This window comes from Phalacrocorax aristotelis, chromosome 14 (genome assembly GCF_949628215.1).
Source record: "Phalacrocorax aristotelis chromosome 14, bGulAri2.1, whole genome shotgun sequence".
NCBI classification, from domain to species: Eukaryota; Metazoa; Chordata; class Aves; order Suliformes; family Phalacrocoracidae; genus Phalacrocorax; species Phalacrocorax aristotelis.
The window spans coordinates 11,577,602-12,154,317 of NC_134289.1; the positions used below are offsets into that span (position 1 = coordinate 11,577,602).

The 576,716-nt window shown below is 39.1% G+C and overlaps 1 protein-coding gene across 3 annotated transcripts; it reads right to left on the reverse strand.

Moving 5' to 3' along the window:
• Positions 1 to 23,520: 23,520 nt before the first annotated feature.
• On the reverse strand, positions 23,521 to 441,066 carry NRG3 (neuregulin 3). 3 transcript variants are annotated; one of them, XM_075109393.1, is made up of 9 exons: positions 439,359 to 441,066; positions 267,835 to 267,964; positions 137,862 to 137,935; positions 98,904 to 98,927; positions 55,157 to 55,259; positions 49,880 to 50,006; positions 40,859 to 40,986; positions 31,480 to 31,650; positions 23,521 to 25,916 (listed from the first exon to the last, which is right to left on the reverse strand). In XM_075109393.1, the coding sequence occupies exons 1-9, from the start codon at positions 440,041 to 440,043 to the stop codon at positions 25,409 to 25,411; spliced, it is 1,950 nt and encodes a 649-aa protein (XP_074965494.1). In that variant the 5' UTR covers positions 440,044 to 441,066; the 3' UTR covers positions 23,521 to 25,408. The 3 variants fall into 3 exon arrangements, with proteins under 3 accessions (XP_074965494.1, XP_074965492.1, XP_074965495.1); XM_075109391.1 differs by having other exon boundaries at positions 98,904 to 98,930; positions 439,359 to 441,065; XM_075109394.1 differs by lacking the exon at positions 98,904 to 98,927.
• Between the last annotated feature and the right edge of the window lie 135,650 nt (positions 441,067 to 576,716).

The following is a 576,716-nucleotide window of genomic DNA, read 5'->3' on the forward strand; positions in this document are numbered from 1 at the left end:
AGGATGTAGGCCCTCAGTTGCAGCCAGTGTTTCCTGAGAAAGCACAGAGGGGAAAACTCTAAAGAACAGAGATGTTATTAATTCTTAAAAATGACATTTCCCCTATAACTGTAACTTTCCATAGCGATTAGAAAGCAATAGAAAACTCTAACTCGAATAGGTCTGTCTCACTGCTTGAAATTTGCAGTTCTGTGGAATATACTGCTACATCCCTTTTTTGTTAAAATTACTGAAGACAGATGGAGGCACATTAAAGTCCGCAGTTCTGCATTAGATAGAAAAATCAAATCGAGCTAGCTTTGCCTAGGAGACCATCTGAGTACTGCTGCAATTCATCCTTTCCTTTACATGTTTGTTTTAGTCTTAGATACAGGGAATGGTTCAGGCTATGCTACTCTGATTGCAAGTAAGAGTTTAAGCAGTACGTTTCACATACTCTGACACATGTAACCTTTGGTTGTCTTGAGCAGCTTCTCTCAAAATATAGTTTTTAACTCTGCTTTATATCAAGAACTATGCAAACAGCTAAAGGGGGTACCTGCACCGCATGGTGGACTGGCTGGATTCAGGACTGTTCCTGTCATTTGCCTTGTTCTGATAACAGTGATTTTTCTTTCACTTGAAGTGATATGTGCTATTCTTTTTGAACCAGCAAACTCAAACTTATTTTTCACTTCTATAATGATTTATGCCAGTGCCCATTGCCCTTCAAGCTCTTAAAGCTTAAGTCTAAAGACTGGCTGGTCCAGCCAGTTCCCCACCCACAGCTAAAATAAGCCAGGGCAAATAGAGCAGAGCACAACTGTGCACCCTGGGATAGCTGTAGCTGTGTTAGGGTATGCTACATCAAATATATCCTTGTGTAGTGGATCGCAAACCGGGTAAGAATTGGTACAGGAATACACAGCCACAAAGTCAGCTAAACACGGGAAAGCTGAGATCAAGCACAACTTCCATCAGTGAGCTGGCAAGATGACCACGAGCCTCTTCACCACTGGAAAACGAACATCCCTTCAACCTCAAGTTTGCTGCTGTGTGGAAGCTTGCCAGTATTTAACACCGATCACCACTTTTTAACCTTCTACATTTAATTCTCCCCGTCAAAGAATACACAATTAATTTGTCCTTGTATTTCCAGAATAGAACAGCAAAGACTCACATTTAACAAGCTGATGCCCAACAGCCAAACAGCAGTGAAGAAATCTGTGCTTGAATTTAGTCTAGTTTTCTCACATTTCACTGATGACTGAAACCAATATGTACAAATACTTAGAGAGGACTTATCTTTTTTAAACAGATCAATTAATCTGTTCCTCATTCCTTTTGTTTTCTTCAGCTGACAGTCCAAAGGAAAAACACTGACCAAAACATGTATCATGACACTATTACAACCACAGCAGAAGAAAATTTATACTCCCAATTTTTCAGCTTGAATTCTGAATCCAACCAACAGTATGTGAGATTAAACACAAACTACTCACTTTTCCTGGACCTCTCTTAAAAGCAATGCTATCAAATCCAAGTTAAATTTTTGTTAGGAACCATAGAAAGTAGCTGCATAAATGGCAGCTTAAGCATGAAGAGTAAGTCTGAATTGCAAATCGTCCATAAGCACAGGAAAATTTGAAAGCAAAATAGAATACGGTAAGATTTAATTAAGAATAAATTAAAAACTTCACAACCACTCTTAATACCACTCTTTCCTACCACTTTCAGCAGGAAAAAAAGTAGTAACTGTCACCTGCCAAACTGCTGAAATAGCCTAACTACTGTAGAAAATATATTGAGGATTTTTTTATATATACAAAGTTTTCTGTGCATGTTCTTTACTTCCCCCCTCCCCATCCCTTTCCCCTGCCCCCACTACAGTTTTAGCTCCCTTGCTATCCGAGATCTCATGCAATATTCCCAGCAGGCACTAAGTGCAACCCTGTGGCTGGAGAGCTCCCCAAGAGGAGCGCTGGGGGCAGCAGGAGCTTCAGCTGTGGAAATTGAAGCTGTAGATCTCCAGCAGTTTCAGTACCTTCATCAGTCTTTCTCTGCAGACCTCCCCTGCAGTCTGAGGTGTAACTTGTACGCACACACCCGAGCTGCAGTATTTCACTGTGCGCTGTCTCCTCACAGTCTTATTGAAAGTCTGGTTTTTCTAGAAATCTAATGACAGTTAGTATTTCTTCTTGGGAAAAGTAACATTTTCATTGGGTTTTGGCTACTCCAAATGTTTAAAGGGAAAGAGTAGGGACATAAACAGCTCAAGTATGTCAAAATTGGATGCTAAAAGTACATCTGATGGAAAAAAACCTCCTTGGCACTAAAATATGCATACGCTTTGAAAAAGTCAGCTCCTCCGGGGCCATGCAGGGGCTCTATTCCCTGGGTAGTGACTAGCAGGTGATTTGTAAGAGTCTGATTAAACAGCTCATTAGCACCAGCTAAATTTCTATTAACTACTGAGGGATGAACTGGAAACTTTGATTACTGTTAGAATAAGTAACCCTAAGCTTGCCCTGGTTTTCAGAAGAATTATGTCAATTGGACACAACAGCTTTTTCTTTGTTGTTTAGATCATTAAATAGATGATCCTTCAGCAGCACTACTCAGCTATTTCCTACTGACTGCAAAGGAGACAGTCATATTCATATCCTTTCAAGCTATTATGATGTAAGCATTTGGTCCTTCTCAACTTCCAGTCTCCATAGGGAAGTATATGTAGTATACAGCATAATATTTCCAATATATAACATCACTGGTGAGCCATGAGAATGCTTAGAAAGCACACAGCTATGATTCTCTTCATTTTTGTTATCCCTAACATTCCCTAAAGCTGCTTTAGGGTAAAGAACCTTGATTTCACATTCAGTATGCCTGCTTTTAGTGAGTACTACACACCAGACACCCCGAGACACAAAAATTTATTTCTTGGAACTTCATTTTGTCATACTGTGATTGTGGAAAGTTTGTGGAAGATGCTGCTCAGGCTCACGGTTAGTCATTAATCATTAAATGGCTAATAAATTGATCAACCTTGAACTGGTTGAAAAGTAGTAACCATATTAAAAGGTAAAGTAGAACTACTTTATTTCTGAACTGGAACTCCCACAGGGGGCATGAAAAATACAAATTCCAAGTACATTAATATGGAATAACTTTTGTTTGGTATCCATAGAAATACGCTTCTAAAATACACATGTGTATATCACTACGATTTAGCTCATGTGTTCTCTAAAGTCTGCAAAACCCATACTTTAAATGATTCTCTTCAAAACCCCCAAGCCGTGTGTTGCCTATGACACGGCCCGGAGTTTGCGCATGGTTACGCCAGAGAGTACGTGAGCCTCGAAGGCTGGTGCAAGTCAGGCGGTAAAAGCGTCCGCCCTGGCAGGACGAGCTCCCCAAGGCACAGCCAGGCGGTGGGAAGCGCTCTCAGTGCTGACCTGTAATAAACCCCTCACGCCTGCCAGGACACTAGCTCTGATGTGCTGGCCAGAGAACTGTTTTATGTCCTTTCCTTTGAGAATAAAATGAAGGTAGATGGTTTATTAGCACATACAGGGGTGACCTTTCACAAGGCAAACAGCTTCCATTTTAGCCGCTGCATTGCCCTACTGGCTGCCATGGATTTCTGTTTGTGCCACCCCGTTTCATGACCCCTGATACTTGCCACTATTGGGCGCATTTGTTTCTGTATTCCTGCGTTTGCAAATACTTTCCTTGGGTTTTATGGACTTTGTCTTAGACACACAGCCAGTTCCTACTCTCCAAACTGTTATTTACCACCTTTAAGAGCTCACGCATGGTCTGAAAACAGTGAAAAAGATCAAGCACAGCACCCCTGAGAAAGAGGTGAGGATGGGAGGAAAAAGGAGGTCTAGGCTAACCAGAAAATCTAATTTCTTAAAGGATACCAGGATCCTTCTTAAAGGCTCCCAGACTAACTGTGGGAAGTTTTGCAAGGGTCTGCAGGTACTAACAACAAACATGGGTTTGTCAAATACAAACTGTACCAAACTAGTCCCCCATTGCCTTCCTGGACAGGAAAGCAGACCACATAGTTAAGCAAGCCCCAAAAGAGGTCATATCTTGGTTATAATAAAGCTTTTGGTACCCTTTCTGATAAAAGAAAAAATACATGGGCTAAATGAGAGCACTACAACATGGAGGCTGAATCAACGGCAACACACTCTGCACTCTGTAATTATCAATTTTTCACTGTCAAAACTGAGGGAGGCACTGGCTGAGGTCTTCCTTCATGGGGGAGAGGCAAGAGGCCAGACAGCTCCAGAACAACACCTCTGGGGAAACATGGGCACCCCAGGCTGGGAGGGATTTGTAACACAGCCTTCAAATACTCAGAGCTACAGACAAAGTGGGAAAGGGTAATCTACTCTGGATGTCAAAGACAAAGCCAAATTAAATAATTTGTCTTCACTTGCAGCAAAGGCAATACAGGATTCAAATTTTAAATGACTGGAAGAGGCTTCCCAGGGAAATTACACAAGTTTGAAGAAAGGTTAGACAAACATCCACCAAAACAGATGGAAGATTTGATGTTGCCTTGGCTTCTTGATGTCCCCCTCAGCCCCATCTTCTGAAATTTCTGGATAGAATTCCTGCCTTAACCTTAGAAAAAAAACACGACTTTTCAGCAGGTATTTACACACCTAAGACGGGAGCACTTAGTATGAACGTTGCCAGAAGTAACCAAAATCAGATCATTTTAATAGCAGTCCTTAATTAAACTCTAATGTAACATAATGCTGTTTATGTGTCTTTGGGACTCCTAATTCCCCCTCCCAAGAATTTATTTTGATTATAGTTAATAGTAGATTTGCTTTCAAAAGTTTCAGTAATTTTCACATCTACAGAAACACTCCTGTTAGAAATGCACCATCACTTTTCACAGCAATCTATAAAAGTAAATACTCTTATTCTTTAAGCATGTCAACACGACAGCATATGCATGAACCTTCTGAAATTCTGCCATGTTGGTGGGAGGTTGATATATGCCGGTGCCATTAACAGGCTGAGACGGATCATTTATGTTAGATACAGCAATTGTTTATGATTCTAGCTTCAGCTATTTGCGCCAATGCTTAAACGCACTGGGCTGATGTAGTTTAGAACATGCTAGGGAATAGGGCGTCCCTCTCCATCTGCTCATTTTGACCACAAAATTAGATCAACTAAAACAGATAGTAGTAATAAAGAAATCCAGAAAGTAGTATGTTGGAAAAACATGAACAAGGCAGAAGCATAAAAGTTAAAGCAGCATTTTTCATTACAGAAGCAACTGAATTCTTTCTTCAGGTACAGACACAACAGCATTACCGTGCTCTCCTTTTACCCAGAAAGCTGGGTCATGCTTGAGGAATCTGGCTGACCTGCCCTGTACTTGCCCTTCTCCTTGCCACCCATGACCACTAATTCGGTGAACACACTGCAACTATGTTAACAGAAAGAAAATTAAGAGCTGGGAACTCGGTTGCTCTATGGTAAACTCCCCCCTTGTCACCATTTTAGCAGAGGACACTGGTTCCCACCCACATGGTCCAGGACAACCCCCATGTCCAGTCTCTGGCCAAGCAGGGGTGGTGGCACGGCTCTGGCCATCAGAGCTGGGATCTGCTGTCAGCACACATGCAGGATTATTTACCACAGAACAAGCCACCAGGAGTCATCAGATGTGTTTCATTACTGCTTTTGGCACTCCCACAGTCTGCTGCCAGAGTTACTCGCTATGTTTAGAAGGTTTGATTGTCCTTCTGCATGGGAGGAGAAACCTGACTCCTCATTTTCAGATCCTGAAGCAGCCATGGCCTCAGCACAGCCAGCCACCAGCTTTTTGTCAAGCCTGGCTGCCACTGCCCAGCAGTGCCTGCAGCTTGTTTCCCCTCTCTCTGGAATGTCACAGGTGCTGGTGCTTGGCTTCAGCAGTTGCCAAGCACACACTTGTGTGATACTCCAAAACACTCTCTCAAAACAACAGTACTACCATAAAAAGCCTGTTAATCGTACCAAATGCTCCTCGTAGGCAACATGGAGAGCAACACCCCAGCAGAAAGGAGGAGGGGGTGTCTGTTAAAGCCCACCTGCAGAATAGGAAGCAGAGGTAAGCAAGAGAAAGACTGTCACTAATAAGGAGTAATAGAAATAAAATTTCAGTATGTGTTTTGAAAAAGCAGGCACAGCAGGAACACTCCTTTGATGCTAAAGATTACCAGCCCAGAAAATAAAATGAACATTTCATTCAAACTCTCCTACACATACAAGCAACAACAGACCTGATTCACACTAGCCCAACTCAAGCACAGCCCTGCTGCAGCAGCACCAGCTGCTGTCATGGCAGGGTCAGGCTAGGGCCAACCTACAGCACGCAGCCTCCGAAGGGTGCTGGCAGCATCGGCTCGCTCAGGAGGGCAGAAAGGTGGAGCGATGGCACAACCCTCAATGCCCAAAGAAGGATACCTGTGCCAGAGCAGGAAGCCTGATGAAATCTCCTCTGTCAGCTTCAGGCTCAAACATGCCTCTCCATATACCCTGCAATGGCAGGGAATACTGCTTTGATTTGGAGGAGCTCTACTCAGTCCCGTGAAATAATGAGGTAGCACCTGGGAAGCCACTTGTGTGGATCTGGAGAAAACAATACTGTAAGAAATACCCCACTAATAATGACAACAGATACTCAAGACCTCAGCAGCCAATACATACGGCACTCCAGCGTTTGCTGAACCAAGGAGCCAGAAACACCCTGGAAGAGTTGGTACTGGGAAGCCATTGCAACCGGGGAAAGGCCCACCATAAAAACCATGAGCAGTGTTAACTGGGGTATTCCTATCCCAAAATGGGAAGAGATTATGGCTGTTCAATCAGTACATGTCACTTGGTCTCAGGTGGTCTCCCCTGTATTTCGAGATGACATGAATATGGTTTTAAATACAGGAAGTAAGGGTGGGGAGTCATTTCTTCTTCTTCTGTCCAAGAGTCCTTCTAACTCCTTTATCCATGCTTTCCCCACATTCATTAAATTCCCCTTTCGATGTCACTCCTTACTCACGCCCACGTGTCATTAAACTCGGTGTTAAACCATAAAAATAAAGATTTTAATTAGCTTCAAACTCATGTTTTTCCATACATTCTGAAACCCAATGGAAATTCTGTGACCCTCTCTGCACTTTTCTGTGCATTGCTAGGGGCCCTCCTCATTACTTGTGTTTGCTGCTGCTGGGGATGATTGCCTTTCCCATGGCAGTTACTACAAAATGACAACATCCTTGGCTTCCTTTCCCCAGTCTCCATCTGAATACAGATGAGGTGTATCACTAGTTTCTGCCAGAAATCTCCACCCTTGGATTACAAATCTTCAAGTGCCTCCCACATTCCACTGAGAGCTGCTAGATTTTCCTCCGTGTGCTGGAAAATATTTCAGGAGAATTTTTGTTCAGGTGTTATAGACTCGTCAGACCAACTGCTAGTCCCTATCAAGAATCTGATTTAAAATCTGCATTATTTGACTAATTTGAAATAAATTCTTTCAGGAGTACCAATATGACTGCTAGTACCTGCGTCTTCAGTGAACTTCCCAATTCTTTGTTAGCACCATGAAGTTAAATAACCAAAATGAGACTCCCAAGTGTTTTTGCTTTTAGTTTAGAAAACGTGAAAACGAGAGCAAGAGGGCTGCTTTCCTAACCAGGCATAACTGTTAGCTTCAGTTCCAGAGAGACCCAGACCCTAAGGTCTCTGGCTAGATGGATTCATCACCTCTACACGTAACTTGCTATATAGTTTATGGTTATTCTAGTTGCTTCTCAAACTCATTTTTGTGCTCCCAAAACCTTCTTAAGGCTTTGCTGCTGTTTACGTCTTACATAGCCTATTCTAAATTACTTGACAGAAAAATTCTTATTTTTTCCTTCATCTGCCCTAAATACCCCAGGGGTCTGTTACACATGAATCACATTTCTAACCAATTTATCTTCTTATGCCAGTTGGGGAACCTCATACCTTGAATTCCAAACAGACTATCATTCACTGGTCTTGCCCAATATTGTTTTTCTGTCAGACCACAGATCAACCACCTGTCCACTCCAGAATACACTGCTTTGGGATTTTGCTTTGTTTAGATACATTTTTTGATAATTTTCCTCCCAAACCCCCAGTCTTTTCTTTTAAACTATGTTTAAATAGTTAATGATTTGTTTGGCCCTGGTTATAAAGCCTAAGAAGCAAACAGACTTCTACACTCTGCTTTTATCAACAAGCTGTATACATAAATACTTAGGTATTTGTAATACCAAATAGTAATTAATTTGAATTACACTGAAAGAAGTTTAATCTAAGGAAAAATCCACACACTCTCTAGCAAAATGCAACAACAGTACCAGGGCAGATTATGCAGAGATACTGTCAGAGGCCTCCGACACCTTTCTAATGAGCAGCTCCAGCATTGCCAGGAAGACCACATCCAGCTCTTGATAATCAGTTGCTAAAGTAATGATGGTTTCAATCATCCTGATGAAGTTGATGACAATGATTAAAACGGCTACTTAAGACATCTTCTTGATTAAAGTGATATTTAATCCATAAATCATGAAATTCATTCCTGTTCGGCTTCATGACATATTTTTCATGAAACTCAGGTGAGACATTTTCCTCTCGGGTGACAAACCTCTTTTCCATTCTTCCCATTTACCCTCTCATACACGGGATGAGATAGGCTTCGCCCACCTAAGAAACCAGGTATTAGTTACCAAGCACTTCTGTAGCTTCCATCCTCACTAACACCGCTTCCTGCGCACAAAAGCAGCCCAACATTTTACATTTCTAATAATACAAACAAGATAAATTCAGCCTTTGACATTGTGAATTTTGGCCTCTTGGCAATCTCACGGCCTTCAAACATGCCGTAAGTCATCATCTCATTTTTTCACCATCAACCAGCTAAAGTAAACAGCTTATGATTTCTATCATCTAAAAACAATATCTAACACATACTAATAGCAAACCCTTTCTTCTTCTCAAATAGGCATGTGATTATGTAGGGGAGAAAAGAATACTAGCACATTAGGGTATCTTCAGCTATTGCTCTGATAATGCTTATTGAAATTCCCTCTGTGCACTGTTATTCCTTCCCAGTATTGGTAAGATATTACTGGAAGCAGTAAATTTCAGCAGAAGACTGCTAAACAGAAGGGTTTCAAGTAATACTGGGGTTGTAATTACTTCAGGCTATTGTAGCCATATAAAAATAGTAACTTCTTGAGGAAAAATTAATAGCCCAGTACAGTAATATAATTAGCAATAGCTTTCTAAGAAAGATTAATCCATTTAATTCCTGGAAAGTAAAAGCTGTATGTTAGAGAACTTAATCTGTATTGGCTCAATTAACTAGATAGGAATCAAAGGTTCATTCGATTTGAAATCAAAAATTACATCTTTATATCTTGCTGGTCTACATTTACAGTAAAGGTTGTGACCAGTAAATCTATAAGCACTGCTCAACTCAAACTGAGAAAGCTCCCAGAGCAAGGCATACCCTGTGGCGGCTGAGCCAAGAAGCCGTTACACCCAACGGTGAAATACAGACATTAACAAAGAGCAGCGACCAAAAAGCACCTGATCTCTGCAGCACTCTGGAAAGCTCGCAGGCCAAGCACGGCTCAGAGGGAAAGGCAGGATCTCCCCTGCAGCCAACGCCCCTGCTAGCTGCAGGGCTCCTCAGGCACCTGCCTCCGCCTGTGCCCCCCACCTCAGCCACTGCGTGCACTACAGTGGCTTCACGTGTTCCTTACGCTGCTGGTTGTGAAGAGGACTAGTGAGGTCCATAAACTGTCTTTTACCCTAAACTCTTCCCTACCAAAACACAGCTACATCATCAACTCTTGGAACAGCATTGGCTCAGCAGTGATTTCACCGGCAATCTCAGCAGGTGAGTCCCCACACCCCAGCACCTCCCAGGAAGGCCCGCAGAAGTTTCTGACATCCCTGCACAGATACCTCCACCCAGTGCAGCTTTCTGCTATCAGGATCAACCTTCCACATTTCCTGGAGACTTTGGCAAAAATCAGAACCACTTTTTTTAAAAAAAAACCCTCAACATCCTGAATAACTGTCATGTCTGTTATCCCAGGTATAAATCACAGCCTAGAATAGCAGCACTATTTTTAGAAGAATAGCAGCAAACTATCAAGCATGACACAGAAAAAGAACTAGAGCATGATATACCATAGGAGAAACCCTGAGAAGGACAACTAGAGACTTTTATATAAAAGATACCAAAAAACAAAGGAGGAGGCATACTGCAGCTGTAGGAGAGAAGCCATATTCCCACCAGCCCAAGTCCACTTCATTAGAGGATCCTCTGAATGAAAAGAGAAATAGAAGGAAGAGACTGTTATAAATGAGAGATGCTGGAGTGGAGGAAGTCAGGCATACACAACGCTTGCAGTACTCAATCTGACTGTAGAATCTGTAGTCATCCACCACCCCAGGCTACAGGAAACAAGCTTTTTTAAAAAAAAGTTTTTTAAAAAACCTAAAAGGTTCTTTTCCCCCAAGTTAGCCCCTACAATTAAATCCCTGTGACTTTCTCTGGCCTGACTTCAGGAGAAAAAGAGTAGATAAACATCTCAAACTGGAAAACTTTTTTTTCTAGCAATAACCCTGCTTTTTTTCTCTAGCCACTTTGATTCCTTAAAAAGACATCAGCTCTGCTGGAAAACATCACCTTTATAACAGATTAGTCAATCTACTTCCTCCGCTACACCTGGCTCAAGCCATTTGTCAGACTGATGAGTTAGGAGGCACAGCTGTGGGTCAAAAACACCCAGGCACTAAACATCAGAGGCTTTACCTGCAAATCCCCCTCTGGTTTTGCTCACACATGATTGTGCCAAGCAATTTTTATTTCTAGCCACCTCTTTTTCTGGTAGATAAGTGCCAAGGAAAACAAGGAGTTCTATTTTCAGAATAGATTCCCCCACCTAGTTTTGCAAAGTAGTTTCCCTTTACTGACCTGGATCTGTCTGGCTGGCTTATATCCATCTGAATACAGAGGAGGTTCACAGAGTGTTATTCTCCAAATCCTTATTAATACTTGGCACACAGTGCTCCCAAAAAATCTGAGTTTACGTGACACTCACTCTTTCTCCAGGCCTTAGCTTACTCAATTCTTGTGCTGCAAACAGCCAGAGCCTCCCAGAACATCAGCCTTTTACTTGGGTCTTTGCATCTGGCTAAATCTTATTGTAATAATGTAATATAAATAATGTAATTAAAACAAAACAGCTACAAACTCACCAGAAAGAGTAAAATCAGAATTTTGAGTGGTTGCTCTTTTGCTGCCTGCCCACCTATAGTTTCATATCTCGCTGTTCTGAGGGAGAAAAAGAGAAACAAGCTCTTCTACTTAAAAAAAAAGTGAGAGAGAAAGCATCCAGAACCCATAGACGTAAATGCAGTATTTCAAGTAGTATTAAATTAGTCACAAACCCTTCATTGTATGGAGCAGCACTACTTCTGAAACAGAATAGCTTCACTATTATCTTTGCTTCTTCAGCTGTGCTAAAGTGGAGACATTCTGCAAGTAACTAAGCACTTCACTGTGATCTGCGTGTGCGTATGCTTGCTAAGTCCTGGCAAAAAAGGTGCTCACAATAAGACATATTCTTATTTTGCATAGTACCAGTGACACTCCTATAAGGATTTTGCTGGGAAGTAGCTACAGTGTTTGCCATTAGCAGTAGATATAACTTTAAATATAGCTTGAGAGGTACTTGCTATCATTTTTAACAGCTTGCTATGGATCTGTGAAGAGCGTGAATTAGAGTATTTAAGTGGTTTGAGGAAAGTTTCTTTTTTTTTTTCTGCAGACGACTGCCTAAGCAAAGTGGTTTGAATTATTGGGATACAGATTGGCACAGAAGTCTTCTGAAGCTGTGTAATAGATGCTATAGCTTTGCTTCAAAAAACAGTCATAATTAATGTGTCTTTAACATTGGCAAATGGCACATGAAATTTTAAACAAGTATCAGGCATGACCCTTAATGGGAATGTCATAAGCCACTCTCATTACGGTCTTATTTGTTACATTTTAAGTTGCACCAGTGAAAGTTAGCACAGCTCCTCAACACGCAGGCTGCTTTATTGGATGGTTGGACAGTATGTAGTGCTTATTGTGGCATAAACCATGCTCTAAATAAGCTCCAGGTTTTCCCATTCTGGAAAACAGCAGACAAGAAACTTGCAATTCACCCTTGGGTGAAGGGGAAACAAAGGAGGTGCTCTCTTACCAAGCAAATACATTTTCAAAACAATCAACCATAGCTGTGAAGAGAGTGAAAGCTTTACGATAAAGCTATATGACTATTGCACTCTAATACCTTAATGCCCGCTCAGTCTAATAAACCCATTTAGTACGCCACAGAACAAATAAAATAACCACTACAGAAAATTCAGCACAAACCAAAGGAGAAATCAGTAGAATGAAAAAACACACCCAACCAACAACAACAAAATATTTCCTAACACAAACATTTTCTCAGAAATGGCACGTTCAGAAAACCAACCTCCTGCTGCCAGAGCCGTACCCCAAGAGCTGCCTCCTCTCAGCAGGACAGGACCCTTCTGGGGAAGGCACACAACGAGGGGAGAGCTGAATATGCAGCCACTGGTGGGGAGATAAAGAGTGTCCTCAGTGATTTCAGCTGTGACTGCAAACCAGGTGAACAGCTTCATCTAATGCAGGCGTGTGGGTTGCCTGGGGGTGGGAGCCTTACCTGGGGCAGTGTTATACTCCCACTCACACATCTCCTCAGCCCTGGGCAAAAGGAAAAAAAAAATCCTTCCTATTAGACCAATGGGTTTCAGCATCAAACTCATCCAAGTGCCTGCGCCCAGGGGATGAGGTGCCTGGAAGAGCAGCTTTGAACGTAAAACATTTTTCTGCTATTTTGTAAAGTGGGTGCGTTCAAAAGCGCTTGGGCTGACACCGCTAAAGGCAGGCAGGTTTCAAGCAAAAAGCGTGCGTTCCCTTGCCTGGGAGCGGGCTGGGCCGTGGCTGAGATTTAGGGTGCTCGGCGCACCGTGAGCGGAGCCGGCGGCGGGAGGGAGCTGCGGCGACTCGAGGCTTCGCCTCGGGGCTGCCTGGCGTCAACAAGAGAGGTGTTTTTGGAGGCACTGGAGCAGAAAGCCTCTTTGGGGTTTGGATGAGGAGCAAGCTTGGCGTGGAGAGGTTCAGCACAAACTGCTGGGGATGAGTGTGCAAACACGACGCTGGGCCCGGGGGGAAGGGGAGGGACGTCCACGCATGGAGCGGGGGACTGTGAGGAGGGGTGGGCACCGCGCCCCCAGCGCCTGCCCCAGCTGGGGGACCCTGGGAGGTGCCACCACCCCAGCGCGGTGCCCTGGGCCAGGCGCACGTGAGTGACACAGATTTCACCCCATCCCCACAGCAGCTGCTGGGACACATAGATCTGTTTCGCTGTGTTCAGGTGGAAAGCCACTTTGCAAAGAACGTGTGCTTCTGTTTGCTGGCACTCCAGAGTTCACGATAGTGGCGCCTCTGCCTCTCTCCTCAGCTGATCCTCCCTGCAAATGCATTATTTTGGACATTTCAGCCTTTCTACCTGGTTCATTTAGCCAAAAAGTGAGAGGCTTGCAGGAGAGACTGGAAGGATTGACTTCAGCAGCAGAAGACATGGACTTCCCAGGCAGGTGCCGCTGCATGTGCTGCGATGCCAGAGACCCCTGAACCTTGTGGTCTCAAACTCCGGCTAATCCCAGCTGACCCTCCCGCCAGCGAGGCTGAATGAAGAAAGCTTTTGTCCTCAGGCGCGTTACTCTCGTCCCTCTTTGCAGCTCTGCTAACAAATCAAACCTCTGCTTTAAGAGAGAGATCACTGGCGTTAGCAGGAACACACCACTTCAGTATGGAAAAAGGACTGAATTCAATAACACACAATACAACTAATTTGTGACACTAAGTAGAGAAATGATACTGTTCAGCTTCGCTTACACATATGGAAGAGCAGTCCGGGTGTTGGGAGTATAAAAACGAGTCAAAATACAGATTGATTCTGAAATCAGTTCTTTTTTATCCTTTAAAACCATGGACAGGAATGTACAGCTCCACAAAAACGGAGGCCAAACATACCGAACCAAAACATTTTCTGGGACGCTGCATGACAGTTTTTCTAAGGTTATTTCCTTTCAACCACACTCAGTCTAAAAACAGCTTCCATTTGCAGTTAAAGTAATCGTGGTACTCATTGCACACTCCTTGAAGCACAATCTTTGTTATAGGCACTATGATTATTTTTCTTCTGTTTTTATTTCTGTTTTCACTGGTGAAAAAATAAACAACAGTTGAAAATAAACTACCTTTTCCCCCCTTCTTCAATGTGTTTAGGCTATGTGGTTAAGTGGATATGCTCTCCGTCTATTTAGATGAATAAACTTTAAGTTGAAGCATTCATTTCGGTGTTCTAAAAAAAGTTTGTGTATGTAGTGTTACACATATATATATATTACTCAGAAGCCCCAAATCCAACTCAAGTGTCTACCAGTGATTTTGTTGACAGCAGAATCAATTTTGTTGATATATTAGTTGTCTTATTTCAGTGAATGGTTCAAGACTTTCAGCTGCTAAAAAGGTTTCACAAGACTCGCCCTATGCATTGAGACCGCTCAGACTTCATGTCCACATTAGGTGGAGTTTCATGCATATCTACAGATCAGTTTTGGGGTAAACACAATTTTATGTGTTATGGAAAAGATCTAGTGATCAATAAGGGAAAGCACAAAATCAGGTATAGCTCTACAATAAAAGTTAATCTATTTAAATGAAGCCTGATTGACTCTACTCAATTAGTGCTCACCAAGAAGTCTGAAGTATTGGATTTGTGACCGTTAAGACTAGTCCTGGGCACCAGTCATTCAACTTTTACTTTTGGACATCTTGACACCCTTGTTGACTAAATAGCGAGGACTGAGAAACTAACCAATAGATCAGGCACATGATTTGCAAAGGCAATCCTTCCCTTGCAGTTATTCCAACTATCCCAGCTGGATATTCACAGTGAACAAGCCATGTTTCCATCACCTCCATTCCATCTCTAAGTGCTTTTAGTACAGGGATTTTTCTCCTGGTCGCACTGACAGCCAGAGAGGGAGGAGTGCAGGGCTCTGCCTGGTCTCGTCTCAGCTAACTAAGGAAGGCAGGCAAAGCGCTGCCACCCAGATCCTACCCACGAGGACGGAGAGCTGCCCGTGAGCAACTGGACCTTCATAGAGCACGGGCGTTTGCACAGTGCTGTGTTCTCATTCTCTGAAGCCACCTAGAAACAGCTTGAAATTAATGTAAATGCAAACCTACTCTGCTACTTATTGGAGAAACTGGAAAAAAAATCACAGCTTTGTTGCCCATCTACACAGGGTTACAGAGGAGCCTTATTTTAAAGGACTGTCGTTTGTAGTTCTTTTCCAAGTCACCCTTTTGTCTCAGTCCTGGGAGAGTTTTTAATTTCTAGCTTAGGAGGCTTCCCCTACTGTGAAACCTGGTGTCGATTCCTCACCTGACGAAGGGGCCGAGCCCGCAGGATGCTCCCGCACAGCCCAGAGCGCTGCCTGCAAGGCTGAAGGAGGGGCTGGTTTGCCCCGCTTGCCGGAGGGCGATGTGGGGCTCGGTGTGACACCCACACCTCCGGCAATGGGGTGTCACTGCCACCTATGTAATAGAAATGTCTATTAGTCGAATGAACTGAGATGGAAGGTAAGGACGGTGGGAAATGCTGTCCTGAGTGCTCTGAAAGTCCATCCTGAGAAACCACAAACAATGGACAATTTAAAACAGGCTACCAGTTTATCTATATCACAGCCTGCAAATGTATGTGACCAAACCCTACGGAGTCATTTTAACATTACCAGTCTGTGCAAATACTAGTGGAACTAGCTGGAAAGGATTTTGGCGATTAGCCCCTGCTTAGGCTCCTGTCCCCTCTGAAGAGACAGCGGAGCACATCTCTTGCCTTAACTTTACTTAAAGTTTTAAATGTTTTTAGGTACATTGGCTCTCGGAAGAAAAGAAGTTTCTTAGGAAGAAAGACAGACTAAAAAGCACACACATGGACAAAACCTGTTCAGAATAACCCTCCCCAGCCAGGGTATCAATTTTTCCTCCGAGGTCAGAATTTTAAAGACTTTGTCTCCTGAGCTTTGGAAAAAACCCTACCATCATTAGCCTAGATGAAAATGCAGACAGGCTGAATTCACCTTCGCTGCTTCTCTATACAACATACAAAGAAGTGGCATAGAAAATAATATTTCAAAGACAGTTTTGTTAAATAAAATGGATAATATGAAAGATCAGCCTGGGAGCTGATCCATGCTTAGCTCTGAATGCATACGATGGATGCAGAACAAGTATGGAGCGTATGCGTGTACATATGCGTGATTTTGAACTGCAAGACCCAGCTTTGAGCCGCAGAGTTGGGGGACCTCACGCCACCGTCAGAACTGGAGCCGAGGGATCAAAACCAGTTACTCTGGCAAAGACAAATCAGCAATGACAACTTTAAGTAGACTTTGGAAGCAGCTTCACCTCTGTGATAATCAAGGAGAATATGCAATGAAGTATAAAAAATGAGGTTAGTTGGAATCAAACTGCTTTAATGCTGTTCTGAAGTTACCCTGATGGGCAGAGAGATTTCTGCTCGGATTGCTCCAGCTCAGGTGGTGTGAACTAACGGGTCAGGACATGGAGCTGTTAGAGCAGGTCCAGAGGAGGCCACAAAAACGATCCGAGGGCCGGAGCACCTCTCCTACGAGGACAGACTGAGAGAGTTGGGGTTGTTCAGCCTGGAGAAGAGAAGGCTGCGGGGAGACCTTATTGCGGCCTTTCAGTACTTTAAGGGGGACTATAGGGAGGATGGGGGCAACCTCTTTAGCAAGGCTTGTTGTGACGGGACAAGGGGTGATGGTTTTAAACTAAAGGAGGGTAGATTTAGACTCGATATTAGGAAAAAACAATTATTATGAGGGTGGTGAAGCCCTGGCCCAGGTTGCCCAGGGAAGTGGGAGATGTCCCATCCCTAGAAACATTCAAGGTCAGGTTGGTCGGGGCTCTGAGCGACCCGATCTATTGAAGATGTCCCTGCTCACTGCAGGGGGTTGGACTAGATGGGCTCTGAAGGTCCCTTCCAACCTAAACCATTCTATGGGTCTATGATTCTATGAAACCACGAGCCACAGTCTCAGAAAGTGTGATAAGCACCAGTGCTGGAACTCCGTATAACCTGTCAGCAACTGAGAATCAGTCCTGCGAATTTTTAGTTCATATTATTTCATCTGGATTTAATGAGAGGAGCCTTCATGGAAGTCAGTGCCATCACCTGCCTTTTCGTACAGTCACTAGGGGAGGAGCTGCAGGGGCTCGGGGCAGGCCAGCTTTAGAAGGGAGTATAGCTTAGCACTGCAGAAACCTGGGGTGATTTCAGTCAGCTCAACAGCTGAGCCACCATAAATATCTTCCTCTGCAAGCCTCATTCCCTTCACACTAACTGCGCTTTCAGTGAAGCAGCTGCCGCTTGTCCAACACCAGAATTTGACCTGGAAGTTTTACATAGTCCATTTTTCCTTTGCAAATATATTAGTTTTGTTTACATTCCCACCTAAAACCCAAAGTAGCCATTGATGTGCACAGAAATCTCCAGCATTTCATGGACAATTTCATAAATAAAAGAAATAAAGCTAACTTGAACATGCTTCTCAAAGAATGGTTAGAATGGTTTGCGCTAGAAGGGACCTTTAAAGGCCATCTAGTCCAACCCCCCTGCAGTGAGCAGGGGCATCTCCAACTAGATCAGGAAGGAAACATGAAACACATGTTACCCATGCCCTATTATTGTGATGTAAATTTAAATATTTGTAATTTAGATTTGTAACATCTAATTTTTTCAAAAGTAATTAACATAATAAGAGCATTTCAAGTAAAGGTGATTTAAAAAAATCACAGAAGAAATTTTACTTTTTTTTTTTTTTTCTGAGAAGTTTCTGCTTCCAAAATTCAACACTTTAAAGGATCCCAGAATCTGGAAATCACTACCTTAAAAAACAAACTAGTGCTGATAACCACAGTTTCCCTGACACGAGAGAGGTCTGAGAACAAAATAAAAGTAAGGCAAGTTTCTCAGATGGCGTGACCGGCACAACTCGAAATCCATCCCTCTTCACCCATGGAAGAACCTGTGCCATAGCAAGGAGAAGCTCCCTACCCTCTGTGAGAACCAGGAGAAGCTCCCCACCCTCTTCTCCAGAAGAAGCTTGCAGTGTGCATCTTGCTGGGGTGGTGGGGGTGGCAATACTTCTGCTAGCTGCTGTTTCCCCCATCACGAACAGTCAAAATCTCAGCTATTTCTGGAACATGCAAGTTCAGCAGATGGCTCCAACCTTAGTATCAACTGGTAGATTTTGGGAAAAAAAAAGTGTCTTTGAGTAGTCATACCTCTTTTCCTTTTTTGGGACACTCATTCTTTCCTGGAAGAGATCAGAGATAATCTAAAGCAAACGAGTTTAACTTGAATCAGAAAGCCAAAGTGAAACCTACGCCATATTTCTGTCCTGCTTACGCTGAGGTATGCGACACTCGCCTTGGCTCTGTACAGGGGTAAGTTTTACATTATGAAAGAAACATCACCTTAATGTACTGTCAAGCAAGGGAAACTCTAAGCCTGAATTCCTGAAAAAAAGGTCTTAGACATATTGCTGGCATGACTTATAGAAAGGCTTCACTGAGCCTTCTTTCATTTCACTGATGCATCTCGATAACCTTCAGCTACTACCGTTTATTTCGGAGAAGGCAAGGAACTATCTTTTTGTTTTGGAATATTAGTTATTCTTTGTATTCTTTTCTATTCTTGCATTATTATTTGTATGTTCAGTTTCCAAATATTTGCAGAACTGGGAGATCTCGTTCCATATTCCTTAAAAGCAAGACATACACTGAAACAATAATATTTGCCATATAACTCTTATTTTTATGTACTTTGGCATTATTTATATTACATAATTTAATGCAATGCATGCTAGAGGTCTTAAGCTTTGGAGACAGTTTAGTATTAAGAAGCAGAAAGTCGCATCTGAAGCTATAGCTCAGGACACTTCAGATGCTTCTGGTCTTTGGTACTCTGAAAGAGGTCAGAGGCTTCTGCTCTGAAATCTCGCAGTACTTCCCAGGGCTGGGCAGAAGAACCCCAAGAGAGCGGCTGACTGGAAACGCTGATACCGGCAGATATGAAGGAACAGCAGGAAAATGCCTTGCAGCACAGGCTGCATAAATCCTTCTGCAAGGGAGAGATTTCCCGCTAGGTCTACGCAAAGCAGACAAATTTAAGTGTATAAAATTTTGAACGTTTTAGGCCTTAAATTTACTCAGCGGACATCCCCGGTGCCCCAAATGTTAGGCTGTAAATTATACTCTTGATTCTGAGGGTAAGGTAAAACTGCATATGAATAAAGATGCTGAACCATTGCAAATTCAGTGATTTCAGTAAAACCAGAGCTGGCATAAGACGGCACAGAAGTCGGCCTTGCAATGCGAGAGCAAGGAATAAGGACAAGAGCACATCAATGCCCGGTCACGGCAGCGATGTGGTACAGGCCCTAGTCACCATTAATGAAAAAATAAATATAAATTGCACGTAGGTCTCCTCCTGATGGTGTTAGAGAATATATTACTAGAAGCTACAGTACCAATACAGGATTTCCATGCCACTTACATACGTTATATCCTATACTTTATTTATATTATTCAGTCATCAATAAGTCCATCTCCGCTATAGCTATAAAATATTATAGCTCCTTACAGGAAAAAAATAAAAAAAATTATAGGTTGTCTTGCAGTATTTTTACTTTATTATTTATCTGGGAACTTTCACAAGCATTGCCACGTGGGGTACTAGGAAATCACTCCTTGTTTACAGAACTGTTAGCCAAAGAAGAGGCTGCTAAATCTCTTCAAGAAAGCAAGGGTCAGTGCAGGCTGCCGGTGTCGTGTGATCGCGCTGTCCCTACAGCAGACATTGAAAACTGTCCTCTAATAATAAAGAATCAAGACATAATGACCTTTGTTCCAAGGGACAGCACAAGCATTACGAATTTGGAAATTTCTGCCCCTTTTTCCTCTCTCAGATACTACCAACACAGTCATTGACAAATTCAGGTAGTTTAAGTTTTTGGCAGTTTCAACAGATAAATAGATTGGTTTTTCACTATTGAGCTGAAAGCACTTTTACCCTCCACAGTGCACGCTGTGGGTGACTGTGTCCTCCGCCACTGCGGATTTCCCCAGTTCTGGGCTACGGCGATGGCTTTCCACTGCCATTAATATATTCAGTGATTGTATTTCTTGCAAGAAACTACCAATTTCTATGGCCTAATCCATTACTTGCTAAGTAATAAAAATGAAACAACCCCCCCTCACACACACCTTATTAATAGGTTTACTGCTGTTGTAGCTATCTCTTTTATATCTATCAATGTTGCTATTTAAAATACAAAACTCCTATTTGAGATGGTGATTTGGAAGAACCAAGTCAAAACCTGGAAACTGGGTGTCGCAGTTGTTTTCATGTGAGCAGAGACCAAGACAAAGGGAGCATAATCTCACCATGAACTTAAAGTAATAATGTGGTACAAAAAGAATAAAGTTTGCATCACCTTATATTTTCAGCAAGCTAAGGAACTACATTATTCTATGAATCATTTTTAAAAATAATTTAGATAAAATCTTGTTTTCTTTGAGGAAATCTAACAGTCCAGCATCTGGGTCGCAAAAAGGGACAGGGATGGCCTTTAAGACTGTGTGTCAGACAATACAGATAATGGGAACATTGACCTGTCAGGCTACTAAAATAAAATTAAAAAAAAATAAATCACAAAAGCTGACAAATCTATACTAAATATTTGCTTTCTCTCAATCTGCTTGAGGATGAGCATTTTAAAATTAACGCCAAGATAATAAATCACTTCATATAAGCTAATTTTTTTCCCAAGTGAAAAACAGTTTATAGGGAAATTCCATTTTCTTGAAAACAATTGATATTTATGCCATTTTCAAAACCAGTTTTTATTCCAGGTCTGCTTCTTCAAGCTTTAGTTTTATTTACTGCAGCTAGGACTCTGAACGAGTTCTTCTTTGGTATTCATTTTCGTAATTCCTTTTAAGAGTAAGAAATGTTCAAGTAATGTCCAAAATTAGGCTAAAGGAAGCTGGGGTTGAATTGGGAAGGAGAATCCGAATTCTTTGCCTACTTACAGGAGAAGTGAACATTTGGATTGAGGAGGATGTCCAGCACGTGCCTGTCATAAGCACGTGCCATCGTCTCCTTGGATTTTTTTTTTTTTTTTCAAAATTTAAACCTAAAGGTTTAGGATTTTGATGAACAACACTGGAATTAGCCACATGGTGGCAAGTTCATTGCTGTCAGAGCCTGGTCAGTGATATTCAGCCCTTGTAAAAGATAGACCCGACAAACCAATCACTCAGCCAACGAACCTTGCGCTGTAGTGAGGGTGTTCACACACCGATATGATTTTTATAAGCAAAATAAAGGTAGCTCCATAAGTCCGTGTAGAAGTCCTTACGTCACGTGGTAGGCTACTAAGCTTTGTGACACTACATTGGACAGTGAGCAGAAAAGATTTGGGGCATGATCCTCTATTAATATAAACTGTCATTCCTGCATTGACTACATCAGTTGAGAGTGTGGCTAGATACCAGAAGCATTCTGAAGAGCTCTTTTTTGTGGATGTGTTTGTTGATCTAAACAAGATCCAGCAAGAATTAGAATATTTCAGCTTTGAGTCATGGGTGTACTGAAGAGTCTTTCAGTGGTTAATGCTAGGAAATGTGCCCATACTCACCTACATTTCCTATTTCAAACCTGGGATGAGTCTACTGACTGGGTTTTCTTAGGGTTATTTTGGATTCTTCTGAAGAAATTCTACACAGGGAAAAAAAAAAATCAGGATACACACCTCTCATAGTACTGCTCCACAGAATTATGCCGAAGAGACACAGGCTTTCTCTACTCAGTTCAGAGAAAGTTCAATTTATTTAATTAGCTCTTCCCCCAGTTTACTGGAGTGTAATGCTGTGCGTGCGAATTTTCACACCAGACTACACTTGAACTTCATAGGTCAGATATAATTTTTAATTACGCTACAGGTAAACGACTGAGTTCAGAGCCTCTTCTAGGGAGATTACAGTCTTTTTCTGAGGCTGGGAAGAGATGTAATTTTAGGAATGAACTGCATTTTGCACTGACTCGCATCCCTTCTGATCCACTGAGTTCAATGCATTAGGGTCAGAAGTAAAGCAAAATTTGGCCTACCATTTCGGCTGTTTCAGTACTACTTTCTTTTGTGTCCTCTACATAATTAATCGCCAGACCTCAGAGAAAATGTTGTCCCATTCACTGTAAGATAGGAGGGTCCACAGAGGAAAAAGTTGCATTAGAGAAACACACAAATGACATTAAGGCTACCTAGTTTGATGTTTTCAAACCTTTTTCTTTTCCTCTGCAAAGAAGTTTCAATAGGATCTGAAGCGATACTCTTTGCAAATAATACACTAGTCTGTCATAGGGTTAATATTAACATCTCTCTATTCAAACATGCTGAAAACTGAATAGAACAGTTAACATATAACAGTCACACATCCTTTGCTGAGTACAAGATCGCATCTCTAACATGAACTGAAGATATCCTCACCATTTCAGATCGTCATCTCTCATTCAGTCAAACATTTCATTCTCTTAAATACATTGCTCTTCCCCTCTTTCTGGGGCTTTCAGGGGTGCTGAGCGAACACATTCTCTCCATAAAGGCATTGTTATGATACGGTTCTTTCTTCAACAGGAATCTTGCCGTGTGTTTCCAATACGTTGCCAAAGGTGAATTTGCACAGTTTGGTAGGATTTGGGGGCAAGGCAGCCTTACATCTGGATTGAAAAGATTTAATTTTGAAACATTTATTTGGGCATGATTCTGCACTTTATTGCAGAGAGACCGCCTCTTGATGAAATCAATGTGAGCAATTAATTAATTGTGATCACACTTCAGAAATTATTGAATCAGAGCTTTATCTAGTAGCCATTCTTTTATATCACAGGTATGTTCACGAGGCTTAGGGGCAGAGGCAAGCTCACTTTGCTCATGTCCTGAGCTGGCGGGCTGTAAACAGCGTTGAGAGAAATGTCACACGACTGTAGGGATGCGAAGCTGAGCCCCACCTAATACACCTCTTCTTTCAGAGGGTTTATTTGGTGTGGGCTCGGGGCCGTACCCACCGCCGACAGCTCAGCTCACGCACGGTGAGACTGTGCCCAGCCACAACATACTGTAGGAATACGTCAGGGTGGGACCACTCACAGTGATCACGCCTTCCTGCCACAACAAAAGCTCTGTGTCTTTGAAGAAGGGAGTCCAAACGAAGCATGCTCCATCCTGGGGCATAAAGCATAGTTTGCCCTCAAATGTATATTTATTGAAAACACACAGCAAAGATTACAGCCATAGAAAGTTCTGTAAACAAGACAATTTCATCAACTTTATCTAAAAAAAAGCCATCCAAAAACAAAACCGCAAAAGAAACCCAAAATAAGACTTGCTGAATGAAGACTGTGAATAGTAAATTTTTTTTACTGCCTTAACAAAAAAAATGACATACACCTTCAGCATTTCTTTTCCAAATTTACTTGACAGAGGTTAAAATATTGCTTTATTCTGACTCAACATACAACAGCACTGCTTGATCGATTGTGCTATTTTGGGAAGTCTTGAGACTTGTGAACTGAAACTCTGGGGCACATTAATAAATTTAACAATTAATTTGCTGCAAAGGAATATTTTAATACATTCTGTATATATTGTAAATTTTTTAAATCAATCTTCTGACATTAACCAGGGAAGGCTATTTAGCGATCATTTATTATAGTTCATTTTCATTTTCCCCACGAATACGCAGATATTTTGACGCTAATAAAGACAGTAATGTGTGTGTCACTGAACCCAATTCATTGCATTATTGGCATATTGTGTTACAATTTATGGGGGGAAGAGGGACTCAAAAGAAAGCAAACGCAAAAAATGCTTATAATGTGACTGGGATACGGCACCCAGGAAATGACGTTTCTTCTCTAAGGCCTTGATCCCCTGCAGGGAGCAATTTGGTGGAAACCATCTGCTTTTATATAGCCCCATTAGAATCAGATCTGTGCATGCTTGTGGGTCTGCCCATACTCAACCATCTGCAGGGCTGACGCTTTAAAGTTCACAAGCCTAAGCCACGATTAATTAAAGTGACTGAAGAACTGAAAGCGGGAACAAATCAGGGCAGGGTGGACACTTATCAGCTAGATTTTTATCATATTGGATCTCCCTGACTCTTCTCTGAACAACCCATAATAAAAAATAAGTTAAAAAAAAAAATACACACACACTCAGAAGTCCTCCTTGAGAGCTTACAAATGCCTTCAAAGTATAGCAGTTTAGAAATGTTGAGGGGTTGGCAACGAACAATGGAGTTTATGTTCCCACTCAAAAAAAACCCAAACCAAAAACCAAAACCAAACCTGCCATAATACACGCTTTTGCACTTTCTCTTGTTCTTCCTCACTCTCTGCCAAGGCAGCTCTTACAGGCAAAGCTCAGAAGAAGGAGCAACCGCTGGCTCCTGACCACTGCATCTCTACAGACCCCAATCCCCCTCTACACTTGGCCAAACCCAAAGCTCCTAAATGTTTCCATTGACTTTCCTGGCCTGACTGATGCGTTAAAGTAAGGTCGAGAGTTAAGCATCTGGCTCAGTTTAGGGATTTATTGTCATTCCACAGTAGGTACGAGACCGCAGGAGCAGACGCCTGCGTGCCTGTTTCCACGGTATGAACCTGGAACCAAGAGGAGAGTGGGAGAGGGGCCCAGGTCTATGCTGGGGTGACAGGACTTGCTCCTCAGGGTCTGAATCCCTGGCCAGCAGCTCACTGCAGAGGTGCCCTGAAACCAGAAATGAATCTAAGAATGGTCTTGGCGTTTACTGAAAAAAAGATGCATAGCCTAAGCCTTCGGACAGCCGAACGGGACCATGGTACAATGCTCTGGAACTGAAACTGTATGAGTAATCCTGCCTAGAAAGCACCTGATGTACGATTCATCCCTCCTGGAACTTTTCCCTTAAAAAAATATTTTGTTAAAAAACACTATGATATGAGGGCGATTGACTATTTGGTTTCTTCTAAGTAGATGCTCTTAAATTAATGCATATAAATAATTTGTATTTAATCTCCTCCCTTCCTGTTTAGCAAAGCATTGAATGCACAGATCTCGTTTCCCCTCCCACAACCCCCACACAAAGTCACTTGGTTAATACCGAGTCTCTTTGCGTCTCGCTTTTTAAGACAAATTGTGCCTCTCGCTCTGACTTGGCCGTGGGGCTCATGGGCAGGAAGGCCGTGTTTTCGCTTGCGCTGCTCTCTGCTTCTCCGCTGGCCAGTTCATAGTCCTCCGACCTCCTCGCGTCCGTCAGAATCCGAATCTGCTCCTGCACAGTTTCTAGCAATATTTTGACTTCGTGTTGTTCTGCTATAAGACAATTACTGACTGGGGAACTCACATTGACAAGTTCGGCTGAATAGGAGTTTTTGCACCATTTGATGCCTGTTACTTCAGAAACATTTTGCATCTGCATGCAGGCTTCATCCAAGCCCACAGACGGGATGATGGGAACGGAGTTGGCCCTTGAAGATGAATAGCCGACCAAGTCCTTCTGATCCACATTATTAAAATAAGGGGTTGTCTCTCTTGAAGGCAGTTGCATATTTATTGAAGTATTCTGAGGAGTTTTTAAACCACTGGGTGAATACCTGGAAAGAGTAAAAAGAAGTTTTTGTTGTACATCAAGCGGGCAGATGCAACCGGCAGCGGGAACGCTGTACGAAATTCAGTGAACCGTGCTGAAAATATACATGTCATTTTTCTCTCATGCTAGGAGCACCTGGTAATAGTGTGGCCCTAGGGAAAACAACAGACTCTGGAGACCTGGTTTTGATTCTCAGATCTGCTGGTGGCAAACCACAGCTTTTCTCTCGGCCTCATTTAGCCCACCAGCGTATGAGAATAGCGACAATTCCTTTTAAAAAGCTTTCAGGAGTTATACTGTATTATAGTTAATTTTGTTTGAAATTAAATTTGAAATTCCATTCCTACGTTCCCAGCTGGGGAAATGGATTGATGCTTTCTTCAACGTCAGAACTCTCAATGTCAAATGGGTATTTTAGGAAAACACTTTAAAAAGGTTGGCCTGATTTGTTTTCTTAGAACTCATCTGGAAGTAGAGCTAGTGCAGTTGGCTCAAGTGTTTAAAAAAAAATAATCCTTTATCCTCCATTAATACTCATCATAGGATGATTTTATGTATTGTGAGGCAACTTTGGTGAATTTTTATTAATATTTTCATTTTGTTTCAAAGTCAAATTCATTATGCTGATCAGCAAGTGTTTTCGCTTACAGGAAATACTTATAAAACAGAAATGGAAAGTATATTGAATATAAAATAAAGGAAACAATGACCAAAAAAAAAAAGATGTTTCCCATCTGAGTAGTTTTACAAGAAGTCTGGTCCTCTAAGAGTTACAATATCTACTAGTCATGATTGCCAAGGACCACAGACATCACCTCGGTACCAGAACCCGTTTTAGTTTTAATCAGCTTTGTGGTCATATCGCTATTTAATAAGGCAAGCTAACGGTGAGGTCTAATGTGTTTTGTCCATGGACAAGGAAAGCAACCTTTAGATCTGGTGTGGAAGCTGGTGCTTTGAGCTCTGACTTGAATGGTATTTTTCTGAAAGCTCCATCCTCCTGGCGAGCTGTCAGACAGGCGAGAGAGGAGGAGATATCTGTAGGCTCGTTTCCAGCAGAGCGCTGCTGACTTGTAATTAACTTGTCTGTGGTGGCACGGTGCTCGTACAACTGCTTGACACATTAACCTGTACCCGAGCACGCATGCAGCTCTGCGCAGCCCCTGTACAAAAAGTCTCAAAGCATCCCCAAAAGACCACGAAAGGCAGCTGGGAGCTCTGCGATAAGGAGGAGGTGTTGTGATCTTTGCTGCTGTCTGATGGAAAGAGATACTGCTTTGGGAAGTGGGACCCAGGGGAATAATATAGCAAGCGGCTTTTCTGGATAGGTGATAGAACTTCTTGTACATGCTGTACAGCTGCCTTTATGTTTTATGTCTGAGCCAGCTGAGACTCAGCTTTTGGTTAATTACATTTGCACTATGCTTAGACACACTTGTAGCCACTTACGGAGGGCCTTTTTAGAACAGTTTTCAAGACTCAGTATGAATGAAATACTGATCAGTGATATTATTCCCGAGGGAGGACAATTAAAAAAAAATAAATGAAAACAAAACAGTGCAGACCTTTGGGTTGTGCCCATTCTTGTTTCCTTTGCTTATTATATAATTGTTCAAACGACTATAGCTGGAGAGATCGCATCAGTTGCATTATTCCCTTTTTTGGTAATTCAGGCCCTAAATATATTCTGGGCTGCACCCTGAAAACAAAGGGAGTGAATGTTTTTAATGAATTTCACATGCAATGGATGTATTATATGGATGATATATACGCAAAACCAAGAAAAGACTGAATTAAGATGGGTTTGGTGAGAAAACAGTAACATTTGCCAATTCCATAATAGAGATTCAATTATTCTTGGTATTTTGAAAACAAATTGGCAGCAACAATAACATGTAATGCAACGCCTGGCACATTTCCATAATATTTTTTGAAGTACAGATAGACACACCGCTTTTATGCCAGAATTACATGTTTCTGCCCTGACCTCACAGGGCTTTCAGAGGAGGACTGGGGAGGAATTAAAGCACATACACTGTGTGCAATAGGCAAAGTATTAAGCTAGTAGGGCTATTACATCTGAACCATGTGAGACCCAGCTTTTGGTTAATTACAAACTGATCCATGCGTCTACTTGTGGCACCAGGCTGCTGCTGTTTCCAATTGACTGAGACTTAGACCAATAACTGCAGAATCTTAATTACATTTTCCTATAATTAACTTTCCTAGAACCATAGTTCCTCCTACGAAAGATATCTGGTTTTTTTATCTGAAAAATTATTTCATTTGAATAAATTAAGTCATGTGTGCGTATTTCAAAGTGCAACCCTCTCTCCACCCTCTTCCTAAAACCAAGCAAAAAAAGAAACTCAAACACCTATAAATATGCAACAGTAATTTGATTATACAGTGCTTGAGAGTAAATTAAAGAATGAAACTGAAAGAAGCATAATAATTTTCTGCCCCCTTAGAACAGATATTAAAGAGAGACAAAAGGGATCGGAACTTAACGTACCAAATGGTTTTTACCTGGCACAGTAGCAATAGCTTGGCTATAAGCCCTGTCGCTATAGGTGCTCAGTAGCCTTCAGTCAGAGCCTGACATCAAGGTCCATTGAGATAAATGGGAGTCATTCAGTGGCATTGCCAGGCTCTGCCCTGTAAGCACATATACCTACACCTACACACCCTGTTTTCTACCTGTAGATATGAAACATTGGGTCATATCTAGATGCACATTTATATCCGCATATATACACATTCACAGGCTATAAGGCACTCCTAGCACTTCACACCGCGTCACGCGAACAGCTGTCGCGTGCGATCAAACTGCCGTCCGCTTAAACTGCACGTCGGCTCCTGACACCCTCTGGGACTCGAATCGGTCTCTGAGGTGTGACTGGCATGGTGGCGGTCTGTGTTCCTTCAGCCTCTCACTTCAATCAGGTTCTTCTACTCCTTCAAGTAGCAAAATCATTAAATAACTGATACTAGCTGGATTTGACTCGAACTCTGCGAACACTAGATCCTGTTGCAAATAATGAGACCTGGTGTTTCTCGAAGGCAGTTTCTTCTCAATGTGGGATGGGAAGAGGAGCACTTTTACAGGACTAGACAAAAGCTAATCAGGTAAATTAGCCTCTTTTCTATCAAATTTAAACATACAAAACCTGACTAAACTTCAGCCAGAGCTGCTGATGGATGAACTTCAGAAGACCCACAGAACTGGGGAGATAAACTACTTCTTTGATTTGTGCATCCCTGTGGGGAAAGATGGAGGTGAAACGGGAGAAGAAAGGAAGGAGCGTAACTTCTGCACGGAACAAGGGCTGGAAATCTAATGAGAATATCAACATTATGAAACTAGCAGATATTTAGATTGTAAAATGTCATCTGATTTTGGGGAAACCTCTTCCTAAGTTAGAAGAATTCCACATAAAGTTGAATTAGGGTTTTTTTTTGTTCAGAGATAAGATGCATACTTATATTTTGAAGAGATTACTTCATTGCTGCCATACAAAATAACCTGCAAAAAGTTTCGTTACACTCTTAAAAAACTTAACTTTCACAAAAACTATCATCATTAAAACGTTGTAATAAAACAAGATCAAAGAATTGCTTTTGTTTCCATGCTTAATATGGACATTTAAAAAATTCATTTCCATGGGTACCAGTTGAAGACTTTTGGTATCATATTTGTGATACACACAAACTGCCGTGACTCCCTGTCACAACACCACGTGCTGATGCACTCAGAGAGTCCTTCAGAGAACGGTCCCATCGTTAGAGTCGGTATTAGGAAGGTCTAATTCTACAGATAGCCCTAGCGCAGAAAATATGGATGAAGTGCTTTAGTGGGTTGAGGCCACAAGGCGTCACAGTCTGGTCCCAATGTCAGCCTTTTTCAGAAGTGCAAATTTATAATATAGGCCAGCACAAGGTGACGCTTGTAATATCACCCGCTGATTTCCTAGAAAAGAGTAAATACAACTACCCAACAAGACAGCTTTGCTGGTTTCAACCTCACTGCTCAATCTAGGAAGAGGATGCAGAGCTCTCCAGAGCCCACGTGGCAAGATACTGCCGCTGAAGAGGGATGGCTGTTAGGCTGCCCTTTTCAGGAAGGGTTGCATTCGCAGTCGCTTGTCCTTACAATTGGAAAATTGCCCTTACAATTTTCGCAAGAAGTCTTACACACGTTATCGTGCAAATGAACAAGCATATATTTACTCAAATGAACAATCATATATCTACTGCAAGAAGTAAAAAGTTTTTCCTTAGAAGCAGCAAACAGTAACAACGAAAGAAGCGTGCGACAAATTTCTACTTTTTAAAAGAAGCCACCAGACACCCAAACCTTTTGCCGCTTTGCTTTCTCCCTTTCTAGGTAAGTCCTCTTCTTGGTTTGCCTTTCCAAGTTACCGTGGCCAACTTTGTTAGGTAGATTCAGCTACAAAACATTCAGTGAGCCCTGTCCCCTCTCGCAGAGTACCCCAGACCGGGCAATCCTGCTGCAGGCTGGGAAGCGTGGCGAGGGAGGCACGGGGGGAACGTGAGCCTGCACGCGTGCCCACATGTCCAGCCACACACGCGTGTAGCAACCCTTACTCTCCGTCAGCGCTTGTGGCTGTCGTTTCCCTGGACAGAGGGTCAGAATGGATGGTGATAATAGCTCCTTTCTTCCCTGAGGAAAATTAAACACGTAGGTGGCCTCAGTTCTGAACCCCATAAAGCCAGTTCCGACACCAAAACGTACAGCTGCCTTCTCGCGCTGTAACTGTTCGCTTCGCTGCACTTAGCTGTGACTTACACGTGTCCAAATGAAACTGGTGTTGTTTTATTCTATTCCAGATATTGCTCCTAGTTTCAAACCTAATGTGCTCGTGGTGATTCTGGAGAGCCTTTGGAAATCTATAGGGATATGTAAATATTATGCAAAATATCTCAGCAATTGCAAAAGACTTCAAAGGCAGCTGTAGGTGCTCAGGAGCACTTCTGAAATTCAGACCTTATGTACAGCTGGAGCTCACATTCAATATTCTAATAAGCTGAATTAAAAAGGAAAAATATTGGATTCTCTGTGCTTTTTTAAAGACAAACCCATGTGAAGTGATCGGTCGTCAGTCTACAGCAAACATACTTCGCAATGTACATAGATTTGTTTAAAAATCATGAAAAGCTGAACTTCTGAATTATTTTATCTTAGTTGCCCAGTGCTGATGGAAGAAAAAAATTCTATGCAAAAATTACTGGAAGTGCACATCACGGCACCGCTAGAAAAAGCATCATTATGTTACCACATAAAGAGTAACGTTGACGATCACTTGCAGTCCGTTCTGACCACTCCTCCTACCGCCTTTGAAAGGCTTAAAAAGAGCAGCCAGCCAAACAAAAACTTATTTCCTTCAAAGAGCCAGTAGGCTGAAAACATTCTTTTGCTTTCAGGACTATAAATGCGGATCCACAGCACACTACACAAAGCTGGAAGGACTGTAATGGCAAAGCATATTAACCACGTAACAGCAGCCACTCACACGCCGGCTCGCTGCAGTTGTGTTTTTACTCACCCGTGACAAGGTATTGTGTCCTGGTCTGTGATCCTTGACTCTTCTAGCTGTTGGTATGCTGGTCCTGTAATTCCATTGAACCTACCCCGAGGTAAGGGAGGAGTCCTCCGAAAGGCATTTCTATGTAGCATCCCACTTTTTTGTCCGGGGCTGCAGCATGAAGAGAGACTTCTAGGAACAACACCAAAAGTACAGTAAATATTATCACAGCAAAAGCGTCAACTTCTGCAAAGTAAATATTCAGGATTAATAACGCATGAATTACTCTTTTTATAAACTTTGTGGTGGTGGTCTATGATGTCAGTAGACATTATGGAAATATAGTACTATAATCCACAGTTAGAGGCTGTTTACGCCGTATTTAATACACCACCTCTCTTCTAGGAATGAAAATAATTGTCTGGTATATTAAAAGCTTTCTTGTGCTTGATGAAGGGTGCTTCTTTTTTCCCATGCTGTGTACCATAACCCTGCGATACAGAGTCGACTCCTCAGACAGCATAAATAAACAGCACAGCTCCATCGCACCTACAGCTGAGCCCAAAATCAGATCTTAGATTTAGAGCCTATTGTATCATCTATCAGCCTACGGGGTCCTGCTTCCTGATACAACAACATTAAATTGGGAAAAAATATTAAGTGAAGAATATAAGCGAAGCTTATGACCTGCAGCTTGAAGAAATCATCTATGACACAAGTTTTTTCCACGTTGAACAAGATTTCTCTTCCATATTGCTTTACTCTTCTCTTATATACTTTGATTTTCTTCTTTATACATAGATAAATTGTGTGTTGTTTCTTTATGTGATATAATAGAAACTTGAATATGATAAAAACAAGTAATAGTTTTCTACTTATTTTAGAAAATTGCTTTTCTAAACAACATTTTTATACTGTTTCAGAAGAAGAACGGAGTTTTCCCATTTTGTGCAGAAATGAAGAGGTGTCTAGAATCTATAGTTCTGGTATATTAACCATAAATTCAGCTGTTGCTAATGAAGAAATAAGGGAACACAGAATTAAGGCAAGACACAACCTATTTCTACTGTTAACAGGTCACAGCACTGCATGGTGTGACTGGCTATTCATTTTCCAGCTACTCCTATTTCTCTTGGCATATCCTGGGTCTCAGAAATGCATATGTATTACCTAATATACTGTTACATCCCTAATGATGTTTTAATAAAAGTTTTGTAGATGCATTTTAAGAATCATTATTTATTGGTTAAATGCACAGTTTCAACTTCTGATACAATCCAGCTATGGAAAAGACTTTTCATAAGTTTGCTTCTCTTTTCCCATTATAATGTGACTTATAAGCATCCTGCATTTTATGGCTACTGGGAACTTTCTTTATTGTTAGGGCCACATCTACTCCCAAAGTAATCCATGCTTGGACCAAGTATGTTGGCGAGATTCTCTTGGAGCGGACGCTTCCATTAAAACCGACCTTTTCTCCCCAAAGTCAAAACATAAGAAATTCAACAGCCTCTGTCCTACTGCTCAGGCTAGCAGAGTTCCATCACGGTCTCCGCTCTGTTCTCTTCCACACTTTCACTTTCCTGGTGCTTTTTAATTGAAAAGATCAATAACTCATAGCAATAGCACTCCCTCAGGGATTTCTGAAGCGTCCTTAAATAGATCTTTTCCTTAGCTAATAGGGAGGCTGTGAAAAAACTTTTTTAAAAACCTGAAGTACTGGCCTTTCAATTCTGAAGGCTGAGTTCAAGTTGTGAGTTACGGTTCATATTCTGTAAAATAACACTACCAATCACAAAACAATTGACAATTTCTGCTCAGGAGAGCCTGAGATTATTACAGCAGGGGATCTTAAAAGATGCAGCTGAATGAATAATTTGTGATGGATAATGAATTTCAGGGTTTTTTACTGATTGCAGTATATTCATCAATGCACTAGAAAAGTCAACAAACTCATTACCTTAACAGACTTTAGACTGATTGCAAATATTTGAAACTAGACAGGCGTTGTTTAATTGTGGTTGGTTTGATGCCCTTGCCCACCTTCCTTGTTGGATGGGAGCACATGCTCTCCCATCTAATAACGTGCACATGCAAATTCTCAAAAGCCCTGCGTTTGTAATAGATGTAATTGCAACACGCAGCTGTACCTGCGGTGGCTGGTACAAACCGCAGCAAAGACGCGTGTGAGTGCCCTATCTGCGCTTCAGCTTGCCCTGAAACGCTCGGTGCTACATCTAGCGCTAGGCGCTGCGGGCTGCCGAAGGTGTGCGGGCTGGTTACACTGAAGGGATCCGGCACACGCCAACATCTTCTGGCGACCGCAGCAGCTCCAGCACGACGGAGCTTAAGCAACCGATTTGTTGCTAATGGGAGGTTCTTGTGCTTTCAACGTTTCTGACAGTAAAAATGGAGGGGAAAATGGACAAAAATAATTTGTGGGCATGGACAAGACAAATTCACTCAGAAGGACCAGGAAATATTTACAAACAGTGCAGCTGCAAGCTGCAGGGTAACACGCATTTCTTGAAGGACCAAAAATAAGATAATTTTTGTTAAAAGCGCTATGAAAAAGTAACTCCAGCATAATAAAGTTTTTCCTTTTTCACAAAACTGCTATGAACGTTAGTATACTTTTCCTCAAAAATGTTAATACAGTCCCTCTCAGGCTTCTGCTCTATTACTCACGTGCAGCGTTCCTTTCCCTGAGGCAAACAATGCCTTTCAGATTTCCTCAGGGAATTTATCCTCCTTTAGCCACCATTACGGTTTCCTCCTCCCTGTACTCCAGTCTAACTGGGTGAAAGAAACCAGCCCATGTAACTGAGCTGTTCAATACACAGACCAATGAGGAAAGCTGTAGCAGATATGTCTTTACCACCTATTAATGAGTTACTACAGAATAACAAAAATCAGAATATGCTTGAACCGGTTCACAGGTATTGCATAAACTAGGGAGAGATACAGACACTGATGAATTTATGGTTTGAAAGAAGTAGTCCAACCATCTCTAAAGTTAATTAAGAACTTGGGATTCATTGTAGCAAATTGTTTTGCGTGAAAATTTTCTTTAGGTTGAACAACCGAGTGAAAACAAAGTCTGTCTCGGGAGGGGCAGTAATTCTCTTCTCAAGGTGCACACACAACTCCCAGGTGCAGTTAACCACGCTCATGAAGAGGAGAAGACTTGCAGTGAACTTACAGTAACTCTGGGAATTCTCCTGTGCTACTTTTTAGTTAATTACTAAACAAAATTGATTATACATCACATTATGAACACATTCAGAAGTAACTTTGTCAACAGGAACATGCAAAAATATTAACAAGAGGATGACAATGAAAGCGTTAAAACTTTACATGGGACCCCAATCCTTCCCTTCTTGTTTAATAAGCACAATGGAGCTACAGAAATAGTGCTTATAACCATGGTTCTGTGTATACCTGTTTTACTTAATTCTTTTCCCTTTTTTACATAATTGTAATTCATGAAAAGAAAGATGCGAAGTTGAAAGTTGAGGGAGGAAGGAAAATCTAAAATCGATTGTAAATACTCTGGCTCCGTACCTGCAAAACCTATACAGAGAGGCATATCGTATTACATCCTGTATTACCTACTGACCACGAGATGCAGACATTAGTGTTGAAGGCATGGTTTTTGTCCTTGCAAGAAAGAAACAGTAAATACACACCTCGATGACAGAGCTAGCTGCCAGATAGACAGTGTCTTCTGATGTTCCCTAGGAGCCACATTCTTAGGCTAGGTTAGACAAGCTACTGGTAACCTTTGTACAGATCGACTACTCAGACTTTCAACCACTTTTTGGTTTTAATAAAAAGGACCTGTTATACCTGAGAACATAAGCATCTCAGTAAATACCATGCAACAATAATAACGTTGTACCACAAAGCCCTTTTGTCAGGCTGTTTACAAGGACAAGATGACACACAATGAGCGCGTCTCTGTTGGAGCCTGTGTTACAGATGGCTCCCCAAAGGGAGGAAGTTAACATAATGTTTGGGACTTCAACAAAGCTGTATGTGATTAAAATAATCCTAAAATTGTAAGGAGATTATTATGCCAAAAAGCCGTGGCATAAGAGAACTGAACATAAGTTTTACCCTTTTTTCTCTATAGCATCCTGTATCCCAAGCATTTAAGCATCGCTTTTCCTGTGTCTTTGCAAAGTAATCATGTACTGCCTCAGTACATGATCACTATTTAGGAAAACATCTCATCCACAATGGCACGATGACCTGTGTTTCCTAGCTCGTGTTTATGAACCATTACAGCTGGTCAGGTTCTCAGCCCAGGTGATGGAGCAGGACTGTGGCCTGATGTTTGCAAAACTCTCTTCCCCCTTTGCATAAGCAGGAGAAGCTTTCCGGCAGCCAGCCCATACCTACAAACCTGCTCTTGATTTCTGTAATGGGAGCATTTTTGCTTCCATTATGTATTCACGTATTCAGGAATAGCATGTGCCAGGGCTGATCGGATACTTTACAACTCTGCATAAATCCTTCAACACTACCTATACCATCTGGTCACCGTCCCGGTTCCACCAGACAGATACATACAATAGGGAAAGGGAACAGAGCATTCAAAGGTACCTCAGTGGCACTGAGTTTAATCATCTGTCATAACTTCACCATATACGCCCTGTAGTGCATGGACCAACCTCCATTCTAAAACTACCATGATAACCAGGCTACTACTGCAGATAATTGTTCTATATTGAAAACTTCGAGGCTTCTTTTCAGTTTAGAATTATTTTTGATGAGTATACATCTGTCATATGTGCCACCATACTTCATTTGAACTAGGTCTTTTACTTCTCGTTATGCTTTCTCTGATGTATTTATAGGCAGCAGTCATATACTCTTTTCAGTCTTCTGAATTGAAGGCTAGAATGAGACAGACTAACATTTCCTGTGGAACACAGATTATTCATTCCTCATGTTAGCTCACGAATGCAATTTGAGTTCGTAGTAATCGGGAGGCCATTTTAACCAGGTGAGATAACAGTGGTGTATTCTCCTTCTATATTCAAATGAAGTGACAACAGTGTCTCATGAAGCGGTTTTAATGTTTCTGACTTTCTGATGGAAATGCCTTGATTAATACTCCCTCTCGCCCCATTTATCTTTTGCACCACTTTGTGACTTGGCTATTCTTTGACCAAGTAGCATATACTGAACCTTTTCTCCCTCATTTGTTTCTTGAATTTCGTTATTAGTTCCCAAATGCCTGACCTTAGCACTTAGTACTGCTGAGCTTCAATCCAACTCTGTTATGCCACTCTTCAAAGTTATTCGATTAATATTTGATATTTAGATCTTTATCTGCACCGATCTTTTAACCATTTTTTTCAGTATATTCCAACTTTTTGCACCAAAGTCATGCACAAAGCATTAAACAAAATTTGTCCCCAGTGCTGGCTATTTCTTTGAGAGCCCCATTAGTGCTCCACTGGTGAATGTCTTCAGCCCAGCACTTACCTTCCCAACGTAAGTCCTTACTATGCCCCTTTTCACCAACTCTGTGTATCTGCATTTTAGTTTTTCTGCCTCTCTACTTTCTCCCATTAAAGGCATTAGACACATGTGACAACAAATCACAAACTGACTGAGGCTGTGCAAAGATCTAGCTCACCTACACCAAATACAGAGAAAGTCATCAGTGTAGTGTTGCAGGAACTGCTGCCGGTAAACCTCATGATAATTTTTAGCCTTTTTTATGTCTACCCAAAGAATCTGCTTCCCCACATTTGTCCTAAAGCCTTGATTAGTCTAATTCAATGTAATAGGTCTTCAGTTCCTTTGACAAATTTTTCCTCATCTTAAAGGTTTGACATTAGCCATTCCATCATCACATCGCACAGCTCCCATTTTGATAGATTTTGCTACCAGACTTGACAATTCATGAGCCAATTCTCCTTCCAGACTTCTTTGATCAAGATTAACCAGACCATCTTGACTTGAAGGCTTTGATTTCTGCATTTCACTTCCACTTTGACAGTAGTAATGTCTATTTTCATATATTTAATTCTATTTCCAATTCTACCTTTATCCTCAATCATCCTAACTGAAAAATGAAATATATTCATTCAGGATTGCCCTGCTTTACGTATTGTCTCTGTCCTACCATCAGCTTTGCTTCTTCCTCCGTAGTTCTCCTCTTTATACAGCAAGAACAATTGATTGGTTTCAGTATTACCAGTAATTCTTAACTCTCAGTGATTCCTGGAAATGTTCACTTCAAGCATGACTTCTTGCCCTCTGTAATACATTTCGTTTCTTCCCCTACACCCCGTTCTTTTTAGGCATTCTTTTTAGTAAATGTCTCCAGAAAACAATGTTCTTTCCTTGGGAAAATATTGGATTCCTTATACTTTCTCACTTTCAGGCTTCCTCTGCCCTTACATTCTTAGTTGCTTTGATTTATCAGTGCTTGTTCTTTGAAATTCAACAGCCTTATTTACAGAATAACTTTAATTTACTCTTTAATTTAAACTGAATCAATTATATTGGAACATAAAGAGCAAAATGCTTACTAAATAAAAAAAATTGTTTTTACTCTGGTTCTCATGGTGTTAAAAGTTAATTAAAATGCAAACACGAATTATTTTAAATTTCAGAGTAAGTTTATCCTATTTCGGCATTTTTGTATGACAATGCAACTGTTCTAGGCTGAAAGCCTCTGCATTTGGCTTTCGTCATGGTGTTCTCTCGAATGAATCCCTCTAAAATCAATGATGACTGAATCAATGAATGAAAGTCAGGATGACTAATTACCAAGAAAACTGCCATTGAAAGGGGTCACAACTCAACCCCCTAATTAATGAAATTCTAATTTGTTTCTATCTGTTAGAAATTCAGACAGTCAAGGTTTTCTTCTTACTAAAATCAACAGAGAATCCAAGATGAATTTTTGAGCGCATTGTATACTTTTTAAGAAGTTTACTGGTCAAACACATTAGTTACTTCCCAGTTCTGATGGCACCAAGTTGTTTTACATATGCAAGCAGATGATGTAAAGTTCTTCTACTGTAATAACAGCACCTAATAGAGGTGAAATATTTTAGGGGTAAGATTCAGTGGAGATTCAAATTTTCAAGCCAATCTCTGCAGTAATTCTTTGCATGCAGCTGAGGTTGGCATAGACAGAAAATCGCTATTACCTAGTAATCTGAGTGAAATAACTAGGTGACGTCTGTCAGTCAATTTTCAACAACCCCAAGTGATTCCCCAACTTGATAATCTTACTGCCAGGCCAAAATTGTATTGGTTTTAGGAACTGGAAACAGGCAGTTCCTGATTCGAAGAAATAACTACCCATTATTAGCGCCCTTGAAAACACCAGCAGAGAAAACAGGTCTGGATGTGGAAGAAAATACTTCCATAGTGAGGAGAAACAAAACAATAATATCATTTAACAGCAGCATAAAAATGAGAACCTGCAGAGCTGCTGTAATTTTTCCAGGCTCATGCCAGGTTTGGAACGGAATGAAGGGATGTTTAGGACAAAATGTATCCCAGGAAAAAAAGGTTTCCTCATTTGGCCACATTTGACCATTTGGCCACATTGAACATTATTTAGAAACTAAAGAAACCGAGTAAATTAGGAAGCTGTCACATGGTGCATAAATTAAGGACAGCCTTAGAAGTATTAAATATTCAAGTCTGTTGCATGTTTTATAAAGCAAAGGCCTTGTAAAATAAATCTTAAGTTGTAAAACTACAAAAAGAATTCCACATCTTAAAACTTAATTTTGAAGCAAAGACTCTTAAGACAGTCTGGTGCTTGGCATCTGCAAATAAGATGACTGTTGGGTTGTTTGGTTTTTTTGGTTTGTTGTTTGTTGTTTTTTTTTTTGGGGGGGGGGGGGGGAGTGGTGGGTGGTGGTTTGGTTTTTTGTTGTTGTTGGTTTTTCTTCTTTTTTCCTGGGAAAGAGATTTTGTGTGCAAAAGTGTTAAAATGAGCAATCTGGGATTCTGCGTTAGTTCACTGTAAATTCAGTGTGGCTTATTCTGCAATTTCCCTGTGGAAAACAGAGAGTCCAGAGAGCCATTCAGCTTTTCCTTTAAGTGACGTTCATGAACAGAAGAAATATTTTCATTCCTTAAATTTATTTCCACATTTTTAAGCTTAGGTAACGTCATGGCACAGCACCTAAACCATTTCAAACTTGGATATTGCAATCATATTATTAAAGGTAAGGGAATGCCACTGTGTTTTTTCTGAACTTCACCTTCTGACTAAATGGAGATAAAATTCCCCCCAGAACCTCAGTGGAAAGCATTCTAGGCAACAGTTCTGTAGTACACCTATGTTCAGTAAAATTCTTAAGCAGATTTTGAATATCTCTGTGTAATAAGGAAAAAGCCCTAATAAACGGACCTGACACGACAGTTGGCGTTATTTTTTCATGCCAAATTAAAGGCTGAGGTAAGGTAAAAGTAGTTGGGGCCCAAATATCCCTTCCTGGCTCATAGGTTGCACCTTTGTAGGTTAAGCAAATCATTCATTCGAAAGAGAAGGAACACGTAGCTGACTGGGGACTGCAATGAAAGGGCACCAAATGCTGCAGAAGCTAGGTCATAACCTCACGCAATCCCAGACTTCTTTTTTAGTAATTTTTAAAAATTATCCTTTTAATAAACAAGTCTTCCCCTCCAGATTGCCTAGCTAAAAAAAATCTGAACTCTTTTTTCTCAGCGTGCTCTGGACCAGACATTACCAGTGCCATTCTACCAACACTATTTGCTTACACCAGACACGAGTTTGGTTTCTACTCCCATAGTGAAGCATCTGCACTCTTTTTCATCCAGAAAGACTATAAGCAGAATTCTAATCCAAATGCCATCCAGCGATGGGTGACTTCCCTCTTTTTTTTCCTCTTGGAAACAACCATCCAAACTTTTTAAAGACGAGTTTTCAAAGGCCACCATGTGTTCATAAATAAGTTGTTATTCGTTTCAAGTATTATTTGTTTAAAGAAACAGTGAGAAAGGCTGGAAGTTTGCAACCATGTCTTTCTGCAGCAAATGAGTCATTAACTCCATGAACATCAATAAGGAAAGTCTTGTTTTGAATAGCTTCTCAGACTACAGGATTTTTTCATTCACTGGTCTGTGTCTACAGCTTGGATGGTGTCTTTAAGCGCTGCCTCTAGGACTTCTACAAAGCACAGATAAAGTCGGTGAGCATTGTTATTGCCTTTTATGTCTGCAGCTAAGATGCTTGGACATCTGCTCAATGAGTCGGCTGAGGCTCCGTTGGTAGCACATCATTCAGCATCTCCCCTGGGCACAGCGCACAGTAACCCTGCACACGTATCACTAGTTCAACGACGTCCCTTGGCAGCCCGCCGAGCCTCCCACCACACAGATGTTTGCTTACCTGTGTTGCTTGATGGGCTGGGTTCCTCTGTCAGGAGACAAGGCCTCTGGGAAAGACTGAGGGCCTGAAAAACTAGACTCCATAACTTTGTCCAGGATAGGCCGAGGATGCCTGTCTGTTTTTGAATACTGTGGCACAGAGAATAAAATGAATTAATACACAAAAGGCAAAGTACGCTGTTGAAGCTATTCAATCAGAATTCATATCGGAGTGGGGTAAGAAGTGCTCTGATGCTTTTTTAAATTGAAATTAGGCATCGCAAGTAATACATTCATTCACTAATGTTTACGCAGCGGAAAGCACCGGTACTCATGATCCCTGTTACCTTCCCCACATCAAAGTGCTGATGTCTGCATTAGGAGCAAAATTACTGACTGCTCTGCCCACAATGATCGGGAACAGCGATCCCTTTGAATAAAAGCCTGGTTTCACGGCTGTCATGCAGAGACTGAGATCATGAAACACATCTCAGAGGACAGTCAGCACCTTCTTGGGTCCTTTGGGGATTTTGGTCAAACGCTGCTTTTATCAGCATGTGTAACTACAAAAACGGAACTGAAACAGCATCTGTATCATCAGATAAGTACGGAAGATATTTGAATCGTATCTACAGAGCCAGATATCCCTTCTGAACAAGTCTGAAACTTTTGACCTGGGAGTATCTGTGCTAGTAAGAACAGTGTAAACATAATTCTTCTTGTGACTGTTGTAGGCGTAGGGCAGCCCCTGGGCGCACGGTGAGACACAAAGGTCTGTAAAGCAGGCACCGGACACGAACAAGAACAGATTTTCTTCTGGAAATTCAGCAAAAATTGTGTCTCTAATCCTGAACGGAGCCAGAAATTCAAAGTATAAAAAAAGGTGCATTTTGGCTTGGAAGAAGACTCAATGTTGTTAGTGGTTGCTGGGCGATATCTCCAAGTTATGAGAGGTTAACCCACACTTCCACTCAGGTATGAAAAATACGGCACTCTGCAGATTTTTACATTGCATTACAATGACCTGCACTAAAACTAATTGGTCTATTTTTCTTTAATCCATTTCTTCCTGTATTGAGTTTGTATTTTTAGTACTCGATACCTAGATATCCATGTTATCTTTACAATAAACTGGTATTGCAGGAACTGTTACATGATTAAATGTTTTAGAAGGAAAATATAAATTAAAATAATAACAATAACATAAAAAAAAATCACAGTGCCAAAAAAATGCCATACAATAGCATAAATATTCGTGGAGAAGATAGTAAGATTTCTTCTAAAGTACAGTTCCTTTCATAAGTATTTTGTTCTCTGAGGCCAAAAACTCCTTAAAAATACAGATTTTTTTTCCGATTCTCACTTATTCTTACCTACATTCCCCCAGACTTCAGCAAAATCAAAAGGGAACGTCATACAAGATTGAAGTCTCTTAAAAATGGGTTATATGCAATTTTAGTCCGTCTACTCAGGCTTCTTATGACTGATTTCTATAAATAAAATAACAGATCTTCAAATTCTTCTCCAATGCTTTTCTCCCTCTTTCTGTTGTGTGAAATACCCACACAAACAGGGCCAAAATCACTGCTTACGTGCTTCGGCAAAGCTACGAGAGTGACAATATGCAAATGTTGCTGCATACATGGAGTAAACACAACTGAAACAATAAGAAGAAACATATTCCACTTTTATTTCTTTCAGTCACCGTGATCTTAGTTGTCACTTGTAAATGTTGTAGATAAAATATTCAGACAGAAGTATGATTTTTAAGGTACTCATGCCTGTGAAGGTTTTAAACTTTAATAGTTACCCTGCCAGCTGCAGAAATGAAACTATCTTTGATTTCTGACCTGAATAAATCAATTTGAACTATGTAAAGTATGGGTTGTTAGTGCCAGGAAGTTATTTCTGTCCTTTTTTGTGCTTGTCATGATACTAAATTGAAGGCCTGAATGGCTTATAAGACCCTGAGCATGAAGCGAATCATGAAAGGTAATTAGAGATAATCATAGGATCATTAAATGTCCTTTGGCCACATCCATGGTTAAGGTGGACGTGGGCTGGAGCGATGGTATACAAAGCCTTTCCTCGCCACAGCTGAGGAAAACCAGAACCCCTAGAAGCTGCTCTGATGCTGACTAGCAAACTATACTGAAGGCTCAGCACTCAGCACCACCCAGGCACAGCTTGCAAAGGATATTTTTCCCCCAACTGAACATTTCTTTTATGCCATTTTCAGACACACCGCGTACCAATTAGCATAGCAGCCATAACATTAATTGCAATGAAAATGTGAATCACAATTTAAATTGAGGGTGTGAATATACAGAGAATTTGAACAATGTAATTGAACTTATTTGGATGTATCACATTATTCATACATTTCAATAGGTTCAAACGCAGTTGGGTTTATTCTCCTTTAGCTTAAGCATTAGTGCCACATCTCTTCTCTGAGATCATCTCTGGAGAAAAATATCTTCAGATTTCTGTGAGGAGTTTACAGCAGTATCAGTTGGTGCCCCAGAAGTACAGTGTAAGTTCAATCCTCATCTGTATCCCAGCAGAATCCATCCCGCTGCTTCCACAGCCCAATTCTCACCTGTGCTGAGCTCTGCAGAGCCCTTCTGACTTGTGAGCTGCTGAATACTCAGCCGTGATAGAGAATAAGCTGTGAAACGCTTTTGAAGGACTGTTGCAGAAGGTTGAAAGCATCACTGAAAGCTTAGCTGCATTATTTGGTTTTTTAAGGGTTTATTGTCTCCTTGCTTAATTATTTGTGCTTGTTTGAGCAATGACTGAGAAATGTTGATGCATATGGCTAAATAAATTAAAGAATAATGATAGCATATAAAAAGAAACCATTTTGCAAATCTTCAATTTTTCATGGTTTCATGGAGAAAATCATCTGTTATATACCATTACTCAACTCTTTGCCAATAAAATTCCACTCACCGCTAGTTCATGCTAAGTGAGTCTGCGATGGCAGCCTCAGCCAGGAGACAGGAAATCAGCCTCTGCCACTGACCTACTGTACAATCGTCAGCACGTAATTCCCCTGCTCCATGCCTTGTATTCTTTATTCTAAAATGCAGGATCCATGGATAACAAATGCCACTCAGGCGCCACAGACAGCTTGACACTGTTGCCCTAGTGTTACGCAAAACAAAACACAACACCCATCCCTCTCCCCACTTTTCTTAGCTCTTCCTCCTCTATGATTTTCCCAATATGGTAATAAAAAGGTCCAGAAACGCATGTGGCATTGGAAGAGAGGCAATGTGGGGATCCCATTTCAAAAAGTACTGAGAAGGCGGAGGGATCAGCTTTAAATTACATTCAGAGAGGGTGTCTCAAGGAGTTGAAGAGCCAGTGATGTTCCTGGATGGGCTGACCTTGCACAGAAGTCCGTCAGGCGGTGTATTTAACGTCCCTACAGCTGCTCCCATACGGTCTGTATGTTTTGTTGCCAACCCTTGCTCTAGACAGAGGCCAGTAAATTCAAGTTTGTCTATTCTGGCAGTTCTTCCTAAGCAGTCATGCGATATAGAAATGGGAAATTCGCTTTTAATCTTGGCTGATAAATCACATTGTAACTCAGGCAAAACTACACACTAATCTTTTAAAGGATTTAAGTGTATCTGTTGCTCATCATATATTAATTACATTTCTATCACAGGGTCTAAAAAGAATTTGTTTCCTACTACTATCAACCAAAGGCAACAAGACACAGAAAAAGCACTGTTCCCCCTCGTTATAAGAATATCAGAAACCTAGAGCAAGTGATTGCAAGCTATTAGAAACAAGTGTAGTGAGAAGTGAAACCACACACTACAGCATGAAAAGCATATTAACCACCTCATGGGGAAAGTGATGGGGAATTAATAGATCCACTTAGGACCATGGGAGAGGGTATTAAAATCCACAAGGGTGAAAAAGGCCGCTTTAAATAACCATGACAACGCTCAGAATCACTGAAGGAATGGCAAGGCTGCAGCTGCTTTTCTTTTCTTTTTTTGGTTTTTTTTTTTTTTTTTTTTGCATGACGTATTTGTCAAGTTATGAGAATGTAAAGAAACCCTATAGCCAAGGTGGAAAAAGGAGCTCGTAATCAGGAGCACGATTAAGACTCATGAAGATGGCTGAACTACAGAAAAACAGGAGGGCCACAGCGCGTCCTCCCGCCCTTGCACGGCGTATGAGGGGGCACAGAGCACCTGCCCTTCTAAGAGGGGCAGCTGAGAGTGGCAATTTACTTCCTTTTGCCCACGAGGACATCGGGCCGTTTGCTGCAGTCCTGTGGAACACAGTTGTTAAATATCTCTTGATGAAATAGGTATGAAATATCTCTACTGCAACCTCTTCGGGAAGGGGTAGGTAATACTAGGAAATCCTAAGATTCATGCATTAAGTGAAATAATTCTGATTCTCCTGTGTACCTCAAAGATCCTGCATTAAAACTGCCACATCCATCTCTTCCTGACTGAAGAATTGCAGCAAGGTTACCAGTGCATTAGTATCCAAATCCAAGACGCTAGAAAACCTCGCAAGAAATTAAGTGTGTTGCTGCCAGAGTATTTGGGAAAAGCCGTGGGCTTGAAGGAGATTCAGGAGAAATACTAGGAGCTGTGTTCAAACAGTTATTTATGAATCCTGCTTACAGTATACAGAATTTTTCATCTGATTTGTATCCCTAACAAAATAATGGAATCGATACTGAGAGAACTACACTCGGCACAGGTGAACACAATTACCAGCTCTGAGCAGCAGGAGTTCAGAGAGACTCCAGCTGTCCTGACAAAATCTAACTGGTTTGGGTTTTTTTTTTCCCACTTTACAGAATCACAAGGGAGCAGAGGAAGGAAGTGGGGGAGATGTAATGCATTTGAGTGTGGGAAAGAAAAGCATATGATACTTCAAAATATTGTCAATGCAAACAAAAAGCTTTATTCCCTGCAACGTAGCATCTGTGTTTTGACTTAGATGCCTAACTCTCCCTGTGTTCTTCCTCAACCTCGGGGCTCGCCAAGGGAGGAGCTGGGATGTAGCGGTTCCTCCTCGCTTGTGTGCACCCTGCTGATCAGAGAGGGCAAAGCCCCAAGTGGAGTTCTAAACAGCCTACATTTTTCAGTTTGTAACCACAGTGATGAAATTAGCCAACCAGGGATGTTGCTATATTATAGGAACATGGAGTGTACGAATCAGTGTATCTGTTGATCTGTATTTTAGTCCCTAGGTAATCATTTATGTGAGTAGAACAACAGACAGCGTGCTTCTGTCAGAAAAGGATGACAAAACGCGGTTTCGTGTAGCGGACTGAGAAAACTGGCCAAGACTGCCAAGATTAAGAGCTAAGAAGGTAAAAGGTAATTCTGGCAGGGGGAGATCGCGACCACCGACTCGCGGACCACCGACCCAGATAACACCACCTACTCAAAAGAGAACAACAGAAAAGGACAACTGAGTCTGCGCAGTGATTTACATATGAAGCGAGGAACTTTGTACCAATCACCAAAGAGAATAATATTGAATATGTATGGATAAAAATGAATATGTATATTTTTGATCTATAAATCCCATGAGAAGAGTGTGTAAGGTATGCACACTTGGAGGAGTGATCCCCCGTGCACCCAGCGCTGCAATAAAGGATGCCTGCTCTTTAATACTAAATTGGTGTTAAAGAGTTGTTTCTGATTTTACCGCGTTTTTTGGTAACAAGTTGGCCAGCTCCATTTTTTTCCTGAATAACCTGTTGGTTAACTTGAACGCCCACATCTGCAAGTGCGACCCTACCGTGTGGACGTTTTAGTGAACTTGGGTGAACATCCAACACTTCGAATCCATTTCTTAAAAACTGCCCTTTGAAATCAGCATTGCTGCAAGGTAACCCATAGTCTAGGATGCAGCAGGAGAACTCTGATACAAAAGGAGAATGTTTTAAAAGCAAACATTCAGAGCTTTTAACCTTGTATATGGTTCTCATAACCACACTATAAAGAAGCTTTAATAGGCATAGAGGTGGGATATCATGGGGACTGGGGTCTGAAGTCCTTTTCTTTTCCTTCTGCAGTAATGCAAAAATCTGCAACTATAATGAGTTAGGCTAGAAAAAAATGCAAAATTAATTTTAATATTTGTTTAAAAAATGAAATGTGTGGTTTTCCTGTTAACAGCAATTTTCATACGTGCCCATGGCTTCTTTCATTTATAAAAAGAGTCAAGACTGGCTTTGAAAATAAGTAACAAAAAAATATTTTTTTTCCTAAAGTCCAGTCAAAGGTAAAAAGGGGGAAAGGAATGATGAGGAGAAAAAGTACTTCACTGAGATTGGTCAAGCTCTTTATAGCCCCAAACCACTTGAAATGGTACCTGCTAAACCCCGGGTCTTGGGAAGTAAGTGAGACCTCTTTCTAGAGCAACACAGCATTTGGAAAGATCCATGCCTTCTTTCCTAAATGTACCAACCTCCGAGTCAAAATGTGACGGGCCTTTCAGAATAGAGAGTTTTGGAATAGTCATCAAGAATAAGGAACCTTATGCAACTCTTCTCAGGTCTACACTAATGTATTCTTCTCTATAGGAGAAGAAAAAGCAGGTCAAAAAACCTGAAACATCGATTCCATTCAAAATAGGCGGGAGAAAAATATGGGAGAATCTTTTAGGGAAAGAGAGAAAGGTGACATACAAGCAAACCAGCTTCCCCATGTAAGAGGAGCACTTGGAGTGGGAAAAGAAACAGCTTCCAGGATTACCTGAACCAAAATGCCGGGCTGAAGGACTGTCTCCAGAGAAGAACCACCTCATTTATTTAAGGTACTTTATTGGAAATGAAGAGAACTAGGATTTCTACCCAAACCCATGTGGTGGGAGCTGCAGATGGGAGGAGCAGAGAGGTCACATCGGGGCAGTGACTGGCATCAGCAGAGCCGCAGGAGCGAGCAGCGGGGGCTCTCCCTCCCCGCACCACTGCCCATCCCTCTCCCGCCCAGCAGATACGCCTGGGGCAGATACTCTGGTCTCTGTTGGGAGCCACTTGGCCATTCCTACAAAATACCACTTCCAAGCTCTTTTCTGCTGCCTCCCCGTACCCCTGCCCCTTCCTCCCCTCCCCCAAATCCAGCAAGTTTTGTAAACATTTCACGAACTGCCTACATGCATTCCTGCACTAAACTCTTGCTAACAACAGCAACCGTTGTTACCCTGCACTGTTACGCTACATCCTGCACAAGGTCATTCTGCTTTTCTTCCTTGGTATCTTTCCTCCCAAAGGGAAAATGCATTAATGGCAAGGAGAAAACAGCTGCCTGCAAGCAGGTACAAGAAAAAAGAAAATGGTGTGTTAATTACCAGCTCTGATAATGCCAGTCTGAACAGCATTAAGAGCTGAAAAGCATTAGGAGCTGAAAAGCAAATTTGGATTAAAATACTAAACAATAATAATGGTTTTCAATCTCTAATATCTGGAATCTACAAACTGCTACTTCAGCCATTACGGCTATTGTTATGGCAAAAGAAAAGACTTAAATAAAGCTTGGTGATGTGTTCCTCAGCTGCTCAGAAGACATTGAATAGTTCATTGTGATGATGGATTGACAAAATATTGCACTGGATTACAGTAAGAAAAGGCAAAGGACATATTCTTAGTGTTAACTAAGACCTACTTTACATGTTAGAAGAAAAGGATCACAAGCTCTTTATAACTTTACCTTTTGTTGCCATGATTACAACCCAACAACACTCCCAACAGCTTTTTTTTTTTTTTAGGGGCTAATGCAATATGTGACTGAATGAACGGAAAGTGAAACAAAGAACTGCACAAGGTTCCCTAAACTGTGATAATGCCAGTTTAGTGGAGCTGCCTTCCTCCTTGAAATAGCATATATTTCCTGAACCACAAAGCATACCGCCGTGGTGGTCCTATAAAACAAAACTTTCAGTGAACACAAGCAACGCTCTGACAACTCCTCAGCCATAGCACGGAGGCTCTGCTTCCTCTGGATCGGTTAAAAGGGCTTATACTTATTTCTGCATTAATGGGATGTAAAGCAGGAGTGGAGTCATCTGTGGCTAAGCAGGCTTGAGTGCTCACTTTTGCTAAACTCCCACTATTTTGATGGAATCTGGCAAATAAGATAGTCAGCCTTTAAGCAAAACTAAGGTACCTTTTCTTTAAAAAAAGAGTTAGGCATTTAGAAAGGCTTCAATATATCTTTTATGATTTCCTATTATATTGCTACCAGGATCCTTCTCAGATGTTTCAAAGACTTTGTTCAAAATAAGACAGCACTAAATGTGTATGACCAGGGGGAAGAAAATGACACGCACTGGAAAATACCTTCCAACCCCGCTAAATACATTGGTTGTCTTCAAGTTCCTGAATTCAAATATGCTTTATGTATTTCCTAATTGTGGGATTGCATTAACTTACATATAACTATATACAGAAAATGACTAAAGACATTTAAAATTTAGTTTGAACAAACTAATCTCTCTCTTTCTGGTACCAAAAACCCCTTCAACTCAAAGCCCAGGAAAATGAGACTATCCTCCCTTGGGCACCAGTTTATGTGTGTAAAGTTAGTCCTAGAATTTGAATTTACTCTGAATTAACTGTGGAAAATCTCTACATTTCTTTCATGCAGGTTCATTAACTACTGGAAGACTTGAAATCACTTAAGATCAAGGACCCCCATTTCACCTATAAACAATACATATCAGCTAAGGTATCGCTGGAAACTATAATAGCAAAAAGCAAAAAAGTAAAGAATAGTAAAAGAAACTCTAATTTCCACTGCTGGATGCAGAGCTGGGGGCTCAGCAAGGTCTATTACATGAACAAAATGTACCAGGATCCATTGAAATAACTTTAGCAAAAAATCCCTGCTTGGCGTTTTCCATTAACAGGCCTGATAGAAAACATTTTATGAAAGAGGTGCGAATCCTTGTTCCCGTTGCTCAGATGCTAACAGCAACGTGGCGATGTGCTGCCATCAGCAGCAGGATCTCAGCCAGGCTAATAAGTGTTGTAGCTGGCAGGATTACTTACGTTTTGCAGCTGGACTCGGCTTTGTGCCATACACTCTGACTTTGCCATCATGCTGGAAGCATTTAGGCTGTAGGTCTTCCTATTCTGTGTTTCTTTCAGCTGTTCATGAATTTGCTTTGTTTGTTTCCTGCAGAGAGAAATAAAATTCATCTAAGGAAGAGCTAGTTTGATCTTCTGCTATAGCCATGATATTTTTATAGCCACGGTTCCTTTTGTTCAAAACTTCACCATATTGGATTAACCAGCTGAGCTAATTCACTATCGTCTAATATTTCAATGCAGTGGTCATTTTCTGGTGAGGCTTAAGGAGGGGAAATAAAAGCTCTTCTGTTTAAATTATATTCTATTCTCAGATTACTATAATAGCACGCTAGTTGTTTTAGTGCATATTGTAAAATCATCTATTACATATTCAACAGTAGCTTGCAAGCAGGCCTGAATATTAAAAAAGCATTTTGCTCTGATGTGGAACAAAGATTTTGGCAAATACAGCAGGCATTAGCCCCTGTTGGCTATAAAAAGTGTTGAGGAATCAAAGATTTCTGCTAGTGGCTGATTAGACTTGACCTAAAACATGGTATCTTGCATAGACCAGCTTTTGCTTACATGCTTAAACCTAGAAAAAAACCTTTTAGTATGGTATCTGAGGCTGTGTTTTTGACATATTATACTATGATCCGCTATGCCAGAGCTAGGAATACCACTCGATGAATCACTTGCAATATTTGGGAGATAACTATGCTGTTAACAAAGGCTTTCTGTTTCTGCCGCGCTATACTGGCCGACTGAGTTTTAAAGTTCTGTACATCATTGAGGATATGAGGCAGCAAACTTTATTTTAAATATTTCTTTTATCTCCTGCAAACAGATGTCTCAGCTGGGCAAAAACTGTTAGCAAAATATATTTAAGGTCTTTTATCAGTCTCCATTCTTTTGATAAACTACATTGTCTGAGAATATCAGTTTTAAAAGATCATGAGAAATAACTCCCCAACGCTATTTTAATTCTGTCTTTCTTTCTTTCTTTCCCTTCTTCCTGTCTTTCCCTTCTTCCTTTTTCTCCCCAGAAGATGCATCTCCAGCAGTGAACCTACAAAGGCCCTGGCAACTGCTCAGCAAGGTCAAGGACTCATCCTTGTGTGCAGCAGCACTTTGTTATGCCACCAGCCGCTTTTGGCCAGCAATTGGAGTGGAGCCAAGTTTCAGAAGGAAGTGATTTCAGGGAAGTGTCGATAAGAAATAAAGGAAATATAGTCTTTCTATAGCGAAATTTGAAATTTTAGCAAAGAAGCTTCACGAACATTTTGAAAAATTTTCTGGTGATTTTGCTGCTGAAAGCCTTGTGACACCAAGTCTGACAGCATCTTACTTGACTCAGGCTGATGAATTTGACACCAAATGAAATATAAAAGTCATTTTACCGTCTTTCAAGTGCAGTCTATGTCTAGTGCAGGGAAGTGTAAGAAACCAGAGGAAAATTACTGACTGAAGTGATCATGGGGGGAAATTGTGAGAAAGGACAGGTTCCCTCAAAATGAAAGAAAGCAGGGAGAAGTGTCACAGTTCAGATATTCAATTTTAACAATATCATTTTTAATACATTAAAATGGGATTTCCTCTGCCTTTGAGTCTCTTAGTTCTGATTCAGCATTGCACAATTTAAGCATTTGCTTAAATTGAACAAGCTGTAAGCACCTGCTTAAAGTAGGTATTTGTTATAGCATGTTTCCTGAATACAGGTCATAAACTATAATAAATCTTGGACTCGCTAAGTATCTCTTACGCTTTCTATTTACATCCTATTTTGAAACAGCATGGCAAACGAAAGAGAGTGAATTTACATTGTAAGCGAGTTATGGATATTAGTGGCATGTTTTAAGTATAGCTAGGAGCTCATAATTAGTAAGGTGTATCAATATGGGAGGGTGAGGAAATAATTTCTCAAGCACAAAACCATCTTGAACTCTTAAAATTCTCCCTTAGCCAAAACAACTTGTAAAGTTAATATCAGAATAATCTGACTAGATATATATAATCTGAAGGATTATAGTGTCAAATTAAATTAGTTAGTTGATCCTGAAACATCTCTTCCAAAAACATTTTTTGATATCTCTACTCATTTTTGAAACCAATGACATTGAATAATTTAACTTGTAAAACATCAAAATTAACTCTTCAGCTTCTCATAAAATTCCAGGGGAAATTAATAAAAGCAACTCTAGAGTTTGCATGAATAATTATTTTATGACCAGCTAAATTACATAAACTGAGGAAATAAGCATACATAGCTGTGTGTCCTACTGGAAAGCCAGCCACGTGCGTGTTGGTCTCTCCATAAATGGTTATGGAACATCCAGTCTGTTTTGATGACTGTTTTTGAGTGGAGATCTCATACAAAGTCTACAACACGACAGCAAAACACCATCACAGCATCAGACTTTGGGAATCTCTCCTATGCATACAATGTTCTTAGAATTTATTCAGGAAAATAACAAAACAAATTAAAAATTTTTGGAACTCTAGTTTATTTAGAAAACCTGAGTTCAGAGTTGTTTCTACATCTATAAACACATGTAAGTAAACTGGAATATTCAGCTCCACTGCTGCAATCTTTAACATTACAACTGAGATTCCTGAAGGTAATTAACTGGGAGAGACAATCTAATAATTAATTTCCTTTTATGATCATGCAACCTACCATTAATATTAGGTTTATGCATATTCATTTTGCCAAACTATAGCTTGCATAATTATAGAACTAGAAATATTAATAATTCAAAGTTACTCACCAATTAATATATTTATTTTATAATTTTTGTTTTTAAATCAAATGGGCCTTACGTGTTCTACTTTAGAGATATTTGGCAATAAAGCATTGCTACCTCAGCAAGAAATAAAGTCACTAGCCATCTATAAAATCTAAGCCGTAAAGAGCAGCCCATTACTGTACTCTCCCTCTGTTGCTAACACTTACCGCACTTCCTTGATTACTGTAAGAGGAATAATTGGAAGGGCATAGAGTTTAATTGTAGTTCTAAACTTCCTTAGATTGAATTTACTTTAAAGAAGGACTTTTAATTTAACGGTGCATAGGGAAGTACATATTTCTAGCAGCAGGTATCATACCATTGTCCCACTAAGAAAGTCAGGGTCAGTGTCTTCATGGAAACTTTTTTCTTAAAGGGTGCACCATGCAGAGTTGCTGCAGCTGTTAGCAATATTTTGCATTTTTGATACATCAGATTAAGCCCAAGGATTATCTCCTGTGTAGGAGGAACGCTTTGATAACTCTTAAGCATGATCAAGATACACCTGCCTGATGAAGCTGCTCCTAAAAATCTGTTGACTAAAAGCTAACATATCATAAGGGTTGAGGCACTTTAAATCTGTTGGGTTTTACACCCTTAAGACACTGGCCAGTGTCACAGTTACAATACTGTTTTATGTGGCCTCTATGCAACCCAGTCTAGACACTCTTATTTACTTCTTGGACAGTTTTCCAGATGGAGCCACAGCCAGGGCGTTAGGGATTGATTAGTATCCTACCATTACTGTGTTTCATATATTTGACAAGACCTCTTGACTGAACTGGAGGTGCTCATTTTCTCATCAGTCTTCAAAATTCTGGCATAAGCACACTGCAACTCTTCCCAGTAACTCGTAACTATCGTATTTATAATGCGGATAAAAAACCAAACCCAACACCTCCACCTCCTGCAGAGACATGAAGCACTATTGCCTTGCGAAGCGTTATTTCTACTCATTATTTTTAGACATAGCGCTCTGCACCACCTCATCCAAGTCATAGTATTTGGAAGGCTGTTCCAACCCAGCTCCCCACCACTCCCTACAACAGTGCAAAACCAAGAGGGGCACAGCTAAACAAGAGGGATATTTTATTCACACTATGCTCAGTTGTTGAGCGCACGTTCTTCCAACTGACAGTCCCATTCTGCCTTTTCTGAATCTCTCTTCATCAGCAAAAACTCCAAGCCTTCCCAGGAAGAACAGGAACACCTTATTCTCTCTTTCTTTCTTCTGCAGATCTAAAATGCATGACATTTCTAATGCAGTGGCAAAATGGCTGTCTGTGCTCACAACTTATACTACAACACAGGACTCTGCAGAGAGGCACTCTCCTGCCGCAGCATCCTCCCAGCTCGCATCGCGGTCATACTCTAGGTCCAAAGAACAATTAAACAAAATCCCTCCACACATTAGAACAGGTAGGAGTGTTTAGCTGAAACATGAGTGAATTCAAATTGTCACTCAAATCACATTTGGGGGACGAAAAAGATAAAAAAAGATCTGGTGACTTTCCAACTTTTTTTTTTTTCCTGATAGAAATGTCAAAACATTTTATATCTTTTTAAATAAAGAGTAGTCCTTATCAGGTTTCCTAGCCAATTAAATAAATTCTAAAAAGGGGGGTTCAGATAAGCATCCAAACTTTTAAAAAGTGCAAACCTACACATTCTTGATAACCAGCCACCGTGACTAACCTCATGCAGGTACTATTTATATTGGTATGTGTTCTCTCAGTAGCTCCAGCTGGAACAGGAATGAGGGTTGACAACCATACAGAACATATTTATAGATATGGTGGCACTGACAAGCATGTCATGTAATTGCTGTGAGGTTTTTGCAAGTCAAATTACACACATAACAATAAATATTGTAAAATAATGTTTAGTTGGGAAGATAAAGAATAGAGTGGAAAGTATTTAACTTGAAAAGAAATTAGTACAGATACTTGCACCGTACCTGGACAGTTCAATGTGCTTATGCATCACAGGTACTCAGGTATGCAACTACATCAGCGGTTTACAACTATTAGCTACCCATTACGGATATCTGCAGAGAACTTGTCTCTCTATTTCTACCTTTACCTTTGTTCTCAGTGTACAGAAACAAAAGGGACACTCAGAGATATGAAATGAAATTCAAAAAGAAGATGGTATGTTTGACCTTTTATTTTCAAAAGAGGAAAGTGATTATTGCTTTGATAGTAAACAACACAAAATTATTATTGTCAAAAAAAAGAAGTCGAAAGGACACAATCTCTTCTCCCCTGATATCAGAAAATAGAAACAAGAACACATATTACTCCTGTTTACTTTTTCTTTCTTGTTTCACCTAGATAGTGTAGCCACGGGGAACTGTTCTAGCCTGTCCAGAGATAATGACAACTTCAAAAGGAAGGGAGAAATTGAAGAATTGTAAAGCCGTAAAAAGGACAGAAGCTAAATAACAAACACACTAGACGAAGGCTCTTACTTTGTTTTGAAGTAGAACGCTGCACAAAGCATGCCCACTACGACTATGCCAAAGACGATACAGGAAATAGACAGCACCTGGCGCTGGTACACTTCTTCACTCTCTGTGAACAGCAAAATTGAGAATTATGAAAGCATCAGAAAACAATACTTGCGAAAAGTGGGTTTCAGCACATCATGGTTTCACTAATGATGGACAGATACAAGAGATACAAGGTCTGGATTGGCTAATTCTTCAACAGGATGGATGCTTCTCTGAACCTCTCATCTAGATAAGGTTCATAGAGTCATGGCCCCTAGGAAAGCTCTAGAAAATGGTTCCAATACACACTGAGAGATACATAGTAATAAAAATCAGGATAGTTTTATATTTCCTCTGCCCAACATGCTATTTTTTTAGCTTTTTTAGAAAGCTTCTACTGTCAATAGGATAAAGAGTCCTACAATTGTGGAATTTTTCTGGCTTGAAGGAAGACCCATCAGAGCTCTCACAAGGTCTTCAAGATTCAGAGCTCTTTTTTAGCAACCCAAAAAATGTAAGGGTTTTTTTTTTTTTGATTGAATGGTGATTACAATGCCTTACTCCGATAGCATTCCCCGTACTTGAAGCTTATGCAAAAGGTACCACAGTAAAAAATTAATTCAACTTGGATGGAAACCAACAACTCCTATGCTACAATGCACCAGATATTGCTTTCATGGGAGTCTATTTTTTAAAAGAAACTTCCTTAATAAATCTTATAATCTTCTAATTAATTTTAAAACAGGAACAGAATGAAAGTTAAAGCGAAAGAAAATAAGCTAAGGGAAAACACTCGTTCGTGAGAGCAGGCAGAAGCTGATAGGCAACTGGGGTTTCACACACTGACTTCATCAACAGCTCCTTAAGTGCTGCATTTTATTTTTACTATTTCAACTACTTTTCTAGTCCAAAGTGCTAATTTGCTAAACAGATTGTTATTTTTTAAGATCAGTTTCTCTAAACATGCAACATACAAACCAGTATATTTATTCATATATTTTAGGTAGACAACCAACATGTAGGCTTATCAAAGCACAGTACAAGCTCTGCACACTGGTAAACCTACATTTCTTTTCTAGGTTGGAGATCTTCAATGCAGACCCACCCACCAATATGAATACCAGACACGTATGTCAAGTAGGTGACAGCAGCTCTAAGTTCCAGGTTCATAAGTCTCAGGTTCGTAAGAAGAAAATACTGTATGACATCATCAAGGTGAATCTAGGCAAATATTGAAAAAAATCTACACCTAACTGGAACTTGAGTCAGATACTATCTGGTGTTACAATTACTGAGGACTATGTGCAATATCTTAATCAGTATTAATTATTAATTTCTCAAGAATTAATATCACAGTGCTGTTACTGAACATTTGGAATCTTAAATACAGTTGTCTCTTGTAAAAGTCCCAGTCCCTTTTCATAAGCTATTTCAAATAACATTACAAGTACCAAATCTTTATTTCTTAATTACTTATTTTCTTGCTTGAAGAAATTCGCAGTGATTCAAAAGCCATTTCTGAAGTGCAAAATGTCCTCAGTTACTGTTGACTTTCTTCTCTCATTTAATTTTGAAATTCTAAAAGCTGTACTTTAAAAATTTTATCTTAAAATTAAAAGAAGCAAATATAGTAACTTACACTTTTTACATGTCTAAAATATATCTGGAAAGGTTGTAATTCAATAGGGAATCCTGGTAATGTAGCAGTAAAGGTTATTCCTGTAGAGCTTTAGGCCCGTTCCTCATCGGCACGTTTAAAATGTGGATCTAGACAGCAAATCCTCATTGGCAATGAACTAAAAGTGTGGGAGTTTAATGACTTTTTTTTTGTTTCATTTGTTTTCACTAGCCTTTATCCACCTTCCACTTCCACTGCTGCATAAAAAAGGACTAGTCCTACAAGTTTTGAATTCTTATGTTGAGGTGGATCACACTGCAAATAGTTCAACAACTGATCAGTTCAGGAATTCTTAATCTATTCCGCCTGAATACCAATTTCAACACCTACTGCCTAAGACTACAACTAAAACATACATCGGAACTGTAATGTCACTCAAACATTGCATGTAATTAAAAAAAATCTATTAAAAGAAATTGATTTAAGTAATGTGTGTAAACAGGCTTAATTTTGCTCTTCTTTCAACCTAAGTCCTCATTAAATGCTTCCTTTCTTTTTTTTTTTTCTTTTTTTTTTTTTGAGAAGCAGTATGTTTAATGCAGTTATGGTCTTCTGTCAGTCCTGAATAGCTATCACTGTCTTGTTAAAGATGCTTTAGAATACGTCTTACCAAGATAAAAGCACTTCAGAGACTGGACAATATTATCTTGCTCAAACAACTATGTGAAGATTTAAGTCTCTTGTGTAGTCAGATTAATCCCTGTCACTAGCTTTCAACACATGCTGATCAATGCTTTCCTTCCTTTTTGTTTATTTTGCACAATGCATATTTAAAGAACTACTTATTGATTAACTTTACTCCATTTCTTAGACACCTTTGTTCATTTTTTTTTATATCCTTTAAATCTGTATTCATGTATTGGACTCCACCATTTTTTGTCTCCAACATCTTAAAATGTAATCAGTTCAGTGTTCTTCCATTCTCTAATCTTCCACATTGGCATTTAAAAAAACCCAACTTCTTACTGATAGAAATGTAATCTGTCTCTCTGTGCAAACTTTGAAGGTCTCCTCATTGTTGCCTTGACTTAACCTCACGATTCCCCTAAACACATATGGCACAGCTGAGATCCCCTCTAGCCAAGGTGTACCCTACAGGACCTTTACATAAGGCGGAAGGCTACAGCTGAGTACTGCAAAGCACTTTTGCTCTCACAGAACAGAAAGCTACAGAAATTAAATGTGTAAAAAGGAAAAGAACTGAAAATTCCTTCTCCTTAGTTGAAGATGTGCATCAACCTTTGCCTACAAGTATTTACATCCTGAAACAAACTTCCGAAGGTTATGCAAAGTGCGACTGAAATTATGGTAAGTCTCTCTCTATTCACATAGATTCATATTCATATATTCCTTATGAAGTAGATCACCTTAATTACATTCTACTGAAATAAATACTTTAGGGAGAGGATCCCCCATCTAATGAGCAGCCAAGAAAATACTTCTGCTAAAACCCAAAATATAAACTGCCATGGATATTCCTGGATAATCCAGCTGAGGAGTTAAGACTACAGAACATGAATTCCACCCAGCATTCAAATTATACAAACTACATAACCTACACCAACAGAAATACAACCACAGAACTGGAAAATAACATAGTAAACTGTCTAGCTGCAGACTATTTTGTTTAACAAAAATTATGGAAAGAAAGACCTTCCCAGAACACAAAGACGAGACAAACTCACGTGGGACATAAAGCCTGCTGAAAGGCTGGGTTCCCACAGACAAGTCCCCGTTCACTGTGTGCGCTGTTACATGTGTCGCCCATTTTTATTTATGCTAGTGATTCTTTCTTATTCTCATTTCAACTACAAAATTGTCTTTCTCCCTTCCTTTCCGTCACATCACCCCACTGAATATCAGCATGTCGTGCCTTAAGTAAGTGCTCCTTTTTCTAAGGTTATCTCACACACTACCATTATGACACACAAAATGACTACTGGTGACCCACAGAAGCAAAGTTTCTTCCAGGACTCACATCACAGTCACGTTTCACCTGTCCGTTACTATAAAAAAAATGTATGTGCCATATTCCAGGTACTAGGGTCTTAGGTTTTTTAAATGTCTTGCTCTTTAAAATTTACTCTTAAAGGCTGTCATCTGTCTGCTTTATGCATGTGGAAAGACCCACTGAAGCACACGTATAAGTCTTTAGAGGATTAAAAAGTGTAGGGTAGACACATTTTTTTTTTCATGATTGTTACTTCTAAAGGATATGGTAAGTTTTGTTGTTTAAATAAGCTGAAACTTGCCTCTTTGTGACTTTGTCAGAAAAGGAAGAACACTAGTACAAGGTCCTTGTGAAACAACCACGTGTGTTTCTATTACTGAGAAAAAATTATTTAGTTAATTAAAACTGATTATGTTAGGCTTTGTTAGCACCTAAATCCACAATATAATTACCAGCCATAATCACTCGATCCTTTAGTTCTATTATGCGTTTTCTGAATTCATTGAAATATCTTTGAAAGGTATTTCAAATATGAAGAGGAGCATTGTGCATGTGGCCTAAGCAAAATGATAACAAAACCAAAAGAGGAGCTTTCCCCCTTGCGGTGCTTATTTCAATGGCTCTTGAATAAAATCTCAATATGGTCACAAGCATCACAGAGCATAATTACTGAATCTTCGAACAGAGCTAGCTGAGAAATTATGACATTTACCATACAAATGCATTACTTAAGCTTTGTTCTGTAAAGGAAAAAAAAAAAAATACATGTGCAGATTCATTTTTCTGCTGAAGTTTTTACTCCCAGCGCAAAAAGCACCACAAACCCTAACAGCATTTAGCATTCCCTTACCTTCCGCACTCCCCTCACCTAACGGACCTGCTCTGCATTGCTGCGTGTAACAGCATGCTATAGAACAAATACGGAAAGCCCAGTATCTTGTCATTGGTGTGTACGACAATTCCTTTCCACGTGCTTTCTCCCATTGATAAACATCAATGAAAACTTTATGAAAATAATTTTGTGACTTGTTTTTCACCTGATAATTTAGAGATTTTGTTCTTTACCCTTTTCTCAATCCCTGCCATGAAAGAGTCAGCAGAAGCAGCGTGGCCTAACGGAGACAACATAAAACCAGCTTTTCCTCAATAAATTACAAGACAGCATGAAAGCAGGCTTGCTTTTTGTCCCCGTGCAAAAACTCAGCCGTGCAGGTGTAGCGAAGTGGGCGCTGCCACCTCTGCTGTCACCTCATCGCCACACACATTTTTCATTTCTGTTCGTTCCCGGCCACGCGTTTCCTCCAGGCCTCTTTGCACACCACATTGCCCTGCAACGTCCTGCAGAACCAGAGCCTCGCTGCTGAGATGAACCTCAACAGTCTCATTTGCCACTCACACTCGTATGTGTGTCCTGCATCCTCAAAGCCCCATGCACAACAACAGAGGAGGACTACACGGAAACCCCCCCCACAACGTCAAAATTTCCAATAAAAGACGGATTCCTCTCAGTTAAAAGGCAAGAAAGTAGTTAAAGTGTATTTCTCAATATACTTAGATTGATGTGTGACAAGTGCTGAACTATATAAGGCATTCTAAATTTAATTCATGAAGAGAATAAAAAAAGCCTGCGTGTTCCACAAAATCTGTGATTGCCTCAGCATCAGACTTCCAACCCTCTCAAGAGTTTTCTCTGTTCTTTCACTTGCAAAAACCCACCGTACAGATTCACTGCCATATGCTGTGGCTTGTGCTAAGGCAGAACGATTTAACAGTTTTGAAATGCTACAAGCCACAGTTCACAAATTTCTTCTTTGACCTTGGGTAAGTCAAGATCCTTGTTCTTTCTGTAACCATGAGGATAATATTGCCTTTTCCACTTCAGTGAGTAACGTGATAAAATTTAATATAAACATATTAACCTCAAAAGGAATGAAGTCGATGCAAATACATGAAATAGATAAACCTGTCCCAGATATTTCTGTTCCAACATCTTTAAGAGCATATGCATTACTTCACATAAAATACCATGTTTTATTCTAATTCTCAGCTACCTTTATTAGACACGGAGTTTTCTTCTTTCAGCTTTTGCCTGACTGGGTAGAATTTCCCTTTTACAAGGGCTTCAGAACACTTGGGTTCACAAATTAGGAGGGGAAGTTTGTATCTGCTATCGCTTACAGGAAGGGCAGAGTCAAGGTTAATTGCACAGATTCACATTTCAAACTCGAATCAGAGCAAGCCGACTTCAGCTGGCAAAAGTTCATAAAGCATTTCATAGTTTCGACAGTGATTCTCTCTTGGGAAGAACTGTTCAATGATTCTGATTGTAACGAAGATTAACAAAATACATTTTCCTGTACTTGTGGAACATCCACAGCAGAAGGATCTTAATGAGAGCAAAGTGAAATAAATGTAGCCCATTAATATATTATAATTGCACAGTATTATGCATTGTTTGCCTATTGGTATTTAACACTAGTGAGATTATTTTCTGCGTACACAGAAGGCAGAAAAGGAAGGGATGAGTATTGAATCAGACTGACCTATTTTGAGTACTTGATTCTACAATATTAATGCTGCATTAGCACTGGTTTTGCATGGAATATTAAAAATGGAGCAATGAATTAAGTATAATGTTATAGACTCACCATGAAAAGGCACGCAAAGGTATGTGCTCTGAGCTTTCAACAAGCTATTTTAGGTTGGTAAGTGAAAGGTGAAATATCATTCAAAAATTAATGAACCAAGATCTCCTGAAAAGTTATTTCCAACAAACCCATCCTTAAAAAAACCCACAAAATAAAATAAGCCAAACAGTGGAGAGGTATCTGCAAAAAAAGAAGAACGAGAGGCTAACCTTACACAAGAATGTCTGGGGTTGTCTATGGTTACAATAATTGAAGTGTAATAATCTAAGTTAAGGTGCCAATATTCTTAATAAGTGCTAGTTGTTATGAAGTGAAAATTTGATAAGTACTTTTAAACATCAAGATCACAATTCTGAGGGTAAATTAATTTTAACTTTGGTTTCCTAAGAAACAATCATTTCCTTTTATCTGCAGGGAACTTGGGAACTTGTGTCAGCCACAACCAGAACTCAAAGCTAACAAACTTTCATAGCCTTAGCTAAGTACATTCAGAGCAACACATTTATTAAATCTTATGCCTGAAATCACTCCATAGGCAGCTAAGTGATGGGAGGTAGATTTTTCCTTTTCAGGAAAAACTCTGGTTAGGACTTCTTGTGTACTGATAATTTACAAGTAACACACAACCCAATTCTATTCCAATTCTATTACGAACTTTACCTACTTTCATTCTATTTCAAAGATGGATAAGGTCAATCTATCATGAAAATTCACGATGAGACATAAGTCTCATCAGCCTCTGTGCGCGCGCGCCAATTTCCTTTTTTGAAATATTCAGTTTTAATATATATTAGAGCAATTCTAAGTTTCTCTTAGACCTCCTATGATTGCAAACTCACCCAGTAAGCTAACTGTACTACATTCTTATTATATACTAATAAGAATTAAAATTGCATATAAAGCTTGTTTTTATCTTATTTATTTTTGATACAACCTGAATATAAATGTTTTAACTTCAGTTTGCTAAGTATAAGAGAAAAACAAATATGAAGGCCATTCTTCCTCCCTCCCCAACTTAACATCGAGTGTTACCTGATTAGTAGAGGTTGACAGCTAAAACTCTATGGCAATATTTTAGACAATGAGCACACTGAAAAAAAAACTTCTGATAAAAAGGGTAAAGCTGTCTAAAACTGTGATCCCCTGACAGCAACCTCCCTGCCTGATGGCTGCCTGCATTTCTGCTGACGCGTGAAAGGGATGAGCAGCTAAGGAGCTGCCTCCTAAGGAATAGCAGTCCCGAAGGAGAGAAACTTGATATCTGGTGGAAAGAAAAAGAGCCTACTAAAAGATCTGAAACATTTCATTTCTGTTTTATGTTAGACCACGGTTGAGGGCATTTCTTCTAAAAATGCATCAGGTTGCTGAAGGAACAGTACCGTGGTCATACGGTGTGAAATTCTGGGCAAACCAGCTACATCGAAATGAGATTAACTCTTGCCCTAATCTCACGTGAAAACTTGCAGCTTTGAGATACAAAGCTAAAGACTTACTGAAGTTTATCCTGGGCGGTAAGGATTGCACGTGGCCCCGTATGCTGCAACTATATTCCTATGCTCCTGCAACTGAGTTACAACTGAAAAAATAAATGAACAGGTCTCGGCAGAAAAGAGCCGGGAAGCAGCAGGCATTTTCAAAGAACTGTGCCCCTTTCCCCTGAAAAAGACTGTGTCATGTCTGAAATGGAGGGGGGTGGGACCCCACAGGGCACCTATTTTTTGTCATCTCCTACTGTTCGGTGCAGAAGGGCACTGACCAACAACAATACTCCAGTCACCAAGCCAAACTCATCCGATTTAGTTATAACTCAGTCAGCCATCGGCAATCAGTCCCATAAGCAGCACTCCAGTTACTGGTTTCTGGACACAGAACGCTCAGCCTTTATTACCACAAATAAAAATAAGAGATTTGAGGATAGCAAGACGAAGCAGACACTGGTGGATAGGAACAGCCAAATCTTAGCAGCACGATGAGGCAGAACAATTTGCCCCCTCAGTCTTTGATTGTGAAGAAAGTTTGGAGCCTGATACCCCCTCTTCGTACGCTTTTTCTTTGTATTCACACTGCACAAGAGAACCGCAGCAGCGATGCTGTGTGAGCGCTGTTCCTGGCACAACGGATGGCACGACAGGCAGCACCGACAAGCCGTCAGGGACGGGACAGCACTGCCAGCACAGCAGCGGCAGCTCACGCAGCCAGCAGAGAGTGAATAGCGATGGAGTGGTACCAAAGAAGCCGGCTACAAAAATACTCCGAAAGAAAATCTCAGAGGGACAGCTGGAGGTTTTTAAACCTTTGCAGTACTCTGCAGGTCTAGGCGGTGCAAAACTTCTTCACAGTACGGTTGTTATGCTTGCTAATACCTCGGTACCCAACTGATAGCTAAAACTAATAGCTACTGAACTCACAGCAAAACACACTTGTGTTTTAGTTACTAAAACCTCTCAGCTAATAGCTAAAACTTCATGATCTAACATCAAGCCTTACTCTCTATGCCACTTCTGCTTACTGAGAATCGTGGCTCCAGGCACTCCAGCTTCTACTGCAAGTCCAAGAGATGCAAATTCAACCCCTTAAACGAGGTCTTTCGCCACCAGACCGCTCTCGGCGGTGGGATCACACCAAGTCAGCAGGCAAGGAGGGCGTGCAAGTTGCCGATAATTGTTTCACAGCCAAAGCCCAACCAAGCAGATAGTCTGCACGGTTCCAGCTACCTTTGTGTTGACAGCACTGTTGACTTGTTCTCATAGGGTGCTTTTGAAACCGTTTGAAATTTAGGTCGGAAAATCCATATAATACCTTACAGAGCGTGAGTGTTACCTACCGGTCTGCCATTGAACAAAGAAATTTGCAACATTTTCTGCATTGTACAGAAAAGAGCTTCTAGTCTTTCACGGATATGCAAAAAGCTTCAAAGCATAAATCACAAAAGCTTAAAGATTGGAAAATATTGCAAATATACAGTGATTTTCTTTTTTTAACTCAATAACATTCTTTCCAGAAGGACTTAGTTTTGGGATTTTTTTTCAGTGATCACGTTTTCGTGTACATTCGTACAGGCTACGAATTATTTACTGGGTCCTAGAGACCTTTCACACCATAGATTTCTGCCAGAAAGTACTATGTCCTCACTTGCTCTGTGACAGAGTACATAAACTCCACAATTCTGTATGAGTCTTAAGTGGGGGGGGGAGGGGGAACAGCATACTATCCTGCTCCAGAACGACTACTCACCCCTTTTTCCTATCTTAATTTTTGGTTGCTTCTTGGTACATCGCTTCATCTTCCCTCTCTGATTTTGTTATCTTCCTTACGTTTTCTTATTTTTTTTAAAGGAAAATATTATAACCAAACATAGCTCTGCACTTTAAAAATCTCTTTGCTATCATCTTTTGTCCCCTACCATCAGCATGAAAAATCTTCCGAAGTGAAACTTCTGTTCAGCATTCATTCTTCTTGTAACATGACCTTCTATTTCTGCAAAATCCATGCTCAACTGAGCTTTCCAGCTCTCCTGAGGCCCTGGCTCAGCCATACTTTGTGCTGGTAAATGGAGGAAGAAGAGGGAAGGACATTTAGAGACAAGCTTCCTGCATGAGTTATTGTAGAGTGTATCTTGGTTTAAGATATATACATATATAGGAATGAATTCAAAGACTGCTAAGTGCAATACGCATCGGATCAGATACATAATCATCGCACTTCAAATTGTTTTATATGTAACTCCATAAAGACAGTTTCTGAGAGGTTTATTATATAAAAATATTATGGCTTATAAAGCAATAGCATTCTTTAATTCTGCCTTAGAAATTTCTTAGCTGATGAGGGTTATTATTCCTAAGATCCTAAGCATGGCTAACATCTAATACAATAATGTCTTAATTTCCCAGCTGATATTTTATTTGATCTCAGACTTGCATTGCTATTATCAACAAAGCCCTGTCACTGGAATTCCTCCCACAGGTGAGCCTTACATATTTTGTATTTTGCTCACTTGCCGGTATTGAGCATTCTACTCAAATCTCAGGCTAACATCAAAGATACCAAAGTATATTTGACAGTTATTGGTGATGGCTACATTGTCAGAAGCTCACAGTAAATCAAGCAATATTATAATTAAGCGCCATCTCTGTTTTGACCGCTGCTGTTTTAACCAGGGTGCTTTTTTAAAAAATATGGTTGGAGCAGTGACAGGAGAGCCATAGAAAATGACCGTTAAAGCCATAGAAAATGACTGTTAATAACATGAAATATTTTTTGCTTTTCTTCTCTATACACTGAAATAGCAATGTGGTGTCCTACCTGGGAAGGCTCTGGAGGGTGAGGGAACGGAGGACAAGGACAAGGGCGTAGTCAGCTGCAGAAAGATGTGCCAAGGGACCCTGTGTTGCTACCGAAGTATGACAGTTTCTGAACAAGACTCTGCAGGCACAGGACTATGTTTTTATGCTTTACCTTCTTTTTGTTCCAAGCTCCAACTCCTTGACCTGGCTTCTCACAAGGCAGCGACCCAGGTGAGTGTGATGACAAGGACAGAGATGGCCCGGAGCCAGAGAGGCGTCCTTCCTCACAGAGCGGTGTGTCAACCTGTGTTCCCTTTGCAGCCAGCCCCATGCAAAGCTCCCAGATACGTGGAGGATTAGGGGACTCTATACCTGCGCACCTATTAATTCTTCTGCTGATTTTCCCTACCTATTCCATGAGGCCGTGGAAACTGGAGAAAAATCTGGTTGGTGTGTGCTGTCCCTCAGCTCTAGAGGTGCACCAGCATCCCCTCACCTTGTCACAAAATATTCATAGAATCATAGAATCAAAAAGGTTGGAAAAGACCCTTAAGATCATCGAGTCCAACTGCTAACCTATCACTGCCAAGTCCACCACTGAACCACATCCTCAAGCACCACCAGTCAGGTCCCCATCGCAGCAAGTGCACGTTCGCTCACCATAATGACTACAACACTCAAGTCTAGGCTGGATAAATGGTCAGAGAGAAAACCAGACTATGCTGGCAGAGAGAGAAAAGCAAATATGGTGACTGCAAGACTGCAAGCAGCTATACTCTTCCTTTAACCCTCTAGAGGCTTTTTGCCAACATGACAGATAACGCACCCAGTTGCTCACACCGAGCGAAGGCAGATGCTTAGAGCCTACTAATGTGAGTAGCAGTGTTAAGACACGGTTAAGCCCTCAGCCCACAAAACGTCTAGCAGAGCACTCCCTGCGCTCGCCCACGTTGAGGGATCGCTTCGTGTATTTGGCAGTGGCCGCAGGTAGGCAGCAAGCTGCCAGAACCAAGTTGCTCAAGTGCCAGCTTGTACACGTATGTGACTGCTGGGACTGCCGCAGCGCAAGCCTTGTCACATTCCTCTGCTTCAGAAGGACTGAAGAAGGGGATTAAAATCTTTAGCAATCGACATATTGCATGGCATCAATATTACATCCTAACTGTGTTCCTAGTCAAAATAAGGTTCTTAAAGTAGTTGAGAATAGAGTTTTACTTATTCTTGGAACTCCTTTTCCTGGCCTCCTGACAGATATATACAAAAAGCAATATATAGTCCAATCTCTATATATGAATATATTTAGGTGGGTTTTAAACACGTGTCAATTGTATCTCAGATGGATGCAAACACACGCCTAAAGATAGGCGTGTACATAAACACAAATACATTTTTTACTAATAGATTTTTAAATTTCAAAATCCCTTACATATGCTGATTTTTATTTCAAGAGTGAAGCCCATGGAATGTCAGAAAAAAATCCATAACCTTGCCACTTCAAAAAGATGCAAGGCTATTCAAAACCATACAGAGCAATGTAACTTCTTACAATCTACGGAAGAATATGAAACTGAACTCAGCAATAGGAAAAGTATTTTCAGAATGACACACACAACAAGTTTAAAGTTAAAATTGACTTAAAAAAAATAAAACAAATATCAAATTATCTCTGATCCTGAGGAGGTTATTGGGAGGATGGAGCCAGTGGTGCCTGGCAGGAGGACAAGACGAGACAGACAGTATCTGAAACAAGAGCTTCTCACTGGATATGAGGAAAAACCACTTCCCGTGAGGACAGAGGGGTGGTGGACCAGGCTGCCCAGCGAGTCCGTGCAGTGTCCATCCGTGGAGGCTTGTGGCACCCAGGCGGTTGACTAGGGAGCTCCTGAGGTCCCTCCAAACCTGAACCATTTTATGACCGCAGTGTGCGGCAAGCTGAAGGACATTACACCAATGTAAAACGTTTTCAGGTGAAGCCTGACTTGGTGGTACCAGTAATAAACGTTTCTACACAGAGTGCCTGGATGGGTGTTACAAGCCAGGAGCTGTCACACACGATAGCGATGCTGGCAGCACAGGGCAGCTTTTGATGCGCTTTGTAACTTCTCTGGTCATGATTTTTATGTAAAAATTGCAAATGGAAACACTGTGCCAGAAGTAAGGACTACCTGTGGTTCATGACAACGTTTTAGCATAAAGCTTACTTTGCCGAGCAGTCGCGGCAAAGTGTTTTCTGACTCATGCTTCATACGGCAGCCCTTTCTGCACCCCTAAGCTTCACGTCTTTTAAAAATATTCACATTATTTTCTGTGTCAGTCACAATGAACAGCTTATGACTATAGGGTCAAATGGGTGCTGAGCCTTGAACATCGCTGAAACATCACAGCTCTGAGTAGGGCTTAATAAAAAGACTAAGCAGACGTGGAAAGGCTGATCAGAACAGCCCAAACAATGGCAGCTGAATAGCACGCAATAACTTGGCCTACTTGCCTGTGACCCACTTTTATCTTGTGCCTGGGCAAGACATATTTTGAAGAGCTCGGACAGTGCTGAGCGCCTGAGGGTGGGCTGATGGGGAGGCAGGGGGGTGACAGCTGCTGCATTCCCGTGGCAGGAAAGCGAAAGGTAAAAGAACACAAAAGACTAGACCACAGAAGACAGTGCCATTTATGATCCCGATGCCGTGCAAGGGGTGTCAGAGTTCATGGAGATGCCTTTATGATTGCAACTGAAATTCCACACAAAAAGGCTTCCTTGCTGGCTGACCTGCTGCCTGTGGCTCCAAGTCATTGTTCTCTCCCCTACATCTGAAGTTACTCATGTTTTAAAGTTATATGCCTTCATATCTCCTAGCAGCTTTAAATAGTTATGATTAATTCTCCTGTCATTAATTCAGGAAAAATCCAGACTGCAATATTATGTAGAAGGCAGCTAGGTAAAATCTCTGCACATCTTAACTGTCTCTGAATTTTTCCTTTGCTGTCAGGTGTTGCTAAAGCCAAGGAAAACGCATTGCCTTTCCACATTGCTCTTCATACATCCTCTTTGACAACTCCTATCTGTTTTGCTTCTCTGAGCAGGACTAGCGAGGAGATTCCTTCAGATGACCCTTCTTTACTCATCGTCTTAAAGGTATACATCTTATGCCTATTCTGAGGCACAATCAGAAAGCTTGCCAATTCATCAACTTGCCAACATATTGCCATCATCAATTTCAATTTTCAGAATATTGTCAGAGAATGCAGAGGTGGTATGCAAAAATGGTAGTTATGAACCAAGAGAAATGAATTAGATAAATTGTCATTAAAAAGGTAAAGGCTTACAGCTTCCTCAGTTGCTAAGAATAAAGGAGACCTCAAATCTCAGTTTAGATGTCTTTCCTTTAAAACAGCTTTGTTTATATGTTATATATATAACAGACATATGAATATATATGCTTCTACTATATTAATAGCTGGGAACTAGAATCAAGAACCTGTCAGACTAACATTCCTCAACACACAACTCTTCTCACTTGAAGCTTTTATGAAATCTTTCTGGGTGCTTCCCCTTGTTTAAACTAATTTTCCAAGTTGGAAACATTTAAGCAGTGTTTTGGATGGATTAATCTGGGAAATCCATCTACTGTGACTCTTGTGCAGAGGAGAGCAAGAATTGCTAGGAATAGTGGGACTGATTCTGGTCTACCATGAAACATGCAAGAAAATTTCACTGCAAGCGTAGAGTCATACTGGTGTAAACCCAGCCCGTGCATGACCTTCCATCACTATAAGTTGGCTGGAACGAGATCTGTCATTCAGATGTGAGCTTTCCTTATTTTGCCTCAAATGGTTCTTATTGAACAAAAAATCCATTTCCAGGTACTGTTAACTGGCACATGGAACATCAAATGTTCCAATAATGCAGAATCAGACCTTAGAAAATACAGGTAAGAGAATCAACTATCAGCTACGTGTCCCAATTAAGCAAATCCTTCACTGATCATGCCTCTATTAGGAAATGCCAGATTTCAGCTCATTAAGAATATTTTCACAGAAGTAATGGCAATATTTGAAGAAAGCAGATACTTTCTGAGGCAAAGGCTTGTGAATCTTCTGACAAGACGTTTTGAAAGGATTTAGAAGTCCTGCCCAGGATGGTCCCTGAATATATTGTGTGTTTATGCTGGCCTGCTTCTTGCTCCTTGTTTTACTGTTAACCATCTCATAATGAAATTACATACTGATTTATTTCTTCACTGAAAGCTTGTTTTGTTTTTTAACCTTTTGACAAAAACAGTACAATATCTTACGTGTTCTAAAATCAGGCTAAATTTCATAACTTTATGAGGCAAACTATGTCCTGCAGAGTAACCGTAACACTGCAATGATTTCTGATGTATGTTACTTGAACTTATAGAGAGAAACAAAGCTGACATCTCCATCAAATGTCGTGGATGCCTTCAAACTCATTGAGTCATTGAGGTCATTTATGAGATGCTGAACTTCAGTAAGTGACTGCGTCAAAGTGTCAAAGTGTATACTTTTGCTTCAGTGAATTCACGGGCATAAGCCAGTCAATAGGAAGCAGCTCACAGGTAAACTTCTGTATTTGCAGAACACTTGTAGCTTGCTATCAGGTTCATCAGGTTTTTTTTTTTTATAAAGACTAGTAACTGGTAGTGTATGAATACTATAGAAATAATCCAGTCTTAGAAGCTTAATGATTTTAATCATCATAGACAAAATTCAGCCTGTGCAATTATTCTCAGTTATATCCGGCTCAAGTACAAAATACTCGGGAAGCCAACTTTCCCTCCGGCAGGCCCCTAATTAAAACACATAAATACAAATCACCTCATACATTAGCCATGACTCTCCATGTAATTTTTTTTGGGGGGTGTGGGGGTGTGTGTTCAATAAATCAAGATCTACTAGAGAGTTTAATGAAAAAGTTGCTTTTCTGCAGAAATAATTTTGAAAGTGAACCCCTTTCAAACGCTGGAAAATGTAAAAAATGTACTTCAAATAATCAAAATATTCCATTTTTATAAATAAACCTATTGTGTAAAACCGTTTTTCATATTCTCTTACATTTTTTAAAAATAATTTAACATTTCTGTCAAGTACTCACTGCGAGTCCTGCTGAAACAGTACACTAAACCAGTAGGAAACTTCCCGCCTACTTGAAATAGATTTTTTAATTACTCATTGCATATCGCTAGTGACATCATTGCTTTACCTTGTTAAAACTACCTATGATAACCAAGACTTATTTATGGTAACCAAGGCCAAACCATTGGAAAAACAACAGCAATTATTTTTAGTAGTAGAATTATATGAAACTGCCCTCTTTCCCTCAACAAAGTCCGCAAACAGGATAGAGACAAGCTATTTGCTGATTCTTCTCACAGAAAAATCAGGGTTTTAAATGGTGGACAAAGACGTGGGGTTTGTTTTCAGAAGAGTCCTTAAGTTTTATTCAGATGAAAACTAAACAAACTGCAACGTCACCATTTCTCTATTAGTCAAAGACCCACAATCCAGAAAAGGAACATAGCAGATGCTTTTGAAAGAATTTATCTGCAAAATTAATCTCCAACACTTCATAACTAACATCCAATATCACAAAGATATGTGAAACGCTCTTCAGATGCAAGGTCAAAATCTACCCTGGATCAAAGCCCATCCTTCTACATTCTCTAGCTTAGCCTTGGCTTGTTATCAGGAAACTGTTCCAGAGTGCCTGGGAAAGGAAAGAGCACAGCGAAATCGCCCTCCCAAATCAGCTGAAAATCAGGATGTTTTGAAAATCTGTAAGTTCTGCTGAATCCTACTGGTACCTTCACTATCTTGTGTAAGTCCCTGTGGTCTATGCGTTGCAATTACATACACACGCTAGATTTTCCCCAAACCTTCCTCGACAGTTAAAAGAAAATACAAATTTTGCTAATTAATCTTTAATATGAAATGGATTAAAAGTGGAAGAACAGATTTGTGGCCGGCTAGATACAAGTGATATAAAGCCCTCTCCAATGAATAACGGAGCAGAAACATCTGAGATAACGAAAATAAGATGTCAAGGTTTAAATTCCTGTCTAGAGGCGTTTGGTTTTGCTTTTTATTTATTTTATTTTCCTTCTTTTTTTTTTTTTTTTAATTACACTTCTGGAGCCTAAGAACAAAAATTTCAAATAACCCATTAAGAGAAGCGTGCAAGCATTCCTCTAACTTAGGAACTTAGCTAGCATGGGGGTGAAATTATTACAGACAAGGACGAAGGGTTTGAAGAAAATGAGAAACCTTGATTTCCCTGAGCTTCTGCCACATTTACCGGTCACTTCTCACATTGCTGAAATGCAACGGACTTTACTCCTTGCGTGTTTGTAAATTCAGTAATCGTGTTGCTATCAATGAAGAGAGGCTGATAACATGCACATGACGTATATGATACGGACATACACTAGCTTGTCTTTAAGAAAGGTTGGAGCTACTGAATACTGAGCTAAACGCCAGGGTTTTTCCAGTTGGCATTACTAGGTTTTAATATATATATTTTTATATGTGTGTATATATACACACACACGCGGAGTCCTCTCTGTGTCTTTCTCAAGTGCTTTTGCTGCTCTGCACTAAATCTCCTCTGGCAGTATGGCTCCATGACTAATAATTTGACCAAGTTTAGGTCAGTAAAGCAAGCACCCGCAATGAAGGCTTGCCCTAGCGCAATCCAAACAAGTACTGCATTTCCTGACAAAAGTCAATAGTCCAAAAAGCCATTGATTTTTTTCCAGTGGAACAAAGTATTTCAGTCCAAGTCTTCCTTTGCGTGTTCTGTGAACTTGTCTCATAAAATATTTTCTTTTAGAGGTAATCTTTATTCTCTTAGTTGAGTGAAGAGAGGCTGAACTATCATAATTTAAAAATCATAATGTTAGTTGAAGTGTGGATTGTTTTTTTCTTTCCTGCTCTTCCTAACATGAAAATCATATACGTTTCTGTGAAAAAAAAAATTGCACATGTAAATCACATATGATTTTGTGCAACAAAGAAAATATATTTCCATGGCAAACAAAGGTCCCTAGCTATGGCTAGCACAGTGTTTCCTATACTTTTGGCACAGTACTATTGTTTGATACGTAGCTCTTAAACTCTGTGGAATATACGAATAGACTCTGTATTTAAGTGAAAACCTGCAGCACTGCCTTACCAGTTGTCATATGACAAACCAAAAAGAAGTAAGAGACATTTCTTGTAGCCTTATATTTAATATGCTATAATTACACAGTTATACAGCTTGTACTTACAGTAAGATGAACTCAAACAGCAATGAGATCAACAGTGAATTTATGTGACCTTTTTTTTTACAACAATATGTTGGAAGACAAATCTGCCTAAACAAAAATCCTTTAACGTCTTAGAGTTAAAGCAGACATTTCTAAGAAATAATAAAGGAAAAAAAAATTCTTTTACTGATTGTCTAAATTTTTGCTCCTTCCCATCTGCCGTGGTTCCTGCCGTTCCAGCACTACCTGTAAAGCCTCTTGGGTTCAGCAGAAAGAAAATAAAGGGTGATGCCAGAAATGGCCCTTCAGAAAAAACCCAACTCCTTCTTCTTCTAAATAAACACATGTACGTACGCATTTTAAAGGCATGCACTGATACAACATGGTACCCCAATGTATCTTACTCTATTTGGTTAACATTACACTTGCCTCTCTCCTAAATGACAAGCACCCTTGAAGGCAAAGCATCAATAAAGTCAAGTTTTGTATGTAGCCAGGAGGATATCACCTGGCTATTTAATGCCTTCTAAGTCCCCTTATACTAAAATGTCTTATCTACCCAGTTTACAAATCAAAAGACAACTTGCTTTAATACTGCCTACTGCTCTCCAAGGAGCAACGCAGCTCGCTCAGGAACAAGGCAACATTTTATATTGAAGTAGTTTACAAATTTATTTCAACCTCTCTGTACAAGATCTTCACCTGCTGTTAAAATCACCAAACATCTAACTGCACTTCTTACAATATTAGCTGCTTTTTATTTGTACAGAAAAATAGGATGCTAATATCTTATAACAGTTCAATTAATTATGAATTAATTATCAATTTTTTTTTTCTATTTTGGGCAGAACAACAAGACTTCTACCTATTAGACCACAAAGATGCTGCTCTTAAGAGAAACATTAAAAAAAAACTCATAGTTGAATCCCTGTATGTTTCCTTTTAATCCAAACCTGTTTTCTGTGTAAACATCTATTGCCTTTTATAAAAAAAATAAATAAACTGCAATAACTTCTAATATAAGAAGTCAATTCTGATGCGTCCAGCAATCATTATTATTTTAGTTTCCCATTTAAGAATTCAATTAGATATTTTTCCTTGGTTTGCAAGAAAGCTGGACCGTTTCAATATAAAAGAAGTGCCAGGACACAAGAACTTTGCAGGAGCTACAAATTCAACAAGCCCCAGAAACTTTTTTTGAGTTTAGGATTTGCTGCATTTCCTATCATCCATAATTTGTATTTAATATATATTTTAATTCAGTATCAAAATTTTGGCCCTAGAGCAACCAGTTTATATTATGATTCCAGTGAAAAACACTGGTGCCTGTAGAACTATGTAAGTTCATAAGATCCCTTTAAAGACAAGAAACAATATCGTGTGCTCCTCCCTAATAGGCACAAAGTACTCTTTTTTTACCATAAAACTAGAGATTATAGAGACATTCAGCAATGCAACCAAATGCAATTGATTTGTTTTTTTGCAAAACAGCATGAAATAGGCTTTTTACATACTCAAAAATATTCAGAGATAAAATGAGGCAAAAGCTTTTTTCTGTTAATCAAATAGCCTAATGTCAGCAATACCTCTGCTATCCAGCAGCTCAGGGAAGCTGCGACGAAGGAAGAGGAAAAATATGCCTGGATAAATCCAATCCTAATAAATTTTACCTCTTCAGCCAAATTGTACCCTGTTAAACTCCCTCTACTGAAACATTTCAAGTCTATGGGAAACTATAAATAGCACCATTAAATAATTTTTTTTTTATCTTTTATATATACACATATATAAAGTAATGCCTAAGCACTGCTCACGGGACCACTGAATACTATTATATGTTAAAAAAAAATTCCTCTCCAGAGAAAAACACAGCATCAAAAGAATTATTTCAGAAATTTATGGCCATGTGACATACGAGATGTTATGAAGAAAATTATTTTTTAGCTTAAATTGTAGCAAATCTTATCAGGTAACAAAACACAGAGCTATCTAAGTGAACTGCCAAGAGAGGAGAACTTTAGAAAAATGCTACAGTAGGGACGTTAGGTTTTGGTGCTATTTCTGTGACATTAACGCATCGATTACAACTTTTTTTACTAATGAGCAGCAATTATCACTAATGAGCAAGTGAAGCTATTTGGGAGATGCAGATAATCAATTTACTTGGTTTACCATGCAACTACTTGGATTGCATTGAATAGCTTTTCCTTCTGTTAATTGAAAAAAGAAAAAAGAGCCCCAACACCAACCTATATACTAACTGAAAAGAGAGTAAAAATTGAGTTAATGTATTTTGCTGAAAACTGTACTTCACATACATTTAGAGATACTTGTTATCTCATATCCTAATTATTTTTAACTTAACAGTTATTGCACTCCATTCTGGTAAGATGTGCATCTCCTTCCTGGTTTTGTTTTTTTTAATGCAAATGATCTTTCAAAATTGGGTATTAATTTGTATGACCTTTTCAATATTCCTTGAAGAGCAGGTTGATTAACTAAAATTGTCTCTAAATATTTGACTAAAGAAAGAAGTGAATTAGCTTCAGTCGTATTAATCCCGTTTTGTTTTCCCTGCGAGTACCTACTGCTTGCCTGCACAAACAATTTTCTAGAACTGCTAGTATTTGAAGCAAATTTTAATTTGTTTTCATTTAACTTCCTATGAGATGTACGTTTCATACGGTATGTGATGGAACATGGTAAACACATTTCCAAAAAGCAAAGCACAGAGATCCTGCAGGATCCCTTTGGGGAAGCTGAGAAGCAGCCAAGTGAACCACAGAAAACCCACTCTTTTAAGAAGAATCCGCCTTCCCAGCTTTAGGGTTTTGGGATACTGAAAAGGAAGCAGTGCCATTTAAATCCCTGCGGCTAACAAAGAAACAGGTTAGAATCCGTCCTGCTACATACCTGCTTCTCTCCCATCTTCTTTGGCACAGAAATAAAACTCTCAGTCTGGCTCGAGGTCTCCCCCCGTAACAGGTTTCTGTATCTGCCACGCGCAAGGTTCACTCCCCATGCGGGGGAATACTTTAATGGCACACGAGGAATTCCTCTGTACAGCATCCCAGGGATAAACGTCACTAGCTCCCTTTGGCCCCAGGGCACGTGTCCTACCAGAGGTTCCCACCATCTGCTGCTACTCCTTCTGAATCCAGTCAGGAGCTCCTCAGCTGGCCAGCAGAGAAAGTTCAGTTCATAACGCAGGGAGCGCTGCTTTATGCTGAGGATTTCAGTTAAGCAGTACTTAAGACACTATTCAGTTGAGTTCAGTTAAGACATCATTCTGGCAGCATGATCAGTGGCATCCAATCAACCCAGTTCAGATATTTTAAACAAAAATCACTGAATTTTTCCTAAGAGCTATTTGTAAGGGTAGCGATACAACAGGAGCAGCAAGGATTTGAGATTAAACATAGAAAACACACACAAAAGGTAATTCTGTTCTACTAAATGTTTGCTCAACTGCTGTTAATGTTAGGAGCAATTTGGACATAGTCAGCGGACACCAATCACTACCAGGGTTAACTCTTCAACTGAATGGCAGATTGTTAGTACCTTTGAGACAGGGAAATGACTCAAGCTAAATAATCAGTGAAAAACATGCTCTAATTTATGGTACTTTTCAGTACTCCTGGGCTAGCGGGATCGACATTAATTCTCACAGTAACGTGGTTGATAAAGATCACAACAACATTTGAAGCTCTGTAAAAGCAACAGTGAGTTAAAAAGTCAGAACTAATATTTTTCTAAGTTATTGTCCCAAGGTGGGACATGATATTTTCAGTACAAAACTGTAAAGCAAACAGCCGACCTTTCATCCCCAGAAAATTTAAGATCTCAAACTTCAGTCAAGGCTTCAGAATTAGTACTTTTAACTATTTAAAAAAAAAAAAAAAATGTTCATAGCGATTGTAGTGAGGTTATGAATGGCAAGATTCAAACCAAAGGTGCTTTATTCAGCAGCAGAAACTCCAAATTCCACCAATAGGCTTTTTTTAAAACTCCTTATCAACTTCATTTCAAATAATTAAATCCTCTCAGGTTCTATTGGGATTCGCTTCGTCCTTCACGAAGCAAACTATTCTCCTTACTGTTTGCAAGGCTAAATATAAGTAGCCTGACTGAGTACATGTGTCAAAGCCACCGAGTATTTTCACAGGCACGTTGCTCCCACCTATGGCTCAGACTCTTCCATGCTGAATAAAAAAAAAAAAACACAATAGGAAATAGAATATGAAAGTGAAGTGCAGGTACTGTGCTGGTTCCTGGTTGATCAGATTCCTATGTATAATAACAAACCTGAGAGGAAAATATTGCACCCCTGCTATTACTGGATCAGTCCTGATCTTTTATTTTAGTTTAAGGTGGAGAAAAATATACATCTGTGTGTTTGCAGTGTCAAAAACACATCATCTGAATAGCACCTAACGATTTGCACAATGAACTCTCTGGAGCATTGAACACAGTTGTGTTGTGCCTGATGTCCTGGACTCTCACTGTGGCTCCTACACATTACATAAAGCAAATAAACAGTTATAAGGACCTAAAACATTTGAGGAAAAGCGGCAATAAATTGGTCTCTCCACCTCAAGCTCAGTGGATATTTGTTGCAATGTACTTTGCATAGAGAGGGCTTCAAGTTCAGAGAAAGCTGACTAGAAGATAGAAGGTCCTGATAACCTTCAGAGCTCTGCTCTGTCACTGGAAAATGAAGGTTTCCCACGCAGGTCTCCAATGGATTAGCAGCTTCGTTGTGTGCAAGCCCTCCCCATGGCTTTTCATTATATTTCATAGTCACTTAAGCCTTTTCCTAATAAAAAGACAATGCCAAGGGTGAGATTATGAAATACTCTAAAGTTAAGTTGATAACACTTTAATTAAATGTTGCTCACTAACAACATTTCTGGCATGACTCAGACAATAAAAGGGAGAAATGAATCCTGTAATTGCTTCATTTGCTGTCTTTTCACAATCTTTTGAGACGCTCTTCCCATGACGTTGCCTTTCAGCGCATGCTGCAGAAGATCCGGTTAAATGTCACGGTTGTTCAATTCAGTTTTACGCTGAGCATGAAGGGTTCATTATGACCCCGGGTTTGGTCCGGACCAGGCTCTGCATGATCAGACTTCTGTCTGCTGCTTTTTAATTAAAGTAAGAGGGGCAGGTCCTCAAAGGGACCAAGCATGGCTCTACTGAAGCAAGCATTTACCAAGCCTTCTCCCAATATCAATAGCAAAAATCTTCCTGTTAAATTTAAGCTGTGCTTTCCACAGTGATGCACATCTCTGTACAGAGAAGGTTCACGGCACTTCTCATAACCAAGATCCATTCACTTAATAAAGACACTTAATAAATGCACACTTCTTTTGTGCTTTTGTTCCTTTAGATGTCACTTCATTCCTTCATGCTACAAGTACTGCAGAGTTTGTGCTCTATGCGCCACGTAGCATGCTTTCACCCTACAAGTCACCCATGATGGACAGGCAGATAAATGGTTTCCTTAGTATCTCCTCTATTATGAATTCTCCTACAGCGTTATGTTTCTTATATGCCATATTCTTTCCATATGTAAAACAACTCTGATTCAATGTCAGCTTGGAAATTTTACTTTGAAAAGTAGTTTGGGGTCAGTGCCTGATCATCTGTTGCTGTCGAGTCAGGCAAGTTAGCAATATGTTCCAAAATGTGCATAACTTAATCTATTTTCTGTGGGGATGAGTGATTAAGTTTACATTTTGCCTTAAAACTGGACTGCTCTTATGGCTTTGAATTATATAACACAACAATCTTGTACATTAAAAACCTATATAGGCTTCTAGTAGATGTTCAGCATAATTATCCATTAATAAAGCCCAACAAATAATGATGATGTACTTAGATTGTGTTAAAACTGCAGTTCAAGGAGGTATATAAGAGTTTTACCTGGGCAAACTGGAAATCTAATGAAAAATGCATAACATCAAGGAATTAAAAAAGGGAAAAATATGAGTAGGTTTTGAATAACAGAAATGCGTATAAAAACATGCACAAGTAAGAAATACTATCTCATGAAAAGCAAAATTAATTAAATCCCAATGTGAAACTTGGCAATGGTACATTTACCAGGTACTGTTCAAAGCCACGAACTGCTGGGAGTCAGACGCTCCTACGTCACCTACAGAACAGCCAGAAAAAGTGTCCCTGGTGTTCGCAAAAGCAGAAACTTGCAGAAGTAGCTCAGTGTGCGACAGGTCACCATCCACGCTAGAACAACCTTCATTTGGCTCCTGGTCATTCACATAAACGCATATTTTATTGATTTTTTCCCCCCAGATCAGCACTGATTTTCTGACTCAGAAGCAGACTGGCTGGAACACCTACTGAATTTTTTCCTCAGCAAAACGCCTGGCTTCACTTCTGCCACGAGAGCCTTTGTTCCCAGATTTTGCTTTTAGGGTAACAACAGAAAACAAACCGTTTTCCTCTACGACAACAGAACCACGTTTCTCAGGATCACTGCTGCTTTTCCCAGCAGAGCATGCTACCTCCTGACCAACGCTGAAGTGGTTTCTCCTTGTTTTCTTGAAGAGGCGCTGGACTTTCCCCTCTGTTTTTAACTTTACCTTTCCTGCCTACATCAGCTTCTGTCTTAATCGATCTGGCATACAAACACGGGTCAACAGGAGGGATTAAAGCATTTTACAGCCCTGATCCACGGTGCCCCACGCTGAGCAAACAACCCTGGGAAGTAATCCAGCAGACAAGGCTGTTGTTCAGACGCTACTTGTCTCCTCCGTAAAAAGCAGCAATTTAGCACTAGGTGCCGAAAGGCACAGCAGCAAAGAGAAGGGCAGCAGACATATCATCATCATCAAACTTTATTTCTTTGCTGTATTCATAACAAATGCATAACATTAACTGTGTAAACTGAATGGAATGTGCTTATTTTATAAAGGTACCCCTGTGGTTTTGGACACTGCTTCAGTTGATCCTTTATCCCTACCTAAGACAAACTAGGCAGATGCCGGGGGATATACAGTCATATAGGAGTGACTGGTGCATCTTCCCTATCAGGAGTTATGGAGATGTATTTTGCTGAGCCAAAAAGGATCTATCAGCAGTTTCACCAGAAGGCTGGCAACTCTTCCTGCGAGCGCTGAACCTACTACGACCATTGAAACCTACCCCCGAAGGTACACGTGAACATACCCTGGTACGTGTGGCAAGCGGGCGAGCGGCTCAGCCACCCAGCACAGCACTTGTGCCTCTTTAGGGAGGTGGAGGATTCCAAGCACAGCTGCCAAAGCGGTCCTTACACCACAAACTACATGCGGCAAGAGCTGTGTTTAGCGGGGGGAAGCCGGAGAGCTGCTGGGCATATGCACGCTTCGCCTCAGGGGAGGATGGGGGGCACAAAGAGGCACACCGAAAAGCAGGCGGGTACTGTTATGAAGTAACTGCAAAGCCCTCTAAAAATCAAATGGCATCCCTATATGAGTAGGTTGCTTTCACATCAGCCCCTCCATCCGCAGAGGAGGAAGTAAACTTTAAGTTATGCTTATCGCACCACGGCCAAACCTCACAGGCAGTGGAAGGATCAGACTTTCTCTAGTAATGGACTATGTACGACCGGTTCATCTCGGGAGCTGAGGTCTTCTAAATCAATACATTAAAATAATGAACTGCGTAACCTCTTGGTACCTGTGTGCTACTTTAGATCTTTAGAGTAATAACAAACTTATTAATCCAGAACGATTAAATTTAGAGTAAGAAACCATTTACTTTGTAATATTTCCTAGCCGTAGATGGCCTGAAATGGTTCCTTTCTGCTTTCTCTTCAGAGAACACAAACAAGAAGCAGCGCATCCGTAACACGATCATCCATATTAATAACATTCTTAAGGGAAGCAAAATGTACTTTCATAAATTGCTGTAATTGTGCCTGGACAAAACGGGGTGCATCATTAGATGACACACAATTACATCAGCAGGTTAGATTAGAATGACAGTATATAGGGATTTTTCTGTGAGTTTGTGTATAACACAAATGAAAAAAATATGATTTTAATTAAATGTGTGTGTAGGTATGTTAGCAAAAACAGAAATCAGAATAGGCAGATAGAAAACCAGAAGGGATTCCAGAAAATAGAAGAGGAATCTGTGCACTAGATAGCTGGTTTAGATATTTCCACAAAGAAACATTTATGAGTTCAGTAATTTTCTATTAACAACTATATTTCATTTTACTCGAGTCATATTTTAGTTCATGAAACTTTTCATTTTAGAACTGATTCCTCTGAGATTTTCTGTCAGGAATTAAGCTTTGTCTCATCTAACAGTCGTGTATTTATACATTTAGCCACTTAACAAATTTTCATAAGGTATAGGTGCCTTTGCAGGTTATATCTTTCAACCCCCACCAGTGTAAAAGGAAGCTCTCTTGACAGGTGCAATGATAAAAGACGTGAATGCCAGGTTACACAAACAAAGCACAATTATATTATTTCTTGGAAAATATTTGTATTACAAGTGTAAATTAGAGTCTATTGTGGTATCTGGGATATAAAATATGGTTTTGATTTTTTTTTTTTTTAATGATACATTCATTTCAGGGGCAATTCAGTCAGCTGGTGAACCAGAGCATGTTATCTGAGATCACTTTTGCTCACTAACTGTACAAACAGTCTCACACCAGGCTGCAAGCTTGCCACGTTACCGTACCGCACAACGAAACCTCGCGTTCACATCCAGGACCACGGCAGAACCAAATTCTGCAGAGATCGATCTCTTCCTGGTTGAGAAAGTAAAACTGCGGTCAAAATTCTTTATCTGTTTCTTGCCATCTCTCTTGCAACGAATTCGTACCCGCCTGCAGTTCTGTTTCTGTTCTTGTCTGTGCTACTGCACCAGCTCACCTTTTCATTAAACCCAGTGGAAACCCTGCCTGCTGGCCGGCAGCCCTCTGCCGTGCAGAGGATCGCTCTGGCTAGACCGCCCCGTGCTGTTCCCACCTAACGGGGCAGGCCAGATATCACAGAAGATAGCAGAGTTTTTTACCATCAAATATCTCTAACAAACTGCAGGATAGATTAAAAAAAAAAAAAAAGAAACCAAAAAACCACAAAAAAAAACAAACCCAGCTAAACCCAAAACCTAACATACGTTTACAGTCATTAAAAGAGCAAAAGGTTAAACCTTGGTTTCCAAAATGGAAAGAACTACTGTGATTAATTTTTTTGGGTGGCTGACTAAGACAGCTCTCACAGTTGCATTCAGACTAATTAGTGAATAAAAGATCTTAATGCGTGATCACTTGCTGAGGAAAATGAAAAATACTATTAATGAAAATGACTATATCCTTTTACATTCAAGTTAAATGACAGGAAAAAAGAATCAATATAATTCTGTCATAAAAGATCAGTATGATTCTATGATTCAACAGAATCATATTTTCTGCCTTTTCACTGCATATCATGATTATGAGGAAAACAAAGGGGTTTTTTTAAACTACCAAAATATTTAATAGCATTCTTTTAAATTTAAATTTCCAGTCTTCAAAACTGTTTCCCTTTAGGCAGCTGGAACAGATCTCACAAGTTTCTTATCTTCCATTTACAAAAAAGTATTCTTTTCTTCAGAGCGTACTTATTTCCATAACCTACTCTTACTAAAATAATCTCAAAATAATCATCAGTTTGATACCGGTTCAAACTGTAAGTGCTCAAGACTATCTAGGCCATGTAACCTATAATGAAATCCTCCCTATGCGTTTAGTTAAGAAAGATGCTCACCAACCTCAGCTGCACCAAGCAATAATCATACAGAAGCTACTTTGGAAGAGGCAGGCCATAGCAGTGTTTACAAAGTCTGTGGCAGACAAAAAAGAAATCAAAATGACCCCATGATGATTCAAAACAGTGTTTAACCTTGAAGACATGGAAATCGAACAATTCTAAAATGATTTGTAGAACTTCAGGAAAACAAACCAAAACAAATCACCAGCCCCGTGGCAGGGTTAACATGGGCTTATATTTGCATTGTCAGGTCAGCGAGAACAGCACAAATATCTCTGAATAAAACAAAAAGCTTTACAGAAAGGCACTATCCCTACAGAAGGAATTCAGTTGCCTTCTGGATGGACTTGCTATGTAATATATTTCTTGCAATCAAAAAAAGAAACAAGGAAAAAAAAGCTAAAATGACCAGCAAAAACAAGTCCCAAAAGATGCACAAAAGCCCTCACCTTATTCAGAGAATCTATTGGGGTGTAAATGACTTAAAACGTAAATGCCACGGTCTAAGGCAAGAACAGTACTGAGAAATTAATTATGGTAAAAGGAAATGTCTGATTATCCTCCTTCACATCTCAGCTCTAACACTGACAATCTAGATTAGTACCAGCAAACAAGTGCTTTAGAGTGATGCTACGTTGCAACCTGCGGCATCAGTGTAGTGTAAAATCTGGGAAATAAAATCATGGAAGGCAACATAATTCTGTTTGAAATGCTTGCAAATTTCGGTTTTGGGGTTTGTTTTGGTTTGGTTTTTGTTACTCATCTCAGTAAGAGTAAAATCCAATTTTAGGACATTTACATTTGCTCATGAATTGACTGGACACTTACACGCCGCATTGCAAAACTTTAGTATTTTTTATTTTAAAAATTTTATTTTAGTTTAATCTAATACTACTTCCACATTTACGTCTTTGAATAAATACACTATTAATGAAAAAACTAATTCAATCAGGTCAGTTTTTTGTACTATTGTACTTTTATCTGCATAAGTTATTACATTATTAATCGATACTAGAGCACATTATGAACTTGTGTTTGCAGTAGCTAAACCACAGCGCTAGGGTGCTGCAGGGTGTTAAAGAAATCAAACTATTGATCAGTTAGACTGCACAATGAGCTAAGAAAAGATTATCAATCACTTCTGCAAAACAGCATTCCTGATTTATATCCCACTTTTAAATTACTGTAGAAATGTGTCCCAAAGTATAAAGCTATCCTCCTGCTACAGTGTGGTTTTGGTAATGGATTGGAGCTGGTATTTCCGATGACTCCCTGACAGTCGCATTAGCCTTTCATTTCATCGGCGGAATGCCGAGTTGCCCACCTGCCCTGTTACAAAAGCCAGAGACGACAACACCACCCTGAACGCAGGCGACAGCAAGTGGTACGAATGGGGAAGCGCGATGGGACGGCATTACTGGGGTTGTTAAGCAGTATCTGTGCAGAATGGCACAGTGATCACTGATAAGGTGATCTCAGGGGGTTTCAGAGGTCAAGATTTGCATCTGCCATATTTCCGTATATTTTAGTTACTACCATTTGATCTCGCAACCTATTTCACTGTGCTAGTAATATCTCAAGCTTATAGCCAACACGCATTCTTATCTCAGGTTAAAACCATGGATGTTCACCTTCATGAGCGTCGGCATATTTTCATGAGCATTATCTGTGCAACATAACCCAGAATCTTGCAATGTTCTCATAGGGGGAGTCAGATCAGCAGCCCAAAGGAGCCAGGTTATATGCTGTCGTCTCACCCAGCTTGACACACTTGGTTACCTCTCGAGTCTACTTGTTTCTTAGGGTAATGCAGAGCACACATCCATGCCCCTTCTTTTGTTTGAGAAGTGACTAGCACTTTTGGGTGCTACCAGACATTCATAATGAAATAATAATCGTAATTAATAATCAAACTGCCTTTTTACATACTTTTTAAGCATCTACTTTATGAAAAAGTTCTAAAAAGAAGTTTGGCCAATATGTAAGATGATGTAGGGAAAGGAAAAGTTGTCCCTAAAGGGAGATCATTAGTCTTTTCTTCCTTTTGCTGATAGCGTCGTCATAGAAACACCAGAAAAGAAAGAATAATCTATTAACTTCACTTGGATTTATTGAGTTGCCTGCTCACTGCCACCATTCACCATAAAAATGGAAAAGATGCATCTCAGTCTAGAAGAATGGTGTTGCAACACGTCTCATACAAAGCATTTTCATACTACTACAGTCATACTTGCCATGTAAATATTCACTAAAACACAAAGATGAATAAGATATGAAAGTAGAAATACTATCTAAAGAGACATTTTAATTATTTTAAACGTTATTAAAATTCTCTTAAAGCTCATAGATTTGGAATATGCAATACAATGAAAGCAATTTAAATACAGACAATATTAGAAAGGAAACAGCATAACAGTAATCAAAAAAGAACATATCACAGATTTCCAACACTGAGGCATGAGCCAGTCCTGAATGGAAATCCACCTTTCACCATTATGCTCTTGATTCAGGCTGCTGCAGAAGTATACACCTATCAATAAAAGCCCTTATGGAACAGACCGTTTGCTTAAAGCTAGGCCTGTGCTTTAAATATCTTTTCAAGCTTATTTTGATGGCATTCGCTAAAGTTTCTAACTCTTTTGCTAAGGCTCTTTGAAGGTAAGACTGCCTTGTTGAAGCTGTTTCAAACAGTTTCTAATTCTGTCGTGCTAGACCCAAAAGATCTTTAAAGAATATGGATAAACTGGTGGTGAGTCCTACTATTCCTGGCACTGTTAAACGGTCTTATATCAGGAATCACAGCAGATTACACACCTTATTTCTGCAAACTGTCTGTCAATACTGGTAAACTGCTCTGCTCATCTTTGCGGCCATTAGAAATTTCAACATTTCCAGTTAATTCTTTATTTTGCCTAAATACAGAATTTAATGTGAAATCAGGTACTAGGTGAGAAATGCTCTACACCACAAACCTACGCTACATGGGCAAAGACATCTAAAATAGAGTAACTTCCTAGTTTTTCAGTTATGATGATCTAACCTAAAACAATGTCCTGCAGCTCATCAATTTTAGAACCTGCTTTTGCATAAAGCTGATAAAATATTATACAGTAGGTCTGGATAGTTACAAAGCCACAGAGGGAGCTCAACTTTAGAATTATATCACATACTTTTTCCAGGAGTAAAATGGCATAAATAAATAAGGACTAGTATAGTTTCGACAGGGCAAGAAAAGAAGGACTACCAAAACTAAGACTAAATACTGTCTCACCTACCAAAAGCACAACATTCTAAATAAGCAGAGAACTGAGTATGAAATATAAAGTATGAAGAGTAAAGAAGAGTAGAGAGTCTGAAATGTAAAGTGTCAAAATATGTAAGTCCAGAATATTTCTACACAAATAATAAATGAAAATGAGACATTTTAACTAGATATAAGGAAAATCTTTCTCCGCTAGGACAGTCAAGCATTGGATCAGATTGCCTAAAGAAGTTGTGCAGTCCCTGGTGGCACCTGAGCTGACCTTGCTTTGAGCATCGGGTTGGACTAGAGGTCTTCAGGATCAAACCTGAATTATTCACTGGTTGTGTGACTTCCATTCTACAAATACTCTCTTAAGTAAACAGGAAAACTCAGAGGCACACCAACTAACGCTCTGAAGGACAGAAGTTTCAGACAAGCAGGGAACAGAAACAAAAGAGTACACGAGGGAGAACAACAGGTGGCATAAAGGAAAAGAAAAAATTTTTAATTACCACCCCTTTAAAGCTAAAAAGGCAATACGCATCAAGTCATATTCTCAGATAAAAAGATTAATAATTAAATAAAAGAGATTTGTATGCTAGTAAATAATATGTAATAGCCAGTAAATAATATATTATAGATCAGGAACTACTTAAATATATTGCACAGAGAGGCTAGTGCATAAAGACAGAGATAGCAAAGAGGGAAGGGACACTAAATTATTTTAACAAGTATGTAGCTCCCTGCACTGCAGTGCTCCTCACGAATAACTAAAAGACGGCTGGGACCTTGGAGATACACATGAGGTTGGCAAAAAGAACTCTGAAAAAACTGAAGGCTAGCATTTATTATTGAATTGCAAAAGAGGTTTTAAGCTCTAGCATAAAAGAAATAAAATAAGTTCTGAATAATAGATTCAGGTGTTCATATATGGACTTATGAATAATGCAGAAAATTTGACATTACAGACTTCTGGTAAGTTAAAAAAAAAAAGAACATCAACAGCAGAAGTAATAGCAAAACCAAAATAATCGGGGAATAAGAGATGGCTGCAAACAGGAATGCCAAACAATGAAAAATAAAAGGAAAAAACACCTAAAGGAAGTAAACAGCTAAACAGCTGTTCTGTCCAGAACAACTTTGACAGCGACACGAGAGTAACAGCAGCGAGGGACGGACCCTTTGAACAGCAGAAGACCTCGCGAGCAGGTCTATCGGCACAGCTGTGCTATCAACCCAAGCGTCGATATTTTTTAGAACACCGAGAGCAAAAGAATGAAGGATAAGATGAAGGTATCAAAGAGACTGAGCAAGCAGTAAAGATGACAAAAGGATAAATTAAATGATTGATGGTACAAACCTTGATACCATAAAGAATAAAGAGTATAGAATGGGAGAAAAGAGTAATCTTACATCATGGGATGTATTTATGGGAAGATAATTCCAAGACAACTGAATCATAAACTGGTATTTTCATGAATTTTTATTAGCATACTTTATCGAAGGATGAAACTCTACAAATTTAAATTGAAACTTTAAATTTATAAAAGAATTGGGGAAACTGAGCATGTTTTGGGGGGCAGGGGTAAGGAATGGGTTTCTTAAAAACTGAACTGTTTCCCCCCCACATTCTTCACAGTACCAAAAAGGGGAACACACTATGTCCCTGTTTTTGCTGCATGGGTGAGATGGTAAACTAGCACCACCAGAACGCAGGAACACAGGCTAGACATGCAGCAACGTATCTGGAGCACATTTCAATCCTAAATTCACAAGGCAGTTTGTCACAATAAGAGTTACAGCTACAAACGTAAAGGTGATTCTGAATTTTCTTTGCGCAAGGACTGCTAGATCCTCACTGCACACGAATGAGCAGACTGAACGGGATGATTACTGAACTGATTCATGGCCTACAGATGCTAAATCCAATCCATAAAGGTATTGAGGCAATAAAATGATAAAAATAGCTGATACATGAATACTACCAAGTCATAAAAGATATAGAAAAAATTACAAATCACTTGAAAAAGCAAGCCAACGGCATTACATTACTCACCCCTTGAGCAGAACAACACCTGCTATAAAACCTGAATAAAGCAGCATCAATGACAAGACATGCATTTTAATTGTCTTTCAGCTGTCCTCCATCCACACCGATTGCATCGGAGTCAGTTAAGAAACTTTGACCCAATACTGAGGACTAAGATATTGCCCTTCCAGCATAGGTCTTGCAAATCACTAGTCGTATTCGGCAAACCGCTCATGAGTAACAGAATTTCCATATTTTCGTTGAGGTTTTCATGAGATAATCTAGTCTTACTTTAGCAAAATCTTGAGTAGCACATGTAGCTTAAAGCAGGTAATCTTGGGAAAAACACATGAATAGCTATTTAACTTCAAAGAAGCAGCATAACGAGACAAGTACATTCACCTTTTTTCTCCAGTTCACGCTTAAGTCACTTCTTGGAATAAATTAATTTGAAATGGCTTGATTTCTTTCCATAGTATTTTTATTATAGGATTCACTCACCTTTTCCCACTAATGTTTAGTCATCTTATTTCAAGACAAGATTCACTACTAATTGAAGGAACGAGACACACTGGTACCACCTTACCTTGAAAAGAGACTCTCCATCAGGCAAGAGAAATTTTAAAAGCACAGTAGAGAGATTTACAAGAAAAAAGAGAAATGACTGAAATAAAACCTTTACTTGTTTTGGTGATTTTTCTCTTCAGCATTCATTAAATGAGCAGTTAACTGAGGACATTTTCTTGTTTTTGTCTTAAGCGCATAACCCAAAGTACAAAAGCATAAAAAAACTTCAGGCAGCACAATTAGGAGGAGTCACAGTGCTATTCTCACTGAGGCAGGTTGTTAATTTGAATTTAATAAAGTCTTACATTTTTATGGTACACATTCTAGCAATGCACTACACGCAACTATTTATAGCTCAACAGTTTTAAAGGTCTACCCTGTAAGTCCACTGTAATACACAAAATTTCTGGCACGGCTGCCTTTATATTCAGTGCATAAACTCTACCTTACAGGCTCAAAGGAAAACGTAGCACAAACGGCATCTGAACTTTTCTCATCAGAAGCAAATTGTCCTTATCCTGAAAACAAATTTAAATTAGTTGAATGCGAGTAACGAGCACAGCGTAGAATAAATACAGAAAACAAAGTAGCTGGTATGTTTTCATTAATATCCCATGCAAGTGTATATTATAGTGATAAATACACATTTTTGTTTTTCTAAAGCTGATTAACTGTATTAACGGTGCTGTATTCATTTTCTGAGCATTCATATTTTATGAGCTGGGCAAGTTAGTGTATATTGCAACTCCCATTTTTCAAATGCTATATCACTTCTGGATCCAGGAGGGGACATTACAATTATATACGAGTAAAACTTCAGTGCGTGCATGTCATACTCTCCATTAAAGGTAAACAGAGCAGTTGTGATACTTAGAAATGATTCCTAGTTACTCCTGTGAACTGCAACACACACTTAGAGTGAGTTACATCGATCAGTACATTTAGGAAACTAATGGAAAAGGAAAGTCTGCAGGGGTCTAGAAAAAAGGATGAGATGGGTACAAAAGAGAAAAGGTAGGGAGAAGAAGAATGAAGGTTCAAGAGAGGAAAGGAAGGTACTCCTAGCTTTGCACAGTTACACAAAATTACTTGTACAGGCCAGGTTTTGTAACTACTGTTGAGGGATTTATCTCTTTTTCAGCCTCAGGTGATTTGGAGCCCATCAGGAAAAGGACAAGCTCACTTCACATGTGACTCAGTCACACACTCGATCTTGGTTTGAAGTTCTGTAGATTACATTAGAAATAAAGGAAATTACATTAAAATACCCATTGACTTCCACGTGTTTTAGTCAGAAATCACGAGCAAGACAAAAGTAACTCTAATGAAGTTAAACCATGCAATTCTCTAAATTTCCAGTCAGCTAAAACTCTGATAACACCCGAAGTCTTTGTAGGCATCCATTTTAAGCATTCTTGGTGTGCACACTGATACTGAAGCCTTTACCGCACTGAGGAACTTGGTTCTTATCCCATGCCAGAATGGACTGGCAAGAGAGCCGCAAGTACCAGTGGGCACCGCAAAGGATGGAAGTTGGGCTCAGGCAGGGCAGCGCCCAGCACTGCAGCGTGGAAGTTCTTCCGCCAATTTAACTCCATGCTCCTTTCATGACTTAAAAGCTTGTACTTTTGGAGACTAAGGTCATTATTTCAATGGGAGAAGGAAACAACTCACAGTCCTAGTCATTAACAGCAATGTGTGGGAAATTACTAGTGGAATCATTAATGCTCTTAATTGCAAATAAACTTTTATCTCAATTTTGTCCCCTCTATAAACTGTTTGCTCTAATTCCTTCTGTCTAGCTCTTCTCTATCTGTTAAGTTGAGCGGATTCTTTTTTTTTTTTTTGTATTTCACTGTCAAATAGTGAAGATCCTGAATTGTTTCAGTTAATTCTGCTGAGAACTTCAATACTGTCACATCTATGCTCCTCCGTTACCAGGTCATTATTTTGTATTTCCATTTTGATTTGCCTTTCTATTTGAATGTGAAATGCAAAATTACCAAAAGACCTGAAAGAATAACCATAGGGTAATCCTACATTATAACAGAGTTTACTCGCTAACGTAGGCATGGAGTGGTACATAATTAACTTACCAGAAAAACAGAAAAGGATCATATTGATTCATATGAGAATTCCTGGGTAACTGATACAATAAATATAACCTGTGATTAAACTACATGGACATGATCCAAATGGTGTTTTAAAATTCTGAATCCATACTAAATGAAAATACCTCATGGGAATTAATTTTACCATTACCATATTACCAACTACCAAGAGTCAGCACTAGTAAACAACAGAGCTCGTCTGTCATCTGCATGCAACAGTTTGCAATTCTGTGACTATTTAAGCTGTTGTTAAGAACTGAGCATACAAGAACAACACATGCACGTTAATACTTGGTTTTTCCCCCTCCTTTTCTGCTGCTCAGGCTTGTTTCCTGGATAACCGTTGGGGTGTCTAGTCAGAAGCAAAGACTGATAGACACCCCGGGTAACTGGACAAACAGCGATTTTCAGCACAGACAGGTTAGGTTTTCAATGGGGGTAAACTGACGCTGATAGGGACAGGACAATTCTCAATTATTATAAAAACAGCTTTATTCAAAGCAATCAGCCAGAGTAGGAATAATATCTCTGCACTCCTCCACGTGCCAATATCCTACAGCTCCTGCAAAAGAAAAGAAAAGGAAGTACATGAAAAAAATAATTCAGTGCTTTACATAGCGCACTGTCAATTTTTCCACACTGCTTACCCTTCTTCTCTGCTTCCAGCAATTACTGGCAGGACACTGTCTCTACTCATTCTAGGCACAGAGGACACAGAAAGATTTAGTTCACTGTCAGAAGCATCAATTTTTCTATACAACCGTAATATACATTACAAGTGCACCACTGTCATGGAACATTTATTGCGATACTTACCTTCTGCTTTCCGAATCCTTGCATCATTTACTGGATGAGACTTGACATCTACATAACATCTCCAAGTAGGAAAAGGGCAAAGTAACACTGATTAATCGTGGCTGCATAAACAGGGCACAGCTCTGGCGTTTGGAGCCTCTTCTCCTGTAGCAAGATAACTTCAGTACATGGTAAACAACCTTCTACTAACAAAAAACCCCCACCCTAGTAGCCTACCAATGGATTCCATGTCCTCATGGGCATATGCAGCGCGTACTTACTACTTTGAAGCCTCCTCCCAGGTCCTCTCACAACTGGAAGTACAAAGCCTCACGGTCGTCTTCTGGCAGCTGCCTCTGCCGTCACTTTTAACATGCAGATCTCACCTTTGTCCTGCCAGGACAGCTCCAGTCGCCTACAATGCGAGTCACCGTCTACATATTTTTGCACCTGGTTAAACTGCAACTGAGCCCAAACAAGGCCAAGACTAAAATCTCTACACTGCAAGTCATCTAATTGCATTAGCATACCCTTGTGGTGTCAGTTTTAACAACCCCTCAAGCTCAGCGAAGCATTTACCTAAATACCACATTCAGAGTGCAGGTTATGAGACTGACTGCGTATAAGGTCACATTTAAATACTCAGCTGTCTGTTCGGTGTTGGTGCCACCCAATTACCTGTATGTCATGATAAAAAGTGTTTATCGCTGAGATACACCAGCCATGCAGGAACCTAGGGCACACGCCTAATCCCAAACCAGGGCGTACACGTGATTTGTATGCATAGGGGCATAATACAGCAAAACCCCTCTGTATGCAGGTGAGATGCTGTCCTCACTTGAAATCCAGCCTCAGAGCACCGATCCTTTCTCCCAAGGTGACAGTCCAGCTCAACTGTTCTTGAAACCAGCACCATGCAGAAGAGGTTTGTACCTGGAACTAGGACTTACATGGAAACTCACCTGGAGGCTGGTACGCAATACCCATTTTTAAGGCTACACAAATTCTCTTTTCTAACCCACAGGTAACACTTTGACCTTACCAGTACCCCCCAGTCAGCACATGGTGATACACATTCACATCAGAAGTGACAGGCAAATGATTATACATAGCAGTACCGCTGACAAACACCCACTTTTACAGACTGACACCCTGCTTAATGAAACTAGCTTCTCCTCCCAACCCAGCCCCAGCAAAACAGAGAAACCTGGACCAATTCTGGCTGTCTAAACTTGTCAACGTCTGGTGTTATCAATTTCCTTTTTTAGTTTCCATAGTTTTCATCACAAGTGATTAGTCGCTTCAGTTAGAGAAAGCAGAAGAAACCAAACACAGAGGAAGGTCACCAAAGTTACATATATTAACATTATTTTATCCATTTTACCCACACAGTTTGCAGCATTACTATTTTGATAAAGCGTTACAGGCTATTAACAGCACACACAAGCTAACCACATGGCAAATCTTAGTCTTGCCTTTTGAACATCATGCAAGTTAATCCAACCCAGTTCGTTGCCAATACAGAAAACAGACATAAATCGGAAAAATGACATGCTGAGAAAAGTACAGATGGTAGCACCGAACCAAGATGGTAGCTAGGTCACAAAACATCTAAGGATAAAACTCCCCTTTCCATTAAACCAAAACCAAACCATATCCCCCAAACTGAGCAGAGATGTTGTAAGGCAGTCTGCAACATGTTCACCAGACGCACGTTGACTTTCATTTTAAGAGGCACGTTTTCCTAAAGAGGTACAACCACTGGCAGAGCTTCCTCCAGCCCCTGAGGAGCCTCTGCTTCATCCATTACTCTTACAGCATGCAGACGTCAGCTGTTTCTATAAACTCTCTTCTGGTGCTCATCTCTCTCTTCTCCAGAGGTGATAAATGACTCTTCTTCCCAGTTAAAAGAATCCCGTGGAAAGTGCTGAAGATCTAAAGCCGTTTCATGCCTCAGGGTACTATTGTTAATTTTGCAGCATACTTAAAAGGGACAGGCATTTCACAAAGCAAACAGAAAGACAAGGTCTCAAGAGCAAATCCTTTACTAAATTGATAAAAGTAAAATCGGCAGAAGGTAATGAAAATTTGGGGCAGGATGAACAAAGGGATTCAAGGAGCGATGACAACAACGGTTGTAACCATTGCAAGTATCTGTGTCTATCAGAATAGCCCCTCCTAGTTCTTCAGGAATTTACTGAAGGAGTACAGGTGAAATATTTTAAATGGTTATGATTAACAATATTACAATGATTAGGCAGATAATCGTCGATAGTACTGGGGGATGATTGCCATCAGAATCTCTAATAATAGATTTTGTGCCAACGGTCAGCGTGCCATATTACCAGAAAAGGATCTACCTGCTTTATACTTTAAAAAAAGCAATACAGGGAAAACTGAACTTTATTTTCTAAACATATGTCCTTTAGAACATGTACATTATTTGCTCATGTAATGGAACATTCATCCTCTCTTCCAGTGAGGACAGGAGCGTTACAGGGTTTTATAACAGATAAGAGCTGCTAAATGGTAACTAAGGCTAGGACCATCCACGCAAACACTGGTTATTTATTTTCATTGTCTGTTTGCTGCTACAAGACATTAGGTTTCAGAGGACAGCTCACCAGCTGCACATTTTGTGAGCTGTGCAGGAACTAATGAACTTTGCCTTTTTATTCCTCCGCAAACAGGAAAAATACTAAATTGTTGCAGCCTCGCTCATACAGCCCATCAGCAAAAACAGCTTCTGTGGTTCGGAAAAATCAAATCGCGTCTGTCTCAGTCCATGACACAAGGTCACAGAGTCAGTTTAGTTAACTGGATCATGTATTCCTGGAGTCTTCGGCATACAACCGCCTTCTCGCAATGAGGCGGCAGTGAGAGTCAGCACAGTGCAAATAAAGCATGCGCCATCTTCTCCAATATTGAAAACTGAATGCATTTCACATTGTAGTCAGTGCAAGAAGAGATATAAATTTTAATAGGATCCCATTCTTGAGTTACTTTATCGCTCTGCTCAATTAAATATTATTTAATGATTCACCACTTAAAGGGTATTATATATCATTCTTACTCCGTTGACTTCAGCAAAGCTTCTACTGATAACTAGTTCTAAGGAAAATATTTATTTCCTGCGTAAGGCCTAAGTATCAGCAAGTTAAAAGTAGTGACTAAATATAGCAACTGCTATATTATTTTGCAGTTCACGCATGGGGAGATTCAGGTTAGCACATCATAACTGTTTACACCATTGAAATTGGTTTAACTGCTAAGCAGCCTAAGGCTGAGAACTATTTCACGTAATGACTGCATTTCCATCAAAACTGTAGCGACCTGCCTATTGCGCTTTCTTGGGGCGCTTCATTTTCTACTGTATCCATCGTACATTACTGTTACAGAACAAAAGGTGAATATTCTGGATCACCAGGTTAGGTGGCGTGAGTGAATTGCTGAAGTAGTCATGTTTGTTCGTGTATTGTCGCAGCTTATTCCAATACTCACTCACCTTCACACTTCATCCCTTAACAGACCTTAACTCTACTCATTCTCAGTGTAAAAAATGAGTAAAACTGACGACTCCTTGTCTCGGGCACTGACTCTTTGCCCAGAACTCTTATTTCCAAAGATCACTCTCAGGCTTTTGCATGTCCTCGTATCTGGCAGTTAAAGCAACGACTTCGCTCTGCAGCTGGGACCCCATGCACAAGGTCAGTCTCCACAGCTTTCAGCCGTTACCTGTTGCACCAAAGTAACCTGATCAGCCATGCTGGCTGTCAGAGATATTTGGCTTCAGCATCAGATTTTCCATCAGACAAAAATAAACCGTTCAGGCCCAAGGTGCGGTTAACCACCTTGGTCAAGAAATGATAATAAGCCGTAGAAATTCATATCCCCATGCTATCTAATGCTAACAATACATCACCTAGTTTCCTCGTTGAATAAAAGCTGCTTCTTTCAATCACTCTTTTTTTACAAACTCGCTGCCTGACGTGAGCATGACCAACAGCCAGCCTGCTTTGAAGTGACATAAAACTGTTAATACGATGAGTAGATTTTCAGTTTGTAGGAACATTGTGGTAGCATTTACTTACCTTTGTGTTGGAAATTTAAATCAAATTGCATGCCTCATCGTTGGTGAGCCACTTTGGGAGCCATGCAGACATCTGCACCAAGCCAGCCCGTGTGCATTGCACTCCTCCGTGAACTGTGTGTTTTCTTCCCAAGCCCCGCGGTGCTCTCTTACGAGGAACCGGGGAGCACAGGCAAGGAGGCAGCAAAGTCTGCACCCTCTTGCAAGGAAGAAATAGTTTCTGTGTTACACACTATGAAAGAGATTCCCCAGAGAGCCGAGGAATCTAAATGCAGAAAGCCTGGCAAAAATTACTGTAACTGAGAATCTAAGGCACAGAGAGATTAAAATACATTGCCCAAAGCTTTTCCGGAAGATCGCATCAGAGATGGAAATTGAATCTAGCTCTCACAAGTGAGTATCAAACACAAGACTTATTTTTTTTCCCTTTGAGGTACTAGAATGTGTAAAGCATTTCCTTATCACCAGATATTTCATAAAGCTTGGACACTCTGATCACAATACTTAAATTCACATTCTTAAGGACATGTGTCCCTTGAACACATATTTGGCTTTCATGTAATTCAAGGGAAACTGCACGTGCCTACATCAGAACTGTACGTCATTACATTTGCAACGTTTTTAAGCAGATATGCCGCATTAACATGCCTGCATTTACCTCTGCTACCCATACGAAGAAACAGACTCTGCAAACCAAGGCCAGCAATAGTATTGAAGTATCAGGTATTCATGTTCGGGAATGCACAATATTGAATATTGTACCCTGACAAATTCCAAAAGGGGAAGGGGGCATGACAACATGAGAGAGGTTAACACAACCGTCAGTGTGGTGGCTAAACTGAACACATAACTCTCGTTCAATAAGTCCTGCAGGTGAGCACTAAGGACCTGGTAGGAAGCGGATTTCAACAGGTAATGGAAAAGCAATGTGCACAGCCTCCAACTACCGAGCTCTGGAAACGGCTACTACAGGAGCTTGTGGGGGAAGACGACAGCAGCTGGTTCACAGAAGAATATACAGATTCATGGACAAAAGATCCCTAATAGGACAGTGAAAGGACTGTTTTGTCTAGCAAAAAAAAAAAGATATGCTAATCTACTTTCCTTGGCAAATACACATGAATCTAGATGTGTAGTCAGTGTACATTTCATATGTTCCCTGGGGCACCTGTATAGACAGATGTTCCTGTCTACACAAGATTTTAGCTTTACCTACTGTGGAAGGGGTTCAACCTTCCCTGGGAATCCAGGCTTACATGGTTTTCAAGCAAAATTTCTGGAAGATGATGATGGAAATGGAATTCCTAAGGCAACTGAGCACACCCATGCAATGGAAACATTAGAAAGAGCGTGCCCTGGATCACATACAACCAAGACTAAGCTCTGCAGCATCTACACGTTGGTGTTTTTTATAACTGGAAAATATGCTTCCCACTAATTGCAATTCTTTTCCACAGTACAGATTATAGGAGAGGCTTTGCATGAGTGGCCCTAACTTGATGAGCGTATTGTCACTTGATCTCTCCATATACAGGGTGGGATTTGTACTTTGCTACATGTGCAGTAATGTTTCCATATGTGCTTATGTTTCAAGAAGACTGGAGGAGGCTTTAAGAAGCACAAACATTTCATTCTTGTGTACGATTCTGGAACTTGCTTTTTTTCTAGCCCACAGAAAACCACCTCAAGCCTCGTTTTAGACTTCTCTCATAATATTTTCGGGCTTGAGACACAAGATTTCATTAATTTCTACACTGTCAAGTCTGTTCTAATATTAATTAAGACAATCAGAAAGCTACTCATATGAGAAGACTATGAGCCAAGATGTCAGGGCTTGGCTTTATTTCAAGCCTTAAAGAGATGCCAAAAAAAAAAAAAAAAAAAAAAGGAAGCTAAAAATGCTCAAAATAAAGTTAAAATAATTCAGCTTTCCCTCCTGGGTAACACTTTCCTGCTTCCTGTAGAAAGACTCACTTTAAGAATCCTATATATATTCCTTATCCCGTTTCTTTTATGTGTATGCTTGTCCTTCAACTCGTATGTCTCAAGATTGCTGCTTAGAAGTTAAGTTAAACAGTAAAACTGGGATATATGCAGAGCCTTTAAAGTAACCATTTCCCAGTTGTGCTTGTCCACTAGGTCTGTGAAAACACTTGCATCAATTCCATTGGTACTTTTAAAGTTTCACATAAAGTGAAATGAAAGACACAACTTCTGGAGATCACAGGATCGTACTCTAGAGAGAACTCTTCTCTAGAGAGGAGGCAGTTCTCTAGGTATGCCAGATAAGTCCAAAAGCAGTAGGAAAAAGTCCCTCAACCCGCTGGCTATCCTCTTGCTAATGCAGCCTGCCATGCAGTTAATACTTATCACCATATTGATTTCATGACAACTTATACTCACCTTGTCAACAAAATCCCCATATCACCACTTACAATCACTAGGCTACCATATTTTTATTTTTAAAATCTAAAATAAATAAGTAAAAGTCAACCTAGGGAAAGGACACGTTAAAAGTAATTTTTTTATGATCTCCATATAAGTTTGCAAGCTTTTTATTACAGTGTTTTCAGTCATATTTAATGGTTTATGCAAGCTGGTTTTACACAAACGATGCACCAGTCAACTAACTTTGCTATGGACAAACCTCAGCTTCCTCGAGGAAATTACCTATGCTCTCTGCAGACCATTGGCTGAAAGGTAAGTGGTGACCTGTAAAGCCCATCAGTCCCTCAGGCTATGAATACATTACAGGGCAGCAACTGAGTCAACAGAACACCATCTTTTCCCTTCCAAAATTATAAGAAGCAATTATTCACTCCTGCTTTAGCTTTTTCCTAGCCTGAAGTTAACTTATTTGTCCCTTTTCTTAAAAATATTCTTCTGTCTTGTCTGTTAAAAGCTAATGAAATGGTTCTTATTGAACCTAGCTTGTAATCAACATCAAATTTTGAAAAAGAAAAATATTCTAATTTAAAATTTACTTTCCTTTACATGAAGATAGGCATTAACTCTTCCCTAAAATCTCATATAAAATTCTATTCCTCAAATGTCATGATAGGGCCACATAATCTTTATATCATTTTTCACTGAACACTGATAAAATACCAAAACAAGAGAAAAATGAAATCTCCCTATAATTTCAAATGTAATCAGTTAATATAATAGGTGCCCAATCCAAAATCCACCCATGGAGGTCATGGGAATCTTCCCATTAACTTCCATGTGCTTTGGGATAAGGCACCGAGATAAATATTAGCAAGTGAAAGGAAGAGAAATGAAAACTTACCCATGAATTCAATTCCTAAATGGTCTGCTATACCCCAGAAAGCATGTAAAAGAAAAGAGAAAAAAGAGAAGGAAATGTTAGAAATAGACGAAATGTAAATATCACCTTTATCATCACTGGTAGCATTCAATGTTTATATGGCAGAGCTGCAGGATGCAATGTGGGGTCGGGGGTCCACTGTGTGGGTACTGGTCGAAAGGTAGAGCCCTGCCCTTCCAAGGGCAATCCAAAGACGGGAACTGAGGGCACTGAGCTGTCACAGAAGGGAACTGTATTTGGGGAAGGACACGAACGACTTCACTCATTATATTTATATTCGACTGAAGTGCCTGAAGCCAGCTACCTTCAGGAATTTCATTTTCTCTTCCTCCTGAAACTCCTCTCTCAACATGCTAACTATTATTAGTTAGACGAGGTTCTTGCTTCCATTTTCTCTGACAGAGAGCAAAACCTAGTGATGAATGGAAGGCTTTTAATAGGAGTTACGTGTAAGTTTCTGTATGATTAAAGAATAACAAACTCTCCATCCTGCAGGGACAGGGCAACAGAAAAAATCATAACTGACTTTTCAGAACTGAGCATGTAACAAGTAGTAGCTTCAAGTCCAAAGTGAAACTGTGGAAGGCCAGACGTTCAGAAAGGCTGCAAAATGCAATTCTCTTCCACGCCAGGCTTGAAATATTTTGCTTTTCACTGGGAGGTAATAATTTGCATTATAAAGAACAAAGAAGGAAGGTTTTTTCTGAGGAAAATGCAATGTTTCCCTTTAAAATATAATAAAAGCAAAATATTTTAATTGCATTTGTTTTCCTTTCAATTTACAATCACATTTCCTTAATACAGAATAAACCAATAGATGATTTTGCCGCGGTTCCCAAGAGCAATGTGTGCGGAGAGGAGGGCAGTAGGGACAGAGCGGGAGGGCTACAGGAAAGGCAGAGCAGGGCTGATGCGTTGGCTCACGCTCGGAGCTGGGCGGTACCACTGCGAGCTGTGTGAAACACTCAGCCCCCTTCACTAACGTACTACAACTTTCAAAAGCCCACTTAAGAACTATACGGTGAAGGTAAAAGAAGATTTTCCAACATAAACCAGCAGTAATTTTAAACACTTTATCGTGTGGATTGTCAGCTCTGGTGAACGTGAAATATTTGGGTTTCTGTTGAAAATACTGAGGGTGAATCACCTTTTGCAACCTTTCAATCCTTCCAGGAGAAGGCATGAGGCATCAGCTTGCTCAGTTAACTTGGCATACAAATCTATTTAATAGTTGCTAAACTCTATATTTATCTTCATTCAGAAGAGACAATATGATTCTCAAAAGAAAAGAACATAAGGTAACGCTACGTGGTATAAATACCTCGTTGGCACGGCGTTAGGACAGGTGCAAGTCTGGTGACACCCGAACGAATCTTTCTTTTCAGTATAAAATACATAACTCAAAACCATACATATATGTATTCAACATTGCGATCTTCTAATCCATGTGCTTGCACTCGTGTACAGCCGTCACACACAAACGTCCCTGGTACATTTGACACAGGGATGTAGTTTTTGTAAGTGCATGAGATCAGAGATACCAGAAGCGCATTCAGCGTACTACCTGCGCAGAGGTTTGTAACTTGGGTTGTTTCCGCTGATTTTCTGTACCTGTGAAATCTGCAAATATTGTCTGTGTGCAATTCACACCTTGCATCCTTCTGTAAACTAAATCAAGATGCAGCCACGAACTGCTTGCTTTAAAAAATGATAATGGAGATCAAAGCACTGTAATCTGGCCTCCAAGGAGCTAAGGGTATTCGCACACGAAGCGAGATCATGTAACATCACCTTTTTAAGTCTATGTAGAACAGCTGATAAAACAATCCTCCTTTCCCAACTGGGCTATACACATTCTCTACACGTTTTCCATTTGCAGCCTGCAATCTCCTCACTGAGTTCACCAACATGGTTAAAAGCCACTTTCTCCAAAAGCGCATGCAAAATACACCTTTGCTTTAAAAAAAAAAAAAAGAAAAGAAGAAAAGGATTTTAGTTCATCTTTGAGTGGCTTATATGTAAGTGAGAGTCAAGGGTATCTGTAGCCTTCCTGGGAAATGCGCTCAGTTAGAGGGTGGAAACATGTCAGTTTGTTTATTTTTAATACCTCATGAGCCTGGAAAGCAACTTCAGCAATCAGCGTAATATATATCGCTGACAAAGCTGATTTACCCAGATTATGATGAAAGGATATCTAATGGGATAAACCCTTACAGTAAAATATCCAAGCTGCCAATTTATATCATTAAGCATAGTTCAACAAGCTCTGTGAGCAACTCTCTGGGAATAGAAAATAATAAAATCATAATACTTAAGGATTCACACGTGCTGGCACTGGTGCAGCCCTCGCTGCCGTGGCACGCACAATACCAACAGCACCCAAACCTGGGAGCTGGCCTCTGCCCTCACCCTCATGTGCGGGGAGCCAGAGCCGGCGGCGGCGGCCGGCAAAGGCAGCTCGCCTGGGAGCCAGGCTAAGCCCGCTGGCTGCACGCCGGGAGACGCCACAGGCGATAGCAGCGCTTCAGGGGCTGCAGACATTGCAACCAAGCCTTCTCTGCCACCAGGAATCACGCAAGCACTGCTCCAATGCAGTAAAGCATGGGTGGTGGTTTGGGTTTTTTTTCCCTTTTTTAACCCCTTTCTAAGTGTGAAAAGACAGTCTGTAACACAACCGTTCCCTCCTTCCTTCCCCTCATTCCCTGGTCTGAGTGTCAAGCCTCTGTGTCGAAAAAACCAAAAGGCATTCTGACCCCAGAAACAGCAGCACTACTTGAGCTGCCCTGAGACTTCAGAAGCAAAAAAGAAAAGCCAAACCAAAACCCTAAAGAGCCTAAACGTACTGACGTTCTTCCCTTCCTTCCCCACCTCGCTGCAGAAACCCAGCTGCACTCGCGAGTTATCAAAACCCGACATTTGAAACTTGTTTTATTTAATACAAATATGGTTCCTGCAGCAACGGCGTTTACCAAAACGTTCAGCATATTGAACAGGGGACACAAGGCAAGGTGCTAGGAGAAATGTCAGCAGTCATGCGTCATACCCGTTGTTTGGCTTTTAATGTTTTTACTATTCTAAGATGTTTACTCCACTATAGTTGCAGGAAAAAGCAAAACCAAACCAACAAAACACCACAAAAAAATAAACAAACCCAAACCCCGCATCTTTGCATTTGAAAAACAATCAGGAAAGGGGAGAAAATGACTGCTTCCAGGCCCAAGCCCAGGCCAACGGCTGCCTCCAAGGCGCACACGCACCCTGTCAGAAGGCAGGAGGCAAATGCCGGCTCTCTTGGAGAAAAGCTTTTATGCTGCAGCTTGCCTTTTCCAGCAGAGGAGTGACTGGGCTCTCGTACAGGTAAAAGGGGTGAGAAACCTCCCTTCTGGAAATGCCCCCCCCCCCCCGCTGCACCCCGCACACGCTGGCGGCAGGGAAAGGAGGGGTGGGCACGAGCGCGTGGCACAGGTTGCGGTCATCGTCAGGCTGCCCCTTGGTGACCGAGCACCAGTCCAGCCCCCACCCTCTCTCGCGCTGCTGCGGTGAAAGCTCCGGCTTTGGGGATGGGTTCCTCCCCCTCTTTAGCAACAGCAAGAAACTTTCCCAGCAGGTCCATGTGAGAGAGAGGCATGGTGCGAGGACTGGCACAGCGGGGGCAGCGGCGAGGGGGAAGCGAGCTGCCGTGGTGGGCCAAGGCCGAACCAAGCACAGCAACCTAAGGTGCCGCCCCGACACGCCACAGTGTAACGAAGGACCGTTATATTGCTGTACAGTCGTAATATATCAATGATAAATTGCCTGCAGAGCGCTTCTTGGACACAGCGAGTGCAATGCCAAGCAATCCACCATCAAGCAATGCAGTTTCTTTAAGGACTCAGTTCAACAAAAATGTATACGAGAGCTATTAACGGTGCTGAAGCGCGGGCGCTGCTCCACAAGATGGGGTCATTAACCAAATAATGTGACTGTATTTTATTTTTGTTGTTGTGATTTCTTCTTTCTTTTTGGTATTGTTATGTTCTTAGGAACTAATATATTACTCAGACAGGAAGATTATTCACTTTTGTATTTTATTTTATGAGTATTTCTGTATTTTGTTGTCGGAGTGGGAAAAATACTGTGCCTCATGGTCCTTGCACTACGTGAATTTGTTGCTAGTATTAAAGCTATTTTAATTTATACTTTATGAATACATACACACCTGGGAGTACTTGATAACAAGCACAAGAGAAGATAAATTTGCACTCACTAATGGATTAATTTATTAGTGGTTCACGCAGAACACGCAGCTTTGTGTCTGGACTGTGGTTTGCTGGGGATTTTTTTCTTAGTCATATTAAGATGGAGATTTTTCGCCAGTTAAAGACAGGTTGCATTATCCCAGCTACATTCTTAGCTACACTATGAATAGAAATACAAACTCGACATGTAAATCTCACTGATTAATAGAGAAAAAATCTTGAACATGAAAATATTCATTGTAGACCACTACATTTTAATCTGTTCTAAGCAGAGGTTGACTTTGGCATGAAGGAGACAGCTTTAGGAAATCGTGCAAAGTATTTTGCTGTGCAAATGAAATTTATCGGTTCCAATAAACTCAGAAGATTTGTTAAATTGTCCTTGGTAGATTATTGTCTTGAACAGAAAATGCAACACGATAATATGCTGCAAGCTACCTTGGGACAGCTCAAGTACTCTGAACAGATTATCTGGCTGGAAGGATCAGGACAAAGTTTAACTCTTAAGTATTAGACCGATTAAACTTGGTCTGAAATGAAGAAAAATCTTTCCATTCAAAAGGCAGCCAGATTAGGATACTACCTAAACGTACAAACTGCTACTCTCTTATCCATTGTGTTTTATGTTTGACAGCACACAGTTGTCAGCCTAATGAAGCTAAAACCATAACTGGTTACATATATATACATATGAAAGTATATTATTTTTTGAATCCTCAAGCTATCATTTTTTGGTGCCTCATTTTGCATGTGAGCACATCAAGTTATGGGGCAAGGGATTCCTCTATTCAGTAGGAAGGGTGCCTTGCTCCCTTTTTCTCCCTGACATCCACAGGAGGTTATCATCCTTAGCAAACTGGCCAAATGCTCTCAGAAGTTGGCTTGGGTTTTTCTTCCAGTATCAAAAAGAAAAATCACCAGCATGTATTAATGTATTTTACAAATCTCAGTTATTAGAAAACACAACATTTGATTTTGTTGTTTGCTTTAGAGAGAGTCTGGTAATTTGTTTCTGTAATTAATTTACACAAAAGTACTCTTCACAATATTTATTTGGGATGTGGAAGAAATGATTGGGGCAGTTCAGGGGAATCAGAGACATAAAATCAAGCTAGTTCAACTACTGGTTTTTCAGAGCATCTTCGCTGAAAGACATGATAGACATTTCCTTCTGTGGGACATTTAAAAATGGACCAAACTAAACCCGGAGAACGACTTTGACTAGACTAATACCTGGAGCTCCCTTTTACCCTCTCTGACAAAGCGGACCACTAAAAGTTTCCCAGATGTAAAATTTCCCTGGCAATAGGTAGGCTGTTCACTACCCGTTAGCTGGTGTAATAGTAAGTGTACAGAATATATCAGTAATTTTACCCATTATGTCAAGACAGAGTGATGAAAATCACACATACACAGATCCCTTACAAGATACTTGGTCAGTTTTCAATGAAATTATAAATCGCGGTTCCAGAAATGATAACTTAGGAAAAAAAAAAAGAAAAAAGGTCATAAATCTATAAAAAACTTCATAATCTTATATATTCTAAGTATAAACAATGAGAGATTTACATTCTCAATTTCTAAAGGTAGAGTTAATTTAATATTAAAGCAAATTAAAATCCTCAATCTGCAAAATTAAATATCAAAGACAACATCTAGAGGTTATTTGCTTATCCATTCCTTTTTAAAGGAAAAATAAAATAAACCTGGACTTGCTGTGAGTATTTGTAGGGCTCTGGAGAAGCTATTTTGTACAGCCTCAAGACAGAACCCCCCCACCCACTACCAATTCCATAACAATGGAACTCCTGAAAAACACCATGCAAAACCTGGTGTTATATAAATAATACACAGTGCTGAAAAATGGCATAAACTATTGATTTTCTTTCTCTCTGAATGACAAAAGCTCGTGGCTGTGGTTTGCACGACCAAAGGTGAAAGTTTGTTTCTAACTTCTAAAAATAAATAACAGGAATGCTCCCATCTTCACAGGCTCAAAACAAGTTGGAAATTTCAACTACTTACCTCATCTGCAGCTTGCAGGCTCAGGGGATTAAGCTTGTCTCCTTCCTATCATTTTAAGACCTTAAATTATCATCTCTACAGCTAACAGACTAAATTACTTCTCTTTGAGGACCTATGTTGGATTTTAATGAAAAAATTTAGTCTCATCGAACAATGTAAGCAATCCCTAATGATATCCACAATATTGTACATCAGTACAGATTTTAACCCTAGGTTAATTTTTGCTACTATACCTAGAAATTCAGGTATGAGCAAATGAGAAAATGAGCAAATAAACAGGCCTTTAATTTCAAATCTATGAATAGACTATTGAAATTACCCCACTAAACTTACTAAATGCCCAAAGAACGAGTTTAAGAATTTTACCAGATCCAGGACAGACTCTTTAGCGTTAGGTGTCAGCCAACTGCAGCAGTGCTTTATTTTTCTCTGAATGACCCATTGTTTTCATCAATGAGAGGAGAGAGCTGGTGAATGTTAGATGCTGCTGCATGTAGATATATTTTTGCTGATTTACTTAACATTCGTAAATTGACAGAACTGCTCAACACATACAAGGACTTCAATTCATCCCAGAATATCAGCGTGTAAACACAAGTTTACACAGAACGTTTTGTCTCCAGTCAGACTTGAAGATGCTTTCATATTTTATTTGCTAAAAATGTAACGCTGTTTCAATGGAATCAGTAACTATAGCAAATGAAAATGAAGCTGCCTGTATAAAGCCTCATAGCTCACGGTGACACAGTTATTTACAAAGTTTTCTCTAAATATATGCTGAAAATGATAAACAATGTGGCTGCTCTGGGATCAACTTCCTCCCCTACTGCAGTGAGACCGCAGTAAACATTGCACAAGATATCCTGGTTACGTGACTACTGACATTGGCATCGACTGTTGTAACCAATGATTTTGCTAGATATTCCTAGAAAAATCAACATTTTGCTGATATTCTACAGTTTTGGCAGATCGGTAAACCCTGTATTAGCATTGTAATTGCAAAACCTGTAAATTTTCTTTTTTGTTCTTCTTCATTACTGAAGCCTTTCATCTCCTGTAAAGTTCCTTTTTTTTTATCTTGGCACCATACATCACACTTCTTTCATATGGCCACCTAAAAGTCCAACCTCACAGACCAGGATCTCTGACTGTATTAAGGACTACACAGAGAGAAAACACTGACATAGCTGTTTGACCTACTTTTACAATTCTGAACAGTTTTGCTGGCTCCTGCCGCAACTATGACAATGACCACATGCAGCGGGTGATTATGGCACTGCCACAGCTGAGGAACCGTCAGGAGCAATATAATCCTCTATCCTTCTCTGTGCCATTAACGCAACGGTTCCTACAGAGCCGAAACTCACACTGTAGGACCGAAACTGGTCCTTTCCCAGCTACGCTGTGGCAAGGTCTCATATAGCTAAATAGGAGAGGGAAGGGGAGCCATATTTTTTGTCAAAAAACCCAGAAAAAAGTACAAACCATACCCCAAAAGCATGTCCAGGACTTTAAAAACATACGGTCTGGAAAGGTTTTGGAACCATGTATGAATTAGATTATTTATCTTGTCATAGGCATGAAAGGTTTCACTTGAGTGCAATGTTCTGTGGGAGAAAAAAATCCTCTTCTGGTTAAACAAATGACACGAAAGGTCTGTTATGGCAGAATAAGCCTATGAGTTTCTTAGAAATTACTGTGGGGATTTTTGCATTATTATTTCCAAATGGGTATTTGATAATATGGGTCTGTAAAATATAACCAGCCTCACAGAAACATTAAAGGAATTGCTAATAGCTCCCTCAACTTAAGAACACGTGACATTTAATAAACATTTCTTGTGCTAAATATTACTTTATTCCTTCCACAGATCATTAAGCTGTCCTTCACTTGCCTGCTACAGGAAAATGTTTCCGATGCAATCGTGTTTACTGCTCTCTAAAGGCACAGAAAATTTTCTAAGTTTTTGTCAATTTCTTAAAACCTAATTACTTTCTTCAACTTCAGGACAAGGAATGTACATCAATTTGTGAAAAAAATTGTAGCTTTATTCCCTAACGCACCAAGTAATTTAGTTTTAGTGCAGTCAAAAAAGCAAGCGCAGTCTGGCAGCAGCAGAGTACAAGTATTTACACCAAGATTTTTACAATATTGACTGGAAGTTTTAATGGCTGTGAATTATACATCTCTATTCTAATGACAAGAAAGATGCGATATTTAGTTATATCCATATTTAGATAACTGGCCTGAGTTTTGCACAAAAGGACTTGTGAGGCTCAAAGATGTGGGATTCTCAGACCTTTTTAGGAAGATGTTGGGTTTTTATCTACCTTGATTTGGGAAACTACATTTCTTTAAACATCCAATTTTGACAGTTGTAACCATATTTGCTATACTCAGAAGACACTTTCTCCTGTTGTTTCATTTTAAATAACACAGACTGTAGCCAGAGAATTACTTGAACTTGCTCTGACTACTCTGTGCACGAGCCTTGCGCTTCGTGTAAGCAGCTGCCGTACGCAGCAACATTACTGAGCCTCATTTCCAGCAGTCCTGTGTTTCAGGCTCAGATGATGATAAAAGGGCATAAGCTTTAATCAAAATTTTCCCTGTTTTTTTGGCATTTGCTGCCTTACAGGCTCCCTGGTCTCCTGTGCAATAGGTACTCCTGCGGGTCATACCCACCTTCCTGAACCATCAGAAGTGTATTAACCACCAAGATCTCCAACGTTCTTCCAAATCCTACTGAGAGTCCTTTCTCTAGGAATCCAGGCATGGAAGTCCCTTTACACCTCAGATCCAGCTGCAGGCGAGCAATCCACACATACATGGTGATCAGAAAGGTTTTATTTAAAAGAAATCGCGCTCACCTACAGATCTCTTCCCTATTCAGTGACGAAGAGGAGAAACATCCCTCCTGTTAGCTATTGCTTTCGATTTCACAGGGCTATATACTTGAAAGCTTTAAAGAACTTACTGCAGTGAACCTTTTCAGAAAACATAGCATTTGTCCAGCATCCCTTATGATCAATGGAGTTCACAAAAATACTCCCGTTTCTGTGCAGTTCTCCCATGTCTGCAAGAAGGTAACGTGTATAGCACAGGATCAACTCTGAATCTAGGCACACGTCTCCTTTTTTCCAATGCTAACTACTTCTCTATTAATTTTACAACCCAACTAATAGTTTTGGTTGCTTGTTTGTGTTTTTTTTAAGCTACTGCGCGTTTGTTGGCTGTCATGGCGTGCAAAGCACGCACACGTACAGCATTGCTTGTGTGGCCTTTATGCAGTGTGCGGTATTAAACATGAGAAGGACAAAACTTCAGGTAATGCTAGAGAAACTAATGACTTTATTTTTAGTTTCTTTTTGTTACCTGGGAAATGTCTATCAAAAAAATTTGTGACTCCACCAGAACATTTGAATAGCTACATTTTGTTTAAAGGTCGTGACTACACAGACTCTTAAGGTGATTATTTTACTCTATAGTGTTTTCAGGTTCAAGGAAAGGCCCCTTGAAGGACAGGAACACTTCAGTACTCTAATTGGAGGGCTCTCTCAAGTCACCTACCAGATGCCTTCCCCAAACCCTGTCCTGTGAGGTTGGCGCACTGTATGAACAGTCTTAATGGAAATATACTGGTAATTGTCAGCTTATTCATGGTATCGCACCACGCAGCAGATGGGAGCAGAAGAGCTCTGTTTTTCTCCAAGTTAAAATCCTTTCTTGACATCTGGGAATAATTTCTTCAAGCTAATCGATACCAAGCCAGGTATGCTGGAGAAGCGCACTGACTTGGACAACAGCTCTGCAGTGTGCAGAGCACTGTGTCTGAATCGCAGGATTTTTGAAGTGAAATAGTGAGATGAGTTATTCGGTGAGATGTGAAAACTAGGGAGTTGAGGTATATTATCAAGGCACCACGGAAATGTGTCTCTTACCCGGAGCTGTAACAGTTCAAATGGTGTTATTTCCATTTGATTGTGGGTGTTGGCACATGTGCCCCGACAACATCAGAACAACTTGAGTTTATGATCCCACAGATAGTATAATAAATAAATCCCCATATCACGCAGTCAGATACAGTACGTGCAAATGGAATCATGGCTTTTTTCCATGCCTAAGCTGCCTTGATCATGGTAAGGTTATGGAAATATATTCTGCTTAGAAGCCATTAGCTAATAATGTAAACAAACAAGTAGCAGCAAAAATGGACGGCAAAAAGATGACCATCTCATCTTCCTCACAGAGTCTGAGCGTCTTGTGTAATTTTGGATACGTGACATGACTTTATGACTGATATATAGGTAGCAGTCTGAAAAATTATTTATTTTTGTGTTTGAATACTGTAGGTGTTCAAATTCTTTACTACTATAAATACATTAAACCAACAGTAACTACTATAAACAGATATAACAAAGGTGGTCTAAAAATGTCAACGTTTGAGACGGATAATATGACTCATCCATGAGATTGGAAACAGACACAGAGGTATGATAAAAAAGAATTATTAGCTACTATCAAAAGCATTAAAAAATAGCATACTGGAACAAAAGCACATGGTGCGCACACGACCCAGAACCACCTACACCGAGAGCAGCAAAATTAAAGCTGCTGTTTGCCCCCATTTCTGTACGGCGATACACTGCAATTAATTGTTAGGAATAAAATGTGAGAATAGTGCCAAAGGGCCCTGTATATAGAAATATTGAACTCATTGAATGTAATGACCCTGGCAGAGGCATTCAAACAAATGAATCGCTGTGCACAGATGAGATGTAAACCAAAACAACCAGAATAGAACCCATACACTTATACCTGCAGCGCTGGTTTGCATCTGGCCCTCAAGCCAACTCACAAATTACTGCAGCACCCCACACTGAGCAGCATGTTTTTTTTTAAAAAAAAAAGTAAAAAGAAACAGAATTTGTTCTGTGACCTTCATAAACACGAACCGTTATTTAAAAGTGATGCAAAGAGGTTTGGATGAATGTGGAGCTCATTTGTTAAAAGACTTCACAAAAAAGGCAACAGATTCCTACTGGCGCTCTGTGGGTAAGGTCGGAAGAGCCACCATGGCCTGCCCTCTGTGAGACACCTCAGCGACACTTGTGCTTCGGTGACCAAAAGTGCACTTGTTTTCTTTCTTGTTGTTTCTTCTCCATAATACAAACATTCAGGGGCCTCAAAGAATTTAACAGTTCCCAACAAATCTGGGAGAATGTTCCCCCAGCAAAGGTATTTTGAATTACTCTTTCATTCCATGAAAGATACAACTCTATCCTACATTCAATTAGATGTTAACAATATTAAGGAATTAACAAAGTCCCTTATAACACATTATAACTCAAGAAGTCCCATTAATTCAAGAAGTCCCTTATAACACAGTCCCATTAATTCAAGAAGTCCGTCATAACACAAGTCCCACATTAATTCAAGTAGTCCCTTATAACACATTAAAGCATAAATTATTTTGACAAAAACAGGGCAAAAGGAAGGTCTGGATTCCTTTTCAATGCACACAAACCAGGTACGTTAGTGATTTGTGTAGAGTGGTCTAGAAAATGGAAAATAATGTTATCAACTGCTTACAGTTTGTTTTGTTTGTTTTAAGTCAATAGACCTTTACTCAGAGCAAAGCTGTGAGATGAAGCGAAAACTTTTTACTTCTCCGTGGGCTATTCAACTTTCATGAATTATCACCGCGGAAGGGGGGGGCGGGGGTTGCTTTTCCATGCTTTGCTCCCCCTCTGCACCTTGCTTCGGGACTTGAGCAACTCGCAAGCTCTGCAGAGCTGGTCAGCCACCGCGGCCGGTAACACACTGCTGGGCAGGCATGGCTCCGCAAGTGCTGACCCCGCGCAACTAGGCTCAAGGGGAGGGTAAACACGGTTATATACATGCTACAGAGGGTAGGTAAATACCTAGGTGGGATTAAAATGTATTAGTTTTTCCTATACTGTCCAAAGCATTTATATATTTCAAAAGTAAATGTAAAGCAAATATAGAAAACATCTGGGTTTTTTTTCCTCTCATCATTGATGAATTAGAGCCAGGAGTATGGAAATCATCCTTTCCATGAGACCTAAATTAATTTTGAACCAAGGTCCGTACATGGGGAATATGAGTGAACACTACTACAGCTTCGACTAATACAGTCTTCAGATAATCTCCTACTCAGATAAAATGGGTTTACCCCCTTGAACCGTACTAGTCTGAGAAATTAGATGTGTATATGGTCACCAAGTAAGAGCTACTGCATCTCACATGTAAATTCTAATAATATCTCTAGAAAACATTACAAGCAGTTCCAACCAGAAATACAGGACACCTTACTGAAAGGTCTTTGTTTTTCAGCAAGTCATAAACCCGAAGGTTTATATGACCCAACAAGAAGAAGATGCTTTCGAATTACAAGAGGAAGGTAAACAATCCTGCTACCTGTTCACATTGCATTTTATTTTTGCTAAATGAAACTGCATCATGAATTCATTCACTTACAAATACAGTTACACTGACCAGAGCAAGGCGGGAAAAGCTCTGGGTTATCAAACGGACTTGCACGTTATCTGCCAATGCAGCCTGCTAAAATGGAGGCACAAATTGGCAGGTGACCTCTCAACTGACAAGACCGTAGTTACTGGGCTGGGAGCCTATACGGACAATTCCTTTTTCGCAGTGGCAATATTACAGAGCAAATAGTTATAAAAGTGTCAGACACTGTAAAATGTTCACAAAGCTTAATACAGTGAAGGGAAAAAGAGACAAAGGCACTCTTCTGTTGTGATTTCCAATATATCTATATCTGAGGGTCGGACATTCAGGTATAGAATGAGATCAGGTAGGAAAACTAACCCGAAGGATGGCGAAAAGGTGCCAAAATTGAGTAGCACCATTTTCCAGTGCCTGCTCCGAACCCTGCTGAAGTAGAATTGCTGCTGACTTGAGATGAAAACTGTGGTTTCGCAGCAAACTTTGGGAAGCTGAATCTGTTAAGCTGAGTCTCATCAAAATTGGGTTTTGGGGGTTTTGGGGTTTTAAAATTTATTTTCTTTTAACTGAATACGGTCTCGAAACTGGGAAGTCCAGCTGTCACCTCTTTTTCCTCGAACTGCACATCTGTCTTACTGTCATGTCGGTGGCAGGATTAAGAAGGAGCTTTTAAAGGGGCTATAATCAGCGAGAAAGACAAGCCTCCTTACGATGGCATGAAGATGCCAGACAGCAGTGAAAACGACAGCCTAAGGTTTGTGTTCAGTGAGCGCATCCCACCCACATCGCTCTAACCCAAATTCATTAATCAGATTGTTAAACAAGGTACTTTTTCTTTGGAGCATGTATGTGTCAGCGAACAGCGGAAAGCAGAGGTCTAGAATATGCTTCTGACCCAAATCCACCCTTTTCCATAACATTTAAAGAAGGGAAAATATTTCTTTTCGGAGGAGCTGTAAGGCTCCAACAAAATATCAGTATTTTCTGGGACTCTGGCTGCAGATCTTCCATATATCACATTTTCCAGAGGCAGTCTTTCTCCCTAAAACACTGTACAGAATAACAATCTCATCCTGGTGTTTCCTCAGTTTACTGCATCAAATGTGGTCTGAAATCTGTGTTACAGAAGGGGCCGTACTGCTGCTTGAGCTGACAGCAGCATCAGAAACAGGTCCTTACATTTCAGAGTAGCTTTACAAAGGAGCAGTAAATATTCTGGAAATAAGCTGATATCAGTGAAATAGTACTTCCTACTATTGCTGTAACACCATTACCTCTATCAGGTATGCAGAGAAAAACAATGGTTTTTTTCAGACAGGTTTGTGAAGAATTCAGTATTTTGCCTAAATATGAGAGAACACTGTCAGCAGCAGCAATATGGTTTTCCTCAAAGGAAAGCTGCTGTCCACTGTGAACTGTAGTCCCCTCCTTCCTTCAGCAGCTGTGCACTACGTATAACAAACTTTCAAGAATATTTTAAGCTGAAAAAGCAGCTGTCTCTATTTTCCATTTGCCAAATGCACCTGCCATTGAGGATTAGTGATTCCCTTTCCTTAAATAAAACATTAGAGGCTAACACATGGTTAAAAACATATTTAGGCAGCGTTGTAAAATACAACGCCCCACCCTCCCCCACCTTTACCTTTGTAAAGCAAAGCTGAAGTCACTTTCAAAATGGAAACCAGTCATCTTAAGCTCTTCCGAACATTTTATTTCTTTGGGGTAACACCTACACTGTAAGAGAGGTGAGTGGCTCTTGCACCAAGCCTTACATGCGCACGACTCGGCAGCAGGAGGTATACCCGCATGTAGTTAGTGCAGCATGGAAGAACAGCCACGCATGAATTATCACGGTTTAGGAACACCTTGTGGTCTTGCAGCTGGTTCTTCCATGACTTTGCTATTTTTGCTTATGCTAAGTAGGTCGGGTTAGCTTGGAGACACCTAGGTTTGCTATGAGGTATCAATTTTGCTGAGACGACTACTCCTGCTTTTGCCGAACAGCTGCATTAGCAGAAAGCTAGCAGGGCAACCACGGCAGGAAAAAGGCAGGGAATCTGAGTCACTTGTACCATCACACTGTTACGTTGGCCAGCTGGGGTCTCAAGCGTCACTTAGGCTCCAAGGCACAGCACCTGATTTTTCTAACATGTAAGAATTTTCTTTTGATGTTCAGTCTAAATTCACACTGCACCAATTTAACCCCGTTCATTCTTGTGCCAAGATATCTCCCAGCTTCAATCATTCTTATCTTTCCTTTATATTTATCCACTTGACGTATTTATAGACCCAACGATATCTCTCTGACATATTTCCCAGGCCATCATTCTATACAGCTGTAATTTCCAGACAGACACCGTAACATCTATCAATTACTGTACTGCATCAGCAATCTATTCATTCAAACAATGGCATTCAAATACTTTGAAAAGACCCTAATCGCTGCCCCTACCACCACTTCCTACATTCCTACAAAATACAGCTCGTGAAAAGACCAAAAACCACACCGTGTACCTATTGGTGCTGCCAGAATCACTAGAAACAAAACAAAAACACCCCACTAAGCCAAAATAAAAGAGGTAGAAAGCTTTGACTAGTGCCTTTGAGTCAGACTCCTCAAGGGAAAGGGGAATACAAGATCTGCCACTGCAAGTGCAGCCATTTCATCCCAACAGGTATGTTAAGGACTGTGCTGGCTGGCTGCTCACCCCACTGCTGGTCCAGCTGCGAGAAAACTGTCATAATCGATCTGGAGATGTTCCTTAAATCCCTTTTGCCTAGGAAGGACATTTCTGTGCCACTAACTGGATTTTATCTGGAATTATCAAATGGAGAGAACATTTTTAATAGAAAAAATGCGTTCCCATCATAGTGGTATGACAACATCCAGATAAAATAAATCAGAACAGTTCAGGAAGATCTAGCTCTTTTACCATAACCAAGTTTTGCACCAAGGAAAATTTTTGAGAATAAAAATCTTTTGGTTTTAGAAGGGAATATAAAATTCAAGACAGAGGTCTTAAGACTGCATTTCTAAAAGCAACTTTTACAAAATGATGCTGTGATCGTTACGGGTTATGTCTATCTACAGTCATACAAGAAACGCAGTCATACGCTGTGCTTTCCTCCGTCTTTTGTGTAGGTGCTAAACACTGCTGCACAAGACTATCATAATATAAATACTTTTTTTCTTTATTTTTTTTATTTATTATTTTTGCTAATGCTGTTTAGATTGTTTGGACAACTTACAATAGTAATTTTGACATCTTGTTGACTTCTCTTCCCTGTTCAGCGGGCCTTTTAAGCAAGTTTAAATACGCGCAGAGTAATCACAAATGAGTTGTTAAATGCTCGCCTCGCAACTGCCACGGTACCTGGAGAAGAAATGCTTGTTGAAGAATTAATACAAGTTGAGGCCTGCAACATGAACCTTACTTCGGGAAGGTATTCTCAGTCAGTGGCAGAGCCATACATTAAGCACTGCTATAAGTGGCTGAAGACAGATATGCCAAATGCCATAAAAAGCCAGGCGCACAGCCCCAGCCTGCCTGGGCTGGAGTCAGCGTCACTGTGATGGAGCCTCACAAGCTGCTCTGTAATTGCATTTTCATTTTCTTACAGTCCATTAGGCCGACTTTAACAAAATTAAACACACTCCAGGGCAAAATAACCAAGTAACACAAAACAAAACAAAACACACTGATACTGTTTATAAACATTTTCTTAAAAACTTGCAGTTTTGAGGATAAAGGTTTCTCTCCTGAGCAAACCAGAGACCATTCCTCCCCTTTGGATGAACTGGGATGGAGGAGAGCGGGCGTCTTTTGTTTCTATGAAACACATTCACGAAAAATACATTGCATTTAACTGGATATTACTAAATAATATCTCCACCAAAATAAGGGAATCAGAACTATAATAATCATAAAAATGAAAATACAAATAAAACTTTACTGTGATGAATAAAATGAATTAGATTAATTAGCACACATCTGAGTTAAGTTAATGTCACAACTACGTATCCTATTCACCACCTTTCATCGGTTGTGCTAATTCCTGCTTTCTCTGCCCATGGCCATTAAATGCAAAGTATGTTAGGTCAAAGAATCAGCAGCAGTGAATGATAAGGAATGAACCACACCTTTTTAACATTATTGTCTTTTAAGCATTCAAGAGGATTACAGAGTAGGTCAGATATTGAATGACATAGATAAGGCTTCCTCATTTGCTCCACCTGCAGCAGACAGGCATAGCTTACATCTGGATTTGATCTTCCACATGTGTTACCAGTAAACGTATGTTTTGCCGAGTCACTGGTACCAATGACAGTTTTCTCTTTTTTTCAAAAACGGTGTTTATAAGCAAATTAATTGGTGTGCAGGATGCGCCCCCAGGTCAGGACATTTCATCCATTTTGATGGGTATTTCTAGGCTTTAAAGACACCAGAGCGTACCATCACAGCGGGATAGAGCACCAGCTGAAGGTGTTACCGAAGCAACTCTGAAAGACGGGGCTCCCCCAGTGCCACGGCACAGCCACCTTGCGGCACAGAGCCCGTCACGTGTGTGATAAACCAGTTTCAAAGAATTCAAACTCCAACTCATGTAGTTTTGTCCTCTTCGTAACAAATTTCTCTGACACAACTAATATACTTGACTTGAGGGCTTCGTCTATCGTGACCTAACCTGAGATGATGATGGCATTTTTCACAGGCCACTCAACATTTTGAAGTGCATGTGGTCTGGCCAGGATATTTATACTACTCAAAGTATAAATATCTACTACTAAATACTACTGCTACAGAATCAGAGTGATGAAAGTTAGAGGTGCCAGCATGGACTGTGCTTAAATCAGCTGGCAGCCAATGTCAAACTGATGTGAAAATCGACATGGAAATAATTTTAATTCTAAATTGTTCCACTGTTTTATAATGAATTCGTACAGGAAACCTGGGATCCAAGATCGGACTGATCAGGCTCTGTTCTCCCTCCTCTCCACCTTCTACTCTTTATTTGCATATAAAAACCCACTGGAGTGTGACTTCCCACTTTTTTACACGTGCTAGTGGGAGAAACGCGGCAGTGGTACTTTAAGTGTCTGCAAAAGTTTCGGCGTCAGGATGCTCTGCCACGAAACTGCTCCTCTGCACAACCAAAGCGGAACAGCAACTGTGCTAAGCATGAAAACGGACACCTCACCTTGTGCCGTCTCTTGTCGGACACTGTCCCACTCTCACTTTGAACGCTAGGAGGGAAAACCCCAGAAGGCACTCAGCAGCGAGCGCAGGCAGATTAAGTTCATCCCATTTGTACGTGCTGGCCCCTCACTTTCAGGTAGTGTTTAATGTAACTGAAAAAGATGCTTTTGTGATTGTGTCGGAAAGGTAAAAATCTTTGCAGTATTTTTGGATCACAGTTTACTGTTAAATTGTGTAGTTAAGTGCATTTTAATCTTAGGAAAGAGCCTGACTGCTTTTTCCCCGCCTCATGTAATACCATGAAGAAATATGATTTGCCTTTTAATAGAACTGTCAAGGACCCATTCTCTCCAGTTTACTATATAGATTTGTGTGCCCCATACAAAAATGTTATGAGTTTAATTGGAAGAGACAGCGTGACAGCATAATTTTATACAACTGTTTACAATTACTACAATGGCAGCTTCCACAGAGCTCTCGGTGATTTTTCAAGAGCATTTGCAAGAATAAAGTGTGTGTTAGAAAAAAAAAAAAATAGTAATTTGCTACAGCTGTGCAAAGTGGATTAAGACAATCTATCAGCAATGACACAGATATTTAGAAATGGAAGGTATTTTGCCCATCTGAGCACAACTGTAAGATTCAGTGGTGTTAATAGTTTTTTTTAATGGCTAGATTACATAAAGCATTCTGGTTTAGCCTCAGATATATGGTACGTAAGAAAAAGGCAGACTTACAGGTTAGGAAAGTATTCTGGTTAGTCTTCACTTAAGGAGAGAGAGAGATCGATTAGACAGAACCAAAGACCTCTGGGTCCTCCAAAGCAGAAGAAAGCACACAGTGCACGTGAAGTTTTGGCAAGTTATGCGAGAGAGCAGCAGTAAGACAATTATCAAAGGAGGAGTGTAAAAGGCAGAAAAACACCGAGGATGGGCCTAGGAAAAAGTGGTGGGAAAGGCACTTCTCTGGCAGCTTTAGTGCTGGAGCTGTGAACAAATCCCTTGTTTCACGTCCCCCCAAAAAAGATAATTTTCTCATTCTTTTGTAAGCATAGCTGCATCAAATATGTCTGTGTATTACCAGCTTGTCTTCCTAACTGCTAATTTCACAGAATCTTCAGTGCTGCCTAAGCCCTTGGGTCAAAACTAATGTTATTATTACGTGCAACAGACATGAAACCTCTATTTCATCAGATGATGCAGAATGGAGACTTACACGGAAGACTAGAAAAACAAGCAAATTTATTTTCTAAAGGGCATGTTGAACACGGGTACTAAAAGGAGCTTTGTGAGCATAAGGGCAATAAGAGAACAGAACACTTTGCTTAATTAGCCAATAATGAAAAAAGCTCATTAGGGAAGTCTAATGCACTAACAGAGAAGTTTATAGAAGACAGCAACCCAGCTCTTTTCCTGAAGTGATTTTATGGTGATAGAAGTTCTTCAGAATCATTATGCTACAGATTTATTCTCTATTTACTTTTGAATATATTCTCAAGACCAAAAAGATCCTTTTTGACCTTGAACTTTGTGCTTTTGCTGTTAGATTTGTCATCCACTCGAACCAGATTAGAATAATGCAGTAAGACAGGGAAGAAAACTGGGCTGTGATTAATACATGTAAATTATGTTGAAAAAGGGGCCCATGAGAGTTACTGGGTTGTAGATGGACAAAATTGCTTTTCTTCTTTAGGGAGAGGGGCAGGCAGAGCAGTATTTATGCAGGCAGGCAGATTAATTGGCTTTTGCTCAGCTCTGTGCTGCTGCAGCTAAACTGCTTCCACAACCTGACCTAATTAATTTAGAATTTGCTTGGGTATTTCCTCATTCAGCGACAAGACTAGCGTAGCATGCGGTGCACTGCAGAAATGATCGTGGAAAGTCACACAGCCCCATGCCAAATACATTTCTCGTGAGCAAATTAAATCTTCATAAAAACATTGTTGCAGCACAAAATTATCAGTCAAATCAGAAAAGGCTAGATTAAAACTCATATACTGTAGTCAGAAAACCGGCATAGTAATTTAAACGTACTGACAATGGCAATTAGCAAGAAGCTAATAAGCATCTAAGTTACAGGACACTCCATATCCAAGTGCTTCGCAGCATTAGTGACCATCACATTCATATACTAACAGGCCTCATTTCTCCACCGTACTCATCAGGCTGATTTCTCAGTCCTTGTACGAAGAAGCTAGAAAAGCCTGTGAGCTGCTTTGCCATTCACAAGATAATTTTTTTTACAGATTTCTTGCTCCCTGAAGATGGCCAAAAAGAAGCTGCTGCTATTCCCTTGTATCCTGACGGGTTTGATAGCAGAGAAGCCGCACAAAGACAGAATTTCTAGATAGGGGAAACACACTGATTCCATGCCCTTTGTGACACTTGAGTATAGGAAAGAGATGCTATGCGGTGGAAAAATTCAACTTTTTGTTTCTAGATCAAGCTCCTGCACCTGCGCAGGACATTAGTGAAGGCAGCAGAACACTGAATCAAGAGCTTATATATATGTGTGTGTGTATATATAAAAATAATCAAATAAATATAGATATTAAAAAATGTGGCCAGGTCTCATGGTTCTACTGAGCATCCTTCTGAAAATTTCAGCTCCAAGAGTCACTATCTCAGCTTTTTGTTTGTGTTTTGGGTTTGTTTTTTTTTTGTTAAATACAAACGGTAAACTTGTCTATCCTCTGTGAGAGCACAACTCCCAACAATCCAAGAAACGAGCAGAGAAATAAAAGAAAATTCAGATGTATTAGGTTTTCAAAGCGTACTTTAAAGCAGATGCTACGGTTTTTAGTTGGCTCATGTATTGCAAAGGTAAGTTACGAAAACTTTGTGAAAATAACTGGGTTGATCAACTAAAAGAGAGAAAAGGGCTTTTGCTTAGAGTAAGGGCATAAAGTAATGAACGTCTATGTACCATGCACAAAATTAAATTTATTTTTAAAACGGTAGGTTTAAAAACAGAAAAAGCCTACACTCAGTGTGCTTATCACTGAAACCAGACGGCTCAGAAGCGCCCGGTGCAGTACGAACACATCTCTAACATGTTGCCGCGCTGTCGAGTTTCAGCAGCACGGCGCGATGCCATCACGGACCGGCCTGACCTACGCTACCACTAAACCTTAGAACTCGCTGATCACATTTTATAACTGCAAAGAAGATAAGTTACGACCGTGCCAAGTGGTAGTCCTGCAACTGTCTGTTCATACTGCAGATCTCCTGGGGAAGAATTATAATCAGACAAGTCACATTACTTGACTTTGTACGACAAAACCCACCCAAACAAGCAAAAAGGTGCACATGGAGCCTTTTGTTTCCCAGCTGATGCTCCTCTCCCTCCCCCTCCTCCCTGTTCTGCACTGGTGGTCCTGTGGCTCTTCTCTTTAATGTGATGAGTCAGTGCTGAGTGTCTCTCTGGCTTTCATCCAGCTTCGATGTTGAGAAAGCTAGTAGCAACAGCTATTAATTAACATCACTGATAAGAATTTCCACATCTCCACGCAGAGAGGCTTGTACACCAAACACCTGGGTACCGATTTAGTATCTGTAACAACATCCCGTACGACTACTGAAAACTTGTCACTCCACATACCTAGTGGCACCCTTTCGAAAGGGTTGCTGAGCTCCAGGCTCCGTCACCTTTCTACGAGTTGCACTCAGGAACAGTCACAACTTGCACATGAAAGTTAAAGAATTTCCCTAGAATCTGTCCTTATAGATTTTGGGGTCAGCTGCTACTCCACAAGCCTGCATATGTCAGTAAGGCCTCCCAGTAACAGCCTCTCTCCTTGTGACAACCAGATGCTGCAAAAGGAATCACGTACAAAGAGTTGCCATCTCACCTACCAGATCCCCTCCTACCCATTAGCAGTTATCCAGCCCAACGTCTGCTCTCAAATAGCCTAACCGCTCTCAAGCTAACCAAACCGAGGCACGTAATACAAATACCATTTGGGCAACAAAAGAAAGAAAAAAACTCCCAAGCCCTAAAATCGCACACAAAAATTTTCATCAACCATTCATTTACTCCCATGTGTTTCAAAGGCATTAAGGAGCTAATTTTCACAGAGCCTAAGTATCATTTCAAAAACGGACAAGACATATAGGTGCCTAAATACTACTAAATGTCCACAGGTGCTGAAATTCCGCTAATAATTTTGCACTCTCTGCCTTTACTTTTTCCTTTCATGTAAGAGATTTTGCATTCTTACACAGCAGATGCATTGTTTTACATTCAAATAGCGGTGCAGCTGCTAGTACCTAAGGCTCGAGAGATTTATGGATAATAACGGGAGCGCACAATAAACGAACACATTTGGATGCATACCAAACAGAAGCTGCATCACTCAATCAAACTGCTGGACAACTGATCCAAGTTTACAGATAAATGTGAAACAAAACAAAATTGTCCAGTCAGCCCAGCTTCTTCTTCAGAAAAATACGTTATGCATTTCACGGTACTGACATGGGTCACGCAGTATTTTCCTCTTTAACCAAAGCCTAGTATAGAAATTTGTTTTCTAAGCCAATGAATGTGTTAAAGCAGAAAAGAATTGTCATTCTTCTGCGTTGCCATCTATAAAAAAAACAACACCCGTATCCATCAGTTTGTGTAACAAGATGAAAAATACATGGCGATGTCAGGATCTTGGCACATCCCACTTTGCGCATAAAACAACCACGCTTCACGTACACGGTAACTGCTGTACTGGGCACACACTGCTTCTGTCCTGGTCACTTCGCTTACCCTGTCACCTAATTTTTGCATTTTTTTCTGGTGTAAATACCACATTCTGTACAAAGGAAAACAGTAAAAACTTCTGTGTATGGTTTTTTCATGAACAAAAGAGACCAAAATAAAGAACCATAGCAGTCCCACTCCAAACTTGACAACTTTATGCAGTTCTTTTTCAGTCTTTATCAACCAAAACCACTGAAATAAAATAATGGTATAGAGAAAAGCTCTGAACTGAGTTCTTGATTGTAAACCTGTACCAAAAGTCAAATGTGTCTGAACACAGCTCTCATGGGGGAAAATGGCATTTTGAGTTGAATGTGCACCAGGGACGAGCAGGTATAAATCAGGGCACCGTATGGTCAAAACGTAGGGAGACTCATTCCTGCTGCGTTGATCAAAGCAGCTGTGTCTATTCTAGTTTTCCTTTCTCTTCTAGCTTTTTATGGCCAGAAATTCAAGACACCCAGAAATCTTTCAGAACATCTCAGTCAGCAATCTGCCTGACCCCGGAGCCAGACCCTGACCATTGGCCGAAGGCAGCGTTAGCAGGCAGGGCTCCGCGGACCTGAAGTCCAAGTTTGTTCATGCCCATCACCTTGAGAACGACTTCCCACCTGCTCCTCCTGGCCTACCCCCTACTGCTCTGTTGTCTTACACAATTAAACCCCACCAAAACTCATCTGAAAATGTCTTATTTTTCTTGTGTGCACCCCAATTTGGTTCTGTCTTTTCTGACCCAACCACCAACTACTTAAATATTTATCTGCTCCTACCACATATACTGCAATCTGCTGGTAAGGGAATTTGTGTACATGCATACAGAATAAAAAGGGACGTTCTTAGGCAGTAATCGTTAATTCCTTCTCTGATTTTGTATTTTGCCAAACTCCCTCCTCTTAAAGAACCTCTTAGTTAATGCCTAGCACACAGATACGTTTACTGCTTTTTAAACTTTACTATCACTCTTGGCAATATTATTTTCTTTGCTGCTGTTCTTTCTTCTGCTCAGACACGGACCATCTGCCATCCTGCTCACCAGTTGCAACTGCTTGCAGCTTGACAGCTGATGAAAGACAGCATTGTCAGAAGTAATGCACATTGTAAGGAGGAGCTGTAACTATTAAAATTTTTGTTTTACATCAGCACATACATATTAGATGTTAGGAGGAACATTTATATACGAAAGGTCAAGACGGGAAAAACTTTAGAGCTCAGTTGTTCTAAACCACTTGTCCCAGACTCGAAGGGAGGGAAGATCAACTGCCTTTTTACAGCTGTTGACCACTCTAAACTTGAGCAATTCTCAGTTTAGTAATTCTCATTCTCAGTTTAATCTTAGGTAATTCTTATTTTCAGGACAAACTCATCTGGGAAGTTAAAATATACAGCAGACTTTCCAGGTGTTATTTTGGGCAAGCGAAGACTCATTGGGAATTCATTTCAGCAAATCTCTCCACTTGTGCAAAAACTGATTCCACAGAACATTACACTAAAAACCCCAAAGAGAACAAACATTTAAAATACCATTCCTTGGATTTATGTTTTTTTTTATTATTAAATAAATCTCATCCACACTGCACCATCTTGCCAGCCCTGTGCAGGGTAGAATAGAAGGATCTGGATATTATAGGCAACACCAGAATGAGAGTGGTTAACTATTAACACCCTGCCAAGATTTAGAAAAAGCCTTTGATTTCACAAGTACTGAGCAGTGTCAACCCAAGAAGCAGGTTGCTGATGTTGCACTATTCCATTCACAGGCACGATATGCCTGAAGTATCCTAAATTAAAATCTAAGGAAAGTCTAGTTCAAGTTACTCCAAGACTACATATATGTTTGGTTTGGTCCCCGCCCTTCCCTTTTCTTTATTAGTCTCCTTTTGTGGTAACTTTTTAATAGGGAGGGGAAAAAAAATAGAAAGAAAAAAGAAAGATATTTTCAGTTTTGTATGTGCTGAATTCTGGCAGTCAGCTTTATGACGCTGCCAGCTCACTGAGTTCAGCTAAGCATCTCTGGATTTGAGATGTTTTGCTGACTCAGCAGGGTCAACATCTCTGCTCAGTGCAGATCTGCCCTGAATAATTTCCCTCTCTTAAGAAGCAGCCAGACATAGAGCAGCTACGACATCGAGACTTCCACAGATTGTTGTATTAAAGCTCCTTAAATAGTCAGACGAACTAGTATCCTCTGCATGTCACCTTGTAACATCCAAGTTCGGCTTTTGCCTGATCTGCCATATTCTAATTAGCCTCTGGTGGAGCAGGAGAGAACATCTCTTCCATTAAGTACACAGGGAACTTAAGGTTATCTTAATTCAGACATCTGCAGCGTGGTATAAAGAACCGTGTAGCGTCTATGCTGCTTTCACAAAATCTGCTGGCACGAGGCTCCTGACTGATGCAGGGTTGAGGAAAGGAGAACTCCTGGAGGGAGAAATGGGGACGTACCTTCAATGGCACTGAGAGCTCACAAAAGAAGCACCAACTGAAATAGGTCTCCCCAAGCAGATGCATCTCTATATTTAGCAACAAATATTGTAGTTGTTGACACCTTAAGAAAGTGTCCTTGTCACTACCCCAACCGGGCCCGACTTGTTATCTTTCTACTTACAGACCCGTGTAGCAGCATTGTCCCTTAGTCACAGAGGTGGCAGCTATACAGTGCTGTAAATATGCCATACTACTTTTCAAGTAAAGAGCAGGAAGAGAGTTTTCTACAAAACCAAACTGGAGAGCAAATATTGGCTTATACATAACTGAGTCCAAATTCTGAAAGTTCTCCTGCTTGCACGACCCACTGTGACAGACAGTTAGCTAATGGTTTTGCTTTTTTCCAGGTGGCATTTTCTTTTGTCTTTAAGGAATAACTTCTGAAAACAAATGTACAGGTTATAACTCTAGTACTCTATACAGCCCCGCTATGCTCAGCTCAACGTACATCCAAATTAGAATTACTCATCACTGCAAAGTCAACAGCTATATGAAAATAAAAACTTACGAGATTAATACTAGGTCTGATCCATCAAATTTCCCTTATTTCCCCTCAGTGAAAACATGTACCATGTCAAAAAATTGTGGTCTTCCAGAATACATCTGCCTTTGTCCATTTATCATCTTGCTGCCTCACACATTGTCCCTGTTATCTATTTAAAAAACAGTCATTTCATTGTTTAGTTTGGACAGAGAATCAACTGAGCAACCAGGATCTAACAGGACATCTCAGAAGAGCTGACATGGTTTGTAGCATGAAGTTTCAGAACACGTGCTTGGCCACATACAAAAGCGAGTTTTGCAGTACTGCATCCAGGCTGTAAAGTACTGGAGATGGGCAAGGATAGACTTTATTTTATAGTAGCCTAACCTTTTTTTTTTTGGTGGTTCTGACAACAGGAAACACTTTACATGTTTGACACGTATTAAGGAACAGGTTTTTATTTTCAAAAATAAGCCTCGGCCTCTCTTTGCGTGCAGGGATTTATGTTCTTCCTTTTACAGTAACTGCTACTCTCTTGGATGCTCCCACTTGATAAGCTTAAATCTAGCCTATGTCAGACAAACAAGATTGCACTAATCTGCCAAAACAGGCTGATTATGTACAGATTTTGACACACAGGAAGTAAAGCTTGGTCCAAAGACCTGCTGCTATCTTGTAAAAGAGCCCAGGGGCAGAGAGTCATCTCATGGAGCCCATTCAGCCAGCGGTCCTTGCTTCCACGTGGTACCTGACTCAGAGTAACTTCAGTTAATTCCTTCCATCACTAAGCTATAAGGACTCTTCCTAGAAAGAGCTCTTCCTAGAAAGGTTGGACTAGATGATCCCTGAGGTCCCTTCCAACCTGGGATTCTCTGATTCTGTGACTTTGTTATTTGCCAAACCAAACCAGTTACTGAGCGTAGCCATGTTATAAAGTTATAAAGACTTGCCCCGATGCAACTGCAGGGCCCTGGCCTGCCTTTAGCACACGAGCAGGCTAGTTGCCGCAGAACAGCTAATTCCACTGTAAATCTACACCTTAACTGCAGTAACTTGTTACATCGGCATAACCTAAACTCAAAACTAATTTACCTGTCATCTGCTTTTAAATGTTGCAGCAAAATTTATAACAACGTTACAGAACTGGACATGATCTTTCATCTGTGATAGGCAAAAATCTAGACTATTCTAACAGTCTGTTCTAGCTTCCAAAAGAAGTTATGAATTTCTATTGACTGGATTTGCCTTAAATACATAAGTAGCCAAATATTCCTATATTCCAGTACATTAAGACGTTCACTACTATCATACCAGATTGAATCAGTTTATCTGACTTTTTTAGTCACCGTGTTTCCAGAGCCTAGAAAATGAAGAATAATTTTCTGAGAACGAAGCACTGCATCAGTAAGTTGCTTTTTTTCCTTGCAGTTGTTCCGGCATCTATACATATGGCTTAACCAAGCTTCACAACTTTCTTCTGAATCAAGTCATCTTTTCTCTAAAAGTGTAAAGAGAGCATTTTAACACTTACAAAGCATTTAAAGCTTTGAATATTTACTGAACACTGAATAAAACCTAACCAAAAGGGTTACTTAAAACTTGGGGAAGGATAAAGACAGCAAATTAACTTTTGAAGACAACTAAACCAGACTGGAATACTTAAAGCCTTTACAGTAACAAAATTACTTTTTGTTTTTATATATTAAGAGATATATACATATTTATAATTACACCTGTTAATCTCCACAGATCAACAAGTTCCTTCAAAATGACACTCTCCCCCCGCTGTCGGCGTACTGAATTGTCCATCGGCTGCAGATGGAGCCGCTCTGGGGGAGCTCCTCCACCAGCGGGAGCCAGGCTCCTACCTCAGAGCTGCTCAGCTTCATAGAAAAACTCTTTCCAGAAGGACTCATTTAATCCAGACAATTAAGATATGGCAGACCATCTCACTATCAAGAAAAGTGCAAAGCTGTGAGGTAAACCACTGATTAATGCAAATAATTCACCTGGATGCTTCAAATGTGCTTGGTACGTTTATATGAGTAGTTTTCCTGAGAAACAATATGCATCAGTACAGTTTTTTTGCAGGATCAAGACTTAGGTCAATATCATATATTTTGTAAACTCCAGCACCTTCTATAATATAGATGAGCATTATGGCAAAATTTTGTTTTGTGCTCTCTCTAAGGTAGGGAAATACTGTAAAAATACAGGTTTTGCTATACCAGAAATGACCAGTCTACCAGTTCATCCATAGAGCTAGCTAGGAAACGGCAGAAAAAGCCTGGTCTTTCCCTTCCAGAAAAGAAACAAGACAAGACATTGACCCATTCTGTGGTGTGATCTAGGCATTTGTCTGGAAGAGAGGAAAATCAGGTCAAGCAGAACAAGGACTTGAACTTGTGCTTCACCTCTTATGGAGAAATAGTCTGTCCTCTGCTAATCTGGGGCCTCTTTTCCTGTATCAGATCAGAACTGTTTTCTTCTGACCCTGAAAAAGCTTTCCCAATAGAAGTTCTGTCAAGGCACATAAAAAGCTTCAGTGATGAAAATGCAACCTTTTTTTCAAGAAAAAGTCAGTTTTATTAAAAAAGCCCTCCAACAATCCAGGTTAAATTTAGACACTGCCTTTCACAAACAGCCTACACGGTGGCTATTTTCTCCTGATAAGCATCAGGTATTAACCTCTTTCCGTATCTTCAGAGATAATTGGAGCCAACTCCTTGGGAATCAAAACGGAATGCGAACATCTGTTCCCTGTAAACATTTTTTTTTAAATTTTGGACACTAAATTAAACTGCAAATTATATTTATTTTATTATGTGGCAAAAGTAAAAATGATACATAAGGAAGAAAGGAAAGCCTAAATAAGACAGACCATACAGCACGTGAATTGCAATTTGTGATGTAGGCATTCATCCGGAAGATGGGGAAACAGGTCAAGCAGAGCAAGGAGCCAGACCTTGGTTTCAGAGAGGGAGTGACGGCCACTGGCAGTGGCAACGTGGGCAGAAATCACAGCAAAGGCACGTGGCAAATATTGAGTGGTAGCAGCGATTAGCAGAGGGTGAAGAGGCACTAACAGAAACGTAAATCAGGTGCTGAAGGGGAAAAGCCCCTCAAATGAGGAAGGAAATGAAGTAGATATGTCAGAATAGAAGGTAGGAGAGAAAAAAAGAAAAAAAGAAGAAACTAGAGAGTGGGAAATCAAGGCAAGTGGGCCGAGAAAGAGAGAACTGGTATCTTAAGCAGCAGAATATGTAGTAGACACGAATCTTTTTCTTTTGATGATAACCCAGCTGAGATGCTAAAATGGTTGGGGAAAATGGAAACAAGACCAAAGAGCAGAACTACTTGCAAAAACCAAACGGGGAATGACTGGAGAGGTTGGCTATTATGTTCAGCCGTTCAGCGGTGCAGTTCAGTTTCTTCACACGACTGTTCAGAGATAGACTGTCAAACCTATTACTCAGGCTGTGCACAGAAGTAACAAGAGAAGCTTTCTGTTTCCCAGGCTCCTTCTTAACCTCCGACTGATGATGGCAGCAAACAATTGGACTTTTAGTCTACAGCAAGCTGGTTCTTGCAGCTAGAGCAAAGAGCCAGGAGCCCTGGGAGCAAGGTGCTCTCTGAAGAGGTTGGAAGTGAATCAAGTCCTCCAAGGATAAAACAACTCATCAAGAACTGCCCGTTACAATATGTTCTTTTTTTGCTCCTGGGACAACACTGATCTGGTTTCCCTTTTAAGAAACCATTTCCATGATCAAATTTATCACTGAAGAAAATGAATACATATCCTCACGGCCGGCAGTTTCAACCCCGCAGTGGTCAATACAAAAATCTCTAGCAAAATAGTAGTCATACGTAGAATAGATGTCACCATAGGACAATGTCACCTTGAAGGATTAATTAATAAAACATTTACTAGTTTCAGTGACACTAAGATTTTCCCATTGGATCTTTTTGATCCAGGGAATAAGTGTTTCATAAATTGCTGGGTTTGCATAGGAAAATTTTAGCCAGAAATGGATGTTCCCTGTTGCCAAATATAATTATTAAGGAAGGCCTGAGAAATGAGCTTGAAAATGCCTTCAGGAGTCTCAGTACTATCTTTCTCCTTAGAAGAAAATAATTACCTCATAAAACTCCTAGTAATGCTGACCTCTAATGTTTCCAGTAAGACTGCCATTATCCTAGGAAGATACATATATACACACATTACCCCCAAAGCATCTTGGCTTCACAACACCACAAAGCACTTAATACATTAATATTGAAAGATACGCTTATTCCACGTTTTCCTTAATCAGCAGAGATTATGAGCTGAATCAACACTGGCACAAAGCTCCATGGGAAGTGAAAAGTCTAACAACAAATAATTGCCTTAATAAGCATCCTTACAGTGGAGTATGGACTTAATGCAAGGAGTGAAGACTAGCGAAGGGCACAGAGGCTCTTACAAAGAATCAGTTTGGGGAAGATGATCAGGACACTCAGCAGAAATCCTTTCAGAGGAAACTTGAGCTCTCAAGTCTTTACTCTCAAGATAGCTAGTGTGTGTTGGACTGATCTTGAGCTTTGTGCCTGTAGGAATCAGTGCAGAATTTGTCTTCCTGCTCATTATTACTTACAGTCACATAACTGTACTGCGGGCAAGGCAGCTCAGAGTATTGGGCACCCCACAGCTTCGTGATTTATCTGCACACGCAGTGCTGCATTTTTTATTAGAATCATTTTAACACAGAACACTCACAGGAGAAGGCAAAACAGCCAGTTCAGACTTAGATTTAATACAGACATATACATTCAAAGGTATAAGACTAGTTGCAATAAGAGACATCCATCTCTTTTCTCCATATATTCTTACTGGCTCCTGCAACAGGTTATGACATCTTTACGAAACCTATACCATACCATCTCAACCAATCCCGAGGCATTTAGCATCAAAAGTGTGACTAAATCACTGAGATGAAGTGCAGTGGTACTGCTGAAGCGAAACTATTTGGACAACCAAGTACCTAAATTACAAAGACAGAACCCAAAGAAAGGAATGCTTTCCAGCTAAATCACTGCCATGTTTTGTGCAATTCTGCTACACGTCATCTCACGATGACCCATCTTTGCTTATACTTTTCTCCCTGAGCATGAAGAACTATGGTTGCTGCACTGCTGAGTTTTCCTCTCAGAAGGCCTGCAAGTGTGATCTGGCAAGTCAAATGACTGAGTGCACCTCGTCCATCTGAGCAAAGCCCTCCTGAATGACAGTGGCAGATTGACACCAGCAGTAACATATCGTCAGTATGAAGAGTATGCAAGACAGAAAAGTTACTCAGACCAACAGGCTAAATTAGACGCTTCCAGAGTGTCGCAGAACTTATACTGCAAGCTATATTTATACTTATGGTTCTCCAGACACGGGATGGCCAACAGCAGATTTAGGAAATCATAATGTGTTTGTAAGAGGAGCTGATAGGAGGAGTTGATGTTTCAGAGGCTCATCACTTCAGAAGGTGCTTGTTTAGCGAAAGTGCCGCACCGCCTCTCATTCAGGCACCGAGATGAACCCTGCGCTCGTGGCAGAGCAGGCTCGCCAACGGCAGAGCGCGATTCACAACTCCGTCCCTTATATAAGACTGTAACCTCTATTCACAGCCATCTGCTGTGGCTCTTGTGTAACAAGCCCTAGCTGAGTGTTTCTGCCATCATATGGTAAATTTCCTTAAAATACACGTGCAAAAGTTGCTACACAAAGACCTAGAAATTCTTTAACTAGATGCAAGTCCCAGATTTCACAGATGAATGGTAGTTTGGAACGGCAGCCTTCCAACTCCTCTGCATGGGGTGGCTGTAATTTCCTTCTTGTTTTCTAGCATCTATGGCTTACAGGAAGATACACCGATTAAAACTTTTGGCTGACTGGGATTTGCATGACTAGATACCTCAATTTTCTGTCTTCCTTGGGATTTAGACTGAGCTTAAATAAAAGGAATTTTCAATTTCATTATTATCCTTCCACACATAAGCAGTTTTTAAAGAAGGAGAAGGAAACAAATGGTTTTGAGGTTTGTTTGGTTTTTTTTTTTCCTGCTGTCAAAGATGTTGCATCTACCGGATTCCAGCTTCTTTCCAAGAATTTCTACAGACATGCGATCTTCACAAGCTGAATTACAGAAGAACACCTATGGCCTAAAAGTCATGGCAAAACCAGATATACTTCAAGACTTTAAATGAAAAGTTCTGAAAATAAAACAATGTTGAGTAGCCAGATGCTAATATATTCTTGTCTTCCAGGAGAAGAGATGAACAGAGAAGAATAAAGACATGATGTTTCTTCCTTTAAAACTAATAAAAGAATTTTGGTCAAATTCAGACTGATTTTTTCTACTTTTCCAAATGAACCTGTGTGACTTGTTAATTAATGTTACTTTAGCTAATGCTAAATATAGATAGACATGAATTTGGTAAGGGCCGACAATTCATCTAAAACTGAACTACGAAACTGAAATAAACTGTAAATCCCCTTCATTCTCTGCAGAAAAAAAGCCCTATGGGGGCGTGTATGTGGATGGAAACCTACGCAAACTCATTGCTGGTTATTGTTTTAAAGGATTTGGAAGTCAATGAAAATAGGGGAAAAACACTCTGTTATTGCACAGAAAAGTAATTAAAGCAAATTGATTTAATGCTGTTTGGAAACTGCTCTCACACTAGTGGGGTTTTGTTTTTTTTTTTACTCGAGAAGAGCGACACAAACTTAGAATCCTGGAAGTAATTTAAAATTAAATTTTTAAAATTAAATCACTGAATAGCATCTATACTGCACATTTGGTGATTTGGTGTAAGTCACTTTTCGCTTACCTACAGAAACAAATATTACTTCCAGTTTTTTCCTATGCATTTAAATTTTGTTTTTAAGATAGTAAGAAATTATATTATCAAAACTGATAGTGATTTTGAGTACAATTTTCTTTGCTCACTGCATTAGTAGCAAATTTGTGATTTCACTTAATCCCTCTTGGACTTGAACTTTTCAATATGTTGTGACAAAGAACACATTTGCGCTTCCATTTACCAACGATGAACTATTTTACTAACACTTTGTTCATGTTGCACTTCTGGTTTTAAGCATTTCATTCCAGTTCTGCAGAATAAAGCTTAAATTCCTATTTTAAAGCAAAGGGGAAAAAAAAATCCCCAAACAAGAAGATCCATACTATTCACACTAAGTAAAATTTTACACCATCAGCACAACTCATATTTGAAAACGCCTTTTACAGTTTGTATCCTGAGGTATCTACAAACGCTTGATCAAAGAAGAGGGAAAACACGTCCTTCATTCCCCCAAGGATAGCTTTTCTTTCTTATTTCACCTTGCTGAGGTTTCATATTCCCCAGCCTGTGTCTCATGTGATGCATCTTTTCTTGTCTATAGATAAATTCATTAAAACTTTTGAAGTGACTGTGTCGCTTTTCTCCTTTTTTTGCTATTTCTATTAAGGTAATTCCTTCTTTCCTTCCTTTCAATCTCTAATGCACCAACACTAATCTAGGTTGATTTGTGATGCAGTTGAATTGAATGAACTCTGTTTATATATCCTTATAAAGAAACTGTAGTTAACAGAAATGTTGCACCCACTTGATGGAACTAACAGATCTTATAATGACTTGTCATCGTCAGGGACTTCACTTGACCATTGTCACCACACAGGTCTTATGCTTTTCTTGAATACAAAACAGTCTTAAACAGATGACATAATTACTGCAGAAGGGCTTTAAAAACCTTTTCTTTCTGAGACAAAGTTAAGCCACAAAACTCAGATTTAGATCCAGAGTTCAAAAGGTCTGTCTGGGGTCAAACAAGCCCCATGTGAAATCTGTTTTAGAAGGACTTGCCCTCCCCAAAACTCAGCTAGCCACCTTGAGCTAGGCAGTCCTCCTATTTTCCCTAAGTACTCTTCCACTCATAACTGCCCCTACCTACATCCAACCTTCAAAGTATTTCTCATAGCAATATCTTATTTTCTCCTACGCCTTCTAGAAATCAAAAAAGGAGGAAAAAACAAATTCAGGGAGAATATTGACAAATTCAGAAAGGTCAAGTAAGGTTGACAATAAAATTATTCAGGTTCTAGAAAGATCAGTAATTCAGTAAGACTCAGAAGTTTTAGTTATTTTATGCATCCAAATTATTTGAAAAAATATTCTATAAACGTTTCACAACTGTGATGCATTTTCTTCTAATAACAGTCCCTTTACAGGCTACCTTTGTGGTGTCCAGTGCAGTTAGAAACTTCAAAGTTCACCTTAAAGTAGGAGGCTGAACCTCCAGAGCTCGCCAGACTTCTCTTTCAACCTAAATTACCCTATGGTCTTACAAATACAAAATGGGGGCAGGGGTGGGGTGGGGAGAACAGAAAAAGAGAAAGAAAAAAGGAAAAAAAAAAAGCCCAAGATTTTTGCTTGGCTGTTTTGAGGGTTCTTCTTTTGGAGGAGATGGGGGGGGGGGTGTTGGGGCTCTGAATACATTTCTGGAAAAACAGTTTTTTAATTTTTATACTATCTGGAGTTGTTTTACTTATTTACAGTCCCAGGCTTCAAGGAGAGGGGTTTTGACCCTTTGCTACATAAAAAGGTAATCTAAGAATGAATAACTGCAGGTTCCAGACATGACACTTGGAGGTTTCTCTTTGATGAGATTCAAAAAGAAACATGATGCGTGCTGTGCTGTCACAGGTTAAAGTATTATATGACCAGAGGCTATAGCTAATGCTACAGGAACAAGACTTCTGACATTTGAAAATGCCAGTCTAACAGACGCAAAGCGTAACATGGTGGAAACAGAAAAAATAATAACGTAGAAACAAGGTGCATGTTTTAACAAAGAACATAACTGACAAACCGGGGCTGTGCACAAATTTTAAGTGGAAGCTGAGAACTCTTGAAACCCTCAGAGCAGGGACGATAAAACCCGTTTCTAGTGTGCAGTTCACGCTAATTTTAAGTGGTTTACAAATGAAGTACGATCAGCTTATGGAAGGAATTACATGATGGGGTGGACTGCAACAGCAGGAGCATGGCTTAATGACCTCTAAGCTTTCCATCCTATTTTCCTCCTTTTTGAAAATAATGCATTTACTTTGAAACAGGATCAGATAACACTCCCGATATCTGACAGGGGAACCCTCTTTGCTTAAGCTTCTGAGGTCAAATGGGACAACTCGAATGTTAATATTTCAAATATAAAATTAATACTGCACATTATAAAACTGAAATACACTTTCTGAACAGGAAAGTAGTTTTTGATGCTAAGTTAAGAACAACATAGTTGAAGGTGGAGTTCAATATAATTTGATTAAAAAAGGGTAGTGTGACAAATCCATTCCCAATGCCTCATTCACCACCTTGGAATAGCTGCTCAGAACAGTCAAAGCTTTACAGGTTATACTTTGCCTCAGTATAAAAACTGACAAAAAAAAACACATCTGGAGCCTACATACAACTTACCTTTCAAGACTCGTTGGGCCAGGCAGGTCTACTCCAGAACACTATAAAGGATAGTACATGAGTGCATTTGTACAATTTATGTCGTATATACGTTCCCAATCCTATAGATACACACAGGACTACACATGCCTGAAAAATTACTTGAACGTAAAGTTATATTAAAGTTGGATTTATAATGTTGAAAATACTATTGCCATGAACTGTATTTATAGAGAAGTTAGCCCAGATGGAGAATGCTGAAGCAACGTTTCAAATATACTCCTATCCTGTCCTTTCAGCATGCCACTGCTATTTCTTTTCGTGCCATTAGTACTTCCTCCACGGCTGAAGGAGATAATGACTGAGAGAGAGAGTGCAGGGACTTGTCCTACCCAGAACTAGCAGAGCTGACATGTTCCCTCCTCTGGGCAGTGACCGTGAGCTCGGGTCGCACTGTCATGCAGCCTTTTCCCTTACTGGTGACATCATTAATTTTCTCAGGTTCCCTGTGGCTCCCATGATTTCACCCATACTCCAGGATTAACAAACAACAACTCCAACTACTTGAGTTTGGGTAGGGTTGGGATGGTTTGTTGTTGGGTGGGGTTTTTTCTTTCTTCTCTGTTTTTTTTTTCTTTTTTTTTAAACCATCTTTTACTTATAGGCAGAAAATCTGGTTAAGAGTGGAGACATTAAGGAAAACGGAAGCTTTTAACACCGGTGATGCTTGAAGGTCCAGTAAAGGCCTGTGTCTGGGGTGTTTTGACCTCTTTTTGTGTGTCTTACAACTGTTTTCTTAGGATTTTGATCCTAACTTTGACCTGAAGGAAGGTAGCGGCTGGCAGATCTGACTGCAAGAAGCCACAGATGCCAATTCAGGAACCCTGAAACACCATCAGGTAGTTTCAAGAGGTTTCCTGAAAACAGAATCTTAAATATGTTTAACAGTTTGGTTTAATCAAGCTAAATGGGCATTATTTAGCATGCATTAATCTACGTTAAGTACTACATAATTTGTATTCATATCTGTGATGTAAAGTCAAGACCTGCCTAATATACAGCTAAAATGAGGTAAGAAGCTGGGTTTGGTCTGGTATTATTAAAAATACTGCAGACCCATACCACGTTATTTGCTACTACGCAACCTCAGCTAGTAGTCATGCTGAACAAGCTTGGTTTGTTTTAAAGGGCTATTTTTTTAAAAAAGGCTCTTGCACGTGTAAATAACTGACAATTTTAAGGCAATATTGTCGCTATTTTCCGAGTGACTGTGGTCCAGGTTCACTTCCCATTTAATGACAAGTGACAGTTCCGAAAATGTAACCTGCGCTATATCACAGGCAAGGTAAGATTAAAAACATATTGCTTCAGTATTTCATGCTCTTACACTTCAAATGAGCATATTACTGTTATCAGATGAGTCATTAGCAGTTCTGAACACATTTACTGCCGAGAACCCTAAGCAATCCCACAAAACTCAAATGAGCTGGACTTGATAAAGCCTGACTGACACCAGTCACTGTTGGCTATGAGCAGCCCAGACAAAAGAGCACTCATCTCAGTGTTCAACTTTTAGAAATTAAGCCCTGCACTTCAAAAATTGCCTTTTTTTTTTTTTTTTTCATGAAGCCACATCCAAATTCGCCCTTTAGTGCCCTTCAGCGGTTCTCTTCCTTATCCAAACACACATTCAGCCACAAAACAAAGTTTTTGCAAAGCAACACCTTCGGAGATGATCACATTGCACTTCACTACTGAGTCAAGTACTTTTTACACTCCTCAGGTTTGCAAACAGCAAATATTTCTGGCACCGAGTGCTGTGGTATTAATTTCTTCCTCTCCAGAGGGAAGATAAATACATTACTGATTTAACTCCTGAGCAAAACGTTCACGTTATCACTGTCCAGCTGCAGCCGAAAGTTCCTAATATCTCCCTTTCAGGCTAGCCATGCTTAGAACAAGTGCATATGCGTGTTCATACACAGAGATATATTACATTATACCAACACACAGAAATGTACCTGAACAGAAGCTTCTCCTCTTTTGAATGCAAATGAGGATTAAATAGAAGTTAAATTTCAAAACTGACTGTGAAAGTACCTAACTCACATTAACCTTCTTTATTAAAACTGGAAGGGAGGCCCTTCTTGGGCTATAGGTACGTCCAGTGGATCTACATCAACATCAAGCCAAGGTCCCCTGCTCTTACACACCCTAAATAATGTAATTTTGAAAGCAAGCCTCAATAAAATGAAATAAAATTGCCTTTGTAGTCAGAAGGAGTGAAAAGCCCTTTCCAGCAGAACCTTATCTTACTGAGCAGGGTCAGGTGGCTGAACAATTCTATGGAAACAATGCAGTCAGAAACCAAGAGAAGCAAATAAGCGTCTCCCAAGTAAAGAGAAACAAGTCTGCGCAACCAACACAGTGCTGCAAAGAAACAACAATACCTTCTGCAGTATATAAATGCTGTAGGGCTTTTGGCCTTGTTAGATGCAGCTTAATCTGGGAGTCTTTTCTGGGCTTGGTATTGTATCTATATGATTTTCACCTCTACTCTTGAGAGATCAAAGCTACAGTTCCCTGTTAAAACCAAGTCAGCCAGGTACCACTCTGTCCCGTTGTTAACTGATATTTCTTTCCCCCACTTTCAGGATGCAAAGTACCTTTTTCCTTGACATATACCGAACTTCTATGTTTACACATGCACATACAACTTGGCAGAGGTAAAATCTGCCTATTCATTATAGGCTTTGCAATTTATCATTAAAGGTCAAGCAAAAGGAAAAGCTAAACCAAATACAAAGCAAACTATAATGGGAGCTATATGACACAGAGAACTATAAAACAACAGGTGTCTTTTGCAGCAGGCTTTCACACGGAAAAAGCACAAGAAAATAAACAGAAAGCACCAAAAAAGACTAGAAGAACAGGCATTATTCTTCAAGAAACACAAAACGACCCAAATCAAATTTTAAAGAGCACCCAAAAGCAGAAGACTTAATGCATTACAGTTTCCAAGTATAAGAACAAAAGCAAGAGATTGGATATGACCCTTTGTTCTTTGTCACTTCATTTAGAAATTTAAAGTGAACACCATTAATTAGTAAATGGATTCACTTCCGTGAAAATCATCCTGGCTAATATTTTAGACATAGTTTTGTTAGTAAACAGAATTTTAAAAGTGCAACAGTGGAGTAGGAGAACATCTACACAGATGGCATTCCAGCACAAACCGAGCCGTGTAATACATGGCTCCACATCACCACCTGAAAGCAAACCTTTACTCTGCAACTTTGGTTGGAAAAGTGGAAAAAAAAAAATGGTTTTGTGTAAACTGACATCACATATTTCCACGGAGATTATAATCGCTGCAGTTCCAGGCAATCTGAGATTAATTTTTTTTTTTGAAGGAACCATTTTGCAGCCTATACTTGTTTCCTTTTAGATTATGTAATTTTATCTGCTCTTGAGTCAAATGTAGAGAAAAGTGAATATTTTGGCTTTAAGCAGGGACAGTATTATTCCAAATCATAAGGAAACAAGTCCTTTGGTGGCCTACTGTGCTGCAGCAGAACATGTTTTATAAGAACAGAGACTGGAGAATGTGTTTTTATCCTACCAACAAAAGCACCACCGTTCTCCAGACACAACGGCAGCGGCCCATAATATGCTTTCTGACAATAGGCAAAGGGTCATCTCGCATGGCAGGAACAGCCTCCAGCATGGATTGAAAAGATAAGAAAAACATTTGACGTACTTGGATCTGACAAGATTGAGTCGGTTTTCGGCAAAAATTGGTCACAGCGGACTCCTTGGTAGCCCTCTTTGCACCTGAGAAAAAGGGGATAAATGACAAACATACGCATGCGATAGTAAAAGGTTAATTTCAAGGTAGCAAAATCAACTGAAATTCTCCCTGCCAACGCTGCGAGGGACTTGCATATTTACAGTTACTTTGACTACTATGGAAGCAGGGTTATTACTGAAACACAATGGAAGCATGTAAAATCATTTGTATTTCAAAAAACTCCCCTCAACCCATTTTGATTATTTCAGAAACTATGAAAAGAAACATTACTTAAGCACAACCTTTTTTTTTTTTTTAATATCAATTCAGTGAAACAATCCAAGAAAAATCCTCTATAAAATAGACATACCCGTAATGAAAAAAAAATCATTAGGTAACATAAAGCTTTATAAAGCTTCTGCACTGTACAAGGCATCAGATTAACAACTTGTTTATTTTGGCTGTCTGAATAAGTAGGGAACACTTGCCTAGCCATTAATTTTAGACCTAGTTTCTACCGTGCTTAAAAGATAACATGTTTAGGCATGATAGACAATGTCAGGCATTGTTTGTAAACTAACGGTCTTAGGTGTCTGTGGGATTAGATTTTAAAGCACAGAAACCAGAATACCCTCCTACCTTTAAAAAACATGAACTGGCTTTGAGAATCTAATGCTGTTATTTATCTTGAATCCTTACTTTGAAGAAATTCCATTTACTGCATTTGAACCATACTCAGAAGTCTCTCTCTCACATTTCAACTAAGTGTATCAGGATCAGGCCTTTAATTATTTATTTGCTAAGCAATTTTTCAGAGAAAAGTGATGGACACTTTAATTATAAATGATAGCAACAGGGACTCCGTATCTCCCAAAGCTCCTGCATATCCTACAAACAATATGCTCAAATCAGCATCACCACCTTCATTAGGATTGACAACTGCAGCTTGTATTATGTGATAATGCCAAGAAGAGAGGTTATCTGCTCCTTCACAATGTTTCTACTCAGGCTGCCTCTAAAAGTTGCCTTTTAAAATGCTTTTGGGTTAATAACTTAATGCCTCAGTGAGAAGTACATCTCACCAGCCTTGACTGAGGGATTAGAAAGCCCATTTGTGAGCAAATATGTAAATTACAAAATTTCCATCAGACCCAAAAAAGTAGTAAAAAACTACAGTAAGAAGAAGATAAAAAAAAGATACAAATAGGAAAAGAGATATTACTTTAAAACCTCCTTTTTGGCCTTTTTCCATGAAGTATACTGAGTGCTACTTTGGAGATCAGCTTCTTACCAGTACTCGTCTCTCTACAAAACGGCTGACTGGGAAAAACTGAATTCAGATCCTATGGTGGTAGTCAGAAGTTATCAGTCAAGGAAAAATGTTCTTCTCTTTTTTTAATGCAGAATGTTCAATTAAAATTGTCCACTAGTCAGAAAAACTGAAGAAGTCTCCATGTGCTCATGCATTTTTTGGCCTCTGATTATGAAATATCAGAAGTTGCCTCACATCAAACAGAAACTCTTCTTTGCAGTCTTGAGAAGAGTTGGTAGACCTCATTTCAAAGCTTAAGAGCAACCTACACGGGCTGGGGATATTCTCGTCTTAGCATTAGCATTTTCTATTAACTTTCTGACACACATTTGCACCTGCCTCGCTTACTATTACGCTATTACAGGCTTAAAACCCTCTGTGCTAAACTGTTGGGTCTGTGAGCCACAGAAGCGTTCATCCCACAGCCTAATTCCACAACTGAAAACTGGTGCTGCGTGTGACGATGAAGAGTCACAGAGCGATAACTCCTGTAAGAGCCGTGCCGAGCGCTCACGAGCACGCGCGAACACCCGCCAGCCAGAGGCGGGCAGAGCAACGCGACGAGGACCCTCACGCCAGCGGGAGCAGCCCCTTCCCTTCATCTGTGATGGCCACGGGGACACACCTGAGCCAGCAGCTCTTCTGCCTTCCTTTCCTTAGCACTCCATCCCTCACATAACGGAACAGAAACTTTAGACTATCTTCACTTCGCAGCTGAGAAACTGAGTCAGCACCATTCATCCCCTGTCAGATGGTTTAGGTAATGAACTGTCCCTGCCAGAATGGAAGGAGAGAAATTTTGCTGCTGTGAGCTGCTAGCGTAGATTTGGGGGGGGGGGGGTCTCTATTCCAATCCTTCCAACTGGGTCATGGTCCGAATCAAACATCAGAAGATAGGGTTTTTTTATATCTTGCAAAAATGGCAAAGGGTGCTGTGGATATTTTCACCTTGCATTTAACGTTGTTCACAAGGGTTGCATTTTATCGGTTGCAAATACAGCAGATGCCGATAAAGCAGGTGGCCTCAAAAACAACCTGATGAGAGACTCCTGTAACCAGTAAAGTATCACCCCAGTGCAAGACACTAAGTTAGATACGTTTCCCTGTCTTTCTTTTCCTGACTTTGTAAGAGCAATGGGTTGGAGCAGAATATATCACAGAGTCAGTTAGATTTACAGCTTGTCCCTTGTAAAACTCAGCATCCCCCGTACCTGACTGCATTCCACTTTGCCACAGCTATGCTGCACAGTCTGGAGATAATGATGGGGATGGATTTCTTCTCTTAAAAATGTATTGGCTATCATATCAAACTATTATTTTTACCCTGATCATATCATACATATACTGCTGCTCGTCTCCATCACTGCGAAGCTGGAGCATGCAGCCACCAGCTGGCTGACTGACCTGGATGAGTCTAAAGTAACATTTTCACTTACCTGTACACTTCGATGAACATGCCACAGGAGAAATTTATTTTTGTTACTTTCAAAATTTAGTACAGGGGTGGCTGATATATCAAAGAATAAATATAGTCTTTCAGTGTTATAACACAATCTTACACTAAGATAACGGCTACTATGGCCATACATAGTTTGTTTTTTAAATTATATTAACTTTTTCAACAAAGATAAAATGTAAGTCTCCCAGTTTCATCAGCAAATGATTTTTGAAATCCAGAAGACACCAAGTAATAGCAATAACTGCTCTGCTAATATCACACCTCAGTTTAAACTTTCGATATTGTCTTGTGAAATTGAAGTCTTGTAGAATATACATTTGGCAGCGATAACGTTACTGTGTGATAAAAGCTGACTACGTTGTGGCATCCTATAATTGTTGCTAAAGCATCTGCCATCCATTCTAAATGGGCAGATGCGATAATAGTGCCCACAATACCTGACATACTGTCCTGGTTTCAGCTGGGAAACACATGCTGCTAACTGGCATCACAACTCTAAGGTAAAAAAAATCATCACCCCCATGAAAAACCCTATTAAAACAGCACCATTGTGTCACGTACAGAAGTTCAGGGAAGTCCAGCTGAGGTCGTTCAGTATTGCCATATGCAGTGTGAATGATCACGTTCATATTTACGGATGTATTAAAAGAGCTGTGAGTAATCAGAGAAATCTTGAGAAATGCTTTGATGCAGCCGAATGTTTCAGAAATGATCACTTCATTATATGGCAAGCAAGTATTTATTACATATACTTTTAAGAAAAGAAAAAAAAAAAAAAACGAACTAGGATCAGGAATTGCTCGTAGTGAAGTGAAAGCTCTGGTGTGCGTGTGGCACCCCCGCAGCAAAGGACGGAAAGGGCAGCCGAGGCTCCATCCCAGCACCCGAGATCACTTCTGCGCTGCGCTGTATGAGCAGGCTCGGGCACGCGCTTAAGCACAGACCATGCTGAAGGGCTTTAATAAATAGTGTTAATTGCAGCCTCCTTGCAAAGTAAAGATGAAAATGGAATTAAGTATGTTGCATTCAGATTTTCACCAAAATAACTGGATCTGTCTAGGCTCTAGACCAAAAATAACAAAAACGTATGAATTGAATGTTTTAAATATTTCAGATTCAATGGTATAAAAAGAATCACAGGTAAAGCTAATCTGCAGCTGCTGAAGCGCTTGCAAACAGTACAACCCCAAATGGCACCTGCTAAATTTAACTAACGTTATTTTATCATGTGTTTTCACATATTTCATTGGTGATGCACTGTCTCTAGGTTATGTTTTGTAAGGTCACCAAAGAGCAGCTGCACTGTGCGCTGCACTTTACAGAGTCACCCACGATGTCCTTTCTGTGAAAACATACATGCACAAACACATTTCTCATTCTGGTGGGAAGCTTTTTCTTTCTACTCAAGCATATTTGCGCTTAAGTATTACAAAGTAAGCAGAGTATGAGCATTTATTCAACCCTTTTGTCTCCATTTTAATACTAAATAGTATTAATACATGTATACCCTAGCCCAAGAGATCACGGGCAATTTCTCAGAATTGTTTCTTGTGCATTCAAACCTTATGGAGCCAAGGGAGATTTCAGAGAGATGACTGCATCACACGTAGGAATAACACAGCACACAAAACCCCTAGATTTCAGATGGGACACACCCGTAAAAAAGTAAAGGGAATGGGGGGGTGGGGGTGGCTGTGGCAAACTGCACGTTAAGAAAAGCTGAAGAATAAAATGTATCTAAAGCCAGCAGGGGAAAGGGAATATATTACAAAGAACCTACTTAGAAGAGTTAGGGAAGGACATATAAAGCTTACTGTCAAGAAGCCATTACCATCGCAGTTTATATTTTCCCCAAATACTTCCATACAGAGCTCCACATCCCTGTTAAACAAGTATTTTAGCTCTCAAGGGACAGTAATGTACAGGAGGCAGGAGAGAGAGCGGCACCAGCAGACTCCAGAGGCTATGAAAGATGATAATGCCGTGAACCCCCATCTCTTTCCTCTTCCCCTATGATACTGCCTATCCGTTTGAAATGGCATAATTCTTTTTCTTCCTTAAGTGTGGTGACCACGTTGCCTTTGACCATGTGAGGAGGCACGCAGAAAATAGCCTGTCTGCACAAAGTCCAGAATTTCACAATCAGAACTTCCTCTGAAATGGAAATTTTAAAAATATGGCATTTGGAACCTCAGAGACAGACTTATGCCAGAAGACAAAGCTCTAATACTGTACGTCAGGAAAAAAAGCGTATCCTAGGCCAAAAGTGATTTGTGACATTTAACAGAAATGTCTTAATAGTGCAGTGCCCAAAAGATGAACTTACATAAACCTATAATCTCATTCTAGCCTCATAAACAAGAGTAATCCTATTTGAAAGATGGAATTAATAGTACCTATGAGAAATGAAAGTTAATTTTTGCGGTGTATCCAGACCAACGCGTGCTTCCTTCCACTTGTAAAAGCTACAAAACGACAATCTCAAACCCGCTGTTTATTAGAATGATCCACCTCATAATTTCACTGAATCAGTTACAAATTATTTTCTCACGACACCGTTAGAGCCGTCGTACTGACCATCAGATGCCAACAAGAGTACCCGCTGCATCTCTTATTTACTCTCCAAGGGAGGAATCAGAGATCATGACAAAGAAATATTCCAATGGTCTAAATGTTTTGATCAAATAGTTATTTTCACACAGAGAATGCAATACACTTTATCCTGGGTTAGAAAGCCAGTTACCCAGCAAACATACAGTAGCAAGCCATGACATTGTACAGGCCCTTGGGCTGTCCCACAGCCTAGCCTGAAATACGCTGTAAACCATGAAAAATAATTCCTCTGCGCTACAGGTAAGCTAAATACAGACTCCTCTGCTTGCAACTAGAATGACCTTAACTAGAATCAATGGAAATTTGTATTTATTATTGTGACTGTTATTAGGTGAAGATTTTACTCACAAGGGAAGAAAAAAGTAATCTTAACAGAGAGGGTCAGACAGGATGTCTTGTCATTTAACACGTGCAGCATGACACTACAAGCAGAAAACAGGCTCCCTAGATTCAACAGATTAGCCCGCTGAATCACTATTTAGAATTTTTCTCAGTGGATACCATGCTCAAAGCCAGACAGAAAATGAACCCTTCTTAAAAACCAATAGCTCGTTGGTCAGGCACTCACTGGAGAAGTAAGAGATTCACATTCAGTTTTTGGTGTGAAAAGGAAGAATGAGAGACTTGAACCCAGGTTTTCCATATCCACAGACATATCCTGATTATTTGATTATTACCTGTTTTAGGAAGGACTGTTCTTATATTGTTCTTGAGAAAAAAAAATCAGATTTAATCTCAAAATAAATTAAGGAAAAAATAAAAGCAATGGAAAAGTTTCCACCATGGCTCTAATCATGCGTGAGTGGAACAGCCACATGTCAAGCCAGAGTATTGGGCAGAGTATTACTGTTATCAGGTAATTGTTTACACCCAACAGAGTTTGTAGTGAAACACAAACCAGAAGTAATATATTTATGGCAAATCAGCTAGCGATTATTGGAGACTTTGCAAGAAGTTGCAGGGCTCAGGAGACAAGGTACGTATCGAGCACTACTGGCAGAGATGCCATTGTTCTCTTTGCAAATCTGATTCTGTAGTTTCACAACGGAAAGGTTTTTCCAAGTTGATGTGACTTTTCCAATATTGTTTCATAAAAGGACCATGCGACAACTTACGAGCAAACTGTTAAAGGAAAAGGCTTTCCTTAACCGTGAGAGTGACCGCGGGCGTTGGACCACAGGAGCTCCAACTGCACGCAGTCTGCTGGCAGTAAGCGCACGGTGCAGGGGGCACGGACGGGAAGAGGAGAATGAGGAAGAGTGACAGCCCCTAACACAAAACCGGTAACAACAGCCTACCACAGCAACAGGGGAAACTGCCCTTCATTAATTCCTCCCCTGATCTATTTAACACTCCAAGATATATAACTGCATGAGGCTCAATCTCTTCCTGAAATGAAACACTGGACTTTAAAGCTAGATGAAGAAAAAAGCAGCTTTTCCTCAACTGCTTCCAGGAGGGATGTAGCGCATCTACCTCATTGCACTCCAACCTATTAGAGGGGATCAGTTTTAAAAATATGCGTTGCACTGGCAGGGTCTATCTGTCGTCCTTGTTCGAAGATGACAAACTGTAGCTATTTTGTAATTGGACTTTGAAAGCGCACCGGTGTGATCTCCCATTATGGATTCACTATCTGACACAGCGTTCAGCTCTCGGTTGTGGTAATTTTATTAAAACCCATAATGCAATCGTCTAAGTCATATATGACCACAACAATCCAGTTGCCTCTCCTACTTCATATCAATATAGGAAAGCCATTTCACCAGGCAAACCATCTAGTTACCCAGTATTTACAGACACCGTCAATAAGCAAAGCAGAAAAAGCAACCATGGATTTTTGACCGCCCTGAATAACGTGAAATGCAACGAGCCAGAGGCTTTTAGCACCAGGAAGCAAAAATGATACCTTTTCTGCAAGAAAGTGTAAACAGAACCAGCCATACAAAGGTATGTTTAGACAGTTGGGTCTTTACTTTAAAACACTGTGGATTTATGACTGCAGCAATATGTGCAGCTCTAGGAGCAGCATACTCGCGGGCTCTCCTTGCGTAAAGCTCTAGACCCTACAGTCTATGTTACACACAAAATATAACCTAACTAAAATTAAACTAAAGGCAATATAAGCAGATAAAATCAACTAAATTAAAATGAATGCACGCCATTAGAAAGAACAAAACTGGGGACCCAATAAGGAGTTGGGTAAAGACACAGTATTTGTTGAAGACAAACATGAGTGCCTTCAGATGGGAAGGCCAGAACACTTACCCAGGATACTCACACCCGTTCTCTTTTTCTTTTAGATTATTTTAGAGAAAAAAAAAACCCAACCCACAAAACAGAAAACAAAAAAAAACCCACCAAGAAAAAACCAAACCCAAACCGGTCTCCACAACAGAGATGCAACTTAGCGTACAATAAAGATTTCATATCAGGGTTTGAACATACTTTATTTTTTAAAGACCTTGCAATCTATTATGTGATTGAATAAAGATATGTATCTGTATGAATGAAAGAAATGTATCATTTTCTTTTTCTTTTCTTAAAAAAATAAGGTTGACTATTGTGTAAAGAAATAGTACAATTCTTACAGAATAGACAGTATCAACTTTAAGAAAAAAAAAATCACTTTTCTGTCAGTTTTCTCATAAAATGTCACAGCTGTTGAAAATAAGTAGACCAAGCAACACAAAGGAAACTACATTGAAAAGGCAGCCAAAGAAGGGTAAGAAAGGGGTTTTTTCTATATCATTTGCCCTAGAAGCGGGCTAGCTGAAGCACTCTTAACATCGATAAAGAAATTGAATCAGACTCTTTAAAAATCATACTTATCATGGGTATAATTCACTATATTTTTTCAGGATGTAAATTGCAAGTGCACCTCTCTGAAACAGGGAAGTACTATTATGCTCCTGGTGCAAATGGCACAGAGATTAAAGGTCACAGCTACAAAAACCCGAGTCATTGCTCAGATTTAGATAATACAACTTTCAACTAATTTGTTGACGCCAGTGTTTCAAGTGCCTTTAGCCTTGGAGAAACTAAATGGGGATACTTTAGTAAAATCTGAATTCTGTAAATCCTCTGTAGGAACCATTGAACTAAATGAGGCTTTTAACATTTAAAAAGGAGTTATGTGGATTTGACTTAAATGCCTCATCCAAATTTATGCAGGAACTACTGAATTACCATTTCTCTCCTGATCTGGATGGTTTTCCTTCTTTGTCTGTCATAAAGGTAGGTCAGAAAAAGCAACAGAAATTAACAAGAGGTGTTAGCAAAGCCATTCAAGCGGCCCAGACATATGGCAGCACCTAACCTAACAATCATTCCCCTCCCCTCAACAGCAGACCAGGTTTTTTTTTATTTGAAGATGTTCCCTTTAAAAAAAAAAAAAGTTTTATATACTTAACCAATGCACACAGCCCATGCAGAATTGTTACAGAGTGGTTCTAGACCACAGTATTCACTTAAAACTCAGGTTGGGTTTTGTAGCCGAAGATACAAGTTGATAATTACTTGGTATCAAATCTAATTGCAGCATATCCACATGCAGGTCAACATTCCACACTAATACACAGGCTTTAGGCTTTTCATGGGATACGAGCTATATTCACTCACTGAGGATAACGAAATCCTTAAGAAATTATTTTTCCCTTTGTTTCCCTAATACATATATCTGGATACAAGTCTTACACGTAACAATTTGAAATGGGAACGTACCAACTGACTGTAATTTAGTTTCAACAATCAGAGTCAAGATCAAAAAAAGGCTTTGCATTTAATTTTTTATCATAGCGAGCATGTGAGAGTTTGAAAAGGGTACAGTCCCACGTCAGCAACAGGTAGCCAGAATACAGTCATGCTTCAAACCCTAGTTGAGTGGCGTATAATCACATACGTAGAAGGCACTGGGATCTAGACAGACCTACTTATGTTGCTTGTCCAATCAAAATCAATGTATTTATTTAAAGCCATATAAAACAGACAGATGCTTAGCTTCAGTGCTGAATGAAGCCTAACTGATGTGAACTTCCATTTCTGGGCTGTAATGTAGCTTCAGTGAAAAGAATAAAATACACTTGTGATTGAGCTGGGATGAATTCCATGATTTCAAGAGATGACTTCCTCTCCTGTCCTTTATACTTCATTTTCCATTATATATTTTAACAAAAAATTTCCAGTTTTGAAGTCCTTTGTTTTCCTTTCAGCTGAAGAACAGTCTTTAAGTAAGACTGTATTCAGGAACTATCAAACCCAAGCTCATTGGGGTGACTAAAGAACAGACATCACAACGATCTTCTGGCTTGATCAGTCATCAACAGAAATGAAATCTTTCTCTCTCCATTCTTAGCTCAGTAATATAAAGCAGTAGTCTATTGTGCTGGAGAAAAATTCAAAACCAATAGGCCTGCATTACTCTGCTGCAAAAACCATTGCTGGAAATTTGAACTCAGCACAGACAGAATTGGGCAGACGCAGTTATCAAAAACAGAGGGGCCAAGACTGGCAAGCATTTACATGCTGAAAATAATCCATTTGTAGAAGAAATCTAAGAATCCCTCTGAAGTATTGCCAAATGTTTAGCTCGCGACACATTCCCAGAGACAAGGAAGATGAAAGCAGCAAAGATGCGACACTTCCTTCTGAGATTGAGACTACTATTAAACAACACGATAAAAACCCAAAAACTTTACTAGAGCAGGGTATGGAGGAGCGCTTTAACTTCTAGTTTTCACAATAAAAGTGGATTTGGAACAAGACCGGAAAGAGTAATCAAAAACACGCAGTCAATGTTGACAAGCACAAGGTCACGCTCACCTTATGCTGCATCTTTTAAAATCATGGTCTCAGGAGACTTATCCTTGCTTATAGCAATTAGAAAATCATGCTTAGTATCAGCTCAATTTTTCACAGCTGTGCTTTAGTAAAATAAAATGTTACAAGGTTGACAAGTGCTAACTTTTACTCAAAAGTTCATATGGACTTCTAATTCCATCTGAACAGTGCCTACAGTACTTTTATGACTCTGTCTAGGTCAGACAGCCCTGGACAGGCAAAACAATTTTTTCATGATATAAGTCTTGATCATTAAAAAAAATACTACTCCAAATCAAATAAAATGTCAATACCTGGAAAAATCTTTTTGAAAAGACAGAAATGTGAATAGGTTTAATTAACAGTATTCTTTTGAAGAATTTAAATTTTTCCATGGTTAGCTTTTGTTACTCTATATTAGTGTTGAAATAAGGAAACTTACAGTCTGTGCTGCATAAATTGAGTCCTGAGTGCCAGTATTAACTCTAAGATCTGCAAATGCTAGATTAAATTCAGCAGAGGTGGGCAAATGTTTAACAGGACCTTTCAGAAGCAACCCTGGAAGTGACTGCACTTCAGAACTGCATTTTCTACATTCTCTTTTGCTTTTTGAAGGAAGTTTTAGTGCTGACCTGTACCAGGAGAAAGTTACCACAGCCTGTTCATGCTAGTAGTTCAACCCAAGTTCATCTCATGTATCCATACCGAGCCAACTTACCTATGGCAGCATTTTGTCAGGTCCCATTGCATGGCAAAATACAATGATACCGTCCCTGCCCCGCTGCTTTATTTTTCAAATTTAACTCAATAGGAAGATCAACGCAGACTTTCCTTGTTGTACCATTAAAAAAACAAACCAAAAAACCAAACCCTCCTCCTTAACAGCAAAATTCGATCTGTAAACCACAAAAGCATTAGAAACTGTCTTCAAATATCACCTGATAAACCAAATGTTTAACCAACTAACCGAGCAATCATTTCTCTGCTATTCTGGATTTAACCAACCAGAAAAACTGAAAAGCTTTGATTAGGCTTTCCCACAATATACCTCTGCTGTGTGATAAATGATTTACTATGGATGATAAATGAATATAGTCTTTCATTATGTATGGCATTCATCAGCTATGAGAAAGCTTTTGAATAAATGGAAAGTGATTTCATACCATATTCAAAGCCTCGTGAAGCTAAGGCAGAGATGAAAGCCACATTCAATACTTGAAAAAACAAATGCAAATACGACTTTTGCTTTACATTATGTCTGCCCAAGATTACCATCTTTATAAAAGCTCTTCAAAACTCTTCTTGAAAACACCTTTCAGGGACTGGACTTATGTAGGAAAAAAAGATGTCTGAAAATCAATAAAGAAAGTACTAAAACATGTAAGATTTATAGATGCTATCACAGTGTTTGGTAGGAAACTACCTTACCTTCAAGTGCCTGTTTGTTAAAGATGGCAATTATAACAATAACTGAGGCAATTCTAAAGCGAGGTGCAAAGTCACTAGTAAGTAGTGTGGTAGTCTGGATAGGTTTCTTTTCCCAGTCTCCTCCCCACACATATCACAAGCTCAACAGTAAAGTCTTTAATGGAAGCAACAGCCCTAGACTCTTTAAAAAAAAAAAAACAAAAAAAAACAAAAAACACCACACTTTAAAATGTTTTTTATTTTGTTTCACTGAGTATTTCCCTATTCAAAAATAGAGCCAAAAATACTCAGAGAAATTAAATTCTCTCTTTCAAGCCGAAGCTAGAAGTACAATAGATCCTTTGCTTATCAAGAAAAAGACATGTAAGATTTCCAGTCCGGCCCTGCAGATTCAAAAACATTTTTCAAGTTTCAGCAAAACTTTCTAATTGAAATGTTAAAATATGCATAGGAACTCAGATGTTTGTCTAGAAATAATATCTGTATGGAATAACGCTTTTCACAGACTCCTCTCCTAAACAGCTCAAGGCCCCATCAAGCTAACACTTATCCACAAAGACAGAGGGCTTCTGCCAGATACTCAAACCCCCTCAGCAATTCAGCGAGGTATTTGTTTTGTACCTGTTTTTATACCTGGTTTGGAAAGAATAATTGAAGGCACTCTGGTGGTACCAGTTAAAACATCCTTAACTACTAACAGATGGTCTACACAAATGACGCCCTCTCACTTTACAGCAGGAAATAAACATGCCTCTGCTACTGTATTTTATATGACCAGCATACTTCGCATTTTACAGATAAGAACAATTTGACATGCAATGTAATCGCCTAGCAAAGTTCAAATAGAGCAACATTTTCCAAACTAACTCTTCCTTAGCATATTAAGTATAATTTAGAACCCAGAAAATGAATGGTGTTAAAATTCAAGCAAGCCATTTTCTGGAGATATTTAAAGTTGCTAATTGAAAATCCCCAAACCTTTAAGGTTGCCCCATGCAGAAAGGGATAGTAACAAGTCTTGTGTAGAGTAATTTTTTTTTTTGAAGAGCCAACTATATGCATTGTAATGACACTATGGCATATGTATCACTATGTAGGTTTAGCATAAAACTAGGAGCTAAAGCTCTCCTGCTAATGGATCAGGAGCTTACCAGTCAACGAAAAGCGTTGGTGCCCGTTGACTGACCCTAGCAAGCTCAGCTCCTACAGAAGGCAGGAAGCTGCAGCCTCCATCACATTACAGCCCCTACTGCAGCTGGCGGCCCACTGGCTTAAAGCTTCAAAGCATGCCACGATGCTCCAGCCCGAAGCTGTTCTGAGTTTGCTCTCTCCTTAGGTAGCAAAAGAAAAAGTTTGTAGGAGCTAATGCTGGAGCAGCACAAACTTGCAAGAGGAGCAGCACCACCCAAAAGAAAAAAGCCCAGTTACATTATCATTCTTAATTAGTGTCTTGCTTGTGAGTTAAAAGAACCCACATCACTAAAAGGCACCAGTGATTCCAAGACTTTTGTCCACAAATCCACAGGTTATCAATGTAAGTTTATTAAGTTTTACCAGTCAACTTGTCTGTAATTTAGTAGGGTTTGGATGAGCATGTTTCAGGCTACAGGATGTGTATCAACTGCAAGAAATTCCCTCCGACTACTGACAGTGCCTGACCCACCAGTGACACCATTATTTGTGGAAAATGGAAACTTTTCCAGTGGAAAATAAGGAATGCCAATTAATAACTGTAAATAGTAACACAATTCTAGGTTATGAATTCAGCCAAAGTTCCATTTTTTGCAGATCTGTTCAAGAATCTTTTAAAATGATAATTATTTCATTCCTTCTTGTGAACATGTTTGGTACTTCACCACTGCCCATCAATTGCGGAGGGTTTGTTTACACGACACCAAGTCTTGTAACAATATACTTGAATGCAGTTACTTTCTACACAGGATAAAAATTCCAAGCTTTTTAAAACGTCTATTTTCTTCAGAGTGAAGAACTGAACCATGCCAAAGCCCAAGGCTGTTATGATGTTAATTAAAAACCAAAAAATATATCAGGATAATGTTGGTTTGCTCAGCTTGCATTTAAAAATAATAATTCAGTTACCTGGCAAGTCTTGATTAACACAAAAATCGCTGAAATATTTGGAGATATGCCAATGATCACAAGCTATGCATTATTTTGAAGAAACGTACAGCTTAGTTTAAGACTAAGAATGACCCAAAACATTAAATATTGTTAATAGAAAACATTTCTAACAGGGCTGGCCAGTGGATTTTAAAAAAAAAAAATTATAGTAGAGATGAAAGCACAGTATTTATTTCTGATTCTAATATTTTAAAAGCTATTTTTAATACGTTACCTCCAGGTAGGTTAGCTACCCAAAAAATGTGATACGCAGCAAGTGGGGCTGAATTGATGTTGTTCTATGTGCATATTAATACTTGCCCCACACGCGAAGCAGCACGCTGGCTGACACAGTTCTCACTACCGGCTATGCGCTAATGCACAGGAATCCAAAACACGCTATTTCATGGTTACTTGTGGGCAGAAAGTAGCATAACCAGGACATTTTAATTCTCTGGCTTTCCTGCAGCTTCTGTAAGAAGACAGCAGAAACGGAAACATTATTAGAGACAAGGGAACTCCCAAGAATTGTGTCAATATTTACACCTGGGTTAACACTACCGAGAGTATTAGGTCCTTCCTAGCAGTTCAGCTCTGCAAAATGCCAAACTCTCTTACATTGAGATATCTAAAGGGTTTAAATTTAAGTAAATAAGTAGAAGCTACATAAAAAATAATCACACTTTGAAGAGAACAGCATTCACGAAAAGACCGGCTACATTCGAGTTGACAATTTGCATCTCCTCCCAATACTTTTTTTAAAAAGTAGGCAGTTGCATGAAAAGTCACTCATGTTCTGCCATCTCCTACCAAACCCAACATAAAAGAAAACTGAGAGCTGGAATCTTACTAAATAACAGTAACGCCAACAGGTAGCACTGATCTGACGTGCCTGGTGCCAGAAAACAGTGGCCGTACGTACAAGACTCTCGCTTGATTCCATTTCAAAATAATGGCAGCTGAGGGCATTAATCGGGAAAGCCGTCATGTCCCACGTAAGACCATTTTGCAGATCAGGATTAGTCTCTGACAAGACATCCCTATGAAATCTGAGGAATACGTTTGTTGCTCTTGAATTCCTAATCATAAATCAGCTGAACTCAGCGACGTGTTTCTGATAACTCTCTTCCGAACCCAGGTGAGAGCAGCACAGCTCATACTGCCTCTAGAAGGCGCTACCAAATTTTTCTCGTCACATCCACACAAAAAGAGCAGAACAGGTCATTCTGATCTTATTCATTCTTATTTCAAAGGAAGTAAATACTGAAGACTAAAGCCTTTATGGGGAAGAAGGCCGAGGATGTCTGCTCCGCAGCGCTGCTCCCGGAGCCACGCTGCTTTACTCCTGCCTGACCTTCAGCCGCTCCCTTAGCAGCGTCACCACTCACGGCGCTTCTCTAATAGCAGCAGAGTAAGAGCAGCAGAGCCTTCCCCTCAGCTGGAACTTGGTGAGGAGAAATTATCAGAAAACACGCAGCAGTGGTGGTAATGTAGAGCATCAGAGCTATACGGGTAATAGAATAAATATAGCTCTGTCGTTTTCTGAAGAAAGCAGAAATCTCACGTTGTCAAGCTCACTCATTCAGTAAGCACGTTTTTCTTCAGAGAAAAAATATTTTTAAAGTTTTTTAAAAATGAAGCTACATTAATTAAACATGCATTAAACATTGGTTATCAGGAAAATTAGGATATTCTAATTTCCTTTTTAAAATTTTAATTCTAAAATATTAATACGCCAAGTAACAACAAAGCGAAGTCTGGCATTCCCATTCACTTTCATGCAGGATATGAGTTCCTTCCTAGAAACAGGATACTTTATATCCTGTCCTCATAATTTGGAGCACAGAACAGTAAGAAGGGAGGAAAGCCTTGCCTGAATGACCTCTGAAGGCTGGGTGATGAATGCAGACGTTGGGCATATCAGCTAAACCATACGCATGCCAAGGCCAGCACAGCTATGTTATCTTAGACGTGCATGCCTTTATATGATTCCAGCTTCAGGACTTGTACCATTTTTCCTCCTTTGTTAGGGTCTTCATGTTAGTAGGCCCAAGGAGATTCAGAGGCAAACCAGAGCAACTTTCAGGGGATGCCTGTTGAACAGAGCACCGCAGCAACGTAACCGCAAACAGCGCGGCCCGGGGCCCCTGCAGGCGCGACGGCCAGCTGTACACTCGGGGTGCCCAAAAGGCACCCTGAAACCAGGGCAGTCCTGCATCTGATCCGGTCTACAACACATCAAAGAGATGGGGCTAGTGCCTTTATAAGTTACAAATCAGTCAGATTTCACTGTCAGGATAACCACCGTGACAACCCACTTCATTCTCATCCTTCTACCTCTCTTGAGACTGTGTTCAATTCTATAAATGTCTCAGAAACTGATGAGTTTGTTGTCTGTGTAACATTATACTAATTTATTCAAACACTGTTTACATCATGACCCAGTAGCATAGAGCTCAATACAGATTACTACCCACGTATTTACTGAGCTTCTTGGTAGAGTTTGGCAGCCAGAGTTGTGTTCCACGATGCAGCAATTGTTTTATTAGGACTAACCGAGTTAGGTAACCTAAGGTTAGCTCGGACATTTCTTCACTCCCTCTGTTACAGACTATTCTAAATAATGTATTGCCATCCTTGATATTTTCATACCATTGTTATTTATTGGTCTTTCTCCCCTTATAACTGCACAACTAAATAACTGCACTTATATGTACATTGATTATTCAGAAGTCAGACAAGCCCTGCAGTGAAACATGTTTATGCCACTTTTGTGCATGGAATGTGTATCTTTTCATACACCAATTATGACATAAGTCATTACTCTGCAAGCTTATCATCATCATAAGTTTACCTATGCCTCTAACGAGGTGGATTTTTTCCCCCAGTGGTATGTATTTAGTAAGTTCCTTTAAACATCAGTACACAGATCAGAAAATAAAAAATGATCAGGCTTGCTTTTTCCAATAATACCACGTAGCCTTGTCCTTTTTAGTTGTCTTCACTGCCTTTCAAATTTATTAGAAATGAGATGCTCATTAATTTTATTTATCTTTACTAAGTGTGTTTCTAAACAGAAGAGAACCCCTCTAAAAAATATCCTCATCATGTTGTGCTTATTGCCCAAATATGTTGGCTTTTCCCGTTAGAAGTATCCACCCCTTTATGCCCCTCCACCACCACCATGTAAATGATATACATGGCAAATTTAATTTGGATTCTGTCCTGTTAAAGATTATTTATAATATATTTTGCATACAAAGTAATGCTTATGTTTTGAAATTTGGAAAAAGAATAAAACCGGCTTTAGAGCTATGCTACTGCCTTTCTACAGAGAAAAGACAAGATTCAGTAACATAATAATGCCTTCTTGTGTCCGCTTGAGGAGCTAAAAACCCCACAGTTCTCCAGCCACAGTATGTTCGTGCCAAGTGCTTAGCGGGGAAGAGAACTTCTCAAAATATTTGACTATGAATAATTTTTTAAAGAAACTGAAAAGACATCCAGCTTAAAGAAAGTGGGGGGATCCACATACTTGCAGTTTAAAAAACTCTTTTAATTTACCTAATAGGAGTTTGATTTCAAGATTTATAAGGCAAGAAACATCAGTTGTGCTTAAACCTGGTGCACCTTTCAATTTGTTTAGTGCTAAACAATCAGCAAGCGTTCACATGGGATTTATAGGGAAACGGTTTCATTTGATTTGATATAAAACTAAAAAAGGTACCCTGATGCAACAGAGAGCGATACAGCGGAGTTTCCAACTTAAAGCTTGCAAAAGGATTAATCATTTGAAATAACATTAAGGAAGATACATACTGCTGTCCTTTCCTTTTATACGCTTAATGAACTTCTGAAAGATGGAGCTATTGATTTAAATCCATGTTTTTTAAATCCGTGTTCTCATTAATTTCGTTTGTTTCTAGTGTTCCTCTGGAGTTAGAATAAAACAACATGAATGAAACCAGATATATTGGGGTCAAAAGACAAGTTAAACCAGAGCTAGAGACCAGCATTTTAAAGCCTCATGTTAACATAATCTAATGTGATGCACAAAATTAAGTACTTGGGTTTGTTCTTAGTCATTTTTGCCATGTCAACTCTGACTTCATAGTTTAACTTACACAGTCTAATTACAAGATAAATGCTAAAAAAAACAAACAAACAAAGAAACAAATGAAAAACAAGCCAATAAAAAAACCCAAACAACAAAAAACCCACACCCATCTTGGCTTCTAATACATAAGAAATTGGCATCATTCCCTTAATTTCAGAATACATTTCATGCATTCCAAAGCATATCAGTACTCCATTTCACAAAAATACTATTAATAAGCATATCTGCATTAATTTTAGACGTCAGACAGGTAAGGATATTTTTGTGTATTCCAAGTAATTCTTTTCAAGAGTCTTGTCTTTTGATGGTAATCATAAACACAAGAAAATTGTTCACCTATATCATCTACAAAAACATGTTCTTGGTTTCATAAAAAATGGTTTTCCCAGATATGAAATATAGAATTATGCCTTATTTAAACAAACTCAACCTGCAAAGATTTACAACTTAATATAAAGGCTTCTGTCTGTACAGCCATATCATGGAAAATTAAATCCATCAATCCTGAAAAATGTTTTTCTATTTCACTTTACTTCAAATTCCGCCAGAGTCAGGGAAAAAAGTTTCAGGTAATTAGCAGAGTTTTGCATATCTATCAGTGTTAATAACCTGAGCCCCAGAGTGCTATGGAAGGGAATCAATTAAATTAATAAACAATACAGGAGTCACAGGAAAGAACCGCTTCCTCCAGCATCTTCCAGGAGTTTGCTTTCGGATAACCAAGGCCTTTCTGTCTCCTCCTCTCCCTCCAGCTTTCTCTAGTCACCTTTCACCAGTCCTTACGCTTAGGAAGAGAGTATCCCTGGTAGCAGGTTTGGAACTCTTCCCCCCCTACCACTTTCTTTCTTGCAAACTGGATTCATTCTTATCCTCCTCTATTCTACAGGTTTAACAACCTGCCTCAAAAATAATATACCCTCTGAAGCGTCCGATCACCTACACAGCCTAGACTGATCCAGACTTTCAGCTCTCAGAGATGCTCTCTAGGAAGAATACTGCGTACGAAATTTCATTGACAATGTCAACACGGCACAGAAGCAGCTGTATGGTGACTAAAGGATTGACATGAGGGCATGGGGAGGCTGGGAGAGCTGGGATTGTTGAGCTTGACGGTGCCAGAGCAGGGGCACAGGCTGCCCAGGGAGGCTGTGGGGTCCCTTCCCTGGAGACATTCACCCCCCGCCTGGACGCGGCCCTGTGCCCCTGCTCTGGGGGTGCCTGCTCACGCAGGGGGTGGGACGGGGTGAGCTCCAGAGGGCCCTGCCAACCCCTAACATTCTGTGAGTCTATGAGCTTGAAGACAAAGCTCAAGGGGGTTGTTATCGATGTGCACAAATGCTGGGGGCAGGGAAGACAGAGTCAGACTCTTCTCAGTGATACTCAGTGAAAAGATGAGACAATGGGAACACATTAAAATATAGGAGACTCCACTTAAATATGAAAAACAGATCCTCTGTTTTACTGTGAGGGTGGCAAGACTCTGGAGCAGGTTGCCCAGAGCATTCAGCCTTTGAGGCATTCAAAACTCAAGTAGACAGTCATGAACAACCTGCTGTAGCTGACCCTGCCTGAGAAGGGGTTGGACTAGATGATCTGCAGGTGCCTTCCTACCTTAACGATTCTGTGATAACCAAAAAGATCAGTTCTCTGAGAATTACAAGAGTTCTCATAGTAAAAAAGGAACCAAAACCAAACCAACAAACCCAAACCCCCCAAAAAAGCCCCCAGCAAAATCTCCACAAATGCAATCTTTCCTAGTGAAGCAAAACTTACCTGAAGCCCAGCATATTTCCTAAAGCCCAGCAAAAATTTTAACAATTATTCAGCATCATGACAGACAGATGAGAGGAAAACAGATTTCCGTATCTGAAAACAACATTCCCTGCTTTCTAAATGAAGTGCTGATATGAGTCATGGAAATTAATCATACAGTCTTCTTTACTTACTAAAGAAAGGCCTAGGATCTATACATAGACATCGTTTTCTCCTCCCCGTGCCCCAAAGCTTGGGGTCTGGTTTCATCATCTTTATTTTAAAAGTAACTCACCTCACTTAGAGCCATAATACAAAGAATAAATGACATAAATGACATGCCATGTGTGAGCTGATTATATTATAGTTTCATTTTTTCCCTTTTTTATAAAAAAAAAAAAAGTGAAGACTTTTGACCTTTTTATCCTATTCTGATTGATACAGTAAATTGCACCCTAAGGAGATAAAAAAGAGGAAGCAAGATCAAAATCAGAGACAGAGGCAAAGCAAAAGACTACATACAGCTTGGAGAAAGCATTTTACAGCAAAGCAGTTGGCTGTAAAACACAAGACATTTTTTCTGAAGTCTAGCTGTCGCAGTCTGTACTAATTCACTATTGGAAAGCAACAGTATCAGTACAGTCCAAGTATCTGTAAAACATTGCACCTATTTTTCAATCCCCTCTGTCAGAGGCTTACTGATTTTTTTCCTCAAGAGGCTGATTTCAACAATCACCCGTAACTTCGTTCTGTATGTTCCCGCTATCTCAGTATATGAAGCTGCAGATTTCAGAAAAAGGAGAGCTTTTAATGATTCATAGAAGTAAAGCAGCACTAGTTAGATTAGAATGAGAGTAAAGCATAACCAGTTCCGAAGTTCACTGTGTAAAACTGAGCTCTTCCAAGCCTTACATCTTCCTTAGGAAGAAGGAACATGGACACAGGACAAAGATCTCTCAGAGGAAGTGGAAATTGAACTAAGAATTAGTCATGGGACTTCTATTCCAAAGTAGAGCCTCAATTTTTCCCACCACCACCGTAATGTCCAACCACTATCCAACATTATCTTAATCATACATGGAGAATCGAATTTACTGGATAGCCTTTCTACTGCTCCTGTATTCCCATTAGGAAAGGATACCTATGTACTCTCCGCTGCCCTTCTATTCACAGGTTTTCATATGGAGAGGATATGTGAATAGATGTGGATAGTATGTGACAATGTCCTATCTATGTGATAAAACCTATCTAATATCACACCACAGTGCTCACCTAGCTCCAGCTGGGCTAAAAGGAAACTGGAATAGTTACAGCTCTTGCCTACTAAATGGAAGCTTGCCTAGCAGTCAAATGGTACCATAACGCAAGTCTCCTCACGTTACCTGCAGTGCGTTAAGCACGGTGCCTACGTTTCAGCCACCGCAGCTGATGCTACTCGGCAGCTCGGCACAGCCATCAGAACTCTCTAAAGGCTTTCCACACTCTAATCCCCTTCTCAGTCTTGCACCTACTCCTCCCTTCCCAACCCACCAGGGATGGTTAAGTAACCCCCACATGGCCCAATATTTGCCTAATTCAAGTTTTAGAAGGACATGTGGTTCTACTTACTGATACAGCCACAAAAGCTGCCATCTGGTGGTGGAATTTCAGTCAATTAAATCAATGTTTCAAGATTTTTGGCCATCTGGTAAGACGATAAAGTTTCCTTGCTATGGCAGAGAGGAAATATACCCAGCTGAGCCCCACATACTTACCCGTACGATGCCTCTTGAGGGAAGCCAGTTCTTCACTCTCAGAGCTTTCTTTACAAGCAGCCCAGCACGACCCTCCCGAGAGGCGGGAGCTCAGGCTGCAGCCGCGCAGGCGGCTCCGAACCAGAATTCACGCTATGGCCGCCTTGACAACTGTATTTAACTTCGAAAGCCTGCAGCTCAAATGGGCAAGTATCTCTGGGTAGAATGAAGTCTAAAGATTAAAGCATAGTGTGGACCCACACCTCCCATGGGAACATCAAGTTTTTAGTACCCAACAAAAATGCACAGACTGTCACGGATTCAGCAGAGCTATCACCTGATTTTAATACCTCCTCCAGGCCTGTGCACCCTGGTAGGAGGCTAAGCACTTACACCACTCGGAACTCTCTTGTAGATGAGATTAGATTTCCTTACGTGCTGCAGGGTGGATCAGGCTCCTTTCCTCCTTGACGTGAGTCAGAGCCCTCTCCATAAGCCAAGTAACAAGATTAAGAAAATCAACAACTGGTGAGAGAACAAAAGGCTCCTGATTTTTTTTTTTCCCTTCTCTTTTCATGCTAGCACTATACTAGTTACTTTGTATTCTATCAGTTTTGCTTGTCCGCTTATGTGCCTACTTCAGCTCACAGTAAACACAAGTTTCACAACTATAAATAAAACATACATGAAATATGTTGCTCTCTACAGTTTCATCTCCCGCTGCGTTTCCCTAATCTTCTGTGTTTCACGCACCTACATTCTGTAAGCACAGATCCCATGGCACTTCAACAGACTTCTGGATGCTCTAGCAGAAGAGGAGCATTGTAATTTCTAACACTTTTAACACTCTGAACAGATGTTAGACTGCACAAGATAACAAATAACTTCAGACGAGTAAGATGAGATGATTTTTCCAAGATATTCATAAAATTCCACTATGTTTTTTTAAAACCCTATAACTGTTCCATGGCTGAAAACTAAATTTTACAATGATGTGGATATTCTATAGTCTATCTGAATTTTTTATGATCCTTTAAATACTCTTCCTTAGTGACAGAACCTGCAGAGATTACATAAATAACTTTTTCAATATGCAGTGTCACTGAAGGTCCCAAAATGATGGTTTCAAAACTGTTTATTTAAAACACCCCCCCACCCCCCCCTTTTAAGCATCTGAATGATTAGTCCTTATTTTCAGAGCTTAAATGTGTGAAGGTCTAACAGACAATGGAACTGGCACTTGGCCTTGGAGGCTGATCCCGTCAGCCTCTGAGCATACTTCCTTGCTCCAAAGAAGCACTTGACCACGTTTAATTTCCAGCGTGAAGTTTCAATAGAAGGACTCACACCCCCAGAGTTGAAGTGATTTTTCGAAAGGTTAGATGGGTAATTTCCCTTATATTACAAAAAATTTCCCAATTATAAACTCTCCCCCAACCCTCTCATGGACAAAAAAGGCTTCCCCAGGGGAAATAAAAACCAACAAATGAAAACCAAAATCTTGATCAAAGACCAAAGGAATCAACATTTCTGGAAAGGAAATTAAAGACTTTAAACACACATTTGGGGGGGGGGGATAATCACAAAATTCTTAATACTTGATGTAAAAGTGTCCATCATCCATCATTCTCGAGAACTGCATTGTACATATTTATACAGACAGGGAGGTTCCCACTACTTCAGAGAAGACTAATATTAATAATGAAGCCACAGTACAGTTCAAGTCATAAATCTAGGACTTTGACTTAATCTAGGATTTAAGCGGACTGTAATCTAAATCTTTAATGTAAGACTGAAGTGGATGGGAGTTCATATCTATTCCCTCACATATTTCTGAATTTTCTTTTAGAAGAATAACAAGAAATAACGTATGATTCTAATACTTGTTATGTGTTTGATTTTATATTCAATTTACCTTGCACAAGTAAAACAGCGAATCACTGTCTTTGTAGTCTAACTTCAGCCACTTTCGAGTGTTTAGTCAGTAATCTTTTTTTATATAAATAAAATATACTTTGTCTTTTGCTCCCTTTTTCCAAGACCCTGTTTTATTTTAAAATACTTTCTCAGAGAAAAACGTCTACAATAAATGTTTTTATATGCCTCACAGTTCTCTTAGAAAGTTTTTAAATCAGAAGCCTCAAACTCACAAGTTTCATCGTGGGGAACAACCTCCCCATATTTTCAACCTCTCAATTTTTTCACAGGCCAATTATGAATTTCACTACATTCCTGTCCTAAAAAAAAATAAATGTATCGAGTAATAAAATAAGATACCAGAACACAGGCTGATTTTATGGATTCTTGAAAGCTTGAAGTTATCAATCTGTATAGCAGAAGAGAAAGAAAAGGATTGACTCACTGGAGATGACAAGCAAATGCTGCCAGCAGCAAGGATTGATGTAGTCGTGAGAATCACAGAATGTTAGGGGTTGGCAGGGCCCTCCGGAGCTCACCCCGTCCCACCCCCTGCGTGAGCAGGCACCCCCAGAGCAGGGGCACAGGGCCGCGTCCAGGCGGGGGGTGAATGTCCCCAGGGAAGGGACCCCACAGCCTCTCTGGGCAGCCTGTGCCCCTGCTCTGGCACCCGCACAGGGAAGGGGTTTGTCCTCATGTTCAGGGGGAACTTCCCGTGTTCCAGCTTGTGCCCGTTGCCCCTTGGCCTGGCGTTGGGCACCGCTGAAGAGCCCAGTCCCATCGTTCTGACACCCACCCTTTAGATATTTATAGGTATCGATGAGATCCCCCCTCAGCCTTCCCTTCTCCAGGCTGAACAAGCCCAGGTGCCTCAGCCTTTCCTCACGAGGGAGATGCTCCAGGCCCCTGATCCCCTTGGCAGCTCTGCGCTGGGCTTGCTCCAGCAGTTCCCTGCCCTTCTTGGACTGGGGGTCCCAGACCTGGACGCAGCCCCCCAGATGTGGCCTCACTGGGACAGAGCAGAGGAGGAGGAGAACCTCCCTCGCCCTGCTGGCCACGCTCCTTTGAATGCACCCCAGGACACCGCTGGCCTCCTTGGCCCCACGGGCCCGGTGCTGGCTCATCATCATATCATCTCTCTCTCCCCCTTTGGGTTTTTTTTTTTTAATTATTTTTTTTTTTTATTAGTAGCCGTTTTCCTGCTTGAACAACAGTTTTACCTATTTTAGTGATTTCCTTCAGGTTTGGGTTTTTGATTTTGTTTTCTTTTAACTTGTGCGACAGCTAACAGCCCCAATAATTATCTTGTATGTATATAGCGATAGTCAGCGGGATAGCAAGCCAATTATTCAAATGACACAGGTATTTCTATGTAGAGGATAAGGCCATTATATCAATGTAATCTCCAGATGGATACACAGGCCTTGGAAAGAAATCATGTAACTAACTTCAGCTCCATTCACTTAAGAAAATACCTGGTAGATATGCCCTAAATTCCACCATTAATAAGAGACAGAAAATCAAATGTTGTATTCATACTTGTCTCTGGGCATTTTTAAATTATTATTTGCTTGCTATTTTCAAAGAAATACTTGTGCTGTATGAAAAGAAAGTAGAAGTAGGAAGCTTATTTGGGCAAAATTTGATTTCTCTGTATATCACTGCACCGTATTTTTTCTGACTAGAGGTAAATTCAAATGAAAACTGGATGCAAATCAAACTGGCAACAACGGAAGACTGAAAACCAGCAACTGGATGAGAGCTCCCGTTTTTCCAAGAGCTCCCTAGAATTTCACCACAGACCCAAGGCAGCTAAGGCTCCTGTGGAGTACGGCAGAGCTTTGCGTGCTTGAACATGATGAGAATTATCTGGCAATTATACCAAACACAGATGGGCTGAACCGTTAATATTAAATTGGCATTTTTCCTATGGCAAAAGCAGTACCTTTTTCACCAGCAGTTCTAAGTGAAATTTATAGCTACCTATCGTATATATTTATATATATTCACATATATATACACACACACCCCACATCCCCAAAATACATATTTTTAATATATATCACAAAGATTGGAGGAGGAAAAAAAATCCCTTATGTAAAGGGCTAAGATGTCTCTGGCTTGCAAGCTGTCAAAGTGGCTGTAAATCATATAAATACTTCTGCTATTTTACAGCAGTGGATAGGTTTACATATGCAACCACCAGGAAAAAAAAAAAAAAAACAAGAAGGAACTGAGAAATCTTACACTGTCATTTTCTTCAATAAAATGTAAAAATACTTCATCCTGTACTGTATTCTTGTACTTAAAGAAAATATTCATAGGGGATAAGTGCTCATAATTTACTCTGTAAAGCAAAAATGCCAACAACCTCCCCTCTCTAAATTTTATTACAAGAACTATAGGATCAAACAACAAAACACCTTGACAGAACTGTGCTTAATTGATTTGTCTAAGGCTGGTGGTAGACAGCTAATCACAGTTTACTTATAAGAAAATTCAATTATTACATTTGGTAGAACAAGCGTTCAATTGAACGCGCTCGTAGCCCTCAGACAGAGAGCAGAGGCTCAGACTTGCTGGCACGTAATGGGAGTTTTCTGTCAATCTTAGCCTACTCTGAGGATCGCCTCCTGGTCCCAGTTGCTTTATTATTTGTTTGATTTTCCAAAAGATTATTTTCCGTCAGCTCCCAGAAACATAAAAGAAACAAAAGATTCCATGATGTCAATCACTACACGTAGACTGATTTCATTTTGGCATCTTTGCGACGTGACGCTGATAAAAAGCAACAATGACTTTGGGATAACTATTTAATCCCAAAGAAATGCACGAATACTTCTTTCTTCCCTGAGACCACACAGACCCAACAAGTTTAGAATTTCCAAAACATTCTCATTTTAAATCCGAAATAAACAGGTGTTTGGCAACGATACATTCAATATAAATATTTGATGGTTTTCCCGTTGCTGCTTTTTCCAATATCTATTGATTATCACTTAAAAGTATCGATAAAATGCATTGTTGATTTTATGGCAGCTGTTAAACTTTTGTAGCTTTATCATGAAACACTAGCTAAAGCATCACTTCCATATCTGGTAAGTTCAGGGGTATAATTAACGCTAACTGAAAATACAACAAGTATTTCAGCAATGAGGTTTTTCTTAGTGCTCAGACTGAATGTTAGCCCCAGCTTCAGGAGCTGGAACTTTCCCTCATTCTGCACATTTTCATAGCTAATGCTGTAGATGTGAAATGGATCCATCTTCCTAACTGCAACAGCATTAGTAGCCAACAGCAATTTGGTGAATTTTGTTCCTCTAGAAAATCTCTCATCCAAGAGAGTGAAAACAAAAACCTGTGTATGGATACCAAAGCATATATATTTTATAAAGTATATACATTTTTTAACAAAACACCTGTTGCTTTCACACAGACTCATCCCTACCCTAGAAAAGTCGCCTTTTTATCAGTGTACAGCAATAAGAAATTAAAATCATGTGTTTGCCACTTTTAAGTCTTAGTTTAAGAGAGGCATAGTATGCACTGTCGCATCGCCACGCCCTCACAGTTTATCCATCGCCTGCCTAGGCACAGGCATTTCATACAACATAAAGGCATCGATGAGCATCAGAATGGGAAGGCCTAGAAAAATCTTATTTCTCTTCACTTCCAGTCACCATTCAGTGCACAAATGGTACTGACCATAAAGTTGCCAAGGCCTAGCAAGTCATCTACGTGGAATTAGTCAACGCCCTTTCTCCAGCTGGGAACCGGAGCCGTGTATTTTTCTGAACCTCCCACCAAAACCTGCATTAAGAGGGCAGCATGGGTGAACTGAAAGATATAAATCCCCATGGTCAGAAAGTGCTGTAATCACACATAGAATAGATCTGACAGTCAGAGCAACGATATCCCGAAGTGGGAATGAATACCCCATTTGGCTGTTCATGCACTTCATCGGAAAAATAAAAATATTCCCAGATGAAATGAGAATTCAAACTTCTTTGTATTTCAATGATATTAACATAGACTTGGAAGATACATTTCTTGACAGAGGATCCTGCAAGAAGATAATCCCTTTCAATATTACAGATCTATTTAATAAAGGTTATTGTACACCTGGATTTCTGCAAAGTATTTTATGTAATAGCACCTGACATACTGATTAAAACTTTCATTATGTGGAAGTAACTGCTCATATGTTAGATTAATTAAGAGCTGCCTCTCAGACCTTAGTACGTAAAATTACTCAGGTCTTCTGCCTTGATTGGCTGAGTGGCTCATATTCGTTGAGCTTGTTTGGCAAAAAAAAGGGGTTACTTTAAAAAAAAAAAAACCAAAACACAGCAAAACAATTACAAATAATACCCAAAACTTTAATGATGAAAGATGAGCGTGGCAGAATAAAGTAGGTGTCTCAGAAGGAAACTGGAGCTGGGCTAACATGAAATAATAAAATTAAAGTCTGACTGAATTTTTATTTTAATAAATTTCAATTTGGAATAAAATTACATTCCAATTAATACAGAATAAAAATATTTATAATAATAAAATATTTAGAATAATAACATTCCATTTTGATTAATAAATCCTTTATAGCTATGAAAGAGAAAAGAATAGTAAGAAAATGCCCTTCTCTGTACATTGAAACTGTTATACTGGAAAAAGAAATAAATCACTTGGATAAAATCATGTAGAAAATGGCAAAACTACAAAGGGAATCAGCCTCTTCTTTCCAGTAACTTCTTCTAAGTTCTCTATTGCACAAATGCTTCATAAAACTGGTACAAGGTTTACAAGACAGAATAATAATTTTACGTTAGAAATGTTGAAAATAATCTACTGCTATGTAAAATACAACAAATCTCACTGCAATTTAGCTACTATTGTTTACAGTTACACAAATATCTAAAAGACATGTACTTGATGCACCTTCCTCCAGTTCTGGATTGCTCTTCTTGCAGTTGGTTTCCATTCAGGAACCACTGCTGCCGGGAACTTCCAAATCATGCCAGCGAGGAAGTTTCAACTCTCCCTCATCTACCTCTCTCACAAAAAGGGAAATCACAATAAATACATTACATGACCTTATATCAAATGGGGGAGAATAAAAAAAAAGGTATTAATGATACTTTTCCCTAAACAGATGATTTAAAGAAGGATAAATGCTCAAGCACCACCAGTTTTCTTTTTTAATGCATGCAGCTGGTGGATTTACACTGTATTTCGGTCAAACGTTTGGTTGCAGTTGCAAGCAGATTTGAACTTATATATCAGTTCAGTGTCTAAGTCTGCTTAAAGTTTGTTTTGATCTTTTAATGAAAAGCCCTTTCTAATGTAGCTTTTTAACACACGCAGGATTTTTAAAACATAAAAGACATGGTTGAAGGATCTCCACAGATAGCCATCTAAAAAAATTAACATGTAATTAATTTGAAAACATTTAACTTTAATAGGCGTTGCTTCATCTTCTCCTGTAATAAAGGCTAAATTAATTCCACACACCAAAAGGCTTTATAAGTTAGACATATTTAATCTTGTTTAACTTCAAATACAGAACAGACTTACTAGCTGGGGGTTAGTATTGTAATAAAACCTAGCAGACATAAGATGCTACCTTAAAGCTGGTTTTCCCTAATTTAATCTCTAGGAAGAAATACTAACATTATTTATACAGTTTTCGAAATGACTCTTTGGGTGCCGGGACTGTATCACCAGTGATCTTGGGGAAGCCTCATGGCAGAGCGGTAGGATTGGTTGAAACTGGGAGAACAGAGCTTGCTTGGGTTCAGTATTTCCCTGATTCTCTCCACAGAACTTAACGGCTACACTCACTTTTCCTATTTGTTACTTATTTTCAAACACTACGTAAGAAAGAACTGCTTAGATGGATGTGTTTTTAAAATAAATAAATAAATAAAAATAAAATTAAAAAAATAGGGAAAAAATGGGTCTTAATCCAACAACATGCCTAAGATTAAGTTAAACTTTAAACAATTAAACAGTTACTTTGGGTAACACTAATCCAAATTTTTCGGCATACTAGATTTAACAGATCTGGGTCTCTATTAGAGACGCTCTTGGCACAGCACTGGACACGGTGGTGTGCAATCAGCAGTTACTGCAAATGAGAATTATTCCTTCATTCCGGGCTTACAGAAATTGTTGAAGAATAATCAGCTTTTTTAATTATCACACTTTGAGGACATGACAGAACACAAGCACAAAAGGGTTATAATTAAAGTTTTAGTTGTCAATGCCCTTAGACAAGTGTTTTACAGAGACAAAAGCTGTCACCAGCTACCTCTAGAGCAACTGATTCCAGAAGGAAGGAAATCTTACCCTGAAAGAAAGTGAACTATAATGTGGAGAAATTTCAAGAGCATGAGTCAAAGAACCAAAACCACCTAATTTGTTAATAAGAAAAGCCTCTGATCAGAGCCAATCACTACTGATCTGTCACGTCAGTGAAAGCTGAAAACATACTTCAGCAGTGTGAGATAGTCCCATATCCACAAAATAAATTATTTTCCTGGGTGCATATAATTTCAAAGAAAAGATTAATATAAGATGATTTACTTAAAGAACCTTATGCACATCAATATTTTCTGTATGTTTTTGGTAAATTCAGTTCCGTTAAAATACAGAAGGAAAAGGTTAACGTTCCCATGTCAGCTTTCTGACAGATTAAATCAGCTTTTGCCTCAAATGACAAAAAGAATGGTTCTGTGACATTTTACAGTCTGGGGAAGGAAAAGTTGAAATAATCAGCTTCAGTGAGAGTAGGAAAGTCAGAGAGAGGATAGGTTTTGAAGTATGTGCACGTGAGGAGGCACAAACCTTACCAGAGAATAGGGACTGGAAATAAGGGTCTTAATAAAAAGGAGGAAAATTGGTTTTGAATCTCTCTATCAGAGAAATAAAATGAGGTGGTGGAAAATACATACGAAGGAGAAATGAAAGTACAAGGAAATAAAATCTGAACTTCACAGAAAAAAAGAACAGAAAGGAATCTATTCCTTTTTTTCCTTTTATTCTCTTTTATTCTATTCTACACGCAGGCAGTAATCAATGAGAAGCCATTTTCCAATATTTGGAACTGCAGATCGACAGAATCCTTTGTTTTAGCTGAGAAGTATCGAGGACCACACTCATTAAAACCAAAAAGAATCATTAAGTTATCTACCTAAGTTCCACAACTGTGAACTCTGAACACTGAGGCAGTAAAACCTCAGCAAAACCAATCTTTCGTGGAATAGGTTATTCTGCGTTTGGAAATACCCATATCTAGAAATCAATAACAGCACAAGTTTTCTGAATGCAGATGGCTCCCACAGCCTACCTTCCTCCACAGGAACACATAAACCCCTTCCGTGCTCAGTGTTTCATCATCAAGTGACTCCACGGACTCATGGTTCTCATTCCCTTCACTGTTATCATGCAAACGAGTTAGGTTTCCAGAGGGTAGGAAATCAATTTTCAAAATACAGAGTTTAAGACCTCCTGTTGCAGGAAAGCTTTTTCCTTTCCACCCATTCCACACAACAGAGCTCCAGATTCTTCTACAAAAATAAGAATAGACTGGCTCCTACCGAGCCCTTGCTGCTGCTTGCCTAACTTTGCTGCAGAGGAATTTCTGAGCCTTTTAAATCCCAGCAGACACAAGAAGATGGACATGTAAGAGAATATGCTTCTGTCTAGGTTTAACTCCCTTCCTACTGACATTCAGAAAAACGAAAGTGACATATACTGGATTAAATATCGCCATTGCTGTTGCACGGCTACGACTATGTTGGATTAAACATGTGTTGTAAAGATGTAGCAAAACAAGTCCCATATAAATGGATCAATCTTAGATCTTATTTTTCTCACGAAGGTCAAGAAAGTAGTTACATAACGTTTAGAAAATACAATTGACAGTTCTCCAAATCTTTCTTATTTACAGTCTCATAACTTGAGTACGTAATACCTTACGGAGCAACACTGCCAATTCTGCTAGGCGCCTTTCTTATTTTTTAGCTCAAACTAATGGAGGCCTCAAAACTGTTGACTGTGCTGTACGACCATTTATAAGTATTTTAATTTTTTTTCAGCTGATACACAAAAGCACATTTTTCACGCGAGCGTTTGTTGTCCAAACACATCCGGTATCATCTTTTTACATTCTTTTTCATTATTTAGAATTTTTGAAGAAAAAAAAATCTATATTAGGTTTTTACAAAATAGCTCTTAAAACACTTCAGTATAATCCTTTGGGTTTTTTGAGTTACCTACGTGAAAATAATAAACAGATATTAAAAGTCTCTAAAAACTGTCATTAAAAGAACTATGAGATGTGTCTCTTAGCAACAATGCTCCAGGGTTCCAAAACTAAACTTACTCCTTTGGCGTGAAAACAAAACCCAGCAGAGGTCAAAATAAACCCGACTGTAAGTGAGAGTGAAAATGAGACACATGAATTCAGCCCAAACGCAGAGCGGTAGCACAGCTGTAAGTCAGGGCGAGCTCAGGAATCCCAAGGCAAATTTGCCGTCACGCTAATGCTTCTGACACCAAGATCCATTTTGTGTTCAACACTATTGACAGTATTCTCCACAACCTTTCTTTCCATTTCATATTCCTGAGAAAAGCTCTGGTGGCACGAGAAGCTCGCCCTTCCGCCTCCCGCCGGTGGCGCCGGGCTGACGGTCACGGTAACGCGTGGGGAACGGGCACACCACACCTGCCCGGCGTCAGCCTCAACCGGCTGCGTTAGCCAGCTCCACCTCGTCCACTTGCTAAAGAAACAAGCACAAAACAATCAGAGAAAGTATTTGGCCGAGCAGTTTTTCAGAGAATTTCAGACGGCGGCGGTGACTGCTGCGAGTACACCGCCTGGAATGCAGGGCGGGCACGCTCCCAGCAGCGCCGCAACGCCACGCTCTGCTCTGGGGGCCTGAAACGGCGGGGGAAGAGGCTGCTGAGGTGGCAGGATCCTCACGCATTGGAGCTCTGCTATGGCAAGTCTGCTCCTTGGGGGAGCTTCAGCAGAAAACCTACTCTAACAGCACGTTTACAGCAGCCCAGAAGCTCCTCTAAATCCTACTGATATTGCTGACAGGCCTGAGAAAAGGTACTGCGCTGTTTAAGCCAGGAATGTGATTTTTTTTTTAATAGGACATCATATAGGCAGTGTTAGAAATCAACCAATGTAAGAGACATTATGTGGCTACATGACACACAAAAAGTAAATACGCTTTGGTTTTCCAAATTACGATGTTCCTACCTTACTACATCTTTTTTCCACCTTGACTAAAAAAAATAATAAAAAAACGCCAGCGCTAACTTCTAATTTTGAGATTTCCATCAACTGCCATCATTACTGATTTTATTAACCTCTTACTACATTCTTGCTGACAAAAATCAAGGCTCACTGATAGCCATGCTGGTGAGTTGCTGGCTCAGTTCAGCCAGGTTATCTTATTTGGTTGATACAATGCGGCTTAATTTTCTAAAAGAGCAATCTTTTATCTTTTTCTTTTAGGAACATTCAATGCTGTTGATCCCATCAGGGCAAAAGAAGAAAAGGTTTTTAACTGAAGATGTGGCAACGGTGACTAGAATAAGGTCAAAATTTAATACAGATTCCATGGCTGTATCACTCCAAAAGGGAAAAGTGAGTTGAGTGAAAACCCATCAAATGCAACTGTACTTAGAGGAACATTTTGTGAATTACTCGTCACTTAAGCCCTACTTGTCCCTCAGAAAAGGAGTTACTCCGCAGAATAAGTCCACTGCTAACCTTATCCAAATGCAAATATAACCCAGAGGGAACAAGCTGTTAATTGAACAAAAAATGCATGTATCCGCGATATACGCGTCACATATAAACACCAGCATCACACACCTGACGCCACCCCCAGCCAACCAAACGAACACAAAATTGAAGCAACCATAGGACTGAAAAGCACGTTGTTTATTTGGCCAATTTGTGAATGAAATAATATAACATTGGCGTCTTTTACTGTTACCCTACATGACTAAGAACCTGAACTAGCAGCAATGCCAAACGAAACAGAAATTATTTGCTCTGTGAGGGATTTTGTAAAGATTTCAGCCTTGACCTCTCTGTTGTTGAATGAATAAAGGACGGGTCGTTTCAAAATGGAAAGACAAAGTGAATGAAGAAAAAACAAAGTAAATCTTTAATTAAATCAGTCCTCTTTTGTTGCCTGGGTCAGGCAAAAGCAATAGACCATATGTTTCAAGTGACTAAATCTGCCTTCAGGTTTCTGATGAATACGTCTCTGGGGGGCTGTTTCTGTCAACGACAACATTTTCTTTTTTACAGCTTAGAATTTGCTTACTGGCAGTGACCTGCTAATAACACCGCTATAAATTAGTAGGGTGCTCAGGAGTTTGGACACAGATGAGAAAGTATTTGAGAGGGTGGGCTAAAAAACATCTAGAGACCATAACACCCACTTTAACCCACTACTTTCTTGTTTTGGAAATCATTTCTCTTTAGGACATTCAATTCATCGAACAATGGCTGGAAATGTGAGTTATTTTCACTTCTGTAACGGAGTACTTAGCAAGCCCAATTTCCAATTCCCTTTCCATCACTGCCACACACCTTTTGTTTCAGGCATGCATAGATACTACACCAAATTTTGATCCAATAACTCAGTAGTGAGAATTACTATGAATAGTGGAGGTGCACTCCAACTAGGTCTGCCTCTCCTGATTGAAGTCTCTTTTCACTAGCTCCTGCCAGTTACTACACTTTCAAACCTGTTTTGATTAGTTCAACCTTGCACTTGGCCAGGGAGCAGCACTAACCAAAGGCACCATCACACCATTGTGATTTATTGCTCCTAGTACTCAGTCAGCCAGCACCCTCTCTCAAACCTCTCTCTGCCAGATGGACCTCACCCTGTGCATATGTTTGTGATTTAACTGACTTACCTTGAATCTAAGCATCATTTTTTCACAGAGCAGATATGTTGGTGACCACAAAAGAATGACGACAAAGAAATGGAAAGACCTGTGGACTATTGAAAGAACACTGGAAAGCCTTGGGTGTTTCGCTTTAACAGTATTCAAAGGAACATAATGACTGTCAGTAACGGGCAGCCTCCACACCATTTATCCCTCTTTCCATCACACACATTTCAAAATGTATTTTAAAGATTTAAGTGTCATAAAACTGCTCTTAAGTGACTTTAGTTTGAAAAACAAGTCGTGTGAGGTTCAGCAAGCACCCTTAGATCAATGCTACAGAGTTTCATGTGACAAGTTTTTTTCTGTTCTTTTTTCTTGTTATAATCCAAAAGTTTTCTCCTCTTGTATTACAGAAATAATGAAAAAAAAAAAACCCACCTCTTTAAAGTTCAGCAGGAAATGATCTGTTTTTACAGAGCAGATGAAGTATAGCTTGTGGGGTCCCTTCCCTGGAGACATTCACCCCCCGCCTGGACGCGGCCCTGTGCCCCTGCTCTGGGGGTGCCTGCTCACGCAGGGGGTGGGACGGGGTGAGCTCTGGAGGGCCCTGCCAACCCCTACTGTTCGGTGAGTCTCTGGTAGGGTTTTCAGAGCCACTGACCTCTGAGGGCAGAGGTAGCTATGTTTTAATCATTTTTGTAACACCTGCCCATAATAAGGAGAAATAAACACTGTTTCTGCAGTTTGTATTGTTTTAGTGATTGGGCACAATTTATTTGGGGGGAAGTCAGTGGTTACACCAGCTTATATCCGAGTAAGGCTTATTTCAGCAGGTCAATACTGATTTACGGTGCAGTAACCCTAAAGAGAACGCAGACCATGACTGTGTGTGAAACAGCCTTCATCCCTGTTCCAACACCCCTGCTAACAGTATCAGGAGCTCAGAAAAGCCCAGACAAGACTAGTTGCCTAAAACACAGCACCTCAATATTCTAGATGTTACACTTCTACGTACAGTTTATTTTACCTGCTTCTGCCATGAGAACTAATATCTATTTTGAGACCAGTAAACTGCAGCTTGCTGCAGCAAAAAAAAGCGATGTCTTCCACTACCACGTTAGCAAGGAAATGTAGTGCATGCTTCAGTTTGACCTGTTCTGCCTCCACTATAGTGCTGCTGCTGCAGACAGATGTCTTGGAGTGTTTGTTATTTCCAGAAGGGGTCCTAGAAGCAGCGTCAATTCAATGTGCTCTCACCACTGTGTAGACTAGACTTTCTCTATAATTTTTCTTTACCATTTACTTTGTTTCACTTTTGAAGACTTGACATACCCAAACACATCTGAAAAGAAAACCTCATTTCTCAGAAAACAAGATTTGGGCTACTTTATTTTTAATTCAGGAGAAAGAAATGCACCTTCAGTTACTTTGGCACAATCTTGTCAGAGAAAAGGTAATTTATGATTGACACACAAAGGAGATTGGAGTTAAATATAAGGATAAAAATGGGAATTCCAGCTTACGGAAACACAGATAAACATGTGGGTCAAATTTAATGACTTAACTAAGCTAGCTGTAAATGACCATTTAAGAGCAGTCTTTAAGAAACTGGGATATTTAATCTCAGGCCCTAAGGATTACAAGTACGGTCCAAAGCTCAGGACCCAGACTTGCTTCGATTGAAGCATATTCTACCTGGGAAGTTTCAGGAGGAGTCAGAAACATATCTTCATCTTAACACAACAGCATCTCTCAGAGTCAGAGAGGCAAAAAAAAAGACCTCAAATGCTGAAGTTAGTTTCTATTATAAATTCTTGCACATGAAGGTTTATTCTTTGCTAATTATTGCCTCAACTATGATGATGATGATGAAGAATTCATTAGTAGTAGTAAAAAATAATATTTCAGTAACACGATATTATTATGGTTCACTTTAACTCAACAGGTTAGTAAACAGTGAAAATTGGTGCTAGAGTGTAGGTGGGGTACTTAACTGAAAAGTAAATGAATACAGAAACTTTCTCACTGCAGGACAACACACAGTCTGCTGCATTTGGCTGATCATTATTCTGCAAAATCCCGACATTAACAGCCATGCAAGTGATACCTTAATTACTGTCTCTTTACTGCTTTTTTTCGTATATGATTTCCCTTAAATTGATAAACTGATAAACTGAAGTTACAAATTCTACAGCAACTTTCACCAAGGATGTCAGAGCACTTTACAAAGCGAATTAATCAATTAATCAGAGCACCACAGTGAGGTATTTTATGCAAGGATGTAGCAAAGTACAAATGCAAATCTGGAATATATATATAAAAGGAATAAATACAAATGTCATCATAACAGAATTGTACTTTGTAATTGGGGGTAACTGAGCCTGAAAATTGGTGAGTACATAAAAATAGAAGGGTTTGGGATGGGTTATTTTAAATTTTTTTTTAGAATTACTCCTTTTTTAGCAACAATACAAACAGAGAAAAATAAAGGAAAATGAAGCTCTGTGAAAAGTAAATTCCATTCTTTATAGAATCATAGAATCATTTAAGTTGGAAAAGACCTTTAAGATCATCAAGTCCAACAGTAAACCTAACACTGCCAAGTCTACCACTAAACCATGTCTCAAATACCCCCAGGAATGGTGACCCAACCACCTCCCTGGGCAGCCTGTGCCAGTGCCTGACAACCCTTTCGGTGAAGAAATAATTCTTAATATCCAACCTAAACTTCCCCTGGCACAACTTGAGGCCGGTTCCTCTCATCCTATCACTTTTTCCTTGGGAGAAGAGACCAACCCCCCCCCTCACTCCAGCCCCTCTCAGGCAGTTGCAGAGAGTGATAAGGTCTCCCCTCAGCCCCCTCTTCTCCAGGCTAAACCCCGTCTTTACCTCAGACCATATCATCCCATGTCTTAAAGTAATCAGCAAAATCTGTATCTTTAATAAAAAGACTCCTGGGTACTTTGAACTCTGTAGCTGACCATAGACTCTGCTTTACTGTTCACTTATTTGCCTTTTCTAGATCCTTGCAAGGACCAGCTACGCCTTCAGCTCCCTTATAGCAACCCAAACCAGGAAGCGCTCCTCCAAAGTCAGTAACATGATGCTTACCTTGGACAGCAGTGGCACTGCGAATCAGCCTTAGTATTTGTCACTCATACTATGATGAATAGCAATCATACAATTAATAAAGACATTACCTATCTCCAGAGGCTTCATGAAGGCTAGCCTTATATACCGATATTCATTTTGCTACATAAAAATTTGTCCAGAAAGATAAAGTGATTTGTCCAAAGTTGAAAAAACAGACCTACCCCCGCTGCAACTGCAGGATACAAGCAGGAACGTGAGAGACTTCATTGTACTTACAGCACTATAAAATGACAATCATTAATGAAGTTTCCAATTTTTCTTGAAAGTGTCGACATTTAATATGCAACCCTGCCACAAACACATTCTAGTTCAACAAATTCACAAAACAATAAGGCTTGCTAATTCTCAAGGTTAGCATAATAAATAAAAGAACAACTTCCATTTTTTCCAAGGGTTTTATTAAGAGACTTATGAAAAAGAGTAAATGTATAAGTTTACTATTTTCCAAAAAATTTTGTTCTTAACTAATGCTCTTTTATTAGAGAAGTCCATCATGAGAGAATAGTCCTTAGAACAAGTAGTAAAAAAAACCACCCCAAAATCAAAGCCAGGATATTACTGTAAGGAGACAGCAGAAGTCTTCCTTATCAGCAGAAATGAATCAAACTTGAAGGAAACCTATAGATTCTAATTAACTTTCTGTCTCCGCATGTCATTGTCCAGAAGGTTTACGCAGCCGCGCAGGTGACCAAGTAATGGGTTAAAATGTGTGTCACAAAGAAACTTCTACGTCAAATTATAAATCAAGACTTTTCTTTTGCTTCTAAGGTAGAGTCTATGGTAGCTCAAAAGCAGCTTGTTTTGCTTGGCAGATTTCCCATGAGAGCTATTAGCATAATATTTATCAAAAGTATTTCAATGTGTGAGGCCCCATTTCAACAAAACCCAGCAAAACAGGTTAACTTCAAGCCTGTGAATTCAAGAGAGATATTAATTTTATTTAAATGATTTACTTAGATTGGGACCTAAAATCCAAATCCCAGTCCCTAGCCTCAAAATGTACTCAAAATTCAACCAGACTTTCCTTTAACTCTATGCACCATGCATATCGCACACAGATGCCTTTCCAGCCTTTCTTTATTTTGGCTGGAAGCTAACGATCCAAAATATCCCATAAAAAGAGAACGCACAATATTGCTATTCTGGACAAGATCGGATGAAGTGCATATCTCAACACTGCTCTGCGCACCATTGTCCGTTTTAAAAAATGTGTTTAAGCTTCAGAAAGCTCTAATTACCTACTCCCCAAATCAAAACTATTTAGAACCACATTCATCATTCAAATAAGTTTGTCTGTCAGAAGACGATCACGCTGTGAGTCACCATGACTCTTTCTTCCTGTTTTTCTAAGCAAGACAAGCTATATCCAAAACATATTTATGCTCTGCTGACCAAAAAAAGCCAAATCGGCGATGGAAAGCCATACAAAAAGTGGCATCTCCTACACTCGGCACCACTCTAAACAAGTAAACATGTTATTTAGAAAGACTTGCAGGCTGACTAGATGTGCTTGCCAAAAAGCCTGCAATAAGAGATAAAATGCTTCATAACAGTAAAGTGAGTTTATAGTCTTCTCTCATTTAGCATCATTTCTGCTCTGCACTGCACGCCAAGGACACGGGGAAAGAGGCATGTTGGCCCTGTCATAGTGATCTACTGTCAGATACGATAATATCTGGTGAAACACCAAGAAGAAAATGTTGGTTGTGGTTCTATTTCACAAACCTTAAAACTGCAGAAATAATTTATTTCTGTTGCACAACTACTACCCACACGTTCCTTCCCGGCTACAAATTTTGGCTGCCACAGAAACCCTGTCTCACCCAGTGCTCTGAAACCCAACAGTGGCACCTAGTGGCTTTATCTTTATCACATCTAAGAACCTACAATATACTAAGGGAGTTTGTGGACCACTTAAAACTAGCCTTCATTTTTGCAACTGTCTAAAAAGATGTACAAAATTATTCTCATTAAAAAGGCTCTGCTGTCTCTGCATACCTAGCTGTATAAAGTTAATTTTCTCATTTCAATTTTCAGTCTTTCAGGTTCTATTCTGCCTTTTTTTTTTTTTTCTAGTACGACATCTCCTTTCTAATCAGCTGGGCATTATTCTAACAGCCCTTCTCTGCTCTGTACAATGACAACAGGAGCTGTTGATCAAGGCTTCCCCCCAGTTTAAGTGTATTTCAGATTGGTGTTTTGACTAGAGAAATTTAAACAGAGCGCTAAAAGCTTATTCTATTTTTTATACTAAATAACGTGCTGGATCTTTTCTAGAGCACAGAGTTGAACTCCTGAGCCAAGGAGTTCACAGTCAAGGTGGCAAAAGGGTGGATCCTAAAAAGGTATGACAAAAATATATAAACCTGCACAAAGCCAATGTATATGTCACCAGTTTGAGCGTATAAAATTGCATTTATATGTGCATTTGCTCTAGTGTCTAAAATCTTACCATCTTCTTTGAGATAGATCAAGCTTTAAGCTCAGAACCAAACATGCCAGGTGACAACTGTGCACATGTTTAACGTATGAAGGAAAACCTCTTCTGACAGTCTCAGCTCTATACTTACTGTACAAATTTGTATTTATTAGCTCCATATGGAGTTGCCAGGCATGTTTTTGCTTCTCTCCATTGCTAATTCCTTGTAATATCTTGTTATTGTTTTCACAAAACTTTCGCAATGAAGAGATGGTGTAGTAAAATACCTCCTCCTCATCATCATCTATATTGCAGCAGGACACTGGGGAAGGGCCGCGGAAGGCTGTTGACGAGCTAAGCTGGTGCGTGTAGGTGTGTGAGAGCGCGCCCTTTCTTCCCTAAATTTTCCAGAGCATGATTAGCTGCCCACGCTTCCAGCCGCATGTAGTAGTACAGTTCCCTGGGCAAAAGAAATGGGCTGCTTGCAAAATGTAGACAATTCACCTGGCTGTTCTTTGGGAGGTCGAGCGGCCAAAGCCTCTTCCCCCTGGAAGCTGTACTTCACCAGTCCCCACACGTGAGAACACAACATGACGAAGGTTTCCACGGACGTTGGCTAAAATTAAACAGTGTATTGGTGACACCAGCAGTTCTTCACTAGTGAAGATGGCAATTTTTACTGAGCTTTCTCCAACTCGCTCAACCTACTGGCTGAGGTAAGCCCCACACTATCTGGGCAAAGAATTAATAATCTACCATCCATATAAGTAAAAAAATTTTCTTTCCTCATTAAAGGTGCTTCTAAACATATACAAACAATAAGTAACTCAAAACAACATCAATCTGAGTGGTGTCTCATGCAAAGAGGTCTCTAGGCTCGCCGTATTACCACTTCATTACATAAAAGCTAGAGTGAATAGGCAAACCTCATGTCGTGCCTTAAGGCCACTAAAATATAGCATAACCGGAGGAAAGAATTCCAGAGCTGATGGCTCTCCATTGAGAAAATTCTGCTTTTAGTCCTTACACATTTTAATTTACAGGCTGCATTGGAAGCAACTCATTTACTTCCAATATGCCAAGCACTGCAATAGTAGGCTTTACAGGTAAAGCTCATCATCACCTTGAGTTGTACCCAGAAGCAATTAAAAGAGAGTGGCACAAGCTCTAATGAGCAGAGGGGAAGCGCGGGGTTTACCATTAGCACTGCCAGCACAGCACGCACATCCCCAGGTCACGGATCGTCACTGCACGCCAAGTCCCTTCCCTGCAACGCCGCATCCATTTGAGCATTCCCCACAAACATGACCAGTAAGCAAGGTGCGGCAGGTGAGAACATACCATTGTATTCAAAACGTATGTACGGATGCTATAACGACTTGTCATAATATTAAAAATACACATCCATATTTAGGACAGCAGTCTAAGGAAACCCAGAACAAGTGCGGCTTATATAAAAACTGCCAAATGCCTTAGACATATGGTAAAATATTACGCAAATACCTGTCTGTTTTAAAACTATTCTCCTGGAAGGAGTTGCCTCTAAATGCATTGTAACCCCTTCAAATGTATCCTACTCTTAATCAGAACCATTACGCTAGGTGGAACGCTCCTCACAGGAAAAAACAGCCAGAACCACCAAAACACCAGAAACAAGATATGACACAGAACCTGTGGGCTCAGCAGCTGTTTTCCAAATGCAGTTGTTTTGGAAAATGCTATGCATTTGGAGTAATTATTCCAAATATTCATAGCAGTTCTTTGCTATGGTTATAATGAAAACCTGTGTATCTTTTCTCTACTCCTAGATATTTTTCCTTGAACAAACTACACTACTATCACCTCTTCTAGCATGAAAACAACACTTTATAAACATGTCCCTAAAGTAATCTGAATAGACTCTTAATCCAAAGGAGCTTGACATGCAATTCCCATTGATAGTCAGTGGATTTTTTCTGAAAAGCCCTGTCCTAAACTAGCAGGAGCCCATAAATATAATTGCGTTTGTAAAGATGCACACACAACCAGGATTTTCTGAAATAATAAGTGTTGACATGACAATCTCATTCAAATTATTGAATTCATTTTAGCTCTTGCTTTGCACCAAAAGCATATATAAAGAAATTTTCCATCTGCTACTGCAGGAATGACTTCTCTCCCTAAAATACCTTACATGTCCATAGCAAACTAGGCATAAATAACGATTCATTGCTATACATTAAGTGCACAAAAGGCTGCTTTTGTATCTGCATGTGCTTATTTCAGAACAAGACACTGTGTAATTATTCAAAATACATTAAAAAATCCAGTGTGCATTGATAGGATTCCCAAAGGCATCCCATTGTAAGTGAAATACGCCTCTATTAAAGTACTCCCTTTTCCAATTAGGAATCAAATGCAAAATTCAGTAGGCTTCCAAAAAGTTACAGAGTACAAATACGAGAGCTGTTTTCTATTATGCCAATCAGTAGACGGGTATGGCTTAATCTGCTTGTTAGAAGAGAAATACCTTGCCAAAATTAACAGATCTAATACCTTAATCTGTTGTACCACACGCGTTAGCCTATTAGTGAGTAAATTATGGAGAAATGCAGACAGAGAACCACACACCATAATGTGCTTAGCAAAGACATGCAGTGCCTTCCAGTATCTGCAATTAACTGTGAATTACAGAGACCTCAAACACCAACAGCTTGCTCAGTTAAAACCTCATTTTGCTTCCATGCTGGTTTCATTGCATCTCAGAATGACTTGAGCTCTTGAGAATACAGTCCAGCCCAATCTTTCTTAGGCACAGTATGCTCTAGTACTTGCAACAGGTTCAATCCTACTGGATGAAAAGAACCAGATTAAAATCTCGCCAGTAGGGTGAGAAGAAAGTAACCCAAAACCCCTAAAAACTCACGATGCTCTCACCCAGCGCTCTGTATCCCCTGAGAAAGTTGCCTCCAAAACATAACAAAGAGTTTTTTGCATTATTATTAGAATTCTTATTACTGAAGGAAGCATGGAGAACTAGTACACAATGTTGTGACAATCGTATGGGTCTACTCTTCTGGATTCCTAGCTACTATTTCCTCCTGCACTGTGTCCATCACTGGATGGCTGAGGACAGTACCAGCGGCCTCAACAAGTTGCACAAAGCTCTGATCAGCTCCTCCAGTTCGTGTCCTGTTATCAAAACCGCTATGACAAGCAAGCTTCACACATAAGACCTCCATCTTCAGAAATGTCAGCGTGGCACTTTTGTAAGTACTAAAATTCACTTGCAAAAGTGAAAGTCAAAGGCTCCAGTGATATAACCTCATCTGTTGAAGCTGTTGATTCAATATGATGGAAATGTTTCATACATTTGTATTCATATCATATTCATAATGGTTCCAAAGGAGCTACTTAATGTCAATTAAATGCTATTATAGTGTCAAAGGGAGTTCATTTTCAATATATTTTAGTCTTCCTTAATACTTTGTTGCAGTACTTCTACACTTTTATTTCAATAACAGTACAGCAAAGTTAGCTGACTACAAATGAACTGAAATATGAACAATTTCCTTTTGTTCCTAAAGCAAATTATATTTGCACCCGCCTGTCTGCCTGTCCAGTCTAAGACATGGTCTCTTCTCTTTGTCCTCCAACACTGAACAGCCAAAAGGAGTAACTGCATAAAAAGTGTAATAACATATGAAATACTGTTTGAGTAGGTCCTCTTCCTCCTCGATATGTTTCTAATGATGTTTGTCTCTTCTCTGGCTTCTACACTTAACTACTGAGGATAAACTCATTCCTTTTTGTCCTTTTCTTTATCAATACTTCATTCTCCCACCCTGCAGCTGGTTTTAGGCTCTCCCTCACTGTAACCATTTTTCTGGTATCTTCCTAGCAGTTCCCTGCTTTAATGAACAAGTCACAACAGTTTTCCTCTTGGTTCCACACACACACACACCCCCACACACACCCCCCACCCCCCCCATTAATTGGCAGACCACAGTTCTGGCAGTCAAACTCTGGTTTTTGAGCTAATTATGATGTAATATCTCTTTTGCCCACCCCTCACAATTGACTCTCACACAGATCTGTGCCCTGTATAGATTTATTTAGTTATTATTATGTAACTAAACCTGTGTTTTTCATCAACTTTTTCTTACAGGCAGAACCCGCTGCTATAGACCAGTACTTGTTAACCAGTCCCAATGTGGTGGGAGTTCCTTTTATTATTTATTTATAAATGCTTTCAGATTTGTCTCACATCTGTTCCATATGAACTGGCACAGAAATGACTGACCCTGTGGTGCAACAAATCTGATGGAAAAGCATGAAGTTCTTTCTAGGGTACGTGTGGTCTGACTGATGAAGGTTAGATTGACGGGGGTGAGAGAGAACAAGACAGTGAATATTTTTCTCCTACAAGCCCTAGAAAAGACCGGTTAAGTGTGAATTTCACATTTTGCTGCCCACTGTCACTGTTACAAGCCATGTTTCAAATAGCGGGTTTTTTTGTCTCTAGTGACATCCTCCTTTCTAATTTTGTGTTTATATCCACCTGCTTCACACAGAAAAGCACTGGTTAGGAGGGTGATAGGGGATCAGTTACTGGCAAAGGGTAGAAAGGGTCAGTCTTGCAGTGGAGCACCTCACTCCTGTGGCACAAGACTGTCCGGCACCATCTTGTTTTTTCAGCAGAAATCACCCTCTTTGGCAGGAGAGGAAATTGAAAACTAGGTCCCATCCTGACATACCAGAATACATTTACATTTTAGGTCAATTAGCCCCACTGCTTGCAACTTCTTCTCTCTCCTGTGGCTGAGATACTGCTACTGTTAGCCCTTTTGCCTAAGTCACATATTTGAGACATCACCATGTGCTTGGTATAAGGAATTAATGAAGTTCATTCTTTTTAATTTACAAGCAATTATATGAAGTCCAAATTTGCAAGCCTAGCACTTAAGCAGGGCGATCACCCCGTTCACAGTTTCACATCTTTTTCCAGACAACATTTTGTCCAAAAGCGGCTCACATTTCCAAGAGCCTGTTCTCAGAAGAAAAATTTTCCATGGGAGTCAGTGAAGGCTCCGTTGTCTTTGGCCAGCTTTGCGATCCAGAGGTGCACATCCTCCTGGAGCCTCTAACTGCAGTTCCAAGACATTTCTTGTCTCTGCTCCTTACCAGCTTTTCTTTTAGTCTAGTACCTTGACTTCTACTTTTATACTAACTTCGTTAACAAAGGGTTTTAATGATGTTTTATGTTGACAAAAGTATAAATGGTTTGCTCAGTATCTTCAAGACGATCTGTGTTTGCCTGAAAACATTCCTACTTACAGCACCTTCAAACATAATAATGTATAATTTACCGAGATGACCCATTAAACTGTAGCATGGATACATTTATAAACATTAAGTCACAGTAAAACAAAGGCATATTCAATTGAGACAACAATTATACGAAATTGCAATGATAGGGTTGTGTAAAGGCAACCATGGAATTTAGTTCTGAATACAAAATTCTGATCAAAAGGAAGTAAATTGGGAGGTCTATCTTAAATATTCCTACAGGTAGAAATGCCAAAGTAACTTTGTACCTGGGGCTGCAAAGAGAAGGTGCCATTTTCCAGAAGTAATTATGGATGGATGGACACAGAAAGACCATTCATGGTAAAGGACGTAGCTAGGAAGTGTTCAAGATCTGGAATATACAGGATTAATACTGAATATTTCAACCAGAATTTCCCTAATTCAACGAATGCCAATATGCTTTACACTCTCTCCTGTTCTCAAGGAGGTAAGGATGTTCCAAGGTGATCTACAAGACCACTTGTCTTCGATCAATTATTCTAAGCATGATGCCGAGTCTCCCAAGCGCGTGCACACCGTAACTTAGGCTCTGTTTCTCAGAAGAGGCTTACTCCAACATTCACACCATGCAGACTTGAACAACTTGGTAAGGCCGGCTGCTTCTTTATCATAAGGCTTACAAAACTCATGGCAGGTATTTTAAATAACAGTAACTGTATTCTGCCATACGCCTTTCAGAGCCTTAGTGTAAGCTTTTCTAAAAACTGGAAAAAAGAGAGGTATTGGAAAAGTTAGTCAACCAAGACAAATATGTAATTTTGAGAACCTTCATAAATACTCTTTGAAAAGTGTTTATTTTATTAAGTTTTTGAATAGTTACTTTGAACGTTCCTTTCTAGTTTCACAATGGATTCCAGAAGCTCTCATTTCAGACACAAGCTATAGCATACCACAAAGGTACAGTAACCTTACCAAGAGACTTCTTTCCCAAGTGGAAAAAAACCAACCCCAAACTGGTTTCTGGAGTTAAAGAACCAGTTTTTCTCCTAACAAGTCAGATTTGTATCTCTATAAAGATGCAATGGACACAGTAAGGTTAAGCCACAGTAAAGAGGGATCTCTCATCATCTCCAGCTTTTAAAGTAGCATTTCCTGAGGGTTTTTCTAGCATGCTGTCAGCCATTAGACAACCAAGCTAATGCTCCCCTGTTCTTCCCATGCCAGTGGCAAAAATGTTCTATTAATATAAAAATGAAACCGGGCGGCAGGGTCTATTTGCTCAGCGCCGTCCAAGGAACAGAAGAGTAGAACGATCTCCCGTACAGTCAGAAACCAGAATAAATAACTAAGAAAAACCTCCCCGAAACAGCTCAAAGTGACTCGCTGAATAAAGACAGCAGTCGTGCTGCTTCCCTGGCATTCTATGAAAAGATGACCTCTCTGAAAATTTCACATCTTTCCTATGAACAAACACAATTGTTCCAAACAGAAAAAGCTCCAAAAATTATGATTGCAAAAAGGGATAAAGACAAAAGATTTTAACTAATCGAGCCTGTATTTAATGCCTTAAAATATTGATTTAGCAAAAATACCAGTATTGCTTTTTGAGTCTTCTCTAGGAAAAAAGCAGTGCATTTCACAGAAAAGCATGCATAGTCACAACACCAAGCTCACTGCAAATAAATCTTTCAGTGAACTCACTGTATGTGTTAAAGCCCGTTTCTTAAATGAATTGTGTTACCTTAAAACAGGAATTCTACAAAGTTTGCTTATCTCCCTTTATGCTGAAGGGCCCTTCAGACCACACTCTCACTTTTCCTGCTGCCAATCTTTTTGGAAACAGCAAAAATCATACAACTCTGCGTTTAAACATAAGCTTTTCAAGAGTCCCTTTAAGACCCTGCCTACATCGAAGCATATTAGCTAAGTCCTATCAAAGTGGATAAAACTGATGGGATTTGGTACTACAGAACACAGTACTACTATCAAGAAAGTTTATTCTTTTTATTTTTTGCTCCTTTCTCTGAACACATCCAGCACGTCACAGTAAAACACTACACAAGCATCTCCTCCATTCTGCCCTCTCTTTAGTTAAAACACCAACTCTTTGCATGGTTCTATGCATTTCTGTGATGTAAATACATTAGTTATATCTCTGCCCCACACCTGGGATAAGTAAATGGGTTTTTGTCTGGGTTTTTTTTTTTCCTGACATGTCTATCACTCTGTACCTTTCCTAAGCCTGATACAGGTAATGGAGATGGGTTTAACACTACAGTAATAAATGTCAAAGAAATTTGCTCTTTACAGAGATAAGCAACTCTCTTCAGAAACACTTTCCAGCTATCTGGAGAAACATATACTTCAAAATCTCAATTTATCATTGCCTATTAATTTCAAATGCAGAAAAAGCCTATGTATTAAACTCAGGTTTCTGGTATGTGGAATACACATTATTTTCTTTTTAAATTATTACTACTGAATATCTACTGCAATGTTAATATTTTATTGTGATACATGGAGATCTGCAAATCTCTCGTCAACATGACTGAGAAGGCTAGAAGGAAAGTGAAAAATAAATACCTCAAGACTCATAGCTAGGGTTTCAGCATCTGTTGATCCACTTGGTTTCCCACGGCAATCTTTCATTACATGACTGCAAATTACTCATGCATATTCTTTCTTCCTAATTATGGGCCCGAATTTTATGAAAGCCTCTAATTCATAACAGGTTACCCTTTTAGATTCAATGCATAACGAATCACCCTTGAAGAATGAATCTCCTGTAGCTCAAATTGGTTTTAGCCATATAATTTGACAGCAATATTAACTCAGGAATATTTCTGGTTTTATTCTTGTGAAAGGCAGTATCAAGGAAAAACCCAAAGAGGCTGACAAGCAGTACATATAATGCACAAGAAAATCTAACACCGAAGAAAACAACTCTGAAGTAGAGAAAGAACTACTGGACTAGACCTGATACATAAGAACATCTCAAAGCTCTTAAAAAAAAAAAAAATCTCACTTCCTATGATTTCCACATTGTATGTAGGAGAAAAGTAAAAACAATGGTATCTGCAGAATCTCTCTTCTACTTATTATCCAACGTGTATTGTTTTGCGTCATTTTAAAGGTTGAGACAGCTGGTCCAGCTCCTTTTGAAATACAAAGGAGAAGGTAGGGCTGTTTGTGCATGTGAAAATGAATCTATGAATAGGATTATTACAGTGTGTCTGGATGGTTGACTTCCCCCCCCGACTTTATACTGTGCCCATGAAAATAAGGCTTTGATACAAGAATTGACTCCCTAAGGCTATCAAGTGTTAAAAAAGAAATCTAGATTCACATCTGTACAATATATTATATATAACTGCATGACTGAAACTTACAGTAATTCTTCCCTGGAGTTTCTGTTTTAGTACTTTTCTACACTCTGGAGGACTAACAACTCTGAATCGGTTTACATTACGAGGCAGTAGATGAGTCAGGCACTTAAGAACGAACAAGAGCTCTAGTCCCAACCACGCAGCGAAGCCTGCAGAAATGAGAGAGAGCACGTCTCACCACCTGCATGAGGTTCTATCTGAAACCAGTTTGCAGGACTGAGCCCAGTGATCGAGTGTACCATTACAGAAGAGAGGCGATATGTATGGGTTCAAGATTTTATTCTTTAAAAAGTTACTGTCTGGTTGCCCGAACCACTTGAATTCTTTTGAAAACCCAAACAGGCATCTATCTGCAAAGACTCCAGGCTTCGCTAAGCCTGCAAGTCATTTCTTCATCTTCACTAGTAAGATTTGAGCAACTTGACTAGCTCAGCCACAGAGACGTTTCCTGAGTATAAACACAGTGACACCGATGAGTATAATGGTGAGACTACGGAGACTAGGTAACTACATTTTTGGTTTTCACATGGATGGATTCTGTCTTCAGGGTGCTGCCTAAATTCAGGGAAAACAAGGTTATTAGAAACGTGGAGCTTGCAGCTCTTCTGCACCTTTGCTTCCTGAGCTTCAAATGGTGTACTGGTTCCTCAGGCATTTTTGTTCTGAACCAGTGAGGAAGCATTTCCAGGGCACTGAAAACACACCAAAGTGCTGACATGAGCTGAGTGCTCCACACTGACATTTAGGGGATTGGAGAGCATCAGGCTAAAGCCCTTTTGTGTCTGGAGAGACTTAATTTCAGCCACGTGGTTGTATCATGTGTTCACCGCATTAGTCCTAGAGAGTTCTTCCAGATGCATTTCTAAAACTGCGAGTGCATTTAAGATAAAGGAAATTAGCTCTGCCAGCAAAAGTAATGAATAATATATTAATCAATTAGAACTTTTATGGGATAGGTAATTACCCAGACCTTTAAGAAGGTACTAGAATATCTAGTATCACCTTCAAATCATTGACATCTGGAGTCACAGATTTCCAAATCCTGACTGGCTACTACAGGTGTACCAAGTTTTAAAGTGCCCTTAATTATGAATCACAAATGGTCTAAAAACCACCCAAGTAGGAAGACTTTTTTTCTTTCATGGAATCACTACACTTTGCCTACAAAGATGATAAATTAATCTGATGAGAACAGAAATAGAATAGAATTTCAGGTGTTTTTTTCCAAATAATCTTCCTCCAGTAATCATCTGCTACAATTACGTATAGTTAGAATTATTAAATGCAAATGCGTAATGTCGATGTTTAATTTTGTCTGCTTCTTTTCTAAAACATGCAGAAAAATTAAAATTTTAGAGAACTCATACTAAAGGTACATACCAGAAACACTCTTAAACTGTCAGATTACCTCACAAGAAAATCTGACTCTCATATTCTGGCCTTTTTTCCTTTACACTCTTTTTATTTGGATTCAAGTAGCAGTATGATGCTTCTGTTCCACCTACCTGTCATCTTTGAAGCTGATTTTTAATCCGTTAACCTGATTAGTCAAAGTAAGCGGTAGCTGAATAGTAATTTAAACACAGTGTAATGTAATTTGGAGAATAGGGAATTTATTTTAAATGACAGTGCATAGAAGTGTCTATGTCTGCCATACATACTAAAACAGGCACGGCATTTTAAATTCTAAGGCTAGTTCTATATATTCATTTAGACCTAGTCAGAATTTATTAGGGAAGTTATATTTTCCAAAAATAGATTTTAAAAAGTAACACCAAAGATGTATTTATGGAATTTTAAAAAGTAACATCTCAAATGTATTACAAATTTAATGATGATTGTTGGCAGACTGTTCTGATTTGGGGGGGAATTTTGCCAGAGACAAAGCAAGTAATGCAAATGCGCAACACCTTCAAGACATCTTTCGCACGATCCTTGGGCAGACACACCATACGCAACCCTGAGGTCCCTGGGATCCTTCTCCAAACCTGAAGGCAAAGTCAGATGGTGACGCACAAGAGGTTGCCTCAATCCTTGAGGAAATGTTGGACTGCAGTGATTTTAAGTTTCCAGCCATAAGGAAGTCAGGATATAAACAAAACTTACGTTAATAGCAGTTTTAAGTGAAAAAGTTGCTTTCTTTACAAAATCTAGGCAATGTAAAAAACCTCTGGTTGTCAAGTGTTTTATTTCCAGCAACACTGCTCTCCGCGGGCCCCACTCCGCCTATTGTTTGAAATCTCTTCACCCACTGCATAAAGCCTGTGCTAGCATTCTTGACTAGTATGAGGGGTTTATTTTTAAAGCACTCCTACTAGCTGGGGACATTAGATGCATCAGAAATGAGATATTCGGAGCATTTGCAAAATCTGCTTTGGCAGCCTCATGAACTCTCGAAGCAGAACTAGAAGAACTCAGGACTTGGCTGGGTTCCTCAGCTAAGATTCAAGGGAAAAGGAGCGTTCGCTCAGGTGGACAAGCTCCTCTCCTGGATCCCAGTGCGTGGCCACCCCACCGCCACTTCAGTAAAGACTGAGCTGCAGCTTCCTTTTCACCCTGTGCTATCTGTTTAGACCATGGCCTCCTCTGCAGATTTATATATGGCATATAGAGAAGAATGGTGCAAAATAATGTTATTAACAAGTTCACTACTGCTGCAATAAAAAAAAAAAAAAAAAAAGATTTTAACAGTGTCATGCTTTTAGCTGGGACAGAGTTAATTTTCTTCCCTGCAGCTGGCACAGGGCTGTGCTTTGGACTTAGCATGAAAACAATGCTGCTGGTTTAGTTGTTGCTGGGCAGCGCTTGTACTAGGTCAAGGGCTTTTCCAGCTTCCCACGCTCTGCCAGGGGCACAAGAAGCCGGGAGGGGAGGGGGCACAGCCAAGAGAGCGGATCCAAACTGGCCAAAGGGATATTCCATATCACGTAACGTCATGCCCAGTGTGTTACCTGGGAGGGGCTGGCCGGGGGAGGGAGGCAGCAATCGCGGCTCGGGGACGGGCAGCGTCGGTCGGCGGGTGGTGAGCGGCTGTATCGTTTGTGCTTCTGGTTTTTTCCCTTTTCCTTTTTAATATATTATCATTATTGTTATTACTATAATAATAATAATTATCATCTTATTTTAATTATTAAACTATTCTTATCTCAACCCACAAGTTTTTTTCCCTTCTGCTCTTCCGATTCTCTCCCCCGTCCCACAAGGCTGGGGGGAGTGAGAGAGCAGCTGCGCCGTGTGTAGTTGCGACTGGGGCTGAACCACAACAAACAGATATAAGGCTACAGTCACAAAAAGTTTCCAGAATCATGATACCGGGATAGTCAGCGTATTCAGCAAAAATTATTTCATTTCTGCCAACTCATACAGTGATAGAATTGACTCTCTCTTACTTTAAAAATGGGATAGGCCTTTACCCTACAAACCTAATGGCACAGAAATATGACCACAGACTTGGAGTTCAGGACTTGAATTTGATAGTTGATGCCAAACCTCACCCCACTTCTTTGGCATTTCCGTCATAATACATGGCAATATTTTTCATTATTTAAACAAAGCTTTCCAAATGCAAAGAATGACACCTCTTCTCTTTGGAAAATGAATGAATGAACTGATATTCATAGTCCACAATGGTCAGCACTAGACATACTGGCTCTTGTGCTGCCTAAAGTCTAGATTTTCTGCTACTTTAAGTTCTTTTTAAGGCCTGTTTTCAGGCACAAAGAACAGGACCTTGCACTGCAAATTATCTCTCCTTGGATCAGGACATTGGCCTAAATACAAGAGGAATTTTCTTTTAAAATTAATTTGTTTTAAAGCTGAATTTACAGAACAAACTATGGTGCTAAAATAATCTATTGCTTGTTGCACACCAATTTACAGAGAAAGATTTCTTAGGCTGCATAACTGACATAAACCTTTCAAGTTACTCCACACATAGCAGACCCCATCCCATTCCAAAGAAAACAATGCCTAAATAATTTTCACTTCTGTAACAGCCAGTGACTTTTATTAGCAGCAGATTTATTTTAGTCTTCAGAAATTTGCACTGAGATCCTCCCAGCAGACCTGTACAGTGTTGTCTTCCAAAGAGAAATAAATGAATATCTGGTATATCTGATGTCTTGTACATTGTTACGAAACATCAGGTTTTTAAGAAAGATACTTAATTTTGTGTAAAAATTCAACAGTTTTAGCCCTTGGTCTCTGAGGCTTTCATGCAACTGGGATATACTTAACTACATTTCGTGCGACCATAAAAACTCAGAAGTCAGAAATGCTTAGCTAAGCATTTTGAGATTCTTATTTCGATCCTGCAAGAGCTCACAAATTATACCGTTTCATTCAAATATGTATGTTATGTCATGCAATGCAAGGTCACTGCGGTAAATTAAAGCAAAAACTCAAGCTTTTAATGGCCAAGGGAAGTAAGACAAAGAATTGCAAGGAATGGCAATTGAGCCAAGATGCAATAAACCAGGAGAATTCTGACAAAAACAGGGAAAAGGTTTTGTATAAAATCTTTCTCTAAGGGTCCTGCAGAGCTGCTCAGATTTTGTAGAAAGATCCTGTGTTAGAGGATTCCTAATCCTTACCATCATCTTTATTAAAAGAGGTAAGAATACTCATCAGGATTCTTCTGTCAAATGGATCTTCAAGTGGTCTGTTTCTTCCAAAGATACCAATTATAAAAACTGTGCGCTGTTTCCTTCCAGCGTAAGATTGCTGGAGTCTTCAATCTGGATACTTCAAGAGCTCTACTCAATAGATTTAGTTTTGAGTGGTAAGTGGATGAGAAAAGTCAAGTATGTCAGGCACAAGATATTTTAAAATCTTAAAAGAAGAAATAGCTCAGAAACAACAGAGGAATTAACTAAATTAATACAACTCTTACACCCTCAAAGTCCTTAGTAGGATGTTGGAGACAATGGCATTTATTCAATAACAGCCATTAACATATTCATATTCAATTAATTAAAAATATTTCCCATTAAAGTTTTCAAGGGCATTTCTGGAAGAATGCAAACCTGCAACCCTTAGACAATGCTCGTATGGGATCAAACAAAAAACCAAAAGCTTTATGCTACTTGTTACAGAGCTCAGAAGGTCACATCTGTGAGCCATCCCACACAGGCTTCCCTTTACTCATCGTGGAAAAGCACTCAGAATAAACAAGTCTCTACTGACAGGGATGCTACTGGAAAACACTCCGAAATCCATATGAAAATAAGGCCTACAGGAAACTTGTGCGGTTTCAGAAACTGTTCTCATTCCAGCAGGCTGTAACTGATACCTTTCACACCTAGCTGCAACAGAACAGGTAGGAGACTGGAGAGAGCTACCTCACCCTTGCAAAGACCAGAGCGCCGCGATCAGGAGTCCCACCTAGCACCTGCGAGGTGTACGCCACAGGCACTGCCCTGCTCTTCCAGCCTTTTGTGCTACTCAAGGGCTTGAGACTGCTCTTGAGCACACATTTTTGTAACTGAAACAGTTATGATGCCAAATGTGGCTCCAACAATAAGACTTTCACTTCCTGAACGTGAAGAGTTAATTCACATCTCCCCAAAGTACTTTTGAGGTGAATCAATCTCTCTCCCTGTTTTAACCTCATCTAGAACCTAAAGAAATTCCTGAAAGAAATATGCTCACAATAAATGCCTACTGCAAAAAAAAGTATACATATCTGCCAGATTCATTGAAACATTCCGGTCTAGCCTTTTACTTTCTGCATTCCCAATTCAATAAGTCAATTATAAAAGTCACCCAGACAATTTATACAATAGCTCTATGAATCACAGTATTATCGAAGTTAATTTAATTTTATTTATCTTCTCTGTGTTGAAGTCCACATCTCAGGTGCGGAGGACATCCCGCAGAGAGGAATACATCCAATCTGCCTCGCAAAGAAAGGTTTGGGTGTGGTGCATTTAAGAAGGTGGTACTTGTGTTTTCAGACCCCACTGAGCAATCCTTCCCATTTCCACGAATCCTTAACAACACTCACATAGCACAGCACTTTTTTGCTTGAGCCCTAACATTTCCTGCTTCGCTGCTCTTTTGCAATGATTACTGTTTATTAGATTTTGTAGGGTATATGTTCGTCTGTACTATTTGCGACCTGTAGCAGATGCACCTATGGTGTCCTGCAATATGTTAGCTGGCTGAAATGATACCGCTTCACTGAATATCACTAATTGATTATAAATGTGATGATCATGAGCTGTCAGACTCTTCCCTCTAGAGGTCTGCCTGATTTAACAACAGAATGATTAGACTCCAATATATTAAATTCTTTCATAAGCTGATTAAGAAATCCTATACTATACAGAAAATAGCATCTTCCACAGCAACAGTATGAAAAATGAGAAATATCACAATCTTTAATGATTTCATAAAGTAAGCACAATATCATTTAAGACATTGTTCTTTTCTAGTTATATGTTTCTGAAATGACAGATTATATGGTTGCACTATTTTTAATATAAATTATTTTTTTACCTATCCAAAAATATCACTGCATAAAATCTTAACAAAAAATGAACAACAAAAAACCAACCCTTAACCAAGCCCAAAATCATACACCACTGCTATTGCTTTTCAGGGAGCTTTGGACTAACGTTAATGTTAACACTAAATAACATTAGAATTACGTAATGCTGACAACCATATTTAATGAACATTTTGTCATTGAAAAAGAGAAAATAATATCATGAAAAAAACAAAAGGAAAAAAAGGAATCTGTGACTAATCACCAGAAATACACCCGTCTATACATTGTTTAGTACCGGAAAAGGATCACGAGCGATCAACCACCTCAATGCTCTGCCTGATATTTAACTAAAAATCTCAAACACGAGATAATTTTCTTATTTTTTTTAGATATTTGTTTTTTTGATGGTGAATCTTCTCCTAATATCCAAACATCTGAGCTAGTGCCAACAGACAATTTCTTCCCCTCCCACACACAGCCTCCTTGGAGAACAATCAATCACTTTACAAGATTATTCTGTATTTTTAAAGTTCTGCTAATATTCTATGGAGTCTTTTATATAAGACAAAACAAATGTAATCCATTAATGTCTCCTTATGTATTACTTTATTTAAGTTGCCAGTTGTTGCTCTTGCTCTTCAGTGGAATCTATTCAACTTAGCAGATTTTTCATTAAAAAAGCGGCTCAAAATCTGGACAAAGCCTTCTAGCTAAATGCAGCCTGGAGTGCTGTTAATATATCCTTGGATGGTAGCTACCTTATTTTCCAAATATCACATTATTAACTTATTTAGGAGAGCCAGACATAAAATATTCAGAACCATTTTACTACTCAGCACTACTTAGAGTTCACCTTCCCAGTTACAATATTTTGCATTTTCATGGACCGTCCTTTCAGTTTGTCAAAACCGTTATCCCTTAACCAAAACCGTTTACAACTCCTTCCACATTAGCATCATTCATAAATGCTAAGCTTCACGATTGCCACTGACAAATATAAATATAAAAATGAAACATTAGAACAAGATCAGAATACTGGTCTTGGTGTAAGAGAAAACTGCTGACGTTTACTCCTTGACATTCATTTTCCAACCAGACGCATCTTTGCTTTATTGTGGTTCATCTTGGCTTCTTAATTTGCTCAAGAAAAGCAGACAGATCCTTACTAAAAGTGAGGTACTGACACACAGGCTCTCCCAAGTTATTCTCTGGAGTACATACTCCAGTACAGAAAAAGAAGTCACCTACCTCCCCAGATATGTTTATTCTATTATCGGATATTTATATAGTAATATAACTTTTATTTAAAAAATATAAAATTAATGTAGATTTTACAGTATAATTGTACCAAAGCCCCTCCAAAAGAGTTGACAGCAATGGCCCTGACATCAGGACTATGCTCAAAGCACAACTTCTCCTCCCACTGGTAAAGAAGTGCTTACGAGCAAACCAGTTTTCAGCATTCATTACACGCGTATGAGCTAGTGCCATTTTTAACAGGGAAAGTAACTCTGTTAATGCTTAATATAAATGAGATAATACTTCTATTCACCCACCCAAATTCATATGACACAAATATTGGTCATTACCTATATTTTTCAGGAATGGATATTATCTCCAACTATAAACTGGGCAACCTTCATCATCAGCTGAAGGTTATACTTCATTTATTTTGGCTAAAGGTTACGTTTCTGTCAATCAAAGTACGGACAAAGGTGACCCACTGCTTTGGGTGCCAGGGAGGGATACAATGGAGTATCAAGGTATAAACGGAAATAAATGACATTTAGGATGCTTTATTATCCCGTTAAAATATACTTCCCACTTCACCAACAGGGACCCCCATTCAAATTAATTCTTTTAAAAGAATAATCCCCACATGCCTTTACATGCCAGGTTTGTTTTTTTTTTTACTTATCGCTTCTAGCAAAATCTACCAACTGTAATAAAAATGACTAATGTCCTTTTGCCTTGAATTAGTTCACATACCCCATGCGGACAATCAAATCCAGCTCTGGATGGCTGCATAGCTGTGATCATGTCACATAATATAAGAACAAACACGAAGATGAGCAAGGCGGGATAAAACCTCAGAAACCCTTTTTCGTGACTCCACAGTCCTTTCCTTAGATAACAAGAAAGTAAAAAGGATGATGTGCTGAGGTGCATTTTAAAATGTTACTGGAATATTTGGTAAGGCTATTATTCAGTTCAAGCTGCGATCAACAGGCTCTAGCTATCTTTTTTTCTACATTCTCCATGAGAACAGATTGGAACACAAACTGCTACAGTGACTTGAATTAAGTATAATTACAGGTTCTTCAGATCTATTTTCACACTTCACAGGATCAATATAAGTGATGGATAAAGCCCCAGCTAAGTTCTTACTCCCACTGCATCAGTTTAGGCACAGGACTTACCCGAGAACCAAAATATTAAATAAAGAACATAAACTCTACTGGACTTACAGTTTATCTGCACGGGAGGGCAAAAGGCTCACACTATTATACAGTTACCATCATTAGTTGCTCATCTTGCATTTTTCTGTGCCTCCTCAATGCGTTTCCTGCTTAAAGTGCAGAATCTAGTGGACAAGGTGTCACAAACTTTGTGCAGCTATTTAACAGACTGAGACAGCTTTATAGCGAAATAACAGGCTCTGAACACTCATGAAAAGAATAAAAATTTACATTCATTTTCATCTTCCCCTTATTCTTGATCGAAGTTGTACTTTCTAGACTAGTAATGGAATTGCTAATAGATCTAAATTCTTTGTGTCAATCTGTGGTTATCCAAAGATATGGCACCGACAACAGTCAGTGACAGAATGGCTGTGTGACGACCACCTACCTGACTTTCATTTACCCACGGGGGACAGGCAACAGCAAGTCTGCCGAGACTTGTACTACTGGTACCAAGCCTGCATTTTCTGCTTCCCACCCTCAAAACCAAATGTGAATTTGTGGGGTAGTGAGCCAGGTTCTGCCCTGCCTTAACTGGACCCTGTGCAAGAAGCTGTGAAGGAAGATACAAGGTATGGCACCTGGCATTTTCTCTCCCCCGGGAAATCCTGCTCAAGGGCACGATCTGCAGACCAGAGCCAGAACAACAGCCTCTGGCCAACCGCGGGACACAACACACCCATCCACAGGTCACCCCGACACATCGCAAACCACGTCGTGCAGTCGAGGGATTCTCATACCAAACAATCAAAAACCACCGCTCGCACTTATGCATATAGCCTAGCATTTAAAGATGAGTAAGAGTCGCATCGGTTCGCATTAGAAAAGAAAAAGGATCTTAAAGCACATCTTTTTTTGAACAGCTTTGCATAGTCTAGGACAAAATGAGCACCTGGCCCTTATGGCTGCAAAATCTGTATCCTCCTGCTGGACACAATCAATTCCAGCCTGAAAATACAGCAACTCGGTAGTGAACAGCCTGCAAAACATTGAAGTCCACCTATGGGTTAGGTCAAAGGAAGAAGAAATGTCTGAATTTAAAGTAAAAATTGTTCCCAACATGCCCAGACCCAGGTCTTTACAGGCTCAGTGATCCAGCTTCTTTTGGGGAAGAATTCCTCCACTTAACAGACCAACTCTATCCACTATCTTCCTGGGTAAGAAGAATTTATGGTTTGTCCTAAAAAAATAAAAGAATCCCAGTAGTTGGTAAATTATGCTGGAATATAGTTCTACAAAGTTTCATGAATCAAACAGATGCAACTCCTCTACTCAATTATCTCCATTAAGCTACATTTACTTTCACCAAGAGTATTTCTTCCAAAGCAAAACACTTGATATCCTGATCTCCTAAGCACATGCCAGGTGAATGAAAAGTACCGTGTGGCTTGAAAAAGCCTGCATACAACACTTCTTCCATATCAATGAGAGATGGGCAGCCTACCAAAACTTCTGAAAACCTCTCCACACGGAAGGACCATTTTTGTACAAAATTCTAAAGATAAAAATAGCAGATTTGGGGTACGTTTATACGACAAAACATACTACTTAACAAGGCCTGTGACTTTACAGAGAAGGTCCACACTACATCATGGGCTACGTGCAGTATAACTTGGTTCTCCTGTTAAGGTATCCGGTAGCATGAAAAGCAAATGCATTTCCACAACGGGTCTCACAGGCACTGTCATGATGCCTTGAATGTGTCTCTGTACTGTTATATGTAAAAAAAGTTGAGCAATGCCTCCCTGATTCCATGAAATCATTGCTCCAAATTCATGACCTCGACTTGCAGGTCCTAATAAGTATTTGAGAAAGGACGTGGCTGAGTCCGCCTCATACCCTGATACCCTGGGGTGTAATAGGGAAAGAGTGAGAGAGCACCATGCACAGAAAGCCGTCTCCTCTCGAGCTGCCCACAGCTTCAAGGGGTTTTTTTACATCAGCAACAATGACTGGATCTAGCCTCACGCTGCCTTAGGCAGAGAAAGGCGTCAGAGAAGAAAAGCAGGGACATAACCTTTTTTACTACGTTCTCTTACACATATAATATTGTAATTAAAAGAAACTCTTTGCTTTTCTTCTCCCCGAAGTTTAAAATTTCAAACAGTGATGCCAACCTAATCTTTGTGATACATTTAAAATAGGAATTCTTAATAAGACAAATACCTCAGAATATTTCAAATTTATGCTACAGGTTTATGAATAGAAAGAAAATGAATAGTTTCCTTGTCAGCAGCATGAACCATACTGGATGAAATCAGGATTAAGTCTGTCAAAACCTGCCAACAGCATATAGAAAGAACCATATTTTTCTGTGTATCATTGCAAATCCAGATAATATCCTCAATGACTGGAGACTAGATTGGGATTTGCATACGATGTCAAAAACTGTTTTGCGGCATGATCATAAGCAAAATAGCTTATAAAGACCTTGCACTTCCTACGTAAGAGCAAATCTCTGCACTGCTTTGTACTCACTAAATTCAGAAATTTATAAAAAATTGGATCGGCAATTAAAACAAAATCCCTTCTATTTCTTCTCTACTGTATGAATCAAAAGCCAATTGCATATAAGAGTACTCATAATTGTGTATAGGATAGAGCATATATCAGCAGCTAATGAACAACATGCCTTGCAATGACGACGAAGATGATACGTAATTGTCTGTCCGTTCTGTAGGACTCAAATCATTCTGATACACAAAAGCAGCTTTCGGAGCACGGCTCTTTGCACAGAATTTCTGTCTTCTCTCAGGAGAATGACACAAGCAGCTTTGAGATGAAATTTTGGGTTCAGATCAGATCATCCAACTTTTTCTGCCATTGCCTGCATTGCCTCGGAAGTCGGCTCTGAAACCCTCGGCGTTTATGAGCATTTCAGTAGCTCCAGAAGGACGAACAGCTCGTGTGACCAATGACTAACAATTTTAGCAGGAACGTGAGAGCTTAGCCAAAGAGGATTAACATTAATAGTGAAAACAATTATTTCTATTGTTTCTTTAACAAATAAGAATAAAGTCCTACACACGTTACATTGTAAATAGGTGGCAAGTATTTGTCATCCCTTGCCACGACCAGAGTCAGTAGCATCAAGAGACATTTAAAAAACTGCCTGAGCACCTCCCTCCTCAGCATATGCACTGTCTCTGTTCAGCTCTTTATCCCATCACTTTGTTATCCAAGAGCACGCAACGAAGTAAAGACTCCTCTTTGGACTTACGAGAGGTACTTCCCTACTCTGGAGTTCCAAGAGGTACTTCCATACTGAGAGGCACTTTTCAACTAAGGAGGGAAAAATTACTATTTTGATGGAGAACACCTCTCTCTCCTGAGGCCAAAGAAAATGCTTTCCTCTGCTGAACGAAAAAGCTGATCTAGGAATACTCAGGCCATTGTCAGTGAGTTAAAGAATCAGTTATTTTGACATAGTTCTATTAACTGAAAAAGCTCAGTTTGGCTCTAACCACGGGAAGGGACACAGAGCAGCACATTTATTGCAGTGCTTATCAGCTGCACGCTTAAGGAAGGATTAATGTTAACTGTGCGTGTTTGTACGTGATCGGGCAAGCGATTACACAGGAGTAATGTCTCAGGCAGAGCGGTATGACAGTTGCAAGCAGAATAAAACAGTCCATGATTTTCATTATTGTTATCGGTCTTGTGTGCTTAAAAGCAATCATGCTGCTGGACAGCAGTGATTATATACAAAGGATTTGTTATGCAAGTAAACTGAAGTTTCTGGAAAGTTTTATTTGGGGACAGTTGTTTTCGTGGTGGTTTTTGTTTGTTTGTTTTTAATATATATATATTTCTGCTTTCAACTTGATATAGGAAGACATAATAAGTTTGCCTCTTAACGGAGCATTAGTAGGTCTTCGATAATCCCGCATACCAGTGAACGAGTTATGAAGGTAAAATTCAGCTGCATTTCCACACCTGAACATCTTCTGAGAGCGCAAGCTGAATAAGCACGGCTAATAAGAGATATGAAAATAGAAGCTTTATGCACTGGCAGCTAACCAATAGGTCACTGCAGGTGAACCAGCAATATCTCAAATCAGAAAGCCTGAGATTTATGCCAATAAACAAGACTCTCTTGACTGACAGTTAGTTTCTTTCCCTAGCAAACCCCGAACCACCTGCACTTTAACATGTGTTTTAGGCAACTTTTTCGTGCATTTCCTTGATTCTGTTTGCAGGAATTAGGTCGCTTGGAAAGAACCAAATGATGATTTCATGTGTAAAAAGCTGTGGAAACCTCAAATTATCTATTTCAGAGACAGTATTTACATGTAAAAGGTGACATTTTCACAGAGAGCTGCTCATTTGATACATAGTAACGTCTTGTTACTTGAAAACAAAACCAAAGCCTCTTTCCGCTGCAGAGAGGGGAAAAAAAAACAAAACCCAAAACACTTTCCTTAAATAAAGTGCCCTCAATTTTCACCAAAATTCTGAACTGAAAAGAGATTGTGTTTTTCTATATAATAGATTATAACACATAATTCCAAATGATTTAGAAAGCTCCATGAACCTTTAAAATTTATAAATATATGACATACTTATTTCAAGAACTGTTATAACAAGTACTGTTAATTTCTCTATTTTGATTAACAACTGTGAGGAAGATTAAAAGGCTTGCTTTTTTTTCCAGGCACTTTATTCCCAGGCTCAATTCTACTTACTCAAGTAAGCTCTAGCACTTGAATGAAGTGGAGATTGATATTCCAGTTTTCACAAGTTCCAGACATTTTGCGAGAGGAAAAAGTGGAAACGTCTCTCTCACTGCACAGGTTTAGCAGGTTTCATTTCTCCTGGTGCATTCTAAACCATAGTTCTGTATGTGTATGAATACGTGTATATATATTTCTGAGGATGTATGTCTGTAGAGATACGCACATAAATGGGGGTATATATGTGTGTTTGTGTAAGTATGTGCGTATAAAGTATACACATATAAAAATACTTCAAAAAATATATAGAATGCACATCAAGCTTAATTTATACAGAGTAATAAACAATAATCTCGGTTGTAAATAGTACTAAAAGACAGACGCAGGATGCCTGCATAAAGAAATGCATGGAAAGAAGACAGTTAAAAGTAATCAGCAATTGTTTTCACCCACTGTTTCCGACGGAGAACATTCTCCATTAGAGGCACGCCTGTACACACCCACACCTCCACTTCCGCAGTGACAAGTGGCCCATTCCAATTCACTCTAATACGCGTCAAGCGGCTTCCAACAAGGAGGGCAGCATCCGCAGGGCAAGGGACATGCAGCGTCAGCATCAGACTTGTATGACAGATCGAGATTTTCATGCCAGTCTCACCACTCTGAACCTTTGGGGTTATTTAAATTACATTACTTCGTATTTATTTTGTATTAATTACCTGATAAACCTGATTTTGACTTTTTGACTGTTATTTCTATAAGAAGATAGTTGCTGTAGCAACACAGATTGCCACTGCTGTTTATTGTAATTTTACCACTTTATTCATCAGAAGTAAACAAAAATTATGCACATAAATCTGATCTAGCAACATTACTGTTGTTCATTCTATTGTATAACATTTTTGTATTGTAACTTACTGTAACATTTCTAGGCACTCCTTTTGCATAAAGGGAGTGAAGAGAGAACTCTGGGGCAGAACCTGTCAATTCAACAACTCAACAATATTAAAATTTACTAAGAACCCATTATTTCTGAAGAGATTGCCTGTTTCATCTATTTCACTTTCAACAAGGCCTTTGCTTTGAACCATTAAGAAATACATTTTAGTGTCTAAATTCTTCCACTGATCTTTCAGAAATTAATTCCTTTTCAAAATGAAGCAATTAAATTTGAGTTCCATTGTACTATGGTTCAGACTGGGGCACGACAAAGTGGCCTGAACATTCAGTTATGAAACCTCTCCAAATGAAACACACTAAAAACCAGAAAATAAAAACAAAAAAGTCGCACTAATCATTTTCAAATGCAAAGCCAAAATGAAAAATCAACATTCAGTACCTCACAGTGACTGGAAGCCTTATGTGAATAAAACTTCAGGGCATATTTAAAGGACTACTAGAATTAAATTCTTTTTTCTTTTTTTTTTTTTAAACAAATTAAATCTTTTACCTGCTAACATTTTCTCGGTATTTAAGAAGAGCCAGAGAGAACAGAGAAATTCTGCATGATGAATCCCTTTTGGTTTAAACTTTCATCATAAAGAGGGGTTGGTTTCTTTTAATACTTCAGAGTGCACGACACTGCTGCTTTGGTGAACCTGCCATGCGTTTGCTCAGCCTTTAATAAGGACAATTGGAAGAAACACTCGTTTTCTATGGCCTTATTGCCACCGTTACCCTATGACACTCCCTTCTCTTCTGTGACCAGAAGTGAATGTTATTTAGCCAGTAACAGAGTAGAACAACGTTGCAAATAAAATTATTTTAAGCTGCCAAGCTTGCACAGTCCCTTACTAGAGACAAGTAATATGGGTCATCTGCAAGTGACATGGGTCATCCTCTCAAGAGTGAAAATATGTCGCCTTCTTCCCTTACCAGCAATAATGCTATGGTCTCCTATTCTTCATTCCTTTCACACAAAGCAATTGCTTCACACTTTTTAATGCAGAAGATGACCTCTGATAATGGATGCGCCTCTGATAATTGTTTCCCCCTCCGTCAACAGCCAGACTGCAAAAGCTTACCCTCTACAAAGATTCAAATGCCAGTCAATTAAAAAAAAAAATAATCAGAAATTACTTGAGTGAAGCTAACAGTGCACCACAGTATCATATCTGTTGAATTATTCATCCTGAGATGGTCTTCCTTCACTTTTGTCCCCTCACATCTGTGATGTAAAAAACCAACCCCAATACTATCATTTGATTTCACTAACTTGATCGTGGATTTTTCTTAAAGAATGTTTTGAGTGTTCTTCTATATCTTTTGTGCATTCTCTATTCAGTTTCTCCATAATTTGATCAGTAATAAAATATATAAGATGGAGAAGGGAAAAACTTAGAAAACTAATATGAAACAACGAAGTACGTAACGAACAAGTAGGTGGTTTATTTTTCCCAGAGACTGATAGTCTACAATAAATACTTTCAGGTGGATCGTTAGTTTCAGTGATTTCTAAACCATTTCACTTGTAGTCTTAAAGAAAAAAAATTAAATCAAAATGCTTTCTTCAGTAACAAACATGACAGAAGATCCAGAATTCAGTAAGGAAACAGCAGAAAACTAGATTACAGACCATTCAGAAATTGTGTGTACAAGAAGGTATTACAATGAGAGACCGGGCATCAAACTCTCAGTACCTGAATCCATGTAATACAGAAGCATAAAATCTACAACCTATTGAAGTCCTATTGTACTGAAAAACTCCAGAAAACTTAACTCTCCAAGAGAATTGGGTTAAGATGCAAGTATTTCATTCAGAAGATGGAGTATTTCAGAAAACTATTCAGAAGTCAGGATTCAAAGGTAATTGTAGAGCAACACTCCCAAAGTTCTGGAAGCATTCATATCGAAAATGAGAGTAGGGTGACCGAAAATAATGTAAAATAATGGAAAAGGGAAAACATTTATGGGCAGCCATCTCACAGGATTCTTTTGAACTCATTTTGTAAAAAGCTAAACTTGTGGGCAGACATGCGCGTACGCTAAGAGATTATTGAAAAAGGTGCTTTGAATTTATAAAGCCCATTTTCTCAGAAGTCCTCATGTTGCTTCACAGCTGAAAACAGAAAACATCAAGAACTGCAGCAGAGTGGGTGGTAAAGCTGTTATCCCTTATCAGGTTGCAAAATGACGGAAAAAATATAACCCTAGTGAAGATTATGACCACAGTATATCTGTACATAAAAGCTTCATTATTCACTCAGCGATGGACTCAGAAAACATCCCACAAGACACACACTATTCTGGAGAATCACAAAATCCTGTAGGATTCAGGAAGCCTCTTTCTATTAATTTCTTTCTGCCTAACAATAAGAGCACACAGACTAGCTTTTATTAAGCAGAATGTTATAGTATTGCTTCCTTCATTTCAACATTGAGCTCTATAAAAAGCTATTCTGAAACCATATTAAATACAAGTTTATCTGCCTGCTTCATTTCTGTAGTGACATATGAAATAAAGCTTATTGTACCTTGGCTCCTCAACTATCCGTCCAAAAAACAAATATACTGCCCGGTACTACAATATTTATTATTCAATGTCTCATCTTTCCAAACTTAGTGATAGCTGTGCTGCAGCATTAACAAGCAACACACTTCCTAAGGCAATCTTAGGTAACATTCCATCGCATCACCAATGGGGGGCTCAGGCCCACACGGTGTAATGGAAGTACCTACGACAAGCACGCCTTTATTCACTTGCCTAAACTTTTCAAGTAGTTTTAAACAGATATCCTCTAAGAACCAATACTTTCAGAAAATTAGAAAAATAAGAATGCTTCTTCTTCCATTAGGACGTGGCTTTTGCTTCTAACATATATATATAGGTCAAACCAAAACACTGAAATATTATTCAGGATAAAACTTATTTTGAGCAGGTTATTTAAAGGTCTCAGAAATGTCCTATTTTCTTTCCCCTTCCCATCTCAGAAACCTATATAATTGATGCATGACACCAGAGTCCAATTTTTTACAACAGAAAAAGCATTAAAAAATAGCAAAAGTAAGACTAAGACTTTTTCAAAGTACTGGAATACTTACAGAAGTTGAGAAGAGTTTTAAACAAAATTGGTCTCAAAGGCAATAGACTGCTGATCAGGACGTAAGGCAAAACTGCCAGAAGCAAGACCTGTCATAAACTTTCTTTTCAATCTCCTTCTCTCTTACATGTCCCAACACTTAACCTTAATGTATTAAGCTGATGGCATACACCTATTTCTTTGGGGAAATGCAACGATGTATTTTCTAGATTTATCACAATAATAAAACAACCCCCGGCTAATTACAACCATAGAAAAGAGGGGATGAACTAGAAGAGGCACTGTATTACAATTAACTGTGATTTATGGTCATTTCTATAAAGTAAAGCAGATAAAGGATGAGCTGACAAAAAGTCATTTTTCAAACCGCTTTATTTTAATGGAAAAATAATGGAAAAGGTATAATGTAAAAATGATAGCGAATAAAATGTTTTGGTTTTACCAATTCTGCAGAGATAAGGAAGACTACTCCATTCATCTACAGCCTGTGCTACTCTAAATAAACCACAAAATTTAGCTCTTACTCCTTCTGAGATCATGAGCATAGAGTTTTGTTTGATATTGAAGTGATAAAAACAGAAAGCGTTCGGGAGATACTGGAAAACATTTCACACAATAGTGGCTCTAAGCATTTTGACAGTGTGCAAACACAGCCAAGTTAAGCTTCCCATAAGGGTTTCCATGTATGGAAAGCATTTTCTTGAAGACTAAAACACAGCACTGTATTTGCTGGAAAAGATCCGACAAGTATTCTAGGATTCAAAGAAAAGAAATGACAAGATTTTATTAAAAAAATGGAAGAAGTGGTATTCAAAACTCAGTATTCACAACACAGTCATCTATAACAACAGCTCAAGAATTCAAACTAGGAGTTCTTTGCATAAAGAGGAAAAATTATTCAGATAATTTAACTACAAATCTCTCTATGGATTTGCACTTCCCTCTATAGAAAAGATTTTATTCAAGCCAGGGAACTTTTCTGAACAGCTACTTATGGACTTAGCGAAAACTTGTCCTCTAAAGTCATTACGCAAGCAAATCCAACCACAACCCATCATAACAGGAGTGACATCTATTGTGCACTTCTTCCTGCAGATCCGTTTGAGAAAACTGTCTTTAAGGTGGTTTAGGACATGAAATCATTGATTAAGAACCAAAATAAAACCTGGAAGTACAGCCAGGCCTGGAAAGGAATTGTATTTTTCTAAGTTTGGATGACGCAAAATGACTAGGCGTATCACCTTTCTGTTCTTGAACGTATTTAAATAGACCTTTTAGGAATGTGTTAATATTTGATAAATGTGGCAGGGGGGTTTGTTTTGGTTTTCTTTTTAAACTTAAAATGGTGTTTTCTTTCCATTCAATTTCCACAAAGCTGCCTGCTGGAGTGCAGCAGTCAGCTACAAGAAGTATTTGGAGTAGTTCAATACTACTATTCCAGAAAACATTTCAGTCTCATTTATTAAACAAGCAAGCTGAGATGGTTTCCCAAGTTAATTGGTCTGACTAGTAACTGATTGGGTGTTTCATACTTCTGCTCGAGGTGAACATTCTTAATGTGAATCCCCCAATAAAAAACATGTAAATCCCCCAATAAATGTAATTTCCGTCAGTAAACGGAATTTCATTTATTCCAGCTACCAGTTCGGACCGAATGTAGTATTCACCCAAATTCTGCACAAGCTGTACAGCAGCTACGGACGCAAAGGCAGCAGGATTGTAATGCTTACTTATATTGCCCTTACTGAAGACTGTATGATACAGAGAGCGGGTCAGATCGCGACTTCTCTTGCTTGTGTACAAAACTGCTTGTGTCCTGACAATATCTAGTTCTTTGGTTTGCAGTCATCCTCTAAACATTAATTGAAATGCAAAAACTAATGTGAATGTTTCACGCTAATAACCTAAGTTACATGGATATTGTTAAATAACTATTCAGAATTAGAATATATCTTTGCAAACAGGAACTGTACATAACAAGATATCCTCACCACTATAACACCACCAGGTAAGGCTCTTTTCATGTTCAAAGACATCACTCTATCAACCTATGATAGCAAGAAAGTTTGAGTATTTCAATTTTTTTTATTGCCAGTGGTTTTCTTCTCTCCTGCCCTCCTCAAAACAATCTCTTCTTCTCTTGTTCTCTGCCCCATATGTTTACTTGACTACAAGAGACTGGATTATTGGAAAATTGACAAAATGAAAGCTCAAAGTAGAGCCAGGGCTGCTGTGTCACCTTGATCTAACAGAATTGAAGAGTAAAATTCATTTTGTACGTGCCATTCAGAGCTGGAACACGGACGGTACAATGCATATTACACCAAACCTGAGCGCAGTTGAGCTAGGCAGCAGCTGATGCTGCTTGCTCGCTGTTCATTCCAAGGAACAGAGAAGGCAGGCAGAGATCTGGCAGGAAGAGCCAGAGAGAAAGCTGACTTGATTCAAAAAGCCATTCAAATTGCTAGTACAAACGAACAGCAAATTAGTCCCAAAGCATGAGACAAGCAGGACAGCAATTACGCATCTTCCAGAAGTGACACGTCAGATGTTGCCTTGCACATGGTTCTTTATTCAGGCTTCTCATTAAAAAACATAATCTTTGGCTATCCCTATACCTTTCTTACATTTTTAATGCACTTTTTTTTAAACATAACCAACTTTCTTCTTTGGGCAAGCCATGTAATATCTCTTTACATCTTTAATTCACTTTTAAAAAATAGAGTCAGCTTGTTTTTTACTTTTCCCAGCAATCCACATAATATCGCCTTCACTTCTTCCCTGTCCCTTCTTTCCTACAACAAAAGTCAACATGATTTTATATTGAACAACCTTCCTTCTTTACTCTCTCCTCTTCAAAAAGTCCAGTGCTCCTGAGGGTTTCTCTGAATAAGTCATATGAATACCTCAGCCACCTCTGTGGTTTTATCACATAGCTTTAGCGAAAAGAAACTGATCATAAATTGTTACCTACAGTTTGCCACCAGAAATGATCCCTATAATTCAATGCATAAGAGACAAGCATCATTACCTCAGAGATTATTTAATTAATCCCTAAGTAGAGTTGGTGTTAAGACTCTCCTACTTCCAGTCAGAGGGATATTCTGCATAGATAGGTATCTAAGAGGGATATATTTTCAAAAAACCTTGTATTTCTTCAATTTCTGGTTTACTATCTTTTTTTGATTCTTTTACTTTCCTTCCAGAGCAAGCAACAACACAAATAATGTATATCTAATCTCACACTGAGCCAGTTACCCTGCTGAAAGGCTGTCTAGAAACATTCTCCTTACCCTTTTTACCTAACTCCACATATTCCCTTTGAAAAATTCTCCAGTGTTTTGACTTACTATATTGCATTAATACCAATTCATGTTTATATGAATATATCCAGAAAAAACTAATATACTACTAATGAATGTCTTTGATGTTCAGAAAAAAAATCATTTTCCAAAGGAAGAAAATAAGCAAGGGAGAAAAATAAGGAAAATATAAAATACCAAAATAACATAACTTTGGAAACTACTGCAATAACCATAAGTTCAGTCTTAAATATTGGCTAGTCTTCCGTGTGGGACTGAAGATTAATAGCCTGAATATTATCTTAGCAAGTCTCACATAAGCCCATCGACTTCACTGAAGTCATGTGCACCGGAGCAAAAAAGACGACAGTCAGTCTCATTACAAATACATACTGTAACATGCCCTGAAGTAAAAAGTTATGCTGTGGGAATGCATTAAAAAATAATATAAAACAAAAAAATCTCAAACATGTAAGAAATAAGCATTCAGTAGTCTGTCAGTCTGAACATTTCTTTTCAGTTCTTTTTAAACTACTTCTTTTTGAGTTTTCAGAAAGTCTGAGCAGAAAGCAATTAAAGGCATCCCAGGTGTACACTCTGTAACTGATAATAGAAATAATGATAACTGAAAATGCTGCAGTGAAGGCACCAAAGTCTTATCTTAATTGTTAACAACAGTAATTACAGCAAGCGTTAACAGTAGGTTAAGGATTTGATATTGATGAAGCAGCTACAAGTGAAAAGAATTTCTGACTTATGAAAGTTTACTTTTCCTAGAAGGAGAATCAGATTTAAAATACATATATGTTTCATCTCTGACTTGAGAAAGCCTCTGCACACAGATACCAACACAACCAGCCAAGCTGAATTCTACAAAGTCTTTGCAGGGCAAGGATTTTGTTATGGAAACAGATCTGAAATTAAGGAAATGCTTCTAATACAATAACACAGGACAGCAATGAAAGCTTTTTCTGTTTCGAGAGTAGCAGAAAAGATCAAAGCTTAATTCAATGTGGGTGCAGGTGGGAGGAAGAACCATGGAGAGTGGGAAGCACTAGTATGAATTTATAGGCAGCTGAAGCCTTCTGTAAGTCAGGTTTTTGTTTTTGTTCCCCCCCCCGGAACAATATCTATATTGCAGGCAGCATTTATCAAATGGACACTTTACAGATGAGTAAAATAACTGATTCAAAACAGCCTTTATATAATCTTACCAGAATAGTGCTGCTCTGACTCACCTGTCATAGTACAACTCAAGATGCTTTTCTGTCACCGGAACCCACCCCCTCACCTGCTTCTCCAGACTACCCATTGCCATTCAGCTTCACATCACACACTTAATAAAAATTACCTAACATTAAAATTATGAACTAATCCTGAGCTGAGTTGATCAAAGCTGAACACAGATTTCTTTCTCAGAACCTGTCTGTAGGCCTGTTTAATCATCTTTTGTCTAACAACAAATAATTTCAGTATCTATTTATAAGTTTTGCATGAAAAGTATGTACGGTTGGCACCTTAATTTTCTAGGTTGAAATTATATAGGGCAGACATGGTGGAACTTCCAACTTGCATCCCTGATTGCAGCATTCTGACAGTAATCACTGGGTTTTCACATGCAAATCAGGATGCCAATCTTACAAACCCGCTTTCCATAGGCATTAAGATCCACGTGGCTACGTTTGGGCACAGCTGTATGGGCCACATGCAAACGGCATGACTGGAACTGAGACACATTAAAAACAACATCACCCACAAGTTTTTAATCATATATGACCATACCCACACATTTCATATCTATCCTGTTTCCAACATCTTTGTTTCTGTTAACAAGGAGGAAAATAGCCAGAGCTAATGTTCACACATTGCAGTATTCTGAGGGGTTTATTTTGTCATTTCCCTCATCCTCTGTTCCAAAAAGATGTCATAGCACTGAACTATTTTAACAGGATGAGGAAAGTTTACTCTTCAGTTTAATAGAACAAGACATAAGGACAGCCCCAGACTGGATAGCAAGACGATCCTGATACACAATGGAAATAAAGCAGACATTTTAAACCAAGATAAAATGACTGGATTTTCCTTTCACTGAAAACTTTGAATTCAAAGTTGAACTCTTTCTGAAAGATGTGTTTTAGTCCATTTGCTTTGTTGGGGGAGACCTGCCCGTTTTCACACAAGGTACGCTTTGTTTATTCTGCAGGTGAAAATAGCTGAAGTGGTGCTTTAAATGGGCGGCCACGTGCCAAACCAACCACCTGCTCCAATTTCAGCCTCAGACCTGTCCACAGACTCTGTCACCATCTTTAGCTCAGTCCAAGAGTTTTCTTGTTCTCAGTAACTGATAAAGCAAGCTCGGATACACGCGATATTTACAAGAAGCTTACAGAGCACTGAGGCATTTGGGAACCAGAAGCAAACGACTTGACTTTATTCCAGTATCGTCTTTCTGTAATTTCCATTCCAAGTTCAACTGCACCACTTAAAGACTGTTCTTAAAGTCAGAATTTAAAATAGCACAATAAGATTAGACACTTTTGAAGTTAATAGCAAGTGCAAAAATTGCAAGGTAATCCAGTTATTATTTCACTTAGTTTTTGCTATATAGCAGAAGTCTACCATTTGTCCTTTATACTCTACCTGATGTTCAGTGTATGAGAAAAACAAATATGCAGCCATTATTTCTTACACACTAAGGGAGAAAATGAGAGTCTCATCCATTTCAGTAACATCTATTGGATTTCTTGATATGTGCTCTAACTAATTTTCTTTTAGACATATACTGACTGACCTGTGAATCCAAAGAGACACCAAGAAATGAAACTGAATGTAACAAGAATAAAGCCTTGGGTGTGTTAACAGATTACAAGGTTGTTCTGACCTTTAATAAAGTATTTCGGGGGGGGGAAAAAAAAGACAGTAATTTTGTTAGCCTTATTTGAGACTTTCAAGTAAGAGTGGGGGATCCCAAAGCACAAGCTAGGTTGCTGACAGGTCAAGAACGTTAACATGATTTCCTCCTCCTGGGCAAGCCAAAGGAGCTTTTGCAGCTCGAAGCTAACTCACTCGGGTGGTGCTTGTACCAGCTATGGAAAACCATGACTATGAGGGGGTTTCATCTGGGCATTTTTTGTAGCTACAGCTATGAACACATGGACAGATGTAGCAAGATAATTTGGGTATACTCACACCATCTGTAATTACAAGAACTGGAAAAAGTATCCGTCCTGGCAGAAACACCATATACTGACAAACTGGAAAGGCGGTGGGGTGAGCTTAAGGATAACTTCATAGTCACATAAATACCACCGAAAAGAAAATACACACCTCCTCACTTGATGAATATAATTCTAGGGTATCGCTTTCTAGCCTTAGATGGGTGCTATATAATATTATATCTGAATGAAACTAAGATCACAGAATCCCAGGATGGCAGGGGTTGGCAGGGCCCTCTGGAGCTCACCCCGTCCCACCCCCTGCGTGAGCAGGCACCCCCAGAGCAGGGGCACAGGGCCGCGTCCAGGCGGGGGGTGAATGGCTCCAGGGAAGGAGATCTTAAGTACTAGAAGTAGCTTCTGAATTCTATGTTCAGAGTTAAATTTAGCCACACTGTTTTATATATATATATAGAAATCTCTCAAAATATTTTGATATATGTATCAAAATTGAAACAATAAATAAAAGCATAACATTTTATTTCCATGCGCTTTCAAATACCTTATCAATGGCACTGGTTTTCATGCCTTTACCCGCTCACCACTTTCAGAGCACCAGTGAATATTTCAGTAGGTAAGATAGCTGACAGCCAGGTCACCGCTGGGCATTTTGACTGAAGTCAGAAGCGGTGATTATAGAGTTCAAAAAGATTTCTGTGCAGAAATCTGGGTCACCACATAGAAAAGATGATGAACCAAGCTTAAAGCGAGTGCAGCAGTGGACAGAGGAGATGCACACAATAAAGAAACCCCCAGTGTCTGAAGTCAATAGATACTGTAAAATTGCGGCCATACGAATCACACCAGAGCATTATCATAAAGAGGGTATTTCATTAAAAGTTCTGAATAGATTTATACTTTCTAAAAACATTCATTCATTTCCTTTCATGAAACTGTGAATTTCTATTTCCCTTTCAAAACTTTCACACAGAGTGATTTAAATCTTTATATGATGTTTTACGGTTAAATGAGTTCTTCAGAACTATCATGGCAAGTGCTTAGAAAAGCTTATATGAACAATGGCTACAATAGAGAGCCCTACCAGTACCTTTTACAAACACTCTTTACTTGGCCACATACAGTCCGGCTTTGCAACATAGCCTCTGAATAAATAATTTTAAAAATTAAATCCAATGCTTCTTTGAATTATTTGATCTTTAAAAGTCACCCAAAAATATATATATATATATGTAAAAAAAAAGGAAGTTCAGAATGCCAAGGAAGTTTGGCATATAAAAGTAGCAGACTGAAACCTGGAAGGCAGCAATTAACTAGGATTTCAAAAAGACTTTTCAGGAAATTCAGCGTCCAGGCATAAAAAAGGATTGTCTATCCTTGCTGAGATAATTATCAGTAAAAGACAGTAAACAACAAGTGGGAGTGAATGGTTGGTTGCCACAGCAGAAGGTCTCTAGGAATGGAACTGCACAAAGGTCTGTGCTGGTGCCAGCGATGTTCAGCCCTTTCCTACTGAAAACGAGCTGAATAGTGAGGTTCCAAGTTTGTCTAAGAAGTTATAAGGAAAAAAGATAAGACTCAATCACGAAGCTATGCAGGATGCCGAGTGGTCAATAAAACAACAGATAAACCAAAATTCACTGCAGGCAAACAGAAAGAGGTACAAATGGGGTGTGTGGGGTGTGTGTGTGTGTGTAATCTTAACATGTCGTAACGGTTGAGAAAAGTAAACAAGAAGTTAGGGACTTTCAGGAAAGGAACACGACACCGCAGCACTCCTTTTGCTATTGTAGAAACCCATGGTCTGCCTACATCAATGTTGCGTGTCACCTTGGTCCCCTGTCTCAAAAAAGGATACAGCAGAACTGAAAATGATTTGGAGAGGGGAAACTTAAGAGGGACAAAGGTAAAAGAATAACTTCTGTGCAAGAAATCACTATGTACAGCAAAGACACTTCAGTCTCTTTCCAGAAAGAGCTGAGGGGAGAAATAAGAAATGCCTATAAAAACATGGTCTTCAAGGTCAAGGTGATAAAAATTGATTCTTCGCTCTGTCTTCCAAAATAAGGAGCAGACAGCATCAGTTGAAACTAACAGGAAATTGCTTTGAAACTAGATGAGGTAACTCATCACCCGACAAATAGTTGAGCCGTGAAGTTCCTTGCTAACGGATGTTTAGAAAGGTAAAGGTTATAGTGAGATTTAAGGGAGACTGAACACTTCTGAGTAGAAGAAGGTTGTTAAAGATTAATACATAGAAACCACATCCAGCCCTGAAGCGCTTGATCCAAACAAGGGCTGGAAAGGTATTAAGTAACAGATACTTCAGCCATCTCCTTACAGCGTCACTGTAAGCAGAGTAAGGGATTAATCGGACCTCCAGACTGACCCACTACGGTCACCCTGATGCCACTCCGGATATAAAACTGTAGTTTCACAACAAAGGTACCACATCCTTTTGTATAATTAAAGGAAATGTAACAAACAAAAAAATGCTACATTTAATGTGGAACAGATTGGTAACTGCACGGCTTGATAAAACTCTGGCTGCAAAAGGATTTTGAAATGTTACATCTTTGCCATGTATTTAAGAATTTTATATTACCCTATTACAGGCACTCTAAATGTAGAATTTTAGGGTCATTTATTTTAGGAAATCGATTTTTTTTTTTTTTTTAAGAAGCACAAACAGAATGTTAAATCTAAAATTCACCTAAAATCATTTTGTCATAAAAGCTGAAGTATTTAGGAAAAGACTACAGATTTGCTTCTAATTTTCATAAGCAACATCTGGCCATCTCTCATCACACTTCTGTGTTCTGGGTTTGGTTTGGGTGGGTTTTTTTGGTGCTGTTTATTTCATTTCTCTGCACAGTAAGATAGAGCAGAATCTATCAGCTACTCTTAGATATTGTTGTTTTCTCTCTGATGAAACGTACAGTCTTCACCTAGATCTTACAGACTATCGAGAGGAAGCTACATACAGCTAGATGTTGGGGTGATGGGGCGGACAGGGGAGCTGCAACATTAATTAATGTTTTCAGCGAACTTTCCAAGACCACTCTGTCCCGGACAGATTTCTGCTCTCATTTTTATGGCAAAAATGGATGATCATTATGAAGTACTGACAAAGCCAACCGTTATTTTTCACAGAAACAAAGCAAAATAGATGGAGCATGTCAGAACAACTGGAGGGGTTTTTTTTATTATTATTTTTTCTTTTATGAGGTACAGAATAAGTTTTGGGCGGAGGAATGAAGGAACACTGAAAAATATCTCCCCCAAATTATGTCTTCTTGCAGAAGATACTAAGATGCAAACTATCATATCCCATCTACCTGTCCATGCCCCGAGCATTTCACATTTTAGTAACTACAAGACTGCATTCTGAAATATATTCTACAGAAAATGAAGCAACATTTTAATGGCTTTTTCTCATTTTTTGTTGCTATTTTCTTTACCTAACACTATCAAGCATATGACAGCTGGAAACATCACTTTTTAGCCAGGAACACACATCCTGAAAGCAGCTGGTAAACAAGCTGACTGCAGAATCATAAGAGACTGCTAGAAATAATCATGTCAGCAAAGCTACCTCAGAGCTAGACAAACACAAGAAATATTTTTATTGCAAAGCTCACAACAGAGAACATTTTCTCCACATTACACAGCAGGTCCTACAGCAGTGATAGAACTGAGCCACGTGCACCTACGGTTTTATTTTATTTTAAGCAGACTATGCCTTGGGCAGTCACATGCCTACGGAGCTGAGGAGGAGGGTAGTGTGCAGGATGATGACTGGATTCAGAGGCCACCTCAGGATCTGTGAAGAGCACAAACGGACATCTCTGGTTTGGAGAAGTCCTGCTCAGGAAAGGACAAGAACTGCTACTGCATGCGGTGCTAAAATGCACCCTGGTTATATGCCACGCCCTGCTCCATCCCCACCTTCATGTATGCATGCATCCTCCGTGTAGGAGCAACGGAGCTCTTAGTGCTGTTGTCTTCACAGCCTAAATGCCCCAGACCGCTACAACACATGTGAAGGAACGTTTGTGCAGACAGGTAGGCTGAGAAACTGAATGTGCTTCACATGCAAATTGTAACGCTCTCCCCTCAGCTGAGAAAAAAAAAGGAAGGACATAATGATGCTTTTAAGAAAGCAGCTGTACATTAAGGTTGAAGCACTCACTACCTATGCTTCTTGTGGCACTTACTGGAATTCTTGGGTACTGATCCTTCCTGTGGCAGAATTATTGATCTTTCTAACCTCAGATCATGTGACAATGGCCAGGATTCTTTCTTCTACAACTCCCCTTTCCTGGTTGGTTCATAATATTTTTTTAGTTTATTCTTTTTTTATAGAATACCACCAACTTCATTATCCAATTCTGGAAAAAAGTACAGTTAGAAATAGAGAATATAAAATATTTCACATGGCTTTCTATGTAGTCACATGTCACCTACCAAAAACTCTAAGCCACTGAGGAATATACAGCATGGCAGGCTGTCAGGTTACTCCCGTGTTAAAGTGGAACTAGCTCTCTACTAAAATACTCTCATAACCGCAGCTCACAGCAAATGGGAAAATCCAGACAATGCTTTTCACAGTCCCCCTCAAAGAGATTTGATCTGTGTAGCTCAGAGAAATTAATGACCTGGGTTTTGTAAGCTGGAAATTTTAAATTTGGTTAGTGCAACGTTTGCCTATGGATCATTTGTTACAATTATGCTACTTAAGAATGTATTCTAATAGGATTCATCTTCCTAAGGCATCTGAGTTCTTTATAAATAGCCTAGATGACAGGATGACAAATACTACTACATGTTTACGGAAGAAAAAAAATCATTACTTCAGCTCAAAATACCTTACTACAACCTTACTGCAAACTTTCTAAAAAGTCAAAGTGTAACATCACAAAAAATGTTTTATTTAACTTAACCTACATTGGAGGAAGTTTCTGGAGAGATGTTTTCCAATGCCAAAACTATAAACCACTAACTGGACAGGTAAGAGTGTTTTTATCCACCAGCGGCGATAAACCTCAGTTGACAAAACAGAAGAATCAAATCCCAGAAAACCCCTTTTCTCCAAAGATTCAGGGACTTCTCATAACTTGCAAACTGTAAACTAGATCGTAAATAAAGGACCTGCTTCTGAAACTACCTTAAACTTTACTCCCCTCCCCCCCCCTTTTTTTTTTAACATGATGGAAAACAATTTGGGTTTTGACCTACAATGATGACTGACTAACAAAACCACAGGAACCTTAATCTATGTGAGAAACACAGAATTTACTTGCAGGGTAAATAAATAAAGAAAGAGTAACAGATAGTAACAGAGACACCTGCAGTATGCTGAATGATTACAAAATATGTAGAAATGCATCAGGCCTGTAAAGCAGGGATGATGTGGATAGCACGGCAGACTGAGACATAAAATAACGTTGTCAGAATCAGTTAATGAAACCGGTGCAACCAAAAAGATGAAGAGCAAAACAAAACAAAACACCAAAAAAGAGGCAAGGGAAACCAATAAAATATTAGCTTACTTTCAAAAACCTAAACAAGCGAACTTTTTTTTTTCCCCCTCTCTTTTTAATTGCATACAGTCGTGGCTATTTTTGACCCAAGTAAAGACCCTGATATACTGAAATTAGTCCAGCTGAGGGCCGCCACATTGTCAGACTGCGACCGCACATCACCTATAAGGCTGGGGGAGCTTAAAAAGGTAAGTTTCAGGGAAAATCCCATTGCTGTCTTCCAACTATGTAGTGAGAGGGTTTAAGTCTGACTCTTCTCTGAGGTACAGACTGACAGGATGAGAGAGAAGGGACACAAGTTGGAATATGGGGGATTCCAGTCAGATGTATGGAAATTTTGTTCCCCTTGAGGCTGCTAACACACTGGCACGGGTTGCCCAGAGGGGCTGCGGAGCCTTCATCTCTGGAGATATTCAAGACCCTGCTGGAGACAGCCCTTGTAAGTCTTAAGCTTTAAATAACAAAAGAAAGGAAAACCAAAATACCGAGAAGACTGTGATATGTTCTCAAAGATTGAAGTGCTAGACCCCCAGCACCTTAGCTAGCGATCATTAGTTAACAACACAGCGTATTTGGTATTTAATTCCAGCGTATGGTCACACGCTGGAACACAGCGTAGATACAGCTTGCTAGAAAGTAGAGCCCTACTGTCAGTGATGAAAGAGGTGTGTTGATAACACAGTTTAGGTTACTAATTACACTAGACAAGCAGTGACCAAGTAACGCAACTAGTCAATAAATCAAAACAGCTCAAACACCTCTTTCTTACTACACTTTCCTAGGAAACTACTGCCAGCTCTCTCAAAGAGAAAGCTAAGAGACCAAAAGCTTCTTCCTGCTCTTCAGAAAACGAGACGTGATGAATGAATCAATTCCAAAGTCTCTGGAGCCATCTTATGAACTACGACAACGACACCGTTTATCCAAACTCAAGCTCCTGTTCCCACCTAGTCTGTTTTGTCTCAGCACTAGAATCATGCCAGTCGAATCTAGAAAGCCAACGAGCCACAGTATCACACCTGCCCTTTGCTCCACTACATTGGGCGTTGCGTGTATTGGAGTGAATGCTGCCTACTGGAATGAATAAGAATCCAACGCCAGAACTCCCTCTCTCACAGAAACCTCATACATATGGACCAGTGGTTTCTGAGTACATCACCAATTTCAACAGGATTTCTTAGAAAATAAGGCAAGGAAAAAAATAAAACTACAACTGGGAAGAAGAAATCCATGCAGACACTAATAAAACAGTAGAAAATGTAGTTACGCTGACTTGTGTTTAAGCAAGAATATTACAATGAACTTTCAGCACCAAATTCAATAAAATACAAGCTCAGATCTTCATTTTTATTAACTCGACTATACTTTTTTTCCTTAAAATATGGAAGACAAAGGGAAAACATACTTTTTTTTTAAAGCAAAGAAACAACTGCCATTTTCATAAGCACTCAAATTAACAAAAATATTTTGCCAACGAAAATCAAAATACTCATATGAATGAGTTGAATATTGATTCACATATTTTGATTGCCTTCAGAAAAAATTATGCCTACTTAGGATGGAAAAATAGATTAGCAGTTATTAGAACAAAATTCTCCCTCAGTACCACCACCACCGCCGCCAAACATTAGCACAAACCTCCTTTACTTTACAGAATTCTGTGTCTACATTAAAAGAAAAAGCGGAAAGAACATCAAAATGCTAATGTTAAACAGTGACCGCAGCACATCCAGGCTAGTAGGTACAGAAATCCTTTAAAGGCTATCTTTTCCTTCCCTTTTACTGTATACGTACAAAATTCAAAGGATGCTTTAGCTTTTATGAGGAATATAAACCAGCAGCTGCTAGTTCCGCATGCTTGTCTAAATGTAAATGTAATGGCATGAGACTATTACTGTTCTCATACATTCAAAGCCATTTGACAAACGGTCCCAACTGCCAAATCAATCATTGTATTATTAATGTCATGTGTGATGTCTTTGAAAAACTAAATGTACCAAAAAGTATAAATTACTCTGTTTTACTGTTCATAACTTTTATTATATGTAATAGGCTTCAAAGCTATTTCTATGTATGAAAGTAAAGCCATTTTGGGAAAACCAACAAAACAGAGAGTCTCTACATCTAAAGTTACTGGAGTTGATACAAACCATCCATTTTAATACCTATGATGAAAACTAGACACAGCAAAGCAGGTAGGTTAATTCACTGTTACTCAATCCTGCGGCCTCTCTCTGCTAATTCATCTTGAGTTCATTCAAGTACCCAAGACTAAGCAGATATTGAATAGTGTCCAAAGCTGAAAAACCCTTTCCCGTGTGACAACCCCATTCACTCCGTTAGTGTGAAAAAGGACTTTTCCAATGATTGGGTTAGCCACCCAAAACACAGATACAATTTCAGAAAGGAGAAATATAGTTACTAAACTACAAAGATTTTTTTGCTAGCTGAATGTCATGAAAGTAATGCATATAAATAAGAAACACAATTCATCAACAGTTTTTCTACCCAAAGCATGATCTGAATAGAATATTCAAAGCTAATTGTTATGCAAAGTCTTTGACAAATCTGCAAGCAGGAACAGCCAACAGAATATTTCATTTTATACACTTAAATCAACAGCGTGGCTTCCATTAAGCGTTTGTTACTTAAATGCTGGGCAAAAGAATCACATAAAACAACTGCACAAAGTTAAGATTTTACTGATGAAAGACATCAGACCTTCCCAGAATAAATGAAGTGAGAAAAATCAGAATACAATTATTCACAAATATTAAAAATATACAAAACCACTAAGTACCAAAACTTCTGAAATCTTGCAAGACTGAACACAACACGGAGATGTTCTGTGGCTTTCATGCTAAAGATCATCCTCTTCTAGCAGCCTGCAAAAGTCCCTTTATAGTGCATCGTCCCTGTGTTTTCCTAACTCCACGATTCCTTCTGGCACAAGTAGAAGAGATGGGAAAACCACCCCAGGAGCGATGGAAGAAGGCAGCTGACAAACTGCAGACCTGCTGCATCTTCCATCTCTTGGATGCTGACCACAGCTGATGACAGTCAGATGCTGCTACAACAGCAGATGTTCCTGCTCTATCTCCAATCTGGTCACATGTGCAAATATCTTCACCACAGACAAGAAAGTATATCATTTTTATTTAGATAATTATTTAAAAGTTACATTTTTTTTTAAATATGCTGGAGTGAAATTTGCCCTCCTTGGTTAAAAAAAATAATAGCTATCTCTACTTTTAGAAGCATTGAAAAAATTTACTGATTAAGTGCTATGTTCTAGTAGAGCATTAGGTACCTACATTATTTAGGAAACAACATTTTTGCTGAGAATAGGAAACTTGCTAAGAATCTGCTTACTGCCCAGTGTTCTTTCCCGTTAATAGCTGTTCATCTTGTCCTTATTTTTCCACACGTATTTGTGTGATTTGAATTCAGTGACCAACAGAGCTTTGCCTCGCTCTCATCTTGTGGTCAGTAATCATTACTGGAAGGTTGTTATTTCATAATGACTAGCTGTAATATTGTAATTCAATATACTTGAAATACTAATTTGCAGCATTCTGATCCTTACATCTTATTTCTTTTGACCCAAATATACACTTGAAGACTAGTATCAGATATGATAAGTGTATTTTTAAACAGCAGTTATCCATCTCTCATTGCCAAAACCAGGCACTAACTCTGTTAAGAAGATTCAACACATTAAGAGCAAAAATTGACACAAACTTATTCATAAAAAGAAAATAATTGTATGAAGACCTTGGAAAAGAAATGAACAAACTCATCCAATCTTCATACTAGATGAGTCTATCAAACAGAATACTCTGAAGGATTTAAGATAGGACTGACCAAACAGTGTGAGTCCACACTATTAAGCCTACAATTATTCCTAAAGGATTCTTTTCTGCTAAAGACAAAAAAAAAAAATATCTAAAGATTGGCAAAACTCTTCACAACACTCAGAAGGTTAAAAAATAAAGAACAAAGTCAGTCAGATTCTTCTTATACGTATTACTGACACCCCACCTCATGGCGTGTCAGATTATTCAGTTCTCAGTGCAGGAAGATTTACGTATAAATATGAATATATATAACAGGAGGAGGTTTTAGTGCAGAGGTGATAAAATCTTTTTCGGATAACCCTAAAGACTTTTAGTTGTTCTTCTTCAGATGTTAGAACTGTTCTTTCTTCCTCAATTCCCCCACGGCCCTGAAGAGGTGCGAAATAGGACCCCACAGCTGATGAACAAATTCGGTGCGCTCTGCACAATGAATTAAAACTGACTCACATGATCTTTCGGTCAGATGTATCTGAACACTTCACAGGTAATATTAAAAGGCAAATTATAACGTGAACTTCAAGGGCCTGCTGGGAAAATCTAAAGCTTACTAACATAATCTGTTGTTGCATTACAGTAACATTAAGAGAAACCTGAACGACCAATTACAGGGCAGACAGTAGAAATAAGAACAGGTTCTTAGAAATAACAACCTCGCCAGATTTTTTTCTCTTTTTTTTTTTTTTTTGAGATAATCTTGTTTTATTTCTTAAATACAATGATATTGTTTAAAATGAAGTTTGATTAGTAAACATTAGTAAACATAAACATTAGTAAAAAATGGTTAATTAATTATGCTTGGGTTTGTCAAATATTCTTCTTCTATTTACAGGTCAGAAAGTGACTCTTCAAGCATTTAAATTCTAGTTCTTATCCTAGAAGATGTAGGATCTTATTCCCAACCCACGCCAAGCAAACTTCTGCATGTAGTCTTGTACCGAAAGCTACTCAGCAAGGCTCAGTACATGACAAACAAAAAAACCCACCTTGCTTTTTGGTATCTTTGAATTTTATTAATGAGAATGGTTAATTCTTATTTTATTTACCATTTTATCATAGATTTCTGATCACTTTCGCAACAGAGTAAGCAGAGTAAAAAATGGAATGAATTCTTTAAGTTTATCTAAAAACGACGTTTTTATTTTCCATTTACCTCAGGGTAAACTTTCAGATGGCCTAAATTCTGGATACATGTCTCAGATATTTATTCTACGCTTCCTGAAGGGCTTCTGGATTTAACACTGCTGACACAAGCTCCTGTAAGAAGAAAACCTCAAATACTGACAAGCAAGTCAACAATTGTTTCTGTTTATCATCTCGAACACCCAACCCCTTTGAGACTTCCCTTGCACTAAGCAGTTCACTGCCCAGTATAAGGGCTCTGCTTTGTTTTGTTTTCAAGCCCTGCTAGATTATCCCATATGTACGCACACCAGTTTAATGAAAGCAACTTGCAAAGATGACACATGCAACAGACAAGCAGTATTTTAAGTTGTTTCCAACTGCAAAATTCAGAACACTTCCCTTACACTCAGGGACTTCAATTTCCAGTATGTGGGATACACATCTCCTTTTGGAAAGGCACAGCTGGGGAAAGAGGTATAAACTCTATTCTTTTAGACAAGTTACAGATAAATATAGCATACATGAAAACCAGATTACACGGGGAAAACCCGCTTAAGAGAATGTATGTTTACGCCTTTATTAAAAATTAGGAAGCGGCAAAATTGAAGTTGTCTTCAAATTTCAGGCTCCTAATACTGCTCTGGAACACCTTTTTTGTGCCGTTTCCCATAAGGAAAAAGAGAAAAATCCCAACTTTTACAGAGTGGCTTAGCACTGCAACAGGCCATTTAGATCATGTGGTGTTATCTCTGCCCCTCAAAGTCATCAAAGCTCAACTGGAAAAGGTCCTGGGAAACCTGATTTAAACTTTGTATCATCCCTGCTTTGAAGGGGAGGTTGAACAAGATGCCTCCGAATTCAGAATTCTAGGGTAGTTTTCCTAAGTAACCATTAACCACTAATTCCTGATACCCTAAGGACTAAGGCTGACTCACAAACTGCTGTATATCACCCCTCGTAGGGTCAGCATTTTAAGTCAGGCAATCAGGAAATGCATAACTAGGGATTAGAACAGAAAAGGCTGGTATAAGTGATTTTACTAGGACTCGTGGGCACAATGTCACAGAAGCGGTGGGGAGGAATTTCCAAGGTCAGCAATCCAGCATGTTCCCCAACTCATGTCTTTCTACCTTAACGCTCTGTACTCAACCCTTCTCCACCCCCGCCCCACCCCAGTTCAACACCTCTCATTCTCCCAGTCCTTCCTCAAGGAACAGGGAATCTTATTAAAAAAGTATTAGAACATAAATAAGCTGCACTACATATACATATATGTATGGATATGTAATGTGTATATACAATAATCCTGATGAACTAGTGTATCTAGTTAGTCTTTCTTTTGAAAAGAAAGAAATCTCCCCACCAAATGAATATTCCAAAAGTAGAAGAACTTACACTAAAAGGAGTCTCAGTGAAAAGACAATTACTCAAAGCATTTATGTCAAGCTCTACTTCAAGTACAAACAATACAAGATTTTGACTACAATTCCAGTAAATATCAGTACTTTCCTGTGCTTTGTTTTATACTACAAATTATATTCTAAACCACATTCTATTTGGAAGGAAGAGATGTGTCTAATACTCCCTAGAAACACTTTTCAGCCACAAATCTGCTAAATGCCAGCCCTGCCACTCTTACAGAGCTAGCTGTAATTAAATACACAGACAACTTAATAGCTGTACCTATTATACACCAAGCATCCAGTTGGAATTATACCAACAGAAAAAGCAGGACCATATTCTCAAAACTGACCAGAAAACAGAATGTTTTATATTCTGTAATCTCCCAAAGTAATCTATATGTTAACAAAAAAATAAAATAAATGAACTTCCCTCCCAAAATAACCTACGTGCTTAAAAACAAAAAGCCCGAACAAACAAAAACCACTAGTTCCTTCCAACCACTCGAGAAAGGAGACCAACCTCTGATTAAGTCTGCTCTAATTTTTCTCTTAACCTTACCTTCTGGGTAGACGCACACATACTTATACTATGAGAACTTGGAAGCAAGTAAGAAGTTGAGAAACATTAACAGTATGCTGGCAGCGAAAAAATGATAAAATAAAGTGGGGGTGGAGGGTGTTTTTTCAGATTAATCCAGCGAATGTTTGCCATTGCAGAACACATCCCTTTTACAAGGTATCACAGTTACTGTTGGACTTTCCTTGCTCTACTTGATAAAAAAAAAATATCCATATTCCTCTGCTTAATTGGCCTTAGGCGTAGGTTAATGGATCTAGAAGTTAGGAGATTTTGCTTAAGGTTTCAGTAAGACTCCCACCTCAACATTCTGTGCAAGTACCAAGAGATTCATTGGTACCAGTGCTGTGTGTGAGACAGTTCTGCTCCAGAAACGCAGCCCCAGATTACAACAAAACTGTTCTGGATCTAATAAAGCCTTACTGAGTAAGGCTGAGGATGTAGGTAAGGGTAAACACACAAATTTTTTGCCACTTTAAGCAAAAAGGAGCTTATTCACTCCTTGTTACCTGAGCATTAGCTACTCAGTGGGAAAGTACACCCAACTCTTCTGTTCATCGAGGACAGCAGACATGTTCCTTCGGTCTCCAATCCTGCCCTTTTAGTAGTACTTCAGGAAGTAACAGGTTCCATTAATTTTACTTTGGTACCTCTAAAACATAAACATACCTTTTTCACTAAATCTGTCTGCTGAAAGTGAACTAGTCTGTTGGCCTGTCAGTGACCTTCGGTAAAAAAAATTATAGTAATAGCTTATGTGTCTTTCAGAATCAGAGAATTTGTGTCTTTGGTATTTAATTTTCTTAACATACATTTTTATATAAATATTACATACCTAGATATTTCCTATTCAGGCAAAAAAAAACCCTATTACTTCTTTTTTTTTTAAAAAAAAAAAAAAAGAGGGCAAATGAAACTTGCCAAAAGCTGGTGAGCCAACAGACTCGGAGTGCTCTTTCTCCTCAGGTTGGTGCTGCAGGACATTAGCTCTGCTGGTCACTTTGTACCTGTATTTATATTCTCACGTCACAGAGAGGATTACCTGGCAGTGTCTTACCAAGCAAAACACACTATTACAAGCAATGCATTCCCCATCAGGAATTACAGCATCACTTATTTTTAAGTTCCTCTATCAGCAAAGCAGCATTGAATTTCTAATTAGAAGGCAACTATAAAGCAAAGTGATATTTTACTAAAAGGATCCAAAAAGGCCACCTCATGTCACTAGACGGTACAAAATTGAAGTGCTGCTTTGCCAACTAGCACATATAACTGCCAGGGTTTCAACTGGCTAGTGCCACTCAACCGGTAGCCACAGGCCCCCACTGGTTTTTGTTTTCTCAAAGACCACCTACTGCTCAAAATCAGACTACTTTACAAAGATTTTTTTTTTTTGTTCATTATCTTAAATTTATGATTAATATTTTACCCCCACCTGAGGAACTCCTACACAATTTATTCCCTTTCAGTGAAGCTGTATTTGGTCCTAGCCCTATGCCTATCGTGAATTCTATGAAACACAACCCAACTGGTACAAGTAAGCAGAGCTCTGCTGAGATTAACAAAAAAAAATCCTGATGGTGCTTACAACACATATTTTTAAATTATATGAAAATTGCTTGAAATGGCTGAATAATTGAAAAAACTAGTCTTTATAAAAATGAAAGAAAATTAAAAACACTGTAATTGGAAGGAAACAGAAGTAGCAGGCATCTAACTGAAATTTCTATTTTTATCTTCTAGCAAAGGAAGAGAGTTCCTGGTTATTTGCTTTGTTCAGTGCAGAGTTACACCAAGGTGTCGTTACAATGAACCTTAAGGGTAACTCAACTTTCTTTAAACACAAACCCAAGAACCCCCCCAAACAGTAATGTTACCCCTTCCACGAGGATAAATAAATGCATGGTACTCAAGTTCTCCTCAGTAAACACTGCTCAAGGGCATACTGCTGAACATATCCGCAATCCCACGTAAGGCAGACAGAGAAGGATAACAACGACCTGAATGAAATCAATTTCTCATGAAGGATCAAAGACAGCTTCATAACTGAAGCCTCAAGATTAAGCAACGTGAGCCACACTCAAGCTAGTCTTTTCAGGTTTTACGTTCCCTGTTCAGAGAAACCAGCGGAGCACAGCGTACTGACTCCCAGGCAAGCCGACAGCAAATAATTCCAGGTGTGGAAGGCCTGCATTAGCCAGCACCGCACTTCAGCTGATCAGACTTCAAAAGGTTGAATATCCGCTGAACCCGATTCTCTAGGACAATTCCCTTCTGTGCGTGGAATCTACACCTTCTTTCTTTAATTCCAGCTCAGATGTCTGGCACTTCCCAAACATGCTCAGAATCGCAATGACCTCCTCTTTCTTTCCCAAATCAAGACATCCGTGAAGTCCTCTGTATTGTCATCATCTCTGGTGCACTGTGCTGTAAACTCTCTCAAAAACTAAATGTAGTCCCAACAGCCCTGTAAAGAAAAATTACCCCCATATAGAGACATCATGTCCAATTGTGTACACTACAGCCCCAGAAGCATCCGCCAGAACACTACTGCCATATGTAGCATCAAAATATATACGCTATTAGCCAATTTTTCCAATTTAACTTCACCATCATCTTAATTTTAGATTTAATTTATACACTACCGAATAATTCAGCTGCAGCAAGCATTACACATTAAGTAACATGAAGTAACTCACAAATGTCTCCAGAGGTCAGATAACTGGAAAGAAGGCTCGGTATGATTTTATTTTTATGATACATGGAATATGATATGGACTATCTGCAGAGACCTGTACATCCAAAAAGTGTAAATGTTTTGCTAGAATGTGGATCAGAAAAAGGTTTGAAATAATAAAGGAAAGGACAACATTACTTGCAAGAGCAATTTATGAAGAAGGTATCTTTACAGCCCCCTGGTTAGAGGCTCTGATGGCCCTAGATAATCTTTAACTCTCAAAGCTATTCAAGAATAAAATTTCACTAAGCTTTCAACTGCAAATAGATACTATCTTTCTTTTTTCTCGTGTGGCTGTAGGATACCTTAGGCAGGTTAGAGTCTAAAATATTTTATGTTTGCAGTAGCAGATGGGCTCTGTCTCTTGGTGAGTTTGGATGAGAGAATGTGTAAACCTGGAACAGCGCACACTCATCTAAATGTAAAAATGCACAACGACCCTTTGTGTGTGTCATGTCTGCACAAAACACTGACAAAGCTGTTTATCAAAGATGATGCAGAGTAGAGGGACTAGATTAAAAAGTATAAGGAAACTGAAGACACTTTTTTTTCTTAATAGCTCATAGAAGACACGCACATTCATTTTGAGATTATGTATCCACAGCAAGAGCTAACCTGGGGCGTAAACCTTATGTGAAAATTCACTTAGTGATTCACTTAGAAAATTACTACAGTGATTTACATCAATTTAAAATGTGGCTAATAATGCATGAGGTTTGAAAACTCATGTACATTTTTTTTAAAAAAAGTCGAATTAATACTGCAAATGAATATGAATTGTATGAGTGAATACAACTCTTCTAGTATGCTAATAAAAATAATTTGAAACTCTGCTCAAGAAGCAAGAATAGCCAATAAAACTTATTACCAAACTGTATCACCTGCGAATAACTGATCTCTATACAAAGGACCATTGCCTCCATGCTCTTACTTTTCCTCATGTGGCATGAGGATAGCTTCCAGGCTGTAGAGGTGTCAAAAATTTCAGATCATATAGTTTTACCTGTGGCTGAAAAACTATGAATAAATTAATTCCTGAAGAGGCTGTGGAGAAGATGTACAGTCTGTAAATGAGAGTGGCAAAACAGTGGCTGTTAAACACGACAAAATTCCTGTTTTTAATGGAACTATCCTGCACACTGGAAAAGTTCAGGAGTGCTGCCTACCACGTCACGCTTCCCTGTCCTCTACTTCTTTCCTCCCTGTCACCTATAGTCAAATGGGGCTCTACCACAAATCAAACTGCTTGTTGTTCACAAGCTAAAATAAAATAAAATAAAAATCTCCACAATGACTGGCAACGCTAAAGCAACAAGAAACAAACGCCCCCCAGAGCAAGCAAGTCACAGCTGATTTATTTTTTACCAGCACAGAATAAGCTAATGGTGCCTAAAACTAAACCAAAGGTCCACCAGAACTGCTGGTTTCAGCAGATGGATGTGCTCACCTCCACGGCCTGGACAGCTACTTCCGAGACAGTGAATTTCAACCAACGTCAGCATGTAGGAGCCTGATTTTAATCCATTACAAAATGAAAGGCTGTAACATGACAGCGGCAGTATTCTTGCTGTGTGGTTCATCAGAGAAATATACCGATTCCATTTTGGGAAGAAAAGACCAAGTATATCACTAAATTGTAACTTTTACTTTCCATGTATTGTTTAACATGCCTTATTCTTGAGACAAAAGTGTTTTAGCTTTGAGGTAGTGGTGTGTTCAGTAAAATTTCAACAGGATACCTTTGACTCTGTAGGAATTTGAGTCAGGCATTCCTCACTCAACACTTTATTTAGATTTGAGTAAAAATGTGACCACATGGGCCACTGTCTCCTAGTAACACCCGACCACAGGGTGGACAGTGCTCCAGCTCACATTTCTAATGAAACTCCCCCACTCTCTTCATGCAGTTGTCTGATAAGTCATCTAACTTTGCTAAATTCACCCTCAGTAATCTCAAGCTAGCTCGGCTGATTTTGAACTGATCAGTGTTTTCACACAATCCTCCACAACATCTCAATAATCACAGCCTCCAAACAAGGAGGTCTTTCACTTCAGATGTGTTCAAAACATCTGTATGATCAAGACCTAGGTAACTGAGAAAGAATAAAAATCAAATTGCACACTCATTCTTCTCTTAAAGATAACGACACTTTCCTCCATTCCTCTCTCATTTTTCATTTTCACGTGCACCTTGCTTCTAAGTTTTAGGTACTACCAGCGGCACGGCTGTCAATAATACTCCCGGTTCTTCTGGAGGCTCTTATGGCTCAATTGCAAATACAAGAATGAGCTGATATCATTTGTTAGCTCCATTTTTTCAGGCTTAACTCTGCAGATTCAAAAGGTCGGGGAAAAAAGCAATAAAGTTGTAGTCCACCTAAGGACCCCAAAACAGACAGGGAGATGGAGTTAGATGTTCACTGAACTGTAATCTGGAGCAGTAACTGTAACTCAGCAGCTCAAACTCCACGCACTCATAACCCAAGGTGATGGTAAGTCCTCTGACAGTCACAGTTAAACACATAATACAGAAGGGAAGAAGATTTGCTCCCCGTGACTTGAACGAAATGCAGACACTGGAATAGAGTAGTTATTTGAAATATTTCAGCATAAGAAACATCACACAGTCAAATCAGAGTTAAAAATCTCAGAGAGAAGGCCATGCTGCTATGATGAAGCTCTGCAGTTTTGCTCTGCAAGGCAAGGAGAAGACGACAGTCCCAGTGTCACTGCTTGAATCCGTTTATGGGCTTTCAGTTGTATGACACCAGTAATTCAAACTGAAGGCAAGAAATGTCAGCTCGTAAAAGTCATACAGAACAGGCAAGTGCTGGCTCAGTGTTGCTAATGAAGCTGGGTGTTGATCCCTCCCTTAAGTATGCAGAAAAAATCAATATAACTGAATTCAGTAGCTGATTCGTGTGCTCTCAGCAATGAATCTGGTTGTGCTAGGGGCTTTCACACGGGGGATTACTAGAATTAGAACAGAAAGCTTTTATTCATGAGATAAGTGGATAAATGTTGAAATTATAACAGAATCCTTCAAGGTTGAGGCTTCCTAGTATGTCCAGAAGGAGCCCTTATCTTTTACAGTGGGAAGTCTAAATTAAAATGCGATTCTATAGTTTAGGCTGCTCAAATCTAGCACCAAAGAGAATTGATTCCTCCTACTTCTAGCAATAACTCAGATCAATGCCATGGGATAAAAGCCCAAACATCCCTTCTACAGATTAAGGCACTGTGTGCCAGGCTGATTGAAACGCATCATTGCTGACTTCAGGTCCACACCTCAGCCTCTGATAAAAGGGTAGATTCTTGCAGAGGATACTCTCTTGAACCTTGACACCGTTTGTGCATGGCTGAAAATACAAGGCATATAGCCTATTATTTCTTCTTCCTAATTGTATATGTGCACTGAAAGAGAGGCAGGCACCTACCCAGCAGCGGCAAATTATGAGGCACCAGTAGACAGAACACAGCCCAGAACCCTACAGAGAAAATAATGGATTTAGGTCTAAAAACCTCAGAAGACCACGCCAGGGTTTTGCACCAAAGAACGGCAGGAGGAAACTGAACTTCTGATTGCCAGAGGAAGCTGGCAGCTAGGTTACAAATTATACTTTTACAGCAATTTTTCAAAATTTGCTTATAAAATAATGGATGTAAATTCTTACGCCCTCCTGCTTTTCCATATACCAGATTGAGGCTCAGCCCTTGTAAACGATGCCATTTGATTCTCTTAGACAGTACGTATAACACAGGCTGGAAGACGGTGCAGAGGTATTACAGGGATTAAAGCAAGCCTCTGATCTTCAAACATAGCTCGTGCCCACCATGGGGGACAATTTGTTAGTTATGTTGATAAGGGAACACAGATGGGCGTTCTGATAAAACGTGGTGTGCATCGGTAAGCTGCCAATACAGAAACGAGTGCATCACACGCGTGCATAACACAAGAGTGAAGCCTTCCAACATGGAATTCTTCAAGTGTGTCACTGCTTGCAGCTTCAGAAGGGTTTGGAAATTATTATTTAATAGAAGAAACATAAACAAAACCCACACGTGCAATACACACCATTAAAATATATGACTGGTTTCTCATTTTTTTTATTGCGGGTGCATCTACTGCTGTCCTAACAGAAAAGTCACAGCCTGACCATCCAGGAACACGTGTTTGCCATTAATGAGGCTGAAAGGTTTCTTTCAGACAGTTAAGTATAAATATAAAGATAAAATACGCATCGGATCATACACACATTAGTTGCGTTGTATACAGGAATGCAAAAAATCAGAACTAGATTCAGAAGTAGATTAAGATGACAGACTTCAGCAAAGGAAATTATCCATGTTATTTTCTCATTACATTTTCACGTATTTGACTTCTTTCAATAGTTCACCCAATCAAGAACTCTTTGTGCAATAACAAGTGTGTTCAGAATTCAGGTACAGGTTCATAATTGACACCTGAGGTCCCTTTTCAATGTACATTTTACAGAAGTTAAAAGGAAAAAAGGTCAAAGAAATCCTTCCTGTGAAAATCCTCAGTACTATGTGCAATGGCAACACACTTGATATGTATGTTGTATGATCAACAAGGTTGGTTTTTTTAAAAAAAAAATACCAAAAACCCCCCACCAAACAACCAAAAAACACTCCACCACTGAACTAGAAAACAAAACGCAAGAGGAAAAAAGAATTTTAAGAAATACGTGGAGTATTTTCCATGCTAAAAGGCCTCACTCCTGGATTATGTCATACAGTGCGATGCCTAACTAAATTTACAAAAGTCAATTCTAGGGAGAAACAAAGAAAATATTTTGCTGTAAATAAAGCTCCTAACACACATTTTTTAAGGTTTTTGCTAAACTCACTCTAGAAGACAGACAGCGGTCAGATTAAGATCATTACAATTGCCAGAATGACATGGCAAAACAACGGCATGAAAACACTGAGCTCACACGCAGTGTACTCAACATGAACCGTTCTCTTAGATCTGATCTGCAGCAAAATGGAAGAGATGTGAAAATATCCAGCCCTGCTACACGCATGGGAAAAAGGCCACAATGAAATTGTGGAGCATTTGGGAATTGAGACTGTCACCTGTTGTCGCTGGAGTACATAAATACACTCACAAACACCAAGTTAAATCCTACAACTTATCTGAGACAACCTAGAAAAAGAACTGACTTCTTTAACACACTTAACTTCACAACTAAATGTTTTAAAATATACCATGTGGTAATGCCTCTGCCACAAATACAAAGATACTTCAGAAAAAAAAAACCAAAAACTCAAAATTACAAACAAATTGAAATCATAAATCCACTTTATGAAGCCTATGTGTTCTTCCCACAGTATATCTGATTAGATGTGTAACTGCAACTGCCATTGCCAGAGAGCATAATCCACCTTTTAAAAAAAATTATTTGCAATGTTTTTAAATCTACACCCTGTCTGATGAACAAATAAGTTACTTCTCTTTAATGAATGACACTGTTACTAACAGGAGAGAGGTGAGGTTTCCTTAACCAAACATAGGCCCTTCAAAGGTTGCTGCCCCAGCTCTTGCCGAACGCAGCTGTCCTTCCAATGCAAGCGCAAGACAGCGAGCGCCAGAACAGGCAGAGGTTCGTTTTTCCCAAGCAACTGTTGCTCCTTTATGAGTCCCCTCTGGGAGATTCACCTGATCAGAGACACCCAAATCATGTGCAATGGAACTGAGCAGCAAGGCAGACACTTTGTATTATTGCTCCCTTTGTTCTTTCTAAAAAGGCTGGGTAGGATGTGACAATCAGTATCTGTTAGATAGTGATTCTCTTCCTTTCATCTTTTCAGTGAATATTATAACTAACATTGACTTTTGTATAAATATGCAGCTGCTCTGGACGTTCTCTGCACCAGAGTGGCCATATATATTTGCCTCTGTCGACTCAGAGGAGATCTAACTTTCGCCAGATGTGATCAAAACACATTTATAATCCTATCTACTTCTTTCAAAAAAATAAAAAAAAAAGTAAAAAAAAAAGAAATATCCAACACCAAAAATAACAAAAGAGCTTTGGCAAAGTGGTGAGAGGTTATGGACCTGCACCCTTCTTTAACCCTTGACTCTTTCGCTTCTCCTGATACTTCTTCCATCATATAAGTAAAGGAAGTAATCAAACTTAATCCAATCAGGTAATAGAAGTGCTATGTTTTCTTAAAATACCTTACCCTGAAAGGATTTTATTGGACAAGGTGAGTAAACACCCTTTTTGGCAAAATAATGTATTTAGTATAAAACCAACACAAGTAGGCAACCATAGAGAGCTCTGAGAAATCCTCTTTTTCACGTGAATAGCATCAGGGGCTGGACGCTGCCTGCCTTAACAAACAACTCTCCAATACCCCAAAGGACTGTCACAACTCTGGGAAGGCTTTGGATTCAATTAAGTACCTAAGCGTACAACTCCCTTTAAACATACCAAGTATTTTCAGTGATGTGAGACAAGCCATGTCTAGGAATGTATATAAATAATCAAATTACTTGCAATTTCCATTTTCCTTGAATACTTACTGTGTAAATGTCAGATGCTCTTGCATACCATACTGACACATCTTAAGTAGGCTTAATAATTTCTGGATTATGGAATGGAAATTTTAAAAATTAATTCTAGACTATGAATAGTTTGAACACTTAAAGCAATGCTGTTTGTCCTTAAATTTACTAACATTTCATTCTGTTTCCTTTTTTGAAGCCCCAGTATTACTTTACAAAGAGAGTAATAGAAAGAGGTTAAATTAGCAATAAAGACTACATTTCTTCAGGAACTAGAGCGGGAAATAAAACCCAGGAGTCCTATGTGCTCATCACTAGTCAATGGGTCTGGCTGCTAGAAGAATAACAAGGGAAAAATAAAAGAAAATTAAATATAAATTACTGTGTCTCAAATTAGATACATACACTGCAATTTTTCCAAAAAAGGAAAGCGAAAAACTAGAGGTTTTTTTTCCCAAGAAACGAAACCTATTACCTCTGGATGAAATTATCCCACTTGTACTCTTTCTCTCCACAAATATTTTGCACAGAGATAGAACTGCATTATATGTCAGAAATAACAGCTGCATATACCACCAAACCTTTGAAGTCATAGTTTTCTCTCTTTTACTTCATACTGTACAATGATATGCCTAAGATACAGAAATATATGCTCAGAAAACTGTCTTATGTAAGTAGTTTTTAATCTTATATCAAACAATAACATAAAAATATCACATTAATGGAGGCTTTGTATTTCTTTAGGTTCAGAGAGGAATTTGTTCCATCTTAAAATGCTGCTCTATCACTAGCACAAGAGTCCTAGTTCTCATTCTTTCTCCTCACTTGCTGGTTTCCCTGAACAAAACTTATCATTATTAATTTGACCATGAGAACCTGAAGCTATTCTTAATATTTTATATGTCAAGCTCCTGAACAAGACTTTTTCCCCCACTTTTAAACCTTTAGAGTTAGAATTAGGCAAATTATAATTTATTAATACTAATTGTGTCCCTTTTTGTTGTTAACAATAGTTTATCATAACCAAGAAGCTTATCCAGGATTCTTTTGACCTGAAAACCACAGATTAAATAGCTCATAGCTGAAATCAGTTTAGAAGCTATGCATCTACCTTACTAACTGACAACGACCTGGATTAGAGATTGAAAATGCAGTGGTCAAATCCAATGTTATCCTCTCAGAGCATTTGGCTTTAAAGTCAGATTACCTGATGTGTATCTAAGGAAACAACACTGATACCAATCTGTCTATTTAAAATGTTTATTTATGTTTTCTGGTGAGAATCAGGTAGGGCTGTTCAGTAAACAGAGTTGGGAAGCATCAAAGCAGTATGAGTTTGGAACCATTGATTAAAAAAAGAAAAAAAAAAAAACAAACCACACCACCATAATTTACACAGAAGAGTGATTTAATTTTACAAACATAACCAGAGGTCAGTAGGAAAAGGACCATCTACCTCTTTAAATCTCCATCCTCCCAGACTCCCGAGTCTCCTTAGGCATAGGGAGAGCTTATTTGGCTGCAGAAGAAGGGGCAGAGCAGGCAGTACCAGTTGCCCAGGAATCACAGGCAGCCCAGAAAAACTGCTGCCACAGAAAAGCTGTAAACTGTTTTGGACACCTCATAACGTTTCCTTCGTACCTCTGCTTCTTCTTTCAACAACGGACATTTCCAATCTGTAGCCATAGACCACACTATAAAGACGGGGTCAGTCTCATTCTCATCGCAATTTTCCTGCCCCAGACTAGAAACCTGCTGCAGCTGCAGAGGGCAGTACCAGCTCTGCTGCGGCATTAGGGAAAACGCAGCCTTTTCTTTTACTGTTTTTAGGGGAATACCACAACATGCTCTTGCCCTGAGCGGCGCGAACTTTTTGCAAACACACAAGCACACAGAGACTAGTGGTTGGTTACGACCCAACACTTCAGGTTACTGTAACTTCACCTTCCTTATGAAGACAATAAATGCTTTTTGAAACTACCAGCTGACAGTGAAAGTGCCATTATTTCCATGTAGAAACAATGTTCTAATGGAAGTTAGAAAAATAGAGCAGAGAACGAGTTCATCCAATGTGGAACACACCCTACCTCTCCCGTTCTTCCACCGCCTATTTTTGTTAAGCTTTCCCTGCCTCAGTTAGGCTAGAATGCAGAACGAACTGATGCTGCATCTGAGGAGAGGTTTCACCAGTGTATTCTCACTAGTATTCACATTACGCATGAACACGCGCTAGCTGTGTCAATTGTTAAGATAAAGTCTGAGAGATATAAACAGAAAAGGATGTAAAATATCTGTCTATAAAACATATTCATGCCCAACCTCCCAATATCTTGACTAAATTGATATGCAATTTCCACCTCCATCTCTTTTCCCTTCTTAAAGACAAGCATGAAGTTCATCCTCTTCTAAAGTTCAGCATATCCATGAGTTCACAAAGGTAATTCCCAATGGACCTGAAATTTTATTAGCAGCTGTTTAAGTACTTACTCAACCAACTGAATATATTTAACTTACTGAAGTGTTCTCTAACCGGAGACTGAATTCTTGTCCCTCACTATTAATTGCAGCAGATTCACTGCAGTTGACCTTATTTATAAAGATTAATGAAAAAAGGGGTTTGGAAACTTGTTGGCATCATGCATACATGGTTGCACCCTGAGCCTTAGAAATCATCTGACGAGGTGGGATAATGAAAGGTGCCATACATGGGACACAAGAAGGCTGTTTGAGAAGGGTAGTAAAATCACGTAAGGTTTGCCAGTAGCATCTTCAACACTACAAATAAGTTTGCATAATTAGCGGCCTTTCCTAATTCTTTTTAGCCAACTACATTTTATAAGATTTTTCTGTAGCAGCTCTAAAGCAGAGTGCATCAACCGACGTGCAAAACCTGATGTGTTGTTGTGACAGAATGTACAATTTTTGTTAGAATAATACCACTTTTATACTCAATACTTTTTTTTTAAAAGTTTATATTTGGGTGGAGTTTTTTTGTCATAGAGAGTGGCTTTGGAAATAGGTCAAAGTAGCAAGCCTATTTCACACCCAACATACATCTTCCTTGCCTCTTTTGTACTAGGAATGGAAATTACCAAGGGGGTCTGCTCCTGCGGTACCCCCAGGTGCAGGCAGAGAGCAGGCTCCCTGCTCTGCCAGGCTCCGCGCTCATCTGCTGCCTTCCCGGTCTCCATTCCCTTCAGGCCGGGCTGCTCTCCTCAGCAGAGAGGTTCAAAGTCTCTTCCAAATTCTAGATCCTCCTCAGCAAAGAAGCAAATATAAAACAGGCTTTTCCATTCCCTACATCTGGAATGGCATCTCCTGGAATTTTCATTTTTATTTATTTATTGGGGGGGGGGCTGGGAGGGAAAATAATAAAAAAGAGTGGTCTGAACCTTCCACGATTGTTAATACCATTCAAAAAGAAAACTGGAATACTTTTCAATTGATTAAAAATGGGGGGGAAAAGCCACATCAGAAACCTGAAAGCTATTTCCATACATATAAACACAGCAGCTGAGGTGGACTCCTCACTTCCCCTTGTTTAATGAATAGAATGAATGAATTTGTATCTGTATTTCTCTCTCAGTCATAAGGCTCTGTTTTTCTCAAGTGCAGCAAGCTGAAGTCAAAACAAAAAAATCTTCAAACTTACACCTTGACCCTTTCTATATCGTGTAATGGAGGAAAAAGAAGATAGCTTTTCCAGCACAAGCAGTTTGGGTGTTGAACTGTAATCCACCTCCCTAATTATTCTCAACACTAAAAACAATTTTAAAAGATTAGACAGTTAGTTCCCCCTTTTTTTTCCTGCTTCTTTGTTTACACTTCTATGAAATATGAAAGACTATAACAAGGTATATACACAAGCTTTTAAATTAATTTTCTAAACACTTAGTATCTGGGATTGTCAGCCTGAGTTTTGGACATATTTTTTCAAGCGTCTGCGTACAACCAGCCGTGATGGGCCACGTACCATTTATGTCCCTATTACCCATTCTAATGACAGGTAATTACAGATTAGAATGACTGGTAAATACAGAATAAAATACCTTAAAACCCCTTATTAATTAAAAAGCATGTAAGAGCACAGAGTAACCCTTGTAATTTCTGCAGCGCTAAGTGGGGAAATTTAACAAAATAACTCCCATGATCTTAAGATTTTACCACAAAAATAGCCATAAATAGAGACATTATTTTAAAAATATATATATAAACCTATACAAAATGTACACATTAACGCAGTTATTTAATAATCCCACTTTATAACACGGCTACTACTCTAGATTTTCTTATGTCAAAAAAATCAAACTAACGTGTTACAAAGTGAGATTAGCACACGTGTACTGCTTAATAAGAATGTCATGCACTACACGGGAGAAATCTGACCTTTCCGAAGGGCAAATCAGGACTCAACCAAACCAATCTACATCATACGCTAGAATTTACATGAACAATCCTGAACTTGCTGTTGGAAATTAGAAGGAAATAGATAAATCTGTCTGTGTAGTATCTATTTTTATTAAGGTGTAATAACCTCTTTAGTCATACAAAGATTTAAGCAGTTTGCAAAATGTAGCTACAAACTTTACATGCTTTGTTGTTTGTAGTACATCACTGGTATTTTTCTAAGTCCAAATATTAAAATCTAAAACACTAAATAGCATTCCAAATACTAAAAGTTACAAAGAAACAAAACTAAACGGGCACCAAATAAAATAGGAAAGAAATTATTTTCATTATTTCAAATTCGGTTTCTAAAAGTCTCTTTCACTATAATTTAACATTCTATTCCTTTTAAAATATTCGATTCCTATCACAACAAAACCCAAGCTACCTGGTAAATGTACAAGACTACTTTTCCCGTGTCTTTTACCAATTTGCTATCAATATCCACATCAAATGTAAACACAAATTTAAAAATATATAAAATAAAATGCATTTCAGGGTTTTTAAACTCCTCCGTAAAATTTTAAATTTGTTTCACTAGCAATTACTTGGTCTTTATTTTCACAAATAACACACACAGGAAAGAATAATCTTGTTTTCTCCTAGCAAGGAAGGTGGGGAGAATTACCAAAATAAATTACATACTGGGATTATCGATTTGTGTTAACTGGGCAGAAAGCACCTCTTATGATAGAAAACCAAAAGATTTATTCTGCTATACAAAGATACCATTTTCAAATCGAGTACATGAAGTCCTCTCAAGGACTTTCTTCATGACGGAGGAAAGAAGTTACCTACCAGCGTATGATCCCATTATAGGTAGATATCTACCTTGTGAAACCTGATAATGAAGCTCCGTGCATCTTTGTCACTTGGCTTCAAGTTTTGTTACGAAGTCAGGAAGAGACATGCTGAACTGCTCAGTGAATTTATGACTGATTTGTTTTATTTGGACACATTTGTGTCTCAGAAAAGAAATTATGGTAACTCCTTAGTTGGACAGAATTGCTGCAAAAATCAGATGAATGGAAATAACTTGCATTTATTTTCATTCATATCTGAAATTCAACAAAAAATTCATACGGATGAGCTGCTCTATATAAATAACCACACAGTACAAAACCTAGCACCAGATTTCACAAAGCACTGTTTACCTAAACCATTTCACTAAGACACCCTAGTACTGCTAAACCACCCAGCCACCCCAGCCGCACCCTCCCGGGCACTGCTTGCGTTTGCCCTTCGGGGGTCCTGCACCCATACCACAAATGCTTCTCACCCGATCAACATGAGCAGAAAACTACTGATTACATCACTCCATTGAACTTTTGTCCCTTGACTGAATAACCTGGCAGGGCTTGATTCTGTGGAAAATATGGCAAACACCAAGTACCTATGATCACTGATGGTGACCCTGGGCTTACCCGTATCAGTTGTCCTTCCCCTGATTTTAGTTAGAAGCTGGATACGGTCCATGGGTCCTACTTAACCCCAAAGTGACAGCACCTGCGATTTGAAAAGTTTTGTCTTCTTTTCTTGGATTTTATGCCTCTATGAGTATTTTGAAAATGGAATTTATGAGGTGAGCAAATAATCTGAAACAGGGTTTTCATTTCTAACACACACAGACATCCTGCACAGCTTCAGGGCTCTGCAGTTGTGGTCTAGAAATTAAATTATTTCTAGTCAAAACCAAACACAAATGTACTGGGTGCTTAGAGAAGCCTTTCAATATAAGCCAAGTGATTAAAAGACTTCAAACTATGTGCTATCTGTAGGCACAGGCAAAAGCAATACAAACTTATTCAACGCCATCCTAAAAATGGGTTTCAAAGCTGATCAAAGGTATCAATGGATTAGATTTTCAAGCTCCCTTACTTTCCCGTTCAAACTGAAAAGCAATCATATTTTACTGTAACAGGGCTACCCTCTCAAAAGAAATAGTCTGCTTAACTTGTTCAAATGGACACGGAAGACCATCATAAAGGAATAGCTTCTGGCAACAATCAACCATGAATACTTTTAAAACTGTAACCTCCAGCAAAACTCTCTGAGCTCCTCAATTTCCCTCTTCAGTATCTTCTGGCCAGCATCAGTCCGACACCTGCTCCAGTTACACTGGACACGTTTTTCAAATGTTTACCAGAGCTGCAAACTTCAAACCAAAACAAGCGCATCCGACGCCATCCTGTATGCTTTAAAGCTGGCTGTCAAAAAGCTTTGTAAAACTGATAAATCTAAACTAAATAAATGAAGAAAGCTGCTTTATTTTGGGAGCAGATATTCCTGATCATGAACAGATAAGTACCAATTATACAGAACCAATGTACTCTGTATTGTTATTCTCGAAAACATCCATGCGAGATTTATGGATAGCTGTTGTATTCACTTTTGTCCTGCAATAAACATCTGTGTGCGGGTCATGTTTTACTGCTTCAGAGATATCTCTTTCTGTATTGATTGAAAATTAAAATGGCAATCTGTGTCCTGCGCTTCCATACTGGACCACTGCAATGTTTTATTTTATTGATTTCCTGGTGGTTCTTTGCATACACTTAACAGCTTACGTGAAGCCCTGACAGCAAGGTCATTTCAAACAAGCCTTTCCCAGCTCCCCTCCCTCCACCTCCCCACCACAGCAAATTGTTAGCTTCTAATTAAATCTTGCACATTTGGGGCTTTTTTTAATCTATAAAGGTTCTTAAATATTATGCCAAATTTCTCTTTGTCCTCTGGTGTGTGCCCCGTTTCCCTCATATACTCAAGCCCAGCAAAGCTTTTCTTTAAAGGGCTTTGCTATTGATTGAGTGGGGGTTTTTTTTACCCCTTCTAAGCTTTTAGCTGCTGTTAACCTTGTATGTCAGATCAACAATTTGTTACAATTAGGCTGACAAACTTTCAGCTTTTAACTCCAGTCTCAGAGCTCATTTACTTGATCTACTTACTGTAAGCTTAATTACCTGAGTTGCTAATTCTGTTTAAAAAAAAACAAACCTGAAATGTTGTACCTGGCATTAAAAATCTCCCAAAATTACACTTTGATAGCCTGATAATTGACAAGGCTTTGATTCTTCTGAGCATGTACTGACTCAAAGGACCAAGATTCAATGATGATCCTTTTGACAGCATAGTGGGTGCTTGCAGGGCCCACCCCTGGCAAACAGCTGGGACAAAAACACCTACTAAAGTAAGAGCAGAACCGTCTGCAGGGTGTTCGCCTAAAACTGACCATGTCCAAAGAGGCTACGTTGAGACCCTGTGTTTATAAAGCAACTGTTACACATAAACGCACACACAGACATTGCACTTCACAAGCAATCTTCCACATCTGATTTAGCCTCTTTCCTACCATTAAGAAACAAGTAAAAGATTAAGACATTCACCATATACAAGTGAGAAATTAAACAAGTGCAAAACCTAATCTGCTTTCCTCAAGTTCAGATATTCAGCAATTACTAAAACTAGGAGTATGTTGTCACTGGTCTATAGTGTTCATAGTCTGCAATTCAGGAATTAGTTTTCACACAAGGAACTCTCGCAGAAAAGGTGTGATAAAAAAAGAATAATTAGATCAATTTTGGATGGTAATGGGATTATGGAGTGAAATTTTCTCCCACATATTAGATATTGTTGCTGCTCCACACATGTACTTCACAAAAGCGAAATGTTTGGTAGGCAATATATGGGTATATCACTTTAATTTTATTTTACCATCTTATGCTCCACATTACCACCATCACTATGGCTGCCATGCTCAGCTAGAGTAAACTTGCAAAGTGACCGTTATAACCGAGCTCTGCTGACTTCCACCAGCTGCGGAACTGCCCAGTGAACACAGCGAAGGCGGCAATGGGTGCACTGAAAAACTCACAGCAACAGATTTCATGCATGTTCAGTATTTGTGATTATAATTTGTTTTAAAATTACCTATTGACAACACACAAGTCAAAGCACTGAAAATTTGTGTGAGAACAAGGCTACATTCAGCGTCCACCATGAGGACATAAAGATAAAAGAGATCCCCAAGCCCCCCTCCAGTAAAGGCTGAATTCCCACTGCTGATGGCTATCGGAACGTGACATGGAAAATTGTACACCAATTACATAAAGATCTAAATGTGACACATGCTCATGGAATACTTTTATGCAAGGAAGATGGTTTTCATTGGCTATTCCTTGTTTATCAGATTCATATCATAGTTAAAAATGAGATTGGTTTATTTAAAACGCACTTTAAACAATTAATATGTTTCATGTGTTTACACAATAGCATGTACAGAAAAAGAATATAGGAATATCTAGCCCATCAAGGAAAAATACCTCAGGCTACTGATGTTTATCACTGCATTTACTAAAAGAGTGATTAATCTTTAATTAACCAGATGCCTCAGGACATGCATGACTAATCCACAACTGTTCCACAAAAGAAAATGGAACATAAGACAAAGTTTTGTGGTCCTTTTAAGAAATTCTTAGGGCTTCTTAGAAATACAATTTCACAAGATGAAACAGGGGATCTTAATTTCCTTTTTTGACACCCTTTGGTCTGCACAGAGAATGACAGAACTATTCACGTTTGAAAGGAGCTCAGAAGGTCACCTAGTCCAACCTCTGCTCAGAACAGGATCACCGCTAAATTCAGACAATGTTGTCTTGAGCTCTCTCCAGTCAAGTTTTGAACACCTTCAAGAACAGAGATCACACATCCTCCCTAGATGGGTCTTTCAATTCTTAATTATCTTCAGAGTGATCTTTGGTTTAATTACAATGAAAAACGAAAAGCCCATCTTGAAAAGACTGCAAATAATGAGCAGTTTCAATGATAATTACTAAGTGTTGACAACTGTAGAAAACAAGTATTTCATAAATATTAGTTTATGCTGGTTTATGTGGTCGATCTTATAAAGACGCCAACATTCATAGTTACTGTTAGAACTATTCATGATAGCTAAGCAAAGCAATTAACCATGACTACAGAATTACACCTTAAATACCATACATAAGGTGAGACATGCCACACTGACTACTTGCAAACATGGGGCTTGAAACCCTACCCCACCATCCTGGTGCTTAAGCTGAAGCAAGTATTCATGCACTTGGTGTAGAAGAGCCGCGTGGGACTACATAGAATACAAGTCTGAGGATGTTCTCAGTATTACTGACCTGGGACCAGCCAGCACTGCTGTGCAAAACATTCACAGACCAACAAATGTATATGGCAGGGACTGCCCTCAATTAAAACAAACAAAAAAAAAACCCGACAGAAAACCCCACAAGCTCCTAAGAGGCTGTATAAAAACTGTTACTATGTTGATTAACCCGAACTTTTCAAGCTGAGAAAACAAGTAAGCCTGTTTTCATTTGTTTCTAAGACCAGATCCTGAAAGAGACAAGTCAAAAAGCAGAAAATTGATTTGGTGTTTGGTTTTGAACATCATCTATTTATGCATAAAGTATCCTCTCCCTGCCTGATTATATCTAAAACAACAAAATTTCAATCACAAAGGATTCAATTCCAGCAGGAGCTGAAAAAAAGATAATACCTACAGTAAACTATCTATAAAGTCTGAAGTCAAGAGACAATGCAGGCTTCAGTCATGAATATTTACATCTGACCTTGTTAGGTTCAATAGACTGGTTTATAATACAAGGAAAAGGAAAAGAGCAGATAAACGGGAACAGGCTAAAAGAACAAATCCCAAAATATTAGTGTCTGAGAAAAGAGAGCAGACAAAAGAATCCAGCGAGTGATACATAGGCATGTAGACTTTTCATTCCATTAAAAGCCACTTCTTGTTATTTATTTAGCTACTGCTGTGATTAAATAGTATTTAAGACACCAAACAGGCTCAGCTTAATTAATTTTAGTTTCAGAGGAAACTAAAATAATTGCAGCAATCCGCAGTGCAGCATGCGCCTTCCATGTCGAACCGTACGGCAGCAGAGACCAGACAGCTCCCCAATTAGAGTTGCGCGTGCATCAGTCCTTAGTAATCAGCAGCGAGCTAATTGCAAAACAAAGACCTGCCTGATAATGATTTATCAGGTTAAACTAGAGATCATCAGTCTGGCTTTCAAAAGTATATTAGGTAACTCCATCTAGTTTTGCCCATTAGACAGAAGTCTAACGCATAATCAATTTCAAATGCAATTAATAAGCCCACTTCCCGCAGCCACTGAAGTTGTGCATTTGAGAGTTAACAGTACAAAATACTCTATATTGAAAGGAAGGTGTTATAGCAAAAATGTATTTTAGGCACACAGAGAAACCAAGGATGGGTTGAGGGTACATGGAAGTCTCAGACTGTGGTGCTGTTGATCTACAAGTCCCATGAGATCAAGGCCTCCCTATTGCAAGTGCAAACTTCTAGAAAGGACTCAAAGTCCCAGATTTACTGCAGTCAAAATACCAGGACAGGCAAAAAGGCAAAGACAAAATGACTTTTCCGAATGAACTTTGACTGTCTATTCAAAAAACAGGACAGGCAAGCAAGTATAAGTGTTGCCTGGTCAATAAACATTAGAGGTTAAAAGCTGTAGCCCATTTTATGCCTGAAAAGTTCGACATTAAGTCACTCCTGAAAAGAAGGAACCAAAATAATGAGCTTTAATGCATAGCACAGATTCTTCCAACTGATACCCCAGGAACGTGCCTCTGGATCTAGACAGAAGAGCAAGAGTTCTCTACCAAAATGAAATGCAGCATAAATGTCAACTCCAACAAATGCCTTGTAAGATGATGGATATGCTTTAATTTTTATACTTGTACACCTTTGAAGGAAAAATAATAATCTAGTACTTAATTATTATAAAGGATAATACACAGCTCCTATTAGCTACACATAAACTGCCTAATCATTTTAGGAATCAAAATTGTAAATCTTTAATCTGTTTATTAGACCTCCCTGTTATTCCATCTGAGTATAAACTCAGAGGAGAACAGGGCTTGCATACCCAAACTTTAGAGATGATAAAGATATTTATTGCTACCGTTGTTTAACAAAAATATAATACAAACTAACAGCTATGCTGTAAGGATGAATCTAAAGAAAAATATATCAATCTCCTTATTCCCCTCAAAACACTAAGAAAGCATTAAGGTCACAAAGGCTGCAGTTACCAAATTTTCTCAGGGTGAAGAAACGCGGAAAAGCTTACAACTGTCAGTAATTAATATGAAAACAAAAATGGTAAAGAATAATGCAATCTTCTAAGTGACTGAGGACCCATTCAACTAAGTTTTTCAACAGTTAGCTTGTATGGTACTCAGTCTATAAATGCCATATTTTTTATTTTATATACAGAGGGGAACAAGATTACATTTCTTCTTCAAGCACTTCTTGCCTGTTTTCTGAGATGGCAACAGATTAAGTTAGTGAAAACAGCTGATGGGTACTACATTTTACTGTTTTTTCCTCTAGAAAAGATCAGAGTTTCAGTGCTGGTGTATTGGAAAAGCTTGTCTTCGATTTTGGCCGCTTACAGACATTAGGGGACTTCTCCTGGTTAGCCTGTAAACATTTTTCAAGCAGTAAAAGGCTGAGATTTTAGGTTTTATCTTCCACTACATAGTTGTATTACTCTGATCCTGTTGCGAACAATGATTCATTAAGCATGAATCCATGTTTTCTCCCAGATGATACAAGTTCATGCTGTCATGTAATGCTGTAGTTCTCTCTGTATCTGATCCACTATTAGCATGGTTACTTTTTTAAGGTTACACTGCTTAATCCCTAAGTAAAAATAAATTATAGCAGTACCAGGAGACAATTTAAGAGAAAAGCCCTTTACCATCCCACTTGATCACAGTCACTTTTTATCCATTCCTACTTTCCTCTGTAATTAATGCTTGTGAACTACTGGGTCCTTTCAGTAACTATCCACAGAACAACAAATTTGAAAATAATTTGGAATTACAAAGGCGGCAGACAGAATTTGCAGGGGAAAAAAAAAGAAAGGAGGCTTGGATGTCATGGTTTAACCCAGTGGGGTGGGGTGAGGGGCAGGAAAGGCCTTGGCTCTGTGCAAGCCCTGCTCAGCAGGAACGAAACACCCCTGGGCTTATCAACGCTGATTTCAGCCCAAATCCAAACCACAGCCCCGTACCAGCTACTGTGAAGAAAATTAACTCTACCCCAGCCAAAACCAGCACACCGGATAAATAAATAGTCCCTCAAAGTTTCCAAAAAGAAAATACAATGTTCTCTAGCTTTCCTTAACATCACCACTAAGAAATTTTCTATATAAGAAGAGCCTGACACTCGGAAGAGCCACAGGTACTTGTAAATCTGCCTGTGAGCGCTGTATTCTTGGGCGCAAGGCTTAGCATTAGAATCTTTTTAAAAATTTAGATCCTGTACATAATTTACTTCTCTGCTAACTAATAATGAGTTTTCCAATTTGTTGCCACTCGAAAAGTCTTGTATTTGTTACGGATCACTGAAACACTGGGACTGACCCTTCTGATAAATATGGATGTATACACGTATACATACATACACGTGCGTCTACATACATACAATTTTTATACATTAAAAATATAAAATATTTATTCCTTGACACTGTATTGTCTTGAGTTACTAAATTTTTTTCTCAGTTATTGGCTTTCTGATTATTTCTTCAGGGAACCTAAACATTTCAGAAAAAGATCAGCAGATCAGCAGAAAAAGATCAGCAGCTAACCTCCAGTGTAATTTCGTAATTATGGAGACCAGTAAATAATTAAGCAATATAACCCCTACCTAAGAATTTATGTCAGATTGCAATTATTATGCTTTTTAATGTTACCTTTCTCATGCTTGGACAGGCTGTTAGTCTGACAGGAAATTATCAGGATTTAGAAGTGAAGAACAGGAAAAGGGTGACAACATATTCCTGCATATTCCAGGTATTTTATTGGAAAATTCCAAGTCACTTCTCTAAACCTGTCTGGTTTTGAAATACTTTGACTGGCTTCACACTTTCACATTTCCATGAACAAAAAAGTTTGCCTTCACAAATCCTGATTCCGAAAATGTTTGTATAAGCAGGATTCTGCCATTCCTGGCAAACATGCTCGGGAGAACCCAGCTTTTCCGCCAGTAGAGCTTCGACCCTCACCCGGTGAAGACACAGCTGAGAATAAGACATCAAAACCTGCCCCTCCCAGCTCTTTACTCCAGGCTACCCCCCCCCAGGTTCTACTCCTAGGACAATTCATTTACACCTCTCAGGTGATTTAATGCAATTTTCTCAAAGATTTTTTCTTTTTTTTTTTTTTTTCTCTGTGGGACTAATGCTGATTAATCTTCTCTGTGGGAAAAAAAGGCTTTTGCCCGATGAGTACATTCACCAAGAGAGGAGCATAGCACACGTCTCCCGATGTGCAGCATAAACTCAATAAGTATGGGGGTGAAACTGTTATATCGGGGATACAGTGCCCAATTTCGCTTCAGACCCTGGGAACACTATGGCTCTAAGGATGCACTGCCAGGTTCTAGTTCGGAAAGGGATTTAACTGAACAAGTAATTAAAAGGTTAAGAGCAACTCGGTACTGTGGTGAGCCTGAGATTAATACTAGAAACCTATGAAAAAAAAAAAACCCACAAAACGAATAAGCCAAAATTAATATTTAAACAGGAGGAGAGCACTTCGGACTAGAGAGACTGTGATCTCTTTGGTTTCACCAAACATTCAGTGCAATTATCGATTATTGCTTGAAAATAACTGGAGGAGAGGGACCAAAACAGTTAAACTTATGCTTCAAAACTATGACAAAATTACCAAATGCAGCTGTAGACACAGCCGTGTTTTCCTTCTGTCAAACCCAACAAACGACAACATTTAGGATAATTCTGCAACAATATCCAAACAAATTCATTAATTCAATTTCTGTCAATATGCAACGTCTTGTTTTCTGATTTACATTTACAACATCAACAAATGAAACTACACAAGGGAAATAAGTGCAACGAAGTCCCTCTGGAGAAGAGCATGAGTACCTTGATGCCCAAAATTCAGCATATAATAAGGTTTACTGGGAACTTAATCTCTGCAAATATTATCGTTACCCATCACACATAATGAATTAACACTGCACTTCATTTAAAATTCAGGCAGCCTCTTTCTCACTAACACAGTGCATATTTCACCGCCACCTCATCTGTTTTCTTGTATTCGGGAACATTCTACTGTGCGCCCCTCATAACAAAGGGCTACAAATGAAAATCATTGTGCAGTGTACTAACCATTTCCACTGCTGTAAAAGTCCTTACCTCTCCAAGACAGAGTGCTCAGGTTTTTACAGGAGCAAGCATTTGAAAAAAACTGCTATGAGAACTTCATAGCTCTTTACAGAAGACAGTATCTTTGCTTCTTGCTTTGTGATGGTTTTTATTTTACCTGTGTACACAGAAAAACCACATCCCATTCTAGTTGTTGCCGCTGTTCCCTGAATGTTCTTTCATCCCATTTACTTAGCCCCACCTTGCAATCACAAACACTTGCCTTTCCTTAACCAGTTACTTCTCCTCAATTTAAGGAGACATCACCACAAAGGATCACTGAATATAATCAGTAAGCTTTTGTCCTTCATAAAGTTGCAAACTATTACAGCAGAAAGTACAGTCCTTGCATGGTGCCATCGTACTTTCTTCCTTCAAGAAAGTTACTTTTTACTCTTCTTTGTGTTGAACTTCTTACTCTTCCTAGCTTAACAAGTTTGTATATCTCATATTTTTAAAGTATGTTTTTCCTGTAAGTTTTGAATTAAGTCATCACCACAGCTCGCACTCACAAGCAGAATGCATCCTTTTGCACATTGGTGTGTTCTAGCAAGTGCTTGCACACTCCATAGCTATTCCTAGACGTTGAGTATCAAATGAGACCTTTGTTTTCAGTATTTTCCTCCCAATGGATTAATGATTAATCCCAGTAGAGATTTCATCAAAGGGCTAGCACCATATTTTTTTGGCTTTAAGGATAACAAAAGCAAAATTTAGATAAAGACGCACCCCCCTACATATTATGCCTTTTCATGGCATTGATTTTGTCCTGAGGGGAGGTGACATATGAATTTTCTTGTGGTTACCCCTAGCTCTAGCTTCTATCAAAATGACTATATAGACACCAGGCTGCATATAGCTTTAAGTTGGAGACAGACATAAATCAAAATATTTTCAACTTGACTGAGATGTTTTAGAAAGTTATAGATTAGAATAACTAATTATTATTGCCAAATTAGCATACTTCGTTTCTGACTTCTAAAGCATGAGGCAAAATGATTGTGCCTAAAAAAGCTAATCCACGAAAATCTACGAAAGTCAAAGAACTGAGTGCTAATTATAGGTTGATGTCAGATGCTGACCACATTGCTCATGCAGCAACAGCAGCCAGCCACCACCAGACTGCCTGCCTGCTGTCAGCTTTTGACATGAATTCAAGTTTTCAAGGAAGTTGAGCTTAAATTACTGTTAAAACTAAGTAACAGCATATCTGGTCATATCACCTGTAATATCACCCCCTCAAAATTATAAAAAATTAGAGGACAAAGGGGTTTGAAAAGAAGCATTCTTGACATGAAATTTTTAATCTGGGTTATCAATATGAAACATGTGAACTGAATAAGGAACTACTGCAAAGACCGTGAACGTGCTAAGATCTATTTATAAGGAATTCTTCTACTCAGAAATAGTTTATAAACTGCTGTAACAGCTTTCAAAATACATACAGCAAACTGATCTTTTAAATAAGGACTGTAATCACACTCTCGGACATAATGCAACAGGTATGGCACAGTCATTCCTATCAGACTAAGAACTCTCTTTTTAAACTTTCATCCCTACTGAATAAAAGAACAGAAAGAGAGCTGTGAACAAAGATGATCCTTCACAAGGAACACAACAGTTAGGTCAAAGAGAGCTCCTATAGTCAGGTGTTCTTGGTGGAGGAGGAGATGGGACGGAGTGGATAAGACACAGGATGAACGTACTTAAGCATAGCATCAGATCAGTTTACTTTTCACTTTTATTTCCAAATCTTTAATTGTAAACTAACTCTGTATAAGTTTGGGGTGCAAAGGATTTTGCAAAACTGAGTTAGCAGATGTAAGGCACAGATGCAAAAGACCTGAAAAAAAAAAAGATATGCAGGTACTGGATCTACTAGACATACGCCCAATTCAGTTTCACAGGTTATTATGTGACTATTCCAAGTAGGAAATAGCTCTTGCATTTACGAAAAGTGTTAGCTCCCTTACACTGATGCATTTCTCTAAAGTCAGGATTAAAATATGAGAAAGACGCACCCGCATGTAGCTACTTGGATATACAGCAGCTAGGGGAGAGGAGATATTTGCCTTCTTGCTCAATCACTGATAAACCAGAACATGCTGTTACAGTTACTCTAGAGGACTCCATATAATTCACAGGTTTCGTCTCAAAAAAAGGACTTAATTTAGTTTTTATTAAAAGTTTTAATTTGATATTTAACAGCATTTGGTTTGTAAATAATTTTTTTATGTATGCATTTAATGTTTACATCAAAGGGAAATGTTAAGAAATTGCTCATGCAAAATGTCTAAGAACCCACGTAGCTGTGTTTCCTTCTTGCTTTTGAAAAGCTCTCTTGACTTTTATTTAGGCGTCTTTTCCCTACAAGACAGCAGGGACAATTTCTCTCTCTCACACATCATGGTGGCTTTTTTTGAATTCTGACGTAAAAGCAAGAAAATCCCACAGCGCTCAATGTTAAAAAGATTAACATCATTACTTAGATTAAGTTTGGTCATCGCCTTAGGAGATGACTGACACCAGCATGACCCAAAGAAAAGGCTTGGCATATTTACCACTCGCAAATTTCTTCCCACCAGCAGCTGGGTACTGTCTTTTTTCCCCAAGTCCGGTATTACATCAGTCTGTAAAGGATTAATCACAAGCGTTCACTTGTCATGAATTTCCCAGAGAACTTCCATCACTGACTTCTACTTCAGAACCAGCAACAATAAAATATCAGTAATCAATAGCTCTACATTTACTCAGATTCATTTTTCTAGACTAGCTGACAACCTGTGTAAACTGAAACACTAACTATTCTTCACAAGTAATGCAGAGTGCCGAATAACTTAACTATCTTTGAAATGATGAAGAAAAATGAAGCTGCACTGGTCTGCAACGTAGAAACCAGTGAGTCCTACTGCAGATGCAGGACTCTCAAGGTTGCCCTCCTCTGTTAAATATAAAAGCACAGTCTCTAATGGCAGTTGTGGGTGGCTTTGCTTGGCCTTTTGATTCACCCCTATCGGATGGTGGCCGATGTTTGCCCTCTTCCCTCTGAAGCAAGATGGTCCTCGTTACCTGACGGGAAGGCAGTTAGTCAGGTAACGATTCATTAGTCACCTCAAGAATTCATTTCTTTGAAAAGAGCAGCAGATCTCAGAATAAAACAGTGATTTGTTCATAGTTATGAGAACATCCACTACAAGCTTACTCTTCTCAGAAACAACATACTAACTTTAAGGTATTTTAGAACAGATTTATGTTTTTGCCATTCTTGTGGGAGCTTCTTTTTTCATCATCACAAGTCACATATAAATCCTGTTTCTGTCCTTAAATAGGAAGCCACCAAGCTACTGCACAAAAAATAAATATTACAGTAATAACTTGTCTTCAGTTTTAAGTGCCTGCCTTTATCAAGCCACTCATTTATTTTATTTCCTTTTTTTTTTCTTGTTTCTTTTTTTATTTTACTTTTCAACAGGACAGATTAATATGCTAAAAGGAGCCATCTTCCTTAATTATTTGGCGGTCTTCTCCAGCAGGTTCCTCACTGTGTAAATTCAAGCTGGCAAAAACTACACAGTGCAGAACCTGGAAGAGCAGATGCTACAGTAGCTGGGCAAGGAAGCTAATGACAAACACAACCCAGAGGGCTGGTCAGCCTTAGCCAAAACGTGGGGGGTCCTGCCCTGTGGGATGTGCCAGTCAGAATCAACAGGTCAAGGATCCAGGAGCTTTTGTGAGGGAAGGAGGGAAAAGCAACCAGAAGACCTCCACGACTATTCAGAAAAGACTGTTTCTATAAGTTTAGCAGAATTTTTTAAGAACATGAGGTGTTTTAAATAAAACATTTGGGCTCAGGAAATCAATGTGTCAAGAGGATGGGCCGGACTCTTTTCAGTGGTGCCCAGCGCCAGGCCAAGGGGCCACGGGCACAAGCTGGAACACGGGAAGTTCCCCCTGAACATGAGGACAAACCCCTTCCCTGTGCGGGTGCCAGAGCAGGGGCACAGGCTGGCCAGGGAGGCTGTGGGGTCCCTTCCCTGGAGACATTCACCCCCCGCCTGGACGCGGTCCTGTGCCCCTGCTCTGGGTGTGCCTGCTCACGCAGGGGGTGGGACGGGGTGAGCTCCGGAGGGCCCTGCCAACCCCCACTGTTCTGCAGTCTGCGATTCTGTTTTCTGACAGCAGTTTGTTTTGCTAAGTTAGCAACCCCTGGTTCCAGAAGAGTGGGCAGTTCTCGGGCTTCACTATACAGATCTAAACTCTCAGCCCCACTCCAAATGCAGTAACAGCAAAATAATAAATTATAATAATAGAACCCCAAGTATTCAGCTACCGGCTCTACAGACACCCCCAATGAGTCACACACCTCTTTCCTGAATGGAATGATCAAAATGGTCAAAGTAATGCAGAAAAGGAAAACCCTCAAGCTTTCCCTTCCCCAGTACCACTACCCTTTTTTATAACATCTTGTATAATTTGAACCAATACTCCAATATGGCGATAACGCTCCTTCTCTGAGCCCATTTTAGTAAAGCTTTTCTCTATCCCACTAGATCAATATCTCATTGATACATACTCTGTCAGACCAGCTACAATGTCGTTCTTTCTGCTGCTCAGTAATATGAACTGATTTAGTGCATGTAGCTGAAAGCTTTTGCAACACGCTCAATGATTTATAAAACAAATGGACCACTGTTCTAATAAGACAAAAATTATGTAGACCCTGGACAATGCAGCAACATGAAGTTCCAATGATTTCTGCACTGTTTTTTGGTCAGCGAGCCGTGCTGACACAGAAGCAATTCAGCATTAAAGTAGCACCACAGATTTACTGACAACATTCCCTTATGTGTAATTTTCTTAGCAAATGAAAACTTCGATGGTGCTTGAATACAAAAAATTCTATATTTAGGCAGTTCAGCTTATTTAATTGTTGCTGGCTTATTAATTCACCACATTCTAATTTTTGTTTCCCACGTTGTCTGTATACTAACTCATCAAATTCTCATTCTCCATCTCTTCCTCTGGAGTCCTCAAAGATGATCAGCATATATTCACTCTGCTGCCCTAATCATGTCCTTCAGACAGCAACCGCAGTCTTTACTGGTAGCGTTGCTTACATTTTCTTATTATTTTGGCAAGACAAGGTTTGAAATGAACTTTTCCCATTGGAGAGGGTGGGGGAATGGAAATCTGTTTCAGGCTTTTGCTGGTATTTTCCTAACAAGATTACAGAAAACCTAATTTTTATGATTTGGACATCATTATGAGCTCTGTTGGGAGCCTCTGCCACAGTGAGAAGTCTAAGCACAAACTTGAAAATCCCCCCAGAAGGCAGTCCAGTAGCAATGCTCCAGCCAGGACAGTCATCGTATGTGCACTTCACACCGCTCTCCTCCAGACTTCTAAAACAGTAGTAGACCCAGAAAGCCAGAACCTCGCTACTGCCTGAATGGTACCAGAAGGGACTTAAAGATACAAGAAGAATGGGAAGAAAGGGACACAAAGAAGGGCAGAAGTAAAGGGTCAGCGTGACTCGAGTGCAGACCCTGCGCAAAGTTCCATTCTGCAGCATCAAAGAGTCTGCCAGAGTGAGCCCATCAACTCCAGCCCCCTAAGCTTCACTTTAATTATAGTATTTGTTACTCTAGCTTTTACTTTTCAATATCAAAATAACATAAGGAAAGGATGGAAGAAAAGGCCTCACATATTTTTGTACGAAATGAGGCCAAAGGAATGTGGCCTGTCTGCAGGGACCTTCCTGAGGCCAGTAAGATCAAACTGAGGCTTCACTCCATTTCTAAATTTCTCCCCTTGTCCTCAATAAACTTTTTAGAAAACCAACCAACACATATTATTTTCCCTTTTTTTTGTCAAGATGCATTTAAAAAATGAAATTGCCCCATGGAGTTGGGATGAAGCATCGTAGGATAGGAAAGGGGCAGACAAAATGCCTGTTGCAAAGACCTCATACATTCACTAAAAAGACCAAGTCCTACTGTTCTCGAAGAAATATGCAGTACCTGATGGAAAGCAGCTACCGTCTCTTCAGCTGTTCCAGTCAGCTAGTACTTTAGTTATAAGGCATTTATCTGCTCAAGTTTGAAAAGTGTATTTGGTTTCCATGATACTACTGAGATTTATTCAGTCACCAAAGTACGGAACTCCAAGCAAGATGCTTCCTGTGAAAGAACTAGCAAGCACATCATCTAAAAAAAGATACTGTACTGAGAATTCAGTTGCCTCATGAAGAGATAATGAGGCAAGCTTAGAGTTTAAACTCAAGAGTTAGAAAAAGGGGTTTCAGTGAGTTTTAAGCTTAAATCACAACGATGATAAATTCTGTCACATGCATATAAACTTAGCTTTCGTCAAAACACGAAGGCTTTTAAGACAGATCATGCTTCATTAAAAATAAAACACAATCCCACATGGCTTGGAGAACACATCCAGTACGTCTTATAATTTATCTTGCAGAATGTTCTTTTTCTTTGTTCCAACTATACATTACAGGCAGTCTTCTTTCTTGATATCGTTTCTTTAACAGCAATCTACTTCTTTCATATGACAGCTCAGACTTCAAATTGTTTGTATTCAAGCAAAGAACACAAACTACAGGCTTGACTAGAATATCCAATACAAAATGAAATTCAAAATTATTCCTTGAATACGCTGAGATGTTTAAATTATCGGCATTTCAGGACCTTTCTTTAAGGAAATTTTAATATTGTTTAACCTTCATTGTTTCACTGTATTTTGATCCAAGAGCAAAAAACTGTTCCCATGAAAACTAGATATTGTGATTGGAGATACTGAGTTTTCATGTACTGATTTTAATATTTTTAATATGTATTTTCTATCTTTTTACAAATATATTTATAAAAAGGCAAAAAAATATACAAAATTTATAAATTTCGTATTTCCTTGCAATTAATCACAGTGTTGTCATTTCCAGTCAAGGTGTAAAGGCTAATTAAAATCATGAAATTTAAGCTTGTAAAAAGAAATCCAGTGACTTATTGTGTACTCAAAGTTTATGATTTACTAGACATTTTTAATTTTTCTCCTATCACTGTATTATTGCTGTTCAGCACGGAGTCAGAAGGTCTTGATCAGGACTACTGAAATCAGCTGAATACTGCAGAAAAATGGCACAGCCCTCCTAAACCATGCAGGCTCTGCACTTTCAGGGAAGGAACTGCAGCATTTGCAGGTCCTTGCCCGGAGAATAAAGGATATCAAGAAATACAGACTCACAGGTATGCAGAAAGCAACATACATCAGCAAGTTGATGAGGTCAGGACAGATTTCCTTTCAGATCTAACAAGGGCAGATGACAATAATTAAAAATGCAATAATCTGTGCAGAGACGTTGAATTTTCTCTTTGCATTTATTTCAAAGCTAAAACAGCGTTAAGTACCGTAACTCAGAAAGTCCAAATTTTTGTTCGTCTTTGGTCATCTTTCTAGAAGAACATCGTGATTTAACAAACAATCTAGTTAATAACCAATGCTTCCTTTGCGCCTTCCAACAAGAGGAAAATAAATAAGCAAACATTAAGTGATATGTTTAAAGGCAGCACTTTAAAGCTAAATTTCATATTCAACAATCATTGCTGATAAAAGAGAAGGCATAATTTAAATTAATTTGATTGTGGTACCCTTCAGAGATTTAAAATATAGTTGTTAAATAAAATATTATGCTCTATTCAGAATTAAAGTTCTGCTTAAAGTCACCCAACCAAAGCTCTGCTGAGTGTTATGGTGCTTTTCAGCAGACATAGTCACGACCTTACACTGTAAGGATTTTCTGACAAGCCTTAAACATCCATAGTCTATACACTGACCTATTTGCAGGGCTTTTTGTTCTAACTTGCTCAGTTACAAGGTTTGGTACATGATCTAGCACATTCACAGATCACAAGCAGCATGCCAAGCTACGTGACAGAAAATAGGATGCTAGGATACACGGGGATCCTTGGGTTTGCTTCCAAGGGGAATTGATTCTGTGTTAATGGGGATTTAAAGTACAACAGGAGGCTACACCCCTACCCTAGGGATGATCACCTTGGAAAGCAAAAGATGAGCAACATATGTAGCACTAAGATCACAGCAGGTCATCTCTGGGGCTAATACAACTCGCTAACGGCATGCGCCTGCGGAAGAACTCAACTTGCCCAGCAGGCAAAAACCAGGTTTGAAAGTTTGATGTTTTAGAGCTCCTTCATAAAAATACAGTCACTGGTATTACAGTCACCACTGAGTTTTAAGTAACAGTCACAATGCTGTTGGTTCTCCTTCTACAAAAAAAAAAAAAAAAAAAAAAAATTGGTTAAAAAACCAAAACAAACAGCCTTGAGAAAAGGAGGCTCAGAGGGGATCTCATCACCATGTACCAGTACCCTTTTTACACGGAGTCCCATGGAGAGGACAAGGGGGGATGGACACAAGTTGCTTTTGGGGAGATTCCGATTGGACACCAGAGGGAAATATTTCACAGTGAGGACAGTCACCACTGGAATAATCTCCCCAGGAAAGGGGGTGTCTCGGCCATGTTGGACACCTTTAAGAGTCGTCTGGACAGGGTGCTGGGCCATCTTGTCTAGCCTGGGCTTTTCCTAGAAAGGTTGGACTAGATGGTCCCTGAGGTCCCTTCCAGCCTGGGATTCTGTGATTCTGTGAAACTGGCAGGCAAGAACCAAACAAAAAAGCCTGTTCAATATGCAGAAGTTGGAATTGATTAAATAAGCTCAAAATTGTCACTGAAGACAATTTCATTTGAGAAAATAAAACCGATTCCTCAAGAGTTTTTGAAGAAAATATTCTGAAGCTTTTTATTGCTTGCAGTCCTTCTTTACCCCATTCTTTATTATTTTTAACATTCCAATTTGAAATATTTTGGAGAATGCAAACATTTTTTTCCCCAATTAATAAACAATTTTATGCAGGCTAGCCATCTGAGTGACTCTGAAAGCATCGGCTGACCCTACACTGCACAGGCAGAGTTAGTTCAAAGTAAGCTTTGGGGTGTGGCTGCAAAGTTAGGGCACCTGAAATCGGAAAGCAACTGTAACAGCTGCGCGGCCAGTCCGCATGGATGCGGCCAACAGCTACTAAGATTGAATCAGTCTTCGTCTTCTGCCTCAAAAGCGATATAAACTCCTCTGTAAAACCATTCTCAGGAGTTAAGCCTGACCTTTGTAGACCAAATATTCAAGATCTGAAAAGCGTCACTTTTGAGGTAACACTGGAAAAATTAGCCTCCAGAAAGGCATTGAGCAAATGATAAATTTAAACAAGGTGTGAAAAGAAGTTACAAAGAAAGTGGTAGTGTTTCCATGGTGAACAGAACAATAGGCTGAACATCTAAAAAAGCATTAGACTGGACCTCAGAAAAATCCTTCCAATGGAAAGACAAAAGATGACCCAAATGTATTGCCTGGGAAGATTATAAAATCTCCAATCTGAGAGGTCTTTCAGAAGAGATCAAACAAACATCTGTCAGAAGTTCACTGCCTTCACATGACCACGAATGACACCCCCAGATCCTTTCTGAGCCCAGGTTTCTAAGAATCTATTAGACATCTACCAAAGATGACAGAACTCTAAAGAGAAGAAAATTCCCATTAATAGTGATGGCTAAAAATAAGACTTTAAAAAAACCCATAACAAATGTACACTGTAAAGACCATTTTTTGTCGGCTCTATTCCTTAGGTACATACTACTTGTATGGCTTTTTTACATCTGTCATCAATTAATTTTAAACACCAAAGTGATTCTAATAACATGACAATCCCCTCATTGAAACTGCAGATTCAGTATCAATCAGGTTACTGCAGACAAATGTCTATTGTAATGTCTACTGTCAAGACATGTTCTCATAGTGCTCATCTTCAAGATCCCTCCTCTGGTTCAAGGCACATGCACATTCATAATATATTGTAGCATGTAGCCATGATTTTCAATAAATGCATAATAAAAATAGGAATTCACATTTGGAGTCAAACAGCCTGCGACACTCACAAAGGGTCCCATCGTACCCAGAGAGGCCTTAAAGACACCAAAAATCTTGAGCGTTTCTGGCCATGTTTTCATTACTCAGTAATTTGTAGCTTTCTCAAAGTACTTACATAAAAGACCTACAAATCTTGACAAATCCGAAATTTATTTCATACCATAAATTAAGAGTTAGATCTGCTCTTGGTTATTTTCCTCTTTTTTCTCTATTCCTCTATGCAGAAATATGGTCCTCCATGGTTTACAGATTCAAAGAAACCAAAAGCCTTGGGGTTTGGGTTTTGGATTTGGTTTGTTCAGTTTTGTTTTTTTGGGTTTAGGGGTGGGTCTTTTGTGTGTGCGTGTGGTGGTGGGGTTTTTTTTTTTTGGTGTTGTTTTTGGTTTTTTTTAAGAGGATTCAATCCTGCAAATACAAGAACAAAAACCATATAGCATAATTAAGAACATAACATAATTAAGAACATAACATAATTAAGAACATAACATAATTAAGAACATAACATAATTAAGAACATAACATAATTAAGAACATATCAAACCTCTGTACCTTGCTTCTATTTTCTGCAATTCAAAGTAAAAATTTCTGAGATAAGTTCACTCCAAGTCCCCGCTTCCCTAAAATCACTAGTACTCTTTTCTTTGCCTTCATGTTGGACAACTTTAATATAAAATTTTTAACTTTCAGGGCATAAGGCAGCAAGAGATGCCAAGTGATCACTTCAAATCTAATTATTCTAGCTACTGTTTTTCAAGTTGCTCCTTTAAATGTGAAATGAAGAACACACAGAGAAGAAGGAAGAATGGGTGGCTACACATAACCAGACATGCAGAAGTCACTCGTAACTAAGATTGCCATGACTGAGGAGAACAGAGAAGTGCAGGGAAAGAAAAGTGTAGGCATTTGTAACATCTATCAGTTTGTTTAAACTACTTATCCAAAATATATTCTAACATAACATACAACGGAAATTTCAAGTTTCATTCAACTCTGGTATTACTGCTGAAATCAGTCTGGGGCATAATTAAGTACGTGTAAGACCAGTTATGAAAGTTTAACTTCTAGAAGTGACCAAAATCTTACTTTCAGATAACAACAAACCCTATTTAAAAGTTATTCTGATAATTACCACAGTGAGGTATAAACTATAAAATCATATACGCAGACATACCACGGCCTGAAATAAATCTTCCTTGTCCAACAGCCACGACATTACATTAAACAACACACATCAGAAGTTTGTTTTCTGCAATATTCTATGATTTATGATGTGTGTCTCTGTTTTCCCAATATGCAAAGTCCTTTAAATACTTAATTTCATACAGTGAGTGCCTGGCAAGGCATTAGAAATATATAAATTATATATTTATATTTTAAATATATTAAAATATATAAATTTATAACTATCCCCTTAACAACATTCTGCCCTAGACCATAGCAGACACTGTATCTGAAAGATAAGTAATTGAAAAGTCTCTGAACAAAGATAAATTTAATGCTTTTTTTGTCTCTAGATTGGCTACTATGGATTGAGCTTGCCTGAATAATATAAAGATTTAAGGAAAAAAAAGATTTAAGGAAACGTTTTATATAGCCTCAGTCATTTACAGCAGAGGCTTGCCCTTCAGAAGTAGTTCCAGAGGTCATCTCTGGTTTTTACATTCCTCTGTCATATATCCTTTATATCTGAACAATGCAATTAATGAGATATCATTGGCACATCATAACGATCTTAAGCAGCCTGGAGTTTGGCCTCAGATTTGTATGCTTATTCAAGTAGGAGTCAAGTTATTACTCTAGGCTTCTGACACTAGCCTTCTTCAACAGCATAATTCTTGTAAAAATTGCACTTTGCTATCTAACAAAGTGGCTGATAAGGCACAAATACAGTCCCAAAGATGTTTCTTTACAACCTTCTGGAGATCTCTCTGAATACACTTTATATAAATCTGCTCCTCATGAGATACTGTTGGCAGGTTGCTTGAAGAGTTCATTCCTGTCTGCACTGGAGTAACTTCAGGCACTTGTTTCAAATCCAAACCATCCATTCACTGCTAGACACTACAGTAATGGGTACAGGGTAAGAACCAGAATATTCCTCTCTCTAACGTAACTCAACTAAGACAGTTTACCTGACTGTCTAATCTTATGCTACCTCAGTTTTTGCAACAATACAGAATCCGCACATTTTCACCTCACTTCCCTTCTCCCTATCTGAGATAGTCGGAAGGGCTTCCTCTGCAGAGCGAGGGAGAGAGGAAACGGGTGGGTTGATTTGTTCTTCTCATTTAGATTAATTCACCAGAGTACTGGTGGGTTAAAGTTTTGGTAGTTAGCATTTTGATATAGTTGGCATTTGTTTCTATTTAAATGACTCAATTGTCCAGAGTTTATATCTTCTCCTAGCAAGACGTTTTCCAGCGGATCTTCTGGGAGAACGTCTGCAGACAGGATTAGATTGGAAACGCTATTGCTTTCACTGTACTTAAGACACTGGCAAGGATAAGAATTTAAATGAGAGATTTCAGATGTCTGCATTACGCACTTCACAAATTCCTTCTTGCCTAAGGGAGGTAAGAACAACAACAACAAAAACCCTAACTCATTTCCAAGTTAATTTAAAAGCAGAGGTTGATGGCACAATATTTGCATGCATTAGCTTCAAGACAGATGCAATATGCGCCATCAACAGTTGCACCCATACTTTTGAGGGTTTTTCTTTTCTACAAATATTTTGTGTCTACTATAAAAGCTATACAATCCTTTTTTCACTGGCAGGTTTTGGGGCAAAACCCCATTCTTAGAAACTGAAGAAATATTTTTTTGCAGGGGAAGGATTTTATCGTTTTGTATTTTTCCACTTTTCAGAATATATCTCTTCACCTTGTATTTAGTTTCAGACAGCGTGTACTGAGCAATAGTTTTCTGTAGGTCACATAACTTTATTTTCCTTTCAAACTGGGAAACAGGAGGCAATTTAGAGGCAGTTCCTTCCATTAACAGATGAACTTTCTTCATGGGAGTTTGTATTTTATATAGAATGGATTTGAGTCATGTCTACCAGAGGAGATGTGCTATACAATCAAGATGCCTTGGTAACCTATAATGACAAGATACAGCTTTAGAAAAATGTGTAGGCACAAAAAAAAGGTGGTGATCATTTAAAGGATCCACCAGCTTTAAGTGTTCTTCCTAGTGAGACGTGAAAATAAATGCTAGCGCAGCATTGCTTCCTAGTCTCCCACTGAGGTGCCAAATCAAGAAATCCAAGAATTATTAGCTTTTTCTTGAGGCTGCTATCGTGGCTGCTGCGCCGGCAACTACATTTCTCACCTCTCCCTACTGAAATTCCAGGTTCTAGCCCATCTCTTACTTCAGCCAACGGAAGCGACCTTGCCAAATGCAAGGGGAGCTGAACTGGGTCTCTTCCAGCCCTCCAGAATCAGAGGATAGCTTACTGGAAGCTTCCAGAAATAGTTTTGTTTCACTCACATTACTGGTTGTTCTAAGAAATGAGACTCCTCTTACCTTTGGGAAATAACTGTACATAAAGGAAAGAATTAACAGTGTTTGATTTGACAGCTGTTATCTGTGAATTACACACGTGTGGCTTAAAAAAAAAAGAAGGTAGGGGGGACTTGCTAAGCCTGTTACTATGTTTTCCCACACTTTATGTTAGCTGAAAATGGATTTTCATTAGTCTTTTAGTATTCTGGGAAAGAGAAACAAATTTCACAGTTTTTCAGCCCTCTATACTGACATAAGTTTGAAATATCTACATTCTCTTAAGCTTCAACATTAACTTTGGATGCATTGCTATGCAACTTCTCCTTTATTTCTTCTTCCTCAAAATCTTTCAAAAATATTAATTTGAATAAGCATTTCAAACAAGATGAAATGGACTATGATTTTTTATTTTTATGGATGTTTGCTTAAACCAAGTGAATCACAAGTGAATTAAGTTAAATTAGTGTGTAATTGAAATATCCAGGCATGCATTTTGTGTACTGTATTGTGGCTTTTACCTTATTGCTCTGACTGGAAAAGTGCATCTTTATCATAACCTGAAGCAGGAGTGTAAACTTCATGGCTTCAAAAGACAGAAATGGAACCAGGAAATTCTACTGTTTAGTAATGACAGTTTTTTAAAGACAAATAATTAGAAAATCTGGCCTGTTTAAGGTGCTCAGCAGAAGGCAAATAAAACCTGAAATACTATGAATACAGACCACAGCATCTCAACAGAATCTTAAAACTATCACTAAATATATAGCTTTATTTTATTCTGTATTCTTCTTACCATGAAATTAAGTTATCCTCCCCCAAATAAGACAACTAACACAAATTTGTTTTCAGAAAATGTTTAAGAGGGATAAATGGATAATAGATGTTTTGCCAGTGACTTCTCTGGTGCATAGAGCTCGCTTGAAGGAATGATACTATGCAAACGGCAACAACAGTAATAAACATGGATTTATTGCAATACTCAAAAACTTAAGCATGTGCTGAAGGGTGAGTTTTTGTAAACACATCAAGGGAAATGTCTGTCGTGATGCTTGAAATACGGACTGTTACACTGCTGCAGTAAAACACCCAGTTTTGTAGATATTGGAAAGTAACTGAACTTTGGAAGGCATTTCATTTGCATATTTTTTTTTTCAAGCTAAAAGTGTTTTCTGCTGCAAAAGTTAAAGATTGAAGAAGGTAAGTACCTGCTAAATGCAATAATCTAGGGGAAAACCTGTAAATAAAAAACACTGTGAAGTAGAGTGTTGAGATTGTGAAAATTAATAATTAAAGTACTTTGACATGAAGCTTTCTTGAGAGCCTCTATCTTCTGAATGCTGAATTATGAAAGCATGAATCAGGTGTTATTGAATACAGCCATGTTTAGTGTGCATATCACATAATATGTTCTTGCACTATTTCACCAGGGGAGGATGCTAAAAGGCTCAGTCTTCAAAACTGAAAACCATTTGTTATTTATTGAATGCTTCTACCATAACATCAGACTTGAAGGGTTTTAATTTTAGAGAACTATTACCAAGAGTATGGATAGCTGAGAAAGTACTGGTTTTATGCAGGTGAAGTTTAGTATTTAGAAAAAATAATTTAGTTTTGATTCTGATTAACTGATTCTAATTACATGAGCGTAAATCTCATGTGTTGATTACAGAAAATTTCAGACTAAATGGTAGAAATCATGTAAGTTTAGGTAATACTGAAAAAGTTACAATACCTAGGTAACGAGTCCTACAGACGCCTTGGGTTTTAGACCATTTCATTTTGAGGTTTAGAAACCATTTTTCTTCATGGTTCATATCTAAAAAGGTTTAAAAGGATAAAACAGGTATGTGACAGCAAAGCTATGCAACATCTTTCTGTAATTTCAAGGGGTGGGAGCTTGAAAGAGAATGCACGGAAGTAGTTTGGTTTTTGGGGTGGTTTTTAGTATGAAGGAAAAGTAACATCTAAAACTAGAGAAGAAAAACATGAGGTTTTCCAATTAAAAAGGGAAGAGCAGTCAAACTGAATATTTGTTATTAATATTAAAGAAATAAGGGCTTTTACTTATTTGTTGTTTTCTAGCATTGTCTTAAGCATATGAATGTAACCAAGATGATTCTACCCTTGGGATGCACAGTCCGTGTGAGACACCTCTTGGCCAGAATTTCTGCCCCCTGACTTCCTACAGGCCTGAGTTTTGAAGAGCATCACAACCACAATGCTTTAGGCACACGGGCTATTTCATTTGAGCCAACAGAAACATCCACATTGCTGAAGGCAACCGCAAGTTGTAAAAGCACCGCTGAATAAGCGGGTAATGTAATAAAAATGCAATGGGATACCTATATTAAAATATGGTTGCTCAACAACGGCTTCAAGCTACCTAATGTGGTATTTCAAGTTCACTCCAGCTTTTCTAAAGTAACCACGAAAGTAAAAATGGCGGCATTTCCAGCTAATGCTGTGGGCGACTGTGCAAATACAGTCTAGAAATGTGCCACAGCTATGCCCATAAGCCAAGAATTTTCACAACAGGAGGTCTGTTGATTGCCCTTGACATGGAAAGTATCCTAAATATTAAGCACAGCTTTCTTCCTCCTTTAGATCTTGTAGCTGTATGTTACCTTGTCAGCTTAATGCAATGGATTTTTTTTTTTTCTGATGAAACTAACCTTGTAATACTTACCATCGATGAAATGTTTTCGTTATTCAATAGTGAATAATTTCCTGGGTTTTGCTTCACTTACGTGTTAGAAGCATACTGGAAAAGTGTCACTAATACAAGATGGGGGAACACATGAAATGGAGTAGCTCATATTTTAAAACATCTAGGTAGAAGACTAGATAACAAGCCACGTATCTAAACCAGGGAAATTGTATTCTTACCTTTTTAGACCTTTTACCTTCTGGTATCATGTGCCATGCTCAGAGCTGTTCTGAAGTCCGACCTGTTCGATCCCTTTCTCCTGCTTTCACTGACAGCAAGGGCCATGCCTGGATTACCGTTACTACTACGCAAAAGGCTCAAAATAAAACCTGACAGTATATAAACATTTATCCAAATTAGACTTTCATTAAAAGGAAATTCAATCCTTCTGGCCTCATGACAGATTTTAAACAAAGCTGAGCAATGCTGGTATCATTTTTTATCAACTAAGTGTAAAAATAGAAATGTTTATGCATAAACATGAGGAGGATCATCAAGCTCAAATCCATCAGAACGAGATGAATGCATCAGAAGTAGATTGTCCTATGAAATCTGAAAACTCTGGGACAGTCACCACAGCAGTGCTCTTTGGATGCATGTGCACAACCTGCTGCAATTTGGTTAACTGGGAGTGATGTTTTGTTTACTGGGCATCTGTGAGTCTATTCCCCTGCTCTCTGTTGTTAGAAAACTTATTCAGGTTTTACGCTGCTTGCTTCGTGAAGGAAATATGAAGGACAGGTACAAAGGACAAAAGGAATATCTCACCCAACACACTCACACCTGTGAAGAGTACATTAGAGTTCACTGCAACTGCCAGGATTTCCAGTGTGCACACAATAGTCTTAATGGCTTCTTTCAGAGGAGAAATTTAACAGTGCAATCCTCTTCTCCCCTCAAAAGTTTTAGCCACTCATTCATCCAGTGTTTTCCAGTCCTCAATGGGTAATCAGAAGAAAATAAAGGGACTAAAAAGAAAAAAAAAAAAAGTAGGATTCATGCCAAAAAAACCCCAACCCCAAAAATCCAGAGCGACTTGAGATACAGACTTCAATATAAAATTGTAGAGAAAACCTACGACTTTTTTTTAAAGCCTACATTATGTAATACCCAGTTAAATGCCAATGTGTCAATGTTGACTATGTGCTTGATTTGTTTTGTGTAAATAACAAATAAAAGAACCCTCACCATTCAGCTTAAACTCTCAAGAAAGCCATAGGGGAAAAAAAATTCAGCATATGGAGAAGCTAAATATGAAGTTTCTCTACTGTTGACCTACCCTATTCTTAACACAAGCTCGTGTTAAACCATTCACGAAAATAAATACTAAAGTCACACCTTTAAAATAGCACAAAACATCCAGTATATCTGGTTTGTTACCTAACCACATGGGAGAACTCCACCAGTTTACATCCCCAGGCGAATTTTCACCAAGAGACAGTGAGTAAAATGTAGAAGTTCAAATAAAAATGGAATTATAGAATTTGAAACTATAACCATTCTTGTATTTTTAACTCCAGTTGTCAACTACGCCAAAAAAAACCCAAAAACCAAAACAAAACCCCCACGACTTCAGGACGCCTCCTGTGTAGGCGGATAAGAATGAATGAACGATGCATGAGCAGGGTTGCTTCAGACCTCCTCATTTACTGTATTCCCAGTAGTGTCCCGCAACACGGCCTCCCTCTTGCCCTTTGCCAAGGATGCACGGTAGCCCCACTCTCCACAATTACAGGTTCAAACCAGATGATGCCTGTATCTCCCAAAACAAAGCTATAGAGCCAGTGCTCTCCAACATCCAGCTGCCAATGACACTGCTGACCGCTGGAGTTCGGCACGTGCTCATTGCTTCCCGCTGTCCAACAAGGCACGATAAGTTTTGTCAACTCTGAAAGGTGCCTGAACTGCCGGTTGAGACTGTTTGCATTGACAGTACGGCTCATGAGGACAGAAGAGAGGTCCAGGATAGAACTCAAATATTTACTAATTGCTATCAAATATACATTTTTTTTTTTTGCTTTAACGGTCATTAGCATATTTGACTTGAATCATGTACACACAACATGCACAACTGCCTAAGCGTACCATCTACTAACACTCTTCAAACCTGACAAAGTGGGACGAAAAGTTTTTTTGCTACATCAAGGTCTTCTATCTGCAGCTGTTCCACATGGCAAATGCCCATTTCAGTAAATTGGTGCTCTGTTCCCAGAACAGATGCAAAATCAAACTCCCAATGAGAAAACACAATGCCGCTTGATTCTAGGAACAAAGTATAATTTCAGTCTCTAAGTCTTCGTAATTCTGTATTTAAACAATTCTTTTAATTGCAATGGGAATTCCATAACCCTTTCATTCTCCGGGAAAATGACTTTTTCCCCAGTTAGAGGACAAACACAGTATATCAATATTGTATTTTTCTATATGTGTACGTTCTAGCTGCTATTTCAGAGCACGGTTCAAGGCTACAGATGGAAAAACACTGCATCCCACTCACTACAGCACTGGCACTGTCAGAGAGACATATTCTGTTACCAAGGTAGAGATACAGAATTTGAAGGTCAAATTAAAAGGTTCCTCTTTGTTAATGACATATGTATCAGTACCATAAAAGTGATTCTGAACAAGCTGTTGCTTTCAGTGTTGAAGGTCCTTATACAATAAAACAAAGCATCGTAACTAGTTTAATCACCTTTTAAATATTAAAAGGTGTCTTCCTGCGCTATATGAATTTTTATTGCCTTCTACATGTCTTTTTGCATTGCACACTTCAAAGTACTCACTGAAATAAGAGGTTTAATTCCCAGAGAACGTGTCGGTGTCTCAAACGCGTACAAGCAATGCACACGGGAGCTAACAGACCCACAAATGACACCTGTATTTCCCTATGGAAGAATAACACATGAGAAGGTGATGAAAAAATTTCACGCTGCTGTAAAGAATGAAAACTCAACACTGGCTTGTTTAGTGAAGGGGAAAATCTTGGATGGAAAAGCTTCTAACCATTAGTCCAATGGAGGCATTAGAATCACAGCAAATAAACAAGAATTTGGCAAAGGCAGACAACAGGAAAGATCTTGAAAGTCAAACAAAAGAAGGAAAAATAAAAAGACAGCTCTAAGACATACTCCTGCAATGTTTAAAAGTTTAATCCATTCCATTTACTAAAACGGCCTTACCAGCCCAACTGAAAATTCTCATATATCCATTTCTCCCTGCTTTTAATTTGTATCAGTTTTACCCAGTTTGAATATTCTGACAATGAAAAATGCTGAAGCGTGAGTGATACAATTCCGTTGTTAACAGCTCCTGACACTTCCAAGAAAGACTGAAAATCACACACTTGCTTTGAGAAAAAAATACCTGTAAAGTTTTATGATGGAAGTTGAAGAGTCATCATTTTTTCATGATTAATGACTCATAATATTTTATTTAAGACGCATGCCATAAGAAAACATAAAATAAAAAGGGGAAATGAATGGTCACTGAAGCCTATAAAACTGAATGGGAAAAAATTACTAGCACAGTATTAAAAAAAAAATATCTTAGGAATACTCTTCTGATGATAAGTACACTTACTTACATCAATCTTTAAATCCATATTTTCCCACTTCGAGGCCAGGCACATATGATCCTGTGACTTCTTTCCTGTACTTTCAGTGGGATTTAAGCAGCTTAAGTCCCAAATCATTCAGGAAAGATTCTGAGTATCTTAGGTGCTTTTTATTATTTATATTAGAGATATCTACATGTTTAGATGTTTTGTTTAGAATTTGGGCAGGTATTGTCTTAGATATATCTTCCCTAGGCCATATACAATATCTTGATGTTTCAGATTTACTTTTTATTAGTTTTAGTATGTTTAAATTTAATTTGTTTACTTAGAGTAACTTAAAACATCACAAGTATAGGTTTTCATTTTGGACCTCTTCTATTTAAAAGATTGTTTCAGTAATTCAGGTTTTATTTTGCCCTTATCTTCAAGGAAGGCATTACAGTATTGCTTCTGCACATCACTCCCTTTTACTGGCCAATAAGTATAGAAAAATTATATTTGGTGACATGGTTTTCTCTTCTGATATTCTTTAAAATACATTCAAGATGGCCATAGACATTAACAGAAGTTCAGGACTCTAAAACCGTACAAGCGCTGTCTAGCAGGCTCAGGTGGCTATTACAGTCCATTTTATCTTTCAGCCATTAAACCTAAGAAACATTAAACCTTAAAACTACTAACTGAACTCTTCCTCTCTCTCAACGAACAGGGCATGCAGCTGGGGTCAAAGCTCTGCTTTGAGTACTCAAAGCAAAGGAACGCTTCAGGTATGTAGAGGAGCATAAGTTATTAATATGTAAACACCAAAACAAAACATTAATCCTTACTTGCTTATTTGATTAGAAAATAGAATATTGAATATTTTTCTTACCTATAAAAGTAATCAAAGTGTTGCTTTTTATATTTCCATTTTTGCATTTACAAATATTACAGACTAATAAAAACCAAACCAACCATCAACCGTGAGGGATGCAATCCAACTGGAGGCAAACTCCACTGCTTTATAACATTCTAAGTCTGATGTTTATTTTTTCCAAGGCTATCTCCCTTGGACAGAAGACTTTTTTTGCAACTTCTTTGCAAATGACTTACCGGCAGTGTTTATGTGATCCTGTTAAGGTTTCAATCACAAAGCATTCCCCTTCATTGAGACAATATGCAAGATCCTTGTCTTTGCATGGCTTAAAGTGCTCAGATCGCTCAGTGGAATACGTTGTAGTATCTATGGAGAAAGCAAAAAAAAAGGAAAGAAATGCTGTAAGGCTAAATATTGAAATTTCTTAAAGTATGTGTTAAATAAATTTGATCAAATTGGTCTCAGTAACAACAACTGATCAAGACATACTAATTAACCGAAACCAGAAGCACAGGGCAAGCGAATTTCAATGTGACTGCAACATATTTGCAATCAAGCTTCCTAAAAAGATTCATAAAAGGAATCTTATATTTGGAAATATTAGCAGAAAAACAAACTAGACTGCAGCAAAGTTGCGTATAATTTCAACCACTTCCCACTTCCCAAGTATCCCTCTGAAATGTAAAGACTATTTTGTATTCTTTAACCAGAACAATATTTTCATATTAATACACTGAAATATGGTTTTAAATAAGATACACAACTATTTCATGAAAAATGAGTAAAAGTAGTTAATATAGTAACAGCCTAAAAAAAATAAAAATAAAACCCACAAGATGAAAGAAAAAACAAAGCCAGAAACCTAAGGGCAATGCCAATTTGATTCACCAGTCACAAAAACCCGCCTAGAACTTCAACACAAGCAATGCACCATAGATTGTATCATTTCAGGTACGGCATCTGTAGGTTTCTATAGGTCCCATCTGAATATCCCTCAACACAGTTCAAAAAATTGATTAGGGCTTGGGCTGTTGGCTGTAACTTCGGTATATGTAGTTAGATAACGACATTTGGAATAGGCTGACAGTACGTCAGGGTGAGCTACCGTTCCTGCCTTCTAATAGGTCTCTAACTTTTCAAATCCAGTTAGATTAATCAACAATAAAGCGAAATTTTCAGCGGAAGACGTCTGACTGACAGATACTTTAATTTTCTTCACTAAGTTAAGGAATTTTCTAATGAAGTATGATTTTCAAAGTAGACAATGATTTCCATAAAGCCACGGCTCAGCCTTCATATACAGTCTTAATTCTCAGAGTTAACATTCCTACTGACTTTGCGGGGACAACGACCAGGATCTAACACACTAATATATATTACGTTATAAGAGAACATTTCATTATGTACCACAGGCTATCACACAATATGCTGCTGCCTGCTGTCAGAGAAATGAAGCTGTGCTCAGTGCACGTGGAACTTTGCAAACTCAAAATTATATAAACACATTAAGTGGCTTTTTGTTCATAACTCGAGACAAAGTAAGTATCTGTCAAGCTAATAGCAAAGTTGAAAACCAAAACACTGAAATATAAGACACATGTAAGCACAGCCTGCAAGAATTCAGATATTACAAAAAATCTTTTAAAGTAACTCTTTCATTCTTAGTGTATTCTAAATAAAACAGTGCTAACAAGTTTTCCTTGTCATCCAGACTAAGTGAAGGAAAATTAATACATTTGAAAACAATAAGAAAATCCACACCTTAATCTTTGTATACACACTTTCTCCCACCAGTGAGAAAATATTTGAGTTCAAAGTTTTCAGTGGAGAGAAAAAAATCCTGGGAATAAACTCCAACAGCCTCGCTTCAAATGGTTTTGTATATTCAGTATGAAAGGTCCTGCTGGTTTCCCCAATAGCAGCGCTTACTAAAAAGGTGCAGGCGATATAAAAACTACTGTGTCTATAATGACCACAAGCAACCCTGAAATGAAATGTATCAAATTCAATTTTGGAAACAATACAAGACGTCTGTAAACGCAAACAGACACTAGCACATCACTGTTGACATTTCAAGAATGATCAAGTTTTTGTGTAACAAAAATACCTTCAGGTAGGAAAAAAAAAGGTAGCCCAGTTATCCTTTAAGGTCAATTTTACACAGGAGCGCTTAAATAACAATTTAAAATTTGCTTAGGGTTAAAAAAATATAAACAAGAGTAATCAGATATGAGATTTCTATCCTTTTTAAATAAGGAAAACTGAAGATAATAGTATTTGAAAGCACTTGTGATAATTACAAAAGGTAACAAAAACTGTTGGATGAGCAGCAAGTCAACTCGATACGGCTTTGGAGAACAGAACACACCTCTTTGCCAGCCTGCTCTGAAGAAACAATCCATGCAATTACCTTTATGAAGGTAGTCGCATTACATAGACCAAAGGAACCTGAGATGTCCCTGAAGGACAAGAGGAAATCTGAGGAGACCAGCAGCATCGCAAAGCGTGTCTTTGCAGCAGGGACCCACCTAATTCTCAGAGCACAGCGTATGACGTGCAGGATACTCCTCTTCTACCATAATTAACTCAAAAATACCTTGCCAAGGTCAGCATTTTAAAGTTTTAGATTAAATATATGCATCAGAGGTTTTGTTCTGTTTTATTTTAATCATTTCTCTGTTCAATATTATTCAAGATTAAATGAAGTCCACAGCATAGCTTAATTTGAGTACTCATGGAAATTGCACAAGTAACTGGACGTCTCTGCCGGTATGAATGGTTAAACGCCAGCCAGCCGCTGCAGCAAGCCAGCCTTCCACAACTGGGGCTCCCGTCACTGCCAGAGGAGCGGCGTGGTGCTCTGCCCACGAGAGCGATGCGGGGCTGGAGTCAAAACGCTCCCCTCATCGCCCTGTTTTATTTATAAACAGGCATAAGCTGTGATACTTCACGTTCTGCACTTGGACATGATTTCAAGATTTACTCCCATTGTTTCCAACTCTGTCTCCCATCTTTCAAACTAACCACAAGAGTTGTAGGTAACGATGCTGACGGCTTCCTACCACCGCCCTGGAAAGCACTCCTTGTGTTGAAAAGTACACAGTAATTGGTAACTTTTTTTGTGTGTGTTTTAAACTAATACAGTCTCATTAAAAGTCAGTTTTAAGTTATAGCCTTTTCTGTCTTGGAAATAACTGTGCAAGTCTAACCAGTTGATGCACATGGAAACATCTGCCTATGTACAGCTGATCTCCAGTCTGCCAAGATCAGATGTCTCAGCTACAAAGTTCATTCACCAACACTCAAAAGCTCAAAAGCTGTGTTAATTGATATCCTACATATGCCTAGAGCTGCTTGGTATTTGCTGCTGGACATACTCACATAGAGAATATACAGTTTCCTGAAAGGTTACAATTCTGCTGTCACCTCATGTTGTGCTCACGACGAAACAAACTCTGTTACAGCTTCATTAAATATTAAAAAAAACAAAATCTAAGAACTTCCTGTGAACAGAACTACAGAAAGAACAAAACAACAGAAAACACTGTAGAGACTCCATAGCTTTCTTGATTCTTTTTCTAATAAATCCTACTGTTTTATTTGTGTCATGTTCCCCTCCCCCCATTTTTTCTCCAGACTCCTAACTAAATACTGAATTGACTTTTCCACAGAGGAATTGTCCTTCACAGCTTCAGAGGCCTGCTAAGGATATACCATTCTATTTTAAAGTTTGATTATTTTTAATAATTGATAAAACCCAGGCATTCACAGAATTACTGGTACAGCCCATTAATTTATTTCTAGCCTTTGAACATGGGTAACAGAGCCAAACATTTATAGGTAACAAAAGGGAACATCCATAAGCATTCAGACGTCCTTGAATTGAGTACCTAAATGGCAATAATCCATATTCCCTTAAGGTCGTCTGGTCGTCTTTTTCTCTTTTTTTTTTTTTTTTTAATTGCCAAGTGTCCAGATGTTTCATGCGAAAGCAGCAGGGGCTATTGATTTCTGCTGGAATCTTTCCAGAATAAAGAATTTTTAGGCACTTTTGCTCTATTTTTCTTGCCTCAATTTATCAGCAAACCCTTATGCATGATTCCCATACTCCAAAAATGGATATATCGTTGCCAAGTGTTGGAAATCACTGTTTAATCAAATGAACAAGGATTCAGTTCACATTTCAAAGACAGGCTTCAAAATCTATTATTTAGAACCATGGAGGTGGTCAAAAAAACACAGTCTTTTGGAACATTGGAAAAAAATCAGCAGGAAGTTTTCAAACGTTATTTTATTTTGCTAAGGTCTAAAGAGGTGTTAGTGACTTTGTATTCTTGTCTCGTTAATCTATTTCATCAAGTTTATACCAGGACAGGATGGCTCATTATAGCTAATTTATTGAATGATCTTCAAGGCATAATATGGATACTATAAATACTACCTCCTTCAAGGCTACCAGATTCATTGTTTCCAGTACTATGCTCTGATATTAACAGACCTGTAATTGCAAAGGACAAACACAGGAAAAGCTAGAATCCAAGATTTAAAATATCCTGAGAAAGTGGCGTTCGCAGCAGCTGTTTCCACGCAGACTGCAGCGGCCACTCCCACGCAGCCCCATCTGTCTGGCAGCACTCCCGCTTTCGAAACAGATTTTACTGGACACTTCTCAAATAAAAAAGTTTTCCGTGCCAGCTTTAAACGATACCCTGCTGCAAGCTCATTGTACTGCATTGCACCTCGTTGGTAACTGCCTTAGCTGCTAGAGAGAGAGTGAAAAGAATGATCTAAAAGATCCTGCTTAACTTGTCTGAAGTCACTAGTGGACGAGGACCCAAATTTTGTAGCTCCACAGTAACATTCACTTGTTAACCTCGGTATGCATTACCAGGGAGGAATATTTAAGACACCGTATCTGGGTTAATGCCAGAGCTCACACACCGAAAGAGTTTTTTAAAATACTGCACATTGTGACTACCATTGGGTATTACCAGCTTTACAGATTCAGTATCAACATGCCAATTAGCTCTTTCTTTATCTTGTTATCCATTTATAACTGATCATTTCTCTGAGAACCACTGACCTACTGAAGCACCAGAAAAATGAGATGCTTATTTTAAATCACTGCTCCCTTTTTTAAATGTGCTACAAAAAAGTAGAGCCAATTACAAACCGGACTTCCTCTGACAATGCAACTCCAGTTGCTAAATAACAACCTTCTCAAAAAAGCCTAACATTTTTTCAATATATTTTTATATCATTATTGCATTCTATAAAGAAGGTAACATTAAAGGTCATTTAATAGCACAGAGAGTAACATTTTAGGTTCAGTGAAATCAATGGCAAAATATTTACGATGACTCCATATAACCAGGGTTCCCTGTAGTTCTTATAGGATCATGTAGTGCTTCACTCCTGATATTTTAGAATTATGTAGTAGCTCTACTTGGAAGGGCCTTGTAAAAAATGAAAATTGCACACAGAATAGTTTATATATGACTTTGTTGACTCAGAACACCCTGAATCTTAAAAAAACCTATAACTCAAAATTTTTATTCCTGTGCTTTTAGAAGTAAACAAAGGGTGGGTAGGGGGAGAAGATACTGAGCCCTAATGAGATATTAATTAAGTGAGAAGGAGTAGAAAACTTAAATATTACTTGCAAGTGTTTCTTATGATCTACCCTTAGCTGGGGGTAACTCTTTCCTAAGTTGTCAATATTTGCAAAGTAAGCGTTCAAGACATACTAATTTTTAATGCAAAGCAGAGATCTTCCTTTATCAGTGGTAACTGAACTCTAGTTGGCGCTAGCCATGGGAGGCTGCTGGGATAGGTGAGTTTAAAAATTCTAGTAAAGAATTATGAGCAAAACCCTAAAGATATCTAGAAACTAAAACTCTATTTTTTAAAATAGTAACAAGTTTCTTGTTCTAAACTTACTTGAACTGTTTGCATACAGTTATCTATGATTTAAAAGCTTAATGAAAGTATGAAAATATTTGATTGCATTTACAGAGACAGTTTTGTTTTAACTAGCTATCAAGTTCTGAATGCTGATTATTCAAGAAGCTACCCCTTCACTGTTTCGTGCCAGACAAAACCTTATTTAATCCAGTAACACTTTAAAAGCTTTGATTGCATCGTGATATAAAGCAAAGCTGTGCTATAGATATGGGAGTACTTAGAGCTTTCCTATTATCCCTCAGATTCAAATGAACAAATTAGTATAATATAGCAACAAACTGATAAAGCAGCAGATGCATCAAAACATTCCCACTTACACTAGCTGGCTTCTGGCTTCCCAGCCAGGTTGTGGAGGTGGCTGAAACTGTTATCAGTGAGAGACAGTCTGAATGGTTTCCCTTTGTATTTAATTCCGAGGATCATGTAAGAAAGCTCAGGTGATATTAACTCAACAAGCACACTCCTGCAGACCATTTCACTGGGGGTACAATCAAGCACATCCTTGAACAGCCTGCTTTTCTCCCTGCCCCACCAGAACGCAGCATCACATCTACCACTGCATAGAAACAACAGCTCAAGCTCCAGAAACGTACAAGAAATCAAAGAGAGATGGTCACCTCTCCAAAAATCAGCACACGCTCCCCATCAGTGACACCAAAATTAATTCTTAAAGCATGACCTTGTTCCAGAAATAAATGTTGTTCACGTTTTCCAAATGCTTTATCAGTCTGAAATCACAATACACTGGTACTAATCCATATCTTGAAACATACACTGAAGGGTTTTCAAGCTACTAGTGCATTATTGGCAAAATATCATGTGCTATTAGAGAACTGCTTGCTTGCTGCAAAACACTCACATATTAATGTATGTCTTTGCTTTTATGACTTAAAAAAACCAAACTAAGCAATCGCTATTTCTAAAAACAATATACAAAAAAAATACCCACCTAATGATATCCTGCAGCTGAAACTCAAGAGCAGAAAAGCAATTCAAGCTAGCATCATTTCAGAACGCATTATCTGATCTTATCTGTCAGAACTTAAATACTGAACCCTGAATACCAATGAAATTCATCTGCGCGTGCAGAATTCCACATCAGAGGCTGCATCAGCTCAAACTGAAATCAGTGAAAGCTGAAAAAACGGGAGGTGACTCAGGAGAGAGCCCTGGGAGACACAAAAGGCCAGGATTTTTCAGAAGTTCAACACCTAGGAGCTAAAGGAACAGGAGCGACTAAAACTCTAAAAGGTTTTACCATTTAATGCGAAGAGTTATTTTGAAAATTGAGTCATGACAGAGGTGATGGGCACGCTAGGTGCAGAGTGCTTTTGCCAATCAGACAGGTATTCAGGTATCCTTTGGTAGAACTCATTAATTGATCAAAAAGAAATTCATAGAGGAATTCAGTGAAAAAGCAGCGTACTCAAGGTTATGCCAGAAGTGGATCCACACCCCCACCAGTGCTTCTCTCTCCTTTGGCCCCTAGCAGTGTCTCCCCTCTCAGTATACCGACGTCGCTGGGGCCACCAAAAGCCCTTGAGACTGGATGGCACCATTGCACCAAAAGGAAATACCCTGCTGGGGATGTGGAAATAGCTCTAGGAAATAGTCTCCAATAGACTGAGAAACTGAAATACAGTTAACTTATGTTACTACGCAGCACAAAAGCAAAATAGTAAATTAAAAAAAAAAAAAAGAAAAAAAAAGACAGCTTTCAGGGATACAATCAAAACTGGAAGAGGGGGGACGGACCCAGAACAGTACTCCATAGATTAGAAGATGCTAAAAGAAAGCAAGCATAACACGCTAGATCTGTGACACCTGCAACAACCAGCGCTCTGCAATGGGGGGGAAAAACCACAAACAAAAACAAAAAATCCCACAAAACCAAAACAACCAACTTCAAACAAAACCTATTGTATCAAATCTAGAGTAGAGTGCATCAGGAAATTTGTGATTAAACACTTTTGGCTCAGTTTAGCTACTATAAAAAAAAAATGTTAGTTTGGAGCAACAATTAATCATTATTTATCAAAACCAGTAATAAATATAAAGTTGCCTTAAACAAATCAAAACCATTTTCCTTTATTTTTCACGCACAGCTTCAAGTGATCTCAGGAGGATGCAAATCTCATTGCTTAGGGAAGACTGTTACTTTAACTGGATTTGGTTGGAGTTCCTTGTGAATAAGTTAAAGAGTTTCAGAACTTTGCACTTTCAAATCTGACATATTTGGAAATATAAAGAAGAGGAAATTTAAGAAAATACAAGAGAAATGCAATGACCTAAATAACTCAGTATTGCTACAGAAGAAATATAAAAGTGGTGTTACAATCATTATTACATGTAGTTAAAAAACCCCAATTAACAGTCCTCCAAATCTTTTTCTTCCTTAGATCACAGATGTGTTCTCTCTCCTCCTGCCTGTGAAGCACAGTGTGGGGGTGGGACTTTAGATGTAAGGACCAGGGGAGAGAAAGATGACGATAGAAACCTGGGATTCTGCAGGTAGTTCCTCCTGCACCCTCCTGTGCTCAGAGGTAACAGCACTGGAATGAGCTGTAGCCTAATTCCAGCAGACCCCACATGCAGCTCTGTCTGGTCCCGTGTTCCCTGATTCTCATCACAAGTCACATCAACAACCTAGTTTCTTTATCTTTTACACATATGGGTCATCATAACCCAGCAATAAACCTTCAGCTGTTCATTCTACAAACCCCAGTAACAAACCAGATGTATTGGGTTTGCATGGCAAGGGTTTGGCAGTGGGGGGGCTGCAGGGGTGGCTTCTGTGAGAAGCTGCTAGAAGCTGCCCCATGTCCAATACAGCCAGCGCCAGCCGGCTCCAAGATGACCTACCACTGGCCAAGGCCGAGCCCACCAGCGACGGTGGGAGCACCTCTGGGGTGACGTATTTTAAGAAGGGGGAAAAAACAAAAAGGTGCAACTGCAGCTGGAGAGAGGAGCGAGAATGTGTGAGAGGAACAGCCCTGCAGACACCCAGGTCAGTGAGGAAGGAGGGGAGGAGGCGCTCCAGGTGTCGGAGCAGAGATTCCCCTGCAGCCTGTGGGGAAGACCACGGTGAGGCAGGCTGTGCCCTGCAGCCCATGGAGGTTAGCTGTGGGGCAGAGATACACCTGCAGCCCGTGGAGGTTAATGGTGGGGCAGAGATACACCTGCATCTACAGCAGGTGGGTGCCCAAAGGAGGCTGTGACCCCAAGGGAAGCCTGCGCTGGAGCCAGCTCCTGGCAGGGCCTGTGGCCCCGTGGGGAGAGGAGCCCGTGCTGGAGCAGGTTTGCTGGCAGGACTTGTGACCCCGTGGGGGACCCACGCCGGAGCAGCCTGTCCTGAAGGATGCACCCTGTGGAAGGAACCCACGCTGGAGCAGCTCATGGAGGGCTGTCTCCAGTGGGAGGGACCCCATGCTGAAGCAGGGGAGGAGTGTGAGGAGTCCTCCCCCATGAGGAGGAAGGAGCGGCAGAGACAGTGTATGATGAACTGACCACAACCCCCATTCCCCCTCCCCCTGAGCAGTGGTGCAGGGGGATGAGGGAGAGAAAATCAGGAGTGAAGTTGAGCCAGGAAGAAGGGAGAGGTGGGGGAAGGTGTTTTAAGATTTGGTTTTTATTTCTTATTACCGTACTCTAATTTGATGGGTAATAAATTAAACTGATTTCCCCAAGTTGAGCCTGTTTTGCCCATTACAGTAACTGCTCAGTGATCTCTCCCCATCCTTATCTCGACTCGTGAGCCTTTCATTATATTATCTCTCCCCTGTTCAGCTGCAGAGGGGAGTGATGGAGCAGCTTTTGGTGCACATCTGGCATCCAGCCTGGGTCAGCCCACCACACCAGATTAGTTAGACTCCACAGACTCTTCACTTTTACGTGAAAAATCTGTAATAGTTAACTATGAAAAACATTTGTGCAATGGACAGATACTGGTAAACAAGAACAACTACCTTGTAGTTTAGATTTATTTCAACATCAATTACAGCATCCCAGCCTGGAAGGGACTTCAGGGAACATCTAGTCCAACCTTTCTAGGAAAAGCCCAGGCTAGACAAGATGGCCCAGCGCCCTGTCCAGCTGAGTCCTGAAAGTGTTCAACGTGGCCGAGTCAACCCCTTCCCTGGGGAGATTATTCCAGTGGTGACTGTCCTCACTGTGAAATATTTCCCTCTGGTGTCCAGTTGGAATCTCCCCAAGAGCAACTTGTGTCCTTCCCCCCTTGTCCTCTCCATGGGGCTCCATGTAAAAAGGGAGCCTCCATCTTCTTTGTAGCTGCCCCTTAAGTACTGGTACATGGTGATGAGATCCCCTCTGAGCCTCCTTTTCTCAAGGCTGAACAAACCCAGCTCTCCCAGCCTACCCTCGTATGGCAGCTTCCCAGTCCTCTGATCATCTTGGTGGCCCTTCTCTGGACCCCTTCCAGCCTGTCCACATCTCTCTTGTATGGTGGGGACCAGAACTGTGCACAGTGCTCCAGGTGTGGCCTGACAAGTGCTGAGTAGAGTGGGAGCAAGAGCTGAGGAGAGTGGGAAAGTGAAAGCTTAATAAATCACATTGTTTTCTTTTGGATGAAGATATTAAGATTTCCTCATTTATCAGCATATCAAATAACCCTTTTCCTCGGCACATGGTGAGGACAGAGGGGAGAATAAAAGTTTCTGTAGGTCTCAGGGAGTAGGTAGATGCCCTGTTCTGGTGCCCCTTTCCCAGCCTGCTTTACCCTTCCTTACCTCAGGAAAGTTGGGAAGCATGCATAAAAATCTGGGACAGCTCTCATTCCTAGTTGAAAGGTCCTGAACAGGGATTGTCTCAGCTCCTGGACCTTAACTGACCTGACCTTTGTCATCCCCTGTGTCCTGCCACCCAGCAGTCGCTCTGCTGCTGCTGTCACCAAGTCAAATTATGCTGCAACAGCTGAGAAACCTTCAACTCACTCTAAGGCACATAACTGCCACTTGAGAGTTTTACAGAAGAAAAAAAACAGTACAAAAAAGTAAAAATTAATTACTGCTGATATTTCTGCAGACCAAGCTGCTGCCCACCTGTTTTGTCCACAAAATGATAAATAATTTAAATTGGAAGGTATCTCATCAGACCTCCTGCTCAAAGTATGGTTAACTTTAAGATCAGGATGCTATAGGAAGTCCAGCTGATTTTTTAGAATCTCCAAGGACAGAGATTCTGTGACCCCTTATAGCCACCTGTTGCACTGCACAGTCACTCTCATTCACAGTTTTTTTTTGCCTCCTTATACCAGACTCTGAGACTAGATACGGCAATACTCTGGAGCTGATTGATGAAAACAAGCCAAGCGGAAAGCTACACAACTGAAATAGTTTTATTGATGTATGAAACAGTTCCTTAGAGGAGTTTTTTAGTAGAAATTAAAAGTTCAATATATGCCAAATAAAGGATAGGAACTGTTTTGTTTTATCATTTTATTTTTTCTGACTTTAATACCTTCAAAGAGCTTTCCAAAGTGATGAGAAAATGAACTATAACATGTAAGATTGAAGTTATGCCTAAACCACTTCCCAGAAGAGCAAAGGATTTTATTGCTTAGTATAAAAGGACTCTATGCTATTATCAGCAATGGGCATAGTGTGAATTCTGCTTTCAAAATCTGTCAAACTAATACTGATGAATGCTTGAGCAGCCATTTACTCATATTAATGACTCTTGACTGCTCGGGCCTCTCCAATACTTTGTGTCCTTACAGAGTAATCATAAAATAGTTGAAACTTCTTCATTTGGCTTCTTACTATCAGAAAATAGACAGCCTTGGTGTACTAAAATTTACATGTGCAAGTCTTGCTAACTGTGAACCAAGGAGCAAAGGGAAGAGATGACACGGAGTTTGCAACTATAAGGAAAGACGCTTTCGTAGAGACACAGCATAACGCATTCTGAAATCTGCCGTGGGACCATGCCCACTACGAACAACATTCAGTCAGGGCTCCTGTTTTTCACTTCAGTTCCCACAGGCCACAGCGCTCTGTAAAGCTGCATCTGGAACCATGCTCTCTACATCCACTGTGCTCTATCATTCTAATTTTATAAGCTGTCAGCTTACCCACCCAGAGCAAAGTCGCACAGTCCTCATTTCTTAACAACTCAGCGCTTGATTAGCAAGATTCATGAGATGTAATTATTAGGTAAAATCTGCACTTCCCGTTGCAGTGGGTTTAATTAATTAATTTTAAAGTTACATTAAAAGTTAATATATATTTTCTTCCTAAAATGCAGGTGGTTTACAGCACAGCTGACTGGCAGGCGAAAAAAATAGGCACACAGCCCTTTTATATAATGCTACTTAGAAGATTATAAAGTATCAGAAACTCAATTAATACAGAAGCTAGCTACCTAAAGGTAGTCTAACTCATTTGCCTACCACATTTAGTAATCTCTACGGCAGCTATATCATGCAACAATCATCAAGAGAGGAAATTTAATTCAATCTTTCGACAGTGACAACAAGCTAGTAAAGTAGTAAGTCATCATCATTATCACTCTTCCCTGCATCTTTCAAGTTCTGCTAGCTCCTTCTGAGACCTAAGCACCAGAAGCACACAAAGCACTCAAGCATTAGAGTCTAATTTTATTCAGTGGATTTAGAAAAAGCTAACGCACTATCATCTGCTCCTTTGTAGTAATTCCTTACTTATGTACATACACAGAGATTATAACATTGTATATGCACATATAGGCAAAAAAAAAAAAAAAAAAAAAAGGGCATCGGCTGCCACAGGGGTCTGATTACCATTAGCTACAGAACTTGTATTTCACTTCCAGGCACCCATGGTGTAAGAGCCTGGCACCCTGATTTGCTGGTAGCATCACCTCAAACCGTCAATTCCAGCTGCCAGAGCATTTTGAGGTTGCCGTTATTTCTGGGCAACGTATCTTTCATCCTTAATCAGTTTGGAGCAAAAGAATTATTATTGCAGGCAAGCATAGTGCTATGCAGTAAATCCAACTTTCTCTCGGCTTTTTACTGTGTAATGTGCTTCTTTTGGTATGAGTTATTATTTTCTGGTTTTAGACAACCTCGTCAGCCTTTACAGTGCACCCTTCAACAAAATAGTTGTGAAAGCTATGATTAAGAGCATTCCAGTAATTATTAAACTCCACTGAAGATCATGAAGAAAAAAATGCCCTTGAGAATTAATACCAACTAGAATTTTAAAATTCTTAAAAACATTCAGGTTAATTTTCTATTCATTAATGACTAAATAAGTTTTGTAGGTCTTATCCTGTCCCCTTCCCCCCCCCCGGCCTTTTTTTTTTTTAAAGGAAAAATATAATGTATTCTTTACAGCTTAAAAAACCAACAACTCTAATTTCATGTACCTCATAAGGCAACATCACTGAGGGAAAATAAATGAAATAGGCAGTTTTCCCCGCCAATGTTATACAAATTCAGAAAACGCAAGGTCAGCAGGGTAGGCTTCTAGCAGGTAAATGCCAATGCTACAGAAACCCCAAATCTTCGTTCACACTTAAGTTACAATGAAAACAGCACAACGGAACAAACCGACCACTACTTGCATGTCAAAAAGGGTAAAGTCGATGTCAAAATTGCATCAACAAATTTGCACTGTTGCGGTATTTTATGAAATTCACTATTTTCCCCTATTCCATATTAGGAAAGAAGAAGAATTAAAGATCTGTATCAGCTTCTCTTCTCGCTCCAAGCAGCATTAAGATGCAGCCCTTCAGTTCTCTCCACTCTGCAATTAATTGGTTTAGATAATACAGACTAAGCACAATTGTAGAAAGCATCTTCCAGTAAAAATGCCTTTGCAAGAAACTAGCATTGAAGTAGAAAACAAAAGTATTCCTTAGCCCTCCTGCGCTCCTGAATCAAATAGATGTTAACCTAGGCATCTACCAGTGTTAGCTAGCACAGAACATGACATTTCACATATTGAAGTTGCATCCTTGTTTTCTTACTCACACTAATTCAGAATATAATTGAAATTTAAATGATATCTCCTACCTTTACCCATGAGAAATTTGGGCACGATCTTAAGCACTTTGTGTCTCACTGTACCAGTTTGATGGTTGCAAAGCAGTCGGCTTTCCGCTGCTAAACAGAATAGCTCGAGGTTCAACAAATCAGCACTGTTGGCATCTGATACAGCTAAAGTAAGGGGGAGGAGAGGAGTTGAAGTTGTCAGTGCCATCTCGCATTTCCACTTCTGTGCAAATTAAATGTAGGCTGGGGCACAGAAATGGAACATAATTAGACATAAAAAGTAGGACTGCAGGCTCTGGTTGACTGAAGATATTAGTACAGTGAAGAAAAAGTCAATTAAACCAGGAGTTTAACTTACAAACTGCAGCATTAATAATGCTCATAGAACTACAAGACAATAGCAACAGAAGTCCAGTTGTGGAAATGCAACACCGAACACCACTAATGGTAGCCTAATTCCATTTTACAACCTCTCCATTTGAAAATGCATCTTATTCACTCCTCTTGTGCCACAACATCGGAGCAAAACATATACAGAAGTTAAAACAGCTGTGATCACTGAAATATAAGCGTACAATATGAGCAATTAACAGCTGAGTAATAAAAGATAACAGAAAAAGTGCATCATCTTCTTTTGATGGTTTCTAATTCTTCTTTAATGCTAATATATACAACACATGTAGCCACAACTGAATGACTGTTCCAACTTATATCACTTACACATCTTTCAACATGCTAACCAGAAAAATAAGCACAATATTTCACAATCATCTATTGTGTTAGGCTATTTTTAATGACATTTTATAACTAGTAAGAGATTTATTGTCTGCTCAGAAGGTGCCCAATAGGCAGCGAACATATCATTGCTGCAGCTGTCTCCGAATTTGTCATGTTACAAAGCTGACTCAGACAGCTATTTTGTGCCAGAAGATTTTTGGCGGCAGTAGCAAAAATCCTAGTAATATTCCCTCTGGAGAGCACAACTGCTACCCTTGGAATTGTGGAAAAGGCCAAGAAAAAAAAATCAGCTGACAGAACAAATAAGCTGGTTCCAAAATGCTTCAGTAATCATTGTCAGCAGCTCGCGGGAGATGAACCCTAACGCTAATCAATTCTGCTAACAGCATCCCATTTCAGGTTTGTGGAAAGAAGTCCAGACACAAATACTTGCTCATTGCAGTACTTCTGTCCCTCCTCTTCCAATGAATGATTAATTTTTGACTTTGTTTCCCCAGCCGTGTTGTTTTTTTAAATAATTCTCGTGTAAAGCTGCCGAGTCACACACAGAAACGCTTAAATAACAGGGAAAGGGGGATTCAAACAGTGGTTCTTTACAGCAATGTATCACCGAGCTCATACAGGTTCATGTTTAGTGCTCAACTGGGAGAGACAAGGAGACAAATGCCTGCCCTAACCAAGATGCATTTGCTTCTCAGCCATTCCCAAGGAAACATGAAGATCATTTTCTTCACAAACCATCTGCCCTACTGTTCTCCTATGGAAATCTTCCCAAGGCAAAGATTGTTTTATCTGTACGACTTCTGACCAAGGGTAACAGGAATAGGTGTGGAATAAGAGGGCCAGGGAGACACAAAAGGAAGAAGGAAAAAAAATTTTAAAAAATCAGATGCTAATGCATAATTTCTCCAAATCTATATGACATAGGGTAGCAGGTTTTAAAAGCAACGTAAAATAGGAGGAAGAAAGAAAGCAAGGAAAAAGCCTAACAAAAAATAGTGAAAATTCAGGGTCCCCAAAGAAAACCTGCTCACATGAACAGATAACAGGAAAGGAGCACTGAGAATTACAAAAAAAAACCCACGTAACATCTCTGTGTAAGCCTACAGTTTACATAACAGAGGTGCAACTTGGATTACCTCAAGACTGCAAAAGTCTAAATCCTTAAGTAGCAGACTACAATAAGTTTTTAAATAGCAGGTATATATTTAAGAACTGAATATGTATCAATATATATCTATACACAAATATAGTTTCATAAATCAGTTGAAGCTTCCACTTATACCCCAGTTTAAGGCAAGTTAAGCGTACCATGGCTTTCTCTCTGATTAGACTTGCCTATGAAACCAATTCATTATGAAACCAAGGTTACTAACATCACTTGTTAGAACGGACAGTCCATAGCCTAAGGTGAACCTAAAGTGGTTCATCTTGAACCTGGGATTTTATCGATATATATATATTTCTTTTAAAGGAGTTATTTTTGCATTGCCTGAGTGCCCAGTTTCTTTTTGCAACGATAAATTCAGACTGAATGCACTCAAAAGCAGCAGAGGACGTGTGACCGTTTGGACCTCATTAAAACCTGAGCGAAAGCTTGGAAAACTTGGGGGTGTGGGGAATCAAAGTACACCATCAGAAGTTCTCTGGCATATAGGCAAGTGAAAATCTTTGGCTTCAATAGTGCCTTGGATTGAATTAGCCATCTTTTGCGTAGGAAAAAGCTTTGTTAGTGCAAAAGTTGTTTAAACAGATCCCATGCCAGCCTCCTTGAACAGCCACTGGTATGTATGAGACACACATATCCACGTCTAGGAGAAGGATAGAGTCAGAATTTCTTTCTTCCAAGCTGGTCTCAGTTTAGGTGCAACAGCCTCTGCAGGGCACTGGAAGTTGGAGTAAGCTAGAACAATTTTCAGACTATCTAGGTTGCATGAGCAATGTGGCTGGCCTCTGGTGGCTCTGAGAAGAAATTTTTCTTTTTTTTTTTTTTTTTTAAGAAAAAAAAAAAGAAATCAATCCTGAGATGGTGGAATTAATGTTTCAATGTCCCTTTTGGCAGCTTGTATCTCTCTCCATTTGCCAGCTACTCTATTTTCTTTCTATTTTCTCCGGTGGAGTATGTTTCATGGTTCTTCAGTAGATTTATGTATTTTCTTATGCTATTGCCTTAGTACTGTCAAACATTCAAGATGATAGTTTCTGCTAGCTAATTCTCTTCCTACTAGATGACAAGGACTTCAAAGACAAAACGATCATCATGCCTTTTTATTATGCAACTTTCCCACTTGCGCATACACCGCATGTGGAGTTTGAGGTGGCAACTTGATAGCAAAGACGCAGAGCGCAGCAGTACCTGCAAATCCTGCCAATGCAGACGAGCTGTCGGAACCCAGCAGCAAACAAAAGGAGCGGTAGGCCCTGCCGTGCACTTAATCATAAGGCTAGTAGACTTATCTATGAGTACACATGAGATATAGATATTACTGATATACCACTAAAATGTGTAGAGATTTTCAAAGTTCAAATGAGAAGGCAGCGGCTTTTGAGTACCAAGATGTAAACAGCACCTGAACTGACTATTTAAAAATGAAAAAAATTACAGAATCACCAAAAGCCAGTATGGAAGAAAACTGGGATTTTCAGCCATCCTCCGTGGCTGGACAAAGTCTCAGCAAGGATCAGAAAAGCCCACAGATCTGTCTGTCCCTGTTGCACAGACCATGGCTACATAGTGAGATCAATATCTGAGCATTGGTAATATTTGCAGTGTTCCAAGAAACATTTTAAAAATCTTTGCATCCATAATTAGCTTAACATGGCCAGTTAGTGTTGCCAACGATTGTTTCAGAAAATAAAAAGAACACTGACGCTGCATTTTTCCACGCCAGCACAACTGCACGCGCATCATGGGAGCGTGGGTCTAAGAAATCTCACTTCATACAGCACTTCTCGGTTCAGAACCTGCAGCAACGCAATCTAACAACTTCTGGAGATTTTCCTAGGCTCACGCTTCACCACAGCATTATCAAGCAGATGCAAGATTTCTGAGGACAGCAAACAACCAGGCCAACAGCTGAAAGCTTATACGTTTATAAAATTTTGGCTGAACGTCAGCCTTCTAACAGCTGCAGCCACACTAATGACATTTTGAAAAAATCTGAACTTCAGTCCTACAAAGATTTGCTTTTGTGTGCAACTTTTTGCTGCCCTATTTTAGGACTCAGAAAGGACCCATCACTTCACAGCTCTCTCTCTCCCAGGGTGAAGCTTAATTTTTAATGAATTGTAATTAAGAACTGAAGCACCACCCTCTGTCCACCCCCGCATGGCTAACCACTCCAGCAACCATCTCTTCACTATTCCCCTTCCTCCCTCTTCAGCACTGGAGGCATAATGTACATAGTGTAGGACCCTCCCATCTCTTTATAGATTTAGACAGATGAATAAACTGGGGCCAAATCAGGAAGCAATTCAGATTATGGCATTATTTCATAAGCTGTGTACTTTGAACATTCCTTGAAATGCCAGCAGAAATCTGAAGATCAGTAATTTTACCAGTTTTCATATCTGGGACATATTTTACATAGCAAGAGCTTTCAAGGGTTGAGGGTTCAGCATTCTGAGCTATCCTAAAAACCAGAGTATAGCAAAATCCAGGAAAGAATGGATTCTAAAACCAAGAACCAATTAGAAGTCTCACATTGTAGATGTTAATGTTCTCCATATTGCTGTGAGCTATATTTGATATTATTTGTCTAGCGCCAGAGCTATGCAAAATTCTTCACAAAATACCGGAAATCAAGATTTACTCCTAGGAAATTTGACTCTCCAGTTTCAGGAAAAAAATGTAACAGGTGGCCTTTAATAACGGATTTATAATTGAATAAGTATATATGCAGTCATTTCAAACATCTAAGCTTTAAGTACCGTATTCATAATTGTGACATATCAATGAAAAAAACACATCCTCATTTTTTCCTGCAGCCTCACAGAAGTCCCATGGCTGAGGGGAACCTCATGAAATTCAACAAAAGCAAGTGCAAGTTCCTGTTCCTGGGGAGGAACAACCCCCCGCACCAGTACAGGTGGGGGCTGAACTACTGGAAACCGGCTCTGTTGAGAAGGCCCTGGGGGTGCTGGGGGGCAGCGAGGTGACCCTGAGCCAGCACCGGGCCCGTGGGGCCAAGGAGGCCAGCAGTGTCCTGGGGTGCATTCAAAGGAGCGTGGCCAGCAGGGCGAGGGAGGTTCTCCTCCCCCTCTGCTCTGTCCCAGTGAGGCCACATCTGGGGGGCTGCGTCCAGGTCTGGGACCCCCAGTCCAAGAAGGGCAGGGAACTGCTGGAGCAAGCCCAGCGCAGAGCTGCCAAGGGGATCAGGGGCCTGGAGCATCTCCCTCGTGAGGAAAGGCTGAGAGACCTGGGCTTGTTCAGCCTGGAGAAGGGAAGGCTGAGGGGGATCTCATCGATACTTACAAATATCTGAAGGGTGGGTGTCAAGAGGACAATGAGGCCGGACTCTTTTCAGCGGTGCCCAACGCCAGGCCAAGGGGCGACGGGCACAAGCTGGAACACGGGAAGTTCCCCCTGAACATGAGGACAAACCCCTTCCCTGTGCGGGTGCCAGGGCAGGGGCACAGGCTGGCCAGGGAGGCTGTGGGGTCCCTTCCCTGGAGACATTCACCCCCCGCCTGGACGCGGCCCTGTGCCCCTGCTCTGGGGGTGCCTGCTCACGCAGGGGGTGGGACGGGGTGAGCTCCAGAGGGCCCTGCCAACCCCTAACATTCTGTGATTCTGTGAAAAGAATGTATAATCTCCCCCATTTTAGGCTTTAATTTCGCTACTGCCACGCTCACTGACAGACACACCCACACTTCCCAATTCCATTCGAACTGGAGGTGTCTTATTTCACAAGTTATGCTTCATTGGTTTACATTTGTTATTGAGTCTCCTCCTCATAAAATTATGGTATACAGAAATCCATACATACAGAAACACTGTTGCACAGTAGTTTCACTAGAACAGATGCTAGAGCTGATACTATATATTGGTTGTTTGCCGCAGCGTGAAAATCCAGGCTGGTGGGTGCTCTTATCTGCTTATTGTTTATGGAGCCAGACAGATGCCATCAGTAATAAGTTTTGACAGTCATTTCCAAGATTTGTGCTTGATAAACTAAAGTTATAAATCTGATTATCTTATAATTCACTTGGTTTCTAATCAAATTTTAGTCACACACATGTATGCGTGCACACAGCTACGTATGCGCACTCTCGGCTCGCTTGCTTAGGAACACGTCAGTTGCTTGGGATAAGATTTATGGGGCGGATCGCTAACAACTTTGGCATCTCATTTCAGTTTTAGCTGGGGAGAGGCAGTAACATGAGAAAGACTAAAAAGAACTATTCTGTACTTCAGCTAGTATTTTAAAACTATAATATACACCACCTCCCCCACCCCAGAGCCTTAGATGCCTCTGGCAATGTTAGCATTTCAAGAACTACAAGTTCACTTAGATAGAGATACTCAAAAAAAACAGCAAAAAGCTACTTCATGGACTTTCAGTCCCAACAATAAACATGGTATGTAAAAGGCATCAGCACATCAAGTAATGACCTTAAACCTTTCCAATGACATGAAAGATTTTGAGATCCACTGTCCTAGATAGAATGTTCTGAGTTTATTTGCTATAATCTAAACTTTCATATTCAAGCAATGTTTGTAAAACAATGTTGACAAATTAAAACAAGCCTAGCATGTTAACTACAAACTAGAGAAGGCAAACCTCTGTATAGATAGCACTACAGAAAATGTTATTCCACTAGGCGCAAGTTTAGTTAGAGGTTCACTGGGGAAAAAACAGCTTGAGTAAATCTCCATACCATCAGAGCTCCTTGGCCTCATTGACTGATACACTACAGGACTATGAAGGGCGTGGAGAGAATACAAAAAGAAAAATCACCCTTTTCAGGCCATGTCTGTTTAGAAAGGTATGAATTTAAGTAGCATCATTTTCCTGCCTTCTCCATCTTTTTTTTTTTGCCCTTAGTTTTATGCCTTCAAAATGTTAAAGATAGATTTTGATCTTTGAACACATCTTTTACAGAGACTTCTAGCTCTACAAACTCAAAACTAAACTTCAGCCATCCCAGGCGCATGAAAAGGCAATGGAATCAAAGTGTCAATACCGTGCATGACACAAAGCAGCCCACAATTCGGGGACGGGGGGGTGGTGGGGGGGAAGGAAATGAAAGCTTAGCCTATTTTGGAAGAACAGCTTTCAAAAAGTGCCCTTTTCGCTCAAACAGGATCACTTTTGAATGGCATGTTGCAGTCAAACTCCTGCCTGGACTACTCCAAGCACAGCAGCGACAGCAGCTTCTGGCAACCCCCAGCACAATTAAGAGGGAATCACAATAAGTTATCCCCCCCGTCCCTCAAGAAAGTATGCAGAGACAGACCTTGTCCTGGAAAAAAAAGTAATCTAAATCAAAATAGAGAGGTAAAAAGTATCATTATTAACCTTCAACAGAGATATGAGTAAGTAAGGTGAGTAAGAGTCACAGAGAAACGCAAAAATTCACTGGACGTGGCACACTGTTCATAGCAGAGCTAGGAAATAAACCAAGAATATATAACCTATTCTAGATCTGCTGTCTCATAAACTTCTTATTCTTTTTCAACAAAGCTTTAGTAAACAAGAACATGCATCCCAAACACCAGACCTTCATAAAATTAATTGTAGTTACAAGCTCTTCAAAATGCAAAAGTTATCATCAAGAGATCTGTAAAAGGTACTGGGAATTAATCAGCTATTTCTCACCCTAAACCACAGAAAACAAAGTTATACAATCATCAAAGCTGGAAAGAACCTTGGGAGGTTAGCTTCCAGCATCCCACTCACGGCTGGGTCAAACACTGAATTTAGATGGGGATGCTCAAGGCTTTGTCCTGAATAGTCTTGAAAACCTCCGAAGAATTGTGTATTTAAAATGAAGATTAAATATATGAATATTTATATCTATATAAATATATCAAGGAGAAAGTATCCTGAAGAGGTATCCTATTAAGCATCTTTTGAAGGAAGCAGGCATGTTCATTCTCATCATAGATGATACTATTTCACATTGCCTCTTTAAAATAGTTGACCAGGCTTGGCTGGGCAGCAAATGAGGGCAACAGAGGCCAAAAAGGCAACACAGAACATCAAATTATAAACCCAACCTGCCTGCCTTGAGGTATCATTTTTCTTTTAATTTGAATTTAGCATAATGGCAAAAACCGTGTTTAAATTACAAACCCAACTCAGCCCCAAACCAAAAAGGCTTGTATAAGCTAGGTTTTTCAGCAGAATATGTGTGTGAATACACATATGTGCACCCCTAAACGTGGTTTCTCCCAAACATGGGACATCAGAGCCATACAACATAAGGTTTTCCAACCATTCAGTTTGGAAGCATCTGGAGAAGCAACAACTAGGGCACAGAGTACTATGAGGAAAAAACTATGAAATAGTAGTTGATTTAAGATAAGTGAGCACAGATAGCCTTAATATATTCAAGATCATGTATTTTGTAGTATTTTGGGTGGCAAAGTTTTTCTACTAGGAGAGCTGTATTGTTATTCTTTCTTCCCCTTCTATTAAAAAAAAAAAACAACCAAACAAACCAAAAAGGATTGTTTTAAAAAATAACATAAATCAATATTTTAAGAAAAGCTTCTTTCCCAGGAAGTACGTTCTTGAGATAACCCAATGTAATGGTGGTGAACTGTAAATCTTAAAACAAATTACACATTGACTTTGGAGAATACTCTCTAGCAGTCATTGTCATTTATGTTTTTTGAAGAGCACACGATGTTGCCCATGTAAACATGATTTTGTACCTCTGATTGGTTTCAATAAAGTAATTTTTCCCAGGCAGAACATCTAAATTACCACATATTGAAAAGCGTAACGTCTTACACCCATCTGGTTTGGATTTGTGAAGTGGATTGTTGTTCATACATTTTCACCTGCGTGGAATAGAACTATGTTGATGAAGCAGTAAATATTTATTAGACATAATGAAAGATGAATTGTAAGCACAGGCCACCGTTAATTACTACAGGTACTCTGCCAAATATTTACTTAAAAAAACAAACATCAAACCAACGAGACAAAACAGAACACACTTGCATAGTGACCCATGGGCTCAAGCACACAGCCTGGCATCTCACCGCACATCAGCTGCCTTTTCGGTTATCATCTGCAGCTGAAATACCCTCTTGGTTTTTGACCTCTCTTATGCTACCTTTCATGCACCTGAAATGAAATCTATTCCTCTCTTCCTTCTGATATGCTGGAGAGCTATGGACACATATTGGGGTCCCAGATTTACGGAGTTGCAAAATAGCTCTGCCAAATCCCCGGATAAGTGCTTTGTAATTCAGTTAAAAAAAAAAACCAAAACAAATAAAAAATAAACACAATCCACCCCAAAAATCCAGCCAGTAAAGCCCACTCACCCACAAAACCTACCCCCCAGCTCAAGAGAAATATAAGAAATTTAATGAGAAGATATGCAACAAGGTTACATGGTAATAAAAGAGTTGGGTGAAAAAAGTAGTAAGAAAACCTCCAACTCTCATATTCTTTTCATGAAACCGAAAAAGGAATATTCTCATTCTCCTCCTCTTAGCCAGCTGGCATGCAATCGTCTCCAAACAATGCAGAAGCCCTTGTTTCCCTTTTTGTACCTCTAGGTTATCTATCTTTACATTATGCGTATCACAGAGATCAGAATCTCCAACAGAGAATGCCCCCGCTGCTGAGCTTTCAAAGATTGCTGAACATCAGCCTAGTCTTGATTTAAGATGCTGATTAATGAGGATGTGCTTAATTCAAGGCATCTAGAAATGACAGTGAACTACAAAAAGCAATTAACTTTATGCATCTAGTCGGGAAATCTTACAGTCCAATCGTTAGTTAAGGATCATGCTAAGGATTAGGTTACCTGCATGAAGAATACTGTTGGTTTCACATACCTAAAGTTAGAACTACCTTTGCAACTCGGGGTTTAGGTGTCGTTTTTAGGACAGACTTTTACAATATACTAGACTGTGCAGTACGTACGGCACAGAGATGCCCAGCACTTCGGTAATAGCAGGCAAGTGTGTTACCATGTCCTCTGCTTTCCTGGACTTCAGAGGATGCAAGTCCCTTGGAAACCCACAGCAAGAGCACCCTGAGCGTCCGCTCAAGTTAAGGGAACAAATACTTTGAGAACTATCCACTGTCTGAAAAATGTTCGCACGGAAAGCTGATGCCTTGCACATCTGAAACAGAGGTTATTATTTAGTAACTTTGGTTTGCACATGTTCGTTTAAAGGCTCTTATTTTAAAAATAAAATCACATGACATTCTATTCCAGTGCATCTGTACAGTCAGTGACTCAGCTAATCAGTTTGCTCTTGTGCAGTCTGATTTACTAAGTAGCTGCAAGCATAAGTACCTCTTAAATTATTTTACTGAATTATTCCATGGCAGTTACATGAGGATGAGCTGCAATTTAGCCCTTGTCCGAAGGCAGAACTCCTGAAAGCATCACTTCTGTTGGGCCATGCCCTAACTTTCATTGCCGTACCATCAGCACAGGAACCTTAACCCTGAAAGGTCTCTGGATTTGGAGAACAGGACTGTCTTTTCAGTGTGTTAATACTGGTTCTGTGGATAAGGGGTGAAGAAAAAGCCACATCAGTGCTCCTAAAATTAGCTAGTCCTGATCTAGCATTCTGGCCTTCATGTGACCGATATTCAGAGAAGTTTTTTGAAGGACAAAACCAGTATAATTAAGTCATATTAGTATTCATATTCAGATTGCATTTACTGCTATTGTTGCTCCTTGATACTGGCACCTCTTCATCAGTTTGCTGCCTGCGGATCTCCGCATTGAAGGTAGGCTAACTCAGGGCTCTCTGCACCAGCCTCCACCACAGACCATTCACCGGTTTGAAGATCCACGGGAAGACCGTGGAATCGATTACTCTGCTACAGGGGCTGAGCCCAGCCTCCAGACGCCGCCTCTGGCTCTGCGCGCTTACGCCGCAGCCACTGCGAGGAGTTCTAAACCGATTAGTACATGTTCTGCCGGCAACGTACGCTCGCAGAAGCATAAAGCTCTGGACAACTGAGCATGAAAACGTTTACTCAGTTCTCGGGTTACTGCAGCATGTGATGAGCTGCTGTGGTTACGAGCAAACTCTATATGCGAACTCGCTGAATTCGTTGCTGCTCTCATCTGCTGTGAGAAGATAGCAAGACTGATTTCAATCAGCATTTTTTAGATGCAAATTGTTTACATTACATCCCTACCGTTTCTAATGACAATCAAGAAGCATTTTAGTGTACAACCTTCTTTCCCTCCTCCTCGAGAATTTTAATCTAGAAGAGATTAAAAAGAGCCGGCACTGTGCAAGGTTTGTGACTTGTTCAAAGCCGCGGAGCAAATCCGCGAGAACTGCAGTTATCTCGCATGACACCCAGCCCAGCACGCAACCAGCGTACACTGGTTTGAACGAGCGGAGGTAAGATCCCATGTTTCAGCACAGTATCTGCTCATTGATTACGTTCTTTACATTTGTTTGGAAACATTAAGGGAAAACCAAATCACCACTGTCCAAAAAAAAAAAAATAATTAAGTATCAGGACATGGAGTAGCATAAACATTTATGTCCATGCTAATGTCTCTCATTCATAGGGACTTGTTAGTGCAGTTGTTATATTGTACCAACACGGCTCTGAGTTGGAACTAGTCTGGAGTAAAGACAGAGTTAGTGTACATCTATACAACAGTATGGGTATCCTTCCCACTGTAATTAGGAGTCAGTTTGTGATACACAATATATTGTTCATCATTTTATGAGATTATCTAGTGAGCTTTAGAGGAATAATTGTATTCTGAGATAATAAGAAGTTTAATTGAAATACAGTGTTTTCTGCTCCTTAGTACTTAGCAGCCTGGCATACAGATCCTTTAAATATAGTTCTAACAGTTGTTGTCTTAAAGTGGTTGTGTTAGGAGTACACAGAGAAGTGTGGTATAAAACATACTGTGTTGCCTCTAGCCGTCAGTTAGAGCCAGCATGATTTTTGAGGGCCAAAGTCATCTGAATAAGCTTGACACTTAATACTTTTTAGTCTAGCTAGAGTTTGAATGGCAAGTAAATAGTAGGGCTTGCCCTTATTTTTATGAAACAATTATGTAATGGAGATCTTTCAACTTCACATTCTTCAACAAGAAAACAACCATGGATTTTTATATTCATAACCGAAGAAATTTTATGTATAATATTTAAGAACTCACTGTTCCAGAAATTAAATCACTCTTCATGAAATAAAAGCAATAAACTGGTATCACCCGACATTTAATGAGATGTGAGACAATTGCATCAGTCAGTAACAGAAGCGTGTGTCTGCAGGCAAGTGATACTGGGTTCATACTTGCTGGTTTAGCATAATATCCTAACAAAACGCTCTGCGTCAAGATCACCGATTTGGTGGTTTTGACATTGGTTTGTTTGGGTTTTTCACAGGTTCAGATTTTAGAACTATTTTTGTACTTTATTTTATATTTGAGTAATTGGGATAAACAATCACCCTCCCTATGAAAGCAACACTTAAAAATAGGATACAGAAACGACCTATTCCATGAACACTAGACACCAACCGAGATAACATTCTCTGAAATAAATAATGCCCGTTCACATAATGTTAACGTTTCCTTGCCAGTCAATATCCAAATGGTAGGTTTGGAAAAGCACTCAGTATGCCTAAAGTACATTTCCAATAGTCAAAAGAATTCCCCCCCGCCCCCCCGGAAGAAGCTAAAATGTTCTTTCTGAAACCCCTGGCCCAAGTCTCTGTTATTAGGCAGGTAAATTTAGAAGTTAATCCCTCTCACGACATGATTGAATTTTAAGTAGTTTTTTAGGATCAAAAACTTGGGCAAAAAAAGCACTCAGGTGTATATGCTTAATGGTTGAACAGGCACCTCATAATGATCGTCCCCGCCAGGGGCTGCACACATGGCTGAAAACAAAACAGAATCCTCTACTGTCTACTCAGAAACAGTAAAAGTCAGAGTAGCTCCTTCGTATTAGACACGTGATGAAGCAAGCCTCTCCCAGAAAGGTAGTGCATTGAGCTGAAAGTCTCCCAAGCTTTTCTTGAACTTATTTAGACTGCAACCCATTTTATAGGTAAGATTTAAGTTTCAGCCAGCCAAACCCGAACATCTGTATTTGTGATCCAGAAATTCGTTACGGGTGTTGTGGTTCAGCCCCAGTTGCAACTAAACACGGCGCAGCCGCTTGCTCACTGCCCCCAGCCTTGTGGGACGGGGGAGAGAATGGGACGAGCAAAAGCAAGAAAACTGGTGGGTTGAGATAAGAACAGTATAATAATTAAAATAAAATAATAATAATAATAAGATGATAATAATAACAATAATAATAAAAAGGAAAAGGGAAAAAGGAAAAAAAAAACAGGAACAAACGATACAGCCGCTCACCACCCGCCGACCGACGCTGCCCGTCCCCGAGCCGCGATTGCTGCCTCCCTCCCCCAGCCAGCCCCTCCCAGGTAACACACTGGGCATGACGTTACGTGATATGGAATATCCCTCTGGCCAGTTTGGATCCGCTCTCTTGGCTGTGCCCCCTCCCCTCCCGGCTTCTTGTGCCCCGGCAGAGCCTGGGAAGCTGGAAAAGCCCTTGACTAGTACAAGCACTGCCCAGCAACAACCAAAACATTGGTGTGTTATCAGCATTGTTTTCACGCTAAGTCCAAAGCACAGCCCTGTCCAAAGCACAGTACCAGCTGCAGGGAAGAAAATTAACTCTGTCCCAGCTAAAACCTTGACAAGGGAATTCCTAACAGAAGTCAGTAACTTCAACTGGCTAGCAGCATGACACAGCCCTAACTTCACCGCATCGTGACAGGAGGGTCACGAGCACTATTTTCCCGCCAGCCTGAGCATGCCTGGCTATCACAACAGTCCATCTTTACGCACACCTTTGGCCTCAGGCCATTACACGGCGCATCTGCGGCTCCTCACCATGCAAGATCAATCCTGTGCACATTCAGCAGCGCCTCTGAAGGTACACGGGTGTTTTGATCACGGAGCACCACAGTGCTCTTTGCTAAGCAAAGCATAACGGTGTGGATTAAATTAGGAATCTTGAAGTGAGAAGTTCCATGGAACTCCAGGCATTACCTGTAGCCTTAAATGCCCATTTAAGGGCATAGCATGGGTGTTGCTGTAATTCTATAACTCTTAAGAAAATACATATATATGCACAAGTACTCCCATTGACTTAATTCTGAACATTTATCTGAATGCTTCTTCGTATGAATAAGATCCGAATAAATATATAAGGCCATAAATAAATTCAGCATAAAATATAACTGAGATACACATTGCATTAGTCATATAGCTTCACTGGGGTTTAAGATTCACTGTTTGGATCTCTTGCTGTCAGACCTCTTGTAACTCAGTTAAAGTCGTGTATAAATCAGCTAGGAAAGTAGCTATGTCATTAAGGAAAAGCTAGTCTGATGTTGTCTTAAAAGAACCTTAAATCTTTATAAAAGCAAATTTGTGGGGGAAGAGTTATAGCTTCCTGGTGTGTATTATTACAACAAAAAAAAAAAAAGGCAAACAAAAAACCCAAACAAAGTCCAAACAGTCAAATCTAAACAAACCAAGAAATTGCTGAAAAGTTAGGCAAAAATATAGGCTATAATATTCACACGAAAAAAATTTTGGTGACCAGACATCTATTTGACATTACTTAACTGGTTGGGGTTAGGGAGAAAAGAAGGTTGAAGGCTGGTTAAAGAAATTCCAAGTCTATTTTAAAAGGAAAGATTAATTTCTTTCCCAGAGTTTTCCCACTTGTAAAATCAAAACGGTATACTTAGTAGTTTGAGGTCACTTTGTCCCAGATTCCGCTACTTCACTGTGCTATTCCAAATATATCAGATCACTGTAAAGATCTGTCTGTTTGCAAAACACTTGTCTAGATGTTTTACAGCCCCCTCTCCTCCTCAGGACCTGCGCCTCTTTACTCAACATCTCCTTTGATCAGAGGCATCCACTCGACAACTGCTTATCCGCCACGTAGCTCTGCGTCCTTTGCCTTCCCTCAACGCCTTCAAACGTTGAAGGAGATAAACTTGCAGACGACACCCTTTCCTGCTGAGGGCTGCTTAGTAGACCATTTCTTATCTTCTGTTACAAATGCCCGGCCTCAGTGATCCATGCACCCAGACACCGCTACTGAGCTCTGTTTATTTGGGAACTCAGCCAGGCAGCTGAAGAGGCAGAAGGAAAAAACTGCAACCATCAGCTGGCGCAAAACACAGCCGCTATTTGCTCAGCAACACAGGTTGTTCTAAAACCAGCGCAATTCTTCTGTTGCAAAGCAGGTCTTCACTCGAGCAGTGAATCAGAGCCTGCCTCTGACTTTTCCATACCCTGCAGAGACCTACCCAGAGGTAGCAGCACAATTGCCTCTCCAGCCACTGTGCTGATTTCCCAGCACTCCGCCAGAACAATGAACAAGTAACCCAACTGCAGGAGACTGAGGAGAAAGGTCACGTGAAAGTGTTCATTAGGTACAAACATAATGACATAATGACATAATGATGGTGGGTGGGGGAAACGATGGTTAAATTAATTCCTTGGACTTAGCTTCTCCACATCACCCACAGACAAGAAAAGAACCTGACACTTTAATTTATAAAAGCAGTCAGAGTATCATTGCACATATACTTAATTTGTGAAAAGAAATTGATAGCTTTGGAGGCAAAACAGAGCCGCAGCTAAGGGCGTAAGAAAGCGTGCACTTGTGTCTCTGGATTAGAGACTTTAATCATCAGGGTTGAGTGCTCTTGGGAGGTCCAACGTCCTGCTTAAACAGGGACTCCATCGAACTTAACCAGGTTGCTCAGGGCTTGTTCTGAGCGCATCTCAGAAACATCCAGCAAGAGAGAACCCACAACCTCCCTGACAACCTGTTCCAATGCTTCGTTACTTTCAAAGTAAGGATATTTTCCTTGTAGTCCGTCACAGCCCTCCTGTTAACATTTCTGACCCCTATACCTCGTTCTCCTGCTGTGCGCATCGACCAGGGGTTAGTCCACCCCAAACACAGGGCTTTGCATTCTTCCTCACTGAATTCCATCAGACTCCTGTTGGCCCACTCCTTCAGCCAGTCTAGGTCCCAGTCAAGGAACAGTGACAAAGGTAATTTCTGAGCATACAGACAGCAACATAAATAAGATCTAGAGAAGAATCTAGACAACTTCAGAATACAGTCTTTGAAGGGCCAACTTAATGGCTAAGTAGTATGACTTTTCATAAATATAAAAGATATTCAAGAATTAAGAAGCTTATATTACAGCTAGACATTAGGGGAAAAACTTTGTAATGACAAGGACAGCCTACTGGAACAAATTACTCAAGGAGGAGGCAATGACACTTTCATCAGCCTAGATGATCTCTTGATTGCTACATTATTCTATTATTTAAATAAGTGCATATAAAATAATCATAGGAATAGGAAAAATAGTGTATTTTGCTTTATAAAGCAATGGGAGTAATCAAAACCTCTAGAAATGCTTTCTAAATGAAATTGCTGGAGGTTTTTGTCAGTTTTAGTTTGGGTTTGGTTGGTTGGTTTGGTCCCCCCCCCAATGGTTTGCAATGAGTTTGTCGTCTTACCTCATCAGAGCGATAATCTCCGGGTAGAACATCTGAAATAAGCATGTATGTGACAGGGTTGCTTCACAGTACTACTGTTGCTAGTTTAACTGAATAATAATTGAAAAAAATTACTTTCAAAAATTTTGCCTATTCACTTTACATTCCAAACAAAGTACAATGAAGATCTAATAACACTTTTTAATATATGTATTTTGATAATTTGAATGGGATACTATTTATTTTCCAACCTATTCTCTTTAAATAAGGTCTTTATTGATTTTTTTAGCAATGAGAAAATCCATCAGCAAACTCCTTCAAACTCATAAGTGAACTAAATTCAAGTCTAAATGTGTTTTTAAATACTCCTCAAATTATTTTTTCCAGATGCTACAGACAGTATAAATACTTGCCTATATTTTTACTTCTATCCTATATAATGACATATATATATTATTTCTTTTGTACAATTTATGAAGCAAAAAAATAAATCTGCATGGAAGCTCAAAAAACATGCAGAGATAATCAGCGAGCTGTGTGTGACCAACGGTCAGCTTGTGGAAGCTGCAGTCTGACAGCATATATTTTAGCAGACCTGCAGGTATTTGAGCTATACTGTGTTTACCTAGAAAGAACCCATCCAAAACCAGGAAAATCTTAGCTTTTGAAATTGTACTGAGGCCAAAAAGTAGCCTTTCATTTGCCTTTCATCCAAGCTAACACTGGCATAAGAATTACAAGTAGGAGGAAAACCTTTCGTTCTCGCTTCCATAGGAAACTAACTAATGCTGCCCTCAGATGTACAGCAAATACGGCAAACTGCGCTGCTCTTTCTGAACTCATTTTTTAACAACACAGTGTGTGGCAGGATGAATCCACGTGTCCTTGAACACCAGCAAGCATCACATGTGGTTTGACAAGCAAGTTTGGCCAACGTGCCGTACAAGGCACAGTGACTTCAACAAACCTGACAAAATTGGCATGGCGTGATTTACCTGCTGGCCCTGTTCAGCTGCAATTAGGTCTTCTGGAGAGCACATCTCTGGAGACAGTGATTCGCAAATGTGTCTGTCTGGATAATGTCTAAAATTATTATTTCTCCATCATTTTGTTCTCTTGCCTCACCAGTCTATAGATGGGGATAATAAAAAATTTTAATCTTGCTTAATTTTCCTATTTAAATTTAACTTTGATTACACTGAAATTTTATACCTAAAATTTTGGGTTTACCTTTTTACCATTGCAAAATAAACAGACCAGATATAATTTCATTCTCAACTGCAACACCGTACTTGTTCTTTGTACATTCAGAAAATATTAAATATAGAGAAAAATTACAGGTTTAGAGTAGTTACTCCCTTATTTCTTCTAATGTAATCTCTGGATTTATTTCGGCCAGTTTCATAACTCATAAGCACATCGAACTTTTTAAAATAAGGTAAATTCACATGCACTAAGAAAGCCTATTTTATAAAAACTACATACAGTCTACCTAAACTAACAATAACGTATTAGTACTATAACTGGAGATATTTCAGGAAATATTTATTATCATGGATTTCCTACAAGTGCTCTTGTAGCTCTGCAACGGCAGGCAGCCTGTGTGATGCCAATGGCTTGCTGAGCCATGTTGGGAGCCTACAGGCAAATTGAGCTCCCTGAAATGGGTTTCCCTTTCTCCATTTACACATATTGAACCTTCCGTGAAAGATACCATATAATAAGGGCAAAGCATTCTGGAGAATATCAATGAACTATCTCCGAGACAGAGAGGGCAGATAGCCATCCTGTAACTGGAATAACTTAAAGGAAATATGAACAAAGTGAGTCTGTATTTAAAAAGAAAGTGATACTCGTATCTTTCAGTAGCTAATCTTTAGCTTTAAATATTAGACACGGATTTATTGCTGAATGAGAGTTTACAGGCTTGCTTTTGTTCTTATTTTTCTACTCCTCTCTACTACAACTGCAGTTACAGTACAGGAGTAATCTTCAGGACAGCAAAGCAAAAACTACAATTAAAAAAGTACTCCCTCTGTCCCCTACACACACATATGCACACTTAGAACTACTTTTTCCTCAGCAAGAAGTGGGGAGCTGACAGCTGCCCTCACCGTCAACCAAGAAAGCACGGTTACTGCTCTGAAATCCATGACAGCAGCTAAAATACCTGTTGCTGAGCCTTCTGAAATTATGCCACCTTCTTAAATAATCCCCCATCTTCCTCTTTCTTCCAGAAAATTCCCAACAATACAAGCTGAAGCAGCACGTAGGGCTCCAGTCATCAGTGAGCATCTAAGATTCTAGGAATGACCATAAGTACCCAACTTTCAAATACCAAATCACACAACAAAGAAATCAGAACTGCATATTCATACTCTTAAATTCTACAGATACCAGAACAACGCATTCTAGCCTCTCAGGTACTTGAGGGTCCCACCGCAGTAGTGCCATCGTTTTCATTTTATTTATTATTACAACACCTCTATGAATACAGTAAGTCCTTTCTTCCCCCACTCCTTCATTTAAAAAAAATGGAAGGGCAGCTTTGTGGCTTGCCCAAGGTCCTGAAGGCAGTTTCTGAAAAGGTCTGCTGCTCTGTCCAAATACCTTCTTTCCCTTTCATTTCTGTAGATTTCAGCCCCAAAATAAGGCAAACACCACATATATTAATTGTGGCTTGAAACAGGCTATGGGACAGGCACTAAAATTTATTCTGAAAAGAGGAAAGGAAAAATGTAATCATACAATTAAAGAACACGTCAAGCAGTACACTGATCTATTCATTTAACATCACCCAGAGAAATAAAACAATTTAACATAGCACTGAAACATCTGCTTAACAAAGTCACTGCCTCCTGTAAAGCCCATCTGGACCACTGTGGGGATGATTGTGTTTCAAGATGGTGGTCCCTATCGTTAAAGTAGCTATTAAGAAAAGTGTATTAGCCTTCCTGCTTTCATGATGAAGACCTCACTAAGTCTCCTGTGATATTCTTCTGGCTTCTTTCTAACCTTCACAAATGTAATCAGAGCTGCACCTGAATCTGCTGTGGGCTGCAGAATTGAGTACCATGTCTAGAAAAAACATGCGCTACCCACATCTCTCCTGCAGCTCATTATCTTGAGAAGGTAAAAATCTGACTTACACAATGAAATATAACCTTCATTTTTATGTGGCAGAAAGAAATATTAAATCTATCATTACTGTTACAATTAGAAAAAACCCTATGGTGATACACTACAAACAAAACTAGTCGTCTTTCAGAAAATGTTAGTGTGTTAAAAGGCAACACATCTAAAAAGACTGGAAAGTAAATTCCCTTATTCATCCGCAAAAAAAAAATCTACACCACAAGAACTGTAGCTGTCAGTCAAGATAGTACCTTTACTTAAAGAAGGCATTTATATGTATAAGCAATGAGGAGAACGTTATAAGCAACAGCGATATAGATTGCACACAGGTTACTGAACAAAGCTACGGTAATGAAGCATAGAGGCTGAACAGTTTGCCCTACACCTGGTGTGCCTGCCAATCTCTGCAAGTATCAGAGGTAACAGGGAAAATTTAAAATAGGTACATTTAATAGGTAAAATATTTGTCGTATCACTTCAGTGATTCTATTAACTCTTGCAACTTCTCAATGCTGGAGTTTTCAGAAAAAGGGAAAATAAGTACACATACTGAGTAGCAAGCAACTACTGAAAAGCCTCTTCATTTTCCATCCTAACATTTTCTCTCACATATATACACCATGCAGGGTGAGGTATGTATAATCCTGCACACTTTGAAGTGTTCTGGAAAGAATTAATGGCCATTACTAGAAGTATTTACTTGTGTTGAAGTACTTGTCTTCATTAGGAACATCAGCTGCTAAAATAAGAATTCACTAATTCTTTGCTTTATGCCAAATTCTCAGTTTTAACAACAAAGCTTCTCTGATGACCTGAAATGCTTCGGTGTTTGACTTAATTCATGATTATGAGTTTCGTACATAAACGGTTCAATGACTGATAACTCACGTGCAGAAAACACAATGCTAGTATGTTGGGTTGTCTGCAAGAATTGCACACAAAGATTTAACACTTCTTTTCTAAGGCTTCCAAGAGAAGGGACTCCCAAACACCCCATTGTTTGATGTGGATCCTGAAGGCACCAATTTTAATTTTGTTTCCTAAAATATCTAGAAAGGAATTGCATATTGATTCCCTCCTTTCCAGGGCAGAAGAGATCTGCCACAGGTAGGTGAAGATGCTTCCATGGAATTGTGATCAATATAAACCACCACATGACTAAGAACAGCTCTGGGACAGGCATCCTCATTTCAAGATGCTGGAGCTGTGTTATCAAAACATCTAAAAGCTCTCTGCAGTGCTCTGACTATTCTGACCTTGGCAAAGGAAGCAGTGGCAAGCATACATCCACCCCCACCCCCTTTGCAACTGCCCGTTCCACGTAATTGACTTTTACCACATACGTGATCAGAACACCACGTGTCAATCTTTCTACACATTTCATGTACATCTGATGCAAGAGGTTAATTAATGTTAATTATATGACATTGAACAACAGAATACACATCAGAAACCATATAATTACTTAATCTGAAGAAATACTGAGAAAGTACATTTCTGCAGTAGTAAATAATTAATCCTCTCTGATCATTACAGAAAATAAGAGCACTGAAACCATCAACATCCACTTTTTTAAAGTTGGCTTTTTTTTTTTTTGATGCAGTTATCTTCTTTGCTTACTGTAAACTTAATCCAACAGGTACAGAAAATCTCATGTTTTGGAATGTTAAAACAATCTAATGTTTGTTGTAACCGATGTTTCCAGAACTTCTGCGACTTGCCAAAATCTCCCAGTAAATTCTCCACTATTTATGCAGCCCCTTATGTCCTGGGGTAGTATTCTCCGTTCCTATAGATTCCCTAGGATTTACAAGGAACATCTTTGCATTTTTGGTAACATGCCACAAAGTGGGCATTTTTCTTTTTATTCCTGAATTGTGCAGAGCAGTCTCTTAGGGTGGCGCCTTACTGATGATAATTTCTCCTTGCAACAAATAAGATATACACAGCAAACTCCTTCAGCCCTAATGAAAACAAAACCAAGAAATCTCACCATTAAAACGGCATTTATCAGTAGTCAGACTCATATGTGAAACATTTAGTCCAGGAAACAAAGTTAGTATTTCAAAGACCAGTCTATGCAAATCGAGAATAGTTTTGGTCCCCTCACTCTGCTTTTTCTGTAAATATGAATTTAGCTGCTGGAACTATACAGCAACAAAACATGCAGTTCAACTACAGCTTTTCTCATAAAGTTTGCATAAACATACCAGTAAACTAAATATAAAAGGTAAGTCTATTATTACTTTTAGTCTTTAAAACAAAATAATTCCTTTAATTTTCCCTTGAACGTATTTGTGTATCTGAAGAATGGTTTCATCTTACTCCAGCTGAGTTTAAGAACTTTCAAACTGCGGTTGCTGCGGTGCACATATAGAAAGTGATCAATTCCGGCATATACAAAGGAGAGAGAACTTAAGATCTGAAGTTGAATAAGAGGAGTTAGCGTATAGGGAAAGCAAAGCAGTAGGATTTCATTTTAATAGTTAAACCATTTTTTTAAAAAATTCTGAAAATTCTTGGTCTGTTTGGAGATCTCACCCTCACGGTCTCATTGTGCGAGTTCCCATTCCTCCGTTACCAAATGAAGGGCTTATAATGCCACAAAAATTTAAACACGGGCTTAACATTAGTTTGGTGTACAAAGGAAACAAAAGGCAGTGCCACATGCCCATACTACGTACCCAAGGCACTTTGAGATCCGGTATTACATTTACATTTGAAGATTAGCAGCTAGTCCAGCAATACCCTGACACTTGAGGATACTGAGACAGTCAATAAGTAAACATATTTTTAGTGGAAAAAAAGCAAAAATCAAGCCTTATTCAAATCTTGAACATATTATAGAATACTTTTAGAGGGAAGAAACCAATAGGTATATAATATAGCTTTATTATACAAGGAAGTTTTAATTAATTGCTGTGTGTTACCAGAGGTCATACATGATCTTTATGGGATAGTCTTTGGACTTGCCCACATTGACAATCAGACCAAAAATTATTCCGAAGCAATCTAAAACAGGAATTTGAAGGGAACTACCATGTTATAGCTAGGTACTTTGATACAGTGACACAATCCACATACTTTTAAAAGTGGAAAATAAATCCAAGATGACAATCAACCACAAAAAAAAAAAACAGGTTACCAAGATAAAGGTCTGGAATGTGGCAAAAGTTCCCCAAAGTACAAGTGGGTATGAAAACAAAATGGGCAATGGACAGAAGCAGCTCCCAGTCAAAATTTGCCTTCACATGTTTACACTTACTTGCAAGTTCTCCTTATAAAACAACCACAAAAATCTCATAAATCACTACGTAGAGTTTCTCATACATAGAGTCCTTAATTCAGTTTAATTCACCAAACTAAATTACAGCCATTTTGATTCAAGTAAACTTTGAAATGGACTAGCTAAACTGCAGCAAAGCCTCGTTTAAAACTTGAAGAACCTGACTCCATATGCATTGCTGTGTACAAATTGCGCAAGTGTTGCACAGAGTTCATTTCTGTTTACGGTCATTGTGCAGAAGAACAATTCCAAAGTATATCGCACACATAAGTCAAAAGCACAGAAACAAGCATCCTTCACATTAATTATATGTGGCCATTGAAGAGTCACTTGGATTTTGGTAACATATCTGCTCTCATATTATTTTTCTGAAGATGTAAGCAACGTGATAAAAGTGAGTAATTAAAAAAGTCATTCAATATTGCGATGTCTTATAAATTTGCAACGTATTCTGACTGACCACTTACTGATTAGGAGAAAAATCTATCATCAATCTTGCTTGATAAGATCATAACTTTACTGGCTAAAGATCAAGATGAAGCAGTTAGATTCAGCTATGAGATTTACAAGCATTTAGGGTCAAATCTATGCACAGCCTGGTGGTCTACCAAAAAAAAAGTTGCAAAGAATCAAATGATACTCTGACAGGTTTAAGCACATCTTTGTAACAGCAGACTGTGTGTGAAACGGGAATCCCAGCAGTGTTCATATTCTTCACAGTGAGAATTAACATAGAAGTTTTAATAAAAGCTAACGCAATCATTTTTGAAAGTGAAGGAACATACTAAGCTAATAAAGTAGAAAAACTATGGATGATATTCAAATTACGGAGCAAGGGAAAATGAAATATTAATACAACCTTGCCTTAAATTGATATATTACTAAAGCAATAAAATCATTCCACCCCAGCAAAACTCTTTGTATCACGTATATGCTATTATGGTCCCAAGCGTTTATTTAAGTCTATCCTTCAGATCAGTTTCAACTCTGACTTCATGCACACACTTTCAGGATGGGCCTCCACTTCACAAAATTTCTGCTAGAGTTCAAAAAGCACACGATACCAAGGCACTATTAGCTTTTTCTTTAATGATGAGAACTTTTGAACATCAATAACTTTCATTATCTTTTTGTAAAAAAAAAAAAAAGCATTCTTAGCTCGTCTAATAATTATTCCAATTCTCTTCTGAACATACTGACATTTTGACTGGAGGAGAAAAAAAACCAACATCTGTTAAGGCAAAGGTTGCACTGCTCTGTGTGTGGAACATCATAGGAGGAGACCACTAAGCTACACAGCTGCATTTGCCATCACACACCCTTATGGAGATGTAATGTTAACACAGCGCAGAGAGCAATGACATATTTGCAAAGTAACCAACTCCAGGGATGTCAATGGTAAAGTACAGAATTTCAGCACAGACTCCTCTGCAAAACACAATTAAACAGACAAGTAGAAAAATTGGCTTTAAATAGTAATGGATTGAAAACAGGCAGGTTGGCATGTGTGTATCTGTGAATTGCAGCACACTGCAAGCGCAGCTTATTTTTGAACTGAAATTTAGGTGCTGTGTTACAATGGTGTGAGCAGAATAATAACATGAGATGCTGAAGATCACAGAGCTTTCTCTGAAGCAGGATGGTCATGAGTACGTGGGAGCTGATGGACTGACAAGCACCACCAGGTATTTTCATTCTTTTGTTACCAATACCAGCGCCAAAGGAGGGGGGGCTCGAGATTGGTAGGATTTGGATCCTCTTGTCAATCAAGGCTATGAAGTGCAGCTTTAACCTTCCTCCAGAGTGTCTTTTACTATGGTTTTTGATCAGCAAATCTACAAAAATAAGGTTTGGGATCCTATACTAGGTTCATTGGCACAGTGTGTGAAATACAGCTAATCCAGGCACACCTGAGATAAACACTGTGATGCTTCCTCCTCTAAAGGCTATAGCGCAAAAGAAAAAAAAACAAAATCCCCCACAAAAAAAAAAAAACACCCCCCCGAACAAAAAACCAAAACAAAACCCAAACATCTCAAATGAAAGTATTGTCTTCAGTTGAAGGGCAACAGATCATCCCCAGGGTTTCACAATGGAACACCCTCTTCCCTCGGAGAAAAAACCCAACCATTCCACTCTCCAGTACCTGCTTTCTTCCTGCGTATATCCCCCCTCCTCCGGCAGTACAAGGGACTCTACTTGTTTTTCACTGCTGCTGTTCATATAAACAAAGCAAAAAACAACAAACAAAAAAACCCCAACAAAAAAAACCAAAAAACACTGTCTAGCACTGTCAGTTATAGAGGTTACTAATTAATTAATACTATGTACATGCTATATACTTTGTTTCCAGTATTTTTGTGCAGCTCTGCTTATTTTTTGAACTCATTTATCTACAGTTACTGTTAATTTGAGGCAGGAAAAGGTTCAGCCTCCCTGCTCTGCAGTTTTTCCGATTTACTATTTTTGTGGTTGCTGCAGGGATTCAGAGCCGTCACCCTGTTGACTCTGAAGTTCTGAAATGGTGATGTTGAAGAAGCAGAAGAGGAGCACGTATGCAAAAGAGAGGCAGCAGGGCAGGGATTGAAACACAGTCACGTTTTGCCTTTAGTGATCTGGGAGAAAGCGCGGCATACCGCAGGTGATAAATGAGACGAGTCTAGTGCTGCCAGCGTAATCCAAGACACATCTGTTAAAAACACAAAATGCAGCAGGAGTGGTGTTGTCTGAGATACACGCCTCCTTCAGAAAAAGGTCAATACTGATGAGGACTGAGATACGGTGGCTGTACAATACAGGTATATCTGGATTTACCTTATCAAATAGCACTGAGAAATCTGACAGAAGCCAGTGAAGAGCGACTTTATCAAAAGCAGACAGACTGATTCAAAATCACTCAAAATGTTTGATTTTTTTTTTTTTCCCTAAGCTAACAATGTTGTTATGTTCTCTGAAGTGATTGCTAGGACACCGGTGCTTTTACTGCACTGCTGAATTGAAAACAATTAAAAGTGCTTTTAATGTAGCCATTCTGCAATAGAAAGCACTAACTTAGGGTTTAAAACCCATTTTAAAAAATATCTAGGTGTAAAAGAAGCGCTACACAATGTTAAAATAAAAACTTTCTTAGGTAAACAGCCAAGGGAAAAGGCGAACGAGGGCTGAAATATTCAAATCTGGGTCTCGCTGCAAGGTTCAGAAATTTCATTAAAATTGAATCTCACCAAATGTAGGAAACACCCATGCGTTCTGTTCAAGCGATTACTTTTGTATTTTCAAGTATGTGCTAACAAAAATAAAATAACTAAAAATCTATTAGCATTACTAAATTGCAACTCTTCCCAGGCAATTTGTTACAGCAATGTAATAAACGTTAAAATACAGATCAGGAATACATATTTCCTTCTCTTCCATGGGCCTGCCCGCAGTGTGGTCAGGTTGTCACAGATAACCACAAGCTGAAAGGATTCCTGTCAAATTTTTTCATCAAGAAACAGACCTGGAAGGAAGCTCAGGAGGACAATTAATCCACCCTTTCCCCAAGAAGTTCAACAATATCCACATTATTTCTGATAAACGCTTGCCTAGACTTTTTTCTTTTTCTTTAAAAACAGGCTTCAGCATTAATGATGTTATTCTGGCGCTGTTACCATTCTAAACTGCCAAACTTTCTGCAGAGCTGTTGCCAATCTTGTTTCTCTCCAGCCTCTACTGAAGACAGTTACCCTGAACACACAACTTCGCATTTGTCCTTCGCGCTTGGTTTCTCTGCAGCCATTCCTGCAAGTTGCCAGAACTGTTTTGGATTGCGGTCCCGCCTTCTACAACGCACCGTCCTGCCCAGTTATTAAGTGTAATATGTACATGTAATGTATATGTATATGTAATAAACAGACTCCCTATTCCCTCATTCAGATTGCTGATGAAAATATTGAACAACACTGGAGCCAGGTTAGATCTCTAATTCTAATACACCTCTAATTTTGATAACAAACCTAAGAATTATCCTACAGTATTTTTCTAATCAGTCGCATACCCATCTGCAAGTCATCCCACCTATACTGTATTTTACTACTTTGGTTTCTGGGACTAGAATACCCTCTCCAAACAGAAGAGGAGAAAAGGATGACTTTAAAAAAAAAAAAAAGTTACTTTGACCCAGTACAGAGTCTGATGGATTTGTTAAGAAATTACTGCGTTAAAGGCAAACAGGTCGACAAAGATTAGGTGCATGATGTTTCTTGGCCTACTTACTCCAGCATTTTGATCTCTGTGTGTTTGGTTTTTATGACATAAAAACCATGAGCGCTTCCTTGAGTTTAAAAGGTAGTCAAGAAATCAAAACCTTTTCTAGAACAATCTTCTTTCCTATACTGACAAGGTGAGCGTGTAGAAATAGTCTTGATGACAAGAATAGCGAGGTCAGCTTTTAATGTATATTTTGACTTCTGTTTGCATCTGTGTACTCATTTAGTATTTTATGCTTTTTCTTTGACTACTGTTTTATTTTTGAAGTATGAAATTCCTATTAACTGCTTGTGTCTGAGAGGTAAAGCTTCAAATTCTGCAAGAGTATTTGCATATAATCGAGCAGGATAAAGTTGGCAAGGAACACTGCAAACACTTGCCCTCAATCAAGGCAACAGCAGAATACTGCAGTACAATGATGCTGTGAATACCTCCAGGGAACAGATGATATTTCTCCCTTCCTGAACTGAAGGATAGGCCTTCCACAACTCCATGTGCCAAGCAAGACCTTTAAGTAAAGGCTTGTGTTATTAAATAGTCAACAGGACCTTTTGCCTCTGAAAGTCCATTCCATTGACCCTCCAAGTCTCATCTTGAGTCTCGCATCTTCTCCTCCATTCAGTTTGAATTTCTGGGAACGATTGGAAATCTAGCTGAAAGAGGAAAGGTGCTTTTTCCCCATATCAAAAAGGCTATGCTGCTGTGCTTGCATGGGTCTCTTGAATAATAGAGGTGCCACATTCATTCTAATCATATTAGTCTATCACTCCGTCTGCTCCTTTGATAAAGCCAAAGCAAAGCAAAGCAATGTGGTCCTGCTGAAAAAGAATAACCTTTTATTTTTCCTACAACACAATGCTGTGCTTTTGTCATTATAAGGCTGGAGCCCATTTTATCAGCTATCATTTTATCAGCTATTCCTAGTGTATTTCTTTGCAGTGGTGTTCTGTGCTGTACAGATACTCCATTTGTTTCTCTGCATCAACTGGAAATTCAGGGCAAATTTGCCCAAATAGACAAACACATTAAAGAAATGCAGGTAAGTATTTTAGCCCTGGAGTTCAAATCTTATTTTTCTAGTGCTTCCTCTGTTCATAATTTTTATTTTTTTAAAAAAGTAAATAGACTGTTTTCTATGAAAATAGCAATTAATCTTGTATATCAGTCAGAAGGCAGCACTTCTATACAGGAGCACCAAGTTTGTCCTCTGATGACATAACTTCTTTATAGCCATAAATGACATCAGATACGTGATTTTGCCACAAATGCACCATTTGGCCTTGAGTGAGATTTTAATACTTCGGTCTCCGTGCCACCTCTCCAGCAGAGCCGAGAGAGGAAGTAAACTTGGAAATGAATGGCTCAAAACCAAGATATTAAATACCGTAACATACAGGCTAACAAAACCAATAGGTGGTTATTACTGCTGAAATATAACCACATCATTTAAGATCGAAAAGAATGCAGAAAACAGGAAAGTATCAAGTTCTATGAGCTCTAGTGGGAATGAATCTGTGACTCTGAGAACGCATTACACAGTGCTAGTGTGTAAAGGAGGATGGGGCATCTTATCTGCAACATTAATATTTTAATGTTATTTGTATAAAGTGAAATAACAGAAATTGCTCTGCAGATTCCTTTGAAAGTAATCATTAGTGCTAAGAACAAAATGTAGAAGTGTGAAAACGCTTCCCAAAGATACCTAGAAAACCAGATATTCCGAGAGAAACCATTGCAAGTGGCCTAATAAAGCATTCCATTTCAATGGTAACTTTTTATATGACACAGAACACCAAAATGAAGAGTTGTGTCAAAAAAAGAGAAATATCCGAAATTCTTTACAAAAATGCTGATATATGGCCTTTTAAAGCTTTTTAAAAGATGTTCTCCATTGTCCTTCCAACCCTATCAGAAACTAGTAGAATTTCAGGATGCATTAAGACTCTAAAGGAACAGCTTTCTCCAGGTGTAACAGCAGTATAATTTGCATCCAGCTCTAACAATAGACAGCAATCCATTCCCTCCTGTTGGCACTGTAATAGCAACAACGCAAGACACGGCTGTTGTAACCAGACAGCAAATACAACTCGTCAAAAATTCTGCTTCTCCATCTCCTTTTCAAAGAGGCATTAGCTTTTGCTGCTGTCCCTTATCTCATCCAAAATGATCACAAATCATCTGCTATTACAAAAATTAAGTGCTTGTTTGGTCAAAAAGATGCTCTCCTCGACACACCAAGTGTGCTGTTGTTATTCCTGCTCCTGTTGTACCCTATCTAGACTCACCTGCATTTACATCAAGAGTAAACTTCAGCACAGTGCAAAAATCACTATAGTGACAGCTGACGGTTAACGGCACTGTTTGCACATGAGTTCAGAAATACGTATCCAGCATTTGTCACAGTTTACATAACTATATTATCTTTACACAAAGACTTCCAGCAGAAAGCGTGATCAAGTAAGATAACAAGTAAATTAACATCTAAATTCACTGCACAGATCACATTTTATGAAAGCAGAAAAACCTTGGGAGGTCAGAAAAATTAATGTAGCACCCAGAGTCCGGCAAGCAAAGCTGTACGATGCCGAGAACGCCTCACCTCAACAGCCTGTCTGAGCAGACTTCGACTCTCAGCTAACGTAAAGAGAAGATGAAATCAGATTAATTGTTACAGAACAGTAAAATTCTGGACTAATATAGAACAGCATCACTCCTAGTGAGGGATCTGGGAAGAATATTTGTGTTCCCTGTTGTATACATTTAGAGGATCCAACATAAAATCTTTCAGGCTGTATTATTTATTACTTTGCACCACACAGAATACTTCTATCAGACACAGGGAAAGGAACAGACCGCCTGTTTTCCCTTTATCTCTAAGTTTCCTCACCACTGCAGAGAAGCTCTCAGACAAGGACTCTATTACACTTTTGAACAAAACTGTAAGGGTTTGGGTAAGAACTGTAGACAACCTAAACCTAACTTCATTATTTAAAGAAGCTCATCAAGTGAAAACAAACCAGATACCAATTTCACAGGTGATCCAAAATAGCGGGGAGTCTCACCAATGCCAACAGAAAAGAATGTACAACAAAAATTGAGACTACAAATAAATCCCCCTGCAAAAAGGGAACTGGACTGCAAGAAAACAGACAGTCTTACTAAAGGACAAAACTGGAGGACAGGATAAAAAGAACATATTAGAGTTAACAGCTAGAGACACAGAAAAGATGTCTATGACCATGTTGGTAACACAGCTTAACAAGGCTAAAACACATCTCAGCTGTACACGGAGACATGTCTGCCTCTTAAGGCAGACAACATCCCTTCTGTGTGGTTCTTGGTGCTGTGGCACTGTTAAAAAAGCCTGGACAGCTGAATGGAGAAAAAAAAAAAGATTGAGAAGATAATCTGTTTTTTTAAGGCCAGTTCCTTCAGTCGATACTCAGTTCAAGGGCCTAACTAAGCCTAACTGAAAAGAAACAGTGAAGTGCTTTACCCACAATAATTTTTATGAGCTTTTCAGCAGCAGATTAGCAACATAACCGAGAGCTAGGAACAGAAGTAAGACCAGGAAGGTGCCTGAGTAACCTATGCCCAAGCAACTACTGATGTCAACAGTTTCTGCTGTGTTCTGAGACAGAAGTCCAGTAACTGATATATTTGCATTTAGACAGTTGAATGCTTGTGCACTTTAATAAAGAATTTGGAAGAAAGATGGACTGCTTTGAAGAGTTTTGCTTAACCAATACTCTCCTTTAAAAATTTCATATCTATGGCAAGGGGACATCGGATTTTTTTCGCCACAAGTGTCTCGCATAACTTGTAGGTAAACCAATCCATTTTAATACATATTATTCAACTCCATGTCTTGCAGTGGTTGAGAAAATTCACTATCATTACATAAAATCCATTGACAGCTGTTCATATGACGAGACAGATTGAAAGATTATGGTAAAACATCACTGCCATCACAGCAAACAACATAAAGAACCCTGTACAAGTCATTTAGTAAGCGACCAAAAAAGTAAAGATCTGAAGGCAAATCTAAAATATCCCATTATATTAATTCCTATGACATTTCAGCTATCATAAAACAGTATCAGTGGCCAGACTCTACCAGTTACTATTGTAGTTTAACACACACACACACAAGACACATACACAAACAAGGGAAAAAAAAAAAAATCAGTACCGGCAAAAAAATGGAAGCAAATTTCTACCTTACAAATGTTTTTAAAAAAATTGCCTGAACTCAAACCTTTCCAGCAAAGAGCACTGAAAAACATTACTTCAGATGCAAAAGCCATGCCTATCGCACCGTTTTAACATGTACCGTGTGCTACACCTCGCTGATGATAGTACCCAAACCTGTTCCAACTACTTCATATCATTGTTCTCCTGCATGAGTCAAGAAAGAATTATTTGATAATTGTGTGGGACAAGTAAATTTCCAGTTAAACTGGGATTGAAACAAAAGGTCTGTAAGTTATCATTAAACAATGACCTTGCTCACTTCTAGAATGGGTTCCCTGTAATTTTACATCTCTGCTAAGTCAAATGAACTCCAAGTGTGGGGAGGAAAGGGAAGAGCAAAGACCACTAGTTTGGCCTGTAAATAGCAGAGGGGAAAAAAAACCAAGACAAAACAGTAATTTTACATGCATATACAGTAATAGCAAAATACAGAACCGTAGCTGGTACAGTGCTGTGTTTTGGACTTAGCATGAAAATAACATTGATAGCAACAACTAAAACATGAGTGCGTTATGCAGTGCTTACACTAGTCAAGGCCTTTTCCAGCTTCCCACGCTCTGCCAGGGGCCCAAGCAGCCGGGAGGGGAGGGGGCACAGCCAAGAGAGCAGCTCCAAACTGGCCAGAGGGATATTCCATATCATGTGACATCATGCCCAGTATATTAACTGGGGGGAGCTGGCCAGGGTGGGCAGCGATCACAGCTCAGGGACCTGTGGCATCAGTGGGTGGGGTGCTGAGCGGTTGCATCACTTCTTGTTTGGGTTTTTTCCTTCCTCCCAAGGTTTCACCTCTCTCTCTCGTTATTTTCTTTTTCATTATATTACTATTATTAATGTTTTATTTTAATTATTTAATTGTTCTTATCTCAACCCACAAGTTTTCTTGCTTTTGCTCTTCCGATTCTCTCCCCCATCCCACAGGGGTAGGGGGAGCAAACAAGCGCCTACGTGGTGATGAGTTGCCAACTGGTGCTAAACCACGACAAGCACTCATAACTCCTTTTATATGCAAAAGCTTATAAAGGATTTGAAGCACTGTGAGCATGTAAAATAATTTAGAATCACTGAAAAGTTTCAGATTTTCCTACCCAGAGAGTCAGGAGAGCAACTTCTCCCAAAAGGAAAGGGGAGGGGAAAAGAAGAAAGAAGAGCAAAAAAACCCCAAACATTGTTAGTTGGAAAGAATACCATACACCTCATTTCAACAACTGTTCCACGTGGGTTTGATTTCTTTCTTTATGTTTCCCTACAGAGACTATAACAATAAACACCAATGAAGCAATAAAAAACAAAAATTCACACTGGGAGCCATCAACATAGAAAGCCACTCAGGCCCCAGCAATGCTTAATCCCTGAAGCTCTCACCGTCGTTAATGGGGTACACTGCCGCCTGAACTCATGGGTTGGAAGGAAAAAAAAATCCCACAAACCAACCCACCAGATCCCTTAGTCAAGTGTCCCACTAGGGATTCAGGAGTCTCCACCTAGGCACACTGGCTTGAGATTGTCACATCAAGGAAGATATTTTATGCGTTTGCAATGAAAGTGCAAGGTTGAATACACAAAGGCCAATTCTGACAAGCTCTGGAATTACGGCCGAGTGTGACAGCTGTGTTTGTACTCCTGGTCTGCAGCTAAAGCATGTCCTGTTTCGATGCTCAAGAATTTCCCTGAAAGTTTGCAACACATTCTTAGCAGTTCCCTGGATTTCTTGTGTTTCTTTTTTCCTTCACTTTTGCTGCCTTTTTAATATCACTTTTATTCTTCCGCACACTTTAATTAAACTCACTGAGCTTTTGAAGTTGTCTGTTAAATAAAAGCATATCTTGCACACCAGGTGGGCAATTACAAGCACTCACTGCTCTGGTCGGCTGGTGAATTTTTCAAATTAACTCGCCTAGCTCTTATAAGAGGAGGAACACATCATTAGACAGCATTCACATTCAAAGCAGGCATTAGGAAAAGTGCATTTCACTTATTTTTAAGATGTAAACAAAACTGATGATACAGCCACTTACAAGTTATCAAGTAGAAGAGGTGAATGCCAATAAGATATGTGGAAGAAGTTTTCGGGACTGCAGTGTTTTGACTATCATATTTAAAGACCCAGTTATTGCTTTCCCCTGTTTCTGCCAGAACTTTTTGGCAACAGTAGTAGACTTTATGGAGTCAAATGAGATACCTACCAAAAGCAGATAACTCAAATGAAACCACTATTTTGGTTTAGATTTTTTAAGTTCTGCATATTATGAAAGCATTTATCTAGTATTTCATGCCTAATAACTAAGGTTAAAATCAAACAAAAATTAGCAAATTTTGTGTAGTATCAGTAATTCATTGGGCCAACATGACAAGGCCTTTCTGCCAAGACAGGCAGAAAATTCAGCTTGACTAGACCTCACGGGACAAAATCAAGCAGCAAGCTGTTTATGTATCGTTTGTCCAAGCAAAAGAAAGGATGCCAGCATCCCACTCGGCATTTTTCTTGGATGTCCTCCTAAACCAAACATCCAGCTATTGGTACCGAGCATTGGCTGATACACAGGTGACGTAACTTCAGGAAGAGACAGAAAATTCATGGCAATTCATATGAGCAGAGTCTTTTAATCTCAGCTTTTGTACCCCTGTCAGATTGATCATACCGTGTATAAAGCTGTTAGAAACAGGGCATAGAAGTCCAGAGCTGTGGCGATCAACACCCCTGGACAACCAACCAAAATGTTGACAGGGAAGTGGTAAATGCTGACATTTATGTAAACTTGTTCCAGCTCTTGGGACCTACAATCCTGCACGGATGTGCATTTCTGTTGAGGCTGGTCATGAACACATGACATCTCAGAGAGGCAACAAGACTGTTAGCTGCTCTGAAAAACTATTTTTAAACTGAAACGAAAATACACTTTTGCAAGGATACGTGGAATACAAGGATATCTGAATAAAGGTAATTCAGCAAAAGAAAAAAAGACAGGAAAAATAATAAATTAACCACACCTGGAGCACTGTGCACGGTTCTGGTCCCCACCATACAAGAGAGATGTGGACAGGCTGGAAGGGGTCCAGAGAAAGGCCACCAAGATGATCAGAGGACTGGGAAGCTGCCGTACAAGGATAGGCTGGGAGAGCTGGGTTTGTTCAGCCTTGAGAAAAGGAGGCTCAGAGGGGATCTCATCCCCATGTACCAGTACTTAAGGGGCAGCTACAGAGCAGATGGAGACTCCCTTTTTACACGGAGTCCCATGGAGAGGACAAGGGGGGATGGACACAAGTTGCTCTTGGGGAGATTCCGACTGGACACGAGATGGAAATTTTTCACAGTGAGGACAGTCACCACTGGAATAATCTCCCCAGGGAAGGGGTTGGCTCGGCCACGTTGGGCTCTTACCAGACTCAGCTGGACAGGCACTGGGCTGTCTTGTCTAGCCTGTGCCCTTCCTAGAAAATTTGGACTAGATGATCCCTGAAGCCCCTTCCAGCCTGGGATGCTGTGAACCACCCAGCTGCAAAAACCTTAAGAAGCAGGAGATGACAGAGACAGTAAAGCAGTGATGGCACTACTTTCAGGCTCTGTGCTTTAATCTGTGTGGCTGTGCAGCGCACATGCCCACCAGCATCTCTGCAGACCGCGCTCAGCCTTGTTACTAGCTGGACCTACAATCGGCAACAGCACGAGGACCAACTCTGTACAAATCACAGAATCTAGCCATACTGCCCAAAGACCTGTACCTGGAAACAACTCCAAATAGCGTGGCAGAGCCTTTTGGCTTCCCTTCCTATTGCCTTCAGAGGTTGCATAATCGATAAAATATGAGGATCGACACTGATTGCAACTGTGAAATTGGCTTTTAGTGGCAATAAGGGACTCTGCAATCAATCAGAGTTATAACCAACTGCTCTAAATTAAGCAGTGTGACAGAGTACAGCTGAAGTTTCTCTGCACACAACCAACTTGTGTTAGCAATGTTATTATATCCTTAAGTAGAGAGCAGCCTCTCCCAGGCTACTGCTGTAATTATAAATACCTCTCATACTGTGAGCAAATTTACTTACCCATACTCTCAAAGAAGTTCTCTAAATCTTAAAAATATATCACTGAATTAAGCGGCCATTCAAGCAGCTTATCTCATTAACCATGAGGAGGAAAAGATCTTATGATTTTCAAGACAAAACCAAAACTAATTTTCTCTCAGAGGCCAAAACAACTCACTTGAACATCCTTAAAGGAAACATAAGAATGACACAGTTTATAATGGCTTCGGACAAACCTACTGGGGTTTGAATGTTGATTGCATTTGGATTATGTGACCGCATTTTTTTCTTTTCAAAACCTCTCTGCATTGGATAGTTAAGGAACAAGTCTTGTCAAAGACTTGAGTGTTTTGTGGCCCTTCTGGTCTACAGCTCTCCCATGCTACCTTTTTTTTTTAAAGCACGTCTATACATTTAAAAAATCCACAGTTTTATAGGAAATCTGGCTGAACTTATTTGGGCCTAGTCAGTCTATGTAGGCAACATCACAAATGGTCAACAAGATAAAGTCTACAAGACTGCAACTCATACGAGAGCTGTGTGTAGCCTCGCCATTACATCATCTTTTCAGCTATATTGTTTAATCTTGAAGGATGCTTCTCACGAACTTGCTTGCAAGCAATTCCTGTCTTTCTATATGGTCTCACTGGATTTCCTAGTCGCTGAATTTATTGCTGGAAAAATAAAGTACATGTATTGCTGAAGTGTGATAGTATCTAATCAGTTTGTCAAGGAATATGATTCCTATAGTCCAACTGTTATTTATAGAGCAATTTTTGTATAGATCTTCTATATGGAAGTCTTGTTGAATCTCATGGAAATATAAGTTCCAAAAATAGATGAAAGGTCCAAAAATCTACTTACAAATCATTCCATACCTACTAAGATTTTGCTGGTGGAGACTTCCCCAGAGTTAAATTCTAAAAATATATGTTACCTGTTTAGGACACGTTAAAGATAAGAAAACATTCTACATGACTGAATTCTGTTTTAAGAGAAACATGATGATGTTCAAAATGCCTTTTCTTTTTCTCTGCCATTTAGACTATCTTCAATATCTACCCTGATACATTTCAAAGAAAGTTAATTTGCCTTTGCTGCATACCCTCATCCAAGCCAAACAGCAAAGCTAATAGTTAATTTAATAAGCACAATAGAATCTCATAAGGCAGTGCTAATTGGGATATAGATGATCCCATAGCACTATATTACACTCTGTATCACAGGTGATTTACCCCAAATATTTCTAATGTAAAATGGATTTAAACATTATTTTCTTAACATTTGTCCCCTTGAAAGGCTTCATAGAGATGGCAACAGCGATTAACATTTTATATTATTCTGCATAATAGTAATAAAGGTCTTCTAAACTAACAGATATAGAAAAATCAAAATTGCATATTGCTTTTGAAAAGAGAGTTTAAAAAGGTAAGTCACACGCTATTTGTTGAATAGGCACATTGATAAAATTTGGTTTTAAACTACTTCCAACCCAGCTGTAGCTGCCTGTTACAACAGGTTAATTTGCCCTTTTCGGACCACCAGGCTTCTACCATTTTTTTCTATCAGGTTTTTCGTAAGTCAGTTGCCCTATATGCTCTGCTGAACTTGTTCATTCCTAAGCTTAGTGACTTCAAAGTGAGTGATGTAAACTGCTCCCATGGGAACTTTTGGAAGCTACACTATGATACATGCTGAATTGACCCAAATGACAACGGGTGGCGAGTCACCTCAGCACTAATCCTAAATCACTGAAGTATATCAAGTGTCCTCCAAATAAGGGTTAGGCAACACATGTGCACTATGCGATCCCACAGAGCTGGGCTGAATTTCTATCGAACAGTGAGATTTGTGTGTGTATACCTGTGGGTGCGCACACATATACCCACGGAAAAGGTTGACCTGCTTGTGTTAGCACAGAAGTGTGCTTTTTACAGTGTTTCTAACTATATTTAGAGAGTCAAATTTGATTTGATTCACAAAAGCAGGAAGGTACACATGGATCACGCCAAAAGCTAATGGATTGGTTTATTTCTAATCAGCTTTACTGAGACCCTGAGCCTATGGAAGCGGAATACAGACTTCGGGCTGGTTTGGGTTTTTTCCTCTACATAGGTAAAATTTTCAGACCTGACTTTCAGAAGTAACACGCACTGCTTAAGGTGAGCATTAAAAAAAGACAGCCTTATAAAGTGGCTAAAACTTCAGCTTTGTACTCATACTCTTCTCATTAAAAGGTTGTCAATTTTTCTAGTGATAAATGAGAATAGTTATAAAAAAATCTATATAATTATCCATTTGAAATAATTATTTTCTGCTTGATTTTCTAAAGGTTTTGGTCAGCATAAACATTAGTGCTGCATTCTTCATTTCAGTTCTAATCCTTATTTCTCTATTTCACATTTAAAAGTACATGCAAATATAATTTTAGCATTGTTTTTCTAATGATTGTAGCCACTGATTACGAAGGAGGATTAAATTAACTAAGTCCTTCTACGCTTACTTGTATTTTAGCTATAGACTTTATCTGAGAAAACTACTGGGAAATATTTTTCCTTGAAATTTACTTCATACATTCTGAGATCTATATCTATTTTCAACCCTTACCCATTACATCAAAACACAACAAATCTGATATTGTCGTGATGTTTCTTACAGTGACCAAGAGAAGCACTTAGGTGAAATATATGGAGTTATGAACTCAGAACCAACACACTTTAAGGGACAAAGAAGTGTAAAAAATATACAGCCTTTTACAACTACAAACCCTCCTCAGTGGGACTTGATTTTGGGGGGGGTCTCACTGGTGTGACAAGATCGACGGTAGAAAGTACTCCAAGGCAAGATAGGATAGAGAGGTCGTTTAGTCTTGAAGACACCTTTGTACAAAGTTTTGCAGCTTCACAAATTAAGACCATAGCAAAATAATTCTGGAAACAAAGGGTGTATTTGACTGTCACTAAATAAACAAAGCACTGCTGAAATGAGTTCTCATCGGGACGTAACACACAGCAAATCACTCCTCAAAATTTTCTCCAGCTCCTATTTTTAATGGATTTCAAAAAAGAATCAAAATAAGCATATCTAAAAATAAGTCAAACCGTACTTGGAAGCAGCTCAGAGGTCTCTCACAGACAGCACGCAAAAGGTCACAGAAAACCCTTTGCCTCATATTTACTGCAGAATTTGGAAGCTTAAAGTACTTACGCTGCTTTTATGAAGCATGTAACACCAAACTTTCATCCAGCTCTAGTCTTTAGGCTACACACTGTGATAAGATTGAAGGAAAGGTGGTCTGGACGAAAATCGATTCTTTTTGCTTGCAGCCAAATTTACTATAGTGAATGAAAGCTAGAACATATTGACATTTCTGGCAGAAAGTTTAAAAAAAAAAAGCTGAAGAAAATAGAGACTTTTCTTTCTATTATGAGCTGAGCAGCTGAAGACAGCACATATAGAAACAAGAAATCACTACTAAAAGAGAACATAGTGGAAGCAATTTTAAGATATTAATTTTGCACCAAAACAATGTTTTCAGTGCAAGGAATCCAAGGTGGTCTTGTTCCTTCCCTTGCTTAAGAAGATAAACAAGATCCTGCAAATTAATGAAGCAAGCTGTAATAGATCAGAGTCTGACACCATGTGAAGGATTTCGTCGTAATTACATGGAAGCAAATAACTATATGACCCTGCTAGGAAAGAGGGCTCATGGTTTTACAGGCTACATACCTTGAAAACTACAATATAAATCGAAATTGATTCTTCCTCAGTTAAATAATATCAGTTCTATTTCTTTTCAACAAATGAGCTCTCTTGCAATACAGGTTATGTGAAACTATAGGACTAGGTTATGTACTGAAAAGGCAGCACACTCAACTGTACTAATGTACTACTAATGTAACTGAAAATTCAGCAATACTGTACAGAGTAATTGAAAGACTCAAACAGCTTTGATCTAATATTGCTATTATCTAATATTGCAAACATCAATCTCTGAATCACATACACAGTAGTATGAGTTGCTTTAAGATCATAAAAACAATTAAAATATAATTATAATGAATGTTCAAGTCTTCTAATTTAATTAGCCTACACCTGTTTTTACTGCATCAAATTTATTTTAATGTTTTATATATTAAAAGCAATTATGAATTTACAAGCAATACAGTTTGGGGAAAAATCTTTTACCAGAAACAAATTTTATTTGTTTAGAAGTCTTCTTACAGTAACACCAGTTATAATACTTACATTGAGCAACACCCACCTTTGCCAACTTTAAGGCTAAGCATAATCACTTTCGGCAGATAAGAACGGGAGAGAGACAATGGCCATGGAATATTTTGAAGACTGAGAACCTACATTACAAGCCCTCAAACTGGGCACAAAGAAGGTAACAGCAAAGCTGTAGGGTAAGACGTCCTCGGCCACAAAAGCCGCAAGAAACAGCTCTGCTCATCAGCTCCGACATGCAGGTGAGGGGTGACATGGGCACTGGAGAGAAACACACAGTGATAGGCTGCAATGTGCTTTGTAACCAAACTATATATAATTCAAGGCATAAACTTTATCCAGCATTAAAAAATTTCCTTGGTCCAAGAAGGGATTATGTTGGAAAAAGACAAGGAGATCTAGTGCCCATGAATGTGGAACACCTGAGTCCACCTCCAGCTGCTCTGGAACGGCCCCGGCCATTGCTCCAGCTTTGCCACCAGGCTGTTTTCTTTCACACCTTTGTGTGACATGGCCAAGGGCCCTTTAACCTCATCTCCCACTTTCAGATATCTTGTCTTCTGACTTATGCCTGTCCACTCTTGCAGCTGAGGCGATTTCTCTCTGCACGTACACCCTTCAGGCAAACACCGAGCTCTTTGGCTGAACAGCTCCATCGCAGTCCATACGTACCACCAGCAACGGGGACAAAATGAGACCGAGCCTTCCGTTTGCTTTAACCTCCTTCTTCACCCATGCGATGCCACAGTGCCACACGTCCCCTGGCACGGTGTAAACCACATCCAGGAGACAGATCAACATGCTTTCCATTCTACACCAGCTATCCTCCTGGGGCCATTCTTACCTCAGGCAATCAGGATTTTGGCAGGCTGATTATCCTGTGCCCAGGACTGACGCGCAAGACAGTCCCAAGCTGCACTAGTACTGCCAAAGCACAGTAGGCAATGTGATCCTACTGGCAAGTCCGCGTGGCTTCTGTGTTGATGACCTACAAGTAAAATTCAAGCTGCAATGGATTTAACAGCCACTTAAAACTTAGGCTGCTAAGATCCTCAACACTTTCTATTTTAAAATAGATATTAAATGATGTGAAGGAAGTTTCTTGAAGAGCCTGCCTAGAGTGAATCTGTCCTTGAGGCATAAATTTATGAATCATTTTAAGTGATATGCTACCAACAAACCACCAGCTGGAGTGAAAAAAATCTTTCAGCTTCACGATAGAGAACAGGTAGTTAAACTAGAGCTCCCAATAAAAGTATTTCCATAAAAATATAAAAACGTATTGCACAGGATTTTCAAAGGGCAAAAATCCAGAAGACCAACAGCTTGATAAAAGTAGTATGAAAAAATACCCGTACAATGATTCCAAATTAATAACCTGGTAAGATAAAGAAAACAATGTACTGGAAGTATTGTTGATCAGCTATTGACATGTGGCTTTTTTTTCAGTATCACTTAAAAAAGCATTGTTCCGTATGCCAGTAAACACTGACTACTTCTGCTTGGAGTCTGGCCATAACAGATTTTGTACAAACTAACGTCAGGCTTTGAAGCCAGAAGAAATAATTCCCCTACTGCTTGAGCAGGCTGTTGGAGATGACAGGTGGCTTCACCATCAGAGGGGGACAAAGGAGCACATTTCCTTAACTAAAAGGCATGGTCACTGTGCAAGAAAGAACCCAATGACAGGCATTGTCACCAGCTGTAGAGGCTTTGAGGAAAATCGGAATGGAAAAATCAACAAGAGGAAAATGTAAGAGGCCAATGTATTACTTCCCTGATCCTTTCCTCTCCCTCCCTCTGTTCCCCGAATAAAACATGCACACATCAACAGTGGGAAAAGTTACCTCTACATTTGTTTCTTTCATCGGTCTGGCACACGCTGTAAGATAATAAGGAAAATAACTATGTCCTCCTCTTGCCAGATGTGATCTGGAGTCAGAAACACCTCAGCTACAAATAAGTTCTACCAACTCTGCAGGAATCCTTTATTTTATTTTTAAGTGACTTAAGTAATCTGAAAGTTATTTGCATGCACAAATTTTCAGTCACTGAATGGTTGGAGGCTAATTAGAGAATTACCTTTCCAGCAGGGAAGTATTCACACTTATTTTGCATTGGCAGGTTCTGCTCACTGTTTAAGTAACGTTTGCATATTTGTTCTAACAAAGCATATTAATAAATGCATGGATTTTGAAAAAGAAGATAAAAACCCTTGGAAACAGAAATCCATCCACCGATGCACTTACATCCTGATGGCACCAGATCCTTCCAGTCAAAGAGCTGGACACATTCAATTTGCCATGCCTACAAATAACCCTGCCCTTCTCCAGAATCTTCAGATAAATGCAGACCTGAAGATTTGTAAACATTCTTTCTTAGATTTGTCAGACAAACATTTTTGTTCTTTGAAAACGTTCTCTTATTACTTACTCATATTGGCACAATTTTTGCCTCTTTGATTAAAACTTCACGAGGATACTATGCTGTGGTTTCTAAGTCACCTGATTTGTCAGAATAAACAAGAATTCCAGCCCAAAAAACTTTAGCTCCATCTAAGCTTCAGCAGAAACCAGAACAGCTGCAAGATCTTTCCCTGTTTGCGTTGTCTACCCAAATTCCCACTAAGGTAACTTAGCCAAGTCTTCATTTTCCAGAACATGTGGATCAGCTCCTCTACAAAGCTCCCTATTCTGGGCAGTTACAGCTCAAATCAGAGAAGATATTTAACCTTCACTTTCTAGCAAAGTTTTCCAGTACTCTATGCAACTCGAGTTACAAGGACAAATTATATTCTAAGTTTTGTAGATGCTTTTGATGTCTCCAATATAAATCAATCCAGTTCTTGTCTACTAGTCATTTATTTAGACAAGACAGTTCATAAAGGCCAGCTTGTAGCACACACCACAATTTTCAGAAGTGATGTTACCACACGGTTCAGTGGGGGTCAAGAAAGCTTGAGACTTCAAAATAAAACTTTCTGTAGCAAACAGGATCAAGCGTTCTTTCCCATTGCTGTGCTATTCTCTATCCCCCTTCAAAATGAGGTGGAGAAACACCCCGAACATGATTTCAACATTAAGCAGACTTAACAAATAGAACTTAGTTGCAAACTAGAACATAAACTTTTTGGAAAACAAACAAACAAACAAAAAAAACCAAACAAACAAAAAAGTATTTTGGTGCTGACAAAATGTTGCTGAAGTTTTGATGATACCATTCCATCAAAACTGACCTTTTCCACAAGTATCCTGGGGGGTAAAAAAAAAAAAAGCAATCTAACATTCTATTATAAAAGGGAGGGGGAAAAAAAAAGGCAAGGAGGCCCTATGAGATTCGCTAAACGACTGGCAAGTTTTCAGAGTGCATTGGCACCTTGTTTGCCCAGGGCACTTTTGCAAATCTCCAGTTCCTAACATGACAGCCACAGTTTAATTGCAATACCGTGGAATTTGCTACGGCCGCAAAGTTTCTCACCTAAGTCTTGGGTGGGTTTTGCCACTACACAGAGAGCTTGGAACCGCGCTATGCAAAGTTGTTATTGAAACCCGAGCTAGGTTATGTTTGCCCACATAAAGGGCTCTCAGCAGCAACATAGACAGACCTCAGGATCTCATTAGCCGTTGCATTTCAACACCACAAACAGAATTGCATTCTCCCAACAAAATAAAAACCAAAACCCCACAAGATAATGTATTATTCTGTAACATCCTCAGACTTTGAAGATGCTAACTCAGAAAAGGACTCAATTTTATCTTTTGAGAGAGATCAGTTCAGAGAGCTTAGTTTCACTATCCGCCCAAGCAAAAGAGCCGTATGTGATCTAAGACGGCGTATTCTAAAAGGAAAAACTGCCAGAAGGGTGAACATGAACATAAATGAGGAGTGGGACTAAAATGGCATTAACTTAACTTCCCTTACAAATGTGGATCACAAATTATGAGAAGGTTGATCACATTGGGGAGCTGAAAGATTTTAAACAGGATAACACCAGTAGCATATAGCAAAAAGAAAAGAAAGATATAAAAACATGGAACAGCATTAACAGAGCACAAGGAAAAAGCTTGATAATGACAAAGTCTTAGAACATAACCATGAGGGGAGTGGTTGTGCTGTATTTGTCTGAAGTTAAAGCTATTAGTAGCATCATTAATTGTATTAGAACACCACTTTCAGGTCTAATGTCACACTGCATTAATTCGTATAAACTCAAGGCAAAGTTTTGAGCCCCCACTAGACAAAAGGAGAGGTGCATTAAGAGCTGAATGGAGTGGATATCTCATTGCTTTGGACACATGGGAGAGCTGGTAGATTTGCTATCCTTCCTTTGTACTGGACTATAAGAAAATATCTAGAACATCTCAAATGTTAGGCACACACTGCAAGTATGCACAGAGACTTACAAGAGCTTTGTGCAATCTCTCTAGCAAGAATCACCCTGTCTACAAGAAGCAGACTTGCGAATAAGCAGTGAAATGTCACAAATATTCTCATGTTGTCATTCAATGAATGCTTCCAGTAACACAATATTACAAAAGAAAACTCTGCATGTACGGTCATATCAATATTAGTCATTAGGAACTTTACATCAGCACTTTTACAGCTAGACTCATGCAATAAATATATCAATCTCCAAGTACTGTTGCGTCTACCTGATCTCTTGATGTCATTATCTGAATTAAAGATTACACCTGATTATGTAGAAAAAAATAATGAATGATCAAAAGGAGTGAAACTGCAGGCAAGGACTTTGTACTTCTCAAATTTAGTACGGCACATATTTCAGAGGACTGGAGACAAGAAGATGAATGAACTCACTTTGTGCTAATCGCAGTGGTAGCCCATAACTCAGTGACTCGCTACAGCACTTGCACCAGCCCCCTGCAACCTCACCATACGGCGTACTTTTTACCAACAGCCAAAGAGCAGGTGTCCCACTTTCATATATGCTTCTTCAGTAATCATTAAATGGAAATATCTAGCTTATACTAACACGATGAAACTACCTTGTTTTTCATGGACGCTATGTGCTAATAGCTATGCAGTTTAATATAGATGGACAAACCAAAATTCGAAGTGATTTCTAAATGTTATCTGTTAGACTACATAGAAACCCTTTAAAGTTCTAAAACCAAGAAAAAAATATTTAAGAGCTTCCCTTTAGAGTCAGAAATTCACAGCAAAGTGAATTCTCAGTTATACAATGGCTTAAAACATTTTTTAGTAATTTGTCATATTTACCACATTTCTATTGAGTTTAGAAAGAAATAGATGTGCCATGGTTTCTATTGTAAAATGAAAAATTATCAGTTTATCTGTTTGCCATATACATGAAAATAAGTCAATGTTAATGAGTCCTAAAGGCTACTACCTATTTTCTGCTTTACTACAAAAGCCCTTAGAAATTAGCAGGTTCCATAAATTACTGAGCTATTCTGTCTCTCTTGTGCACTGTACTCATAATTTCTTGCCTCCCTTTGGGCCTAAGGTAAGAATCTCTTCATTGCTGATAATACTTTGCAGAGGTTACAAGCATGAGACTGTGCGAGACAAAAACACAGATGGTAAAAAGCAAAATTCTCTTCCCTTCAGCCTGTATTTCCTTGTTGTATAAAGCTGGTAACGCTATTTATTCATTCCTTGCTTTTATGAAATCAGAGACATCAAAAAAAGAAAAGATTAGATTTTCCTGAAGGTGTGTATAATTTTTTCAGAGTACGGATCAAAGCTGGAGTAGATTTCTATAAATACTTCTCATTATTTTTGCAGCAAATACCAACTCTTTCAAGCATGCTGGGGATTTTAAATTGGCCAGTAGGAGATGTCAGTGGATCCAATTCTATGGTTTCACAGACCAATTTACCTTTTTTTTTTTTGTTTCCCTCAGATAAACAATTACACAGCAGTCATCTGCCACCAGCCCCCACTCCCCATTTTTCCACTGTAAAACCATACAGTGCAAACTGATAATGACCAAAGGCGCTCTGCTTTGAGCTGATCAGACTGCAGCACAAATAAACATTCAAAGAGTCTAAATGCCGGCCAGCACTTCCCTAATATGCATTCCCATAGCCTGCTGTTCGGCAGCTTCATTCCCGTTAGGTGAGGCCACAGGAGAGAAAGACATCGAGTTGCAGGGGAAAGTTCAACAGTCGAAGGGATCAAACTCCAATTAAATGTCCTTGCAGTGCTCATTGCACATTTTATGGACATTTTACAACAGTGAAAGCTATGACGGTACATCTCAGGTTACTGGAACGAGTTTGTACATAAGCCATTTTCCTTTTTTCATTTATAAATAAAGCTAGACACAATATTCTCAATAAACAATCTTGTGTGTATCTCCCCTCTACACAGAATCAAAAATAGTGAGAGAGAGAGAGAAGAGAATGCAGAACAGTCATTTAGGTAAAATGTCTCTGCACAAAAAGAAGCTGCATTCGGAGGCCCAATTAACTTCTTCAAACAAGGCAGCTGATTGTAACTTCAGAAAGCACTGCCAAGTGGCTAACATTGAAGATCAAAGCACTTTAACGTCTGCCTTGAGAAGATTACAGCGTTAGAGTAAAAGTGATACAAAGACTGATGCACGATGAGTCAATTTTCTCTTGGAACTGAGCAGTTTGGACATTAAAGTATTTGGGCAATTTTACATCAGAAGTCCACATCAGGCCTGGCAGTCTCAGTTCTAACATTTAAGGTCCTTCCTCTGCTTAGTTCAGAAAAATACATCTAAGTCAACGTATATAGTATTATTACATAGCCGAAAATAAAGTTGTAGCAGAACTCCTTCCTCAGCTGCTCTTTGCACTGTTACACCAATATCTCTGGACTCACAGGGGTGAACCAAATTCTCTCTCCTGTTCCAATACAAAACATAGGCATATTATAGCCTATCAGTTGAGGTTTGCACCTCTTTGCCTAAGAAATGAAGGACTGGATAACGTACTACAACAGAATCAGGTTTGTCACATCTGTGAAGAGAAAACCCTTACTCTGACCTCAGAAAATTGGCCGGTTTGACTGTACTACAAGAAACACTGCACGCGCTGGTACTTGCACGTGTTTATAACAGAAGCATAGAATCACAGAACATCCCGAGCTGGAAGGGACCCGCAAGGATTATCAAGTCCAGCTCCTGACCCTGCACAGGACAATCCCGAAATTCACACCATGTGAACAGAAGCATAAAAGCTGCAAAAAGGAAGTGGATAAGGCTCTCTAAACAAGAGCCAGGCAGCACAGGCCTTCCAGAAAGATGGCCAGCTAAGCAGGGAAGCTGAGAGGTTGCTGCAGTTTCACATCAAAAGCATTAAAAGACGGGAAAGATAACTGGAGAACATGAAATTGCCCAGAGCCTTCCAAAGTAAGATGCTCATCACCTGTTCTCTCACCTCTGGCAGGTTGAAGATGCACACATCCTTATGTAAGTTTATTCATAAGTGTCAATAATATTCTTGACCTCCTTTTTTCCAAAGTTCAACTGTAAATATTTGTGTGCTCCATCGTAAGCACTGTGATGAAATGAGACCTTACACAGAAGGTAACAATATTCTCGCTCCATAAAACATGATTTTGAAACTATGCTGAAGGAGCTTCTGTACACGCTTGCAGGCTGCCTATTCTAACCAACTAAAGAGCACAATTCACACGTAATTGCCTAGTTCATTACATCAAATCTTGTAAATATTTTATTACACTGCTTTACAGAAAATGCTTTCTGAATCTGCCACTGCTGCATATTCTGCACTACTCAGCTATTACGCTCAACAGAGGTGAGTGCCATCATCCACAGCCGAAAACACGGCATCAGAAGCAATACAGCAAGAGCAAGTAACTACAGAGAATTTATCCTGGATAGTTTCTCTGCATGGCAGCCTAAGGGTATAAGCATGTCTCGTTTGACATTTGGTTGTCAGTGGTTAATTCCTTCAGCAGCACCCCTGTCCTGCAACAGGAGGTCTAAAAAACAGGCAACAGAAATAGCATGAAAGCAGCTATAACAGAAATCAGCTACATAAGCTATATATTTTAGATGGAAAAATAATACTATATTGGGATTTTGCCTAACCATTCCAGCACTTCTATTCCACAGAGTAAATAATGCTCTTCGCTTCCTTGGTCCCGACATCTCCTATGGAAAGCAATCAACATATCAGGCATGCCCAGAAATGCTTAATATTTTTGCATTCAGTTCCAGTCTGCTTCTCCTGACTCGAGTATCACACACTCAGAATTTATACAAGACTACCCTTCCACGCTTCCCTCACAACCCTCGTTCATTAGCTTGTCTTCTCCCTCTCTCTTTCCCAGTTGGCTAAAAAGCTATTAAAAATTTATGGCTAAAAATGATTAAGGTGCTCCCTTTCTATGTACATTGATTGATGCAGTATATTGGAAAAAGACAGGTATCAAGTTTGATTAGGAACAGTTGGCTGTATAGCTATGCTTTTGTTAAATAGAAATGGCAGATAAAGGCAGCAAGATTTCAGGTTTCATTTGCTTTTACTAACAGTTTTCTTGGACTGCTTACATATAAAATGCTACTGTAATTGTCACATGAATGTTTTCAGTGTAGAACTGGTCTTTACAAATGAGAATTTGTGAAAAAAGATTAAAACTAATAAATAGTTGTGATAGTTGAAATAAGGACTGAGCTATGAAACTGAAATCAATGATTTAAGCATCCATATTAGTTACAAGCACAATTTTTCAGTTAAGGAATAAGATGCAGCCCTGTAAAGAAAAGTCATACATTAAACCACTAAACCCCTTAAAAGAAAAAAAAATACATATGTTAACTATTCAATCATTACTGCTCGCAGGATGAAGAATCTACAAGCAGAAATGCTTTGTTACATCCTCGCTTATTACTGGAAAGGAGACTGGTCTTGGGTTTACTAAGCCAGTAACAGTGGGTTGTACAACAAGACACGGCATATTTAATAAGACAATTTCTGAATATACGGCATAAAAACTCCCATTTGTCTTAGTTGGCACTTAGCCCCTAAAAAACACTGGTATACTTCCAGTGAGCCAGTATCTCACCTGTTCTCTCGGGCTAGGCTTATCGATGGGAATAATACTTGGGGAAAAAAATTGTGACCAGCAGAAATATCCAAACAGCTGGTGGTGTTTGAAAGACAGAAAGGCAGAGCTGTTACAACTAAATTCAAGCAAAATCCCAAAGCACACATTCTGTACCATTGCATGAGTATTTGCTAAGATTGGATTGTCTTGCATTTAGATTTTTATGGTTTTGGGACTGTACTGTGACCATGTGTTCAGTATCACTATTTTCTGTGGCACAGAAATCCTGTTTACAGCAGATATTAATTTACTTTACTATTACTATGACTGATGGTTCACCCACTACATGTGATCACTTCCCATCACCCAACTGGTGGTGAACAGGACTCGGAAAACTCCTCTTACCCTTCTCATAATCTCTCCGTAGGTTTTTCTAAATATGCACCTTGGTAACTAATGGAACAGCCAGTCAACACGTTTACTAGAAAAACACAAGCCTGCTAAAGCAAGCTGCAGCAATACTGAGCTAAGTCCCATAAAGGTAAAAGTTCTTGCAAAACTAGAACGACTTCTCACGTCACCACCTCCACCTGGATGTTATAAGCAGCTATAGAGGCATTCAGAGGCTAGGAGTAAATGCCCTTGTAGTCCCAATTACAGAATTAAAGTGCTTACAATATTCCTTGATTTCTGAAGCCAGATCCTTACAGCTTTTAATATAAAACATACAAGATACATTGTGGAGTAACCGACTTCAGTCCAATTATTTTTGCCTACATAGCCTAAACATTCTGCATGTGCTATTACAGCAGCTACATGATACGTACTGTTAGAGTTGTGATAGCAACAGGTAGACAAGAACAGCAAAGTCAGAGTCTGGAAAGTTTAAGTTGAAAAGAATACTGAAAACCTGGATTATGGAAGTCAATAGCCAAATTTATGACTTGACCTTTGCTACCTAAGAAAGATGTTTTGAACTGGGAATATTAACTGTTAGAGGTTTGATGCTGACTTAACTGTATAATTACAAAACATGAACATTTAAAGACTACCCACTTATTTCATCCAGCACTATAGTGTCTTCCTTCTTTAGGGTCAGGAAGAAAAACCTCCTTTATCTTCTACAGTCCCTTGTAACAGGCCATTTACATCCACGTGTATATTCTCATAAGCACTTTGGGGTACTTTTAAGCCTATTTTAAATACAGGAAGGATTATTTTAAACAATGAAAGCATAGGTGCATCTATGAAGCTCAGAAACATGTATGGCAAAACCAGCTGAACGCTCGGTGAGGGTACAGAGGGTATGTACATAAACTTCAGCAGCATGAATCAAGGTCCAAACTATTTTGACGAAAAATTAATTTTAAACAAAAAAGCGCAACTTGTTCTAATTGCTTGGTAATGACAGCTTCTTTTCAGTGATATAAGCCACTGCAGGTTTGTATTTTTTTTAATTAATGCAAGACAAAGTTGGATGACTTTTCTCACCTGCACCCTTGTATCTAAACTGTCACCCAAGCAGTTCCCTTGTTCTCCAGTTACCAGAGAAAACCCTCTTAAAGTCACTCTAATCTGAACCACCACTTAAGCACAGGTGAGTGCTGGAGAACATCATTCATTTCACACAGGCAGTGACTCAGATTTCAGTCTATATCAGTACTGACATGCGATCTACATACAGCAACTTGGTCTGAAAACCTTGTTAGAATCAAGTTAAAAGGTACCCATTTTCAAGTGCATGTTAGTATCAAGTTAACTGTTAGTTGCTCGCGATTTCCAGAGACAGGCATGCCTCCTACAGGATGCGCTCAATAAAGCAGATATTACACGAGATTATTATTAAATCTCTCCATCATAAACAAGAAGTAACATTAACAGGTGCTTGTTAGGACTGAATCACATCTCTTTATTGCAATGTTTCTCTTTACTGCAATATAGTTTTAATTAGCACTTACAAGACAGGCCTGTGAGATCTAGTGAATGGGCCACACAAGGTGGGTTCTTAAGGCATCCATTTCTGTCTATTTAATAATTATGGTGATATACCAAACACTATGCAGGATATTAGACACATTCATTCACTTATTATCTTTGCTCTCCGGGAGGGATCTTATTTTTTCATATTGCTTAAATATATGCTGTAGAGTTAACTGATTTTAAATACTCATAAAAACAGGGAAGATTATGTTTAATCTGTGTTTGCATTTCTTTAACTTGCGCTGTTTGAAAAACTTCGAACTTTAGATAAAACCCCATGCTTTTCACTCATGATCTCTGTCCTTAATCCCCAGAATCTAGCAAAAGAGCAATAAATAGAAAACTATTTTTCTACTTGTCCGAGGGCTGGGAGGGGCAGGGGGGAAGTCCCTATATATCTGCATTTCATATGTAAACTTTGAATCCCAGGGAACGAATACGGAAACACCAGTAGTTCTCTATCACTACAGGGCAGACAATAAAAGCAGATCTTATAAAGTCTGTTTCTGGCAGGAGAGGCTCCCTAATCTAATCCCAGCAGTAATCTGATTTAGCCAACCTCAGATGAAACAAGAAGCCGAGAAGAAATTACAACTCTCATGTTTTTCTCCAAGTGTTCCCCAGGATTCCTCTGTTCAACTACCCTTGCTGAAGATTGTACCTTACACCATGAACTAGCCCTTAATTTGCAAGTTTGATCCTTTATAGCCTTTCCAACTGCTCATTTCCCCTGACTTCTCAGGTATCATGTATGAGTTGAGAGTGCTGGATAGAGCCGGGGGGCATGGGAGGAATTCAGTTTGTAAAACCTACTTTCACAAAACGTGAACATTAGTACAGGTTTGTATCAGCCACGTTTCATGATTTTCTCATTCATCTAGAAGCTTTTACCTTGAAGTGTTTCAGAAACAGATTTATAAAGAATATTTGTAAATATATCTTCTTGATCAATTTTTCCGCTTCATTCCTCAAGTCATGCATATTTTTATGGTAGACTATTCAGAGTAGGGCAAGTCTTGAGTCACATAGTAGAGTGAATCTTGTATTACAAAAGCTTTTCCGGATTCAAGTTGTCAGTTAAGGAAAATAAGTTTTACATTCACACTCTGATGATGTAGAAAAAAAGAGCATGACCAAACAACTTGATTGAGCCTCATATTTTTCCTTACAAGCATGGGTGATTTGTTCTGCTCTGCATTAAAAGCATACCTGAGAAATTTTCACATCTGAGCAGGTTACCTTGAGAAGACAAACAGAAGGACACTAACTTCATATAGGGAAATGCAAACACATTTTATTTTCTCTCTTAAACCAAAAAACATTGGAACCTTACTGGCTTTGTACAAAGCACAGCTCTTCTCTAGCATTCAATTCCAGTGAAGCTACAATTTTATCCCTCTTACACAGCTTTTTGTTTAGAAATGGCCATTTTTAGAACTCAGAAAAATCAGCAGAGAATAAGCTGCAGCTCAAAAATAAAACATGTATCTCCGTTTCCCAGGATTACTCCATTCCAACTACCTTAGCTCAGGCTTGTACATTAGCTCAGAAACCAGCCCTTAATTTCCAAGGTTGATGCAAGCCTTTCCATTTACTTCTTTTCCCCAGCTTCCAGGTACCAGCTGACAAAATTGTATCCCTGATCCAAGTACAAGAGAGTTTCCTCCTTCTATGAGTTACTTAACGTTAGGTTTGAAATATGAGTTACAAAGCTACGCTGAATCAGGAAGCTTTATCCACAGCCACAGAAGGTGGCACCTATGCTTCTGAGCACGTAAGGCAACAGTGGTCACACATCTCTACTTTCCCAGATCATGTTTAAGGTGAAGCACATTGTGGCTGGGCAGAAGTTGAAGGGAGACTCTCAGTAATGGAAGACTTGTCCATAAAAGCTAAAGCAGCTGCACAGCTTTCACCAATAACGCTTCTAGATTCAGGCTCTGTACAGTAAATCTCTTCACCACCTTAGGTACTGTGAAGAGGGATACTACGGTAATATTTTAATATTTATGAAGAAATCAACACAATAGAGAGATTAAAATATTTTCCTAGCAGTTTACTAGGTTTTACACATATCAACACCCACTAGTTTCTATATTTTACAGACATCACTATTTACCCAGCATCATGAGATTAATTCAGTGCTAGTGATCTCCTGAGCTGCATTTAGCTGATGTTACACAAGCTATAATAAACCCTCTACATCACCACCTGGCAGGACATATTAGGTCCCAGATTTTCCTAACCTGCTCTCAGAAGTAACTCCGCAGTAGCAGTGCAGCATACCTTCAGTCACGTTTGGCATTTTAACAAGCTGTCTCCTACAGGCACATCACGCTAGAGCAATGGGACTAGTAAGAAGGCAGAACACAACCATCGGTCTCCATTATACTTCAAGCATCGGTAGCAAAGGCAGAGGTAGCAGCGTCCTCTACTCAGACGCAGCACACAGATACCCACGGTAGGCTTTCTCCTTGCTGCTACTGCCAGGGACTACAGTTTGTTTCTGGGACAATCCACAGGTTTTAAACGACAGTGGATTTCGTGACTTGCACCAAATACTTTCTCCTGCTATCATCTCTCTTGCACTGTAACCCCCTCCAGGCAGAGGGCCATATTCACATTTACCACATTACATGTGAGGAATGAACACCTACTGCCACTGCCACAACAATTCATCCAGACCTCACTTCAGCATAAAAGATCTGCAAGGAAAGAGGGCTGAAGGACAAAGAAAATGTCATAAAACATAGCCTGTGGGTCACTGCATGAGCACAGCTATAACAAGAGAATAAATGACAGCACCACAACACAAAATAACCCTTACTTACAACAGGATCCACAGGCTGCTCTTCTTTCACACTCAAATTGCAATGTAAGCCTCTGCCAGGGCTGCTGCGGCAGCTCTAACACCATCAGTAATGCCTCTGAGGGTGAAAGATGTCTCCAAATCCACAAGTCATGTTGCCCATCCTGGTCAGGGCTCCAGCTCACCAACACCCTTAGTCATCCAAGTTTTAGTTTTTCCTTAAGAGAGGCCAAAAGCCCCTGCTGTCTTTCTCTGGCAGGTTTCCTACAGGGGCAGGTCAGGAGCAGTGCTCCCAGCCTACCCTGCTCCCAGGTGTTCCCAATCTCCCCCTGCACAGCTCCCAGGCCAGCCAGCAGGTAATAAAGGTCATCAACGACTTCATCTGGGCTGTTCTGGCAACATGTAGACCAGGCCTTCCTCTGCAAATGGTCAAATATTTAAACACACCACTAGCACACCTGGGTAGCGAGGTCAGTAATCGTCTGAGACTAAAGCACTGGCTATCAAGGTGCAGAGGAGAAAATGCTTTCATCCTGAAGACAGCGATTTTGATTTTGAACAGGTGACTTATCCTTCAAGGTTACACATCACAGTTACAGTGCAAACAGGAAGGAAACATATCTTCATAATTACAGAATCATTGAATCATTAAGGTTGGAAAAGACTCTAGGATCAAGTCCAACCAGCAACCCAACACCACCATGTCTCCTAAACCATGTCCTGAATTGCCACATCTACATGTCTTTTAAATACCCCCAGGGGTGGCGACTCCCCCACCTCTCTGGGCAGCCTGTGCCGGTGCCTGACCACTCTTGCAATACAGAAATATTTCCTAATATCCAATTTAAACCTCCCCTTATGCAGCTTGAGGCCATTTCCTCTTATCCTATCACTAGTAACTTGGGAGAAGAGACAAAACACCCACCTCACTACAACCTCCTTTCAGGCAGTTGCAGAGAGCGATAAGGTCTCCCCTCAGCCTCCTCTTCTCCAGGCTAAACCCCCCCCAGCTCCCTCAGCCGCTTCTCATAAGACCTGCTCTCCAGACCTTATCTTAATAATGGCATTAACCGAGACATATCAAAGCCTTCTTTCATAGAGACTCGGTATACCCTTACACACCCAAGGCCGCAGGAAAAGCTGTCTCTGTGAGGAGAAGGTACTAGATATGCTCAGCCCTCTTTCACCAAAAACTAAACTGGGTTATATGAAAACCTTCATCTCACTAGACATCCTGGAAAAGAAACTACAGAGCAAAACTTCGATAAATCTCACTGATTGCTTGTGTTTTTAGCAAACTTTGGATGTAAAAGCAACTCCCTGAAGACCTGTTCAGAGCAAAAGTATAGGAAACAACGAGCGAGAATCTATCTGCTGACTTTAGTGATTAATCACACCTGTGAGTAATGCAGGGCATCTGCTGGGGCTGACACTTCAGGGCAGGTTATTCTTACGCAACAACGTCCTCACTAAGCCTGGGGAGAGCACAGAAGTTCTTACCGTTTACTGTCCTATCTACTCCACTCCTAATTAGAGTGAACCCTACCAGCTGCATGGGGTTCACTCATAGAAAATAAATAAATAAATAATGGTATAAATAAATACATAATTAAAACCAATACACTCAGACCCAACTGTGGATGATTTAGTATATAATTTTACAAATACCTAAAACATTTTCATCAAAACAACCTCAATATAAGCTTACATTTTAAATCACACGATTCCACTACATCTATGAAGTTGGGGACAAATTTCAAAGGGAATATATGTACCTATAGGCACCACTTTTTTTTCCTCTTTATTATTAAGCAATTCACAAAGTTGATCTATTCCTTGCCTCTGAATTCATACCCATGAATTTAAATTATGTATTTAAGATAAGTCTTGCTCCTCAGAAACAAGCAGGGTTAAAAGATTTTTACTGCAGATAAAGCAACATGAAATTCAAACAAATCATCATGTTATTTTTATAAATATTGTGGTTTTTTTAAAATTTATACACAAATATTTGTCCAAAGAAAAGAGATTAAACCCAAATCTCACTGATTTTCTGACATGATGGAGATTGCCATGCAAAAGTTTGTTACAAAACCCACCTCTTCCCCAGGCAGATTTTATTAATGGCTACGCACAGCTCTGACATCTGCTCTGCCATGGATAAATTTAAAAAGCACTGCCACAGAGCACTCCAGAAATTAGCATAGAAAGGCCAGCCTAACGGTAACTTCTTCCATAGGAAAGAGACATTGCATGTAACTGCAGTGTTTCTTAAGAACATACAGCTTTATATCACATTTACTTGCACTTGCATCAATTATTATGCAAAATTTTCACATACGGCTTTATCCATCTAAGTAGAAAAGCCTTCAATCAAATGCGTGACGCCAGCTGTATATCGAAGCAGAGATTTCCTTGATGCAGACAGAAGCCTGTTGTTTAAATACAAGCTTTGCCATAAGCAATCGTTATGATCTGAGGCATGACAAAGAGGGACCAGGGCAAAACATAGATTATCCTGTTATACAAAACCGTTTTCATTTAACTTCAGCTTTTAGAGCCCCAAACTCAAGCCCCACCAGATGGAGGTGGGGTGGAAAAAATCCTCCATTGTGCTCAGGTTATTAAAAGGAGCAGCACAGAACCCTTTGGTTTAGGCTTCCTCAAGACTCATGAGATTTTATAAAAATTACTGGTGGTTTTATAGGTAGAATGGCCTATCTGATCATTTTCCAGATGTTCAGAATACCAAAGCTGCAAATGCACAATAATGTTTTGTTGGGTTTGCACATGAAAGGAAAAATGATAAAACCATTCCTGAGCCTTCACATTAATGTTCTGACCTGCCTGGTCTCAGAAATCGTACTACCTTCAAAGATTTTTAGAATGACTTTTTTTTTTTTTTTCTTACTGCCTACCATATATTTTACAGAGTATGGTATCTGGGGACTTTAATGCTACTACACCCTTCAATCCTTTAAAAAATAGGATTAATTAATTTTTAAAGTTCCAGTAAAGGACATTTTTGGCACAATCTGCAAAAGAACTTGCTTCCTGCTTCCCAGTTCAAGCCACCAGATTGTACCACCCACCACAGGACAGAGAAGGTTGGAAGCACAAGCAAATCCAGTATAAAAAAGTATGAGGAATTTAAGATACTGCCCTAGTAATGAGTCTGTTATGCTCTGTAAACTTGGGAGTTTCTTACAGGAAATTCTGCCACTGAGTTTGCTGGACTAAGCGATTTCTTTTTTGTTCTCCTACTCTTTACCTTGATGATTAATAAGATTCAACAATTAACAACTATTTCTGTGCTGCCCGTCAAAAAAGTTACATGGATCAAAGATGAGCAAATATTTCATAAACGAAAGCTGCACAACAGAGATGGCAGAAGGAAGTAAAGGAACAAGGAGCAGAGATATCACCATGTAGGCAAACTATCATCATCATTTGGGATTAATTTATTTACGTACTCAAACTTGAGTTGCACCAGAATTCCAGAAAATTATACTTTAAAAACGCACACTGACATCTTGGCTGTAGCCATAACTCAATCTTCAAAAATTAATAAAAATTTCAAATTGTTGTTCATCTCTTCAGACTTTAAATATACACAGAAGTATTGGAATGCACTTGTTCTTCATAGCTGTCCTAATATTTGACCAATTGTTAATATGAGTTGATTCATTTTGGCACAGCAGTTTTCAAGTGGGCTGATTTCACTCAAAGTCGTTAGCGTTACTTATATGGCTGCCCTGTGTTTATCATGTACACAACAGTTAACGTTGCAAATAGTGCAATGGAACATTACTGACGTGACTGGTTACAACATCTGTAAGACAAGTAGGCTTTATGTATTTTAAAGCCATTAAGCATTCCCACATTGAAACTAGCTGGTACCGTTTATCAGCTAAATGGCTCTTTCGTCTGTACCTCCCATGTTAGCTCAGTAAATTAATGCTTTCAGGGCAATTTAAAATGTAAATTAATCTGGAAGCACAAAGTCCTGCTGAAAATGCAGTAATACATTAAATGGATGTTTTGTTCTCTGAAGAATCAAATTTTGAAACTGCTGTTTTGAGGAAGTTCAGGCAACAATTTTTTGTCACTTCTGACAGAATAAACAAACATAGCCATGCTTTTCAGAAATTATTTTCCAGCATTTGGTGTTTACATGGACCCCCCGATAAAGAGTTAGGGAAACATTAGGTGAGCACTGAAACGGCTAATGATACATATCAGTGTTACACTAAGTTTTTTGCACGTTTTTTCTATCACATAAGAGCGCAGAAAGCCCATTCTTGTCAGAAGACGAGAATGTTAAACAAGTCATGCTTTTCTTTATAAAAATATGCACTATTTAACAAAATAATAGATGTAAAGTACAGCATTTGCTTCATATAGTAACTCTACCTAAAATCTGGAAACACTGAGATGTAATACACACACAGAAATAGAATTTCTGTGAATATCTTTGTCATAGTTATTAGTTTAAAAGAATGAGCTGAAGCAGAGAGAAGCTACGTATGGGCGCACTGATGTTTAGGATGCATTAAACATATGGACTCAGCAGTCGTAATAGGCAAGGTAGGGTTTTCAAACCTCTTCTGATTTGAGACACGACTCTGCTCCCAAGTTGGAATGAAGGAGAAATGCGAACCTACGCTCTTACAATATCCATATGCAATACACTGTTTGTTGACAGTGGTGTACACGAAGTTGTACAGCTAGTAAATACTCCATTCTAGCAGCACAGGAAGAGACAGCATCTGCATACCCATAACAATCTTTCAAATCACAGAATTTTTTTCTGCCCAAAGTCAATGGGTTCACATTCAACTGTGTCTGTAATGAATGCATAAATTTGAAGTTTCAACTCTCAAAAACAGGAGAATATTTTAAAAAGTAATTTAGGTTACCTTAACAGGACAAGTTATAGAATGTTTCACCATGTAGAAGACTTGCCAAAAAAATAAGTGAGCAGAGACACGTGAAAGTGCTTTGCTTTCAATGTTACTTTTCATAACAAGAGCTGCAATTACTAATCAAAGGACATCAAAGACAAAACGCATACACAGTTTACATGTAAATTACTCTTTCAAAAAGCCACAGCTTCATGCAATGTAATTAGATTCCTACCAATTATAGCATTAGAAGCATAACAGTAAAATACAACACATAAGTAGGAATAGGAACACACAGGACACAAGAGGAACTTGTGTTTTGCTCTTTTTCAAAAATTCCCTTCCCTATTTTGATTTACCTTATCAGTTAACAGACAGGCAGAAAATGAGGGCAAGCCAGGGCTATAAGACCAAGATTTTTGTCTTCATTTCTTCTCTGTGGTTTTGTGCTGTTATCTTCTTGATGCCAACACCTCTTCCTTGAGGCTGTTCTCTTCCAGCCCTCGCTCTTCCTCAGGCCCATCTTCCTAACTAGATCTGCCTCTTTATCTAGCCCAGAAATCCTTCCTTAAATTAAACAGTGGTGTTTGGCTTATGTGTGACATGCTCTTTGCCGCAGATTTTACAGTTTCAAAAAAACCACAGAGGGAATCCTGACAGAACTTTCCTCTAGTGGGTATGGGAGAGAACGGGCTAAAATGAATACAAACAAATGAAGCCCAAGACTTAGGAGCCTCTATTACAATATTTCTTCCATTCATGGATCAAATGTAAGACAACTTTGATTAATGATTTTTCTTCTGCATCTATCACATTAAACTTCCCTTCAGTTAAAGGTAGGTTTTGAAGTTCGTGGCTTGACGGCACAGTAAATCTGGCTTTAAAGCTGACAATGCTGGATCAAAATCAATACAGTCATACAAGATAAAGTGCTGATCCAGCACAGGTTCAGCCTGCCCATTCAAATTCATTCTGAAGTGTTCATGGAGTAATTTTATACTAACCACCTTTCTGCTGAATAAGATGTTTCAGTAACACTTCTCTACAAGGCGACATCACAGAATGAATCTCACCACTAACCAAGGAGACATAAACTCCACATCATGTATCCCTTGTTTTATAATCTGCCAGACAGATGATTTCATTTCCTCATCACACCTAGATCAACTTGGTACATTAGCGCACTATTAAATTACGTGGAGTAGCCTGTCCCCAGGTTAGACAGAAACACAGATGCTTCTTGGGTAAGAAAGCAGCAGCCAGGTCTTCAGGATCAGGAGTGCAAAGGAGCTGTGACTGTGGGCTAGAAGTGCAGCCAGTTACAGGTGCTGGATGAACTGCTAATGTCTTTGATTACGGACAGCTCCCTGGTTAGGTAAATACCTGTTACCAGCACATTCTCCATTCCCTGCCCTGGAGGAGCTGAGCCGCTGCTATCAAAACCAAATCTCAGCTTGCCTCTGGAGGTGGGCTGAACAGTTGCGCGCTTCCAAGTCTCAGGAGGACAAATGAGCCAAATGATTCTTGTTCTTTGTACAAGTTTGAGAAATATCAAACTAAAAGCTGTATCTCTAAAGACCCCAAGAGGACAGTGGGTTTACATTGCCCCAGAAAGAAAGGAGAGAGAGAAAAGAGTCCCAGTCTGCACACAGCGTCTGTGGGATCCAGTAGGCTCCAGGTGCCCTTGGTCACCCGCTGCTGCAACAGCAGCGCCTTTTGGGAGTAATGAAAAAATCCTGGAGGGCTCCAAGAACTTGACAAGGCTGCTGATAAGCTCCTTGCCTGAAGCTGAGCTATCCACCTAGGTGTGAGAAACGCCTGGATGCGAGGGCAGCCCGTCCCAGGCAGCAGGCCAGAGGAGTGCACGTCCCTGCTCACAGTGCAGACTCAGCCTCAAAAGCTGCCACTGCAATACTGTTGTCTTCTCTGGAGCTATTCACTAGTGTCCACTGTGGAAAAATGTTACTAAGTACAGTCAGCTGAAAATATTCACAAGCAGGTCCACAAAAATAAACAAGAAACCCAGTAGCAACCAAAAAATCATGTTTATCTGGGAAAGAATGTGAATTAAACTTTAAGTGTCAGAATATGCAATGTCACCTTGAGATTGACAACAGTGTGGAAACTGAAGATTGTAAGGAGTATGAATTTTGCTTTTAAATTGTTTCCTACTGTCTCAGTTTATAGACACAGAGAGCCTACAGCTTGGCAACGTAATTCAGTTTTATCTAATATGTTTTTTCCCATCATCTATCTCCAATTAAATACCACGAATAATGTGTAAGCATTTTACCTAGAATAAAAGTCTGTAATAGTTCTACAACGTAACAGTGGCATTCAGTAAATGCAGCCATAAAACAGAATGTGATTCAGTAAGAATTAATATCCTAAACTGATGCACAATGAAAACACATTTTCCATCAAACCTATTTAATGCAGCTTGTTTCTTCCAGTGCACCAAGGCAGCAGAGCTAGCTGGGATCCTGTGGGAAAGAGCCTACAGAGCTGTTACAGATTTCTTGCCTATCCATATTCTGGCATAAGGAATTAAAAATATTCACATCACTTTGTCCCTTGATTTTTTTTTTTAATTCTTAGATTATAAAGTTGGTCAGATGCCTTTAATACTTCCACCCTCTCCTCTGACTAGGCAGAAGACAGACGATGGCCTCAGAAGCAGGATAGACCTGGGGAAGGGCTGGTAGGGATTTTGAATTGGTAAAATGCAACAGGCTCTCCAAATATTCAGGTTTGACCAGTGGGAAGTCCCAATGTATAATTAGGGAGCTTTAGTCCCTCTTTCTAGCTTAGATATGTATAAAAAAAAAAAAATAAAAATTAAAAAAAAAAAAAAAAGACTTTGAAGAGCCATTTTGCATTTAGTGTCAATGAAGTGATGGTTTTGTTCTAGGACAGAGACCAGACCCTTCACCAATTTTTAAACAGAGATAAGTAAAGAAGCAAAACTCTAGATTATCAAACCCTCGTGGAGTTGGTGTTAAGATCCAGCCTTTGCAGAAAATTCACACATGGATTTCAGAAATTGCTAGTTTGGGGTTTAGGCCTCTCTTTAATCCCTGTACCTTATCACTTGTATCCTATAGATTACACTGAATATATGCCAAGAATAAAAACAACAAAAATTTTTATAACTCTCACACCATTCTATTTCTTTCTTAACTTTATGTGGATAAAAATGCTTTGTGTCATAAATGCTATATATTTAATAAAACAAATGGAAAGAACCTTTGAAGATCAGGTATAAGATCAGCCATATTTCACTGAAAACTTCAAAGGAGTGAAGAAATTACTCTTAACAAGCTAGTAATAAACCTGACTTTCAAAGAAAAAGGGCTGAATTTTTTGAATGAAACATTTCGAAAATTTTATATAATACATCCATTTTTATTAATCGGTTGCCTGCGCTACACATACTTCCTGCTGACTTCTGCTCTGCTGAAGACAACGCTCAAGAAATAAAGTGCCAAAGGTGAGCATTCTCCCTCTGCCTCCTACGTACCATTTAGAACCAGCAGAGCAGCACTACAAAAACCCTCCCAAACAGCAAGATAATCTAATCTATATGCTGCCAAGAAAAGAATCCAATAGAACAAGTACACGGGGAGCTCCTTATGGGTTCTCCTACGTATGTCAGGGCATTGGGGATGGCATTGTGGCACAGTCACTTGTGTCTTCTGGCAGCCTGGGGAAAAGTTGTCACAACATCAACAGATCCCAGAACTGTCAGTAAGAAATTTTTTGTTAGGGTGGGTGGGCGGAGCCTGCCTTAACCTATTCTCTACCATCACCCTCAAAATCCCCATCATTTACACAGCATCCCACCTTAGAGTATCCATTTGGAAAGGTCAGTCACAGTATGATTTACTTCTGTATTTAGTAGGTGGAATATGATTCTGAGCCCCACTCTACATAGCATTAGGCGTGAAAACAAAAAGTGTAGATCAGGAGCTGTTACGTGGCCCAGAAACATGCTAACATGCATTTCCTTCCAGCCCACCATTTTGTGTTTTAGATATATATTAGACAAGGAAATTGAAGATATGGAAAGTTTCTCTCTCCCTTTCCCTTCTGCAATTTTATCTGGATGGCATTCACTTTTATCTATTTTATAACATAAAAATGTATCAGGTGAGACCAAAAGTTTATTGATCCCACTAGTTTGCTTCAGCGGTGGTAAAGAGCCAATGTTTGTAACAATCAATAGCGACAACTAAACCCTCCAAACATCTTTAGTGACCATTTTAAGTCACTTTTTTTTACTGTGTCTAATAATGTTTTGTAACAGAAAAGGAATGTGGGAAAAACTGAAACTAAGAATTTGTTAATAACTGATTTTATGTAAAAACGTAGACCAAATTCTAAATTATTTTCTTATTAAACATAAAAAATATTAAAATTCAAAGCCCAAAGTGATTTTAAGCAGTATCTTTCCTGAATTTTCCCCTCTTCCCCATAAAAGCAGTGTGTGCTTTTTCCACCCAAAGGCAACTACCTATCACACTTTCAAAAAATGCTCATTGGGAAGAACAAATTGGTGGACAATGTTTTAGTTAGTATGCTATGACAGGGCCAGATTCTGAGTCTAGGATCTGGAACTCAGCTAGCCCAATTCTTCCTCATCAGCACTTTGGATTCATTCTAGGGACAGAGTGCCAATACTCTTACCAAAACTCAGACCAAAACAGCTAGGTAAGAGAATTTGGAATAATGTATTTGAACCTCACACATACGAAACATCTTTTAAATTACTCCACTGGAGAATCTGATGGCTAATTCTGGAAAATATAGTACTGTGAGGTGACCCACAGTGCTAAAGCATTTGAATAATTTCATTCCTCTTCAAGAAATCACATAAACATATGTTTAACTTTAATCATAGATCATCTTACTGCTTTCATCTGGACCTAATCATTAACCATAAACACGTGCTTAAATGCTTCACTGGAAAAGGATTAGATTACTCACACTCTCCCAGTTAATTGTATGCTTAGATATTATAGTGGCCTCTTGGCAGGCTGCACTGTGTGCTGTGACTGTTCAAAGCAGGAGTAAGCTGTCATGCCCTGCAGCAAAGATTGTGATTGCGCCCTTCTTTCCTACTCCTCAATAAGTTGTGTGGGATAGGTTATATAGGACAGTCTCTGCATGGAGTTCTCCAGTGAGACTTGGCCAAAAAAGCCCTGTAAAAAACGTACATCTAGTGAATTGATCTAATTCCAACAAATTTTCTAACACTGAAAATTACTTCTTTCCCAGTAAGAACACTGATTAAAGTTAATAGTTATTATCAAGTCCACTTGTTAGACTCTAAGATTAAAGCCTAGTTATTAACTAGCCTAATCAGCTATTGTGAAGGCTGCAAAACCATGCTTTTCGTATATATACCAAGATTATCTTCGGTAAAACATCAAGCTTATTTTTCCATAGAGCCTCAAGCAATTGTATTGGAGATGCAGTCTGTGTGTCAACTCTCCCTCTCTTCTCTCAACATACCATGTTTACGGCCCTTATGACTGCAATGTCTAACTGCCTTCCCAGAAATTGGAAGATAAAAGTAAACCAGACAAAGCTCATAGCAGCAAGCTGAAATTCATTTCCAGGGAATTAATTTCAGTTCAAAACATGCATCAAATATCAAGTCCTTCTTCTTGGAATAAAAACTAGGTTATAAAAGGACCAAGCAAATTTCTTCTAAATCTCCCATGATTTCATATTCAGTCATGTCAAATTGCTTTATCCAGTAAAAGGCTGGTAACCAGCACAGGGATAGACAAACAAGTATATGAGCACTTTAAGAAGAAAATAGGATCTGTAAAACTAATAGAGATCAACACCATAACACAGCTGTTTGGTTTGTAGCCACTCATGGAGCACTGCATTTAGCATATAAGCCACTTGTCATAGCTGTTCGTGCACACAGTGAAGTATTCCCTCTAACTGGATTGCCGTACTGTAATGCAACGCTACGTTGACTGTCATGATTTTTTTACATCTGGGCAAGTAAATAGCCTTTGATAAATGCTACCACTTGTTACGAAAACAAACATCACATGTCCCAGGGAGCAATAACACTGGACTATGTCCATCACTTGGAAAAGATTTCAGCCTGCTGTCTGCCACTTCTCAGTCTCAGCTCCTGAAAAATCAATTACCTGCCTCATAATACTTCTGCAATTAAAGCGCCTTTCATTTTACCATCTCAAAGCAAAAAAAGATAATTTTAAGCGTGCACTTTAAAAAGCAATGCATTTTGAGTAGCTATTTTACTAAACTGACAATATTTTGTAGCATCTACATTGATAGGAGTGGTTTTGTTCCTGTAGTTAACCTCATTTCCAAAATCAATTATACTTCTTACAGGCCAGACTAACTTGAAATGGGATATTCGGGTTAAAACAAGGTAGTAATCCAGAATTAGTCTTCGGTTTGTCATTTGGTTGTCTCTCAGCATTTAAGAGGTATACAAAGTCTGCCTGCCAGTTTTCATCTGTGCAATTCTCTAGACAGCTCAATTCCAGCCTGGCTTACAGAGCAAAAATCTAGACTTCCGTATTGTTAAACATTTTTTTTTTTTCCCAGCTAAACCCTGCAGTAAAGATTTTGGTAAGAGTAAAACCAGTAAGTGATACCAGTTAAATATTTTTAGATAAACTTTGGCTCGTAATATGTGAGGAAGAAAACATTCGGTGAGAATGAGAGGCTATAACACAAACCAATCAAGCTGGGGGGAGCAAACAAAACAACACCCAACCACTGCAGCTCCAAAATTTAAGACAGTAATACAATAGATTTGAGGTCCTAAAGCTGAGAAAAGCATTTAATCTCTATGGCAGGCACTATACTGTCTATATTTAAACTTGGTTTAAAAATACCTGCATAGGTTCACCCATGCCACAACATTACTATTTTCTTAATTTGAAGTTGCAGTGGTTGCTGCCGTGTGTCAGCCTCTTTGGCAATCCCAGAAGGGAGGATGAACAACGGATAAACACAAGCAGAACCTGCAGCATCTTTTTGGATCTTCTACATCTAAGACTTTTAAGGAACATTAGCCTCATGGTGAGTGAAAGCCTGAATTGCCTGTAGCTTTATCGTAGTTAGCACAGTAGTTGTTTGTAAATAGGATCTCAGGGGAGAAAGCAATGTGTTAGGTTCTAAAAATAAAGGAAGAACTTAATTGAGGAAGGGGGAGTGTTATCTCTTTGAATGGTTGTAGGGCACAAAAAGGATGGAGTACAATTTAAGCGCAGAGGCGGACTCTTGCCAGGGGGTAACTGCTAGTAAAAAAAGTCTGATGACTGGAGAGGAATACAGAATAATAATTAGTTCGGTTCCGTCTGAAATGAGAGCAGAAGCCGTGCGTGGCATCCTGAGCCAAAACGTGGGCTTGGACATTGCCATGCTGTTGTCACCCACTGGGAGACACGTGTGGCTTGGAGGTGATCAAAGCAGACAGTACTGCCAGGATCTTTAGGGCTAGCATCTAGCATAAACCTCTTAAAACTGTATTCCACTTGACTCTCAAATTAATGCAGTTTTCTAAACACACAAACAAGTTATTTCCAGCAAACCACTGCTCCCATGAGGGGGAAAAAAATAAGATTGTGACCACAGAACATAAATCAAGCTGATGTAATCTACCTTGACAAATTTTACCCTGCTCAAAAGAGATAAAAAAATCCACGACCTTAATTATTTTTTTCAGATTAGTCTGCCTGTGAAAGGAGAGCTGTGGCACAGCTTCCCAAGCAGCACTTTCCAAGATATCATAGCAAGGGTAAAAAGCATACTATCCAAAATTCCTTCTTGCTGATTCTTCTGTGAAAGAAGTTCTTGGTTCATAGAGAAGTGAAGATGCCTTAATCTACCTAAAAATCCTTAAAATTACTTTATTCTGAAATAGCGTTATTATTTGCAAAAACTGTAGGGATTGAGACTTCAAAAAGTAAAGAAATTAACTAATTTTCTGAAATAAATGGTTCAGATCTACTGACAAGGAGGTGAATTACTAATTGTAAATTTTAAGGTATACAATTAATCTAATATAATTTGTCACTATCAAATGTGTTAAACCTGTGAGAAACAAAACGTACATTTTTTCCACGGAGTTCATGAAACAAAAAGATTTGTTAGTCTTTTGAGTTTAGGTAACCATCATTTATTTAGATAAATAAGTATTGCCAGCAGCATAAAAACAACAGTCCTTCAACCAGCCAGCCCTGTCAGCTCCCAGCTTGGGCCCAAAATAAAACACATATATAGATTCACTAGCATAAAGCGACAACTCTGTGACTCCAGGCTCACTTAGGAGATTTTAAAGCCTTAAACTGAAATGCACTTCTTGAATTTAATTTAGTCACTGATAATTCAAACAAATGTCTTAGATGGGATCACATGAATTATGTAAGTCCAAATTTGATTCCCAATAATACCTCAAATCAAAATGTTATTGATAGATGATTGATAAAGCTTAGATTGATCGTCATGAAAATTAAATGCAGTTTACTATGACTAGCATCACAAGCTCCTATAAATTTCTTTTACAGATCTCTACTTTTCTAAATAAATGTATTGTATTTGCTGGCATACAAACAACCCACATTTCATTTTAAAATATACAGGTTCCTCTAGATCTGTCCAAAATTATTTCTAAAAGCTACTAAAAATTTATGTAAGACACACTAAAGGCTGGTTTATAAAGCTAAAAATCCAGAAAAGAGCCCATCTCTACTTATTCACCTCTTCTAAGTGGAAACCTAGGTCCTGGTTGTCCCCCTGCTGCTAAGTCTTTGTTTCCTGTTAGGGTTTTTTACCTTAATAACAACGATAAGTAAACATAAATGTACCACAGGAGCAAGGCACAACTGAATTACACGCACGAATGTTGGAAAGGAACATGACAACTCAGCATTCCTGTGACAATTCAAATCAAACTCCACGTAATATTAATTCAGTTCTGAATCAGCCTTAGATGGGAAAGGGAATCTATACTTTTGTTTTAAACATCTCCTTATATCCATTCCAGACAAAAAGAACAAGGCTGAAAAATTAGTTCTGTTTCACAAATTTAAAAAACTGAATAAAAGTATTTAGAGAAATAAAAAATAATTTTTAAAAAAGCTGGAACTGAACAGCAAGAAAAAAAAAGACTTTGATGGGGGTAGGGAACTAATTGGAAATTACTGGAAGTTTGGACAGAGGGAAGGGAAACACCCAGCATAAAAACAAACTTAACATTTCATAATGGGTGCACGTTGGAAAAAGGCAATATTCACACTTCTTTTCTATAACATCTATACCTTTCCTTTATAGAACAGCATACACGCCACCCGTCCACAGGAATACTACCCACAACGCATGGCTCGGTCTGGTTTCTGCTGTATTACAGCTTAAGGTTTAGTAGGCTTATTGCTCCATGTCATCTCCTGTATTTCTGAACAAAGTACACAGATCCTTACGGAATACTGATAGCATTTGCTGTGCACATCTGTTTTTAAGAGACAAAGAAGCCATCTATTTTTATAAGTCACACCACATCTGCCTGGTATCACCATTCACAATACCTGTTATTTCCAAATGCTTTGCTCGTGTTTTCTTTTTTCCTGGTGTTTAAAACTGCAAGTGAAGAGACAGCTCTTCCACATTTCAGCCATCTCTGCAAGCCCAATGGGACAGCAAAGCGCATGTCTGTTAATGAGGACGATCCCAAACGGACTGAAGCTCCAGGTTCAGGTAAGATGCTTTTGTAGCACTTATACGTAATAACTGTATCACCAGGATCCTTCGCTTCAGCTGCTACAGCCAAACAAAGAAGCTCTTTTTGACACGTAAGATAAAAGCCTTGCTCTAGTCCTTTGGCCTTTCTTACCAAGTAATCAAGAAAGTAAGGACCTGAAGTATTCACCGGAATAATTACTCAAATCTGCCTGACTTTGCTGAGCAGTGAAATTCAAACTTCTAGATAAAATCTATTATGTTCCTTTAGTTTAACTCCAACTTTTCACTCTGCCTGCCGGCACAGGCCCTCTGTTTACTTGCCAAGTAGCGCTGAGTCCCTGAAAGACATCAGCCATTTGTAGGCCCACTGCAGGCCCTATGGGATGTTTTTATTCATTCTTCAGTAATACCGCTGAACAAGAGTTAGAGCTGTCTTGATTTAGATCCTATATAAAAACAATATTTAATACAAACAATTGTAGGAAAGAAAGGCAGGCAGGCAGGAAGGGAGGAAGGAAAGAAAGAGAGACTTGTAACATCTGAGATGCAGGGAAACTGCCAGTGAAGTGAGAGCTACAACCTTCATTTTTCTCTGGGCATTTGCCCTATGTTGACCTTCAAGCCGTGTTTCAAACACAAGACGCTATGTACACAAGCACATATGGTGATGATCAGGTCAAAAAGGAAAAGCATGCTCAGTTCTTGAAGAAATCAATCTACCTCCAAACCTCCTTTCTATCACGTAACAGCTACAAAGAGAGAAATGTTGGTACTTATCATCAAGAGCTTGTCTCTAATGCACATATGTGGGAGAAGACTAGAAAGCACACTGTACTGGGGGACAGAAGAATGGCTCCATGAAGCCTTACCAGCCAAGCAGCTTCGTAGGAAGGAGGCTGCTGGTGCTAGTAGAGGACGTACCAGCAGCTATGTGGGACTGATGCCCCAGGAGGGAAGCTCCTGGGTGCAGATTCTGCCTGCCTGCAGCAGAAGCCTCTGCAGCTGCTCCGGGCCTCTCTCAGGAGCACAGTGCCATCGACCTACTTCCATGCCATCTGAGCAAGGGAATTTTTTGCTTTGGGAGAAAAAAGACAAAGTTTTAAGTCCAAATACAGAAATAAAATAATTAATCTGCTTGGCTTTTAACTTTTTTTTCCCCCTTTATAGCTAAGCACAGACAACTGTGTAGGACAAATGCATTCACACAAATCTTCATAGGCATACAACAATACCTAATTTGCACTCAACCATTAATATTTGTGAATAAAAATAAGGATGCACAAAATGACCATAAAATACTCTGCAGCCTCCTCTCTTATGTTCTAAATTTTTTTCCCAAAGCAGATTGATGCAGCCAGCTGCTGACACCTTCCTGCCTCCCATTTTCATAAACAAACTCTTTCCAAAAATTGTGGTTTGTTTTCAAATTAGATACCACATTCTTGCTAATTAGTTATTTACTCAGCTCATGCTTTGTGTGTGAGATAGATACTCACAAACCAAGCTAGGAAGATGAAGATTCTTGTACAGGGTAAGAATAAAAAAGAGAGACTTTGATCTCCAGCTCTAGTCACAAGCATCAGACCAAGTCTGCATGGATAGCAATTACTCAGAAGCAGGTGGTATCAAGCTCTGTTGTTTCTCTAAATAAAAGCCTTCATGGGTGGAATCAGCAAACTGTCAACCGATAAACAGGACACAAATAGTTCTTCCTGAAATACCTTTATAGTCCAAACAATTCCTGGAGAAATTAACAGCCAGCCTTTATAAAAAAGCAAAGCCTACATAAAAGCAGTGATGATTATTTTTCCTTACGTTTGAATTTCTTCATCTTTAAAACAAAGAAAAGATTAAAAACATTATGTAAGTAAGTTTATGCTGGCTGAAACAGTTTATACAAAATGCAAACAGCTAAAGAAAATATAAAAAGCCTGTCAAAATCTTAAAAGCAGGTAAAAGAATGATTACTTACACAGAAGAAAGCTCAAATTTTTGTACTTATCTGGGGATAAAAAAATGGAATTATACTAATAATCTTATACTTTTTCTAATAGAAAAAATGTTGCCTGGCTTCTAACAGTTTTTCTTCTCTAAGGGAAGGAAGCTGCAGAGCAGGGCGGGCTGTGACAGTGCAGGCAGCGGTGCTGCCTCCCCCACCGCCGGCACAGGCCCCCGCTTAACCGCTGAGCTCCACCTAGCAGCCCTGGGGGCTGCAACAGCAGACGGACAAACAACTAGGAAAAGTAAACTAATGGAGTAAAAATGGTTTCACAGGGACCGAACATCCATTTTCCCACGATACAGGGAATTATAACGATTCCCTATTGGGTCAGGGAACATATGACTCCAACGGCAGTTGGACTAGATGATCATTGTAGGTCCCTTCTGACTGAAATAGTCTTTTCTATTCTAAGTGTTTCCCACTTGGGGAAAAAGGTTAGAAGGATAATTCTATCAGAAGGCTAATTCATGTGAACTCCTTAAGTAGGAGCCCAATACCTCATTGTTTACATGGAAGATTGGAACCATGTAAAACAACTTATGAGAGCCTACTTTTAGTTACATCTTTAAAAGGTACGAGCTGATTAGAATAATGCAATTGGTTTAAGAAACTAAAAAGGAGGTAAATCGGATAAACTGGTAAAACACCTATTTCCTCCAGAGCTGATAATTAGCTATAAATAGCTTCCTTTGGTTAAATAATGACAAGAAAACAAAACAACAACAACAAAAAAACCCACACAATAACCAAGAGAACACACGTGTAACTTTCAGGTGCAGAAACGGGCAGATAAGGTGGTGTGACACCACAAATCTCAGGAAAATCATAATTTACTCGTTGTCTCTATGATTCCAGGCAGAGCTTTTGAACACGAAAATGATTTTTCAACAGGTTTGCAAATCTCTGAAAAGTTATTCAACTACAGGGAAAGGCTATGTAAATCTCTCACATCAACTCTATTTGAGAAGTTGTTGCTCTTGTTCATTTAATATGGTAAATTGTACTCAGCACAATGATCTGTTTTAGAATTAGTTTCTTTCAGCATAAATTGAATTTTCTGTGTTACATTGTACAGTGCACAACACAGGAAATGCAGCCAAAATTCAGGTCTCTGAATGAATTTCTCACGTAAGAACATCTTTCAGCTCAGGTGATTGGGAACGCAATTATGCGCTCTCCATCTCTTTGCTGTACTAAGCATTCATCTTTTATGCTGGTGTCAGCACGAGGGCAGTTTTACTGCTTTCCTATTTCCTTTGTATGTAAATCTCCGGAATAATGAACTAGAAGCTATCACATTGTTTGAAAAAATCGCCACCAGATATGAACTGTGCTTGTCCTGACTCGCTATGATTTATCAAGACTTGGAAGGTGGCAGGTACTGCCTTAAAAGTTTTGACTAAAAACTCAGATTGCTTTAAAACAGATGCCACTTCATAAGCATTGTCCTATGCCAGACGTTGCAGAGCGTATCAGACAAATCTATCCTATACAATGCAACACCTTGACTGAAGAGATATTTTTCTCGAAACCATGAGTTGCCAGTCCAATATTATAGTTTGATTATAAATGTCTGCGCTTGTTCATCAAGACTGACCTGGTAATACGCACCTTTGCTTGCACACAGGCATTTCCCCCCTGCCCACAAGTAGATAATGTCCCATTGTTGCGTTAATGAATTTTTGAAATTGGTGGCCCGCTTCTAGATTTAAAGTATTTTTTGGCTTGCCTCTTCAGCGCCTACTTCTGCACATGAACAGGTGAGACGCTATCGTTCTGTGGAAGCGAACTGAGCAAGCACGCAGTATTACCTCAAATGGGTTTGGCAAGCTGTAGAGATCCTTCTTGTTCCACTTCTACTAATACATCACAGTTTATTTAAATACCTACTTATTTAAATACTGCCACTGCTCACGCTGAAATCAAGCTCATGTTAACACAACATTTTTCCTTCCCCCAGATCATTATGGCACCCTGTGCAACCCATACACTCCTCCTCAGCTACTCCTGACTGCATTCATTCCCAAAGTGTTTACAAGCGGGTTTACAAAGCATGCATGGGAATTGCTAACCCACCACTGAAATGCAAAAATCTCTCAGGTGAAACAAAGCAATTACTTAGGAATGCCCCACTCACTCAATTTATCAAAGCTAATTATTTGAGGTATTAACTGATGTTTCACAAGGTAATTCATAGTTCCTTCAGAGGTGTAATTAAAACTGTAACTCTGGGCTGAGTTAGAGTATCAGGGCCATGCCCTGACCTTGTCTATATGCTTTCTTGACAAGCAAACAGGCGTATTTAAATGCACGCAGCACACTGAATCTACTTAATGTATTTTCTGGAGGCTGGATCGATAGACTGTTGCATCCATTTGTCGTTTGCTTATCCCAAAGAAAATTAGATACTGTTAGAAAAATAACAGCAAATTTTCAGCCTATTTATTTAAACACTAAGAGGTCATTCCTAGGAAGGTTTCCATAGCAACCACCACTGTCAAAAATTGAAGAGAAAGGTGTTGGTTGTGCTCCCTCCCCAAAGAACTGGAATTAGCCACCCTCCCCTTCCCAGCAGAAGGCTGCTCAGCCCCTGTTCGCTTCATTATTGATGCATCTCTGAGACCCTGCCTGGAAACGCACCTAAAAGGAGAACTGCAACCTCGTGAGCACATACAAATATGAATTCACTAAAATTAATTTCTTCTTGCTGTGGAGAAGGCTTATCCTGATGGTAAAGAATGATCAACAACCAAGTACTAGACTGAGAATCCATAGCTGATCTGAGCAGAAAGCAAGAGATTAGAGTAGTGCTTAATATTTCCCAGCTGGAATGGGGTATTATACACATTAGCTCTTTTCGTTCAATACTACTAAGGCCCATGCAGCATAATATTATTTCTGATTTGTTGTATCTAAGCTTGAACTCAGTCCCTGATAATAAAAGGACAAGTCATTAATCCTCTGCATCACACAATTGCTATCACCTGACAATTTTATATTCATACTTTATTGATTCCTGTGAAAAAAAAATATTCTCTGCTGATTTTTAAATTACATACATACAAGAAATGGTTCAGTCTTATCTCAGCCTTTGGCTGGATACAACAAAGCTATGAAATTATATTTTTTTAAAGGATGATAGTACAAAGGAGTGCGCTGACAACATGATTTAGATCTGCTTAAAACCCGAGTAAAACCAGAGAGTAAATCCAGTTCATGAAAAAGTTGAAGTAATAAGTTCATCTTATCTACTAGAATAAAGAGGGAGTGGGAGAATAATCACGTTACTGGCAGGATGCGGTTTGGAGAATGACACAACATCTTATTTAAGATTTTATTCTTTCTGAAAGACATACATGTTTTCTTCTGTCACCAACACAAAAGCTCCAAAAAAGTCAAGCTTCTATATTGAGCGTGTGCGTGTGTAACAAAGGAAACAAAAAGCAGGAGAAGCTACCTATGAAGTACTAACTTCTGTTACAAAAGCACTATGTGAGTCATCGGGAGTAGTAGCACTGAAACTGTTTGACTCGTCACAGAGAAGAGAATCCAGCCTTATGACATACAGTGTTTTTCCAATGAAAAACACCTGGTCCTGCAAAGTGTCCTGTAGATGGCCTGTATCTTTGCTAGCATCTGCATATCTCCTGGAGGTTAAATTTCAAACCACTCTTCAGTACAACAACAGTCAGCTTCTGAATAGGCTTATAAGTAAAGTATCCAGAATATTAAAAACCCTGAGCACCCCAGCTGCTTTCCATCAGAGCGCTGGAAAATATTGCACAAATCTGCCCTAACATAGCTTTAAACATCAGCTGACAGCTCCTCATGAACCTTCTCTTGAAACTCCTTTCATTTGTTCTTCTGACAGAAACGAGCAAAACATCCTCGCAATGCACAAACACTTCCAGTACTGCTAAAGGTTTCAGCCCTATCAACCCTCCTCTATACTTATATTACAAATGTCTCCTTTCACCATTATGCAGAGATCAAGCACTCCAAGGAACAACCCTCTTACTAGGGGTCATACATGAATAGCTGGATCCTGTTCTAATTACTGTGATGGTAACCCAATGTATAATTCATACAGTGAAGAAACAAGAGTCTGGCCAAGGCAGCGGTACCAGCTCCCTTGCTGATTCATGACTACCTCCAGAGCAGTTCTTTCATTTGTGCTCATCAAGAGTAAGGGAAGTTCAGGGCCAAATCAATAAAAACCATGTCCTCCCTTTACAGCCTGGGCAGAAATAGCCACATCAATAAAGAAAATCAATTCTTTTTTTCTGCAGTTACATAGGATTAGCACCAAGGAAGACTAGACACATTTGAATTTTAAAATAAGCTTAGAAAAGGCCCAAAGAACCACCTATAAATCTGACTTTTATGAAAAATATTAGCATGTCTCCACTCAGAGGTAAGTTTTTGAAAGTACTAGAAAAATTCCATTTTTAGAGATCCTGTACTTGAAAATCTCAGACCTCTTTACCCTTGTTATTTTGACATGTTTTTATTACTACAACCATATAAAAGGTGAAATTCTTTCTATGCCAGCATTGTTTACTGAAAGCAACTGCAGCCAATGGCTTTCCATGTTTTAGCCATTCAACTCAATCTTCTTTCCCAGACAAACAAAATTCAAAGTATCATTCACAGAAGATAAATCACCTTCTACGATCTGATCCGAACACAAGACGTCATGCGTAAGCGAAGTCCATATCCTTTCAGAGAAGGCGGCTGAGAAGCGTGCCCGCCGCCGGTACAGAGCCTTCCAGTTCATCAGTCGCCACTCGCCAGCGCGCTGAAAGGCTGTAACTTCTGAGGCATGAACTTCCAGGTGAGTTATGAAGTCCCTCCTGTCACAAAGTCCGCTGTTCATAGCTCTGTGTTTCTAGAGGATGTCTCGGTAGCATTGCTTAAGCAGGAGAGATAAAGCTGGAAGTTTTCCAATGGGAACAGGTAAACAGTGGAACTACTGTTAATATATCAGTATTAAAAAAAGCAATGTTCGCTCTAAATTAAGCACTCCTGCTCATCTGGCTAGAAAACGCTAAGGAGAATTTTTGGCATAGCAAGGAAAATCAATAGTGGAAGAAAAAAAAAGTTCTCGAGTTGAAATGTCACCATTCCAGCAAGAAGTTCTTAATTTTACTCAACCCAATTCTTTACAGAGAAGTAGCTACACAGTGTAACGTTATATCTTGAAGAAAGCTTACATGGTAATTAAAGAACAAGAAACGTATTGCAATGAGGCTTAAATGACTTAACAAAAAAAGATGCATTTTGTCTTGCAGACACTGGCCTGTGGCCAACACAAATGGCCTGGACTTGCTGAGCAGATGCACAGCACAAACTATGCGGTGCATCACTAGGGCAGAGACAAGGATCTCCCCATCTAGGCTTCCTCCTAATTATCTAAATGATCACTGAATTGACTGCTGTGGAACATCACACTTCAATTAGCTGCAATGTCTTGTTCTTTTGGGGTTTGGGGTTTCTTTTTCCTCCCCAGAAAATTTACAAGATCCTTCATCTTTCTTATTCCCACCACATTCCCACCTCAGTTTGAAATTTTCCTTCTGGGGATTTCTCACACACACAACTCCCCACCCATCCACATAGTCCTTCCACAAGCAGATTATTTTAATTAATATTTAAGCAGGTGGATATTTTATATTTTACCTTACGCACCCTGTAGTCATCCTGTAGAGCGTATATTTTGTGAACATGAATGGAAAAGCATGCATATTTGTGAACTGGAAGATCTTCATTAGCACCGCTCTCTAGAGGGACGCTATCAAGCACTAACAGTCCAAAGATGCGAACAGCATGCATCGTCAGCAGTTGCCGCCAAAACCCTCTATTTCTGGAAATTTTGATTGATGATATTTTAAAGTATCTGAATGGTATACGTACATAACCATTGGAACATAAAAGTTAAACCACATAGGGATGTCACTAGAAAGTATGCTGTAGTTCTAATTTGAAGTGATAGCAAAATATGTATAATTTGACCCAATGTATTTTACTGCACCTGGAGAAGTGATTTATTACATAATTTGAGATATGTTGGCCATAAGCAAAATGCTGCTTTTGATGCACACTAATCTGATGTGTTTCCTTCATTGCAACTGTTGCATACAATTAAAAAAAAAACCCAAAACAGCAATACTGGGGTTAAAGATTCCTAACAGTGTTTGCAGAATGTCACGAGTTTCATCATACTGTACTGCAATGGCAGATATTGTTATTGAGACATATTGCAGCTCCCAGAATAACCTGGTCATATGTTTGCTAAGCAAGAAGAAGAGGCAAAGCAGACCTTGTAACACAGCACATGTTCTTTCCTTTAACTGAATTCACCAATAACATGAACTAGGTTGAGCCAGCCAGATGACTGCAATAAATGGAGGAAAATGAGAAGAGACTCAGCTGGCTATGGTGGACGTTGACTGGACAGGGTAAAAATTAGTTTAACCCAGGAGCCTATAATATTGATGGAATCAAGGGAGAGAAAACAAAAGAGATGGTCCTGACCTAAAGACAACAAGGACAGAAGGAAACACTACAGCACACGACTTAAGATCTGATTGGATCTCAGTTAAGTTTTGCTTATTTGTAGCAGGCATTTGTTAATTTAAGTATTCTGCAATTGTTGATGATCAAGTCATACATTAGGTGACTTGGTGGCACAGTGTTTGAAGTGTCACAGTAAGCTGGAATAGCACTTTGCCCTCTCGGTAGTGATTTTCTTGCCCACATCCTTAAAACCAGGTAGTGAGTAGACTGAAAGCATTTTGACGGGTGGCTGGCCAGACTGACAATTGCAACAGCCCCCAGCTGATGTGCGATGTGTAAATTCCCATACATCACGGTGTCGTGCGCCGACTGGACAAAGCCACTCTGGGTTCACAGCAAGCAACGCATCGCAAAATATAGACAACACAGGTTTGTATGCTACAATATTTTCAGCTAGGTTCTTCCCTAGATTCAACCCTGGGATTGATCATCAGAGAATATAAAAAGACAAACTTCCAAATCAGCCAGTATAGCTTGGCTGAAATAAACCCAAAGACCTCATTCTGAACATTTACAATAAAATTGCACCAGAAACACCAGCGAAAGGTATTCTATCATCATCCTCCACTTAAAGAAAAATAACAGAAATTATAGACTTGTAACACTCATAGTAGGAAAGCAAGAATTGCATTTTTAGCAGTGGGAAATAAAACACAACTATTCATTCATTTTTAGCAGTGGGAAATAAAACACATCTATTCATCGCTCCTTTTACATTTTTAAAGAAACTATTTAGCAGCCATGTCTTTTCTTCAGCTTTCTTCTTACTCGCTCACAGCATCTTTCACTTCAAACAAGAGCGAAGTTCAGCAACCCACAGGCACCTACTTCCAACAATTTTGTAACAATTTTTGGAAGTGTTATAGGATGTTCATGAAGCAGAGAATTCACAGAACACCTTTCCCACAAGTTTCCTCTAATTTATAAGTGGAATCAACAGAATTCGGATTCATTCATATTTACTGCAGTGTTTTGTTTATCGAAGAAACAACTCTAAGCTCCTCATCTCATTATTCTCAGAAAGGGCTTGTAGCCTCAATATTTAATGTCAGGGAGAAAGAGATGGAGTTATAAAATAACCACACCAATTCATTACTCATTCCGTGAGTATATGAGATGAAGACGTAGCGATGTACATGGTAAATTATGAACAGAACAACTGGTACTGCATTCCCTGCCTTAAAATGGTTCTTGCTGTAAAAACAATTTAGTTTTCACCTCTGGCAATCACACTTCAAACCTGGTTGGGATCAAAGACAAAACTGAATATAGCAGTGATATCTAGTCTTCCCATTCTCCCAGGACAAATACTAAACCTTTTTAATATTTTCATTTTTATAGGAATAAAATAATAGGCCTCAAAAACCTTACCATGTTGTTAAAAAAAGCAATAAATAAAAAAGGAAAAAGCACAAGTATGGGTTCCAGGTTAAATATTTAGAAATATTAAAGCAGCAGATCGTAACATTTCCTATTTTAAATAGTTTACCTTTTTGACAGGCTGATATCTTACAAATGAATGCTGAAGGTTTCTTGGAAAGGCTACAGGTGCTCCAGGGGCTATTAGGGAAAAAGACCACTGCATTCCACACAGCCATTGATGCATTATGGTCAAACCAGCAAACATGTCATGCTCCTACAGCTCTCAACGAACAGAAGTCACAGCAACTCTTCTAAGGAAACTACGTTCATTTTTTTCTTTGATGATTTTTGCAATTATTATTGAATTTGTTATTATTAGCGTGCCATAGCCCAAGAGAGCTCTAGGAAGGCCAGTATGGTAGCCTGACCTGCATACCCTTTTTAGCCACGTTTTACCACATCGGTGAGAACCTTTCGAAATGCCAAGACACTGAGGTCTGATGTGTACGACAACGGGGCGGACTCAAATCATGGTTTAGGCATGCAGCACAGGGCCTAATTATTTCTGTGTTAATCCTACCAAAAATCAGGCCATCCACCCTTGTACAGATGAAGATGCACGAAGTCAAATCATTCTTCACAGAAATTTTACAATGCGGGAAAACAATTGACCGTAGGCGGGGTGGATCAGCTAAGCAAAATGGCTTCAAGAATAACAATATTTATTTAGATTGATAGGAGTAGGCTTGAAAGGTATATGGTCCAATTACTACCCACTCAATTTATGCAGCTATGGCTCTTACCCACATTTTACTCAGCACATGCAAAATCCAAAATTCAGTGTTTTCACTGAATTTTACCAGATGGTCACTTAATCAAATGTATTTGCTTGCTAATACAGAAACTTTGCAACTACTAGCACATTTTTATAACATCGACAGATTTATAAATCTAAAAGCTGTTTCAGCTCTTTTTATAAAGTCAAATACTGTACAATAAATACTGCAACAGAATTCTCAGTTTCAAAGAGAGTAGTTCTAATACATTTTGCTTTAGAACTTTTCCCTCTACGCTTAAGGATTTGCAAGTTTGAGTACATAAGAAAAAATTATTTTCAATCTATTATCTTTGGAACACACTAAGAACATAACCCTTGTCTGCAGGCTTAATTTCGCTATACAGAGCTCGAAGCACATGAAGACATCTACAGAACTTTTACGCTGGAGGACAGCGCATCAGAGGCTATACCTCCAAACAACAACCTGCCAGCCGTAAGGCCTGCTGCTTACTGCTGGTTTACACCACAGTCAACTTCCATGCTAAAAAATCTCAAGTGTAGGAGTGGAAATTAATTTTTAGGGGAATACTCCAGATGGACCAGTTCAGACAGGCTGATCCAGCCAAAACTGAATTCATCCATCACGCTAGGTTTGTATTAGGACTACTGACGTATTCGAATAATTTGGTATTATATAACATCAAACTAACTATTATTTTAATTGTTACGTCTCATACCGAGACATCGGAAAGCTGACACACGTAAGGCTCATCGCAGAACTTACCAGACCAAGACAAAGGATTTTCCATGGCCAAACACGTCCATTCACTTATTATAGCTTTTCAGAGTCTTTAAAGTAATTTTCTTCTCTACGTAGCCCACAATCGTCATAAACTCGAAAGACAAGAATAGTCTATCAACAACTATCAACTTTGATGCATATTATCAGTGCATAATGTTTTCTGGGTTTTGGTTGGGGTTGTTTGTTTGATTTTTGTGTGTTTTAGCTTTTTTTTTGTTTGTGTGTTTGTTTTTAAAGGTAGGATTCTCTGTGCACTGTGATTAATTAAATGGAGTTAAGTTCTAGTCTCCATTTTAAAAAGTGTGACTTCATATGATGGACATGTATCAATATATCTGTCCCGCCAGAATAATATTTGTCCTATTATTTTTGTCATCGACTCCATCTTTAGTCACTGAGAAATAAGCTCAGAAAAAAAGGGGTTTAGAAACCCCTGAAAAGATTATTTCCATCCTGGACCAGTTAAGGCTAATCATACAGATGGGTATAAGCAGCATCACTTGGACCCTTTGTGTCAGCTCAAGAAGACATAGCTCAGAAAAACCAGGAACAAAACAGCCACCCAGCAACAAAAACAACCAAAAAGCATTAATGCTCTTTCTAACAGCGCCAGCAGGTTTCAGCTCATGGTTTGAAAGAATGAAACCCACGTTAAAAGGAATTTGTACACTTGCCTGCCGCAACAGAGTCCCAAGTTAACATTGAACACACTTTTTACAGTGATCTGGGAAGGAAATCTGATTTTCCATTTTAGTCTGCATACCAATACCGTCTTCCTGTGGTAAGCCTAGCTCTCTTATTCTCATGCCATATGGCAAATCAAATTCACAACTGAAAGTCAGGCAATCGCAATCAACTGACTGTAGGCAGACTTTAAAATAGGAAAGTCCTGTTCTCCTATATAGCCCTCTGCATTATCTCTCTTAAAATATTTATTAATTTTAGCTAATATTAATTATTAATTTAGCTCCAAATGCGTTCCTTTTCTGGCAACAGTATAGCTTCAGCTTAAAGTGTATTCAGTAAATGTTTTATTGATCAAATACCAGTTCTCTTTAGAAACATCCTCAGTGATATGACAGAAAGAAAACTTCAGAAAATCCTTTAGGATGCAAAAATTTGAAGCCACTTCTTTTAACTACTTCTTTTCAGCATGATGTCTGAAGTGAGAATACAGAAAGATTTTACAGGAGCATCGAGCCAAGGAAATGGTTCTCCTCAACATCTGAATTTGAAGCCAAATTATAATATTCAAGACAGACTCTTTGAGTGCCCTTGCTTTGCCTTTATTTAAAATTGTATATAAAAAAGGAGAGCAGGCACGTTTTACTGTTCTGTATTGTGTCATCATTCCTTCTCTTCCATGGAGGCACAGAAGCAGTGTAAACTCCAGGAACTTAACAGGCAGCCAATGTTTCTTTCATCTTTACACTCCTCTGTCTGCTCTCTCCTCACGTCCTTTGTATGCCAATATATATTTGTACTCTTTTTTTTCTTAATGAATCAGATAAACAGTATTCACTGGAGGATGTGTAAATATTTTTTGTGGGTGTCAATATTTACTACCATCATTAAATTATATTGTTTACCACATTACATACAAAGATTATTTCCAATTAAAAGTATTTAATCTTAAGGAAGTCTTAAGTGGTGTAAAAAACAGGTATTTCAATTTCTCAGGAAGACATTCCAGGAGTCTTCCCTTCATCAAGTTTTTCTTGACATTCAGCCCATATTTTTCCACTTTTTTTAGTAATTAGTGGTAGTTTTTTACTAGTATCATTATATCATTATATTGTTATATTATTATACTAGTATCATTTTGATGCTTATATTCTTCTACTACTCACGGAATGTTACGGCTCCCTAACTCCCAGACATCACTACTATTATTCTCATTATTTATACCAACGTAGAACTAGAGAGATTTCTGGTATGGATCCAAAATATTTTGGTAAGGCTTTACAAAAACTTAAGTCAAAATATTATCATTTACGATATTAATATGTGCAATAAAGACATAGCTTTAATCATTCATTCCAGGTTAAATCCCTCTATTCTCCTACAATTATTTCCCTCTGAATGCCTTTCAATTTGCCAATATAGCACGACAGTCAGATATAACATAGCAGTTCGAAAGGCCTTCAGGCTTCTAGGCGCAGTGGGATCACTTGCACGCAGACTGTTGTCGTCTTCTTCAGAGCAGACAGAAACCAGAGTGCATAAATTCCTGCCCAGAAGGTGCACACCCACATGACAGAGTCCACTGCCATGAGGTCAAATGTAATTTTTCCACTGATATATTGATTTGTATTTTTGAAAGCAGTCTCTCAATTTGTTACATTATGCCAATATTTCAAAGCTCACTATTTTTCCCTGATGATGCAGAATTATAGTCAAACATCTCTCACTATCAATTTTATTCCAGTGATATGTCTGTGGTCATACAAAGCAATCACTCTGGTTTCCTCAGAGCTGTTTCCAACACTTTTTTATCTTTACAGCGTACCCAAGGTTAAATGCTGTATTCACCAAATGCTAATATGGAAGTGAGAGAGGGAACCTGCCACAGCTGAAAGGGAACACCAGTATTAAAGTCTGATGATTCTGTGCAGGAAGCTAAATCATTAGGCCTTAAGATTTAGTGGCCTTAGGAACACAAAACAGCTTATTTATGTATTAAAGATGCAATATATTTACATTTTTCCTCTTTGTGAGTTTTTTGACGACTTCCTGTCCTGCACTTTGTCTCCCTTATGGTCTGTATAAAATGGACACGCTCTTCATGTTTTGGTAAATATAATACAATAAATACTACAGCAAGAAAAAACCACCTACATATTTTGGTTGTACAGAAAACCTGAACTTGACAAATTGGTTAAAAACTATTTTTATCAAAAATCCTTTTTTTTTTTAAACTACATCTAAAAAGCTGAAGCAGTATTATGCTGAGCTACCCTTTCTTCCTACACACGTTTCAAATGTCTCAAAATCCAATGCAAAATGATGGCCTGCTTTGTCATCTTTTTCCATGACCTTTTTTGGATCAGCAAAATGCAACTTTTTTCAGCATTCTTTCTCAAAATTGGCTTTTATTATGCAGTGCTCTGATGGCAGAGGCAGGGCCAAAGGCTTTCGAAGTACCACGCTATTTCAGTGATGAGTTATTAATGCACTTACAATAACTATAAATGCAAATGTGAAGGCAATCATTGTACAACCACAGAATTCACCATGGTGGTGTTCAAAATGACATGCTACCCACATATAACAGACAAGAAATTCACCTGGATTCTAGTCAGCTAGATTTACTGCTGCTTCTCTAGATCATGCTTAGTCATTTAAAAAAACAGTATTCTCACACACAACAGCATTATCCATTACCTTTAAACAGTGTCACAATTGAAAGTGGTGGTATTCAAGAAAATGTTACAGGTTAATCTAAGGACTTGTGTGAGATGAAGCTCTATTTTTCTTCCGTGGGCTTAAAGCACTGTCTGACGTCACTATATTTTATTTCATTAACGTATCATCGCTGGAAAATAAAGCATTAAGTACAAAAATACATGGCTATCTAAAGTTAAAACAGAATGACACTGAACGGAAGAGCTAATACCTTCCCCAAATGCATTTAAACCAGCTACAATTGCACTAGCAGATTCAGGGAAGTTGTAGTAAAAAAAATTTATCATCGTTATCTAATCACATCACCAGAAATTTTCTGAGGACTCCACCTTACGTATGTTCAACAGGATAGACTGCCGGAGAAATGGAAAGTTACAATAACTGTTCTATAATGATTTCCTTTTAGACCACTATTCCAGCTGCTCAAAGCTTTCTAGAATTTCAGCTTTCCAGATGTAATTTCAATAAACTGGAAGCAAAGAACAAACAGATCTAGTGTCTGACATCTGACTACAAGTAGAGCTAAAAATGAAAAAAAAAGAAAGGAGGAAAACGCAATTCTCTCCCATGTTCATTTTGAAAAGGAGACGACAATCTTCCCAGTGCTTTAAGAAGTCTGGAGATCTTAATATGAACGGTTATGTTATATAACACTATGTAGGAAGAAAGTTTTGGAGAAAAATGGCTATTTAGACAATAGCATGACTCCTGATCTGAAAACTCTGAGCAAATTTTCAAAACATTATTTGCCATGTTCCCAATACAACCAACTTTAACGATACTATTACAGCTTCTGAAGTTGGATACCTTTATAGATAACAAAGTGATAGAGGTTCAGCAGTGAATGGAGAGATGAGCATTGTTTTTGAAGGACATTGCATCATATCTCAAGGAGGTAAAGTAAGGGCTCCTGGCAGCTGGTGAAAGAAATACAAATTTATTGTGGCAAGGGGAAAAGCCTCTCAGGGGAGAGTTGCAGAGCTGCAGCTGCTCCACTATACAACTGATGAAAAATCAAGTCATTCACCAAGATGAAAGCAGGTGAACACCCTGCTAGCTAACAAATCCCTACCTTGCACTTCAACACAGAATTCCAGAGCTTTATCTTCTCACAGTTAAAGAACCTCAAATTACTGAATATGTCCTTAGTTCAGTTACTCTCCTGACATAAGACAAAGTTATAGAAGCAGAAGATGCACTCAAGTCCCTTTGCACCTCCCCTGTGTCACGTTGGAGTTCCCAACTGTGATTCTTCTTTGCGTAAGGCAAACTGTAATTGTTTTCTTTTCCATTTCAGTGGGAACAGAATTAAACCCCAAGCTGCTCAGTTATAAATGTTGCCCATGCCTCACTTCCGCTAACCATTTGTGATGACCTACCAGTGTGCAAGTGCCCCACTCGTGCCTGAAGTATTTTCAAATCCTATGAACCCCACATAGCAACAGCTTAAGACTTGCAAGTGAAAGCTTGCCATCTGCATGATTTTAACTTTGCCATGAAAGAGGTGACATAGCAGGTAGATCTTGTAATGATTCTGCAGGCAGCTAAAGGGTGTATCTCCCTCAATATAACAGGCCTGAGCTTCTAGCAAAAAATCACTTTCTTATGCAAAATATGACTGTAGAATCCTTTTTTTTTCTTTTTTTTTTTTTTTACTACAAGTCTGTCTCTGAAAAGTCCTATTACTTGTTTCACTGTTGGCAATAGAGCAGAAAGTCCATTATGAGAGGTTTCCAAAATGCTGTTAACGAGACTGGAGAATAATTCATGCAAATAATTTTAATTTCTGAAAATATTTTTACTCCACTAAGGAAATTTTCCCATTTAGTTTCACTGATGGTAAAAGCCACCAGTAAGAGATGGAACCAATCAAGGAAGAAGCAATTGCTTTTCTACTGCTGATCAGACAACAAGCTGGAGCCAGTCAAGCTTCCACTGAAGCATCAGACTGCTGAATTAAAGAACAGCACTCTTAACTGCTGATTCTTGTCAATCATGTGGCAACTTTTTCCAAAAAAGTGTTTAAGGCTTCACTTCCTAAGCTGCAGAGATGCTACAGTAGTATTTTGAAACACTGCACAACGTTAGGCTTGAAATTATATACATATTCATTTTTGTCTGAAATACATAACTGAACAGTCCACGATGAAAGAATCAAATTTCATGGCTAATAGGTTCACTGATTACTATGAATTGTTGGTATTTAATTAAAATACTTTTATTCAGCCAAGAAGGTCATTATTTTCTAATGGAAGTTGGAATATTCCGTTGCACACTCTCAGTCGTCGTCACATCTCTGGCACGCTAATTATTTCTCTCAATCCAACTACACTTGCATTGGAGTTCTGCTGTGAATGTAAAAATAATTAGAAAATTTCCAAACATGTTAAACCTGCATGACTCAGTTCTGCTATTTAAATGCAATAGGCTTAATGGGGGGGGACACGGACAAGTAGCGTGTCTTATTTTAAAGTTACACAGAGTTACACTTGAAAAAGAGCAAGAATATTTTTTTTAACAGTTTGTTTAAGCACAGCTAATGGTCTACCTACGCAAGCTGGAACAATACCCAAAACGATAGTTACACATGCATATCAGATAGCTGAACATCTCATCTGGGACTTCTAAAGTTGCCTCAGAAACCCGGCTGTCTGGTTACACAAATATATGGTAATTGAGTGTTCGAACACCCAGGTACAGATGAATTATTGGTGGATCTGTGAGGAAAAAGCTGGGCTTTAAGTGACTGTAGAGCAAGCACTCCACTGCCAGGGCCGACATTAACCGCGCATCTCGGGAGCGGCAGAGTCGGCAGCCCACCCTGAGCTGCCGGCTTCCCCTCGTGCTCCTCGCCCGAGCAACGTGCTCCTTGCCCAAGGGCAGCCTGGCACCTCGGCACCCGCGCAGCACCGCCGCCGCTCCTGGGGAAGGGTTGAAAGGCAGAAGCACGGGGAGAGCCCCGAGACCAGTTTGGGGGACACTGGGCACACAGAGTAACTCGCAACAAAGGAGGACCTAGAAAAAGCCGGTGTTTGCACTTGCTCCCTGTGACCCTGACACAGGATCTTCGCAGCACTTAAACCTGCTGGACCTCAATCCGTGAAACTGCCCTCAATGTTCAGTACCTGAACGAATGATTCCTTGAATCACAGCATATATATGTGATAAATCGTAACACAAGACTCTCCTCAAAGCACCCACATCACCACTCTGCTGTAGTTCTCATACATTCAGCAAGGACAATACGTAGTAAAGAAAAAGTGGAAATTTTAAGAAACTGACGCTTCCTTAAAGACCTCACCTTTCCCAAACAGGCTGTGCCTGACAGCGGACGGTGTCTGGCAGAGAGGCATCATTTTTTAAACAGCACCTGTTGCCTGATTCTTCCAATAAGTTTCAAACAAATGCACAGCTAATAGAAAACACTGGCATCTGCACAAATCATATAGAAAACTACTCTAGAATAGCAATTTTGTTATTAAACATTTATATCTCTCTGGAACATCTATGCTTACTGGGTTTATCAGACGGCAGCGCTAAACACTAAGAAACTGAAGATGGGATAAAAATCTTTGGTTTAAGTACAAAAATTCCCAGAGGCAGCAAGTTAGTATGATTGGCATTTATATAAAAATAATTTTTAAAATATTATTTTTAGCTTTTTTTTTCTTTTTCTAACAGCAGCAACTGAGAAATTCCAAATGCTATCCATTAGAATCGTTAAGAAGTGACAGATACTAGGCCAGGTTGTACAGTATTAACCCTGACACTGCTTTCCAGAAAGTACCTGCTATAAAACCATCCAGACTTTTCGATTGCCTGTCCAGCTAACATGGAGTGGAGAACAAAGATGCTTTCTCCTCTGGTATGATTTAACACTAATAAATGTGTGCACTGGCATGAGAAAGCTGTATTTCAAATACCATGCGGTAAAACAATAAAGTAGAAATTTCTGCTCCAGTAACACTGGCAAAAATCAGTTTTCTGGCTTTCATTACTGTTGTCAGAGGATTTACCTGTTTGCAGATCAGTACTGCTAATAAGATTTATCTCTAACCTGGTTTAAGGTCACAGTGGCTGACAATACTGCAAAGTAGCCATCATTCATTTCTGGATCCAAGCTGCTTGCCTTCTCTCTTTCAATCTGAAATAAACCAGCTGAATCGAACATAAACATCCTTGGCCACAATTTCTTTTCTAAAGGAGATTAAATCTGTGACTGGAATTGAGGATTTCATACTGTAAAATAGCAGGTGATCAATGCCTGTAGTCCGTGTGACAGAAAGATACAGCACTGAAAGAGCACTGGGATTTGAAGGATGCGTAGAATGAAAAAGGCACAAAGCTTTCCTCCACATGCCACATAATCCTCATAAATCACAGAATCATGAAGGTTGGAAAAGACCTCTAGGATCACATGTCCAACCCCCAACCCAACACCCCCAGGCCTCCCAAACCATGTCCCCAAGTGCCACGTCTACATGTTTTTTGAACACCCCCAGGGATGGCGACTCCCCCACCTCTCTGGGCAGCCTGTGCCGGTGCCTGACCACTCCTGCAGTAAAGATGTTCTTCCTAATACCCAGTCTAAACCTCCCCTGATGCAGCTTGAGGCCGTTTCCTCCCGTCCTATCACTTGTTACTTGGGAGAAGAGACCAACCCCCCCCTCACTAGAACTTCCTCTCAGGCAGTTGCAGAGAGTAACAATGTCACCCCTCAGCCTCCTCTTCTCCAGGCTAAACCCCCCCAGCTCCCTCCGCCGCTCCTCATATGACTTGTTCTCAAGTCCAGTCCTGCAGGTCACACCTTGCTGGTGGCTCTCCTGTGTACGTTGACAGACACAATCTCCAGGAGTATCCAGCCCAGCTTCAGATACAAAATTTGTACATACTTCAATGGCTTTTAAATGGAATCATCTATTGCATTAAGATGGCTTAATAATATGACTAAATTGATAGTTAAAAGGGTTCAATCACCCTTTTTTTTTTTGTGAATTTGATTATAAAAAACATGGGGAACGTGAAAAACAGATTAGGAGGCTACACTAACTGATCATAGAATCCGTGAGAATTACACTTTTCTAATCCAAACTAGGCTACCTTTCATTTAAATAACTCTGTAGGATCAGGGATGAGAGCGATTAGAACATCCTTTCTAAACATTTACAGACTGGCTGCAGATGGGGATTGTGTTTTGGATTCACACTGCCACACTGGGGGGAAAAAAATACAAAAAACCCAAACACTTTTACACTGTTGTAGTAACTCCTGAACATTTGTCTGTTTGCTTTATTAAGTTAGAAGTTACTGTCTGTGATATAACCAAACAAATAGATACCGAAGTTGGAACAGCTCTTTCAATTAGCATCGTCACACAAACAAGACCATTTGCGCTGTGAATGAGTAAGTGGCTGGTACAGGCAAGAAGAGCGACTGCTGCCTGGGGGAGACTGAAGAACGACTGCGACGTTCGGATGCGATCGCTCATGCCAGCTCCCCCCACTCACGCGCATCCCTTTCCAAGACTGCATTGCGTACGCTCTCTCTAATCAGCCAAACGTTATCAGTCGGAAGATGGGGAAGTATGACTGACATAGTGCAAATGGCTGGCTCCCTTCCCTCCCTGCAGCGGGAGCAATCCACAGCATCAGATCTCGAGCAGGGGAAGGTGGAGCTGGAGTGGCTGAACACGCTCACGCCGCAGCGCGGCGGAGAGGAGACCCCGCAACACACTGCCCCGCGCCTCCTGCGCGCCCGTCAGCCAGCCCTACGCAAGGGGCCCCAGCACTCCTCCCTCTCACCAGCACGGCCCTTGCACTGGGACATCCCATGTGTCCAGTCCCTTCCCATGGAGACGAGGAGAAAGGCCACAATGTTAGCCCGATACTGGGGAGGGGAAGCACCCTAAGGGGCCCTCGCAGGAAGACCAGCCTCTGAGGGCTCCCCAGTGCTAGGGCATGCCAGGAAACCACCGACCGAGACGACCAGCGCACCTGGCACACAGAGAAAGCTGTGGCACCGGGTGGCAGCCACATCCAGCACCCAGCTGTTGCAAGGACTGCCTTGTGGGATGCGTGCCTGGGACTCCCAAACCTGCTGGAGGTTTTAGACAATCAGTCAGTGGGAAGGTAGGGTATTTATTCTTGAGAGGTGAGTACAGTCTTCCCCTCCTCCTCCTCCCTGTCCTAAAGTGACAAGCACACACACAAAAAACCCACCCAAATCTTAATGGAAAATCATAAGGTATTTCCTAAAAGTGTTCACCTTTCCTAAAGGTGAGAGTGGCCCAATGGCAATAAGGCATATCAGAGAAAATGAGTGGAAGGAGAGCGCGAGGGGAAGGCAAATGGAGCCTGTAGAGCAGGAAGGCAGAAAAGAGCTTAAGATGTCAATAGTCATGTGCTCAATTAGAATAAGAAAGTCTTGTTCCCAACCCTAAAATTACAGCATGCAAAAGAAATAAAGTAGTAACATCTATCTTTGTCCTTCTGATTCTCAGTGTGTCCTGGCAGACCAAACAGAAATTACCTCCAATGGTACTGAGGCACTGGACTAGCCAGATTATCCCTCCCAACCTGCACAAAGGCATCAACAGGCTGGACCAAAGAGTCTTTATTCAGGCGGCCAATATCTGGCTCACTGTAAGCACTTAGATGCTTAAATGTTTAAACTTTGAATTGAAATGATCAAATTTTTAGACATACCTAACTTGTTCAGATTGAAAGGTATGCCATGTTATGAGAGTGGGTTTAATGAAGACTTAATTATATCACCTATTCTATTTTAGTGACCTTTAAGCTCCGTGACAAACCACTCTGTTGTTAGAATTGATAGGACTGGTTTGGCTTTGCTTTAGATGAAAATCAGGCCAGGTCAGTGCCTGATTAAAGAGAGGGGCAGCAGACACCACTGTACCTTCCCATTAAAAGTGGAGCAGTGTATCTGACAAGTATGCAGGCGCTAGGGTCAGCTCCTCTCTGAATACTTAGCACAACTCAAACGGAGTCAACTGAGTTGCTAATCAAAGGGAAAACTGGGAGGGCGGGAATCACGTAATATTTAGAGGAAAAAATGCTGTTATAAATAAATGCATTAAGCCCCTCCTAGTAGTTACCATACCTATTGGCAGCAGGTAAGGACTGTCTTGTCAGATGTCACAGAAATTTATGCTTTTATAGAGTACAAAATATAAAACCTCTCAAACTAAGGACATTATCTCAATGCAATACATTTACTACTTTGATCTTTCACGCAGGTTATGATATTTTTGGTATGTAATTGCTGTTATTAATTTAATTTATTAAAAACTATTCTCCTACTTTATCAGGTTATTCTTGTGCCACTGTAAATCTTATCTGAGGGTGTACTGATCAAAGCGTCTTCAACATAGATTTAAAGCTGCCTGTAAATTGGAATGCTAAACCTACTGTTAACGCACCCAGGGAAACAGCCTCAATAATTACTTTACTTAATTATTTATGACGGGTCAAATCTGAAGTTAGCATAATTTAGTATTTCTCTGAAGAGCTCCCAGCTAGGATACTTTAGTTGACTTAGTGAGTAAATGAAACCAGATCTGATTGATGAGGTAGTAACATTGGAGATGTTCAGGCTTTGCAAGAATGGTGTTTTCTAACGCCATGCCTCACAGCACTCTGTAGAAATAATGAGATCGCATTTTCACTTCTTATTGTCTGCACTGCCATCATGCTGGGATAGCCACTGGTATGACTTAAGGACAGTGCTATAGATTAGAAGTGCCCATTCCCTCCTCTGTAATTACCTCAGCATGTCTCTCCCAATAAACAACAGAAATGGGAATTGTTACTATGAATAACGGGCTTGGATTCAACGCTGAGGAGGAAACATAAGCAGGCAGAATTTAGGAAACACTGGCAAACCTGAAAGCAGAAGATATTGGCTCCCCCGCCCTTCTTTTAAGATAGAATAGGACAGGCCTCACTCTACAGTCACATTTGCATTTACCACGTAAATACATCTTGCCTCTATCTCAGCAGCAGTCAATATGTTAACAACTGTAACTGTAAAAAAAAAAAATCAAGCTTTAAATTACAGTAACTTCTATGACCCTCCAGTAAACAATTCAGCCTTTTGTATAATACTGCTGTCTGTCGGTGAACAGTACCTAACATTTACTTCCAGTTTGACAGACCCAGTTAGCTTTGTTTGTTTGACTCGGGAAGTTTTTCAAAAACGTCACAGAGCAGAAGCTATTTTTCCAGGAGAACTATACAATACTGTGTGTTACCTGTCAACATAAGAAGAGATCACACAATTACACTTGTGTGTACTATACCGACCGAACTCAGTACAATGTGTTTGGTAGGGAAAGATGCAGGTGGAGATAGAGTCGATTAGTACAGGACCACAGAACAATTTAGGCTGGAAGAGATCTTTGCAGGCCATCTGGTCCATCCCCTGCTAGCACGGCTAATGCCAGGTTAGGTACGGGTGTTCAGGGACTTGTCCAGCCAAGTTTTGAATACCTTCAAGGATGCTGATCCCACAGACCTGGGTTCTTGTCCACAGACTGCTCTGCTCATTTTTAAGACAGCAAATACAATGAAATCTTCCATGAGATCCTGCGATTATTGAGTTGCTTATTAAAGCCTACATTCACAGCATAAATTGGTACAACTGGTTCACCTCAATGAATTTTGTTCTATTCTGATTTGTATCCAATACTTCTTATTAAGACAGAGAACTTTTAACAGACAAGCAAAGTAGTTTTCTACCCAGACAACTTTACTGTAAGTTTTTACACTGCTGTTTTCCCTTGAATTCCCAAATAAACTCAGCAGAAACCAACCCTCTTAAGTAGCCTGTGAAGGAACCAAGACCATTATACCCATAAGATTAGAAGCCTGATAAACCTCAAACAAAAACAGATCAACTTGTTCGCTTTATTCCGTTTTCAATTCCTTTTGTCTTTTTCTTGTTGGCAGCAATCAGAAAAATACCAGATACAGCATGTGCAAATGTTATTTTCTTAGACTAGAGTCTAGCATTGCCTTGTAAGACTGAACAGGGAACTATCCTAAATCTGCTTTTCTGAGAGGAAATGAATATATTTACCACAGAAAATGCAATTCAATGTCTTTCTTTAAGTCTTGGGGCTATTTTCCTATAACATCTTGTTTGTCGGCAACACACTCCAGTGGCACAGCTTTGAATCTCTTTGTAAATAATGACACTGAGAAAAAGCAACTATGTTTAGTTTTAACCAAATGAGATTTGGTTTGTCATAGAGGAAAAAAAAAAGGGATCAAGTTTTTGTTCCACTTATTACACATATAAATTGATTAGAAAGCTATACAAGCAAATGTTTATGTTACATGGTGCAAATACAGAGGCAGATTTCATTAGCGTGGTTGTATCCCTCGCTATGGAAAGCAACATTGCCGTTTAAGAAATGCCAATTTGTGTCGTTCAGTGGGGACCGTAAAAAGCCTACATGGCATCTGCCCACTGCTCTGCCCTTTCTCTGACTTCTGAAATATTGCGAAGCATCGTCCTGGAACTGCCTGCTGAAATAAGCACACATTCATCAGATTTAGCACCAACTTCCACCTCTTTAGTGAACTGTGGAGCGTAAAATGACACAGCACCAATTAGTGACAACAGATGTGACTAGAATTTCATAAAAGCTTTCAAGAAGTGACCTTTAAATAATAAAAATATCCCATAGTTTGAAATATCTGAGTCAGATATAACAGATGAGATGACTCTTCTGTACCCCTTTTTCCTGCCTACTTCTGGATACGCACTAATGAACTGAACATAACTGCCATCATGAATTCAATTTATAAATTTATACACACAAGAACACAAGCAAAAATCCTAGCAATTAACAAATAAAGCATCATGATTAACTTCCCCCAGGTTATCATAGAATCATAAATCATAGAATCATTAAGGTTGGAAAAGACCTCTAGGACCATCAAGTCCAACCATCAACCCAACACCCCCAGGTCTCCTAAACCACGCCCTGCAGTGCCACATCTACACATCTTTTAAATACCCCCAGAGACGGTGACTCCCCCACCTCTCTGGGCAGCCTGTGCCAGTGCCTGACCACTCTTGCAGTGAAGAAGTTTTTTCTAATACCCAACCTAAACCTCCCCTGATGCAGCTTAAGGCCATTTCCTTTCATCGTATCACTAGTAACTTGGGAGAAGAGACCAACTCCCTCCTTTCAGGTAGTTGCAGAGAGCAATACAGTCTCCTCTTCTGCTCTTATCTACCCACATTTCCCTATCTTTCCATTAAAAAAAAAAAAGATCCTTCTAATAATTCCATATTCCATTGGTATGTGGTAATTTTAGTGGTAGCGACCTAAAGAAATTAGCAAGGCAAGGTGCTTTTTAGATTAGCACTTCTAAATCATCAAATATAAATGAAGAAATGCAAACACACAAACCTTGCTTCTCTTATTACTATCGTTAGCAAGTTGCTTCAAGATGTGACAATTTCCCACTAAAAATGTCAAATTACATGTGTTCTGCCTAAGTCTAGTTTTCGTTTTATAGACCTGCTGCAACATTCACAACGTCTAGCACTGTCCCCCAAATCACCAGTGCTACGGTGCTGGCATGCATCAAAACCTTGCAGCGGGGTTGGTGCATGCCATATTAAATGGCATTTCAAATAATGTTGTGACATGTGCAATCCCTGGGAACGTCATCATTGATTTTTGGACCTGAAGTCCTCCAACAAGGTGTTACAAGTATACATCATGTTCTCAAGTGATACATTCGGCATTTAAGTATCTGATTTAAAGAAGAATTAAGTAAAATTGCCAGCACTTTATTACCCATCCCCTACATATCTGAGCTGCTCAAGAGCTCAAGTCTTCCTTCCACATGCCAACAGAGAAATTACTTTAGAGCATATCCTTTGGTATCAGTTTGTCCTGCCTACAAAGATATTCTTGTGCTTTCAATAAAAAAAGTTCCAGTGGATTTTCAAATCAGGCACCTAATGGACACACATAGAAAGTAGATTCTGCAAGGCATGGAACAGACTCATCCTTGTCCACCACATCCTCCCCCATTAGACACTGCTGGTAATGGGATAAGTAGACCTCTAGATGCAAACCACAAGAAATAGCACGTTCTCACTTTGGCAGTACATATACCTGGGTCTCCCCTAATAACGAGGTTGATTTAATTCTGCCTGTACAGCTACAGTTGGTTAGCTTTATCTGCAAATATGCGTACTGGCTGGAACAGTCTTGTCTAGAGGAAGAAAAACCCTTTATTGTATCTTCACCTAACCTGGTTGTTCTGCCAAATTATTGCACTCAGGGTATTTGCAGACAGGTGGGAAAGAAATTACAGAGATACCTAGTCTATTTTTGCTTCTTTTTTCTCCTCAAAATTTAGCCATTTCAGAAACCAAAGGAAAGGCTTGGAACAAGTAATACCCTGGGCTTCAAAACACATCTCATTTTCTCTATCAGTAACACAGAAGTTGTAAGAAATCTGGTGCCACTCAAGAATAGCAACAGATAAAATTATAATTTTTGCCACATTTTATTCCATCACTATTGCTTTTTCAAGAATGACAAGAAGAAAGGGATTTCCTTCTGGTTTGTCAGAATATTGCTTCTCGCAGCCTGTAGAAACTCAGCACAGATATTTTGTTAAAAACATTTGGTGCAGAGGAGACCCGAGGACCATACGGTTTACTGCAAGAGACTTCTCTCTACAGCTCTGACACGTCCTCCCCAAACGTCGATCTCGTTAGTCTGTGGCAGGGGTCAATAACCCCAATGTGGAGGGAGCTATCCTCCCAGCGAGGCCCAAGGGCTTCAGAATCTGTGATTAGTTGCAGCAGGAACAAGAACTGGACAAAGTAAGTTGCCCCAGCAGATCTGGAATCCAAGAGTGAAAACTCACCTACAAGTAGCTGATGGTCTTGTAACTGCAGCTTGCAGCAGCGGCTGCTGAACGGAGACACTGCAGGGTGCCGCCATCTCCACAGAGCTACACGTGCCACAACTGTGAAACATCTGTCAGTTCTTCCTGCTGGCCACCAGACGGATTTTAAACACTCCTCGTGTTTTTGGCATGTTTAAAGGACAGGAAAAACACCCCTTTGGCACGCTTTACATCAAGTGATTCTTTTGTTTCAGTCACAAAACAAATCGCAGTTCAAAAACAAAAATCAGGCTACTCCCAAACCAAGAGGACAGACCTCACAAGAAGTTTCTGAACCTGAAAATGTGACATCTGTAGCTCTGTTGCATACTTGATAACCCTAAAGTGGACACAACTGCTGTATTACGAGGAGAGTTGAGTCTTCTACTTACGCCTGTCTTACTTGACATGAAGATTATCTTTAGATCTTTAGTTTTATTTGCTTACTTGCAAATAAGGATAGGGTAATTCCAAACACCGCAAGTATATAGTGAATTGACAATTAAACTCTTAACTGCAAATCCCAAATACTTCCAACTGTTTCAGACGTCAGCTTCCCTTCTCAGCCTACAGAGCCTGGGTCTCCTGGAAGTACGATATTTCTTCTTTATGCATTTCTTAACAAACATTTTGCACTAGGAAGAGTTATTCTGATTAAATGAACTCCATTTATGGTATAAGGTTGATTTGGTAAGTAGCCTGCTTCTACATTTTGAAAGTAAAGCTAGCTCAAATGAATTCTCAAGTTAATACAAACTTGAAAGCCTGTCACATTTTAAGGAAAAAAGTTTAAGTTTAAATAAGAAATATGAAATACATATTCACAACACACATGCTAACCGTAATCATTAATCTTTCTTTATAATGTTCAGGGACATAAATTTTTGAGAGTTGACTCTTCATGACAATAAAATTTCCTGAAACACTGAAAATTCACGTGAACTGAGAATGCCATTTCTTACTCAATTCATATCAATAGATATTAACATTGAAATACCATCACCATTGTCATATACATGTGAATGTTAATCTTTGTGGCTGGTTATAGGTATAAACATTTGAATCCTTACCTTCCTCAGTGCCTCTGAAAGGCTGTCCTTGTCCAGGTTTACAACTCTATCAATCTGAAATGATACCCCCTATATTTAACATCGACTATTAGCCTGTATTGTCTACCTGTATTTCCTCCATAACAGTTCAATGAAATATGAGTGCTTTGTGAAGGCATCACTTTACTCACATTGGTATTGGAAAAAAACCAACAACAAAAAAAACCCCAAACCAACTAACACCAACAACAAAATCCACCCCAGCAATGTAACCTCACTGGTTTTCCTGTGAAAACACTTACCACGGTTGGTTCTTTCAGCAATCAAAAGTCATGAACAGATGAAGAAAGTCCTATAAATTACTTTGAAGTTGTCAGAGATTTAGATTTAAATCTAATCAATTATTTCTGTATTGTACACATTGAATCAGCTTTGGCTTATAAAAGTACCTTGCATAAATGTTGCACATGCTACGATACACAAATTTAATAAAATAGGCGTGAAACATATTAACAGGAGCATGACAATATCAGCATTATCCCACCTTCTGCAGGACGCGTTCGCAGAATTCCATAAAGGATATTAACAGCAAAAGTTTGACCCAAAGATGTTTATCCTCATTCTTGGCTATCACAACATCAACCTTTAAAAAGCAATTTAGAAATACAAGGAGTTCATGTACATCTAGGCACTTATTTCATTACCTGCCACGAAGAAAGGCAGGGATGGGAGAGACACGACCTCCTTTCCTCCTCTACAGCTTGCCCAGAAAGGCACTAAGCTGTCCTGCAGCTGTCCTGCCACGTATCATCACGTGTTTGGGAAGGACCAGGCAGCACCTCTTTAAAGACAGCTGACCAGATGCCTCCCAGAGGAGGCTGATTAGTCTCCTGCAAACACCAGCAAAAAACTCAGCCGTACTTGAGTGCAAGCCAGAGCCCAGCATAAACCCCAGAGCACAGGGAAGGAAGACAACAGTAAAGGTCTCTTCAGACCTGCATATTGAATTAGCTTTGTTATATCTTTAAATAATAAAATGAGCCCTGAAAATTACCTAATTCCGTCTCTTGGTTAATATCCTCCTCAATTTGTCTTGTGAATGAAATGAGACAGTTTATCTCTCGAACATAAAGAACACAAAGCAATTCCTGCTCTAGCATTACGCCATGCTTATGGCCCTTAAAACCCCCCGGTACTCAACAATTATTGTCTCCTAGATCAGTGAGACACATGGAAATGATATAGCGATGTCCTCTGCAATACTTCCTTTACTCAACAATCATGTTATACAAAACTGTTTTACACCAAGGTTACTAAATAAGTAAATCAATACCTAGTCTAAACAAAAACAGACACATAAAAATATTCAAGAATACCATTATTAAAAAATAAATTTTAAAATACCCCCTACCTCCAATCCTCTGTCTCCACACTGCACAGAACTGGTGAAGCACTCACAAGGAACGCAGGATGGCCTCACTAACCTTGAGAAATTTAGAAGAGAAATTTGCCTGCCCAAGCAAGTGCTTGACATTCAAAAATAACTTCCTGAAACATACCCAGCGTGCAAGAGTTCAGCCAACTAATGGGTTTTAACTAGGCAAAATCGGTACATTTTTATGACGAAATTGACAGCTTTGGCTCTACACTTCGTCTTTTAAATGCCACGTACACCTGAGCTGGAGCACATCAATAGTACCATTGATTTTTGTTCACTTCAGTGAAATTACTCGTTTTCTGAAGTTGCAATGATACTGCAAAATTAAAGCAGCTATTTAGATACTTGAGACCATTAGCTCAGCCCTCTTTAAGGTATGTGCCTTGACGGCATATGGCTAAAGCTTTAATGATACCTCTTCACAGTTCCTTTCCTTGTCACCTACTGAAACTCTCACTCAAAAATCCCAATGTGCCAAATAATAAAGATATGCTTTACAAATTGAAGAGAACTTGGAGGAAAAATGTAATAAGGATCAGGCTTCATGCTGGGTTTTCCTCCTCACTGTTGACCATAATCTCAAACATTATCCACATTATTACTAGACAGGTTTTGTGCTTCTGCTGCTCCAAACTTGCTTCTTCCATAGCCTAAAAATCTTTTTAACTGCAAGTCTATTATGGAAACTTAGTTTTGACCTAACATTCTTGCCTGAATCCTATACGTTCTCTGGCCTTCACTTGGTAATTGTATGCTGTTAATAATGGCCTAATGATGTCCACAGGACGTCCTACCTAAACACAAAACCTTCTTCATGAGCCGAAGTCTGCAATGTTGTTGGCTGTCCCCTTCCACTTCTTTCCTCTCGTTTGGATCTCACCCCATAAGTGAGGTGTTAGAAGCTGCTACTTCATCATCTATTTTCCAACCTTTCAGTGCTGTCCATATACGTTGCATTATGATCTTAGGAAAACGTGGGATTTCAAACAGGAGATGGCGAGAACACACAGACGATGCCTAAAAGTTCAACAGGACCGAGTGTCTCAGGGTTATAAAGCAGGGATGTGTTTTTAATTGAATATATCACTCTCCTGCAACAGTGAAAGGGAATTTGTTATTACCTAAATGAAGTTAGGGATTTTCTTTTTTTTTAATAAATTGCTAGATGCTAACTGAAACAGAGGTACAGTTACTTTACAAATATGCTAATTAATTTTAAATGCATGCTTTGCATTGTTCAGAAGTCTAAAACTGTTGCAATAATTAAGCATGAAACCAATATTTTCTCCATTCATAGTGCACAGAATGAATAATAATTACCCAAAAATAATGTTTATATTTCATTATTTACATACAAGTAGGTATTTTAGGGTACATAAAGGTAAATGTGTGGGATGGAATCCATAAAATTTCACATCAAATTTTATTTCCCAGTTTCTAGGTCATTCTTAACAATCAGACTTTCTTTTAAATGTCATTCCTCAAAAGGTCACCACTCCCTCCCCACTTCACACCACACACAGCTGCTATAACAGTTAGTGAAATTTATTGGATTTGCCTTTTACCCCCTGCATTTCTTTTCTGAATCTTTTCCTTAAACAGTAGGGAAAACACTGGACACAAGGAAATAGGTGGGGTTTTTAAGTTAATTTTGTTTGCCCATTTAAAAGTTAGACTGGAACCTCAAGGACATTTCGTAAAGCCCAGCTCATATCAGTACAACTGTTTCTTGTGTGCTTTTGTGTGTTCATAATGAAGTTTCATAACACAGGCAAAATAAGCTTTAAATTATTTCTTCTTCAGTCTTACTAGGTGACAGGAATCTCTAAACCATATTTACAACAGAAAGTAACAACTTAGTTTTTTAATATTAGCAACGTTTTCTTAGGATTAATCCTTATCTTACACAGAATGCTTAATTACTAAAGTATGACTGATCCCTAACAACTACATCTGCGTTAAATTCAATTCTCCTATGATCAACAGGCCAAGCTCACTTCCGCCTTTTCTTACAAGAGGAAATAAAATTGCCAGTCCTTATAATCACAATAACATTTGGACTCCGATCTCAAGTCTTCTGTAGGCTTTTCATGGTATTTTTGATGAATTAGACTTTGTAGACAGGCCTAATTTTACACAGGAGAAAAATACTGATAATGGGCAGAATTAATTAGCAGATAGTATCATACTAAGAAGGTTTTTAGTGTACACACTGAAGAACATATGCCCTAGCAACATCTGCTGAAACATCACGTTCACTTACATTTCATTGGAAAAAACCCCAAACAAACATTGTTTTGTTTGTTTTTACAAGGTGCATGAAAGTTGTATTCCTTAGAACATCTTCTACATTCACATTCTTTCCTAATCAGCAGTACTTTAGATCAATGTCAAAACAAAAATAGACATTTATTAAATGCAAGCAGGCCACAGAACTAGCCAGAACGTTCTGGGAAGGGGGTGGGGAAAGGGGATGGGAAATGCATCAAGCTGCTACACAGAATCTCATTGCAGTCGGTGGGTTCATCAGCACCCAAAGCAACTGCAAACAAGCAGCTTTCTAACATGTATGGTCTGAAAAAGAAAATTCATTTATTATGGCACTATGTTTTGAACATTTTTTTATATGGAACAAAATTTCCTCCCTAAAGCTAGCAGTTACAGTTTAAAGTGAATTACAGAATACGATAAAAGCCTTAAAATCACAGGGAGTTTTTCAAATTATTATGCTGGCTTTGGAAAAAATACCTCGTGCAGATAATTACTTGCAGCTTGAATACCTCAAGTTCATGTAGCTTTTAAAAAAATTCCCATCTATTCATTTTGCTTGTATCACTATCACAGAGTCACAGAACCCCAGACTGGTGGGGGTTGGAAGGGCCCTCTGGAGCTCACCCCGTCCCACCCCCTGCTGGAGCAGGCACCCCCAGAGCAGGGGGCACAGGGCCGCGTCCAGGCGGGGGGTGAATGTCTCCAGGGAAGGGACCCCACAGCCTCTCTGGGCAGCCTGTGCCCCTGCTCTGGCACCCACACAGGGAAGGTGTCCAAAACTGGACACAGCACTCCAATACTCAACATCCTGATAACGTTCCTACTTTCTTAGGTCCACAGAAACAGACCTCACTCAGCGACACAGCACATGCTCTCTCCCACAGGGAGAGCAATTCTGCCGGAGGACTAGTAGTTGCCGCCTCCTCCAGAGCAGACGGAGGTGTCAGATCCGTCCTCTCTCTGACCTGACCTCTACTTTGACGAACACTTTTAAGCCTCTATTGCTACTAACATACGGAGTTCTGTCACTCCTTTGAAATTTGTCTTATACTAGATTATTATTAGTTCATTTTTCAACATACAGAGTTTAACAACTCTTTCTTGATTTCAACCGCTCCTTTCAAAAGAAAATTGTACGCCTGACTGATTTCAGTATGAGGCTTTTTATTTTCAATACTTCCACCCAGAAACTTCTCCTTATTCGACTGTTTGTCCCAACTGTTAATTGTTTATAGTTCAGCTGCACTGAATGCATCCTCCCCTGTATGCTCCCACCCCAGCACTGAGACAAGCTGCACCAAAATCTTTATAGACCTTACAGATGTTTCAGTTATTCACACGGTGCAGAGGTAGTTATTTAGATTAGTCAGGAGACAAACAAATTGCTAGCTATATACATAGAGATTCCTATCTGTCTGTATGAATACAAGGGATTTATGTGCTCCAAAAGCTTCCAAATTTTGATTACCCTGACTCTGCCATAAAGGCTGGACACGTGTGAGGATTTGTCGTCAATCCTTACTGAACGCGAAGCTAACTAAAGCAGCTTAGAAGAGATCTTTTGATTTATGGCAGAGAACTAATCTTGGATGCAGTACAATGTGTACGATCTCGAATCACTATAGAGATTTTATCACCCTACTCTTTTCATCATCTACGCGTTATAATTGCAGCCAGACTATAACCCCATACTGCTAGGCTGCAGCGTCCCAGCAATTTACAGTACCCAGAGCCAGCGCCACTGTTTGAAAAAGGCACGGTCAGATCTCTCACTCATCTGTGTCTCAAATAAAGCTGTGGAAATCATCCATCTAAATCCTCTCTGATCGCCTTGCCATGATCTCGCTTCCAGAGCTGTTCAAACATATGGCCAGCTATCAGGCCGTATCTGACCTCACATTCACCAGAAATGTTCAGAACAGCTCAGCGTCCTCTCTTTGTCTGTAAATTCAATTTATACATATGTCATTCCCTTCAGACATTATTACCCACTGGAGTGGAAAATCATATCTGTACACATGAGAAAAATAACACTGCTACAGAAAATGTGAAAACTATTGCATGATAAATCCTCCGTGCTGCCTGCAAGAAAAACCACAACTCATAAAACGGACAAAGTCCTTATAAATGCACATCCTGTAAACTTTGTAAGCCAAGGTTCCTCATACATCAAATCATAGCAAAAAGGTGCAGGAATGACTGTGAATTTTTGCCTGTTATTTCAAAACCAGGTCTGTTGAGCTATGTGCTTATTGGCGGAGTTTAGCTTCCACAATGGCTAGAAAACCTCAGTTTCATGAAGTCAGACGGGAACCTGATGAATCTGATTCTTGGGGAAAAAACCCAAACAAACAAAGAAAAAAGAAAAAAAAACCTTACCTGTGCGATGGTAAAGGATTGTTACACCTCACTGTCCTATCCGAAGAAAATGGAAATATATTACCTTGACGCAAGAAAATATCTATAACATGATAAGGGAGGTTCTCAAATTTCAGGTGTTTTCATTAGGAAGCTACATTTCATGAACTAACCAGATATATAACATTTTTAAACCATCTGAGAAATTTTTGCTTTATAATCGAGATACTTGAAACTACATTTAACAAAAAATACTTTGCAGAGAAGCAAATTGATGATTTGGTGGCTTCTAGAAGCTGCAGCCCTTGTTCCAGCTGACTTCCACTAGCTTTCCTGCCAGCCAGTGAGAACTGTGTGACAGAATTTGTAGAGAAAACGATGCTGAGAGGCTGGAGTAATTAGAGACTGAAACCATGTTAGGCTGGGTATGCTTATGCTCTCACTATTCCAGCTCCAGGAGTATTTACAGAGGCACTCTAACAGAGAATAAATGTATATATGGAAGAATTATTGCTGTATTTCCTGGTGAATGAATACATGAAATACTGAAGCATGGATTCCATACACAAGGAAAGCTTCTGAGAGAGCAAGGACTTCAAAGGAATAGAACAGAAATGATAAAGTTTATTTGTTACAGTAAAAGTCAACATTGCATGCAGGATAGCCTAGAGCCGCTACTTATTTCCTGATTTTGTTTGGACACACTACTACTGGCTAAAGGTAACGTGAGCACAAAGCCTGATCTGGACCTGGGCTTTAACGACCTTATTAGAAAAGAGCTAAAAAATATTTCTAGGAGGAAAAGAATTTTGTTACCTTCGCTGAAATGTGTACAAATATACATACATATAAAAATAAAATATACAGAAAAGTATACATACCTATAGTTTAAATACATACACTTGTATTTATATCTCTGTATAAGCAGACTATAAAATTCATAAAAATTATGGCCAAATATAAAAACATTCAGACATTTCTTTTGTATTATGTACCTGAATATATATAGGCTTATGTATATATAATGAAAAGTTAGTGCTGATAAGCAGTTTTATTTATGATTTTATGTCAACTACTAGGCTAACTTCAATTACAGCTCAAGCGTTAATACAACCATAAAACATATAGCAGCAAACACAGTGAAGATGATTTTAGGCAAAACCAATTTAAGTACTCTGATTTATCCGAGTAACGCTGCACCCACTGTCCCACCACCAGGGCAATTTGTTTGTGAGGTATTTGTGGACTCCTCATTAGGCATTTCTGAGTTTAGGAAAATACGGGATAGAGAAAAGCTGGAGCAGAAGATCTGCAAAAGCCTACCTGGACCTTCTGAATGAAGATCAAAATCATTCTTTTTGTACTGCAGATTCCATTTCCTCTTACTGCTTACAAGTCCTAGTTTCTAAGAGCATATAAATTAACACTGCATTTCCTATCTTAATACTGGTAGAAATTGCCAAGGTAACCTTATCTGGTTTACAATTTTTAATATTCATATTTCCAGAGTAAGATGACAACTTTTATGTATTTTCAAATTGCATATTGTTTTCTATATCTTATCTGCATGTGTGATACACCTTCATTTTATCTTTCATACTGAAGCAATATAAACTTGTCTTCCTCGTATACGTGGATTCTCCAGGAACAGAGGCAAGATGCCAACAGCATCATTAAATCCTGCTGTTTTACCAAGAGCAGATGTTCAGACCGCAAGGACCTCAAACGTCAGGTTTTGTTTCTTTGTCAAAAAATGTATTTTATCATCCTCAAATTGAAAAATGAGGTATAAACTGCTAAAGGCTTCAAACACCAAGAGCTAAAGAGTTCAAGGTACCCAACGGGAAATGTACCCTCTCGTTTCTCATCATTGGTTGCGATATCTCTAATCACGCTATGTATGTATGCCTTAATTGGATTCAGCAAAATCACTCGAGCTTTTTGTGTTCTGAAAGCCTGAACAAATGGATTAGCATACCGAAATCTGCACCTAAAAAAAGATAAAGGAAGTATTTTTATTTCCCTTTGCTTAGCCCAATGAGGGAATTAAAATTATATTTGGAAACTAGAATTATAGCAGGATCCCAGGCAGCTAACTCTGAGAACATATAGTCTCAAAAGAATATTCCAAACAAACAAGAAGTTATAAAATAAACATATTCCCTCTAGCTACATAGGAAGAACATATGCAACGTGCTCTGCATCAACTCTGGTTCTATCAAAATTACTTCCATGTCGCAACTTTCTGCAGATATTCTAATTTAAATATGTTAAAACCAAACGAAAAAAATGCCACTGAGTTTTGTGCCCTACTGAAAACTTTTCCTAAAAAAAATATAATGTCTAGACTTTTTATCATACAATTTGTATAACTAATAATTCCTTAAAATTTGGTGTGAGAATAAAAGCTTGAGTGAAATCCTAGGCCTGGAAATACTAATTTTTTATTTCACACTAAGTCAGTGAACCAGAAACCAATAAAGTTTACTCTAACTAAACGGAAGAAATGGAAGTGGCACCTCTGCCAAACTGCTTTGGCTAACGTGTGAGATACTCCAAGCACCCCATCAGCTCAACCAGGTACAGGTAACCGCGCCTTCATGCGGGAGGTGTGTACCTGAACCCCTGCCAGCAACCCTACGCAGCTGAGCGCAAGCTGCACCGTGAGGCGCTACCTAGGGGGAAAATGTCTTAGGCGTACTTACGTGTTTCAAGTCAAGATGCAGTCATAACTTCTGCATTTTATTTGTCAGAGTTAATGCTGATTATCAAATAACAGCTCTTTAACTGCCAGCTGGAGGGAAATACAGACCGATTTGGAATAAAGTAATTGACACAGATCTAAAAACATCGCTTTGCCACGCACAAGAGAAATGATGTTTGCTTATTTTTCTGCGCATTGAAGGGCAGCTTGAATGATTCATCCTTAAATGAGTAAACAAAAGGGGAGGGGGCGCGTCTGGATTGAATTGCACCACAGTTTCCTTTAAAAACTTGCTGTGGACATAGAGCTACGCTGTGCTGTGACAATGAATGCGAGCAGGACAAACACCACACGCACGCAGTCAAAGTATAAATGCATAGGACTAGACTTTGATATTGAAGATGGGGAAAAGCGCAAGCAAGAATTTCTGGTTTCACAGTGTCATCTATTTTGAAAGTATAATTGCTTTGCAGCATCGATGGTGGACTCCCTCCAGCCATGCTCAAGACTTCTTCAGTAATTCACAAAGTGATTTTGTTCTCAATTTAGAAAAATGTATGGTAGCAGTTTGGTATAATTTCTATTTTAGGACTAAACCATGTTCAGCGCACATTTGCACATCGTATAGCTCATTCAGTGTTTAAAAGCCATATTGCAGGGAGGAAAAATAGCTAATTTATTCAGTCCTTTTAGAATTAGATTTCATATTGAAAACTTCTGAGAAGCGCTAAACACCTCCAGCTCCCATAGGCTTCAGTGATGCCTGAAATGCAGCAGGACTGAAATCATCTGCAGAACCTAACAGGCACAGATTAAGATCCTCATATTTGAACTTTTTCATGCAGATAAATGAAGAGGCTCTGTATGAACTAAGGCTCATGAAAGGAAAACCTTCAAAATTAGTGTTTATTCAGCAAGAAAAATAAATGTTATATCTACCTCGAGCAAAGGAATAAATCTACTTAAGTCAATAAGCACTAATGAAATGAATGGAACTAACATTGATTTCAGGGCAACCAGGACTTCACGCAATGTATTTACTCTGAACAAAACCGTATAAACATATTAATTGACTGTAAGGTTAGGGATTTAGAAAGATACAATATAAATTCCACTGACATTTTTTTAAACCAATACTTTTGACTGAAGCCTTATTGTTATTTGAACTAATTTTCTCTTTAAGTTCTACATGCTGAATCGAATCAATAAACTATTACTACCAAGTTTATTTCTATGAAAACCAAACCATACTTTATTCAATAAAAACATAGGTGCTTTCAGTTTATTCACAGCACATGACCAGCCACGAATACCGGTCAGATGTGGAACTTTTTTCCATTCAACATACTTTGAGTTTCCATTTTATTACTCTGAACAGTTATTTTGTAACCTGATTTTTCTTAAACTACTTAACACTTATCAATAAACGTATAACTCAGAGAATTATTTGTAAATTATATCAAATCTAGGCTTAGGAAAAAAGAAAGATCCAGAATTACCACTTCTAAAAAGAGTGAAAAAAAATGTGATGAAGTGCAGCACGAATAGCAGTGGCAGACTTCTTCCTAACTTGAGACTCTACGTAAAATAGACATTGTAAGTTTTGAGACAATACAAGTCAATCTCACATCCAAGAACTGTAACGAGAGAAGTAAGAAATGTATCAATCATTGATACATAAAGAAGTGTCACCACAGTTAACTACTTAAGCTGAAATGTAAATATAAAGTACCTATGTTCAAATGTATTAAAATTATCTCTATGTATAGGGAAAGTAATCAATAAAAAACTTTGGCTATAGTATAAGTTTAATGACAGCCATATATGTACATCTCTAAAATTTAAGAACTAATAATATTTATTTTTAATTTATTGATATAAAGGATCTGGGATGACCTCAGGAAATGATTCTCAGCCATTTTTAGCCATGGTGCCAATGGGATCAACAATATTCAAAGTCCATTTTATAAACTTACATATGTGTGTCAGGGACCAGAGAGACTCTGCTCTAAGACACCTCAGTACAGACGTCTCCCTTGCTTTTGTTCATGTACCTTACACACACTAGGAATTTCCTGTAAGCACACAGGAAGAGTTATAAGAGTTCACCCCAGTTTTAGAACTATAAAAGCCTTTCACCAGTAGAAGAGCCAACATTTCATCACTTCAGCTAGACAATTGTTAAGCATCACAGCCCAAATGGGGCAGAGAAGCATTTTCTTTCCATTCTCACTGTGATGGGTTTCATCCCTCGAAAGACAGCACTGGAACATCAGTGTTTTTATTAGAGGTACTTTTATTATTTGAATTCAAAAAGTAGAGATGACTTCATAAGAAAAAATAACAAAAAACACTTATTTTTGTTGCTTGCAACAGGTATGATAGTATTAAGCTAAAGGCAAATACATTCATTGGTGTCAATCAATGCTAACTCATTATCAAGTGAACAAGTCCCATAGGATCTAAATAAATAAAAATAATAAAACCCCCTACCTTATAAACCATATGGGGACCACGATTCTGTTACAATGAATGACTGGATTATTTTATACACGACATTACAAAAAAGTAACTGCAGTACTCATGGTCATTGCATACATAAGCTCACAGACTGCTTTGTAAGGTTCATTATGCTGGTTAGTTTTAGATGTGAAAACACATTCCAGCTATATGAGAAATGCAAGGGATTACTAATTCAGCTAGAGTCAGCAAAATGGATGCGTTGCACGACCAAGCTGCACCCTACGGGAACTGGGAAGACATGCGAGGCATTCTGCTTTGTTAAAAGCCCAGGTGGCACTGTACCCACGTAGGCTGGCTGAATTTTATTCCTATCTATAAAAATACTACTTGTAGTCTACCGGATTGGATTTCAATAAATGTTCTTAATTATTACATGAAAGATTTTACAGAAAATTAAGCTAGTTACCCTATGTCCCTTTAAAGTCTGCAGTATAACATTTAGATTTTTAACCTCCTTTTATTTTTTTAATAATAGAAAATATACACTTGCCTGGTATGCTTAAGCTTAAATAATTCTCCTAGCAATCAGGGTTGGAAGGAATGTTAAAGTAATTCATGAGCATATTACTTAATGAAGCTGCATGCATGACAATTAAAGCCGTTTCTACGAAGGTAGTTCATTCTTCCTAGAATCATGGAAAGGGCAATCAATTCTTCCCAATTTTGTGAAATACTTTTACCCTTCCAAATTATTAAATGCTTAATTATGAAATACAGATTATTAAATGTTATCAAAATATGAAGATCTTGTACTTAACATTCAAAGCCGTGTGCTGCAGCTGTATCCTAACTATGTGCAGCAGCCTTGTGAATAGATCAGGCAGAACGTGAGGAAGGGAACGCTATTGTTCCATCATACAGACCAGACAGGAGACTTTATTGTTTTATTGACATTTATTTATTTATTACCGAAATTACCAGCAACTGATCTGCTACCACTGACAGACAGGTATGGGTATGAGTTTGATGGTTACTGCACCTGAACCACTGAAACTCTTGCCTAGAAAATGGAAAGCATGAAGGCACGGAGCAGCTACCAAGTATGAATGGGGCTCTTTGAATGACTCCACCTGACACTGCCACTCCCCTCTCCCTGCAGAAGCGTGATGTAAGAATAAGGCGAACATGAGAAAGAACGGAGTTAAATGTTTCTGTGGGAGCCTGGAAAGAAAACATACAGATCATTACAATGATTTTACTTATTGAATAGTTTCAGCATAATTACAGCGATATTAAGACTGTCATAGTGAGGCATCAACAGTGCCATCACGATGCCTACATAAAAGGTGACTCATCAGAGCCCCGAAATTCAAGTGAAACACTTACTGTCACTTAAAAGGGTTTAGGAAATGAAAGCCAATTTATGCAGCCTAACAGACTAACTTACAATGCCATTTTAATTATTTTTCATTCAGACAGGTTTATCTTGGCACATAGAACTAATGCAACAAGATGTTTCTTTTGAAAACCATGTAGCAAGATGGGAGCTATTAAGGACACAAGAGTAAAAACAGAAGAGAAAAAGGAAAAAAAAGGAGAGATGTCATCTAAGATGCTACATATTAAAGCTCAGATTTACAGAAAGGGGAACAAGGGAAAGAATTAAGAGAGCCTGCAGGCCTTTAAATTTATACATAGTCACTTAATGAATTGACATATTTTGCTGGAAAATGCACTGGAACTGTGAGACAACAATTATTCCTACGGCTGTAAGTAAATTTATAAGCCATTCAGAAAAGTGTGTCATATTCCAACAGTTATTTAGTGTCCCAAAAACATAAGATCTGGACAAAAAGAAACCAACAACCCATTTTTTTTATATAATACAGAACTTCATATATGTCATGTCTCTGAACATCCAGCGATCTGAGAGAGTAACACAGTGATGCCAACTCGCTGGGACATGACTTTTCCAGTGGCCCATCTCCAGGCTCAACAGATGAGCCCCAGCACCGCTCCCCTCCTTCCTGCGCCCCACGCCCTGGCACCGCTCCCCTCCTCCCTGCGCCCCACGCCCCGGCACCGCTCCCCTCCTCCCTGCGCCCCACGCCCCGGCACCGCTCCCCTCCTTCCTGCGCCCCACGCCCCGGCACCGCTCCCCTCCTCCCTGCGCCCCACGCCCCGGCACCGCTCCCCTCCTTCCTGCGCCCCACGCCCCGGCACCGCTCCCCTCCTCCCTGCGCCCCACGCCCCGGCACCGCTCCCCTCCTTCCTGCGCCCCACGCCCCGGCACCGCTCCCCTCCTCCCTGCGCCCCACGCCCCGGCACCGCTCCCCTCCTCCCTGCGCCCCGGCACCGCTCCCCTCCTTCCTGCGCCCCACGCCCCGGCACCGCTCCCCTCCTCCCTGCGCCCCACGCCCCGGCACCGCTCCCCTCCTCCCTGCGCCCCACGCCCCGGCACCGCTCCCCTCCTTCCTGCGCCCCACGCCCCGGCACCGCTCCCCTCCTCCCTGCGCCCCACGCCCCGGCACCGCTCCCCTCCTCCCTGCGCCCCACGCCCCGGCACCGCTCCCCTCCTCCCTGCGCCCCACGCCCCGGCACCGCTCCCCTCCTCCCTGCGCCCCACGCCCCGGCACCGCTCCCCTCCTCCCTGCGCCCCGGCACCGCTCTGGGAAAGCAATGGTAGCCGTTCTGGTGATTTTGCCTTCCTTGTTCTCCTACAGGCTGAGAGCATTTTCAGCTACGGAACTGTATGCAAATGTTATAGCAGGAAAGCACAGACACAGTGTCTTAGAACTGACCAAAAAAAAAAAAAATTAAAAAGGCTTTTTTAACAAAAAAAGGAGTACTGTAACAATCCTGTGCAGAGCCTATTACAAACTGTCTTAATTGCTGGATAAGGTATATCTTAAAAACTCTTTTGAGGTACAGGAAATTCATCTTCCTAGACCTAGAGTAGGTGGGATTGGCTAATCTAGCTCGAAAGAGATTCAATCTTAAATGCATATATTTAGATATTGTTTCAGTTTTGATACAGCCTAACAACAGAACAAGCTAGAGAACTGTATTAAGTTTTTGTGAATTGCATTTTGACAGCACAAAAAGCATTATGGGAAAGTCTATGAAAACCGGTGAGCTTCGGGCAAATACATACATCTGTTACTGGCTCTCTGCATCATGTTTAAATATCAATGAAAACACTGTTTCAACAAAGGAGAAAGTTCTTCCAGTTCTTCTTGTACTTTTAAAAAATGGTATAAAATTTAATCAGTAAAGTTATACTGCTTAAGTATAGACATAACAAAGCCAAATGTTCCATTAAACACCATAAAAATGGGCCGTTTGCTTTCAGTGAAATTCTGGAAAAAATATTAAACTTCAGAGTAACGGACTGATTTCAATAGGAATTTCCATTTTCCAATGAGTTCTCAATAACATATTTCTATAGCATTATCATACACTAGAGCTTATTCTCTTTCACAAAACCTAATATTTTTGGTCTAAAGTTATAATATTCAATAAATGTAATTAATATTCTTAATGGTTTGTCAAGTCAGCAACACACTACCTCCTCAGGTGCTTTTGGAAATTACTCCTCACAATCCATGCATTATGAAAAACTACAAGGGAAAATAACTGGCTGAAAATTACAACGCATATTGAATAACTGAGATGCTACAGGCTGTCAAGTTGCTTATTTCAGAAATATTAAGATAAATTGTACTGAAATTAAGTATCTGCTAGAAGTAGCAGAGATACGAGACAAATACTGGAGACCAATCTCCTGGCTAGAGCAGAGATTTTCAATAGAAAGTTTAATAATAAAGTATGTTACTGAGCGCTCGGTCCCTGTGAGTGGTTCACTCTTAGAAGTGTTGACGCAGGGCAGACAGTACATACCCGCTTCCGCCTGGATGGGAACAAAGCATGAAGCTACATCTGCGTAGGAAAACTAACCCTAGACCAAGTATTCTTTGCCTGGGGCAGTAAGGTACCTTCAGATAGAAGTTTTTTTAAAAGTGTTAGATTTTGGTTCCAGTTACGTTATGTAAAGTAACACAGGAGTGTAACCTACACAGGAACTGCTTCAAGCACAGCGCCCTTCCAAGCGACACCCCAGGATTTGATTGCTCTAGCCTACTCTAACAATAAAGTCACCTGTCATGTGGCATTGCACCAGCGATGAGTAATCTGTGTGCTTCCATCTCCAGCTTTCAACTAACATGGCAGTTTTGAATACCAGTCTTTTCCTCAGCAGAAAATAAAATAGATATTAAGCGAGAACAAGCCCAGCAAAACCGCTTGCATTGCATTAAGGTCGCTGTATGACGACACCAAAGTGTACTTCCATGGGGCTGCACATACCCATTTCTATTGTAAAGTACAGTGAAGAGATTTTTTTTATGTTATGTAACAAGAACCCAAAATAAAGCATTCGCACACTCGCTTGGCTTGTAAAAGCACAAAAAGCTTCAAGCAAAAATAGCATAGAGCTGTTAATTAGTTTTCAAGGGTTAGAATCTGCCACCATAAAATGGGACAGAAACTGGGAAGACGGAAAGGCAGAATTCTCTCCAGAAGACTGCAAGGGTCTGAACAGAAATTTAGTCTCCAGATCTCATGCTCTGCTTCTTGTACTCAAACATTCTCCTAAAAGGAAGTACACGGTGATAAAAAGAAATCATCTCGACTGATTAAAATGAAGGCATAAAACAGAAAAATTGGCATTTTACCAATTATAATAATAGATATAGTAGATAAAGGATGAGCAAAGAAACGAAATATTTTATAAAGTACACATACACTCAACTTCCAGGACAAAATGACAGTAAGGGCCAGGGAAATTTTTTTCACTGATAGTGGCTTAGATCTTTCTTGTGCTTTCACGGGTTATGGAAATCTGTGAGGACTTTATCAGTTGAAGCTAGAATTAATTCCTTTGGTGTTTTTCTCTACATACAAAGCAGAGGAGACATCTCTGAATACATACTGAGGGGCGGACAGATTACTGAAGACTGTTTTTTAAAAGGCAATTGCTGCTTTATGCCCCTAGAACTCCTCTCTGAAAACCACCTTCAGCCCAAAGGATATTTTCTGGAACTCCACAAAGTATCTGATTTTTACCAGGGAAGAGCGTGTTGATTTGCCAAATAAAGTGTTTTTCAATTTTAACTCAAGGAAGGTTTTTCCTTTTTCCTTAATCACTCATACAAGCAGAAACACACACACCTTAGAGTGAACTATCAAGTTCACCAGCACAAAGGTCATTTTTGGTTAGCTAAGCCTTCAAGAGTAGCATGAATTGTTTTCTTCTGTCAACAATGGGGAAAAACCCCATGCTATCCATTACAAATCCACATGTACCAATATAACTCACCAATAAACAAATAAACTTCTTGATGCAAAATATTCCTTGGTGTCTGTGAGATTTATTCACATCTTTACTCTAGCTGAAAAAAAGGCAACCAGAAACCAGGCAACTTCCTACTGGAGCACATTTAGCAGAAATTATGAACTCAAAAATCATTTTCAATACTGACATAAAGAGCAAACTGACCTATGGCACGCTACCTCAGACTTGCATCAAAAACCACATCAGCTGCCACGAGCAGCTTGAACTGGCACAATTTACACCTCTGTGGCTGGTAACTCAAGCTAACACTGGCTGTAGCAGCACTGCAAGGGCTACCTCTAAGAAAGGATGAGTTAAGTGTTTATCATATGTCAGCTATTATACCCAAACTCGTCTTTTCAGAAGAGAACGAACTTCATGACAATCGACAGCCAGCCTATCTGGAATACAGCTTTTGTATGATCCTCACAAAAATGAGACCTAAAAGAATAGAAATTCAATATTATAATGTTATGAATAATGATTTCCTGAAAATCTATGAAGTGTACTCTAGCTTCTTTTTGCATATATTACAAATGAGTTTATAGAGGTAGAAATTACATCATGTGAGAGAAAACAAGCCAGAGCTGCACCTGTTTCCTTCTCCTCTTTCTGAGGAGAAGCTGACCGCTTCTCTTTTGAAAAGCAACAGCAACCACTAACTTCATCTGTGCAAGAAAACACAGCGTTTCAGAAGCAGAAAGGACTTTTGTAAAATTGTAAGCTGTAAGTCTCCTTTGAAGTTATACAAACAAAAAAAGAAACATAGCTTTTAGTAATCTAAAACATTTCCCCTGTTGTTTGAAGGCAACAAGGCAAAACAAAAAAGGTCAAAAAACCCATTTCAGATTCTGGAATCAAAGCCATATGCTGTAACAGCCAGGGTCAGAGAAGACGGGCAGACATATTAACCCAGGGAGCCTATGATGACAAAGGGAGGATAATCAAGAAGATTATTGTCTGTCTCACCTCTGAAACTAAGTCTGAAATGGAATATTTTTACATGGAAAGACTCCAGTCAAGGATATGATGGACATTACCCCAGAAGGCCTGAAGATACCTTGGAAAACCAGAAAGGCTCAAACGTCAGCATTTCTACATTACAAACGTAATGAGGAAACAGAAACCTTCTTTAATCTAATAACCTGCAGTCTAGCACATTAAAGAGTTACTAAATCAATAAATAGTAAAGGTGCGGTAAAGAAATGTTTCATAAGAAGCCAAAGGACAGTGGATAAATCGCTGACTTTTTACCTCTGCTACCACAAATCAAGAACTGAAGAACTTGTACTTATAAGGTTGAAAAAACATAACCTCGAACTATCACACATCACCCAGCAAAGTCTGGCAGAATTAACAGACTATTAAGAGAAAACAAGTAGACTGACACGCTACAGACAGAGGATAGATTTGTTTGTTTGGGGGTTTTTGGTTTGGTTTTTTGTTTGGGGTGTTGTTTTTGTTGTTTGTTTGGCCTCTTAATTTTTAACTTTCCATTTCTGCTTCTCATCTACTTGGGGCTATTATTTATGAGAAAATGGATGACTCTTTCAGTGAAAGCTAAATTCAGCTACTAATTTTAATATTTATATCCAGAATTAACTCATTCTTATCCTCAATACTTACAGGCTACCAGGATCACTTCCAGCACAATGTGCTGAAATTCCTAAGCAAGCTAGCTAATGGATTTTCCACTGCCTTCTGAAATAATAGATACATTTTTGCCAAGAAGTTTGCAAATATTTTTAATACGTTTAGCAAACAAACAAACAGCAACAACAAAATCAAAGAAAAAAAAACCAAATCATTTAAACCTCCAGGACAGAAAATTTGAGAACATGAATTCACAATTCTTTAGGCCTGACATGTCAATGATTGGCAGCTCATCAGATCATCAACAAACTAACCACTGCTTGGCACAATTGATTTAAGGGGTTTATGCATTCAGATTATGAAGAAACTAAAGCATCCCAAATGATGCAAAACCGCCCTCTGCCTCGTCCCTCACCTTCTAGTTACCTGCCACTAGTTTATCTGTGCCTCACACACACACAGGATTTGCTTCTGAGCTGGAGCTAAGATTTGTAAGAGAAAAAGGGCATGAGATTCCTCTAACCAACACCTACTGTGTACACAGCTGCGTCTAAACTAGCCTACTACGCTGTCATTGTTGTCAGTGAAGGGACCTAGGAGCAGGCATGCAATAATTCATCTAAACTTTTAGACAGAGATGAAATAAAATGTTTGAGATGGAGATGAGATGTAATGAGGCATATCAAAACTATAGTCATCACACATTCCGCGTACCTCAGCTCCCTCTCTTAGTGCCTTCCCCAGAATGTGAGGTAGTCTAACACTACCTCAAGTTCAGTCTAACATTGAACTTCTCAAAATTATATATTTACAGGCACTTTGTCACAGTACATCCTAGACAGTTTGATGCAGGAAAACACCTTCCACTAAGTAAACTATTAAGGTCCAAAGGAAAACGATCGTTTTCTTGAAATGTAGGTCTCAGCTGACCAGCATCCAAATTCCCTTCTCTCAGAATTACGGAAATAAATCATACTCTACATGTCATTAAACTACAAAGCTATCTTTACATATGGTGGCTTCCAAATGCGCTCTGCCAAAGCGGAAGCGGCTTATGCGCCTCAGTGTCCGGCAGTCACCACGGTCAGTGACCAGAAAGTATTATCACGTGTCTGTGGTGCCATCCCCACACCGCTTAAATTGTCGTATTTCTTCTGGGTTCTTGGATCTTGAAGGTCATGCTACACAACGTATGTCTTCTGACAAAACTTTAGAAGTCTGACACGAAGAGACAGCGAACAGCAAGCTTTACAGCGATTGACCTTAAACATTCTAAAGTTATTCCAGATTTAAACCGATTGTATCCTATAACATTTAGGGACACACTGTATGAAGCTGTATTGTTTTTTCTTCCATTTCATCTACACAAGCACATTTTCAAAACAAATCTGGTTTTTTTCTGACATATTACAGTAAACATTTCATTCCCTGAATACCTTAGGGTCAGAAAAAAAAATACCATCCTTTTCCAAAGTTGCTAAAGATCACTGAAATGTAACCTTTATGATAGGTCAGTAAGCTTCAGATCAGTAAACATAAACATGCCTTTGCCTCCAGTGACTATATTCCATTTTAAGAGCTGTGCTCATCCCATCTACACAAATACAATTTGGTGTAAGCAGTCACATTTTATTTTCTCACTTTAAAGATGCCCAGAGAGCAGCTCTAATGTTTACTCTTTGATTTGCTTGAATAAAAGGCTATTTGAAATTTTTGGTTGGTGTGAATAAAAAAAGTTGGATATAAACATTTCCTGCAATTCTGAAATAAATACTGAAATCGTGTTAGAGTTGGATACCTGATGCATCAAATTATGATGACTGGAAACCCATTAAATAGGAAAAACCTCTTATATTGCACTTTTCTTTAAACAAAATTAATTTCTGATCTACACAGTTAGAATTAACCACCGACCAAGTCGCAGCTGCAATTAGCTTGCACTTCACTACCTGTATCGCTGATTGTATCTGGAGAGGTGCAGGGAATAATAGCACTTGTCTGGCTTTTTCTCTACCCCGTGGTTGTTCACTACAGAGGCAGCTCTCACGACTAGAGGCTGCCATTCCTTCCCTGTTCGCAAATAAGCGGCTCTTCTAGCCCTCAAATTACCTGCTATGTGATTTTACTCTATTAGCTTAAGCATTCTTGTAACAATCTACAGCTGTATTCTGAACATAATAACATCTTGAGAGAACTACAAGGCATGTTTTCAAACAATAAATTAAGTGTGCGGCACACGGGACAGCCTGATACAACAGGGGGCACGTGCAGTAAGGTGAAAAAGTTGGTGGAAAAAAGTAGAGATTTTTTTTCTGCACAACAGAAACACAACAGTTCAACAGTTTGTCTAATATGTTGACAGTCCTTGAGAATTACTAGACCACTCCAGAAAACGATAAAAATAGGTATTGTTCTGGTATTTCTTCTCCATTAAGACTTAGGAAATATTCTCAGAGCTGTGACTCCAGGATTTTAGACTGTTTAAGACAGACAAGATTATAAGAAGGACGTGAGGCACTTTATTGGCGCTGAGGATGTAAAGCTGGAGGCGGAGAGCTGCACTGGTATTTCAGAAACCTGGGACAGACCGAGAAAGTGTCCACAAACAGACCACTTAGAAGTGATTAAAACGTTCAAGCATTTTGCCAGCTACGCTTATAGACTCAGAAGTTGCACAAAGTTGCCGGTTCTGATTCGCCTCTTGCGGAGACCGGCTGATGCCGCAGAGTCGCGTAACGCGTGTGAAGTACGGCGTAGCTCGGTGACATACACAGGCAAGGCCAGAAACAGCCATCTCGTCTAGCTGGGTACAAACTTCGCAAGAAAAGCAGGTAAAGTAGCAGCTACATTGTTTCAAGCAGCACTTGAAAGCCGCACAAAGGGATCAGTGAAGCGCAAGGCGACCGGGAGAGCAGCCTTGCATTCACAACTGGCATGGGAGCACGAGCACAACTAACTCATCGGCGGTTGAGGCAATACTGTTGTCGATTACTGGTGCTGGTGGTCTGTGCTGATTCATGAAGAGAAAAGGGCCAGATGACTTTCATCTGACTCTGCGATTCTTGGCAAAAGGGGTACGAGTGTGCGTGTGCAGGCACCGCTGTAACAAAACAGAGCATCCGGCGCAACCCTCGCATATGCTTAGATAATCTGGAATAAGAGAAAAAAATCTATTCTACACGGAAAACATTAAAAACCTTTCAAAACGTATTCTTCTTAAAAACAAAAACCACTCCATCCTACGAAAAAAAGAAACTTGAAAGACTTGAAATTGTGAGGAAATTCGTAACAAGATTCGAAAGCCTTTTCGTTGTGATTCCAAAAACATCAGAACTTTCTCACTGCACCACTTTGGAGTGTGCTGTATCTAGCACTTCAGCTGGGCAGAGCGCTTGGGGTTGAAAACCGAGGACTGCATGAGAAACAGGTAATCATTTTGGGATTATCCTTAATTTTCCCAACAATCATTGCCAGAGAGAGAAATGCAGGTAATGGCTTTTTTTTTTATTCTCATTACAAACTCTGTCTTTCCGAAGCAATATCAGAATTTTAATGACTCATATATTCTGCGAATGAGCATAATGAACACTACCACTCTGACACTTTCAATGTTCTGTAATTTGATTTGTTGGCAATTCCTATTCTCTCCTGTTTACAACCTGCAGGAAAGAGGTGAAATATCTAGCCAGTCAAAATAGAGAATATTTATAAGATTCAACTTTATGGATTCATTTTAACTCTCCAGTAAAGTGGAGAGCTTTACCTTATTATACATCTTGAAAAACCAATATGCACATACCCGGGCAATAGCAATTTTTCCGAGAGCAGCCATATTATGAGTTTAAATAGCTTCAGGGGAGAACTTAGCCATATGTTTAGCAAGCCTCCCAAAAGTTAGAATTATTCTCCTTAATAAAGTAGATACACAAATGCTAATGCCCCTTTCTTGGTGCAGAGCTAAGATGAATTTTTAAACTTGCCATCTCTAGCTGTTGTCTCAAGGACGCGAGGAGAAAGCAAGGTGATGCTCCCAGGCTGCAGGCTGACTGGCTGACACAGGGACCATGCCCAGCAGCGAGTCGTATGGCAGAGACACCGGTCCATCTCATTTCCAAACTGGTTCAGTGTGCCGCCACCCACGGCCCCCCTTGTCAGCCTGGTACCACTGCCAGGATGACCCTGCTGTCCCCCAGATAAGGGCTAACAGCCTCTCCTTTCACGGTACGTGATGCTCCCTACATAAATCAGACCTGACACCTGCTTGGTTACGATAGCTTGGATTACTTGTCTCTTCCATCAGTTACCTCAGCTGCGCCCAACACAACCCTTTGCACTGCCCGAAAATGAGGGAGACCTTTGTTAAATGTTCCCTGAATTAGAATCATTAATAAGGTTTTGTGAAGAAAAAAAAAAAACATTTTAGGGTTCTTAATTTACTTTTTTAATGGATTAGACAGAAAAGCTTCTAATTTGGTAACAAATACACCCAGCATGTCTCCATATGTTTATCGTCTAAGCTTTCAGCAGATAAACAGACACTTGTCACACCCCTAGTTTAGGAAGTTTACAGTCACTGTGTGTGGCACAATTATTATCTTAGCACTACTGCTCATGGAACGTGCTGCATGGACAGCAGTGCAGAGGAGCCCTCTAGTCCCTCCACCGAGCAGGAAGCAGCAACAGGAGGTTTCCTCAACATCTCTCTTCATTCTGAACCAGAAAAAATAAGAAATAGAAACTGCTGGGGAGGGTGGTTTAATCTTTTTCCTCCAGTCTTCTCTATTGTAAATGCTGATTTGTGCCTAATTTGATATTTCCTCCTCTCCACTAGTTTACGGTGATATCCACCTGTCCACTTTTCACCTACTTGGGGATGGAAATCTTTATTGAAAAGCTTGTTTTCCTTCATCTGTATTCAGACCTCCACAACCAGTCATATTTGACATTTCAGATTTTCACGACTAACTTTGGTATGAAAAGCTTTTTTACGGCCTGATCTCTTGGACTAAATATTGTTTTAAAAATTAAGTAATTTTTCTTTATCTTTTAGATACTTAGGAAACAATTAGAACCTTCTTTTCTGAAGAAGACTTCTTTATAAATCTTAATAGCTGTTTCAAACTATTTCTTAATGCTCTCTCCGAATTGCCCAACACCGTAAACACCACAGCAGTTTAAAATTTTCTTTGTAATATTTTTTAAAATTCTGTCTGAAACAACAGGAAATACCTCAGCAAGGAATGAGACGCAAGCACCAGCATTAATGATGAAATCCCATTTCATATCGACAAAAAATTAATGCAAGATGAATGGGAACACTGAGTGAATTGCTTTTTGCACAGACACTTGCCATAGTTCTGGCTGATGACGGAAGTCTGTAACAAAATTAAGTAACAACCTTGTAGAGTATATTAATGTATCAGGGAATAAAAGACAACAGCTTTCAGACAAAACAAAAATACCTCACCTATGGTGAATGTGAGAATGACGAATGCAAGTAGATTTTATTGTAAAATACTATAACCTGATTCAATGGTTTAAACAGAAAATCTCCTAACTTTTCTAGTATTCACACTGAAAAAAAACATAAATAAGGGTTCTTCATTGTATTTTGCTCAATGTGCACAAAGAATGAAACAGCGTTCCCTTAAAATGCAGTCATTTAATCCAATTTTAAGAATTAAAAGATAAATGCTTTATTGATCAATTCCACTGCTCTCAAAGCGCTTTTGTAAACTAAAATAATTTTCAAAATTTTCCTTAATACACATTTCAAGCTTTCTGAGCTATTCCCTTAGCGTGTGTATGACATGCTGTGGCCCAAGGAGATTAAGCACATCTCAGAACCAGCTAAAGAATTCAGAATAGGAGTCCTCCTCTTCATCTGCTTTCCACATAAATAAATAAACAAATAAAGCAAGCAAGCAAGCATAGTTCACAAGAAAATTTCCAGCATTTGTGTGCTTTGCTTTTGCAGTACTCATCAGCTTGACAGAAGAGAGAGGAAAACTGCTTAGATACTCGGCTTCCACAGCACCTTTTGTTCTATTTGACGGACAGGAGCTCCAGTCACAATACTTCTTTTCAGTGCCAAAATCTTTGTTTTAGAGTCATTCTGCCCTACTTACCCAGCATCTGCTGTGCCTCTACTCCCAGAATACATCATTTTCTTACAACCTTTTCTCATCCTTCAACCGTTCCTGCTTTCCCATGGCAGGACGCGTACTTCCAGCGTTCTAATTACTCCAAACTGACCCCCTCCTAGCATGCAAGAGGAGAGCTTCTGAGCAGGGTAGGTTATGTGGCCCACGTTCCAGTGAAGCACCATGCTATCTGAAGCATACTAGAAGTGTTTACATAAGGAACTCATGCTGGTTTACTACCTTCTATCTGGACTTGACTTTTCAGCCCTTGAAATGTCAGCCAACTCCAGGGAAGACTGCATCAATTTCCTGACTCATTATTTGGGGGTTTGAAGGCTACTCCTAGGGAAGCAATACATGGAAATGAAAATTTTGCATCATAAGCTTTTGGCAAATCTCACAGATGAACCTGCAACGAAACAGCTGAAAAACTTGAAACAGCAAGTGAAAGCACAGCTGTGATGTCAAGAATTTGAAAAGCAAGAATTTGAAGGTATGACAAACCTCTCCCTGGTTATTTCACAGGTAAATATGTATGTAGAGTAGGATTAAACCGTTTAGAAAGACTTAAAAACAATAGTTGATATATTATTAACTCAATGATATCTACACACACCGTAAAGGAACAAGAAACCTGACAAACTCTGCCAGAAATGCAGACAAATCCCCTGAAGCCCCAGCCACATATCAGTCCCAGGTTTTTCTTTGCTAGACCCACGCGACTGAAACAGCCTCTCTCTCCTGATGTCTAGCTCCTACAGCAAATCCTCTCCTGAAAGAGCAGCAGTCGCTCCCTGAAAGCTGAGAGCAGACAGGGAAGTGCAGGGGAGAAGCAGGCTGAAAGCACAGAGGAGGAGGAGGAGGAACAGGGAGCACAAGCGTAAGGTTACCAGCCAGCTGCAGGGGGAAATATTACTGCCCCTCACCAGGGAGGGCATCCAAAACCCTGAGAGGAGAAAGGAAAAAAGATCAGCTCTTTAGAAGGGATGAAGAGGATGCAAGCTAAGACAGAAAGAATTGCTAGGCAGGAAAAATCTCACCTTTGATAGAATAGAACATACAAATTTTCCACTCAACAGAAGCATCCACTAAAAGTATAGAATAGTTCATTACTATCACCAGCAAGTTTCCTTTGGAAAGATTTCCCCTGATTGCAAGTACATTATTCTAAACCTGACCTATACCAGCAATGTTGATTAAAATGAATAGTTAAAATATGGACATCTTGAAGAAAAAAGAAAAAAAAAAAGACATGTTTACCAATATTAAATACGCCCTGGTTTTGAAAAATAAATCCTACTTACAGGCTTAATTCACACCAATATTAATATAATGCAAAAAAAGAAAAACCACAAAATATTGAAATCTTTATTATTTAGACTCCTAATACAGTCATTCTCCAAAGCTGTATCAAAGCAAGTTTGCAAGTGGAAAGCACTGCAACCTTCAGGCATATGTTCAAGGATACTGTTGCAAGAAAAGTCTGGATTTTATTAGTTTGGGGCTTTTCCCCACCCGTTTCGATACAGTTTCCTTTTTCAAAGGCTATCGCACAATGGTTTTCTAACATTCCCTGAGAACGCAGCTACACATTCCAACAGCCTCCCAGAGCAATACGCCAACACTGCCTGTCATAGGTCTTTCTCTCAACATATCGATACATAGTAATAAAGTGTTAAACAGATTATTTTCTTTTACGCATTTCTGGGTTTCATCCTCATCTGAGTAGAAGCTGCTCCCGGTGCAACAACTACAAGCTTATCAACCAGGGAATGACAGACAGCAGACTTTCGTTCTGTCAGAGGAGAGCCAAGCTGTTGCTGTGGTTTTATCAGAAGACCCTTAGTTCCGATAATGTGATTAAAATATCAATTTTCTTAAAGAGCTATTCTCCATTAGATAGATCTGATGAAATTTGCATAGCTTAAGTATGAGAATTAAAATTACTTGACATTGAGATAAACTAGGCTTGAAATTATACACATGCTGTTTGCACAAGTGCCTGAACAACCATCTCTTCAGAGCCACGACTATCAGACTATTGGTGTGGCATTTACGCAACGCCTCACATGGGCTCCAGCAGCCCAAGCAAGGCTACCACCCTGCCAAAACAGTCTTCAGAAAGTAGGTACCCCAGGAGGAGGACAGAAGGGGTGTAACAGTCAAACCTGTGGGAATTACAATCCATAATTCTGTAACGTACACTGTATAACACAGGGAGCACTTCACATGGACAGCAATGGTGCTATACAAGTGTCACGGAAGCAAGAGAAGGCTTTAAAGTCAAGACAAGAGCCTGAATGAAAATCGCTGATCTATTAAAGAAACACATTAGAGACAAAGAGCAAGTTATTCCAGCACTCCCTGGATAGAGGCAGAGGCTGATCCAAAAGACAGACATAGCAGCCACACGCCGCAGGGTAAGCAGAGCGGAGAGCACTCGCTCCTTGGATTCATGGTCTAGATATCAGGGGGCCAATGTCTTGGTCCAGTCATAAACCTGGCAGGGGGCAGATGGCCCCAACCTAGGCTGAGGACGCGAGGCTGAAGACAACCTTCTCTTTTAAAAGGGCACATCTTTTTCATTGCCGAAATGAAAACAGCAGTGTCACGAAACAAGAACAGCTCAAATCCTAACGTGAGTAGACTTTGATCTCCATTTTGACAGCTGGCTGAATCCAGCCCCCCTCTGAGGGCGCAGCACCCACATTTACATCGCAGAAGACCATCGCAAGATAAAAAAATGAATTGCATTGGATGTATCTGGATGTACTTGGCCAAACTCCATTATGTATAGAGTTTTGATTGCAAAGGCAGTCAGGTTAGAAGAACCCTCCCCTTCCCGTTTTACACCCTCAAGTTTAGAAAACATTCCAGAATTCAGAACTACTCTGTATGACAGCACAACACAGCGAGCCATTAAGAAACAGAAGTGCCTTACTGACTGTTCTTTTCTGATGACTAATGGGATAAGCACAGGCAAACAAACACCTACTGAAAGGCCAATATTCAGTTGCTCCTTGCAACAGTTAAAATGCTACTCAAAAACACTCATTTTTGTCATTTAAAAAAATTATATGTATATACTCCAATATATATATTTATATTATATATATTATATATATCACTTCACAGATACATAAACATGTATATGTATTTGTGTATATATATCAGTTCCAGGTCAAAATGAGGCACCATTACACACTTATGGGCAGGGAAAATAGTGCTTTCCCCCTGGAGCTCAAGAACTCATATCCTAGATCCATTACAACTCAGCAGAAATGTGTCATATGTTAAAGAAGTAACTGAAAATAAATATTATACTTATTTGAAATTACAAACTACTTCACACTATTAATTACTTCAGCAAGCTGTGTATTTTTACACTTGTAATCACTCAGAGATACGATTACTGCTAAGCAGACTCAAAATAAATATACACGCCAGTAGCTGTTTAAAAAAAAACCTGAAAAGAACATTTTCCACAAACATCTTGAAAATGCTGATTTTTGCCTATGCTTGCTGAGAATTCCTGTCCTTTCTATTCCTGTAATGATGATCTAGAGCAGCCATCCACAAATCAGAAATGACCAATCCATAGCCCCCCCTTACAGCTACCAGCTCATAAAAGGTTTCACTGCATTACGGAATCAGTGTTTCCTGTAAGACAGAACGACAGAGCAGCTCCCATTAGAGGGGACCTCCCTGGAGGTCATCTACTCCAAGACCCTGCCCAGGGCAAGTTTAATCAGATCAGGCTGCTCAAGGACGCGATCACCAGGTAGCCTGGAGGAAAAAGAAAGAAAAAGAAAGCAGCTCCCCTAAACTTCTGTGATTAGTAAAGAGTAATTTAGCATGCAAAGAAACAGAATAAAAGCTATAAGAGAATATTGGAAAAAGGTTTTATTTTTAAAAATACAAGAAAAACTAAATATAACTGCAAGAATAAAATGGCTAGCAACAGTCTTTAAATAATGGCACGTATAATGGGACAGTTTGATTATTGCATGATTAAAATGGGTCATTATCAAACAAAATTTCCCCATAACTTATTAAAGATAGCCACCCTTTTCCCAGAATTGAATAAAACAAAAATAAACACCTCAGGGATGCATTCTCACTGAGCTTCCTAAGAGGGTCTTTCTTTAAGTAAGACTAGAATAACATCTTCAGGTCTATTTAAGATGACACAAAAGGAGGCTTTTATGAAGTCGAGTGGGCACCTTTTTACACATTTACACAACCCCCGGCACACAAAATCTTTAACTCAAGATTACAGGTAATACGGCTAAAAGCAACTTGGCGACCTTTGCAATCAGGGCCTGATTGACACCAAAAGTGTTCTTGCAGTTAAAACCACAAGTTTCCCAGAAGTTAGTAGGATTTATGGGCTAAGTGATTTGGTTGTCTTTGGAAAACTTTTATAGTATGGCTTGTATAAAGTATGTATTTTGATCCAGTAAGAACAAATTACAGGATGATTTTCTGTGCCTCTCTAGACCAGAGGCCAGAAGAGATCATGAAGATTTCAGGTGATTTTAAAGCTACACATTTATAAATAGGGTTTTGTTAATCCAATTTAATATTTTTCACCAGAGTTGCCTTCCCTAACAGCAACTCAACTCAGCAGATTCTCTAACTACTCATGTTTTTTATAGCACTTGATGATGAAGTGTTAACATTTATGTGTTAACCTCATTTAAAGTTTATAAATCTTAAACTGCTTAGCTCTTCTGTAGCTATTTCTCTATTTGAAAGAGGGGAAAAAAATTCATTTACTTGACTATGGTTACCATGATAACAACTGACTCCAGAAACAAAAAAAAAAAAAAAAGAAAAAAATTAAAAAGGAGAAAGAAAGCCTAGATTTTCAAATAAAAAGAACAACACAGGAGCCCTGAAAAAAGTACTGAGTACCAGATAAATCAGGGTGAAATAATGAAAATTGGCAACACAGAGCAGGTTAGTTCAGTCTTCTCAGAACCTCTGCTGAATGTAAATCAGGAGATGCAGACACAGGCAAACATAAAGCCGGATTTCACTATATCTACGGGAGTGCCACTGTGGATCAATTTCTTTTCTTCAGTTTCTAATCTCCTAAAACAATATATCTTTGCTTTAATGTTCTAAAGACCTCAATACCACATTCCTGGTGCAGGACATGGAGCTACAGAGAATATTCCTTTTTAATCCTGAGCAGACTCCTCGTCTCCTGGCAAAGCAGTACTACACCTATCCCTCTGATTTCTCTTGCCAGTCACAGAGAGGTGACCTATGTATTCTACCAAGGTCTCCAGGATAAAAAGTGCAGAGAACATGCTGCTGTTATTGCCATTCTAGCTAGACTATTCTGCAGCTTTTTTACCTCTAACTCAGTGGGTGTTTGAATGACTACTCAAGTAAAGAGGTTTTCAGAATATGTAAAGCCTTTACCCTTTAAAATGTGTGACAGATGAGCACTGGTTTAGCTGTAATAGTCAACTAATATTTCCATGCATGTCTAGCTCTTTAGTGAGCCAAGAAAGCTTTCAGCTTTGACCTTAAAATTTAAAAATACTTCCATTGTTTGTTCGTTTTTCCCAACTGAATAAAGTAACATCTTACATGGGAGGTCAAAAAGAATGTGACACCTGTTTCACTGTTTCAGAAGCTAACCACATTACTCATTAAGCACATAAAGTAACGACCTTGGATATGGTTGATGCCAACTTTTTCACACTGTCCAGTGACCCAACTTCCTGTTCATTATTTTCCTCACAGTCATTTTTTTAATTAAAACAAATTCCTCAACAGGGAAAATCACAATGAACTTTCCTTTGTTATCAAAGCTAATCATACAGGCTAATTTTTGTGTGTGTTAAATTTGCTGAAAATTCTGTTGTAATGTTCAGAGAATGAAATGTTAAGAGAAAAAATATTAATGTTTATATAAAGCCTGCACAGAGAAGTCCCTCTTTATACACTGAAGGGGATTCTATGAAAAATGAGCTTTGTATTAGCTGTTTGATAAAAAAGCCAAAAACCCAGTTGTTTCAGCCCACAGATTGTAAAATAATCATCTTGGAACAATTATTATTGCACATCTTGACACTGAGTGAAAAATGAGGTGCTTATACTGGGCACTGCATCAATAACCATCACCCCTCCTCCAAGCTCCACAGCCGCACTTCCTACCCCTATTTACACGTCTATGTCAGAGATGGTAACAGCCAACAGCGACAGCCTACTACTGCTGCAGAGCAGACTACAAGCAATGCCCAAGTCACCTTGTGGGCAAGGGACCTGCAGGTTCATTTATACTTGAATAAATTACATTATAAACCAACTGTAAGTAATGCTCTTTCAGTGCCAACAAACTTTGCTAAGAAAATGATGCTATGACGTTGGAAATATAACATTATATAAACTCAATTTGAAGTGCTAGTGTCCTTTTATTTTTTCCTTTTAATATTAACACTGGCTACCAATGGCAAGAGAAAAAGGAGAAACAAACTCCAAGAAGCTCTCCTGACATCAGCAGATACTTGAACATCAGAATTTTCTATTATTTGTTCTGGGCTTTAAGGACATTACTCATTTAGAAATTCTCACTGAAATATATTATCTTTGCTTTCATTAAATTATTATCCAATTTCAGAAGTTGGAGCTTAAATCAGTAGGGCAGATACCAAAGTTTGCAATACTGTCATATACTAACCCACAGGCGTTTTGACTCAAATTCTGCCTGTTTTTATAGAAGACAGGTATTTCTGAAGAATCCGAGTCCAGTCTCTGATTTAGGAGTTGGGATTCTGCAGAGCAATGTGACTGCTGGATCCCCGGCCACATTCACCCCCTTCTCTGTGCTCGGCTGACACTCACAGCGCAGGTAAGGCCAGAGAGGAGCAGCGGGCACAGAGCAAACAAGGAGAAATATCTCACTAGTGACACAAGGATAAGTTTGTCGTGGTCATACTGCTCCCAAATTTATCCCAGAAAACCAGTTTGCATCTGTGGTTTTGTAAACAAAACCGGCTCTGTGCTCTACATACTGATCACCCTCCAGAAGTTAACTCAGCTATGACTTAGTTTCTCCATCCATAAAATGGATGTATTATAGCAGAGATCTCAGACGGAAACAGACCTAATGGACCACCTGATAAATGACAAATACCAGAAAGTTGTGGCTCAAAGACTGATGGAGAAGCAGACAAAAAGTTTGTTGAGGATATGGCAATACCGAAGATTTTATAGGAGTTTTGTACCTTGCCAGCAAGCCTCCGGCGAAACACACACCAGGAAAGGTAAGTTATGGAAAAGTGAAATTCCAGTGCCTAATATTTGTATTGTACCTATCACGTATCATACATATCCCATCACAATCACCTATCCCTGTGAGCGCAACTCCTCCGTTTCTGACCCTAGCCTGAAACCACAGTTGAGCAACTGAGGTTCATCACACCTCATTCTCCAGACAGAAGAGGTTCCAGCTAGAGGTTCCTGCATCTTCCTTATTCAGTTTAAAAGACTTCCCAGTAGGACCAAACCTGTTCCTTCTGCAGAGTTCCCAGCACTTCCCGACTTTCAGGCCCAGGTAACAAACACAGCGCTTGGCAACGACTCCATCTTGAAATTTATTCGAAATTTGTTCTTTTGAGAAATTAATGATCTAAAAAAGGAAGTTTTAAAAGATAGTCTAGCGAAGTATTTTAAGCAATTCCTGTGTGGGAGCACCCCACTATGTGGGGAATCCAGCTCAAAGTATTAACATATACCTGGGGGGAAAAAGGCAAGCAAGAAGCACAGGGACAAAGTCATCAATGCGTTAAGCCAGATTTCTGCATTTCATTGCTCTTGTTAGGAACACTCACTTCAGTTAGAATGAGGTAGGGCTGAGCTGGAGGCCTACCTCCAACTGAATAGCTGCTCCTGACATGGCAGGCCAGAGGTCTGCCCCCTGAGCAGGAGCATTGGTATTTGAAAGAAGTTCTACTGACTGAATCGAATCCAAAAGGACACTTAAAAGGGATGTACAAAGTGCTATTTCTAAATCAGGTTTAAACCAGTAATCTACTATTAATCCCAGTTATGCACAGCTGCAAAGTTCCACCGCACCACACCCTGCTTGGCTTGCCTTGGCATCTAAAAAGTGACAGATTTTGTAGCATTTTCTGCTAATTACAGGAAAATTATTAATTATTCCTTAACATTTCCCCCCAAGACTGGTAATATTCAGGTGCTAACTAATAAATGACTCATTCTGGTAAGCTGAAATATCTCAATTGTTCATTCCAGCTTGGAGAGCTGAGCGTTACCACTGATACACAAGAAAGCCCTGGAAAATTTCAACAAGGAGGCAAGCAGCAATTACACGTATATCAGACAGATGCACGCTCAACATGTAATTAAGTCATACAATGAGGAAGTCCCAGCTATCTGTATTTCCTCTAGAATATTCTAACAGACTGACTGCAGTACTCTTTAAATTACTACTGATTTGTGTAACCCCTCGGTGGGTACATATAACGCTGTTTTGAATTAGAGGCTTGTATGTTTCAACTATCTTGTCTAAAATTACACACATTCGCCTAACATTTCTTGCTCTCGCGGCACACGCATCGGGCAGGGACACAGCGCAGAAGAATGTCCCATATTGCCACGAGGACTAAGCACTCGGTTGCAGGAGCAATTTGCAGGGAGCTCGGATCGATAAAGGAGCAGCATGCTCTTATCGTGTGCTCCTGTGGTAGCAACCGGACAGAACTGACATATCAACTGCACACAGACCACACTTCCAGCTGAAGCACCACGCTCCCTGCTTCTGTTATCGACTCACCACTCTTAAAGCAATCTACATAAAGAAACAAAAGGTTCTGCTTAGTGCAGTACAAGAGGGATAACATGATTGTTCTGTACGAGTGCAATACCGCTTTGAGAGATATTAAAGAACTAAGGGTGGGTGGCGCATGGCTTGTACGTATTTCCCTTCACTGTAAAGGGCACGGATTTGGTTTGGTCCATGTTGATTACCACCAAAAATCAAAATTTAAGATAATCAGCAACATCGATGGTAAGATGCATGTTGCAATGATAATAAGAACCAGCAGAAATGCATACAATGGGATGTAAGTGAAGAGCTAATTCCTTCCGAAGTGCACATTTTATTTAGTTTATTTTTTTTATTTTATATAGAGAAAACGCATTTTAATAGTAGAAACGCAATTTCGACTGACTGTACCAGATATCAGCACAGCTTTTACTCCAGAAGTTATCCTGTAGATTCTTTTGGTATCATTTGTCACGCCCATTGCCTCAAGATAAGGAAAAAATGGTATAAAAAATGTTGAGCAAGGTTTGCATTAAAAAATTCGACTCAACACTAAGCACAATTAAAAATCTTTAGCCATTACAGTCACCTGCAAAATAGCAAAGTGCAATATGCAGCATAAGATTTTTAATTCTACCTTTAAAAATATATTTTAATTCCCTTTTATTTCCTATATTATACATTGACAGAGTTGTGAAGAATACAAAAAGATGCATGTATCTTCAATACATACTTAAAATATTAATTGTAAAGCACAACGTATTCGGCAACTCCTTCACTGCTATTTCCACTGAAGTGTAAAGCAACTTTAGTGTGAATTCTGATGTGCCACAGCTTCCACCTCAGGCAATGATCTTATACCTCATTAGTAAGTAGGTCTGAGCGGGATCAGAACTGAAAATGTGCAAAGAGGTCAAGATTCAAAGCTGGAGGATATTTGTACGTGAGAAGAATTCAAGCACACAAATATAACATTCATCCGAGCATCTCTAATCCCCTCATTAGATACAAGGACCTGCACCTTCTTTCATACGCCAGAGCAAGCAGCATGCTGAGACTGTTCCCCCAAGACCTTGTACAGATCAATTGTTCTGGTTTTTATTTTTTGGTCTATTTAACACGATTTTACGTAATACACAAATCCATTGATTTTGCGTACCAGTTGTTCCCTTGAAAGCACCATCTCCCTTCTTCTGCAATGCCGTGTGATGAAATTAAGTGAATGATGCAAAGGCAAAGGCGTAAATCAGCCAGACTTGGGATTCTCTGAGTATTATAAATTAGACAAGACTTCCTCTCCGCTACTAAATCAGATTACCGCTCAGCAACTACCATCTCTTTCCCATATTAGCTTTACCATGATCCTGTCCAGAACGGCTGTCAGTTTACCTCACCTTTACTTATCCTAGTCATCACATTTATGGGTTTTAAATATTAGTCATCATTCACAAGACTTTTTGACCCTATGTAGGATAGCTTAATTGATTAAAATTCTGCACTAGTCATTCAGAAAGCTCCTTACCCAGAGGTGGAATATTCCTTTTTGGTGTAAGCTACCTAGACCTGCAGTTCAAAGTTTTTTAACCGTATACCAAATCATTCAACGCATTAGTTAGTTACTTCTGAAAATGAAGAGTATGTCGTTATCTCTGTGTGACATACAGTTTCTCTCTTCTCAAGTATTTTTGAAAAATTATATTTTTAGCCTTGCTTCCACTGTTCTTTAGCAAACCCAGCTATGATTAGACCTATGCCATTTTTAGAATTTCATTGCTGCTGAATAGTTTGTGAAGAGATCTACGATAATTTGTATTTGTTCTTTTTTAGCTATGCTCTGATGTCATTTAGCACTTGCCCATTTCCTAACATGCAGTGCTCTCAGCTTTTCCATTTTTATCTATTCATTGTTCATCCTTATTACTCCCTTGTTGATTAACTTCCCTTTTAATCACATTTTTTTTTAATCCAAAGAAGTTCTCTTTCATGATTAATGAGTTGTACTTTTTGGCACCTAATGAATAGACTTGCACAGTTCCCAATTATCACTGGTATTCTTATGTTTCGGTATTACCTCCCACACCAATCGCTCCTAACTGCTTTCAATTTCACATACATATATTCATATATTAAACTGGCGAGTATGCCATGTTTACTCTGTAACATCGAATATACTGTTTCTACATATCAAACAAAATTATCATAATCACTTCAGCTCAGTGATCGGTGATTTAGATTAATGGTAGCAGAGCAGAATGACGGTCTTCTGTGTCATCTACAGTAGCTGTAGAGTTTTGCATAAAACACTAACTAAAGAATTCATAGGATGCTATTACCTGTGACAACACGAGTCCCTTCCTCATTCCCAAAAGGGATACAGAAAAAGGAATCAGTATGTGAAGAAGCATGCTACATTATTCTATTCGTCTTCCAAGGTAGGATATGGGGGAGCAGAAAATCCTGTGGTCCGCGAGGAATAGCGCCTAACTTGAAAGGCAGGCTGAGGAAACAAGGGTCCCCAGGAACCAACTACTGAGCTGAACTAGAAACATCTTTTCAAGTTTTGAGAGTTGAGACACAATCATAGAAATATTCTTCTTGGATACTCCCCAAACACAAATGCATGCTCTAGGTCAAAAGAAGTTTGGACTTTTATCAAATAATTCTTTCAGCCTTATTTTCCTTTCCATACTGGGCGGGGGGGAGGGGGGGAACCAACAACAACAGCAGCAAACCAACTAGACAGGAAAGTTTTACTACATGTACTTGTCCATTACACTTTCATAAAGGCACAGGTACACTGAATATATTTCAAGGGGCCTTTTTTGATTTGCATTGAGGAAAACTGTAGTATTCCTGAACTAAGTTTCCTGGTTTACCTTACGTTCTGTATTCCTCAGCTGTTACATCCCATTTTGCATGTAGTTAAAATATAAGTGTATGTTCTGTCAACAGAGGCTGCACCTCAGTAATGAAGACAGCAAAGTGTGTGTGTATGCACGTGTATCAGTAATCAATTGGTCAATTTTACAAACATTAAGCTGAAAGGGCATATGCCTTAACACCAAAATCATTCACACACACTTAGAAGCCTTAGCCCTAGAAGGGGCTCCTAAGTGTCTAAATCACTACTGAAAAGAAAATTGGGTACCCTTGACAAACGTTACTGCATATATGGTAATAATAGTGCTTTTCCAAAAGTTGATAATATAAGGATTTAATTATGCAAGTACTTGTACATCAGTAACTTGCATGTGAGTAAGCCCTCTGCATAATAATATACATACATAATATACATCGATAATACACAATTATAATTGAATGCTTGTAATTATTTTCAGGATCAAAGCCCTTATTAAAAATTCAAATTAAAGCCTTATAATAGTAGTAGTCATGACAGAGTTACATGCAGCTATAATGAAATTAAGTCCTATAATAAGTGGTATGTTTTGCATATACAATTAGATAATCTTAAAAATGATCAGTGTAGGACTGACAATTGCTAAAAGGAAACAGATGGAATTGTGACATTATTACTAACATTTATGAGGCAAATAAGAAAAATAACACAACGCCAGAAACAGTTTTCCTTAGGAGACAAGGTGAACCCACCAAATTACCGAAGTGATGGGAAACCTGAAGGGATGGGATGTCTGGTCTCTGGGCTAATGACCTGAAACTAATCTCTGGGTAATGACCAACATCGAGGGACTGCAGGAAGAGAGAGCATCGAGTCCGCTGCCTCCAAGCTGTGTTAGCAATAGCAAGGCTGAGCTCTTCCCGGGAAAGCAGGAAGAGTTACAGGGCACAACCATGCAGCAGCGGCAGCTGTACAAGGACCTTTGGTGACAGGATTTTAAAAAGCATACCAAGAGCAGAGAAACACCATCTCTGTACTGCCTGTTAATGCACTAGACACTGGTCAGGAAAGAGCCACCTCCTTTCCAGGTCTTCCAAGACTGCAGACTGACAGTCGGCAAGGCAGGCAGAAAGCTGAAATTTTATACCAGAGTGAGCGCTCAGTGAAGGATTATCTGGAAAGGTATGTGAACGTGAACTGCAAATACAGTTTTTATATTTTTTTTTAGTGCTTTTGATTTTGTTAAAGCATTTATAGAAGTCACTAGCAACTTCATGACCTACTAAAAGTTGAATCAAAAAAAGACGGCTATCTGGGGTGAGAGTCAAACCTTACCATCATTATAAATTTGAAGAGCTGTGTGATTAATTTCTTTAGAAACTATGGACTGTGTTTACATTGCATTAGAAATAAATTATGAACTCAAATGTCACTATTTTCAGGAGAAAAATGTAAAAATAAAAATTAGATACTGAGTACAAATACTTAGTTTAAACTGAATTACACTGCTTGAATTAGGGTAGATTTATAAAGCGTGGTTTACAGCTCACACATGATTTCAAATAAAAACAATCAGCAAAAGGTTGAACTTTCAAGTAAGAGCTGAGAAACAGTTTTTTCCAGAGATGGCATCCAAAGGTGCTGTATTTCAGGGGACACTCCAGTCTGACTAAAGATTTGCTTGGAAGAGTAGGCTCAAAGGGTAACACAAATACTTCTGAAAACTCTCATTCCCAAGCAGACACTTTTACTACTGGAACGTCACACACAGCCATCAGCTCTGCAATGACATTTTCAGCATGGTCTGACACTGAAGCCCAAACTTTGTTCTTTACGTGTATCTGTCTACATCACCGACAGCTACCGGGAGTGCCATAGAAATCTACCACAAAGCTCTAAAAAAGGGTTTGCAATTGAAGCACAAGTTTTGCTCGTTACATGTATCCCTACTTCAAGCCATCAAAAGTTAGCAGTAGCGTTTACACTACTGTAAACACTAATGTAGAAATTTACAGATTGTCTCAAAGTTGATAAACATTACTGAAAACAGTCATCTCTAAATATTTGTTTTAAAGGCTGCTGAGGAGGAGTTTTGTACACTACCAAATACTACAGCCACAAGCCCTTGCTGGCAAATATCTGTGTATGGCTGGGAAAACTCTTTCCAGTTAGAACATTCAGACTTTCAGCCTCCACTCTTGCATAATGTTTTCACTTTGTCTGCTACATGGAAGAATCTTTTGCTACCAAAAATTTAAGCCACAACAGGGGAAGTCCCTTCCTCAGCTGCTTTAAAAACTAATCGTCTTAACAGCGACAAAATAAGAAACAGAAAATCAAGGTGATACCCTATGCAGTGGAGCAGGCTGGCAGCCCAGCTCTCACAGCCCTCCAGGCTAACCTGCACCCTCTTCTGCAAGAAGAAACCAAACGGTGCTGTAAGGTGAACTTCCCCTGGCTCAACTGAAACGTGCTACCTAAGAGGAAATGTCCGTTCATCCGCCCTTCATTCTGCAGGTTTTTCAGTTTGGTGTGATACTCAAAAGATTAAAGCCAAGTTTTTGCTTCAACATGCTAGGTCAGCATTAAGATCATGGAGTAAGTAGGGCTCTATGGCAACAGGGGTGGGCTTGTTAAAATATATTGCCAGTGTAGAAGATTGAGACTAACAAACACTTTCAAGTGATGAATTAGAGAAATTCCGCAAGGGAAGCTATACACAGCCTGAATTCAGTGTCACAAACTCACGAAGGCAAAAATATGCCAAAGCATGTGAGCTGTGGTATCACCAACATGCTGCCCGCTCCGTTAAGAAGCTTCCGTATCCCACTTAAATCACACGCCTTTAGGTAGCAGGGCTCTCCGACTGGCTAGGGCAGCTAAATTTAAAGACTACTCTCTAAAGAAGCTCCAGACATGTTTCTCTGTTGTTAGGGATAAAGTAACACTTCCCAAACTCTTATTTTGTTTTAACTGAGACGGCAACGATGCCTAGGTTGTACATAAAGCCAAATATCCTCGTACTACTAATAACAGTAGATTAACAATTCAATGGCTTTTAAAATAATAAACTATTTCTAGCAGTAACATGTTCATATAAGCCGTCTGCCATCAGCAGGACCACAGGTGGAATGGCAACAGCAGAGAGATCTTCAGGTGATATTACAGATTTTAGTTTGCGCTTGATGCTCGGGGCGGGCCGGTGCTGCGGCAAGCCCTGGGCACATCAGCAGGCATCGCAAACCCGGGAGCACCGCCCAGGCTGCAGGGGTCAAAAGACAGGCATGGAGAGCACCACGCTGGTCTTCCACATTAGAAACTGAGTAATAGTTTTGCAATCTGGTACTCTAAGAAGTTGCAGGAACACAGGTAAGTAACTGCTCGGGCAAATACCACCAAAGGCAGGGAAGACTTACGTTTACCTTTGTTTTCTGGCTTAGTAAGGATTAATATTGGCTTTTCTGGAAAACAAAGGTTAAAGACACTTACAGCTACCATTTGGGTATAACCAGTTTGCTTAAGAAGATTATATAGTGTAATTTCGTTTACAATTTTAAGCCTATATTAGAACATAAACCTGTAAACTAAACTGGGTCCACCAGAGAAAATTATTTCTCAACAAGAAGATACACATTCTAATGTTCACTCCGAATGTATGTTTGCTAGCTAGTTCATGATGCATTTCAAAGTGAATCCACTGTCGGTATTAGGAAACAAATTAAAGTACAAATCAAACGGCATCATAAAAACTATAAAAATAATTGCAAAATCCAACCCTGTTTCTACAACAATACGTCAGGTGCAGCATTGCTAACACTGTGTCACAGCTGCATCCTTCAAAGGCATGGCAGGACGGGGAACGTTTCTTGCAACAGCAGCAGCCTCGAGGCTTTTGTTTGGTTACAAAGTAAAGCTCTTGATCATTATTACTCAAAGAAAAATTTCAAAAGTGTAAAATGTATTATTTTTGTAGCATAAAATGGCTTATTTTGTAGCTTCCTGTAACAGCTCGCCCATGCGTTAGTTTCTTGAATTTATAAAAGTGGCATCTAGATCACTTTTCCTGTAGCTTTCTCTTAAATATTATTCACTCAACATACACATTTAGTTTCTTCATAAGTTTCTTACCAAAACCTTTTTTTCTTAGTTCTGCTTACTGCAGAGCAATAGCTCCATAGCTAGTTCCTTCTAAGAAAAAAAATAAAATAAAAAAGTCAGTTTTATTGGACTCTTCCCAGATGTATTGGATTTTTTTTCCCACCTTTAAAAAGTGAAGGCATAGAATAAATAGATAAATAAATAAATGCTTGTTTCTACATAAATGGTGAAAATATTGCAGCTGAAATATTGGACTGTATTCATTCCACGTCAGTAACTTTTAAAGGGAAGAACTGTCCCCAGTCAATATTCAACAGATATGACAGCTCAAGTTAAGCAGCAAAGTGCTTAAAGTAGATTACAACTATGGGGATACTAGTAGATCCAAAACAAGGGCTGTGGCTTCCACACAAAAAGTCCTGCCTGGCAGTTACACAGTGTTTTTCACCTCCTTTTATCAATCTTTAAAAATAAAGCCATTTTATACCATGTTCGCTATTTCTATGATGACACTGGAAATGTGCTTTGGGAGTCCCAGCTACTAGTAGAGTTCAAGGCAACTACTAGTTTTAAGTTCAAATAGCAAAATGAGGACAGATTAGGGAAAAACAAATACAAAAATCAACATAACTACAGTTTATTTTGCACACAGGGAGGCCAGGAAATGTGAGGAAAAGAGGGTTCCTTCAGGCTCTATTTATCCAGGCATCAATGAGCATGCGTTCTGTCTGCTCAGACATGCCGGGAACACTTTCCCTCACATTCTGCAGTCAGGAAGAGAATTACTGAAGAAGAATTTGAGGATTAATCAGCGTGTTAATTGAGGTTATCTAGATCATGATAGATGGGGACAACATATTAAGCAAGTTACTATGGCAGCCAAACTCATCTGTTAAAATGAAAATTAATGGATAAACAAACTTAAATTCACTTTCTCATTGATTTTTATCCAGCTGCAGTGGACTATAAAAGAGCTATCAGGGAGAGCTATTCATTAGCTGTCAACTCAGAATGCCTTAAGAAGTAATTGCTAATCCTGCAATGATATCTCACTAAATCCTAATCTCTACAAATTGTTCTTGGAAGAAGAATTAAACTAGTCATCAAACCAGGTCTTTAATGCTTCTTAGAGTTAGCCAACCTGTAACCCATCAGAGATCATACAAAGTACTAAAACTTTTAAATCCAGTTAAAATAAATCAGTCAGGCAGATATTATCACCAGCAGGTATACACACCTTCCTGTGTTTCGTCTGCTGTGAAAAGAAAAACAGCACAGGAAAATGGACCATTATAATAAAAAAAAAAACCCACCTATTAATAGTCATAAAAATTAAGAGACTACTGTTGTGTTTCAATATTGCTTTGCAATATGATCTATTATAAAACACTCTTATTAAGTGGTAGAGATAGAGTCATTAAAAATTCAGTGCTCATATCATTCCAAACAATAAAATAAAAAGGCATTCTTTTTCTCACCTTGTTAAAATCTTGTTTGTCTCACTTAGAATTACATGAAATGCAACCACTAAAATGGGTACAGCTAAACAAGTATGAAGGTGATATGAATAATAAGGTTCTAAGACTAATTTTGCATTTTAGGAAAGGAGAAAACAGTGACAGATCTTGAAAAAAAATATAGAATAGGGATATTCATTTCATGGAGTAACTGTAAAAAGATTAATACCTCCTTCATATGTTGTCAAAGGAAACAATTCTTTTTGCTTCCCAGTGCCATAGAAACAGTTCACCTGAAGACTTTCAATTAGAGTTCTGGTGAGAGCAAAGAGGTAAAAATTACTGATTGCAGATAATGACCTAGAAAACTCACAGATTTCGATTGGGACAAATGCAAAATATGATGCTTAAACAGAAATGATCAACCACACAGCACAGAAAACAAATGGCTAACAGATCATAAAAACAGTGAGACAACCAAAAAATTTTAAAAAAAGAAACAAGAAAGGATGCCAAAGTGACGCAAAGGGCAGGAAACGGCCTCAAGCTGCATCGGGGAGGTTTAGGTTGGATATTAGGAAAAATTTCTTTACTGACAGAGCGGTCGGGCCCTGGCACAGGCTGCCCAGAGAGGTGGGGGAGTCGCCGTCCCTGGGGGTATTTAAAAGACGTGTAGTTGTGACACTTCAGGGCATGGTTTAGGAGGCCTGGGGGTGTTGGGTTGACGGTTGGACTGATGATCGCTAGAGGTCTTTTCCATCTTTATGATTCTGTGATCTATTCTACCTCTGCACCTCAGAAAGAACAACAAAAGTCGTGTCACATTAGACATTAGAAAAACTTTCCAAAGGTAACAATTGCAAAACACTGGAATAAAAATGTCTTTGTGGAAGCTCAAAAACTGGCTACCAGGGTGTTACAAATCCTGACTGTAAGTGATCCTGACCTGAAGAGGAAACTGAGAAGACAAGGGAAGGGACTAGTTAGTAGGTTCTGCTTTTGTAATTGCATGAATTCACAAATACTGATCTCCAAAATAGAAAGGGAGAAATATTAGGGGGGGAGGGGGAAAAACCAACACCCACACACACTAGAAAACTTACAAATATTTTGGCAAAAAAAAATTGCGGTGGTATGACTGAAGTGAATCGATGAGGTTAGAGAAGATAAAACAAAAGTTGAAGGCTATGCACGGCTGTATGAAATGCACAGCATGGAAACTGCAAGCTTCCATCAGAGTAACTCAGAAAATAACATTTTTAGCCTAAGAAGAGCAATTGAATATAAAGCTTACACAGTAAAATAATCAAGTAGGCATACAAATCGGTTGACAAAAATAATTTTTCAACAGGCAAATAATAATAGACCCACATTTATCAAATTAGATTAACGTATTACTAGTATTCTGCATTTTCAGAGACCATTTTGGGCAAATTATTAAAGATGTTTTGAAATGAGTATACTAAAGCTTATGATGTCACAGAATGCACCTGCTATTTGGTGAAATACATCAAGAAGCAAAGATAGGCCAATGTTTCAAATAAAGAGGAGGAATGGAGACTAAGTCCAGATGACATTTTTAACAGCGAAGATTGGTGTTGAATAGCTGGGGCTAAATACAAAAGGAATCGCTGTTTGTTCAGAATTTTTTAACAGGTTAGAACACGTCTTTAAATAAACTAATCCTGTACTTTCTATGCCTCCATTTTAACACTGTTCTGACTCATGCCCTGACATCTAAGGGACTATTTTACTTGATAGATGCTTACACTGAGTTCTCCAGAACCACTGTTAAGGCTGTATATGGCTTGTGGTGATACGTTACAACTGCATGACCATGATGACCAAGGAAAGTAGTCAAGTACAGGATGAAACAGAACTTAGCTGAGTTCTCTCACCAATGTACAGTAGAAGTTTTACTGCACGTGATCTCCGAAAGCACAAATGCACTCATACAAACTGGAACACCTTACACATCTGCAAATAAAAAAGGACCCCACTATCATATTAAACAGAATATGGTGCTACCTAATATGCAATAAAATGTTCTCTTTTTAATATTCCGTATTGTCCTTTTAAATACAATATTGCTCTTTGTTCTTCTAAATGTTGAGGAGTGTGAACAAAATGTAAAAAGCTTTTTCTTTCAAAAATGATGTTATTCTTCACTCAATTACCTGCTCAGGAGAAAAATAGAGCCACTACGAATTTACTGATCACAATAAAGCTTAGTTAGTACCACGTCTAAGGAATAAAGGCAGCCTATTGTATTTCTTAAAGTTCTTTTCTTAGCGCATTGAAATATTCACTTAAAACATAATTTCTGGAAAACAGCACAAACATTAAATGCAGAAGTGGAAAGTGTCAAAAAGGCTTGAAATTATAAAAAAAAGTTTATATTTTCTGGGAAGTTTAAATTATTCCTTGGGAAGCAGAAATGAATCATAAAGCCCAGACAACTTATTTTTAAGTGGAAAATGGACCCCTTTTAAAATGATGGAATAACATTTTTGGAGACATCTGTCATTCAGAATACACATCCTCTCCACTCACATTTAATATTATATTAGAATTTAATAGTACCAGATAATGATCTAAAGTGAACAAAGGTCACTAAAAAATTTTGCTGGATAACCATTAAAAAGTAATAACTTTTTTCTCTATTAAAGTTAGAGACATACACCCACAAACACAAATGTCCAAAGTAAAAGTGTAGCAGTACATATATCCAAAAGAAGTTATACACAACCAAGAAGCAGTTACAGGTGAATTAAGACAGAAACGACCCCGTATGTCGAGGAGAGGATAAAAGGATTTAGCTTGCTATCTCGGTAATGTATTTAGTCCTCAGAAGACAAATCCAGTAGTCGTATACCCCATAAATTGGAAAGGAAAGGAAGGGCAGGAGGGGCAAATCCCAGGAAACCATATCAAAGCATCCTTGGAATTCGCTCCAAAGGAGGATCTTGTCTTCTGAAGGAAGAAACCAACGAGAAAGTGATCCTTCATCAGAGTCAGGCTGCTCTAACTGCTGCTCAGTCAACAAATCATTCACGTAACTGGAATTACAGCTCTCAGACGTCAGGCAGAGAGATGCAAAAAAAACCCAGAAGTATCCACAGCCACCTGTGAACTGGCAGCGAGCGTGAAGGATAAGGACTTGCTTATTGGAAGGGCTGACTGCACGAATCCATCTCCTCGAGCACTGCTCGTGCAATGCTTAGGAAAATGCTGCGCTTATGCAGTACATTCATACCAAGAATGCAATTTAAGGAATCACAACACAGAATTTGGAAGATAGATCTATATTGCTATAAGAAAACATTAATTTCTGGGAGTCGTTTTATCCCCGTGTGTAACAGAAAGTACACTCTCAACGTGTAAAGATAATATAAAAATTACTCAAACGCAATGATCACGTGAAAACTCTGGCAGGTACGAACCTGAACATTGTTAAAAGCTGAAAAAAAGTCTTCAAACCCTTCCTCATGAAATAAGATAAGGATAGACTCAGGGGACAGTAGATAACTTGACAACTTTCTACTGATGGATGCAAGCAAATAGAGAAAATTCTACCCCACTGTGGCCGCTTAAAAGATCACAGAACACAGTAAACAGGGAAATGGGATTGTGTTCTTATAGTCTATTATTTTGTTATTTCTAGAAGCAAATCTTCAGCACGTTAAACACCTGTTTCTTGGAACAGCAAGAAAAGGATATCAAGTGGTCAGTTTTGACTCAGTTCTCAGAGAAAAACAGAAGCTCATTCAAAACATGATGACAGTATGATGCAGCTCAGTTATGACAGAGAAGGGGGATGACAAGGAAGACAACAGCCATTACAAATAATAGGTAAAGCTTTTCAAAAGAGTTGGGAAGCTGGAAAAAAGAAAAAGGAAGGAAATTAAACGGAAGGCGGGAAAGTCTGAGAATATAAAATATAAGAATTTCAGATAACATTGTAATCTAATCCAGGGAGGTATGGAATTCTTCCTCCCCCAGAGAGAGAGAGCACAGCAAGGGAAGACAGCAAGGTAAATGACAATACAGCCTTTCAAAAGTCAAATCTAGCCCAAGCAAATTATTCAGGAAACCAAGAGAATTTTAAAAGCTATTAGGTGAAGGCAATAAATAAGGCATTTAGGTGTATCAGTCACAGGAAGGCTATGAAAGAATCAGATGTTCCACTAAAAGATCAGGCATCGATTATGGATACTGCAGCTAAAATAAATTACTTCTGTGCATTGACCTTTACCACACAACATGATGGAGAAACATCTCCTACAAACGTCATATTTCCAGTAGGAAACACTTACAGAGAAAATGAAGCACTTACTTACATAAAAGCATCAGGAAAAGGTTCTAGAAGATGGCTTTCCAAAGCTCATTGCTCATTTCAGGGCATTTGCAGAAAAATAAAATGTAATCTGATTTAAAAAAAAAAAAAAAAACACACCCCAAACCAACCCACCCGAACAAACAGGTATCAAACTATGCCTTTGACTCCCACAAAGGTGGGCCAAGATATTCCAAATATTTCTCTCTCCGAGGAATTTCAGAAGAATTTTTTAGACTAGAAAAGATGCATAATTCTCAAAATTAAGCATGTTTTGAATACAGAAGAGTTATTCTCTGCTTAACTGGAAGCAAGGAACAAATTAATGTGTTTCAGTTGCCTGCATCAGTATTTTTGACTCTAATACAGCAAGCGGCAGAGGAATGGAAACTGAGGCGAGACGGACGGTGCAGGGAGGGCAAGAAACAAGCAAGACACAATGCCATCATTGGACTTCCATAGTAATTACACAAGACAATGAATCCAGAATTCTTTTCTTATTAGTCAGGATTTTAAAAGGCATGGCTGCCCTTTGCAATATATATTTTGAAAACTAGCATTTTGGACAAGATGATACTAAAAGGAAAATAAGAATGTTGTGAGCACCATTAGGGTGAACGCCATCTCTTGGGGCACGATTCTCTGTTATTGAGACTTGTGGCAGCTTTTCAACAAGGTTCACAGGTGGTGAAGCACAGCGCGCTCAGGTGATGCTGACAATAATTGTTCATTGAACCCAAAGTGCAGAGGTAGCATGGACAAAACAAGAGGTTCAGCTGGCTAGGAAATCTTTCTATTGGGGAGATTGAAAAGATCCACCAAAATGGTTCACAATATGTAGAATTGTTTCTCTAGTTCGTATTACTTCTTTCTCTTTGGTAGTGCCACCCATCCAGGAGAACCCCTGGGAGAAATACTCCAGGATCCTGCTGGAGAGCACAACAGGAATTGATCCCAGACCTCATCACCCAATTGTGGGCACAGCGCATCATCCTGGGGCGCTTCCCTTTTTAGCTCTTCAACAATTCACCTACTGGCAGGAGTTTTAGAATAATAAATCAGGTGTATGAGAAAGCATGCTAAATCTTCACAACACGCACAATTCCACTGGCTCTTCTGATCTCGTGAGCTTCTACATCTGTCTCTCTCACTCCCTCTGAGCACGAGACCTCTGCTCCTACCTGTACTGTCCTGTTCTCTCCAGGTATTTCTGGAAAAGCTTAACCAAACAGCAACAATGGAAGAATCGGTGCAGAACACTGAAAACAGCATTCACAGTTTCACTGCATCAGTAAAGCACAGGCAGCATAGCATGTATCAAAAGAATGAGATGAGTAAAGACAGCTTGTTAGGTTTATTGTGAACATGTCCTCCACATAACACATCACTTGGGAATAACTGTTACATGTCCCTATTTAAAAGATTCTACAGAAGCCATCAATGAAATTTCTATATAATTATTACAGTCTATGCTTTGAGAAGCAAACACAGCAGAATATTTTAGATTTCATGCCTATTACAAGATTAAGCCCAAAACTACAATTAATTTTTAAAATGTGCAGTACTAAATCCTCCTTTGGTCAGATCTGGGTTTCATATAAAAATTCCAAGTATACTGAGTGATTTTTTTTTTTAGGTGTGTTTACAAAATCATCAAAAAAAAAAAATCACACTTTCTGTGATGCATTTCACAGTGACGGTGCACACTAGTTACACAATCAACTGCTCGTCTCTACGAGAAGTCGGTCATTTGGTAGAGTTTCATGTGGTTTACAGAGAAAGTAGCCGGGACTTTGGAGAACTGTGGGGTTTTTTTTTCCTCCTGAACTGTTTAATAAAGAGTTTGATACTTCTACCTTTTTTAATGTAAATCTTTATTAAACAATGACCTTGAAGCCTCTGGAAGTTCGGTTCTTGTAGAACTGTTTCAACCTGAAGGTGCAAAACTGTAGGACTTGGCTTTCTGAAAAACAGACACTTGTCTTGAATGAAGACTTCTGAAGGGAAATTCTAACCACCCACATCTCTCACACAATGCTCACAAAAAAATACCAGACACAAGCAGGATTGTTTGGGATACCAGGAGTTTTCCTACATTAGCTATTTGTTTCTTAGTAGAGTAAGCATTGGGTCAGAATAGTCACTGAGGAGGTCTTCAGCTCTCCAGGATTAGTGCAGTAGTTGCTTTGATTGTAACTGCTGTCTTAACTTACAAAATGTGGAAATATTATCTTACTTCAACAATTTATCTCACAAACTTAATTTTTTACACTCTTTAAGACCTGAAGTTTACAGTGCAGCTTTCTTTACAAATGTCAAACATCATTAACAAAGCTGCACTCGCAGATCCCCAAGGAAATTCCAAGACAAGGCAACCACTTCCAACTGAAATCCCCACAAAAATAATTTAGTTTCTCCTAATGCTTATCTGACTGCCACATTGGGGTTGTCCAGTGTAGGGACCGGAGTTGGACTCGATGATCCCTGTGGGTCCCTTCCAGTTCAGGACATTCTCTGATTCTATGATTCAGCCAACCAAGCACCCTGCCACATGACCACAAACTGAAATACGTGGAAAGGAAGGGGGCATACCGCTTGGAAAGATTTAACTTTTATGTTATTTTTAAAGCAAAGCCATCTGAAACCACAAACTTTTTTCGTGCTTTGATGTTCATGTAATGAGATTACGACATAAGTGTTACAAATCAAGATTGACAGAACCACTAAGAGTCATGCAGAATATAAAAACCCTGTCAAAAACCTTCCACACAGACACTAGCCCACTGTTCAGTTAAATGGGTGTTCCAGTCGGGCATGACTGTGCCAGACAGAGCGTGGACGTGTCCCGCATCAGGTCACATGCGGGCCTTGCACTGACTTCAGTAGTAACCAACGAAGACCCACAGGTTTAATCCGCTACTATTAAAATTAACATAGCTTTAGTACTGCTTCAGCAGGGACAGGATCAGTCCCAGACAGACTACTACCTGCAGTCAACCCCATGATTGTCTGGGGAAACGACGTCCCACCTTAGGTGCCACACACCATATACTTCGGTCATAAATAGGATGCCAAGCCCAAGCTGGTTGTTAATAGCACAGCTCCACTCATTTACTACTCCTCCTTGTTTTCAATCCATTTCATTATCCTATTTGCAACCAAAATATTCCCAGCCCTCCATTCGAAACAGCAGATTATGCCACTTGATGGCAATTAAATGTCCTAAAGGCATTAAAAAGGCTATTACCAAAACATTTTTTCAATCACCAGTATAAATCATTTCATATAGGCTTTGAAATTCGTAACGAGTGAGCCTTCAATGCGAACGTCTGTGGTGGGGTCATACACCTAGGTGTTAACAAAATACTGATCTTCAGTAATAACTAATGATACTACAACTTTCTCAAAACTACTAAGACAATCCAAATATATGAGAGTTTTAAGATGATAAACAGTTTCTCACCCACATTCAGTAAGTTTCTTCGATAGTGACATTGTTTTAAAACCCCCAAACCTAACAGCAGGATAAATAAGAAAATAGGACAGCACTTAGCAAGCTTTACACTTACCTATTTGCACTTCAAAGCTAAGCATATCAGTTCAAGTTATGAAAAACATTTTCAGTTAATTAGTTAATTAGAAAGGGGAAAAAAAAAAAAAAACTTTGTTGATGTTAGAACCCTACTAATGGAAGGAGGTTGAAAAGTGAAAGGGAAATCAGTTACGTCACCTCACCAGAGACACAGAAAATGCAGTTTCCAACTTCTCTCCAATTGTATTAGTTGATCTACTAGAATACCCCTCCTACAAACCTTGTCTCATTCTCCATCTGAGATCCTCTCTACTAAATATATTATTATTGTTGTTGTTAGAATAATAGATGGTTTTTTTCTTGGAGATCAGAATAGCTGCAGTTAATAAAAATCACCTATGAGCAAATGCAGAACAACAGACTAGGCTAAGCAAGTCACTCCATTGTAACTGTTTATTTTAAATGTTAGCTAGAGCCCACTTATTCTCACTTATCTCATCGGGTTTGGATTTGGCTAAGAATCCCACCTACTCAGAGAGCATTTTGACTCTATCTATAGAAGACTACACCATCCTGAAAGTGTTTCTTCCTTTTGATGTGAGATACGGCAACAATAACACTTCAGTTCTAAAATATAACAAGGCAGCAATATAAAACATAGTAGTTACTAAAATTCCTGATGACAACTGACTATAAAGTTAAGCTAAAAAGATTTAAATGGGGTTGTCATTATGGCAGTTTTTGGCCTAATGAATGTCCCAAATGCAAACCTGATTCAGCTCACTGCAGGACAAAAATAAAGAATTGTGAACCAGAGTCAGTGGCTCGTTATGGTGTCGCACATAGAGCCCTGCCCTGCTCTCAGACACACCCCGTTATTCGGGGCGGTATCTTGGCTATATTTGGAGATACGCTTTTAAATCACCTAAAAAATAAAAGCTTCCGTCCCTTCCTCTTTAATACTAAAGTCTAATAGATTTCACTGTCAGAAAATTATTGAAAATGATCACACACAGAACCAATGGCACAATCAAGGATAGCAGGTACTTTCTGAAATTTAAAATAAGACTCGTTAAGTGTATTTCCATATTATTTTTGAACATTCATTATAACACCTCTCACTTCTCATCTGCGACTCTTCACCATGTCATTATTTCATAAATAAGAAAACCTGAGCTTGAGGACAAGTGACCACTGCTGGGCTCCTAACACCCAGTAACTGCTAATCTATGGTCTGTTACCTTCACTGAGGTTCGAACAAGTTTGTGGGATGAACTGAAGGCTAATAAGCAAGCTGAAATTGTGAAAGAGAAGTCATTCTATAGCAATTGTCTACTCTAACAGCTCTACACTGTCAAAGTCATCCTTTTTCTGGTGGAAGTGGAAAGTCAAGGTAATGTCATTCAGTTGTAACAACAAAGAGCAGAGCTCCAAAGATGATAGTGCAGCACAGAAATTTATTCAAGCCTGAGCACCGTCTTCACACAAAGTATCTCCATCTATGCACCGTAGGATATCCTTTTTCAATACCTAGTAGGAAAAGTTATTTTGTTCTGTAATGTAGGAAATGATTATACAAAGTAGCTAACAAAGAGGTGAAATGATGTTGAATCTCTGACACTCTGTTTGGGGTTTGTTGCGGTTTTTTTTTAACATCAACTTATTTTCCATAACCCCTACTGAAACTGCATATCACATATTTAATCTAACATCCTCCTATTCCCTTTATTTATGTGTTTTGGATATCCCAACCCTCCTTTATGCAGAGCTGAAGTGAACTTAGAAGCTTTTAATTACCTCCTTGCCAATGCAGAGTTGGACCGAAATCTGGCGATAATTAGAAGAGCTTCATTATGTTTGGACTCTAAATTCTTTAACAAGCTTTAATTATTAGTTCTCAAGTAAAACATTCAGTCTAGTGCTGTCTGGGGTCTATCCTGCATCTTGCTGTGATTATTACAAAACTGCAGAGCAGCCTACAGCTCCCACTGAATACCTGACTACACATGAGATACATTCCTCAGATTCTAACTCTACTTCATGACACAAAATATATTAAATTTATTTTTAAGTACTATTTATTAAGGAAAAAGTCCAAGAGTCTATGCTGTCATATGGATTGCATTAATAAACAGGATTACAAACCTGAAAATATTAAGAGAGCGTTAGAATGTTAAGGGATGGTTGAAAAATAATCTCTAATTAAATAATTCAAATGTAATATATTTAATTAATTAGATATAATCTTACAGTATCTTCTTAAAAGCATTTTAAAAAATAAGCTCCCTAATAAACCCACACTGCTTTTAAACAGACAAAACTCTTCACAGTATGCAAATAAAACACCTCACAAGAATTACTAATCTTTTTATCACCTAGCATGCCTCATCCTCACCGTAGGACTCTACCCACAATAATCCCTTTCAGTAAGGACTTTTAGTTTAGGTCTGTCCAATACACCTCGCTTTCCACAGGTCTATAACCCACCAGCCAGGTTCATTGTTAGAATCAGGGATAAATGCATTCTAATTATTCTAAAACTTGAATAAATACCTGCTTATGCTTCCAAAATCGGCCCTGTAAACAAACCAGGAACAAGGAGCCGTTACTCGGTAGCTCCACAAACTGCGTATGTCCACGTTCACATACGCACCTTGCAGCAGCCAAGCTGTGGCTGGCTACAAATCCCCTACACCTGCCAAGGCAGCAGAGGATAGCTTTCCAAATGTATGCAAACACAAGGTGTAACCAAGCCCTGTAGTGTACCCAGTTACTGAAATTCAGTAGATGCAAGTGATCTCTTTAAACTCCTATAAAATAACAATTACAGTATCAGACTCCTCTTTCTTCCCCTCTTAAACATACCACACGCTAACATTTCAGCTTCATGCATTCAGATTAAATCCAGCCATCCAAGAACTAAAACCTGTAAGAATTCCCTATTGCAGGCAGATATTTCTAAAGCCAATTTAAAATATTAAGTTACTATTCTCACTTTTCATTTAGGACTAAGTAAGCCTCTGTAATGAATGTGCTCCAGATATGAAAAGGTATTAGAAACACTTCTTTCCCTCTGTGCTTTTGTAGAGGACAAGGCAGGCTAGTTAATGCTGACAGAGCCAAGGCAAAGGCTGTGTCTTCCCATATCAGGCTGAACCGCACTGAAGGAGCATCTTGTGCAGAAGCGGGGGACAGGTACAGCCCACCCCGCCATCTCCACCGCCCGCCCGCCACCCTTCTTCTCTAAGGCGAGGCGACATCGGTCACCAAGCGGCAAATGTTCACCTTCCCCAGTACAGATGAGCCTTCGGACTGTAAATCCTGTGACACTCGAAGTATCCTGTGAACGCTGCATTTTCTGTGTTGTTTTTAGAGTCGTTATTAGTTTCAAGGTCATAATCTTCCCAGCTAGAAGGTAATTAGTTGAGACAAAGGCGCAGCCTCCTAACAGAGCAGCTTTTGTAGGAAGAGAGCCTATGTGCGCTATGGAAACCCTTCGCAGAAGAACACGGTCTAAGTTGAGCAGCAGACTGCATCATGTTTACATTGCTTTGAGATGATCAGTGAATTTAGAAGTGTGTACGTTACAAAGAGCATCTAATGAGTATTTCCCCCGGTTGGATACTACAGTTTATAAATTGGTTTAGTTTGCAAGCTGTATTTTTCTAACATTTTTGACTGATGGAGACTAATTACAATCAACTTTATTACACTGAGATACGGTCTTATAAATAAGCAGCTGACCCTGTGAAATGTATCGTATGCACTATTAATGTAAGTTATAAAATAAAGATTGAAATCTAAAGCCAAAAGAAAACCAAACTGCATGAGGAAAAAAAAAATCATTGCTGTATGCATTTATGCATGGCATTTTGGCTTTTTAGTTATTAAAAAAAAAAAAAGAGGAGAGCGTTGAACTTTAACACTATGACCCTTATATAGCTGGGTCAGATTTCAGGCTAGAGACTAATGTGGTTTAGCTACTTATGAAACAATTATAAAAGTACCTCTACCCTTCTAAATCAGGAGCACTGACACTAATCAGAATAATCCCCTCAGTTCCTGAATCCACTTCCCACTGAACCTTGGCAGTGCAAAGCCTTCATATTTCATACTGCTAAACGGCAGGAAAATCACCATACCGTTTCAGTGCAGCTTATCTCCAGGTTTCAAAGAAAAACCCTGCTTCTCTTTTGTAAATTCACCAACAGATTGAACAAGAAAATTAATTTCCTCTCCACACAACACTACTCTTTAAAAAAACACTAACAAAGCACGCCCCTTTGGAAGACAATTAATAGGTTGTTTTCAGCAAGCGTTACACAAACAATCCCAAGTCAAAACTTCTGGGATAGCTTAGCACTATTTTAATGATAACCCTCTGATCTCTGGTACTGTCATTCACGGTGGGGGGAAGAGGAAACAAGGACTCCCTACATCTTTTTTTAATATTCAACAGTATTACACAGCCCCTGGGAAGGTTGGCTAGCTACAGCTCTCAGCCTCTCTGGGCACACTATTGGAAATGCTGTGTTACTATGCATTAAACTGGGAGACATAAGTAAACATCAGCATTGCACGGCGCAGAACAATCTTGCTGGTTAGCAACACTTTTTGATACAAGTTTTTTGGTTTTGTTAGAATCCTGATTATGTTTAGAAGCAGCACAGCAACTGCAGGCTAGACTGTAGGTTTTCTGCCTCCTTTGCCAACCTCGCTAGAAAAAACCCCTAGTCACTGCAGTAAAAACAGACCACCAAAGCCCTTCCAAGAGAATAACCCCATCTTATCTCAAATGCTTGCTTTACAAGTTCTGACATCAGTGAGAATAATCAGATCTGGAGAAGAGGCTATTTGCTATTAATACTAATTTAATGGTTCGCTGTTACACAGCGCTATAGCCCCTCTATCTGGTAACAAGCAGCAATCAAGGCTCAGTTTCTACCGAACTAAAATATTGAACTTTAACAGTAATGATGCTGGGAAATGAACAATGTGAAGGTAATTTCATAGTTTTGGTTTCAGAAAATAACTAAATCTTAAAATACAACCTGCCATGTCTAATGCTTTAGAAACATTTTCTATCTATAAGCTTTAGGAAAAACTCAGTGTTGGCATATAGCTAGCTGAGGAAGTAATAGAGAGAAAAACTGTACAAAACCAGAAGTATTATTTTCCGAAATAATAAAAAAAAATAAATGTAAAAGTCAGGCAAGGAAATAAAAGTAACGTGCAAAAAAATTCACGACCCACGTGTCTTGTGACAGTCTACAACTAAGCAACCACAGTCCCCCAGAACACGAAGATTTTACTACAGAACATACTCCAGGCAAAGAATAAACAGGATAATGGTCTATTTTTCATGGTAGTGCTAAACACCCACAAAAGAGAAAATGCACTAATGGAAACTCTGTTCTCCTGAGCACATTTAAATAATGTTAACAACTTCTAAGAAGCAGCACTTTAAAGCTGATGTACGTTTATTTACACAGGCATGGTTTGTAAGCATTCACACTGCGATCTGAGACAGTAACAGATTTAATCACACAGATGTTCACATAAATTGACCCTGATCCTGCAGATGCGTAACTCCATAGAAGAGAAAAGGCATCACCTGCACACCCTAAATTCGGCCTGTATGTTTGCAACGTTGGGCCATAGAGCAATCTCATTATAAAAATATGCGACTCTGAACTAATTAATTTTGCACAACCTCTACATGGAATACTATCAGGGTATTTTTTCCTCAATTCTTTGCTAACAAAGTTACAAAGTGCCTCAGGGAAAGGTCTTTCCATACAGATTAAAACACGAATTTGTTGTTCTAGAAAAGCACCTAGCACATCGCCAACAGATATGCCTTGGCAACGCGCATCTTCCCTATGAGCATAAAATAGGAGTGGGGTGGCAGGGATGGGACACAACTGTAGGGCCCTTAGAATTGGCAAGAGGTAATTCAAATTTTAAAAGGAAAAGAAATGCCATAAAACCAGCAAGTAGCAAACAAAAGGCAGATGATAAAGCAAGAAGAAGAGACTTGGCAAGCTGTTGCAAGTTTCACTTTATCTTTTTACCCAGTGAGCCTCTCTCATTTATCTGAGTTTTTCCCAAAGGTTTAATTCTTGCAGAAATACAAAAATCAAACTACTCTGAGGGAAAAAGCCTAAATCAGATTTGGACTCAAAAATCGGTTGCTAAACATGATATGAAGTGAATTATCTTCGAAGCTGACTAGTTTTTCCTCCTACAGCCAGCAGTCACCAGAACTATTCCACAAAAGAACAAAAAAAATCAGGAGTAATACGTTGCACAAAGGACCCAGAAGTCATGCGCCCCTCTGTTTACACGCTATATGAGAAACACAGCTTTGGAAATGCAAAATACTGCCCTTGGAGGACAGAAAAGATGGAACACTGGAAGAATTTTGTAGGTTTTACTTATTAAATGTCACTAGAGTAATATTGAGCATATTGATAAGGTTTCGGAAACAAACATTAAACAACTAGCAACAAGCATTTAGTAAATGTACTTTTCCCTGGCTATCACCAAATTTCACCAGCAAGAGTTGATGCAATTAGGTATTGCTTCTGTGAAAAGGACACTGAAACTTATAAATGCAGTTGCTATTTTAATTTTCCTCGTGACTGCTTTATTCATTTTTCTCCTCTTGAATGCATTTTACCAAGAGGCCCCAGAAACCTGTGCGATAAAAAGTAAAAACCCAGTCAAAAAGCACTGGTCCACCTCTGTGCATTTACTTTCTCTGTGTGATACCTAGAAGCCATTTGAATGCTCATCCCCTGGCTTGTCCCGGTCAGAAGTGGCCTCGCCTGGCAAGCCTGTCTGCTCAGCCCTCACAGGGAGCTACTTTCCTCTGCTGAAGACGTACTTTACTCATTGGAGTGCCTTGAGAATAGGTATGAAGGGGAAGGTAAAAATACAAAAGCAGGTTTAAAAGCTGTCCGCATTGGACATTGGAAATTTAGTTCCAAGCAATAAGAGCACACAGCCACCTTTTTAAATAACACTTCTAACCTTCACAGTATCAATCCAAGAACTAAGACCCTTAAAGTAAGAAATCATCTCCATAACACAAAGTATCTTCTTGTTCTTCCTGTGTTTTGTCTGCTCTTGTAATACAAAAAAGAAATGTACCTATGCTTAATAGTAACAGTGATAACACATCCCTTCTGCGCAGCAGAACCTGAAAGCGACTCTCAAATCAAAAAAGAGATGCATTTTACCTTGGCATTCAATCCAGTCAGCTGGTCCTGAACTTACTACAGGCTTCGAGGTCCAGATCCCCCTCGAAAACAGGTACTGTGCAAATACCTGTTCCTGTTTCACATGTGTGCGCATGCACAGGTGCGCACAGTTAAGATGGGGATGCTGCAAACTTTTTCAAACCACAAAGAATCTCAAAAAGAAATCACCAAGCTCAGAGCCATCCAAAAGCCTCTGGGGTTTATTTATTTAGATATCTTACCGGGTACCTTCCCCTGTGCAGTTTCCAAACAAAGTCACGAGAGAAATCAGCAAAACCAAACACTAGCATGCTTTAGGTACTTCCTGAAAGCCACATGAGCTACAGAATTGAAAGATAAAGTCAAAGCCAAATCCATACCAATCCGTGTATTTACCAGGCTTTGCAGGAGGTTTCAAAGCAATGAGTCAGATGATAAATGCACTGCAACACTAGACACAATACTGTAGATAGAGACAGGTCTTTTGCTTTAATTTTTAATTTCCATTTTCTGTGGGTTTAGACAAACCACTGACATTACTTTAGCATAATACTTTACAATGAATCAATACTTTAATTTAATAATGGTATTCTGTTGTCAACATATAATATATCACATAATGTCCTTGTCTAGATGCTAAAAAAATACACCAAATAAAATGCAAGGCTTTGCTTTTACCAGTGATCACAGGTTAAATCAATGTAATAAGAATCCTTACAGCCCCCAAAAGAATCTTCTTCAGGGTGAAAAGGCAGCATGGAGTAATTTCAGCCATATCCCTTCCTCTCATCGCACCAGTGCTGTGAGAGCCCTCCTAGGCTACAGGATTCCAACAAACACCTCCATAAAAGGAACACAGAGGAAATATACCTGAACAGAATCAATGTACATATCTGGGAGTGAGACTTGGGTATAAACATTCCACCTCCTACTGAACTCAGCGATAACTGCGCTAGTTCCTACAGATTACAGATGGGAAATGGGATTAACTCCAGTCATCCACCTTTATTGCAACAGATGAAGCAAGTTAAAGCTGTAAAATATGAAAAAGAAAATAACAATAACTTCCACTTTAGTGGTGTGACTAAAATTCTGTATTTATTATCTTGACAGTAGCCTTCCTGTTGACAAGTATTTAAGATGGAAAACACAAACCTAATCATGTCTGTGGTACGTTGACTCATAGTATGTGAATAGAAAGTAAGTGGGAATGAGGAAGGAGCAAATGCTTTTAGAACTCCCAGTTGTTCGCCTCAGTGTGGGGTTTTTTTTCCAATTCAACAGCTTTTGATGCATTACAAATTGATAAATAACTGACATGAATCTTAGTCAATGCTAATGGCACGTGCTTTACAGTCATACGTGCTTTACAGTCATGCGTGCTCCCCTCGATTTCAATGACAGCTCATGATCATAGCGCGGAGTGTTCACAGATACATGTCATTTGTTGGCAGAACGTTTCAGAGCTCTGGGAAGAGTAGGTCTGGTTTTACTACGGTTTGGCACCTCCCACAACACCCTCCAGTTGGTGAAAACCCCGCAGTTCCATCTAAAGTGTCATCCTTAATGTGAAAAAGATATTTGAGTCAGTGAAAAATAAAACAAACAGTTTTTACCAAAATGTCAGTGTTGGTAACAGTTCAGCTGCCAGATGCTTGTTACTTGAACCCATGCCGTGCATAACAACCGGCAGAGATATGACGAGGATAAACGACTGGACCAGAAAATCTTTAGCAGGAAATCAAAGTATACTCAGGCTGCAGCCCGGAGTCGTAAAAAAAAGGTCACAATTGGACTTCACGAGCTATATCGATTAAGAGTTCTGTAACATCTCTTTCCTTGGTTACTATGCATTAGTTGAGCCCCACCTGCCTGACCTCAGTTCTCTGCATTAGCCTTCGGTCATATGAGCACAAGAGAAACCACGGTGCTATTTCATAGCCGAATTCACACAGGAATTCTTATAAGTACAGTATCTCAATTTAAAGATAATAACATTACTGAAGAACCCAGAACACCATGAAAAATGCATATTGGAAAAATCAGGGCATGACTCTTTAGAAATGAAACCAATGGCTTGATAAAAATAAAACCTCACTGCTGTGTTCCAGTCAGTTGGTTGATTTTTCTGATCTACAGGCTGGACTATCCTTCTAAATCAATGACTGATTTTTATGTTGAGCACTGGATAAAAAGGTTCATGCTGAGAAGCCACAGTCCGTGCATAATCCTGAGAAACACATGCAGGCACAAGGCACAGAGCGAGGCTTGATGAGTAAGTGGCTTTTGCTTAGTCAGAACCTGAAGGATCTTCATCAAGAACTTTCAAAACAGCTAACAGATAGCTTGACTTTGAGTGAAACACAACCAAGAATTATTGTCATTATGCACACCCACAAAAAAGTGAGAGATTTCACAACATCTCCTCAGATGAATACACACACAGAGAAAAGGCTTTACCAGCGTTTACTTCAGGTGGGCAATCATCCGGCTTTCTGGAGAGATAGCTCCTGATTTGCCTTCCATTTCCCCAAGCCATGTTTTGAGCCCATTTTACCGTGTTAAAACAATTAAATAAGCTGCAGCATGAACCACTAGAAATAAAGAGGGCTGCTTCTTTTCTTAAAAGCTGTGAAACGCTACACGACCTATGACTCCTGCCCACATATGCGCCTTGCTGAGCCAGGGGATCGCACAAGGGTGGGCACTCTTTTGAAACCCGGGGCATCAGATCGGTCGTGTCTGATTTGTATTCACACGGTACAATGGGATCCATGACTTTCATTTCAATAGCAGCTGGAGCAACGGGCACAGAAGGAACATGCAGCTCAACCTGGGAAAGGAGGATGAATTTGTTTTTAAAAAAATCCCTTCCTTCCTAAGAGCTGTTAGCGGCAGATGCAGGCACTTGCTTTGGGGTCACACCACGTCAGCAGTTTGTGGCAGAAGGATTGCATTCCTTCTCCCTCTCCCCTCCAGCGGATACTGCAGCCTCAGAGAATTTTACATGTATCCTCAGAGATGCTCAGATGTATCAGGGAAGTACAGCTGTAGGCTTGAAAAAAAAATTTCCACTTGCCCTACAAATTCAAATCCTTTTTTATGTAATCTATTTAATCTCCCATTAACGATAATCTCTGCTATCAATGTGCCCAAAGAGGGTCAATTTCTGCTGGATTTGCACTTCTTGTGTTTCATCCTATAACAGAGCTGTATTTAATGAGGGGAAACACCCTGCTGTAAAAGGTATTAGCAGTCTCCCTAAAACAAATAACAGTTACGAGACTCCACAGCTGACAGGAACATTTCAAGATCGTGGGTTTTCTTCTTCCTTTGTGTGTCTTGCATGGAGTAGAGACCTGCCAGCCGAACGTTATTTATTAATCAGGATATTCTTGCCTTCTATACCTTGTAAGAAGACGGCACAGAGGGGCGGAAATTGCTGTGGATTTCTCTTACATACCCAAAAGGACAGAAAGAGGAGAAAGGAAGAGATTGCAAGGGAGCATTTAGACCCCGACAGACCCCACCTGGCAAGCCCAGGCAGCGTTTCAGACACACACGGGTCACAGCAGTTTGAAACACCATGTAACATATCTGGTTCACACATGGCTTGAAAAGAGAGACACAGGTTGAAAATCAGGCTCCCAACGCTATTTTGTTTTTAAGAAGTGCCCTCTACTGCTCCTTCCACCTAACTCAAATGGGCAGGGTTCAGCTCCACAAGGGATTTTTCCTTCTGGTACCGTCTGACTTCCTTAGGCTGTACCTCCAGAGCCAGCAGGCTCAGACACACCTGTAAGGGACAGTTCTCTCTCAATTACTGCAGCAGACGCTGAGGAAGCGAGTTACTGCCTTGTTTGCTCTTCTGATTTAGCGATAGTTTTATTCGTAATCATTCCCAGCCACCCACCACCTGCACACCCACCCACCCGCCCAGACATGTCCAATTTGCTGGTCTTCTCCCGATGTTGTCAATTCACAAGATCAGTCCGCTCTGCCTACGCTCCCTGCCCCAGGGCTCATCAGCAAATAGATTTAATAGACAAAATAAAGTTCAAATGACTCTCTAACAAAATCCGCTAGCGGAATAGCCACACATTAGCATGCAAAAGGGGAGCTCCGGGCTGTAAAAGCAATTCAGGTGGTAGATTTCAACTGAATCGATGTTCCTAGCAGAAGCAACTAAGAGTTAATGGAGGACACACGGCTTCTCGGTTCCTACACTGCATCCAAGAAAACGCAATGACTATAATACAGTATAATTGAGCCTTTCACTAAATAGCACCGCACAGAAGTTCGTTTGGCACGGATTGCATTTGTCCTAGATAACCTTTACGAGAAGCCAGAAGTTGATGCACCCAGACTAAATAAATTGTCGGGTTTAGCCCGAATCCTTCGGTTTGTCCCCGGGAGGGTGGGAAGAGCCAGCCACCGAGCATCAATCGGGGAACTAGCCCCCTCCTCTGCTTTAAAAAAAAATAGTCGGTGACACACGGGAGCCGAGAAAGCGCTTGGCTGCGGCCGCCTGCTCGCGGGGTGCCCTGTGCTCCTTCCCGGGGGAGCTGGCGGCGGCTCTGCCGGGAGCATCCTCCCGGAGCCCGCTCCCGCCTGTGTGGAAAGCCAGGCTCCCTGCCGGCGGAGGGACAGGGACGGCACGGCAGAGCCCCGCGCCTCCCGAGGACCGCTGTCCCCGCCGCCCGGGGGGGACATCGCTGCTCCCTCTCCCTCAGCCACCTCCAGCACCTCCCAAATCCCTCCTGCGGGACAGCCGGGATGGGGAAGGGGGGAGGTCCTGCATCTTTCCTAAACACCACAGCGAAAGCTGGTCACCTCAAATGGCTGCTCCTACCTCACCACCCATGGCAGAAGCGGAGAACTTGCCTGGGGGGCGGGACGGGGGGAGAAGAGAAGTGCAAACTTCGGAGCCCTCCGGCCTCCCGCAGGGGAGCGCCGCGTCCCCCCGAGAGGCGGTGGCTGGCTCCGAGCGGGGCATCGCCCCGGGCCAACACCGGGACGTGACGGGAGGGACCGGGGCGGGCGACCCGAGGGCGCGGGGCGGCTGCCTTCACTTACGGGTTTTGGGGGTCGTGCTGGCCTCCGGCGTGGTGGTGGTGGACTCCTGGAAGGGAGACAAGGTCCAGGACGGCGCCGAGTCGTGGACGTAGATCTTGTAGGAGGAGGTAGCGTGTGCCGCAGTGGGCCAGGCGGGCGGCGGCGGGGTGCTGGGGGCGGCGGGCGGCGGCCGGGCGGTGCCGGGGGGGCCGCTGGCGGGCGGCGCCGTGGGGGGGGCGCCGGGGTGCCGCGCCGCCGTGGGCCGCGGGCCGCTCCGCGCCGGTCCGCGGGTGCCGGGGGGCCGCGGGGGGGCCCGGCTCATCGTGGTGAGGCGGGGGCTGACGCGGCTGGGCGGCCGCGGCGTGGCGGCGGCGGTGGTCTCGGCGCCGCGGGGGGGGGCGGTGGGCTTGGAGAGGAAGAAGGGGTCCTGCCCCACGCCCTTGGCGTCCATCAGCTCGGTGGGGACGTACTCCTTGACGGAGCCCACCACGATCCACTTGAGCAGCATGAGGCTGAGCCCCAGGCCGATGAAGCCGATGAAGAGGGGTACGACGCACAGCCACGTCTGCTGCCGGTTCCAGACGATGCAGTCGCTGCAGCGCAGCTCCCGCGGCGGCCCCCCGGCCCCATCCCCGCCCGGGCCCCCCGCCGCCGCCGCTCCCTCCGCCGCCCCGGGCGCCGCGGCGCCGGCAGCCCCCTCGCTCATCCTCGGGGCCGTCCGTCCGCAGCGCCGCCGCGGCCCCGGGGCATCAGCGCGCCGCGGCTGCCGGCGGCATGCGGCGAGGAGGAGGAGGAGGAGGAGAGGGGAGCGCGGAGGAGCGGCGCGGAGCGGGCGGCGGGAGCGCCCCGCTCAGTCACGCCGCCGGCATGGCATGCCCCGCGCCGTGCCGCGCAGCCTCCCGCGGCCGCGCAGTCAGCGGGACGGCCGCGCCAGCCGCCGGGCGCCCTCCTCTTGCGCCGCCCGCTTCAGCCTCTTCGCTCTCCTTCTCCCTCCGCTCTCAGGTTTTTCTCTTTTTTTTTTTTTTTTTTTTTTTTATTTTCCGGGTAATAAGTCGCAAGAATCAGCCTCCTCGATTTTTTTTTTTTATCCCAAGCGTGCGGCTCCGGCGGCGGGCAGGCACATTCCTTCACATTGACGCTCCTTCTCGCCTCTCCTCTTTTTCTTCTCCCCTCGGGGCTGGGGGGGAAGCTTTTCTTTCCGTCTTTCCTTCCTTCCTTCCTCCCCTGCGCGCCCTCCCCCGCCCGCCCGGCCCCCGCCTAAGCCCGGCCGCGGCGCAGCAGCATCCCCCGGCCGCTCGGCGGGGAGGAGGAGGAGGAGGAGGATGAGGAGGCGGCGGCGGCGGCGGGGCGCAGCGCACCCCCCGCTCCGCGGCCCCGCCGCCAACCCGCCGCCGGCGCCGGGCCAGGGAGGCCGAGCCGCGGGCGGGGCGCCGGGGGCAGGAGGCACGGCTCCGCGCAGCCCCTCCGCGCTAAGTCCGGCCCGGCATCAAAACTCCAGCGAGGGCTCCGGGGAAAAAAAAAAAAAAAAATTAAAAAAAAAAATTCCACAGACGCACAAAAAAAAAAAAAACCCGGAGGGGGGGCGGCAATGACCCAGTCGGCCAAAAAAATACGGATCCGGCAAATAAATAGGCACGCAGAAAGCAGCTCCTGCCAACCTTGCAGCTTCTGTTCGATTGTGTATTCCTATCGCAGCGCAAGGGAGGCGGGCGAGCGCGCAGAAAGTGAGGCGCCTCCCACCAAAGCCTAATGGTGGTTTCTTAATGCGCACAAGATAAATAAATGATCCAGGCAAACCCCTCGGGAGGGTGTGCGCTACGGCAAGCCGAGCCCAGGAAAGGAAAGGGAAGGAAGGGAAAGAGAAGTAACGAGCCGATAGGCTGCTGCTTTGTGTCCAAAAAGCCATGTGTGGCGGGGGCGGCGGGGGGCGAGTACGGGAGGGACGTGGAGAGACCTTCGGAGAGCATTGCCGGCGAGAGGCCAGGCCTCTGGACGAGGAGGTGTTTTCCGGAGCTGATGCTGTCGGATAACTAAGAGGCTGGAGAGCAGCTCTGCAGAGGGACCTGGGGGCTCTGGTCAATGGCAGGCTGAACACGAGCCCCCAGCGTGCCCCGGCAGCCGAGAGGGCCAGCCGTGCCCTGGGGGGCACCGAGCCCTGCATCGCAGCCGGGCGAAGGGGGGGATTGTCCCGCTCTGCCCCGCGCTGGGGCGGCCTCGCCTCCAGTGCTGGGCGTAGGTTTGGGCGCCGCAGGACATCAACGATATAAAGCTACTGGAGAGCATCCAGAGGAGGGCCATGAAATTGGGGAAGGGTTTAGAGGAGAAACCGTATCAGGAGCCCTGAAGTCCCTTGGTTTGTTCAGCCTGGAGCAGAGGAGGCTGAGGGCAGCCCTCATGGTGCTTTGCAGCTTCCTCCCGAGGGGAGGAGGAGGCGCTGATCTCTCTGGTGACCAACGCCAGGGCCCGAGGGAATGGCAGGAAGATGTGCCAGGGGAGGGTTAGGCTGGGCATTAGGAGAAGGCTTTTCCCCCAGAGGGTGGCAGAGCCCTGGAACAGGCTCCCCAGGGAGGCATCACAGCACCAGCCTGGCGATATTCAAGAAGCACTTGGACAATGCCCTCAAACACATGGTGTGAATTTGGGGTGTCCTGTGCAGGGACAGGAGCTGGACTCGATGATCCTTCTGTGACTCTTCCAACTCACGACATTCTATGCTTCATTCTGTGATTAACTAATGATAAGCAGCATTGCAATGATGATGTTTTCTGAAAAGGATTCCCTGAAGGAGAACAAAACCCACCAGGACAGCCACAACAAAAGGACAGTCCCTTTCCAGCAGCCGGCGGCAGCTGATGGCACAGGCACATACTGAGGTTGCAGCCCTCAGGATGTTGGCCGACAAGTTTTGATATTGAAACTACTCCAGCTTTTTTACCTACTCCAGAGTTGAACTCCACGTTCAATGTGGTCAACAGCGTGTGCTTTCCATTCACTCACAGGACAAAACAGTTAAACAGCTGTGGTGGTCACTGAAGGGTTAACAGCAGTGAACCGAAGGGTGGCTTTATCACCGTTTTCAAAATTTCAGAAAATAGTCTATAGAATTATATATGTACAGATGTTTTTAACCTTTTCTCCTGAACCATTACCCCTCATTGGTGTCGTTTGCTGGTATTGACACATAAGTATAATTTCCTTTGTCACGTATTTCAAAGTGTGTCAATATTGATACAGAATAATTGAGCAGAAAAGTTGGAAACAAACAGTGAAAAACATTCATCCTGTATATACACAAATATTGAAAATAAAATATTGCAACTGAAACATATCTGGTTGAATTCTCTTCAGAATGATTGTTAATAGCATTTATAGTAGAATATCAAAGTGACATTAACTAGACATCTAGACTACTGTCACTTCAAGCCATCCAGCTGCAGTTTGGAAGCCTCTCTAAGATAGGTCTATGCTAACAGCTATCAGGAAAATCTGTGGAAGTGGCTTATCAGGTCACGGTACTGTTTGAACACTTTCTCATAGAAGAGCACTTGGACGTTGGAGAACACGAATGTATGGGTTTCTAATCCTGTGGTGAAGAGGCAAAAGGATTGGGAGAAAGCATTTAGAAACAGCCACAGGAGCATTGCCCAGTACAGAAATGAATGCGCAGGAAAGCAAGCAAATGAGCAAGACAGGGAAGTCTTGTGAATCCAGGGAGGATCTGTCACTCCTTTCATGGAATCCAGGCTTTCTTATGGAAATCTAGAACCAGGTGGTTTCAGTCGTGAGTGCCTGTCCTGCACAGTCCTCACCTTCATTGCAAACTGTGAATACCTTTGTCCTGCTCCGGGCTTTGCGTGGACCATACAAATGTCCTTCAGCTCTGGCCTCTTCCCAGCCATTCCTGTTCACTGAGCTCGGTACGAACTGTTCTTTGTATTCGTCCTCAAACAATTTGTACACACTTCCTGGGAGAACAATACACAACCAAAATGTTTTACAACACTCCCAAGACAGAGCGCTTTTATTTTTGTCACCGCTATGTCCTGAAGTCTTTCAGTGTTTCGTCCATCTCAGCGGCACTTCTGCCCCCAGTAAGATTTTCAGGCCGTCAGCTCCTAAACTCTGTAATGGTTCTAATGGAAGACATCAGGATGTGATACCATTAAGATGACTCAAGTGTAGCCATTTCACTGTTTAATATTGAAAGGCTTCCTGTCTTACGAGTAAAGATTTTCAGGCTTGTTTTCTTACAATTTCCCATTCTTATCATTGAAATTGATTGTGGAATGCTTTCAGTATGCCTTACGTGAATTACTTAAAAACAGGTATTCCCCTGATCAGTTAATGAAGATCTTACCATTAACTATTATCCTCTTGGAAGAAAGTTCTTTGGTCTAAAAATATGAAATGGCATGGATCTTGATACAGGAAGCTCAAAGCAGCTTTCCCTTAACGCCACAGTAAATGCAGATGGATTTCAAGCAGGTTATTCTTCAGTTCAAAAGTGAAAAATGCCATGCACCGAGACAGACACCCGAGCGCGGGCAACGTGTGGAAACCTCTTCCTGTGGTAAGGAAGGTGTGAGTTAAAATGTTACAATGTGTAACAACACAGTTCCTGAATGCTTCTGGATTATTTCTGTCCTCAAAAATTAATATTCAACTAATAATCAGTTTCTCAAATCAGCCGACTCTTGTTAAACTGAACCTGTTTATTGCATTAATTGTCATTTACGTAGGTGTCTGGTGAATTTCACTCACATTTCTTCCTACTCATTCTGTATCATAACCCAGCTCCTTACTTTTTCTGGAAATATGTTTATCATGATCAGAAAGCAACATGTAATTTATTTTTCTTGACTTACTTTTCTTCATAATATGCAAAGGAATCCTTAGTATCTCCTTGAGGACATCTGTGACTGGGATGGAATAACATTATTTATCTACGGTAGAGTCAGAAGTGGTATTTTCTTGATGCCTGGTGTGATATCACAGACACACTGTTCATGCATCTATTGCTGTGTTTGTCCCCGGGGGTTACATTTTGGCTGTGCAGTAGGTATGCCACAGCTAACAGGGCTGTTGCCAGGGTGCCGTTCCTGACCGGCTTCACACATGCCTCCATACAGCAGACCCACGTACAGCCGCATGGTCTTCAAATAGTGAAATAAAATAAATGAGTTAAAGGCGCTAGATTTGCTTTAACAGTTATCATGGAATCAGCCCTAGAAATCTCAGGATAACTATCCTTGGAATGGACAGAAAAAAAACAAGTTCAGAATTGGAAAATAAGACACCTCTGGAGCCATGTCCCTTTCAGCACCAAACCAATATGCATGTGAGATGCCAATGTTCCAGTCCCACATACACACACAGGTAGAAGCCTTTCTTTCCTCCCCAACTTTACAAAAAATTCTGAAGACATCAATTGTTAATTCATGTAAATATTATCTGAAGCTGTAAGCAACAAAACCTCTATGGTTACTTTGCGTTTTGGTGCAATCAGCCACTGATAGAGTAAACGGTCTCTCAAAACTGTGAGTGCCTCCAGCACCCACCTCATTTGCTGTGTTCCGGCAGTTCGGCAACTGGATGTGGCAAACAAACCAGAATTTCAGAAAGGATGCTGGAGTTGGGGCTGGTTCTATCAATAGGTGTTACCCTGCAGGGGTATCTTCCCAAACCAGGGCATTTGAATACTCTTTACTTCATTCTTCCTCTTAGCTTTCACCCCCGGCTCAGCTACAACATACATGTCCCTGACGGTTGGTTCACAGTCAGGGAAAACCTTGCTTTCTGTCTGCAGTCGGCATGTAACTCTATTCCTTCTTCCATGTGAAACATATACATAGCGTTCCGCTGATCCCATTAACCAGTGCTTAGAAGTAAAGTACTCTCTCCTGCTCTGATTGCTAAAATAACCATTAGGCAAGACAAACAGGCTAAGCTTTATTCAGCTAACACATTGTCAAGAGACTCGAGCTGTATACCTCCGTGTAATGCAGAGCCCAAAGTATTCCCCCTTGGACTTTTACACGATGTTATGAACGCTGCTAGTACCCAGGAGGAATGGCGCAAGGCGCGACGAGTGAGAAATCCACCACGGAGTTCAAAAGCATGGCAGCCATTTGAGACGTTAGCGAGCTGCCAGTTAGCATTACGTCAGTGTCGGACGGGTGTGAGAAGAGTGACAGTTGATTTTGGAATAAGGAGAAGAGTCTGCTGTCTCTCACTGCAATATAAACTCTGAATGAAAATCCCATGGCTAAATTAGTTGGATAAAATACACCGAATCCTTTCACATGGTGCAGGTATGCTGACTCCGCCTCAACAGTCAGCATGTCCTCAGTTTTTCAGATCATGTGTAGTCTATTTGCAAATGCCAGGGCTGCCACTATTTAGAATTACACTTGAATGTACGCCAATGAATATATACAATATATACAATTCAAGTATTTATCTTGGCATGGTTCGTAATGATAAACTGAAATAAGTCATTGCTTAGCAAAAAGATCTCACACCCCAAATCCTACAAAACATGTTTCAATCAGGAAATATTAGTAAACTGAATGCTTTCCTTGGAGGAATTTATTACTAAATAACTGAAATCCTGAAGGCCTGACTCGCTTTTTATCAAGCCAAATTCTCAATATTCTCCACTTTTAGCTGACCGTAAATTCTAAGGATTTCAGTGGGAGAAATTCTGTTTGGCATGAGTAAAATCAAAGTAATTTTTTAATTCTGATTTTAGTGGTATTGTACCAGTCCCTTAAGAACACACCTAATAATGATTTCAGACTGAGAAATATAGTGACTAGTCTTAACAATGCCCTTGTGATATACTGAAGCCACTGCAACATAGCAGAAATGCATATATTATTCTTCAAGCCTTTGCAACCCCTGAGATTTTTATCAGGAACATAAATTTAGGATGCCAGAGGAAGAAATATTTGAAAGCAAATATGGGAAATGTCGTCAAAAGGGTTTGCTCCAAAGCACGATGAAGTCAGCAGAAATCTGTCAGTATACAGCACTCTACCTTGGACTAAGCCCTAAACCAGAAGTCAAATCTTTCCAGGATTTAGGACAAAATGATGACAGCAGCAAGTGAGAAAGCCTATGAGGCAATCAGTCATCAGCAGACAGGAAAGTTAAAATTATTTACTATTATGACTCACTTCCAATTTTTTCTTCTGAAAAGCTACACTTTTCCCATCCCAATTAGTACACCCGATCCCAATGAATCAGGCAGAAAGGGAATATATACTGTATTTCAGACTTTGGCATCTTTCCTTTGTCTTTTCAAAACTGTTTGCCATCCCATATAACCTCTGCCCACTGCAGTGGGCACTGCCGCCGGGTGTTGCTTGGGGAATGATCTGGCTGTGGATATTGTCACGTGACGTGAGACTGGGTACATTTGGGAAATGCTTGCACTTTTACCAGTCTGTCACAAGGAACGGTGAATAAAGATTTAAATACCTTTAGTTCTGCTGCCCATTGCAGAAGCTTCAGTCTTTGCAGGGAGGTGACAAAGAAGCTATTGTTACTGCAGTGATTTCCATATGCTACCAAAGGGGCAAAGGGGTAAGTTATAAACTCTTAAAATGTACCTGAGAGAAAGGCGGGTGCTTATCTGGGTTCTCCTCTCCCCGACAGCCTCAGAGGTGGGCAGGGATGGGTGCCAGCAGCCTCCAGGTGACGGGAGCTCCAGGAGTAGCTCTGCTGCAGAGGCACCACCCTGGAAACTCCTCCACTTGCAGGCCTGAAGCATCCAACATCCTCTTCTGGAGCTTCCCCTGGAAATTAACCCAAAGTAACAGAGACTGTCAAATGTAAGGAGAGTGTGAGGCATCCACACACTGAGTTAGTGTTGCCTATTTGAGTTTCAGAGATGAATGCTCTTTAAAGTGGTAAATCTGCAAGGGCAACAACACAGGGCAAACACTGCACCTCCGGATGACTTTGAACTAAGCCTTAAATCATTGCCTTCTCTAAAACTGCAATTATTTACTAATACTGATTTTTTTTTCAGTCTTGATTAGTTTTGATGGTAAATAAAATTATCTTCTATCACAGTCTTTGGATAAATAGTACATTCATCATAGATGTTACATCAAAAAAGAGAGATTTTATGTTTAAATGAATTATTTCAATTATTTTGTAAAGTTATTACAGTGATCAAAGACAAAGCAGAGCTATAGAAGCATCGGAAATCTATATTAGAGGGAGGAATAAAATAGCAATGGAAAAAGTAGAACTTAAAATAAATGTAATGCTCTCGTGAAGTCCAAACTTAATAGGAGCAGAGATAGATTAAAACACCCTTAGCAGTCCCAGCAATTAAATTACATCCAAAAGGACTGGCTTCTCTACCAAGAATGACCAAATAAATGTCCAATCAAGCCAAATATTGCTGCCGATCTTAACACATAGAAAAAGAGTGACAAGAGAAACTGCTATGAGCCATTAACTTAATTTTGTGTAGATCCTAGAGAAATTAACTTGGAATTATTATTTTCTTCACAGGATTAGCATTCATCCAGAAATGTGTTTTTACCAGAATGTTTTATTGTAGTACAGACCAGGTGCCAAGACTGAGTAAGCCAGTTCAGCTATGGATTTGCTTTTAAGTCTTGGATAAGTTCTTTCACCACAATTTCCTTATATTCAGAACAGCGTTTCCTTACTACTTCGTTGTTGTGAGGTCCTTCATTTCATTTTGATAAAGCTCTGTAACGGTGCTTTTCATAGCTCTATTACCAGTGTTCTCTTTGGGGAACACTGCTGTTAGGGGGAGTGGGTCGTATTCAGCCTGCGTGAGTTCAACCTGAAAGAGTGCTTCTTGATCCGAAATGTCAAAATTAGCCATTGACATTCAAATCTCTTGTAACAAGTTTGGAAATTCATGTTTTTAACCTTGAATTATTCAAAGGTAGCAATGCTGAACACCGCTGACCCATATTTTCCCTGCTGTAACAGGCCGGCTCTCCCATGGCCAACAGAGCTGGTCTCAAATGTTCCAGGACAGAATCCCTCCCATGGAGGCCAGATTTCCATACCCGAATGTGCCTGTTAAGCAGCATTTATTCCTGATATGACCTAATTGATATCAAATGTAAGGCGATTGCCTGGGAGAATGATACGAAAAGTAATGAGTGCTATTAATGTGATTTTGGTTGTCAGACTCCTTCTACTTAGGAGGATCAGTGGCTTAGCAGGTGCCTCTTTAAAAGCTGCCCTGAATATCCAGAACAGCAACATGTAGAACAAGCCAAGGGGAACAGTCTCCTTATCCTTCCACATAGCACAAAAGGAATTTGTTCTATCAGACTTCATGGAAATAGTTTTGTGGCACCCGTCCTCAGAGTTATATTTGAATGACCCTTTGATATAGAAAAAGCCCACAGCATCTCATCATTCTCATAGCTTAATCAGGAAGAAAAGCCAGATCTTTCATCTTTAAAGCTTTGAGACATCCATGAAATCGCTCAAATTTTCTAAGCATTTCACCTCTTGTTAGATTTCAACTATGTAGAAAAAAACGCCTGTCTCTCTTTTTTTTTTTTTAAGATCAACACAGGAGTCAGAATAAACTGTTTCTTAGCACCCCTATGTAACTGTGAGGAGCTTTTCTCTACCTAGCCTAAAACAGCGTAAAGAGTTATGAAAAATAAAGCAGATGAGAATCCTGTTCTTATCACTGTTGTGTATTTCAATTTAACTGCGAACAGAGAGACACTAGGGAGGGACAATAAGTAGTAAAACAATGCCTAGAGCAAGATAGCTGCTGAATAAATATTGGAAAGAGAACAAGAGATGGAATGTTAATTGATAAATACCTGCCTGATATTTTTATATAGAGAATCTATTGTATTAAAAGCTGCGATTAAAAAAATGAGGAAAAAAGGAAGAATGTACTCTGAAAAGCAATAGATTTTGAAAGCAACAGAATTACCAATGATTAGCCCAACTGTCAACCCCAGAGTTTTAAAAACAGTAGACTTTTTTTTTTTAAAAAAAGATGATTCAACCTTAAACTAATTAAGTACTGATGTACAAGGCTCTGTTTTCACTTATGGACACTGTAGCTGTTACAATTTATTTGTCCAATGGAAAACTAGAGATTAATTAGTTAATCTAAAATCCCCGTTAGTAATTCTGAATTGTAATACTGTATTTCTTTGTCTATACTATGAATACAGCAGTGCACAGCTCTCCTCATGGTAGTTATTCTCTACAGTTCAATAATCAGGGATTTAATATTTAATAAACAATATTATACCAATAACAACATACCTTGCATACTCTGATGTTTTAATAATAGTAAGCACGGTAAACAAAGAGATGTAAGGTTTATCGAAAGAGGTTTTTTTCTTTTGTTTTGTTATGTTTTATTTCTTCACTAGACCAGCTGAGCTGGTTGGCTAAAGAAGACAAGCTTTCAGTCACTCAAAACTTTATTTTAAACTCTTTCTTTCCCTACAAAATTACATTTTGAAAGTCACTAGCAGATCTAAAGGGAGAGTGGCAAAGCTTTTGTAAGTATATATCATGCATGTATATAAATGTATATATACATTCAAGGAGGAAGATGTTTAGAAGAATAGGTACCGTGGCTGTGGAAGAAACCTCTGTGACTTTGTCCCATTTGGTACCAGAGCAGCCACCAATCAGCTGCTGAAAAGTCGCACAGCTCAGTTTTGCATACAAATGCACCCGTGCAAATCTTCCTGCTTTTAGACACAATACAATACAGAACCACTTTGTTGAATCATCTTCTAAGGTCGAATTATACACCACGACCCACCGGGCTATGCCGGCAGTCAGAAATGGAAGCAAGTCTCTCACCATCAGCTGGGATGCACCGGGGGGAATCCCTAAACAAGACAGCTATAAAATGGGTTTTTCAAGAACAAAATCATGTAAGCTCCCAATCGCAAAGCAGGGTTAGAATTTCTGCATTGCTTTTCTGTGCAAAATGAAGATCTTTATTTAAAACAGCTGTCAGCAAAGGCTAAGTGGCTAGACTTCATACACTGCTCGGCTATTCATTCGTTCTACAGCCATCCACACTTCCTTTCATCTCTTTTGGGAAACTGAACCTATTTTAAGGGGAAACCTCTCCAGCCAACATGTCTATAATCAGGGGATCAAGCTCAGCAGAATGGTAGATCTGCACTCAGAAATCAGAAGCCGGAAATGAGGATTTCAAAATTTGTTGCTCTAGCTCCCTGATCATCCAAACCTGTGGCCAGGGAATCATGACTGTCCCCGAGGTCTCTGCATAAGTTTCTACTGCTATTTCTTTACTTCCTATATTTCTACACTAGGACATAGTACAAAAACCCAACATCCACAGTGCAGCATAATATTGTTCAAACCTCAGTGCTTTAAACCTTCATTTTCAATGTTTATTTGGACAATCTCATATAAAGCACCAGGATCAAAAGTGCTACAGATCATCTGCTTCCGGTAAAATCACCAGTCAGTTGCATGAATTCCATATAAACCTAACTTTCACAGATTTAGGTGCCTGAAAGTAAAGGTTAACTGAATTTCCATCATTTTAGAAGTCAGGATGTATTGTTATCCTTGAGCTTTTTCTTACCCTACATACTGCATTCTTGTATATACTTTGAGCCAAAACCAGATGTGTGATCAGGAGGCAGAGGCATGCTTTAGCTGATAAACCCCAGTTTAGCTTTTGGCATGAAGAGGAAGCAGGCACAATGCACGGCATAACTTTACCTTATATAACGGTGTTCATGCCATGAATGAAGAAGATCCTGTACTGCAGATGTTGCTGCCCTGCCTCTAAAGGCAGGGAAATATCAGCTTATAGATTTTATTACTTTGGCACTCTTGAGAATTTGCCCTAGATTCAGCTGTTCTAAAACGAGTCCTCAAATTCAGCCTCCATTTCTCAGCCCTGCTGTGCAACAGGCCAAGCTGTACTAGCGTCTACAGGAAACCTTCCTCTAGCAGCTTGTGACAAACAGCTTTTTAAATGAAAACTGCCCTTAAAAAATAAATATAAATTTAAGAAGCTGCAGAGGCATGTATACAAAGAACAGAAAACCTATAACCTTTGGTCTCAGAAAACCTATTGCATCTCACAAAGGTTGGTATATCATGGTGGTTGTAAATCCGTCCTTCAGAGTCACTATCCTCATTGGTTTTGCCAAACTGTCCTTAAATACTGAGCTGCCTTTCTATTCTAAAACAAGGAAGCTTTTAATGATTAAGCATTCTTTTGATAAAGCAGTGATATAATTTTAATTACTTCCCCAGTAATGGTCTCGCCATTAATTCTTAGGAGTTAATGCACAGAAGGGTATCTTGCCTCTGGTCCTTGCTTCATCTCCTACTTGTTCATCCTAAAAGCTTCTTTTGATTAAGTTAGAAGAAAATCAAGCAGGCAAATGTGTACATATAGCTAATAACATACACACAGTCCGACTTCCTCCTCAGCACATTGCTTACATACACAAGTGAGATAAAAATTACTGCAAAGATGAAAAGCACTTTTCATCTTAAGACCCCATTTCCTATTGCATAAAACTTTCTAAAAATATGTTCCTTTCGAGATATATATTTGCAATTTCAACGCCAGCAATGCCAGACAAAGTGGGAACTTTGAAGGAAATGTTAAGCTCAGTCAGTTCAATCATTAAAGTTATGCAAATGGAAAAACACATTCCTTCTTTTTAAACATTGCTACATTTTAGTTGCAATCAGAAGATTCAAGAAGTGAGGATGGCATATAAATGTCAAAAAACTTGACAGCATCATAAGGTAAAATCCAGTCCCAGCTGTGGTCAATAGCAGAGCTTCTCTGTATTTCAACAGGAACATGATTTTACTTACAATCTTCACAGAGCAACTGAGAACTGACTCAAGCTTACAACTGAAACTGTTGAGATCACTTGTCTGTGGGAACAGAGAGCAAATCTGCACTGCGTGCTACTAGCCCAGGAAGATCTGAAGCAAAATGCACTAAACCAAAAGAGCAATAGTAGGACAGACTTGTACTGCACAGCATACGATGTCATTGTTGTTACATGTTGACAGGACTCACTGTCTTGCAGAAAGGAAGCAGCACAAATGTCACGTTTCTTGTCATGAGACCATGGTAGTGAGCAGCACTCTCCAAGAGGAAAGGTTTTCCTCTGAGGCTGGTGGTGCTTGCTGTTCAGCAGCTATCATTGTCCACCCCTTTCAAATATATGAAAAATAACTTGTATAAACAGTGAGGAAATCTGCTTCCTCTTCCCTTGTCCAGGATACACGCTGGAAGATATCTCCCCAAAAGCCAGCAGAAGTGTTCCCTGCCTAACCAGAGCACTTCTCTGAGCGGTGGCGTGGGGGTTTCCTTCCCTGCAGCATTCCATGCCTTTACTTACTGAGTCAAAGAGATTTTTAATTAGAAATTACTTTCTTCATTAAAAGCCAGTAAGATAAGGAGAAAAAAATGTTTAATGAAATGTATTCCTCTTGTCCTGCCATCTTCCTTATTACAATAAGATTTTTGGTTTGGCAGTCACCTTTGAAAGTGAGCTGTGCAGCAGATGCTTGCCTTTGCCACAGGGTCTTCTTTATTCCTAAAAGCCAACACAAACAAGCCAAACCAAACCCTTTTGTACTAATTCTAAACAGAAAAATTCCAAATAACAGTTCAAAAATATCATCTATGGCAGTGCAGTAATTTAGAGTCAGACGTTTCATACTGAGTCTGTTGAATTCAAGAGATCTTTCTTACTAATATAGAATATTCTGTATTCTTCTTATCAAACTTCTGTGAAGTTTACAATTTAGGCAAGCAAATCAGATAAAAGCCAGATGTGCTGTAAGAGCCAAATGTTGACATTCCTACACAATTTGAATTACCCGTTAGCTCACAAGTGGCCATGTTCACTGTTTTTAGAAAATAACGAGAAACTTCGATTGCCCAGTTCTAAATGAATTGTAAAGTCCTCGTCTCTCTGAGAATCTTGAGAAACATTAAGAAGATTTATCTATGGCCAAGGTAGCTGGAAATAAAAAAAAAAAATTAAACAAACAAACAAAACCCAAACCCAAAAAACCCCAAAACCCAAAACAAAGCAGAAAGGTAGTTGGAAAAAAATAAAGAGAAGATTCAAACTGAGGGCAGGAAGAATTGCGAGCTCTTCTTTCTTCTGAAGCTATGAAGGTCAAATTTGTATTCCAATAATGTATAATATAGTGGGGTATAAAGAGTTTGCATTTTTATTCTAATTTGTTTTTCTTTCAAGTTCAGAATCACCAGCAAAGAAAATTACTCTAATTGCAATGCTTTGCATACAAATAGTGATTACGGCTTAGTGGATTGTTAGGACATGACACCGCACAACTTACTAGATCAAATCGAGTGACGCCTACACCATACCAATCTTTTCAGTGTAGATAAATCAAGTTAAGCTCTCTCAGAAAACCTAAATATTTATGACCAAAAAATTATGGGTGTCAGACCTACTAGGCACCAGTTACGTGGTCCTTGATTCAGAGCCACAGAATAACCATAGGAAAACGCAGTCATAACGTAGGATTAGCATTAAAAACCAACAGCAGCAAAATCAATTTTAATTAGTTCCCAGAGAATGAATATGTAGAGACCAAAAACCTTTCTTCAATGTATTAATGCAGCTTATTTTTTACTTGGTTAGCTTTACGGAATTCATCAACGGGATGCTGAGTGACTGAAAAGGTGCACATGAAAGCACTGAAATAGTGAATTGCAGGCAGAGATATTTCTACATTCCCAGAAATGTTTTGGTTTTTTTTTTCTAACATATTCTTTTCTAGGGTTAAATACAAATATCTGGAGGATGGAACAACCCTCTAAGGTTGTACGTTCAGAATGAAGTATTTGAACATACTATTTATGGCCAAATTAAAATTGTACATAGGAAAAAATAATGGCCACTTTAGGTACTAGAAATTGCAGTTTTTAAACTTTTGGTTGGATTCTACTTATAGTGGATATATTTTGGATAGTGTTTTACAGATATATGGTATCATAGCAGAAATTAGCTGAGTTCTGGACCATCATTTGAATCCAAGCACCATTTTGCTAAAGCTAAATAGCAGTGCCTGGTTTTTCCTGAGGAGCAGAACACAAATCTAGCTAGTGGCAGAGATTTTAAGTTATGCATTTTTATTGTGTTTCCTCTAAAGTTTAAATTTCTGGCTTTTAATAAAAAAATGATACTCTGTTGTTTTATGCCAGTGATGGCAGGATAATGGATTAGGTCAGGCACGGCCTGTGTATGAGTGGGTGAGACAAGGAGAGGCAAGTAATCTCTTCCAACGCTTTTGCATTTCTTGTATCCTGTAAAGCAGTTTCTTTAGTCTTAAATATTTTCTCGTTTGTAGACTACGGGTATTATATATAGTGCTTTGTTCATATACCTCTACCATCATTTATTAATAATTCCTGTCAGGAATAAAAGACTCCGGGGGTTAACACTTGAGTAGTTTTAAGTGAGATGCAGCTGAAAAGCATTTTAGATACTTTCTAACAGTCATGCCTTTCTTGACAAGTTCTGTTTTACTGCACAGATGCTGCTTGGATGCTCGTATGGCCCACTTGTACTACATGTCCAGCCCAAGGCAAGCAAGCCTGCAAAATTAGCATTTTGATATCTGTGCAACTAGTGGAAAACTCAGGTTTCCAGTAGCATTGTAGGATGTGTAGTGTGTTTTAAGGAAAGGTGGAAGTAGGTGGATGGAACTAGTGCCTTTTTGAGGGGTAATGGATTTAAAAAAGAATACTGTAACATTCTCTCACCATCTGGTATATCAAATGGTATTTTTTCTATAAAAATGCTCGTGTTGGAACTGTAATATCTAGTCAACTGAATTTCAGCCTTCAACAGACACTGAGTTAAATCAGTATTTCTGCGGTGTTTGTATGACATACTAACCCTAAAAGCGGTACTGCTGATAAACACATCATGGGTGCTCTAAGCAATGCTACTAAAACAAAAGACAAATGAAACTGTAGCACGTTGAGGGCAAGAATAACTTATGATCAATGATTTTTAAACCATTACTTCACTGGTTTATTAATGCTGTTCAGCTGACTTTTTCTTGATAGAAAAAGTAAATGTGTAGATTAATTAGGGTTCCAATGATCCTCTGTACAGATGACATAGGAATCCCCCTCATCAAAGCTCACGGGTGTGCTATTAATACACCTGCAGAAGCCATACAGCTCAACTACAACTGCAGCAGACCGAGAGCCCCCAGATTAGCAGAGGGAGGCTTTAGCCATTTACAGAGGACTAGCGATCAGTAGAAGAGAAAAGAAAGAAAACCTAGTGATAGAAGAATACTCCGATAGACAGTAGCGGTTATTACCGAGATGGAATACTGCTCAATTGATCTCTTGGCTTCCACAGTAGACTGATACCTTTTGAAAAAAAGAAAGGCATAGGTAGCACAAGAAGTTGATGACAAATTTCATTTGAGTTTCCTATTCTTTTACAGTTTGCTCTTGGCATAGTATTGCTAAAATTATGATCAATAACACTTCTTTTTTGCCTTTTACCGAAAACTCCCTCATAATGGTAGTAAATGAGAGACATGTTTCTTTGGAAAAAACACAGCCAAATAATAGGGCTGCAGAAACTCTTTTGTCTACAACCCAACAGGAGTTAGGGAAATCTAGATGAGGTGCTTTTCCCACTAACGTGCAAAAGTCAGTCTGGTAGCATCAGGTGCCAGGACACTGAAGAGTCTGTCCTAGTGCATATTATTTAAGGAGCTGTGATGGGCTTTGCATCAGAAAACCCTGCCACAGACATACACGGTGTTACTGCAGTGCTGTATGTAGAATACTTCCAGGGCTGGGCAGTGACTAGAATTTAACGTGGATACAGTTTTCTTGATTTCTTTGTAATTGGTCCCACGCTTAAAATTAAACTCAAGCTTATGTACTTAATTTACCTAATTGCCTTGCTGTATGAGGTCTCTGTACTTAAACTGTTAGCATATCATACTGACAGGCTGTAAACTATATTTTTATATCAGTGCATAAATGTAAAAGTATTGATGTACAGTCTGCCACCATGGGACATTGCATAATTTACACATCCATTACGGAGCCACAAACACATAGATCCTTATCATCCTGAGCAGCCATATCCAAGCTGCCTAGATTTTCTGCCTGCAGCCTTTTAACCCCTCAGACAAGTAGGATTTTGCCATGTAATTGTAATCCCAGTGCCCAAGTGAAATGCTGTTGTAACAATCTGGAAAACATTGCTATCCTATACATCTAGACAGAGCTTTCAATGCTCCCATGGAATCAGGGGTAAGGCATCTCTGCACTCAGGAAGCAGCTCATGAACCCTCTACCCAAAACCACAGCTCCAACACAAGCCCAAATGATGACCTCGGGGCAGAGCGGTACTGCAATCTGTTTGGCCTGTTAGCAGTCCCCCCACTTGCTAAAGATTTAGCCGTGCACAGGCACAGACCAAAATGCAGGGGGAATAAGTAATATGTGCGTGCAGGAGCATGTCATTATACATGGCTTCATCACACGTTGCGCTCAGCGGCGACTAAAGGAGTTTCCCTGCTTGACTCTTCAGCGAGGAGTGCGCTTTCAAGAGGTGGTGCCAAGTACAGCTCTGCTGTTTGTGTGTGAGTTGTGTCAGAGTGCTATGAAATGCAAAGATAACTTTTCTTGCAGGTTTTGCAGTATGCCTATCAGACCTGTAATGTTAATTCTTGTACGCTGCCAACACATTTTTTAATACGGTGTCAAATACCTACCTGTCAGGTTGTATCTAACACTGAAGGCTGTTATTTGTCAGAGACTCAGGCTCTTCGGAAGGCATTTACCGTTTTCCTTCCTCACCCTCTCTTTTCCCCTTCCCTTTCAGCTTTTTTTATTTCTTTGGTTTTTTAAGCGTCTGGCCTGCAGTGTGCTCTACAGAACAGATCAACTCCTTGGACGGATTGAATATTGGTGGATTACCAAGAACCCCTCACAGGGTTTGTTTGACCATTTTGCCATAGATGGTACAAATGTAAAATTGTCTGTTGCTATTCGATTTGTAGGCTTTGTTCTGGTCATTGTGTGTGTCTGCAATTGCACGTCTCTAAGATCCTCCTCTCAGAATTAACCTTTTTCTGTCCTCAGTGCCAATTCTACTCCTATTACAGGCCTCTAACAGAAAGTCTAAGATTCAAGAAGTGACTTTCTAATCGCAGACAATGAACAAACAAAAAGGATTAAATGGAAAACTCATTATTTGTCCTGAAGAGAAAGTTTCATCTACTTTGAATTAAAATTGAAAAGTAAATTTGATCCAAAAGGAGGAATTTTATCGTAGTTTGAGTACAGTCTAATTTCATTCTTTGGCAAGGCCTTTTACTTGCAGGACTGGTAATAGTTTCCCTGCAGTGGTGCTGGCTCAGCAACTTCCCAGCTTTTACCCTGAGATTCTCTGTCTCCAGGCAACCTCGTTCAACATGGCCAGGGCCAACACACGAGCCAGCCAAGGCGTGGTGTCCATGACAAAGCTTAACCCCCAGGCAGAAATATTGCAGACTTCAGTTTAGAGCTCAGCTCTCTGCTCGCTTCCACATTGCCTATGTGAAATGTCGTGACGTCTCCGAGGCCGAGCTGCGTAACGGAAAGAGCAAGCGCCATCACGGCTCCTTTTCCATTTTGTTAGCGCAGGTCACGAAGGCCTCAGGGTGAAACTGTGTTGCACACAAACCGTCCCTGCACAATCAGTTGTCTATCTGGGCCGGACCTTCAGGCTTTTCTGTAACATGAATAACTACTGAGAGCTTATTTACTAGAACAGTATTAGAAGTAAGACAGAGACTGTTCTCCAGTCACCAGATGAATCAGGATAGCATTACTGCAGTTAGTGAAATATATTACTGCAATTGATAAGATTCTTAGACCCATTTTCCCCCCAATTTTGTAGAAAACTCAGACTTGTTAAGTGGGGTTTTTTTTGTGTTGTTGTTTGTTGTTTGGTTTTTTTTTCTTTACCCTTGCTACGCTTCTTTTCAGGATTGTAATAGGTCTTGGCTAGGAGTTTGGGAACCTCTTAAATATTATTCTTGCTTTGTCACAGAAAAGACAGCAGTAACCTAAATCCATGTATGATTTCTTTTTTAAAAGGAGGAGGTGTAAGACAGTGAACATAATTTCAATATAATTTCAGCAGGGCAGTATCCATCCTTAAACGTTCTTCTAGTAGCTAACTTCTGCTTTGATGACATGATTATTGTTTAAATGTAGAAGAAAGCAAGAGAGTTCATATACAGTGTGGGTGTTTTCACCTGCTGTATGTAAAAAAAAAAAAAGCCCACAGCTTGAAACACATCAGAGTAGCGGTGGTAATTAGGTATTGGCATATCATGCAAGAAAAAAAGCTTGAAAAATGATACAGCTTAATGAAGTTTTAGTATCCTAAAGCTACACAAAAGATCTCAAAGGGAAATGTAAATTGTGAATGGGGAACAGTTTCAATAGTAAATACAGGGAATAAGGACAAATTATACCATTTAAGTCTGTGTAAGGAGGTAGCCAGATAGCTGTTTACAAATACCAATTGCTATATCACACATGGCACCTTCCTGTAGAAGTTACTGTAACTATTAATAACACCGAATATACACTTGCAGTGACAGCATCTACCAGGAAATTTGCACTCAACAAAAAGGAGAATCCTCAATGAATATTTTTTTCTGAATCCATTCAAGACCCCAAAACATTCTGGACCAAATTTTTCATTGGAACAAGTCTAAAATTTTCACGCGCCGCCTTTCACGTGCTTTATAGCCAATACTTCCAAAATATAACGTAACTGTGTTACTAATCATAACAAGAGCCAGTAAAGCATTTCAGATAGACAAAATGCATCTAAAATCTTAGAAGACTGTGGTAACCACAGGCATTTAATATATTTGTTTCCTGAAATGAACTGATGGTTCAACTGAGGGAAAAGTCAGGGTAAACCACATCAGAATCCACGTATTCACACAGAAATCTGGAAAGATCAGGAAGAGATTTAGAACACTGTGCTAGCTGAGACTTGGTCTCATGCCTATTAGAGTCAACAGCGAACACTCACAGGGTCAGCTAGAGCTGAGCAGAACTTAGATCAGACACACCGGCAGGCAGCAGGCTTTCGCTTGCTCCTATTCTTAGAGCCAGCTGCTCTGAGCTACCTCACCTGCAGACACGTAGGTATTTTTGGAGCCTGGAATTTCCAGCCTTTTGGCTTCTGTGCTCAAGTACAGCCTCACCCTACAGTTCTCATTGGGCCCGGTAGAAAATGTTAAGATTTGAGCATTTGTTTTGAGTTGGAAGGCAACCAAATTTTTGAAAGCTTCCTTAAAATGGAATTGCTTTTCTTTACCCAGAGAGATATGCTAGATGAAATGTTAAAGAGAAATATCAAATTAGCCCTCCTGAGCCCGATTTTTTTATTCGTTAGGTGTTTTCTACTCATTTGTTTGGCTTTTTCCCTTCTTCAACAACAATTATTTCCAGATTAGGACATTATATAAGAATATTTCCTTTATGGACAATACTGTCCTCTGCTTCACCCTCCTTGATATTTCTCAGTAGCGAGATACAGGAAGTCAGTGAAACAGAAGTTTGCATTCTGCAGCTGAATTACGTTACAACAACACAGATGGAAATTTAGATGTAAAGCCGTATTTTTAGCCAAAGCACAGTTGAAGAGGTGTCATCCAATGTAGTTAGAGACATATACAAAGACACTTGCCGTAATACACATTGATCACTTTTAGTGAATGGCTGATACAGAACCCTGTGTACCCTGTCTTTGAGAAGTACTAGCACTTAGAATATATTTTTCTTCCTTTAATAGGAGAGAATGGAGTATTTTATTGCCCGTATGTAGCCTTATACTACTGCTTCATTTGGCTAGCACTTAAACTGTTCCTCCAGTTTTCCCTTTGTGAATACCTGTGTGAAAACTCATATTTTCACGGGCGCTTGTGTAATTGCTGCAGGGTGAAACGTTTGCCATTTCTGTCAGAGAAAGCAGATATTCATTGTAAGAATTGTGAAATTCCACCTCCAGAGCACAGGTGTGAATTTCCATACATTTGCAATTGTCAGAGGGAATGTTCAATGTTTTAATGGTAAAATGATAATTCCAACAGCAAAATCCCCTCATTTCATGAAGGATTTGAGGGAAGATGAGAACAATTTACCTTTATCACAAAGTATTGCTGTGATTTTTCTGTGGTACGGAGAGGTTTTATTATTTATGGCATATTGCATATCTAAGCTTAAAAACTAGAAAAAAATCTTAATAAAAGAGGAATTTAAAAGCACTAAGAAAGGCATGGGCTTAGGTACAGTCCTCCGCACAGACCCATACTCTCAGTTCTCTGTTCTGGGCTTTGATGTCCCATACAGGCACATCAGTGAGGTTCTGGGCAGAACTTTCTGGAACGGTGATGATACACCCTTCCAACAATTTGATCAAGGAATAGCTTGTGAATAATCATAAGGGCAGCAGTAGCCCCTTGTCACTGTAGATTGTCACTAGCTTTAAAAGCTTAAAAACCCATGGGAAGCGACTGTTCACCAAGTCCTTCCCCATAAAGAACATTACTGTTACAGCTCTGTGAGCAGTAAAGAAAGATCTAAAAGATCTATTAAATGTTGGAGGTTTTGGAGCCTCTTCTGGAAAAATGCTGGAGTTTGTACTGCTTTATATTTCTGGTAAAAAGGATGCAGATCTTGGGAACAGATAGGGAGAAGTATTCCTAGTAAAAAAAGGCTTAAAAAGAGAATTAGCCAAGGAGGGAGCATGGGAGGGAACAGGCTGCTTCTAGGAAAGCCTGTTGCTAGTAGTAAGGAAAACACTGGTTTTCCAAAGAAAAGATGCCATGAATACCTGAAGGATGCTGCTTTTGACATTAATGGCAATAAGCAGCCACCACAAGCTAGTCAGTGTTTCCTGAGACATTTAATGTTTAAGGAGATAAAAACATTAATTTCTTTCCTCTGGAAAGTTTAATACTTCATAGTGAGGAGTCTGCAATAGTATTATATAAACTTATAAAGCAAAGAAAGTCAGAAACAGCTTTTTGAAGGCTGTTTTTCTTGCCTTCCTCCCCCGTGGGAAATAAGAAAAGGGCAGATAGCAGCACACAAGGCTGGAGAGCGTGGGTGGTCAGAGTGCAAAGTGTTAGGTAACCCAGCAGTTTAGTTGGCTCCGTTATGCATCTGTGACTACACCTTGAGTCCTCCCCAAAAACAGTGTTTAATTCATCTCAGAAAAACAAAAATAATTAATTATTGAATAAATGATAGAGCCCCACCTACTGCTGCTTTACTATACACATTTCTAGATATATATACCCATTTAATGCAAATATAATTCATTAGTGTACAGACGGGTATTTCTTTTATAGGACTCCTAATTATGGATTATAATACCACAGTGCATATGTTTTGCATACACAGACACAACTGCTTAACTTGCAGTTAAAATCTAGAAATATATGTGGATTTCTTTTCATCGGTCTGTGATTCAGGCTTTCCTGGTTAATATGGGCATATACACATCCAAAAAGACCCCCAGAGAAAGATTAAACTTTTTCAAAAAGCCCTGACAATCTTTTGGGTCAGCAGCTGGCAGAATGAGTACCCATTTCACTAGCAGCACTGGGGGTTGACAGTCACAGAGGTTCCATCACCTGTTACCACCCTTACCAGATTATGACGTGGTTTTCCACCCAGACTCTCTCTGCTCGCGTGTAAAGGAGAACAAAGTATTCCAGCATTGTGAATATCCTTTGAAATGGCAGAAGTTTTGCAGTCCAAATAGAAAAGATTAAATGTAACTTGTGTGGAAGATAGGATATACATTATTCTCCTTCTGAGTAAGTTGAACCACAGCAGTCAGGAAGTTAGCGAAGGTACCCTCCAGACAATTAAATGCATTGTCCTGGCCAACCCCTATCCAATACATCCCCTGCTCATAAAGAATGCACCACAGAAGTTAACTTCCAGCACACACATGAGGCTTTTAAAAATGCCTGTTTCACCTGTCTCCTTGTTGTTTGCTTTGCTTTCACTTTAGATTCATGTGAACTCAAATTCCCATTTCCCAAAGGGAATTCTTGAAAGAACTTCTCTGAAATCCCATGTCCAAAGTGGGAGGCATATTTTGAAAACACCAAAACGCATTCTTGTAACCTGTTGCAATAATAAATCAGTATCACAATTTGCAGGTAACATCTTGTCTTTCAAATGTTACCAGTTACTACAAGTTCGCAATTTGGTGCGATTTTAAAATAGCAGCAGAACCGTGTCAAAACTACAAGGAAAACAGACCTCGTGCAAGCAAAGTGAATTGAAATAGCTAATAAAATGTGACAGCTGGAGAAAAGGACCAATTCATGTATCGCATTGAGAACGGCAACAAGCTTCAAAAACCTGTTGTTAGCTGGCAGCAATTGTTCTGTTCTGTCAGTTTAATAGGTGATAAGCCAAAAAGGTGGAAGGAAACCCTCTCTATTATAACTACGCTTATTTCCACAATTTCACGGTAGTGTTTTGATAATGCTTTTAAACAAAGCTCTCCAAAATATGGTTGCCAGGGTCTCAATAAAGCTAAATAGAAATTAATTTATTACTTCCTATTTGAGTATTAATGTCTTCAAATGAAGTACAGACATCTGCCTAGCCTGGCCTTCTACCCTTTTTTTGCTCAGTTGTAATACTTGCTGACAGCAGCTGGTATGGTTTTACTTGTCCTCCAAAAGATACTGGAACATTTGAGACTAGTCAAGTAAAGATCATGGTCATACATATTGACTGTTTGTTGTTTAAGTTATGCAAAATATTTGGTGATGGTGTGCTGAAATGATTCTTTTAATTTTGGCAAAACTTTGAGAAATATCTTTAGCTGAAAATTCTGACATTTTCTAAACAACATATTCAAACACTGAATATGCGATGGTATTTTCAAAACCTGAATGTGTACAAATTAGTAAGCATTGATAACTCATGAGAGAAAACACCTTATTCTTGGTTCTGCAAAGCACTCTACACCAACCTCAAAATATATGAATTTTCACAAATGCACAAAGATAATCTGTGTTATTTTAGCTTTAAATGATTTTGGTTTGTTTTCTGTTTGGCCACTAAATGGAAAAAAGAAATTCTGAACTTTCCAGTTCTCAATACCGAAGGGTTGAATAGATTCATATGATTCTCTGCAAACAAAGAAAAGACATCTTGTAAGTCTGTGCAAGAAATAAAACCTGTCCTTTTTAGCATCCCTGAGGGAAACAGATCCAGAATGCAGGACAGGGAAGAAGCACCAGAAATTGGAAAATAAGCAAACTTGATTCATCACTATGTGCCTGAAAAATGAAAATCAAAGTGGGTGGGTAGAACATTCTTTTGAACTTTCTCCTCTCCTCCTGCTCCTCTCGCCACCATTAAAATCTGAGGTGTAGCTGTGCTCCCGCCTGTCTTCAAAGTCACCCGCTGTGCTTGCCCACATGTATACATCAGTTGATTAAGAAAGATGTGCACTATTACATGCATCGGAATGTCTTGGATAAGAACAAGCTTCTGCTGCCTTGAGAACAAATTTTCAGATCTTAAAAGCATGTACAAGTATTGGATATAGTGTGCCAACATTTGAGTTTAAACTATATATATGATAGGTTTATTATATCCATTAAAAGCTTGGGGTTTTTATAGTATAATGTTTAGTATTTGTGTGACACTTACTACCGCCTTATCAGAATCAATAGAGGATTAGGAACACAGTTTTGAAAAACGTGTTTAAGAAGAGACAAGTTGCTTCCTAGTATTTGGAGCATATCCTTGAACAGCACGTCATCATGCACAGACAAAAAGTCTAACATTTCTAAGTTCTTCTGCAGAAGTAGATATTTTTAAGGATGAGCCACACAATGCCTTTGAAGTTTGCATGATACTGGGACAAGAGTGCATTAAACAGTCTATTTTTTCCCTCAGGGACATCACTGCAAAGCTGTGGGAGCAAAAAATCCTCTGTTAAATACAAGTGCCAAAATCCAATGGCAAAAAGAGACAGGAACATAAAATGGTGCAAAACACTTCTGGCAAGTTAATATCAGTACATTTGATTGTTGTCCATAACACCAGGAGGTCAGACCAGAAAGTCTGTGGACTTTCTTTAGCACTGGCTCTATGAATTTATGACACGCTGTTGTTATTAAATTACTAAAATAACTTATTCTGGGGAAAAAAAAAAGTCTGATATTTAATGAAATAATTTGCTAAATAGTTGAAAGTTTTACTAGAGTGCTGAATATATCAGTATTGAAACCCTCCTCTGATTTCTAGATCTGCTTTTAAAGCATAACCCCTCCTCTGAACATACAGCCTGTGGTTTTGTTGGCCAACATCTATAGATTTGACAATCTCAGCTGGGCTCCTATTCCGTCTTGTTCTCTAAAATGACAGGGTTTCCTGAGAGTGAATATAGCTAGGAGGTAGGAGAGAAAGCATTATTTGGAGCCAGGATGAACTGGAGATAGCATGTCATAGCTAGTTTCTGACAAACTAAATATGAAATGAGAAATGTGAGTTCACCTGCCACAGTTTTCCAGAATGCTCACCATTCTGTCCTTAGAAATACACCCAGGTTGAGTACACTCCAAGAGATATCAAGGTCTTGTGAAGCATAACTATTTTTTAAACTTCCATACTGCTAAGTATACAACCCACAGAATCCTCATTACCAGTTAGGTTCTTGTGTGAATATCAATTTTCACATCACATGGGAGTGTGAAAAATGGAATTTTCTCTAGGACAGATCAAATGACCAGGATTAAATTTGAAGGGCCCAACTTTTGGAATAACTTCATTGACTTTTCAGACTTAGGCAGCTTTACACCACATGAGAGTCTGGCCTAAGGTACATATTAATCTGTTTAAAGTATTTCAAAGATTCTAGTAGTATCTGCTAATAGCAGCTTTAAAAATGTGTTGCAGAGCTCAGACTCATAGATATAACAGACTCAAAGGAGAAAAAAAATTTAAGAATATCTGAGTTACTGTAACTGCAAATTCACATTCCAACCCTGGTACTACCTTACAGATATCAAGAAGAAGGAAGCTTTCCGATAATACTCACATGAACTTCAACTTAAGTCATAGAAAAGCAGTTTTGACTATCACACATTCAGAACAGTCAAATTGATTACCACAGCAAGGTGTAAAGTGAAATTGGAGGCTGCAAATAAAAGGCACAGAGGTTCAAGAGGCATTTTTTTTACAGTTTATTTAGAGTGAAAAAAGTTTTAGAAAGTTAAATATAACATATCTATACCAACCGGCTCCACCTATTTCTCTCATGTATAAAATGTTCTGAACCACAAAGATTTTGCCGCCAGCTTCAAGTAGAATTGAGTAGTATGAGAAAGGCAACTCCTAATGGCAAGTTCAATGCAATTTAATGGTGTGTGAATTTTAAATAAAGCAAAGTGAGACAATATCAGCTCAGCTTAATGTTACAGACTGTGGGAACAGATTTGTGGTTGTACTTTTGTCTGCATCTTTATTTTCCAGGTATACCAGCCACATCAGTGCAAAAGATTTCACAGAATATAATAGAATCATTAAGGTTGGAAAAGACCTCTAGGATCATCAAGTCCAACCACCAACCCAACACCCCCAGGCCTCCTAAACCATGCCCTGAAGTGCCACGTCTACACATCTCTTAAATACCTCCAGGGATGGCGGCTCCCCCACCTCTCTGGGCAGCCTGTGCCAGTGTCTGACCACTCTTGCAGGGAAGAAATTTTTCTTAATACCCAGTCTAAACCTCCCCTGATGAAGCTTCAGGCCATTTCCTCTCGTCCTATCGCTTGTTACTTTGGAGAAGAGACCAACTCCCTCCTCGCTACAACCTCCTTTCAGGCAGTTGCAGAGAGCGAGAAGGGCTCCCCTCAGCCTCCTCCAGGCTAAACCCCCCCAGCTCCCTCAGCTGCCCCTCATAAGAGCTGCTTTCCAGACCCTTCCCCAGCTTCGTTGCCCTTCTCTGGACACGCTCCAGCAACTCGATGTTCTCCTTGTCCCCAGGGGCCTAAAACTGAATACAATACATCACATTGGCCTACATATTTTCCAAGCCCAATAAGGAAGGTTGCAAACTCCCAGGGAAAGCTCTTACCACACTCTGATGTCCTTTATCTTCCTATACGTTAGTACTTTAACCATGACCTAGCAAGATTATATAACAGCAACTAGCAAAACAACTCCCTCTTTTCCCCTCTCTACTGCCTTTTGTAAAGATACCCATATCCTTTTAACTTACCTGGCTATATAGATCAATATTGCTACAGAGGCATATGGGTCAGCATAGCTGCAAAACCTCCTTGAAAAGCTACATAAATTCTCAGCTGCCAGCCTGCGGTGAGCTCCTGGAGTAGCTGGGCTAACCTGGTAAAATCTGCCTGCAGTGACTGCTGAGTAGACATGCCGCGTGTCATTACAGACAGGATGGAAGTATGAAGAACATATGGACCGTAAATGCAATGGTGGAACTTTATAAATGACCTAAAGATGCTGTTACTCATTGATCATTCTGAAGAGGCAGAATAAGTTAGGTTTCCAAATTCCAGTAAAAACTAAAAGAAGCTGGGTAGCTACTACTCCTTCAAATTCCTATTTCTGAATTTTTTACAGAATGATTAAATAGCTCAAAGATGTGAGAACAATGTAAATCTTGAAGATAACTGGAGAAATTTCTACCAAGTCTCACCTTCATCAGCAGGACTGTTGTGTGCCAAAAGGAAAAAAAACTGGGGATGGCTTTATATTTACTGTTGTTAACACTTTATTAGAATCCTCCACCCCCAATAAAGAGTATTCTGGACATCATTACATATACTAATGTGCACTGCCGCTTCACCGAGCCCTCCTGGCCCTTGTCTGAGTGTAGTTCAGTTTGAGCCCTAACTTCCCATCTAACTCTGGATGATGGATTTTCCCTGATTTAATGTCATCTTGCTTCACTTGACATTTAATTACATTTACAAAAAATAAATAAGAAACACCACCTGTTCATAATGCATATCCTTCTTTTGTCTTTTATCTCCAGTAGCAAATAGTCCAATTATATTGGACCCTCTAAATGTTCTTAGATTTATTTATCTACATTTTTCATCAATGAAAACATGAAGTACATTTCTGAAAAGTCTTTATCCATCAAGTCATTTCTCTCCACTGGCACACACTTGACCATCGTACACCCGAACAGTGAATGGCTGACTCAAGTGAATAGGTTAGAGCTGAAATAAGCTTCCATGAAATATTCAGCTACTACATAATTTCAGCCATAACTGCTACAAATTTGCAGATTTGTAAGTATCTGAAAACATGGAACTTTAAACTATCCTGTAATGAATCCAAACTTCATTTCATAGCAACAGGCATATCAACCTTGGTGTTCTACTCTACGATTTAATAAATCATATATGGTTTACCAGAGTCTAGTTTCACTTCCTCTGTGGAACTATCATGCTGCAATTAGGTGAACTCCTATGACATAACTGAATATAGTATGCGGATTGACCTTACATAATTTAAAAAATGTTCAGATTGCTAAATTTTATATGAAAATGCTATTATAGGTTGAGGTTGATTAATAAATCGACACAATCCTTCTCAGCTTAGCAGTCAGAATTCTTTCAAAGCAATAAAATGCTTATTTCACTTGTGTTATTTTTGAAAATTATGTATTTTCCATATTCTTTTTTTGCTATTAAATCTTTTGCAACTTCCCAACTGTAACATTGCCTTTCCTCTCTCTGTGCTTAGCAATTTATTATTCCGCATTCTCCTTGATGTCAGATGGGACTACTAATATAGTAGGCACTCATTCCTGACTATAGCACAATTCTGTGTTTAGAAAATCCAATATAAAAGGGGGGAAAAGGGAATAATATAAGGACTTATATTTTCTCATTTTATATTGAAAAAGTACAGCTTGGTCTTCTACTGTTTCTGCTGAAAACATAGAAATTATCTTTGGTTATTTTCCTCAACATATTTTTTCCGCAATGATTTCTCAGTGATCACTGAAAAACAAATCTTTACAACAACATTACAACAATATTAGAAAAAAAGCAAAAAGCAAGAAATATAAAACCTTTCCAACCATCAAGAAAGCTCTAATCATGAAATGAAAAGCTTTCAATACATCTCAGAAAACAATTTTGTACACAAACACAAATGCCAGGCTTCTGCACAAAGAGATTTTAGTGTTGGTTCCGTTTCCAAAATACGAGTATAACACTAATTTTATCTTTCAAGACAGAAACATGAATATTTTGTACAAAAAGCTGTGTGGTCATTGCAAGTGTCAGTAAACATTCTGAAACACTGATTTAGAAAAACTCTTATTTAGTATAAGTTCCTGATTGTTAAAGGACATTTATTTTGTATTTAGAAATCTTCAAAGTCATTTCAACAGAAACATGCAGGATGCACGAACATTTATCTTTGTGATGTTGCCACTCTGTAAGGAAAAGCATGTGGAAAAGGCCAAGTTCTCAACCTTGATGGGCAAAAGTAATACTTCTTTTTCCTTTCTTTTCTTTTCCTGCAAAAATGCATAGCACTCTCTGTACTAGTGAGTATATACTCACTGAATTCTATTCAAAGTATTATCTTTTTCCATTTCATCATTACCTTATTAATGTTTCTTTAGTTTTAAGAAACAAGCAGTTTGAAACAGGGTAAAATCCATGCTGTAATTCTACGTAATATTGTGCAACTTAATCCTACTGGGACAGAACTTTAAATAGAAAAAATGGTCCAATTCTGTTCAAGTAAATATGAATTTTAAGAGTTAAGATAGAATTGCATTAATTTTAATAGTTTAACGGCATAATACAGAATAATTAGTGAAGAATGAGTCCATAATGTGCCTCCACAAAACCGAAAATAGCTTTAAAACCTTTTTTAAGGCATGAAAATAATTTTAATTTTTGTTTATTTGTTTCTATGTTTTAACCCACAGGAGATGCTAAAATATTTCCTCCCACGAGCAGGAAAAGAAATGACGTATTTTACAATTCTTTATTATTTCTGCCTGTAAATGGGTTGCTCAGTATAGCTTATTTGCTTGTTCCTTAACAGCAATTTCAGAAAAGGGATTTAATGAGCCAAAGAAAATCCAAAACCAAAGTAACTTAAAACTAGTTTGTTCAATTTCTGTTTCCTCACTTAGCAGATTTAATCCATGCTGTCTCGGTGTCACTTAAGCAGTGTGATATCAGGGGAGAAATCAACTCAGATTTCATAGAAAGCGTTTTCATGGTAAGGGAAGGAATAGGAGGGGGACCCCACCCCCTTTTGCTCATAAAGCTAACTATTTAGGAGACGGAAGATATCAACACTATAAATATTAAAGGCATAATTATGGTTCATAGTTGTTCTCTCCATTACCAGGAAAGAGAGGAAAAAAAATCAAAAGGCAGGGCATGTGAGGCTTGTTACAAAACTACATCAGCTCTACAGAAAACGGGATCCCACTGACAGCAGCCAAAACACCTACAGGCGATGTAATTCGCATTTACTTTTGCATAATTTTTTTAAAAAAAGACAAAGGTAGTGAGTGCACAGTTAGCTTTTGCTTGTCACGTTCAACCACAGCTGGCTGTTTAACTACTGACCAGCAACAGCAATTTGTCCTTTCATAATCTGCGAGCCCACAGACTTCGCTGGTCGTGGCATGGCGTTTTGTGACGCGCGGCAGCCTGACTCAAAGGGCTTTCCTGGCACCTCGCAGCGGCTCCTGGCACCAGCATCAGGAAGGCTGCACTGTGCAAGGGAGAAGATGGGGAATACACAGAAGTTTACAGTTTAACCCCTTTCTCAGTCAAAATAGTAAAAACTCATCCCCACGCAATATTATTAAGGCACAAAGTGAGTTTAGAGCAAGCAAATTTATCCCTGCCTGTATTCTTTTGTCCTGCAATGAAAGTAACTGAGATATCTGTACTGATGAGCTCAGCATTAAAAATGCTGCTTATGGAAAACAATTCATTATTTTTGCAGAAATCCTAGTCAAGTACTTATTCTAGGAGATATCCCGATTAAGCCACAACAGCAGGAAATGGATTTGCTCCAGGAAAGAAGGAACAAGTTTCAGCAACAAGAGGCAGCAAAAAGATGGGAAGAGTGTGTATGGGGGGGAGGAGGAGTACAGGGACAGGGGAGAAGGGCTCATTTCCTTGCCTTGCAGGACAGCAGAGTGGGAATTGAATCATCAGGGGAAAAAAGGATCTAAAAAAAGGTACCCCTCTAGCAGGAAGAAGTCATGTCATTTAACAAACATCAGCTTCATTCTACAGTTGTTACCCATTTCTTTACAGCAACACCGTCAAGATGTGTGTATTTTCTGAGAACAAATATCCTTCTTCCCTTCCCCCAAAAATAATGAATTTGCAAAAGAACTTTAATGCAAATCAAGACTGATTTTTTCCCTGTTTCAGGAACTATTTTTTCTTTTTCAAAATAAACTCTACTGAAGACAACAGAAAACAATAAATTGAATATGCCAGTTTTCTTGTAAGCACAGAGTGCTTTTAAAGCTGGAAATCCAGAACATGGCATATAAAAGTATTTTAGTCCGCAATCAATCTATCGTGGCAGCCTACTTTTAGGCAAACGTGTTAAGGAAAAAGAAAGGAAAATGAAAGCAAGCTAAAAGTGACAGAGTGTAATAACTGGTAGTGTGTGAATAGTCCAACCAATGAACTTTCTAGACCTACACAGAAAATGAAAAAGGTGAGCTTGTAGGAAAATGTTTCATTTATATTCCTGGTAACGAATCACACTGGTGTACCACACATAGCTGCAGACTGCCTTTCCACTTTGAGCAACAAAACAAAATGTTCTTAGGAAAGGTGAATGGAAAATTCCTCTTCTGTAAATAGATTTCATAGGTGAGATAATATAAAAAGAGATAGATTTCCCATAAAGAGCAAGCATACTGCAGCTTTAACTAAGACTCTCTAGCCTCTGCAGGATCCCAGCAGTGGCACACTGAGAAAATCCCTATCAGCAATTTTTATTCACCTTCCACCCCCTACCAGCTCTAATAACACCTGCTAAATTTATTTGCATGCTTTGCTATAGGAAATAAAAACTGCTGTTCTGAATGAGGCTTCTTAAATATCATCTGGAATGCAATATCCTTTGCGACAGAACAAAGGGCAATACCCTTTCAAGGCAGTCACAATGTTAACGATTAGCACAGAGGTCCCATTCTTTGTCACAAGTGATGTAAGAGCATCTCCTCACCATACCCTGTATTTGTGCTGTTCACAGGCATATAACTGCTTTATGGATCCTCTCTAGTTCCCCATGAGCCTCAGGGTCCCGCCCTTTTCTGTCCTCCCCTTCCACTTGGTTTCCATCATCACGTGTTTCTTCTTGAACTGCAGTGCCTCTTGCTTGCTCATTTCCCCAGTTTATGAAAACTGTTCATATTGTTCAAAGGTACAGGAGAAAAGAAGAAAAAAAAACCCAATCCCTCCAAAGCCTGAGATACTGTAGCTGCAAAAGAGTGCTGGAAAAGCAAAGAGACAGCTACGTTAGGGACAGAGCTTCATGAATGTGAAGAGGATTCTCAGTGGATTGGCATTCCCAGTCACCACAGAATTGTCCTTTGCCCTTACTCCTTGTCGTACCACATCCTACCCAGACTGCTTTGAATCAGAAGCTTTCCAGTGGGAATACTTAGATCAGTTCAAAAAACATATCAATGGAATTAAGTTAACTGCCAGAGACAGATTTTTGGCAAGAGGTGAAGTTGGGTGGCTATTACTCATCACAATTAGAGAATCTAAAATTACCATATTAGTAATCAGCCAACTGCTTATTTGTCACTCCACCCCTGAAATTGCATATCTTACACACATTGTGCCATTTCAGGAAATGACATCAAAAGCATGTAGGCCTTCTTATATAATTAGGATGTCCTTAGTAGAGCGCAGCATCTGCCCCAGCAATAACTACTTGTGTGTCCTACATTCATGAGTACCCACCTTTCTGTAAGCATATACCCAGCCTGGATTTATAACAATTTATAACATCATTTAAAACGTTATATATACACAGTGATTTTTTCAATACCGCAGCATGGCAGTTAAAGGAGATTTCCTGAGAGCTGACATGTTTTGTTAAATTTTGTTTACATTTACTTGCAAATCCTGATTTCCTGCATGCCTGATATGTTAGACAAGAGTAGAGAGGTAGGACAAATCCTCATGACAAGACAAATAGTAAGCTTGCGGGGAGAAATACTAACTTAAAGAAAACACTACAGGCCTTTGAATCAGCATCCTTCCACTATTGCTGCCATAAATTAAAGGTTGGGACAATTGCTTGTAAGGTAGCCTTATTTCACTGCAGCTTTTTCAAGCATGAGCAGCTAAGGTACTATGAACAGAAAATCTGTTCAGGGCTGACGGATGTGTGGTTCCTTCTGGTATGTGCTGAGATACATCCTAGAAAAGAAACTTCAGTTTCAGCATATCTGAATATTCTGGACCCAAGCCCACTGATAAATCCCTCTGTTTGTAAGGCAGTTGAAGATATTAAGTCTTTCTTTTACATCTGCTGAAAAGCATTGGTCTCGTACATCACAGAACAATCCTGTGCATGTCTATACAGACACCCTAAGAATTTGGTTAGCCTTTATGTAGACCTGAAAAGACACTAGTGATCACCCGCCAGCTGATTCACCTCACACAGAGACATTTAAATGAAGTTTTCTCCTCCCTTTATGTAATAATTAAAAAAAAAAAATTCAGAGAGACTTTAATATCCTTAAGACTTTAAAGAATGTAAAGATGTTTTTTGTAATGGAACACAACACAAGCAATGGGTTGATTGACTACACACAGTTTGCACAGGATTGGCAACACGGGCTGTAAAAGATTAGTTGATCTGATAATCGATAAACAAACAATACGTAACCAACTGGAAACGCCTCATAGAAACCAAAGTCCATTGCAGAACAAACACACACACCACAACCCCCACAATTTGTGTTTAATTGTGTGGATCTTTAAAATCCTGATGGAAAAATCCATTTAGCTCGTAAAATCCATATAGCTTATCCTTAATAAATGTTTACACAGGGTTTAAATATAGTGCACCTACCTAGATGAAAAAAGGTATTTTACCTCTCTGGAAAAGACACAATAGATAGCTGAAAAAAAAATCCGAAACCCAGGAAATAGATATTAAAATTATTGTAGCTGGAGGATGACTTTAGGTGTTTTGGATGAGCACTTAGTTTCTATAATAATTATGCTCTAGGCAGCAATGAGGAAATGCAGCATCAACCTTACACTATTCTTTTGTTACTTGGAAAGCCAAAACCCACACATTTTTATATGGTGTTTAACTACAAGATAGTATTATCTATACATTTATTTATATCCTGTTTAGCTAATTTGGTAACCCAACAGTCGGTATTTCGTATTCTTCTTTCTGATTCTTTGTAATACGGCATTTCCATATCCATATGCTTTAAGACAATGCTGATGGAAGCTTCATTAGGGACTAGATCCTGGGTGAGGAGGGCCCTATCTATTCAGTGAGATAAACAAATCAGTGAGTTTGCTTCCTTGAATATGTCCTAAAAATCTTGTTCACCGACTACAAGAAGCATGGACTGAGTAGCTCCTTGGAGAGCAGATGCTCTGGCTGCAGCAATGCTGATAAATAAATGTGAGCTACAGAGAAAGTCAAGTACTGGACCTCTTGTCATTTACACTGCTTAACTGTTGGTTTAGTTCTCATGCCTATTTGGGACAGCTAAAGCTGTCTCCAAGACAATATCCTAGGCAAACTTTGAGGGATACCCAAGTATTTATATTTAGTGTTATTTCTGCTTCCTGTGTGAGATCATCCCGGTCCAAGGCCTGCATTTGCAATTGCAAGCAGTCTGCTCGAGTTGTATGGCTGTTGGTCAGTTTGCACAGCCTGCCTTGGAGCCAGAGCTCACTTTCCAACCATTTTTTATTTAACATTAAAGATTAAAGCAGGCTCCTGGAAGATGTAAAAAAAACCAGCGAGAATCAAAGCCCAAAATCCATTCCCTGATGATATCAGCCTACATCACAGCAGATTTTGAAGCTACTGTATCTCAGAGGTATTCACATCCTTTGCATTCGTATTTGTGTTAACAGGTATTAATCTGTTCTGAATCTGAGCAAATATCTCCAAATTCTTAATGTTTCAAGGCAGTCCTGATTTATTATTTCCTTTTTCTGTTAAACTGAACCCCAGTCCCAAAAGTTGCTTAAAAATTTTAAACCCCCAGCATTAGAAATGGTGCAATTTAACCTTGTAGCATTTCAGAACCTAATAAACGTCTGTCAGTTACAGGGACCAAAAATTAAATGCACTAGACTCTCAGAACTGTTCTAGGAAATGCATAGGCTGCAGCGTTTCTGAATGAATGCACCCGGGGCATAAACCCACATGACTGCTCGAAGCTCCGTGAGGCCTTGTGCGTCTTCACATTTTCCTGTCTCTCTCTTCTCTTACCCTTTTTTCCTTTTCTGGACATTGACCCACAGATGAAAATGCTGAAGCTGAAAAAATTTGATTTTGATAAGAAAAAACACAACAGACTGAACTGCCTTGTTTGGAGCAAGAGATGATTACAAGGGACTATGCTGTGCAGTTCTTCCCCCAAAAAACTGCATGGCTTGAGCTCCTGAACCAGCCAGTCACAGAACTAGAGAGATTCATGGCATATGATTTGATTTCAAATGCTGTCAAGTAAAACTATTTTGGAGGAAAGGCGACTGGGAAGTGGAGAACTTATGAAATGCTTCCTTCTGCCTTGCTCCCACCATTCCAGACATCAATTTTGCTTCCTTGTATCTTTGATCTAAATAAAAAACAACAACAAAACTCCATTTTTGGAAGTCAAGCACACTCTCAGCTGGATTTTACTTGTCCGTCTGTCCACAATGACATGGCCAGCAGCAATATTTATGTTTATGAAGCTCTAGCCCACCAAAAGGCACAACACAGAGCATATCAAAGGCACTCAAGAGCAAAAATAAATTAGCATATTTGGACTAAACCATTGTCTGTTTTTCACTTGGAGCATTTGTTTCAATCTACAGTTGCATAGTATTCCTCAGAAGCTTACTGAAAATTTTTGTATGAATTGATAGGGCTACAGAGCTTCTCATAGATACCAAGATACCCAGATTCTGTAAACCAATCTTACTGGTAATTTTGAAATTGTCCTAAAACCAGAAATAGATATAACCAATTTTAGGGTTTTTTTCCTTCTTCTTGGAAAGAGTAGGAAAAAAATAACTCTGTAAAAAGCTGGGTTTATGCTAAATCTTAAAGCAGAAGACAAGCAGCTTGCAACAGCGAGGCACATAGAAAACCATCATGGTAAGTATATGTCACATCCTCACGACACGTTGATATCATCTTTATTCAGCATCAGAACTGAAACTCCCTCTAGCATATATTCTGTATCCAGGGATTATATTTACTAAAGCTCATTTAAACATATACAGCTTTACCACAGACCCTACAAACTTGTAACTAAAATAGTGGATCCAAAACACGCCTTCTAAGTTGTCATATTTCTTTTCATCAGCTGTCACTTTTTTTCCTGGCTATCATGTTTATGTCACTTGAGTTCAGGCTTTCACTTCAAGAGCCCTGAGATCAGATACCCTAGACAGTCCATACATCCAGATTGCTACATACCAAATTAATCCATATTTACCCCTTTGAGTTTCCTTCTATGTTAGCCAACCCATTTCCTTGTGGTAGCTTATCCAAAATGTAAATCTCTCTCATCAGACATGAATTACAGGCATCAAGGAAAAGGCTCAGAAATTAATCCAAAACAGCTAACTCTTGCTATCTTGTAAGTACTTATCCAAATATTGTATTACTTTATGCAGCAGTGTTTGCTGTCTTTTATTCCTATGAAATGGTTGACTCCCTCCAAACAATTTCCTCAACTTATGTTTAAAGTGTGTTTCATTCACAGAATGACTGCATTTAAGTGGTGCTACATATCATTCAACATAAAGTCATTTTTGTCTCAGGTGCAATAGTCCCTTCTTTATATGTCTCATATAAAAAAATGAAAATAATAAAAAGTAGTCGAAGAGAGCCATATCATCAGGAAAAAAGGGTTAGTCAAAGAGTCCGCAGTATTAACTCTCTAAGGTTTGTCTATTCTTTTCTCTGTCAAATACAGAAATAACGACTGCCTGAATACTACATGCAACCAACTTGTGATTTCCTTTAAAATTACATGTGAAGCTCTATGATATCCTAATAAGGCACAATATAACTATTTTGCATAGTGTACAAACAATATCGCAGAGTGCTTTAAGCTAAATGATACAATGGGTGGTGAAAAACTAAGTGAAAGCAAAAAGAAAGGAGAATATTTAAGACGACAGAGGAAGCATATATTTTCAGGGGATTTCCAAAGGCTGAGAGATGTCATAAAGTTATTCCAGATGCCAGGGATTCTCACAGCAGCAACTGCAAGGTGGGAAAATAGGAAAACAGCTAAATATCGGTAGGAAATGACCAGGCAAAACAGGGGTAAGAGCCGAGACAGCTGTTCCCAAAAACCTTGGTGCTGTATTTTGACATGCAGAGTAAAGAAACTTGCACTAAACATACGCACATAGCCCTTCACTAATATTCTTAACATTACTGAATATTTAGAAAGCTCATATTTTTTTCAAAATATTGACGTTTGAACCCCGAAGTGCATTGTATCATTTCTGTGTATGTGGACTCGCAGGGAATGATAAACTGATGAAGAAGGTTAATGCTGATCACCAAAATAAGCTTTTGTAAACTGCAGCAGGGAAGGTCTTGGTACCGGGAAACCAACACACGCAGCCATACATATACACAAAAGCACAGCACAGGGGACAAAAATGAAACCACTGTAAAGAAAGAAATCTCGATGTATCTTAGAAAGTGGCATGACGCTAAAGGCTGTACTGAAGTCGGCGAGAATGAGGAAGAAGTAAAAGCATTCATGGGTAGGAGGGAAGATGCTAGCAGCACAGAGCAGAGTGAATTCTTTTCTTGGACATATTGAGCCATTATTGACAATGGTCAAGCTTATTGCTAAATAAGTGGTGTCTGAAGAGAGAGAGACAGCTACTGTGTTTACCTAACATAAGAGGGCATAATATATGCCTCTGCCATCTGCTCTGCCCCTACTTGCAGCTGAAGTCAGCTCCTTACGCATTATCAATGTTGTAATCAATCATCTATCTCTAATTTCAATCTCTTCTTGGGCAGAATAGACAGAATGCTGTACTGCCTTGGTACTGCTTTTCCTAACAGTTACATGCAACTATTATGGATTTTAAAAATGTACATTATTGCGACACCGCTCCCAGAGAAGATTCTGTAAGGCTGTCAGTATCTCAGGGCTCGGCAAACAGAGGGGAAGCTTGAACTCAGTGTAAGCAGCTATTCTGCAAATGTCAGCACTCAGGATATCACGTGAAGTCACTGTATCACGCACAGGGAGGCACAGTTCTGCATCTGCTGAGAACCGCGCATTTATTAATTTTCATAATATTATGCATAGCATTTTACCAAGGGTTTTCAAAAGTCCAAGGGTTTTTTGTCAAGCATTTTAGCAACCTGAAACCAGGAAGGCCGTTTGAATATGTAATAGGAGCATGCAGAAGAAAGGAAAAACAAGTAATGCACACCAGAGTAGCCCAAAAGTACTCTGTCAGTCACAAGAAACTAGAAAAATGAGGCTAGCGCATTCCAGACTAGAACTTGCCTGTGATCCTATCTTTTCCATAATAGGAAGAAAGATGGTACAGAGGCAGGAACAGGAGGAACCAGTAACGTCTTAGATAAGAGGCATGAAAGGCACTGGAGGCCAAACAAGAGATTTGGCTTAACGTAAGAAGAGGGAGCTACCTGCGATATGGCATTCCCGAAGATAGCGTTATGCGTAACTATTATGTATATTGTAATAATGTTGTTGTTGTTCTCTTTGTATAACTTTACTCTGTTACTGCAAAAGGACATTATTTTATCCTTTAACCTTGTTTGTCTAGTGGCAACACTGTCTGTGAATGACCCGGCACATAGAAGGGCACGCTCTGCTTTTGCTGACCACGCGCACTGGCACGCTGGCGCAGACTGGCGTTAGAGGTGCTCTCACGGACGAAGGAAACAAAGCGTCAGCTGGTTGCTAGTGCCAGTCATGGCATCTCTCTGGCATGTTGCAAAATACTGTGGATTATACCTGGATACTGAGGATCTCCAGATAAGTCCTGTGTGTGATAACTGCAATTAAGACTCCATATTAATCATGAGAAAATAGGTAGAAATCAAGATTTGCAAAAGTTTTCTCATTTGGTAATTGATGCAATATATAGGGATGGTAAAAATCTTTGGAAACTCAAATTTCTATCTCATGGTTATGAATGTATAGTATTTAAGCTACTTAATTTTTCAGTGTTAGAATTATTAATCATGTCAGCAACTCCTTGTCAACACCTTTGAGCTGAATCAGTATTTCTGTACTTACGCTATAATATTAAATTAAGTACTAAATATCTTTTTAAAACTACAAACGAAAACAGTGTGTATGTAGGCCTAACAATACAAAATCAAAATTATACTCTGCCGGGGACATTATAGTATTTATACATAAAACATTTTAACACCAAAAAAATGTATCAAAATGTTACTTTGTGAATCAAGCATCAGATGCCTTATTTCAGTGTATAATTTGTTTTTAAGAAACTTTCAGAAAATGTTCGTTAAACATGCAAACTATTTGCAATAGAGAAAGTCTGTAATTTGGGCAAAGACAAATTCTGCAATACCTGCAGGGTGTTAGTCTTGATTTATGCGATATGTAGAAATGAGCAGAAATTATTCAAACGCATTTATGACCCAGTTGTCAGTGTTTCTGCAGAAGAATGGAAGTATTGAATACCTGCAAATAATACTTAGAAGGCAAAATGATTTATCTGAGATATATCGATTTTCTTTGCATGTGAGATAAGAATTACCATAACTTGTAAAGCTGTGCATGCTAGTAATCATTTCCCATTCTAACTCACTCTTCACGTTAACTTTCTTATAGGTACTATTTTTCTTATGTATGCATTTATGGAAATAAGATAGTAGCTGCATTTCTTTTTAACTCAAGGATCAATTAAAATTTAAACACACTCAGGATACCACACTTTGATATTTCATTAATCTATCATCATTGCTCTAGTACAAGGTTTGAAAATGTGACTGTTGAGTTGCTTGCTTTAATAAGGGGGAAGGACACCAGAACCCAAACCAAACCCAGACCTCAGAACCAGACCCAGACCCAGTTTATCTAAACTGGAGGGATAGAAATAGGAAAAAATGAGAGAGACCTTTATGAGATCCAAGGAATGCATGATGAATAAGGAACACAGGTGGGAAAAATTAACATGGAAATAAAAAAAAAAAACCAAAAACCAAATATCCAAATTCACCTCTCCTTGCTAAGAGTTAGAGAATTTGGGGTTGTAAAAGTGAAGTTTTTTGCCCGAACATTTTCTGCACGTGAGGATCATCATTTTTCCTCAGGTTAAAGAGAGGAAAATCTACATTGAAATAAAAAGGATGAAAAAGTTTCCAGTTTATTCATCTGCCAAGGAGAAAAGTCTCAAATGATAAAATGGTAACTTGCCACTTAAATCAACAGTTATGCAAGCACCACAGAGCTGAAGGAATTGCTGGTGTTATCACGCGGCAGCACTGCAGCCGTATTAAGATTGTGAGTGTAACTTCAAAGAAAGCTGGGACATAGTCACCGTACTCTTGTGAAATTCTCCTGCCCATATTTGCCACCATCTCTGAACTTGCAAAACTGTTCATGAATGGTTTTGCTCCTTTTCTCTTCCCTTATTCTCACGGAAAGTCCCAAAGATGGGATGTTTCCCAGTATTGCAGCTGCTCCCAGAGACCTCACTGATATCTCCTCTGGGATTTAGTTATCATGGGGGGAGGAGAAGACTACTTTTTGTACAAACGTCCATAACTTCCCGAAGAATCCAAGGGCCACTTACCCCTATGAAATTTAACAGAGCACTCATAAGCAAAAAGTCTCGAGTCTGGATGTAGGCAAAATTTCAAGCCTAAGAATGCTTTTAAATGGAATGACTTTGTAATTTGGCACTGGGAATTACGGGTCTCCTGCTTTACCTTAAAATGGTACAACCGTATATCCTCACAGGACAGATGACGGTTAACTTCTAGGGGCCTCGAATAAGGTGGGACCTTTACTAGTTCAATGCTTACATACTCCCAAAGGAGTAAACATTATCCTGTCTGAGGAATATGAAGAGGAGGCAGAAGAGTTGTGAAAAAGCACACGTTACAGACGCTGCTTGTTCTACAGCTGAACACAGAGAAACTCGATGTATTTTGCAGACTTCTGAGTAGCAGTGGAAAACCTCAATTGATAAATTATTCTGTCACTTATATCAGCTAACAGATTGTGTAGATATCTCGATGTATAACTCTACCGATACGAACAAAATGCAGCATTAAGCCAGCGTTGAACAAAGCAGAAAAGGGGGGGAGGCGGGTGTTAATGAATCCTCCTTCTTGTGCTTCACAGCATCTCTGTCTTACCTGGAGGGCTTCTATATAGATGCTGGCCCAGTCAAACTCTGCTTAGCTAATAAAAATCAAGCAAGACAACAGCCTTAGGTGATATTGCCGTAGGCCATTTAGATGCTTTACAAAAACCTGATACTGAAAATTTTATAGTCAATTTTATTTGAGTGACAACAGTGAAGAATCTGAACAAAACACTGAATCAACTACAGAAAAGCATGAAGCGTTTCAGAAAAACTGAAGCCAAAGAAACAGAAAGTGTGGGTTGATGGAATGGAAAAAATGGGCAAGTAGAGAAAAGGTGTTAAGAAGTGAATACCTCAAAAAATTACTAAAATTTAACTTTCCTTCCATCCTTCCCCATTAAGGAAGAAAAAGTATTGTATAAAGAAGTGACTGTTTTTCAAGTACATCAGAAATAAGCCCCGTTGCAGTTTTTTCTAGTCATAATTAGCATTTTACAAACTTCTGACCCTATTGAAATTAGTGGACTGTTAAAAATAAAATTATCTTTTCAATGAGGATTAAATTATTTAAATTTAAATTTTTTATTAATTAATTTATAGAAATATATTATAAATAATTATACTTTTAAAAATTAAAATAATTTTAATGTGTCACATATCATTTAAAACATACACATAATTTTGTAACTTTTTTTGGATAAGGACCTATACGAAATATAAACATGCTAATTGTTAACTGTGCTTTCACATTGATGGAGTATGCAGAATTTATTAAATATTTTGTAAAATATCAGACTAAAATTATATGTGTGTGTACATATTTATAATCAAGACATTATTACCATGAATATTTTGATTTTTGAACAATGTCTGTCATGATACCTTCAATACTTTCCAATATTCCCTTTCTAGTTCTGCTGTAATCGTAATATACGTATCTACTGGTATGTAAGTATAAATAAAAATTTATAATTACAAGTTATTTAAAATTCAATAGAAGTATGAAATAAAAAAAAATCTGTTTTACATACAAATGCCTCTCCAACAGAACAGATGGCATATCTCATTCCATTGTATTTTATTCCAGATCTAAAAATAAAACCATGAAAGTTCATATCATCCAAAAGTAAATTTTTTTCATTAAGGCTGGTCAACAAATTCCCTCTGCCCCTCAACAGGTCACACCAGACAGTTATTTACCTGGGTCTACATCTATTGCCATTCCCATTACTTTAAATCTGACATTGAAAAGAATGTAATTAAATCCAGTCCCTTTGTGCTAATTCGGCAAAATAATTATAGCCATGTTTAATATTATGAATTTAATTTAGACACCTGACAGCTGAAGGAAGAGGCAAGGCCTGTGTTGCTTTAAGAAAGGGACAGCGAGCATTGGTTTGGCCCAGGCAAACAGTTCACTTTTTTCATTAAAAAGGAGACAGAAAGAGGAACAATTTTCCCCTAATAAGTTCACAAGTTCCCATACTGCAAATCAATAGCAAACAGGTCATGAATGCGCTGAATGTCATTTTGTGTGGTAAGGCGGGGGGACAGGCTCCAAGGAAATATGATGTTCTATAAACTGCGAGCTGACAAAGACTTCCTTCTTAGCTATTAGGATTTAGATGTAAAAATGCACAGGTTCTGCAGTTTTCAAAGCTATGATACAAGGACAGTGTAGGAGAAAGGCAACAGGTTATGTACAGAGCTGAAAGAAATCACATCTGTATCTTAAAGCTTTAAAATTCAAAGTTATCCCGTTACTTTTAAATTACAGCACACACACACCCCCAACTAGTCCTCACTTTATTGTAACTTTCTATTTTCACACTTTTAAGTCCTCTATAATGTTTCAATTCTTGCTATTGTCCCCAAAGGACTTTCATCAGATTATTAGAGCCGCGCTTGAACTAGAGCTCTGCAAACAGTAACTGCGGTAGAGCTGAGATAGGGGCACTGTCACTAACTCCCAGGTACATATAGCTCAGGGAGCCATGGCTGTATTTGAAAGAGAAATAATAAAATGCAGTTATGGTCACGACAGTGGTATGTTTTCCTACACAGTCAAGTAAAATTTTAATAGAAAACTATACAATTAAATGATGTCATTTTATAGCGTACAAGGTGATTTGGGTTGATGATTCGGGGAACAGCAAGGCTCTACACGACAGCTTGAGTTTCTTTCCTATTAAATGAAAATGTCCCTTTTCCTTTCTCTGTATCGCTGTTTGTAATTTTTATCATCTTGCAGAGTGATGTTTTGCTTTTACCAGGGGGCTAATTGGTGAAAGCTCCTTTTAAGCCAGATGGCATAGCCCCTACCTCTTGGGTGTCAAAATGATAAAAACATATATGTAGATTCATTTTTTTTTTTGATTCCTGTAATTTGGTTGTGCAAACATTTTTAATTTCTTGCTATGTTTTCCCTTCCACTTTCTTATTGCAACCATATTTTTATGCCCTTTTACTCCAGGCCAGGTCAGAAAGAAAAAGAAATGACACTAGAAGATCTTTTTAAAGAAACTACTTACAGCCTACAAGGTTTACAAGGCAGCAGCTAGTTACAAAAGATACATATTTCTGTCACATTTAGAGACCAGTGAGCGGAAAATCCTGATAGGGTGGGACTTTTATTACGCTCTACCCATATCTGTGGTATGGCTTCTAACCTGATAGAAGCTCTTTTTCTAGAAACTGGATACTGAAAGCTCCTTTTGAAGACTGGGAATAGAAACATCTGGGAGTGGGGGGGGGTGTGTGTAGCAAAACTAGACATTTGAGAAGATTCTGCTTAAACTACACACTCATTTGGACTGAATCACAGGTATCCAACACCTGGCAAGCAGCTAAACTATCCAATAGTTCTCTCTGTAGATAGTTTTAAGACACTAGGACTACGTGAGCTAAGCAGGCCATCAGGCAGGAAACTCAGGGGGTAGAGCCTTATCATTTGAACTGGGATGTGAAAAGCATGGGAAATTCCAGGTGATCACAATTACCCTGACTGTCCTTATTGCCTGGTTACAAAACCCACCTTTCTCAGTGACTAAATACGGGCAACCATGTCATTTGGCTGGCCACAGCATCTCCGGTTTATTGGTAGAGCAGCTATTTTAATGCATGGCAATAGCTTGTCATTGAATCTTGAAGAAAAAAGTAACTTAGACTTGTTATTCTGGTGATGAATGACAGTGTTCCTAGTTATTCTGAGAACACATCTTTGTCCAGGCATGACCTTTCAGTTACAAGAGCAAAAGGAATTAGGGAAGTCTTTACATGAATGCTAGTTTTACTTCACATGAATATTAAGACTTTTAACAAGAAGTTTTATTAATGTGTAGTAAATTTCATATTAAATATCCCAATCAGCCTCAGGCTGATAAACTAAGAGAATAAAATGCCATCTATTTTTAAAGCTGATTTAGAATGATAAAGTTGGGGGGGGGTGTTTGTATTTTTAACCTTACTAATTCCAGAACATCCTCTCAAAACCAGGTTACACTATTAACCCCATGTATTGGATTTTTTTAAAATAATAGATCCTTCAGTGTTTCTTTTTCATTCTAATTTCTGTATATCACAGAAAATAAGGGACATTACTCTGAGTATAAGACATTCTCTTTTTAAAAATAGGGAAAAATAGTTTTCCTTCTATGTCTTTTAATGACCTTCACTTCTCCTAATGATCTTAAGTACTACTTCTAATAACAGCAAAATTGTGGTAGAATAAGACATTAAGAAAAATTTTCACTTACAGTCCTTCTAACAGAGTAAAGTTTTTCAATATTACTAGTTTAGGATACAATTTGGCTTCCTCAGTGGTTTTCTTTCACTTGATTTTCTACTTGAAATCTTGAATTATATTTCTCATTAAAAAAAACCAGGAAATTTCTCTCACTTTTGCAGAACAGCATATGGAACTCTACTTTTAATTTTTTTCTGACAATGTCTCTTGTTTTCACAGCTTTGGGGTGGGTTCATGTTATATTATTTCTGTACAATAAATTTGTTCTACAACACTGTTAAAACATCCATAAAGATGTACACATCTTCTGGGTTTTGCTAAAAAGTCCAAGATATGTGCACATGTTTTTCTAGAGAGTTAGGAGGACACAAGTGCTTCTCTTTTCCTGAGGCTCAGAGGAAGACAAATTCAGGACCATGTCCTCTCTAAGAGCTAAAACGTGACAAAATAGAACTGGCAACATTTTGAATGTAATCAAAATGTTCCTGCCTCATCTTTCAAAGTAGTTACTGTGATTCTAAGACAATAAAAAAGTATTTTTTCCTTCTGGAAATAGAAGAGAAATAAGGTATTCATATTTACTCTGAAAAGCAAGATTGATCTTTAATTCTGAAGGCCCAACTGTATTAAAAAAAGCAAAAGCTGGTTGAAAATGACAGCCTCTACCCAAACAAACTATTTTCTTTCCTCAAGAAAGAAAAAGGCAGTTTCATTCCCACCTCCCCATTTTCAGCTCCCTGCATAAGTATTGGTATAATCAGAAACAGAAACCACATAATCAAGATACCATATAAAAGCCCATTCTTTTGATGTTTCCATTGTGCCAAAGCTGAAGGATGCTAGTAACTTGGAAAAATGAAATTCTGTGAGATTCACAGTGACTTTAAACCTATAGAAGACCAACACCCGAGAAAAAAGTGGAGGGGAATTAGCAAACTTACAAGTTATTTATTTACAATGAATTTACAAGATGGGTAAATTCCTGTACTTCAATGTCCTTTTCAGTAAAATGGGGATTATAAAAAGATATAGATTTAACACTTGCTTAGGAAAGCAGGAGAATTCATGGCAAGACTGTTATATCAAATGTTGACAATTCTGTAGCGCTGGCGGTTACAGTCAAACGCCCCAGGCTTTAACCTGAGTAGTGAATTCAGAAGGCAGGTTAGCAAAGTATTTTCGTTTAAAAAAGTCTTTTCTTACAAACAGCATATTCCCAACACTTCACCCCCACCTCAGAGAATCCTCTCTTCGTGTTTCCTTAGGAAAGCATATTATGGTCAATTCAGTGTGGGGTGTTGCTGTTGTTCAGTACTTTTTGTACAATAACTACAGTCATTGCTGAAGTTCTGCAGCTATGCTTGAATGCATAAGCAGCTTAAAATTTGTTTAGCAATCCATTCAACCTTTAAGAACGTAGAAAGCTCTTTCTGTTTCTCTCATACCTTCTAAATAGCATGCCATAAACGACATGTCTTACCAACAGTATCACCACAGGATAAAAATGGTAAAACTTTTTATGTCGCTTACATAAATTTCAAGCAAATTCTCAGGTTTCCATGGCAAAACACATTCATCTGGTGCTTTTCACAATATTTATTAATTTATTCAAAATCCCTATCTGAAATTCTATGCACATGCACACACAAAATTCTCACAGATGTAAATGTACTAAACTCCCATAAATACCATCTTATATCACCACCATCTTGACACACTCCTATGGAAATCTCAGGAATAATTATCTCAACAGAAGAGCTTAAAAGATGAGTGACCCACCCTGCTTGCTCTAAGGCCAATGAACAGATTTGAATAATATGGGTAGAACAGATATCAAGCAAGTTCATTATTCAGTGTTTTCCTGCAAGAGCCTCTCATTTATTTTCCCAGAGCGACTTTAGATTTTAGTCTACAAAGTTGTTTAGGGAGGGAGATTTCAGATACTATAAGCTTATCTATTGCATTTAACATGGGCACACAGCCAGCAGGACTGTAAACCTTACTGCTAGGTACGTGCCACTGTAAAGAATGGAATTAAATTGTACCATACTAGGGACCAGTTGCAATTGCAGCTAACCATTGATCAACCCCGTCCAGGTCTGTTACAAGAAAGAATGAATCGCATTTCTTTGGAACAGATTATGCTGCTTTGTTGGAATCATCTTCAAGGTGGGGGAAGAAGGAAGAAAGCCCCCTGTTCTTTGAGTGCAGCATGCTTAAGCAGATGGGACTATACATATGGGTGAAATAATTAAGATTCGATATATAAAACGCACTACACATTCTGCCCTCCCTGCAATTAAGAGATTTTACTTTAGGCTACGGAAGCATACTCCTACAAAAGCCGACCCAAAATAACTACAAAGAACTTTCTATATGTTAAGCTAAAAAAACACTCTAAAGAGGAAAGTAAGGCATGAAATGCCATAACTGTTTTTCAGCACAGTAATAGCAGAAAGATAAAGGTGTTACTCCAAAACAGGATTTATGAATTAGTTTCACTCATGTTTATATTTTGATCTATATATTTTGTAACACTCTACCTTCAATTAAAACACTCATTTAAAATTTTCTTTTAAAAGGAACTATCTTACAAGAGTCGATAGTTATTCAAGGAAACTCAAGTAACAGAAATTAGAACACCAGCTGGGCTGCACCACATTTTCTGGAGGAAAAGCAAAATGGTGATCTTTAATATTTTCAACTATGATAATGACACTCAAGGGCTTGCTGACAAATGTTAAAGAGTGAATTTAACCTTTAACCCAAGCGCAGTCATTAAAATCATATTCTGAAAGCTTCCAAATACATTGTTTTCCCACACCACCACTCTGCACCTTAATTATGCAGTAGCTATTGTAGTTGATCTTCTATTTGCCTCACCTTATAATAAAGACTAATCATATTTTAGTTGCTACTTCACCTTAACTGAGATTTCCAATCACTTGTGTTTGCCTGTAAGTGAAATATTTTGTCTGAACTACAGATTTTGTGTTGGCACATTTAATTATGACTCTAAATTATGGCTTCTTTTGAGCAGAGTCCCCTGAGACCTTCAAAAACCAGGGTGAAAACATATTTTTCATCATCTGTGATAGTGTTAAATGACCGATATACATTGCTAAAGCTTCTCGAGCCTTGCTAGAGCCTCATTCACAATCTAGGTTTTCTGCAGCCACAAAACCAAAAGAAAAGACAGACACATTCTTGAAAAGCCAAAAGCATTTTTGTAGAGATTTTACAATCCATTATTGGAACTTTATAACTGACTGTGGAGTTCAAGAAAAAGGTAATTAAATATGCAATTTTATAAGCTTAAAATATATCCTATTATATGACAGTAGCTAATTACATATCAGTATTTGTTTTGACAACAACAGGAAAATATATTTCTTTACCTACAGCCAAATCAACAAGTAACACTTAAGAACTCCTGAGGCACCACTAGCTCTGATTCTGCTGAGAAAAAGGATTCAATAAACCTGTTAAATGCAAACGAGATGTAGGTTTCTGAAATCCAGCCTTATTCTAAAAGTTTTCCTTTTGCTCTTAGTCAGTCAGAAATTACAAATCTACTTACTGTAAATTACCTCCATTGTTTCAAGTTAATATACATCTAATGGACAATAAAGATTCAATCCGAACAGATGTCTGAGGTTCTGTTCCTGTTTCTTCTTCTGGAAAATGTGTATTTGATTTGACTATGCATTTAAAAGTTGATCTATCATCTGTCACTCATCCTGCCAGCCCTTCACTGATATCCCCTGTTCTGAGATTAATAAAAACTCTGCAGGCTCCTTATCCCCAGAGTGAAGACAGAGATATGGAAATAGACTCGGCTGGCTGACATCAGAAAATTCCTTGGGTGTCCTTGCTAAAATGGAAACCAAAGATTTTCACATGAACAGCTCGAAGAAAAGCACAGTCTTACTCCAGAAAAGGTAACAGTTTTTGCATAATTTTAAAAATCAGATCAGCAATTTCCAATTTGATCTTCCGTTAAAAAGGTGTTAGCAACCGTATTCTCTCTATCATGGTATACGATGAACTGTCACATTTCTAAGAAAATGTCATGACGTAATTAGACAGGTTAAACACTAATTAAAGGACAATGTAGAAATGTTTAGAATGATGATGATTTAAAAATCCGATCTGTCTCTTTGATACCACTCAAAACACAGAAAGCTGCTGGTGGTTACATCATTTCTCGCTCTCTAGTAGTCCAACAGTTGCATCTGCTGAGAGATGGAGAAGGTGTGGCAATTAGGGCCAGAATTTTGTGCGGTCCAGTGGTGTGTGCAAACATTTGGGCTGTGAGTAGAGCCAGTTCATGCATAATCAGCTGCTTCACTGGGAGATCCTGGAGATATCTTGCCTGGATTACTGTGCATCATGGCAATTTAGACACTATTTTAGGGTATGAGAGAACAAGAAATGCCATCAAGCAATGGAAAGAGTTTAGCCTCACAGAACATAAAAATATTGTAGCCACTAACATTTTGAATAAAGTTTAGGTAAAACTTCAACCTTAAAAGATATTTTTTTTGAAGGAAAGACTTTCTTCCTCTGCATGCAGTTCCACGAGAGGGTTCAGGGCTTTGAGTCAAGTCAGATCAGTATGAATTCCTTGGGAAAGAGCGCGTAACACTAAACATTTGGTTTGTGCACTGGTTTGTGTAGATCCCAGAAATAAGGGTCTAACATTACTCTGTGTATGTTGAAAAAACCTTAAATGTATAGTTTTGCTAGTGACAGTTATGGCCTTATAAGTTTCCATTTTGAATCTAGTTTACCATTATGCTTAGTTTGGGTTCTTCTTTTAGAGGACAACGCTTTTATTCACATATTTTAGAAAAGCTATTAGAAATTACTTATTAAAATAGCTGGTAAAGTGATAACCTTTAAGAGCTGACTAAAGTGTTTTCAGCAAAAGGTTTTTAAACTGAATAACACTTTTTCAGCCAAAGAGAAAAGTGCCGTAAAGCAATATCAATTTAACTGGTCTTTTTTTAAATTGATATACGGGGAGACCTAAGTTGAAATCAAACTTTTTCAATTAATTAAATTTCAGGTACATGGAAACTTTCAGAATGTTTTGTTTTCACTTTATCATGGAAGAAAAAGCCCCAGATACCTCAATGCTCTCACCAAATAAATTGTTTTGCCTTGACCAGCTTCCCTAGTTACTAGTCAATGCAGTGCTGTAGCTTTGCAAGATTACTTGTGAAGAGGATGCCAAAACAGGTGCTGTCTGGGTCAGCTTGTAATGATGATGTCATTATATCTGAAGCTGTACCATGTTTTCAACTGTTTGGTAATTGCCTCCAGGAAGTGGAGGAGGAACATGGGATTTAAGAATTATTATAATAGTTAAAGATGGAAGGAAGATATTTCAAAATCTCAAATGGGAGTTGGACACTTACACTTCCTTTCAAACTCACCATGAAGACTTCTGTGAATTTTATATATTTTTAAATAATTTGCAAGGACACTCCATTTATTTAGCTGCATTTCCTTTTGTTTGTATACCTACATAGCCTTTGGAGACAGATAAGGAGAATCTAACCTCAACAGCATGAAAGAACTTATTCAACTTGGAAGTTTTAAACTCAGATGACAATAATATCCAGAGTGCTCAGTATGAACATGCACAGGGATCAGACTGACTGGTCCGAGGCAAGTTCTGAAGTGTATTTATATCCCATGGGAATGCACATCAGTCATATGCACAGCCCTATTTGAAACTACATAAAGAGGAATGAAAAATAGGATATGACAGCTGACTCCGAGGGACCGTGTCAGTGTCATCACACTCTGTCACTGGGGTGGGAGCAATAAGGAGGATTCTTACTAGAATGGTGATGATCATGATAAGCAATTTCTGCACGGATAATGGTGCACAGGTGACCTCTCGTTACGTGAATGAACCAGGAATCCACTGTGGGTCGTCTGACAACACTACACTTTTAGGTGATAATTTGTTTAAACATGAACAAACCAAAACCCCCCAAGAATTTAAAAAAAAAAAAATAGGAAAATAAAAATCTAATGTCACATAAATGGTTCCTAATCTCCCATGAGATCTCACTCACAAAATGTTTCAAACATTTAGCATAATTGAATGTAGAGCCTTTTGTGCTCTGGTTGCACTTCTCCCTACAAAACCAGAAATTCAGCAGGCTTGATATAGCAGCAACAAGATTCAGATACGCAGAAAAATGAGGCATCAGGACTAATGTAAAGTCACCTGCTTCATGGGAACAGTTTATATCAAAACATTACAAATGCGTGGGAGTCCATGGACGTGCAAATAAAGAATAAATCAGATTTTGAAGGTTAATGTGTCCTTTATATAAATAGCAGAATTTGGGTGATCTCTTCTGGTTTGCACTGATGGTGATATCTCACAGTTACGATGATAGATAAGCATGCTAAGAGAGCAATCATCCATGTAAATTTGTCTGACATCAACAAGGCTCGAGAACAGGGAGGCAAAGCAAGCTTCTACTTTCAATAAAAAATAAATAAGGTGTTAGAGTAGTGCATTTGTCAATACTCAGGCACAGAGAGTGTAAGATTTAAAAACTCAAAACACTAAATGCAGCAGTCCTTCATCATGCAGCAATCCTGCTGAGGACAATGCAAGTCTTGCTTGATGAAAGGCTGACAAAATTGTCCCAGAGACATGATAGAACAAATAGTGGTTATTTCTGCTTGTTTCATACTGTCATACTTAAACATAAATGGGTGAATTTCAAGCACAGCAGGACAGCAACAGAAAAACCATGGCTTCAGCAAATTGCTAAGCAACATTTCAGTACCTGCAAGTCTCACTTACAAGCCCCTGCCACACCAACAAATAAAGGACTACTGGAGAAGAGTTCTTGAAAGCCACCAAAAAAGTGGAGATGTTCATAAATCTGTAAATTGGAATACAAGACAACAAGTTTATTGGCACCACTGAGTCAGAGACTTCTTTAAATAGCTTTCTCCAGCTTGAACCACTGAGAGACCTAGAAGCTATAATGCTTGTAATACAAGTCATACAGTATTAATGGTACAAGCAATACCATAAATATTACTTGTATTAATAATGCAGGTAACAGGATATTATTGCCTCTTTACTTTACAATACAAGCATTACTTGAGACCCTTCAGCGGAGAGTTAAGATGATGACAGCTGAGTTTCTCTAATTTTTTAGTTTTAAACCAGCAGTATGAAGATTTGTTTCCCGAAATTAACCTGCTTTTAGACATACCATGAACTTAACAGGTAGTTTTAAGACTAAAGGTTTTCCTGATTTTGTTTTCTGCTGCCAAATCATGCATATTGTTAGGCTTAAGATGTGAATTCTTGGTAGGATTCTTTTTTAACTGAAATTCCTAAAGGAATTACTGAGTTAAGTAATTTACATACAAAACTCAACTTTCAATAAGAATGTGTCCAGGTACTACTTTAGAGTCACCTATCAACATTACATCTTACTACCTCAAACATGATTAATACATATTTTCTTAAACTACTATTTGAAATAGAAAAGCAACATTTCCAGTTTCAGATGCAAAACTGCAGTGGTGGGAACCAAATGGCTTGTCCAAGGCCACACAGAAAGTCTGTGGCGCAAGCAGGGAAGTCCTGACTTCCAGTCTAGTGCCTTCAAGATAGGGTCCTCCTTCCTTCCAGCAAAAGAAGGAGAGAAACCTCCAGATCCACTTCTGAGAGCACAAGCATACTGATGCAGTTGGGTGCAAAGCTGGAAGTTTTGCTAATCTTTTTAAACCCAGAAGCATAACGTCAGGTATCACATCAGAGGTGCACTTTATTATATTCAAATCTAGTGACAGTAACAAATCCTAATAATTTCTATGGCTCCCATTGAAATATTTACACATGGCTATCAAAATAATTCCAAAGTCTGGTCAAACAGTGTTTCTCTATCAACAAATGCACATTTAATATACTGCAAATCTTACTACTACCATCTTTCATCATAGCACGTGCCTTGGTCAAAAGCAGGCCTAAGATCAAGTCAGGATCCATGTGCTCTAATTTCTAGGTTTCATACTTCTCCAGCTAGAAGAGAAATATTCCTTATGACTAGATTCCATAACACTTCATTATAAATCCTCACAAACTCTTCAGTCACCTTTTCTTCAAGTGCCTTTATTCCAATGGCTCAACAATTACTACTTTTGCTCTTTCGCACGATATGTACAAACCACAAGGGCAATGTTGTCTCTCGAATAACCACATAAATTACTTTTCTAAGTGCAAAAATATTTTTTCTCTGGGTGTTCTTGAAAGCTTCTAAAATGCAACAGAAACCCCTTTTAGGACACTTAAGGATTTAAAGCTGCATCATATTTCATCTTAGGACCTCTTTTCTTCACTCCTAACTACATACCAAAAAGATCAGAGGAAAATTCAGGTTGGACATGACCTCAGGACGTCATCTAGTGCTGCCTCCTGCTGAAAGCGGGGTCAGCTGTGAGGAGCTCGTCAGTGACAAGGTGCCTCCTCTCACTTTCAAAGGTGTCATGAGCAAACAAAACAGTTGGAGGCCTCACAGATGAACTTAACTCCTTTTGTACCATCAGCAGCTACATTTTTTGCAAACATCTAAAAATCTTGCATATACCCGATGTATCTGTCAGTCTAAAACACTGAATATATAGGCAGTGAATAAACTAAGGGTAAGTACAGATGAAAAAAGGTTTTAATGTTAGTTTCTGCAGACTTTTCAATTATAAAATCTGTTCATCTTTGGTAGCAGATTAGTTTTTATTCCATAGCAGAACTGCATATAGTGAAGTGCAGACAAGGCTCCATCTATTTGTATGCCTGTTACATTACAAAAATCCCCATATTGTCTGAAAGGGTGGTTGTGAGTGTGGACACTGTAAACACATGGAAAAAAAATTGCAATTACTTTGAAAAGAATTTTAAATGCTATTTTAAACAGTATTTAGATGCTATTTTGGCAAACACTACTTCCTTTTAGATTAATGGTACATTTGTATGATATCTGGAATTTGTGAATCATATATAATAATGGGAAAGGATTATTTGACTTCTCTGATACGTATTTCTCTTTAGTCAGCAAGAAACGATTCAGATGTTAAATGATGAATGACTGCTCTGTCTGCAGTCCCATGCTCTGTTACAGACTCCTTCAGCAGCTAATATTTCTGAAATTCCTAAAACACTTTTACAACAGTTTTTATGGCTGGTAGTTGGTATTGCTGCATTGTCCTTCTGGAATCATCTTTCATTTGATAACCCTTTCTCTTTTTAAACTCAGTTTTGAATGAAAGAAAGAAGCATGCCTTCCACACAAGACTAACCACATTTCACCTTCATGGTCAGTAAGACAACCACACTTATCATATTTAATGTTCTCTGTATAACTGTCATGTAGCTTTACATACCTTTATATAGATTAAACAGAATGGGTGGATTACCTGATTCTGACCTCCAAGGACCGGTTAACTTGAGTTACAGTAAATAAAATGATATTTAAACTCTCCAAGAAAGATTAGTATCATCTGCAGTGACTCCTGTTTAAGATACCAAACATGTCCCATGCTAGGCTTCCCTACATCAGACTAGTAACTTTAATCTTAAATTGTTCAAGTTAATCCTCAGATTTTATCAATGTTTACCATATGCAATACTTTGCCAAAGTGTCCTAGTCAAACTTGACGTAGTTTTAAATATCATTCTGTTTTGAAAGTAACTACTGTCGGATAACTACAGTGAAGCATTGTTCCTAATTTGGTAGCATAACATGCTGAAAAACGGTGACTCTCACTTAAAAAAAAAGTTTGATGGGTTATATATTTTCAGAGCTTTTCAAGGAAGGAAAAGGGGAAAAAAATAAAAAGAAATCGCTGAATAAGTTAGAGACTGTGCCCAAGGTAGAAAGACAGCAGTAGTGAGAATGAACACAGAGAGCAGGAAAATCTGTACCAAAGAAGACTTCGTGAAAAATCTAAGCTGGTCTCAGAATGCTGTTGGTACATTTAGAAAACCCATTCTTTAGAAGTAACGTGATATTATCATCCCATATACATTTTCGCTCTATTGAGCATTATATCCTGCCAAGCTGACTTTCAGTGATATAATGAAGAAAAAGGCTGGTAGCAGGCTGTCCACCATTTTTGCTCATCCCTGGGCTCTCTGAAAGCCATTGGTATCAATTAAAGCACTACTCTAAGAGGAATGAATACTTAATTCACCTTAATTAAGCTCAGAACAAGCCCTGGACAGTATCTTGGTGAGTGACCATGGAAGATGTACAGTAAAAGCTACATGTCTCTTCAGGTGTTACTTTGGTTCATGTGGTATCTGAAGCACTAATCCTAAGGATGTTAAAAAATACACTTGTCTCTCAATAGTGACATTATTTCTTTTCCATTTTACTTTGATGAATCTTTTTGTTATTACAATTTCAAAATTTTTAATTTAAAGGCATTAATATTTAATGATTTCAGACCAACAATTATAAATGAACAAAGCTCCACTGAAGTAATTAGAAGTGTGCCAATTTCCATAGATTATGGCCATAACCTCAGAAAAGAATCAATAACTTGCAACCTGCTACTACTCCCACAGAAGCAAACAGGAACTGTGTCACTAATTTCAATGGTAATTAGACACAACCTTTGCCAAGCAAGGCCAGTAAGTTGCTTAGCTCTTATGTAAAGGAAAAGGAAGGAAGGAAAGGAAGAAAATGGGTGACAGACAGACATATATATTCTTGTCTTCTACATCAGGGACAGCCTAAACTTTCTCCTGTAGGCAAGGGCAGGTGAGACTGGAAACGTGCAGCCACTGTCACTGTGTGGTGCAGGAAGGACAGCTCTGGGGGAGCATCAAGAAAAGTTCCAAGGCACTAAACAAGTCCTGTATCAACTTCTTCCTGAACATATAAAATGGTAATCCATGGACATCCATATCTCTATGCGGGACTGACAAAAACGTGCTGTTATTCACTCTCACAAGTGAACTTTGGAGCGTGAACAAGGGACTCGTTGCCTAAAAAGCATTGGTCTTCCTATGAGAATGCTGATTTTCCTCTAAGGAGCTCTGTGCTATTTGTGGATAAATATTCTTAGTTTGTGAAAACCTAGCCTCCAGCTGTTGTCTTAGACCCCCTCTCAGGTTTGTCTTCCCTCCTTTGCTGCCTTCTGGTTGAAATTAGATTCAAGTGTCTCCATAAGAAAGCACAAGGAGACACAAAAAGCACAATCACAGAAGCTTTGTTTTCAGAAGTAAGAAGGACCCAAACCTCTTTTTATTAATGAAATGTGCACTGAGAGTGATTAAACTGCTACAGCACTAGAATCTTCTCTACATCTCTAATCTGCGTGTTCACTGGGAAAGCCATTAACAGATCTCAGAGAAGAGACTTACAGGCTAGTGCCAGCTGAACTGATATAGCCACACAAGGCAGCACAAGGATAGCTGCAAACATCCTAGAAGCAGCATAACCAGATGTATTAGAAGTGCACTTACTCTTGGCAAAACTCATTACCTGCGGTTGGCCAATGTGGCTATACTACCTTTAATTTCTTCAGTATGTTCAGAACACCAGTTTTGAGCTTTATTGTGTGACATGACCATAGTAAAAATTCCTTTTAATTACCTGTTTTAACTGGAGACAATAACCTACTTTGTCTTTGCAAATCTCCAGGTGATAAATCAGTGGAAAATAGTTTAATCAAGCTAAAATCCAGATCATAAGCATGGGTATAAAAACAAAAATTTTAAATACTCATCCATAACTAAAATAGATTAAAAACCCACCGTGATGGGACTTGACAGTGTTAGGTTTACGGTTGGACTGGATCTTACAGGTCTTTTCCAACCTAAATGATTCTATGATGTTATTTTATATAAGTAATCTTTCAATTTCTCTGCCCTTAAATTGGTGGTGCCTAAGTTTCTGTGTTTGGCAGTTGGAGGATTTTATTTTAAACCCGGTTGCAGTATCAAGTTAATGGTACTGGGGTGACATTTAGAAGTTTGTGACATGGGCAAGACTGGATGAACTCTTCATACTTCCAAAGGGTACAGAACAGTTAAATAAATATTTGACTGGATACACAAAAATGTTTTTCCTTTAACTCCTCAGTATAAAAGCATTTTATCATGTTATGCTGGCACAAAGTATTAAGCCAAGATTATTTATTTCCCAGTAGACTTTTAATATTACTCCTCTAACTCAAAATGATGGTCAGGAAAGGATAATTGAAATGCAGCCTCATGTTTAAGTTTTACTTATAGTTGCCTCTATTTTGGGGTTATTTGCGTCCGCTCTTTGCCCATAAAACTGTTCATGAATCCATTCTTAACTCTGTTTACTTTGTTTCATAAGACAGTATTCTCTTTGTATTCTTCTTGGCCAGGTGAGTTATTGTTTTCCAGAAATTTGTGTCTTAAGATAGCCGTTTGTGTGTCATTATATTTCCCACAAAGGTGTGTTGTTTCTCCCCTTTAATAAGAATTTGTGGGACAAGATAAACCACCTTAGCAATTGAGGTATATTTTCTTTTTCATGGAAAGGACTTTTCAAGAAGCGTGCATTATTAAGGGGAACAAAACTAACAAGTTGCATGTAAAGTCCACTTTAGAAATAAAGAAAATGTTTTACAAAGCATAAAGATCACCAGCATAATTGCATGGCAATACAGCTGAATGGCCTTCGGATTGTTTCTCAGTCTATTATTTAAAGGGAATTCTCATACAGAAGGCCAACAAAAAGGGTTGTGCATACCCTAAGACTGACTCACTTTTTTTCATGGTCCATTTCCATATTGTGGCTAAAAATACACAGTTCAATTCATCAACTGCATCCTGAACTAAGCATCCTGAGGCCCTTCATTGCTTTACAAAATCCTGATTTCAGAGACGAGTTTCTGCATACCTTCTTGCCAGTGAAACAAACATTTCCAGATCCAGTTAAGAACTGGACTATGAGTTTAACAAATTCAGGTTCTGAATTCATTTTAGAATAGTGGATATCATCCTTTATATATTACAAAAGACAGACCCAATTGGAAGCAAAAGTTAAAGGTAAACTAATTGCAGAGTACATTAAGAATTTTGAGAATTGGATTTCATAGGTTGAGTGGTCTGTAAAATTCCTAAAACATTCTGGTGGATTGACCTTGGCTGGAAGCCAGGTGCCCACCAAAGCTGCTCTATCTATCACCCTCCTCTCTTCAGCTGGACAAGGGAAAGAAAATATAACAAAAAGCTTATTCACCAATTGCCATCACAGGTAAAAAGGACTCAACTTGAGGAACTGAGCTTCATTTCTTACCATCAAACCAAAATAGGGTAATGAGAAATAAAACCAAATGCTAAAACCTTCCCTCCACCCCTCCCTTCTTCCTCAGCTTAACTTTACTGCCAATTTCCTTTACCTTCTCAGTTCATCACATTTCTGCCGCTCCTTCCTCCTCATGGGGAGGACTCCTCACACTCCTCTCCTGCTCCAGCATGGGGTCCCTCCCACAGGAGACAGCTCTCCATGAGCTGCTCCAGCGTGGGTTCCTTCCACAGGGTGCATCCTTCAGGACAGGCTGCTCCGGCGTGGGTCCCCCACGGGGTCACAAGTCCTGCCAGCAAACCTGCTCCAGCACGGGCTCCTCTCCCCACGGGGCCACAGGCCCTGCCAGGAGCCGGCTCCAGCGCAGGCTTCCCTTGGGGTCACAGCCTCCTTTGGGCACCCACCTGCTCTGGTGTGGGGTCCCCACGGGCTGCAGGTGTATCACTGCCCCACTGATAACCTCCATGGGCTGCAGGGCACAGCCTGCCTCACCGTGGTCTTCCCCACAGGCTGCAGGGGAATCTCTGCTCCGACACCTGAAGCGCCTCCTCCCCTCCTTCCTCACTGACCTGGGTGTCTGCAGGGCTGTTCCTCTCACACATTCTCGCTCCTCTCTCCAGCTGCAGTTGCACATGTTTTTGTTTTTTCCCCCTTCTTAAAATACGTCACCCCAGAGGTGCTCCCACCGTCGCTGATGGGCTCGGCCTTGGCCAGTGGTAGGTCATCTTGGAGCCGGCTGGCGCTGGCTGTATCGGACATGAGAGCAGCTTCTAGCAGCTTCTCACAGAAGCCACCCCTGCAGCCCCCCTGCTACCAAACCCTTGCCACATAAAGCCAGTACAAACCTGATGGTTTAAATTAAACTGTACTAGATTTTGCAACCACAAGTTACAAAACCCCTCACTTTCTCTGAATCAATGAACATACTTAGCTTTCAAGTTTTAAAGTTTGTCTTTGGTTGAGCTCTCATAGTATGTGGGAAGGGAAGCTTCATCTTGGCTAATTAGTCTTTCTTTTTTACTATTTTGAATAAAAATGATCATGAAAACTCCTACAGAAAGAGAAAGGAAGGCCTGGGAAACCACCTGAAGAAATAATTTCTAACCACTTGTGCTGGTAATTGTTTTATAGTAATAAGTCCAAAAATATTTCAGTTAAAGAAGACTTGCCAGAAAAGACACGAAGAGGATCTGAACTGCTGAGGCAAAATAACACTGGAAGTTTGCCCTCTGTAACTGCCTCTAATGGTCTCATACTGCAAAATACCGTATAAATAAAATAAATAACAGGAGAAAAGGGAAAATATTTTATATGGCATCGCTCAGCCCAAACAACTCAGGCACCACCCATGACAGCAAAACCATCCTTACTATTCTGCTTTTTAAAACAATTTGCAGAAGTCTGCTATGGATCATCTGAGCAACTCTCCTGAATGAACATGTTTTTGTTGTTTCTTTAAGGGCCATATATACGAACATACCTGTTGAAACAGTGCTTGCCTTTGCCTGCAAAAGTCTTAGTAGTTCCTTTGCCTGTCACAAGTTCATTTGCAACTTACAGAACCTTCACTTGAAAAAAAACCAAACCAGCCCAACACAAACCCAAGAAACCAAATCCAGTACCACAATGTAATACATTGTAAAGAAAAGATTAAACAACACTGGCTTTTCGTCTCTTCATTGTGCTGTACCTTTCTTATGAAACGAATCAATTGTCCATACTGCTTTATGAGGAACACAACAAAAAGCATGTCTGTTGTTACAATGGTATCTGGTTATGGATTACCTGACAATATACTTAATCTTTAGTTCTCCACATACTTTTCACACTGTCAATAGAATAATGGAGGTTATGTCAGCTGGCTTACTAGCTCTTTCTACCTAAGGTTTACAACATGCTTAAATAAGACAGTAAGCTGGGCAGTTTGTATTTGTAATACTCTTTTCTCAAGTTTTTGATCTTCGCAAACAGTAATAAACAAATGTTTTTTAAAAATGCTGACTTTGCTGTAGAAATTTTCAATTTAAATAATGTTTTAATGAAGTCATATGGATACTATATCAAATGATGCCTTTCAAATAGCAAAAAGTAAACAAGGGACAAGAATTCACTATCATAGTGCCCAGTCAACTGTAAACTATAAAAAATAGCTATTAAAAACCATCACCAGTTATTCAAATATAGGAGTTAAGCTAGGTACCAGCATGTTTTATTTCAACTTATTCCACCCACAGGGCTTGAGTTATACAGGGCATTCCCTAAAATTAATTTTCTAGGACTTTCTTAGTATAGACATTCCCCCTCTGACTTGAGGAAGCCTTGGCCCAAGATTCATAATTTATAGGGGTGGCCTGAGACAGTTACAGGCTTCTTATACACACTGACAGAGTAGTTGCTGGTGCCAGAAAAAGTCAGAGGTGCCAGAAGTGTCAGTGGAGAAGAACCACCAGGCAAGATAGCAACAAAAGCAAGAACTTGCAAGAAATTCTACAATAACCCCTCAATTCTCCTCTCAACGGAAATCACATGGTCTCAAGATTTGCTCTCATCCTTTTTCTATATTGGCTGAAAAAGTTTATTGTGTTATTTTTTCTCTAAGTGGAAAAATAACATTGGAATTCCAAATTGCAAAACGTTGTATGACCTTTTTTTGATGAAAATCACTTTCTTATTTCAGTATGGAATTGCTTCTGCTGGCTAAGCAGTTCGTGTTGGAAAGCAGGCACAGGTCTTACCTTTTAATTCACCACTACTCATACCTAAGACGATTCATGACACCCATACTACTGGCAGGATTTGAACTATGAGAAACTTTAGTCAGTTATGCTGGCATTAATCAGCTAAATCTGGCTTTGAACACTGCCTAAAGAAGCACAGTAGGAGTGCAATGAGGGCTGGAATGTGTCTGACACTAAACAGAGGCCACTGCCTGCGGAGGGTGTTTGTCACTCTGTCACTGCCTTTTGACGGTGCTTGCTGTGATTTGCGCTACAGCAGTCATTTTCCTCTCTGGATAAAAATACCCCAAACACAAAGAATCCAAAGTTATTTGTAAAACACCAGATAAGACCTCTCATTCCAACTGCTTTCCAAAGCAGCTCCTCTGAAGTTTACTCACATATATTACTGCCTGCAGGTGCCACAGGTCCCCAAGACAGTAAGAGGATACATACAGAGGATATAGGACAGTCTATGTTCTGTTTATAATCCAATGAATAAGGAAATAATGTGACACAAGAAGAAAAGAGAATAATCGGTTGACACTTTTTTAATACATGGATGCCATGGTTACCCCCAAAGAGTGGTTTGATACGTCTAGTTGTCATTATGTAAGAGTAGAGATTTGAATTTATAGGGAGATTTGATTTTAATCTTATTAAAAAACAAAACAAAACAAACCATCAACCCCACCCCCTCAAATAAAAAAAGATCCCAGACCTTATCCAAATTAAAAAAATTTCATATATTATAATAACTTAAAATATTCAATATAGCGATCATCTAGTCTCTAGGACTAATGCACAGAGAATTAAACTAGACAATTAAAACAGAGCATACAGCTAAATGATAACATTAAACTGAAAAAAAAAATGTAGTAGTGTAATTACAAAAATAGTTAGCTATTCATTGCACAGCAAAACTGATATTTGTCCACTGAGTATATTTTAGCTCAGAGTTCCTAGGACAGAACAGAATCTCAGAGTGTACAGGATTCATTTCACAATCATACTTCTAATTTGGCATACAAGCAGCTGAAATATATCTAAAAATCATTCAATCTGTTTAAACTGCAGGAAAAAAACATTCCATTACCCTAAGAACTAGCAAACGACAAAGGAAAAAGATGCACGTTAATGGCAGAAAGTGACCATGTTACTCTCTGTAATAATGTTTTGTGCTGACTGTTCATTTCAACAGGTTTAAACCAAACTGGAAGAAAATGCATGTGCAATTCCACGTCTATATAGATACACCTTCGCAAGTCCCGGAACATATTTAGCTCACTTTGTATTGATTTTAAGATATTTGATTTCAAGTAAAATTATTTTTTATTTTAGCATACTGAATTTCAAAGTCCTGAAAACATTTGTTTCAGAACTAACTTTCTAACTTGCCTTCAATATCTCTGCTAGGTACAGAACAAACAAAGCTTGAATGAATTAGCCATTATTTTTCTAATGATGAATGTTCAAAACTGCCAATTTTGGTTATATCTGCATACTCATCCTGCTGTTGGACCCCAGGGATTCTGTGTTCCCATCTGCGTTAGGCCTGGTTTAGGACTGAGATGTTACACACAAAAAATATGTCTGAACACAAACAACTTCCATCTTGTGAATAGCACCGTTATAGCAGCCCAAAGGCATAACCTGGGCTAAAGAGTAATTTATGTTGTTGGGAACAGGATAATCTTTTCCACTGTGGGCCCATTGATAGATGAGGTCAGCACAGGAGATACACACAGGAACCGCTACTCAGCCATTATGGAGACTAATGGGGTAGATATAATGTGATAAATGGACAAACAGGTTACATTAATTTCTGCATTCATACATACATAAACTATAGTGCATGACGCAAACTGAAGAAAGAATGCTTAGAAATTAAAAATAGATTTTGCTAAGAAGAACCTTAAGGCATATTAGGAAGAATATGATGATAGAAAAAGAAGAATTAATGAGAGCTAAATAACTTACTGATTACTGTTCTTTTAATCATATTCTGCTGGATATTCAAAGACACGTTTGGTTGCATGATACTTATTTTGAATGCATGGTCTCAGAGATAACTTGTTTTTACATTACAAATATTTGGCTCAGTAAAATATTAATTATCATGTCGGTTCATTTGATTTTCAGTAATCTTACCTGGCACAGCCTATAAACTAATTCAAAGAGAACAACCACTGCCAGTAAGCCCAAGCTCACTCAGGTAAATCCAAGCTCCCTGACATTAGCCACATACTGTCATATGCTGCTGGAACTGTATTGGGTTTTATGGGTTTAGTCTCAACTCTGATGACTGAACTAGGCAGACTTGGGCTTTGTGCTTCCAAAGTTATGAAAATTGCTCCCAAGCTTTTCAGGGCATAGGTTATTTTTTTTGCAGGAAAATATAAAGGAGAAAACCCCAAACAATTGTTTATCCAATGTAAAGTTTTGCCTTTGTTTGCAGAAGTAGGCTCCAGGATGTTTTCCCTTCTGAAGTATTACATCTTTATGGCAAAAAAACCCAGAAACAAAATAAAGTTTAAAATGTTGTTACTATCCAAATGAATATGAAATTTCATAAATATTATGGCTTGTGCTATAACACTTCAAAGATACTTTAAACAGATGGACCAGTAAGACTGCCATTCGTGTTTTACCAGTCAAGAGGCATGTTTAAACTGCTGGCTGAAACACACAGTATGAAGTACCTTCCACATATAGTGTGAGAATAAATGCCTTGTTTGCTAAGAAGTGACACAGGAAAAATGGTAAGTGAATCAATGGCATATATTTTATATATTTGTAATTTCTTGGGAAGAGATCAGTCGTCAGAGGAAAAGATCACTGTTATACTGTAGAGGTAGAAGAAGTGAAAAAGAAAAAAATCTTGGTTTCTTTGCACAAAGTATCACAGGATTCTCCAAACTATCTGGATGAAAGTTGAGAATTTCATAAACCGCCCTATACCAGAAAAGCACAATAACATTGTAAAAACCAACCATGGGGACAAAATTTGTCTTCAGTGACAGTGGTTTAATGGAGATAAAGAAGGAGGATAAGAATCTTAATCCATATTTTAATAAAGATAAACAAGATGGATAAAGGAGGAGAAGGAGAAATGTGTTCTGCATCTTGCACTATAAGTTGAGATAGTCTCTTACAGAAAGGGCATTAGTTACTAAGAACGGTCACACTCCAAAATTTCACTATATACAAATTCCAGTGAGCTCTATCCATCATAAGCCACTCTAAGATTTCACCTTTTAAGTGCCTGAAAATTAATCATGTAAAAATATCCTGTAAGTCAATTTGATTCTCTGATGAACATTTCTGTTCCTTCATAGGCTCTGCAATGACTAAACATGTGGTAGTAATACAATATTATAGGGAAAAGCTTTATTTTTTCTCTTATATAATTATACAGAATTCAGTATTACTTTTAACTCTCAAATATACAGGAATTCTGTTGCATGGGACACAGAACTATCCTTCTACTGGATAAAGTAGGAAATAGAGGAGGCGTAGCTGCCTCACAGAAGGAAAAACTAGTGTTGGGAACTACTTTCTGCTTTTCTAGACACTAAGCATATTGTCACTTCTTAAATTCCCAGAAACAGAGAAACAGAGAAAGTCAAGCTCACATGTTGTTACTTGAAACCCCATAAGAGATAAGGAGTCATGAAGTTATAGCCTTACACTCTACCTATCTACAGAACAGTAGAAACTGAACTCAGATAATGTCTCCCACACTACCTTGTAATCATTCCTGTTCGGGTCCATTATCTGAGAGGGAAAACACATCTCTTCAGTCTTAATATCACGAAAAATAGCTTGAAGTCAGATTCTAATCTTATGGATTGGCATTCATGAGTCTTAACTGATGGTTCTTGGACACAAGTACAGTCATTGGCTATGCAACTCACTTTTTTGTTGACTCAAAACAGGTTGAAGTCAATACATCTCTGCCAGCTGCATCTGGAAAGACTGAGAGGAACTTGAAGCATTTGAATTTGCTTTCACCTGTCCACATCTGATCTTTGTTCTGTAATAGAATGATAAAAGAAATAAAAACCAGAGAATTACCATCAGTTATTATAAAGTAACCTCAGTTCAACTTAGATAATGAATTTAACGAAGACAGCCAATACCAATTATTCTAGAAACAAACTAACACAGAGAAAATACAAGTGACTTGTCAGCGTGTTAGGCAGGAGGCCACGCAGTGTTACTCTCAGTCCTTTATTTAAGTTACTTCCCACATTTGTAGGAAATTATTTCATCAAATCTTTCTGGGATTTATTGCTGCTTTTATAGGCTTTTGCTAAACCAATCTTTGGCATTACTCTTTTCCCAGTTCTCACTGTTGAAAAGTTTTTCATGTCAAAATGAAGCTATTTTTTACCTAGCTGCCAACAGTAGTAACAGCCGCACAAACTGGCCCCTGGCACTGTAAAAGGATCCGCAGACATCTCGTTCACCCAGTGTCTCTGTCACCTTTACTGTTACCCCAAGCTAACAAGATCAAAACCTCATCTATATACCTGTAGTGGCATCCAGCTGGATACGTTAGCTGCAATGCTGACATAATGTAATGGTTTAACCCCTGCTGACAGCTCAGCCCCACACAGCCGCTCGCTCGCTCACTCCCCCCACAGCAGGATGGGGGAGAGAATCAGAAGAGTAAAAGTGAGGAAAACTCTTACGTTGAGATAAAGACAGTTTAACAGGTAAAGCAAAAGGCACACACACAAGCAAAGCACAACAAGGAATTCGTGCACCCCTTCCCACGGGCAGGCGGGTGCTCAGCCATCCCCAGGGCAGCAGGGCTCCATCACATGTAACAGTGACTGGGGAAGGCAAATGCCCTCGCTCTGAACATCCCCCCCCTTCCTCCTTCTCCCCCAGCTCTGTGCACTGAGCATGACGCCATGTGGTGTGGGACATCCCTGGGGTCAGCTGGGGTCACTGTCCCCACCGTGTCCCCTCCCAACCCCTTGTGCCCCCCCAGCCCCTCGCGGGTGGGGTGGGGTGGGGTGAGGGGCAGGAAAGGCCTTGGCTCTGTGCAAGCCCTGCTCAGCAGGAACGAAACACCCCTGGGCTTATCAACGCTGATTTCAGCCCAAATCCAAACCACCGCCCCGTACTAGCTACTGTGAAGAAAATGAACTCTATCCCAGCCAAAATCAACACGTGTATGTTTGAAAGCTCCTTGGTTCTACTGTGTTTTGCATACCTGCCCTCATCAGCACCCAGCAAACTTCTGTCAGTCATATTTTTCTGTTCGTGAATGAAGTCTGAGACACAAATCCTCAGAAGCTGCTGAATATCTGCAGCGATGCAGGCCAGCCCAACTCATTTAAACTAATAATAGACTTTCTCTTGACATTGGCAGACTTTGAATCAAGATAATAGACAAGAATAAAACCAATAAATCATTTTTTTCTTGAATGGGAGCTGTGAAAAGTGGCAGACTTGTGGATATAGAAGTAAAGCCAGCCTTATAAAAGGTTTTATTACTTACTCTTTAGGAAAGAAAATAATGCATATCTCTGCTGTATAGAGACTCATTAAGGTCCTTCCTCCAAGTATTAACCTGAATGTGCTCCCCAGTGGATTTTGGTCCATTTGTGTAATAAAGATCATTTATAGCACCAGAAGTTTTGTGGACAATTTTAGAAATTAAGCACCCCTTCTTAATAATACTGAGGGGCTGATGAAGACAGCAATTCTTCCTCTCTTTCTTTTTCTAATTGTAGCAATGAATTATATTTGTTTTACTTAATATATTTGATGAAGTTATAAAACTGAATACTTATTTTAGTATTAGTATTTTAGATTAATTTAATTACTTCCAAATTATAATGCAAAATACGAAATATGTTTGATGCTACACAGAATATGGAGTTTCCCTATTGTTTGGAAAGAAATAAAAATAATAAATTTCAGACAAATTAGGCTTAATTAATGTGTTTAAATAGAAAAAAAAAATCCTTTCTTGTGTTACAAAGTTTTAATTTCATCAGAGAAAATATTCCACAGCTGTCAAGCCTGACATCTCTATGTAAGTCTGAGCCTGAGTGACACAGGCCATCTCCAGAGACATAATCATTTTAACTGTAATCACAAACAAAAATAGTTCTTATCAGAAGCACCAATACACAAATCCAAACTACTATTCAAACCTACTGAACACTTGGGAAGAACAGGAGAACATTAAGCGTATGAGCAGAAACAAAGGGCTAGGGTGCCATAACTGCTAACAAAATACATCTTATTGGAAGTCTAAGGGCTGCTTGCAGCGTCCCAACTGGTCTAAACCACTGGGCCACCTGGCATGAGCTCAGATGGCCAAGATGATTTTTCAGAAGTTCACAGAATGAAAGAGGAGGAAGGCAGCAGAGGCTTATTTAACCACCCTTCTGTGGCTTAATTTCTGGAGGAGAGCCTTCACTACTTCTTGAAACTCAGGAGTTTGAAAGAGCTGGAAACCCCAAATCTCTTGTTACCACCCTTGCCCCCCCAAAAAATTTGGTATAGTATCAGATGCTCTCTTGGCTAGATTATTAAACATATTGTCGGTGGAGGAAAGGAAAATATTACTCCTGAGATATCTATCTAGGAAAAATTAGAAAAATATACAAATCAATGCTTTTGGTGATTGAAATATGTTTTGGTAAATGAGATTCCACTTATAAACAGTAAAAAGAAGACACCTTGTGAAATTCAGACATTCAGGTTTCAACAGTAAGGAATTGAATTTTAAAATGTTTATTGTTTTCATGTTATAGACTCATCTGACATATTTTGGTATTTTACAATAATTTGCAAACACTTAGCCAGAAAACATCAGTGATTTCTAGTGTCCATTGTGGGTGCAAACTAAGGCTCTAATCTTTCAGAATCACTAGTGATCTGCAAGTCATTTTCCTTCTCACACACCACCCAAGGGACTACTTGGAAGTTGCCAATGTTTTTAGGCAACAGCTAGGTAAGTGGCAATACTTGAACTCCAACACAGGATTGAGGTATTGAATATATTGTCATTTACTGCAGAAAGACTGAAGGAATTACACTCGGGCCTGCTGCCCGTACTATGCTATGCCGCCTCTATGAACAAGATCATCTGGGGGTGTGAGATAAAAATCTGTGAAAATACCTGTGAAAGAGATGGATCAGAGCTAGGTTTGGGATTATTTTTAATTTTAAACCACACTTTTATTACCATAGATCACATAGATGAGTTCGTCCCCTTTTCCCCAAGCCCGATATGCTGGGATCTCTGTAGTAATCACTGAAGTGCAGCAGTTATCTTCCCACTAGGGACTATGCTGGAATATCATAAGGAGAAGAATTATATTAAACACTAGAAATTAAAAAAAAAAAAATTTCTAACTTCCAAATATTAAGACTGACGTGGAACAAGGCTGGACCATGCAGGCGGAGGGATAGTAGCAGCCATAACTCTAACTTTGTTGCCATTAATGTTTATGTTGCACATAAAGTGGTTTACCAACATGCTGACGGACTGGCAAAATGTGCAAGCATACAATTTATTCCTCCTTGCAGCAGCTATTGGAGATCACAACCACAAATGCATGTTTCATTAGAGACTATTTTAAAAAAGAGAGCGTTATTTTGACAAGCAGAGAACTGCAATAAAAGATTTATTATTCAGTGGAATAATTGGTGAATGCATTATCCTGTCAACATTTAACTATTATAATCAACTTAAACAATCAAAGCTGCCCTAGAGTTTTTATTGTTTTACATTAATTTGAAAATAATTTATTCTATTATACTCACATTTGCATTAATGTAAATGAAACTAATAAGTTAAAACTCAAAGTTATGTAAAATGAGAAACCTAACACATGTTAACCTTCATATGCCTGTTCTGCAGGTCATACATTCTCATACATGCTGCACGTCAAACCAGCAGATGACACCAAAATGCTTCGGTGTGCTACCTACGCTATACGTGCCCACAATGAAAATGTGATAACGATTTTGCTAATTAGGATATGCTTCCAGCAATCCTTGGTCCTTTTCCCACCTGAAGTTGCTCTAGGAAGTGGCTGGCTCTGACTGACTCGCTCACCTCTTTGCAGACGTGTTATTAACATCTTACTGAGACCTATCTAACTCTCTATGCTTCGTTAGTCTGCTTGCTCCAGTCAGGCACAAACTGCTGATTTTTGGATTAGCTGTTTTTGTCTGTTAATCTGCCCTTGTCTCGTAGACTGAAACATTTTGGCAGTAGGATAAATATTTTGAAACACTTCAACAGTCGTTTCTGGACCACTTACTGACTAACTTTAGAGAAGACTGCCTGTCATGCCAAGACCTGGGGGTATTCGTAGACTCTCTGCGTGTAAACCAAGTATATAGTACATATAAATGTAATGCTTAGGTACAGGAAAATTTAGCCTAACATGGCGGTATCGGATACTCATGTAGATCCCAAGTTGAAAGCAGTACCATGAGAACTTTTGACTCTTTACATCGTAAAGCTCTAGCTGCAGATCATCAGAATTCACTGCGTAAAGCTGTATCAAAAAAAGCGTACCAAAGCAGTGATATGTTGGACAAGCTCTTACATTGTTTTTAATAAGTTCTAGCTTTAGCTTGTAGGGTATTCTGTCTTGCTTCTCCTTTGACTAACGAGGCCATTCAACAGCGTCCAAGAACCTAGCAAAATAAGGTTTAGCCACATATTTAGTTGCAGAAAGATGGGGAAATTAGCATGTAGAATGGTGAAGACAAGAGCATGCTACTTACACTGTAATTTTGATGCCAGTCAAGCCAGTGGCATCTGCATCATTATTGTTAGACAGAGAACAAGAATCTGTGTAAGTCTGAAGGCTCCCTAGAGGCACATACTTCCAGCCGTACATTTAATGTGTGCGTGACACAGCTACTGGGACAACAACGTGTAGCTCAACAAAGGCAGTCACGTAATGTGGCACGTCCTCAATGACAGACCACACAAATTTAGAAAAACACAAAGGGTTTGCCTGGTTACTATTGACAGTTTGATTCATTCTTTGTTTTGTGTCAGGATATCCAAGTGGGAGAGAAAAATATACATTTAAAAATATTGCTGATAGTTTAACTGCTGAAACTTGCTACTCCATCACTGTTCAGTTGTAATAATGATCAGGGCATGGAGCATTACTTGAAGAATTAATTACCACCTGAGGTTAACAGCCCACAGCTAAGCCTTGAGCCTTCAGCTTTCTCAGACAGTCATTAATCCCAAGGGAATTGTCCTGTGCCTCCATCATTACTTATAATTTAAAATGTGAATTTTCTCCTTTTAATTTTCTTTCCATAAAATGAAAGTACTCAATTAGACTTTGTCATTAAATCACATCTGCATTGATTACCTAGGAAAAAATAACGACAGCAAAATTAAATTTGCCTGTTTAATCATTGAATCCTGATTAAATATTTGTTATAAACATTTCATTCCAATTAAGGTTGCATAAAAACCCCACAACAGGCAAAGAAGAGTATACAATTCAAAGCTGTAGCATGTCCTGACATGCTGCTGTTTTTTTTTCCTTCTTTACTCCTTGCTGAACAATATGTCACATTTGTGAGAAACTTCACTATTTAGATTCAGTATCAGTATCACTGGACTGGTAAAATACAGCAGTAGCTGGGGAAATACACAAATGTTTCAGTGATCTGATAGTGGAATCAATATAAATCACAGTGATAAAGACACTCTTGAAAGAACCAAGTTATCGCAGAATTACTTTCTTTTTTAAAGCTAAAACAAAGACTAAAAGAAAATATCTAGATAAGACTTTGGCCAGTGATCCAAATTCTTTTACTCTAGAAGCTTGCAGTCGTCATCTGAAGAAAAAGTTACATGTTTATCCATGCACTGCTCTCTGGTGTAATCCCATGGGATTCCCTATGCATCAAGAGATGTACAGCACTAGGATTAAATTCGTCTATGGCTCAGTCCATTAGTAGCCACAGAGAGGACATTAGACTTTACAGCAATGTGTGCTGCCATATCAGGTTCTGAATTAAAGTGAAATAGGCTGATTGAAACTATGATTTTATAACGAACCTAAGTGGGAAGGTCCAAAGCTAGTTTACACTGATCTTTGTCAACTTGGCGCTCTCTGCTACTGAAAGGCACCTGCTATCCTGACACATGGATATATTAACAGAGGGCTAATCCTCAGTTTTGAATGATCACAGTATACGTGTTTTTTCCCAGCTACCTTCCTCATTTGCATCAAGTTTGTGCTCGTGTCGACACAGGTGTGGACAACCGAGCTGGTCTATGCACAGAGTTGGAGAATTGAGTCTGAAAATCAGACTGTGACCCACAAGCAAAGTGCTTTAGGTCACTGTCTGCTGTAATTCATGTGTAAGTAATCTAATTTTCTGTGAGAGAGTTTCAATTCTCCCTCCCCACTATACTCCCAACATTTTCCCATGTCCCATTCACCACCTGTCACAATACTCTCAATTTCCTCCAAGTCCCATCTCCTCGACCACTGGACTAAGCAAACAGGTCTGTGCATTGAACCTGAAGCGAAGAAAAAAACATTTGATAAGTTTTCTCACCTTTGTATAGAAACTTATCTATGTTCTTTTTTTCATTTTTCAATTATTTTTCAAAGTTTCGTATATTTATGAGTTTCCATTCAAAATATTTGCCTGTAAACTCATGACTTGGTATAATCGGAGCACACAAATGTTCATAGAAATTAATCAGTATACAAACGTGCTTGAGCAAATCAGTGTCAATAAACTTTTAAAGATTATTTTTTCCCCCCTCCCTGTCTCATTTCAGCTTGTCTAATACGGAAGCAGATGGAGCAGCATAAAACCAACAACATCTGATCCTAAAACAATACCTAAAAATTTTCAGGTTTCTGAATGTTTTATTGCTCCTTCCAAGCCTTTTCCAAAAGCTTGCTGCTTGGTTTTTTGGTGTCTATATTTAGACTGTAGAAACCATACCAAAGGTCTCATCTTTTTAGCACCTTTTCTTTAATCACAACAATAATATGAATGACTTTGTTAAGAAGGCTGATATATTTGCTCACTTTCATGGTTCTGCTATCAAATCAAGGATCTCAAAATTATTTCAATGGTAACATTCGGAAAGAAATTGCATATATTCTGCATGTTGTCAATAAATCAACCATGAAAAGTATTTTAACCATGGCATACTGGATGGTGTTAGGAAGGTTACCTGCAGATAGTCGGCTATTTTTTTTCCTTCTTGCAGCTGCCAGATGGTGTTGAACAGAAAAAATGTCTATGCAGAGTAGCTGAATTTTTACCAGGTAAGTGTGCCATTTATACACAGTGTTTTTATCTATTCAGATGCCTTAGGGGAATGATATGTGCATATTTGATCCAATAAAAAAAGGAAAATATTGAATAATCAGCATGTTCTTTGTGTTGTCTTTCACAAACTAAATTATACGGATAGAAACATCTTTCTATCAAAAAATCCCCATCCGATCAAAGCAACAAACCCTACTGGAAAAAAATGAAACAAAAATACCTTTACGTAGGCTGCCATAATTTAAAATGTAACAAAAGGTATTGCATGGCCTACATGTATTTAATAAGAACAATAAAAGACAGAACTGCTTACTATTCTTAAAGAAATAAAATAATTTTGTAGACTGAATTATGTATTCCAGTTCCATTTTACAGTACTGCACACATATTAAGGATACAATTTAATGGACCTCACGTGGCAAAACACTAATCAAGACTTTGGGTTTGTTCATTTTTTTAAAATAAAGAAATGGCTACCGTAATTAGAATTACAGGAGTCATTTTTAGATGCAGTAGGCAGAATGAAATGAACCAAGGCAAAACAAAATTCCAAACCTCCGAATCTTACTCTTGAAGAGAGAACGGGGGAAACTTTCATGGCCACATATGGTGTTATCTGAAAAAGCACTTCCCACACTAACTTCCCACTAGTACTTTATGAAACATTGGTTCAAAACTGATTCAAAAGAAGGATGACCTAGTGAGTCACCAGTATCATTTAAGGAAACAGAAGAAATGCCTTCAGGAACCCTTGCCCTGCTATTTGATCTTATCCTATTTATAAGAGCACTGTCTGAGATTGCATATGTTTATTCAAATATTTGAATAGGTTTTTAAAATATTTTCTGTATGGAAAGCACTCTCTCCACATTTGTTATGGAAGCAGAGAACTCTTGTTCTCCAGTACTTTACAAGTAAAATGATAGTAATAATTTCTGGGCCTGTCACTGCCACCTTCTGAAACACTGAAATGCTAGTCCTATAAATTCATTAAAAATACCATATCCTATTTTAAATTACTAACATAGCAAGGGTTTACTCCAAATAGAGTGCCTCCTTGTTAAAACCAAGTTTACTAACCTCTGCGTGTTTTTAGCTTTTATTACAGAGCCAGGATTGGGTGCAGATCTTCTAATTCAGCATGCTGAGCCATTTTGTGAAGGATACCTATTTTTTAAACTTCACCATTAAAGTGTTATTCTGTAAATAGTTTAGGACATAGGCAAATTTAAAATGAAATTTACATGTTAAACAACTCAAGATGGTCTTTCATTTCTTCAAGAAATTAATTGACTGCTAATGAAGGGTAAAAGACTGAATCAGTCATTAATTTCCCTCTTGATAAGATCAGCTGAGCTACTACTTCTCACTTACAAGGCTATGCAGGGGAACAAATCATTTTATAACAACTCAGTGAAATGTATAAGCATGGTAGTATTTACAAAATGCATTAGCTAACAATTTACTGAGCCACCTTCAGGTTATTAGAACAACTGATTAATGCTCCTTCCTAATACCATATGGGCATCATCCAAAACATCATAAAGATTGGAGTTTAAAACCATTTTAACAATTAGAACTTCTAAAAATGACCACATGTAGATTCTGCTTTTCAAAAGGAAATACAAGAGCTCTTAGCAGGCCTAACCTATCTAAATAAAGTGGTATGTAGATGAGTTCCTTGTACAAGGTTTTGGATAAAAGAAAAACCCAACAAACTCAGAGTAATGTGATAATCAATTCAATACCAGCCTAACCGAAAAAAAAAAATATGAAGCAACAGTAGGAGAATAAATAAAACACTTAAAAGATTTAGCGGTATTTTCCAGGACAGACCAGTTTACTGAATGTTTGTGTGTCAAAAGATAGACTGAAGATTAGATTTTTGTCTTCTGTGGAACTTTGCAAGACTACGCTGGAAGGCAGCTTTATTGCATGCTTTACTAGCAACTGAGTTCCCAGTAGCACAGTACTGTCAGGAACACTATTATTTGTTCAGATAATTTGGTGTGCGCAACTACAGGAAGGAAAAAAGTCCTTACAAATCAATATCATCTTAGGCTAAAGCAAAAACCACCTGAACCCAAACCACGGAATCAAGTGATAGTCATAACCTTCCTGCTGAACAGTATCCCAACGTTGCAGATAATCTTTCAGCATTCTACCTATAACACCTATTCTGAAACATTCAAACTATGTATCGGGTTGGTAGTTACAAAGCCAGCACTCCAACCTGGGGAAAAAAAGGAAAGGAGTTCTATGGAAGAAAGCATGCTTGAGAGTGTTGATGCTTTTCAGTCCTACTGTCCAAACCTGAATGAACAAAAATTGGGCAAAACTTATTTAGACTTTGGCTTATTGTTCTTACTGAATCCAAGAATTCAAAAAATAGATAAACCTTCACATTTACTAATGCACTAATCTAAGTTTTAGACATTCAGCCTACATTTTATACTCAAATCTAAGAGTGTTTATCAAATACCAGACAAATATGTGATCTTTTTGTAGGCATAACAAGTAACTTAATAAAATATAGCAATACTCCACAAATAAGTATTTGTACAAAAAAAAAATAGTTGTGTTCAAATAGCAGACTAGAGCTCCCAGTGTATATTATTTACATGTATTTATTATGGTAAAAGGCAATATAATTAAAAGTCTTCCTCATACCTTTGGGATTTTAGTAATTTTGCATCTGTGGTGATGGCCTACACCTTTGCCTAAATGCTAGTCTGGTGAAGAACACATCTGAAATACGATATTTTCAAAGAGACTCTATACATTTTTTTTCAATATTGAAAGATATGTTTGAATTGATTTTCAGTATTTTTTTTCCTTAACTACTGCTTTTGCCTTCAGGTAATACATGTAAATATAAACATCTATTAAAAAACCTGCCCAGGAAGAAACAGCATATACCTTTCACCAGCAAGTACTAGATTATTCTTAATAACCTCTGGAAATAAAGTCTTCTCGTGTTCTTTAAATAAAGTATCTTGATTTTATCTAATAGTAACATTGCATCAAATCAGGGACAGAAAGGCATAGATATCTACAGCAACGGATAGAAATGAATTCCAGTTATAAGCAGCCCTGGAACACTCGTTTTGCTAATATTGGTCCCAAAAGAGGACAATTGGAAAGGACGGCACCCCAGCTCATTTTTACGATAGAGCCAAAAGTTTATTGGACACTTTTACCAGAAGTCTAAATGCACTCAGATTTATGTAGAACAGTCATGCAGCCAGTTGCAGTTTATTCTAAATGGAAATACATCTGTTGTATACAGCCACTTGGAAGAACTGCCAAATCCAAATCAGATATTACAGCCATTGGGTCAGAATTACCTTCTTAACTTTCTTACTATAGAAGTAGGGAAGAAATATAAAGGAAATAATAAAGAAGAAAGGCAGAGAGATTTGTCACAAAGATCTACGTTAAGATTACGTTAACACCAGATAAGAATTTTGTAATTTTTGTTATTAAGGACTGAAGTTCAATGCTGGTTTTAAACTGTTTCATTAGAATACTATGGATTGCCACCTGAGAAAACGATACGAAATCATAAGTTAGGTTCTTCGTAGTTCTACTGTACACGGAAAAAAAGAAAAACATGCTAATTTTAAGCCAGCTGGTTAAACTGTTAATAACCTTATAATTACTTGTGTAGATCATTTATAGTATCTACACATTTATTCACAACCATATAAAATCTGCTGCTGGTGTAAGATAGGACAAAATAGCTCACTGTTAGTTGCTGCCACAGAGCTCATTTCCATCCTTAGACAGGTTCTGGATCTTTGTTCCTTCTTTAGCGATTCCCTCAGTGTTGGGGTGAGGGGGTGTTTGTCTTTTTGTAAAAGATAAAATGAACCCCATTCATCTCAATACTTTAAGATCAGCAATTGTTCAAATGCTTCACTCCTAGGATTTAAGTGAAGAAAAAGCAATCTCAGTTTACTTCCTGCTGGTGTGTACATAAACAACATTTATCACAATAAGCACTAACTTGCCCACATACTCAGCTGGCTATCTCAGCTCATCTTCTTTAGATTCTTGGTGAACTCCTTTCATACTCTGATTTCATTGAAATAAGATTTATTCTCCTCTTGGTTTTCCTTACTCAGTTTTTTCCTAACATATTTACATGTCTTGTTTGCCTTCCTCTGGTGTGTTTCTGCAAATTTTTGGGTAACACTTAGTGCACCAGTCCAGCATGTTAAAGGAGGAAAATGAAAACCAAAAGGTATGCAAGCAACTACAGAGGAACAAACCAGTAAGGGTTATTGGTTTTACCTGATTCTGGCTTGACTGAAGTATGCCAGTTCCACGCTGACTTACACTGCTGATGAGGGACCCGAGCTTGCGTTGAGCATGGGGCCAATGGGGCCCTGGTGACTTTGCACAGCTTTAAGGGAAGTTAATGGAAGTGCTGGGTATTCAGCACTTCAGGGGGTAAAACATCACTTTATTGGCTGCCTAAACATGGATTCAAGAGCTCAACTTTGGTCATTTTTTAATAGTGTGTCTGCCCATAGTGTTCAGTACCATGCACACGGAAAAATCTGTTTTCTTGCTTTCATCTCCCTCTTTTACCACAAGATTTGTCATAAGACCTCCAAGCAGGATTATTAATATCCAAAACCACTTCACTGAGCACTGTGTGAGAGCTTCCTACAACATCATTTTACCCCGTTATTTAGTAATCTCGGTTCTCATAACAGATGTCTGAGCATGTCACCGCCACTGGTTGCACTCACAATGCCTATAGTTCTGTCTACTCATGTAACTTTAAAAGTACATGCAAATGCAAAGTATATTTAGTGGGTTTTCAGTGCCATTCAGCTAGAGCATTATACGGCCACAAGTCCCAGTCCGCCCAGCTTTACCGTAAGGTGAGTTAACTTTGCAGCACAGCCAGGGTCTACTTGCTGGAAAAACAGCACACAAGGACCAACAATACTATTGCTCCAATTAGTGTCAAATTTAAATACAATACTTTTTTTTCTATGCCTTGGAGCTAAGTTTACCCAAAAGTAAAATGGGACCCAGAATATTTTTTTCCACTTCTGTCATGATATACCAAGAAAGTTTAGTGCAACGAGACAGCCATCTCTGGGATATTCTTCAGCTTTCCAACAGCAGGCTTCTGCCATTATTCTAACTGTAATTTTGTCTACAGTACATGAAAAATACAAAGGTAAAGAATCTAAATAACTTGGCTACACCATTCTGTTGTTCCATTCTTGCCTTTGGTACAATTCATAGTGCAAACACTTTCATATCAAAGCCATATTGAAATGACTCTGCAGGTTGCCTGAAAACTATGCCTCGTCTTGCAAATTGAGAGATTCCAGTCTTGTAGAAGTTTGCATGCCACAATACTAAATTAAAGTATACTATTAGTCAGCCAAAAGTATTTATCACTGCATATATATGTGTGTCTAGTATGCAGGCATGAAATCACAGGTGGGATTAGCTCTAAAAAGTTCAGGTTCACTGAAAGAAACAAAGTTCTGGTAGCGAGGCTGTGGGTGTAGCAATGATCCACGTAACACAGAAGACATTGCTGTTAAAAGAAGCCGATATTATAACAGTCATCTGGAATTCCAGAATGGAAAATAAAATAGCAGACACAAGCAGAAAACCTGGACCTGGAATTAGTGAAAATTATTCCTTCTTTCTCTTTACTATTGTAGCATTCTTCAAGACATGCATAACTCTAATATGAAAATAAACACTTATCAGAAGTAAAAGCTGTGAAGAGGTTCACAGTGTGGCAGCCTCCACATTCATATCCTAACAACATGGGATAGCACTGGAACATCGTAATGCGGTACTGACACCCGGTACGTGCAATTACTGAAAATCTGCTACAACAGCAGCCCTTGTAGTCTGTACCATCCCAAGATGATGAGAAATCAGCTATGATCAAGATGGAATAATGGCCACAATTGATAACCCACAGGAGATCATTGATCACTCTTGGCAGGACAGTCTCCGTACTGCGAACTAACACCGAGCCAGATCGGAGCCGATCCAAAAAACTGCCAGCCTGGAAAATAAAGAGCCTCTGGCTCTCAACAACATCCCGTGTGAACAAACATGAGCTAGTAACTGCTATTGATGTGAATGATGGGACCATGAATGAAGGGTCTTTCCCAAAGCCAGGCTGAACACTGCTGATAGGGGGAAAACTCAATTTTCCCTCGCCAAAAGAGGCTCTCCCCTGTAGGCCAAGGCAGGCGGTGCCCCTGTAGCTTGTGCAGCCCATGCTGTGCCTGACTGGCCCTGCGGCTTGCCTGCTTCCAAAGCTGGTGGTCGTTATTGCAAAGGCAGGCAAAAGCAGGCTTTGAAATCGGTAACCAGCACAGGCAACTAAAACCATGAAACTGTCTTATCAGCTGACAAGAGCCTTTACAGGAGAGATTATATTCTTTCATGGAAAGCAACCAACGAATAAATTTTGATCAGTGACATTTTAGCTTTACCTTAGCTTAACAGTTCCTGCAGCTTCTAATAGTGGTTCAGCTGTATCAGAGGTAAAAATATTGGAACTGGTGCTGAAGACAGGCTGCCTAACTCATTGAAGTTTTTTAAAGCCGAGATCTACTAGCCTGTTCCAAACAAGCTTGCATAATGGGGGTATGTAACTGTGCTGAAAATGTGGAAAATGGTTTATTTCCTCAATTTTTTTTACATACTTCAAAATTATGCCTTCCCTCAGTCTCCTTTCACACCAATTCCTGCAGCCTTTCCTTACAAGTCCAGCTTTCTGTAATTGTTTTCATTGGTTTGCAATTGCTTCACTTTTTGTAAACTTGCCACAATTTTCCAACAGAGAATTTACAAGGGTTAAACAGCTGTATTATTTAACATTTTACCAATTACACTTTTGGTTGTGCATCTCAGGATGAATTTGGTCGTCTTTTTCTCAGTGAGAAATCATGGCTGACGCATAAGCAGACCTTTATCTTTAGAAAAATTACCCAGTCAGTCATACAAATTTTATATTTGTGCAGTTGGCTATTGCTAAGTCTGTAACTTCATATTCACCACCACAAAATTGCCTAATTTTTTTTTTAAAGCATTTCTTGACTTTGTCAAGCCTTGGGCATTGTCTGTAGTTTTAAAAGCCGTTCCCTCCTGTATCATTGAAGGAAAATTTTGGACCCTAGCAGGATTCCTGCTGAATCTCTCTCAATATGCTCTTCAAGTCTGGTAGAAAGCTACTGAGAGCAATTCTGATTTTTCAGGCTTCTAAATGTTCCCATCATAGCAATATGTCCCATATCCCTAACTGATATATATTTTTTTTCAGTTGCAAGATCTGTTTTTTTTAGCTTGGGAAATCCTACTTTACTTAGTTTTCCCTCACACAGATGCCATTCCGTATACTTGACAGACCTTGTCATCCTTCTCTACTCCTCTGTCCAAGCTTTTATATAGATTTTTTTTGAGTTGAAAACAATAACCCTATGCAGCACGCAAGGTGTAGTCACACCGTGAATTTACTAAGTAAAACAATAATGAGATCTATTTTATTCCATATAGGAAATCCTAATAGACATTGGGAATTCCCAATATTTAATTTGGTTATAATTTAATGACTACTAAGATGTGAGCTAATATTTTCACAGAACTGTCTGTGAAAGACTTGAGATTTTTATCTAATGTTAATAGTCATCTCAGAACTTATCCTTTTATATGCGAAGTTAGTATTAATCTTCCCCCATGTGCATTGTCTAAAGGGAGCTTCAGCTGAATGATCTCAGACTTCTTGGGAGATTTTCTGTAGGCTTTGATGGTGTTGGACACCTGGGGTTCCCCTTATGCTGGTTATAGGAGCAAAACTGGAAAAAAAATGTACTGCATGATAAGTGCCTAATATAGATGTCGAAGAACCTTTAGGAGCCACAGTCCAAATGCAACACCAGATTGTATTCCAGCTCCAACTCATCAATTTCTGGACTTGTCAGAATACAAATTTTTTGCCCCCAGAAGGGAAAAGATGCAGAAGAAAGCACACAAAAAAGAGATAAAGGTAAATTTTTAAAAGTAATTAGGTACAGATGGATAAAAATAGGTTTTTTGTAGAAGTTATGAGAGGATTTTTGAAAATTCTCCTAGATATTTTCAACCTTTTCAAAATTGTATCCTAAATACCTGAGACCACAGTGAAAATGTAACATTAACCAGACTTTCCTCCAGTCCTAGCCTCACGCTCCACATAGTGCTTCTTCCTGAGCATATGGCTAGCAGAAACTATTCTGCCTTTAAGGACAACATATTGTATTCCTCTACATTATTTTACATATTCAGATGGGAAGTAAAAGAATTATGGCCAAATTAGGTCGGAAAAGCCAGAACTTTAGTATCTGTCAGCATGAAGATATCATATATGATTACGTTATTTTTAGGAGTCTACATCCTCCTGTAAAACCGCACAGCTTGCCTGCTTCAGCATATTAAGGCCTGAGGGAAGTAAAATGCAATAGTCATCCTTTAAAATCAAAGAGGGTTCAACAAGATTGTTAAGGGAATTTTCTTAACATGCCCTCAATAGCTGCATGGGCAACTGGTCAGCTAGTGAGCCGTGTTCATGTTTTTACATTTCCTGCCCCAATCATCACTATCCTACCCAACCTATGCACTTAATACTTGATATGCTTTCCCTTTCAGCAGCATGTGAACAGATCACATAACATCAGCCTGGCCCTGTAAACCTCTGTACCCAGCCCTGCATTATCCGATTTCACTGAGGTGAAAGTGAGATCAAAACTGTTTTTGGTTTTGTTTTTATTTTTCTTATAGAAGCATCAAAAAAGAATTGGGGAAAAAAGAAATAAAATATAATGCTTTAAAATACTTGTTCAGTATTTCAGTTGATTGGCTGCCATTGCAGAAACATGTTACAATATCAACAAGGAAAAAACCCAGCAAGAGACAAAATTCTCTGCAAAGCAGAATCCAGTCTGTAATTTCAAGTCAAGGAATACTGCAGAATATGAAGAGGAAAAGGTATGTCAGGTTTGTTTTTTGAGCTGACGTCCCTCCCTGGCTTATCCTCATTGTCATTTTGAAAAGAATTTCTTCTCCCTTTCCCTGCATGGAATCTGATATTCTCAAGAAGGAAGTTCAGAATAGATGTGTTAAAAGATAAAGGCATTATATGTGTACAATAGAAGAGTCAAATTAAACCATAAAATAAGAGTGTTACATAAAAGAGACAGAAAGGAAATCAGGCAGTTACCTAAGAGTAAAAATAATAACGCAGCTGTGCAAATGCTTACTGCTACAGCAAACAGTTATCACTGTTTCCAGAACGTTTTTAACCGGCGTCCTGTAGGTATTAAAGACTGTGGTTAGACACAGACGGGTCAGTGCTTGCCTACCTGAAATTTGCACTGCCTGCCAGATGCCGCTGCAGTGAAATTGCAATGCTATATCAACTTCACCTTACTTACAGTGAATTAGAGGCGTTTGCTGTGTCTGCTAGTGCCACCTAGAGCGCGCTGATGGCAGCTATGGTGTTTCTGATTCTCCCTTTAGTTCCACAGCACTGATTTGAACAAGCAAGCAAGAATAGCTACCTGAAACGCGTCAGAAATGTATTTAAAACCAGCAAACCCCCCCCTCTTTCATTATACAGACAAATTGGCATAGCAAATGAAAACAATACTATTCAGAAAAAGAAGCAGGCAGGCAAGCAAGCAGATAAAAGCAGAGGGAGAAAGATCAATAAGTAGTCAGACAGAGATTAGCCTAGTAAGCAAAAGGCAAGCCAGATCATCTGACTTTTGCTAATAGATATGCAAACAAAAAATAGATTATTCAGTTGTAGAGAGAGACAGACCACAGCTGGATAAGATGAAAATATATTTGTAACTTTGAAATGAGACCATTTTTTAAAAAATTCTATTTCTAATACAATAAGACCATGGCTTTTGTTTTTTTCTGTGTTATCCCTTTCTGCATGTATTTGATAGATGGCAAATAGTATGATCAACAGAAAAATACGAAAGGGAAATTCAGCAGCAGGAGTATCAAACAGATGTATGTTTGGCAATGAAGACGACATTGGGGGATCTAGGGACAACTCATATCTTTGTCATAGACTTATTTATACAGCCTCTGAACATGTCTCAATAGCTCACCAGAGAGTAGCGCAGTGTCTTAAACTAGAATGCCCAAATCAAGTATGCAGCAAATTCCAGTTCCTGTGTCCAATACAGAAAATCTGTATTACAGCATCTCCCTCAGCAGAACTAATGATCTAACCCATGCCAGTGTTACAGGGCTCAGTCAGTGGCAATTTAAGGCTGTTCGAACTACTCTCAGTGGTAAAGTGAAGTATTGTCTACATCATTACCTTAGATCTGTTCATGTTTCTCTTCCCACTCACAAGGCAAGATAACATTTCTTGCTTCCCCTCATTGCTTATGTTTTTCTGTTCAGCCTGATTAGACTCTGGGGCACAAATGATACCTTTCTGGAAGGATGTTTTGTCCAGTACCTATGCAGCAGTGTCTTGATCGCAGCTTGCTTCAGCTGGGGCTTTTAAAATACAGCTTTAAAAAGAAATGCCAACAGAAAAGAGCAGCATAGATCTTAAAATTATGTTTTAGAAAGTGAAAATATTAAAGGTGGGTGGAGTCGCCTTTCTCTGCTTAGGTCTGCTAGCAAGATGCCCTCATTTCCAGTTATGATTTTCATACATATCTATATATCACATAGCTATTAGGTAGCAAAAGTTGGCGTTTGCAGCATCACAGATGATTACACAGAGTTTGGAAAGCCAGTATGTAATTGTAAATTTCATCCAGGTAGCGTAATCCTAACACTGGCTACTCACAGCCTTTATCTTCGCCCTACAATATTGATGCTGTCCTTCCAAGAACTAATTCATCCTTTATTTCAGAAACTAAATAATAAAGACAGTGGGTACATGTGAAGAACTGAAGGTGTTATCATTCTCGCTTTCTTAAGGTTCTGTTGCTCTTCTAAACACAAAAGACCACTCTGCTCTAAGGTCCTGAATTCAGGATAAAAATCTTTGCACGTGCATGTTATTGTTGTTAAATGATGCTAATCGTCATGGAAGATAAGTTTCCAGTACAAAAACCAACCTCTATGAGTCCTAACACTTCCATTGGAAAGGTGACAGGGCACCTACCATAAAGCATGCCATTAGAATGTTGCTAACTAAAATTAAAGGTAATCCACAGAACAAATGTCAAGAAGCACAAAGGGAAGGTTAAGATCCTCACCACCCGTGTTGTGTGGTGTTTGTGGCACTTAGAATCAAGTTACGTTATTGCTCTCTAAAGATCCTGATTTTATTTTTGGTAAATACTGTGGAATTGGTGAAAAAGGAGGATTACGTGAAGCACTGTTGGAAGTTGTACTTCACTTAATGAAGAACCCCTGATGAAAATATGTAAATTGGAAATCGCGGCTATAGAAGTGAGAGCTGAACCCACTATCTAGTTCACTACTTACGCACCGAGAGGCCCCAGCTGAAAAGTACCTCATACTGTGCAGAAACCAGAAGGAAGACAAGGTCCCAAAGAGTTTATCGTTTGAATAAACTGAGAAAGCATGTGACATTCACAAGATTATCATCCTCATTTCAAGGAAATGCAAAACAGAGGACATAATTTGTTACATCAAAATAAAAATAAGAAGTGCCAACAAAAGGTTCATATAACAGTTCCCAGGCCTGGAGGAGGTGGATAGACATCGCTCTCGCTATTGAGCGGGGCACGACAGAGTATACACTGGCAGCTATGTGTATTGAACAACTTAAGACAGTGACAGGGAAATAAAGACCAATTGATTTGATGGAAAATAAGTGATTATACCAATATTTATGTGGTTACAGAGTCAGTCAGAATTGTATATATCCAAATATGGAGAAAGGCTGTATTTTTACCAACCTTTGCAGTCTACTTATTAAAGCTTTTCACGCAAGTAATCAACACGTAATCCAAAATCCTCAGTCTTTCCTAAATCACTTCGCTCACACTGAAGTCAGAAGATGATTCAGAATGGAATGTTCTGTGATGATATCTCATACTAATACCTCTTAATATGCTGGAAATCCCTCAGGCAAAACTGAACCAGCAGACATCATTAAATTACCATCAGTTTTAGGCATTAAGCAGCTTTTGTTTGCACTATTAGGAGTCCAGAACAATACACTTTCTGAGACAGAAGTACCTAACCTTGTAAAGGAACTTCACCATTTCTCTCATTTTATAGCATTACCTTTTGGCCTAAATAGCATCTTATAAATGCTATTAAAACAATATTAGCTATTATGCTAATAATTAAACAGAAATTCTTAAAACAGATTCAAATTTAGAAGAATTCAAATTCATCTTAAAACAGAAGTGTGCGCCTTAAAGAGGGAATTACTATATGTGCACGAGTGTCTTTTTCTAATTTGGCACAGTGATCTTATGGTAAGTTATTTTTTAAAGTGCCTTTAAAAAAACATGTACCACCTTGCAGTTGAAGATCTTTTGACAGGTACTACATTAGCAATTTTCCTCTTAAACTTTCCCTTTTTTGCCTGCATTCAACAAATTGAATTAGAAGAGAAGGTGAAATGCTGTTCCTTCTAGAAAAAGGCCTTCTGGTGCTTCACTTTAGATAAAGAGAGAGAAGAAATGGGAGATATGTATGCTAATAGCTGAACAAAAGAGAATTTTGATCATACCAATTTGAGCAAAGCAGGTGTACAGTACCCTTTGGTTACCGAACAACAGCCAGTGTATCAAAGCCATATAGTGTGGCAATCAATACGTATTCCTGCAGGAATATTTTTGTGAAGCATTGTGGCTGTGTGTAGGAAAAACTATGATGCATGAAAAACCACAAGAAAGGGCTTTGGTTTGTCTGGTATTCTTTTAAACTTGGAGGATGGAATAGGATGTGATCACAGTGATAATGGATAAGGGTAACAAGTAAGAACTTTACCAATAAATCCCAACCTAGTCTAACAGGTTGGACTGGCTGAGTGATAAAGCAGAGTGGAGGATAATCGCAACGGCAGATGCACGTATGCAATCTGCCTGTGAAGTCAAAGCAACAATAAATCAACCATAAGCTAGGTTTGAAAGGATTTTGTGTTGAATTGATTTATCTATTTACATTATACTTTCTACTAGTCAACAAAGCTTATATGATGTATATGGGAATACTTAATTTCCTTTTTGATTTCTTAACATGGTGATTGTCTACAGAAGCTCATGTTAGAGCAACTGTCCGTCAAGAGCTAGACTGTTGTTTTGACTTATACAGTATAAACAGACAAATGAGATATATTAGCTTTTATACTGAATATATGCGTACTCTGTAATTGTTGCACACCATATAACTATCTTGTCAATAAGATTGACGTTTATTTCACAATGTAAAGCTATTCACTTCTCCTCCGCTATGTACATACATTTTTTATCCATACAAATTCTCTATGTTGTACAGCGATCCAGAAATACATGGATTTGCTCAAGTAAAAGCGCACAACCAACTTAACACATCAGCTCTGCACATCAGCTATCCTGGGAGTATGTATACAGCGCAGATTCTGCAGCACAGCATAAAAGGAATGACTTATCTCTTGAAAATTCTGTTGACTCTCTATCTCGGGTTGCATCAAATGCAAAACTACCTTCCTCACGTATAAAGATTTGTGCCTTTTCCATCACACAAATGCTTTTGCTTTCAGTTCCACCTCAACTTTCTGCAAGTTTCCCGCATTAATGTTTTAGACTTTCTTAAGCCTTTTATTTTCTTCGGATATTTTGTCTTAGCTTTGTCAGACTAGCTCCCCACACTTGGAATACTTTCATTGCCTTCATCTGCCAAGAATTCTTTCCCTGTCCCAAGCCATTAGTGCCAGGGCTCTTCTTCCCTTCAGTGCCTCCTAAATTATAGAATCATAGAATTATTAAGGTTGGAAAAGACCTTTAGGATCATCAAGTCCAACCATCAAACCAACAGCCCCAGGCCTCCTAAACCACAGCCTGAAGTGCCACAGCTTCAGGGATGGTGACTCCCCCACCTCTCTGGGCAGCCTGTGCCAGTGTCTGACCACTCTTGCAGTGAAGAAATTTTTCTTAATACCCAGTCTAAACCTCCCCTGATGCAGCTTCAGGCCATTTCCTCTCGTCCTATCGCTTGTTACTCTGGAGCAGAGACCAATCCCCCCCCTCACTCCAGCCCCTCTCAGGCAGCTGCAGAGAGCGAGAAGGGCCCCCCTCAGCCTCCTCTTCTCCAGGCTAAACCCCCCCAGCCCCCCCAGCCGCCCCCCAGCACACTTGTGCTCCAGACCCTGCCCCAGCCCTGCTGCCCTTCTCTGGACACGCTCCAGCCCCTCCAGGCCCTTCTTGTCCCGAGGGGCCCAAACCTGAGCCCGGCACTCGAGGTGGGGCCTCCCCAGGGCCGAGCACAGGGGCCCCACCCCTGCCCGGCTCCTGCTGGCCACACCAGTGCTGACACAAGCCCGGGGGCTGGTGGCCTCCTTGGCCACCCGGGCACTGCTGGCTCATGCCCAGCCGGCTGTCAGCCAGCACCCCCAGGGCCTTCTCCGCCGGGCACTTCCCAGCCCCTCTGCCCCAGGCCTGGGGCGTTGCCTGGGGTTGGTGTGACCCAAGGGCAGGGCCCGGCCCTTGGCCTAACACACTCTTGCATTTCCCAAATACTTCTCCTGAGCCTCAGCATTTGTCTTGGCTAATACAGATCCCAAGCATCTTGAGGCAAAGAACACGTTTTACCCATCTAAAAAGCCATGCAAGTTTACAGCTTCTGTAAACATTTGTTCATAATAATAGCTGTAATATACACTATAGCTGTAATATACGTTATGTCGTACACACATGCCTTAAAGATCAGTTAGCCAAACAAAACCAAATGCTTAATTGTAAACTTTCGCCTGTGCAAAACAGAAACTAGTAAATGAAAGATTAAAAAGTTTAGGACTTAAAGAACCAGATTTCTGTAGGGGAAAGTAAAGACAACCCACCCCATCCCCCCCCCAAAAAAAAAAAAGAAAGAACAACAAAACCAACCAAAAACCAAGCCAAGTTAGAATAAGGCTAAACTGAGGGGAGGGATACAAGTGTCTAGCGATTCTGAAAAACTCAGAGGACAACTTATTTCTGCACTTAGAGCTTGATACATCACATTAGTCAAAACACTAATACAGAGTTTATAACACTAAGTTGCTCACACAACACCTATGCTAAGGACTTTGGGAACAGCGGGATCTATGAGAGAAAGTGATAGCAGGTGGGCAGAATAGCATACAGAAAGACATGCAAGGGCATATCTATAAGAAGCCCAATGCATCTGAGGGTCTGAGAGAAGTGGATGTTCCCAAATTAATTAATGGCTTCTCTCTAGACCCTAAAATCTGACTGTTGCTTTGGGTGTTAGCAACCGGGTCTGCGCGCTCAGGAGTAGCAGTTGTTAGAAACAGAGTGTTCGCATTTATTTCAATATGCAAAACCACACATAACATCTGCACTTTTCCGCACAATCCTGCAAACATATCCACGACGTAAGACGCTGCATTAAGTATCATGGACTTTTCCTTTCTGCCCTATAACACACTTCCCACCCCTGCAGGTAAGTAAATGACTACTTGCCATTCTTCCAAAAGCATCTTGTATCTTAAATAAAATGCTCTATTTAAATACACAAATTCCCATATGTTTTCATTTCTTATCTTTCCTAGTAAAACAAATTACTAAATAAGTATCTGATAACTTATGGTAACATACTCATTTTTAATCCAAATGCATTTTTCTTCTAATAGAAAAACAGTTAGCAGTTGTTTTTCACTTGAAAAAACATAATGGAAAAAAATTGAGAAAGAGGTGTATGAACGTTGTATGAAGTTAAACTTTTTTCTTTCCAAAAATCTTTGGTTTTCCAAGCAAAGAAAGTTTATTTTTCAGCTGAACCTGGGGCTAGTACCTATGAAAGAGGACTGACAGTTTTGTATTTTAAGAACAGTAGTTGTCTTCCAAATTTGGTATTACTTAATGTTATAGTACCAGAGAACGATTCTTCCCAATACTGGACTGCAAGGTGATCTGCAAGTATTTAAAGCTACAACAACTATGTTTGCGAGTCTTTCACTCTTACCTGTGATTTTCCACTTAAGCCTCTCTACCACTTCAAAGACAGAATTCATTTCCTAAAACACGTAGCTCAGGCTTCAACCACATCAGTGTGGAGGAAGGGAAGGACCAGACATACTAACGTTTTGGAAGTATTTTAGGATTCTATACTAAAATCCACTGAACTTTAGAAAAGAAAACCTAGGACGCTTTTTGCAGAGATTTATATCTGTATTCTGCAGTATGGTCACATCACTTAGATAAAATTGCTACTATTATTCATGTGGTATTTGCTAAATTAGGTGTGCATTTCTATAAGTGCTGTTTTTCCCAGTGATGCTCCATATACATCCCTGACTGCCAGTTACAGTGCCTCTGGAGAGAGATGAAGTTATGAGTAACAGAGAAGAACAGAGTGGAAAGGGGCATAAACAGAAAATAAACGTTAGTAATCTGTAACCTCACACTGATTCATTGACTCACACAAAAAAGGACTCTGGGATATGGTCCCTGTTACAGAGAAGGAAATCGTGGTGTTAAGACTTTAATCATCGAGGCACTTAAGCATTATCTTTAGCAGTAACATTTGAGTAAGACCACAGAACTGGGCGGGCAACTCATGCACCAAACCATTATTATGTACCTGAGGCTGGGCATTTGAGGTGGGCGTGTTGTGCGGTGCTGTCATGCTACTGTTGCTCATTCCCACTGCTTAAGTTTAAAGACTTTGGAAAGTTTGAGGAGGAGAGAAGTCTCCATTAAACGAAGCAACCTTCCATTTAGCCAAGAAAGGGAATAGTACTGGAGTAGAAGCTGGGGAAAAGGCAGGGAAGTCACCACTTTTTTAGTGTCATCCAGATAAGAGAGACCAGAGAGCTGAAAGCGGGAACTTAATGCAGAGGCTGCCGTCCGTATTGGTCACCGGGAAAAATATTATGAGAAGCAAATATACCACTTAATCCATTCCTAACAGTAAAGTTTGGAATTGCTTAATGGTGGCTACTGGATCCCGTTATTTTCGTATCCTGCAGCTCTCCCACTGTTTCAAACAGCTCTGTCTTGGATTCCAGATCTATGAGACAATAAGGGGTTATTACTGCTTTGGCCTTTCTATTGCTGTATAATATACAGGTTCGTCACAATATTTTAAACTCCCTAGTTACCTGGCTTAGTTTCTATGTATTTATCCACGCCATGTTTTTTGAATGTTGTTTGGAAACAGAAGAATGTGGATTTTTTTCCTTCTGTGTAGCTGCTATCAAAATTTTAATTGCAGTTAAAAAAGAAGAAACATTTATTTCCAAACAGCCGATGTACTTACCTGTGTGATTTAAAACCATTTCTCTAGAAACAAATGCCACGCTACTATTGTTTAGTCCCTCTGGCTTTAGCTTTGTTCATGGGCTTCAGCATTATAGGAAAGTATTTTTCTCACTATTATTTTTAGAGGCCTCCCATTCTTTATAGCAGATTTTCTGCAGTGCAGTTCATTCAAATCAATTTTCCCCTGAAAAAATCTCAACTTCCAAAATTCAACACTTCAGTGATGAAACACTTAGAAATACTCAGTCTTTAGACAGTATGATATCAATGAAGAGACCAGTAACAGCAGTTCAGAGCCTTTATATACTGCTGAGAAGCAATTGGTAAGATGAATGTATTTTTACTTACTACACCTAGCCACTAATACTTTACAAATATTGTTTGGTAACACCTTAAGTGGAAGATAAAATAAGTCTAAAAATTATACTTATTTTATAAGCAAGACAATACAGACATGAGTAAGCTTTGATTTGGGGTCTTAAATAAGAGCCTAAACACCATGTTAAGGCTGAGCTTTGAGGAACATGAAATTGATATTTAATGGATTAGCTGGATCAAAAATAATTCAGTAAAAAATGTGTACGGCCAGAAAATAATTACTTCAATTCCTTGAAAAAAAGTTTTTTGGAAAAAATATATGACTGTAAATTTTGAAGTCACATGATTCTTGGACTCTTACAGTAATGTCCATTTTAAAAGATTCCTAAATATCAGGTCAGATACATAGTTATATTTTAGGCTGAATAAAGTGCAAAACACTGACACTGGATAGCAGAAGGGATTTAGTTTTGTATTAAAAAGCATCTGGAAATAGTTTAAATGTTCTGGATTTCAAGTCCAGCCTCTGAATCCAAAATGGACTGTGGCAACAACAGCTTTCTGGAAAGGTTTTCTTCTTCATAGTGCTAATATGGAATCCCCCCCAGAATGACTGACATAATTTAAAATTAGTCAGTTCTATATTTTCTTTTAGAATTAGTTAATTAAGTAAAGAGGTGAGGCAATTTCAGTCTCTTTCCAAAGTTAAGTCCTTCCATTTCAGTGTTTAATAACTACTGTGTATTTCATGTGCAGACAGTTAATCCATTTACTATTGTCTATAGTAATAAACTCTAGACCAGACCATTGCCCACACTATATATACAAGACAATTTATCTGAAATACCTGAACACACCAATCCTTGTAAAATGTCCCTAAAGACATTCCCCCCGTTCCGGCAGCACGAGGAAGCCCCTTGGGAGAAGGGCACTTAGAGTGAGGCAGCAACATTTGGGGCAGTTGCAGCAGCTGCCAGATCCTGCCAGAGACACTGCTGCCATTTTAGGCCAGGAGGAAACAGGATTTGGCCGAGAGACTGGCTGGGGCAACAGAGAGAAGTACTTTGGATAAAAGGTTTATTTCAAAATTGATGCCCTAGCTGTTTTAGAAGACGCTTGATCTCACTCCACAATAAACTAGACGGCAGATTTGATGCACACCACATTTTAGAAAATAATACAGAATTATGAAATTCAAAAGTTCTATGTTGTCAATAGCAAGAGTTAAAGTCCTTTCTTCCCACCCATTATTAATGTACATATTGATGCTTTTACTGTTTATTGTTATATTTTGAACCCTTTAATTTCTTTCTGAAATGTCTCATGAAAAATATTATTTACTAAGAGAAACATCTATTTTTAGTGCATTAATTTCATGCATAGACATTTATGGCTATAGATAGGCATTTATGATTTAGACATTCTAATCCCTCCATATCAGAATAGCACTTTGAGGCTTATGTTCTTAAACATAAGCTGGGGAGGGGGGTAGCTAGAGAAAACAACCCACAGATACTGCTTTCTGCCATTTTGTGATGAATTTTAAATAAAGCCTCTCTCCAATTTTCCAAAGCTGTCTCTCTATATAGTATGTCATATAAATATATAAAAACTTGTAATATATGGAATAATACATGTATAAAAATATGTAATATGTGCAATAATGCACATTTATAGTAAACTTTATAGCAGAAACTTTAACCTCTAAGGCTATTCTATTCATTTATAATTAGTTTAGGAGTTGGTGTCCACATCCATTATCTGCATGATAGTCTGTAACCACAGAGATTAGCATACTGGTCATTGCAGTAAAAGTCAAAATAATACTTTTATTTTTTTACCATCACTCTACATATCATTGAAATGCACACGATGCTAAGAAGGGAGAGGTAATGGATGATATGTAGCTATGACAAATTCTACTTCATCCTAAATAACTGGAAATGCAACCTGCAACAAACAGGAAGGTCAGAAGAATTGCAGCTGTTGTATGAAATAGATATCACCGAAGCCATATTTTTAAAGCTATGATTTCTCTGCTTTTCTAAGGGAGGTGTGTCAACTTTAGATTCATAAAAAATTTAGCCACTGATCCAGGTGGGGTTTGCTCACGAACAGCCACATTCTCCCTGCCATAGCATGTGATCCGCTTCCCACCTAAGCGTAGAAATCCAAAATGAGAAAGGACCTTTCTCTCCTTCTGATCACACTTACATAAATAAAGAGGAACATTACGCAGAACAACAAATAACACCCATTTAGGTAAGCAAAGGCCACAGACTCCCATAAAGTTTTAATTGCAGAGTTGATTTTCTTTGTGTACCATTAATATTCTAAATATATCACAGCATTTGGCTTCAATACGGACTGTAAAAATAGGAAAGGCCAACAAGACAGACGACAGCTTAGCGTCAGAATTGCCAGGGAAAATATAAAGGAGGAGGAAAGAAAGTCGAATTCGGGTGTTCTGAACACCCTTTAAAAGGTTATTGCTTTCAATTAGACTTTTTCCATACAAAATATATTGGAGACTGTGACCAAGAAATCCTAAAAGGCCCAGGGAACAGAAGTTAAATTTAGAAGGTCTGTGATCCGCCGAAACTTTTACATATAAGTACAATAAGTAAGGATACCTTTGAAGAAGCAAGATGTAAACAAAATTTAAAAAAATTCAATTAGCATAGAATGTGGTTAGCGGGTCTTTAGTCAGAACCTGCGTGTATTTCTGGAGAGTAATGACAGGGGCTCGGAAAGCCTTGGGCCACAACTACAGCTTTTATCCAGCCCACTTTATACATCAGTGCAACAGCAGAGCTTTATACAATTGTGTTTATGCAGAAGGTCAGCTGGATCTCTCCCAGCCCTTAGGGCAGAGCTGATGACAGCTCTTAATGCACTGCAAGGTTCTCTGATGGAAACAAAATAAAAAAAGGAAACCTTTTTCTCTGGAGTAACCACCATCTGCACTACTAGGGATTTTTAACTCAGAGCGCTGTGCTATTCATGTTATATACCTGCTGTGTTGAACTCATAGGCCATTACAGGCTCCAGCTCACGCTTTTTTGGCAGTAGGTCCTGTATTTTTAATTGGCAGTACTGGCAGACATCTGTGTCTCCTTTATTTCGCCTCCCTTCCTGCTATGTTCGTTTTAACTAGCATAACATTCATTAAAGTAACCACTAATAAATAGTTGACTGGGACTTGCCTGAATACACCAACAAAATTATAACTTGCACAAAAGGGAAGTTAAGGCTCATCAAGGAAAAGCAAAAGAAAAAAACTCAAAGTTACTTTCAAACTCTCTCTATCATAGAAATCCCAGGAGAGGTCAACTGGAAAGCACATTTCCTGAAAGCTGTTGCAGGTCCAGATTTCCTGAGTTTGGTTCTAGAATTCATTCCAGGCGATCCCACTAATTTTGATGGATTTACTCTAGGTTTGCTGATAGTGCCTTGAAGGCATGATCTCATGGCTGGTTTACAGTCATCAAAGTCCACAAGTGTCATTGAAAGGGACAGTCCTGCCTTCAGTTTTACCTCCTGAGGGCTGGCCAAAAAACTCATCCCTCTCTCCTCCCCACCCACCCAGCTACCCTGAGCCAAATTCCCACTCATCTTTACAAGCCACACTCTGGAAATTAGTCAGAAGTACCCACATCAACTAAGGCACTTCAGGAGCCACCAGGTGAAGCTTCTCGCAACATGGGGATTTAGTCACCTTTGAAACATTTTAAATGATAAAATTTGGTCTTCGTTTCCACTGAGCAGTACTAGCTACCCGTCCTAGGTCTTTAGGTGAAAGGGGAATGACAAAGTCTGATAATATCTTCCTGTTATCTTAAGCCTCATTCTTTGAAGTAGGGTATTGTAATACTTACCAGGACTTCATTATTACTTCTCTTTATTATTACTCATAATAATAACAATAAGTCATTAAATTAATTTCCGTTCAGTTTAAACCATAAGTAATTTCTTCTCGTACTGCTCTGCATTTTCTTCCATATCAGATGTGATAATGTTACAAATTGTTTGATGTCATGCTAAAAACTCACAAAGCATTCTTTTAATCTGACAACTACAAATCCCTACAATAGTACTATATATTTTGTGCAAAGTACAAAGCAGTGGAAAGGACAGGTTTGGGGGATTTTTATTTTTATTGCTGTTCTCAGCTATTTACTTCACAGACCATGAGACAACAGACATTGGCCATAATTACTTGGGTCTGGATTTGATAATAATGACCTCATGATTAAATGTTTCCCACTCTATAGCCACTAAATTGTCTTAGTGCTTGGCTAATGGTTTATTAAAAATAACAAAATAACTCTACCAACACTATTACTTAGAAGTACTCCTTGCACAGGTAGCTTTTAATGAAAGTATATTACAATTCAGAGAGAAATCTGGGAAAATTTTAATGAACTTCTTGGTAAATTTAAGAATTTGAGTTAAATCTGACTGTTTTTTATCAAAAGGGTAAAAACTAAGGGGGGAAAATGAAAGAGTGGTTTTTGAAACTTCTATTTAATTGGGAGCCCAAAAGGAATCCCTGGGCAAAGCAAGTCTGACACCAGCTCCACCCTCCCCCTGAAGCACTGTAAGCCTCTCTCTTCATTGTGCCTCTGACACTCTGGTCATAAATTGAGCAAGACAAAAGGTTTTATACCCTAACACATTCACCTGCAACATAGGGCACAGAACTTCCAGATCTTCTTCTGGGAAAAGGCTATTACTTCCAAAAGCAGGCAGAGAATCTGCAGGAGACTGACCGAGAGCAGCTGGAACCACAGCAAAGGAGCAAGATGTTCTTTTGAGAAGTGAGAACTGAATCCAGCATCCTACATCTTGTGCTGTGTAAACAATATTACTTCAACCATTTAAAATGCAAACACTATTCTGAGTCTTCCTCTTCCAGCAGATTTGTGAATAAGACTCCATTTATTTCACTTTTCTTTTGAGTACAAGACAAAATGTCCCACTTCCTTTCTTTCCTTTTCTTTTTTTTCTTTTTTCTCCTTTTAAAGCAGAATGATCCATTCCATTCCCAAATTACTGTTTTGGTATGAAGTACATGAGCTTTTTCCCTAGCTAGAAATTATATTTGTACTATTGTAGGTATTATTAGCGTGCCAAACTGACAGTCAATTATTTGCATAGCCTTACTTCCAAGTTTGTCAACAGCCTGGGGTGAGTTTGTATTTGTTGTTCCAGAAATAACCTGTGTAATTGCTAAGAATGCAGAGAAGGCTATCTACTGAAGCATACTTGATGACTGCAGAATAGTTACACTGAAGTTGTAGCAAACCCTGTAGCTGCAAAAAGCCTTTTCAGAGCATCACTGCCAGTTCAGATGTGCTTAAGACATTTGAGTCACAGGAAGATCTCTCATCAGCATTTGCTGGTTTCACACAGGAGCATTCTTTTACCTTTCAATTAATACAGCTTACTGTCAGCCTCAGTCTTGAGAAAATATTGCCTTTTAAGGACGGAATTTTAAAGAGGGAAAGAAAATGAAGAGAAAAACAATTGAGACAAAAATAGTCTTGTTGCTGCCTTTTATAATTTAGTTGCTGAAACCAAACTCCCTCTTGATTAACAAGTTAGGTCTTAATGAACATATTTTGAGAGGAAAAAAGTCCAATAACAATAGTAATATTGGATCGTTGTGATTATTATAAACAACCAATGCTAATTTTATGCTCATTCCATGACAGCCAGTAATTAAAAATCTCTTGACTTCATGGATTCCTTGATCAAGACTAATATAATTGATTTTTGGCATACCCTTAATCAATTCAGCATTACATTTGTTCACAGACCAATAAATTCCTTTTCACAGCTATTTTCCCTAAATCACTTTTGCCCTGAGACCACAAGATTGATTTTCATGTAAATTCCATTTCCGTATAAGAAACTTGAACAAAGCCTAGGACAAATGAGAAGAAAGGTTTTAGTCTATTCTTAATAGAGTGATTTTAATATATTAGGAAAATCAGAAATACCATCCCAATAATGACAATAAACGATCTGCATTTTCAACTGTGAAGTGGAAATTCATTGTTGCAAAGAATATTCTAAAGAAAAGGAATGCACAATAATGGATTAGAGTGTGGTTGGCTTTACTCATTCCCCCAGCTGCACTAATACCTCAAGGTAAGCCATTTTACTCTTTTGGGATAACAAGAAGAATGCAGAGTGACGTGGTAGCAGCAACTGACATGCTGCAACCCCAATAACGAGATTTGCTAAGCATCACTAGTTAGAACAGATATGCAAGTAGTCCATTTGGGAAGGGTGGAGGTTTAGGAAAATTAATCTTATAGAAGGTATTAATATCTGGATTCAAAAAAAATAATTAAAAAAATGCATCAGAAATAAGGACAAGCTTGGGAATTTTTTTAGAGTCCAATTCTCAAGTCAGGTAACAGAGGGTGCGCTCCTTCACTTTCATGGTTTCATTCTGTAGTATGCTATTTAACTTTGCAAGCAGATAAACTGACTTGTTTTGTCTCCTAAAGGTATGCAGAAGCAGATAAATTTGATACTACTCCACACAAAACTAGATAAGCTTGATTTACTTGCATATACTGTTGACTACACCACTGTATTTACTAACTCTTTACTAGCTGCAGGCTGGTTTGCTCAGTTCACAACTGAAACTTCTGGATTCCAGATGTTTCTTACTGCTACTGTCCTGTTTGCTTGCATAAGTTTCTAGAAATATACCTGCAGTAGTTCAAAAAGCCACGATACTACTCCTATGGTAGGTGCTATGCATAATTTTAGTTTTATAACTTCATAAATCAGAAAACAAGATGCAGCGCAAGAGCAGTCATAGCAGAACCCTCTTCTAATAGATCCAGTCCCCATCTAGTCGGATAACCCTTTTGAAACAGCTGTATGGGTTGGATGTCCAACATTTTAGTTACCTGTTTGAACTTCTGACTAAACTCAGTTTTATGCCATCTAGGTTTTTCATGAGCAGTTTCTCTTTTTGCCTGTCAACAGCTGCCTGCTCCAGGTTCTTTATCAGTGCACAAGCTGTTAGGCACAAAAACATTGCTGTAACACATCGCTTTATAAAACTAAAAATATTTGGCTAGGGAAGGACTCATTTGGTTTCTTTTAAGTGATACAGAATTTGCTTAGCAATGCTACTATCCAGGTGCTTTCAAAAAGCTTAAATAGTTTTCCATCAGGTTTAATGTATATTTAATTAGAAAATAATTGCTTCCTTGCACAAATGTCAGCTCAAAACTGAAGCTAAGTTATTTGCAGACAAATAAAGAGATAATGCCATGGAAAAAAATCTAGAAGATGCAAAGAAAACTCAGACAAGCATCAGCAAGTGGGTGATGTGATGGTTGGAGGCCGTCTTGGGCACAGCCATCATGAAATGACAGAGTTTTCGATTCTCAGAGAAGTAAGGAGGGTCAGCAGAACTGCCACCTTGGCCTTCCGGAGGCAGACTTTGGTCTCTTTAGGAAAAGGATCGACAGAGCCCCCTGGGAGGCACCCCTGAAGGGTAAAGGAGTCCAGGAAGGCTGGACGTTCTTCAGGGAGGAAACCTTAAAGGCACAAGACCAGGCTGCCCCATGTGCCGAAAGACAAGCCAGCGGGGAAAACCACCGGCATGGCTGAACAGAGAGCTTTGGCTAGAGCTCAGGAAGAAAAGGAGAGTTTCTGAGCTTTGGTTGATGGGGCTGGCAACTCAGGGGGACTACAAATGTGTAGTGAGGTTATGCAGGGAGAAAATTAGGAGGGCCAAGCCCAGCTAGAGCTTAATGTGGATACTGCTGTAAAAGACAATGCACGCAGAGGGAAAACATATGGCTATGCTTGCAAAAGATACTGACTGGCTTCTGACACGTTTCGAGTATAACAAGAAAAGCAGTTTGAAAGCAGGCTGTGTATTTTGTTGCCTACATTCATACAGGCATTCTTTGCTATAGTAATTAATATTAATTGACATTACTGAAAATTGTCAGTCAAGGGAGCATATTCTCTCATCTATGTACAGAACACAGCGGGCCAGGTGTCCACTGGCACGGAGCAGCCGACTCCAGGGAAAGCAGCAGATACATTTCTGGATAGAAAACAGAAGTCAGTTCTCCCTGGAATTTGACAGAAGCCACCGTGATGGGAGGGAGCACTGTTTGAGCACTGCCAGAACCGCTACCTTGTTCTAAGGACAGCCACACTGATTGGAAACACCAATCTACATGGAAGATATTCAGAGAATTTATTAACTTTTAATGAGATTTATAGCGTGTGCTGCTGTTTAAATGGTTATCCTTTTCTGAATAAACAATTAATTCTCTTCAAAACTATGTTTGTGTAAATCTTACGTCCTCTGGGGACTCTATTATCCAAGGTGTTATTGCAGTACCTGACACAAATAAACTATCATCAATAAATAATATATAATTTTACTAATATTTCAACTTGGATTTCTCTGATGGCTGTTTAAACTAATTTATATTCCAGACAGAATTCATAAATATTTCTATAATTTTTCTTGTTGTAATTCCAAACATTTCAAATAAATTAATTAATGTTAATTCCACAATAGTGTCTCCCAGATACATTATTTTCATTTTGCATATGTTAAGTTGGGGTGCCAAGATTAAGAAATATGACCAAAGCCTAAATCTATTGAAGAAGAAATATCATAATCCATATCTCCCAAATTCCAGGCTAAAGGTTCAATTGAATAGTGGTTTTTTATTTGGTTTTGTATATTTTTGAATGTAGGGTAGAAGATCCCTAATCAGATGCTTAAAACTCAAACTCTTTGGGTGTCAGACTGATTATCTTCCAGCACACATTACTTGTAATATCTTTGTATTCCCTGGAAAAAGGCAAAATCTGTCTGTACAAATATTCATCAGGTTACATTATATAAATATCCAGCAATTAGTTAAATTCCAATCTGTTATATCTCACTATTTTAACATCATAATAATTAACTAAAATGACTCATATTAAAAAAATCAGAACAATAGGTTTACATTAGTGTTACTCTTTCTACCACTTCAGTGAATGAATTATACCCACAACCTTGCTGCTGTATGGACCTGTCAAAAGTTTCAGGAGGCAAAGCAAATTTTATTTTTGAATAATAAAAAATCTCAAATCTCTTAAGTTCCAACAGTAATCGCAGTTGTATAAGAGAGGTAAACACTACTTTTCTGAATTGGCTGCATATATCACCATCAGCCAGATATTTCACTGTACATTGGTCCGGACAGTCGGTACCTCGCGGTACAGGGGGTAGGGGAGAGCCGAGCCCCCGCAGACACAAGCCCAACACACTCTCCTGGACAGAGGAGCTACAGCGCTGCCTCCAGGGTACTATGTCAGAGAAACACCATTTATGCACTTTTTTTTCATGTGTCCTCTAGGAGAGTATTAGAAAGAAATTCTAAGTTTGAGACTTTGATGTGAAGCTAAGTCACTTCCAACTATGGAAATCCCCATTAAAAAGAGACATGAGACATTGGGACCATTCCCCATGCTTACAGAGCTCAGCGCAGAAAATTGTGGGATTCATAGGATTGGCTTTGCTGACCCATTTGACAGAAAACAAAATCCTGACACCCCTCCCTGGAAGTAACTTTTGCGAAGGCACTGCTGTTTGAGTTTGTTTCTTCAGGAGAGAATGCTCTAGCCCAAAGTAATTATGTACTTTTACAGGTTGCTGTGGTTTAGGTCAAAAATAGTTCTCTTGTAATCTACTCTTTAATTTAGAGCACACAAGCAATCACGTGCTTGTGTGCAGTGATAGGGTAATTAGTGCATATCATAATTAAACAGGCATTTGCCATATAAGAGAAACCTTTACATGATACGCACACTGTAACTAAGCGTGCTTGGAAAAATTCCATAATGTTTGTTAGACTTGATCTCTCATCTAGGGAATCCAGCCTCGCTCGCCTTAATTAAATCACAGCTCTCCTGACAGTTTCCTATTTGTCTGGTTACTCTTTCTAACACATATTACTACACTGGGTGCAAAACTCAGTCCATAGATTCTACAATTTTCCCTGCTGCCACCATATTTAGTTGTCATCATCTTTCTTTCAGCTTCTCCTTAGATTTCATTTGTTCAGCAGAGTAACCGTGATAACTGTTAAACTTTGAAGAACAGTCTGTGTTTCCAGCTTAAAGAATATGAGATTATAACGGGCTATTAAGCCATTTCATGGTCTCCATAAAGATACTGAAGCACTTCGCTATCCCTCTGGCCACTTCCTTCAAAACTCAGATAGCTATCACTCTTAACCTTGGCACTTTGCCAGCTGATTCCTTAACTGCTTGTTTTGCCATGAGCTAGATGCTCTCTGAATGCTATCCTTTCTCCTGGGAAATTTGTTTCTTGTTGGCATTAGTTGCCGTCTCCTCAGAAAGCAGCTGGGGAAAAAATTCATCAACATTTCTTCAATATTCACCTCCTACCTAAAACAAACAAAGATCTATTTCAACTTTTCGGCTGTTGTCATAATCAACCTTTCACTCGTCAGACATGCTCTTACAATTTCTGTTAGATCACCCTTTTTCTTTAGGCTACTTCACTGCAAAATTTACAGGCTGCCTTGCCTATGACTTTGTACAGTTCTTTTGTACCCCTGAACATTTTTGTCTTTGTTTCCAGTATTTTTCCACTGCTAGGTTTGGTGCAGTTGTTACCAGCCTTTTGAATAAGCTCTATATTTTGTGACTGAATTTCCCAAATTTGTCTCATATGTATACTGCTAAACAAGGATTTAATCTTGCTCTTTCACTTTTGGCTCCAGGCTACATTTTGATTTCACATAAGCCATGTTTTCCTAAGTCAGTTGAATTATTGTTCCTTTTACTTAAAATGCTTGGAAGCACTTAGTGGAGATAAATTCATTCCAGTTTTCAAAGCAAAAGTTCTACTGCATTTAAGGAAAATGTAATGGAGTGACCCCAGTGCAGTTTACCCGTGTGATGTACTACTGCATTCAGAGTGCCTGCAGCCTGAACAGGTTGGCATTTTGCATTGTTTGCAGTAGCCTTGGTTTGTAAAGCACGTACCCTTCTAGAAACAATGCACTGTAATCTGTTCTTCCCCATCTGCAGCCTGCTGTTCTGGAACCAAATGTTCTGATCAGATGCACCTCTTTACTAGAAACACGCTCCTAGGGTTGCGATGATGATACAGCGATGTCCTTGGTTAGCACCGGTCTTTCCTGTGAACCTCGTGAATAGCTCCTGCAGTCTCACCTGATGGATGGCTAATGTTGTGCTGTAAGCAAAGTCGCTGCCAGTAGAACATATGGCTTTTGAATCTTTCCAAAATTTGTTTGTCCTGAGGTATTGTGAGCATTTTAGAATTTTCAGTTGGTTTTAAACTAGTAGTTCCAGTTAAAACTAGTTAATTTTTTTTAACATTAAAATTTTTCTTTTTTTAAAAAATTAATTTTAAAAGTTTAAAAGTTTGGGGAGGGTGCCACTTTTTTTTTTAAAAAACATATTTAATTCTTAAACTAGTAGTGGTCCTGAGATATAGGACTTGCTTGGAATTTTACCTACTTGCAGCAAGAGAATTTGGCCTTTTCTACAGTTGAAATTCTGTTCAAGATTGCTATATCTTTTTTATACTCCAGGGAAGAATTTAACTGTGTGGATTAGAAGGGGTTAAGAAGCCAGTCTCATTTCTTAATTCAAATCATTGGCACTTCAGATTGAAATGTAGTTTGCAAAGAAGTTGGACACCATGTATGTTTTAAGATTCTGCCTCGGTGTTTTTTGTTAGGTTCCTCACTGGTGTTTTTCATCAGAGTAGTATAAATGTAGAGTTGTTGCGCTTTACCCAGATTTATGGGAACGTCACAGAGCTCAACTTTTTCCAATTAACATTCCAATTACATTTCTAGATGTATTTTAGAAAGGCCATTTAGAAATGCTTTGACAGAGATTTGATGCACAGCTCACTACTACAGCAAATCACACTTGGAAAGACAGTTTGGAATCGTACCCACTTTGAATCTTGTGTAGTGATTTTGGCTGAACAGTCACAATGGTTACCTTCCAGAAAGTTCAAGCACAAATTATCAACGTATGTTCCACTAGCTTTCTCCCTCTCTGTTTGGAAAATACAGCTCAGCCAAAAGCGGCACCTATAAAATTGTACTCACATGCACTTCAACGACACAGCAATCTCCACTGATATACTCTCCTTACACAGCTCATTTGCAGCCTTGATTGAAAATAATGAAGAACTAACATACACGAAATGCATTAGAATATTCTATACCTTATCCTTTATGCTGGGCACTTAAATTTGATCTACTGACTATTATACTTAATTATGTCTCTTTAGCTCAACAGACGGTGACCCACGTGGAACCGCATCACTGAATTGAGCTATGCGTTTGGCTCAGTGCTGGTGTCGCGCCCCAGGACTTGGGCCGCGAGCTCCTGCTGGAGAAAGTGGCTGGGTAACTGGAGGCAGTGGCTGAGATAGCGCTGTGGAGGGACGGTGGAAGCTGCGGCCTGAGGCTAAGGCAGAAGGGGTGCCTCATGCCTTGGGCTGTGGGTGACAGAGGCCCCACCTGTGGGGAGTGTGCACCTGTTGACAGGCAAAAGGTTTACAGGAGAAAGCGAGCAGATCATAGCGTTGGGAAGGATGAACAGGAGAGCGACGTGGGTTTAGATCTCGCAAGAAACCAATGATGCAAGGAAGGGGGAATAGCTGGAAACTGCACTTGAATGAGTAGCGGTAACAGCTCCCAAGACGGGGAGGCTGGAATCTTGCGACTTCTGGTAGCAGGAGAAATTCCCCCGCTCTGCACAGTATCAGTGCAGTACTTGGCAGTTAACAGCCAAGGAAAGGGAGAGGAACAAATTTCACAAAGGGAGGCTTCAGAGACTTCTCAGTCTGAACTGAGCACCAGGAACCCCCTCTTCTCAAACATCACTTGAACCTCCAGCTCCAACATTCAGCATTTTGCCAGCTGCCCCCTTTACTGAGCTGTCAACATATTTTTTTTTTTTCAGTTAGGAGCTAAACTCCAAAAACCCTGCATAATTTTACACAGTCTAATAACATTACGTTATTGATCACAGAACACCTGGGAAATCCTTCTTATACCCACCTCTTTCCAGATCTGAGTTTCCAGGCTGTCCCAGCTGCTCAGCCATGACAGCTGCACCTCCCTCCTGGGTAGCAAAATTCAGTGTATTTGCTGCCTATTTGGTACTTTCCACGCATGCCTCTGATGATCACCTTTGCTACAGCTCTGGTTTTGTTTAGCTCCCATGTTTCAGCAAACTGTGCTTTTAGCAAAAACTTATAATTCACGTCAAAGGATTTTAGCAAGTCTCCCTAATTTATCTTAAAGACAACACTTAATTGGAGTCATATCAAATTACCTTAGGCCTTTTATATAAACATATGCCTGACATGCCTGAATCATTTCCTCCTTTTGGAGTTTATTCTTGGCTGGCATAAGCGAGTTAGTGCCACTGAATTTAACAGCACTATGCCAATTTCCAAAAATCCATCCAGTCCTTTAATGATGCATAAGTTAAAGATAATACAGTCGTCTACTTAAGGCAACACAAACTACTGAATGGTTGTCCAGACTGAGTATATTTTATCTTATTCCACTATAAGCTGGGATTCACAGACTCTTTATTGGCCAGGATCTTAAAATTTAAGTAGCTTATCTCCCCTTACCTCATCACATTATATACGTGGATCCAAGGAAGAATCTATTCTCACGCATTAATGGAAAGTCTGAATGGATGTAAATATTACATGATACAGACAGTACTCGCTTTGAAAGCAGGATGTATTTGAGGTGAAATGCCATTCACAAAGACTTTCTAATTGCCTTAGAGAGTCAAGAGATTACCATGGTGATTTTCCCACCAGAAACATTTGAGTATTTCCTATGATCAGCTATTTGATATCAATTTATTCATAACGAAACTTAAGAATACTTAAGAAAGATCAGTATCAGAATTAGCTTTAAAATAGACAATAATAGAACAAGACAGAGCTGTTCACTGTATTTAACCTCAACCTGTTAGTTTTACTGCATGGTCAAGAAAAAGCACCTCCATGCTGTTGGATGTGACCATGCTCCTGAAAGCATCGCATTGTGTCCTCTAGCCTTTGCACCACACCAGGATGGAACCTTTATCTTTACCATTACTTTTATCCAACTTTCATATTTGTAATGATATAAAAGATAGTAAAGCTTTGTTCCCAGCCACTCTGTCATATGGTGAAGTGACACCTTAAGCATGCTATTCCCCCTATCCTCTTGTGGCCTTACTTCCATGAGCTATTTCACTGCCTGCCACAGCCGCTGCAGGTCCCACGCCCTGGGTCTGCCATAGGAGTTGGCTAGAAGCCCTGCTGAAATCAGTGGCAAAATTATTCTTTCATATGAAGCTCCATATGGTAATATCCAACTGATTACCGAAAAAATAAATTATGAACAACTACTAACAACTTTTTCTTTCATCAATTTTTTTCTTCAAGTTTGAATACCTTGTTTTCTTTCTTTTGGAGCTCTTCATCAAACCATAATGATACCAAAAGTTAAAGTCAAAATCCATAAAGATAAAACATCACATAGGTAATTATACTCTCCTTAGAAACTGAGATTCAGAAATAAACATAATTGGAATGAAGCAGTGAGAAGGAAAGGCATCTTTGATTAATCTATTTATTTTTAGAAGTCTATGACTGATGTGTTATTTTTCGAATGTCAAAACTTTTTTTATATTAAGGTGAAAATACATGCATATACAAGCAGCATTCATTATCTCTAGATAATCAGCACAGGAAGAGACCCTGAATGTCAAACTCAGCTGGGAAATTAAGAGAGAAAGTCCCACAGAGTGAGCAAAACAAATCAGATATGACAGAGCATGACTGACACCTGATCATGTACTGATGGGTATATTTCTGAGCAGCAAAAATGTGATAAAGCAGCAGCACAATGTGGAAAGTAATAGAAAAACTTTGTGTGTTGTGCTAATGACAACAAATAATCTTTCTAATGCAGAGCCCAGAGAGAAATGGATTGAGTCATCCATTATTCAAACAACAACAAGCCTAGTCTTCTTAGGAATGGCTTTATGAATGCACCAAAAATGTCTGTGTCACTCGTGGTTTTCTTGAAGTACAACTTGCCATAAGTTCTAGTACATGCTAGGAATGTTGTGACCCGCAATTAGAGCTCTAGTTCTAATAATAATGACATAGAAGATTTAGTAAAAATGCTTAGAAAAAATCTCATAGAAACTGAAGTCCGTTGGACTGTCAGTATGAAAAAACATCAGGAAGTTACCTTAACATCTAAAACAATATCAGCACGTACACTAGAGAAATAACAATCTTAGCTTAAGCCATGTGTTCTTACAGGTTTGCAATTTAACCTGAGAAAAATCAAACTCACATCAATATTGTTTGTATACTGTTTCTTTAAAAATGTACCCCTGTAACCATTAAAATAAAATTCTAATTCAGTTATTATAGATTTAATAATGAGGTAATAAAGTTTTATCTGTACTTATTGAAATTAATTACTTACTAAGAATGTATATATCACAGTCCTTAAATAGGTACCGAAGAACAATATTACTCTATGATCAGTATTTGGTCTGTGATATTAGGATTTTGGGGTTCTGAGTGATGGAATTTGTTTTTTATTAAGCTCTACATAGCCACAGTATAACAGCAAGCGTATAGTTCGCAAAAGAGACAGTTATAAATAAGTTTTTCCATATAAAAACTTCATGAAGAATCTGAAAAATGCCTGTAAATACTGTACCACCTAATTGCAAATCTCCTAGAAGTTATAAGCTAAATCAATGTTTATTTGTTTGTATCTCAGAACAAATGCACTTACATCACCATCTTTTTCATGTCTACAAGGCAGGCAAATAAAGACTCGGGAAAGAAAACGTGTTAATCCTTTCATATTATCACATGTGAACAACAGTAATCACAATCAGAATAAAAATCCAAATGCATAATGCATGCTCAACATCACAGCAGAGCATCAGCCAAATCCAACAGTATAAATTAATTTACTACATTATGCTGCTTCATTATGCACTAACAAATGAATTTTTAAAAGCCATATAACTGAATAGTTTTCCCTGCTAAAAAAAATATTAAAACCCCAAAAAAACCAACCAAACAAAAAAAAAGAACAAAAAACCCAAACCAAAACCAAACCCACAAAATAAACCACCAAACATAAAAAAGTTGAAATTTTTGTCTGAAGCTTGTTCTGTTCTTACCCTATACTAAAAACTGTAGGAAGTGACATTTTAAAATAAGTCCTCACAGACAGAGAAAAATAAACATGTGAATCAATGGGGGGGCAGGAACAAGAAAGGGAAATGGATCCCAGCAAATCACTCCGAAGTCTTTAAATAAGCATGAAGCCTCATGGAAAACAAGGTAAATAAAGCTTAGCTCAAACCCTATATAACCCTTGAACGTCCTCCTCCATTCAAAAGCTAAATCTGATTTCAAAAATATCATTTTGGAGAGAATGCAACAACACAGAGACAAACAAAATAGTGATATTCGGTAATGAGAACCTGTATAATATTCAAATGGAACACATGATGCAATTTGGCTTGTCTAAGTCTAAAGGTGATGTTAAAGTCTAATTCTGAAGATTTTTATACCAGAAAGACATCAAAGAAAAGCATAGTACATTTCTGTGGGTTGCCAACGCTATATCATTCCACCTTGAAATGCAAAAGTAACATAACATTATATCCTTTGCATTTATCCTCATAGTGATCAATAAATTGTTACACTCCTCTGTATATTCTTTTTCTCTTATGCATACTTGCAGAAATTTGAAAAAGCTTTGAGAGCAACTTCTAGCGGATGGATATTCCTAATGACATCGAGACAGATCATTTACATGTTTTAACGAAAACTTTAAACAAACTCTTTAATGCCAATTTGACCTAGGTAAATGCACAGATCTGTAAAAGGAACTTAGGCACATAAACTTCACCTGAGTTTGGAATAAGTGCAGTCTTGGAAATCCTTCCTCTCCTGTAAACTAACCTGGGTGCCCACAGAACTTGTATTTTAATTGTCAAAATTCCATAGAATCTGTCTTCTATGTTCTACGTGTTTTTCCTGTTCATCATGCAGAGCTATGAATGCACATTACACAATATTACACATTATATTGTATAAGGATTTCAGGACTGGCAAATACTTAGTAGAGCAACAAACAGTCCTTGTTAATTTTCAGAGGTTTGCACAATGCAGGAAACATGGGCACAGTGAGATGTTATTTCTATTAGTGAATTTATAATGTTATAATACTATTGTTTCTAAAGAAGCACCATGCTGTCGAGTGTTCCCATTTTTAAGCAGTTAGAATTAAATAGACTGTCCAAACTCACGTCTAACAAATTAGTCTTCAATCACTCTTGGAAAGCAACTGTTTGCTTAGAAAGTGCTGATGAAATGTCTCACAAAAGCCTCACGTATACGCGCAAGTAGATTAAACCGAAGGAGAAGAAAAATATGTGACAACGGCAATACCTTATATGCTGGGAAGCAGCAGAAGAGCAGAAATTTAGCTGAATGGTGTTTGTTTTCTCATCAGATGAAAATTTGTACTTTTAGAGAGCGTTAGCTATGAACGCAGTTCAAAGCATGCTATTCTGTTTTTGTTACAGTCACAGTAAATAGATGTTAAATAAACTGAAGCTGCTTAGAGATATTACAAACAGCTTCTACAATTCTTTTAATTTCCCTCACGTTATCTCAATGCTGACTACTACCGCATTTTCCTGGTGTTTGGATGGGTCTATTTTACAGTGTGTTCATTTGACCCAAAAGAAACTGTTCCGTGCATTCAGAAAAGCTGTGATGTAACAACTAAGAGATTCAGATCTTTTTCCTTTCATCTTTTAAATAGACACTTAGCTTTCATTTCATGTGTATTATGGTACATAAGCTCACTATTCTCTATTTCCATGCAGTTAAGTGTAAGCAGACAGCAAAGAAAATAATAATAAAAAAAAAGAAATTAAAAGAAAGAAATGAAATTCTTTGCCATATTTAGTAAAAATTGCTGCTGTGGGCGAGTAGGCAAGATCTCAGTTCCCTACTTAAGACAAGAATGGTCACTACAGCCTAAATTTTTACTTAAGTTTGACCATCAAATTTCACCTATGGGTTCTGAAGTAGACATGCAAGCACTGCCGGCTGGTAACTAGAGCTTCATTGAGAATTTAATACTTAAACGAAACTGATTTAAAGATTTCACATGGTGAGAAATTTCATTCTTCCCTTGGAAATCTGCTTCGGGTGTTACTCACTGTCACTTTTAAAAAATTGCATTGTATTTTCTCTTTTCTACTTTAAATTTGATACTGTGGGATCTTGTTATATTTCTGCCTTCTAGGTCAATAAGTTCTCTAAAATCAAATCTGTTTTCTCTCCACAAGTGTGTATTTCTAGACTATGAACAAGATGCCAGCCCTATTAACTCCTTGAGCCTGATCTTGAAATATATTTGTATTTCTTTCTTAAGACACCTTTTCTGCAATCCACAATGCTATCAATGAATGGCCAGAACTAAAAACATTATTCCAGTAACAACCACCTTTGCTGTATAGAGAACACTGTGTTCAACAGTCCTTTCTTTCTACACACCTAAGGCTTCTATTTACTTTTTTCGCTCAGTCCTAAAATATGAAGCATTCATTTGCCCAGATGAAACTTTTTTCAGCTGCTTTTTCCCAAACCATCTTCTCCACCATGAAAGCGTGGCCTACATTTCTCTTAGATGTATGCACTTAACATTTCCCTGGATTAAAGTATAGTTAATTCTTTAATTAAATAATTCTTTCCCAGATGGCTGAAGTCATATCAAGGGGATAGTTAGAGCCCAAAATACACAGCAGCAGCTCTGCTCTAGCAAAGGAAAAATTCTCATGTGAAAAGATCCCCCCCAAATACAATCAGAGCACAAAGAGCTGTTCCAAATTCCACTGATTTCAGCACAAAATGGCTTCAGCCCAGGAGACCTAAAAGAACAACACAATTTCAATTCTCTGGGTATCATAAGGCAATGGGGTAAAGTACTGCTAACAATAGTGTGGGAGTGCAGCGATTGTTTCCACAACTATCAAATCAAAATGCACTACAATTATCTTTCAAACTGGGAAAAGCCTGAAACTGTAACACAGAAAAAATGAGGTTTAATTTTATATACCCAGGTCTTATCAAAACAACAGGGAAAAATTCTAAAGATGGAAACTCTAACTAGTCTGGGACCAAAAAATCCCTTCAAAAAATTTGAACTGATGGTTTTCATGGTGGAAATGGGCCTTTGAGTTTACTACTATTCTGTGATGATGTCCTGGCTGTGACATAAATTGCTTTGTATGCAGCATAGCAAATCCTCTAGATTACCTGCATGTAAGTTAATATCCTGGATAATTTTATTACCTGCATATTCATTTTCTCTATGAGCCTTTGAAACACACCCCTTCACTTTGTTTCATTGTTTTTATAAGAAGTTACAGTTATACAAAGGCAAAAATGGTGGAACACCATGCTCAAACTGCGCCTGTTGTTTCCAAAACTGCTTGGCCGGGTGCTTTGCTCTAATACAACCTTCTTCCTTTGTCAATTCCTTTTCCGCTTTGCAGTCTAAGAAACTGTAAAAGCATTGAAAAAATGCTGGTGTGCAGCTACTGTTTACCACCATTTCTTTTAAAGACAGAATAGGAATTTAAAATATTATCTTGAAATCATAATGCAATAATATGTAATTAGTTACAGCAAGAACACAACCTTTAAAAATGTTGTAGACACAAGAATATCTTGGGTTGGGTATAATGGGACATGGCTGAGGCAGATCTATACATCTCCAAAACTGATTTGTAACACTGTATAATAGAAACCAGCTCTATTTTCCTTGAAACTTTCTAAAAAATATCCCCATAAACCACTTCCTAGTGATCACCCTGTCATAGGTCCAGAAGTATTGACAAAACACCACCCGCAAGGAATTACTCTTACTGTAAAACCAAGCAAAAAAAATAACTCTTATACTTTCTTCCTCCCTCAATCAAAATAAAAATAAATCTCCAGGGGTTTAATTTGGAGTAAGTCCATCCTCTAGCCCAAATCAAACACAACTAAAAAGGCAAACAACTTCACCCTACCTATACCCAGTACAAGGTTCCCTTTTTAATAATTATCCATCCCATGACAGGTTAACAGCATGCATGCTCGCAGGTGATCTTTCTGTACTTTAGGAGTTTAATTCTGTTCACAATCAGAACAACCACCACAGCAACCCCGCTGACTGAGCAAAGGACAGATCCTACCCATGCTCATTCTGCAGTCCATGGTATCTCCAATCCTTTAAAACGTGGGAGGTTCTAACAGACTCTGAAATCTCTGTGCAAGAGAATGGTTTTTCTAAGGGCTGCTAGATCGTTATCATGGATATAGATTATAGATATAGAGTGCTAAATACCAATTTGCTACACAGTGAGAGATGTTTTCTGAAGAGGCAAAGAGACCAGGTATTCCTCAGCTCCAAATCTGGTCAAATAATATTTCCTCAGCATTGGCAAATCACTCCCTGCGCACCTGCCTATCTGTGGAGCAGAGAAAGAGCTACTCATTGTACACAGGTATTTAAAGAAATACAGCTGGTGCACTTAATCCGTCTCTCATGGAACTCCACTGAGTTCTAGGATGAGGTATGGCCAATTGCAGAATCATGCTTGGTAATGAAAAAGGCTGCCATTCTTAAGCGCTATTTCCCAAACTGACAGCAGTGCTCACTAATTCAGAACAATTCCTGGTAGACAGAGGTATCTGAGAAATAGCCATGAGCAATATGTGGAAAATAAGGAGCTCCTTGTTAGGGCTGTTCTTAGCGGTAAAGGTGAAGTAGTTAAAATATCAAACCACCCATTCATAACAAAAAATATTTTCTCCCTCAGTGAGGATGAAAATTGGATTCAATAGCAAAGCAATTTAAAGCAAATTTCCCACTCTGCAAAGTTGATATGCCATCCGACAGATTAACTTCTGTCTGCAGGTACAACAATTAAATCCGGTGAATAAAATTAAACTATTTGGAGTATGCATATGAGTTCTGTTGCTATTTCTCCACCAATATATTTAATGAGGAATTGTGTCCAGTGTTGTGAGAACAAAGGATATTTTTGCATTCTTGTCAGCCTTTTTGTTTGACAGACTTTTCCTCATCACTCTGTGGATTTATAGGATTTATTATAATGAATAAAAGAACTGAGTTATTAAGTCGGATATCCAAACCACTGGAGTGACTGCTACAGGAATTATTTACTCTGTAATATCAGGGAAATTATTTATTCCCTGAAGCATGATTTTTTTTTTAATGTTTAAAAATCCCTTTTCAATGTAATTGTGAATTGCTATGTGAGGTAGTTAGAATTTAAAAGATTTTTTTTGAGAGAACTTTTAGATAGATGTGGAAATAACACATCTGTTTTAACACTGAAAATAAAAATTGAAGGAAAAGTAAAAAAAAAAATTTTAAAAAATTCCAGTTAGGAAATACTCTAAAAGAGACATCTTTCTTTTTCAGAATTTTCTTTTCTCCTAGGAGAACTGGTTCATGGAATTAAGCATTAGGACAAATTAAATCCTAAAAATCCAGGGGAAAAAAAAGTTCAGCTCAAATATACTGTCAAGGACTGCAGCAGGTACCAGCTCAGTCCTACAGCTTGTTTTGGTTTTTTGCTTAGAATCCTAATTTTAATAATTTGAGCTACATTTTGGGTCAATGGAGTGAAAGACTGTTCTGGCGTTCCATAGGACTTAAATACTATGTCCCAAATTAAAATGAAGTGTGAAATCTACTGTTCCATATCTCCCCTTTTCTCCTCATATGCTGGATCTATCTGTCTTTTCTGATCCGTGTTCTCTTCTGCAAGTCAGCCTCTGATTTGAATCTAAAATGGAACACTTATGGAAAGAATAATAAAAACTGCCTAATGCTGGGAGCCTTCATTCAATAGTTACACTGAAGAAATTATTTCTACACATGGAGTCATTTGAATTTAAGATTTCAATGAAAAGAGGCGATTTCTTGAATTTTAATAAACAACAGAACAATTTGCTTTTAACATATGTCTTCCAAGTAAATTCAGAAAATGCTGCAGAATTGAAACACAGAGTACTTTGGAAATCTGGGGATCACAGTACAGGTTTTCTTCCTTTTCGCCTTTTCATCACAAAATTTTTGAATGGGTGATTGAAAGATGCAAATAAGTGCCTGTTCTCTGTTCTGTTGAAAGAAATTAGAGGAAAGCAAACGATGCAGTAACAAAAGGAAGGAGAAATGTCTCAGTCTTGCCATGATGAAACATACAACCGTTCATCTTTTGCGCAGCTATGCATCGTGAGAACCCAGGGCCCTATTAGCGGTGACATCTTTTGGCTCCCCTTGGGGCAAGAAGCAGCAGATGAGGCTGGTTACAACTCTGCAACACCTAGTACTTCAGCATGGGAATGGTTAGGGACAATGAAAAAACACTTTAACTTTTAGTTAGCGGCAGAGAACCAGCTTATTGGAAGAAATAAAAGTGTAATGAGCATAGAGTCGGAAAGTCAGAGGCATGCAAATGATGCTGTAGGTAGCAGACCACCCCCACAGGCACAGAATATCATCTATGATCCAATATTATTATAACATTATAATTTCACTAACAGAAGTAACATCTCACTGTGCCCATGTGTTTCCTGCGTTGTGCAAATCTCTGAAAAGTAACAAGGACAGTTTGTTCATTATAATTGGAAAGTGCTTAGTAGAGAAAGTTCCTGGAATATTACATCATGGTTTCAACTTTGATTCAGTAAGCAATATGTCTATTAAGTTTTATGTATCTGTAAACAAATATAGACTTGAGGGAGAAAAGATAAACAGTGAGCGTCTAAAAGAAGAAAAACATGTATTCTGCCTGGCTAAGCAAAAATCACCTGTAAATTGTTTAAAATGCAAATTCTATTCATATTACTCAAAAACCTGTTCTTACTAAAGTCAGCTTAATCTAAATAAAAAAATAAGCCAAACTGTTATACAGAATGTAGTGTTTGAAAGAAATTAATTTCCACTCCCCTATTCCCAACACACACATTTTAAATTCTTTTCAAAAATGTTTTTGTCAGATTAAAGATTTTTCTTTTTTCCAAAGTTGTATTTCATATTTTTAACAATGTTTTACAAGCCGAGTAAATATTTTACAGTCTTGACAGTGTCAATGATACTTGTATATAATTATACTGTACAAAAAAGTGTTTCTTTGGCACACTGTACGACTTTCAATATACCAGAGACACTGCAGAGGAAATGTAGCAGACATTATTTAATTAGTTGCATTCAAGTAAAGCTTTGCAGAGCAAACATATGAAAATATGGAACTTCTTAGCGCCTCTGCACTTTACAGAGGGACTATAACAGATTCAGAAAATTATTTTTACTTATTGATTTATTATGACAAGTAGAAAACCAAACGTTACTGAGACCTTTGCAATACAGATGGCTATATATAGACAGAAGATTTTAATAATATATTCATGAAAATTACAATAAAGTAGACAGAAGAAGAATCGGTTGCTTCACTCTTGTACTCTCATCGCTAGGCCAGATTCAGCTGTAATTTTTACTTATTTTTAACATTATATTTTGTTAATCAATACAGCCATGCTTACTTATAGTATTTTTTTATGCCTAATTCTGGTATATTTTGAGCAAACGGATGAAATAAACATCCCTCGTTTCACAATAGCACTGCCTATAGGAGCAAAATGTGGCACTGAAGCCGCATAGGAATATACTGCCTGATCCTGCATCTATTGAAGTTAATAGCAAGATTCCCACTGGATTTTCACAGAGACAGGATTTTACTCCAAAGTTCCTGGCATGTAGTCAAACTGCTTGAATTAACAGGTCTATTCTCTTAGGGAAACTCACTGGAGTTTTGGAGCTCACTTCGTGAACTGCATGCTTGCAGTTGCTCTTTGGGTAACATAAACTGTTCGTTCAAAAACTCCATGAGCAAACTTCTTCGTACAGACTGCAGCTCTACCCGCGTACAGAAAGGTTGCTGTAACTGCATGGGCACAAACGCTCTGCATTAGGATACTATGATAATTATTTGTAACAAGTGCAGAAAATTACTCCATCTAAATGCAGGAAGTATTTAATGCAAATCTATGTTACTCCAAAGTTGGGCTTATTCACTCATTTTCACTTAAGTTGAAAATTAAAAAAATAGCAATTTGCTCATCCTCTCTGTTCAGTACAGTTTTTATCAGTGAAGTTCCTAACACTAAAAAACTCTGTTTTCAAGGAGATACTAATCTGCAACATAAATACTAGAGATGAGTCACCACTATATCACGTCACTGCACATATATGCGCAACATTGAGAGGTGCTAACAGAAAGGCTATAGCCCTTTACCTCCCTTCCCCCACAACATCCACAGTAGAATTTCTGATCCAGTATTTGCCACATATATAAAATTCTTCACTTTCAAAGGAGTATAACCTATTGGTGGTAACATATCTCTCCCAGAGGTTTCACTTCTATGGATATTTGCAGAAAAATAAGGATTTTCTTCAATTCTGGAAAATATCAATATTAGAAAAGTGCACAAAAAAAAACCCCCAAAGACAGATTTGGCTATCAGTGCTCGGATAGTGTTTACAAGCGTCCTTGTATGCTCTCACCTCATTATCAGTTGTTTGACATGCTTGTAGTGGGGTTGCTGGGACAACTGAGGAGAATGAGGATTCTTCTTGTTAGTAAGGTTCGTAGAGTTTTAACGTTTTCTTGTGTGACAACTGGAGAAGGTGAAAAGGCAGGTTTCAATTCTAATTCTAACTCAGCCCAAACAAGGTACTAACATGAGGAAAGTGACCTCCTATCTGACTTTGAGTAGCTATATGTTCTATTGTTGCACAATACACCAAAATGAGTAATACCATAGTCACCCACTAAGTGCATATGCTCCTGTAAAGATTAACAGGCTAGTGTGCCTCATTCTTCATGTCACTATGGAAGAAAATAGCTGAAAGAGGTAAAAAGGATGGCAGTTTCCTGTAGTGAAAGTTTTATATATTTTTTCCATTAATAAATCATAAGAGCATAAAGGATTAAAAGGTGCACCACCCTGTACTTCAGGGGGATTATAGCAAAGCTATTATTCCTTGATCAGCAGGGGCTCTGCTCTCTAGACTATTTTATGAAAGGTCTTTCTCAGTAGATGTCAAAGGAATTTAAGGCAGTAAAATTCCTCTTTAAAAGTTGAAAAAAAAAAAAAAAAACTTTGTAACTGCCCCCTCAAAACAGGTAACTGCTCCCTTTTACACAAAAAGAGGATTCCTTTTTCTCAGCACTTCTGTGTTTATTAGTCATGTTATCATAGCTGTCTGACATCAGCCAAGTAATTATACTTATAAACTTGACCTAGCTGTTCCATAGCCAAGAGTTTAAGGTCAAATCTTGACATGGAGGTGGTTTACCTCTGCTTACCCAGGCTGTTTGACCAGGTTCCTTAGGTGAAGAAACTGACTGCATTTCTTCTATGGTCAGAATCAATTCATGCTGTGAGGTGTTTATAAGAGAACAACAACTCATATTTTGGCCCTGTTTCCTCCCAGCTTGGCTTTTTTTTTTTTTTTTTTTTTCAGACTTTTTCTTCCCCCTGCAGAGGTGACTTCCTGGTGCTCCATTTCCTGCCAAGTGCTCACATATTAGATAATTCCAGTATTTTTGCCATATGCAGCTTTAATTCTCCCTGTACAAGGTCATGCCATGAGATCTAAAAAAGTTCCTCCTTTGCTATTCACATTTGACACTGTTGGGGGGGAAGACCAAAAAAACCCAACAGACTTTGTTTTGGATGGTGGGATTTGACTTTGAAGAGTAGAGAAGATAATGGTTCCCAGTGCATATACTTGACAGCTGGAGGGGTTTCTACTCCGGCGTGGTTCTGTGTGACAGGCAAACATTTCCGCCAATGCAGTGCAGAGCCCAGGGGAGAGAGGATATACTTAGATACTACAGCTTGTGTGCGACTTCTGCTACAGCACAAGAACCTAAAGTTTACTTAAAAGTAGCAGGTACCAGTACAGAGTACACACACCCCATGATCTCAACTCCAACATTAAAGTCTCCCACCCGCCTAAAAAATCTTCTTTAAGATAGCTCTAAGCTGCAAACAGCTAAGTATTGTGCAAACATAGCTGAATGATCTAACTTGTCATAGTTCTTGATTTTAAAATTGCAGGTGTTTAAAACCAACACTGCAAAACTCTCCACAGCCTGATGACAAAAAATTTAGGAAGCTCAATTCTGATGCCACAGTTGTGATTACCTGTACAAAGTTTAGTCTAATGCTTAGTTAATTCTATCTACTTCAGTAGGGTTGAGTTCAGCTGCTTCCAGCCATAGATTTTAACAAACAGAAAACAACAAACTGCAAATTCCACGCCAAAAACAAGATGGGGGGAATGAAGTAACCTTGTTTCATGTTAGATGCTGTAGGTGAGCATGATGAGCAGCTGCGGGATGGAGGTATGCAAAATCCACTGTGTAAGTTTCTCAGATATAATTTAGGCATGTGTTTTTTAAAAAATCACTTGGAATAGCTGTATTTAAGAGCAGTAAGAAATGGGTACAATCAATACAGCGACAATTTAAAACAAATTAAAACCATTATTCCCATGAAAGATATGGAGGTAAAAGAAAGATATAACAAATACTGTGTAAGTTATTAAAAATAGATACAATATTAGATTAACACCCCCTCTTTCTCTTTGAAAATGTAACTGATTATGAGACAAATTTTATGAGACTGAATTTCAGTACTCTTGTATGATTGCACACAATTACTGGTTATGCTGGAGGAGGAGTAGTTTTGAAGAAGTGTTGGTAAAGTATTATTTAATAAAAAGATGGCAATGGGTAGAGCTAAAAGAAACTATCAGGCAGCAGGGAGGTTTTTCAGTTCTTGAAGGACTAAAATGCAGATTGATATTATGTCCTATTTACATTAGCTAACACGAAGTAGGAAAGCATTAATGACAGTCTGCTGACATGAAACTATGCGGCATTTTAAGAACAAAGGTGGATTAGTACTTCACAAAGAAAGCCTGATTGGCCTTAAGAAGAGACAAAACAGAAATGGGATTAATATAATCATATGAAGGGCAGGGACTAATTCCTGCTATTAAGTGGGAAGCTCATCATTGGAGGATGATGGGGGAGGAAAACCTCACACATGGTAGTTGGTAAAGAGAGTCAAAACAACACAAGTTTGAAAAGAGAAGACATTAAGCAGCGGAAAAAGTCTACAGCATTGGTGAAATTGCATCTGCAATATTGCATAAAATATAAGATATGTTCAAGAGACATGAATTCAGATGGGTGGAAGAAAAAAGTGCCAAGGATCCGCATACCTCCAGCAAGAAATTTCAGGAACTATCAAATCAGAGAAAAGTTTAACCTGCTTTGTATAGTAACATAACACCTAAGAGTAGATGAAATTTCTGCCTATAAATAAATCAGACATGTAAACTCTGGGGGAGGCAGAACTGGGGAAAGCACTATTTTATATTTACTGACAAACTGGCACAGAAATAAATGATGTGGTACAAAACATCGTAACATTGAGCTTAATGTTTAAGAAAGGGATACTGTTAAACAGCCATAGAAGACACTCTTGTGTCTCCAGTTATACGAAACAAGGGACAAAACTGAAATTCATTGCAGTATTATTAATTAGTGAATGTACATACACAATCCTACATGGGCAATTTAATTGGTCATCACTCTTCAAATACATGTAGTGAATATTAATTCTTACATAAAATTGCACAGCCTGAACCTCTCCTATAGGGAAAGCGTATGGTGGATTTCTAACTTCAAGGGGATATGAGAAGAGAGTTTAGAGACAATAATGTTCTGAGTACTAAGTAAATTTATTTTCAAATTACTGAAAGTAGAGCCCAGAAAGTCACAATAATGCTATCTGAGTATTAATCATAGTTCCTCATTACATACGTTGAGAAATTTGACTGTTTCTCACATAGAAGGTACTCAGGCAACACAGATTTAAACAGGCAAGAAACTTAATAAGCATTTTTTTTCTTATTTTCTTGTCAAAACAAAGTGGCAATTAAAAAGCATGTTCATAATGTTTCAACTACTTCTGTTGCCTCTGTATTGAGTCATCTGGTGTTTATGCAACAAGAACTAGAAAAAAAACCATCTGATAAAACCCAGATCCAAATAATTATGCTTCTCTACTATACCCAAATGTTCTAGTTCTAGTCATATCAATATGACTGATCCAATTGCTTTCTGGTAGATGACAAAATACAAAAAAACATGTTGACACCAGGGGAGGATGCAGCTTTTTAAAGGAATAAGCATGTATCTCCTACACAGTGAAGTTTTCCTCAGGAGATTAAAGATTAAGATATTTTGTACAATAATGAAAACTATTTTTGCTCTATGATTTTGATGGAAGCTGGGGAACTAGCTAATTACTGTTTATAAAGAAATCAATGAATGTTTTTATCTAATTGATGCAGGTAATCCCAAAACTTCAGTGATGGTGAAAGCTAGTTCTAGTTGGTTTCTCCCTTATAAATTAAAACAGCTAAAGAATGAACAAATATAATTGATTCTGTTAAGTTGTATTAAGTTCAAAGTCCAAAGGGAACTTGTAAATGAGCTTCTCCAAATCATAGTTCTTCAAATTTCCATCTATGTTTATCCACCCTAGAACTATCTAAAAGTGTAGTTTGATTTCATCTTACATACAGAGTTTAAATCTTGAAGGCCTTGTATGAAGACCAGTCAAGAACCTCAACATGTGTAGTAGCCTGAAGAGTAAATAATGAAAAACTCAGGCCTATCCTTTCAACAAAAAATCTTTGACATCTGCACTGCCTCATGAATGGGCTGGTTTAGAGAGACTGACATAATTTGAAAGAGCAAATTATATCCAAATGCTAGCAAGTTTTTCTTTCAAGCACTGGTGTTGACCTACTACTACTTACATTTGACCATCAGTGGTATTTTCTTGTAGTGCAATATATTGGCAACTTGTTAATTTATAATAACCAACACAAGAACTGCCTGATCTGGAAAAATCTGAGCTTGTGTCAAAGATCAATAATGGAAAAGACAGAAGTCATTATGCTTACCTCTTTTTTCCTCCCCACCCCGACCTTTCCTTCCAATGAGTGAATCAAGAAATACTTAATGATTACAAAATATTACAGGATCATAACATTCTTCCTGTTACCTATTGGTGATAAACTCTTCTTGATCTAAAAAAGTAATCCAGCCTCCAACCCCAAAAGAGACTGGATCTGGCCATAATATTTAACAAACAGATATTATTAAGATACTCAGCTGGTTCTGGGACTATAAGGTATTAATTCTGAGACCAATTCACTACTGCTTTATGTAAAGACTCGCATGCTAAGCCACTCAGGAAAAACAGCAACTGCCACAAAACTTGCCTAGGGGCACACAAAAACTGGGCAAGTATTTCTGCACCCTGTGCTGCTGCTCAGAAAGGCTGTAGATTTGTTGTGTCAGATGCATATGCCATGAAAACAGCCGAAAGGAGTCTGTAATGCACAGAGTGCATGATGCAGATGGAGAAACGTGGACAGTTGCGCCTTTGGAGGCAAAAATGTACTTCTATGGCTCTGCCCATCTATGCTGTTGATGACGGCCTTCCATTTCCAGCAATGCTCAGGCTGTGGGGCTGATCGTTTAACGTGACCCAGGCTTCTCATGTTTTACTTTAGCGACAGAGCTTATCCAACACTCCTCTAGCAGAGAAATTAGTGCAGCTATCGCCGAAACATTTGTGGCACCAACCTTCCCATATTGCTGCTGGCCTTTGACAAAACATTTATTTTCAGAACCTGACTGCTAGGTTAGCGAACATAGTTAAATTTATACCTCCCATTCCAAAAGTACTTCTATTTTTAGTATATTGGCATTTTTTAATCTCTGTTAGTAGGTTTTGAAACATAATGTCTCATTTGAATACATTAGCATATCAGTACCACAAGGTCATTACAGAATGCAGGAGATGAAAGCAGTTACATACTATTATTTCCCAAGAAAAGTAGGAAAAGCAAGAGAGTAAATTGCCTACTATTTTGGAAAAAAAAAAAAAAAAGATAAAAAAACAAATCCCACAAAAAACCCAAAAAATTACATCAGAAAGAATTCATTCAGGAGGAATTTATTTGACACATCTCATGGATAGCTCTGGTCTAAACAGTTATGGATCCCTTTGCCCTTGTTGATTTTAAAAATATCCAATATTATTTTTCATATGCAAACATCACAAGATAGCTATGATGAAAAAAAATATCAACATTAAAAGGAAACAGTATTTTACTCATTGTTGCTAAGCAACTCTGCATTTATATCCCATTACATTTCTGATCAGCACAAGTAGTAGAGCAACAAAAAAATAATTCACCTGTTTAGCGGTACTGCTTGCCAGCTAGTGTGACCCAGTTACTGGACTGTGTTTGGGCTTTCTTTGACAATTCATTATACTCTAATGTCAGAAAAATCTTTTAACCAACAACTGTACCCTGGCAGAGATACTCACACTTTCCCATCTTCGTAGATTCAACCCAAAACATCTAATGGTCTACCATAGAAAAGCTCTCGTAAACATGATACTTCCATTAAAACATCCAGTTTAACATTTTTCTGCAGTAAATACGCACACCTGAAATTACTGGAACCTATACATTGCATATAATCGTACTGTCATATGAAACAAACTCATGATGGTATTTCATATGGCAGCTATGCAATAAATTAAATTCAACTGAATTTAACAGCTAGAGGCATCATAAAATGAATTCTGAATCTATGTTTTGCTCATCAGGGAAACACTAACTTTAAAATAATTAAGAAATTTGGTTTTGAGCTTGCTCACTCTCACTGTGCATCCAGATCCATGGCTGTAGTTTGGATCCATCCATCCCAAGTATGTTTGAGAACATTCAATCCTGAACAGGAAACTGACCGGTAGTAAAGACAAAGGTCAGCATCAAATTATAATTCTTTTTGATGTTATTCAATTGCTTCATCTTTCATTTGCTTTCATTATTCTTCAAAGAGACTTAAAAAGAATACTCCTCCCTTTTTGATCAGTACAGCAATCAGAAAGACCACAAGTTAATAATTTTCCACTAATACATTGAGAAATGAAGGTGGAAATTAATTTAGGAAGTATAAGGGTTTTCTTAACTTATGGGATATTTCTCAGGGTACTTACAGTGCTTCTTGAACTTTTGAATTTTCAGACTGATAGACTGAGTAAAAAAGCTTCTATTTGCATTTTATAGGGCATTGATGTATCCAATTAAGATGTAGGAAAGGCTACAGAATGTGTGAAAGAATCCGAGGAGATGATTTGAGGATATAAAAGAAGTTTTATTTCTTTAAAGATTCTTCAGGGAAGTAGAAACGCATTAGTGTATACTTTAAACATTTTAGATCCATTAAAGTACAAAGCCTAATGTTTTGGGTTTTTAAGCTGTTTTTCATTCCTCCATATCACTAGGTATACCCTACTCCTTTTCACAGTGAGAAGAGTTGCTTTCCAGAATTCCGTCAAGACATTGCTGAACGCCCCAAAGACATGGAAAGCGGCCAACACCGTATTAGCACGTCGGGTGATTCTGTTGCGTGCAGAAGAGCGCGGCAGCTCTGCATGGAGACTGCCAGGCATGCAGGAGGCACTGGAGGTGCTGCTTCCGTACCTGCCAGCAAGGGCAGTTCTGAGAATGGCAGCCATGTAGCAGGACAATTTCAAATCTTAACTTTGCTTTAGTCTTTGGTAAGCGACACATGTAGTTCTATTAACACAATGAAAATAACCCCAAACCCAACACACAGAGACAAGTGAATCTAACCCATGAAAATTCTCAGAACTGGCAAAGTTGAGCACATAGTAATAATACAAGGTAGGAAATCCACTGAAAATAATGGGGTCACGCATAAAAAAAATGTGAGTGTTAATGCACACATGTACCCCTAGCTCAACTTCAAAACTTCAAGAGATAGTTGCAGTCCAGAGAAAGAGTTTTCCTTCCAACCTGCCTTCCAGTGGGTTGCAACTAACATATCTGATTTGGTTAGATATTAATGTAGCAGGGGAAAAGGGAAAAAGGAATATACCCACAGTTAAACACACCCACTATTTAAAACCCAAGGAAAAAGCAAGCCTCAAGGTACAAGATGGCACAGCCTGGAAAAGTATTCTAAGGAAATATTAATTTATGTTTGTCTGTTTTTACACCCTTTTGCAGGAACCTGTTAATGGCTTCTGGGATCCTGAATTAGCTGAATCTGTATCAAATCCAATGTACTCATGCTTATTTACTTAGGGGATTATTTTTATTTATGTTAACAATCTGTACTTTAAAAACTGACTCACTTTAGTCATGGTTTCCATAAGAAATTATAGAAAAAAATAATCACTTAGTCTATTTACAGAAAAATATACAACCAAAGTCCATGTAACATGCTGTACCCACCACCCATGCCCTTAAAGGGCATTTAGCAGCATTCTTGGAAAATACAAACCTAAATTGGATTTGCAAAAAGAAATAAAAGGCAAAAAAAAAACCAAACCAAAAAACCAACTGTCATTATGTGAGGCCTGTACCTCCATGTAGGATTAACATAGAATTGAATCCAAGCAGCCGAGTTAGGGGTAGGAGCGTTCATTTTTTAGAATTAGGGCAAGTTCTCCAGCCCTCAACCACCCTTGTGGCCCTCCACTCACTCTGGTTTATTTATCTTTATCTTTTTTTGTAACAGAGAGCCCAAAATATGACACAGTATCCAAATGTCATCTCAAGCCTGCTAAGCAGAGGGGAATATCCTCTTCCCTTGCTCTACTGGTCATGCTCCTGTTCATACAGCCCAAGATGCTGCTCGCCAACTTTGCTGCCATGGCACCTTCCTCACCCATGTCCCTCTTGCTGTCCACCAGGACCCAGGGCCTTTTCCACAGAGCTGTTCCCTGGCCAGTCAGTGCCCAGCCTCGCCTGCTGGCAGGGGCTCTTCCTTCCCCGGGCAGGACTTGGCACTTGTCCTGTTGAGTTTCATACACTTGCCATTAGCCTGACCTGTCTAGGTCTGCACAGCAGCCCTGCTCTTGAGCAGATCAGCAGATCACCAGTTTGGTGTCACCTGCAAACTGGATGAGCAAGATCTCCATCTCCTCATCCACATCTCTTACAAAAAAGTCAGGCAGGATGGGTCCCAGACTAGACCTGTGTTCCTGCACCTCTTACTGGCATCCAGGTAGAATACAGTCCTCCTCTGGATTTGATCATCCACTCTTTTTTAGTCATCTGATTGTCCACCCATCCAGACCGTAACATCCTAACTAGGATACAAGGATGCTACTGGGAAAATCCCAGTAACATTTTTTTTTTTTTAAAGCTCGTGGCCTTACCCTCTGAGCACTGAGATACGCTACAGGTTCACAATTAACTAATTATTTTTATTTCTGTTTGCGTTTTTCTACTCCTACCAGCTCTAAATAATTTTATGCTCTTGTATACAGCAATTACTTTTCTCTCACAAGGAAGAAAAATTAACTTCAGAAAGTTAATAACCAGTAAGGCTGTTTGAGCTACTATGACTGCAGCAAATTAGCAGAAATGAAACACCGTAAAATATGAATTTGACTTATTTTTAAGAAGTAAAGATTATTTATTTGAACGAGGTAGAATTTATTAACGACTACCTTTTATCTGACAGTGTGCGTGACTCTAATCTATTAATGTTGTTAGAAAAAGACATCTCTTGTTACTATTTTGGTAATGAATGGAGACATCTCAGCATAGCCAGTTATCATCTTATGCTCCAGATCCACAAATAGGTTACTTACAAAACCTTTAATTTAGAAAAGGCAGGCAACTCACAAACTTTTTAGTGGTAATTTTCATATCAGCAACTTTCAGAAAAGTAAAAGAATATTTTTTTTTTAAGGAATTACTGATAAAGTTATATACAATATTCTCAAGGGAAATACAAACTCATAATACGTTATTTTAAAGTAAGTTTTAATGTGTTTTTTAGAACTAGAATTTAGGTGCTTAAGTATGGAGCACTGAAATCATTACCAACCTATGCAGTTATTACTAGCACTATAGACAAAGAACACAAAATTACAGGATACTAAAATTGAATTAACATGTTCATAAAAGTCCATGTCCCCAGAATTCCACTAGAAATTAGATGTCAAAGCTGAATACTACATTACAGAAAGATTAAAGGAAGTATAATGATGATAAAAAAGATTGGTGTCAGGAAATACTGGCATCAGGAAATATTTCCTCAGTATCTAAACAGAAGGCATGAGAAATTTCTGCTCCATTTTGTACTCAAAGAACATTGTTGCTGTTCTATAGTTCTTGAGTAACTTGACTGAATTCAATATATCTTCTGCTGGGAAGGTGTTTTACAGAGTAATGGTGGCAAAAATCTAGCCCATAATCAGCTATATAAATCCAGTATTTAATGTTTCCAACTCAGCTGAGCTAAGAAAAGAGGAATGGTCAAGTGCTTCAACAACATTATGACGTTAAGTGGATTCTGTTCCCAGTTTAACTTTTTCTGCTGTCACAAAAATATCAGAAAATGATAATTTGGGAAAAAATACACTGGGTTAATCTTTTCACAGCTTTCTGTAGCCAAACAGCCATCTCAAAATAGACAACAGAGTTCCTTATGTTTCAAACCATACCATATAGTTGGTTTGGGTTTTGGGGCTTTTTTTTGTTGTTTGTTTGCTTTTTTTTTTTTAAATAAAAAGAGAAAATTATAAACAAAAGTGCATAATCAGCACTGGAAAATATTAGCAGGAATTCCAATATTTTAGTAAGCAAATCGTTTGGTGAGCACAGCTTTAAAAATCTAAAATCTCAATTCATCTGAAAATGTGTAGTTGAAGTTAGAAAATAGATCTCTGTTCTCTTATCTATACCCATAATGATACGATGTACGCATTAACTCTCCTAGTGTGTAGGACTATTGTCACACACACGTACACTATTTCAGCATGGCATTTACTTCCAAAGTTTAAACGCCTCTTACTGTCTCTGAATTGAGAATTATTAATTCCTATGACATTACTCACCACAACATCTCAAAGTGTTTTGTAAGTGTCATTTGACAGATGGGGAAGCTGAGACACAGAATCATGAAGTAGCTTGCACAAGGTCACGCAGCAAGACTCTGGTAAAACCATGAACAAATGTCATGGTCTTACAGTCTACCTGTGAGACAGAGAGGTGTACAAATATTACATCCTCCGTCTTTCCTCCTACCTTATATTTAGAAGCAAAGATTTTTTTAATCAGATTTCTAGGTTTACGTTCACCTTATATGGATTTTATAATCCTTCCTATAATAAGGAATAAGTTTATCCTGCCTTTCAGTTTTGTTCTGAATTAAACATTACAGAAAATATTACCCATTTTGTTCTTGTGGCTTGGAAAAGCAGGCTCAGGGAACTGGGACTGAAACCTACAAACTGATCCAAAACACAGGTCCTTACATCAGATCTCAAGCAGTCACAGGCGATTAATTCAGCAGCCTAACACATACAGCTTAAAGCAAAATGGACCAAAGGCAGAGACAGAAAGGACAGTATATAGTCCTGAGTAACCATTGCTATTTTGCAGAAGACATTTCTAGGCGTCTGACTGCCTGTAACCTTGCTCCTGCAAGAACTTACAGGGAGGTACATAAAAGAACAAAACTAACTCAAGCATGCCAGCTTATTTTATGGCTTCTGTTTATATTACTTCTTTTCCTTGCGTTTATTTGCAACCCATGGTCACCAAGTCTCTAAGAGGAGCAATGATAGGTGTCTCTTGAATTTCTGCGTACAAGCACTAAAGTGGACCACTATAGTTTTACCATTGGACTCCCTTAGAGGAGATTTGATTCTTAAGCACAAATCCCACTAGCATGTATCACTCTTGTCTGGATCTTTATAGCTTTTCCTGGGGAATTTATCCCATTAGTGATCTTTCAACATTTGATATAGCTTCTCTAAGAATTCACAGCACTAGCTATTTCAAATAATTCTCTCTTTTTGGCAGTATATCTACCACCTCTTAAGACATATTCATCTCATCTCCTCAGCAAGCATGTTTTTCCCATAGCTTCTAGATGGTGGGCCAGGCTTCTTACTTTTCCAGTAACTCCATATAGGAATGAGAGACACGGTAATAGGTTACTTAATTATTAGACTTATCGTTAGTCTGGTATACTCTTGAGCAAAGTGTGGAAAAGGGAATTTTAGAAACTCCTCTTCTGTCTAATTCAGTTTTACTTCTTATGGGTCACTAATTACCAAATATTTCTGTATTTTCAGTGCTGTATAAGCAAACTGATTTTTTTTTGAAAACAAGTTATAGAAGTCTGTCATATAACCCAGAGTTAGTAGGCCCCCATGACAAATAATGTTGACATCATTTTACAAAGGCCAGTTTACAAAATGTGCATGTCTCTCTGCTTGATGCCCTGCCTATCCAATCTTTGATACGTATGAGTATCAATCAAGCCTGAGGAGCTTCTTCCCTTTGGTGCAAGTTTCTTAACTGCAGCACCCATAAATTCTGCTGATATAACCAGGTTCAGATTCCATTCAAATAATTCAATTTCACTTCATCTAGGAATACACTAGAACAAAATACAGTAGAACAAAGAAGGGAGGGGAACTTGGGGAAATACAACTACAAATATAGTCCTCCAAGAAGCTAAAAATAAATGCAACTTGCAGGGACAAACTGGGACTTGCCTTATGGTAAGCACAAAGCAGACCAAGGTTATAGAAACTGTTGTTCTCCCACAGAGACATCCCCTTTTCTTTATGCCAGCAAGACCCTTGTTACGTGATATCTCAAAGACACAGCATGAAAACCTGAGTGAAAGACTAGTTTCCAAACTCAGCCACAAATGCATATAGATTCCCAAGCGGGCAAGTATCACAGTGTCTTTGAACAGCCCTGTGAGCCACAGGCACTCCCTTGTTTACAACCAAGCTGATTAATTTTAAGCAGAGAAGAAGTTTCCAATACTTCTAAGATGAAATGTAACAGTAACGATTGGTTGCATATCTAGCAGTTTTAAAGTATGAGGTTGATTACATTTTTAAGTCTCTCTCAGTTCCAAGGTATTTAATTTATGAATATAGTCATATGAAAAGTCAAATGGTCAAAAAAAAAATCCCACCCCACAAAGTGATGACTTACCATTGAATTACATATTCTGCTACAGTACAATAAGTAATTTCCAACTGCACTGGACCCTAAAGGGATTGAAATATTTGGAGATTTATGTAGTGGCAGAGTTAGATGAAGTATTTTGTACTGAATGATTCAATTATCTTGAAAAAGGTTCCCAGAATTGAATGGTTTGAATAATTACCTTTTTTAATGCAGTTTTAGAGATACTATTAAAATCTTGTTTAAAAAAAAGAAAAAGAAAAAAAAAGACTACTATGATAAGGCAAAGCCCCCATCATGGCGTGGATTTGTTTTGATGCAAATATTTTGTAATGAGTATTTGTAAAGCTGAGATAAATTACACTTTGTTCTTCATAGAATATTCTAGTGCATGAGCAGATTTAACATATTTACATGTTTAATATAATCTCCTCTGCTCCTCACTTCAATACATTCTGATATGGCAATTATTATTAACCACCTCTGCAAACTACATTTACCCTCCTCCCACCCCCGGAGAGTCATGAAAGGACTAAAGCTTTTGAAGCTTTCTGAATTTCTGCGCAGTCATTGTATCTTCATAACATCTGCCACACATATGAATTGTTTTCATTTTTTTAAAGAGTTTTTGATTTTTAAGGATTTCCATCAAGCAGAATGACGAAAAGTGAGAGAAAAAAAATAAATAAAGTCCCAAAGAACGTTAAGTATTTATAGAATAGCACTAAACTACAATCATATGTTCTTGCTTTGATAGATGCTTAAGTTTTATAGATGTTTTATGGCAACCGAGAGAACAAAGGTGAACAGAGTGCACACCAAAGTGTGCTTAAGTGCTCAAAGCACACTTCAGAATAAGCTGAATTTCCTTGAAAACATGTGTAAAAGCTAAAAAGCCCTTTTTAGATAAAGCATTGATTCAAATCAGATACAGGCTGGTTTGATAACCTTTTAATGACCTTATACAGATTCTTATTACCTGGTTAGTTAGCACTGGTTATGTATCCTTATTAGAAGAAAACGAGCATAGTATTCCGAGGACTAATTCTGTCCCAGTTTTAAACCTGATTTGCCAGCAAGGTCACAGATGGGAGGCTACATTCTGAGAGAGAATGATGAATGGAGCAGCCACAGCAGAAATAAGTAAAATAAAATAATAGCTTTGATTAGAAGCAACAAGGTATAAAATGCTGTGAGTGGTAGTTACCTTAATGTGTGTGACACACTGCATATTTTTGTATCCTCACCTTTACAGTAAGGATAACATCACATAGAACTTTGTAATTTAATAATTAAAGTACGCACAAGTTCTTGTAAGATATCTAAACTCTAACGTGCATAGGTGGAGAAGGAAAACATTTCTCAATTACAAATGAGCACGACTTCAACGCTAAAAAAGGCAACAAAATAGAAATCAGAATGTGGGATTGTACTCTCTCCCCACCATTTTTGCCCAGACAGTTCTAATGTTAAGCAGGTTTCACACACATCCACTTGCCAGAGAGTCACTATGGACAGATACATGTTCCCCATTGCACTGGTTTACACTAGGTATTATGATCAAAGAGTGCCAACAGGAATGTTCTCTCCCATCAGATCCTCTCTGCAAACGCGAAGGAGCCAGATAAGAGCCGCCTGTTATTTTACCAGTACAGATGTTAGTTTGTTTTAGAAGACCTTTCCTGCATATCCATCCACTTGAGCTGGAATAAACATCACATGCTTTGTACTGGGAACAAGGAGCAATGCATGAGTTCTGAAAGGCAGCAAACAGCTCTAACGGAACTATAACTTTTTACAGTGACAGCAAGTAGTTTCCAAAAACAATACTAAAAATAACAGTCAGTCAATAAATGAAAGTTGCTGAAAATTGTATCACTTTTGCTAAGAATTTGATTAAATGTTTGCTTGAAACCTTGGTTTGTTAAACCTTTTAATATAGCTTAACTAGCAAGAATATTTGGGGGATCTCTCAGCTACAAGGATATTCCTCTTGTTTCTGTTTTCTTGTTTCTCTTTCTATTATCTTTTCTTAAAATTATTTTTTCAATGCAAGTCTTAGACCTCCTCTGCTCCTTGTTGTAGACTGACCCAATTATCATCCTTATTTTTACCAAGTTTTATACCTTGACTCATACCTTTGTGCTATGAAATCTATTCTATTGCAATGTCACACAGAAATTTTGTCTTCACTGCAGTTTCACCATTTTTTAATCTCTCCTTTGTCAGAATTGTGCTCTCCCAAAAGAAAAACAGCACCCAAAGTCCCACCTATAAAAAGTAGAACAATCTGTCAGTCCCTAATCTCTCAAACATGAGTAACTAGTGTTATGACTTGGTCTCAGTAGTAAAATTAGGATAAATGCTAATATGCCTAATATGCTAGTAAGAGCCTAAAATAGGTATATATTTTTGCATGAATAAACTTCTTTTGCCTGTTACCCAAGTCAACTGGCACAATTTTAAGCATACAAATACCAGTCTGAGCATTTGACTTTTATATATTATTAATTCTAAATCACTCTAGATGCACATATGTTCAATTTTCCTGACTTTCTGGAAGCAAGTAGCCTGGCCTACACACCCGTTCATGGCAACTCTACAACTAAATCAAGATAATTAAAAAGGGACAAATTAATCCCAGACCTAGTTATATTTTAATGGAAAATTAACAGATATAAAATCTGCCTAGTGTTTCAAGTAACTATAATTTACTTGTGAACGTATTTACATTTCTAATTTATTTTTTTTTTATTCCATGCCCAAATTTTTAAAATAATAGGACAAGTTTTGTGGCCTTAATTTCAGAAAGATATGAAGAACGAACAGTACTTGGGAAACGTCAGCTTGCTCTGTCTTAGGACAGAGATCACGATGCACCATTTCATTTTACACACTTCCAAACTCTGTCGTTATTTTATTTTTGCAAGTGGGCAGATGCACAACCCAGCAGTAGGTGTTGCTCTGGATACATAGCAGTCCTCTGCAACAACCATTCCTCCCATCCCAAAACGTCATTTGCCTTCTTTTGTCATATGCATATCTAAGTTTTAAGTCCAGTGACATGAGTGCCAGACTTCACTTTCATGGCTCACAGGCTTTTCCTTCGTATTCTGGTACCCAAAAATGAAACTTACAGTTTAGCTACAGTAGACTTACAGGACAGTTCAAGATTCAGGGGTAAAGAGAAATTTAACCATTGGAATACTGTCTAAACATTAAAAATAAGTGTTCCCCAGTAGACCGTACTTACACATGGTACACATATACACACTTTTAATGTCCAGGAAGGACGCTAAAAGTTGATGGAATGAAAGTGCTTTACCTAAAGTAAAAGCAAGACACTTCAAAAACAGTAAGCATATTGTAAACATAAATATTTGAGGTGAGAGAAAACCAGCAGACCTTCATCTGCAAATAACACAGGAGTTTCCATCCCTTGAACTGACCAATGGATCTGTTTTGTAGTTTAAACGGTAAGTTAGAAACAAATGTCTCTAACATAGCAGTGGTAGCTGTTTCTATATAAATACACGTTAGAGACTCATGCTATTGTACATGGTGTGGTTTTATGGATTTTATCTAGCAATTTACAGTAAGAAACAGCTGTTATCAAATGAGGAGGGGAAAAGGAAAAGAAAAAAGTATAACTATCATTAAACTGTTTTATCTTCCTTCCTGGCACAGTTTGGTATGCCTTTCTACAGAAGTACTAGTGTTATGATAGTCACTGATTGTCTGCTGAATCTGTGTCTAACAAAAGAAAACTTTGTCACCATACGTTTTCTCAACATTTAATGCAATAGTTTGCTCTAAAAATGATACCCATTATTACTAAATATTGTAACAATATCTTAATATCAATTCTGATTAAATGTCTAATTTTCTACAGTCACACCGAGACTTGTGTTTCATAGCATGGCATAAAGGTCGACAGAAAATTAAAGCTGTGTTGTTTAAAGCTTGTCTTAAAATATTGCTGAGTATGCCTCACTTAACAAGCTTGTTTTGAAATTATATTTTAAAAAAAATTTATAAAGTCTTATTTACTGAATACTTGAAAGTGCCAGAGTAATTGTGTTTGCATGTTTCCTTACCCTGCAGCAAGTACAAGGTGAATTGAAATTCTTCACTCCTCAGGGAAAGAGACAGAATATAACTCATACTCAACTCAGTGGCATCATGGAGTAAGAAGGTCTAACAGACGGTTATGGAGCAGAAGATCATAACCCTGGTCTGTTACCCCATGTCCTACTCACATGCCAAAACCCCCTTCCAACAATACCCCCAAATCACGGCAAATTCCACTTTGGAGGAGTTCCTTTAGTCTCCCTTAGTTATCTTTCTACTCAACTACACCTAGGTTTTCATAGGTAGTTTTGGATGGATCTCAGCTGAATGATTACACTGGGTGATAACTGCTCTGCTTTTCTGTCTGTCTGCTGGGCTGGATTCTCCCAGAAGTGATGGTCAACCGAGATAGGACTGTTCAGTGACAATAGGCATCTTATTACCTTCACATGGCAGAAGACACTCAAAGCCAGGCAGCACTTTTGGAAAAAAACAATAGCAACAGACAGCAAGTTTGCTCAAGGTTGTTTTGGATTCTTTTGGATCTGTAACTTCTATAACTGTCATTGGGATATGGACAGGTAGCAAATATGTTGTAGTAGGAGTCATCAAGAGGTAGACAAGAAAAAATATTTGTGGGTCAGTTGACATATACTCCAACACTTTCAACTTTGAAAAGAAAAGCTGAAAGAATCTATTAGTTTGGGTTTGGTTGGTTGGGTTTTTTTTTTTAAATCAATTCCTACTGAAAGAGCTGCCCATGACAGTTTCCATTTATTACATAGGTAGGTTCTGGAAATTTTGAGCTCTAGGTAAAAGAAGTTAATACTGTTCAACTGTTAGTTAGTGTAAACCCACCAACTTTGCTCCTTTATTTACTGCAGGTGGAAAAGCACCAGTTTTATATGTTAGAGTCACAAAATCAAGACGATGTTTGAGTAGAGCGCACCCCTATGTTTTCATACTACTAGCATAATGCAAGTTCTTTTAAGTAGAATATTAGGAAGCCGTCTCTTGAAAACAATTACTAATAGGCACAATCCTTATTAAAATCCCACTTACACGGGATTTAAGTTCTTAAATACTTTTAGTCATTTGACAAATAGACACTATGGCCAGAAGAATCACATCACATCATCAAGATACATGCCCATCTATGCAGAGTTTGTCTCTAGGGGGCACATTTCAGTTCTGAGCCTCAATGTTTACACACCATGTTACTCCCCTGAAATATACAACTTCATTTTACTTTGCTATCAGCTGATAGCATGCAGTGCAAATAGAGTGCACATCTGACACTGCTTTGAGATTCAGAGGCTAAAGTCTCATGTCTGACTTGATTCTCAAAGCAGAAAAAAAGGATTTTTTTCCCCCTCACGTAATATTTAAGTTGCCATCAGTCTTCTATCTCCTTCCTTGCATAGTTTCATAGCCCGCTAGTCAGGAGCTCTCATGCTGGTTGATTGTGAGACTAATCAACAGTCCAGCTGAGTTTCTCTGCCAGATGCCTCCAGAAGAATCTTTATTTGAGCTGAGACTTAAATCTCTTTCTTTGTGGTTTCTTTAGTCCATCATAGATCAATCTCACAGACTCAGAAGTCTTCAGGAGACTCTTTAGAATGAAGGTTTCACACACCATGAAGCCTTTCCTTTTAAATTACTATTAATGCTGCTTCAAAGTCCCTGTTTTTCAGACAACAAACTTATCTGCTACTACAGAAGTCTTGGCAACACACCAGTTTTCATTACATCAACTAGAGGCAATTATTGCACATGCCTAAGAACATTACATGCTACATCACCTTTGCTATTTCTTATGTCTAACCAAGCGAAAAAGCAATATGTAACCACAAAATACTCAGGTCAGAACATCAGTAAAGTGTCTTTAGATTACTAAGTGCCATATTTTCTCTTTCCAATTGGGCAGATTGATACACAGAGTTTTTCACTCAATGGAAAAAATCTGCTCTGTATTAGATATAGCTCCTGCTCGATATTATCACACTGTGTAAGGCCTCTTCTATACCAGTTATGGAAGCATAAGCTTAATTTTTGGTGACAGTGAAATAATGAAATGTGAATCAGACATATTCTAACCATTATATTATTTTAATTTTCCTGCAGTGTCCACCTTGGAAGTAATGCAGTAGCATTTTGAAAGTTACATGAAAGATCAGTTGTCAAATTAATACACTTTCACGTTAGTAGCTTTTGAAAAATACATCTCTTCTGCCTGTTTTTAAAGTGTTGAAAATAATTAGCTGATACTAACTAGATGTAGGAACTTCAGGACCTCAGACATATAACTTTGCAACTCAGCCATCTATAAATACAGGCATTAAAAGAAAGTAATTACTCCTGAATGACTGGTAGGCATTTAAGGCTTTGAAACCCCAGAAAGACAGAAAGATCTAGTTTATACAAATGCCTAGTCCAAATGTATTTTAAACACAGTGTTTTCTCTGACATAATTACAAGTGCAAGACATTAATGATATTTGTTATTCCAGTTGATGTATCTGGTGTCTGATAAAATAAATTGGGGGCTAATAAAAGCACCAATTGCAAAACATTCTTTTCTGGAAGGAAAAAAAACAACCCCCCAAAAAAAAAAAGACCCAGAAGAAGCTGGGAGGTCATTCAGATTTTATATGTATTTCTCTGTGCTACCAGAGCTCACCAGCAACTATGCCCATACTCCCAGTTCTTTTGGGATTGCATTTATTGAACTATTGGGTCTGCTCTACTGCCAGCCTGCTGAGAGATTCTCACAGAAAAGTGCATTAATGAACTTTGCTGTCCTGCAGAGATCATCTAGTATGCATCTCAGTCCAGAAAAAGGGGACAAGAATGACAAGTCAAGAACCAACATCATCCCCCAGTATTTAGGTTAGAGGGAAAAGTCCTTGATTTAAAGCACTTCTTCCAATACTGTAAAGATATATAGCTAATTACAAATACAAGCTATGTGACATAGCTCTTTTGTTATTAAGGATGCTTCAGCTTATCAGAAAAACAGAAAAGATTCTAGTTCCCTTTTCACTTCCTCTGAATTTTTCTCTGCTCAGAAGATAAAAACAAAGCAGCATCTGTAAGAATACTCCTAGTTTTGTTCTTTTTGAGGGGCTTCTTTTACCCACAGAGTGGTACTTGCCCCCATTTGCTAAAGAAACTGTACACACAAAGGCAGACTAGCTAAACGACACTTGACTAAGGTCCACTCCACTCTTGGCCAGCACATCAGCACATACCTATTGCAGTAAGGATCAATGAAGTTCAACAGACAGTCACAAGAACATCCTCCGAAAATTATAAAAAGCGCTAAGTTTTACACTTGCACACTTTCTCCTTTCTGGGGGTATATCTGCACTTTCCTGATAGTTTTCTGGTTCATTATTTTCTCATGGAGACAAGTAGGAAAGAGACAGTTTTCTGCCTTCAGAAACTCCTGTACTTTACAATGGAAGTGAGTATCCTTTACAGTTACATCTGCTAACTGAGTACGCATATAGGGTGATGGCCTCACGTTTTCTTCCTCTCATTAAGGGGAAAAGATGGTTTGCTGAAGCTGAGAGATGGCTTTGGTAATGAGTTCAAGAAACAGAGCACTGCATAACTTCAGAAACAAAGAATGATGACTTTTCATACCAAAAAAGTGCAAGTTTAATTTCTAATGGAAAATTAAGTTAATGTTTCCATTTGCTGAAGAAAGTTGGCAGTGGTAGAAATTATGAACAAGGACGATGAATTAATGGTCCAAAATAAGTCTGGCACATGATCCAAGTCCTTGTCATTCTACAACACTAAGCCTTTAAGATTTTGGATTTTTCAGTCTTTCACGCTACTTCTATTTTCATTTCCAGATATTGGTAAATAAAACTGTGCATCTCTAATATTTTAATAAGTTCTAAAGATACCTTGCTATTAATCCCTCCTAGGTTAATAAACTAAAATTTATGCAGTTACATAATATTACTTAATATTATGGGTATCCTGAGATGGGGAATTGTATGTGTTGAGATGACTAGGTAAACTGAAGTGATCAAAGACAGTATATGCTCATTTACATTTCAGTCTCTACTGCAAGTTCTTTTGTATGTGTACTTGGTAATTCATGGGCCACCTCTGGGGATAGGATCTCATTTCCACAGCAGGATTGGCAGCAGTACAACTGGTGTTACAAACAACACTTATATCAACAATATACCAGAAATTATTAGAAACAAGTACAGACATGCCTTACAGTATTTCTGCATTTTTTTATTACATCCTCTAACACGAGCAAAGAATCTTAAGTCAGATGACAAATCTAAGGAGTCAGAAAACAGATGATACATGACCTCTGATTAGTGTTTAGTGGGCACATGAATATCCTATAAAGAGATTATGTTAGCATTACTGAATAGCACTCCTGAGAGGGAAGAAAGACAATGTAGCTAGGATCTATTATATTTGTAGTGACATCTGAACATGCACAGAACAGAGCACACCAGTTTCTGTTCATCACTAGACAATTGCAAAAGTAGTAAAGCAAAGTACTGTTGAACATCTTTGTACAAGCAGACTGCATGACGTGCTTTTGTTAAAATTATATGTGAAAAAATTTGCTGACTATCTTTCATAGCTGTTCAGACATCTATATAATATATAAAATATATGCATTATAAAATATACATGAAATATGAATCTTCTGAACAAAAAAGTGCAAGCAATCCACAGAACAGAAGTCCTTATTTCTTAATATTTGTGTCTCCAGGAGTACACTGCAAAACCCACCCTCTTTGTATTTACCAGGAAATCTCTAGCTATTCCTACAAAATACTCAATAACCACTCAAACATCAAGGGCCAAATGCTTCAGATATTCATAGAATGCATTCTAAGAATTTCAGTGAAGTGATTCTTTATTTACCTTTTTTTTTTTTTAGGGTAAATGCTAGTGTTTATCTGTTGGTTTTTTTTAAACTGGCTCTAGCCTGCTTTAGGAGCATTCAGCAGTTTGCAGATTAATTGAGAAGGTGCTAAGGGGAAGCAGAAATTTACATCAGCAAGAGCAAGCATAATATTTAAACATATTCAATAAAACTAACGCCATTAAAAAAATCTCATCCAATACACGATTCCTTCAAGCCAACATGATTTTGGTTTGTTTAAATGCTTTTTGGTGACTGAAAGACTAAAGGTTGATTGCTTCTTCCATGAGAGAATATATTATATGTGATCCTCTTTTATTGTTAACATGAAAAAAACAAACCCCAGGATACCCAAACAAAAGATGGATCGCTCTAGTGTCTTCAGCAAGGCCATATCTCTCAATGTTGCTTAGTTTAATTAAAGGAACAGTTAAAAAACCTAAA

Bases quoted from the DNA above. Each gene is read 5' to 3' on its own strand.
- NRG3 (XM_075109391.1), bottom strand. From the start codon at position 440,043: ATGAGCGAGGGGGCTGCCGGCGCCGCGGCGCCCGGGGCGGCGGAGGGA. The intron at 98,931-137,861 runs GTACGTCAAATG...TCTGGGGTATAG, and splicing joins CTCAATCTTGTCAGATCCAA to CAGACCATTTAGGAATTGAA. The intron at 25,917-31,479 runs GTGAGTAAAAAC...TACTCTTTCCAG, and splicing joins GACACAATACCTTGTCACGG to GTATTCACCCAGTGGTTTAA.